The 576,716-nt window shown below is 38.1% G+C and overlaps 19 protein-coding genes, 1 long non-coding RNA gene and 1 pseudogene across 32 annotated transcripts in view; 11 read left to right on the top strand and 10 right to left on the bottom strand.

Annotated features, from left to right (window-relative positions):
• The window catches only part of psmb3 (proteasome 20S subunit beta 3), a 6,021-nt gene extending 5,022 nt beyond the window's left edge, over positions 1–999 (bottom strand). Inside the window, exons 1-2 of the mRNA XM_038278971.1 lie at positions 840–999; positions 1–45 (exon numbers count right to left, since the gene is read on the bottom strand). The exon at positions 1–45 is cut by the window's left edge and continues 140 nt beyond it. Of these exons, the coding sequence (XP_038134899.1) occupies positions 1–45; positions 840–842 (48 nt within the window). The 5' untranslated portion in view covers positions 843–999. The remainder of the gene's footprint in view (positions 46–839) is intronic.
• A 2,049-nt stretch (positions 1,000–3,048) lies between these two features.
• Positions 3,049–8,115, bottom strand: cwc25 (CWC25 spliceosome associated protein homolog). The gene is made up of 9 exons (XM_038278970.1): positions 7,934–8,115; positions 7,092–7,264; positions 6,757–6,993; positions 6,606–6,675; positions 6,371–6,522; positions 5,252–5,321; positions 4,173–4,369; positions 3,863–4,030; positions 3,049–3,774 (listed from the first exon to the last, which is right to left on the bottom strand). The coding sequence occupies exons 1-9, from the start codon at positions 7,949–7,951 to the stop codon at positions 3,663–3,665; spliced, it is 1,197 nt and encodes a 398-aa protein (XP_038134898.1). The 5' UTR covers positions 7,952–8,115; the 3' UTR covers positions 3,049–3,662.
• A 2,529-nt stretch (positions 8,116–10,644) lies between these two features.
• On the bottom strand, positions 10,645–19,692 carry sp6 (Sp6 transcription factor). The gene is made up of 2 exons (XM_038278969.1): positions 19,527–19,692; positions 10,645–14,716 (listed from the first exon to the last, which is right to left on the bottom strand). Exon 2 carries the CDS (start codon positions 14,623–14,625, stop codon positions 13,711–13,713), a length of 915 nt encoding a protein of 304 aa, XP_038134897.1. The 5' UTR covers positions 14,626–14,716; positions 19,527–19,692; the 3' UTR covers positions 10,645–13,710.
• Positions 19,693–45,258: 25,566 nt separating this feature from the next.
• On the top strand, positions 45,259–61,149 carry scrn2 (secernin 2). The gene is made up of 9 exons (XM_038278968.1): positions 45,259–45,417; positions 46,020–46,182; positions 49,618–49,799; positions 50,168–50,367; positions 53,120–53,335; positions 53,459–53,624; positions 53,841–54,021; positions 59,540–59,696; positions 60,738–61,149. Exons 2-8 carry the CDS (start codon positions 46,021–46,023, stop codon positions 59,690–59,692), a joined length of 1,260 nt encoding a protein of 419 aa, XP_038134896.1. The 5' UTR covers positions 45,259–45,417; position 46,020; the 3' UTR covers positions 59,693–59,696; positions 60,738–61,149.
• Positions 61,150–63,097: 1,948 nt separating this feature from the next.
• Positions 63,098–67,119, top strand: LOC119779365 (aly/REF export factor 2-like). The gene is made up of 6 exons (XM_038278998.1): positions 63,098–63,437; positions 66,045–66,191; positions 66,267–66,414; positions 66,500–66,548; positions 66,631–66,793; positions 66,869–67,119. The coding sequence occupies exons 1-6, from the start codon at positions 63,237–63,239 to the stop codon at positions 66,887–66,889; spliced, it is 729 nt and encodes a 242-aa protein (XP_038134926.1). The 5' UTR covers positions 63,098–63,236; the 3' UTR covers positions 66,890–67,119.
• A 6,243-nt stretch (positions 67,120–73,362) lies between these two features.
• On the top strand, positions 73,363–91,156 carry LOC119779349 (rho GDP-dissociation inhibitor 1-like). The gene is made up of 6 exons (XM_038278966.1): positions 73,363–73,495; positions 78,390–78,578; positions 83,023–83,106; positions 88,000–88,076; positions 88,909–88,972; positions 89,503–91,156. Exons 2-6 carry the CDS (start codon positions 78,392–78,394, stop codon positions 89,700–89,702), a joined length of 612 nt encoding a protein of 203 aa, XP_038134894.1. The 5' UTR covers positions 73,363–73,495; positions 78,390–78,391; the 3' UTR covers positions 89,703–91,156.
• Positions 91,157–92,620: 1,464 nt separating this feature from the next.
• Positions 92,621–117,689, bottom strand: ppp1r12c (protein phosphatase 1, regulatory subunit 12C). The gene is made up of 20 exons (XM_038278965.1): positions 117,348–117,689; positions 112,992–113,166; positions 111,496–111,626; positions 110,884–111,002; positions 107,659–107,818; positions 106,445–106,589; positions 106,273–106,347; positions 106,113–106,192; positions 105,913–106,016; positions 105,761–105,828; positions 102,714–102,874; positions 102,533–102,620; positions 100,982–101,087; positions 99,316–99,425; positions 98,618–98,661; positions 96,319–96,346; positions 96,055–96,159; positions 95,873–95,923; positions 95,511–95,561; positions 92,621–93,688 (listed from the first exon to the last, which is right to left on the bottom strand). The coding sequence occupies exons 1-20, from the start codon at positions 117,560–117,562 to the stop codon at positions 93,602–93,604; spliced, it is 2,103 nt and encodes a 700-aa protein (XP_038134893.1). The 5' UTR covers positions 117,563–117,689; the 3' UTR covers positions 92,621–93,601.
• A 4,034-nt stretch (positions 117,690–121,723) lies between these two features.
• LOC119779347 (nicotinate-nucleotide pyrophosphorylase [carboxylating]-like) lies at positions 121,724–128,670 on the top strand. Its single transcript, XM_038278964.1, has 5 exons — positions 121,724–121,826; positions 122,290–122,551; positions 125,295–125,605; positions 127,862–127,993; positions 128,079–128,670. The coding sequence occupies exons 2-5, from the start codon at positions 122,299–122,301 to the stop codon at positions 128,301–128,303; spliced, it is 921 nt and encodes a 306-aa protein (XP_038134892.1). The 5' UTR covers positions 121,724–121,826; positions 122,290–122,298; the 3' UTR covers positions 128,304–128,670.
• A 1,074-nt stretch (positions 128,671–129,744) lies between these two features.
• zmp:0000001082 (integrin alpha-D) lies at positions 129,745–161,742 on the top strand. The gene is made up of 31 exons (XM_038278963.1): positions 129,745–130,366; positions 140,992–141,115; positions 141,354–141,445; positions 144,056–144,135; positions 144,219–144,333; positions 144,450–144,583; positions 144,689–144,831; positions 144,932–145,085; positions 145,597–145,732; positions 145,849–145,922; positions 146,828–146,942; positions 147,119–147,261; positions 147,548–147,694; positions 147,777–147,974; positions 151,561–151,691; positions 151,792–151,952; positions 152,030–152,187; positions 152,290–152,406; positions 152,500–152,567; positions 152,650–152,791; positions 154,554–154,652; positions 158,246–158,325; positions 158,422–158,502; positions 158,605–158,683; positions 158,798–158,905; positions 159,001–159,042; positions 159,127–159,252; positions 159,335–159,436; positions 159,512–159,541; positions 159,646–159,756; positions 159,834–161,742. The coding sequence occupies exons 1-31, from the start codon at positions 130,315–130,317 to the stop codon at positions 160,002–160,004; spliced, it is 3,513 nt and encodes a 1,170-aa protein (XP_038134891.1). The 5' UTR covers positions 129,745–130,314; the 3' UTR covers positions 160,005–161,742.
• A 5,529-nt stretch (positions 161,743–167,271) lies between these two features.
• Positions 167,272–194,703, top strand: LOC119779345 (annotated as a pseudogene).
• A 3,322-nt stretch (positions 194,704–198,025) lies between these two features.
• Positions 198,026–199,265, bottom strand: anapc11 (APC11 anaphase promoting complex subunit 11 homolog (yeast)). The gene is made up of 2 exons (XM_038278999.1): positions 198,988–199,265; positions 198,026–198,351 (listed from the first exon to the last, which is right to left on the bottom strand). Exons 1-2 carry the CDS (start codon positions 199,094–199,096, stop codon positions 198,206–198,208), a joined length of 255 nt encoding a protein of 84 aa, XP_038134927.1. The 5' UTR covers positions 199,097–199,265; the 3' UTR covers positions 198,026–198,205.
• A 3,151-nt stretch (positions 199,266–202,416) lies between these two features.
• LOC119779341 (cyclin-dependent kinase 12-like) lies at positions 202,417–207,472 on the top strand. The gene is made up of 4 exons (XM_038278961.1): positions 202,417–202,596; positions 203,415–204,053; positions 204,141–204,227; positions 205,861–207,472. Exons 2-4 carry the CDS (start codon positions 203,439–203,441, stop codon positions 207,004–207,006), a joined length of 1,848 nt encoding a protein of 615 aa, XP_038134889.1. The 5' UTR covers positions 202,417–202,596; positions 203,415–203,438; the 3' UTR covers positions 207,007–207,472.
• On the top strand, positions 205,859–221,413 carry LOC119779340 (pre-mRNA-splicing factor CWC22 homolog). 2 transcript variants are annotated; one of them, XM_038278960.1, is made up of 7 exons: positions 205,859–205,983; positions 209,346–209,806; positions 210,972–211,115; positions 212,810–212,950; positions 214,543–216,612; positions 218,730–218,826; positions 221,103–221,413. In XM_038278960.1, the coding sequence occupies exons 2-6, from the start codon at positions 209,375–209,377 to the stop codon at positions 218,823–218,825; spliced, it is 2,883 nt and encodes a 960-aa protein (XP_038134888.1). In that variant the 5' UTR covers positions 205,859–205,983; positions 209,346–209,374; the 3' UTR covers position 218,826; positions 221,103–221,413. The 2 variants fall into 2 exon arrangements, with proteins under 2 accessions (XP_038134888.1, XP_038134887.1); XM_038278959.1 differs by lacking the exon at positions 205,859–205,983 and adding an exon at positions 208,881–209,066.
• Positions 221,414–221,764: 351 nt separating this feature from the next.
• Positions 221,765–225,516, bottom strand: LOC119779342 (group XIIB secretory phospholipase A2-like protein). Its single transcript, XM_038278962.1, has 4 exons — positions 225,204–225,516; positions 224,405–224,493; positions 223,405–223,570; positions 221,765–222,134 (listed from the first exon to the last, which is right to left on the bottom strand). Exons 1-4 carry the CDS (start codon positions 225,463–225,465, stop codon positions 222,016–222,018), a joined length of 636 nt encoding a protein of 211 aa, XP_038134890.1. The 5' UTR covers positions 225,466–225,516; the 3' UTR covers positions 221,765–222,015.
• Positions 224,528–226,239, top strand: LOC119779343. The gene is made up of 2 exons (XR_005280213.1): positions 224,528–224,580; positions 224,679–226,239. It is a non-coding gene; the product is annotated as an uncharacterized LOC119779343 (long non-coding RNA).
• A 2,125-nt stretch (positions 226,240–228,364) lies between these two features.
• On the top strand, positions 228,365–238,743 carry LOC119779339. Its single transcript, XM_038278958.1, has 10 exons — positions 228,365–228,652; positions 230,070–230,139; positions 230,429–230,692; positions 231,971–232,072; positions 232,164–232,275; positions 232,360–232,466; positions 232,542–232,678; positions 233,160–234,496; positions 235,435–235,527; positions 238,478–238,743. The coding sequence occupies exons 1-9, from the start codon at positions 228,570–228,572 to the stop codon at positions 235,494–235,496; spliced, it is 2,274 nt and encodes a 757-aa protein (XP_038134886.1). The 5' UTR covers positions 228,365–228,569; the 3' UTR covers positions 235,497–235,527; positions 238,478–238,743.
• A 2,816-nt stretch (positions 238,744–241,559) lies between these two features.
• Positions 241,560–243,101, bottom strand: ppp1r27b (protein phosphatase 1, regulatory subunit 27b). The gene is made up of 3 exons (XM_038279005.1): positions 242,729–243,101; positions 242,477–242,627; positions 241,560–242,117 (listed from the first exon to the last, which is right to left on the bottom strand). The coding sequence occupies exons 1-3, from the start codon at positions 242,955–242,957 to the stop codon at positions 241,994–241,996; spliced, it is 504 nt and encodes a 167-aa protein (XP_038134933.1). The 5' UTR covers positions 242,958–243,101; the 3' UTR covers positions 241,560–241,993.
• Positions 243,102–244,640: 1,539 nt separating this feature from the next.
• p4hb (prolyl 4-hydroxylase, beta polypeptide) lies at positions 244,641–257,288 on the bottom strand. The gene is made up of 11 exons (XM_038278956.1): positions 256,981–257,288; positions 254,437–254,643; positions 253,438–253,571; positions 253,185–253,322; positions 251,724–251,828; positions 251,518–251,643; positions 250,636–250,836; positions 250,376–250,496; positions 249,696–249,877; positions 247,121–247,234; positions 244,641–246,041 (listed from the first exon to the last, which is right to left on the bottom strand). Exons 1-11 carry the CDS (start codon positions 257,120–257,122, stop codon positions 245,973–245,975), a joined length of 1,539 nt encoding a protein of 512 aa, XP_038134884.1. The 5' UTR covers positions 257,123–257,288; the 3' UTR covers positions 244,641–245,972.
• A 12,420-nt stretch (positions 257,289–269,708) lies between these two features.
• Positions 269,709–300,693, bottom strand: si:dkey-237i9.8 (platelet endothelial cell adhesion molecule). 7 transcript variants are annotated; one of them, XM_038278950.1, is made up of 16 exons: positions 300,452–300,693; positions 300,336–300,353; positions 294,821–295,117; positions 293,638–293,910; positions 293,286–293,558; positions 292,850–293,119; positions 291,338–291,616; positions 290,637–290,909; positions 288,611–288,715; positions 288,465–288,495; positions 286,951–287,030; positions 277,473–277,526; positions 275,702–275,791; positions 275,147–275,203; positions 273,550–273,572; positions 269,709–269,979 (listed from the first exon to the last, which is right to left on the bottom strand). In XM_038278950.1, the coding sequence occupies exons 1-16, from the start codon at positions 300,492–300,494 to the stop codon at positions 269,875–269,877; spliced, it is 2,271 nt and encodes a 756-aa protein (XP_038134878.1). In that variant the 5' UTR covers positions 300,495–300,693; the 3' UTR covers positions 269,709–269,874. The 7 variants fall into 7 exon arrangements, 6 of the variants coding, with proteins under 6 accessions (XP_038134878.1, XP_038134879.1, XP_038134882.1 ...); XM_038278951.1 differs by lacking the exons at positions 286,951–287,030; positions 288,465–288,495; XR_005280212.1 differs by lacking the exons at positions 269,709–269,979; positions 273,550–273,572; positions 286,951–287,030 and having other exon boundaries at positions 275,158–275,203; positions 300,452–300,692.
• A 6,519-nt stretch (positions 300,694–307,212) lies between these two features.
• rptor (regulatory associated protein of MTOR, complex 1) lies at positions 307,213–524,444 on the bottom strand. Of its 6 annotated transcripts, none has more exons than XM_038278943.1 (37): positions 524,000–524,444; positions 516,344–516,518; positions 494,380–494,482; positions 491,699–491,781; positions 455,765–455,923; positions 451,588–451,734; positions 438,897–439,072; positions 422,740–422,799; positions 414,893–414,993; positions 411,820–411,964; positions 398,639–398,714; positions 394,910–395,011; positions 389,578–389,661; positions 386,970–387,080; positions 384,479–384,553; positions 382,342–382,407; positions 379,496–379,687; positions 371,496–371,636; positions 370,606–370,726; positions 370,272–370,340; positions 369,829–369,969; positions 367,008–367,163; positions 358,230–358,348; positions 352,375–352,478; positions 349,859–350,036; positions 349,668–349,778; positions 337,774–337,879; positions 333,161–333,275; positions 332,896–333,020; positions 328,849–328,974; positions 324,253–324,300; positions 311,399–311,505; positions 310,144–310,271; positions 308,939–309,025; positions 308,750–308,866; positions 308,478–308,607; positions 307,213–307,460 (listed from the first exon to the last, which is right to left on the bottom strand). In XM_038278943.1, exons 2-37 carry the CDS (start codon positions 516,509–516,511, stop codon positions 307,392–307,394), a joined length of 4,146 nt encoding a protein of 1,381 aa, XP_038134871.1. In that variant the 5' UTR covers positions 516,512–516,518; positions 524,000–524,444; the 3' UTR covers positions 307,213–307,391. The 6 variants fall into 6 exon arrangements, with proteins under 6 accessions (XP_038134871.1, XP_038134872.1, XP_038134874.1 ...); XM_038278944.1 differs by having other exon boundaries at positions 328,873–328,974; XM_038278946.1 differs by lacking the exon at positions 324,253–324,300 and having other exon boundaries at positions 328,873–328,974.
• A 23,675-nt stretch (positions 524,445–548,119) lies between these two features.
• Positions 548,120–553,372, top strand: LOC119779334 (neuronal pentraxin-1-like). The gene is made up of 5 exons (XM_038278942.1): positions 548,120–548,628; positions 548,861–549,068; positions 549,954–550,195; positions 550,533–550,712; positions 552,019–553,372. Exons 1-5 carry the CDS (start codon positions 548,209–548,211, stop codon positions 552,238–552,240), a joined length of 1,272 nt encoding a protein of 423 aa, XP_038134870.1. The 5' UTR covers positions 548,120–548,208; the 3' UTR covers positions 552,241–553,372.
• The last annotated feature ends 23,344 nt before the right edge of the window (positions 553,373–576,716 follow it).

Raw genomic sequence — 576,716 nt, 5'->3', positions numbered from 1 at the left:
CCCTCGCATGGCCATGACAGCCCCGCCGTTATAGTTCATTATAGACTGGATCAAAAGAGGGAGTCAGTTAGTGCAGATTTAATAAACAAACATATTCTCTCATCAAATTCTAACTCATTCTGACTTATGTTTTATTATCATTGTAAGAAAATATTAGGATACCGTCATATCCCTGAATAAATTATTGATTTTAGAAAAAAAAAAAAAAACAAGTTCTCAGTTGTACAGTTAAAAAGGCTTGAAGTCCTTCAAACGTCATCCTAAGATCTGTGATCTATTCCCCCCCATCATGTTGCTACACAAAACTAAACATTGGGGCAGATTTTCTAAACTGGTTAAAAGTGCAACTGATTATAACTAAAACCTTGATGTAATGTTTGTCATGAGCTAAACGTTTTATTCGACTTACAGACTGCATTTAAAAGCCTTGCCTTATATTTTTAAACCACACATGTAATCCTTGTTGTCAGTTACAAGACAATTTTTTTATTTATTTATTTAATGAAGGGCTGAAAATAAATCAAGGAAACCAAAATGCATATGTAGAGTTTATATGAAGAAAACGTTAGCACAGCTAACGTTAATCGGTTTAGCTTACAGTTTATATACAATTTCTAGTGCTGAACAGTGTTTTGTAATATATCATAAAGCATACGGGTACATTAAACTGTGCTTTAAAGGGAGGCATCCAAGTAATAAGTGTATTTTAATCTTTCAGCCATAAAACTGAAACCCAAAAAGTATGCTAATGCTATTAGCTTAGCTAAGCAGTTGTAGTAGTTATTTCACATTATTTTGAGCTTTAAGCCCGTGCGTAGCGCAAAACGTTACTCTCTTACCATTTTGAAGCCGTTGTTTTTTCTTTGTTAGTTGTTAGAAACTTGTAAACTCTTTCTTTGTTAGTCGAAAGTGATTGTTAACTGCCAAGAATGGGAATGACTACACGATTTAGAAACACAGAGAACGCACGAACGGCGCTCTCAACGTCACCGCGCTGGGTTAACGTGATTGGATGTTCTCGTGTTCCGTTATGAGCGTCTGATATCATTGGATGATAGGAGCCAATAAAGTATCAGCTGCTGCCGGTATAGTTTGGTAGAGGTGTGTTAAAGCGAATATGAGATTATGTTAATTGATGCAGATTTTTACTGATAATAGTAATAATAATAATAATAACACACTGTAAAATACTAAGAAAATATTCTTTTTTGAAAATGTTTTAAAGCAACAGCAGTGACAGAAGCACATTTATCTGCATAGGAACCACCCTAAGCATGATGCTTCCACCACCCTGCTTGACACGTGGGTTTAGTGTTCTTAGGTTTAAAATAATAATTTTTGCTTAAATATATTTGTTATCACCAAAACAATCATTAATACATCCCACCTCAGTCTTTCTCCAATTAGGTTGAATTATTTTTGTCTTTGTCAGCTGCAAATTTTAGTCTACCTCCAAAGAATAAGTTGTAGCGCAAGTACTTGTCAGTGACAATGCCAGTTTTTTCCCACTTGGCATCCAGAAAGATGAAAATGATGTACTGTACCAGGATAAATAAAACTTGTATACATTCAGGAATATAGGCAAGCTCAATGATTCTTGATGGAGTTCACTTCATTAAGAATCGCAAGACACCTGTGTTTTGTTTCATGGTTTGTCTTCCTGGGCCCCAATAGGATCGGCAATGGTTTGATACTATTGATCACTTGATTTTATTAGAGCATCTGGAAAACTGCCTCAGCCTTTCTGGTACAGCACTGGACTGGTTTAAATCCTACCTGAAGGATATGGAGTAGTGTCAGTAGGGAACTTTAAATCAAAGACCAGAAAAATCATATTTAACATGTTCCTCAAGGCTCTATTTTGGGGCCCCTCCCATTAAACACCTAGATTCTCCCCTTAGCTCAGATTAAAGCAAACAACAAGATCAGTGACCATAACTATGCAGACAACACACAGCTTTACATAACAATGACACCAGCTGATTACGAACCCCTCAAAGCTTTGGCTAGATACTTAGAACAGATCACTGTGGATGAACCATAATTTTCTTCAACTGAAAGAAAACAAAGCCGATGTCATTATTTTCAGACCAAAGCAGCAGTTTAAGTTAGTTCACAGCTTCAGCTACTAGTTAGAAACCACTGATGACTGAAATCTTTGTGTCATGATGGACTGAGACCTGAGCCTTCAGAGGCACATACAGTCAGGCACTAAGTCAGCCTTTTATTACCTGAAAAACATTTCCAGGACTAAAGGACTTATGTCCAAGCAGGATCTAGGAAAAACTCATTCATGCATTTATCTTTAGTAGAATTGATTACTGCAACAGTGTGTTCAAAAACTCTGCTGCCTGTGTTCTCACTAGAACTAAGTATGTAAAGCACATCAACCATGTTCTGAAGTCCTTCCACTGGCTCCCTGTAACTCAGAGAATAGACTTTAAAATCATTTTAGTTTATAAATTACTGAATGGATGAACACCTACATAACATATTTGTTGTCAGTGCATCAACCCCTCAGGTCTTCTAGTTCCAGCCTACTCTGTACACCCAGAACTAGAACCAAACGTGGAAAATCAGCATTTAGATCCTATGCTCCACTTAGCTGGAACAAACTCCCAGAAAACTGTAAAATTTAAAAACCCATTGTCTAGAACTGCCTTTGGCTTTTGAAGTTTACTGAGGTATTATTAGTTTAGGGTTGTGGTCCCACTGTTTTGTTTTACTTTTTTTTTATCTTTGCTTTTATTTTTCTTCTATATCATTATCTAATTCATGTTAAACACTTTGAATTGTCCATGTACTGAATTGTGCTCTACAAATAAACTTGCCTCACCTTATATGGCCATGCCCAGTTTCAATGTTTAAACCCAAAGTGTGGAACAGAAAGATCAGTACTGGTTCTTTAAGTCTAGATGATTTGACGTTGGGCCAGTATGGACTGGTTAGATTTTGCTCAATATAACTGGCCAGGTCTATTCTACTGCAATATTTAAACTAATCGAAATAAATGTATATATTTTTATTAAAATAAACACACGTGACTTATTAACCTACAAGTAGTCAAATATTTGCTTTTATCATTTGTACAAAGACACATCCTTGGTTATATATTCTAACCCAGATGTGAAAGGTTCGTTTGAATAGAACCACTTAATTTGGATAAGAAATATTGTGTTTTGGCCTTTCTGTAAAGAATTAGGTTTATAAGAGTGTTATCAGGTACATAGGAGCACAATCAAATGTTCCTGTTATGCTGCTAGTGACACCCAAGAAACAAAGAAAAAAAATAAAACTTAAACTACCAGCAAAGTAGTTTGAAAATGCAGCACACCTACTTACAGTAAGACAAAAACAATCATGATACAAAAAAAAAGAAATAAAACAGATCTGTTAAGTTGGTTTAAAATAGTTTTACAATATACTGTACAAAGGTCCTATTCATCCATGTTGCTTTTGATGGAGGCAGGAAAAAAAATCAGCTACAATAACTGGCTTTTCCTCCTGAAAGGGATTTTCAGAATAAAAGCCAGAGGACAGAGCTTTGACTGTACCCACATTATCTTTTTGCCTCAACAAGTTTATCAAAAAGACAGGTGTCGGGATATAAAGCAGAGTCTTAAAACATGTTTTCCGTGATTTTACAAACTAACATGCAACAATCATCTCTTCATGAAGTTGTCCAAGGAGGCTGGTGTCCTCTGAATGGAGTGAATATTCCTCTTCACCCTGTCTTCCACAGACGAACTGGCAGCACTTTCCAGCTTCATGTTACTGTAAAACAAAAGGTACATTTTCAAACACTTATTGGATTTAACGTAGTGAGGTACCAACAAAAGGAGCCTCTTGGGCCTGAACTTACTGAATGAAGCCAGCATGTGGGTCGTGCTTGGTGTTTTGCTCCCTCTGTTTATCTTGCTCATCTTGCCTCCTGTATCGTTTCACGTTATTTTCCCTATCTTCCTCCCTCTGCTTGGCCTGCTCCATCATCTCACGCCTCTTTCGTTCCAGTTCCTCTGCAGAAAGCTTCCTACATAAGGCAACACAGAATAAACCTCCATGTGGGTGCTGTTAAAGACTGCACTCATCACAACAGATTAATATTCACATGATATTATCTGCTTGCCATTGTGACTCATTGATCTGAGCTGATTTATTGCAGCAGAGCTTACTTTGACACAGGGTTCCTCTGCCTTTGGTAGTGCTCCCTCTGTGGGATGGGGTCTCTCACCTCCGCCTTCTTGTCAGCTCTGTGAGAGGAGGAAGAATAAGAGCGACTGTCCTTGTGGCTTCTGTGAGGAGATCGTGAGCGGCTTCTCTCTCGGCGGCCTGAGTGATTTGAAGCAGGCTGATGTCTGCCGCTTGGAAACTAGCAAAAAAGCAAAAAACGAAAGATGGCTATTTTAATACATTTCTCTTTTTCGAACCTACTGTGGGTGCAAAGCATCTGATTTACATGCAGTCCATGGGGGGTGACTTTAAGCAGCATGAAGAGTTTCTGCGTTGCATCCAATCATTAGAACATTGTGGTGTCCCAATGCTGGAGTTGAGAAATCTGAACTTTTGCAATGTGGGGTGGAGCATCAACCAATCAGAAAAGATAATCCAGTGCGATCGATCGCAGACAGCTCTGCAGGTTGTAGTGTCTGTCTCCCAAAAGAACTCCTGGATTAGCTTTTCTGATTGGTTGATGATCGATTGATAAATCGATAGATGGATATAGATAGATTATTATCCTGGTGGCATCCTATTGCAGTAGCTCAAAAACTATAAAATGATCATTACATCCTTGTTGAAAAGTTTCATGACTAAGAAGAACTTTTTTACTGTTTCAGAGACCTGTTAGCTAGGTTTAGCTTTAATAATTCCCATACCCATGTAACAGATTACAAAGTGGCAGATGGTTAGTTATCAGTTTTGTGTGAAAAGCGCAGTCAAAAATCCCCCAATTCTTCAATTACACTCATTCATCTTGACAGGCCTTTGTACATTGGTCGGTCATTCTATGCATGCAACATCACCACTCCCCTACTGATCCTACTCTTGATATAACAAGTATGATCACTTTATGGCTGGTGATCTGTATCTACATCTAATATTCCTATATTATTATACTTTTTTTGTTTTCTAAGATGTGGATAAGATCAAACCCCTAATAAACCCTGCCCGTTGTCTTATTCCCATTTTATAAATCTAAAGAGGCTGAATGATTTTTACAAAAAAAAAATAAAAACAAAAAAAAGTTTCTGACCTGGAGCCCATATCCAGGAAAATGTTGTGAACGAGATTTGCCGTCTTTAGAATCATCCTTCGAGTGTGACCTGAAACAAATCAAAGGTATTTTTATATTGATGGTTGCTATATTACTAATCAGTTAACGGTCATAGCTACATACTCTCCATCAAATTCATTATGTTTTTCAATAACAATACATCTGCAGAATGTAAAAAAAAAAAGTATATAAGTAATTGTTTTTAAATTTTAACGGGTCCATAGTATATAAATATTTACTTCTGGTTACTAGTGTTGCACCGATTCTGATACCAGTATCGTGCAGGGCGCCGATCCAGCACTAAAATGGTAATATCAGTATCAGCGAGTACCAGCTAATAGGACACTGATACCATTTTGAGAGCCAAAAGTTTATTCAACTATTGTCACCCATTCCAGGTAGGCAATAAAAAGTTCTACTGGATTCACTTTTTATTAGGTTTTTTCCTGCTTTACAAAGGTAGGCAGCAGCTTGAAAAAAAAAAAAGCCATGATGGCAATTATTTTACATCCAAGTAGTATTGTGTCCATATATTCACACACGTTGATTTCAAACAGATGGTGTCGATATCGGCCAATACTGCACAGCCAGGTATCGGGTATCAGTATCGGGGCCAAAAAATGGCATCGGCGCAACACTACTGGTTACTATGCCAACACAAAGGATTCTGCACTAGTAGGAACAGAAGAACTGAGTCAGGTGAGGTGGAGCTCAGGCACTGCCAGATTCTAGAAGCTCTGTGGCCAAGCTGAGAAACAGCTCGTTGTCAGTGTTCTATTTCTCAGATTCAAACCAAAGAAAAAGCAAAAAAGTTAAACATCACTAAAGCTGTTGAGGACTGATGCTGACCTAAAGACGCAAAGAGGCTCAGAAGCCGTGCAGAGCTTGCTGCTTTCCTTCTGGAAAGGTCAGCCAAATATCTGCTGACACTAACCATTAGCATCAGCGGACCAGGCAATTGGCTGGCACACAGTACAGAAGCAGAGCAGGTTAGCTTATATATTCTCAAGGTGATCACTTCAATAAATCAGCAGACTGTTTGGCTCATTCACCAAAACACGTTTTAAATGTTTCCATCTATTTTCTTCAAATACATACCTGTGTTTGTTATCTTGTTCTTCTTCTTCTGAGCTGGAACTTAAACTTCTTCTTTTATGCTTCTTGTCCTTTGTCCTTTCCTTGTCTCTCTTCTCCTTCTTGTCCTTCTTCCTCTTCTTTTTCTTGTCTTTTTTATCAAGATTTTGGCGCAACTAGAAAATGATTGAAAAAATCTTAGTGATGAATTAGTTTCTGATCATTTGAGATATATTTAATATATTTGAGTTGAAATTACCATCTCCTTTATTTTCTTCATCTTAACTGGATTAGTCAAAACTTCTCTCTTCTTTTCTTCTTCTCGCTTCCTATGAAAACAACATTTAGTTTAGTTTCCCATCGCTCTAGTAAATTCTCAGAATATACAGGAGAAAGATGGACATACTGACCTAATTTGAAACAGGGGGTCTTCCCTGATCTTGGCTGCAAGATCAAGGCCAGAGGCTGGGGTGGCAGGATTAAATATTGACCCAGGGAGGAGGCCGGTCTCACTTGATGGACCACTCTCTGGCTCCTCATACTGATCTGTAATCTGCTTGTCAATGGGGCGCCCCAGCAGGTACTCATCTCTGGATACCTGACCTGCAGGGCCTTGGTACATCCAGTCGAGGCGGTCATCTTTTTTTCTGTTGGATATCAATAATAAAAACAAATTGAATCTTTTTTTTATTTTATTTTTTTTTAAACCCACCAAAATGATCCCATTGATATGACTGGAGTTTACTTGATTGCTCCGGTTTCCTCAGCATATCTAGTGATTTCTTCTCTGGCTCGTTCTTCCTTCAGCTCCTTTTGGAGCTCCTCAATCTTCTTACGTTCTGCCTCATATTTCTGCTCAGCTTTCCAAACCCGCTCTATGTTCTTCATAGTCTGGGGGTGCCAGCTCTTCTTTAAATTCTGGAAATAGAATGTTGTAAAGATTTACTTGCCGTACCTATAATCTACACTGCCAACCCAAAATGATTTGTACCCAACATTGCATCCCACAGTTTCCTTACATCCTGTCTGGTTACATAGCAACATACATGTGACACATTTCCTTTAGAATCGTATGTGATAGACAAAAAAAAAAATAATAATTTTTGCATAATTGTGCAATGGATCAAAAAGTATATTTCTTAAACAACGTGTTAAAAAGTGTGCAGTTGTATTCAATCAATTTATAACTAAAGCTCCAAGACGTTTGGGTTGAGTGACTATGAGTCTTCAACATTTCATCAGTGTTTTGTTTTTTTCGACATCAGTTAAAAGCCATGTCACTGATTTTAACCGGGTTTAGCTTTGATTAAAAAAATTACGTACGAATATGATTGAAGTAAACCAACTGGAAGTAAGTCAGATTCAATATTTAGGTCATTAAGCTAGCTTTCATTACAATAACCCTCCTACTAACACTGCCTTTGAGCAGTGAATGATAAGATAACAACATTAAAATCAGAAATGAAATTTAAGTATGATGTAAATGATCTTGTTTTGTACTTAAGTGCTGTAAACATTCTAATGGGGTTTCTCAGACATGAGTTTGTTACGTAGGACATGTTTTTAACAAGTTTATATCAAACTTACCAGATCTCCGCCTCCCATCTTGGATTCTAGTTTGTATTTTCAATCAAACAAAAAATAAAGACGGAATCAATATCCGTTGATTAAGAAAATGTAAAACAATATAAAACAAAAGACTAGCTAGAAAATGGTGTCGTTCATGTCTATAATGTCGTCAAGCAGCACACTTCCTGTTTTGTATGGAGGGTTCCGGTTATGATCGTACCGTGAAAAATTGTCCCCGAAATCAAAAAGCTTCTAAGATTAGTTCCGCCCTTTTTGATTGTGGATTCTGAAAACACATTGTTATTTTTTCTTATCTAACCCACAATTTTACCTGGTTACCTTAATATTACTATATCCTAATTAGGCATGTTATTAGGGTACCAAGCTTGAGACAAAAATACATACATTATATTTTAAACAACAAAAATAATAATAGCAATATTCAGGTTGGGTTTTGAGAAAAACATTTGGAAATATGTACATAAAAAGACATTTTAGCACAATACATTGATATATATATATATATATATATATATATATATATATATATATATATATATATATATATTTCAAATGCCAAAATATTGTTGTAATTAGATGAGTCAAGTAAATACATTTTTATTTGAGGGGAAATGGCAGTGCTTAAACCCCTTATCATTAATATTAGGTTTCTAATGGAGCACTTTGCTCTCAACCAGAAGACTTACTAGTGGTTCATAGAATTTCTAAAAGTAGAATAGGATGTAGGAGTCTTAAAAGTAGAGTGTCTACTTTTAAGACTAGGCTTAAAACTTTCCTTTTGACAAAGATAGTTAGAGCAGCTCAGGCTATCTTCATAGTTATGCTGCTATGGTATTAGACTGCCGGGGGACATAGGAATCGCTTTTCATCATTATGTTTTCTTCTATGTTTATTCTTCCAGTCTGCAGTATTTGTTCATTTAACCAGAAACTTTACATTCTTTCTGCTTTTCCACATCATTGTAGCTTCTTCTGGTATTGTAATGTTTGGCTTTGGTACCAGCATGGAGAGAAATATAATCTGGGCTGCTGCCACCAATAACCTCAACTATAGATTATATAGTTGGGCCTGTTTTTCTGTACTTAGTCCTGCTTCTCTTCTAGACATAGTTATGGGCTTAGTTTTTATTTTGACATGAAAATCCAGAGCTTGTCTGCTTAACCTTTTTGTTTCCTAGACAAATCCACATGTGGTGCTAGTTTACCTTTACCTTTTCTAACACAGAACTATTTATGGATCAGTGCTACTATGTTACTGCGATGGACTGGCGACCATCCAGGGTGTACCCCGCCTCTTGCCCGTAGACAGCTGGAGATAGGCACCAGGAGGACCCCTCGCGACCCCACTTGGGATTAAGCTTGTCAGAAGGTGGATGGATGGATGCTACTATGTTCATTACGTATGTCTCCTTCTCTCTACTTGATCTCCCAGTCAGCCTCTGCAGAATGCCACTCATTCATTCTGCTGAAGGTTTATTCCAGTTAAAATGTTTTTGCTCTCCACTGTCGCTCCATACATCCTCAGTGTGAGGAATTGCTGTAGAATCAACAACAAAATACAATTACTACAAACAAGGCAATTGTGAAGCGAAAAATGTCCTTTAATTGCAGGCCTGAAAACTGCTATTATAAAAGAAGGGTGTCGAGTATCCTGACCTTTTGGGATGAATGTTTTCCATCTTATAGGTTTTGAAAATCTATTTAGTATATTTTCAGCAATTAAAACAAGTTTCTTCTCAAACCCTTCACCCCCTACCTGTGATGACCCAGCAAACCACTGTATCTGACACTTTGCATTGAACTTAAACAGAACTGAGCAATGACAGTCTGATAGTTAAGGCCGAATTAAGTTTGGATAAAATCTGCCAAAAAAATCTGGCAGCACTTTCATGTTGTATGTTCAAGTTGTCTGTGATTTTACTAGGCCTTCAACTTGGTTTTTCCCAGTCACTTTCACTTTGTTATAATACCACTTACAGTCTTGTGTGGAATATAAGTAGGGAGTGAATGTTATGACTAGACACATTGTACATGAGGCATCTTATTATGGTACCAGGATGGAATCATGAAAACATTTTGGCATTAATGTCTGTAGACAGTCATGTCATCTGGAGGAAAGAAAGGGAGGCTGTTGAAAGGGGTAACTTAGATAGATAATACAGTATTATTTTGTCAATGAAGGGACATTAAAGAAGTTTAATGTTCTGATATTTACTCTAAAATTTTTGGTGTTCTCTTAAAGACACGGATCAAAATACTCTAATCTAAATTATAGCCCTTATCTACAGGTACCCATTTGGTTCAGATTATTCTTAATACAAAAATATCTGAAACTTTATTAAAGTAAAACATTCATATTTAATATATACATAATAGAATTAAAACAGCATATTTTCTATGGGTGCCAAATGAGAAAAGTTCAGGTGTGGGTCCAGGGGTGGGTTGTGGGGGCCTTTGGTCCCAGCGGAAATCTGACATGCTCTGCTCCATTCACTGATAGTTTGATTCTTTACACATGTTTTACTACATATTTGCTTTCAATTAATTTTATGACTCAATGATTTGTTTTTATACTTTAGGAAAGTTATTTCCCAAAATAAAATATTTAGCATGCATATTGACCAAATAGATTTTTAAAAAAATTCCAACACAGCATATTGCACCGAAACCTTTCATCTGCTATTACGAGTGACACACAAACACAGCATCATTTCTTTAAATCTTTTTTATTAATAAGTAACAACAATTGATTAACTACAAATTATTACACAATATTTAAGTTATTCTACTATAGTCTCCAAAAACTGTTACATTAACTACAGCAACCACTAGAAAATGTTCTCTACAAAATGAAATAAGTCTATCTGTAAAAACATAAACCGATAACATTAATACAAGTCAATAAACAATTGACTAATATTTAAGCCCTTTTTGTTCTAACATATCCTCTATACATAAATACAACAATCTTGAGTCTCTGATCATTTAAAGCTCCCTTAAAGTAAAACTCTGCCTGAAGTTGGTGATGCTTTTCACACATCCTATAAAGCTGCTTGCTTAGTTTGCTACACAACTACTGATCATAAGGTATCATTAATAAAAATCTATCCAAAATGAGTAACTTACTGTTTTTTTTTTTACAATTCAGAAAAAGAAAATCAGTTGTTCTAGTTTTTCCTTTTATTTTAAATCACATATTTGTTAACTACTGACCTGTAGGGGGCAGCAGAACTGTAAAAATAACCAAAAACCTGTTTTTATATCTAAAGACAAAGGTGATAATAAATGTCTGTGATGCTCAGGCAAACACAAAGTGTTACACAATGCCTGACTCAAAGAGGTCTGATTTCAGGACCATCCTTTTCCATCTCAATTTAACCTCTAACATGCTTTATGAGTGGTGCTATGTAATAACCAGTCTTTCCAATGTGTTGTTTTTTTTATGTGGACCTACAAGCCATTAAGTAGATTTTGGTATAATATGTGAATGTCTAATCTGTCAATGCACACACTGTTAAGCGGAGCAGAGAGGCTTTAAACCAGTAAATCAGAGACAAAAAAAGTCCAATAAAAGTTGAAACAAAGTGCAGAGATGGATGATAGCTCTCAACATGCATTACCTCTTTCACATTACACACAAGCATTTGATCCATGGTTACAAAGAAAAATTGTCAAGTGCAACTTAAAATCCTGTGTCTCTTCATGCTGGATGCGTCTTTCAGTACCTGCAGCCCGGAGTGTCGACAGGACGGATCTGAGCAGTTGGTGTGTTTTTGTGTTCTGAATCCAGATGGGCCTGCTGTCCCTGAGCGTGTCACAGCAGAAACCTGGCTTCATCTCACCAGACGGCACTTTTCTGTCCATGTCATGGTGTTTTTGGCCTTGTTTCCCCCCTTTTAACAGGAGCCTCAGCTGCACCCATCACTTGTTTCTCTGTTACTTTTTGTGGTGATGTGGGCCTTCTCATACTGCTGATTTTTTTTATTTTGTCCTTTGTTTTATTTCATGTAGAACACTTGTTCACAGTCTGTTCACACCTGTTCACTCCTCTCCTGGTGTTTGTATATTTTCTTACCACCCATTTGGAGGTGAAAAAGTAGTATAGTTTCTTTCAGCACATAGAATTTCCACACAGTTTCATGAACCATGCTTTGCGAAGCTATTTGGGGTCTGCAGCTATTTTCCGAATTTTTCATATCAATATCCCAAAGTTTAAATTTAAAGTTTTTTAAGAGGGATCTTAGGTGTTGGATCAACACAAATTACTGCATTAGAATTGTATTCTTACCTTTTTATAATTTGCATTGTAAACTAAAGCTTTCAAAATCAGTTTAATCTAACTACTGTTCTGTGAAGGGCTTGTGGTTTTCTTAGATCATTAGTGAAAAACAGCCTCATGGACAGTGAGGAGCATAGAAGACAGGTCAGAGAAAGGTGGTGGGAAAGTTTAACCTGGTAACAACCCACAAAAGAAATCCCCCAAAACCTGAAACAACTGAAAAAGCATAAATTAAACCAGCTGCGGTTCTTTAACCCCTTGGAGGTTCTAGTCTGCCATATAAAACCATTGTTATGCTGAAAGTAGATTGTGAAAGCAGTATGATGCTGCAAATTTGGAGGCACCATTTGGAGATGACAGTTAACAGGTTTAGTAGGGTTACGTTTTTACGATCTCATGGAGGGCTGTTAAATTCATGACTGCTTATCTGAATTGACAGCAATGGCATGAAGAGTAATAATTAGAGATATAAAGCTGAGGGCGAAAGGGACAGCTCTGGGGAAGTTGCACAGACTAACAGCTCATGTGGGAGGGAAAGAATCAGCTGTCTATTTATGTTAAGAAGCAATATGGTTCAATAGGTAGCTCTGTGCAAACAATTTAAGATCACAGCAAACATGAACCATAGTTATTTGGTCAGATGAGACCAAAGGGGAATATACTTCCCAATATAAAAAAAAAATGGAGCAGAAAACTAAGACTCCACATCATCCCCACAGTGAAACCTGGTGGCAGCAAGATGATGCTGTAGGGATGCTTTTCTTTGACGGGGAAAGGAAAGTTATAGACCTCATGCAAGGAAGATTAGACGTTTTAGTCTCTAGATGTGCAAAGATGGTTAAGATATGCTCCCAAAGAACTACAGCTGTAGCTGAATAACTTCATGTAAGATTAGTTATTAAGAGTGTTCAGAAAACATGTATTATTATCCTTCCACTTTGTAATTATGCACCAAGGTCCAGTTCCATAAGGATATATCAATTGAAAAACAAGGTATATTAAGTTTTGTGATGGTGGGGTGACAAAAGCCCAAGATGTATGAGTATCTTTGCAAGGCAATGAATATTATATTATATATAATAATATTATATCATATTATATTTTTCTCCCTTTTATAAGTTGCATACAAATCTATTTCTCACTTTCGATAACACGTTCAACAAGTTTTATGTAAACATCTTTTTTCAGCTGAACTCATTCCCGTCTGTCTCTGGTCTGCCTGGGGTTCCAGCAGCACCTTCTGCTCTTCTTTGGCTCCTTTCAAAACTACAGAGGAGAGTTTTAGCTGTATAATGCATAAGACCCTGTGCTTCCTGTGTGCTGTAGCATCCCTACTATCACTACCACAGGAGTTGCATACTTTTGTTTCCATCCAGCTTCCAATGGTGAAAGTGTCCGCACCATTCTTCTACTCTCTATTCTATTGTAAAATCTGCACCTGTTACAGATAGGGCTGAACCCTCTTACTACAAAAACATCTCCTGGAAGTGATCAAATTAGCCGGACTGCCCCGTCACGCTGGAAACCGGAGGGTCTGTCTCGCATTTCAGCTTCATCTGAGGCTCTGTGCTGTCAGACGTATTTGATGACGACTGAGGAGGTGTGGGCGCATCAAAGCCCTTATCCATCCTTCCATCACCATTTACCCTCTCCTCCCCGTGTCCCGGTGGTGACTCATGTGTGCGCATGTGTTTGGCCAGGTGGTCGTTACGCATGAAAACTCTGGGGCATAGAGCGCAGCTAAACTTCTTGGCACCAGTGTGTGTCTGCAGGTGGCGCTGCAATTCATCGGAGCGCGTGAATCTCTTGCCGCAGAACAGCCAGTTGCAGACAAATGGCCGGTCTCCACTATGCCAGCGCAGGTGAGCCTTCAGGTGGGAGGTCTTGGCGTAGGCTTTGCCACATCCAGGGATGTGGCAGTTGTGCATGTGCTTGGTCCTGCTGTCCTCAGCACTCTGCCCCATTTGCTCGGCCTGGATGCAGTTAGGGCACCGGCACAAAGCCTGCCCTGCGCCCCGAGAGGATGAACGTCGTTGAGGCTTGGGCCGAGCAGACACAGAAGTCTCTTGCGGTTCCTCCATTGAGAAGGTGTCCTGCTGCAGCATTTCAGGTCCAAGCGGCTCCATCTTGAAGCCGTCCTGAGGGTAGAGGTGGGGCGAGTGTGAGGCGTGTTGTGCTGTGGGCATAGTGCACAGCTGTGGGTCAGAGCCATATGGGCCTAAAGAGGACTGCAGTCCCATGGAGCTGCCTGGACTCCCTGAGGGCAAGCCAACACTTTGGCCAGTCTGCAGATCTATCCAACTGCCGGACTGAACATCGCGGTGGAGGTCCCACCAGGTTGGGATGTTCATTTCTTCAGAGCTGCCACTAGATGGTGCTGTCCTTAACCAGGGTTCGTAGGGGTGGGCCATGATTGTAGGTAGTGCAGGTGCAAGATTCAGGATAAAGCCAGCCACTTAAGGAGTTGATCACTGTCTTTTCGGGCAGCACGCAGAAGAAAACCTGCAGAGAGAAAGAAAAACATCTTCAATCCAGTCTTTCATTCACCTGTTTTAGTCTCTTAACCTCTGCAAACCACACGTCTCTGAACTGTATTTGCAGACCTCTAGTTCAAAAACATTTAAATAATCAACCCTGAAGGCACCTCCCCCGTTACCATGGATACCAGAGTTCTCACGCTGCAGTGGAAACAGACGAGAAGGGGGGAGACAGACGTGTCCAGGCAAAGGCCTGCCACATGCATCTGCTGCCAGGTACTTCCCAATGAAGACCGTCAGAGGCAAGCGCAAAGAAAACAACATCATTGGCTCGGCACAGACACAGGAGCAGGGCGAAAGAATTCTGCAGAGACTGGAGGGTGAGGTGTTCATGGAGGGGTAGTGGGGGGAAAGGGAGTGTTGACAAGAGAACAGTTGGGTAGAGGAAGAAGTTCCAGGGAGGTATGGCTGCAGGCCAAACTCTATTTGTACATCCCTGAGGCTTGTCAGGAGAGAACCTGGCAGACAGAAGAGGCCATTTTTTTAACGTGTGTGTGTGTGTGTGTGTGTGTGTGTGAATCACACATGATTTACAACAACACGCCTTTAGGTATGTTATGGGAGAAGACGGGTAAGACGCCCCGCCGCTGACACCTTGGCGGCGAAGGAAGCATCAACAGCTGCAAACTGACAACATTCGGGAGCCTGAGAATAGGAGCCCAACAATAACAACAGGACAATTACTTTATGTGTATAATTATGGGCGCATGCTCCGAATTCACATCCTGTCCCCAACACGCCTCAGGAATTTTCACTTAACCACACTTCAGCTGCGTCACCATGTGTTTCATGCAGGAGCCGGTGCCTCACTGATTCCACAGGTGGCGCAAAGCTTGTTAAAGTTGGACACGTCTGGGGACGTGCGAAAATAGGAACCAATGAGACTAAAAACCAAACAGGTTCCAGCACAAAACGATCTTGTTGACTTGCAGTACTCCAATCACCAACGTCTACAATTATCTTTACAGCAGGAAACAATGAAATAGACTGGTGTCTCTGTCTGGAGATCACTTTGTGTGATGCATATCTGAAATGCCAGAATGAAAGAGTGATGGCTTATAAAAAGACTCACACAATGTGTCAATAATACTGAGAGTGAAGGATCCCTATCTGAAAATGTAAATTGAGGCCTGAAGAAAGACGAAAAAGATCACAGCTCGGTTAAAGCCACTCAAAGCTGCTTTCAAATCTGAATGGGATTGAAAAAAAAACAATTAGTTTGGAATTTTTCTAATGAAAAGGTGTGCTGTTAAAGGTCAAGTCTGGCTATTTGAAGTGAACCTGGAATCAGAGCTTGGACCGTATAATTTTTTGAAGATGCTCAGATGGCGGCATAGTCTCACCAACACCTCTGCCTTCATCCAATGAATGACTGAGAGCACCTCCTGAAACCCACCCCCCACCCCTACTTACGAGGTGTGAAACCTGTTCAAAATTCTCTGATCATAAAACCTGCCCGACCAAGACCCAGCACAGGCGCCATTTTACAAGTTTGACATTTGAATGAGGCCTGATGAGAGGGGGAGGAACGTCAAAGAGCAAGCCACACTGATACATCTTGCTTAACACATGCTTTTGAAGGTGTTTCAAATATGAAATCATAAAAAACAACATACTTGTCAAGTCTTAAAAAAGGCTCCTACACATTACAACAATTATAACAGGACTTTCAGTTATAAATTGTGTGATTAATGATTTACCAACACAAAATTGATGCATTGATTCTTAAAATCAAATGTTTAGTGCTATTATGACATAGGTCTTCCTCACATACTGCTATTTGAACTCAACAACTACCTGATGGCTCATCGCTAGAGCACTTCAGAAATGAAAACTTTTAACACAGAAACTAGATGTTAATGCTAACCTCAGTGTAAATTTATTTCTTCCTTTTAAGAGTGAATCCTCTTGGGTGTAAGGAGTAAAAAAAGTCTGTCCTACATTCATGTTGCTCTTCGCACTAAAACAGCTGGATTATTTCCTAAACCCCAATACTTTTTCATGCTTTTCGGGGAGACGTTTGAAGGCTGCGGGCAAATTTCTGGCAAAAAAAAAAAACTGTGGCCAAGTTTGTTCTGTTAAATAAGTAGGCTATGCATCATCTCTAGTGATCACTGTTTTGAACTTAACAATGACCTACAAATACTTCATTAAATCTTTTCTAATGAATATCACCTGAACTCATTTAGTAACTTTCACATATAGCTGCTAGGGAGCTAGGTTAGGCTAGAGCTACCTAAAAATTGGCCATAAGGTTCATAGATATTTTATACAGCAGTTTTAAATACATGATTGAACTAAAACGGAAAATAATCCAGCCTTTCCGTAAACTCTATGAGAGTTTAAACAATAGAAAGGATTTAATTATTTCAACCTAAATCAGGTGCACAGCATCAAACCTTTTTACTTAATTGTTTTCAATTTCTTGTTACTCCACACACCAACACTACTAGATGCTTTAAGACATAATAATGGATTTAAGCAGCTGGGATAACATTTTTTTTTATTATGTTGTTATATTAATGTTAAAATCAGTTCAAACTAATATAATATCAGCATTATACCTGTAAAGTAGTTAACAAAATCTAAACCTTACTCATTAAGACTTTGAGTAAGGGAGTTTTTATTTTTATTTTAACTACAATGTGCAATGATTTAGTTTGTACGGCATTTATCCTATTTATTTTTTTTTTTTCATGTCAAGTTATGGGCAGCTTTGTCTATATTTGATTACCTGGTTGAGTTAGAAAAATATCCCAAACTGGTTTGTTTTAACCCTAGAGGTTTTTGTGTCCATTTCCTCTTGAACCTACAGGTCCAGTTTTGTTATCTGTCTTATCATTTCCTAGCTGTTGACCCCTGACTATCTGTTGGAACTCCTTTAGGTCAACCGGTACTCCTCAGGTTGTTTGTTTTAACCTCCTTGATGTACAAGATGGATGGAGTGGAGTAGACGCTTGGCAGCAGCCACTTCAGAGGAGTCTGTAATGACAAACTTAAAACGGTTTTCGGACTAAATCAAACTTTTCAGGACGCGGTGTGGCAGCTGTGCACCATTAAAACTCTCTGGTAACATGTCAAAACAAAGCACCAATTCCTGCTCCAGTGACCAAGAGAGAAATGGTTTAAGGGCTTAAAAAACACAGGTTCAAAACCTCGAAAACATTAACAAGAAAAACCATCTTATTTATCATTATCTATAGTTTTAAACAGCAGAAGCAAGACAGATATTTTTGTGTTATGCTTAATGCTTCAACTAAACGTTTATTTCTATTATCAATCACTGACATAAGTTACGCTTTATTCTGCCGCTCCAGTTTCAAACCAAAATATAACTGTATTCAAACTCTTTTTTTAGTTTAAAATAATGAATAAAGATGGGAATCTAATTCAAGCCAAACCCTTTCCTCCTTGTCTGAATAGATTCAGGTGTATTTTGCATATCAGGTAAATTGGGAAAAGCTGGATAACTGTCTTGACATTAACATGGCAGAGCTGATGGTGATATTAAAATTAGCTTATAAGCGTATAACAAAAATCACATACTTTTGAAAGCAGTGGTGAAATCACTTTTTACCTCTCCAGTCCTAATAACCATTCAAAGTCAGCCTATGTGGGAAATGTGTTTCCAACCAACTCACATAGTGAAATGTTACATTAAACCTTCACTGTATTTCTGTAATATTTTAGTATCATTTGTAGAATTCTATATGTGTTTCCAAATTATTTTAATTGGATACACTAAATAAATATAAATGTTTTGATAAAAAGGAATCAAAATGTGTGTAAATCTATTTAAATGAATAGTACCTCCTTCATTAATGACTGTAAACAATATATTTGTTATTTGTAATAATACAATAATATAAGGGTTGTTCTGCTTTCTTTGATTTTAACTATAGGTATTTTAAAACATCTATCTAAATATCGGGTGTGACAGAACTTTAGGTGTAAGATAAGTTTTTATTTTCTGGTGGAAATTAAGTTGGTGTTCACGAATATAAAGTATTGCAGTGTACACTAGCTATTTTGCTTTTTCACAGTTTTCCACAGAATGGAAAAGACAGTCAGTGAATACTAGATTTAGGCTAGAGGGAATGCAACAAAAGTGGCATTAAAATATCTGCCTTCAGTTACACCAATATCATAGAAATTTCAGCAATAGAACTTTGTTTTGCTTCATTCTTTTCCCCCACCCCCCCTTTTTTTTTTTTTTTTACAGTTTTTATTTAGGCAGCCTTACTTTTTGTGCTTCTGCATTTCGAATAATGTACTATTATTAATGTTTTATTTCAATGCAGATTTTATTTGATAATAACTTAACCAATTAATAGATTTTTTAAATCTATAAATAAAAAACTAAATAAAAAATGTATAAAAAATCTAATTTTTAAATTTTTTTTTAACATAGTTTATTTAAAATGCCATTAAAAGTCCTGAACGCCAACTTAGGTTTAATTATTTTTAGCCATAAAAACAACGGCGGGTTAGAATACAGGTTTTTTTTGTTTGTTTGTTTGTTTGTTTTACTTTGGTTCAAATTTGTAAAATTCAGTTCATGTACTTATAGTGATTCTCAATGATTTTATTTGTTCTATTTAGTTAATGAACCTTTAGAATTTCAATAAAGCTACAATCTGACTTTTCTTTAAAAGCTGAACCGAGTCTGATCTCTGTAAATCGTTTTATCTCGTCACAGATTACTTTCATGTTAAACCAGGGTGTCGCACTTCAAGCAAGAAAAAAAATATATATATTAAAAAGAAAATAGTTACCTGTTTATCCCAGGAGCTGCTGCTGTCTTCCTTTGGGTATAAACCTGGCTGAGGTCAGCTGTGTTCGTCAAGAAGTGAGCCCACAAAGGTAAAATCCTCATCATATTTCACGTGACGGTCCAGGTGAAGCGGCTGGGCGCGCAGGTAAGCAGCACTGTGAGCGCGCTCTAACTTTATGATAGGCTCTGGGTCCTCAGCCCCAGCAGGCTCCGCCCACCCGCAGCTGGAATCAGCCAGACTCAGCTTGGCTGCAAGGAGCAGCACCCTGTTTCCAACCAGCGAACAAAGGAAGGAAATCGTTTCAATCAAGTCATAAAGAAGCCATCTGAGTGTTTTCACCTAAACTTAATAACTGATGGTTTAATTTATGCTTTTTTAATTATCAGTCAGGACAGTGCGCCATTGCTGATAAATCCACCTAAGTGGGCAACCAGAGAGGTTTAATCTTTTTAGCTGTTCCCTCAAGAGCCACACTTTTAAATCATAGCAAATATGAGCAGAAAACATATGTTTTAACCAGAGGGGCCCCAGAGCAGAGGCCCACACAACAGAGGCGTAGCCAGAACTTTTTATAAGGGTGGCCAGGCAATAAGGGTCAGTCTACACTGTTCCAACAGGAAAATTAACGAGCAAAACATCCATATTTTCTAAATAAAGACTAACTATACTTTCCTACAGCCTTTGCTAAAAAATACACAAATATATTTAAACATCCATAATTTCTAGATAAAAGGTATAGTGGATAAAAGGTCTAGTGGATAAAACTCAGTTTTGAGTTCTGGGGCATACATCTTTTCCAATCTTACCTACTTCTATCAAACATTTTGTTCAGTTTTTGTTAAAAATTGTTATTTACCCTTGATTTCACTGAAGACTCCTAGATGACACATAATTTATGTCATACAAAATCCAGTTCTGAACAGAGCATGATATCTGCACTTATCATCTTTGATGCTAGTATATTGATGTTTATAACTAACCATAAAAAAATAAAATGTTTTGAATATTCCACTTGAGAGTATTACTGCTGCCACCATCTGTATTGGGGGGCGGGGGGGTGGGATGGGGGATGATAGGGGTGGCCAGTGATTGGCTATGGATCATGGCCACCCCTGGCCCCCCATCTACCTGTGCCCCTGCCACACAGTGCAAAACTGGATGTTTGAATTTCAGAGGCAACTTATTTTACTCTGGAGTAGTTACAACTATTGTGAGGGTAAATCTGCTGAGGTTTTGGAGTTAATAGTGAGCGAAAAAATTGACAATAGTAGAGTAGAGTAAGTTTTACTCTATATGGTGTAAATTACCTGCCAGTCTCTGAGAAGTCTGCTTGATTTCTACACTTAAGTGAGTGAAATTAACTCTGAAAAGTTGACACTGGTGCAGAGTAAATTTTACACTAATTAGGAGTGGGAGAAAATGTTATTGCAAACATTTATATTCAACTCTTTAGGTGTTAAAGTCACAGTTGTTTTTTAACTGTGCAGTTATGTGGCCAAGGATGACAAATCTTTATAAATTAGCTCCGAGTGAATAATAAAGAAAGGGATTTATTATTTGGAACTTAAATATATTTTAAAGTAGTAGCCAAATTAAACAAATCTAAGTAAAAAAAAAAAAAGCTTTCAAATAAGCCAAATGTCCAGAGTTAGCTGGTTTATAAACTGCTGTCTGTATTTGCGCTGGAGTCACTTTTCATATGTGCTTTGACATGTAATTAATCAATCAATAAATGACGGGGGATGAGGGGTGTATACGTCATAAGCCTGGTTTTTACCTGACACACTGAACTGTCAATTTTGGTGGGCAAGGGAGCGAGCAACATCGTGACTCCAGCACACTGTCTTCACCTGGTCATTCCCCTCAGAATTTATTGTAACTTGGGATGGACCTTGTGCGCAGTGCTCCATTCAGAATGAATGAGATGCAGACCTTTCACACACCAATAGATCAATACTCTAAGAACAGAAGGAAGAGAGTCAGAAAAAATAAAAGCAACAAACAGAGAATAGTTAAGTTACATTAAAAAGCGCACATTAGATAGGATCCAAAATCTTGCAGTGCAGTATCCTTTACAAAAAGATCAAAAGGTGGTTTCCTCTTAGCCTGAGTCGGAATCTTTGCAGGAAACAGAATTAAATTGATAAGAAATAACATTTTCAATGGGGAACACAGCGATTTTTGATGTTTGTGAAGAATACCTTTCCACTGGTTATGCTGCCTCATGCCTCATGCTTTTACAGAGAATATTGGACCAGTTTTAACATTGATTATAATCGCCTGCAGTCCTTGTTCATGCTTACTTGTGTCCGACCTGAGAGGCAACTCAAAATACAGTACTTTTACAGTACATCAATACAAAGTGAATTGTAACTCATGATCAGATAACTAAAGCATTATAAAAGTGAACTCAAGTAACATATAAATAAAAGTTTAGTTAATAAGATTATCTTGTTGTCTTCTAGGTTTAGTTTTCTGTTGACAAGAAGTAAAGTGCATTTTACTAGATAATAACACATTTATTTATTGCTGTCAGTGAAATGAATATGAGTTACCTGGCAATAACTGTTTGAAATCTAATAAGTCTGACTTTACCTTGTATGTCTAAAATTTTAAAGAAGAGCAGTTACAAATATTCTCCATAAAGTTTTTCTTGTTGCCTGGTATAACATGCAATGTTATTACCATGTCCTTATATGGTCATTGATGTACTGTAAAGTAAAGCGTTTCCAAATTAACATTGTCTTTTAAAATTTGATCATTTGATCTCTTCTTTTGAAAATGTTTATTGCATTAAATTAGGCAAGCAAAAAGTAGCATACTTTCAAACCTCCCTGATGTATTTCACATGATCTGCAAAAAAAGTCAGCTTTTAGTGTAAGAACATCTCAGCAGAAAAGTTGCTTTTCTCCAATGCCTTTCAGAGAGGTTCTTTTAGGAATTTCAGATTTGTTCCACAACAAGATAGTGTCCAAAAATCTTTAAAGTATGATGATTACATGTGTTAAGCCCCAAAAGGAGCTCCTATTACTTTGAATAGGAACATCATATTGAACATCAAAGTTCAATATGAGTCATTAAATATGAAAGCAGCTCAAGATATGAGATTTTATAATCAATAAAATATTGTTGTAATGTATGGCCTCTCCATGATCTAAATGTGAAGAAATATACTCCTATTTTTTTTATTTATTTTCTAACATGACATATCTCTTAGTATCCAATCTACAATATGATTGGTGTATCATAGCCCTGAGGAATCTGAGTTTTATTTGTAAAACTGGCAAAAATGTAATATACTGGCATCTCCTGTTCACACACAATGTGGGTTTTTAATAAGAGAAGCAACTGTTTTAAGGTGGTTGCCAAAGAGAATTTGTAGCACCATGTATGCATGGAATAAATATATAAAGATGGTAAGAATATAAAGATGCCAAAATCCCTTTTGCTTAAATTATTTAACACTTTCTTGAAAATTCTGTAATTGTTTTTTAATTGTGTGGTTTAGATTTTACATGTGACCATTCTTTTTTTCAAATTAAATTCAAATTTGATTTTAATGTTAAAGGCAGACAGGAAAAGTTAAACAGATTCAAATCGGGACGTTTTAATGGTCAAATTTTTTATCTAGCAATGATTAACCTTACACAGGATCTTCCTTCTTTGTAACCTGCTTGCGCCCCATCTGTATTATGTTTATGATAATAAAGACACTAAATTGTTTTTAAATATTCCTTGAGAAAAAAAAATTAGTAGTAAGATAACTTGCAAAATTGATGATTACCGTAATGTTTTTGTTTGCATGCTATATATTGTACAGTTTCCGTAAAAAAAAAAAAAAAAAAAATCTTCAAAGTGAGGAACCATAAGATATCCTATAAGCATATCAATCCAATTGATACAATGAAGCAAGAATACCAAATATATTTTCAACAAAGCGAAAGCCAGAAATGATCTAACCCTGCAGCAGAAACAAAGCTGAAACAGAAAATAAGCAACTTAATCTGACCTGAAGTAAAGCAACCTTTACCAGTTTTATTGTGGCTGTTCTGGGATGAGAACCTTATTTAAAGGTGGTTTTTAAAACATATATCCTTATTCCCACTAATTAGCATCTGTTTAGAAGTGACATCTTTATGTTTCTGTTACTTTCACTTTATTAAATGTACATTAGTGTGATTAAATAGATAAGAATTGTTTCTGTTGGTCACAAGCTACTAAAGAAATATCTGGAAATGTTCTTGTGTCTTTAATTTGTGTCAGAAACTCTTCAATTAGAGCGAAAAGTTATATTTTAGACTAAATTTTGACAAATAATGAGACTGACTAATTTATGTGCATCTATATAATTTTTTTTTATCAGTCTTACTATGTATATGCAGCAAGTCATAACATTAATTTCCAAACCTTTAAGTTAGACAAGCAAACAGTCAGTTCAAGACTGGTCGTTTCTAGATCTGAAATCCAGCCTCAGTGAACTACAGTATAATAAACAACATTTAATCATTTTCACTCCTGTCTGCTTTATTTTTATTTTTTCAACTTTTTATTTTGTCAAATCACCAATGTAACAGTTCATATTCTCACAGTGTTAATTTGTTTTTATTTATTTCTACCTCCAGTGGAAGCTGTTTTGGGTTGAGAAACATTATGTCAAGAGACTTGTCTTGGTTTGTTAAAGAAAAAACATTTTTATTTTATTTTATAACTTATTTGGTCAAAAAGTATCTTGTTAACCCAACAGAATAAATTGCATATCAAACACCCTCTTTTTCCTGTTTCGAAATATTTAGATGGCTGTTAAAAGTACATGCCTCAGTTTTAGAGCTCTATTATCATAATTAAAAGCTCAATTTGTGAAACTGATACTTTATTCCTGTCTGACCAACCTTCCAGCCCTAACCATGATTCATAAATTAAACATGGGGGCTTAGATTAACACTACTGGCCCATATGTGGTCAATTTAAAGCATGTTATAGTGATGGTGATGTTCAATGATCACAGTCCTGAAATATATTTACTTTAAACTGAATATAAAAAAAAAAAAAAACCCTCTAAGATTTGAAAAAAAGAAGGTCCTCTACTGGCAGTGAATTATTTTATATTTTTCACTCAATGTCTTCTTGCTGTCTATATTGTATGCAACACTAAATCTCAAAAAGGAAAACGTGCCATGCAGATTACAAAGCTCTGTTAAACTGAATTTTTAAAGGAGAGCTTTAATAACAACAGAATCACACTTTAGTCTCTCAGAGATCATAAAACAGAAAAATTTAACTCAAGAAACTTTCTACTGGATATTTTAATATCTAACATTTTATATTTTCCTGATATTAATGTAGTTGGAACTTATGATTGTGTAAATGACAACTAATAAAATACCTCACATGTAACTACATAATAAACAGTTGATCAAACTCAACTTTATTTCAGGCAAAGGTAAGGAAATTATTTTTTGTACAAAACTGGAATTCTGATTAAGAAAAAAAAGAATTTGGTCAAAACCATGAAGCTCTTATAAATACTTAATACTAGGAATTTGATAGATTTTTTTTTATATGATTCAACTGATTAAAAGCATTATTATCATTGCCTTTTTATTATTACTATCAGACCAATAGATAGCAATAAACCGAATATATTAAACATAGCATTTTATGATTTTATTTGCTATGAACGTTTGACTTTCCTTTATTTGATTATTTCCTGACTGGATTCTATTATAACTGTCAAATCCTACTGCCTTGTGCTTTAATCATTTTAAACCACTATAAATAATTTAATGAATGGATGTTTCTGTAGAGAGAACATTTCTTCGAATACTTGTCTTTTTGAATCTAATATTTTACCGAAGCTCATGCAGAAAGCTAACAAAATTATCCAAACTCCTGACAGGAGGAGGTCTGATAGAAGTTGGGAGCATGCATCAAACGTTACTGACATCTTTCTTCCGTCTGAGGTCCTTTTTTGTTTTAATTTGGCCTTCCTCTGAGTTAATTCCTGTCCTGTTGCAGCATGTTGGTGGAGAAGCTTCAAATCGACAGACAAACAGATCACAGACGGCCTTTTTCTCTGAAGAGCACTTCACAAAAGCTGAGTTTGACCCGGTAACACCACAGCATAGTCCATACAAACAGCAGAATTCTGTTTCAACCCTTAACTTATCTGATTCATTTTATGGTACCAAAGACTGAGCTTCCAAGCGAGACACATCATCTCCTGTGTTAAAGCCTTGCTTGTAGAATTACACTGCTACACATCTCCAATAAAACATAAATCTATCAAGTGAGAATTTAAAAGAATTGAGGGATTATTTCAAGTAAATCAGGAATAAAAAAGAAAAACTGCATGTTACATGAGTTTCAGGATGATGCAGAGGAGCTCAGACCACACACCACGTCTAAATGGTGTTTACAGACTTCCTTAAATAGTTAAGCTTATTTCCTCATGAATACAATGCAGCACAATCAGAAAGAGTCTGTCTAATAGCATTTAATTACAGTGCAGTTTTGTGTCGGGGGCTCATGAACTCTCCTAATGATTAAAATATGTTTGGATGGCTTGTTTGATAGCTTTTATTCCTGTGTCTGCTGACTTATTGCTTTTTTATTTGTGACTCTACGTGAAAATGTCGGTGCGTCTTTAAACAATCTGAAGTGATGATATTTGCTTTTGTCATTTAAGCAGCAGAGCCCGTGTGGTTTTAGTGATGCTATATGTAGCAGCACCTTTAACCATTTAGCTGGACTTGTATTATATGACAGGAAGTGGTGATGTTTAGAAATGCTTGAAAAGAACCTTTATGAGGATGTTTACATTTCTATATGTCAGTCCTGACCCTCTCCTCTGTGTGTTGCCAATGGTTTGCTGAAGTAAAGAATTTCTGTATCTCCTTTGGATAATCTTCTTTATCCTCCTGGGTTAATGGAGCTGGGAGTAGATTTGAATAAGTTAACAAGCTTCTTATTTTTTATATCTCTGCTAAACCAACAGTGTTTCAGGAAGATTGATTGTCTATCATTTTCACATGATTGATTGCTATATTGACCAGAGAGATATTCAAATTGAAATGCGGTTTTTGGAATAAATAAAGCTGTTTGAATTTGAAGATTTGTTCTTCCAAAACCACCTTTTTTTTACCCAGCTGTCCACACTATTCCAAATTTATTCGTAATGCAAGCAAATACATTGTCTATAACATAGAACATACTGATTAAAAATATAGAAAAAAAAACACAAAAGAGTTAAAATGGGATATATAATCATAGCTGCAGCTTTATTTTTCAATGATTTGGAAAATTACATGAAGAAATTTTGATTACTGACTCTACCAATGTAAGGTGTCTTAATTCGATTGGTATCTGTAAAGAACAGATGCACAAAATTAATTCAGTGTCTTTAATGATAACAAAGTTAACATATTCTGAATTTAATTCATATTTAAGGATCTTTTCCCGGTGTAGGTACTGGATGCTGTTAGAGATTTGAAACACTGAGTACCTGTTATTAATCATGAAGTTTTATGCATAATTTCTTAAAAGCTAAAATCAGACCTGATCTGGTCTCAGCTCTTCTGTCAATCCTTCTCATAAGCTTCCATGTTTAGGTAAGCTCTGCTCAGTTCAGGGAAGAACCACGACTCAGAAAAAGGATTTTCCTCCAAAGACACTTTTGCTGACAAAGAGTTATCCTTATCTATTAGTAAATAATGAAAAATAACCCAGTAATTTCAGGAAGATCTTATTTTCATGTAGGTAATGCCAGAAGTTAATCAAGCAGTCATGTCCGGTCCCATCCCCGCAAAGCTTGGACATGTCTTCAGGTCTGTGGTTGTAAGACGAGTCAAAAGACAAATTCAGCCAAAATGCAAACCAGGGACTTGAAATATTTTGCTCATCATACAGGATTAGCAACCAAAGCAAGCTATTTCTGCACCAGTTGGTATCTTACTAGAAACTGCTGACACAGCAGGACAAATAAAACTATTTTGTAGCAGAATAGACAATAGGGAAATAAAGGGATGTTCTATTCGTTTCAAAAATGCTTTATTTGCCATGCTGTGTCATTTTAACTTAGAAGTTTTAATTAATTTATTTATTTTAGCTGGTTGTTCATTGTTTACTTTTCCAGTTTACTGTGTTTCTAAATTTTCTGCTATATAATCTTTAGAAATTTCCTAAGGGACAGGGTGCTCTGTAAAATAGTAAGAGCTCTGAACCCTGATAAAGATAACATGAGGCATTCACCTGCTAGAGCTACCAACTTATCATTCAAAACATCTTCTAATAGGTTGAAGACAGGACTATACATCCTACTTTATTTTTATAACAAGTTTATCTTATTGGTATTTCTTTTAGCTGTATTTGTTTAATATGCATGAAGGAGAACAAAGTAGCCTGTAGTTAACAGTACACCCAAATCCTCAATTTTAAACTTCTAAGTTTGCAGATAGCAGTACTTTAATTGGTTTATCCAGGACAATGATAAGTCTGGATATAGACTGGAAGTAGAAAAGTTTGTCCAGTGGTCAGAAAAACCCAGAGTTTAAAAAAATATGTGTTAGGTTTATTCAATGATGATTATAAAAATTAATGTGTGTGTGCTTATGAAACATTGGGGCAAGGAGATGCTTCACTCTGTCTTGTGATTCAGTCAGAAGACCACCCTGCCTTGTGATTCAGTTAGTGGAGCATCCTGTCTTATGACCTGATCAATTGTCCTTTCAGAACAATACTCTGTGTTTTAACCATGCGTTATGTTCTGTTAATAAATAAGGCACTGCAAGGAGGGGGGTCGGAGAGAGAGTAGTGTTTTGGGTTGCGTCTCTCCCCTCCTGCAGGAAGCTGTTGAAAGTCCCTTTCTGTGTGTATTCAGTCCTTCTTTTACAAACCTACATTTTTGAACCTAACAATATGCACTTTTCTAAGGTCTTTGGAAGTCTTAAAAGGAACTGTTCTTGATATATGTGCTCAGTGAGAGAAAGCAAACATCCATTAACTAAGTTAATGCCCCAGTGCCAATCATATCTGCAGGAAAAACTTAGTCAGAAAGAAAACAGGAAGCGTCAGCATCAATCATTGTTCCTTTTTTTTTTTTTTTTAACAGTGTCCTGTCTGGCGATGTGGCAATAAGAATAATTGTCTTGATGCCAAAAACAGCCCAACAGATTTTACTTTCACAAGTGGAGCAGTACGGCTATTGCCGTTGTGTTCCGCTTGATTTATGCATATAAATAGCTTTATTATAATTCATGCAGGGAGTTTTACAGATTATATGGGAACTGCAATGTAAGTAGAACAGGAAAGGAAAAAAAGAAAAAAGGAGAAAAGATGAAAGAAAGAGGAAATAAAAGGGAGATAACGAATAAAAAATCTTCAGTCTGCTTCATCACCTGCAAAGAGATGTAAAATCACCTGAGATGTAATAAAGAACAGCATATCCAACGGATATAGTATAAGAGATACAAGAAAGTAACACCTTGATACCATCATTGAAGTTTAAGTAGTATTATTTAATCTGACATGTAATCTGTGGTAGCTGAAGGTAAGATTAAAGGCTTTCTGTATGGAAGTGAATCTCTAAGTACTTTGAGCCAAAGACCTGTAGTTGTTAGTGAGATTTCTATCGGTCATCCTTGGTTTCAGTCTTCGTAAAGCCACAACAGCATTTGTTTATATTTCCTTTTTCACCTATTTTTTTTCTTTGTATGATCTGTCCACATGCTGATTCCTTGTTCTTATATTATGTAAAAAGCATAATCCTCAATTTCACAAGCCTAAAACGTCATCTGTATCTACATAAGTTCTTTCACTTTCTTTCAGGGCTCTTTAATAATAGTTTAATCTTTCGGGTTATCTACCCTGTGAAAGTTTTGATATTTTATTTTGAAAATTCTGAACATGATTTCCTTTTGAGAAGCTATCACCCCTTTTTAATACTGGTTTAATTTTGTTTGTAATTTGGAACCAAGTTTTGCAATAATCTGAGCTATGAATGTTTAAGAAATATTTTTAGACTGTTATTTTTGTTTTAAAAATTCCATTTATTAGTCTATTCGATCACTTGTTTTAGCAGGAATTTTGCATTTCTTGTTTTCAGGAATATTTTAGCTACATTTAAATGTCAAAATGGTAGAGGCCCATTTGGACTAAAACCTAGGTTATAACTCAAGAGTTACTTTTATTTAAAAGTAAAAATTCTCACCTACTAATTCATATTAGCAAAATCCATTCTTTTTTTTTTATTTTTTAGAATAGACATATCAGTGCTACATCTTGCACCTTCGTGTCTAATCTTTTGCATTTTAGTTTCTCCTTACAACTTACTTTAATCTATAAGAAATATCATAACAGAAATTGTGATAGGATAATGTAATAAGATAACAGGCCTGTTTGACTTTGTTATATGTCTCCCCCCTCTCCCAAATCCTGTTTCCTGTCTCTCTAGTTTAAAAAAAAAATAAACAAATAAAGGCTATTAGTGCCTATATACATCTTTTAAAAAGGCTTAAATTAATCTTTGTTGTCACTGTCACTTTTAATAGGAACAACAGAATTAAAGATTTTGAGTTATTCGAGGGAGGAAAGTAAGAAGATTTTGAGAGCAATATTTTATAGAATATTTATACAAATATTGCACATGTTATGAGTTAGACAATCAATGAGAATGATGCAAAAAAATATATTTACAGTGCTTTGAACAAGTCTTGATCTTGAATTTGTTGTGCAAACCATAAACTGTAATGTATTCAATTGAAGACGAAAATGATTTCATAGATAATTATTAAAAAAAAAAAACATTCTGAAAAATCTGGCAAAGGTTCACACCAAGATATGTCTAAAAAATGATAACGGTTTATTTGAAAGGAGGAAAAACTTATATAGAATTTTAACTGTGGGTATAATCCTCCAGAAATTTAAATTATTTAGCTTAATCAATTTTCCCAACAACTCTATATAACTCTTTCTCTCTCTCTTGCCGCTCTTTTATAATAATTGTCTATCACTTTAGCTTTGATGTCTGGAGCCCGCCTACAGTTGTTGATGTTTTCTTGGTTGCTTCTTTGTTTAGCGTGCAAAAATTTATTTTTGCATCAAGTCTCAACTAGTTAAGCAAGAAAACTTATGCTATAGTTAATCTTGCAAGGAAGCAATGCTTCTTCACCCCGAGGCAGTCTTTCTCATTGAGCTGCATTTCTTAGCTGTGGTTGTCAGGAAAGAGCTCTAAATGCTACCTTTTTAGTTTCACCCTATTTCATCTATGTATTTTATGGTGGAGAGACTATGTCCATGAATAAAAAGCTGAAGGAATTAATTTAAAGGGTATTTTAACTGTTTAATTTACGTAAGTTTTTCTACAATTCTACAAAAAAAAAAATTCACTTTGGTGCACCGGATTTGTTCATTACATTTTCAAGAAGTTTCTTTTTCTGTGTAGTAATTTTACTTCTCTTGAAGGGCAAGTTATCCACAATTCCTATCATATAAAGCTATTTGTGGATCTGATTCATCGGTCTGTGACTGGACAGACTTGTCTGTAGTCCCATGGGAACCACCATGGTGTCCCAGACAAATCCTTCTGCCAACAAGCCAAGCTAAAGCCCCACTTCCCCTCAAAAGTCAACAAAAAAAATAAAAAATCCAAGCAAAGTAAACAGTAAGCACCTAGTAGTCAACTTCCTTATCCTTGTTAATTATTCAAAATCCTGTAGGAGCACCTCAGCCCACAGTGTTCCTCTCTGTATTTTTTTTTCTTCACACAGGAGCTCACTCACCACAGCTGCCCCCCTCAACCACCTCCTCCTGCCTCCCCTTTCAACTTCAAACCCAGTCATTTCTGCAAGCTGAGCTTTGATTGTACCAAACACCTGTATTTTTCATGGAGAGACTTCCTTGCGAGCCCCCGCCCCCCATCTTTGATTGTTAAACAGCAGTGGCGCCGTCATTACTGTCTGTGCGACTGATGCCGCCCAGCTTCCCCTCCCACATTTCCACCTCTGCCTTTTAACCGGAACTTTAATTCCTCAGTAAGAAAATTTGGATTGCTTCATTTCATCTAATTTCCCAAGAAAACCCCCTCTCTTTTTCTGTGCGTGTGTTAAGAACTTAAAATTTTGGGTTGGACTCATAGAACGTCATAAAGATAATAACAGATTTCCTTGCAGCAGTTAACTGAACTCACTAAGTAAAAAAAAAAAAGGAAAAGAAACTGTGTGCATCATCATTTTGGAAAATGTGGAAACTTTCCAAAATTTCTAGCATTAGATGTCGATGGGCAGCCAGTGTTGTTTCTTTAGCTCACCTGTAATCCTCCAGGAAGACATTCAGACGTATATAAACAGACACACACCTTTGCCGTAGTAATACCATGCTTTATTAGACAGCCTCCTCTGCTGCCATCCTGTCTCCCTCCTCAGATTAATATCCTCTGGGCTTCTCACCAGCTGTTTCCGTCCCTTAACACCCTTCATCTTTCTCCGGCCCTCCGCTTCACATATCAGGGCTCACATAAACTGGCCCACAACACAGGAATAATCCTCCTGTGGATTAAGTGCCAAGCAAAAGAATTAAATATTTTTCTTCACATTTGTCATATTTAAACTATACGTTTCTGTGTACTTATTGGATAATTTCAGAAAGAACGCAAAAAAGTTCTAAAATTGTGTGGTATGCATTTTTACACACCTAATTTGAGTCAATCATTTCTTGAAACACTTTTTATTTCAGATGATGCCTCAAATCTAGTGTGTTTAGTGACTTTTTATATTTTGACAATCTTTCTTTAAACAAGAGCTCTGTGAGATCTACTTGTGTCAATGAACCTTGGGTTTAGAACGGAACTTTAATAAACTTTGATCCAAACCATTACATTTAGAGTTCTCCTTCTGTTGGCCGTTCAAATCCTAAGTATTATTTTTTTCTTTTTTGGATCCTGTAATATATTTTATTTATTTTCCCATCCAAATTAGCTGTGTTTTACGTGCTGAATATAAAGCATCCAAGCATCATCTTGCTGACAGTGTTTTGTTTCTGTGGATGTGCATTTTTAGCTTTCCACTGAATTGGATGTTGTGGACATCTATCAACATTTTCACTTTTTCTCTTAAAAGAACAGAGCATCTTCACATAGGTTTTTTGTATACATGGGTCCCTTATTGGCTTGCTTTTGGTAAGCTCTTTTATCTTCCCACTCTTTCCTTTGTGCAATTAACAAAAGGTTTCCTGTCAACAGACATATTTATCGCAACCTTTTATGGATTTTATGCACATGGAAAGTATCCCCAAAGCATGATGCTATCACCACCATGTTTCACCATAGGGATTCTGTGCTCAGTCTGATGTACATTGCTGTCTACAGGTAACGATATCTCAAGCCATTTATAGCGGTCATTAGCCACAGAATTATTTTGTTTAGAGGTTTTTTTTCTGTACTTTTAGTTCATAATCATTTTTAGTCAATTTTAGTGTTTACTGATGCTATGTATAGTAATTTCCGAACACATTCTACTGTTTTTTTTTTTGTGTGTCTTTACTTGTGAGTTGCTGTGTGTCTTATGGCCTTTGTCATATCCACCTGCAACTCTCCAGCATTCTTGTCGTTTTCTTCTTAATTGTCTTCTTTTTTACGATACCTCTAGGTTTTATATGTTTTCTTACCTTTTCATTAAATAGGCCTAACTCTTAATTTGAACCAGTCTGCCCTTTGTCCTGGCCTGGGTCTCTCAGATGCACAAAAAAAGTGGCCAGTTGAGCAATGTTTCTTGTTTTGACATCATTGGTTGAACTTTGCCCCTTAAAAGATCAGGATATTGCTCATGTTCAATATCACAATAAAGTAAACCTTGGGGAACAGCTGTTATTCAGCCATCAAATTACACACAAGTAAACTCTGTTTTAGGAGTTATTTTGAGGTAATTTTCTCTCTCTCTCTCTCTCTCTCTCTCTCTCTCTCTCTCTCTCTCTCTCTCTCTCTCTCTATATATATATATATATATATATATATATGTATATATATATATATATATATATATATATATATATATATATATATATATATGTGTGTGTGTGTGTGTGTGTGTGTGTGTCTGTGTGTGTGTGTGTGTGATGTGTGGGTGTGGGTGTGTGTAGGTGTTCCCATGTGTGATTGTATAAAGGTAGCCTTCATCAGGTTGTACTGATTTTAATTTTGACAAAATAAAGCAGGATAAATGCAGCAAGACTTGACATAATCTAAAGAACCAATGGGAAACCAATTAATTGAGATGCATCAGTCTGTATTAAAAAACATGACTACATTACTGGAATTCTGTCTTACCACAAACAGAGTGATTATCAGCAAACAGGGGAAAAACATGCATCAGTGGACCCTCCCAGGAGTGGTCAGCTTACCACAACTACTGCAAGGATGCATCAATTAATTATCCAGAAGGTAAAAAAGAACAGAAAACAACATCTAAAACCCTGCAGGGGTTGTTTGTCACAATTAATGTTCTTGATTAAACAGTGAGACCGAAACACTTGAAGATAAACCAAAATCACTGCCAACCAAGAAAAACACAAAATGCCACACATTTAGTTAAAAACTGTGTAGACAAATTGTGAAGGATAAACTTCAATATTGATGAAACCAGGGTGAAAGGAAGCAAACAGAGGACCAGAAAATAAGCAAACAGAAAACACTGACTGAATTACAGCAGGGAGCAAATGAAAACAGGTGATTTTAATTAACGGAAACACACACAGGTATGGATTGTGACAAAAACATCTTGGGGATCTCCAAGACTTTTGGTAATAACAAAACCATAGCATTAGGCATACAGAGGTTTGTCAGTGTGATGGTATTGGACTGCTTTCCTGCTACAGGACCCGAGGCCTGTACCACGAAGCAGGATTACTGGGTTAGCGAGACAACTTCAGGTTTAATCCTGACTATCCAGGACTAAACTGGATTAATTCTTAGCACTAGTCACCATGGTAACATGCTCTGAACGGCAAACCTGCTCCGGGGCAGGTTATCTTTCAGGATTGATCTGAATCCTAGAAAATGCTCCCCCCAGCAGTCAATCAGCATTTCAGGAAACAATGATGTACCCTTTGATTAAAGACCCGACTTAATTCAGAGGGAAAAATTATTTAACAGAACAATATCCCAAAAAAGAAATAACCAGAAGAACAAAATGCATTTTAAACAAAACATGTTCTTGACAAATGGAATGGCAATTTATTATTTTTTTTCTCCTTTTTGACGTATCAACCTTTTATTAAACTCTTCCTCCCCCATTGTGGGCGGTCTCCCTTTTTTCCTCCAAGCTCGGGTTCTCTACCAGAGGCCTGGGAACTTGAGGGTCCTGCACAGTATCTTTGCTGTTCCTAGAACTGCACTCTTCTGGACCAAGATTTCTGATGTATTTCCAGGGATCTTCTGTAACCACTCCTCCAGTTTGGGGGTCACTGTCCCGAGGGCCCAAATGACCTCGGGTACCACTGATGCCTTGAACTTCCAGGTTTTCTCCAGATCTTCTTGGAGCCCCTGGTATTTCTATAGTTTCTCGTGCTCCTTTTTCCAGATGCTGCAGTCACTTGGTATTCCTATGTCAACCACAATGGCTTTCCTCTGCTTTTTGTCCACCACCACAATGTCCGGTTGGTTTGCCATTACCATTTGCTCTATCTGTATCTGGAAGTCCCACAGGATCTTGGCGTGGTCATTCTCTACCATCTTTGGGGGTGTTTCCCACTTTGACCTTGGGGTTTCCAGCCCATACTCTGCACAGATGTTCCTGTACACTATTCCAGCCACTTGGTTATGGCACTCCATGTAAGCTTTCCCTGCCAGCATATTACACCCTGCAGTTATGTGCTGGATTGTCTCAGGGGCTACTTTGCACAGTCTGCACCTGGGGTCTTGTCTAGTGTGGTAGATCTGGACCTCTATTGCTCTGGTGCTCAAGGCTTGCTCCTCTGCAGTAATGATGAGTGCCTCTCTGCCGTCCTTCAGTCCGGCCTTGTCTAGCCATTGGTAGGATTTCCTAATATCCGCTACTTCGGTTATATTTCAGTGGTACATCCCGTGTAGGGGCTTATCCATCCATAACGGAACCTCCAACACCTCATCTTCTGTTCCACATTGTCTAACATTCACTGAGCATGTCGTCTGTTGGAGCCTTTTCATTGATGTACATCTTGGATGTTTCATCCTGGATAGTGGCTCTTACGCTCACTAGTCCTCGGCCTCCTTCCTTAAGGCTAGTGTACAGTCTCTGTCTCTCTCTATCACTATGACAACATGACTGATACAGGTTTTCATAGGCTGGACTGGTATATGTATGGCAGATCCTAGAACCGTGTGTTGGCTATGCGACCAAGTGCAGTCCTCACTGTATCACAGACCTAAAGTATGGTTATGTGAAATTATGGAACTGGCAGCTTCACCGCTGGGGATGCTGAGCAGCTTAGGAAAAAATAGAGTATGCCACGGTGTCCATCAAGTGTCAGGTGCCCTGATGCAGCTGATCGCAGGTGAATCAAACACCAGAATTACTGTGAAATTTCATATTCACTGCATTCTAAAAAACAGGCTGTTAAATATAAGTCGACATTATATATAAATATATATATATTATATATGTATTGCAATATATATATATATATATATATATATATATATATATATATATATATATATATATATATATATATATATATATATATATATATATTGCAACATTTTATTTCCCCATAGGATTAAAAACATATTTTTTAATTAAATAGAAATTATATCATACTCTTATTAAATCAATCTATTATTTTCCTTCAGTTATCCAGTTGTATCCTTAATCAGGTTGTTCTATGACATAAAATCCTGCAACATATTAGAGATTGTTAAAATAAATAAAAAGTGCAAAAGATAACAGGGTATAAACCCTTTTTGCAAAGCCAAATGTTTGTTGATAAAAAGTGAAAGGTCCTGATATATTGAATAAATCTTTTTTTGATTAATTTGAAAGACGCATGAAGATTTAATTTATTTCATATATTTTGATTCTTCATAAGGACATGAAATGAAAGTGATTTCATGCTTGTGAACAAAAGGTGAACGTCAGAAATCCTTCTTGGCTTTGCTCAAATAATTACATGCTCTTCATCACGTCGCACGTCAGCATGACAGCTCGTTGTTTTTATAGTTTGATATAAGAGTACATTTACAAGTTTCGCTCATCTGTTAGTTTTATTCTGTGCTTGTGTACACACATTTTTTCCTATGGTTGTGTGTGTGCTGTTTACGTGTGCAAGTCTTTTCTTGGGTGTGTCTGCTTTTGGCTCAGGTGGGTGTTTACTTCTTAGTGTGTTTTGTGTGAGGGCAGACAGGATGTGCGATGCTTGTCAGCACGCTACAGGAGATGAAAGGCCGGAGGAGGGAGTGGAAGTGGCCTGTTGCCGTTCAGGTAACAGGATGTCTTCTCACAAATTTCTCAACTTTCCAGACCAGTCGCCCTCAGCGTTCCCTGAAGGCTGTGTGGAGACATCACTCAGGAGAGTGCTGCTATGCAAAATAACTCAACACCTCCTTCCTATTTGGTATAAGTGGGATTCAGTGGGGTCCAGGTGTTTCTTTTTTGACAGATGAGCTCAGGCTGAGCATTTGAAGCAGAAAAAATGCCCCTCATCTGTGCAAGTGAACTGATAAAAAGCTCATACATCATGACTGCACCATCAAAACATGGAACCTGAGTACATTTTAAGAATGGAATCTGCTGCTATGCACGCTGACCATCGCTGCTCACTAACTTAAAAATGAGCTGAGAAAACGTCTGTCATTGCAACTGAGCTGGTTTTCCTATATAAAGTAAGCATTTTTGACATTTTTGACAAAGCTTTTGTATAAGACTTGATATTGTTTTTCTTGCTATTCAACTCATTGAGTTTACTTAAAACTAAGCCTTGCAATACCAGTTTACGCAGCAGTTATATCTACCTACCCAAGTTATTTGTCTCATAAAACCGAAGAGAAAGAAACTTGCCTAGGTGAGGCCTTTGTGTTTAGGTTCTTGTACTGGTTGTGCAAAATAAATCCTTAAACACAAGAGACATACAAAAACTAATACGTACATGCCGCCAACAGAACACCAACAAAAACATGGAAAACATAAGTTAAGATCTGATCTGAAAGCTTTGATTTCTCCAGTGCATTTAACACAATTCTGCCTACTTCGTGAGAAACTCCAGAAGACTAAGGTGGAGGCATCAACAATCACCTAGATGAAAGACTACCTGACAGACAGAGTTTGAAGGGTCAACTGTCTAACAATGTAGTCAGCAGCAAAGGAGCACCACAGGGGACAGTACTCTCTCCACACAGTACACCTCTGACTTACAGTTCCAGAATCCTGTCCTCTGCAGAAATACTCGTAGGACTGTGCAATCATTGGGTGGATCAAAGATGGACAAGAAGCTGAGTACAGGAAGCTGGTGAACCACTTTGTGGCATAGTGTGGAAACAACCATGTGATCAAGAATGTAAAGAAACCAAGGGAGATGAATATAGATTTCAGGAGAAACGGGAGCAAGCTAAATCCTGTTAACATCATGGGAAAGAAGGTGGAGGTGGTTGAGGACTATAAATACCTTGGTGTTCACTTGGATAATAAACTGTACTGGAGACACAACTGAGAGACCATCGACAAAGCAGAATGTAATTCCTAACAAAGCTTAGGTCCCTCTGCGTTTGCAACAATGCTGCATATCTTAGACTATCAGTCTGTTATGAGGAATGTGATCTCTACTGCCATCTTCTGCTGGGGTAACAGCATCAGAACAAATTACTTTAAAAAGCAACAGCAGAGTGTCTTAAGTCAGAGGCTTCTCCAGATCTGCTGCAAGACAGACTGCTAAAGAAGATCCTTTTAGCCTACACCTATGAAGAGCTACAACTGGTTAACAAGGGGATGAGTTAATTCACCTTTTAATTTCCCTTTAGACTTAATAATGCATTTTTGAATTGAGCTGAATTTTAATTTACAATCTGCAATACAGACAAATTAAATTGTCTGTAATGTCCTGAATTGTTGGATTCGTGCCCCTGTCTCCAGATTAGTAATCTCAACGGGATTTTCCTGGTTAAATATTGCCTAAATAAAATATAAATGAAAAAGGCTTATGATTAAGTATTGTTTGTCATGAACTTCAATAAAATGCAGAGACAAAACCTCTAGATTAGATATTTATGAACTGAAATCAAATCAATGCACTGAAAATGTGAATCTAAGTAAGTCAGTTTTTCTTAAAATAAGTGTTTGTTTTCTTTCTTGAATTGAGAAGGTAAATGAGGCACTTTGCCAATGGAATGAGACAATTTACATTTGAATTAAGAAAAAAAACAGCTGCAGTTTCATATTTCAAGTGGATAACATATAATGATCTTATTTTAAGTGTAAAAATGCTAATTCCATTGGCAGATCGTCTTATTTTCCTACTCATATTAAGGATATATGCACTTATTTTAACACTTATTTTAAGACATTGTCTTATTTTAAGACATTAAGACTCATTATCAGAACGTTTTTTGCAGTGCAGTTCTTAATGCTTTGAGAAGGCCTTTGGACATATATATTTTAATCTTTCGGTTAATTCAATTACTGTAACCAGGTTTGGTCATTTGGTCCTTTGAGTGTTAAATATTTTACATGATTGGACTTGTCTGAGTCCCTCTTTTTAATAAATGTCATGATAACTTTACGTATAAAGCACTTTCAGGCAAAGTGCTGAACAGTTGCTAAAAGACAAAAAGTAAAACAAATAACAAAAAACTGTAAAAAAGGAAAATCCTAAATTAAAATCAGATAGATAAGAAATACTAGGATAAAAAAACATTGCACACAAGTTAAGATACATAAAATACATTGAACAAGTTGGTCTGCTTAGCTTACAGAACATGTCTGGCTAATATTTTGAGGGAGACTGTTATAAATAGATGGGGCCCAAAAGGAAAAAAAACTCTCTCCCCAACAACTTTTGTTCTGTTTTATTAACTTTAAGAAGGCCAGGGCCCTGTGATCCAAGAGTAGGAGATGGAACACAGAATTGCAAAAAAACAAAAGCGAAAGGAAGGAGTCCATCGCTTTGTAGGTGAGCAGCAAGTTCTTCAAATCTGCTTGAACTTGACAAGGCAAAGAAGGGTTGTCAATGCAAGTGTCACAGCATGCCAAAGGGTACTTAATAGCAAAGATGTGTCAATTAAAACTCATTGTCTATGTCAAATTCATTTCTATAGCTCATTTAAAAACTGCTAAATCTGCCTAAAGTGCTGTACAACAAACAGTATAAATTGCACAAATAGGAGAAAAAAATAATTAGAAGTTACAAAAAAAAAAAAACCTCATTATAAAAAATACAAATAAGAAAAAAAAACATGAGACCTGCCAGAGCAAAAAGGTGAGTTTTCAACGACTTAAAAACATGAATTAGACTGGGCCATTTTAACATGCAAAAGAAGGATGTTCAAGAGTCTTGGAGCTGTTTTGGCAAAAGTCAAATCTCCTCTGATTTTCAGCTTAAATTTTGGAATCTCCAGCGTTCTAAATGGAGGATCTTAATGAACGACTTGGATCATGGATCGACAGAAGCTCTGACAGGTAGAGTGGAGCCAACCCGTTGAGATATTTAAAAAAAAACATCAACGGTATCTTAAATTTAATCCAAAAGCTGACACGAAGCATGTGTAGGGAAGTGAACACAGGAGTTATGTGCTCGTGTTTCCTCTTGCCTGTGAGCAAACGCCCTGCTGCCTTTTGAACTAACTGCATCCGACGGATGGAGGTTTGCTCAAGCCCACAGTACAGTGAGTTACAATTATCTGCTGCACTTTAAGAAACTGAAATGTCATGAGCACTGTACAAAACTAAATTTTGTTTTGTATACACTCTGTGTATACCTAAAAGCATGAATGACAGGCTCAAGGTCGGCATGAGGCAAATAAGTTTGACTTTGATGAGCAAACGCAGCTGAAAAAAGCTATTTATGATGACTGAACTTATTTGTCTGTCAAAATTAAACAAACCATCCAAAACAACCCCAAGATTCCTGGCAGACTCGTGACAATAGTTGCTCAAAGGGCCTAGTGTTGTAATGAGCGTCAGAATGTAGGACCCAGAATTCATGTGATCAGACAGTGGGAAAGTTCAGAACTTTTAATAAAGAACAACACAGAGTTTAGAACGCAGAGCTGTGGATCTGCTACAGGGGGAGGAGGGGCACCACCCATCACTGGCAGTCTGGTTAGGGAGAAACACAGGTAAGTGACCAGGATAATCTGATGGAAAATGTTTATCCAAGCGAGTCAATTAACTGGTTTAACAGTTCAGTCCATCCTCTCAAGTGAGGCAGGATCCAGCAAATGGACTGCCAAACGAGATGTGGGGTGAGCTGCCCAGAGTGTCTTTGATGCAGCAGCCTCCGTGAACAGGCAAAAGTCCGAGCCAGGTCAGGGTAACAGTCAAGAAAAGGACGGCTCTGAGATCCAGGACTCCTTAGCCCGGTCAGGGGTTCCAATCATAACAGGAACAGGCAGATCCAGGGTTCCAGGAATCCACAGAGCGCTCAGGCATGTTTAGGGTTTTATGAGTCCATCAGCGAGTTCAGGCAGAAACATTCAGATGGAAACAGGCAGGCTTAGTAGTTGAGAGACATAAACGAGACATGGTAACTGGATAACTACGGAGCTTTAAACTAGCTGCCTCCATTGAGCCTAAACAGGAACAGGGTGCGCTCAGCGGACAAGAGCCAGGACATGATCAGGAAAAACAAAAACAAGACTAACAACCCTCTCTAACCACTGGCCTCAGAGAATGACCACAAGAACTGTGGAAATCAGCCATGATCTTACACTAAAACTCAGATGAACAGACAAACATACATACAATGATCTGGCCACGATAGCTGGGCTAAACCGTATAGAAAGCAGCAGGCGTAAGTGGAGGAGTGGTGATTAGTAACCAGGGAGGGTTAAGCAGGTGAGTGAAGTGAGTAATTAGGTCAGCTATCAGGGCAGCGAACATGACAAGAGTTGAGACATCACATGACTTTCTAAATACCACAATTTCACTTTTAGACAATTTTTAAACATTCAGTGCTTCACTTCTTGTATATTTTAAATAAAACTTGAACATTGTCTGTGCCTGACTTAAAAGGCAGATAAATTTGCAGATCTTTTTATTTTCTAAAAATTAAACCAAGTGGAAGAATATACATTGAAAACAATAAGGGGCCCAGAATGGAGCCTTGCGGCACTCCACAGCTGAGTGGGGCAGGTCCAGAGGTGTAAGGACCAAGGTGGTTGGCAAAAGATCGATTTTGAAGGTACAATCTCAACCAATTTAAGGCGGTGCCTTTAATGCCAACATTATTGTACCTTCTAACAACTGGTAACTTTAATTATTTTTCTGTAATCTGTGTAAATTCTACACCTCTACAACTATAACTCCAACGCAAAATATCTATCACTAGGACAGCATTCATGTTAAGAGGTAGTTCTTAAATTTTTGATACCAGGGGCAAGGGTATGGTGCAAATATTGCATTTTTTATAATTTAGGAAATAAATAGCTGAAAATGTAGGAGTAGATGGATTTCAAAAATATTTTTCAGAAGATGAAAAATGTGCCTTATTTTCACATAGAGTCTTCTTAATCGCTGAAGAATAATTAAATCCAAGCTTGAATCGTTAAAATTCTGTGTTTTTTTTTTAAGTTTTAAACTTTTAACTTTTATGTTTTTTTAAATTTTATTTCCTTTTTTTACATTTTTTTTTAAGCTGAAGTTATAGGACTTCATGTCTAGAGAGACAAATGCACCTTAGTTTCAGCAAAAGTCTAGATGCAACATTTTAATAATCAGTGAATCACGAGCTTACAATCAGACATAAAATTCGTCCTTAACAGGGACTCTATTAAAGCCTTTACAGTTTAATAGAGAAGCATTCATTTCCGTTTACTGGACTTGTAAATAAGTAATAGAAAGCTATTTCAACAGAAAAATGAGTTGCAAGAAAGTCTACCAAAGGTTTTAACTCAGGTCAGGTTTTAACTTATAAAACTAAAGATAATGATACATTTAACTTTGAATATGTCTCAATTAGAAATGTATAAAAATCTAATTTGTTTTTCTTTTAAAAAGATTAGTGGATTAATTCTCTGTGCAACCACTAAAGAAAGAGTTACTGTGAAAATGACCAGTATTCAATGTTTAACACAGTGGTTGACTCTTTAAAATCAATCAGTGGTTTTTAAAGTGCATCTAGACGGGGACTGCATGGGGACTGAGTGTGTCTCCACAGTCTGAGACAGGGAGTGCCAGCAGCATAATTCAATGAAACACCACGGATGGGAGACACACCCACTCAATAAACTACTGACACCACACACAAACTTTAATTACACTGATTAGCCAACAGGGGATTCAGGGACCGGTAAAAACCAGTGCATTGTAGGAGCAGTGTCATTGAGCAAAGACTGTGACCTATTTATACAGCAAATATAAACATGTATTTAACTTGTTACATTCGGTATCTTTCCACTTACTATTCAGATGTAATACAATTATGATTAAAAAAAAATACTGATACAAATGTAAAGTACTTTTTACTTTTTCACTGCTATATCTAAGTAAATGCAAAAACTTTACCACATGAAAAAGTTAGGTTACACTAGGTGAAAATTGTTCATTTATCTTAACCCGCTCCAAATATTTTGATAGATTAGAAAAAAACAGTGCTTATTTAGCTAATAACTATTTAAAGGTCAAGTGGATTGAATGCAGGGACATCTAGTGGATACAACGTAAAATAACTCATACTCTGTCCTCTCTAAGACACACATGCTTGGTAAAAAATGCCAGGCCGAAGGAAAGTAATGTTAACTGGAGGTATGCAGATTTTTGAGAGCAAAAAATTTAAATAAAAATAAACCTCTGGGTGTTCTCTTGTTTTCAAACATTTTACCACTTACAAGTCAAATTCAAAATCAATACTTTCAAAAATATATTTTTGGCTTTATTCTGCTAAAAGATTAACGTATACCTAAATGTAAATGAGATAAACAAATAGACTTTGGCTTTCCCTTCAAATTAAGGTACATATCACATAGCAACTATAATATGGAATGGAGTTTTCAGGTGTGTAAAACCTTGCAGGGATTTGATGTGACTGCAAGCTATGTTCATTACGAAATGGACTTGATGAAAAAAAATGAAAATAACCAATATTAAGAATGTCTAAAGACTTTTTCGGACACAGTAACTGAAACGAATTGAAAAACAGAGAATGAATGGAGCCCAATAACATAAAAAAGAACAAAGGACACAAAGAGAATCACTAACTTAAGCATTAAGCTCTGAATAAAATCCCAAATATAGAGATGACTTAAAGATGAGAGTCATAAAGTAAACCCATATTTCTTTAGATAATGACAGCATGATGCTGCCACCTCCATGTTTTATTTTGGGGATGGTGTATCCAGCTTCACGTACAGTGTAAGGTTTTTGAATTGGTGTGGTTATGGAGGAGTAAAACTCAGATAGAAGGCTGGTTGTTTCAAAATAAAGGCTGATTTTACCTAAGAAACCAAAGACATACATGGACCAGAGTCTAAAAAGGAATACTAAAAATGTAATAAACACAGGCAAAAACTTAAACAGAGAGGCTAAAATGTAAGATCCAAAGAACTAACAGGACCCGAAGGTCCTGATCTGTGTCCTAACTTCTCATCTCAGCTACATCATTTATAGCTCACCATTTATAAATTGCACAGTTTTTCTTTTAGAGCTTGCAGAGATTTGTATATTATTACAGGCAGGATACTGACTGGCAGTTTGCAGTTGTAAGAGAATTCAATTCATGAATTCAACCAAACAGTGCACAGGGTATGAAAATGATTAAAATAAATCAGGAAAAAATACCTAAACAGACCCTCTGAAAATCTACATCGTGCATGGGCGGTTCTAGACAGGGGTCAACGGGGCCAATGCCCCTGTAAATCATGTCCTGGCCCCTGAAGAAATAATACATAAAAGAAATTCTAATGATGATATGCGCTGGAACAGACATGGTTACTGATAGGTCCTTTAAAACAATTTCATTTTTTTCTTTAAAAATTATGTTTTACCAATTATTTAAAACAGATTAAGGTGATAACTTCAGTGATATTGAGATAGGATCCCAGTTTTCATCTGCTACTTTTTTTTTTTTTTTCAAAACAAATTTGAAAAAAAAAATAAATAAATAGAATTTTAATGAAACCTAATTGAATAGAAATTTCACTTCACGTAGCTCTCTTAATATTTGAATCCCTTGCCCTGTTTTTAATTTCATTGTGCCCCCATGAAAACATGCTCCCCCCCTCTTGGCCCCCTGGTACATTTGGTCTAGAACTGCCACTGGCATCACGACCCCCACAGTATGATTCTGCCACTATTATGTTTCACAGTGGCAAATTAGTGAGAAACGAGGAATAAATTGTTTATCTCTCTTCTAGCCCCATCTTAAAAAATGGCAAAAAATAAAAAATTGTGTTAAAAACTAATACAGGTCAATCAACAAATTCGCTTAACCATTGTAATTTTTTACGGATTACACTGTTGGGAATAAACTTGCAGGGATTCCCGTGATTAAGTGCGACGTCAGCTTTAAGTTTGCAGCCAGTGAGAAACAGACTCATGATAAAAAGCTGCATCATCATCAGTGTAAACCGGACTCCTAGAGACGATGAGCTGTTTGTGGCCAGACTAGACGAGACCTTTAAGTACAGACCTTTGGATCGCTCGGTCACGTGACTCGTTTCCTACAACCTGCCTGTCTTCTCCCAGCTGGCCGTCCGCTCCCTCCACCAAAAAAACAAACACAGGTAAATTTATTGCTGCAAATGCACTCCTAGCTGTAGTTTAGACCCAGCGACCACCCTCCAGATCCAACCCTCTTCTTATTTTAACCGCCCCTCTCATTTCCTGGAAATAAGCCGAGCTGAAGCGGCAGCTCATGCAGGGCCTTATCTCTGGGAATAAACAGCGCTCTTTGCAAACAGGGAGCCCCGCTGCACGCTGCCTCTGCCTCCGGCACACTTTGTGTTATATCCCCCCCGCACAATATTTACCGATTGAAAGGCATCGCGGTGGTAATAGCATGTGATAAAGCAAGGTGGGGGTCGGATTTGTGCAGATTAGAGTGAATAAAGTCCTCTGCACTAGTCTGCCACCTAATCCGTTCTGGAAAGGGATGGGCAGCGGCTGAAGCGCACTTTTTCTGCAAAAAGCCTTAGGGATCTCTTCTTCCTGACTTCTCACATGCACATTATGGTTAAAGGGAGGAGGCTTGCTCATTTGTGTTGGATGTCAAACACTCTGTCAGCCTTGCAGGATTGTTTACATGAGGTAGTGCTTATTGTGCATCTTTTAAAATCCAGCTCTTCCTCTCAATTGCTTTTTTTTTTTTGCTCTTTTGTTGTTGCAGAATGGCACAGGCTCCTATGTCATGTGATTGTTTTGTCTCCTTACCCCCTGGTTCTCGGGATGACCAAGTGATTTTTGGGAAGAACTCGGACCGTCCCCGGGATGAGGTGCAGGAGGTGGTCTACCACCCTGCAGCCTCTCATCCTCCAGGATCCACGCTGGAGGTAAAACAGGCCAGGACTCTAACGGTCTCACCCCCCCAACCCCTAACTCTTGAGTGTAGGTTGGTGGTGTGGGATCAGAAGGTCATCATGTTTACTTGGAAAATATACAAAAAGACTGGGGTGCTTAGGATTTTGTTACCAAGAAGCCAGGCTTGTGTTTCAAGCAATGGATTTTGAAAATATCCATTGCTTTTTATAAGGGTGGCCAGGCAATAACCAATGTAGACTTAGGGGTGGCCAAAAGTAGATGGCATCAAAACCTCAGGGTCAATCTACACTCTTCCAACAGGAAAATTAATGAGCAAAACATCCATATTTTCTAGATAAAGACAAGCTATACTTTCCCATAGCCTTTGCTGACAAATAGACGAATATCTTCAAACACCTGAAAATATAGTGGATATAATTCTTTCAGGTTTGAGTTTTTGGCAAACATCTTTTCCATTGTCATTACTTACCTACTTTTATCAGTTATCTTTCTGCTTAGAATTGATCATTACAAGTACTAATATCTACATAAATTGATTATTTAATCTGTTTTTATTAAAATGGTTATTTATGTATTATTTCACTGAAGACTCCTAGATAACTTGCAGAGACACATCATTTTCTCTTTACCCATGAAACACAAAATCTGGTTCTGCTTGAATTCTGTTCTTATTATCTTTAATGTTAGTATATTGATGTGCATAATTAACCACAGTGTTTTTCTTGACAAGTAATTGTTAATATATGAAAAATTAAAATGTTTTGAATGTTCCACTTGAGAGTATTACTGTTTACCATCGCCTGTATTAGAGGGAAACAATGATAGGGGTGGCCAATGATTGGCTAAGGGTAGTTATGGCCCCAATCTAGCTCCGCCCCTGAAAATAGGTACCTGACCTTTCTAAGCATGTTTCAAAAATGTAACTGGATATTGATGACCATTGTTGCTGAATATTCCTACTCCTATAGCACTTTTTTTACACCTTGCCACAACTTGAATACATTTTATTATTATGTGATTGAAAATGCAATTTATTTATGCAGGAGAATGAATAGGAAACACGGTTTCCATGGTTTGTGGAACCACATTTCTGTGCTAGCCTTTTGAGATATATTTGTAAAAGCTTTGTACATCTGAGACTGAAATTCTCAGAAACTTTTCTTTGCTAACTAAGCCAAGCTCAGTCAGACACAGACAGGATACAGGACAATGGTTAACCTCAGTTTTCAGAATTACATTTGATTTGTTTTTAGGCTTTTGTCTGGATTTTGATTTGGCCTTTCTGACACATAGACATGCTATGTTCTATAATATGTAATTGTAGTGCAGACTCCATGTTTAAAGCAAGAAGCTGAACCTCTGACCATGTCATATGCTGTGCAGCAGCCTTAACTAAGTTTTTTTTCCAGGAATACCTTCCTGTCCCTAAAAGCATCTCCACAGCATAATGCTGCCACAGACATTGGATTGATGTATGCACTTTTTTTTTTTTTTTTTTTTTTTTTTAAATAGAGGCTTATAAATGTATTTATGGTCTCCTGTGACCAGATCAGCTTCTTCCACATGATTGCAAAGGCTTTGCAGACGATTCTTTCTGCAGGATGCAAGCCTCGTCTTCAAAAGGAATAAAGAAGGGGGACAGCTTTTGAGTAGCGACATGCTCTTCCAAGAGGTTATTGCAGGGCTTTTAGGGATGGAAGGGGTTCTTCTCCCAATGTAGGCAGACTGTGATAGAGGAATGACAGTGGTGCTGTTGTTTAATAACTTTTGGGCTGATGTCAGAGCTTTAAGGCATGCTGGGAGCTGTCATTTAAGCATGTTTTGTATGCTCAGTTTGAGCTCATCTCTAGTGAAAAACCTCAAACTAAAGTGTCTAAACTGTGTATAAATGTATGACCAACTACAGGGTTCACTATTGAAATAGGGTTTATGTTAGTACATATTGTGATGGGAAAAACATTTTCCCATCTATTCCTTTTCCCCTCAATTTTAAAACCTTAAAGGAATAGTACACCCAAAACATGATTAGCCTTCATTTTCTACTCACCCCCATGCTGAACAACACTCTGGAGTACTTTTTTGATATCTCAAATGCATCTGGAGATCTGGGAGGCTTCTTGCTGTCTGCTGACATTCAAATAATGGAGGTCTATGGTGACCGAGACAGAAAGGTCCATAAAAGTCCACAACAAACGTGTCAATATTCCTCCATACTGCTCGTCCAATGTATTCCAAGTGTCCTGAGTGGGTAGCATCCAGAATTTACTCGAAACGAAGTCATTTAGAATGTTTTTAGAGCATAAACAGTAGTATATAGGATTTCCTGAAAGCGCGCACATGTGCGTTCACGCCGCTACGGAAGCCGGCAGACCAAACCAGCGCATTCAGCTCGGCAAAGAACTCATGCTCTTCCTCAACACTGAAGTCCTCAGACATTTTTCTTTCGTTGTTTCTTTCTTTGCACAGGTAAACAGCACATTTCTTCTTCTACGCTTGCATTATTGGCAGAGCAGACGCTGAATGCGCACTTTCATCTGGCTTGGTCTGCCGACTTCCGTAGCGTCGTGAACGCGCATGTGCGCGCTTTCAGGAAATCCTATACACTACTGTTTATGCTCTAAAAACATTCTAAATGACTTAGTTTCGAGTAAATTCTGGATGCTACCCACTCAGGACACTTGGAATACATTGGACGAGCAGTATGGAGGAATATTGACACTTTTTTGTGGACTTTTATGGACCTTTCTGTCTCGGGCACAATAGACCTCCATTATTTGAATGTCAGCAGACAGCAAGAAGCCTCCCAGATCTCCAGATGCATTTGAGATATCAAAAAAGTACTCCAGAGTGTTGTTCAGCATGGGGGTGAGTAGAAAATGAAGGCTAATCATGTTTTGGGTGTACTATTCCTTTAAATGTGAGCTCATTTTGCCTTCTATGGTGCACTAAAGTGTTCACTTGTGTTGCACACTTGCTAGTCAAGGCTAGAGCCGAGGCTTAGTTTACAGATGCCTGAGAGGCTATTTTTCCAGTGTGAAATGTTTTCGGGAAAGGACCCGGAGTCCTTTTGATTTAAGGTTCCATTTCTGTCATGCTTATCCCAAGCGGGGTCGCAATGAGTGCTGGTGCCTACGGGCGAGAGGCGGGGTAAACCCCCGACAGGTCGCCAGTCCATCGCAGGGCAACATAGAGACAAACAGGACAAACAACCATTCACACACACACTCACACCTAAGGAGAATTTAGAGAAGCCAATTAACCTAACAGATCTGAGTTGATATTTGATCCATTAAAGTTGTTACCTTCCACCCACTACAGTTCCAAAACATTGTTTTTTTCTGCAAAGGGGGAGGAGTTGTCATCTTTGCACACTGGATACAGTACTATTTAGTGTTGTGGCATCTTTGAAATCTGGTGTAACATTCCATTAATATATTTTTCTGCAGTGCACATACATCCAGATCCCTCAGGTAGAGAAAACCTATGCCGTCGTCCTCAGTAAACCTGCCTGGCTGTGGGGTGCTGAAATGGGAGCTAATAACCAAGGAGTGTGTATTGGCAATGAGGCAGTATGGACACGAGAACCAGTGGTTCCTGGAGAAGCTTTGCTGGGGATGGATCTCGTCCGGTGAGCTGCAGAAGTATTTTCAAATGTCTCTTATTTACCTTAATTAAACAAAGTTGTTTAATTGAGGGTGACTAATATGTCCCTTTTAACTGAATACATTTTAGATACTGTACACTGAGAGGAAGATATTACCTAATCCTCTTAGATCAACAGTGTTTGCAGACGATTATGACATGATCTTCATAATTTAAGCTACAGTGTGTTGGAGGCAAGGCCCCTTAAAACTTATATTTGTGTAGAAATTGAGTCATTTAGCTTTCAATGCAGCCATGTATGTCTCAAAACAATAAAGAACAACAACCCAAACTCATAGAATGTAAACATAGCCCCCAAACTGCGTTTCGATTATCAGCTTGCTTGATCTTCAGGCTTGGGCTGGAGCGTGGTGACAGTGCTTGGGCAGCACTGACTGTCATCACTGGGCTCTTGGAGCAGCATGGCCAGGGGGGGCAGTGCAAGGAGGACCCTGAACCCTTCAGCTACCACAACACCTTCCTCCTGGTGGACCGAAATGAGGCTTGGGTGCTAGAAACTGCTGGGAGGCTCTGGGTGGCACAGAAAATCTCAGGTCTGTAAATGTTATTAGAGAGCTACAAATCCTGTATGTTTATATAGTATGACGTTCAGATAAATTCTTACTAACATTCTTTTTGTTAGATTTTTAGAAGCGAATGTTGTTTATAGGACTTTTTGTGAACAAAAAAAGCCTTTATAGCCCCCCCTTTCTTAGAAAGAGGACATGTTATCAGATGGCTATATGTGTCATCTACATTCATATAGTGGGTTTTACATTTTTGTTCTCTATTGTGGTACAACATTTTTCTTTATGCCCATTAAATCCCTATCTGGTCATTCCAAATGACCTTTTTATATGTTGGGTGATGACAGTTCAATTCATTTCAATTTATTTATATAGCGCCAATTCACAACACATGATGAAAAGGGGTTCCTATGTCATCTAGAAATCTAAGCTTATAGCAGCATAACTTTAGAGATAACTCGGGATAACCTGTGCTACTCTAACTATAAGCTTTATCTAAAAGGAAAGTTTTAAGCCTACCCTTAAAAGTAGACAGGGTGTCTGCCTCATAGACTAAAGCTGGTAGTTTGTTCCACAGGAGAGGAGCCTGATAACTAAAAGATCTCCCATTCTACTTTTAAAAATTCTTGGAACCACTAGTAAACCTGAGGATTGAGAGTGAGTGCTCTGTTAGGTACATAAGGAACAATCATATCTCTGATATAAGATGGAGCTTGGCCATTTAAGGCTTTAAATGTGAGAAGGAGGATTTTAAATTTTATTCTTGATTTAACAGGAAGCCAATGAAGAGAAGCTAATTTAAGAGAGATATGATCTCTCTTTCTAATTTTCATCAGAACTCTGGCTGCAGCATTTTGGATCAGCTGAAGGCTTTTAACTGAAGTTTGTGGACTTCCTGATAGTAAAGAATTACAATAGTCCAGCCTTGAAGTAACAAATGCATGGACTAGTTTCTCAGTATAACCCCTGGATAGGTTATTGCGTAGATGAAAGAAGGAAATTCTAGAAAACTCTTATATGGAATTTAAATGACAGGTCCCGAAAATAATAAGATTTTTTACTTTGTTACTACTTTGTTTACTAAGTTGAAGGCTTAGATGAAGACAATAGTTTTGCTAACTCTGAAAGTTGAACTGGATCAGAGCAGTCTAAACCCGTTTTAAATTCTTTGGCTACCCCAGATGCTGCATCACCTTCCAGAGCTAAAGCAATTATTATGGTCTTATTTTTTTAATAACATCACTCTAATTTATAAAGAATCCCATAAAATCATTACTGCTAAAAGCAGCTGGGATGGACAGTTAAACAGAGCTATGGCTCTAGGTGAGTTTGGCAATTGTATTAAAAAGATATCTAGAAGATATCTTATTCTCCTCTATTAATGAGGAGAGATATGTTGCTCTTGCTTTCAAATGGTCCTCTTATACAGCAGTGAACTATTTTTCCAGACTAGGTAGGATTCCCGTAGACCTGTGGAGTGCAATTTTCTCTCCAGTTTGTGCGCAGCTCTGCATTAAACCAGGGAGCCAGCCTTCTATTTCTAAGTTTTTTAATTTTTCAAAGAGGCTGCGTTCTCTAATGCAGTACGCAGAGAACTAGCAACCCCATCAACAAAATCATCAACCTGTGAAGGGGAATAAATGAAACTTTTGTCCTCTGCAGCAATGCTCGGCGACACATAGGACAGAAAAACTAAAACAGATTCTTTAAAATTTATAACTGCTCTATCTGATAATGATCTGCTAAAGGGAAACCTTCTTTTGGGGTAGGAGAACTCTGTTAAAGTAATCCTGAGGGCTATTAAAAAGTGGCCGAAAAGATACTGTTTAATGGAAATACTATTATTTCTTCACATTCTATGCCATATGTCTGCACAAGGTCCAAAGTATGAAGATGATAATGTGTGGATTCACATTTTGAACAAAGCCAATAGCCTCTAAGATAGAATTAAAGGCTGCACTTAAGCTATCACCTGCAATGTCAGCATGGATGTTAAAATCCCCCACTATGATTATCCTGTCAATATTTAACACCAAATCAGATAGAAACTCTGAAAATTCATCTAAAAATTCAGAGTAAGGACCTGGTGGACAATACAACGTTACAAAAAGAAGTGGTTTTCTTGCTTTGCAAACATTTGCTTTTAGCCTGGACTAAGTTTTTCTTAGTGTCTGAGCCAAATGAACTGAAGAGTGCTTTGCTGCAGGTGGACTGCAAATCAGTATTTTTATTTTTTTATGTCACTCCCAGCCACCGAATGTAAAGCATTAGTTTGCAGTGTTTCTGTTTTTGTGTGTGTGTGTCTGGGGGGGGGGGGGGGGGGGGGTTCTGGGAAAACTGCAGAAAGACTTTGAGGTTTTAACAGTTTGAATTAGTTTTAGAAGTACAAGCTTATAGTGTCTTTAGACCTTTACAAGTAAAATCCATTCTGATTAGTGAGCTTGCATAGCCAGTGCATATATTGTAGCATGTTGTGATGAATGCAGCAGAAAGAGAAATGTGCTGACCCATGCTTGTTCATGTCAGTGTAATAATGCTAGTCAGAACTGGAGCAGGAATTATGTTCACCATGATGCTGTCAGAACTTAAATGTTTCGAATTACAATCTTTGTCACTGTAGTTGGTTACAGTCAGACTTTGCTCTCTACAGTAGCTTTTTAATTCCTTCTATGGTGTTCAGATTTATTTAATGAGTAAATACGTTTAAAGGAAGAAAAATCTTAGACTTGTTTAAACCTGTTAATGAAATGGAACATGTCTATTTTGTTTTGGTTTTCAGAGGGTGTGAAGAACATATCCAATCAACTTACCATCCACACTGAGATCTCAGCAGAACACCCTGAACTGCGGAGTGTGGCCAAGGCTCAGGGGTGGTGGGATGGCCAGGGAGAGTTTAATTTTTCTCAGGTGTTTAGTCCAGAAAACCCTCCTGCAAGGATGGATCTGGCCAAAAAGCGCTACAAGGGAGGCACAGAACTGCTCCAGCAGTACGATGGTAGGTTTTCCCTCAGTACTATGAGACATTTTGGATTATTTCTATTCATTCAGATTGTTTGGGCAATAAAACCCTATAGGACCAATAAAACCCTGAAGACACGGATGTCTTGGTGTTTCACAGGCACAGTGACAGCAGAAGTAATGATGTCTATTCTGAGAGATAAACCCAGTGGCATCTGTATGGACTCTGGAGGATTTTGCACCACAGGCAGCATGGTGTCTGTACTGCCCAGAGACACTAGCCTTCCCTGCATCCACTTCTTCACTGCCACCCCAGACCCATCCAGGTTTGTTGACTTTTAAAGAAAAAAAGTAATTAGTGATATGAGATCTCTAGGTTTTAGAACTTCTGTTCTGATTGTAAAATTTCTATAGCAAATCATATGGAGATTGAATGATGTTAAAATGGCTATATTAGCTTTTCGCCTTATGTGTTCTCTCCTCTATTAGTCTCTATATTTATTTTCCCTGTTTCCCCTCCACGATACCACACACCTCCTTAGGTCGATATTCAAGCCTTTTATCTTCTCGGACTGTCCCATCCCGGTCCCGAGAGTGGTCTCTCCACAGTTCGGACCAAATGATCCCGTCAGGAAGCAGCCACGCTTTCAGAGCCGGGTGGACCGCCGACATGATCTCTACAAGGCCCATCAGGTGGCACTCAACACTATGGAGACCAAACCGGTGAGCAATGACTGATAAATGTCAGCATTTAACCTATTTGACAGCGAATCAAAGCTACGTGCACATTATTCCAAAAAAGTAAAAGAAAAAAACCACTGGACTGACGGTGTTGCAGATCAGATCTTTGTAATGAGCCACTCCAAAATGCTAAAGCTATTTTTTCTCTCCCCAAAAATAGCAGAAAAAACTGTTTTGAATTTTATCTATATTTGAATCTTTGTGTGTCGAATTGGGTGCTGTAGGGCCAGACAAGAAGAACCAGAGTTTAATAATAACTAATAAATAACATTTAAAATATCTAATTTGCTATATGATCTGTTGTGTGTCTGGGTCAATGCACACATTTGTAGCTCACTTTTGTTACCCATTGAATTGCTGTTTGTTTTCCATATTTGCTAACCTTGTCTAACCACAGCATAATAGTTTATTTTCATGATGAATTGTAGCATTAAATATTTATAAAAATGCTCAAATCTCACATCTAATTAAACAGAATTTTGCTATGCTTTAAGGAGATTTTATATAAAGCCATATTTCCAGTTTCCTTTGGCCAGTTTACTCTGAGGAAATACGACAGAATACAACCCCTAAACAAAACAAAGTTCCTTTAGGTGACATTTTGCTGATGAAGAACATTTACTGGAGTCACACAACGACCATTTCCCAAAAGCAGATTACCAGTAGATTAGTTTGGTTTACATTAAAGTGCCTGCATCATGCAAAATCAAGTTTTTATGAGTTCCTGACATTTTGAATTGAAAAAGCTTCCTGGATGGGAAGCGTAACATCATCAAACTTGGAAACCAAGTCCAGTTGGTTGTTTTTAATTTTTTTGGAATGACTATGAGCTGGATGACTGAGAACCTTCACTAGCAAGTTTTTATGATCTTCTAACAATGTTAAAATGTTCTTCCTTCATCACAAATGTGCACAAATTGGTATTCTGCTTCATTTGTGAATATCAGAGTAAATCTGCCCTCAGTGCAGCAGCCCTTCCAGTCCAAAAAGCAAAACAAAAAGTGGAACTTGGAACAGCAATCACTGTCCCTCTCCAGGAAGCACCTACCTTGACTGTGTTGCTCCAACCCACTAAAGAAGACGCCTGGTTTCTCCAATTAGCAAGTGACGAAGTGAGGCAAAGCGCCATCAGTGCCACTCATTGAAATAAAGTGGTTCTTTCAGCATTATACCTTCAAGTGACAGCAGCTAGTTTTTTCTATAGTTAATGTCTGAAAATGTGTCTCTAGCTCTAATAGGTCTTAAACTGATTGGAATACTAGATAAACTTTAATCATAATGAGAAGTTTTTATCATAATCTCCAATATGCTAAGTGGACAAGTGTGAACCATAACACTGAATCCAGTAGAGTTTAGATGCTTTTTTTCTCCTCTTGACAACTTTGCTGAACATACCTCGTGATCTTCCTTCATCTACAATAAGCCTGCTCCAGCAAAGCACTGCTTACAGTTTACTTTACTGTTGGGGAAACTTGGCTGGTGGTTAGAGCAGTGCGCTGTGCTCTGAGAAGGTTGCAAATACCCATTTCGATCCCCACAGCCTCCACTCTGGGTTCCTGAGAAAATCACCTAACGCCACACTGCTCCCCGGGCGCTGCACAATGGCAGCCCACTGCTCCCCAAGGGGATGGGTTAAATGCAGAGGTCAATTTCTCCAATATGAGATCAATAAAGTTCAATTATTATTATTTATTACTACCTTGTAAACTTTGGAATCATATTTTACCATGGCCTATTTCTGAGATAAAATCCTATACCACTCACTATGCTGTAATGTGTAAAAGGGTGACAGAAAGCAGATGCATCCGTACTCTAGACAAGGATGAAAGGAGGTTCATGAGAGATAATAATTAGTTCACACAGCCTCCTTCATGCTGTGGCTGAAATTTATGTCCTTGATGAATTGAAGTGTTTTTTTCTTGGGAATAACCAAATGTTCAAGTGTGAGAGAGATCTTTAAGCAAAGGGTGGGTTTGTTCCCCTGGGGGGAATGTGTTTGAGTAAGGTATAAATGTATGTACTGAAATGCCTCAGTCAGAGAGAGCTCTATCTCTCTCCCTCCAAAGGACTTTAAATAAATTTGAAGATTATTCTTGCAAGGAAATGCTTCTGTCTAAGCTTTCTAACTTCATATAACATATGGTGGCTGCTTCTTCTGTCAACTTTGTTAACAATATGTTAAGATAATTAGCCTTGGCTAAAGATTTTTATACCGAATTAAAATGATTGGGCAACAATAAAAATCAATAGATGGGACAAAATGATTAAACCACCTCCTTCTAAAGGTGTATTACCTGAGAAATACAGTAAATAGGAGCACAGTTACCAACTGAGCATTTAACCACTACAAAACAAGTTGAGGCTCTTGCTTAAGGTTTTTTTAGCTAATACCCTGTCTGAGATTCAGTATGTAATTTAGAAGGTAAACAGGTCACAGACAGTCCAGTGTCCTGTTTGGACTGAGATTAGGCACTATAACAAGGGTCTAGGAGAACTCATGGGGTGGTTATTTTACTCAGAAAGATCTCAGGTCTTTATTTTAAACTGATGATTTTGTAAAAATATTATTGGTAGTGTTTGTTTGCCCCTACTTTGCTAGTATGGTTAAATGGTAGAATGTGGAACATTAAGATAACAAATTATTTATTAAAAAATAACAAATCACCATGGTTTATACACTGCCTTATGTCATATTTATTCTATTTTATGGGGTGGCGGTGGTCATCTATTTAGTCACCTAAAAAGACTAAAAAAGTCTCCTCTTTAGAGCAACGAAGCCCATGTTTGCTCAACAAAGTGTCCCATGATCTGTCTCTATAAACACACTTTTCTGAAAGGCTCCAGAGGCTGCTGCAACACGAGTAGACAAGAGGTTTTGAACAATGAAGCAATGAAGACCAAGGAACTCTTCAAACAAGCCAGGGACAATGTGGGGAAGTACAAGTCAGAGTTGGGTTATATATAAAAATAAACAAATTGTGGATGTTCCCCTGTAGCAGCATCATAGTCATCATCTTCAAATGGAAAGCACATATTACCACAACAAACTGGCGAAGAGAGAGGAGTCCACCAGAACTCACAGACCAGCAAAGAGGGCATTAATCAGAGAGGCAGCACAGGGAACGAAGGTAACACCAAAAGAGCTGCAGAATCCCACAGCAGGGACTGGAAAATGTATCCATTGGACCATATAATAAGCCATGATCTCCACAGGGCTTGGCCTTAATGAAATTTGTCCAAAAAAAATAAAAAATTAATGGTTCCCCACATTTTAGCTGCAGGGACAGCAAAACTGGTACGATGGTATCTGAGAAAGATAGAAGATAGATGATGCTAAATACATGGATATATCTGAATTAAGCAAAACCTTGTTCAGTCTACCTGTGTTTTAAGTCTGGAACAGAGATTTACCTTCCAACAGAACGGCGACCCAAAGCAAACTGTTAAAGCAACACATGGTTTAGGGGAAATACTGAAATGTGTTGAAATGTTCTAGTCAAAGTCCAGATTTCCATATAATGTAGAATCTGTGGTTAGACTTGAAGATCACGGTTTACAAGCAGAAACTGCCCATCATGAAAGAAGCTGGAGCAGTTTTCCAGAATGGGCAAAAATTGTTGTGGAAATATATGGCAAGCTCATAAAAAATATCCAAAGGGAACTGCAACTGCAATTTCCATAAATAATGCCAATACAAATACTGACTCTCAGCTTGTGAACAGCTCTGCTCGCTCTAGTTTTCTATTCAGTCCTACTTGTTTGCTTCCCAATAAACAAAAAAAATCCATCTTAAAAATTCTAAGCGTGTGCTATAAATTCATAGGTGGTGTGAACTATCAAACATTCAATGTTCACTCCAGCTTGTGAGGCAACAAAAGATGAAAAATACCAACCAATACTTTTGCTAAGCACCCTATTATCATGTAATTCAACACTGATGAAATGTGGGCCTGGCAAGTGTGTTTTTTCCTAATACATCATTGAAAAAAGCATTTTTTTTCCCCCTCATCATCTTTTAAACTTTTTCCCTCAAACCTATTTCAGATCTTCTAATTTGTATTTAAACAATCAATCACTTAAATAAATACAAAATTTCTCACAATGATCTCATTTAATACGGGTAGAAGCTTGTCAAACCAACCGGTCCCTATGCCGAAAAGATGACTGCCTGATAACCGGTTGTGCCTCTCATGGCAAAACAGCTGCTATTAAGCATTTATGAAAATTGACATTAAGTCTTTTTACATCACTGTAGAAATTTCTTTTTGTACAACTCTCATGACATTTCCATTTCTTTAAAGTGCAGCAGTGATCAAAATGAAAAAGACACCGGCCTAGATGGTAAAAGGCTCGCGGTGGTGAAGTTGTAGCTCCTGGTTCTTTTCCAATGAGTTGTTGATGTACTCCTGAAATAAATTTGGATGGCCAGACCCCCTGGGATAGTTTACCACTGTTCCACTTCTGGATAATGGCTCTCTCTGGGATTTCCAGGAGTCTCGAAGCCTTAGCAACAGCTTTTTTTTTTTTTTTTAACCATTTCCAGACTGATAGATGATCATTTATCTGTTCTGGGATCTCTTTGACTATGATTTTATTGCTTTTTGAGTTATTTGGCATTCTTCTTGTTTTCTGACAGGCTCTATTTTAGAAGTGTCACGATTCTGCAGGTTTACCATTTAATAGGCTTGGGTGTGGCTGGTGAATCTGAATCATGATTTATCAAGGTAACTATGGGTCAGGTTGGTTAAGGTAGCACATTAAGCAACAAACCCCTAAGCGTTTCTTCGCAGCAGGTAATAATAACTGGGGAAAAGAAAGGTTTTACCACATTAAGCGGGTGTTTGGCAAAGGAAACCAGGTAAAAAATATTCCTGGGAAGGTAATAATTAGAGTAAAGCAGGTGTGGTAATTAGAAACAAGAACCAGGTGTGTGAGAGGAGATAGCAAAACAGGCATAAGTTAAAAAGGAAATGAGACTTTTAGGTAAACAGCAACTTCAAACCCAAACATTTAAGCAACAGATGTTCTTTCACAGTCACTCATGGTATAAACGATTTATTTTGTTTTTTCGCCTGGTGTGAAGATTGTTAGAACATCATCTGTCTGGAACTGTTTTTTTTTTGTTTTTTTTACTGTAAATTACTTTTATAGATTCAGGAAGTTCATCTTAGCTGCTTTGTGTTAAAGAAATCCTTACATAAAAGAAGTAAAACAAGAAACGTGGGGAAAAATTTTTGCAAAACAATAATTGAAAATGTTTGGATGTTAATTTTTGCATATTTTCTAAAGATCCCCCAACAAATGCATCAGATTTGGACAATAAAAGTACAAATCTCTCTGAATTCACTTCATCTTAACATTCAGCAGCGTTGCTGTTTTTTCCTAGGGGAGTCAGAAATTGCTGCTGCTTCTGAGAGCTTAAACAAATGATTTGTGAGTACCATCTGACCCAGGTGGTGTTGATACTCAGACGTCTGTGTGTGTTGTGTGTCTGCCGCAGAATGAAGGTTTAGCCATCTACGATATCCTGAGGGATCTGGAGTCGCAGTGTCTGAGTGAAATCTCAGCAATGCTCGGCGGAGAGATACCTGGAGACGAACTGGGGGACCTGTTCTTTGATTGTGTGGACACCGAGATTAAGTTCTACCAGTGAGAAGGTGGGAGGCATTAGGGGCTTTGTTTACTGTTGAATCTGGTGTATGAATGACTTTAGGAAATTAGGTTTGGTTTTGACAAAGGAAAACATTTAAGATAACAGTTATGCTGCACACATTGAAGACCATATTAGTGACAAGGTATCTCCTTTCTATAGGTTGGCTAATTAGTAGCAATTATTTCCTTAAGGTGAGGTGAGGTAATCTGGTCCTACCTTTTTTTTTTTTTAAGCCCTGCTGAGGTTTTATGCTTGACCTATACTAGGCTGAAACATAGATTCGATGTCGATTTCATAAATGTTTTTCTTCGCCTTTGTAAAATATGGACAGAGTTTTATGGATTAAGCTTCTTCATAAGCTTTTGATACAAGCTATTTAAAAAAGCCTAAAAGCCTACATCCTTAACTTCTATTGTTTAGTTTTTGGTATATTGCTTTTGAAACGGATCTGCTCAATCATTTAACACATTAACCACAGTGAAGCCAGATCGGTTACCTCTGCCAGTGATTTCACTGAGGAGTTGGGGAATTTGGGGGTTAAGTTGATGTAACTGGCTACCCCTGGAAAAGATTACCCCCTCACCTACCCCTTATTTTATTTTATTTTTGTTTAAGTTAAGAATTTATAGTATTAGTAGGCTTTATCCAGGGTTCAGACTGTAAAGGTGCACAAGAGGAAAGTAGGAAGACGTGCACAATGTCTCTCACAGCAAACACCCTCACCACCCATTAGTGATTCCTATCCCCCCCCCCCCCCCTTCAAAACCCTCTGAACTATGACTTTCAATTAAATATGTGTTGAATATGAAAATAAGAATTAATCCAGTTACACAAATTCAAATACTAAATCTGATCAGTATTTTTTAATAACCTTATAAAAGATCCAAATGTAGGGGGTTGTATAAAATCAATCCACTCAGTTTCCATAGAAATGAAGATTGTTAGTATGGCCACTACTGTCCAATTTTCTGCAAGACCATATGTTGGTATATATTTGCTGATCTGGAGGGTTCCAACGTGTTCACGTTTTTGTCCTGTGTAACAGTGCCCTCAGATGGAAACCCTCAGCACTCAAAGCGTGGCGGGAGGAGGCCCTGGGAATTGTGACAAAATATTTTTTTTAAAGTCCTGTGTTACTTCTTCTGGTCGGCCACAGCCTCACCTTATGCAACCTGCATTTCTGACCCCATTCCATCACTAACACAGACTAAGCTGCAAATGCAATCGGAGCATATTTATCATCTGTATCACCCAGGGAGCAATGACTGCACCTCGTTAGTGAGTATACTGATGTAGACTACACGGGCGCCTATGTAGAGATGTGTGATTGTTGCACAAATACTCTGAGTACAACATTTCTTAAACAGTTTGTTTGCTGCACATTAACAAGAACTCATCTGGTTTGAAGGCTGCCCTTAGGGAGACATCTAATAAAGGATGTGTATAGCCTGTCCAAATTTGTTTCTGTTTTTCTTTGCTTCAACACCCAAACTGATGATGGATCTATCATAATTGTACAAATACAAACCAACGCATTGTACTGAGTGCTAAGTGTATGGTATATATTACATTTCACCATAATAATACAGTAAATTGCACTAAATATACAAGTACACTAGTTTTTTTTTTTTTTTTAGTAAAGATTAGGAAATAAGCCTAGTAACATCTTGTATTTATGGTACACTATGATATTAACCAGAAGTTATGGATTTTTTTTGAGATTTCAGGGAAAAAGTGTTTAGAGCAGAAGGTCTAGTTTATAAGAAAAACATACATTGGATTCAAAATTTCACTGAGCTCTATTCAATCTATCAACTGAGAATGAAGTTAGCACGCCACGTCTTCAAACTCACTGGGACATGAAGAGCCGAAGAACCCTTCAGAGATCCACATTGCAGGTACGTGCATTTGTTCACTGGAAAGCTATTGTGTACTCCATAAATCTGACATTTGTGGAAATGAAGCAAATAAATCCGAAATATGTCCTCCATCATTTTCCACAAGCCATGTAGGGAATTCTACAACCATAGGAAGGAGGGTGCTGTGGGCGCATAATGTCTGTGTAAGCAAACGTACTGCAGCCATGTGACAGATTAAAGTTGCAGCATTATACTGTGAGGATACATTTTTCTTCACCAAAGAGAGGCTAGATAGGTAGAGTTGATGGGAAGATGACTCAAGAAGTTTTCTCTGCAAAATAATGAAATATGTATAGACCCCAATCTCAATTCAATTTAAAAAAGCCTTATTTACTTTTGAAACCTAATATCAAAACTTACCAATAATTGGCACATGATCAACAAGATCAATGGTTTTGTAATCATCACTTAAATAGGTTCTTGTATATATTTTCCCCCCCAAAATGCAAAAACAAAACTCTTTCATCTGTAAACCAATAAAGATATTTAGTACATTTTTACAAGCAAAATAAGCAAAGTTTATGTTCATTTTAATAACACTACAATTAAATTCTACCAAAAATGAACATAATCTACAGTACCTAAATTAGTTATTCAGAATTAGTAAAATAATTCTGTATGTAAGTTAGATGTTTCTTTAAGAAAAAATGTTTCCAAGCATAATTTTATTTCTCAGAAAAACCGGCCACTCAAAATATGCCGGAGACATTCACATATTTCTTTTATTGCGCCGTCTAGTCTGCTGTGTCACCCATTACTTATTGAGAGTAAAGAGATGGAAAAATGACAATAGAGATGGAATGAAGATAAAGGAAGAGAATTATATAAGGTACAAAAATCAGTATTAAATAGAATCATTAATGAGAGAAATAGAAGAGAATCATCAGATTAAGAGTGGGTCATATCTATTTAAATGACTATATTTAATAGGGAGGAAAAATAATGATAAATGTGAAGGATGTGGAGAAAAAGAAAAAATAGAACATTTACTGGTGAACTATAAAACTTATGAACATGAAATGGAGAAATTGAGAAGGATGGTTGGAAGGACAGGCAACAAATGGAGTCTTAAAGGAATATTGGCAAATTAAGAAGATATGAAGGATATTCACAGATTAAAGAAAGCATTATTTATTTAACTACAGAATACAAAATTAAAAAATAGAATTTGCTATGAAGTAATGTTGCGACACACTCATGTACAGTAGGTGGCGGTATGCACCTTAAAGTTGCTTACGATCCGCAATAATATAAAAGAAGAAGAATAATTAGGAGGATTTAGTATTGTAAGGTAATGCTATGGATATAGATAAAGATAAATAAATACAAGTATCTTAATGAATAAGGCCATTCTGATCCACACTCCTCACCAGTTGGTGGCGATAATGCTCACCGAAAAGCTGTTTGCCAACCGCCATTAAACGAAGCAAAGAAAAGAAGAAGAAGACGCTGTCACCCCAGTCCATTAGGTGTCAGTAGAGCCATGGAAAATTGCACCTCGACACCGTAGAAGAACCAAGACTACGGCCCATCTCAACAACGCGCCAACCTACACCTACAGCTAAACCACACTCAGAGTTTAGCGTCCATTTTCCTCCTTAGCTTTAGGAAGTTTAACCGGCGCCATGGCCGATAAGATGAGCATGTCTCTGGACGACATTATCAAGTTGAACAAGATAGATGGCCGCGAAGGAGAAGGAGGGCGCTTCAGGCGGGGAGGAAGTTCAGGTCGAGCCGGTGGATCGTCGAGGCCGCCGATGGCAACGAGGGGCAGACCGAACAACTTCCAGCGTGATAGGAACAACAGAGCCGCTCCATACACCAGAGTAAGAAGGAGACACGTTCAGAAAAAGTCCACCTTAACTGGCTCTCAATTCCATTGTTTAAAGTCCAGTAACGGGAATTCACGTTTTATTTTTTATTAACCAAGTTAATTGGATTTCTATATTGGACTTCTTTTTTTAATCCCAGATAGTAACTTAATGATAAGTAACAGGTGGATCCTTAATATCTGTGATTAATGTTGCAGACGATGCAATCAGGACTGGTTGATTTTAAATGGCTGCTGACTTCAAATGTTTTCAGTTATTTTTCCATTCAACGTCGTTTGAAAGCATTGCTGTTGCGCTTTTTGCATGGTGGTTATATGAAGCAGCAGCTAACATGCTATATAGGTCAACTGATGCTGGCCTTGCTATGGCTGATCATAAGCCACCCCTCTCTGGCAACAATTTCTCAGTAAGAAGGCTCATTGGCAAGAAAATTCACTTTGTTTGGGAATAGTTCTACAAAAAATCAATTATAATGTGATGAATAATAGTGTTGGTATCAGTCCCACATGTAGAAATGGGTAAACATGACCAAACCCATGTCTTTTTTCATGTTTTTCTTTATGTATATACTGTGGGTTAGGAGGCATGAGGGTTAGACCATGTCCTGTTTGTTTGGCTCTGTAATGGTGAGCCTGTTTATGTGCACTCTAATTGATTTTATTCCCATTTCTGGGATTATCTGGTTTCTGAAGTGATAGTTTAAACGACTAAATCTGATTAAGGAAATTGCATTACAACAGCTGGATTATTCCCCAGTGCTACAACTACCTCATCTGATTTATTTAGTTTAACATCTGATCTCTATATGTTGTAAAAGGAAGTCTTTTTTTATAGAAGTGAGAGCTTTAACAAAAAATGCACTGCCTTTTGGATTATGCTCCATGCGATGATGCTATTCAGTATTACCCATGTCGTTGTCTTAGTTAGGGAAAAGCTGTTTGCATACCTAACTATTGGCCCTAAGTAGAGGCATTTGTGTGGGATTTTTATTTTCTATAAACTTGGCTCTCTGCTGTCGGGGCTGTAGTGTGTTCATCTGTCTCAGTGAACCACTGACAGTCTTAACCGCAGATGGATTACATCTTTACAGTGCTTCTCTCGTGTGTATGTGAAAAATAAGATGAGTTAGTGTGTTTTAAAAACACCGTTTCCGCTGCCAATAAGCTCATAAGTTATTTATATAGGCTTCATTTCATTGTAATTCTAAAATTTTCAGTGTAAACAGTGTCTGCTGTACTAGGGCTGAAACAATCAGCTTAATTATGATTAATGGAGTATTTAAATAATCGTTAACTAATTTAGCAGTTAATTAATCATTAACTTCAGTATATAGACTCTATATTTAAATCATTCCCTAAAAGATCAACCTACTCAAAGCTGTAATTATTCCAAAATTGTTTAGTATAAATATTTTGCATTCAAGGTGAAAAAACGTGTCCATTAATATGCTGTACCCTAAAATCCTCAAATATTTGGCTTCACTTGGTCTCTAAATTCAGTTTAATACCTACTTTACAGAACCTCCGGTTATCTGATTAATAATCCATTTATTGAAAACAAAATCAGCAAATTAATTCATTAGAAAAATAGTTGTTTTGTTAATTATTCATGTAAATGAAAAAAGAAAAAGCAATATCGGCACCAAGATTTGTCAGCACACTGGTCTCTACTTCCAAGGGGTTTGATTAGAATAACATCAGAAAGTTAAGAAAAGAGGAGCTCCCCTAGACGGCATACTACTTTCCAATAGAGCTGGGCGATATGGCGATATATATCGTGAGGACGAGAGAAACATGTCTATCGTGACCTTTCTCCTCTATTTTTTTCTATCGTGATAAACTTTTTCACTGTTCACTGTCATGGCCGCAAATTGCTTAACTGGTGTTCTTGGTTTGGGGTTGGGATTCTCATATTAGGAAACAAGATGATGGGTAAAAAATAGGCGATGAAAGATTTTTTTCAACCCTGTCCATCTGATGGACTATGAAAACATAAAATGCAACATCAGTTGTGGTATATCGTGATATATATCGTTATCTAAAATAATCCATATCGTGATATAGTTTTTTTTCCATATCGCCCAGCCCTACTTTCCAACATGTGGAAGTGGACCCGCTCTGGCCATATGAAACAAAAATGTGTCCTTTTGGCCTTTATGCCAATTATGTTTAGAAGTGCTATGAAATGTCTGGTGTGTAAAACATGTTTTACCAATATTTATTGCAGGGGCAAATTCTAGCGCCGTTGCCTGCTAAACTCTATCAAAGTGTATTACAGTGTAATACACTTCCGAGAACATTGTTTAATAATAATTACATATTTTATTTTAACATTGCGTCATTTTAAATCAGTATTGGTTTACTTACACATTTGCAAATTGTTATGATTAACACAATGAGTGTGAGTTGGCACACAATATTAACTGTGCTTAAAGATTTTTTCGCAGCTGATTTCTTACTAATGACCATGTGAAATAGGCAACTGCATCGTCAGTTAACAAATAAACATTGGTTGTTCCCTGCTTCAGCAAAATGGGTATTAAAGTATGTTGTCATGACTTCAGTTTCTGTTACAACATTCATTTATTTGTGCTCTTTACAGCCCAGAGAGCTGCCAGACAAATGGCAACACGACATGTTTGAGGAAACTGAAGGCGGACGAAGCGAGAGACCAGAAAGAAGAGTAGACAACGGCAGCAAGCTTCTGATCTCTAATCTGGATTTCGGCGTCTCTGATTTAGATATTAAGGTGACTCTAAAAAGATGCTTTTCAACCCGGTTGCCTCAAACCATGCATATCTTACTTTTTGGCTTTGGTGTTTAGGAGCTGTTTGAAGAATTTGGCCCCATAAAGACTGCATCCGTACACTATGACCGGTCCGGCCGCAGTAAAGGAATGGCAGATGTCCACTTTGTGAATAAAGCTGATGCCATCAAAGCCATGAAGCATTATAACGGTGTTCCTCTTGATGGTGAGCCTTTGTTGATTTTACAACAATTATCTATTTGTCGTATTTCTCTATATAAGCTCCGTTGACGATGCTTTTTTCTTTTCAGGTCTCCCTATGAAAATCCAACAAGCATCGTCAGAAGTTAGACCACAGAGGTATGGGCAAACCGGACACTATTGCAGGTGGTCGTCGGGCCACCGTCGTCGGTTGTCAGTGATTTTTGGAATATATTTGCAGTTCAAGCAGAGGTTTTGACCGAAGCAGGCTCGGTCAGCCACGATTTGAAAGGAGACCAGGTGGGAGCAGTGGAGGTTTCCGAGGTCGAGGAAGGGGAGGAGATAGAAGACCCCAGCTGTCTGCAGAGGAGCTGGACGCTCAGCTGGACGCTTACAAATCAGAGGTATATGACTAAATAACATTGTTTTCTCTACTATATAGTGGATTCTAATTGATAATTTTTTTTTTCTCTGTTTAGTGTCGGATGGACACCAGTTAAAAACGCTCAGGGTTCTACTTTCTACGGTTTCCTTTTTTTCTTTTAGTTTTTTTTTGACCAATGTATCATCCATCTTTTTGATGGCAGATTATTTTATGGACAACGGTGTAAACATTCTATTGTACATATTTTTTATTGCCATTTCTCAGCCAATTTTGTTTGGAGAGTTATATTCTGTTTATATGCATAAATAATTCCCCGTAACATACAATTCCATTTGTTTAGTTTTTTTTTTTTTTTTTTATTGTAAACATGATTCTGTGACCAACTGTTTACTGTAACAATAAATGTTGATATAAAACAGTTTTATCCGTTTTTACGGTCATGCCTTCAGGAAGCGTTTTTTGTGAAAGTCTAGAATCCATTAAATTAAGCTGTACTTCTTATGAAAGCGGGTGGTTAGCTTCTCAGCTAAGATGTTAGGCTGCATAGTGTTTAATGGAGAAGAAGTCAACAAAAATGAGCCTGAGGTTATGTTGGGAGATTAAAAGTGCTTATAAACTTTTTGCATTATCAACTAGGGGTTGATAATGCAAAAAGCCGACAATCCGATGCATCAACGCATCTGCAAGAGTATTGATTCATGTTTTATTTTTTCCCTCCTGTCTCTTTTTATCCTTTTGCTCCTCAAACAACTTTGCTTCTACTGTTATTTGCTGTTGTTTCTCAAATAAAAAGCTTAACGATATTACAGCTTTTATAGATTTTTATCAAATTTGAAACATTGTCTAACCTTTTAAGGTAAAAAAAAAAAAATTTAACCAATTAATCGAATCGAGGCGTATTCTTGAGTATTGAAAATAATCGAATCGTTGGGTCAGGAAATTGATACTGAATTGAATCGCCATTATGGGTGTGATTTACACCCCTATTATCATCTTTTTAGCCCCATATGCAAATAGTTTTTTTTTTATACTCTTCTCCAGAGCCTTCAGCCATGGGCGTAGGTTTGCATAGGGACCATAGGGACATGTCCCTACCAAAATTTTGAACCGTCCTAATTGTCCCTACCAATAATTGGATGTGAGCAACATGTTTATAATTTACAGCAGTACTTGTTGCAGCAGTGGCTTCTTTTCCTCTCGCAGCTCCTCTGCCTGCTCTCTCCTGTCCCTTTCACGTAGCAGCGCATGGAACTGTGCTGCGCTGTTTAACTCCACTCTCATTGGTTGTTCTGCCTTAGGTCCCGCCTTCTCTCTCTCTGATAGGCTGTTTTCTAGTCCGTCTGTACTTGGAGCACAAAATTGAAAATTTATTCACACTAGAATGCCGCGGTTACTACAATTAATATTAGGCTGCAAAACTAGTCCCAATTAAAAAAAAAAGGAATATCATGTGCACTACAAAACAAAAACCTTTTTTTTTTTCTTTTTTAAAACGAAATATTTTGAGTCAGCCAGGAGTTCTGACGACTGCTGGAAAAATTGGCAAATAAAGGCTGTAAGCCATCAACATTTCTGATTCTTAGCCAAAAGCCAATTAAGAAAGAAAATGTGAGGGTTTCCTTTTTACCGATATTTAGTTGCTATTACTGTTTTCATTTTTTGATTACTCTTTCAGGTATAATTATTAGCAGGTGTTATTTCTTTTATAGAGTAGCCTATAACAACAAGAAATGGTGCCTAAACATCTGCTATTTTTTGTTTAAAAAGCATAATTAGGGTTCCACATAATAATAATATTTTAATTGACTATTTATACTTCTAGAAATAGGATAAAGACAAGAACAAACAGAGGAAGAATATTAACATTGATTTTATCTTACATAGATTTCCACACAAGTAAATTAGTACTAACATTAATGTCTGGTAAAAATGCTTGAATCTGACTGTTTGTTTTGGATATTATTAAATTACAGATAAGATAGTGTTATATTGTCTTTTATAATTGATAAAAGTGATTTTATATTTTAATACACTTAGGCTCGTGCTCAGTGTTGTGTTTGTAGATGATGCTACTAAAAAAGAAAATATACATAAGGAGCTATTTAAACAGTCAGACAGTAAGCAATATAGGACGATGATAAAAGGTTGTGTTACATTTAATCCTTTACTATTAAAAATGTACTTATACATTATATGATTATAGGAAACACAGATATCCAGTAATAAAGATGCAGGGCAGCTTGTAGGTGAAGCAGCTGGCCCTTCAGTGCTTCAGGTGATGTCTAAATAAACCAGGTAATACTAAAATATTTCCTCTTGAGGAGTTCTGGATGAAGAATATTGACAGACAAAAACATTTTTTTATCTTATATATTATATATATATGTTGTATTTTTAAAATGTTGGTATAATTACTGATCTAAGTGGGTTGCTCTGTCGGAGAAAGGCATATTTTACATTTTTATTATGTTTAAGAGTCTCTATTCTCCAGTTAATGATGAATCACTCACTAAATTAGTTGACGATTATTGAAATAATCAATTAATATGATTCATTTTTTCAGTCCCAGATAAAATACATGAAATGGGCTACACAGAGTAACTACAGCCCAGATGTTCCACTTTTATAGTGAAGTTAATATTTTAATGAATGTATTATTTTTGCTTGATACAGAGAGAGAATAGTAGGTAAAAATATAAGAGTGGGGTTTAACCCTGCACAATTCTATATCTTCAGAAGAAAATACTGTATTTACCTTCTCTCTTAGTCGTTCAAATGAAACCATATTCAAAGTGGAAAACAGTCCTAATTCCACATTGATCAGAGCCGGTGATACTTCAAACATTAATAAACAGCATCTAATGAGTGTAGTGCTTATACAATTTTTATTAATGTAGCAAAATGATGCTTTTCTCTTTTAACAATGAATTCCTCTTATCACTACGGATGCTCACACCGTGCATAAAAAAGGGCATGCATATTGCATAGCACCAATGACAACCGACTGATAGTGTCCCTACCAAAGTTCAAATCAAACCTACGCCCTTGCCTTCAGCCCATGATATTTGTTGGGCTGGTCAAAGGTCATTCTGCACACTCACTGCACCCCTTTTTGGGACGAGATTCAAGATGGATACCTAACATAACTGGGGAACAGTAAAGGTATCAACGGCTCAAAACAGTGGCATCAAAAGCTGAAACAGTCCCCCCACCTGCTCAGAACAATGATGTAGGCCACAGATGATGTCTGGACCTGGAGCAGGGTTTGTTTTAAGCTATCATTATTCAGAAATAGTAGATTTTACATTTTTATAACAAATTCCAAACTTACCCTTCCCCAAACATTACATGCATGTTTAATCAAATTAAACCAAATTATTTAATCAGAATCAGCAATACTTTAATGATGCCAGGGGGAAATTATTTGTTGCAGGCTACAGGTATACAAACATATTGCTCACATTCATCATTGAAAGAAATAAAATGCAACACACAGAAATACAACATAGCTTTCCACACTAAATATAATAAAACTATATAAATAGCAATGTGCAAAAGAGAATAATCTGAGTCCGAATTACAGAGGGGGTTGTAGAGATTGACAGGCAGGAATGCATTCCTGTGGTGCATCTTATTAAGAGGAGTCTTCTGCTGAAGGAACTCTGCTGGGCCAGTGTTTTGTGGAGAGGGTGTGAGACATTGTCCAAGATGTACTGAAACCTGGAAAGCATCTTCCTCTCTGTCTCGGTCGTCAGCTCCTCCCCCACTACATCACCACCCCTGCTGATCAGTTTGTTAATTCTGTTGTCCTCGACCCTCAGCCCACTGCCCCAGCATATGACAGCAAAGAAGATCGGGCTGGCCACAACAGACTCATTAAAAACATCCTCAGCAATGTCCGACAGATGTTAAAAGACCTCAGCCTTCTCAGGAAGAATAGTTGTCTTTGGCCCTTTTTGTAGACCGCCTCGGTGTTTCTAGACCAGTTCAACTTATTGCTAAAGTACACTGCCAGGTACTTATAAACCTCCTCAGTGTCTGCAGGGACCCCTGGATGGAAACAGGGATATTGTCACTGCGAGTGACAAAGTCGCCCACCACAGTCCTATATTTACTCTCATCACCCTTTTCAATGCAGCCAACCATAGCTGAGTCATGGGAAAACATCTGAAGGTGGCAGGTAATAGCTGAAGTCTGGTGTGAAGAGGAAGGGGGGCGAGGACAGTCCCCTGAGGGGCTCCAGTGTTGCTGACCACCCTGTCAGACAAACACTTCTGTAGGTGTACATACAGTGATCTACCCGTCAGGTACAGTAATCAACAATCCTTGACATGATGGGGCCTCCACTTGCATCGCAGTCATCTTCTCCCCCAGTAGAGCCGGACAGACGGTGGTGAAATTGGACCAAAGGCGTAACGACACAACAATAGGCCCGAGAGCAACATCATCTGGGTGGGCCCCATATGTAGTACAACACGTGATAAAGGTTCAGGATAAGGTGACAGTTCCATGATTCGGCCAAGAAGATAGGATTATGCAATTCTCACTAGTATATGATCAGACATCACATACGGAAAAATTGTGACTGCGCACCTTGAATGGAACCATTGGTCACAGCGCACCAATACATGTTACAGACATCCCAAGTGCTTATCGTACCTCTTTTTGGTATTGATAGTCGCTAACACATTGTACGTAACGGTTATTGTTTTAATCTATGTGCTGGATTACCCATAATTCCAAGTTGTAGTGTAAAAAATAAATTACTCAAATAAATCGTTCTTTTAAGATCTTTATTGCAGTTTAAAACACATTGTATGAGTGTATTTATTACCAACCGTCTAATGAACTAACAGTTATTAACATAGTAATTAAAAGTACGGTGCCACTGTCTGCTTTGGTATTGGTGTCGTGTTTAAACGGCTCAATTCAATTCAGTTTATTTATAAAGCGCCAAATTCACAACACATGTCATCTCAAGGCACTTTACAGTTCAACCAGATCATACAGTGAAATTGATACAAAGTTTTCTATCTAAGGAAACCAGCTGATTGCATTGACTCAAATACAATCCCTCACACTAAGCATACTTGTAGCGACAGTGGAGAGGAAAAACTCCCTTTTAACAGGAAGAAACCTCCAGCAGAACCAGGCTCAGTGTGAGCGGCCATCTGCCGAGGCCAACTGAGGTTCAAGGAGACAGAAGCAGACATAGAAAATGAAGCATAGATACAAAAAGCAGCTGTAAAAGGCGGCCCCGTCCAGGAAACACACAGCCGGCAGACGAGCTCCGAGCCAGCTCCCATGCCAGAGGACGAAGAGAGCACATCCACTCAGTCACGGTCAGAGAAACAGGACTACACTGGAAAACAGGCTCACCATCCTGCTGAAATCTGGCATGTTTTGCGGTATAAATACGGTCCAGTGCGGTTACTCATTTCAGTATCAGGTGGGTTTAAGAGGAATTTTTCGCACAATTACATCTGTGAAGAGACATAGTCGGCAATTGCGTAGGGGGCTAACCAGTTGTCAGATGGGGCCACTAAGAGGTTGTGGGCCCGTAAGCAATTGGTGTCTCCGCTTATTGATATTTACCCAGTTGGGTCTGACCAGGGGCCTTGGCTCCTCCAGGACTAGCCTCTCAAAGTTTTTCATGATATGGGACTTCAGTGCCACCGCTCTGTAGTCCTGTGGGCCGCTAGGACGCGGAATCTTGTCAGTCCCACCGCTCTGTAGTCCTGTGGGCCGCTAGAACATGGAATCTTGTCAGTGCCACCGCTCTGTAGTCCTGTGGGCAGCTAGGACGTGGAATCTTTGGCACTAGGCAGGACGTCTTCCACAGCCTGGGGACTATCTCGGGGTCCAGGCTCAAAATGAAGACTAGGCTAAGTACTCCACACAGCTGATAGGCACAAGCTTTGAGCACCCTGGGGAAAAAAAAAAAAACCATCAGGGCCTGCAGCTTTTCCAGGGTGGAGTCTGGACAGCTTTTTTCTCACCAGAAATAAAATCAAATATCTTATTTCTTCTTCTTGTTGGATTTATTGGTGGTTGGCAACAAACATTTAGAAGCATTGCCGCCTCTCACTGGTATGGAGTGTGGTTTGTGATGGACTATCTACTAATAAACAAAATATCTTATATCAGTTATTTTTTTATCAATTAGTTAGTCGCTCTTCTTCTTCTAGAGTTTATTGCAGGTGTGCAAAAAACTATATGGGGTATTACCGCCACCAACGGTAAGGAGTGTGGATCAGGACAAACATGCTGTATGTATATATATATATATATATATATATATATATATATATATATATATATATATATATATATATATATATATATATATATATATATATATATATATATATATATACATACATACACCTTAAAATATATATCATACAATACTGCTCTTTTTCCTTTTGTGTTTGATATTTCCTACAGTTATACATAACCTCTTCTATCGTTTCAAATTCCCCACATACATTGCAACTTCCTCTCTCATGTTTTAATTGGTCCCGTTAACAGGGGTGTTGAATATAGACGCGCGGCCCCGGTACGTCAGGCAGGTGGAGCGCGCACGCACACAACCAACCCCATGGCTAAAATAGGGGCGGCGCCTTTTCCCTTGTCCGCCATACTTGCACAAGAGCTCCGAGCAACGAACGCACTTATCTGCAGAGGCACCTGAAATCACTGCTGCTTTTTTAACTTTAAGGTAAGTCCTTATAGTGTTGAGGCTAGCCGATAAGGTTTGACCTAATCTTCCCTCCACCCTGCTCTACTCGGAATTATTCTCGAAGCTTCTCGGCCTCTGACGGCTGATGAGAAGTTGTCAGGCTAGTGCTAGCCGCAGGGTACATTTAGCTTGGTTGGATTGTTTCCTAGCCGCCGCTTGCCTTTTCTCCCAGTCCCACCCTGTGGAAAGTAGCCGACGCCTAGTAAAGTAAAATGTGTGGTAAAATACATATTTTGAGAGTGAGGTTAAAATAAACGACTCGTCGCTTATTGTGAGGCTCCTTGTCGTGCTGTCGCTGCAGTGTTATTGTGTAAAAAGCACAAAACATGCCGGATTTCTAAAAAAATGAGAAGCAGCCCTGTTTGTTAGCTTGTAGCTGTTACATTCATGACATTAGACGGTTTTCTGAGGAGCAGTTTATCGGTTTAATTCCTCTACCAGTTCAGTTTGATGGTTTCCATTTGATCATAAATAGATATTTGATACCAAACTACAAATAAAACATGACGTTTCAAAGCACTGATGCTTTATCTGGCTTTAACCAAATATGCCTATAATCCTGTTTGAAGATCTCTGAAAAAGGTTAGACTAACTTAAAAAAATATATCCTTTTTATGTAGCTCTGCTTTGTACAGGAGGTAAATAAATGTGTTGAGCTGATCTGATTTTATGTTTTAGTTAAAAGCTGTCAAACTACAAACAATTGTATTCCGCTATCTAGCAACTTTTCATAAGTTGTTTGATAGCAACACACTTAAGATAATAATTGATATTTTCCTTGGTAACAAATCAATATTATTGCCAATCCATAAGGGCGTAAATAAATTAATCGAAGGCGGGCAAATTAAGTGCAGAGGCCATGTTTATTTTGTTTTTTGTTTAGAAAAAGCTGTCCTGTTCCACAATTTTATTTCATTAAAACGGTGGGATTACACATTTTCTGCTAAAATCAAATTATAATGCTGTTATAAAGTGCTCTTTTTAAATTTTATACATAAAGTAAGAAGGGGGAGTGGCAGCCTAGTGGTTAGGGCATAGGACTGAGTTCAAACTGAAAAAAATAAATCAAAAAATATTCTATTTTTATGCTTTTTGTTAAGTATACTATACTTCTTTCATCTTATAGAGTGGGAAAAGAATTAAGACATTTATAAACTGGTCATTATCATGCTGTCGGCTCCCAGGAGCTTTCCAACTGTAGTTTTTAAACCCGTTTAGTTGATTAAAACAATGGAGCTGCTTTTTTTTTATTTCCAAACCATAGCCTTTTGGTTCCATTAATTGGATATCTTTCCAATTCCCTGAACTTGGAAAAACTGCTCATGAGTAATGGCAGCATTTAATTTCTATTTGAGAGATTGAATGATAGACTTTTTTTATCTCACAGTGGAGACTTTTACTTGAGCCATTATTTTACAAACAATACAAGATATAAATAAGCAACATTATTAATGTAGTTTGACCGTTTGTACTTTAAACAAAAATGGCAGAAGTGGGTGTCTGGATATGCAAAGCAGCAATCCAGAAGACCGGTTTATAGAAAGGTTTGCCACACCACCAGCGTATCCTTTATATTTCCTTTGTGTAAAGATGTGTTCAGTTTCCTGTCCTGTTCAGTGGTTTGTCTGGTTGTTCCAATAAAGCTGGTTGATTCCCTCCCATAGAATTACAGCAGCCTTGAAACATGTTGACTTTATTATAGGACAAAGCAGCTTTCTTTAATAATAATATTTATATTTTTACATATATATATATATATATATATATATATATAATGTGTATGTATATGTAAATAAATATATGTATATGTAAATAAATATATGTATATATATATATATATGTATATGTAAATAAATATATGTAAATAAATATATATACGCAAGTACCTTAAGTGAAATTTCAGATCACCTTTATACGTGTAGAAAAATCATACTCAAGTGGCTGCTTGAACATGTAGCTATTTTGTTACAAAGCACAAAAAACATTTAATCTTTTGACTTGGTTAAATGTTTTAGTTGTAGAAAATGAAATCCAACAAGGGTTTGACAAATAAGGGGAAAAAATGGTATATATTGCGGTTTTTGTTTGTGCTTGGGCATTTTCAGCTACACAGCTTTTCACTGAGTGTGCTTCTTCATAGCTGCTTCTTTGGGCTTTAAATTCCTCTCATGACTGCTAGTTTGGGCAGGTCAAACAGGACACCAGGCAGAGGTATGGATAGAAATTGACACTTTGCTTGGCATGACAAATCATTGCTATAACATTTCTTTTAGGGATGTTTTAAAGGATTTTCTTTCTGAACTCCTATAACCCTTCCAGTGCATGCAGTAAAACCCTCTCTAAGCTAAGCTACCCGTGAACCAGAAATGCCATAAAAATCCTCTTTCCTTATAAATTTGCTACATTACATTTAGAAGCCAAGGTCATAATCCAAGATGGTGGCAGTCCATTTTAATGCTTCCATATGATATGGGGCTGACTTCCATGAAATGTTAGCTCACTTCTTACTCCACTGAAGAGTTTTATAGAGATGTAGATTTCGTTTTCTAGTAGGCTTTGGGGCCCCAGTACGTTTTGGCATAATTTCACTGGAGGGGACTGTCCTGACGTCTGTGGTCAGAAGGTGTCTAAGCCTACGTTCACACTGTAGCCTGAAGTGACCCAAATCTTTTATTTTTATTTTTTTAGGCCCATATGCGACTTGAATCTGTTCTTTTCATGGCTGTCTGAACAACACTGATCCGATTTTATTCCAATGCGACCAAGGCCACTTGGCTATGTGGTCATGAATCCGATACAAATCTGATTATTTCAAATGCAACCCCTGTCTGAACGGCCAGGTCACATTCATCCGACCTGAACACCATTAATATACGAAAAGATCTCTATTCTGGGTCCTGTTACACAGAAGCAGCAAGAAAAACAACAACCATAGCGGACAATGATGCAGAGAGCAGTATTTATGTATAAACATCTTGATTGTGTTTTTATGGTGGGAAAGATCGCTAGATGCGCTCCGGCAATACCTTCAATGTTTACTTCCGTAAACACAGAGCACGCTGACCTGTGACGTCATTGCCTCCTCTACTGCGCATGCGGGACAGTTGCGTTGTGTGACTGCAGTTCACACAGCAGATCACATACAAGTCTTATATATTTGAAAATGTGAACGGCAACATAAAAAAAAAAAAAAAATCAGATTTCATAAAAAAAATTGGAATTGAGCATCAAGGCCTGCAGTGTGAACGTAGCCTCTGGCGTCAGATCAACAATACAGGCAAGCTCAAGTTTTGTAATGAAGCAGTAAATCATAAAGCTCCTTTGATTTGGGTTAAATAATTTATTTTTTTTCTATAAACAAACTCCAAATACTTCATTTTCGGTAAATAAAGTAGTTTGTTTAGCATAACAAACTTGTATCCTTAAAATTCCAAAAGATATTTCCCAGGTATTGTGAAACACATTTAGATTGTAACTTGTAACTGTATGATATCAAAGGATATGTGGGTTATTGCTGCCTAAAAATGGTACCAGTAATGAGGTTGTTATTGACATCGTTTTAACTTAAGAACACATTTTCATACAAACTCCACAAAGCTGCGTTTTATAAACTGATGATCCTCTCCCTTTGCTGTGTAGAAACATGGAATAAAAGAGAACAAACATTTTGTTTCACTAACATCTGTCATTCTTTTTGGTTGGTTATTCAAGCTTTAAATGTGCTAAAGTTGTTCTTGTTCCTTAAGGAAGATGTAGGATGGTCCCTTTCAGCTTCCAGGCTTGGACTCTGCTGAGTAAGCAACATATCCAATGTATGGCCAGTGGAGTGTTGTTTTGTTAAAACTATTCCAGTACTTCTGTGTGCTTTATTGGTGAATAAAAGTAAGGAGTGTGTGCATCTCCGTTCTTTACTGGGATGGAGTCATTTCAGGACTTTCCTAAACACCCAAATGTCTCTACAGCACCATAAAATATCCCCAAAAGTGTCATAATATTGTTTTCCCACATAACAGCATGTACCGTTTTGATATAAACTGTCCTGTATGCTCCTCACAGCGGTGTGGTGTCTTTTTACTGTGTTAGCGTAGCTACTGTATGTAGGAATCTACGTGAATACTACGGATTTAAATATTTACACTGCATTACTTCAGTAGTCCGTGTGGAGAAGGCGGGTGGGATGGCTGTAGCGTGAATGTCAAGACTCTTGGAGTAAACAGAGCTCTTCCTGCTTTTGTAACTCACTCTGTTCCTGCAAAGGAAATTATTTGAGTGAAACTCCCAAGCTCTTCCAAGGAGAAGTGCAGAAGGAGCAATTATTTGCTCTCATAACAGATCTCTGTTTTGGCAGCAGCTGAACTAGTTATTCCACACATTGAAGCCTTCCTTCCTGATTGAAGTTATTTAACTTTATGAGAAGAGAAATGTTCTAATATTCTCAATGCTGACAGGTTTTCTAAATTGAAACCTTGATTTTATTTCTCAGAAAATATGAATAAAATCTGTCCTTACTAAGGGATTTTCTTCAAAATACCCTGTTGGCTCATGTTTGTCATTCCAGAGTAGCTCAGTTATTTTCCTGTGATATAGACATTATGAAGGCTTCAGTACTGTTCATCACATCCTGCAGGAGAGGCATTTCATCATGTGAGCCACCTAATTCAATTCATAAACTGTATTGATGACGTTATTTCAGGTGGGGTATCACATAGCCAAGATAAAATGTTTTTTTTTTTTTTTTTGTACATCCTCCTGACAGGGGTGGTATTGACTAAAGCATCAAATCAGCAGAGATGTATATCTCTGCCTCTATACACTTTATTCCCAGCTGGCTTTGCTGCCGCTCTGATGCATGTGTATGTTTTTATATCTCCAGACATGGCTGAGGATGAGGTGACCCCAGAGCAGCTAGCAGCCATCGCAGCCGAAAACGAGGAGCCCGAGCCAGTGAACTACAAGCCCCCAGCGCAGAAGTCTGTGAAAGAGATTCAGGAGCTGGATAAAGATGATGAAAGTCTACGGAAATACAAAGAGGCCCTGCTTGGCCCTGGGATCACTGAATCTGGTAATGTTAGAATACGTTTACGTCTATAAAAGAAAGAGTGGCTGCTCTGTTGTTTAAGAAGCATGTGTCCCTGATTGTATTAAGAATGGGTTTTCTTGAAAATGAATAATTCTTTGCTTAAATACTTATTACTAATTGAAATATTTAAAGTAATACATTTTATTAGGAGAAATCAAGCATCTTAATAATAAATTCATGTTCTGTGAAAATCTAATATCAGTTAACGATGAAAGCTTTCTCATGCCAAAAAAAAGGTAAAAACAAACCACTGGTCTTTGTTTTTCCAAGTTTGACGTTTTGCTTCCTATAAGCAAACTTTTCTCAATTCAATTGAATTGTTTGAATTAAGAAAGCTTTTTTGATTGGGAAGCGAAACGTCTTCAAACTTGGAAAACAAAGTCCAGTGGTTTCTTTTTAACTTTATTTGTAATGAGTATGACCTGGATGAATGAGAATCTTCACCAGCATAAGCTTTCTCATGACTTAAAATCACCCAATGAGAGACGCTACGTTGTTGCCTTTTTATTACCCCCCTTTCTTCCTTATATTGGTCGTAATGGGACAGGGATGTCAGCCATACTCAAAAAAACAAAGCAAAAACAAGCATAGATCATCAATCTTCAATTTTGGAACCCAAAAAGTAGAGAAACAGGAGAAATTGAGTGTCTACCTCCGCACAGCTTTTGACATTATGTTGAAAACATGGCAGTGTTAGCATCTAGTCTGTCCCCCTGCAGAGATGGCTAGTTTGTTTGTTATTCTACACTGGATGAGATCCATTGCAACAGTTATCAGTTCCCGTTTTTCCTCTCAAAATCAAACAAGCAGGCGACTGTACGCTTCTTTCACGTGTTTTCACAGATTTTCCATGTGTTTGATGCATTTTAACTAATATATATATTTTAAACAAAAATGGTTTTAACTGGCTCTATCCTTCCAGGCCCCATTTCAAAGTGGGATTAGATAGAATTTGGAAAAGTCTGGTGGTAAATCCCTGCGTACCCTACATTTTTGTCTCCAAAATGCCAAGGAGCCTTTATCTTAAGGAAAAATGAATCCTTCAGGTTACTCCTTGAAATAGGTCTGGTTGGTTGCAGGATTTTTAAAGGTTGACTGGGTTGAACTAAGCCTGTTGCACATTTGAGTCGGACGCAAGAAAAGCATCAGAATCAGCATGTCCTTTACTGTAGGAGCCTGCAGATGTGGGAGAGCAAATGCTCTTTATGCTCCACAGAATTAAATGCATTTTTTATATGAATTCATAGTTTTTTGGAGCGTTCTTGTTTTCGCCAGAATTTATCTTAATAAAATTTTAGCCACAGATAACTCGTATGGAACAAGGATTACTCTTTGAATTACACTGGTTGATGTCGGTGGATGTGTCCACTATATTAAAAAAGAGGAGGATGTCACTCTGTAGTTCCCTTAGCATGCCTTTCACGCTTGATGGGGAAACGCCAGTCTGTTGTTTAAAACTTGTTTTACGCATCACTAGATTGAGGTAAATCATACACACTGTCCCTTTAAGATGCAGGCACCAAAAAGGATTGGTGTACAGTGAACCCTTGTTTATCACGGGGGTTACTTTCCAAAAAGAACCCGCGATAGGTGAAATCCGTCAAGTAGAAACCTTTATTTTTTTTTTTTACAGTTATTATACAATGAAATACTCCATACAACATTGAAATCAAGGAACAAAAACTTTTTACAGGCCCAAGCATTTGTTTAACAAATAAAAGTACGGTATAAACGTTGTTAACTACTGTACTGTAAAATAATATAGTTATAAATAAATAAGTAATAATTTTAATAATCAATACGAAATGAATGGTAATTTTGCGGGGATCAGCACCGCCCCGCCGTAACGGATTGGAACGGGAGAAAATAAAAAATGATTATGAAAAAAAAAAAATACAAAGTACAGCAGGACAAATAGTGACTGACGTGTACAGTACAGTATTTCACTGCTGTTCTGACGGAGCCGCTGCATCCTGATTGCTCTGTGGCGTTTTTTACTTCTAAAGCCTGCGGTGCAGGTGTGTTTTTTGGAGAAAAGAACATAGTTATCGGTAGTTGTTGTCGCTCTTTTTTCTTCTGGGCCAAAAGATCCTTATAAACCGACATGCCACCATTAATATGTTTGACAATAAAGTTTAACAATGCATGATGCAAATCCGTGAAGCAGTGAGACCGTGAAAAGTGAACCGCGTTATAGCGAGGGTTCACTGTACTTGGAAACTAGTAAATATACATCTTTTTATGAGACACCTGTTAGTTAACCTTAATTAGTTGCATTTGTATATAGTGGGTTACAGTTTTTTTTTTTACTGATATTTTAGCCAAAAAAAATAACAAAAAAATACATTCCTACAACTATAAAGTTCAGTGTTTGTTTAGTAAAGGAGCATTGGGGGGTTTTCAGCTCGCAAGAGTTCACAGGATAAGTAGCCAGGGTATAATCCTCAAAGTGGAATTGATTTCTACTAACTTCAAATATGGCCTTATTGTCGCTGTTAAACCCAGCAGTAATTATTACAGGCAGATTATCAATATGATTAATGCTCAAAATATCATTACTTCTCAGAAGAAAGGTTCATCTAAACCAATGTGAGGAGAAATTAATGTTTTAGGAATATTTTAAGCTTAACTGTGGTTTGGAGACGTTATTATGAGTTTGAGTAAAATCTTAACAGGATGGTATGAAAATTATGATCCTATATTCTATGGGCTAAACTACGAAGCGATTTGGTTCATTTTTTGTTTTTGTTTAACCAAAAAAAAACTGAAGTCTAATTAACAATCAGAATGTCTCATTTACAGCAGAGCTGTCCCAGTTTCAGCTCCCCAGAGCTCTGGCATTAAAACAGCTGTAAGATACCGACCCCCTGCAATGCTGCAAGACTTTGCTAAAAAATACTCGAGGAATTTCATGATGGCTTTAAAGATCTAAGAAATATAAACAACAATTTTTGGAGTATAACTGCACTACATCACATATCCTCCTTCTCTTTAAAGACTATTTTTAATACACTGCATTTCTGTACTTTTAGGTACTACCACTAATGCAAGGGCCCCCCTCGGTGTGGATTATAACAAATCTTTATCTTTGACTATGTTACCCAGTTTTTTACAGCCTTGGTCCTTGGGGCCCTTTGTACAGCATTTTTGATGCGTTTCCCTCTAGCCACACTCCTGACTTAAATAAATGGATGGTTAATAGGCCTCTGCTGCTCTTAGTAGCATGCTTAGGAGATAATGGCATAACTTCAATCAGGTGTGGGGAATGGATGCATCTAAATCATGAACTAGGAGGATCAGGGTTGAGGAGGACTGATTCTATCTGTACTGAAGTGTGTGCCTAATGTTTAAGGACGCATCAGTTTTAGTAAAAATTGACTAGAAGATTTAAATTGCATCGGTCTGTGAAGTCTTTGAACTATTATACAAAGAACTATTGGTTAATTCCCAGGTGTGTTCACTCCCACTTTGTTGATACTCTTCTAAATTGCCCAGTTTTCTATCTATTTTCTGCCATCTTACTCCATTACACATAATCACAGTCCTATGACTCTCCAAGGGCGGCATGGACACACATTTAGCACTGTTGCCTTAGAACATCATGGTTCTAGGTTTGAGTTGGCGCCTGAGGTGTTTTAGTGTGGAGTTCATATGTTCTCTCTGCATGTCGAGGCTTAACATGCCTGCTAGTCACTGATTGTTCCAAAATTAACCTCAGGTGTGAGGATGCTTAGATAACCCACCCCTCGTCGTATGGCTGCTAGAAATAAGCTAAGAGCCTCTTTGACTCTTTAGCTTTTGTGTAAAGATATCTGGTGGATGGTTGTTCTCTGCGGGTGATTTTGAGTTTTAGCCTTTACATTTTAAAGCCAGGAACAGCAGATCTCTAATTTGACTAGTCTGTGCCCCGGGATTGTAGTACTGCACCCCTTTGTGACTGAGGAGCTCTTTGTTTATACTACAACTACACATGATTGTTGAACATCTTTTAGTGAGGATATTTCATGACTGTGCATCCTGTGACCCTGACATGCTTTACAATGCATTCAATCATTTAGCTATTCACGCACTGTTGGTGGTAAGCATTGTAGCCACAGCTGTCCTTGGGCACACTGATAGAAGAGAGGCTGCTTGGTGAAGTGTCTTGCCCAATGACTCAACAATTGAGGCAGGAGGAGCTCTAGTTTGAACCAGTGACCCTCTGGTTGCAGGACAAATTCCTGCATCCTGCGTCACTACAACTGGGCCAGAAGAGCAGAGTCGTGTTGGCACCCCATATCTGGAAAGTGCTTTTCTTTTTTAGATTTAGACTCAACTTTATTTATCTCTTAGGATTACTCCTTCAGGGAAATTCTAGTTCCATTTTTCTCAGTGTATTGATCTCCAGATAATTTAACTTTTTTTTTTTTTTTTCAATTTCATTCAGATCCAAATGCTCCCAATGTTCAGGTGACCCGGATGGCCCTCGTCTGTGAAACTGCACCAAACCCTCTGGTGCTAGACCTGCAAGGTGAGTCTGTTCTTTTCTTCTTTCTTCTAACTAAATTACAAAGGACTTCCCGAATCCTGATGTTGCTTAACAGTCTTTTTATTTATTTATTTATTTGTTGTTTTACCTTGCTAAAGATGCTTATGCAAAAAAAGAGGTCCAAATGCAGCCAAACTTCTTAAATTAATCTATTGTGTAAAGTTGACATTAAGAGACCAATACTTCCATCACATCTCCTCATTCTGAGTCCAACTTCAAAGTACTCATAAACTTCTTTTACACTATTTAAGTTATTCCCAGTGGAAAGTCTCCAGCTGGCCACAACATGAAGACCAGAACATTCTGTGCAGTGTCTGCTGTTCTCTGCATCACTGCAGCTTTTTTCAAACTTCTCATCTAATTATGACTGCCTGGTTTGGTAATATAATGAAACTATGCTGATTCTTTTCAGATTTTTATTAATATTTCCACTACATCTTAGGTCCTTTTATGAGTAAAAGCAGTTCTGATTGTTGGAGTAGATCCTCATATGGATTGTTTGCAAGGTGGGAAATTACCCAGGGATGCCACAAAAGATGCACTTTTATTTCCCCATTGTGAGGAGTGGGATACACAAATATTTGATATACTGAAACTGACGTATGAATAGGTGAATCTACCTCCTCTATTACCAATGTTTATGTCTTAAAGAAGGATTTGTCCTCCAAATGTTAGTTTAACTCATTAATGGATAGAATCTCCGGCTCCTTTTCGAAGAATCTGTTGAGGGTGAGTCACACTAGCTTAGTGAGTTAAAGCAGACTCTTGTAGATTTGAAGAGAACACAATGAAGTAATGGGATATGGATGAGCTGTATGCTGGCGTTAACTCAGCAGTCTAACAACTATGGGGCAGAGATGCTGAACATGGAGTTCAACACACATGGGACTGGAGGTTAATTTTAGGCTCCCTCAGTCCAGGATGCATGGAAAATACTGTTTGCATGTGCATTTCTTTCTGTAGATGGTGGCTTTCTGTGTTTTAAGTAAAGTAACAAAGTTTAGGCCATATTTACTAATTTCTGTCTACAAAAGTTTTAATGAGGAAGGTGTTTAGGGCATTAGACACTAGGGAGGCGTTCTACAAAGTCCTAAAAATAAAACCTAAGTTTGCTTCTGTAGTTTAAAGGCAGAGTTTCCCTTTTGAGTATTTCTGAAGATAAGGACCTTCTTGCAGTGATCTGGAGGGTTTCATTATAGGTTGTAATGACACAGTAACTAACCCTTAGCTGTACTTTATTTTTTTTTTTTAAGTATAGCATACCTGAAAGTTCTCCAGTTAGCAGATGTAAAACTAGTAAAGCCAAGATCTGCCTGTGATTAAGATCCTCCCGGATTCCCCATTGTCTGAAAAATCTGTGAAAAATTTTTTAAACGCACTAGGTCTGTAATGGCCCAGCACAACCAAGAATCCCGAGAAGAAAATGCCTCTTATTAATGTTTGAGAAAAAATCTTCAAAGTGCTTGGAATTAAAAAATTTACTTTCTTTTGGTTGGTTAAAATTTTTGAGCAAAGTACACTTTCTTCTAAAGTAAAGAGAAAAAAAATGTTAGGAATAGTGAGTGTCTAAAGCAGAGAAGATGGAGGGAAGAGAGGTGATCTTCTACCTAAACAGTGGAATAGATGAATACCTTTAATCATGCAACTATTATAGAAATGAGATTCACTTAATCATCCCCATAGGGGGAAATAAAATGTTTTCAGCAGCAGGATGGATTAAAGGTGCTTGTTAAGGATAGATTAGTAAATAACCAAACATGTAAAGCAAAAACATGTAAAAACTGTGTAATACAGAAGAGTTTAAATGTTTTCTACAGAATGTAAAATGCTCAAATCATTTGGAAATATAAAAAAGTCAAAGGGAAACCTACTCTAGCCAGGATAAAACACAATAAACATGCTATACGTATAGAGGAAATATGTACGTGAGGTGAATAAGTATTTGCTGTATTTTACACACTCACTATGAGCCCCTCTGTCCAGTTTGGTTCTGTCGACTTTATTTATCCAGTAGTTCTGTTATCCAATCATCCAAAAGGCAGCTCTCTTAGAGACTTAATTCAATGCAAAACAGAGGAAGATCCGTAGGGTTTAATTTGATAATTTACAGCAGCTATATGAGTACATCTCCTTTAAAGAGTCAGCTGATGGCTCGATCAGGCCAGAATGGTTCTGTGGGCGGGAAACAAGGGTCAACCAGGCCAAAAACTGAGTAGTTGTTCTCATCTGCTTCAGAGCAGGCGGGATCAAAGTAAAAAAACACACCATATTCAGTTCAGGCAGCAGCTTGTTTTGGCAAGAAAAAAATCTGATTTCTATGGAGGAAAGATAGCAACACAATGTGGCTTCAGTTCAAAGTTAAAATCTTTGTGAATACAGGTCTTTTTTTTTTTTAGTTTTTTTTTTTTTTTTAGTTTGATAAACTCAGGTAAAACTTGAAAACCTTCCTATTTATGCAAAGCAGTAACTGATGCTTTGCATAAATGGGGGGATTTTTCACACTCCTTCATTTGCAGGTACATTCAAATGTGCCATCTTTATCCAAAGATTTAAAGTTCTTTTACTCTCTTGTGGTCCATTTCACTCTTCATTGCACTTTTTAAAGAGTGAAAAACTACCATAGAAACTTAAAATAAGGCTCAGTGGATTAATCTATCCAAAAGTTGTTGGATTAAGTGTGCATCACTGGTTGTTTAACTTAAATCCCCTATAGCAGGAATCCCCAAAGTCTGTCCCTGAGGGCCACTGTCCTGCAGGTTTTAGAGGTTTCCCTGCTTTAGCACAGCTGATTATAATGATTGCAGTTGATCATTTTTCAATTAAAATCAGCTGTGCTGGAGCAAGGAAACCTCTAAATCCTGCTGGACAGCGGCCTTCGATGACCGACTTTGGGGGTGCCTGCCCTATAGGTTTTATTCTATGGTGATGTTTAAATTTTAAATAGGACTAATGTTAATCATATGTGTGGAGAATTAGTTAATTTCTACTTTTAAAGAATGTCTTATGCTCTCTTCAGTCTTTTTAGGATTGTTTTTCTCTGTTCTGGGGAAAATGGAGCAAACTGACAAGATAAAGACAGTTAGAACAGAGATACCCACTGTGGCCAGCAGGTGGACACATTTCTCATTGAGTGTGAATTTGTGCATCTAAAGTTGGCTGTATAGAACAAAGGCTTCCAGCCTTTATGAATCTACAGCAGAGTGGTCTGTGCATTTCATACGCAATGCCTGGTCTCCATGGTTACAATTGATGTTTTAAAATTAAGAGTTGGGTTTAGGAACAAGGTTAAACTGAGTTTAGGTCAGAGTTGGGTATGAACCCGTAATGGTTGGGCTGTAGAGATGAATGGAAGCTAATCTACAAGGGTAGAGACGCATAAATGTGTGTGTATGAAATATACACTATATTGCCAAAAGTATTTGCTCACCTGCCTTGACTCACATATGAGCTTAAGTGACATCCCGTTCCTAATCCATAGGGTTCAATATGACGTCGGTCCACCCTTTGCAGCTAGAACAGCTTCAACTCTTCTGGGAAGGCTGTCCACAAGGTTTAGGAGTGTGTTTATGGGAATTTTTGACCATTCTTCCAGAAGCGCATTTGTGAGGTCGCACACTGATGTTGGACGAGAAGGCCTGGCTCTCAGTCTCCGCTCTAATTCATCCCAAAGGTGTTCTATCGGGTTGAGGTCAGGACTCTGTGCAGGCCAGTCAAGTTCATCCACACCAGACTCTGTCATCCATGTCTTTATGGACCTTGCTTTGTGCACTGGTGCACAGTCATGTTGGAAGAGGAAGGGGCCAGCTCCAAACTGTTCCCACAAAGTTGGGAGCATGGAATTGTCCAAAATGTCTTGGTATGCTGAAGCATTCAGAGTTCCTTTCACTGGAACTAAGGGGCCAAGCCCAGCTCCTGAAAAACAACCCCACACCATAATCCCCCCTCCACCAAACTTTACATTTGGCACAATGCAGTCAGACAAGTACCGTTCTCCTGGCAACCGCCAAACCCAGACCCGTCCATCAGATTGCCAGATGGAGAAGCGCGATTCGTCACTCCAGAGAACGCGTCTCCACTGCTCTAGAGTCCAGTGGCGGCGTGCTTTACACCACCGCATCCGACGCTTTGCATTGCACTTGGTGATGTATGGCTTGGATGCAGCTGCTCGACCATGGAAACCCATTCCATGAAGCTCTCTGCGCACTGTTCTTGAGCTAATCTGAAGGCCACATGAAGTTTGGAGGTCTGTAGTGATTGACTCTGCAGAAAGTTGGCGACCTCTTCGCACTATGCGCGTCAGCATCCGCTGACCCCGCTCCGTCAGTTTACGTGGCCTACCACTTCGTAGCTGAGTTGCTGTCGTTCCCAAACACTTCCATTTTCTTATAATACAGCTGACAGTTGACTGTGGAATATTTAGGAGCGAGGAAATTTCACGACTGGATTTGTTGCACAGGTGGCATCCTATCACAGTTCCACGCTGGAATTCACTGAGCTCCTGAGAGCGACCCATTCTTTCACAAATGTTTGTAAAAACAGTCTGCATGCCTAGGTGCTTGAATTTATACACCTGTGGCCATGGAAGTGATTGGAACACCTGATTCCAATAATTTGGATGGGTGAGCAAATACTTTTGGCAATATAGTGTAGGTGTATATGAAGGACCCATATTGGTGCCATAAAGTTGGAAATTACAATTAAAGTTGTATCCGTTTTTATTTATATATATATATATATATAGCCAAATTATTAAAATTCTTGTAGTATTAAAGGTTTTTTTTATTTGTGGATTTTGAGAAAGATTCATGATTGTTTAAGGCGTTGTGATGATTTTTTTTGTCCTGGTGTCTAATTCTTCTTCAACTTGTCCTACAGGAGACCTTGAAGCTTTCAAGATGCAGGCCTTCGTGCTAAAGGAGGGAGTAGAATACAAAATAAAAATCAGCTTTAAGGTAAGAAACTAAGAGCCTTTTAAAGAGGCTGAATACAGTTAGCCATAGCAGAGTAATACCTGAAACACAGGCTTTGTCAGATTTTCTAAGCTTGTTACCATTAGGGGTGTGGGAAATAATCGTTTTGGCGATATATCGTGATATTCGGCTGCCCAATATAATATCGATCTTTCAATTCTTAGTATCGATTTAAAAAAAAAAAACAATGGTTACATAAAACATTGATGGGAAAATGGGGCTACCTCTGCACCACCACTCTGGCAGAAAGCGCTGTGGAGCCCTTTAACGTTGTGTGCAGCACCAAATCTGTATTTGAGGCAGTCACAGTGGAAGAAAACCCCAAACAACATGGATAATAATACCTAATCAATATTTTTTGATGAAAATATACAGCACTTGCTGTTTTATCTCATCATTTGATTTTGATAGCTGGGGAAAATATGGCAATATATAGTGATACTGCAATATCGTGATAATATCGTATCGTGACCCAAGTATCGCGACATGTATCGAATCGCAATACTCATGCCAATACTCACCTCTAGTTACCATGGTGACATCCCAGAGAGTAGAGCTTTGTGGAGAAATGTTCACAAATTGGATCCAGTGAAAAAGAAAATGTCCCAAAAAAATCATTGATCCCCTGCAGCTCATTTTAGCCGCTGGGTAATAGAGTAGATTAGCTTTGTTAAAAAGACGACCAATCATTTTATAACTTATTCAACCATTCACATAGCTTCAGTGAATATCACTGAAAACATGATTAAAATATGCATGTAATGGTGTAGATATTCCACCTTCTGTCTGCCAATATCTATGTTTGTGCCCTCAGGTGAACAAGGAGATCGTTTCAGGACTGAAGTACGTGCAGCAGACGTTCAGGAAAGGAATGAAAAGTGAGTCAGCGTCCTCTCCTGGTGTTTTTTTTTTTTGGAAAGTGACTGTCCACTTGTGACACAGAGACGCCACAGTGCTGTCTCTGAAGCTCAGCAGCGACTGACCCTGTTGGTAAAACTAAAAATGGTTTTAACAGCTAGATGTTAAATCAAAATGCCAAAAATGTTAATATTTAGTGTTAGTTTCTTTAAAATCCATTGCTGCCTCCCCCTCATTGTATCAAAGATTTAGGATTTGATGCCTAAAAATTGGACAATTTCTTTTGTCTTTCGTTCTATTTTTCCATATTGGGACCTACTATGACCAAATGAAACCAAAACTGTTATCTTTAGAAAATCAGACTTCTTTATGCTTTTGGAGGTGATTTTCTTCTGACACGGGTTTGATTTAAGAAAAACAAAAACAAAACCTGTATGATGTAATACCAAGAGCTGATTCCTTCTGTTTGTCTCACACGCTGTAACAGAAATTAATGTAAAATCTGTGAAGGGAGCCTGTTTAAAGCATCTTTATTTTCTCCCCTGTACAGTTGATAAATCGGACTACATGGTGGGCAGCTACGGGCCCCGCCCCACTGAATATGACTTCCTGACCACGATCGAGGAGGCTCCTAAAGGCATGCTGGCCCGTGGGAACTACGTCATCAAATCTAAGTTTACCGACGATGACAAGCACGACCACCTGTCCTGGGAGTGGAACCTCAACATCAAGAAAGACTGGAACGATTGAAAAGGGGCCTTTATGTTAAGGGGAGAGTAGGATGGGTAGGGGGCTGTGATCCCTCCAGCGCACCCCCCTCCCTCCCACTCTCTTCCTCTCCTCCTCCCATCCTCACCCCATGTCCACCATTTCTGCCTTTGTTTTTACTTTGCATTTCATGCTCTCATGCCTTGGTTCTGGCCTGACTGAACCCTGCCGTCTTTCCTCCGTCCATTTTCACCAATCCCCGCACGACGTCTCATTGGTTGCACACGACTCTGTAGCACCAGGCTCCCCCCCTCACACCCAGCTCTGGTCCTCCTGGTTTTAGCTGCTTGAAGAGATTAACCCCTCCCCCTGCCTTCACCCCACTCCCAGAATGGTGTCTTCCTCTTTCAGTATGAAGTACATGTGGACAAGCAACTGTACAATCAACTTTCGTTTGCCTTTTTATTTATATATATATCTACTTGTATCAATGGTTGTGTAATGTGACTGTATTCACATGTTAATCAGCTGTTGTGTTCATAGCTAACCCCACCTCATCCACCCCCACCCTGCCCTCCTTGGCAGTAGCATTCCTTTGTTTGGTGTCTTTTGATACAAGAACCAATACCTGCCTTGTACCAACAGTTCGATGGGAGCTGCTCTGTAGCGCCTTCACTAAATGTATTCTTACCCCTCCCCCTCCTGTACCCAGGAGGTTGGGGCCAAAGTCGACAAAAGAAGTGTGAAGTATAAAAGTAGCTGCCTTATGTCTAAACTTATCAACGTGTCTTCAGTGTACGAGCAGCAATCCGCCATCAGCTGTTCTGTTTCACTTCCATCTGTAGCCCTGCTGTAGTTAAACAGGTTTCTGATTTGCAGCTCTGCACAAAGCTCCCCCCCACCAATCTAAATAAGTGGGTGAATGTTCCCACGAACTGTGGGGGGGATAAAATGGCAAAACAATAATCCAGTATGGGTTCTCTTGCTCCACCCAGCTACGAGGCCTTAGTACCAATCTACAGTCGTGTGGAGGAAAACCAACATTAGAAATGTTTATTTTTTAACCGTTGTTCCCTATAGCCTTATTGTTCACCATTCACACTACATCGCCCATGCAGATTGTTAAGAGGAGGTATAGAGGAGGCTGAGCCAGCCACCGCCTGCTGCTGCCGCCGCCACCGGAGACCTTGGCGGTGTCTGGTCTCAGCCTGTTGACTGACGGGGCCTTGAGCCTTTTTTCTAAATGAGCGACCCACCCACCCACCAGATCAGGTGACACTAAACTAACCAATAATGTTGGAAGAAATTAAATCAAGTCGTACTGTACCAGAACATCTGGATGTAAAAACACTTTCTTCTCATCGCTATGTATTCCTGCACCATACATTCCCTCACATTGTACAGTTTCTATGAAAACACTGGCATGCTGGTGGGGTTGTATATTATATCATTTGTGGTTGCTCTTATCGGTCATTAAAGATTTTGCTCAACTTGGCCTCTGATGTGTCTTGGATGAAGTAATGTTACAGCTTTAGACTTTCAGTACTTTTAAGATTTTCATCTAGTTGGCATATAGCTTTAAAATTAGTTTTGCAGAGCTGATCATTGGTGTGATTATTTCAGTAACCAAACCCCTGGAGAAGTTAAGTGGTTTTCTTAAAGTTGATCTTAAGCATTGTTTTTTGTAAGAAACTCTAACTTACCAGCTCATTTATTATAAACTACTGTCCACTATGTCCTACGAACATAAGCAGACTTAGTTAACTAAGATCCTATTCCTTTACTTTTTCAGACTACTAACTATTGCTACTAATTATGAAAAGTATTTCCCAAGCATTGGGGGTTGAGATGAAACAAAAAATAAAATGGTTGAAACACAAGGATGTAGTGGAGAGACTAAAATGAACGAGTAAGGCTGTAATTCCTTTTTTATTATAATCCAGACCTATAAAATAGTGAAAACAAATTTCATTCTTTTCTGGACCACATAGTATCACATGGAATTTAAATTGGAACTTAAGCTTTTAGTCGGAAAAAACTTCAGATGTGTTTTGTGTGAATTGAATTAAATGATACTGTAAAGTACAGTGGGGAAGTTGTAATGCTGAGGGCCTGCTTCTTGTCCAAAAGTCCTGGAGCAAAATTATAAAACACCGCATCAGGAAATCTTCAATACAAAGTGCTTTTAAATTAAGATAAAATGGTTCTTAAATGTATTCCTTTTTATAAAGCATTATGTTGCTTCACAACGGGTAAGCAAAATCAAAATTAGACTTGAGAAACAATCACATCTGCCCATCAAACCTGTAGAGCAGGCATTCCCAACCTCGGTCCTGAGGCCCACTGTCTGCAGGTTTTAGAGGTTTCCCTGCTTTAGCACAGCTGATTATGATTACAGTAGACCAAAAGCCTGTTAATCAGCTTTCAATTAAAATCAGCTGTGCTGGAACAAGGAAACCTTTAAAAGCTGCAGGACAGCGGGCCTCGAGGACCGAGGTTGAGGATGCCTGTTGTAGAGGTCTGATTTTCTGTACAAAATCTGGGATATTAGAAAGCCAGGACTCTGTCACTTTAAACAAAATAGGCTTAAAGTTGTAATTATGAGGATAATTCAATTGAATTGTCAGAGATTTGGAAACATTACAGCTGAAAATATCCTCAGAACATGCAGATGTGTGACATGTACTGGAAAACGAACATACATGCGTCTCTCTAGGAAATACACCTTTAGAGGCTGTGTCCTGTTGTTACTCAAAGCATTAAATAAGAAAAACTCAAGGAAAACAAGTTTTAGGCACATGGATCAACTCCACCTTTTCAGTTTGTTTGATAATGGGAACACATCAACGCCATTTTCTGGATTTTGTTAGTAATAAACATCAATACCAACATTAGTTTGCAGTAAAGGATTTGCTGTAATATTTTCTGTTACAAGTCAAAAAGAAGCGACAGAGCCTTAGTTGTTTATACCCACGTATTTTATACTCGACCTTGTACAATGCCAAATCAAAATAGAAATATTACTTACAAATGTATATCCAAAGGCACAGCTTCAAAATACAACTTGACATGCATTTCTGTCTCACAGGTAGGTAAACATTCAAAGGATGACCCATCTGGCCTGTCTGTTAAACTACAGCTGTCCGTCACAGGGTGAATACAAAGAAGAGTCCAGTCATTATGGCAAACAAAAACAAACAGTACAGAGATCAGATTCTCCTCAACCTCCAGAAAGGGATCTGTGCTGTAACATTATTCAAAGTTTCTAAACCTGATCGTCACCTCTCCGTTAGCACCCAAACACTCAGTCTGTAACGCAGCAGTATTTCAGGTACTGCCTTTACATCAATGCACCCCCGCAGGCGGCTGCAATATTAACGCATGAAATGAACGTTGAGATGAGCAGGGAAAGGTGAGCATGCAGAGTTTTGGTCCACTGGTACAGCAGCCAACTAAAAAAAACAGTAAATGCTGAACAAAAAGACTCATCCTGAGAAACAATACTGCCCACTTTTTTTTTTTAACCTAAATTTGTGCAAAACTGGAACTTTTCCCCCCTCCCCTCCCCCCTTCTTTTGGCACATTTAAGTCTTGTGTGCGACAAACCCTTTATTGTGAGCTATCGCCTTGCATGGCTTTAAGTCTCCAAAATACAGATTTTATACAAAGGATCGCTGAAGCAAAGCACAATAAAACATGGCAGGTAAAAAAATACAATAAAAAGCTAATATAAAACTGGATGTGAACTTCCCGTTGGTCCACAGGTGGTGCAGTTTGGCTTGATAAACAGTAGATCTGCAAAAACATCCAAGGCCCAACAAATGGCGCGCCGCGAACCAGACATCTGTGGTTCCACGCTGCCTCTCCCATAGTGGTTTTTCTCCTCAGTTTGGGCAAAACATTGGTTGTGTAATACTTTCTGTCTGTATGATGATTGTGGTTCATCTGGAGAGTTTACTGATGACCCGAATGAGGGCGGCGTTCTCATCTTTAAGCCTCTGGTTGTCTGCTCTGAGGTCTCCCAGAACCTAAACACACACATGGAAAAACGCTGCTACAGAATCATTTGGGTCTATTGAATATAGAATGACAGCAATTTGGTTGTGTCTCCTACATGTAATTATTCAACCAAAATGCAGGCCTGTGGTTAATATTTAAAGCATCAAGTTCAGCCAGAAATTATTCACGGCAACATTTTCATTCAACTGGGAAGTTTGATCCAATAGAAAAGAAGTCAAAACTATTAAAAATAGAATTAAATACCAAAAAGGAAATTTTATAAATAAGATTTTTTTCTATTAGCATTTTTTATTAAGTGTTAAACTGATTTATATTTCATCTTTTTGCTTTAGTTCAGGGTGTTGTTAATCATGTATGAACTCCAAATCCAGGTTTGAAGGCCTTGTTGCCATCAACCTCATCTCTAGCTGTCCAACAGGATCCAATCAGGTCTATATTTTTTAAAAATGTGGATAAAGTTTCAGGTTACAGCTGCTCAACCAAAGACTCACCACTGTAAAACACTGAGCTGACCTTTTAAAGGCTTCCTTATCATATTTGAATCATTAAAACATTGATAAGTGCATCCATCTGCTAAATATTGTTGCTGTATTTATAACACCCATTCCTCCTGGTCGTTCCAGTGTCAGTTAGGAAAAAATATACATTTGCTGCTTGTATAAATAATGACCTGAATCTCCAAAACCCACTTAGATTTAAGGATTCATCAGCTTCACTTAGATCAACATTTATGTAGATCAGAAATAGAGTGTATAAGATTTTTTTATAGTGCATTTTAGTTTGAGTAGTTATCTCTGCTTTTCTTTCAGTTAAATGTTTTTATTTCACCTTACGTACAAGACTTTTGATGCTCATAATGACAGAGAGGGACATTCCTGTTTAGAGCATAAATACTTTAAACCTTAATCCGACCAGTGAAAGAATGACTCTTTTGCATATCAGGAAAAGATACAATGATAACTAAGATGATAGTGGTTACTATTCCTCTGCCCATATACCAAAACCAGCTTTGAATTTTAGAATCCCAGCCACAAAAAATCTCTGACACTCTCTTTTCTAAGTTATAAATATATAATAAACAAATTGTTGTTTATAACACTTTTATGCAACCATAGTCACTGTGGACCTCAGTCTTGTTTAGTTTTAAGGTGTAAAACATTTTCTCGTTTGAAATGGTCTAAATTTGTTTTAAACTGGTTCTCGATTGACTTGCCTCATTAAAAAGTTAGAATATAAAAAGTATGCAAAACTAAAACAATTGCTTTTGGAAATTGGTTATAAGGCCCAATAATCTTTGGATTAGTGTTGGTTGTTTTGTGTTCTATATAAAGTAGCTTTACTATATATATATATACATGAAAGGCATGGATTAAGCTTTAAAGCCGGGTACCAACCAGGAAATGTTTGGTTTTTTATGAACTATGGGCAGAATTATGCCAAAACCTCACAGATTCAACAAAAAGAAAGTCTTTCTCAGCAGGTTATTAAGTGACGTATCTAGACGAATGAGACCTGTATGCCTATATTAAAGCCTGTTTGAATAATTTTGACTTTCTATAGAAACAAGGAAAATCCACATTATACCTATTAAAAAAAAAAAAAAAAACGAAAGCCCAAAGTTTAACTCTTCTATGGCCTAAATGTTAACCTCTACCCAAAGAGGGGAGAACGTTTAACCTCAAAACTGTAGATTTTAGTTATTTAAAGCAAAATCATATAAATGCATCCTGACTTCCAGCAACTCAGGTGTTTAAGTTTACTGAGCAGCATGAAATGAACACATCTGTTATCAATGTTCACCTCCAAGCTATAATATCTGCATACTTGTACCTTCAGCTCATCCTCCAGTTCCACCGCTTTCCTCTGGAGGGCAAGCTTTTCCTGTGAATCAAATATAGAAAAGATCAGGAAACAAACTGAGGCTACCTGCTGCAGCAAAATGTTCCAGCTTCTGCTGTGAAACTGCAAGTTGAGGCAACGACCAGTTAAACCCGTGGGCTTCATGCACCGCTCAAACTGCAGAGCTGTTAATGTACACGCATTCTCTGCACTACATCAGTATTTTATCACACCTTACAAAGCAGAGTGTGCATGCAATGACAGAAGCTTCTGCAGCTTAAAGGCTAAAGGACAGGATATGGAAGCTTAGCTTTGCTTTAGGTGTTTAAAATAAACCTCTGAAGTAGACTTACAAATCTCTCTAGCTCAAGCAGTGCCGGTCTGTCAGTTCCGCCCTCCTGACTCTGAAACAAAGAGAGCGTTCCTGTTCACTAAATAAAGTGCATTTTTCATAGCAGCTCATTAAAAACCTAAAGGTTTCTGAATTAAATATGCTGATATGTAACAACACAAAAAACAGATGGAAGCAGCAAACCTGTCGCAGTCTCTCCAGCTCCTCTTTGTTTTGGCTCAGCTGCAGCTCCATCTCTTGTAGCTTGTCTTTCAGAGACATGTTCTCCTGCAGTACCTTGATGTACAGCTGAGAGGAAACACAGAAATATGACTTTAAAAGAAATTATCACAGGAAGAGGCACAACAAGCAGAAATTGTTTGAGATACTTTAATAACTCAGAAATTTGGCAGTCAGATATGTTCACTCTAGACCCTCAGGACTGTTTCTCAAAAGAGTTTCACGTACCGTTCTGTAGTCTGACGAATCTCTCCCACTGCAGAAAACAAAAATAGACTCATTAACAAGAAATATTAAGCCTTCCTCTACAATAACAACATACTCAGCCCTAGTCATTAGTCAAACAAAATTTTTCCTAAAATATATTGCATCTGGTCAAACTTTCCCATTTTATTTTCAGGTTTTCTAAAGACCGTAGGTTTTTTTTTTTTCCTGGTTCTCGGATGGCTATTTTTTCAGTTCTGTGAACCACTGGAGGATTGTGCAAGGATTAATGGATCTGCACTATAATGGATTATATCCCACTCTAAAATACCAGTCCATCACCTTAAAGGAGCATTCACAACTAACGGCAACAACTCAAATGTTTTGCAATAACCGTCTCCCATTGGTTGCTTGAAATTCGCCTCTCGCTCCGACGCTATTCACTTAATTTGCACTTAAAATGCATCCCTTACCTTACAGATTGTTAAATCCCTCCTTATTGCTTCTGTAAGCAGGCTGAGTTTGACTGGTTTGCTCATCATAATCTCATTGTGGAGTCCCCCATAGCTCCACTTCTGGTCCCCCTAAACATGCTCCCATTCTGTTCTTCTTTTTCTGAGCCGAGCTTATAAACTTTTATGTATTTTTAAGACCCTCACCCCATCTGAATCAGACTGTTTTGAAATAAATATATGTAAGATTTCTAAAAGTACCCTCCTCTACAGCAGGCATCCCCAACCTCAGTCCTCGAGGGCCCCCTGTCCTGCAGGTTTTAGAGGTTTCCCTGCTTTAGCACAGCTGATTATAATGATTGCAGTAGACCAAAAGCCTGTTAATCAGCTTTCAATTAAAATCAGCTGTGCTGGAGCAAGGAAACCTCTAAAACCTGCAGGACAGCGGGCCTCGAGGACTGAGGTTGAGGATGCCTGCTCTACAGACCTCACAGTAACCCCCAGATTCCACATACTCCGTCAGCGCTCCGCTCCGCCCCGCTGACGTACGTCGTGCGGAGCGCTTGTCTTTCATGGAAATCAATGAGAGCTGTTCCACATCCACCGCTACTCCTCCGCACGTCTCCGTCCACGTACGTCTTCCCCGTCCGTGACCGACAAATTACGGAGCCGAGCTATTTTTTGCTCCGCTCCGGTCCGGCCAGGTCAAGATCCGCAATTGCAATCGCACCAAACAGGAAAAAGAACATCGACAAATTCCGGTTCGTCAAATTAAAATATAGCAGCAACAGATCGGTGACTAGAAATTATAGCACAATTCTTATATATAAAAAAAAACTAACACCGTTTATTTAAAAGATTGGATCCAAACTATTGGTTATTCACCAACCAGGAAGCAGATTTCTCATCTCCATCAAAATATTTATTTTATACAGCGGGACTTAAAGTTTAATCAAATCCATTAAAAAAAAACTTCTTATTACAGGAATGAAAATAGATGCTGAGTTTGGGAGCAGAGAACAAGTTCATTAAAAAAAAAGCAGTTTTGAATTATCCTTATCCCCGTTACAAAAATCTACAAAAATATATAGGCTATATATATTTGGGCAGAAACTGAACATATGCTGGATGATGGTGGGATTTTTTTAATATGTCATATTAAATTAAGCGCTCACAGGGTTCAAACAGGAATGAGTGACTCTAATTTAATGCTATTTTAATGCTATTAGAAATGATTTTAATGCCATCAACAAGAACCATGTACACAAGTTATTAGTGTACATGAAATATGAAGGAGCTGTAAGCAGAGTTCCATGACTCCTGTATGTATGTAAACACACACACACACATATATACGTATATATATATCCTCTAGCTTTTTCTCCGCCTGGAGCTTCCTTTCCGAACATACGGCTTTATGATCAGTTCCACGCAAATTAATAGCGATATAATACATCGGACGAAATTGTTTTTATAAGCATTTTTTATTAAAGAATTATAAATACTTCGATAAACATATTTAAATAATTTTTGTGCCAATTAAGGCCTTGATTTAAAGAAAAAATGAATGAATTGTAATTATTTTTAATGATCCGCGGAAACCCTGGTTCATCTCGCGCATGCTGTCTACGATCTCCAAGGAACTCAGAGCGGAGCGGAGGGGACCACAGCGGCGGCTGTAGGCTTTGCTTTGTGCAGGCGGTCTGGAGCGCAGCGGAGCGCTGACTGAGTATGTGGGATTTCGGGGTAAGAGCTTGACAAAACAGACAAGCAAAAACCTTTTGTCCCAATTAACAAATCCAATAACATTTTATGTTAACTAATTCATGTCATATTAAAATCTGCTGATAAGATTCAAACATCAAACTCACTCATTGCTGTATGTGTCTTCTGGCTGGGATTCACCATCATCATTCTGAAAAACACATTCAGGGATTAAACTTAACACTAAAACTTAAACATGTAAGTGCTAGACATTATTTCCATCACATTCCTGCAATCTACAGACTGAAGCATCATACAAACACATGGAGGTACATCAGGTATAAGAGATACTGAAAGGCCAGATGATGCCAAGTACCAAATCATCATTAGCTCATTAATGAACAGAAACCTCCTTTGTGTAATTCAAAGACAATTAAAGGAGAAAAGGCATAATTGAGACCCAAGGTGCACAGCAAAGAGATCAGGGAGGACATCTGGGAGAAGTTTAAAACAATGCTATGTTACATAATAGCTAACCCATAGTAGCTCTGCAGGAGCTGCACAGTTCAGAGAAGACAACCTGTCCACAGGACAGTCATTATTGGCGTCTGTAAAACTGTATTTGTTTACAGGGTATGGTATGAGCCCTCCTGAATCTCCTTTTAATAGAATAACTGACGACACTTGTGCAAAAATAATCTTGTAACTTCCTCTGTGAGAAGTTCCTGTTTCTGTTTAACAATTCACTTCACACGTTCAGAAAGAAGATGTTAAACAGGAAATGGTTGATCATGCTGTCTTTTCCTTTCATCGCACCCTTTGATCTATTGAGTGAAAACCAGCTGCTGTCCATCGAGCGTTTTACCTCTGAGCCCGGCTGAACGATGCCAGTGGAGCGTCTCTCCCTCCTCCCTCTCCTCTTCGGAGCCAAACGCTTGTCGCCCTCCGACTCCAGCTGCTTCACTGCATCATTTTCTGAAACAAAGATGAGATGGACAAAATGATTACGAAACGGTCCAGAAACTTTTGGTTTGATGCAATATGACTTAACGCCTCAGAGCTGCTGCTTTTTAAAAACAGAACTTAGATGAGAAATGGTCAGAATGAGTGTGAAGATTTAAGAGTGTGTGGTAAAGGAAGTGGTTGGTTAACCTCCATCTCATGTAACTACAATGTTAAGGATCCTTTTTTGAGCCACACCTTTTCTTATCTTTTTAAGTAGCCTTAACATATATTCCCTTTTTTTGAAAGGCTCTTCTTAGGTTTTAGCAGTTTGTTTTCCACCTTTAATTATCAAGTACGGTTCTAAACAACCTAAACCAAGGAAAACCCTAAAAAACAAAGAACTGGACATTAGTTTCCATCACATATCAGTTCCCCTGCACATCAAAGTCACAAGAACAAGGGTGGAGATGTTTGAGGGTGATGAAATCATGATGGCAAAAAAAAAAAAAAACATGATCTGTAAAATGCAAATAAGAAGAGGCAGGCCACCTCGAGGTACGCCAAGCAGCCCGCAGAAGCAGCAGCCCTCAGTAGGTGAGAAAACCGCCCTTTTAAATAAGTATGCTTAAGCGAGCTCCACCTGCAGCTAGCATTCATTCAGTAGATGGGTCCTTATAGGAAACAGAAATAGGCAACTTTGCAGGAAACAACAAGCAGTAAGGCTGAAAACCAATTAAAGTGTGCTTAAACATTTATCTAAGAAAGGTGTTACAACTTTAAGTTCTTAATAATGATTTTTTTGCTATCAACTCTAATTAAAACATTTTATAAAATTGTTTCATAATACAACAAGCGATTATATTATATTATATTATATACTCCTGAGGTACAAAGAGGGATTTTCAGGTGCCTGTATTATCATGAATCAGATCTAATTATGAATAAATAAACTATGTGTGGTAGAAAACGTATTCCAAATGTCTCCTTAAAATGGACGCAGCTCCTTAAAATATTAGCACGCTAGGCTTCAGCAGGGTAGGAAATTTAATCTATTTAACTTACCTTTGGGTTTAATAAAGTATTTCTGAATTGAATGGAAAGTTATGGACACTCCATCCTCTCTAACCATTAATAAGTAAAGTATAAAGTTAGGAGGCTCTAAAATTATGCTTTTAGTAAATGAGAAAAGGCTAAACTTATCAGCAGCGAAATAGTTTACAAAAACCATTAGAGGATTCTTCTGATCAGTGCATTTCAACTTATTTTTCAACTTTATCCAAATAATTATCCACAATAAGTATATTGTTAATCTGAATATTCATAGCCACTGATGGTTCAAAAAGTACGAATAAATTAGAGATAAAACTGAAAAGAAGAAAGGGGGAAAACAGTCAAATTCCTTATTTTTGGGCACAAACCTGCTCTATAACGTTAGTTCTGATTATAAATCAGCATAGACTGTTATAAAAAAGAAACATCCTAACTACAGGCAGGCAGTATAAATGTAGGCATAGCTGTAACCTTCAATGGAAAAACTATTTCACAGCAGCAGCAGTACAGCTGAGAGCTTTCCAGTTATTATTTACCCCGTTCAGTGGGAGTAACAGTGATGATGGGGCTCACTGACTGGACGCTTTTAGGAGGAGGAGGAGGAATTTTCTCTGCTTCTTTCAGCTCCGTCAAAGTCACACCCTGTCAACAACAACAACAAAAACAACAACCGTTAGTGGGCTTTTGGCTGCATACTGGGTTTAGAACAGTTTTGCAATCCATGGCCTACATTGTTTTGGAAAGATATATTTGTTGGAACAGCTGATAGAAACGTAGAAAAAGTTAATGGATAAATGAATATTTTATTGCTTTAGATGATTCTTCTAATTCATACAGTTTGAATAACATTTCTTAGAATGGTTATTTTGGAAAATAAGCAGGAAAGTGTATTTCTCTCTCTCCAAAAAATGAATAAATCACAGAAATAAACATGTAAAGTTTGCTAATAGATTTTAACTGGGTGAGCCTGGAGGTAAAGTAAAAACCAAGTACAAACATTTGGTCCCACTTTTATGCACGGTGTAGGACCTTTAATGCTGTGCAACCTTTTCTATTGAAAAAGTCTCAGAATATTTAGGAAGAGACAGTTTAGGAAAAATAAAACCACCATCATCACTGGTTCTTTTAAAAGGACAATACTTCATTTATTTTGTGATAAAAAAAAAACAACAACAATTTATTAACATGAGATTTATCGAGACTAAGAGGCAGCAGAGAATATTTTAAAAAACATCTCCTAGTCTGACACCAGCTAAAGAGTCTAACTTAACACAAACCATTGAGGGTCTTAGATGAGCAATCTGTGAAAACAGACAGTGATCCTATTACTAATACTAAAGGGAATAATTCTTAAAACATGGGCGTTTCCTACAAACAGAAAAAGGAAGTACGTTTTTTTATTTTTAAGAGTAAAAGGTCATTTTATTCATGAAGTGAAGAGCCAGAAACAGATAAGAGAAGCTAAAAACTGAAGAGGAAAGGAAAGTTTATATCTAGAAGTTCCCACGCAAAGAGTAAATGTTTATCAGATGGCTCGTTTTCAGAGAACTTCATAAAATTCAAGGTAAGAACATGAACGTTTTAGTCAGGTTGCTACATTTTAGTCCCTGGAAAAACGAAAAACAAACTGCATATTAGAGTTTCACTTTCCTGATCTACAGGATCCCAGAGGGATATCAATCCACATTGTATATGATGGTTATGAAATTACTTTTCTAAGGCTGAAGAGAGAATATTTTTAATTATATGCCTCAGACAGAATTTCATGTTTCAATGTTAACCCTTTTCCACTAGCGTTAGAAAACAGAAATCTTCCACTAAACTGATAGTAAAAACTGCTTTGTTCCATTTGACTGTGAAACCAGTTTTAAAACCAGTGTTATTTCCTCTGGCAATAAGGATGGCACAAATAAAAAGGTCATTTTGATTAAATATTATAAATGCTGTTTTTGCAAATGAGTCTGTGATTATTTAATGGCTTTAAAAAAGGTGAGGGAAATTCACTGAACACTAACTGTCTGTAAACAGCATCTTATTTAAAACGTCCACCACTTATTAGTGAGAGATCTGCTTTAGAAAGCAGGTACCTGAGTGAGGCGACGGGACTGACGCATCAGCCGACACCGAGCTTTCCTCTGGGACTCAGACTCTTCATCTCTATCTGCTGCCTGGAACCTGAACACAAAAACCGACCTTCATTATCTGAAATACTCCAGAGCTGCTGAGGGAAGGATCCTCATGAGGAGGGAAAGACAATGCATGCGTTACTGTTTGGGTTGCTGTTTCTTGTCTGCGACTGGAGCACTGGGACTCTCGACGACAGCCTCCCTCGTTTGAGGAGTGGGCTGGACCCTGGCGGTGCGGCTTGCCTTGTTCTGCTCCTTCTCCTCCTCCGTCTGCTCCTCATCCTCTGTTTTCTCCTCAGAAGGCTGTAGAAAACCAGCGGGAAAAAATGACAGTGAAGCTCCAATTAGACTCTTACGTGCAGAAGAAATAAGGAAATGACACCAGTACAAAAACATATCTGATAACCCTGTTATTCATCAACCTAATTAATTACCAGTGATTAAAACCTTTATTAAATCAGGTTTCTACTATATTATGACAAAATTCCATCCTTTTCCAGACTAAATGTTCTAAAAGTCCCAGTCCTTTGCATTAATTTACAAAAAAGAGAAGGAAGTTATTACACACACAGAAACACATAAAACAAGGACAAAGAAATACAGGAAGGAAGGAAGCAAGGTAGCAAGATAAAGACTTATGGAAGGAAGAAAATCAAAGAAGGTATATTATAAAAGTATTTCCCATATATTTATAGATAATTATACCCATCCCCTACATAACAAATTCCAGTTTCTACCCTCTGGTTTTAAATATCCACCAGCTCGGACCAATAGATACAAACACTCCTTTATTGCCTCTGCTGTTCAGCTGCTAAACACTACTAGGAAGAGCAGATAGTCATATGTTGCATGCATATAGGCCTATGCTCTCATTCATCCCCTGCACTGAACATGTTTTTTCCTCTCTTTTATCCACCTTACTTTTATCTTTTTAAAATATTTTATGTGTTTCTTGTTTCTTTATTTTTCATTTGTGAAATGTGAACGTGTGTGTGTGAAAGGAGTACTACTACTGCACAAAAATTGCCCATACTGGGACAAATAAAAGCTACTGAACTGAACTATTTGAATTCTAATGACTGTCTTCATATGTATTTTGACCTGGAAAATACTGAAATCACATCTCAGACCTTTTCAGATTGCAGAATGCAAGTTAAACACAGAGGACCTTAACTGCTCATTCCTATCCACCTTCCATACCTGGAGGAGGAAAACATTTTGCAGTGTTTGCTTCAGTAAGCTTAGCATCTAGCAGATAACAGAAAATCATCTAACAGAGAGAAACTAAAATCAATGCCAGGAAATGGCAAATTTTACAAACAATACTGTGTTTTAGATTTGGCAGGGCAGTGAGAGGCTTCTTAAAATCAATTTTGCAAATAAATAAAGATAAAATTTGACCTTTTTTTATTCCATAGTAGCTTTATTAAGCATAAAACTAGTAGAGCTTTCCATATTTATTTGGCCTTTGAACATAGGACTGCTCAAGAAACCTGGGTTAAGATAAAAATGCTGTTAAAATGGATCTAGAGATCAAATAACACGTGAAATAGTAAGTTCATGATGTGGTTCGATAATTCAAACAAAATGCTCACCATCTAAATCTAAATGAACTTAAATACCCTTTCTTTTACTTCAGAAATTCTGTTTTCCTTGATCTTTATAGGGCAAAAGAAAAAGGTAGAAAATATAATCTGGAAACATTTTTTCCATACTTGTCCAGACTTGTGAAATGATAAAAATCAAATTCCAGACTTTCCTCAGCTGCATAGTTGCCCTGGTTATTGTAGATATATAAACTTAATCATTGGAAACACTAAAACAATCACAGAGCATTTCAAAGCAGTACCAGCTCCAATCCAAACTGGCAGAACATTTCCAATTAAAATGCATAAAGCTAATGAGGCTTTGTAGAGGAGAAATCAAAACATTGACTGTTTTAGTGATAAATCTACAACCAATGATTCGCATTCCCAGAAAGAAATAAAGCCAGTGGAAAAACTGTTCAACAACCTGTTCAAAAAGGTTGTTGAACAGACACACAAAGCAGCAGCTGCATCGCGTCTTTAAACCTTTAAATCTATTACCAAAACACTCAGCATGGAGGCTCTGGTTGTCGATCCCTAAGCAATAAAACCCATTCAGTCTAACTGCTGGATTTAGAGCTATGTTTCAGCAGCTCAGCTTCAGATACTAATAACTACAGTTAAAAATGAATGGAAAAAGGAAAGAACAGTTGAAAACAGTAAAGGAAAATAAACCAGTTATGATACAAATTGTTTTAATTACACTTGAGCAGAAATGTCAGACTGTGTAAAATAATCTACAGCTCATACAATCGTTTAACTGTAATTGCTTGAAATGAATCATAAACCCCTGGTTGTTATTATCCAGTTAAAGAAATAGTTAAATTTCATGTTCAGATAGTAAAAAAAAAAAAAAAAAGAGCTATTAACAGATTTTGTTTTCTCTCTGTCCCTTCGTCTATCTAAAGTGCCATTTTTTTAATATTAGGAATATATAAAATACATTTCTGGCCCCCTTAGAGTGAGTGGAAACCTTTATGAAATCCAGTTTATGTAGGCAGTTTTATCAAACTTATCTGTGGCTGGCTGGATTTTTATAGCCTGGGTGCCAGTCAGAACTTAGTCCCGCCCACAAGGTTTGAGTTCGGGGAAGTTCGGTCTGGCTCTGCTCCATAGTAGCGCGAGTATTATCGCCCACTGTCAGGCGATCCAATCAAATTGTCAGGGCGGGCTTTATACGATGATGGACAGATGATCAACAGTAACGTTATCAACCACGTGACCAATGCGCGCTAGGGTGACAACAATAATGGCTGCCGCTGGAGAGTTGAGGTGAGTAGATTCTGCTATTAGGTCTGTTCTAAAAGATATCGACAGCAAATTAATTTTAAAAGAGGAACAGAGAAACGCGATCAAGTCTCATCTTCTTATTCTAGGCGTGAAACTGCACGCTTTGATTTTTGTGGACAACAACTATGCCTCGCTTAACATACGTCACGCACTCCGTTGCTCTTATTGGTTGTAGGTCTATCCAATTGAGTGCAGAGGCATTTTTTTTCCTGGTTCGTTCGAAACACGCCCCATAATCACAGCTCTATGGAGCAGTATCAGACTCATATTCTGACTAGAATTGAGTCGGACTACGTCAGGCTAGGATTTTTACCTTCTCGGCAGGAGTAATGGTGGATATGGTCCCGCTCTCTGTGTCTGGACTGGAAACAGTGGAGCTTTCTGCAGAGGAGGCCAATGAGCATGATTAGTCAGATCCAGATTAACCAGATGAAGTATTCTGGGCTGAGCAAATTTACCAGTACCCGCTTTCCTTCTCCTCGCTCATATCCAGGTCTGAAACACCTCTTTCCTTGGACAGATCCTGTACGTTTATCTTGTCCTTACTGCTCATCCTGCACACCGACGTCCTGGAAGCAAGGCAATAAGTTAGTGGTTAAAAATCATCCTGCTTACTGTTCCCACATTGGAACCTAAATAAATGTTGAATAGAAAAAGCAATAAACCTCCGTCGCTTGTTTTGTACATTAGCAGTATTGTGGCCTGGTTGGTTCTGCCGTTCTGATATCGAGCGCTCGTTACGCCACTGACAGATGGAAGGAAAAAAAAAATTATAAAATGCAGAGAAAGTTTATTAGTGTTAAGTAAAAATAAACTTGTGCTCACGTTAGCTTGCTTCTGTGATAACTCTTCCAGCAGCTCTGCAACACTTTCATCAGCTACATCAAACGGCGTCTGACCCTGCAGGATTCAAGGAAAGCCACATTAAGAGGCATATTAAGAGGCAGAGATGGGCTACAGTCAGAGGTGAGACCCTCCACGAGTGTCTGGGCCTCACCCCGTTGCTGCGAGCCTCCATGTTGCACAGCTGCTCGGCCAGAATGCGACACGCCTCTTCTTGACCCCAGTGAGCTGCAGCGTGAAGAGGCGTCCAGCCATCAAAGTCTGTGGCCGACACGTCGAGTCCACACTGACACAGTATCCTGTGAGAGCAAAATGGACAGTAATAAGTAGGGGCTTTCCTTGAAATATTGTTCTAGATAAGGATAAGATTGAAAAAGAATGAATGGAAATGATACGCATTTAAAACGCACCTTTTCTCATAAGGTTTTGACTTAGCATGACAGAACATCTACGTATTTCATATTTCATTCAACTCTAGTAGCTTGTAACTTATTCTGGGTGTCTATCATGCATGTGTCTATTTTTAAAGTGCTTATAAATAAAGTTGGCTTAGCGTGGCTATTTCCAGACTTCCTTCCCTTCCTGTGGTTTCTACGTTGTTTCCTTCCTTCCATGTGTCTACCCTTCCATGCTTCTTTTTCTTTCCTCACTTACCTCCTTTCCATGTCTCCAACCTTCTTTATTTTTTAATCATGCCCAACTGATCTTATATTTGTACCAGAGTATTTTTCTTCCTTTCTTGTGTCTACACTTCGATCTGGCCTTGTGCTCCATTTTTCTTCCTCATCTTCTCCCTAATGTCTCTTCTCTTTTTCTCAGTCCTTCCTTCTTCAAAATTCACATCCCATGTTTTCTTCCTATTCAGTTTATTTCCTAGGTCTGTCCTTTCTATTCAGTTTATTTCCTAGGTCTGTCCTTTCTATTCAGTTTATTTCCTCCCTCCCTGAGTCCTTCCTTTCCTCTTACCTCCTACCTAACTTCTCGTTTTCTTTTTTTTTTTTTTATCACGTCTCCTTTCGCCATTCCTTCCCTGTCATTTATTTTTTGCTCTTTCCACCCTTCTTTTCTCCCTTCCTCCTCTGTGTATTTTTTCTTGTGTCCATCCTTCCCTCCTTCCTTGGCCTCCATCTGTCAGTCTCTGGTGTTTCCAAGCTCCATATATAAAGTCCCCTCTACTATACATTTGCTGAAATTCTATTCTTAGAAACAAAAATACATTTAAACTAAGATTTCTTCACTAGATTTTTTTTCCAATTGAAAACTACGTATGAGAAACCGGACAGCTAGATCTATCAATCTCAATACAACGGACATAAAATTCAGCTGTCAAATAAATCAGTGGCGACCCTACAAGTGTGTGCTTATTACTTCAGAGCCTCCACATATCCTTTGGCTGCAGCGACGTGCAGCGGAGAGGCGCCAGTTCTTGGATCCTTGACATCAGCAGGCGGACCCTCGTTTAGCCAGGTCCGGGCGTCTGACATCATCTGCTCCTCTTCCTTACGCTTAGCTGCCTCCAAGTTCACACCTGCCGACAGAAGATAATAAGAACATACTGAATATATAAAGGAGTAAAAGGTGGCTTTGTTAGTTTAATATCCAACGAAACATCAAAGCGAGAACACAGCATTCTAAATCACTGGTGACAGAACAAGCAGGAGGAGCTGATGTCACCAACCCAGAGCAGATCACTGTGGTCCTCCATCAGACAAAGACCACCAGTGTCTAATAAATGACCACAGCTGCAAGACTGAATCGTTCAGGGAAAACAGGTCACTTCAGTTCTGTACTTCAAATGAATTTACATTTATAGTTGGGATATGAAAAAGCCTTTAACATTTCAAAGCAAGTTTATTATCAGGCAAAAAGATAATGTTACGATTAACTAACATGCTTGAAAATTTTGGTTGTATAGCTGTACAATAAAACCTGGTGAGGAGAAGTAAGGAGAAGGAAGTTTCATTTTAATTTGGGCCATTTAACTCAAACGTATATTTTACAATCAATGAAAACATTAAACAGGCATCATTTCTATATAAAACTCTAGTTCTATCAAAACAGTTAAACATTAAAACATCTTTATAGGAGCCATGTAGCGCTGGTGATATGGCCTCAAAGTCTTATGATATTTTGTGGAACTACCCTGATAACAAAACTGACTATAATAAACACTAAATAAACCTTTGAATTCATTCTTAGGACTGCATGCCACAGCCATCATAGCCCCTCAGTCACAAACACTAGTCTTTGAAAAAATATACAAATTTAAAATAAGCTTCTTTAGGACACCAGTTACATAAAGAAGTATGGTTTATATAACTGAACATCCTGTAATAACCATAGTTAATCATAATCTTTTAATTTGACAATGCCCCAATGAAAGAGCAATGCAAATAACCGTGGTACCTGTGGAGTACCACATGGAGCAGTGATAGGACCAATTGTCTGCAATCAGGAAAGGGGTTATAAGAGATTCGAATCGGGTCGGCTGTCTCAAGGACTAAGGCCTCTATATATGGGTTGTGCGCGCTAACCACTGTGCCACCTGTACTGCCCCAATTCTCTTTACTTATTAATTTGCACTGTTATGCTGATGATACTCATCTATATCCAACTATAAATCCAGACCAAGCTAACCTATTATTTAGATTACAGGCATGCTTTGAAGACATAAAAACCCTTTGAAGACATAAAAACCTGGATGACTCTTAACTTTCTCCTTCTGAATGCAGAGAAAACATAAGTTATAGTCTTTGGACCAGAGTCTTAGAAAAAGAAGCTGTTTAGTCAGTCACTTCATTTGGATGGGATTCAACTAACTTAAAAAAATAAAGTAAAAAAATCTTGGTGTTATTTTTTATCAGGACTTGTCATTTAAAATCCATATCAAAGAGGTTTCTAGAAGGTCTTTCTTTCATCTGAGGAATATTGCAAAAATTAGAAATATCCTGTCCAGGGGTGATGCTGAGAAACTAGTCCATGCATTTGTTACTTTAAGGCTGGACTATTGTAATTCTTTACTATCAGGAAGTCCACAAACTGTAGTTAAAAGCCTTCAGCTGATCCAAAATGTTGCAGCCAGAGTTCTGATGAAAATTAAAAAGAGAGATCATATCTCTCCTATCCTGGTTTCTCTTCATTGGCTTCCTGTTAAATCAAGAATAGAATTTAAAATCCTCCTTCTCACATATAAAGCCTTAAATGGCCAAGCTCCATCTTGATAAGATTGCTCCTTATGACGCTAACAGAACAAAGGCGGTCCAACCCTTTACAAGCATGGGGTACCTAATAAAGTGGCCGGTGAGTGTGTATATATATATGTGTATATATATATATATATATATATATACATATATATATATATATATATATATATATATATATATATATATATATACATATATATATATATATATATATACATATATATATATATATATATATATATATATATATATATATATATATATATATATATATATATATATATATATATATACATACACACACACACACATATATATATAGTGTGTGTGTGTGTGTATATATATATATATATATATATATACACACACACATATATATATATATATATAGTGTGTGTGTGTGTGTGTATATATATATATATATATATATATTTTTTTTTTTTTTTTTTTTTTTTCTCAGTCCACCTGACTTCTGCACAACCCCATATATAAGGCAAGAAATTCCACAGGGGGCACGTGTGAAGGGAAAACCATTTCAGGTGACTACCTCTTGAAGCTCATCAAGAGAATGCCAAGAGTGAGCAACGCAGTAATCAAAGCACAAGGTGGCTACTTTAAAGAACCTAGAATATAAGACATATGGGGGCTATGAGTGCTTCATCTTCCTAATCACTGCCCTCTCTAGCTCTCTTCTTTCACCACAAAATCTGACTAAAAGCCATATTCTACCCAGAAGGTCCTCCATTGATGCCTTCTGTTTGTGTTGCATATGTACCAAGGGGACGCCTTGCTTTAAAAACCACGCCAACATTGCTGTAGTACTCGATTGTAACGGAAAACCACGGATGTAGAGAAGAATTAATAAAACAAAACCAGGAGGTACCAATGGAGAAAAGCCAACTTAGAGTCAGAACAACAAGTCATGCAAGAAAAAAACCAAGCAAAACACAATATTTGATGGTAAGTAAGATCATTTTTTCCCCCAACTGCCATAAATAGGCTCCAAATATCTGAAAAATGGAACTTAAATATTTTAATTAAAACCTTGCTTAGATCTTTTTCATAATAAAAAAACAAAGATAATAAGTGAGAACTTTGAGTGTAAAATACAGAAAAAAGTATTAGCATATAAAGTTTTCTCTAACAGAACTACCTCTTTCGAATACACATAGAAACCCCCCACCAAAAATAGGGACGCTGCAATCATATCCCATGACTGGTTTGTGAAAAAAACCTTGTTTGCTTAAGGATGGACAAATCTCTTCCCCATTTCTTTTAACCATGAAATAATAAATAAATACAACCAAAGATTTTATTTGCATTACTGAAGCAAAAATTTTAATGAAATATATAGGGTGTGACGACTGTGTGCCGGCAAATAACTCACCTTGTTTTTGTGTGTAATCATGAAGAAGAGACTCGGTGGTCTCATCCAGAGCAATGTCCAGAGGAACGTCACCATCACAGTTCACAGCAGTAAGAGACGCACCTTTCTGAAGGAGGAATCTACCAAGGAAGAAAACGTATCTTTGAATCATTCCAACAAAATGCCTTTAACAGAGATTTCCTGATCCTATCCTTCAGTCATGTCATCAATGGTTATTGTGCTGATGACAGATTTATTTTTAACCAAATCAGTTGGAGGATATGTTGCTTATAGCACTAGCGGACTGGAACCAGTTTGATGACAAAGCCCTCATGAATTAAAGCTCCAAATTGAGAGTAAACAGACAAACAAACAAGTAACAGCAAGGAAAAAAACAACAAAAGCAAATAAATTTCTAGATCTCTGAAGCTGCATGCATTTTGAGTGCTGGGATACTACGCTTCAGCAATAGTGTTATGAAGGCACAGATGACAACAATGTTAGTTTTGTTGTGTGCTGAAATGCTCCGGCACCCACGCTGTGATCTCACATTCAATTCAGTGGGAAAAAAATAAAAAAATTAAGAGTAATGTGTTGCGCTGATTTAACCATTTAGAGAAATCTTCTACACACTCTGCAATGTCAGGGTAGCCGCAGGAGGAAGCAACATGCAGCGGCGTCCATCCCTCACTGTCAACCTGGTTTACGTTGGCGCCGTGCTCCAGCAGGAAGGTCACGATCTCCATGCTGCCATCTATGCAGGCCTGCAAACATTAAACAAAAAATAAGATTATCACATTCAGCTTTTTTATTTTAGTATTTATTTTATTTGTTGATTTTTGGCAGCATCTTGCATCTTGTCACATTAAAACAACAAACTTCAATGTTTTTTTACTTTTATTTATTTTTTTTTTTTAAACAAAAATAAAATTTGGACATATAAAATTCAAAGCTTAGGTGGAAGAAACTGTGGATAGAAATAAATAGCTGTGTAGTAGTGAGGACTGTTGGGTCTGCCAGCAGAGTGGTCACTCAGACCACTATGGTGATGTCAGGCCCTCGTTTTGTGCCATCATTCTAGCACTTTCCACTGAGTGCACCGTCGCCTCAAGCTAACAAACGAGGCATTCATGGGCATAGCCGATTACCCTAGTGTCATTGGTATCATTGATGGGACACACGTCCGCATCACTGCACCGTAGCAAGATAAAGACATTTAACAGTGGGCCATATAACAGAATTAATGCTCAGTTTTTTTTAATAAGAATGATATTACTTTGGTCATTTCAACAAACTAAAGTGCTAAATACAAGCAGCACATTGATTTCAAATAAAAGAAGCGGTAAAATAACCTGCATGGTTCAGATTAGCCTATACCAGCACACAGAAAAATAAATGCATCATAACAATGAGGATGCTGTGATCACAACAAACAGCATTCAATAGAGGTATTGGATGCAGGAGCTTGCCTAGCAACCAGATGGTTTCTGGTTTGAAACTCCTGCTCCAGCTTTGTAGTTGTGCCCTTTGGCAACGCGCTTCAGCTGCATCGTCTACAACTGAGGCCTGTGTCACTTTTTTAACCAAGCCCATAGGCTGTGAAACCTGCATTGTAATGTGATCTAGCTTCTCTGAGTTCACCAAAAGATAGTCCATTCGCCTCACTAGAATCCCAGCCTTCCCCGTGCAGCGTTCCAGAGCCAACATCTACAAGCACGGAAATCCTTTGCTCTAGCTGCAAAATTCACGTTCGGTGTGAACGGTGTCCACCACACCTCCTCGCTAAAACATAAACATCTCTGTTTACTCATTGCTCAGAGCTGCTCTCAGCATCTAGTTTAATCACACTTGATCCTAATTTCCCGATGAGCATCCCGAATATGAGAAGAATGCGACACAGAAAAGGAAACGGACACCAAACATGGCCACCCGCAAGAAAGTTTCCTAGTGATTCTCCCAATGTAAACAAAATAACAAAATATGTCAGGGATAAATAAATATTTTGAAACTTTTGTAATTGATTCATTGAAATCCCTTGATTTTAATTAGGGTTAGTACACATCATAGCCAAAAAAGTCAGAAAATATCTTTGAGACGCTGGAGGTAAATGACAGCAAGCCTTTATTCACCTGGTGGAGTGCAGTGATGCCATCAGCGTTGGAGCAGTTAACGATGTCTGGTAGGTTCTCCCCGTTCCTGGATTTGGTTTGTTCAGTCTCCTCCAGCATCACCTTCGCCTCCTCCGTGTCGCCGCTGGCACAAGCAGCGAGGAACTCGGCAGCGCTGTCAAACCTGACCCTCTTCCTGAAACGGGACAATGATGACTATTAGCAAAAAACTCTACTCCGCTGGCCTAGAAGTGTCCATTCCTTATCAGATATATCTGCTCAGTCTTGATGCTGAAATATTTAGCTGGATAATACCAGCAAGCCGACATGAAACACAACATGAACAGAAAATTCAACACAGGCATCAATGTCACATTAACTTTCAGTTGGTATTAGGGATAAAGCAATTAATCAAATTAATCATGATTAATGGATTATCGAAATAACCGTCATCTAATTTAGTGATCAATTAATCGTTAACTGGAGTATAGGCTATAAAACATGCCTTTAGCCGACAGAGCTACCCACTTACAGCAGTAATATTACCAAAATTGTAAAAAAATATATATATAAAGATTGTCAATTGTCAATCAGTTCTAGATATGCTCTATCCAGAACTCCTGAAGTGGAAACGTTTTATTTTCTCCTTGTTTCATTCTGTAAAAAACCTTTTTTGAGGAGCCTTTGGGTATCAGATTACTAAAATAATCATTAGTTGCAGCCATATTTAAATGTTTGAATTTGACCACAGACCTAAGGTTAGTCTGTTATTGTTCCAAAATCAGTTTTAATATATGTTTGGGATCATTGTTCTAAAGCAGCAACAATTACAAGTCAAAATTTCAACCATCTAGCTGTTGATTTGTGTTTAAGTTGAACAATCTAAGGGAAATCCTCCATCTTAACGAGTCAATGCACTTCATGCACCGGTACCAACAGCATGATGCTGCCACCGCTATGCATAAGAGTTGACTCTTAAGATTTCAAGGCCTCATCTTGACTTGTACAAACAAACTAACCAATTTTGACAAAAACCTCGATCCAATCTGACCATCAAACTCTTCAGTCAAACTGTCATTTTCTCAGCAGCCACTTCTCTTTTGTCTGGCCCTTCCTCAGTTCTTTATTAATGTTAATCATAAATTAAGTGGTTTTAGGGTAAGACATTCTTAAAACTACATATCTGGACTGCTTAGAAAGCAAGTTGAAAGGAACTCTATTGATTCTAAACTGGTTAAATTCAAAAGCAGAATTATTACTCAAAGCTTGTTAAATGAAGAAAAATCTTAATTTTTAAAATCACAGCTTTTAAAAAGGGGTATTTTAGCAGAACAGAATTATGTAGAATAGAAACATTCATTTATTTTCCCACAATGGGGAAATTGCAGTGTATACAGCAGCAAAGGTATTTCAGCAAAAGTGGTCACACAAATTCGGACCTTAAAAAGTGTATAAAAATAACGGAATAAGTGACAAAATAAAATAATGTACTGTACAGTGCTTTTACAAATATAAACACTGTGTATCTGGAGAATAAATAATCAATATACAGCTGTGGACAATTCTATAGTAGTGCATATGTGAAAAATAGCAGCATCACCCTGTTGGGATAGCAAAACAAACTCAAACATATGCATCTGTTTTCCTTTTCGTTTTAAAATCCATGTGCGTTTTCTGTTCTATGGTCAACTTACCCTGTAAAAAGAATGTTAAAATATATCATGAAAAACACAGATGCATGCAAGTATCTGTAAACCAATCAATCACAACATATTGACCACTGACAGATACTCTTGCACCAAAACAACATTTTTTTCCTTTTAGATCAGGGGTGTCCAAGGATACGTTCACACTGCAGGCCTTAATGCTCAATTCCGAATTTTTTGTGAAATCAGATTTTTTTGCGTTGCTGTTCATATTTCCAATGACGTCACAGGCCAGCATGCTCTATGTTTACGGAAGTAAACATGGATGGTAGTGCTGACGCGCATCTAGCGGTCTTTCCCAACCATAAAAAAAACAATATTTTCAATATGGTTAAACATAAATGCTGCTCTCCGCATCATCATCTGCCATGGTTGTTGTTTTTCTTGCCGCTTCTTCATAGCAAGACGAAGAATAGTGACCTTTGTCGGGTATTAATGGCGTTCAGGTAGGATAAATGCGACCTGGCCGTTCAGACACAGGTCACATTTGAAAAGATCAGATTTGTATCGGATTCAGGACCACATAGCCAAGTGGCCTGGGTCACATTGGAAAAAATCGGATCTGTGTTGTTTAGACTGCCATGAAAAGATCAGATACAGGTCGCATATGGGCCCAAAAAAAAAAAAAATCGGATTCTGGTCACTTCAGGCTGCAGTGTGAACTTAGCCAAAGGTCACCATTCTGGGTCTTGCTATGAAGAAGTGGCAAGAAAAACAACAACCATGAAAGACGATGATGCAGAGAACCATATTTATGTTTAACCATCTTGAAAATATTGTTTTTTTTTATGGTTGGGAAAGATCACTAGATGCGCTCTGGCACTACCATCCATGTTTACTTCCGCAAACACAGAGCACACTGGCCTGTGACGTCATTACATCCTCTACTGCGCATGGGGGACACTGCAGTTCACACAGTAGATCCCACAGAAGTCAAATATAGTTGGAAATATGAGTCATCATGTTCAGATTGGACTCACTTGATTGGATGACTGGAGTCTGATGTGCTATTGCTGGGTTGGAAAGAAAACCTGCAGCCACACGGCCCTTTCTGGAACCACTTTGACACCCCTGTTTTAGATTTTGCATTTGAAGAAGGAAAAGAGATGTCCAAACCGGGAAAAGAAACTAAACTGGAAGGCAACATGTCTGTTACAGCATCTCTTCAGATGAATTTCAAACTGAGCATCTATTATGACAGCAGCCAACAACAAGCATTCAATAATAGACTTGAACTCTGGAAAATAACATGAAAACCAAACATCTTTCAGCAAATATACTTCCTGTACAAATCCCTCCGAAACACTAAAGGACAGACTGATAATCACTTGTTGATCTGATGACTGAGCACGAAACAAGGAAGTCAAAAGAGATGGAATTTGTGATATCTGGATGGGATAGTATCTGAGTGTACTGCAGAAGTTAGTAAACCAAAACTGATACATTACCCTCCAGATTAAGAAATTCTGGTGAACAAGGATTTCTTTAAATTCCATACGAGTCCACAAAGAACTGAGATGAATCACATTTAAAGCGTTTCCTGGGAACATTGCATAATAACAGCTCTCTCAGAATCACATTTTTGTTGTTAAAATACCTGCTATGACAGCCAATCAATGTAAACATTGTTTTTTTAAGAAAAGTAAATGATGAAATGTTTTGAAAAACTTGGTTGACCAAAGGTAGCCCACATTGAAAATATGGGCAATATATTACTCAGATTATAGAAGATCAAAGGGGAACTTCTGGGCCTTAGGATAACTTTACCCTTAGCACCATTTCACCACAGCGAAACATGGTGGTGGCAGAGTCATGCACCGGGGCCTGCTTTTCAAAAGCCAGGGTTCAGAAAGCTGGACAGAGTAGATGGGGAGTTTGATGAAACCAACCAAAAATTGGCAATACTGGTCAGATACACCTGCACAAATCCAGTTATATAAGAGAATATGATTTTCTGAGGGCTTCACAGAACAGCTTACAGTTTGACAAAATATTTACAAGTCAGTTGTTCAGAGATTGAACAACCAATTACCATTTAAAGCACCAATACTTAAACTACTAAACTGTTCATCTATAATTACACAAATGTATAGCTTAATAAATACCCCATAAATAATGTATTAGTGAGGATCCTATAATGTATTTAGTTTCTGTTGTATTCAAAACAATCACATCTGCTCCTATGTTACATTCCTCATTAAAACAAAATTAATCTGGTAAAATGTGAAAAAGAAAAGCTAAAATGTAGATAGATAAAATGTATTAGCCTTTCATTATTAGTCACAAAAGAAAAAACAGTAGATTGCGAGACAGCAATACAGTATAAGTCAAAATCACTGGCTGTATGTTGGTGCACAAAGTAATGAAAAAAATAGATAAATTACCAGCAGCTTTTTGGTTCCTATGAGGAAGAATGTTCAGATCGATGTGTTGATCAAGACTTTTGCAGTGGGTTAAAAAGCAGTGAAAAAAGGAACGAGATGAAGCCCAAGATCATTAAACCAGGGGAGATGCATATGTTGAAGGTACACTGACTGAACATGAGCAGGGCTAATATACAGCACTATCCCATAAGATTGATCCAACATGGACAGCAGACAACAAAACCACAAAGATTAGAGAACTCCTGATACTATGAATGGGCCCGTTTTCGACAAAGCCGTGTCCTCACCGTCCACTGAGGATGGGACTGCTACCATCTCTGCCCGCTGCCTCTGGCTGCTGCTCTCCCGGCGGGTCGCAGCTCAGTTCGGCCTCGGCCTCCCCTGCCGCCTCCCCGGCATCGCCGCGCCACCTCCGGCGGGGAACGTCGGACGCTCTGTCGGTGCAGGAGCCGGCCCAGCGCTTCAGCTGCTCCCGCCGCTTGGTCTTTGCCGTGTCCCCCATTAAATTAACCGCGGAGGACGGTGTTTTTAAAACTAAAACCTGTGCTGGCGGGGCCAGACACACCCTCCATGTGTATACTTTCGCTTCCTGGTTCTGGGTCCTGAGCTGTGGGAGCTCAGCTCGTGCCCGAGAGCGCCGGGGACGCGCTAAGATAACGTCTAGCTTTTTTTTATTTTTTTATTTTTTTTTAAATAAACTTTATTTACAAATACAGAATATACAATTGCAAACAATCGTATGCTCAGGGTGCTGGGGTAACAAATTCATAGGATTCCATGACAAAAACAGAGAGAAAAAAAGATAGTATCTAGCTAGCTGTTTCGAAATGAGAAACGTGTGCGCGCATTGTGAACCGCACTTCCTGCAATTGTGGTAGCTGTTGCATGACTGCAACCTCTAAATACATCCTCCAAAACGACATAGAAAATACACAGTGTGGATTTAATTATCAGCGTTTATTAGCATGTTTTAAGGACACACACACACATATATATAGGGACCCCTATTTCATCATTTTGCTTCATTCTATCTCTATTCTCCCACTCTGCAGAAGCAGAATCTATTAATTCAATCTCTAACTTTATGCTCTCTGCTTTTTCTCATAGTAGCTTCACCTTGTTTGTTCCTGTTTGGCTGATACACCATCCTGGAGAGAAATATCAACTGTGCTGCTGCCATCAACACCTTTGTTTATAGATGTTCAAAATTGGCCTGTTTTTCAGTGTAGGCCTGTTTCTCTGACTGTGACTGGCTGGATGTGCTCTCTTCATCCTCTGACATGGGAGCTGGCTCGGAGCTCGTCTGCCTGGCTGTGTGTTTCCTGGATGGGGCCTCCTTTTACAGCTGCTTTTTGTATCTTTGCTTCTATCTCCTTGAACCCCAGTCGGCCTCAGCAGGTGGCCGCTCACACTGATACTGGTTCTGCTGGAGGTTTCTTCCTGTTAAAAGTGTTTTTTCCTCTCCACTGTCGCTACAAGCCTCAATGAGTTGATGCAATCAACTGGTTTTCCTTAGATAGAAAACTTTGAATCAATTTGACTGTATGATCTGGTGAACTGTACAGTGCCTTGAGATGACATGTGTTGTGAATTGGTGCTATGTAAATGAGCTGAATTGAATTGTGTGTGTATATACATATATATCTGTGGTTTTAGAAAATGGGTCCTCCGCACCCTTACTATATCGCCACTGTCACCACAAGTGTTCATTTCAGCTATTTCAGCAGTTGATTTAAGTTATCTGATTGAATAATTACATTTTAGTAATACAAGACATTTTAAATCTATTAATCTAGACACAACTACGGTTGCTAACTCCCTGAAAAAAGGGGCACCTCATGTGTTTGCCAGCTGATCCAATTGCCTTTACCCCTCCTGGCGTGGTGATTTTTTTTAGCCCCCTTTTGGGTGTGAAATTATCTTTTTAACTACTTGACTCAAATCTATATTGAATTAGATGCATATTTGTGAGTGACATGAACACTTGGAAAATAAACTTTGCTGAATAACATAAGCATCTTAAACATAAGCCTGTCCTGCTTAACTTCAAACTGTAAAAATAAATATTAAACAATAAATAAATAGTGCACCTTTTTCGTGCAACAGCAAACTCGTGCAAACGTGTAAACATATTTGTGCCTTAAATGCAACGGCTGTAGGCTACAGTTGTAAAACAGAAAAAAAAATAATTAGCTCAATGCCACATTATGTGGCGATAGGCTACTTTTCCACTTGTATTTCCTCTGAGCTCTTGCAGCAGTGAGTATTTGTTTGTCTTTGAGTGCTGCACAGTAAAACTCTGCACAAGACAGTTCATAATTGAGGCTGACAATAAGCTCAGCTTTAATAAATTCAGTGGAACATTTGTTCTGCACATCAGTCCATTTGTTCTCCATTCAGGAGAAAATCATCTCCAAAAAACCAGTGGAAGATGGGATGCTGAGGACAAAGGATACAGCAGCTTGGATGTTGACAAGGTTCCTTTGGACTGCAAGGATCCTTTTTCCTGAGCGAGGTGCTCCAGAAGACTGTTTGCAGTTACAAATTCTTCATACAGATCATTCATGGACATGCTCAGACTGCTCTGTTGTCTCCCGCAGTCTTCTCTGTGAGCAACACTTGGCTCAGCCAATGGGATGAGGGTACTCTGGATCGTTACATATATGTTGTCAGCTCATTGGTTACAACTCAGGACAGGGCCTGGGAACAATTTTACCCTAAGTTTTGTATCTAACGTGCCCTTGTTCTTCATTTTCCATTAGCTTTTTACTGACTATTTTTTTAATTTCACAGTAATACCGGACAAAGTGAGTTCTTTTTCCACTAAATACGGGACGGGTTCTTCTATTTCTAAATACAGAACAATTCCTTTTTTCAAAGGACGGTTAACAACTCTAGACACAACCATTACAGCATTGTTAACTCCTCTGTGCTGTTGACCAGTTCGTTACACACACTGTGGGATGGCATCCCATTCTTTGACCAGTATTGGTCCTCATTGGCCAATTTTAGTTAGAAATTGGCCAATTAGGATGTATGTCCAAACTGAATCCATTAATGTTCGATAGTATTGCAATCAGGACTGTAGGGAAGCCATTCCAACCTTTCCATTAATCCATTCCATATTGCTTTTAGTGTTGGGGGTGTTGGCCTTGTGGTTAGGGCAGTGGGCTTGTGCTCTGAGAAGGTTGCAAGTACCAGGTTCAATCCCCACAGCCTCCATTCTGGGTCCCTGACCAAGACCTTTAACCCCACACTGCTCCCCTGGCACCACAGAATGACAGCCCACTGCTCCAAAAGGAGATGGGTTAAATGAAGAGAGTGAATTTACCCATTGTGGGACAATAAAGGGATTTACACACACATCTTGTAGATATGGAATTGCCGCCTGTTGCTAAAATAAATGATAAAGCTGCAGAGAGAGATGTAGTCTAGAGGGGAGAATCTGTTGAAATGATTTTGAACTGGTGTCATGTTATTCCACCAAAAACCAGAAGGTTCCTGGGAGCACATTGGAGTTTTCGCTAAGGACCCACAATAGCTTGTTTTTTTTTTCAGTGTAAACTGATGAGAGAGTGAAAGTGGTCAGAGTCTGATTCTTTAGCTGAACCAAAAATCTACTGCAAGACATGGAACTTATCACATCACTAGTATGCTTGAGCTATTTTGCAAAGAAGAATGAGAAGAAAGGGGAAAGTCTCCATTGTAACAAGCTGATAGAGACATTCAGAGCTGCTACATTAAATACGTAGCAGCTCTAATCATAACAAAAAGTAGTTCTACAGATAGTTCTACAGCTTTGGTCACTCAAGACTTTCTTCATCATCAAATCAAAATTTGTGTCAGAATACCGGTATTATAACTTCACCCAATAAAAACGCAAAACTGTTGCCATTTTTTTTCTTCCAAGAAGCCAGACTCAGAGTGAGTCACATTTGTCATTACCTTTGACTTTGTTTCCTTTTCTGTACCATAGAAAGTAGTCCTGACCTTGTGCTTTTGTATTCCTTTATGTCTGCTTCCTGTTCTTACAGCAGGCCAGGGCAGATGGTCACCCGCCCATCCTGAGTCGGGATCTGCTGGGGGTCTCTGTTAGACCAGGGGTATACTCTGCTCTTGAAGGAGACTCCTCTGTTACTCACTGGTTTGTGTTAGTTTATAATAGGTTGTTGAATTAAAGCATATATCAAGGCTTTTAAGTTTAAAATCTGATTCCGATGAAAAATAAAGTTAATTTGACTTACTGTATTAATTTCCTTCTTACCTTCCCATTATTGCATATTGTATTTGGTGTTAATTATCATTACAACTAATAGACCTTCCTGAAATTAAACTGAAATAAATTGGGTAGTGGTTTTTTCAGGTTGTCATCATATAAATACTTATGTGTTGGGCTACTTTTAGCTGAAGCGCAGACATCATTTGTTTGTTTTCTCCAGTAAGATTATTTGTTAAAGATTTTAGATTACATTTTCCTTTAGATTATGCAAACTAGATCCAACCATACAAACTTAATGGGCTACTATAATCTTTTGGCTTAATTGCTCATAATGAAAATGAACTTTTAGTGCATGAAAACTGGATTTAGAGGCAATTAATCAATACAAAAACAATCAATGTTAATCCTATGGTGTGATCTCTGAGTGTTTCTGTACACATTCCAACATGGACATAGGGTCAAATTCCATGCTACATTTTTCCTATGTGTGCTCAGTTGTGTCTCTCTGCAGTCCGGGATCAACAGAGACAGAAAGCCACTGACGCAAGTAAGTATGCATTTCATTTGCATTTATTTTGCTATTAGAATATCACAATACTCTATTGTCGACCAGGTTGGAGTTTAGTAGATTATTACGCAGCACTAAAGGAAGCAGATGTTTAAACATGTTGCTTTGTGTTTTAAACTGAGCATGGAAAAGTTCCCTTTACACACAGCAGGGCGATGAGTTAAGATCTAAACAGACCTTGTGAGACTTGTGTCAGCAATTACCCATGTGATATTACGCCTTCTCGTCCCACCTTCTTGTGCAATGCAGTGTTCTTGCAGTTACTGCTTTGAAAACAGGAATACAACTTGAAGTCAGTTTCCAAACTTGAAAAATGTGTCTTCATTTTAAAATCAGAGCGAGATGAGCATACTTCTTTCTGATTTTACATTACACAACCAAATATTGCTTTATATTTCCACGAAGATTTTAAAATATTACAAAATACCTTATTTATGTGAAGGTCTGAAGCATGTTTGGGACAAAACCAGTGGCGGTCCATTCGATCCCACCTTACACCCTGATCCGTCTTGCACAAGAGTGGCTGGCAGAAGACACCCCAAACTTTGACCCGGCAGGAGTTTGCGTTGGATCAGAGGATGTGGAGGCTAAGTTGTTGTGTAAAACTCCACACACTGTGCTGGCAGGGAGCCCTTTCTTCACAGCGGTGTTTACTGAGGTGGGCTGCACCGTGGACTGGATTTACCAGGAAGGAGAACAGATTGGTAAGCATCCTAATCTTAAATACCTGCTCATACTTCTCTTTGCTGATGTCCTTCAGTCCAGCCTTATTTCTCCCAATAATGTCCTAAACATTATACATAGATATCAAACATCACAAGACTCAGATCAAATAAAAAAAGGAACTAAATTACAAAAAATATTTATTCACCTTAAAAACAAGAAAATATGACATCATGCTCACTTAAGCAAAAAAAAAAAAACATCTAGCAGTTCATAGTGAATTATATTTTTTCCAAAAATATTAGTTTTTTTTAAGTATATTTCTTTATGTTTTTAAAAAGCTGTGAAAAAAATTCTTATGACAGTAATTTTAATGTCAGACCTCCTTTGTTAGATTGGCCTAGTTAAAGTCTGACTAAAGCATTATTCTAAACAGGCTTTCTGTGTGGATGAATCGATGCACAGCTGTAAAGTATAAGGGGTCATCATTTCTCCACAGTAATGTGAAAGACAAAAACATTGTGGCAGCTTTTCCTGCAGAGGCTGGCAGAACCAGTTATAGATTTAACAGCCCCGAATATTTCAGATAGCCTGAGGAAATCTAATGTTTTCCTTGAAGAGAAATTTTTTTTGCAGCACAGTTCTGTACTTAAATGACTGTCTTAAAAATGCAGGAGCACAATGCTTTTAACTAGTTTGTCTATGTTACTGTTCTCTCTGAAAAGTATTTAATTGTCGGTGGATTTGATGTGGCTATGTGCTAAAGGTTAAGATTGCTCACAGTTTGATCCAGGTGTGCAGAGACAGTAATAGAGTCAGTGTGTACATCTGCTCAGAAGCATAAGGATTGCAAGTGGAGCAACAAACTCCTGACATAGGTGCGGCAGAAAGGGGATGCAGTGGTTTTATTACTAAAGCCATCCAGTCAAACCAGTCATAATCAACCATCAATCCTAAAATGCTTTTAGAGCCACAGCTGTTCAAAGTTATCCTATTTTTACACAGACTGTCTCAGTAGAACTTAGTGTTATTACTTATTTGCAAGGTAAATGCAAACAAATGAACTGCAGAGAAGTGGAAAACACTGAACAATGGAACAAGTGCTGCTGGCTGCTTATGCTATATTTGTTTATTTATAAAGTTGAAACCTGGATCTAAAAAATGACATCAAACTCAAATCAAGCATCTCCCAGATCCAATGACTGGATCACCTACTGTGAGCAATACAAGGGAAAAGCAGTCTTTCTCTCTGCATGTTGTGCTTTCAAACCCCACAGCAACATGTTAGCTTACTGAGGAATGCAAGCATGTTTTAAAAGATGGTACTCATTAGTTATACAAATAAACAGTTTTTTTTTTTACTCAGGTGACCCTGACCTTATAAGGATAAGGACAAGCTCACGAGTTTTTGTCAAATATTGGGGTTCATCCATCCATCCATCCATCCATCCGTCCATCCATCCATCCATCCATCCATCCATCCATCCATCCATCCATCCATCCATCCATCCATCCATCCATCCATCCATCCATCCATCCATCCATCCATCCATCCATCCATCCATCCTCCGCTTATCCGGGGTCGGGTCGCAGGGGTAGCTTCAGTTGGGAGGCCCAGATTTCCCTCTCCCCAGCCACCTGGGCCAGCTCCTCCAGGGGAATCCCAGTCCCTCTAGCGTGTCCTCTATCTTCCTCTGGGTGTCCTTTCATTTGGGGTTATAATTAGTATTACTTAAAAATGTATATGATAAATCTTCTCAGAGTTTAATATGTATCTAAGATAGTTTCATAAAGCTTCAAAAGAGCTTATCCTGGACTAAATAATTAAATGCCTGTTATTGATAGGTCTTAAAATGAAACTATTAATACTCAATAATAATAATACTAGAAAAAATAAATAAATGAAAAATATTATAAGAAGGGGGATTGTGTTTTTTTTTTTTTGGAAGCATACACGGCCTAATTAATAGAGTCTATTAACCTAAAACAATATGCATGGTATGATTGTTACATGTCAGGTACGCTGGTCATTGACCTGGACCAAGGCACCTTACAGTAGAACTGCAGTCAGTCCCTGGACTGGCATGGCTATCACTGCCCTTACATAGTTAGGGACAAATTTCCCACTGGGATCAGCTTCATAGTCATGGTAGGACACTTCTTTGATTTTATTATTATTTTGCTCAGGCTACTTGTAAGTTCACAGCCTGCCAAATGTTGAAAGGGCAATAATATTGCCATTACTGTTACCAAATAGTAGAAATTTTAATTATTTAGCAATAAAATGTCACAGGGGATTGTTTGGGGGGGATGCTCATTTAAGAAGGGGGATGATTTTAAGATTTTTTTAAGGAGGCTGATGCCATCCCCTCTCATCCCCCCTCAACTTGATTACTGTTTATATATATATATATATATATATATATATATATATATATATATATATATATATATATATATATATATATATATATATATATATATATATATATATATATATATATATATATATATATATATATATATATATATATATATATATATATATATATATATCTTTTTTAATAATAGTTAATATAGGATGTCCAGGTAACACTTATTATAAATTACTAATGCAAGTATTACAACATTTCTCCCTCAAATAGAAGAATTTTTATAAAAAAAATAACAGTATCTTTATATGCCATGATGCAGAAATAGAATAAATTAGCTCCATATTGATATAGCATTAATATAATGAAACATATAGCATCTCCATTTCTCAATTTTGTGCAATATCTACAGGCCCAGATGCTGTCACCCTCACTGCTGTTGTGAGAGGCCCGGCTAGATGCCTGCTCCTTGGGGAGCGCCCTGCTCTCAACTGCCTGAGTCGTGCTTCAGGGATTGCTACCCGCTGCTCTCAGCTCAGGTCGACAGCAAAGTCTGCAGGCTGGCATGGAGAGGTGGCTGGCACCCGTAAGACCACGCCAGGCTTTAGGCTGGTGGAGAAGTATGCCATGCTGGTGGGTGGCGTATCCATGCACAGACAGGACCTGAGTGGCATGGTGATGCTGAAGGATAACCACATCTGGGCATCAGGAAGCATCACAGAGGTGGGCAGTTTCTCTAAATAGTCAGCTGCAATTGTTCTAAATGAAATAACAAGGACAAGAACTGGTGAAAATATACAACTTGGATTCTAGTCAGCTACAAACCGCAAACTGCATGTTTTTATTTGCTTCTATGGCAACAAAGCAAAAGATATACAACCGCTGTGGTGAAAACGCTGATGAGATAAGAGAGTTTTAGATATGTTCACCGTAAACACGATGAGTAGAATGTGGCCGTGTCCTTTGGAAGAAAAAAAGGCCCAAATCTTCACACCTCTATCACCATGCTTAACAGTTGGTATGCAGGGGTGTCAAAGTCGTTCCAGAAAGGGCCGTGTGGCTGCTGGTTTTCTTTCCACCCAAGCAGTAGCACACCAGATTCCATTCATCCCATCAATTCATCAGGTTAAGACTAGACTCACCTTGATGAGATAAATGGAGTCTGGTGTGCTACTGCTTGGGTGGAAAGAAAACCAGCAGCCACACGGCCCTTTCTGGAACGACTTTGACACCTGTGGTATAGGGTGTCTGCCCTTTGACCATGCTTGGTTTAAGATTGTGCATTGGTTTCATATCTCCAAATTACATTGTAGTTGATGCTGTGTGGTTTTAATCTTTTAACTGAAGAGGTGTTTTTTTTGTGTGTTTTTTTCAGGTCATTCAGAATTGGCTTACTCACCTTATTTGTTGTCAAATGTCACTCAAATGTCACTTTTTGCAATGGATGAATGTAGAATGACTAAATTTCAATTGTTTGTTTGAAAATAACTCTGTAATCCCCCCTTAAAGAATCAGCCTGATATTGTTTTAGCTGTGACTGTCCTTGCTTTCACAAGCAGCTTTTTTTCCCCATATTACCGAATACTGAATTTAATTTTGTCTTTGAAAGACATAAAAAAAAGTAATTAGATAAGTTATTTCAACCTCACTTGCTCATAGAATATATTGTCTGTGCAATTTATTTGTTTTATTGCATGTTTATTTTCATCTTCTTACTTTGATCTTTCAGTGTAATTTTGAATAAACAAAATTAAGTATGTCTTTTCTCTTGAAATCAACAGTTACCATAGGTAAAGGTTGTTAAACTACTTAAAGCTCTGTTGATTATGAAATGCATAAACAGTGAGAGGTAGGATCTATACTTGCTGGGAAGTACACTACTTTGGATTTTAGCATTGGTTTGGAAGCATTTCACTGTTGGTTTACCTTGATTATTTTTTTAAAGCAATATCTTTATATAATTTTTTTCTTAGCCCTGGTTTTAGTGTCAGTAATTTCTGATTTATGTCTTCAGTACAGCGTGCATATATGTAAGTTTAAAAAAGCAAAACATTGAATTTTAGACAGATTCTGACAGCTTTACCGTCTACTCTATGGGTCTCTATCTTTCACAATTCAGAGTCGCTGCCCTAATTTTGCCAAAATAATTTATTTAGAGCTGCAAAAACAATCTGAATTCTTAGAAAATAAATACCTATGCGATTCAGTAAGATTTATGCATTAAATTTATAGAATTATAATTTGTTAGAAAGATGTTGTTATCTTAAGAAAGCATTCTTTGATGTTGTACATGTAGAAAGCAGTAACCAACATTGTTGTCAGCCACTCATAAAAATGCAGAACAAAATAATGTTGAATGTCATTTTGGAAAATGGATGCAGATGTATAAAAAAATAATAAAAAAATAGAGAACTTTGCTTAAACTAATCTTATCCCATTTCATTCAATTAGAAAGGCTTGCTAAGGTCCACAAGTTCAGGTTCTGGAGCCATGACAGATTTTCCATAACTGAAACAGAAGGATTTTTATTTTTGTCATTTGATGTTTTTAGTATGTACTTGTAACTGTATTCTGCTGTTAAAAAGGCACCTTTAATATTTCAAAGTGGCATCCATGCATGACCAAAGTTGATTTGTTGTGAAGGTAAAGATGATTTAATCTACGCTTGGTCTTCAAGCACAGTCTTGCCTCCTACAAAAGCAATACTTTGTTTCTTTACTACTGAAAAAAGCTTTGAGACCTTTTGGTCACAATTAGGTAAAAGTAATGTTCCTTCTCACATCTGTTTATATCTTTTTCAATACAGCAAGAGCCTGTAGTTTGTGTCATGCACCAAACACATGACACATGATGTTCTCTTTCTGCACATTGCAAAGCTGCGGAAATACTAGCAACCAGCTGACTGACAGATGCTCTGAGTTCAGGTGACCTTTTGATACTTCTGCAAACACAAACTTAAAATCCTTTTTTGTCTCTCAGGCTGTGAAAGTGGCCCGCTCAGTCTGTGGCTTCAGCAGTAAGATTGAGGTGGAGTGTGGCTCCATTACAGAGGGCAGAGAGGCAGCGGAAGCCGGAGCAGACATCGTCATGTTAGACAACTTTCAGCCACAGGTAGATCATTTCAAATCACCAAAGGCCAGGAAATAAAACAATTTCTGAAACTAAAACTTGTCCAACACCCCCTTCTTCTTTGTAGGAAGTTCATGTTGCAGCTCGAGAACTAAAGAAGGATTTCCCAGCTCTTCAGATAGAAGCCAGTGGAGGCGTCACTCAAGAAAACTTAGCTTTGTATTTCTCCTCACATGTAGACATTATTTCTCTGGGTTGCATCACTCAGGGATGCCCAGTTGCAGATTTTTCTCTAAAGGTGCAGAAGCCAGGGAACTGCAATGTGTGCAAACAGGTGATTAAATTGGACTGATCTTTGTTAAGAATGTACTTGTTATATACATTCATAAAACTTGGAGTTTCCCTTTTTTGTTACATCTGAAAACTTATTCTTTGTCACCAACCTCTGTATTTGTTAAGTGGAAGGAGGATGATAGCTTCAGTGCAAAAAAAAAAAAGAAAAATATAAATTTTCAACCAAATGCAGGCATCTATATTGCCTTTATTCTCATCAAATAGAGTCAACTAGTAAACTGGTATAGAACTGCCTCAATAAACCATTACCCCCCTCAGCGCCGAAGGCAATTTTTTTGAAAACTAGATGCTAAATGTTTCAAAGGACATAGATACTTTTGTAGGTTAATTTCTGCTTTATTGTATCCTGTTTGTAATTTCAAAAATAAGTTTAAAAAAAACTGGGTGGCGTAGGTTATACTCAATGCTGGCAAAACAGCTAAAAACAAAACACCAGAGTACACCCTAAAAGAGGAAGTATACAAGTTTAAATTTAAGCAGTTAACTGAGACTGGCCCAAGCAAAATGACATTTTCTAAACAAAGAAGGGTTGTAACTGAACGATGGCTCTTAACTTCCCATGTGCATCACAGACCCATTAAAAATTGCATTTATGTACAGCAAGTCACGTCTTGTTTTTGATTAGCTCAGAATAATAAGCTAAAATTATGCATTTTATTTTCTAAATTTAGCTTGGACAAAATATTGGAAAGCTATCTAGAGATAACTGATAAGGAGTCTGAGGGAAGGCTGTTGGCCAAATTAATCTGTGTATCCTTTTAGAAAATGTGTGGTGTAAAAAATCTGAATGAAGAGTTTTCTCAGTGATCTTTCTGTTTTTACCACCTGCAGGAAGGAATGACTGTAAGTTAGCCAGGACTGTAGTGCAGCTGGAAAACCATACCACACCATACATACTAGCTTTATTTATAGAGTGCTTTGAACATACTCAAGACCAAAGAGTGGTACACAAAGTAAAAAAAAAACAATACTAGTATCAATAAAACCTAGAATAATTAAAACAACCCTTTACTCAAATCAAAGAATAATTATAGATTTTATTAAACAAATGAAAAGAACAAATATGTAGAGTGGCGCAGTGGGTACCACTGCTACCTTGCAGCAAGAAGGTTTTGGGTTTCGATTCCCGGCTCGGGGTCTTTCTGCATGGATTTTGCATGTTCTCCCTGAGTATGCGTGGGTTCTCTCCAGATAATCCGGCTTCCTCCCACAGTCCAAAAACATGACTGTTAGATTAATTGGCTTCTCTAAATTCTCGTTAGGTGTGAGTGTGTGAGTGAATGGTTGTATGTCCTGTTTGTCTCTGTGTTACCCTGCGATGGACTGGCGACCAGGGTGTACCCCGCTTCTGCGGGACAGCTGCAGATAGGCACCAGCACCCCTCGCGACCCAAATTGGGACAAGCGTGTCAGATAATGGATGGATGGTTGGATGGATGGAAATTCTAATAATTCAAAGGTCAGCATTTCAAGTGGTGTTAAAGGAGAAAAGAAGGATTTTAAGAGGAGATTTAAAATTGCAATATTATGAGGTCATGGCATTACTGTAAGAACCACCATTTTTGATTTTAGATCATGATAATTGCAGTTCTTAGTTTGCTAACAGAGATAAATGGTGATGATCTCCATGGTACCATTGCAGTAGAAAGAAAAAACACATATTAACAACCAGCTACAAAAAATACACTAAAGGTGAAATTTGATATAAAATCTTTTGAAACAAAATCATCAATCCAGCAGAACCCATAAAATAAATTATGAACCTGACAGACAGTTTTAGTATTAGAAAATCAACTGAAAAAAAAAAACCTTGAGATATTTTGTGGATTATTTGGAAAGTAGAGAGCGGAGAGGAAGCTTTCTACGCATCTGAAAAGGAGCACTTGTGTGATAGCGGAAGTTACACAACCACCTGCTAAGGAAACACCCTCCTTTTTCAAAAATTACATAGAAACAGATTGCACTCTCATACACAGACACAGTGTTTGCAGAGTCTGACTTCATGTCAAGATGAACGAACCCCGACACTTCTATCTGCTTACTCTATATGTGGCGTTGGCAGGTAAGAAAAATATATATTTATAGATCTCTGCTTGTTTGGTAGGATACCAATAACCTAAAAGTAGAAATTATTGGATCAATTATGATTCTGTACAGAAAGCGTTAAATGTACCTGAAGGTTACACATAAAACTCTAACGTGACCAATGCTTAGTTTTATTCTAAAATGTCATTAGTTTTTTTTTTTTAAATGAGACAAATCCTACATTTTTGTTTAACTTCTGTTTCTTGGCTGAAAGGAAACTGTATAGACAAATTGAAAAAAACAGGAAATCTTCACCACAAACGGGCGTTCTTCATCTCTGACTCAGTTTAATTTCGACTTTGTGTTACCAATTTTATCATCTGCTCGTTTACGAGAAAATATATGATAGGACAAATAGCAAAAAAGTATAAAAAACCTTTAAATACTGAGAGCATAATTTGTCAAAAAAATAATGTATTCTACTGCAGCAAGATTTTGCTCAGCCGTTTTTGGAAAACAATAATCCTTTTTCAAAAAATGCAATGAAATGCAGTTAATTGTTTCTTTGAAATTACTTTTAAAAATGTCTCTGTGATTACCTAATCAGAAACGCACAATGCTTTCAAGTGATACAGAACTTTAGAAAACTTTTATTTCTCATGAACTTCAGTACAGAAATGATGTCATTTCAAACTCCAACCATGCAGATATGAAACTTGGCTTACCATTTTTTTTATTTTGTGAATTGGAGCTATTGGTTACCTAAACATTTCTACAAAACCCCCTCTTGCAAACAGAACGTTTCAATATAAGAACTGAAAATAAAAATTAAAAAGTTAAAAAAGACCCACAAAGCAGACATGGTACAGCTTTGCAACGGTAATTTTATGCACAGTAATCCCTAAATCAGCTATGTCTCATAGGATTGCGCTTTTTTAAAGTCAGACTGCTGAGAATAGAGGTTTGACTGCCTGTAACAGTTCCGTTTTTTGCTCTTTGAAACCTTTTTTAAAGTTAAATATGGCGATAATGAAGAAAAGATGCACTGAACACATGGACATGCCTTGATTACATTTAATTTAGCTATAGTTAATGTATGTAAAAGCATTATTAAAGTCCATAGTTGAAATGTACAAATAATCTGGTCACACCAGAGTTAGAGAATCTTTTTGGCTTTATTTATCTTATCCCTTTATCCTTTGATTGGGAAGAAGAAATGGTGCTTGCAAAGTAAAAAAAAAAAAAAAAAAAAAAAAAAAAAGCCAAAAACATCATTCATCCCTAAATACTCTTTAAATTCTAATTAAGCCAGACAAAATTAAGCAATGCTGGTAATTCAGGATTTTTAGTTTAACACACCAGTGTTTGCAGATTAACTCTTAGAAGGTTAAAACCTGCTTTTTTTCATTTTAATGATAAAAAACATGATGCGTTGGTTGAAATTGGAATATCAGGGGTGGAAAAGATGGCACGGTTATACTTTTGAATCCCACTAATTGACAAAGTGTGATGAAATAAAATCTGAATCACAGACATGTTGCTTATTTTTTATGCCTGTAATGTTGGGTTGGCTGAACAAAGAACAGAAAGAAAACATTTTTTTTTTGCCGCTTCCTTTAGATGCTTAAAGGTATGCCACCAAATGCAAGAGAAGCATATCTGCACTGTTAAAAAGAGGGTGGCGTGAGAAAAGAGAGCAACAACTCGTGCTATTTTTTCTCAGTCTACCGGCAGTGTTAACTTCTGGGTTTTGCCTAACTCTTCTCTCTCTTTTTTTATTGCGTACAGAGCTCATCAACAGCAAAAGCAGAAATGACAAGACAATTTAATTCCTTTACAAACCATTTGGTCCAATTAAGGCACACTTACATATCCTCCCTTACTGAGTTACTTTGTCTTTTTACTTGACATAGCCTACTTAAGTGTTTCAGATGATCCATCTTCCTTTATTATGACACAAAGATAACCTCACTATGTTCAAACATAAACTTTGAACAAATTCACTTATTAAGATAAAAAACAACTATCCACATGCACAATAATTAACAATGGTTTCTATTATAGTTGCAATAGAAACTCGTTAATTCATAATCTAACTGTGATTAACTATAGTTTTTCGAGAGCTGGATTTTATTTTACCAAAGGCTGATTATTGCCTGATGCATAGAACAAATACAAAGTGTGAATAAAATGAGTTTGACTAAAGGAAGTAGGCCAAACCCAAACTCATGCACATATTTAAACAAATTCAAAGAACAGTATAACTGATTTGTGTAATATCTCAATCTGAAAAACTCACACAAAGAGAAAAGACGATTAGGAGAAATTTATTGATACAATTACTTTGTCTTTGGCGCTCAGACCTCGGCACGAAACATAGAGCTTAATTTTGATAGATATGCATTAACAGGAGCAAAGACTAGGGCTGTTCCCCCCCAGGCCTGAAACTGGTCGTGAAATGGAGATAGTTGAAGTTTGTCAGTCTGTAGACTGCTGGTTAGTGAGACGGTCTGGTGAGCTTTATGGGGAGATCCAGTGGACTGTGTGAGCTGATACTGAGCTTCACTCAGGGACCTGGAAGATGGAAGTCCAGTTGGATAACACAGGTTAAGAGAACCTGTCCATGATGAGCAAGCATGAAGCGACAATGGAGAGGAAAAACTCCCCGTTGGGATGAGACCTCTGGCAGAGACAGGGAACGCAGAAACAGTCCGGGAGGAATGACACACTGATGAAGCTTTAGCTACTATGGTGGAGGAGGGGCTGGAGATGGGTTGAAATGGTGTCATCTGAATGAAGTCACAGTGCATCCGCCGCCTGCGTACAGGAGCAGACGGCAATGAGTTTCTTCAGTTGAACTTCAGTCTAGGCTCCATCTATCAAAGGGTTACAAATCTCTTTTTATTAAATCCATCTAAGTCCCACTGTCACATTGAGAGCTGTTGTTTATAAATATAGAAAAAAGAGTATAATAGAGGCTTAAGAGTATGCTGATGAAGGTTCTCAGTCATCCAGGTCATAGTCATTCCGTAAAAATTCAAAAAATAATCTCCTGACAGGAGACAATCCCCCCCTTAATGACAATCCCCCCTTTAACGACCGACCCCTAGAATCATAGACAGTTTCAGATATTACAGGCTAACGATGGAACTAACGACCCATTCATCGGTTTCTATTGCATGTTTCCAAGCGATACAAGGCGTTGTCTATATAAGACTCAAACTCACTGCGGATCCAGACATTTGAATTGAGAAAGCTTCCTGGAGAGGTGGCGAAACGTCTTCAAATCTTGAAAACCAAGTCCAGTGGATATTTTTTGAATTTTTACGGAAGGCTTAAGAGTAGTGGTTGATACTAGAAAATTAATTTAGGAGCAAAGGGACAAACTGTGCAAGAGTTAACAAAAACTGCTTGGCAACATGAAAAGATCTGGAGGCCTTTTGTTGAGGTCAGTGTTCAGTATCCAACAATAAAGAGACCAAAACACTTGCTGAACAAAAACATCATCCAATTGGAGAAGGTTTTAGGAAAAATATGTTGTGGACTGACCAAAGTGTAACTTTCCAGACTTAAGTTTTTAGAGTTGGAAACATTCATTCTTTATTCCAAAAAAAGTTATAAAACAATAACTGGACTTTGTTTAAAAGTTGGAAGATGTTTCACTGCCCATCTAGGAAGCTTTTTACAATCCCTACAAAAACAGAAGGCAAGTAAAAAGAACAGAAAAACATCAAACATGCTCTCCAAACCTGTGGATAGCCAAACTGGGCGTTTGTCATATCATCAAGGAAATCCAAAAGACATGCTGCAAAACATAACGGTGAGAAGATTAAACTCAAAAACATCGGCATCACAGAAAAACTCAAGAGGATTTTCTCCAAACGCAAAATTACAATACATTTCAAACCAAACAAGACCCTTAAAAAGAGAGCAAGTGTATCCTAAGGATAAAACCCCCAGTCTAAATATGAATGGAGTGGTGTATGCAGTTCAGTGCAGTGAGGAATGCTCTGATTTTTATATTGGAGAAACCAAAAAACCTCTCCACAAACGCATGGCCCAACACAGAAGAGCGACCTCCTCTGGACAAGAGTCTGCGGTACATTCTCACCTTATGTACAAAGGACATTCTTTTGAGGAACAGAATGTTCACATTTTGGACAAAGAAAATAGATGGTTTGTGAGGGGCGTGAAGGAAGCCATCTATGTTAAGAAAGAAAAACCAACCTTAAAACAGGGGGGGGATTCAGATTTCAGCTCTCAACAATCTACAATGCAGCAATTGAGTTAATCTATTGCCGCAATCATCGGAGCCCCAGCCCCAGTACAGGAGAGCGGAGGCCCTCACCTATTCAGCCAGATCAACAATTCCTTTTAACAACCCCCCCCTATCAGAAACATAGACAAGTATGGGGCATTGTAGGCTAATAAAAGAAGCCAAATGACCCCCATTCCAAAGGGGTGGACCCGTTCATCCGTTTCAAGAAAACGAAGGACCTGTTGGCCTAACGCTATTCCTGACATTTTGAATTGAAAAAGCTTCCTGTATGGGAAGCGAAACATCTTCAAACTTGGAAACAAAGTCCAGTCGATTGTTTTTTTTTTACTTTTTTGGAACGACTCTGACTTGGATAATTGAGAATCTTCACCAGATTTCATTCTTCATCTAAAGGAATGAAAAGCTAATGAGGGAGAAGCTCCAGACTTTAAAGCTGTTCAGGAAAAGCTTCCTTGGCCAATCTTCCATAAAAATTGCACATTTCTAGTGCTTTTGGTAGCCCGGCTCACTGAGAGATATACAGTCACATGCAAGAATGAATTGGTTTGAAACTGATTGGGCAACAGGCTTAAAACTGAACAGTTTTTTAAAGCTGAGATTCAATGCCTCCTTCTCCTTCACTCCTCTCTTAAAGATCTGTCTTGTATTTTAAAATTGTATCATTTTCTTCTTTCTGTTAAACCATGCATCATCGGCATTTCCCTGGTACAGAGATCTTGACATTACTCATTGGACTAAATGGCACACCCCATTCTGCTCAGTTTGCATTGAATCTGTCCATGTGACAAACTAAATTCTGCTTGGTCAGTTCTGAAATGCATCAGGATTTTGGTTTTAAAGAAAATTCTACACAATATCACAATATCTTAAATATTCTGGGAGCTCAAGGGATGGCAATATTTAGTATTTATTCGCCTTCTTGTTCTGTTCAGTGGTTTATTTAATGGATTCCCTCACAGCTTTGACAAAAGCTTAAGCCCCGATTTTTGGGGCGATTTTCCAGTCGTTTTGGCTAACTTTCAGCCTGATCGTGCGTCGTGAGTCGTGTAGTGTACAGGGGGTAACGAGGGGCGATCAGCCTCTCTCAACCACCTCCCGATCAGGAATCGTGAGGTCAGGAAAAAATCAAACAGGTTTGATTTTCCCCTGACCGTCGTGGGCAAATCGCTTAGGGTGCAAACAACTATTCTTCTTTTTATTCTTCCTCTCAGATGTAAACACAGCAGCATGACAGGGGTGCAATGAGTGAAATGCAGGTCTGTCTATAAAATTGACAGGCCATAGTAGCCATGTTTGCTCATCCATGTCCTTTTTCCAAATACATTGTCGCCTTTTCTTTTTAGGGCTTTCAGCACAAAATTGCACACATTGCCAAGGCAGCGTGGTTGACTCTAGTGAGCTTCATATTCCCCTTCTATTTGTTTGGCTTCAGGATAGAGAGCTACAGAGCAGCTCCATCTCACTGCGGAGCTCAGTCCAACGTGCTTTTTTGTCGTACAGTGTGAGCAGGTAGATTGCATGAGAGCGTCCGGCCGAACATAAATCGTGAGCTGTGAACTCACACTGTGCGACTAAACACTGCCCTTAGTCGTACAGTTTGCACAGCAGCTGAGTGTAACAATTGAAAAAAACTGTGCAGTGTACGCCCGGCTTTAGGGAGAAAATTTCTTTTTCAAATAAACTTTTTCCTTTTAACTTCCCTTCTATCTTCATCAGGATGTGTTCAGCCTGATGATATAGAGTTCTGGTGACAGAAAGTTGTCTTCAATTTGGTTAAGAGGTTCTGATCTATGTGAGCTCATTTCCTGTCAAACTGATGTGTCCTGGTTTGTTTCCCGTAAACCTCATTGTTGCGGCATCCATCTCTTTCCGTGTGCACCACACAATACAAAAAACACAGCTTGCTATGCCTCTATTCTTTTTGATTGGATTTTCACCCAGGTGTCATGGACGTCTTTACCACTGGGTTGAAAGTCATGACTATAAGCTACATGTTTTATAGGTAAAGACTTAATTTACAGAAATAATGAATAATTGAAATAAAAAAAATATTTGTTTATTATTTATTGCTTCTCTTTTGTCTGAGAGAAAGACAATTATAAAGTTGAGGGAGTTGATTAATTTGAGGCTACTGATAATTGAAGAAAGTCGCTATGTCCTGTATTTAATTCAAAGATCAAAGGAGGATTTGGTTGATTCAGGGCTGGTTTGACAAATTATCCAACAGGAGGGCTTCAGCCAAGAAGCACATTTACACACAAAAAGATCAATAAAGATCACATTAGGAGATACATAGAGTACTCCAAAGATACATGAGGACTTCAGTCTATTAAAAAGACTGGGCATCTGATGAAGATTGGTTGTTGTGACTGTTGAAAACTGAAGGATGAAAGCTGGAAACAGGAGCAACAATTTAAAGTATTTAGGCCAAGGCAAAAACTCTTTCACTTCCTCCATACAAATATTAGCCACACCTGAGATACAAGTGTCCGTAAGTACTGTCACTATACTTTAAAACTAAAATGTAAAGTCTGATGTTACCAAAGTTACCATGCCCTAAATATCTGACAATACTCACTATTATTTTATACAAAACTAACATTTCAGATTGCAACAAAACAAAGAGAAACTATTTCAGTAAATCAATATTTCTCTGCAATGAGGTTGAGAAAGAATTATCACCCGAAGGAAATGAGTTGGTTCAATTCTTTGTAGATGCATACAAGAAAACCCCAACAAAAGTTTTATCTAAGCTACATAAAAGCTTACAAAAACGAAATGGAAATACCTCATCATATATAAAGTCCAAATGGGAAGCAGTGTTAAAACTGAGACTGTCAAAGAGTGACTGGCTTTCAATGTGCAAAACACAAGCTCTGGAGGCTGAAGGGAATTTATTTTTAATTCGCTAATTCATAACGCCTCAATTACAAAATTAATTATTCTATGATCAACAACAATGTTTGGAGACAATGTGGACCGATGAATGCCAGTCACTCTCATATATTTTGGCAATGTACGAACATACAAACCTACTGGGATCAAGTTGTTCAGGCTGTAAAATATATATATATATATATATATATATATATATATATATATATATATATATATATATATATATATATATATATATATATATATATATATATATATATATATATATATATATATATATTTATATAATATTTCTCTGATTCTTAAACATATTGCATTGGTGATGAGCTCAGGTAGCTTTTCTTGTTGCATGCCCTTAACTTTATGTATAAGAGTCATCCTGCAAATCTATTAAATAAAATAGGCAGACACAACTTGAAATGAAGGAGAGTGGGCCCTGAGAAGTGTGGTTGAGAAACACATAATTCATAAACCAGGAACAACGACAACTTGGTAAAGAAAATACACCAGATTCCTTTCCTGACAAGGACTGGGATTTGAACACAGGTCTTCCACATTACATTTAAAGAGTTTAACCACTTAACCATTGGGACTGCTACTAACCATGTTCAAGGTTAATAAAAAAATAAAAATAAATCAGCCTCAAACATAAGGTTTTGGCTTCTTTAAGAGAATTTCTATACGAACAAAACTGGTGGGCAGCTATCATTGTGCAGAATTCCTTTGCAATTTAATAGTAACACACATTTTCCAATGTTTTTATTTTTGTTTGCTTAAGTGAGAAATGTAATCATCAACTTAAAACATTCCTGTTAAAATTTCTGACTTAAAGCAACTTTCGGATTACCATTTCTTACACACTGACAAAAAAAAAAAAAAAAAAAAAAAAACAGGAAGCAGTGCTGTAAACCCTTCCATTCGTTGGAGAGAAAAATTGCAATGTTTTCCTTCACTGTAAGGCCCCATTTAAGAACTGCTGACAAGTGTCAGTTGGTTCAGGTCAAGGGAGGAATAGGGCCATATCATAGCCTGAGTTTTTCTATCTTCAACGCCCTTACTAGCTAATCTTATTGAGAGTGAGTGGCTAGACTATAAACAATCAGAATTTCATCCATTCTACAAATTTTACAAAGAACTGTGAGGGAGGACTTTCACATAAAAAATCAAACTGTTTCAAAGTTATTGTAAATGCTTAAGGGATGGTACAGCCATTTATAGAAGTTGTTGTATAACTTTAATATATTTATTTCCCTCCCCAGTAGGGATGGTTATTTAATCAGATAATATTCAGATTGCCATATATTGGCTATAAATAACCCCCCTGCTGGCTGTGTGTTAGAACAACAAATGAAAGTGTGAATCAAGCTCAAATTATGGTCAAACAGTTAACTCTGTACATATATGGAATAAAATAACCACAGCTTTCTTTCCAAATATATGAGTTTATTAACAAAAACCATTCAGCTGCAAATCAAACATATTTTTGTTAAAGACTCTTGACTAAAACTGGTGAAACTCCACTAGACCAAGAAGGAAAAAAACATGGTTGAAAACCATAATCAATTAGATGCTGCATGGTCTAGCATGGATTTTGTGTTTGAGAACCAATGTTTATCTTAAAAAATCTTGGATGAGATCAAATTAGCTATTGACTAATTTAGTGCAATTGCAATGTTTTCAAAGCAATTCACAATGCAAATCCAGGAGGCAAATAAAGCATTATTTGGCCAATTAATGTCTGATGAAATGATTTGCTTAGTCAATAACCAATAACCTTAAGTTAAGTGATTCTTTATCTTCTTTAAATGAGCTACCATTAGCAGACATGATGATTCCCATTAAATGACATTTGTCCATCCATCCATCCATCCATCCATCCATCCATCCATCCATCCATCCATCCATCCATCCATCCATGCATCCATCAATCCATCCATCCATCCATCCTCTCCCGCTTACTCATATGGGGGGTCAGAGTGAAGGTATACCCTGGATAGGTCGCCAGTGTGTTGCAGAGCAACACAGAGACACACAGAGACCCAACCATGCACATAAACACTCACACAAAACAATTTAGAGAAGCCAATTAACCTCTTTTGCGTACTGCGGGAGGAAGTTGGAATACCCAGAGAGAACCCATGCATGCACTGGAAACTATGCAAGCTCCATGCACAAAGACCATGGGCCGGGAAGCTACCCAATGCCCTACTGTGCAGCCCACATTTGGTCATAATTTGGATAGCAAAAATGTATTGAGCATATGAGAAAACACTTGAACATTAACGTTATATTAGTTTTTAAAGCCTTAGTGAAATACATTTCTTTTTTTAGCTTCATAAACAATAGCTCAGAGATGATTTTGTGGTATAGCGTTTCGTGTGATCCATCTTATAAGCTGTGTCTATACTAAACAGTAAACACATGCCATTTTCAATTTCATCAAAAGATATATTGTTTAATTTCATAATCTCTCCCTAACTGTGCTAGACCTTGTACCTCTGCCCATGTCCGTTTTGGAAAGCTTGAGTTTTTCTCCTGCATTAGCGGCTTAGCATGGAGAGTTCACTGCAGGGGCTATCCTCTGTTCCAGCCACAGTCTTACTTTGAAGGCCCCTCACCCTGTCAGCATCTAAAGGTTCTGAATCTCTAAGAAAAATGTTGCAAACAATCTGTTTTGCACTAGTTTGGTTCTAAAAAATCAGCCATCACGAATAATGGTCAGGCTGGTGATCTGGACCTTGGGCCTAGGTTTCCATAATGGCTTCAACTCACATGGGTGAATGACTGAATGTAGTGTAAAGCGCTTTGGTCAAGTCTCCTGACTTGAAAAAGCGCTATATAAGTACAGGCCATTTACCATTTACATGGTGAACCCCATGGCAGCTTCAAAGAAGGAGAGAGCAATCCTGTATAGTGTGGTGATTTTGACATCAAGGCACACTTTTGAGGGGTGTCTTTTAAAGTGAATTGGGGGAGGGTTGCATGTTAAGATGAAACATTGACATTGGTCCTCTATGTCCAAAATTATTATCATGGTTTATGGACCAACATAATTATGGAAAATTATACAGAGGAACAAACATTTAGACTACTGGCTTTCTATTACCCTTCTTTATTGTATTTTTTTCTACTTTATAGCCCTTTTACACTTTGATATCTGGAATAATATAGTGAATTTTCTAACTGTATAACACATTTTTTACATGTTTATATGTTTAATTTTATATTTCGTTTGTGCCACTGCTATATTTCCGATCTTAATAGGATTTCATTGGTAAAATAAAAAGTTCCCATAGAAATAAGAAAGTTTACTTTTAAAATGGTCATAGCTTCTATTATGTGTAACCCCTTGTTTATTTGTAAGGGGTCCAGTGTGTTTAACAGTCCACCAGCTCCTGCACCAGTTACACCCAGTAACAGAAAAAGGGGCCATGCTGCTTCGTCTGTGAGCTTGTAAAACTTATAGTACTTTTCATGCTTTTCAGCTACAGCCATCCTGTTTTCTTCAGCTTTCAACATTGACAAGGGCAAGCCTACTGTTCATGAAGGTGAGCGGGAAGATTTCTTTGGGTACAAAGTGCTTCAGTACTCGTCGCCCAATAATAAAGGGTAAGTTTTGCCTTCCTACTTCTTTGGTTCTGTATAAGTTTAAGAGATTTGAAGAAATAGATTGAAGATCTTTTGAACATTTCCTGTGTCGAGTTGGAAGAGTTTGTGGTTAGAGGTGTTTTGGAACCTTTCATCATATTAATGCTACATATTAACGCCTTCATAATTAGAGCATAGGCTTTAATGCTTGTTAAAAGACCTTTTCTGTGTTTAATCGCACCACCACTATGGTTTACAGGGTAATTATCACCGCACCACTGCGGCTGAATGGATCAGGAGGAATAGCCAAGTTTGGCCAAGATGGAACTGAAAAGTGGTTCAGTCCTAAAGGTATACAAACATTTCACATATACCCCCACTGTATTATTAAAGAAAAAAAAAGGAAGTTCACTAATACAGATGTTTTAATTATAAATCCAAACATCTGAGGTGTAAATTTATCTTACTATTTAGAAAATACAGGATAACCTATAATACTGTCCACACACTCATCAACCTCCATTCAGACATGTTTTTATCTAAAGGCACCTCACACAATTAAAACAAATCATACAAACCGACTGGTTATAAGTTTTCTAAGGAAATCCAGCCTGTTGCATCGAGTCTTTGGCTTTAGGGATTCACTCGCCCTGGATGAACATGTAGTGACAGTAGACATTGGCTTGTATACTTTCATTGACCCTGAGGCGATCGTTCACACCGAGCATTCATGCGGTAACAACAGGAAGAGGGCTTCAGCCAAACCAGGTTCAGCGTGCGTAGCATTCTGTCCAGGCTGACTGGGGGTTAAGAAAGACAGAAGCAAACATAGAAAATCAACATAGAAGCACTGATCTATGAATAAATTCTATGTTAGAAAAGGTAACTGTAAACCAGCGACACAGGTAGCTCTGCTAGAAAGAATTATAATGGAAATTTCTTTAAATAAACATTAACATGAATTTAACACACTACAGTAAACAGATAAATGGAGGCAGAAGATGTCTTTCAGTCATCAATGCAAACATTTAGCGACACACAGAAGCTTTTTCAAGCTGGGCACCGTTTCATTCACAACACCTGTCCCATCAACCAGGAACCAGAATCAGAAATACTTTAATAATTCAAGGGAGAAATTACTTTCGTTACATTACTCCATCTGTAATAGAGTGACTAGCAGTTTGATATAATACAATCTCATACCATATATATAACTAGGGGGTCCCCACTCCATCTCGCCATCAGTTTGGGGGTTCTTGGCCTAGAAAACGTTGAAGACCCCTGAAATAAATGATAGACATAATTAAGATAAAATACTGGTACTCCAAATAGATCTACATCAAAGAACAAGCTAACAAGAACCTTACAACAGTGTCTCTTATTTAAATTACCATTAACCATTCCAAATTCTTTGAAGGTAATATTTCTTAAGTGAAGTTTTGAAAGAGATAGAGAGTGTTCTGTTGTTTAGTAGTATTTGGTAGTGAAGTGCATTCACACATTCCCTGTACCTAACTGAACACTGATTTGATTTAGTTTCAACTCCACATAAAATAAAACTACCTCCTACTGCACATTTCGTTTGATAATGATGTGTATAAATACTAAAGGTGTTTTATTTGTTATAACGTTATACAAAAATACCATTATTGAATACAGCAATGTATTTTTAACTTTTAACCATAAAAGATTATCATGCATTTTATCAACATTTGATCTAAACACACATGAGAGAGCGACTCATGCAGCTTTATTCGGAATTATTCGTACTTTTCTTATATGAATTGATGAAGCAATAATCAAGATGTGGGAAAAAAACTAAGCATCAATATCCGCAGTGTAAAATACTTTAAACATCTTTTAATAACCGATAAAATATTACCCATTTTAGTGCCTGTGTCTAGGAGAGAAACAGAACTAATCAAGGAAAAACAGGCCCAACTCTATAAAATATAATAAAAGTTGCAGCCCAACTGATCTCTGTCCAGTCTGGTGTCACAGCGACAGAGAGCACCAGGCCTGATGAAGCAACTATGATGAAAAATATGTTGAAGACCTCCGAATTAGAGAGTAGATAGTAAATTAAGCAGAATGATGAAAAGGGGTCCCTTTGTCCTCCAGAGCCTAAAGGGGATAAACACTAGACATGGTAACAGCGCCTAAGCTCATAGCAGCTTAACTACAGAGATATGGATAGCTCACAATAACCTGAGCCACTCTAACTATACGCCTTATCAAAAAGGAACATTTTGAGCCTAAAAGTAGACAGGATGTCTGCCACATGGACTAAACTGTTTGCTGGAGCTGTGCCTCATCATTGTTCAGAAGATCGATTGAACAAAGTTGTAAGAGACTTTCTAAGTTTGAAATATAGTTTTTCACCTAGAACTGCTTTAAATGCGTCTATAGCTTTATCCCTGACCTGTCTCCTGTCTTAATGATGCAATTTTCACTAATGCTTAGGTGTATCTGTGCTGGGATCAAATTAACACAGATGGACTATTTGTTGGTTAACAGACTATTGAAGTTAGCTGGTTGCATTTGATTTTCTTTAGGTGTATCATGGTGTTTTAACCAACTACATTTATGTATGCTGTTGCTTGATGAAATGTTATTAGGCTTTTAGGGGTTTAAATAGTTTTAATGTTAGAAGTGTACCAAACCAAACTGAATAAATGAACGTATTGGATGTTAACACATTTTTATTAAAACTTATTTGTAATAAAAAAAGAGATAATATGTATTGGGTCCATATGATCTGTGACAACATTAAATACATATTGATCATATTTAATAATAATGAATATAATAATAAATAATAATTAAAAGTAGGAACCTGTGCAATCTTTTATTTGCCATTTGCACATACTCCAACTGAATTGTAGAAACTGGTTGTTTTAACAAGTTATTAATTCTGTAAGAACGATTACCTATAACTGGAATCAAATGTTACTTTTACAGATTCTTCGGGGAAAAAGTCACATATGGCCAAACATCTCGGTTTGTCAATAACTAAAGATTCTTCAGGATCCCGGTTTATTGTGAGAAATCTCTAATATTTTACAAAACAAATGTCTAAAAAGTGTGTAATCCAATTTCTCTGACCATTTTGCTTCTGCTTTAGGCTTGCAGTCCAAGTCTTGCTCATCCATGTTATGAAAATGTCTTCCTGAACAGTTTGTGTTATAACATCACAGATGAGTTTCAGGAGTTGTCCTCCTTTAACTCTTTGTTTAAAGGTAAGATGACCCTGACCCAAGTTAAAAAATGTACTGTTTACATTAATCTTTATCCTCTTTTGTATATTACCAAATCTATATAATACTGAAATTTATCTTTTTGTAACTTTTTCCAGAATGCAAAGAAAAAAAAGTAAACCTTGTCTTTTTGTTCGATGGATCTGAGAGCATGACCGGAGCAGAATTTGACAAAAATAAAGATTTCATAAGAGGCATCATGGACAACGTTAAAACAAACAAATCTATCAAGGTAACTGCACTACTTCAGCATCAATTTATTTAAAATATTTGCAGTTAAATGTATAATCCATTGTCTTTACATAATTTTAGATCTATAATGTGTGTTTTCCTTTAGGTTGCAGCAGCTCAGTTTTCTACAGACTTCAGAACAGTGTTTGACTTTAATGACTATGTCAATGGCACAGCTTTAGAGAAACTTAAAAAAGAAAAACATATGAAGAATCTGACCAACACACACAAAGCCCTCAAATTAACACTGTAAGTTTGGTTACATTAAATACATTTGCTTCAAGACTTTGTCTGTAAGGTCTATGTGTTAGAATTTGTTAAACTTCTCTAAATGTCTGCATTTCTTCAGGTCAAGCATTTTTGAAAACCAAACAGCGGGAGCCTCGGAAGATGCAGCTAAAGCTGTGGTGATAATCACAGATGGAGATCCAAGTGACACTGATAGAAATCACAAGAGTGTAGAAACCTATGAACGTAAAGAGATCGTTCGAATTGTCATTGGAGTAAGTTTGAACAGGTTGCTGTAGTAGCTGATTGACATATACAGTTGTGGTAATTTATTTGTTTCTTGTATTTTATTAGTAAACCTGAGTGACACAAAAAAAGTCCTGGTTTTTAATTATAACCTGGGGATTTTCTACTAGGAGTATCAATGATCTCCCCTTGCATGGCTTCCCACTGTAAAAAAGCTGTTAGTTTAATCATTTTTCAAGTAAGAACATGTGTGTGAATGGTTTTGTGTCCCTGTGTTTGCTGTAATGGCACAGTACACCATGAAATCTTGTCTAACAACACCTGGACATAACCAGATGCAGCCGCATGTTTTGTCATTTGAATCAAAATTGAGTGGCTGCAGAATACTGACTGATGTTGAACCATTAATGCGAACCATTTAAAATTGCTGCTATTTGAAGGATGAAGTTTGCTTTTTCTTTCATATGCCACAGTGTAAACCTAATGGGGTTTTGAATGACATCAGGTTAAAAAAATATGTATTTATTCTTGTCATTTCAGGTCAAAAATGTTAATTTAGAAAAATTAAGAAACATTGCATCAAAGCCAAAAAACAAAAATGCCTTAAAGATTGAAAATTATGATGGACTCACAGGATTACTAGAAAATTTGCAAAAGCAGATTTTTGATATAGAAGGTAATGTTAACCATTTCTTCAGTTTTTAGTTTTTCAAGTTTGATCAATGTGGAAACAAAATAATTTTTTTCTGTTCACCCCATTGTTACATTTTTCCCTGTTTGTACATTCTTTAGGGTCCATTGTGACTCGATCTGAAAAATTGACTGTTGAAATGTCCCAAAGTGGATTCAGTGCTGTATCACACAAAGTAAGTGATGACTAAGATTTGGTTTAGTTGGTAAACGTAATGTTTTGTTTCTTTATCCGGCTTTCTTCTTTAGGTTTTGTCAAACCTTTGGCTGCCTCGTTTATTACTGAAATATGATGTACTGATAACTCCTTGACAAAATAACTCCATATGAACTCCCGATAATTAGGAATTCAAATTTAATAAGTTGGGGTAATGTAAGCTGTAAGATGTGTCTTGGTGTTCAGCTTGTAGACCCTCTAAATCCCCATAGGCACTGCTAGACCAATAATATTAAAGAGACACCATTCTACACAGAATTCTTCATACAAAAGTAGCCCCTGAATGAATGACTTAATGCTACAGAGACGGAAAGAGGTTATAAGATCTAAGGGGAGAGAAAGAGAGAGAGAGAGGGAAAAGAGTGCATGAAAAGAGAGAAATAAAACAAAACAGCACAAATAGATACAGAAGATATAGAAGTCTGCTTCCATACAAATTTAAGATGACAGGGACACAAAATAGAGAGCTGTTGCATGAAAAAGTATTTAACAATTCACTCCAGTTAAATAAACAGAGATGGATGGTTTTCACTCAGTTGTCACTTTATTTTACTTTGCAAAGTAATAAGAGAACAAGACAATCATAACATCCCTCACAGTATGATGTCCTGTTAGAGTCCTAGTGGAGAAGCTGTGATATTTGTCAGAGTCAAAACAAATCACAGACAATTTGGTTAAAGAGTAAAATGTTATGAATAAACACCGAAAAAGAACCTGGCTTTTTATTGGAATCGTATTTCTTGACCCTAATTTTCCCCACCACAGAGCATAACAGCACAAAGGAGACAACAGACAACGAAATAAAAAAGATTTCAATGTGTGTCAAAAAAAATATTAAATCCCGATTAATATCTGTGTTGACAGGACACCTTAATTCTGGGCTCTGTGGGATCAAACACCTGGCGTGGGGCTCTCAGTGAGCCTCAAAAGCAAGATAAACTGATTTTAGATCCTGAAATGCAAGAAGCCTCCTACATGGGTATAACAATGTTTAATAATTCACTCAAATTATTTCTTTTATTACAGCTATCAATTAACAACCGTGATTTTGTTCAAAGATACAGTTGTTTTTTTTTTAACTTCTTTTGGTGTCAAATAATCTGCAATGCAAAAGAAAAAGCATATATGAACTTTTGTTTCTACTCACACTTTTAGGATACTCTCTTTCTGTTGGAGAGAGGAATGGCAGTCCTCTATATTTCACTGGAGCACCGCGTTTCGACCATGTGGGGCAGGTTATAGTTTTCCAACCTGATGATGACAAGTGGAACACAACACAAAGAATAACAGGGGACCAGGTCATCTATCATTTAAATGACGCCATGCTGCTCCCATTTAAACTAGTCTCTGAGAATATTTTGCTTGGGATTTTGAGGAAGAGTGAATAATTTACAATGAAGTTACTATTTGCCAACATACACAAATGGCATTTCAATTTATCATTTCACTGTCAAAATTAAACTATAACATGTTGTATGCAGGCTTATGATATCAATAGGAAATGAAACCAGAAAATCTGACTGAATTTGCAGGCTATTTCCTAGAGATACTGAGCTCAGGAAAATCTTTATCCACTAATTACAGATTGGTTCCTATTTTGGTGCAGAGCTTTGCTCTGTAGACTTCGACTCAGATGGTAACACTGACTTCCTGCTGGTTGGAGCTCCAATGTTTTATCTGTCGGAGGAGAGAAAAGAAGGAATGATCTACATCTACTCTCTATCTGATGAGGTGTGTCATTATAAAGGCTTGGATCAAGTTTTGTTTTTGTATTAATTTATTATTCAGTAACTATTATTGTTATTGCTTCTAGATGGAGTTAAAAAGGGAGCATCAAGTGCGAGCACCATCCATGGGCAGATTTGGCACCACCATATCCAGTCTGTCAGATCTGAATGGAGATGGTCTCACAGATGTTGCAGTGGGAGCCCCTCTGGAGCAGGATAATGCAGGAGCTGTTTACATCTACCTTGGACAAAGAGGCAAAGGGATACGCAAACGTTTCAGCCAGGTGACACACAAACTAAAGATTCTATCTGAAAAAGAAAACAATAGGAGTCTGAATTCCATAAAATCAAGACATTTAACTGAGTTGATAAATTTTAACATATATTTTTACTTACCGACTACAATCGTAACGAGGTATTTGCTGAAAGTTTGTCATGTTTTTAGACTTTAACTCGTTCAGTATAAAATATTGGAAGTAGACTAAAAGGAGCTGAGAGAAGTGGGGAGAAGCAAAAAGTTTGAACACTGGAACATAGAAGTCTTAAAACAGCCACCAGGTATTGACTTTTCTTTTATTCAAACATTTTATTACTAAGCAGATGAAGAGCAACCTCAAGTTTTAGGTCAAAAGAGAAAAAAAATGCTTGAAAATGCAGCTGAGAATCTGGATGACCTTATACTTGGGCCAGAGTTTTTCATTCATGGAAAACATACCACTTAACTATCAGAAGTCTTTTTTGACACCAGATTAATGAGGTTTATTAATCTCCAGGACCTGCACATTTTTTAAACATTGCTTGATCATTGCAAATCCTTCTCATTTCCTTTTGAAGGCAGGTACGGAGCCCCTCTGATGACATGGTCAAAAAAATTTTTTAATCGTGGCCACGAAATACTACTTCGTGGCCACGCAATAAGTTTAACGTGCGCACGAAATACTTATTAATAATATCAATAATTCCGCCCCTGTTTTCAGGCTTATGTTAACTGTAATGACTTATCTTGGACAGGCTGCTATGTAAACGGGCCTTTAGTCCTTCGTTTAGCTATGCTGCGGTTGTTTACACTACGCCTTTTCCACCTAAAATGGCGTCTTAGCAACAAATGTCACGTGACTGGCAGAGACCGACTGGGTAACCAAATCGAGCGCGCCTTAGACCTTAGAGAAAGCGCGCTCGATTTGCTTACCCAGTTTTCCAGGAATGATATTAATATTATTAATAAGTATTTTGTGTGCACGATAAACTTATTGCGTGGCCACGAAGTAGTATTTCGTGCACACGTGGCCACAATTAACATTTTTTTTTGACCATGTCATCAGAGGGGCTCCGTAGGCAGGACTTATGCTGGTACTTAGCAGTACCAGCATAAGTCACACATGTTGCTGCTTATGTGAGCATAAGACAATGGTTTGACCAGAGGTATCACCTGTTAATATTTCCTTATATTCTGTACATGAGAGGTGTCTGTACATTGGGAGTGATTATCAATCCAATTCAATTCAGTTTATTTATATAGCGCCAATTTACAACACATGTCATCTCAAGGCACTTTTTACCCGGAACTGGAAGTGAGAAGGGAAGTTTAGTGGGCAGTTCAGGTACCGTGGGAAACTTGGAAACTCTTAGATTTTTACAAGGATGGGACTCACGATTGAGGGGGGCCTCGTTAGTCCTTGAATCCAGATTGTGTAGTAAATCCAGAGAATAGTGCACACGTTGGAGGGCGGACAGGTTGACAAGCATTGGACCCGGAAGAGTAATGGAGCGGACTGTCACTCGGATTTACGACGGGTACTTGAACGGAACATGTGGAGGTTTTCCCCTGCTCAGTGTAAACTAGGTTTTATCCTTCCAGGTGAGAGAAGGTCGAGGAATCAAGTAACACAGGAAAGCTGCCGGGGAGCAAAGACAGAAAACTTGTTAGACTCAGAGAAAAAAAGCTAGATTAGAGTGAGCTAAACTCAGCTTGGCTAGGGTACCCAAAACTGGCAAAATCTCTGGCCTCGAGGTAGTGACAGCCCAATGCTCAAATACTCCTCCAGATAATGGTCCAATGAGCCGCAGGTTTGCAGGGAGGGACAGCGAAGACAGGGCACCACCTGGTGGTGGAGGGAGAAAAACACAGAAACAACCACAAAAACAGACCACACAACCTGGATTCCTAACACAACTAGATGAAAAAATCAGATTGGTTCAAAGTTTTCTTTCTAATGAAAGCTGATTGCACCAACTCATTGACTGAAAGGCAGTCCCTCACACCAAGCATACTTGTAGTGACAGTAGAGAGTTAAACTCCCGTTTAACAGGAAGAAACATCTAACAGAACCAGGCTCAGTGTGGGCAGGCATCTGTCGATGCTGATTGAGGTTCAAGGAGACAGAAGTAGACATACAGTAAGAAGCAGAGATACAAAAGGCAACTCTCAACCAGCTCCACAGGCGGCCCTGTCCAGGAAACAAACAGCCAGACAGACCAGCTCCGAGCACGCTCCCGTGTCAGAGGATGAAAGATAGCATAAACAGTTAGTCACAGTCATAAAAATAAGACTATACTGAAAAACAGGCCAATCTTGAACATTTATACACAAAGGTGTTGTTGATGGCAACAGCACAGCTGATATTTCTCTCCGGGATGGTGTCACAGCCAAACAGGAACAGAACAGATGAAGCTACAGAGAATAGGCAGAGAGAGCATAATGTTAGAGATTGAACTAACAATTTTTGCTCAGCAGTAGAATAGAAATAGAATGAAGCAGAGTGATGAAAAAGGGGTCCCTATGTACTCCAGCAGTCTAAGCCTATAGCAGCATAACTAGCATCTAGCCAAAAAATTTGAATTCCGATTTTTTTTTTAAGCAGTGATGTGGTTTTATTTTGTTTTTCTTCTAACAAATCACAAGCATGCAGACATTTCCCACCAGGGTTTCATTGTTTTAGTGGCCTTCAAAACCTGCTTGTTCAGAGTTGCTGAACTTTACTGGTACTGTTGCATGGATAGGGATTTCTTCTACTGTCATGCTCTCTTATCCATTCTGTGTGGCAGCAAACCCAATTTAATTATATTACCACTACATAAAGGGCAGGATTGAGAAAGTCAGTGTCATTAAATGTAATACGACCAAAGTTTTTAGTGCCTCTGCAATTTGAGTATTGACTTTGTTGAGTTGTGATTATATAGCAAAAGCAATGTTTTGCTAATTCCTAATGCATAATCATCATTAAATTCAGTGTTTCTTAGAAATATGTAAAAGATGCACTCATTACCTACTTTTGAAAATATGTTTCAATCTACAGAATCCTACTGAACATTTCACCTGCAAAAACACTTATTGTGACACAGCTGTTTATTCAACATATTCCAACAAGTGCAGGAAGAAGGAGTCATGCATAGAAAGTCCAAATAAGTGTTATACTGATCAAATGCTTAAATGTTTTTATGAGTTGGAATGCAGTTATGAACAAATTGTCTCAATCTGTCGCTTATTCTGAAACCTGTCAATTATTCTGTTAGCATACACTTCTTAAGGTTCACATTTGAGCGACCACTTTTTCTATAGTATTTTGTTGCTGTAAGGTCACAATTTCCCCATTGTGATACAATAAAGGGATTTTCTATTCTATATTAAGTAATAACTGCATATGTTAGGCTTCTGTCTGTTTTCACAGAGAAAGCATCAGACACTGCTTTAAAACCAACTAGAGACTTAAATCAGGTGAAATGGGGAGCACAAAAGGCTCCCAATAAGGGTGTAGTCCAATCCTGCTATAAGTACTCCATAATTGTTTTGGGGCTGTTCTCTTTTTCCAGCTGCCTGTCTGTTTAAAAAAATATGTGACAGTTTGAATATTTAATCCTTTGCTGTTCCAGAGAATCACTGGAGCAGATTTCAAACCTAGTTTGAGATTGTTTGGTCAAGCCATCAATGGAGATATTGATCGTGGAGATGGTAGGCTGCCAGATATTGTTGTGGGATCACAAGGTGCTGCGGTTGTCTTAAGGTATGATTTTGTTTGTGTTTCAGTAGAAAAAAGTTATAGATAAAGAGAAGTTTAATTCTTAAAAAATGTGGCATGAGCTGATCTATTTTGTGTCTTCCAGGTCCAAGCCTGTCTTAAACGTTGAGGCTAAACTGTCATTTTATCCTGACATGATAAGCATTGAGAATATTACCTGTCTGGGACAGGTGAAGGATGACATTTTACCGATGGTTAATGTAGCAGCTTGCTTTGTAATGGAGGAAGCAACAAAGACCAATGCAGGTGGGAACTCAAATATAGGATTTTAACCAGCAGTAACTGTCCATTTGTTATTTTAATGCATCAGTTATCCCCTGCAGGGCCAGGAATAAATATCTCTCTGATGCTCATGGTGGATCCAAACAGGCCAATACATCGAGGTTTCTTCCAGGACAATAAAAAGAAAAGCAGGAACATCACACATACCTTAGAGCTGACTGACAAGAAAACATGCTTCAACTATTCTATCTTCATGCATGTATGAATAATTCGTTTTCTTTTGGCATCAGTGTTACTGAAAAGAAGTTTCTGCTCTTGTTTTTGCAAAAGAATGCTTCACACTGTTACTTCTGTTTTCCAGAGATGTGTAAAAGACACATTATCTCCAGTCCAAATGAAATTAAACTTTTCCCAAAGTGACAGTGAGAATGCAATTGGAGTTTTGAACATGGACAGCAAAAGGAATGCTACGGTCGATGTGGGTACAGTTGCTTAACTGGAGCTGAGGGCTTATGAAATATAAACACATACTCAGTTTGTTTATCTTTCAACTGTTTTTTTGTTGTTACAGGTTCCTTTTGTAAAACATTGTGACAAGGAAATCTGCATCCCTGACCTCAAAGTAGATTTTAGATTCACGTATGTATTTTTAAACAAGTAAAGCTGTTGGTTTCCCTTAATTAAATCTTAATGAATCCATAAAATACTATTTGTATTTTAGGTCTGACGAAGTATTGGTGACGGAAAATAATGGCTTCAGTGTGTTGATAACCTTGGATAATAATGGTGATGACTCATACAACACCAGCCTGACATTGCACTATCCTCCAGGCCTCTCTTTCTCAAAGATGGAGCCAACAGGGGTAATTAGGTGTGAGTGTGTATATGCATGGTTTTATGTGATTCTGTGATAGAATGGAAACCTGTCCAGGGTGTGGCCTGCCTTATGTCCACCGTCTGCTGAAAATACCATGGAGCAACAGTGAACAGACACTTGCATTGTGTCATTGAATTTGCAGCAATCCTGCCTACTGAGCATGCATACAGTGACAGTGGAGCAGAAAAACAAACCCTTTTAACAGAAAGAAAGCTTTAGGTAAATCAGGCTAAAGGCTGGTTTATACTCAGAAACCAGGTCGTCTGCGTGTGTGTCACAGTGAACGCAGATACACCCCCGCCCCTTCTGCAGACACTCTGGCGCACCTCTTCAAAACTGTAGGTGACCGCAGACAGTGCCACCGACAGGAGGCCTCTGATTGGTCAAATCTACATCCACTCTACACTATGAATATTTCTTGTTGGTTCCTCACCAGCTTGTTTTGTGAGTATGACCTCCATTGTGGAAAAAACAACTCTGGAAGATGGACCAGCTAGAACAGCGAGGGGCGCAAGAATGCTGGGACCCTTTTTCCGTGTGAATCCCTGCTTTTTTTCCCGCTAATGTCCCTCCATTGTCGCACAAACTTGCCCCTTTACTTTTTCCTCTTCACCACCTCGGCCGTATCTGGACCAACAGCTAGTTCGTGATTGTCCCTCTTGTGTTGTGGTGTGGAATAACATAGCGTAGACCACACTTCGAACTTGGGCATAAATCAAAAAATCTGCATCATACCTGCGACAAGTTCACTCCGACACACTGCTGCGACAGCATAACCAGCCCTTATATGTGAATGGCGTTGAGCAAGAACTAAACTGGGGTTTGAGAAGAAAGAAGAAGTCACAGAAGCATTAGTACAGAAGTGCTTCCTATGTGAGAAGAAAGTTTAACGTTAGTAACAGTAGCATCTCTTCAAGTGCTCTATCTCGGAGTGAAACACAGCTAAGCAGATTAACTTTGAGCCAATATTTAAGTTTAGAGCAGGGGTCATCAGCGTGGTGCCTGTGGGCACCGAGGGGCCCTCAGGGGCCACCAAGGGGCCCTCAGGGGCCTTATGGGGTGCCCACAGTATCTTCTGAAAACAGCACAACTCACCAGTGCGCAACTCACCTTTGCGCTACGGCAGCCCAGAGCCAACAAACTAGCGATTGCGAGATCGCCAAAACGTCACAACGATGTAGAAAAAATAACGGGTATATTTATTATCTTAAGTCTACATGAAATCTATACCCTACACAAACTAATGAAATACTATCTGTAAAATTATCTATGTAAACAAACCTCATCCCTTGAGAAGGTAGGTGATGCGGACGTCGTGGAAGACATTTTGTCCCGTAACGCTCGCCGTACTGTTGGGGGGGAGACGCGGTGGGGGGGAGATGTTCATGTTGCTGCAGTCTGACCGCTAGATGTCGCTAAAAGTTACACACTGTAGCTTTAATAATACGGAGTATTTGAGCTTTTATAGAAATTTCAAAATGGCAATATAAAAAATTAGGAGTTAAAAGAAACAATAAAAATATGTTTATTATGTATGAAGTTAAGGTGAACGCTGATCCCTTCCTTCCTTCCTTCCTTCCTTCCTTCCTTCCTTCCTTCCTTCCTTCAAGGTGAACACTGATTCTTTCAGTTCACCGGCCAGTAGTGGTAGCTCTTCCTTCGACTCAATACCCATTAAGTAGCCCTCGGGCTTAAAAAGGTTGGTGACCCCTGGTCTACAATCTAAAGCAGCTATTTTTTCCCCACAGATTAAGAGAGTAACTCACAACTGCCCTGTCCAAGAAGAAGGTGTGCTGAACAGAACAATTTGTGGAATCAGCTCTCCAGTGTATCGCAGCAAATCCTCTGTAAGTCATACACACCCAAAAAAACCCTGCTACAATTAACATAACCCCTTAATGAAATAACCTCATTCTTATTTACAAAGATAAATACGGATAATATTGATTTACCCCTGCTGATTTTATTTATAAGGAATGTATAACCCCATATACAAAAAAAGGTCAGACAGTTTGAGTCTAAGGGAGTCAAACATCTCACATCGGTAAACAACTCCTCATGCTTGGACACAGTGTAGCCTTGCAGGTGTGCAACAGCATGAGTGAATACTTTTGTGGAAAAAGTAAGTAAAATTAACACTTGTCATTAACAAAGTCAGGAATCGATAGGAAATTATTTTTTCACACCACAGGCAAGTGCTTTGCCAAAATTTTATTTGGTGTCTTAAACCAATAGGTGCGCAGGTGTTACTAAAACAAACATAACCTCAAGAAGTAATAATACCAATACTCAAAAGACCAATTAGGGCACCCTGATCCAGATGTAAGTTAAGTATGTGTGAAAAACACATACAGGTGCTGGTCATAAAATTAGAATATCATGAAAAAGTAGATTGATTTCAGTAATTCCATTTAAAAAGTGAAACTTGTATATTATATTCATACATTACATACAAACTCATATATTTCAGATGTTTATTTCGTTTAATTTTGATGATTACAAATGACAACAAATGAAAATCTCAAATTCATCATATCAGAAAATTAGAATATTGTGAAAAGGTTCAAAATTGATGGCCCCTGGTGCCACACTCTAATCAGCTAATTAACTCAAACCACCTGCAAAAGCCTTTAAATGGTCTTTCAGTCTAGTTCTATAGGCTACACAATCATGGGGAAGACTGCTGACTTGACAGTTGTCCAAAAGACGACCATCGACACCTTGCACAAGGAGGGCAAGACACAAAAGGTCATCGCTAAAGAGGCTGGCTGTTCACAGAGCTCAGTGTCCAAGCACATTAATAGAGAGGCGAAGGGAAGGAAAAGATGTGGTCGAAAAAAGTGTACAAGCAAGAGAGATAACCGCACCCTGGAGAGGATTGTGAAACAAAACCCATTCAAAAATGTGGGGGAGATTCACAAAGAGTGGACTGCAGCTGGAGTGAGTGCTTCAAGAACCACCACACACAGACGTATGAAAGACATGGGTTTCTGCTGTCGCATTCCTTGTGTCAAGCCACTCTTGAACCACAGACAGCGTCAGAAGCGTCTTGCCTGGGCTAAAGAGAAACAGGACTGGACTGCTGGTGAGTGGTCCAAAGTCATGTTCTCTGATGAAAGTAAATTTTGCATTTCCTTTGGAAATCAAGGTCCCAGAGTCTGGAGGAAAAGAAGAGAGGCACTTCATCCACGTTGCTTGAAGTCCAGTGTAAAGTTTCCACAGTCAGTGATGGTTTGGGGTGCCATGTCATCTGCTGGTGTTGGTCCATTGTGTTTTCTGAGGTCCAGGGTCAACGCAGCCACATACCAGGAAGTTTTAGAGCACTTCATGCTTCCTGCAGCTGACCAACTTTTTGGAGATGCAGATTTCATTTTCCAACAGGACTTGGCACCTGCACACAGTGCCAAAGCTACCAGTACCTGGTTGAAGGACCATGGTATCCCTGTTCTTAATTGGCCAGCAAACTCTCCTGACCTTAACCCCATAGAAAATCTATGGGGTATTGTGAAGAAGAAGATGCAATACACCAGACCCAACAATTCAGAAGAGCTAAAAGCCACTATTAGAGCAACCTGGGCTATCATAACACCTGAGCAGTGCCACAGACTGATCGACTCCATGCCACGCCGCATTGCTGCAGTAATACAGGCCAAAGGAGGCCCAACTAAATACTGAGTGCTGTACATGCTCATACTTTTCATGTTCATACTTTTCAGTTGGCCAACATTTCTATAAATCCTTTGTTTTTATTGGTCTTCAGTAATATTCTAATTTTCTGATATGATGAATTTGAGATTTTCATTTGTTGTCATTTGTAATCATAAAAATTAAACAAAATAAACATCTGAAATATATGAGTTTGTATGTAATGTATGAATATAATATACAAGTTTCACTTTTTAAATGGAATTACTGAAATCAATCTACTTTTTCATGATATTCTAATTTTATGACCAGCACCTGTATATTTACCTCCACATTTCTGTATAACTCATCATGATTGTCTTGTCTGATCCTGCTATGGTAACACATTGTAAAGTGACATTTATTTAATATTGTCATAATGGGCTTTGAGGATCTGACCCACATCCAGAGACACACTCAGGAGCCAAGGATAAAAGTTAACAGGTTTATTGAGGTTAGCTAAAACACAGACTGAGAGATATTCAGCTGGGTAACACTGTTATCAGCGGACTGGTGAACCGGAACCGGAAACTCTGACGGGGAGATCATAATGATCAGTTCAAAAAAATGGAAAAAAATGACTGAGGCTTGTCATTTGCAGGAGGGGCACTCACGTTTAGGGGGTTCTTCGTTACTCTTAGGATCCAGTTTGTGGGGTTTTATCCAGAGATGAAAGAACCCGTTGGAGGGCGGACAGGCAGACTAACGTTGGATCCAGAGGAGCAATGGAGCAGACAGTCCCTGGGTTTTCCTGAAGTGGACTTGAACAGATCATGTGAAGGTTTCCCTTTGCTCAGTGTGAATCAGTTTATCCTTCCAGGGGGGTAGAAGGTCCAGGCTTATCCAGTGAATCAGGAAGGCTTCCTGCTGAAGAACAAAAGAAAAAGCAAGCTTAAACTCAGAGAGACAAGACTAAGGCTAGTGTCTGGCAAACACTCTGGCATCAAGGTAGTGACAGCCCGTTGCTCAAACACTCCTCTGGTGATGACCCAACGAGCCGCAGGTGTGCGAGGAGGCCCAAACGAGGACAGGGCACCATCTAGTGGTGGAAAAAGAAAACACCAAAAACAACCCACACAAACTGGATTCCTAACAAATATATCTTAAAACCAGAAAGGGGCCCAGTAGAATTTGTATAATTCTAAAAAACGTATTATATCATTAGTCATCTTTTGACATGCAAGGTAAAAAAAAAATCCAAACCCTAATCCATAGCAAAACAGCAAGCACGGAATCAAAAAGACAGAAGGTGTCTCCTGTTCTCCACATCTTCAGTATTTCAAATAAAACACTTCAAAAAATGTTTTCAAGTAATTAAAACAAATCACGGTTTTAGTTTGCTCCTTAATAATGGCTGTATATGTTGAAAAAAGTGCTGTAATTATCTCAAGCAAAGCTTATGTCAATACACTTGGAAAATTGAGGAATTTGTGTATATTATAACATACATTCTTAAAATGTAAAGTGTTTGGTAAAACTTTAAAAAAAGATTTTTTTAAACAGTAAGCCTGACATAACACAGAAATAGTTCATAATAAATAAAAAGAAAACAAAGGTTAAGAAAATTATTAAACAGGAGGGCCAAATTACCACAAGTTAGGATTAGGGCCAATTATACATTCTTAATCAAACCGTAACTATATATCCTCCTTACAGATATAACTGAGGTTTTTTAAAAGCTCTGAATGGCTAACTTTATCTACCTGCCATGCTCCCAAAGCCTGATCTAATGTCTTTTTCTCTTGTCCCATTGAAGGCCACCTTCAACGCTACTTTCCGTGTTGCTAAAGATTTTGAGTGGAGTAATAATATGTCAATGACAGTCACTGCACAAAGGTAAAATGTTTTATCCAACAGTCCTGTACAGAAGGAAGCCAAAGATTTGCTATCAATTTTTCTGAAAAAACACTGTTTTTCTGTTTTCATTCTTAGTGAAAATTTAAATGCCAGCCAGACACCTTCTGTGACCAAAGTTATCCCTGTTAAATATTCGGTTAGAATTGCAAAAGATGTGTAAGTAGTATTACACACGTCAAGGTTCATTTCAGCTTTATAACACCAAATGTTTCCATATTTTGCAATGATAGTGATTTTCTTCTGTTTTGTTATTTATAGAAAATCTGATAAATCTGTCAAATACCTAAGCTTCACTTCAGAGAAATATGAGCCACAAACGATGGTTATTACATATGAAGTAAGTTTAAAATTCAGTTTTCTCGCTTTCAATAAAAATATTCCTTTAAAAATATTACGTTGCAAAAATTTGAATCAATTTATTTACTATGATGCGGCTTCTCATGTTTTACAGATACAGAACACCGGTTTCAAGGATTTTCCCATCAGCGTTTCACTGTTCTTCCCAAGTAAACTGGAACACAACTTTGAAATCCACAACTACAAAGTTGTTGTCAAACCAGTAATTTGACTTTATACTACAATATTTGTTTATTTCATCTCCTTTTGTGTGTCTTACCTGCAAACTTTTAATATATTTTTATTGTTGTTTTTAAGAACAAAACTGCATGCTCAGTCATTTCCACCCAAAAGTCTGAGGTTAGTGTAACAGATTCAGGCTTAAAACATGTAATCATAATATGGATAAATCACTGGGTGACATAAGGTGCTGTCTTGTTGCAGAACTGCCCTCTGGGAAAAGATTGTGTTACCATGGAATGTAATACTTTTACTTTGAAGAATTATTCAGACGTTCACTTTTCCTTGGAGGGAGATGTGCATTTCAGAAATCTAAAAGACTACGCATCAGTATGTACTGTGACAAGTAAAGACAAAATACGCCCCACATATCTGCAAAATGTCTTTTAACTGTCCTGCTCTTGCTTTAAAGAATATGCCCTTCCTGAATCAATTTACTGGAGACAATCGAGAGGTCCATTTTACAAGCTTTATACAAATTGACTACGATGCTGGTAGATACATGCTGGATGAGGTATGTATTAGTTGCACTGCTGTAATACCATGTTAAAGGAAATGAAGATAGTAATAATCTGAGTTTTGGTTTCAGAAGAAGACGCAGATTGACAAGAAACTAAAGGTATCAATGTTTACAAGTCTTACCTTTACTTATTTTTTAATACAAATCAATCTTTCTTTAAAAAGGCATAACTCTGCTTTATTTTTTTCTTCCTCTTCTAACAGGCTAATGTTCTTGTTGAGTTCACTGTGCCCCAAAATAGACCACTTATCATTGGAACTGGAGTAGTGCTGGGAATTTTGCTTCTTTTCTTGATTGCATTCATCATGTACAAGGTGAGATTTTTAGTCTTTGGTCTGAAGAATTTAATTGATTTTATTGTGTTTGTTCTAACTGCTTTTTGTGCTTGAAGTGTGGCTGCTTCAAGAGGAAAACCATTGAGGATTATCAAAACGAAGACAATCTCTCTGCTCAGAATGGGTGTGCATCTGATTTGTCTCATGATAAAGCTGAACAAGTTGAGGAGGAAAAAGCTTTAAATAAAGATGAAGAGAAAGGCAGCATCTCTGCTGCTTTGGAATGAGACCAAGAGGCGGCGATCATTTGGGCTGAACTAATTCAAACATGATGGATGTTGGCCATACAATCCACCAATTAAAGGGAAATTAGAATGAAAAACGTCCCGACTTGATCTAATGACTAATCTTTCTTTGATCAAAATGCACAGGGAATACATTTGTTATATAAAATAGGATACAGATGGAGGCGTTTCTACTTGAAACATTTTATACACTCAAAAATATTTCAACCAAATTTTAAGATTTATGTCATTTAATTACATAACAAACTCTGTTTGTTTTACCTTTATGCAATTCAAATATTAAACTTTATGTATTTGAAACAAATACACTCATAAGTATTAATATTCAGTATGTATACTTTATGAATAATACAAATACATAAACCTGATACTTATGTATTTCAAATTTTAATAATTATGTTTTATTGTACAAATAAGGATAGATCACATAAGGTTTATTTAATAGATTTATGTAAAAAGTGTCTGAAAAAGAAGTAAATCGGAATTTCTATGCAATAAATTGATATAGATCTTAATATTTGGGTGGAATATTTCTGAGAGTGTAACAAACAGTAGTTTTCTGAAGCCCTTCTTTATCCCCTATAATTTCCACTTCATTAAGTTGGTAAAACATGATTACCTGAGTTGACATGTATCCAAAAAAACAGAAGGGAGGTGAATCTTCCAGCTTTGTGGAAGGTGTGTCTTTAGCATTTCTGAATGTAGGAATATTCTCATTAAAGCTTAAAGTCCTCTAGTATTTCCTGGTAACATCCTAGCAAATGCAAGTTAAACTGAAGGCATCTGCTGTTGGAACTTTGTGAAGACAAATAGAGAAATTGCTCCAGGTAAAGTATTTTTTTTTTCTTTTTGCTTCTGATGTAATTTAAGCCAAAAATAAATACCAAAACCCTCCAGGAATGTGGATAATTGCACTGCATGCACATTTCTTTTAGGGAAATGCATCAGCTTGTTTTATTAAAACATCTGCTAACGTTGCACATTTGCTCAGACTTTTTAGGGATTCAATTTTTCTTTTAGAGGGTACCCATGATGAAAAAGTACAATCTTTCAAAGACCAGGTTGTAATTTTATTTATAAGTCCTGTTCTTTTGCTCTCTGTCCCAAATGTGAGTGAGGATGAAAGTCAGGGAAAGCCATCCAAAACATCTTTACATGGAAGCCAGAGATAATTTACTTTGGTTAATGAGTGAAGACCTTCTAATAGAATCATAGTTTGTTAAAATTAATATTTCTCTTTTATTTAGGTTATGTTTTCCATGGCTTCAATTATCTCCAGGCTCTTCTCTTATCCCCTAGTTTTTCCCTTGGTCATTCCTTATTTTGTAGACATTAGTTTTATTCCACTTTAGCTTTAATTAAATAATTTTCTAGTTAATTTCAAACTCTGTTGTTTCCCCAGCTTATTCTCTATTGCCCCCTAGTGTCCTTTCCTGTCCACTTAGCTCCTTCTAGTTACTACACTTGCTTCCTATCAGCTAATTAGTTCTCCCACTGTTTTTGTCTCCCATATATACACCACCTGTTGTATGTATGGAGGCATATATATATGTGAGCCCAACCAGCCGAATCCAGCCATGAGTAACTGTTCAGTTACTCATGGCTGGAATCTGGTCATTCCTTATGTTTATTCATCCCTAGTTTTATGATTCTTGAGTGCCTTGCTAATCAGTTCTGAACTATGGATTCTCTATATTAACTTCTTTAATAAATTTTGCAAGAAATCATCTCTGCCTCTTCTACTCAGCTTTTGGGTCAACAAAACAACATCCACCAACCTTATCAACAAGTGTTTGTTCTTCTGCAGTCCTTTGTAAATGCACACATATTATTGCTCTTTTTTTCCTTAGCACTAAAACTGCACTTTGAAAAGTATTTGACTACAGATTCAAAAGTCTATGCCATTCTTTTCTTTTAGATCTGATAGCTACCTTTAACGGTGGTGGTCCCAGTATCCTTACTTTTCGACTGGAATGTTCTGGCATAAAAGAAACTGAACAGAGGAGGTTTTTGTCTTATGATTCTGACCATTTCTTGGTAATGTGTCTGTTTCCTTCAACAGCCCCTTGCTTGTGAAGATTTTAAGCCATAAGATCAGATGGTTCCTTATTTTTCTCAGTAAATCAAAGAGAAATGTTTCCTATGTAGTTATCCATTATCATATTTTACTGTAAAATCAAAAACCCAATGACTAAAATAAGAACTTAGAAGAATGACTAATCGCTCATTTTGAAGTCCAAGATTGTGACTGGCAGATAGTTCATATTTTATTTGTTGTATCTCCTGCTGGGGCTAAGTAACCCTCCAAGCAGAAGAGACTAGCCAATAGATGGCGCTAGGGTGCTGCCCCACCAGCCCAATTACTTTGACTAAGAAAAATAAAAATAAATTGAAATTAAATTATAGCATTTCAAAATATATTGAGGGTCTGACCCAGCATGGAAAAAGACAGGTTGGACTGATTTAAAGCACTTTTTTTTTTTTTTTTTTTTTAGAAAAGGCAAAGAATGATGAACAATCTGGGATTCACATGGATAATAATATAATATAGTAGATTTTTTCTAGATGTTTGTTAGTTTGCATAGTTGCTCTTAAATAAACACATTCTCAGAAAACATATCGTTTTTATATATTAAATAAAGCTTCTCCATTAATAAAATGGTATATTATTTTTTTTAGGTTTGTGACACAAAATTGGACCATGTAAAACAAATCTCTTCACAAAGCCTCAGAAAGGCAAGATTTATGTACAAAATGTAGATCTGTACATGAAATTATGTTTTGTTATTACAAAGTGTTTTATAATGTTTTTGGCATTCATATCAATATACTGGTGTGATAATTTAGTATACGTTTGATTGCTTTTTTACCCTCTGCACCAGCCGCCACTGCCTCCAGAAACAAGAGATGTTTATGTGACTTATGTTTCCCTCTTAAACTGATGATAATTGATTGGTTTCATAAACATTTATAAGTAATACTAAAAAAGTAAAGAATTTGTTGTTTTATACTTTTAAGTTTGCAGCTTGAATAGCATTAGAAAGAAAGTGTTGAATGGGTGCAGTCGTTATGAAAAAGCTTTGCACATTTCACACAGAAAATACCTAGAGATGAAAAAAATATGCAAATTTCTCACATGTATCCAAATTATACTTTAAAACAATTCCACATTTGAATGACCATAAATAATAGTAAAATACAGCTAAAGTATTTTCTGTATCAGCAAGCAAAAAAAAAATGCAAAGGTTAAATATTTGTTGAGTTTCTGGTCAGTTAAAGATAATATTTTTTATGAATTCTGAATTTACATAATATAAACAGAATAATCCTATTTAATAAAGTTAGAACTGTTGAATACCCATAATTCTTTGCTGGCATGTATTATTTTCAATATACAACCTGTGTGTCATATTCTTTATATTTGAGGTACTTCTGTATATATAAATGAGTTTCTTTTTGCAATAAAAATTAATAAAGATGAATAAAGATGGAAAATCTGTATGTGTGTGAATTTAATGTCTACCACAAAGAGCCAACCAGAACATTTTGCTCTGATGTTTCTCCAGGTATCTGTCAGATGGAGTCACTTTTCCAGAGTAGGAGTTACTGCCCCTGGTGCTCCAATGAACATAGGCACTACAGTTGCCTTCACCTTTCTGGCTCTCTCTAGTTCCTCCCTGAGCCCTTTTCCAATATCTCATATTCTTTTCCTGATGTTACTATCATCTTTTTGATGTGGCCAAATAGATAATTACAACCATTTTCTGCTACTTATCAATGGTCACAATGTCTGGGTGGTTGGCAACAACCAGTTTGGCTGTTTAATCTAGAAGTCCCACAAGATCTTAGCTCTGTTGTTCTCCACCAGCTAATTGTCACTTAATGATTAATTTTTGTGAATCAGAGGAGTTCTGGCTTTTTTTTATTATGATGAAAAATGTAATGATGACATCTAGTGACAAGATTTTAAAACAGCAAGATGTAATATTTTAATTTCTAAAGCACTTAACATGAAAATCCTAAAGTGTTACAAAGTAACACTAGAAAGCAATATTTAAGAAATAAAACTATTAATCAACACATTAAACAACATATAAAACCAACATTAAGTGAACAGTTGTAAAACCTAGAAAACAACTTAACATTATTTTTAAGACTTTATTGTCTGTGGTATTCTTAAGTGTAATAGAAGCACATTCCATAAGTGGGGGGCGACTGAGGTAAGACAGAACTAGCAGGGGGAAGGTAGCCCTAGGGTGGGTATGAATAGTGTAGTTCAGGGGTAACAAATAAAAAATTATCAGGGTCCGAAGAAAATCGTCAACCAGTAAAGGCCTGGAGACATTTTTTTATTATAATCCATTACTTTAAAAAGAATTTAACACTGAAATAAGATGCTTTTAATCAATGTATTTTTATGCATCAATGCTATACATTGAATTTTTATAACATTTTATACAATTAAATGTAGGCTATAATATTAATATAATAATATTTATGTTTAAAAAAAGAAAAAAGAAAAAAAAAAAAGAAAATTTTTCCATTTTAAAATCTGAAGTATTTTTTGAAGTAGAGAACAACAATTGTTCAGTTTGGTATATACACAATATCCGTTTCACATATTTTATAAAACACCTGAACTGACCGTTTGTTTTTGTTTTTCTCTCTCTTTTATGCAGTAATGAGAGTAGTGGGCTTAACCTGAGTGAAGTTTGTGCTTTTGACCTTTCGATTAATATCTTCAAAGCCAAAGCAGCCCAAACGACAAACCATCACAAATGGAGTCGAGTTAATTGACACCCATTTCGTCTAATTTGAAGGGGGGTGGGTGGGGGGTGGGGGGGATGATATTAGTGTTGTTATATCAGGGATAACCAACCTTTTTATGGCTGAGGGCCACTTCAAGGGTACTGAGACGTAGGAAGGGCGACCATTACTGACCCATGAGCTGCAAGGGTTAGCGTTAGCCTAAACTTTGTTCATTATCAACATATTTTTATTGTTTCTGTTAATTTCTAAGTTTATTTAGAGATTGTCATTTTGAAATCTCTATAAACTATTAAAAAGAAGAGCAACAGAATAAAATTAAATTTCAAACTTAGCCCACTGGTGGGTTGTTCTTTATTTAGAAGACTCTGAGGGCCACCCATGTGGTCCTTGAGGGCACCTTGGTGCCCACGGGCACCACGTTGGTGACCCCTGCTTTATATCTTTAAAATGATAGCGGCACAACAAAACATTTTTGCTGCACAAACATTTGATACCAATTTTGTCTGATTTGAAGAAGGTGGGGGGGCAACTTCACTCAGGTACAGACACCTGATAGCAAGCTTGTATTTACATTTGGTGACATCACTTTTGTCCCACCAACGGATATCAAGAAGTGATCACAGCCTCTGTCAGACAGATAGGATTTGTGCCACATATTGTCTTTTAACTCTAGTGTAACCTTTCCTGACCAAGGCTGTTGTCGCCTTCATGTGAATTGATCAAGTGTGGAACTTGCCAGCTGGCTGTAAAGCAGTAAGGAGGCAGAAGTGCTTGGCTTCCGCGGTCGCAATAGGCTAGGCTGCACTGAGCTGTGAGAGCCATCCAACACTGCTGGTGGCTTTGAATAATCTTGTATCCAGCAAGATGCCCAAACTACTTGTTGGATTTTGTTGAAGTTTCTCCAACAAGTGTTGGAGACAGGATTGTAAGTCTGTCAGAAAAATTCCAGAAAACCTTAAAAGTGCTAAAAGCCTGAGTTATTTTAGGTCAAAGTTAAAAATCCATTTGATTGGAACTGCCTTTGACTTTTGATGTTAAACTATTAACTGAGGTATTATTAGTCGAAGATTGTTGTCAAACAGTTTTATTTTTTTTACTTCCTGCTTTTATCATGTTTTTAAGTCAATTTGCATTTATCCTGCTTTTACCTCTACTTACTAGAGAGGGTGAACGCTCAGGCGAAGAATGACTGGCCTCCTGTTCCTTTTAAGGTGCTTGAAGAGTGAAGTAAATGAGTTGATGAGCTGTATTAGTGGAGCTGTAACAGAAGATGGCATTCCGAGCCCAGCAACCAGCTTCTAGTATAACATCTGGTGAAGAGTCTGAAAAATTGGAATCAGTGTTAGTGTGTGGAAAACAAATCTATGTTGATTAGACAAATCTTAACCAGCATTACACAATAGTTTCGCTACCTCTCCAGGAAGCTTTCTCAAAAAAAGCTTCCTGGAGAGGTAGCGAAACGTCTTCAAATCTTGGAAACCAAGTCCAGTGGATATTTTTTGAATTTTTACGGAATGACTATGACCTGGATGACTGAGAACCTTCATCAGCTTTTTGTGTACTCTGTCACTATCCTTCTTGGCATTTTTGCCAGCAAGAAGGAACCTTACAGCTATAAAATATTTTTGTGTGACTTGGGTTAAAGCCCGTCGTTTGAGTCGCCAATGATGCCAAGATGGCAGCACCTGTGAAAAAGATAAAAATGAATTATTGTTTTTCTCTGTGTTGACACAAAATTATCATTGATTGTTCTTAAAATTTGCATTATATAAAGAAACATAAAATTAAATGGGGAAGTAAACAAGGGGTTTTTAACAATGCAGTTGTCTTATTTGGGTGTTGGGGCAAACAATTAAATCATAACGGTAGCTTGAAGTTATAGCATTGAGATCTACACGATACATTCTCGATACAACAAATAACAGCAGGTTAAAAATACCATTATTCGCTGAAAACTTTCATGCTGAGTTTATTAAAGAATTGAGTTTCAGGAGCAAAAAAAATGGATTCATGAGATATTCATTTGGATATTTCTGTGCACTTATTCTTAACAAGATTCTGGGAATTATGAAAGCACAATAATAAATCCCAAAATTTAAATAGTTTAAGATTTGATCATTTCTTTTCTATGCTGTGGACCTGGAAATGCAATTAGTTGTAAGTAATAGCTGTACAGTTTGTTTTTATAATTTTTTTCTGAACCTGGCCAACCCCCCTCTATTCAGCAATCACAAACATGGCCAGAGATTTCCTAAACAATGCTGGAACCTCCTAAATCCGGTTCCTGTTACAGCTCAAGCTGAAAATAATTTAAGGCCGTCTGGGAATACATCATATGAGATTTATATCACAGCCTCCGCAGTTTAGGTATTTCCTCTAGAGACACATCCTTTCTTTGTGCCCGTTCAGGTCAGAACTCTTGATGAACTGCAACTACAGAGCTGCGGGTATAGTGCAAATCTACCCATATGCTGCTTTTGGAGTAAAACAGAAGAATTTGTGATTCATATTGCACACTGTCTGCAGAGTTTATTTCATGTCAAGATGCTCAAGCAACAACAATTTTATGTGCTTCTCTATGTGGCAATAGCAGGTAAGTAAAAAACATTTAAACTGGTATTGCTAATTATTATTACTTTTTGTTTGTTTTGAACACATGGTGTCAATATCCAAACTATTCTATGAGAATAAATTATATGCGGGGAGTAAAAATTGGTTTGCATTCAGCTCACTCATTAACTTTAGTGAGCTGAGTGGACATTTAATTTCAGTTTTAATAAAAACATATGATTGTTGAACATTGGAATATGAGATATGGAAAAACTGCTACATGCATACTTTTGACTCTGGGTAATAATAAAACAGTAAGTTGGAAAAATTGATCTGAAGTTGAGAAGTTGTTTAATTTTTTATTTCTGTGATGGCTGGAGGATTAAACAGATCATAACAGGAATAAATAGCTGGAAGGGTTTTCTTTGTAAGCTGGAGCCCAACTCTTCAGATGTTAACTACTATGTGCCACAGAAAGCAAGTGCTGCATGTCTGTACCATGAAAAAATGAAACTGGGGTGGGAAAGGGAGCATTGACTCCTGCAGCTTTTGTTTTCTGTCAGCTAGAAACTTCTCTATCAAAAAACTACAACTTCATTGGGAGGGTAGAGTTGGTTAAAACAACAGTTTATGAATATGATGTTACATATATCAAAATACCTAAACATTTGTTGCATCTGTCATTTTTTTTTTACTCTGAACAGTTAACAAGGTTGGACAGTGAGATAGAAGCTGCTTACCTGGTAAAGACAGCATAGCTTTGGATTTAAAACCACCTTAAGCTTAATGTGACTGGCAAAAACAGTTCCAAATGCAGACTGCACAAACTGAAATGATATAGAGACTGCAGGAGAATAATAAAAACAACTACATTATCAGCATAAAAATGGGACACAGCATCAAGTAGGTTAACACACATGTTTTTACATTTAGCTTTAAGCCAACCAACACACCCTCAGCATATACATGCTTAGTCAAAGTCATATATTGATGAGCAAGGTGCAGGGCAGGTTGTAGACATTGTAATTTTTTACTTGTGATGGATTTTTCTCAAATTATTCTTAATAGCTTCAGGGGTGTATTGTTGCATCTATACTAGTGTTTGTTTAGATTCTGCAGATATGCTAATTGATGGGATCAGTTTACAGTTCAAGGACAATGTTTCCAAATCTTCTGCCATGACGTTTAATGCACCCTGCACATGTACCAGAAGAAGTTGCAACAATATTAATTCCTGGTTTACATCCAGCTAAGACAGCTAAGGTTGAAAAAGGAATCAGCTTTCAGGAGTGAAGAGTGAGAGAGTTTACCAAATGTGCGAGAAGCTAAATGGCTCTTCTTAGAGAGACCAAAGGACAAGACATCTTGGTTCAGATTCACCTGATTTTATTATGCACAAAATGAGGCAAGAAGTTTGCATGCATAGCTTTCTAAGCAAAGGCTGTGATCTATCAAAAACAAAATTGTCTTTCCAAGAGTCCCATGTACAAACATTCTGAAGGAAAGGGGAAATCAACGACACCTTGAAGAACTTAAGTCCGATTTTATTCTCTCACACTTTTTTACGCTATATAGAACATTCATTCTAGCTAACTGTCATCCTAAGCATCCAGTATGGCTGCGTTATTAGTGCTCCTACTGGTGAGCCGTAACTATACATGAGGATATGTCAAAAAGAAAAAGGCATATGAGCATCATAAAACCTTGACTAAAGTGACCTCAGTGTTTGAAGATTTTCTCTCTTCCCGATCATCAACAAGATGAGTCAACAGTCCACAGATCAATACATACATTTAACAAGGTGCAAAGCCTTTACACTGATTACTGTAAATATTTTAATATTAATGTGTAATGTGTGCTTGATGGATGCTGCTTTGCTGGAGGATGTTAAAAATTGGAAAATGATATTACTGTTGGGCTGTTATCGGAGTTAATGTGCCCTGTTAGACTTAGACAAGTTTATACAAAAAGAAATTTCATTTTAGTACAGCTCTCTAGGCTTTAAAATTTTTTTAAGTGCAGCCTTGATAAAGGTAAGCAGCAGTGATAAAAAAACATTTTGATAAAAAAAAAAACACTGTTGTGGAAAAAAGTGATGTAAACGTACAACTGTATAGTTACAGTAACAACATTCAGTTTTTTTTTTTGGATCGGGGTCATTTATAATGTTACAGGCCCGGGACACGTAGCGCTGGGAGGAAATGTCGGTAGGCTCCCCTCATCCTCCGCAAGAAGGACATGCGCATCTGTGCCCTTTTGACCAGTGAGATGGTGTTTGCAGTCCAGATGAGGGTGTCTGTAATGTGCACCCCCAGGAATTTGTTGCTGTTGACCAACAGCTGAGCTGTTGATGACCAGTGGAGCGGGGTTAGGTCGGCTCTTCCTGAAGTCCAAGATGGTCTCCTTCGTCTTCTCCACGTTGAGGATCAGGCTGTTATCTTTGCACCAGTCCACCAGCAGCTCCACCTCCTCTCTGTAGTCCTGATTGTTGTCATCACTGATGAGACCCACCACCGTGGTGTTGTCTGCAAATTTCTTGTGATTGGTGGTGAACCTGGGGATGCCGTCATGTGTGAACAGTGGGCCTCAGGACGCAGCCCTGAGGGGGGCCTGTGATTAGGGTGATGACATCAGAGGTGATCTGTCCGACCCGGAATGACTGAGGTCTGTTGGTGAGGAAGTCTAGCAGCAAATTGCGGAGGGTTGTATTGAAGCCCAGCTGTTTCAGTTTGCCCATCAGATACTGTGGGATGCTGGTGTTGAAAGCTGAACTGAAGTCCAGGAACAGCATCCGCACGTGAGTGTTCTCCTCCAGGTGTGCCAGGCTCAGGTGGAGAGCAGCGGAGATGGCGTCCTCAGTGAAGCGGTTCCCTCAGTAGGCAGACTGGAATGGGTCGACTGTTGGCAGGCAGACTGGAGACGATGTTTTCTTTAACCAGCCTTTTCGAAGTAGTTCATCATGATTGATGTCAGTGTGGCAGGCCGGTAATCATTAAGTGAGGTGACCTGAGGCTTCTTTGGAACCGGAATAATGGTGGCAGACTTTAAGCATGCTGGCACTATGGATCGGTCCAGCAAGGTGTTAGAAATATCTGTGAGGACACCAGCCAGCTGGTCTGCACACTCCTTGTACACCCGCCCAGGTATGTTATCAGGCCCTGGGGCCTTCCTTGGGTTGACTCTCCTCAGAGTTTTTCACTTCAGCTACATCCAGGTTTACTGTCTCCCCCCCTCTGGTGTGGAAAGGCCTCTACTGTTGGAGTGTTGTTTAGTGCCTCAAACCTTTAAAAGAAGTAGTTCCATTTATTTAGAAAGTCAGTGTTTGCTGCATCTACCAAGGGAGAGTATGTATGTTGTAGTCAGTGATCAGCCGAAAGCCTTTCCACATCCTCCTGGTGTTGCTGCCGTCATGGAAAAGATCCTGGATCTTCTGGATGTGGTTCGGCTTCACTGATCTGATGGCATGGTTTAAGTTGGCACACGCTCTTCTCAGTGCCTCTTTATCACCAGACTTGAAAGCTGAGTTACATGCTTTTAGTGATTTCTGAACCTCTCCATTCATCCAGGGTCATTGGTTGGCCCGGGTGGTGATGTTCTTTTTGAAAAATTAATGCTAATATTTATTGCCATCCTCTTATCGGGGGATTAAAAAAAAATTATCTATTCTCCCCCTAATATTAATAATTACATTTTTACCAGTATGAATTACATTTCAGATATCTGAAATGTTCATTTTGACTAGGAAGAAATGCATTTGAGACATCTGGATTAAATATTCAATCAAGCTAATAAATGTCAAAACAGCCTGCCATACTATACTACTCAGCAGCCAATGGGAAATAAGTCAGGAGCACCAGCTCAAATTGGACAAGTACTGAATGGTTCATATTCTTGCTGCCCTGTTGACTATTTGCAATAAAATGTTTGATGGTGTCTGATCAGGCCACAAAAATTATTAATTTCAAGAGTTCTGCATCTCTCTGGAAAACCTTTGGTATTTGTAATGTTTCGTTGTCATTTCCATTCCTTCTTTGGTCTGTTTTGCCCAGAGATCAGTATCAGCTAAATAATAATGCACTCCTTGATATAAGGTGTTCACCACCTTAGGCCACACTCCCCTTACTACCCCTGCTGTGGTTGAACATATTAATAAGTCAAGTACATCAAACTTGGAGTTAGAAACTATTCCTTAAACTCATGACATGATTAAAATACTCACTTTCCTTATATTTGTGCACACTGATTAAATCACATAAAATGAAGATGAACAAACAACATTAAGGTTTAGAACAAATCTGATTGATATTTCATGGCTAAACCTTAGACAGGCACAATTTAATTATAGGAAAATGTGAAAGTTTTGTGAGATTATAACACTTATGGTACTTTTCATGCTTTTCAGCTGCAGCCATTCTGTTTTGTTCAGCTTTCAACATTGACAAGGACAACCCTACTACTTATTATGGTGATAGGGAAGATTTCTTTGGGTACAAGGTTCTTCAGTATTCATTGGGCAACAAAAAAGGGTGAGCTTTGCATCTGTGCATTCTGGTTCTCCAAGTCTGACAAACATACAGAACACCAATGTTGATAAAATAGATGGAAGATAACCGTCTTCTGAAAGTTTTCTGTAATGAATTGGATCAGTTTATGGACAGAGATGTTTCACAATATTATATCATATTAATAACACCTTCCTAATAAGAGCATACACTTTACTGTTTATTAAAAGAAATTTTGTGGCTTTAATCTGAAACCACTGTGTTTCACAGGATAATTATCACTGCTCCGCTGCGGTTGAATGGATCCGGAGGAATAGTCAAGCATGACCAAGATGGATACGCAAAGTGGTTCAGTCCTAAAGGTATACAAATATTTCACACATACTATCACTGTTTTATGAATGTATTGAAAAAGGACTTACAGTAATACAGATGTCTAACCCTCCATCCACAGGGTTGTGATGGGACTTGTGCCTATATCCAGCAGTCTATGCGCGAAAGACAGGATACACAGTGGTCAATTTCCCAATCAACCTTACAGTCATGATTTTGGACTGTGGGAGCAATATGGAGTACTCAGGGATAATCCACGCAAAGTTATTGACTTTGCAGGATTTGCTTCTCCTTAATTAGCATGTGGTAACCACAGACATTGGCCTGTATTTGAGGCAATCCCTAATGTAGGAGCCATAAGTTATTATATGTACATCCTGTCCTCTTGTGATACTTTCTCCTCTATCTGGGTGCATGTGCACATGCATGTGACGTCGGTCGACAAGGTGTGGTGTCATTTGTATTAGTTTGTGTGCTCACCTGAGTTCAACATCGACCTGGATTACGGAGCCTGGGTGAGCTTGGGGAGAAACATTTGTTGACCGTCATGTATGCACGGTCCGATGTATCCATGCACGGCTCATCAATGTAAGTACTGCTTTAGATAGGGAATGTGTAAAGGAAAATAAAAAGGACATCATCGTGTGTAATAGCTCAGCGTGATGTGTCACCAGTAGCCTATACCAGTTGTTTTAGCTGGCGTTTGAATTAAAATTTTAGTTTATACAACACAGTACCTAACAGTGACCATACATGCAGTGACAGTGGAGAGGAAACAAATGAAAATCCGTTTATTTTCCCACAATGGTGAACTTCATTTCTGCATTTAACCCATCCCCTTGGGGAGCAGTGGTTATGCCGTAGTGTGGTGCCCAGGAAGCAGTGTGAGTTTAAGGGGTAAGGCTTTGGGGATCAAACCGGGTACCTGCCACCTTCTCAGAGCAAAAGCACACTGCTCTAAACACTCGGCCAACACTCCAAACTCCCGACTCCCCAAATAGTCCTTTTTAATAGGAATACACTTACAGCATAACCAGACTCAGTGTGAGTGGCATTCTGCTGAGGCCAACTGGATGCTTAAAGCTGAAGTCTGTAAGTTTTTAAAAATCACTTTTTTGTCATATTGGCTAAAACTGTCCCTATACCCAGACAGCAGTACATGTGATATGTAACCTGTGAAAAAAAACTGCTTCAATTGGTCCCGCATACTGCCTGTATTTCAATCTGGAAAGAATAATTCGGGACGAGTCAAAACAACCAATCACAGCCAGAGGAGCGTCTGATGGAGTGTCAATCACAGCTCACACACGCTGAGGACATACGTAGTTATGTCTGGGAGAGTACCAGAATGCCAGGCCAGATGAAGCTGCTATGAAGAGAAAAAGGAGAGAGAACATTAAGTTACAAGTTGAACTGAAACATAATACCAAATCTTGGAATTTAAATAGAATGTATCAGAGCATTGCAAGGTGTTCTAGATTTCATCCTGCTGCCTAAGCCTATAGCAGTACAACTATAGAGAAACTTAATAGTAGACAGGGTCTCTACCTCATGAACTGAAACTGGTAGTCGGTTCCGCAGGAGATGAACCACTAGTAAACCTGAAGATTCAGAAGGAGGAGCTCTTATAGGAATATAAGGAAAAATCAGATCTCTAATACAAGATGGAGCTTACTTATTTAGGGTTTTATCCATCCATCCATCCATTTTCCGTCAAGTTTATCCCAAGCAGGGTTGCAAGGGGTGCTGGTGCCTATCTCCAGCTGGAGACACCCTGGACAGGTCACCAGTCCACCATAGAGACAAACAGGACAAACAACCACTCACACACACCTAAGGAGAATTTAGAGAAGCCAATTAACCTAACAGTCATGTTTTTGGACTGTGGGAGGAAGCCGGAGTACCTGGAGAGAACCCACACATGCTCAGGGAGAACATGCAAACTTCATGCAGAAAGAAGGCCTAAGGCCAGGAATTGAACCCAGAACCTTTTTGCTGCAAGGCAGCTGTGCTGCCGACTGCCCCACTGTACATTGAGGCTATTTGGGGATTTAAAATGTACAATTATTAATTTCAAATTAAATTCTGGATCTTAAAGTAAGCCAATAACAGGAAGCTAAAATGGGATAGATAAGATCTCTCTATTCTGGCTGCAGCATTTTTTATCATTTGAAGGCTTGACCTGAACTACTTCCTTTAAGATAGATATAATTGGTCAGTTTTTGTCCTTTTCCTTTTTTTAAATGAAATAATTTTTTTCCCCCCCTGAAGTATAAGATGTAAAAGTTGCCCATAATGTTCTCTATTCCACTGTTGAAAACGCAATTTAAGCCAATATGCAAATTATGGAATAATGGAAGTAATTGTTATAAGGTTGGACCTTTAAAAATGAGATTGAAAATAGTATAGTAACAACAAAAAAAAGAAAAAAATTGGCCTTCAAGACCATGAGCATAACAGCATGCAGGGATTGCTGAATAGAGAATAAATGAGGCAATACTGATGCTTGCTGTTTAGTTTTCCTGACTAGAGCAGCACCTTCCATATGTCTTCTGTCACTTAAATGAATTGTAGAACAATTTACATGGGACTTTTTGCAACCAATATTTTCTGCTTATCAAGTCTACTCAAATTAGGTTCGCGCAAATAAAATAAAGTTAAAGTTAAAAGTATCAGATAGGTATTTTAATTCATATCAGACTCTTTGTAGCTTCTTCGGAGTTCCTCTTGACTGCTTCTCTTTTCTTGCTCTCTGTCAGTTTAGGTAGAGGACCATGTCTTGGTAGGCTCGGAGTTGTGCCTCATCATTGTTCAGATGATGGATTGAACTGAGCTCTATGAGACTTTCTAAGCTTGAAATATAATCTTATACCGAAACCTGCTTTAAAGGCCTCTGCAGCTTTATCCATTGCTGTCTGCTGTGTTCATTGGTCTTAATCATGCAATTTGTTGGCTAATGTTCAAGAGTCTCCATGCTGGGATCATATAAACACAGGTTGGCTTTTAGTTAGTTAACAAACTGCTAAAGTTATCTGGTTGCTAACATTAGCAGTCTTTGCTTTTTTTTAGGTGTATCATGATATTTTGACCTGGAGCATTAGAACTGTTGCCTTGGCAACCTGTCCAGGGCGTACCTTGCCTCTCGCCCATTGACAGCTAATGATAGGCACCAACACCCCTTGTGGTCCAGGCAGGGATAATGGATGGATGGATGGATGGATGGATGGATGGATGGATGGATGGATGGATGGATGGATGGATGGATGGATGGATGGATGGATGGATGGATGGATGGATGGATGGATGGATGTGGTTGTTCTTTGATGGACTTTGAACTTGACTTTAGAGGTTTGAATAGTTTTAAAGTTTGAAGTGTACCAGACCAAACTGAATCCAGGAATGTATTGTATGTCAACATATTGCTGAGTAAAAAAACAAAAAAGCAAAACAGAGATAATATATATTGGGTCCATATGATCTGTGTCAACATGTGCAATCTTTATTTGCCATTTACATGTCATCCAACTAAATTGTAGAAACTGGTTGTTTTAACAAATTTCTGTAAGAACCATTACCTATAACTGGGACCAAATGTTACTTTTACAGATTCTTCTGAGAAAAAGTCACATGTGGCCAAACATCTCGGTTTGTCAATAACTAAAGATTCTTCAGGATCCCGGTTTATTGTGAGATATTTCACACCTTGCCGATATTGTACGGCAAAACAAATGTCTAAAAAGTGTGTAATCCAATTTCTCTGACCATTTTGCTTCTGCTTTAGGCTTGCAGTCCAAGTCTTGCTCATCCATGTTATGAAAACGTCTTCCTGAACAGTTTGTGTTATAACATCACAGATGAGTTTCAGGAGTTGTCCTCCTTTAACTCTTTGTTTAAAGGTAAGATGACCCCGAGCCAAGTTAAAAAAATTTACTGTTTACATTAATCTTTACCCGCATTTATACCAAAGTTTAAATTTTGTAACTTTTTCCAGAATGCAAAGGAAAAAAACTAAACCTTGTGTTTCTGTTTGATGGATCTGAGAGCATGACCAAAGCAGAATTTAACAAAAATAAAGATTTCATAAGAGACATCATGGATAACGTCAAAACAAACAAATCTATCAAAGTAACTGCACTACTTCAACATCCATTTCTTTAAAGAATTTGTAATTAAATATATAATCCATTGTCTTTACATAATTTTAGATCTATAATGTATGTTTTCCTTTAGGTTGCAGCAGCTCAGTTTTCTACAGAGTCCAGAACAGTGTTTGACTTTAAGACTATGTCAATGGCACAGCTTTAGAGAAACTTAAAAAAGAAAAACATATGAAGAATCTGACCAACACACATAAAGCCCTCAAATTAACACTGTAAGTTTGGTTACATTAAATACATTTACTTCAAGACTTTGCTTGTAAGGTCTGTGTGTTAGAATTTGTTAAACATCTCTAAATGTCTGCATTTCTTCAGGTCAAGCATTTTTGAAAACCAAACAGCGGGTGCCTCAAACGATTCAACTAAAGCTGTGGTAATAATCACAGATGGAGATCCAAGTGACATTGATAGAAATTACAAGAGTGTAGAAACCTATGAACGTAAAGAGATAGTTTGAATTGTCATTGGAGTAAGTTTGAACAGGTTGCTGTAGTAGCTGATTGACATATACAGTTGTGGTAATTTATTTGTTTCTTGTATTTTATTAGTAAACCTGAGTGACACAAAAAAAAGTCCTGGTTTTTAATTATAACCTGGGGATTTTCTACTAGGAGTATCAATGATCTCCCCATGCATGGCTTCCCACTGTAAAAAAGCTGTTAGTTTAATCATTTTTCAAGTAAGAACATGTGTGTGAATGGTTTTGTGTCCCTGTGTTTGCTGTAATGGCACAGTACACCATGAAATCTTGTCTAACAACACCTGGACATAACCAGATGCAGCCGCATGTTTTGTCATTTGAATCAAAATTGAGTGGCTGCAGAATACTGACTGATGTTGAACCACTAATGCGAACCATTTAAAATTGCTGCTATTTGAAGGATGAAGTTTGCTTTTTCTTTCATATGCCACAGTGTAAACCTAATGGGGTTTTGAATGACATCAGATTTAAAAAAAATATGTATTTATTCTTGTCATTTCAGGTCAAAAATGTTAATTTAGAAAAATTAAGAAACATTGCATCAAAGCCAAAAGACAAAAATGCCTTAAAGATTGAAAACTATGATGGACTCACAGGATTACTAGAAAATTTGCAAAAGCAGATTTTTGATATAGAAGGTAATGTTAACCATTTCTTCAGTTTTTTGTTTTTCAGTTTTGATCAATGCGGAACAAAATTATTTTTTTTTAGTTACATTTTTCCCTGTTTGTACATTCTTTAGGGTCCATTGTGACTCGATCTGAAAAATTGACTGTTGAAATGTCCCAAAGTGGATTCAGTGCTGTATCACACAAAGTAAGTGATGACTAAGATTTGGTTTAGTTGGTAAACGTAATGTTTTGTTTCTTTATCTGGCTTTCATCCTTAGGTTTTGTCAAACCTTTGGCTGCCTTGTTTATTACTGAAATATGATGAGTACTGATGATTCCTTGACAAAATAACTCCATATGAACTCCCGATAATTAGGAATTCAAATTTAATAAGTTGGGGTAATGTAAGCTGTAATATAAATGTGTCTTAGTGTTTAGCTTGTAGCCTCAAACTCCCCATAGGCACTGCTAAAGCAATAATAATTTAAAAACACCATTCTACACAGTATTCTGCACATATAAAATGTATTGAAATATATTGTACTCTACACACTTAAAAGTAGCCCCTGAATGACTGACTTAATGCTGCATACATAACAAAGAATTAAAAGTCCAAGGAGGGGAGTGTAACCACTGTTACAGATATGAGTAGCATCTATCTTGAATGCAAAAGTCAGATACCGTCCAGTTGCACCAAATTTCTGACTTGTTATTTTGACTTTCAGGAGCTTTCCAGTTGAAATCCAATGTGGAAGTTGAAAATGTCCCTTTCTGATGACGAATGGAACACGTTGTAATACTGAATAGTGAATTTCTGAAAAAAAACATTCTTCTCCCTTTTTTTTTCTTTTTTGTGTCCTGTTTTCTCAATATGGCTCTGGGAATAGATGTACCAGATATAGGACAAAACAGCAAAAAAAGACAATACAGAAGATATACAGCAACTTCTAGAAGTCTGCTTCCATACAAGTATAAGATGACAGGGACACAAAACAGAGAGCTGTTGCATGAAAAAAGTATTCAACAATTCACTGCAGTTAAATAAACGCAGATCGATGGATTTCACTCAGTTCGAGCTTTATTTTACTTTGCAAAGTAATAAGAGAGCAAGACAATCATAACATCCCTCACAGTAACCCTGTCCTGCTCTAGACAGTGTCTGTCCCATCTAATCACAATAGTGGAGAAGCTGCGATATTTGTCAGAGTCAAAACTAATCACAGACAATTTGGTTAAACAGTAAAATACTATGAATAAACAATGAAAAAGAACCAGGCTTTTCAATTGAATAGTATTTCTTGTCCCTAACGACTCTCCTCAGCACCGAGGCCTGAATAAGTGAAACTCGACACTCCTATTCCAATATATGTAAAAAGGAATTAATAGGGGATATAATTTTCCCCACCACAGAGCATAACAGCACAAAGGAGACAACCAAAGTAAACATAAAAAAGATTTCAATGTGTGTCAAAAAAAAAATTAAATCGCGATTAATATCTGTGTTGACAGGACACCTTAATTCTGGGCTCTGTGGGATCAAACACCTGGCGTGGGGCTCTCAGTGAGCCTCAAAAGCAGGATAAACTGATTTTAGACCCTGAAATGCATGAAGCCTCCTACATGGGTATAACAATGTTTAATAATTCACTCAAATTATTTCTTTTATTACAGCTATCAATTAACAACCTTGATTTTGTTCAAAGTTACAGTTGTTGTTTTTTTTACTTCTTTTGGTGTCAAATAATCTGCAATGCAAAAAAAAGCATATATGAACTTTTGTTTCTACTCACACTTTTAGGATACTCTCTTTCTGTTGGAGAGAGGAATGGCAGTCCTCTATATTTCACTGGAGCACCGCGTTTCGACCATGTGGGGCAGGTCATAGTTTTCCAACCTGATGATGACAAGTGGAACACAACACAAAGAATAACAGGGGACCAGGTCATCTATCATTTAAATGACGCCATGCTGCTCCCATTTAAACTAGTCTCTAAGAATATTTTGCCTGGGAGTTTCAGGAAGAGTGAACAATTAACAATGAAGTTTCTATTTGCCAACATACACAATGGCATTTCAATTTATGCTTTTACTTTGAAAATTAGTAAGACATGTTGGGTTGCAGAAAGGAAACCAGAAAAAAACTGATTCAATTTTCAGGCTGCTTCTTAGAGATGATAAGCTCAAGAAACACTTTATTCATACATTGCAGATTGGTTCCTATTTTGGTGCAGAGCTTTGCTCTGTAGACATTGACTCAGATGGTAACACCGACTTCCTGCTGGTTGGAGCTCCAATGTTTTATCTGTCAGCGGAGAGAAAAGAAGGAATGATCTACATCTATTCTCTATCTGATGAGGTGCGACATTGTTATTATAGTTAATTATAGTAATTATGATTATAGTTTATTATTTAATTGATATTATCCTTAATGCCTATAGATGGAACTAACAATGGAGCATCAAGTGCGAGCACCATCCATGGGCAGATTTGGCACCACCATATCCAGTCTGTCAGATCTGAATGGAGATGGTCTCAGAGATGTTGCAGTGGGAGCCCCTCTGGAGCAGGATAATGCAGGAGCTGTTTACATCTACCTTGGACAAAGTGGCACAGGGATACGCAAATGTTCCAGCCAGGTGACACACAAACTAAAGATTCTGTCTGAAAAAAATAAAAATAAATCTTTACACACATTTTTCTAAAATTGACTACTAATAATAAGGTATTTGCTGAGTTTTGTCTTCTCTTTAGAGTTTAACTTGTCCAGAAATATTGAAAACAGGGTAAGAAGGGCTGTGAGAAAAGTGCAGAGAAGCAGAAAGTTTGATTAACAATAATCATAAAAGCATCAGCACAGCCACCAGAGGCTGACTTCTCTGCAATAATTTTGCTTCCATTACATAATAGGAACTTTAAGTTTTAGATTAAAACAGAAAAACATATATATTTGAAAATGCATCCAAGAATTTAGATGACATTGTTGGGATCCAGAGGTCTGCCCTCCAGAGGGCCACGTGGATCCCTTTCTGTGGGTTTCTGCTGTCGGTTGGGATTCAGAGGCTTGCCTATGGGGCCAAAATGGTAGCTTTAATATTTGCAAATGTGTGTGGAGAGTTGTGTGTCTGTATCTCGATTTGTGTGTGTGCAGTGGGATTTGAAAATGTGTAAATAAATCTGTAAATGTGTGAGGAGATTTGTGTGTCTGTACAACAATCTGCAAATGTGTAAAACTACTTGTGTGTAATCCGTTTTGCAAATGTGTAAAAAATCCACAAATCTGTATTCAGATCTGCAAATGTGTACTGAGATTTGCAAATGTGTAAAAAATCCACAAATCTGTATTCAGATCCACAAATGTGTACTGAGACTTGCAAATGTGTAGATCAATCTGTAAGCACACACAGAGACACTTGTGTCTGAAGTATTTTCGCTTCAAGACCCAGAAATACAGACAAATCATTGGTTACAAGTCAAGCGGTTTTTCGGTTGGCTCTCTTTACAGACGTGATTTTTGCTACTCTTCTGCTGGGTGAGATGCACAAATGCCTAGAAGGATTTGTATGTGTATTTTCGCGAGTTGTTACCCCTTGCGCAGGCTTGCAGGCTCACATGCTGCCCTGACCGCAGGCTCACAGACAGCCTCTCTCTGCTGCGACGGTTCAGCACAACTTGCTTCACATACAGCCACATACATTACCGCCATCTACTTCAGTGGAGTGTGGATCGGGATGCTATGTATTTTCCCACTGAAAAATAAAAATAAATATTAACAATATTTACATAAATAAACTTATATCCTTTCTATCAATTTCGTTTTTTTTAGATTGTTTATCAAATTACAAAAATAATCATAAGTAGATTTTTTTTCCAAAATATCTTGTATATTTAACTGTAATTTATTTTCTTGCAACCAACTTAATAATTCCCTTCTCTCCATAGAATATTTATAACAAAACATGCTCCACCGTCTCCCCTTGATAACAAAAACCACAACCTCCTGTTCCCATTCTAAATAAGTTTCCATTTAACCCCGTGTTTTCGAAACTTAATCTAGATATAACCTCTTTTCTATTCCTTTCCGTTCTCCTCATTTCACCAATTTTCCTTTGAATACTATAAAGCCTCCTTCCAGTTCTATGCTCTTCCCACAGCTTCTGCCCTCTTTCTGTAACCTTTTGTTTGATAATAGATTAAATTTTTTCTGACTGAATGGTATCAATATATCATCCTTGTCACGTCAACTCCCGCAGCGGAGGAAAAAAAAGGTAGAGGCTGTCTGTGAGCCTGTGAGCCTGCGTTCAGGGCAGCATGTGAGCCTGCGAGCCTGCGCAAGGGGTTACAAATCGCGAAAATACACATACAAATCCTTCTAGGCATTTGTGCATCTCACCCGGCAGAAGAGTAGCAAAAATCACGTGTGTAAAGAGAGCCAACCGAAAAACCGCTTGACTTGTAACCAATGATTTGTCTGTATTTCTGGGTCTTGAAGCGAAAATACTTCAGACACAAGTGTCTCTGTGTGTGCTTACAGATTGATCTACACATTTGCAAGTCTCAGTACACATTTGTGGATCTGAATACAGATTTGTGGATTTTTTACACATTTGCAAATCTCAGTACACATTTGCAGATCTGAATACACATTTGTGGATTTTTTACACATTTGCAAAACGGATTACACACAAGTAGTTTCACACATTTGCAGATTGTTGTACAGACACACAAATCTCCTCACACATTTACAGATTTATTTACACATTTTCAAATCCCACTGCACACACACAAATCGAGATACAGACACACAACTCTCCACACACATTTGCAAATATTAAAGCTACCATTTTGGCCCCATACTTGCCCACCAGAGGGCTCCGTGGATCCTCTCTTGCGAGCTTGTGCTCATCTGAAACAGCTGATCCCTATCTGCTCATTAAGCTCTCCCTACTTAAGCTGGAGGAGAGCTCCACTCTGAGCCGGATTGTTGACTTTGACTCTTGTTATGGTTAGCAAGCCTGAGCCAGCCTGCCTGTTCTGACCCTGAAAACCTGAACCTGTAAACCTGTAAACCTGTGAACCTGAACCTGTAAACCTGTAAACCTGTAAACCTGAACCTGAACCTGTACCTAACCTGCTTTGTCCTCTCTGCCTCCCAGGTAGAACCTTGTCTGCATCCAATAAACTATTGGACTTTTATCCTGCCTCTGAGTCTGTGAGTTTTGCATTTGGGCTAGTAATCCTGCCTGATCATGACAGACATAATCTAATTTTTTCTAACTATCTGAAGTCCGAACCCTGAAGTCCCACAATCCCCAGGATCTGCAAAATTATTCAAACCTTGCATGATCATTGGAAATCATCTCGTTTACCTGTGCAGGCAGACATTATGCTGGTGCTTAGTAATTCCAGAATAGGCTGCTTATCTGGCCATACCATAAGGTCATAGTCATAACATCAAAATGAGGAGGAATCCCATGAGATGATAGGTCGAACATGTTTTTATATGTCATCTTTACCTTCAGATGCGCTTCTTTCACATAGGACTTTACCTAAATCCTACGTCCTTTATTAATCCACTACCATCAAGCAGTAAGATGTTTCCCCCTGTAATGTTATCGGGGTTACAACAGGCTGTGGCAGGCTGTTTTGATATTTAGTAGTTTGTCTGAAAATTTATATCTGATATCTGAAACCCATGTCTTCCTTACCAAAATAAAAAAAAATTCAATCAAAGTAGCATTCTTTGTATCTAAAATAAACAATCTGTTAGGATCTGGGGCCTTGCCCACCAGAGGGCGCCGTGGATCTATTCCTGGGGAGCTTGGGTTCAGCGTTGACAGCTGTTCCCCATCAGCAGATTAGGAGCTCTCCCTATATTAGCTGTGGAGGAGCTCCACTCGGTGCCGGATTGTTGTCCTTTCTGTGCCACCCTGCCTGTTTCTGACTCTGTGAACCTGTAACCTGAACCTAACCTGCTCTTTCCTTTCTGCCTTCCAGGCAGAACTCTGTTCACCCAATAAATATTGGACTTTATTCCTCCCTCTGTCTCCGTGAGTTCTGCATTTGGGCTAGTAAAACCTGCGCATCATGACAGAACAATACGGCCAACTGACTTGCCCAGCAGACATATTCCGGTGGATGTTGGAGTCGAATCGCGTCATCCTGGAACTATTGGACCGTCTGGAGACCCCTGAGCCCGCTCTGTGCCGTCTGGAGACCCCTGAGCCCGCTCTGTGCCGTCTGGAGACCCCTGAGCCCGCTCTGTGCCGTTTGGAGGCCCCTGAGCCCGCTCTGTGCCGTCTGGAGACCCCTGAGCCCTCTCTGCGACTTCCAGAGACTCCAGATGTGGAGCCACAATCGGTGGCTTCCTCTGCTCCTGATGCGGAGCCGCAATCGGCGGCATCCTCTGCTCCAGATGCGGAGCCACAGTCGGTGGCTTCCAGTGTTCCTGATTCGGAGCCACAGTCGGTAGTTTCCTCTGTTCCTGAGGCGGAGCCACAGTCGGTGGCTTCCTCTGCTCCTGATGCGGAGCCACAGTCGGTGGCTTCCGGTGTTCCTGATTCGGAACCGCAATCGACGGCTTCCTCAGTTCCTGATTCGGAGCCACAGTCGGTGGGTTCCGGTGTTCCTGATGTGGAGGTACATCGGCGGCCTCCTGTGTTCCTGTGGAGCCACAGTCGGTGGCTTCCTCTGTTTCGGATTCGGAGCCGCAATCGGCTGCCTCCTGTCTTCCTGTGGAGCCACAGTCGGTGGCCTCCTCTGTTCCTGATTCGGAGCTGCAATGGGCGGTCCTGTCTGAGCTTCTCTGCTTCCTGCAGAAGCAGAGACGACGTCCTCCTCGGAGCTTCCCGCAGAAGCAGAGACGGCGTCCTCCTCGGAGCTTCCTGCAGAAGCACAGACGGCGTCCTCCTCGGAGCTTCCTGCAGAAGCAGAGACAGCATCCTCCTCCAAGGCCTCTGCAGCTTCTAAGACCCCAGTCCCGCGGCCGACCTCCGGAGAGTCTGCTTCAGCTCCGTTTCCACGGCCGGCCATCTGAGACTCTGTCCTGCTGCCGGTCCCACGGCCAGCCACCTGAGACTCTGCCTTGCATCCCTGGTTCACCCTTCGCCCACCCTGGGCGAATTATTTTTTGGGGGTCTTTTTCTTTGGGGCGTCTGGAATCCGCCCTTGAGGGGAGGGTACTGTTAGGATCCGGGGCCTTGCCCACCAGAGGGCGCCGTGGATCTATTCCTGGGGAGCTTGGGTTCAGCGTTTACAGCTGTTCCCCATCAGCTGATTAGGAGCTCTCCCTATATTAGCTGTGGAGGAGCTCCACTCGTAGCCGGATTGTTGTCCTTTCTGTGCCACCCTGCCTGTTTCTGACTCTGTGAACCTGTAACCTGAACCTAATCTGCTCTGTCCTTTCTGCCTTCCAGGCAGAACTCTGTTCACCCAATAAATATTGGACTTTATTCCTCCCTCTGTCTCCGTGAGTTCTGCATTTGGGCTAGTAAAACCTGCGCATCATGACACAATCTGGATGTCTAAAATGAAGATCTCAAATATTCCCATTGTTACTGGTCATAACTTGTATTATTTTGACTAGGAAGAGATGCATTTCAGATATTATAATGGCTTTTCATAATTGTTATGCATGTGCTTGATTCTGAGTGAACCTACACAGGGTTGATTAAACTTACTCACCGCAGCTGTTGTGAAACCAAATACTCAGAATTTCCAACCTTAGGCTAAATCAATCCAGAGTTTAGGATTTGAGTATGAATTTGTTAAACCTGCTTTGTAAAAGTTTCCTCAGTATTATGAACACCATTTTTTCATTTTTACCCAACAAAAATCTGAAACACAGAACATAGTGGATAGGCGCTTAAGAGTTATACACTCATCTACAGTAGCTGATGTTATGTACCTCTAAAGATGTTTGCTAACTGACAATAAAAAAGAAGATTTATCTGCTTGACTGCTCCAGGGTGAGACTTATGGATCCAGCACGTTGGGCTGATTTGCACTGAATCAGACTCTGCATTTTTTAGTTGAAATGCCTACTTCATATCTCCTCAAAGTTCTAGTCCTCACGCTCTCTGTAGCCACCTACAGTGTCTCCTCGGATGTCTCCAGGCTTTGTCCTCGTGTTAAGCTGCTGCTGCCCCGTTCGACCCTAGTTGCCGAAGTCCCTGACAAAGGTATACAAGTAGAAATGAACTGTGCTTCACTACCTGAGGTCCCCTTTTAGGCGTTTCTGTCCTCACAGGAACCAGAGCTAAAAGAGATACTAGAAGCCAGCTCACAGCCAACTCATAGCCACATCACTGCATCCACATGTACATCAGACATTCATTCAAACAGAGACAGTCTTTGTACATACTTGCAGAGTGGTGCTACTAATGTGCACGCTGTAGTAAATTCCACCCCTTCCACCTGACGTAATTGGTGCTAAACTCTTGTTTAGCTCAACATAAAAGTGGTGCTACTGTAGCACCCGTTTCTGGCTCCAGGAGCTAGAGCTTTCGTCGATTGAAACCGAAAAATGTATAGCTTTGCTAGCTCCAGTGCCAAGATATCTCCAGCACCGGTCTAGTGGAAAGGACTCCTGTGTGTTCCAGCCTGCTTTGTGCTCTTTTGTGTTCTTCAGCCTTCTCTAGATCTCTGTCAACTTTTGAGTTCTGCAGATGTGAGTTGACTCGGCCTATTTAAGTCTACAAGTCAACTTTTTGGTGAATGGCCTAGTCTGTTATCAGTTTTATCAGTGAATATGTCCATAAATATGCACCTGCTGATGTCCTGTTGCTGCTTTAATCTTTTGCCACCTCACGGCTTTGTAGGCAAATGTTTAGGGGGAAAAAGCATGTTTTATGTGACTGAGGCCAGAAAAGAATATTTAAGCATTTGTTGTTCCAGAGAATCACAGGAGCAGATTTCGAACCTGGGTTGAGGTTCTTTGGTCAATCCATCAACGGAGATATTGATCTCGGAAATGATGGGCTGCCAGATATTGTGGTGGGATCACAAGGCGCTGCGGTTGTCTTAAGGTACAGCTTTGCTAATGCACCATAACACTGAGTTAAACAAGGCTTTAAAATAAATTGTTATCCTCTTGCAGTAGTTTAATCTATGTGATATGGAGGGTATACACTGTAAAGCAACTTAAAAACTCTTGTATTTATGTATAACCACCTCATATTAGTAGAGATATGTATCAAATCCCAGGACTCATATGGCATCCATTTTTAGGAAGTATAAATTGGTGTAAGTAATTCAAAAGTACTCCTAGTCCATAGTTTCAGCTCACCCAGGATTTTGTTAATCTTTGCTGTGAATGATATTGCGGCTTGCCTTGTGTTCTAGCAAGCTGTGAGGTCCAAACTTAAGACCAGTTCCTAGATAGGCAACAAAGGAGCACTTCAATATAGCACAAATCAGCAGGTCATGGCAAACATAAACAGCAGTCACATTATCAGTTGCATTTATCAATATAAATGATCTGTCAAGAACTGCCTTGCAAATTTTAACTGGTCTTTGTTAATAGAAAAGTCTCCATTCCATTAAGGGTAAATATAGTTTTCTGTGTGAATGCAAAATGCAAATTTGGGAGAAGAAAGGTCACAGTATACCCCATTCATAAGGTGGACTGCAGCTCAGATTTAACTGTCTATAAAAATTTTATTGTAAGTGAGGTTTAATGCTTTTAGCCTTTCCTAACCCCTTTGAAGGAGTTACTATTAACATTGCTTTCTTGTTTTACTCATTAATGCAGAATGAGCCTATTTATTTGGTATCTTCCAGGTCCAAACCCATCCTGGATGTCATGGCTGATCTGTCATTTTATCCTAATATGATAAGCATTGTGAAGACTACCTGCTTGGAGAAGGGCACAATTTTACCAATGGTTATTGTGAAAGTGTGCTTTGAAATGGTGGAAGTAACACAAATCAAAGCAGGTGGGAAAAATAAAATTTGGATTTTCACCAAAAGCTGCTGTCCTTTGGTCATTGTAATGCCCCAGTTATCCACTGCAGAACCAAGAATCAACATCTCTCTGATGCTCAATGTGGATCCAATGAGGCAAAAACATCGAGGTTTCTTCCAGGACAATGAAAGGACAAGCAGAAATATCATGTATACCTATGAGCTGACTGGCAAGGAAACATGTTTCAACTATTCTATTTTCATGGAGGTATGATTAAGATTTATATTAAATAGATTTATTTGAAATAAATTTTACTCAAATTAATCTTTTTGTTTTGTTTATTATTTTTACACATAATTTTTGTTTTGCAGAAATGTGTAAAAGACACGTTATCCCCTGTCATCATCGAATTAAATTTTTTGCAAGCCGGCAGTGACGATGCAAGAGCCGTTCTGAATGAAGACAGCAAAAAGCAGGCTGTGATTAAGGTACGCACAGTAACTAAAATGAGCTGACAACTGTCAATAAAACTGGCACAATTTTAAAGATAACAAATAAAAAAAAAAAATCTTCCAGGCATATATCTGATTTCTTTTTATTACAGGTTCCTTTTGAAAAATATTGCGATAAAGAATTCTGCGTCCCGGATCTTAAAGTGGATTTTAAATTCAGGTTTGTGTTTTAAAACACAAAGTTATTGATTTGTTTAAATCAAACTGAACTAGAATTTTAAAAATGCATCCACTTTTTTTAGGTCTAAGGAGTTATTGGTGACAGAAAATAATCGCTTCATCATATTGATAACCCTGGATAATAATGGTGATCACTCATATGATACCAGCCTGTCAATGCACTATCCTCCAGGCCTCTCCTTCGCAAAGATGGAGCCAACAGAAGTAATTAAAAAAGCAATTCATGATCAATATTTCCGGAAAAAAATGGTGACATTTTTTTGGGTATGAAAAGTAAGACATGTCCAGGAAAAAGAGGACGTCTGGTCACCCAAGCAGATTAACAATTTGATGTTTCAGTGAGTGCTTGTTGCTATGATGTGTCTTTGCTTAGCAGCTTCGCTCGTTGTAAACAAACCAATCAGCACACAGCTCATCTAAATATTCATGATCATACCATAAAAGGAAGAAAACCTGTCGTTTTATTCTAGGACTTTTAACCAGGCATGCATTAGGGCCACACAATTGCACGCTTTAGATTTGCATATAAAAATGACAGCATTTCATTGAATGTTCTGTACACTGTCTTTGGTGAAACACGGAAGAGATAAGCAAGGTGTTTTGAGGGCAGATCCAATCTCAGACGCATGAAGGTTAACAGAAGCATTTGAAATGGACTGAGAATTTTATTTTGAGCAGACATGAGAGGCAGCAGAAAATTAAACAAAGCCATAAAGGTTGCCAAGTTTGGTAGACCCGTATAGTACTGGACTTTTTCATTACTGTCTCCAAAGAAGCCATCAGAGATCCGCAGCTCATCAAGTTCACGCCGCAGCTCTCTGTTTTCTTCCAAAAGACGGTTCATCTCTGCACACCTGAGCACACACAGGTTACATTCTGTCTGTCCTTCCTGACGACCACCTTCTGTGTCATCCTTGGTGTTTGGCCGGCCAACGTTTTCAGCAGCCTTCTGCGTGTCAGTCTGTTGCTGGTTAGGGTTCTCTGTCGCCTCATGTGTAACTTCATCCTGTTGCTCAAGGATTTCATCAGCCTGATGGAGCCCCGTTTCAGTTGCTTGCAGGGCATTCTTTTTCAGCTGTTCCCGATAACCACGTCTTAAAGAGCGGTCTGTGTCTGTTGGTTTGATGTCAGTGTGGCCCAGATGCAGGGATGGAGCCCAGTCTGGGTCAGTCTCCATCATCTCATATGCGGGTTGACCTGCAAAGTAGATGAAAGGTTGAGTGTTTTACACATCTATTCAAAACACTATATAAAGCACCTTAATAACAGAGCCCATTAGATTAGATGAGTTATAAAATAAGATATGCTTATGTTTCCCACAGTGGGGAAATTTGCTATACCGAAACAGCACAAGTACATCGGACTAGTAAGGCCAGAGGTAAATAAATAAACTGAAAAGCTTACAGGACGAACAAAGGATTATAATAAATAAACTTAAGTAGATTGCACAGGATGAATAAATGCAGTGAGTTGGCTGACGAGTGGGTATGTACAGTGTTTTTATATGTACACTGACACACTAATACTATATATTTATTCATAAAAAAAATATATTTGTATTGCAGATTGTGTAAATGATTATATACAGATAATGCATTATTTATTAAATTTTAGCGGTCTAAAAAAGAAATAAAACAAACATCACTTTCCGCTTCTCTTCCACAGCATGTTTCAGTAGGTTTACATGAACTCCTGCAACTTTATAAGCAAACCATTTCAGCGTGTTGATTTCTATTAGTGTATATTTATAAGGACTTACCTTTGTGAAAATGCCGAGAGCAAACACGAACATGAGGAGATATTTTATGAAACGTGACGTCTTTCCTTCTTACAGCAGCGACCCACGGAGCCCGACGCCTCTTTGTTAAGTCCTCTGTCTGCGCTCCGTATTTTTTTTCCAAGTGGGGAATACGAAAAACCGTAAGGCCCCATCTGCTGTTTTCTGTTTAGAATTACTATTGCATCCTTTGACGCAGCACCAGTGTCCCATTATTTCCAAAGAAGCAACTAGAACACGTCTGCTCTCTGTTAGTTTTCTTTTGTTTGTTGCTGCTGTCTCTTCCCCACAGAAATGGCGCTAACTACCCTAAATGAATTGCGCTTTTGCGGAAGTGACGTACACTGTCACAGACCGATATTTTTCTAGATCCGCCCCTGCATTTGAGATATCAAAAAAGTACTCCAGAGTTTTGTTCAGCATGGGGGTGAGTAGAAAATGAAGGCTAATCATGTTTTGGGTGTACTATTCCTTTAAGGACCAGCACCAAATACCCTGTATAATCATTTTATGACCCCTTTAAGTCAGAGGTCTTCAACAGGGGGTCCGCGACCCCTAGGAGGTCCACGCAGGAACTGCATTGGGGTCACGAAAGTTTTGGTTGATTAGACTTTTTTTTTTATATTGCCCCCTCCAATTTTTTCCACTAATTTAAATGTCTTTAAATCCACATCAACATGAATTCAACACAATGTAGTAAACAGATAAATGGAGGCAGAAGATGTCTTTCAGTCATCAATGCTCACATTCAGCGACACACAGGAGCTCTTTCAAGCTGTGCACCTTTGAATTCACAACACCTGTCCCATCAACCAGGAATCAGAATCAGAAATACTTTAATAATCCCAGGGAGAAATTACTTTTGTTACGTTACTCCATCTGTAATAGAGTGACTATAGGACCAGTTTTATATGACACACTTTCATACAATATATATACGTAAGTAGGGGGTCCCCACTGCATCTCGCCATCAGTTTGGGGGTCCTTGGCCTGGAAAACGTCGAAGACCCCTGCTTTAAGATAAGTTGTCACCTGTCTCTCTGTTCTGTTTTATTTTCTCCTTTTTTTTTCTAATTTTCTTTGTATTGTGCAACAAAGAAATAATAATCATACCTTATTAAACTTATGAACAGTTTTTACTAATTTAAAACTGTAGTGCATCTTATAGGGATTAATTGTTTTAATGATTTTAACTGGTACTTTCATAACTTCTGTCATGGTTAGAATTGCTATCTCACAATAAAAATAAAGTTAAAACATCGAATCATGGGCAATAATTTAAAACTCAAAGTTATGAACTCAAAATCTCAAATGGTTAATAAAGGATTAGAGAGTGTTTCTGTTTTCACTACATGCAGAAGGAAACAACTTGAATAAACCTCTACCACTATTTGTCTGGTTAGTGCTATAGCTAGATGTTTAATCTTCAGAATGGCCTGGTTTGTTTACATTATTTCTTACTTCACAGCTTTATTGGACTACCAGCATAATAAACCGCTGTTGACTGATAATCTACAGGACTCTCAAAATTGTACAAAGTTCGATGCTTGAGGCAGTTTGACTAGTTTGTACTCTGTTAGAACCATCAGCACATCAGACAGGCTTAGGTTATTCTTAAATGCACTTTCTCAAAGATACAAGCTCTTTCCCTTTTTTACATCAACTTGAAGCTCTAAAGCAGCTAAATTCTGTTAAATTTTTTGTTCTTTTCTCCCAGCAGACCAACAAAGTAGATCAAAACTGCCTTCCCCAAGAAACCGGAGTGCCGAACAAAACCATTTGTGGGATCAGTTCCCCTGTGTTTCTCAGCAACTCATCTGTGAGTCAAACCACAGTGTCATGATCAGTTTAAGGAATCTGACCCACATGCAGAGAAACCACTCAGAGAACAAGGGGAAAAGTTTGACAGGTTTATTTGATGTAATCTGAACAGAGAGCAGTTCAGGGACCGTGGGAAACAAGACTGCGGCTAGAATTATGCAGGAGAGGGACTCACGATATAGGGGGCTCTTGTCAATCGTTTAATCCAGTCTGTGTGGGTTTATCCAGAGAAGAGGGAACGCGTTGGAGAGCGGACAGGTAGACATACGTTGAACCCGGAGGAGTAATGGAGCAGACTGTCACTTGGATTTCTGATGGGAACTTGAACGGATCATGTGGAGGTTTTCGCCCACTTAGTGTGATCTCAGTAAATCCTTCCAGGGGGAGAAGGTCCAGGTATCCAGTTTTCACAGGAAGGCTTTCTGCCGAAGAGCAAAGACAAAAACACATAAGTCTCAGAGAAACAAAGCTAGGTTAGACTCTGCTAATCTCAGCTTGGCTAGAGTACCCAAAACTGGTTAACACTCTGGCGTCGAGGTAGTGACAGCCCACAGCTCCTCCAGTAATGAACCAACGAGCCGCAGGTGTGCAGGGAGGCCCAACGAGGACAGTGCACCACCTGGTGGTGGAGAAAGAAGAAACACATAAACAACCCACACAAACTGGATTCTTAACACACAGCCATATAACCTCATCACAGGCACAACTGATTATGAAGAGCTTTGTATGACTAGGTCAACTGCCTGCCTTGATCCCAGAGCCTGATCTAATGTAATTTTCTCTTGTCCCATTGAAGGCCACCTTCGATGCTACTTTTCATATCGCAAAAGATTTTGAGTGGAATGACACAATGTCGATGACAGTCACTGCAGAAAGGTAAAGTTTATAACCAACAACCCGTTTCAAAAGGAAGCCAAAGATTTGCTGAGCACTCAGCTTTTCTTTATGTTTAACACGATTTTTTCCGTTTGCATTCTTAGTGAAAATTCTAACCCCAACAAGACGCTTTCTGTGACCAAAGTTATTCCTGTTAAATATTCAGTCAGAATGGCAATAGCATTGTAAGTAGAATGACAGTAATCAGCAGTATTTCAGTATTATAATCCAGCCCTTGCAATAATTGTTTTTTTGTTGTTGTTGTTTGTTTTAGAGGTGATTCATCTGTCAGTGAGCTGAAATTCACTCCGGAAAACTATGAGCCACAAAGAATGGTTATTATATACGATGTAAGAGGCTTAAAGTACCATTCAGTTTTATCACTTTGAAGCAAAATATTTTTTCAAATTCCCATCTTTGCTATGATGCGGTTACCCATTACTTACAGATACAGAACACTGGTTTTAAGGATTTTCCTATCAGCGTTTCACTGTTTTTCCCAAGTAAACTGGAACACAACTTTGAAGTACAAAACTATAGAGTTGTTGTCAAGCCGGTAATTTCACTTAATACCACAATTTTTCTTATTTCATCTCCTGTTGTGTGTCTTACATGCAAGCTTTTAATATATTTTTATTGTTTTTAAGAACAAAACTGCGTGCTCAATCATTTCCACCCAAAAGTCTGAGGTTAGTGTCACAGATTCAGGCTTAAAACCTGTAATCATAATATGGATTAATCACTGGGTGACATGAGGATCTGTCTTGTTGCAGAACTGCCCTCAGGGAAAAGATTGTGTTACCATGGAATGTAATACTTTTACTTTGAAGAAATATTCAGACGTTCACTTTTCCTTGGAAGGAGATGTACATTACGGAAATCTTAACAACTATTTACCAGTATGTACTGCTCCAAGTTAAGACAAAATGCACCCCACATATCTAAAAAAAAATGTCCTTTAACTGTCCTGCTTTTGCTTTAAAGGATATGCCCATTCTGAAACGATATACAGGAGTAGAGGGAGGGGTCAATTTTATGAGCTTTATACAAATTGACTATGATTCTGGTAGATACGTGCTGGATTCTCCCAAACATGAGGTATGTATTAGTTGAACTGCTGTTATACCAAGTTAAAGATAATGAAGGTAATTATAATCTTAGTTTTGGTTTCAGAAGAAGAACCAGACTGACAACAACAAAACAAAGAAAAAAGTATGTAAAACTCTTCTTGGTAGCTATTTTCAAATACAAATTAATGGTTTATTTGTAAGGCATAACTGCTTTTCTCTCCCTCTGCTAACAGGGTAGTGTTCTGGTTGAGTTCACTGTGCCGCCGAATAGATTGGTGATCATTATGACTGCAGCAGTACTGGGATTTCTTCTCCTGATCATGATCATAATCATGTTAAAGGTGAGGTTTTTGCTGTAGTATTTGGTGCCAAGAAGGCTAAAGAATTATTGTATTGATATTTGGTCTAAAGGTTGGTTTTGTCCCTGTTTTAAGTGTGGCTGCTTCAAGAGGAAAAATCATATTTACTATGTAACAAGAAGATGATCTTTCTGCCAAGAACGGACACCCAAATTTACTGGTTGTGAGAGTTTTCTAAAGTATCTGCTTCACTAAAGTGATGAAAATAGTTGCAGTTAACAAGAGGAACTTTTTTTGGTCTAACTTTTTTATTTTATTTTAAAGAGCCCTATCCAGCCCACAATCCTTTTGTGCAGGATGTAGTTTGATTAGACATTTGTTCTGTTTTTTTGTTGTATTAGTTGGTTGTTGACTGACAATTGTAAAATAACTTATATAGCAGCTTGCCTATCTTTGTCAATGCATTTTTAAGCTTATCACACACACATACCCCTAATCTGTGGTAGTGTCTACTTAATTGTAGAATATTGAGAGGAGAATTTTAATGTGGGTTTTTTGTAAAGCTGCTTTCATGCCCTCTATTGTATTGGAAATACAAACCAATTCATCTTTATCCATAGCAGGCCTATGTTTTTCTTTGTTTTCTAGCTTTATTGGTGTGTTCTGGATTTATTTAAGTTTCTTAGGTTTTTCTTTCCTTGTCCTCTGTTGTCCCCTTGTGTTTCCTTTTCCCTTGGCTTCCTTGTCACCTCTACTCACACCTGCTCCTTATCAGCTTGTTAGTCCTGCCTTTGTTCAGTCAGCCATAAACACACTCCCTCTGCAGTCCCTCAGTGCCGGTTCCTCGTCTTACTTTGTCTCACCCTGGCTCCTTGTGATGGTTTTCCCCTGATGTCTCCATGGTTCTGGTTTGTGTTTTATTTTTATGTTGGATTTTTGGATACCTGTTTTTGTTTAACATTTTTAAGTTGGATTTTTTGGAACCCTGTTTTTGCTGCCTGTGTATCCCATTAAATCTTCAAAGAGCTCACCACTGCCTCTCAGCCTCTGCATTTGGGTCCTGAAAAAAACCTTCAAACAAATCGTGACAGAAACTGAAAACTTAGAGAAAACCAACAGAACCAAGATCGTTACAAAAGGGAAACATACAGAGCTCTGGAAAAAGCCGATTGTTGCCTGTTTTTTTTTTTTTTTTTTTTATTGCGGACCTTTTCGTGACTGCTCTTATTTCACAAAAGCTGAATTCAGAAAATCCAGGATAAGAGGTAAAGTCAGGCTTGACCTACCCTGAGTAGTGCAACCTGGCTTCATGCGTTCCACAAATGCTTAGCCAGGCTCCTGGGGTGCAGCTACCTCAAGCCAGGTGTAATCATCAAGCTTATTCTTTCTTCTAGACTAATAATGGGTTGTTGATTTAGCAAACACTAACAGTTTAAGAAAATGCCTGATAGCCTAAAATACAAACTTCCTAACCAGTTCTCTTAATCAAAAACACCACATTATATGAGGTTTCATCTTTCTCAAATGAACAACTATTAAGTTAAAAGGGACCAGTGGAGGCTCTTAATGTATCTCAAGATTAATATTTATGTTAACATTGCGGATCACTATGTTTATCATAAACAGCATCTGGCATTTAACTCATTGTCAATCAACAGCTATTTTTCATATATTGTTCTTTGTAAGAACATTCTATTATTCCCAGAATTCACTTCAGCAGAAAATCTGGCCTTTAATTGAAAGAAAGGAAGGCCTACTTTAGACGGGATCCAGGGAGGAACAGGTTTGGGGGTCATGCCCGGAGGCTTGCCACTTTGCCCCTTGTTGATAAAAGATGCAGTCAGTTACACAGTGTGAAGAAATGTGTTAAGGTAATGTAATCCACAGGCAGGCCTATGCATAATTCACTCTTACCAGAACATTGAGATTTTCTGTCATAAATTGATGTGCTCCACACTGTAAAAACGTTCTGAAAATGAGTAAAGATTTCTTAAAATAAGTGTATTTACCCTTAATTTGAGTAGGGAACTGAGATTATCTGCCAATGGAATAAGTATTTTTACATTTAAAATATGATAATTAGTTTTTATGCACTTCAGATAAGAGACTGCAGTTCTTTTTTCTTATTTTAAATGTGAATTGTCTTAATCCATGGGAAAAGTGACACTCATATCTGCTCAATTCAAGAAGTAATAAACTTGCTTTAAGAAAAATTTACTTACTTAGGTTTAATTTTTTTTTTTTTTTGTAGTGCAGGGGGACATTTTATCTTAGAGAAATCCTGCATCGAATAAATGAAAACAAGTAGCCCACCTGCTCCAAAGTTTCTATTGTGATGTGTAGCCTTATTCATCAAGTATGGATCAAGGACAGACCTTTGGGAAAGGTTATAAAGGTGTGCATTTATCCTTCAACACTTCTGATGGTGAGGCAAACGGAGGCTTTGCTAAGATTTTCAGCATCTCCTCCTGCATACAGGAACATACTATGGAAAAAGTCAGAGGCCAACAGAGACCATCGGTATAACGGTAAAGGCTCGGCTCTGTTCTGTGTGGTGTTGAATTTTCAGACCCTGCAGTCTGCAAAGGTATGTGAAAGTGTTTCCAAATAAAACATTAAATCCTTTATCTTGTGAATCCTTTATCTGTAATTGTTGTCCAACCAACCAGATGGGAATGGGATGGCCACTCCAAAAAAATGGCTTTAATGTCTCTAATTCACTTTGTTAATAATTTGTAGGTATGCTTTTGGTCACCTTCAATTAAGATCAAACTTGTGTCTAAGCTTTAACGTCCTGGCTGATATTTAGCCATATTACTTATTAATTTCCACATAATGTTCTTTTTTTACTATGCCACCTGTTATGCAACGTGTTATCTTTAATTGCATCCACAGATGTGTATTCAGGTAACTCAAATGTGGTAAATTAAAAAACAAGACTAAATAGCCTCCTGTGTCTGGAGCTAATCGATGATCTTTTGAGCAACTGACTCACTAAAGGTTTGGCTTGAAACTAAATTGGATTTGTGGAAATTCATCTTATATGTAAACATTGAATAAAGTATTAGAAAATAAAAATGTGTTATCCTTATTCTGCCATTTCAAAAATATAACTTTGGTAATTGTAGCTAACTTTAAAGAGATGTTTACCCTTATTCTAAAGGGCATGCAAACTCTGGGGTACACAATTTTATGCTCTCAAAGACAAAAAAATGTACCAAAAAACAACAGAACTTTGAATGGATGCTTATTTGCATGACAACAGGAACAAAGAATATATTTTTTATAATCAGAAGTATTTTCAGTTAATACTCATTGTTCTTGAATATGAGAGGTGATTAGTGCTTCATGACAAAAGAAAAATGGGCAACAGCGACATCTAGTGACAAGATTTCAAACCTAAAAGACATCCTTATTCTTTCAACACATTATTTACAAAAGATAATAGGTTTAAATTGAACTGGACTAAATAAACTGCAAACCCTAAAATTATAAAAATCCTAATTTCTTGTTTCTGTCTTTTTTTATTTAATTTTTTTTTTTTTTAATTCTAAACATTTTTCATCAGTTCCAGCCTGAGTTATTTGGTTCCAGGGCCTTTTGTAACATGTGCTGTATGCCTTTTAACCTTTTCTTTGCTGTGTAATCAGCTTTAGTAAGCCTTTGGTCTGCTCAGTTGGGATTTTATCAGCCTTATCAAACCTGAGCATTAACTGAATGCTTGTTCATTTATTGTCTAAATTGATACAACTAACACAATCATTTGTCTTTTGTCACTTCTCTGTATCTCAGCAGCTGTCCTCTCAATGGTGTTCATGGACTGAACTGTTTGCTTTGTAGCAAAGACCAAATGAGGAAGCCCAGTGAGTCACTGTTTGATAATACAGTCAAATACCGTGATTGTGCCAAATTCCTTACTTTTTTAATTTTCAGTATCAGTTTAATAAAAAAAATATATATTTGCATTATTAAAACTGTATGAGAATGCCAGAGTAGAACTAAGAAACTACAAGAATTGATATTGGGATTTGGGTCTGATTTAAAAAAAAAAAGAAACTTGAAAACTGAAGCTAATTTTCCTCACATACTTACAAAACATATCCTAAAAAAGGTCTTTGTCTGAATAATTAAATATAAAACAGGTTTTCCACAGACAGCAAACACCAATTAATCCTTTTATCCAAATCATATTGTTATAAAAAACACATTCTGTATTTAAAGACTTTTTTTCTCCAACAAATGAAACCAAAAATACAACTATTATAAACAAAATCAAACTCCGATACAGTGGTAAACAAAAAAGGTTCTGTAAGGCGTCCATTTTTTGGTGCACAGAGAGGGAGTCACTCTTTAAACTTCCATTCCTGACGACACATGGGGCACTGTTGCTGGACCTGCTGTGAGTTCAACCACTTCAGGATGCAGTGCATGTGGAAACAGTGAGAGCACTGACCCCAGACCAGCGGGCAGTCATCTCCAGGAACTTTACCTGCAAAAATATGTAGAACAAAAATCAATCACTTTCAACATCTAGCCCCATGTTACATATAAAGCCTGTTGCTGTGGGTTATATAAATGGCAGGCATGTATTTATTAATTTACAAACAGATGTTTATCCACACACACACACACACACACATGCAACCACATGATGATAACTGTTGTTCCTCTTTTCACCCAAGTCAGTGCCAGTTATAGTATCAGTTCATTAATTATGACTAGGTATACCCATGTACTAAATTACAAGTCAGATCTTAACCTAAACTTTTATTTTAATAATAAAGCAAATAGTTAAAGTTACTGCCATGAAGTGTATTCTAAATTTAAAACAAAGCAAACCAGAATGTCAAAGTATTCAAATGCTTATCAATATTATACTGGATTTTTTATTTTTTATATCTACTTTACTATTTTTATTATACAGCATTTTTATTGCACAATTTCTCACATTGCTGTTGTCACGAATCTGATACAACAATATTTGAATGAGGATTCAGAGAGAACTAAATAAACAGTCAGGTAGTTTAGGCCAATAGTTTAGAACGTGAGGAGTATTATCTACCTCACGTGCTCTGGTAGAAAGGGAATTTAAACTCCTGGACAGGATCCCTGCTCAGATACTCACAGTCCGGACAGCAGCCGTTGAAAGGCATCCTGCAGATGCCGCAGTTGTCATCGTTAGCCACCCAGGACCAGGAGGCCACTCCACTCCACTGTCTGATCTTCACCTTCATTCTCACAAAGCTGCCGCCAAAACTGGGAGAACAATGGGAACAGTGGAATGCAGTCTTGGTTTTAGATATTCTTGATATTTTACATGCCAAATCGAGAGAAAAATAGGTCCCTTGAATCAGTAGTTATGTGCTAATTAACTATGTAGCTTCTTCTTCTTCTTCTTCTTCTTCTTCTTCTTCTTCTTCTGGCGTACTGGCAGATTGCAACCATGACCTTAGGGACGTAGCGCCACCTACCACATCGGCGTATGCTAGAAATTTACCAGAGTTTATTTCCACGCACAGTACATCAAGAGAATGCCAAGAGTGTGCGAAGCAGTAATCAAAGCAAAAGGAACTTAGAATATCAGACATATTTTCTGTTGTTTCACACTTTTTTTAATTATATATATATATATATATATATATATATATATATATATATATATATATATATATATATATATATATATATATATATATATATATATATATATATATATATATATATATATATATATATATATATATATATATATATATATATATATATATATATATATATATATATATATATATATAAAAACACAGTTTCTGTTTTAGTTCAATAACATGCTGCGGTAACTGTAAAAAATAACTAAAAAATGTCCATAGCTGTATATTGGTTATTATTTCTTCAGGTGCATAGTATTTATATCGTTAACCTTCCTCTTGTGTTAGCTTTCTGCTGCCATCTGTAGTGTTAGCGGGTCATTTTGGACCCGAGTATTAAATCAGCCATAAAATACCCTAAAAACAATCTTTCATCATCCAATGTTTTTCTTAACGCTTGTTTAGCTGATTGGGCTCCCTTATCTATTAAAAGATTGGTTTTAATATTTTTTGTGGCCCCCTGGGCCTTTGTTTTAGCAGCATACCCCTCGTTTTCAATGTCTAAAAAGTGGTCAAATTAACCTTAAGAGAAGAAGGCAACAAAATAATCAGTTGTTCTGTTACCTGAGTGCAACTGAGAGATATTAAAACACATTTCATAAATGTTCAACAAAAAAAAAAAGATTTTAATTTTAATATTATCAAATATAGTAACATCTATGGTGTTTCGGGTCATTTTGGACCCGTATATATTTACTTCAAAAAAAGGGCAAAAACAAGTCTTTTTTTCCCACACAATAGAACTTGAATACAATATTTATATTTGTGTATATTTACACTTTTGGTGTGTTCTTTGCAGATATATTTGTTGCAGGTGAAGCACACTATGTAGGTTTTTCTGTCCATATTGCTAGGGCAGACCTGACACCTCTTTCTTTTTGAGCGAGGTGGTCTCACTGGCATTGTGGCTATGGATGGAGTGCTTGAGGCAGGGCTGGCATCAGAGGGGGAAGGTGATGCTGATGCTCTTCTTGTTGCTGTGGATGTGGATGGCATGTTTGGTGACCACTGCAGCTGTCTGACCAAGTCTGCAGTAGCTGGGTCTCGGGGCACCCGTTCCCATTGCTCAATGTGCGGCTTGACAAGGGAATTCACGAGCTCCTCAAGAAACATTCTCCACTTAGTGTTTTGGGTTGAATTCCACCCTTGGTGAATATGGGTCCACAACACAAATGCATTGTATGCAGACACTATTGAGGATGTTGTAAAACACAACCATTGGCCATCTCCTGGTCATTCGCTGGCAATTGTAGGTGGCAGTCAGCTTGTCCAGATTGTCCACTCCTCCTGTCCTTCACCAGCCACATTTCAGCGGGCAGCTCAGGTTTATTTTTTTTTTATGGTGCCCACCATGGTGAGTTTCCTCCTGAGAAGTTCTTGTCCAAGGTCATAGCATGTAAAAAAATTGTCACAAGTGATGTTGTGACCCTGCAGTCCAGTAGTCAAATCGAGGACTACCCGTTTTCCTTGGTTTTTACAGGGATGCCGCTTGCAGATTTTCCTGTGTAAATCTGTAGGTTCCACTCATAGCTTGTTTTAGCATCACAGGCTGCCCAGATTTTTATGCCATATTTGCCTGGCTTACTGTGCATGTATTGCTGGAACGGGCATTTTCCTCAAAAAGGGAGAAAACGTTCATCCACTGTCACCTCTGGCCCTGGGTTGAACATCAGTGGAAGGAGGTGCACCCATCTCTCCCAAACATCCCTGATGGGAGCAAGCTTGTCAGATTTTGCTCTGGTGTATCGATTGTCAAATCTGAGGACTCTTGAGATCATCTGAAACGTCCAAAGAGACATTGTTGCCGGTTCTCAGAGGCCTGCTCATCTCCATCGCTAAAATCCTGTGTGTCCTCTGCCTCATTTGCAGCAAAGATGTGATCCAAAGCTTTATTTACAGTGAATCTTCTCCTTATTGTTGCATCCTGTGAATTGGCGATGTGTACTCCTCAAGTCACCACCTCTACACTCAAATGGCTTGACAAGCCTGGACATGTCTCCCTTTGTTTGTTTTCGCAAAAAGGCAAAGACAAAAAGGCCCTAAATTAAGCTCAAGTGGTTGGAGGAAGAGCCTGTTGGTTGATTGTGTGTTCATGATTACATTTTAGGCATTTTTTTTATTGTTTTATAATCAAAAATTGTAACCGGGTCACAAATGACCCGAACACCACAAAAGTCATTTTTTTCACCAGAGCACTTTATAATTTAGTAAAAAAATAAAATTTGATTTTACTTTGTTAAAATGGAAGTCCTTGACAAAGTCAAAAAGTTTCAATGCAAAAAACAAATGTATGATGTACTTTTATGCATGCTAAAACTCAAAACGGGTCCGTAGGGACCCTAACACCATAGGAAGGTTAAATGACTTTAAAGTAAAGTATTTCATATGTTAATTTTTTTTAAACTCTTAACTATTATGTTATTCTAATGCACCTTTTTAAAGCCCACATTTTTTTAACCATCCTCTTGCTGCTGTAAACACCAGAATATCCCCATTGTGGGACGATTAAGAGATTTTCTATTCTCTCTCTCTCTCTCTCTCTCTCTCTCTCTCTCTCTCTCTCTCTCTCTCTCTCTATCTATCTATATATATATATATATATATATATATATATATATATATATATATATATATATATATATATATATATATATATATATCTAATTATCACACGCATGTGAGCGTGTGATAATTAGATAAAATGTATTAATTGCCCAGTCCTTTTCAAATTAATAATGTTCAACATAGTATGATCCAATTTGATCTAGTCATGATAGTCTCCCATCCATCCATCCATCCATCCATCCATCCATCCATCCATCCATCCATCCATCCATCCATCCATCCATCCATCCATCCATCCATCCATCCATCCATAGTAATTCACCCTCCTACCAGAGGGGGCGGTGTTGTGCAGAACAGGTAGATCTACACGGCCTTCTGCATGGCATACCTTCAATTCCATTCGTTTATTGCAAGAAATTGCTAAGTAAAACTAAGTACTCGGTTGCTTAATCGAATTCATTCTTTGTTATTCAGCTTTAAAGGAATCCAATTTCTTTTAAGAGTGGAACCCTGCGACACAAACGGTAATTCAGCTAACGTTAAGTAGGCTAGACATAAACAAAACTGGAAATATCCTTTCATCTAACCATTTTGAAATGAATTGAACTAAATACATCTTTGATGACATATAACATCGTTCACTTCTGGTATTTAGTGTCTGACTGATATTCAGTCATTTTTTTTTGTAGCTATGTTACATTCATCATGTGAGCGGTTAGCTTCATATTAGCTTGGATACGGAGCAACGCTAAAGTTAATGTCTGTTTGAGAAATGTAACCCTTTTGAAATCTGCTTCGATTGATACTAGATTTGAAACAACGGGTTTCGTCATTGATGTTTTTTTTTTATATTTATTGTTCTTAAAGAATAACGTAAAATCACCTGGCAACGCTTGGTTATTTTTAAGATGTTCAGTTTGTTAAGCTGGACTAAATAGCCTCCTGTGTCTGGAGCTAATCGATGATCTTAGAGCAACTGACTCACTAAAGGTTTGGCTTGAAACTAAATTGGATTTGTGGAAATTAATCTTATATGTAAGGCACAGTAGAGGTGTTTGATGCTGTGGACATTGTTTCTTCTTGTTTTCTTAATGTCCTGTTTTGGGCAGGATAGTTATTGTATAAAAATGTCTTTTTTTGTGAAAGGGAGTAATAACTTATGTCAACAATGCAGTTAAAAGCAGAAACCAGTGCGTTACATTTGGAAAAATTGTATTATAAGCAGTCTTTTTTTCTGACTAAATATCTTAATACAATTTATTAGAATCTAAATCAATAACTGATCCACTTGCACTTCTCTTTCTGATTTCTTTATCAATTTTCTTTCTCTTTCCTTTTTTAGCTGCTGTTTTCTAAATGTGAGAGGATGTACTCCAGAAGATCTGACTACAACCACAGGCGGCAGGACGGTGACAGAAATTCAAGACGAAACAGGGAGGACTATGATGACAGACGTGGAGAAAGACATGATCTCCACAGTAGTACCTCTCGGGACTCCTATCATAAATACACCAGAGATGGACACAGTAGCACGGACAGGGCGAGCAAAAGTAGACATTACAGTGGGTCTCCTAAGAGGCTGCGCAGTTCAGATTCAGCAAACCGAGACTGGAGCAGAAGAAGCCCTCAGAGGAGGCGCCTGTCCCCATCTAGTTGGGACGTGCCAGTGGACCAAAGGCGAAAGAATACAGAGGATAAGGATAACTATAGATATAGGCGGGATTCTTCAGAAAAAACATACAGGGCCTCACCATCTAGGTCTTCATGGAACCAACAGTTGAGATATTCACCGTCACATGAAGATGATGTCAGGTACAGGAAAACGTCTCCATATTCAAGATCTGTGCGTCACCGTGAAGAGTTTCCTCCTAAAAGACAGTATGAGGATTTCAGCGACGCAGATTCTCCTGATCGCTATGAAGCAAAACGGAGACATGGGAGTGGACAGGAAAGGACACACTCACCCGATTACTCTACAAAGGTTAGTTTTAAACTTGTAATGCTTCAACAGACATAACATTTAAGGCTACGTTAATCTGATTAATAAAAGTGTTTTAATAACTAACAGAATCAGGCCGAGATGAGATCTACATCGACATATGATACATATTATGAAAGCAGAGCCTCTGCACAGCTAAATGGATCCAAAGAACAGGTACATCTTTTATTTTTTGATGTTTTCTACTTTCAGAATATTTCTATTGCTTTTTGTGTAAACCTTTCAAGTTTACAAAAGCACACATTTGGTTTTCACATAACAACTAATCAAATTTTATGATTTATTACTTGATATGTTGCATTTCATGTACAATTGGCCTGTTGATTACAAAAGGGTAACAACAAATAAGTTCATTTAGAATAAAGCAAAATAACTATTATGACAGAGTACGGAGAATTACTTTAAGACCCTGCAGAAAACCTGTCTTTTATTTTTTCACTGTAGAAAATGTTTCTTTTAGAATTAAAGCCCCTCTTATAATATTTACAGTGATGTGCTTACAGAAATGTAATATATTATACATAAGTATGGTATTGATTAGGGCTGGGTAAAAAAAAAAATCGATTTTGAATCGATTCCTTTACATTTTTGCGAAATGGATGTCTAGGGAATGAGATCAATTAGTTTTATAGTGACGTGCGTGACGTTCACATTCAAATGAGCAGGAAACATGCACTTCAAATACTTCAAGCCAGAAAGCTGCAAACATAGCTAATAGGTTGATTGAAGACATTAACAAATGGAGGCTGACCAGCAAACACCCTGTAATTGTTACAGACAGCGCTGCAAATATGCTTTGTGCAGTGGAGATTATGCAGCTCATGCATGTCTGCTGTGTCCCGTCTGTTTGCACGAGTGAGGCCTTTTCACTTTTCACAAACAAGTTTGCACTTTAGAGACAGTTTTGTTCACATCTCAAGTTTAAACTGTCCGATTTACAAGTTTGCACTTTGTGTTTAACAGGAAAAATAAAATACACGAGTATTTTGAAACACAATTGAACCACTTTCATTATTGTATAAACAGATCTAATTGAAATGAATCGATTTAGAACTGTATGAATCAAAATCGAATCAATTCAGGACTTTGGCAAAAATACCCAGCCTTAGTATTTATAATGATTTATGGACTAAAACTCCACCTTTATGTTTGCTTTGTCTTAGATATTGGTATTTATAATTACATAGGAGCGGGTCTCGCATTAATGGAGACAGACATTTTTGGGCTACGGTAGTGCAGAGAGGCCTAACTAGTGACTGCAGAGATCGATATTCCCCTTGAATGTGACTGTGACAAGTTAGCCTTATATAGAATCTATATCCTACACAGGCTAATAAAATATTGCTTATAAAGGGTCAATGTAAACAAACCTTTTCATCACTTGACAAGATGAGTAATGGCGACGTTCCGGAAGCCACTTTGTACCATAAAATTCTTCGTGTTGTTGGAGGGGGAGAAGCGGTGGGGGGGAGCGGTTTGTGTCACCTTTGTCTGACCATTAGATGTCGCTGAAAATGACGCACTTTAAATTGGAACAGCACAAATAGGCTTGGAGAAAAAAAGGAAACTACTTCTGTGGGGATATATATTTTTATTGCTTGAGATCACTTGCATGCAAGTATTTAATTTTTTTGTTGTCTTGATTGCCTTAAACACCAAAGTTATTTTGTTTGATTTGTTTTTCTGCTGTGTTGAATGTAGCCTAGAAAGGGATCACAAGTAGGTGTTGTTTTGAAATGATTTGTTGGATTCATGCATCTAAAATTGTGGCTTCTGTGTTTCCCATAAGTATCTTAAAAGCGACGGGACTCCACAAAGCGCCGCCCGCCCTGAAGAAAAGTCGTCTAAAGGCTTCCAACGCTTTCTTGATATACTCAACAAGGGCGTGAATGTTGACGTCCTCAATCAGATAGTAAGTCAGAGCCCCAAACCGCAGTTTGATGGGCGCATTTCTTCAAGCTCTTTTGTGAAAGTTTCAGATGAACGTTGGTATTCGGGTAGCACAGAGAGGGAACAGAAAGGGTACGCAGATAACAGCCGCTGGAAGGAAAGTAAGGGATCCCTCAGGTCTTTGTCTCCGCAGCGGGATCATGGGTCCGCCAGTCCAAACGGGAATCAAGTCTCTGTCAGAGAGGGCTCCTTTGAGGCCAAGTCCCCCTCAGTGGAAAAGATAACTATGACCCCTGAAGAGCTGCAAAAGCACAAACAAATGCAAGATGTTTTGCAGGCTATTGGTATGGATCTGGGAATCGAAGAGCTCGGCCAAATGTCTCATCGGATTCAGGAGCGTCTCTATGGCAAGAGAGACAATGAGGGTGGGAATAGGTTCAGTCGGGAAAGAAGTGTTGAGCAGCCAAACCCTGTGAGATGTCGAAGTAGATCACCAAGCACGCCCAGTGTTACCTCACCACGTCAGAGCTGTTATTCAAAGAGAGACACGAGGGAGGAAGCGGACATGCCGCAGTCTGGATACAGTTTGGAGTTAAATCAAAAGTCTTCTCTGGAGGATCAGGGAAGTGTGGGAAATAGAGCTAGCCCTATGAAGATACCTCCTACTCCGAATGCTCCGACTGCTCTCCCTTTCAACCCTATCCACTCAGTAAAGCAACTTCCTCCTCCATCAATGCCACCATTTCCACCATATCCTCCCAGCAACAGTTTACCACCGTCGTACCCCAACGTTCCTCCACCTCCTCTTCCTTTTTTGCCCCCCTTTGGATCAGGAAACTTCTTTCCTCGCAACCCCCACATGCTCCGCACTCCAGCTGTGCCGCCACCTCCGCTGTCTCAGTTTGGACCGCTGGTCCCACCACATACGCAGCTTTTGAATCCAACAAGCATACATGCTCAACAAGCCATGAACCCAGTGGAGAAAAAGAAAGAAAGGCTGGAGAAAAAGAAAGAAAGGCCTCGCTTCTTGCAGGTTATTAAATAAAGTGCATCTTACTCAGCATAAATGGTTTGTAGCCTTTTTTTTTGTTTGATTGCTTAGAATTTCCAAAACAAACAGTAACAGGTTGAAATGATGTTTTTGGAGAATATAAATAAGCCTGTATAGTTTAATAACATAAAGTAAATAGTCAGTGCTCTAATGCACATGTTCCACCTGAAATGACGTTGAGCATCTGAGGAAATGCTGTTTGCACTGGACATTTACCAACACCAGCAGTAGCAAATCAAAATGGTCCTCAATCAACTGCATCTGTTTAGCAAATAAAATCTGTAACTTCTGATTTCTGCTCTGATTTCTGTTCAATATTTGTTTAAAAGATGTAAACCCATGCCTCATCTTGTTAACATGAAGGCAGACTGTCAAATATTTTTGTTTATATTTCTGTACATGTAATTAACTGATGTTTAATAATCGGAAATGTAAAATATTAAAGACAGTTCCAAATAAACTTCAAAGGAAATCCTCTTATATTTGGGGGGTTTTGTTGTATAAAAAGCTACTACAGTCGTATATTTGGTAAGGTTCTCTTTAAATGCCATCAGTTTGTTGAACTTTCTTTCAATTCTGTTTTTTTCTGTTGTCAAAACACAAGAAATAAAGCATTTGCTTTAAGTTCTATTTAATATGTAAAATTGTTGAAATGTTACTGATTGTTTTTAGCAAATAATTTATCTAAACTGCTGTTTATAAATGTTTCCACAGTCAGAGCCATTCTAAAAACATGCAGAATTTACGGTAATGTGGAAATACTTTGGCTTTATGTAGAGACACTGTATAACTGACAATAGTATAAAACCTGTTAGTTTTTTATATATATTAGCTTGCAAATTAAACGGTAAGGGTTTAAAGTTGGCATGTTTGAAGGAAAATTGGGAAAATCTGTGAATGCAGGTGAGTTAAATGGGTTATGGCTGGGAAACCATCTTTAATGAAAGTTCCTTGTCTGTACAAATCAATTTCGGTGAAATATGGTTAAAGAAGGTTTAATGGCAAACTGGTGAGAAATTGGGTGGTTTGAATGGTTTCTGGGGAACACATGTCACTACAGATCACTCACAGGAATGGAGATGCTGCTTTTGACCATGCCTCTCATGTTGATGTTCCTCTGACATGGCACCCATCTAAGTAGTGTTTCAATTGGTGTAAGCTCTTTCATGGAAATGGGAGCTCCTTGGTTGTCCTTGGCCTCCTTTAGCAGCTTAATATGCCCTGCCAAAAGACATGTTTAGTTCAGGAGCACAACAACAATTTAATTTGCTGACTTGTTTAATCAGTTTAAGGCCTGCCTGGCAGCTGCCACGCCTGATTAATGCATAAAGCCGGTTCAGTGTTAGTCATAATAACCCTTTTTTTTGTCTGGTTTGGTTTGTATCAGTCAAATACATTTCACTTTGCTGAAAAACGTTTTTTTTTTTTTTTTTTTTTTTTTTACAGCTCTGTGGATTATCTCTTTTATTTTTTGAATTCTCATATTTGAAACGGTTTCTGGAGGAAAACGAGATTTTTGAATCACTTATATTGAAATGGCTTGAAATAATAGTATATTTTGGTGTTTTAAAAATTACTCTAGAGACATTGTTTTATTCTGATTTTCATTTTAAAGTAAACTATTTTAATGTCATAACTCATTTTTCAGTAGCTGTGCAGCTTTTTTTTTTACTTTCCAATATTACAAGGAGGAGGTTAAGGTAAATTCTGGTTTTCCTTTCCTGCAACACCTTTTTTATCAAATTATGACACAGTCATTGCTCTTTATATAGTTGTTTTTATTCATATTGAAAATATCATCTATATAAACTAAAGTAAGAATTTCCTTCTGTTCTTGAGTGATAGTCCTCCAGCACTCAGGTGGCGCTATTGAGCATTTTTACTTCTAAAAGCGCCCCTTTACTCCATTGTAGTTTACAGACGGTTAATGTTTTTTCCTGTATTTTAGGGGTTTGCTTAGCCACCTATTGTCATCCTTTTGTTCATAACGTCCGATTTTATTTCGATCACAAAGATCGTTGATGATGTAGCAGGTGACGGTTTTCTAAGAGAAGGTAAACCTGCTAGCTCCGATGCTAAGCTATGATGCTAAGCTATTTGTAAACGCGTCTTTCCTTCATTTATGACGTCCATTTACTTGTATTTTAAATAAAATAAATATTTATTCTTGCTGTAGGTTTCGATTAATCGTGGTCCCACACATTTTTAGTAATCGTAATCCCAGATAGTAGTGTTATGGTGTCGTTAGCTAAATCCTAACTGGTTCTGTTTGTATATGTTGGTGATTTCTCCACTGTTTTAATGTGTGTGTGTATTTTTTGTTTACTTTTTAGAGTCTTCAAATACTGTGAAAGGCAGGAGGATGAATCCACATGACTGGAGTCATGTTAAAAGGCTGCAGATCCGCCAGGAACCGGATCAGCAGAGGGTTTTAATGAGCAGCAGTGTCCCAAGGCTGACTGGTGACTGGGACACTTTCCCTGTACACCCTGCTGTTCAACTTCAGAGCAGGAGTGCAGCCTGGAGAGAACCCAGTCCTCCAGATCTAGATGGAAAACCATTAGAGCAAGACGATCCTGAATTGATAAGGAAGAAACGACAGCTCCAAGAGTTACACGATCAGATTATGCAGAAGAAAGCCAAAATTGCTTTTAAAGCAATAGAGATTACAGGGACTAATCCATCTGAGCCAGATGTTCTTGATGGCAAGGAGTTGGCTACCTGCAATCCTGGAACGCTTAGAGACAGAGTGACAGAAATATTGCAGCAACGTTCATTCAGCTTTTTCTCCAAGGTAATTAATATAAAATGGATATCAGGTAACCGATACTCAGCTTTGTGTAGAGATGGATAAAGCTTCCATCCATCATAGTTTTTGTTTATTTTTCCCTTACTGATTTTATTTTAAACTTCTTTATTTGAAGTTGTAAGTTATATTTAAAGCATTGCTTTAGTAAAATATATAAAGGGAAAATTTGACGCACACGTTTTTAATTTTGGTTCATATTCTCTAATCCTAACAGGTTTAAAGTTACAAGTTCAAATATATGCACATCCCAATTAATTCAAGAGTAAATCAAAATGCTGGTCGGAAAGTTCTAAAACTTCACAAAGCAAAGGCCTGCTAACTCTTGAGTGGCCATTTTCGACTAAACCTGAAAGTTTTTTTTTTTTTTATATATATAGGAGACATAGACAGGTATGGGGCATTGCAGGCTAACAAAAGAAGCTAAACAAATCGTCCCTTTCAATTTGCATGTTTTCTAAAACAAGGCTTTTGTTGGGCTACTGTATAAAGCCTCAAACTCAATGCTATTTCTGACATTTTGAATTGAAAAAGCTCCCTGGATGGGAAGCGAAACGTTTTCAAACTTGGAAAAAAAAGTCCAGTGGATTTTTTTTTTTTTAACCTTTTTGGGATGACTACAACCTGGATTACTCAGAATCTTCCCCATCCTTTTGTATGTAGGATTTAACATAGGCCTGACCAGCGCTAGAAGTTTGTCTACTCTTAAAATCTAACAAATAGAATTGAAACTTGGACGCTTGTGATCTAAAAGTTAAATCCACCTGGTTTTTGAAAAAGGTGAAATATACCAAAATGATGCTCCTGGAAAACAGAAAACTCTGATCACAGTTATGAAGATTTCTTGTCTACTTAAAAAAACAAAGGCAAACAAAGGCAAAACATGCTCATTGTATTAAGTGCAATAAGTTAAAATTTTGACACTGTGAGATGCAGCTTGCTAAAGTGCAGCTATCTATATATGATTTTGACTGATGTTGTATATGTTTTAATCCAACTTGGATTTGAGAATATTTTTGAATGAATCAATTACTTCTGCAAACTTTTTTTGTTTTTTTTGTTGGTTTTTGTTTCATTTTTCCATCCTGAAAGGTTAAGAATTGCCAGCTAAGGATGCAATTACTAAACTTCTGTGTCTTCTTTTAATTCCTAGGTTCAGTTATCTAGACAAAGGGAAAAATCTTTCACTTTGAGCAAAGATAAAGTGAAACTGCACCATCCCCTGAAGCTCAGAGTGAAGACATTAAATGCACACCGACTTCGTAACCCCTGTGTTTTACCACCCCCTATAGAGAAGGTTGGTTTTTTTGTTTTTTCTTTTAAATTTCTCTCTGTGAAAAAGAAAATCCATTCTGACCACAGAACAGAAGTGTACCATGGTCCCTTTTGCTGCAAATGTAGAATCTTTGCATCTAGATTAGCCTGATAAACCAAACTAAATGTGAGATTAAATGTGTAATTTAGTCTGGCCCTTTGTCTTTTAAACCATATCTGTGTCTGTTAGCCAACGTTCTGACCAATTAGCGTAACTGACTGTGACGTAGTGAGCGCGACAGAAAGCTGGTGGAGTGTAAACAAACAGCCTGTCGGTAAAACAGCGATTACGTTCTTCTAAAAACTGAATGATCTTAGAGCCTCTTCCTGCTCACATTTCAACGAAAAGTCTAATCCTTCCAAAGCTGAGTCAAACGAGAACTATTCAAAAGTTGTTGCCATCTTCCTTGTTGTGCTTTCTCCAGCGTCGTGCAGCTTCGTCGTCACGCCCACTTTGCATCCAGAAATTCAAAACACATCTCTGCATAGTGATTGGCCCGCCAGATTTAGGGCCTGGAGCATTGATCGAGGCTAGACCAAACTCGCTGGCAAAAATGATTTTGGACGCTGGCGGGTGGGGCTAGTTTACTAGGCTACATCTAGATGGCAGTTATAAATCATAAAGTAGTACACCTTTGGAATTAAAGATAAATGAGGGCTCAGTGGGAAATATGTGATCATTGCTTGGATTTTTTTTCTGTTTAAATATTAAATTGCTATATTTTCAATTCATTTAAAACACGAACGAAAGGTGATCAATCTTCCAAATTATATTCTTAAAGATGGCTTTAAAAGGTTAGATGAAAAGGAAATAGACAAATTTAATGTTTTTTTTGTAAATTTGGGCATGATAGTTTTGTGTAAATGTCGACTAAAAAGGTTTAATTCTATTAAACAATCTTTATTTAATTCCAAAATGAAAAGAGAAGTGTTATTGTGTATTTTCAAAGCCTTCAAAACCAATGGATCAACTTATAATGTAAGCATGGATATCATATTATTTAAACTGTTTAATTTTTTTTGAGTTATCTAATACCTGCCAACATAACTGTTTGTGTCTCTGCTCTGCCTGCTTAGCATGTTTTCACACCCAGTCGTTAAGGTTGATTGTTGTCGCTGACCCGCTGTCAGAGTGTTGGCCGGTTATTAGAACCCAGCTCATGGGCGGTGAAAATAAAAACACTCCAAGCCGCTGTAGTTGGTTGTCCGATGGATTGTTAGCTTGCCAGGTTCAAAAGTCTGCTGCTTTACATATTTTCCACGGCGGGAGTTCTGTGGGGTAGCAGGGATAGTCAGAATCCCGGCTCCAAAACTGCCTCTTCTCTCCTTCCTATGACTCAAATTTGAAGGTGAATGGGCTCCAAAGCATTCGCAATGCGATTAAGATGCTTCAGTGTCATTTGAGCTTGTTGTGCTTGTTGTGATCTATCAGAGGTATATCCATTAAATTCAATTCCTGAAACTAGAGTTGACCAACCCTGTGATGTCACCGTCGGAGGTACTGCAATATGGCGGCGCCCTTACCCCTTACCCATTTTTCTTTAGCTTGTATATTTTTCACATTTCTAATATAATTATTGATAAGACACAATGTCATGAATCACTTCCACTTTAAAAGCTTCATCTGTGCTGAAAAGAAGTTGTTTTACAGAAGTTGATGAGTGTGATGTTTCACAGGTTCCAGATGTCCCTCTGCATTGTCCTGACAGCTTCACTTCACCTCAAAAGAAGCTGGAGAGCACCGCCGAAAAGGGATACGAGCGTTTACTGGGTGCTCTTAAAAAAGCAGCAGAAGCAGCCCCTTATTTCAACAAAAAGGTACAATTTGCTTCTCTTCATTTGCAGTCCGGTGATAGTGATGGCCTCTTAAATAGTTTTGTTCCGCTTAAATTTATGGGATTATCAATATATGAAATGAAGATAACCCCCCAAAACATGTTTTTAAAAGATGATTTTATTCTTTTAGGGGAAAAAAGGTTTTCTAACAATTAATATTTAAACAACGCAAATCAAGTGTAAAATTCAGGAATGTTCCTCTCTACACTGTTAGTATTTCCTAAGATTAATAAAATGAATAAATCGATAGTATTATTTATATAGAAAACTAGATCTGTTTTTGTGGGTTGAGGTAAAGGGGTTGGGTGGAAGTGAATTGGTCCTGGGTGGTCACACTGGCTTTCCAATTCTGTGGGGTCTAAAGAGCTCTGCCATCCTGTAATCTGCGAGCAGCAGGAGGAAAAGGAAAAACAGAAAAGTAAATACAATTCAATTCAGTTTATTTTTATAGCATCGATTCACAACACATCTCATCTCAAAGCACTTTACAGAGACAATTCAACCAGATCATACAGTCAGATTGGTTCAAGTTTTCATTCTAGGGAAAATCAGCTGATTGCATCGCCTTATTGACATGAAAGCGATCCGTCAACATTTAGCTTATGCCTGTGGAGACAGAATTCCCCCAAATCTTTAAAAAAGGGCAAAAAATGCTTATTCTGTTCACATCTACATACCTATGAGGTTTAGGTTTTTCTGCAATAATACGGATAAAGAAGAATTAGCAGTCAAACCCTGCAGGTAAAGCATATGTTTAATATTGTCATCTGACTGCATCAGGGGCCTGTGCATCTCAGAGAAGCAAATGAATTTCTTCCTCTACTGAGCTCTATGCACAGCTCCACTACTTCCTGAACTTCAGCAGCTCCTTTGTTTCCTGTCTTTTATTAATGGACTGATAAATCCAGGTGTGTCTGGCTGGTAACTGAGATTTCTTTTCTTTCTTGCCCTCATCTGACTTCTGCCTGCTCTCTATTTTACTCTTCTAAGTAGATTTGTCTACCTTATCTTCAACTGTTCTTTTCACCAGTGTTCCTGTTTTTCTATACTCTCATTAAATCTTTCGATCAGTCTTGCTATCTTCTTCTCTCCCCTTCTATCAGTCTTACTCTACTCTTAAACGGAGAGATAATATAATCACAATCCCTTCCAAAAACAATCAGGGATGTCTGGTCGCCATACTGCAGAGTGTAGTTTTTCTTATAAACTGTATACTATTTGAATGTAAAACAATTGTGTTTTTTTTTCTCTCTTATCATAATCCTTTGTTTATGCTTTTTACTGGTCCGTTTTTAGGAAATTTATTATTTGCTATTGCAGCTTTAACCTACTGTGGATAGCATGTGAAAATGTGCCTTTTTGGCTTTACCTCCCTTTGACACTGTATAAAATATTTATCTGTGGAGCCTTGATTAATTAAATGTTATGGCTTTCTTCATGAGCAACTCTGACACACTTAAAACATTTCCTGCCTAACAGATCCTTGTTTTTAGGAAGATTCTGCATAAATAAATAGAAATGATCATGGTGCTTTTGTAGACAAAATTTATATTTTGTATACAATGTTTTTCCAGATCCCTGACGTCTCGCTACCTCCTCTCAACCAAAACGATCCTCCTAGAACAAAGAAAAGCAGCACCAATGTTGGTTCTGAGGATGAGAGCAGGCCCAGCCGCAGTTCCAACTACAAGAATGGCGTTGATAGAAGTCTAGAGGGTGAGAGCAGTGTCAGCAGCAGTTTGAAGCCTGTAAGCGGTGCAAAGAAAGTTCCTGAGCAGGAGAGCACTGTGGAAACACATTCTGACAACAACAAATCGTCTGCCAGAAGCTCGAATGAGAAAAGTGTCAAGAGAAGTTCGGACCAAGAGAGTAGTCCAAGAAGAGCTTCTGAAGGTAAAAGCAGTTTCAGCAGAATGTCTGAGCACAAGAAAAGAGACGACAGAGGCTCCGAGCGTGAGAGCAGCATCAAAAGAAAATCTGGAGGCAATAGTACTGTCAGAAGTTCTGAGGGCAAGAACAGCGTAAACACAGCTTCTGAACCAGAGGACGGTGCCAGCAGAAGCTCTGGACACAAAAACAATGGGGATGGAGCTTCTGAGCGAGAGACGAGTGTGACCAGAGGCTTTGACCGCTTTGTCAGTTTGCTTAACAGTGGGGTGGACATCAAGCGACTCAGTATGATTATCAAAGATGATGCTCCAGTAACCTCTCCTGATGTTTTGAAAAAGGCCTTCAAAAACGAAACCCAGAAGTGCGACACCGACTCTGCACTACCAGGCTGCAGTGGGATCAACAGTGTGAAGTTGGAGACGGAGCCCGTCAAACAGGAGGCGTCCTTACCTCAAGACAAGGAGGTAAAGAAGGTAAAAAGGAAGGGAACTTTGGACTCCAACAGCGAGTCGGAGCCCCCCCTCGATGTGAATAAGAAGAAGGAGGAAAAGAAGAAGGAAAAGAAGAAGGAGGAAAAGAAGAAGGAGGAAAAGGAAACCCCAATGACGCACGAAAAGCAGAAGAAACTGCAAAGCATTCTTCAAACTCTGGGGTTGAATCTAGATGTGGAGGAGCTGAAGAAACTAACAGATCGCACTCAGGAGAGGCTTTATGGAAGGAATAATGAACCACGACAGACGAGCGACAGCCAGAAGGAGCAAGAAATCCCACCAAAACGCATAAGACGCAGTAGATCTCGCTCTTCCTCTTCTTCCTCATCCTCTTCTACTTCTTCTTCATCGTCGTCCTTATCCTCTTCATCCTCTAGATCTTCCTCTAGAAGCCGTAGAAATCGGAGGCATTTACGTCGTCATCGGCGTTCTCGCAGCAGAGATTCACGTCGACGTTCTACTGACAAAGATGCACGTCGACGTTCTACTTCACGCCGACGTTCTACTTCACGCCGACGTTCTACTGACAGAGATGGAGAAAAATGGCAAAACAGGAAAAAACGTAGGGAAGAATTAGACAACTCCCTTTATAGAAACCAACACCAAGCCTTTCCCTCCCATTACCCCGCTCCTTCTTCGTATCCTGACTACAGCTTGTACCAGTATGCCCAGTATATCAACTACTACAATGCCTACAGGGAAGCTATTAAATCCAGTTGGCCATTTGCTGCAAATCAAAGCCCCATCTCGCTCAACCTGCAGTCCTATTCACAACACCACTCCAATCACACGGAATCGCTCAATCATGAGGATTTTTGGAACTTCATTGACCCAGACATGTCTAAGAGAAAAGATCAGAGGAAGAATAAATCTGATTCTGGCCTCATCTCAATTGATACTGAAACATCGAACAGGCTGAATAGGGAAGAACAAAAAAGACAAAAATCACCAGAAAGGTCTCCAAAGAAAAATGCTTCAAAAACATCTGATAGTGGGAAAAGAGCCTCAGAAACGTCTAATAGAGATGGAACATCCTCAGAAACACATGATGGAAGGAAAAAAGCCTCAGAGACACCTGCTACAGAGAAACCGCAACCAGAGATCATCACTGATAAGAAAGCAGTTGCAGGGACCAATGCTACAAACCAGGAATCATTCTTCTCAAAGAACTTTCCCTCAAAGCCCTCAAAACTTGAAGAATGGAGAAAATTAAGAGAGAAGAAGAAACAAGAGGAGGAAATAACAGCCAACTTGAGAGAAAAGGTAAGTGGAATTTTTCTCTTTGCCCTTTTAGTTGTTTAGACAGATGTTCATTCACCTTCTTCAGATGCTTTCCAAGCAAGCAACCAGATAACAAGCACCGCTTTAGATCAGTGCTTTCCAGCCCTAGTTTTGATGTAAGGCTACCTATGCACAGCTTTTATTTATTTGAGATCCTGGGATTATGACCACTTGATTATAAGATAAAGAGAAACAGAGCGTCACTACTAACAGTGGCCGTTAGTGGATCAGAGGCCGCCAAGATTTAGAATCAGACATGAATCCAGTTCAGCAGCGCATATCGAAATGGATCAAATGGTATTTTTTTTAGGTGAAAAGGAATTTGGTCGTACAAAAAGCCAAAAATTGTCAGTTTTGATGCTTTACATAGACTTAAGGCCTGAACTAGGGGTGTAAATCACATCCATTATGGCGATTCGATTCAGTATTGATTTCCTGACCCAACGATTCGATTATTTGCGATACTCAAGAATACACCACGATACGATTCGATTAATCGGTAAATTTTTTTTTTTTTTTTTTTTTTTTTTTTTTTTTTTACACCTTACAGGCTAAACAAAGTTTCAAGTTTGAAATAAGTCAATGAAAGCTGTAATGTTATGCTTTTTTTTTTAGAAACAACCGCAAATAACAGAAGTAGAAAAGTTGCATCAAAAAATACTGCAAAAATACTGCACATAATCAGTGCAATGAGTGCAATGAAATACCTCGGCTCCAGACGTCCCGCCCCCTCCACAGACACTCCGCTGCACCTCTCCCAAATTGTAGCTGACCACAGACAGCGCCGCAGACAGGAGGTTGGCGTGTTTTGTTTTTATGACCGAAATTGCGGAAAACAACCCGTGAAGTTTGACCCGCTAGAAGAGCGAGGTGCGTGAGAACACTGGGACCCTTTTTCCACCTGGATCTCTGCTCTTTTTGGCTCTCATGTCCCTCCGTCGTCGAACTAAACTGGCCCCCACTTCCTCACCGCCTCGGCCGTATCTAGACCCACAGCGTGTAGCACAGACCACACTTCAATATTGAGCATAATTTAAAAATGTCTGTGTCAAGCTTACTGCAGCACACTGCTGTAAGAGTATAACCAGGAAGCGCGGTAGGAGGGCAAAATAGATTTAGCGCCACCGCAGCACGGGAGTGAGAATTACGCCCAGGAGCAAATGGATAAAAATAGACCGGAGGAAAAAAAAAATTAGTCGATTCTCTTGCAGACGTGTCGATGCATCGATACAAAAAATGATTATTATTTACACCTGGCCTGAACACAGCAACTGCGTAAGACATTTTCATCTCTATTTCGATTCTTTTTCATGTCACACCATCAGGAGCCATAAATATGTAGCCTGGGTGCCATTCCGAACTTAGTCCCGCCCACAACGTTTGAGGTTGGGAAGTTCGGTCTGGCATTGCTCCATAGTAGCGCGAGTATGCTAGCACAATATCTTGCAGGCCAATCAAATTGTCAGGGTGGGCTTTATACGATGATGGACAGATGATCAACAGTAATGTAATCAACCATGTGACCAATGCGCGCTTGGGTGACAACAACAATGGCTGCCGCTGGAGAGTTGAGGTGAGTAGATTCTGCTATTAGGTCTGTTCTAGAAGATATTGACAGCAAATAAACTTTAAAAGAGGAACAGAGAAACGCGATCAAGGCTCATCTTCTTATTCTAGGCGTGCAACTGCACGCTTTGATTTTTGTTGAGAACAACTATGCGTCGCTTAACATACGTCACGCACTTCTTTGCTCTTATTGGTTGTAGGTCTATCCAATTGAGTGCAGAGGCATTTTTTTTCCTGGTTCGTTCAAAACACGCCCCATAATCACAGCTCTATGGAGCAGTATCGGACTCATATTCTGACTAGAATTGAGTCGGACTACGTCAGGCTAATAAATATGGGCGTTGAATTAAAAACTTAACAAATAATATTTGCACTCTTTTATTCCTTTTACAAGTTTTAATACTGCTCAGCAGCAGAGCTTTGTGAAGTAAAACAAAGAAAATAAATCCTTAATAGTTTTACTCAGATAACTGTAAATTACAATAACACCAAATCTCCAGATAACATAAATATGTGACCAAATCTCCTTGTAGCTTTTGGAGTTTAACCGGAAAGCGAAGCTTGTCACCCAGAATCCCAGCTCCATCCCCAAGCCGCCAGCGGCCTCTCTGGATTTGGAGCTCCAATAACGTAAGTAAACATAAATGACGTCTTCAGGTCTCATGTTTCTTCTGTATTTTTTCACAGCTGTTATTAATGCCAGACCCTTCACTCCTGTCTTTACATTAGTTGGAAGATACTTTGTAGGAGATTGTACAGAAAATCTAGAGATAAATTTAGCAGACCTGACAGGTGGTTTCAACCATTTGATTACCGTATTTTCACGACCATAAGGCGCATCGGACTAAAAGGCGCACTCTCAGTTATGTGTCCCATTTCTGTATTTAACACACACATAAGGCGCACCGGACTATAGGGCGCGTTTTTTATATACAGGTACATGTCCTCTACTACCTTTAAATACCTCTACTGCGTATTTAAAAATACAGCGGGGGCAAAACTGAGTATGACTGTGCTTTATTCATGTATTTATTACAAAGTATTAATCAAACCTGGCAGCTGGCCGTGAGACAGAGACATCGCAGATGACACAGCGCTGTGGTCACTCCTAAATTAACTTAAAATCCTGAAACCTGCTGACGGAATATGTTCGCTTTTATTGCCGGTATCCTGTTGCCTGCAGCTAAAATTATTTAGATGAAAAACACCTGCCAGCAGCCGCGGTGAACCCCAGGCTGCCCAGCCTACAGGCTGCTGATGAAAGGATTTCTCCTGTCGGTGTACCGCTGGTATGTGGGGGTCTGAGCGCCTCCGACAGAAATAGATAATCTGGATGAACTGACTGCAATTATTAAGTTTTCAGGTGGACTTTCTCACTTAAAAACATATTAAAACTACTTCATTCCCACTGATCACAGCAAATATAGCTGCAAGATTTAGATTATTTAGATGAAAAAACACCTGCCAGCCACCGCGATGAAGAGGAGGAGACGTGCCGGGGCTGCTGTTGAATTAAGTTTTCAGGGAGAAAAATACAGCGGGAGCAAAACTGAGTATGATTGTGCTTTATTCATGTATTTATTACAAAGTATTAATCAAACCCATCAAAGTCATCATCCTCTGTTTCTGAATAAAACAGCTGCGCTAAATCCGACATGCCAGTTTCCCCTTCTTCGCTGTCAGTCACTTTCCGTGCAGCGCAGCTCCTCAGAAATAATGCCGGCTTTTGCGAAAGCTTGAACAACAGAGCCAGCAGACACGTTAGTCCAAGCATCTACAATCCATCCGCAAACGGTGGCGTAACTTGCCCGGCGCTGCCTTCCACTTATCGTGAAACTGTGGTCTCCGTCGGTCATCCATCGCTCCCACGCCGCTCGCAGCCTTACTTCGAACGGCTGCTTCACACCGATGTCGAGCGATGGAAGTTCCTTTGTCAGACCCCCGGGATAACGGCGAGCACAGCGTTCATTGATTCACCTTTTTTTCACATCGGCTGTGAGATGGGCACGCAGCGATGGTGATGCGTGGAAAAAACCACCTAGTCTTCTCACATACACCTGCCTCAGCCACGCACCCACCCAGCCTTTTCCATTTGCGTTAATATCATATGTCATCAGAGCGCTGTCTGTCTCGCTGGCAGCTCCCAGATCAGCTTCTCTGATTGGTTGATGCGGCGCGTCCAGCAGCAAAACTTCAATTTTTCCATCTGAGCAGCAGCAGCGCGTTGGCGGTGCTTCAGATGCTTAAACGCTCCCGACGTGCTGCACCAAAATGCGCTGCGGGACCTTTTGCTGCTGCCTATATGCGCGTCAACCATTGACTTTGCATGTAAACTCGCTGCTTCTGCTGCACCTGCTGGGTCCGGTTCACACCGATGTCGAGCAGCGTTCATTTGTTTCCCCATGTTTTTCACATCAGCTGTGAGATGGGCACGCATGGAGTTACATATTAACAGCGATGGTGAGGGGTGGAAAAAAAACACCTGGCCTCCTTACATTCAGCCACTCTTTCATCATCTCCTCAATGAGGTGGTCTCAAAAGTCGCAGTTACAACACACATAAGGCGCACCGCACCATAGGGCGCACCGCACATTTTGAGGGAAAAAAAAGACGTTTAAGTGCGCCTTATAGTCGTGAAAATACGGTAAGTTATAACTTCCTCTAAGTTTTGGGTCATGTTCAACATGTTTCTTCATGATCCATGATGTTTTTCTATTTTCCTGAGACAGTGTGGGGTTTGTCAGATATAAAGAGTTTTAATACTTTACTAATAAATTCTGAAAAGGCATTGTCCGAGCATTTTTTATTTAAAAATGCAAAAACCTTTTGCTATTATCATCTGATATTGAGGAAAATACATTTATATGCAGCATAATTTAATGTTTGTGTGTTTTCTTTTCTTTCAGAGATGAGAAACTGAGACCCATGATGAATCCTGATGCGCCTCCATCTTGATCTGCAGTTTAGTTTTATTGTTTACCTACACATATAACCGAATCATCCTTTCTGTCACAAGTAAATAACTTCTCAGGAGTTGTATCTCTACCCATTCTTAGTCTAAGTTAAGGTTTTTACTTTAGTCTTTGATCTCACTGTTTTTTTTTTCATGATTTAACATTTATCTGCTCCCTTTTATTGTCTCTAAGCCTGATTTTATTTTGTCATGTTTTACTTTCTTGTCTGTTCTCTCACTATAATGATTTAAAACCTGCTTAAATTGTTGTGGATGGTTTTTATATGCAAGTTTAACTTTTACACTTAAAGAAATGTCAGGAAAAAGTTTCATGAAGACCATAGAACACAGCAGAAAGGAAAGAGTTTGTAAAACAACTTGCAAATTATATCATCTCCTAAATTAGTGCAATCCAAATTCTAGTGATGGAAAGAGTTTGAAACATGTGCATGCTACGCTTTTCAGTTTTTCCTTTGTAAATTAGTTTTATTTCTTCTTTTTTTCCACTTCATTCTTTACTACTTTGTGTTGGTCTTTCATAAAAAAAATTTTTATAGTATGAGGCTTTGTGAACCGAAGTTTGGTTCACAAAGAAGGAATTTACAGTACCCACTGTTTTCTAAAACGTTCATATTTTTATTCTTAATATATTTAACGCCTTTATGAGGTAGGCTTAACCATGAAAACAAATCACTCGATGTTTGGTAGAATACATCCACATAAGTTGATGTTGAAACAAGATCGTCTCACATAGAAGTTAAAACAATACTGACGTTTTTTAATAATTGCGAAAACAAGAAATAAGAAGGCTCAAATAAATTACTCAAGGAGTCACATCCTGTGGAAAGGCAGCATGTTTGTTTTTTTTACAGTTCATCTTTTTCTTCTCCTGGACAGTAGCAGGCCGCCCTCTGGCTGTTCATGTAGGGTCTGCAGCCCAGAGTCCACACTGTGTTGAACAAAGTGTCGGCTACAGTTTCACATGCTGAGGATGACAGAAGAAATAAATGAGGGGTGGTTTGTACAGAAAGCTCAGGTAGCTGGGATGGGATGACATGCTGCAGTCATTTAGAAAAATAAGAGATATAAAATATTAGTCTTTAATACTTTATTTAGATGGTGACAGATGATTAGAAAATAGATCCTAGATACCATTTAAGATTGATTACATTAATAGTACACACACGCAATGCTTGGTACCCCTTTGTTTAAGGAAAAAAATAACTGCTTACAAAAAGAACTTTAAATGAGATAAAACTTTAATGCACTGATCTCTATTCACTGGATTGCTGATAGCATGATGGTAGTACAGGGTGGAGTGAAGTCACCGGCTGCCATGTTGGTACTCCCTAGTTAGACTGGTCTCGATGTAAAGAATACATGCATTAAAGCATCGAACAATGCTGCTTTTATCATTTTCAACAGTGTTTAAGACATTTAAAATAAAGATGATCACTTTTACAAACACTTGCTGTTTCATAGCATAAGTAGATTACTGTAAATAATGGTAAAAAAAAAATCTGCACATCACATTGCATAATCAGTATGAAGTCTAAAAATCATGTAATGTAACATACAAATTCATCACAACATGGATGTGTTAATGGAGCATAATACAGATGTTCCAAAAGTGCTAAATTATGTACATGTAATATACATGCATTGATTACATTGTTACGGTAATTACATATACATTAATGACACATGACGTGTCCGTGAGAGTAGGGAGTACCAAGATGGTGGCAGGTGACTTCACTTATTTTGGGCTATTAACAATCTAGTGAATACATAAAGATCAATGGTTAAATGGAAGACCACCATAGTTGAAAACCAGGTTACACTAGAATTTCCCTTGTGTAACTATCTTTAACCTAGTTTAAGTACTAGTGTAAATATTTTGACAAGCCACAAACATATCTAGAAAACACTGTCGGCATTTGAAATTGACTGTCATCCAGAGGAAGAAGTTTGATTCAATTGAAGTTATATTTGTTTACATGTTCCCTTTATTTTTTGAGCAGTGTATCAATTGACCATAGAGAAGCAGCTGTCTCGTAAAGGTCATTACTGTTATATTTCCTTCTTGACATTGTGTAAACATTTCACCCCTGAATTAAGTTTTCTTTGTTTGCTCAGAGGTTGGATTATTTCCTTTCTTCCAGTTAGTTTCTTCATTTAACACCTTTTTTGCTATAGAACTTATGATACTGATGATACTCATACCAATACTGATGATACTCATACAAATGACTGACCTTCAACTTTGGACACAAAGCCAAGGCTCTTCTTGAGGTCAGAGCAGATGCTGTGGAGGCACCAACGAAACTTGGAGTCGCAGCGGTACTTGTTGGAGCCACAGGTGTCGTAACACATGTCCAGCTGATTGCAGCATTTGGTCATCGCAGGGATTCCCATATCCATCTGACACAGAAACACAGGAAAAGGATTCCATGTCTCTTCAAAATAAAATCATCGGTGTCTCCATACACGTCATACTAAAAGTTTTTGAAAAAGGAGAAGTGCCTCCTGTCAAGCCCTAGGACATGGAAATATGCTGTTGCCAAGACGATCTCTTAGCTTCAGCTTTTAATTATTCATTTATAGTTATTCTAATTTTGTTGTTTTTTTTTTTTTTTACTGAATATAGACAAAGCTTAGCCCTCATTTAGAGTTACCCTTGCTGGGATCTTTGATAATTTAATGATAAATAAAAACTGCAAATGGTTAGAACACCAGTGGCGTGCACAGACTTTTTCAGGGGCAGAAAGAAAAAAAAAAGGGGGTTGTGTAGCATGTCCTCACCACTGCAGAGGGCATTTCACTATGCATTTGGAGGGCACCTTTGATTTCAACAATTTGGTCACAATTGGGCGACTGCGCCCTCTGCCCACCCCTTGTGCACGTCACTGTAGAACACAGAGATAAATTTAATTAACTTTTTTAGGCCTGTGTCCTGTCTAAGGCCTCCTTTATCAGCCTGATGACCAGTGTTTAAAAATAGAACAGTGGATCATATTGGATGTTGGATCATATTTACACCCTAAAAGGTAATATTATACTAATTTGAAGTCCGAGAAGCTTTTCAGGTCAAACCAAATTCAAGATAGCTTTATTTACATTTAATTTCAATGGGTGGCTCCTACAAATTCAAAATTTGGTTACAGTTATTTGTTAAACAGGCATTCTAGACCTTATTTTAAAATGTGGTTGTTGTTTTTTTAGCCCAGGAACCAGCTTTTGATCAATCAAGCGTACCCCATCTGGAATAGGAAGGCCGAAGAAGTAGGAACTGCATCCATCAGGCTCAGGCATCTTGTAGCCGGGACGAGGGATAGGTGCTTTACCTGAAATATCAAATCGGGGGGGGGGGGGGGGGGGGGGGGGGGGAAACTTCAGAAGCATGTCATGACTGCATGACCATTGATAAATCTGTAAGTTCAAAATAGACTGACATTTGCACATAGAAAGACAAAATCTAAATGTGTGACACATCCCCCAGTGACCAAATTATCCTTCTCCTATCACACAGAGGCCACAGTCCATTTCCAGGCCCTCGTCCAGATAACAGAACCAATATGGGAAAATATCTCAGTCCAGTCAGGAGCAGAGGAAAAAGCTTCCTTAAGGATTCTTGGAGGCAGCGTATTAAAATAAAATCTGAACTGGAAGCTTTTAAATGTCACTACTTTTCTTTTTTTATTTTTACCCTAAAATCTAGATGAAGAAATGCAACATTAATGTATGTTTTTGTAGCATAATTACTGCAGAAAAATATAGAGAAAATAGAAAGTGATAGTTAATTATCTTGAGACACATTGAGGTTTTTCATGGTTCCAATTCAGGCAAAGATTGTCTTTGAGACAAATTAAATGAGCATACATTTTTATTATATATATTTCTTGCAGAATGTATACCTATATAGTCATATGAATTATAAGTCTTAACATGTTTAAAAGTAGTGCCTGATCCTAATTGATACAGATAGATACAATAATGTATAATTTTGCCCTTCAATCTAAAGAAAGTGATTTCCTTTGATCCAGGTCAGGTTTACCATGTCTGCAGCGATACTGGCACACTCCATCTTTTCCACCCATGAACTCCAGCATCGAGTCAAAGTAGCCGCTGACCGCCTCAAAGCTTCCTCGGAGTGAGTTAATCCCCCAGTCCTCGCTCTGATCCCCTGCCTGGGCGCCACCATCAGAGGTTTGACCTGATGGAGGTGGTGTGGATTCAGGGTTTTCAGCATCCTGAGCTGCTGCTCTGAGGATCAGCAGGCCCACCAGGAGGGGAGCGAGAAGGACCCAGCGTGTCATCCTGTGGCTCCGTCGGCTCAGTATGAACAGGATTCAGGTCCTATGAAGGGAGACACTGAAACTGACTGCATGACCTGAACTTTGAGCCAAACGTGGGCCGGCCTTGCATGTGGAAGCACGAAGTCCAGCTCCTATCTCACCTTTTCAACATGTTCAGGCTTTTATCAGTCCTGCTGATGATGAATGTGTCTGTTGAGCTTTTTAATTACATTAATTACAGTTCTGATCATTTCAGATTTGATGTTGCAGTTGCATCATAGTGGAGTCCTACAAAGAGGGACAATTTAATGACATTAGTTTCTAACATTCTGTCAATGTTTTAGGGTAGAAAACTAAAAAAATAAAATTAAAAACTTTTCCAACCTGACAAAAAAAAGAATAAATCAGGTTAAGTTTTTTAATGCATATTTTGACTTTTACTTATAAAACACTTACTTAGATTTTTTAAAATAGAGAAAAATAGAATTGCATTTATTAATTTATCTAATGAAATTAGAGATTTTCTCTCAATTAAAGTTTTTTCTTTTTAATCTGTAGATCAGAATTCTGCTATAGCTGATGAATGTTTCATCCTACCTTTTTTAGACCCTACAAAATCCCCAAACCCCAACGAAACTTTCCAATAAGGTGATATTTTAATATGACCAACATGTTGTCAAGCTGGACCATATGGGATCTAATAAAGGTTCTGTGAAAAGAGACCTTATAATAAAAAAAGAAGAAAGAAACAAGGCTGATCTCAGCAACAAAACAGGGAAAACCAAAAGCAAAGAACATTTCCAGTCTCTAAAAAGGCACGGCATAGATAAAATGGGGCTGGGTAGCTTTAAAGATGATGAATCAGATTTTCAAATGAACATTCCTATTCCATTCTCCCTTGATTAGATTTTAGATTTTATGTTGATAATGTTTTATTTCAATTCTAATGCTTTTTCCACCTTTAGTACTGTTATACTAGAGCTTTCAAAAGGTATTAAACTTCTCATGCAGGACTTCTGTTCAGTTTAATCTATAATTTCCTATTTTAGCTTTGTACTTTTTCTCTTTTGCTTTTACTTGAAGGTATAATGGAGGATTTACACAAACAAGACCCACCCTCTCCACTTAAAAAAAAAATGCACATGCACAACCCTGTACCCGCTCCCGAAGGGAAACCCCTATTAAATGCATGCAACAGCGTGCACAAGCCCATTTCTCTTCATGCACGCCCTGTTTAAAAGTTGCTGTTTGCATCGCTAATACAAGCTTACTTTCTAAAAGAAGATTTGCAATTTTTCCACTATGTCAGACTCACCACCGATAAGTGAAAATGGGGACAAGCACATAGGATGGCCTTACATAAACGTATCACTAGAATGATTGACAATTAGGAGGACCACTTATTTAGATGATCCTCCACTATACCTTTAATGCACTTTGTTTATAAATCACACATTGTTTATAAATGGCAAATCAAAAATGCTAGTCTTATCCCCTTCATTCCTTAAATGTCCTTAAAATTTTAAAAAATAAATAGTAAATAATTTAGGAAAAGTAATCATTCTCATATCTGTGGACCCCTCTGAGATAACCTTTCTCTCCTCGTACTTCATACTTCAAGTTCATGAATTTAAATATACAAAAAATAATATATCTTAAGTTTACCAAGTTCATTGGTAAAATCATGCTTATTTGGACAAGATTCGAATTAAATTCCAAGTATAGGTTAAGTTTACTCGTACGAAAAATCAGAATGTATTTTTATCATATGAAAATACTATTGGAAGTATACTTAAATTAACCTTTTAGTCTACTATTGCTATGATGACAGAATGTTATTTTATATATTATAAAATATATATTTTGCAATTTGGCATAGCAGGATAGGATCCTTGACCTGAGCAGGGCACTAATGTTAAACTCATCAAGCAACCAGCTTGTTAAAATATCCCACCTTATGATAATTCTGTTTCCAGCAACATTGAAAAGATCCCATTAATTGTAACAGCTCATGTTGTTGTCTGGCCACAATTATTGCCAAAAATCAGCCAAGGAGGTCAGACGGATGTAAACAAGTCTCCACCACTTTCAGGTACTTAGCTTTGAGTGGAATAAGCTTAACTACAATAGTTTACAATTTACACAGTTCCCAGCTCTTAGGATGAGTATAAACAACTTGTTCATGAGAGTGGGACTTTTTTTAAGCTAATTGTTGCATTTTAAACTGTTATTAAGAGGAAACCAGTTTATATCTTGAGACAGTAGTACATCTCCAAGCCTTTTCCCAGGAAATCCTATTACCAAATATTCATGCTCCGTATAGTTTGCATGGGATTCGATTGCACTTTACTTGAACTGCATAGAATAAATAAGGAGCAAAGTTTTGAAATTCTTAGTTTAAAGTATATTTAAGATGCAAGTATTTTAGTAGGGCCCATTCTGCTTTACTTCAATTCTCTAAAAATCACCAAAATATAGAAAATAATGTATATTGTGAGAAAAATGTTCCAGATAACGTCAGATCACTTATTGTTATTCAGTAATATTTACTGTTTTATAAAAAAAAATCCACATTTTGCCACTTTGTTTCAGTTAAATCCTCTGAAAACCTCCAACCTATAGCTGCACCTGTCCTCATCTCACCCTGACTGGGTTTCCTGTCCAATTAGAAATCTCAACCCCAAGGTTTGGTGAAAAGTTGGCAGCGCTGTAGGCATCATAAAATGTCTCAAAAAAAGAAAAACACCAATCTAACTGAGCTAAAGGTAAAGTTGTGTGCAGCAGTTCCGCAAAAAAAATAAAATAAATAATAACATTTTCAATTTAATAATTCCACTTTTACGTTTACATTTTTGATATTTTCTGAATTTGGTTTAGCCTTAATCATACTCCGGGCCGATAGGTGGCGATAAAGCGCCGTTAGACAGAAGAGCGCTTTAAAGGAAGGAATCGTCGCCGTGAGGAAGCCACGCGACTTCTGCCACTGGATTTCTATTTACATGACCGCTGTAGCGAAGCATCTGTTCAGGACAGTTGGTAAATGCTTCTACTTTCATGGAAGTCTTGTAAATGACTTTACCCGTATTGCGCTCCGTCTGCTGAGGAACTTGTGAGCAGATAGAAAAATGGCTTTTGCCACTTTGTTCTCTGGATTGTCTCCTATGGCTGAAGATGTGAGGAATCCTGGTGGTTCTCATATTACACCAAGGTAAAACTGCACATGATCATACAGGGCTGCCAACTTTTCACCAAACCCTGGGGTGAGATTTTGAAATAGTTTGGACAGGAAACCCAGTCAGGGTGAGATGAGGACAGGTGCAGCTATAGGTTGGAGGTTTTCAGAGGATTTAACTGAAACAAAGCGGCGAAATGTGGAATTTTTATAAAACAGTAAATGTTACTGAATAACAATAAGTGATCTGTAGTTATGTGGAACATTTTTCTCACAATATACATTCTTTTCTACATTCTGGTGATTTTTAGAGAATTGAAGTAGAGCAGAAAGGGCCCTACTAAAATACTTGCATCTTAAATATACTTATATATATCTTATATATCACAACTTAACTCATTAATTATTCTCTGCAGTGTAAGTAAAGTGCAATCGAAACCAATGCCAACTACACTGTGCATGAATATTTGGTAATGGGTTAAGGATTAAAAAGCTTCATTCTTAATAATTGACAAAACAGCTAAACAATTCAGACCTTCTAGGAGGCTGTAGATTTTTTAAAAAACTCACCATGACAGGAGACAGCACTTCTCTGGATGTTTCATTTGGAAAATGTGATGGAAATTAAGTTTTTAAACATATTCAGTGGACCAAAATAAGGATAAATTAATAAGATAAGAATAAAATGAGAACATCCCTGTGGTTTCTCCCTCTATGAATCCAGGATAACTGAGTTGTTTTGCACATCCTCTCTGGATGCGGTTGGTCTTTTCTTTGGTGGCTGATCTTTTGAAAAATAAAATGCAATGATTCTTTTTCTTTTTTTGGAGCTCCTATGGGTTTGAGAGGCAAACCTGAAATCTTTAAGAATTAAAATATTAGTGTTGGTTTAATTACTCCCAAATTCCAACTGGAGATAATTAAACTAGACTGAATAATTATTGAACTTGTGAGCAAAACATGGACTAAAACTGGGACTAAAAAAAAAAGCACCAGGTAAAGAGAAAACAATTATTTTTGATGTGATCCTACACTCAGTCTCCACATCAATACTTTAAGCAAGCTGCTGTATTTTTTTTATTCATATTTACACACGTACTATATTAAAAATTGAAGCTTAAAATCTTCAATAATTTACAAAGAGAATTATCCTGTCCAGATGAGATAAGATCAAACTTAAAATGATATACCTCGTAACAACTGTCTTTTTTTCAATATCTACCATGGCATCCCCCCCCCGTGTGTGAGCACTAAGGTTGTATTAAAAATGCAGACTATATTTTGATCACCATGGTATTTTTCATAAAATTTTAGTGTGAGAAATTTGGAATATGGAGTGAGAGTGTGAGATGGGTGAGTCTCACTCCCAATGGGGGAGAGTTGACAGCCCTGTTCATGTAGTTTTATTAGTAAAGCAGAATCTGTTCTGCATGGCATGCTCTCTGTCTCCTAGCAACAGATCAGAGGATGGTTCAAGAGGAAAGAGGAAAATGCAGGGAGAGCAACACGGCTCTTATAAGAAGGTGAGATACTTCCCTACATTTAAAGTTAATAGACAAGATCCATCAAATTCACTTCAGATGTAATTAATGAAGACAAGCGATAAAGAGTCTACTTATGATTATTTAATCATCATAAAATGTCAACCCTAAAATCTACTGATCAGCATTCTTTTGAATACATCTGTTTGCATTTTTTCTAACATGTTTTGCTGTTATTATTGTTATGCAAGCCCTTGCAAAAAAAAAAAAAATGTCATGACATGTCAAGGTTTTTTTATCTATTGACTGCTTTATCCTTTTCTCATAAAAGAAATGTCAACAGTTCCAGACAGAAGATGGCTCCACCTGCTGGAGCAAACCCTGCCAAAAGCAAGCTGCTAAGAGTGAACGCTCTTCTCCGGGCCAGATGTATAAAAGCCACTTTAACTGGAGTCAAAACAGCAAGCAGGGCGGCTATGGGCCGTATAATCAAACTAAAGATAACGGAAACATGAATAAGATGCATCAGTGGAATCAGAAGAAGAAAAAGAAACAACCTAATAATAGAAGGGCAAAACAGAAGTTAACACTACAGGTGAGCAAAGGTTGGCAGTCTGTGCTTTCAGGGGCGGAGCTAAATCTGATTAAGAAATAATTGACACCTAACAGCACCAATTAGCTAAGTAATATTTAATTTGAACAAAAAGCTTGTTAATATTTTGTAAGCTGAAGAAAACTCCTCTGGTTTATTTCATAAAGATGAATATGAGATGTTGCCTTAAATGGTAAATTAATGATTAACATTTAAAGAATGAGAAATGAATAATGATATTTTTTATTAAATAATAATAAGAACATTTTGAAAGCACATTTGACTAATTTGGCACCAAGATTGGGTTTTATATAGTAAAATGGTGTCTGTTTGTAAAGCACTTTATTTTGCTTCTATTTTCATAATATTCAGTCACCCATGCACTAAAGGTATATTTAAGATTTTTGCTAATTTTCTCTACTCCCTGTAGCTGCTGCAGAGAGGGAACAACTATTATACGTGTGCACGAGCCCATTTTTCCTTTTGCACGCTCTGTTTAAAAGTTGCTGTTTGAATCGCTCATACAAGCTTACTTTCCAAAAGAAGATTTGCTATTTTTCCACTATGTCATTACCTGCCTGCTTAGAATTACCTCCCATCTCGCACATTGATGAGAAAACAGACTGAAAAGAGAACTTTTAAACATATACTTAATGTTTTGTCAGAAATTATATTGAATGGTGTTGATAGAAAATGCATTTCTCTGAGCAGAGAATATTTTCATCCGACTGACTGTAGCACATCAACTAATACGTCTCTCCATACAAGAAAAAGTCATATTCATTCGGTTTTATCTATCCCCTAAAACTCAATTTTGGGAAATCCATGCAATGTGAAACATGAAAGTATTAAGAATCTGTTTAAAAGTTCCCTTTTCGTTCATATTTCAATCCATTTTCACGTCAGTGTACGAGAGGGAAGGTGATTCTCAGCAGGTAGGAATAATTTTCTGCATAACACCGGTAGGTGAAAATTGGGACAAGCATGTTGGACGGTCTTATGTAAACGTATTACCACAATGATTGACAAATATTTTGATGATCCACCTGGAAAAAGAGCCTCCTCCTCTATACCTTTCATGCACTTTGTTTATGAATCACACATTGTTTATAAATGGCAAATCAAAAACACTAATCTTATCCCCTTCGTTCCTAAAATGTCTTTAACATTTTTAAAAGAAAAAATTAGAAAATGATTGAAGAAAAAAAATAATTCTTATATCTGTGAACCCCCCTGAGATTCCCTTCATCTTGTTATTCTCATGTTTAACCTCATGTTTAGGAGAAACCAAAATTCATGAGTCAGGAGTTTAAGGACCAGAACGCCGTGTTGTTTGATGGACGTCTACTCTGTCGACATTTTCTTTTTGAACGATGCATTAAGGTCTGTTACACAAGACTTAACAAGTTACAGGATCCTTATTGTTAAATGTGTCTGAATGACCAATGTTTTTTTTTTTTTACCTTTTTTACAGGAAGATCAGTGCCAGCTGGAACATGCAACATGCAACGACATCATCAAAGAAGCCTGCAAATTCTACATCCAGGGAGCCTGCTTAAAAGGAGAGAAATGCCCTTACATGCATAATATCCTTTCTCTGGTTCTTGTTTTATTGCAGTTAACTTGTAGAAATTCCACACCCCTTTTCTTTTTCCTTTACTCCTCACCACAGTCGTTTCCATGCAAGTTTTTCCACAGCACAAGATGTTTTCAAGAAGGAAACTGCAAGTTCTCCCATGATCCTCTTACCGACATCACTAAAAAACTGCTGGACGAGGTTGGCTGAAATTCAAAGCGTTAAAATCCATCTCTTTGTTCTGGAAAAGCTAACGTTCAAGGCTTCTCCCTGCAGGTGTGGAAAAAAGAGGAATGTTTAAAAGAACTTGCAAAGAACAATGAAAAGGAGTCGTCAGAACAGATGCCGAAAACGGAGGAGACCAAACCTGCTGAAGAAAACAAAAACCCTGATTTTCTTACACAACCTCACAGGTATGAAAACACTAAAAAGCACATCAGGCCGCTTTAGGGTTCACCTCTAAACATAAAAGTCACTACATGAACCTCAGTTATTGGAAAATATATATTGAGATTAGAAAACAGAGATCAGAAAATATTAATAAAAAATTTGGAAGGAGGTTCTCGGGGATGAAAAGGGGATAAAAAAAACTGCATGTACTTTCCCTGTATTCTGTTGTGGCCCCAGATGAATAAAATGGATGTGAACACCATTGCTTATAACTGATAGAAAGCTAATATTACACACCTGCCAACACCATGTTTAGCCATGGTGGTGGCAGGATGGTGCATTAAAATTTATGAAAAGGTTTTAAACCCATCTTCTGTTTCACAAGTGTGTCACTTTCTCTGACCGATGGTCTGTAAGCTGAAATGTAGGTTTTCTGGTGTTATGGCATTAAACTGCTTGTTTAGAGTCATTTAATCACTGAAGTTGAACCATTTGTTTTTCCAGGCCCTGCTTTTACAACAGTGCGGATGCTGAGAAGGAACCCCCTGAGCATCCTAATGTAACAGAACCGTGTGTTTTAGATACAAACCAACCTGACGGCTATACGTCGACCTCTCAGAACCAACAGGAGCCCGTTCCATATTCAGTAGAAGCTGTGCTCGGACCCCAGCTGTCCAGAACTTTTTCCAGTTTCTCCAAAACTCTTACAAGACTGGATGATTCCTCTACCTCGGAACCTCATGCTACTTCTAGCGGCACTTGTCCTAGCCAAAGCATAGCTCCCTACTCTGTTGAAGCTGTCCTTCGCTCTTATACATCAGCAGATGATTCTCCCAAAGGCCAAACACCCGATCCTGCTGCTAAAAGAATCCCGTTTTATGCACCACTTGTTATTTCGGAAGAAATCAAAGCGCCTCCTTTTAGAAAGGAGAAGCTGCCTTCAATTCTCAGTGAGGATGGATCTCAATGTACAATGCCAAAGAGCTTGTCATCAGTTGAAGTGAAATGCAGACTCGTTTCTGACCAAATACCTGTTCTTTTTAACACATCAGAGGACGGGCAGAAAACTTACACAAAACAAGAGTCGTATAATCCGGAGAGGTCTGCATCCTGCAGGAGTAAAGGACTGAAGAATTCACTCTACCAACCGCAGCTCATTTCTTCCACAGGAAGAGATGCGATTCCAGTTCACCCTGTAGCGACCTGTGATAAGAAAAGAGACTCTGCTGGTGTCGTATTTCATAACTCTCAACTTCCTGAGAACTCCAGAAATAATCGGCTAAATGTCCAAACTGGTACACAGGAACAGTTTTCTAACACCTCCCTAAAATCCATCAGCAGAGCTCCTATTCTGGGAGATGTTTCAGCTGCAGGGAATAAAATGCAGAAAATACCATTTAAAAGCCTTTTTGCAAGCCCCCTTACTGACAGTGCTGCTCCAGCATCAGAGTCAGCAGCTGCAGCTGCGCCACTGCAGCAGGCTGAGGATCGACGACATCCCTCCCTGCCCTTCATCAGCCTTTTTGCTTCCCCTCTTAGTGAGAATCCATCTTGTTTTCCCCGTCCTGAGAAAAAAACACCGGACCCTGCTGACCCTCCCTGTAAGCAGCAGTTGGCAGAGAATGCCGCATTGAGCTCCAAACAGAGAGCCTCTGATCAAATCTTCCCGTCTCCAGTTAGTTCTCTCAGGGAAGCGTCTGCCAAATCCTCCCAGAGGTCCAAAACCGTAAACCATCCGAAACAGCCGCCATCTTCAGTTTGCAGCACTTTATCCGACTCGCCTCGTAATCCATCTTCAAATCGGACGGATCAGAATCAATCCGATGATTCATCTCCCAGAGGTAAGAGAGGAAAACCTGCACAAGACCAACTGATAGGAATTAAAATGGGCATTTGTTTGACAGACAACACAAAATGGTAGGTACGGTATTTTGCAGGGAGGTCCCGATACAACTTTTTTATTTCCCATACTATACTGATATAGAAGCTTTGGGTCTTGACCAGTACAGATTTTAGCCTGATACAATATCAGCAGGAATCCTACATATTTCTATTTGCTTTTATAGTGTGGAATGAAAGCAGAATAATATTCAACATCAGGCATGAGAACAACTGAAGACTTTCTTTTTTTTTTTGCTTTTTTATTCACCAAAGAGTTACAGAAACTTAGAAGCAAAGTTGTTATGAGTTTTCTAATATCTGAGATTATAGAGGCAGGCCCGTATGTTGCAACATTCATTCATGTTCAATATCGGATCTGGACATCTCTAATAGTTTGGGAGATGGAGAAAAATAATTTGTAGTTTTCTGTTTTTTAACTTCAAGATCTGAAGATAGTGGCTCGTTTTTCTGACAGGCCATTCTACCACAATGTCTTTTATTAAAATCCAGTGAAATGAGAGCCAAAGGTCAGCTGATGAGTAAATAAGAGTCAAGACATCTGTCTTTTAGCCCAAAACAGTATATTGTAGAATACTTATTTTCCTCAGTCATGACCGCAAGTGATGTGAGGTGCGTCTTATAATTTCAAGCTCAGTCTGCTGTAAAGTCAGGGAGTAAATAGATAACATACTTCTCAGATTTGTAAAAACATTCTGAAATCTTGGGATTATTTTCTTCCCAATTAGAGTCACACAGCACTTCACGTGGATCTGTCACTAAAAATCTATATGGCATCAAAGATTGTGAATAAGTTCATCCCCACATCAGTGTTTTTCACATGGATAAAAGTGATTCATGTCCACTATTTCTCCTTTCCTCTCTGGTTTGGCTTCTTTAGCAACTTCGGTCCTGAAATCCCTCTTTGTTGAGCTGACACCGTTCCAGGAGGACGGAGAATGACAGAACAGCCGTCAGAGCAGAGTCTGATCAGGTAAGCTCCTTCTGTTGGTCCAAACATATGACTTAAACATCACTGTTTATAAGCCTTTAATGTAACAATAGTGCAGCAGCTTTATAAGCAACTGCAGAAGTAGATTACTTTTTTTTTTTTAAAGACTTAGGTAAATACACTGACGATTTAAGCTGATTTAGCACCTTTATTTATGTATCTATTTCGTCCCTCTTATGAGTGATTTTCACACTGTGGAACCAACAATCATAGCAATATACATGATATTCAGAGAAAAGTTTTGATTCCAGGGTTTCATTAATAAATTGAAGCAGGAATCATGCTGTCTGCACAACAGCTGCTCCTGACTGGTTTAACAGGAAGCAGAGGTTTTGATTAGGCTGATAATGGTGCTTCACTGTGTGTAAAGGTGTAGACTCATTTAATCCAGTAGGAGGCAGTGTTTCTACATGACATCCTGCCCTAAATAATGGGGAGTGGTGACCTAATGGTTAGGGCATAGGGCTTGGAGTCCTGAAGTTGTGAGTTTGAAAACCACTCCCACAGATTTCCACTCTGGGTCTCTGAGCAAAACCATTAACCCCCAATTGCTCCCATGATGGCAGCCCACTGCTCCCCAAGGGGATGGGTTAAATGCAGAGGTAGATTTCTCCAATGTGAAATCAATACAGTTGAATTATTATTCTTTTTTTATTTTAAATACTGTGTTTTACAAAAAACTGAAACAGAGGTGCAAAAATTAGTAGAGACAAAAAATATTTAGGAATCGCATGTTGAAACGTCAGCAGCAGGAGATGATCAGCATGAAAACTTTCCCACAGGTCTCTAGCAGATGAGCAGCGGTCCCCCTATTTACCTTTCTCCACACTGTTCGATATGTGAATTTTTTTTTTGGCCTCTTATTCTTCTGGATTTCTCAGTTTGATTCGTTCTTAAACTTTTATTTTCATTAGGCCAGCACACTATTCCACATCATCGTACTTGAATCCATCTACTGTTTTTCCCAGTTTGAAGGGAAAAGTCCTTCTGTGTCACATCGCATTTCTAACCCAGAGAATCTGGGAATGGAGGAATACTTTTTGCAAAGTTTTTCAAAAATGTTGGTCAATGTAAAATCATAATTGTTAAAAAAAAAAAAAAAAAAAAAGGTTCAACTACACTTCTTTTTAAGGAATTGTCACAGGTGATTATGTTAAAGGTACAGTGGAGGATTTTTGCCTTTTTTTTTTTTTTTTTGAAAAGATCTGCCCTCTTTAAAAAATACACATGCACAACCCTGTACCCGCTCCCGAGAGGGAACGCCTATTAAACACATGCGAGAGCGTGCACAAGCCCATTTCTCCTTGTACACGCTCTGTTTAAAAGTTGCTTTCCAAAAGATTTGCAATTTTTTCACTATGTCAGACTTTCCACTGTTAAGTGAAAATAGGGCTAAGCAAGCAGGACGGCCTTACGTAAACATATCACCAGAATGATTGACAATTAGGAGGACCACTTATTTAGATGATCCACATGGAAGAAGAACATCCTCACTATACCTTTAAATAGTTTCCTTTTCTGGGATTGTTTTTCCTCATTCTTCAAATTAAATTGAATTACAGATTGATTTAGTTCTTTTCTGGATGCAATAAAATATGGATGTTGTTTAGACCTTTGGTCCTTTACCTTATCGAGATAATGACCAAACTATCTCGTTGTCACGAGAAAACAGCTTTCGTTATTTTTTGATGATGAGAAAATTAACAAATTTTCCTGAGAAAACCACTGTGTAAAAGTATCGGAGGGATGCGACCGCTGTCGGCTTCCATACCTCAGATATCATTGCCAGTGTTGCCAGTTATTGTGGAGGATATTACAACTATTACATTTAAATTCAACTCTTTGCAGGCTCTTTTCGTTTCTGTGTGGTCGTTTGCCATTCCCCTGCATTGATTTGTGCCCATCTGCATGAATGTTTTTCCTCATTGATATTACTCTACTATAGTTTTTTTGCAGTACAATTCTCGTTGTATTAATCTATTGTGTCCAATGACTGCAGATATTTTTGCGTGTCAGTTTGTATCTGACTTTCAGTGAACTATTAAAAAAACAAAGACGCAAAGACTGAATTCTCACTTGAGTCTCATATTTAGAAAATCAATCTGCAAGTGGTAAACATTTAACTTTGCATGATTTTGTGTAACTTGGTCAATAAAATATGATCTGTGCGTTGATCAAGGCAAGCACACAAAAAAAGGTTTGCACAGGCTGTCTGCTGAATTGCAATTGCTCCGGTCTGCTCTGCATGTAAATACATGTTTGCACCTGTTTTAACACATGCAGACCTTTTGAACATCCATGCCACCGACATCTCTGTTCTTGTTCTTTATGACATGGTAGGAATTCTCTGTAATAGGAGGAAAGAAAAATAAATGAAGAATAAAATCAGGACAAGGCTAGCACAAGAGTGAATCTGTACAAGGTGTTGCACCGTGGGGAGACCTCAACCTAAAACGAGGATAAAAAACTGCTGCTGTTATTGGACTTATCTGATGACCTCTTAGTGTTACTATTGTGACTTTATAGTCATTGATTTGTGCCACTATAAAAGATAAAGAGGCTGACTTACTTTGAAGGCAAATAAACAATGAGCTCAAGAGGTAAACTTGCACTTAACCGACTTATTTATAAGAATATTAAAGTAACATTTGCAAAAGGCTGCTGTTCACAAGTGTCCATGGGAAAATGTAAAACCCTACCCACCTCTTCAAACATGTAATCGTGCAGTGCGTCTTTGAGCTGCTTAAAGTGTGGCTGTGGGGTAAACGGCTCACAAGTGACGGCATTAACAACAGTGCTGTTTCCACAGGGTCCTGTAGGGAGACAGCGTCTCAAAAATGCTTTCAAACTGAAGTATTTGCTGTCTTGGTTTTATGGGTAGAGTTTGTTACATTGGTGACTTTCTCTATTTGTCCATTTTAAATTCTTGCAGTACTTTGGGGCACCAGTTGCACTACAGCGACCTTCCTCCATCCACCACCAGTGGAAGTGCTATGGGTGAACAGCTTTGGACCACACTACTCACCAGTCAACCACCAGCTCCATTAACACGCCTGTGGAGGAGGAAGAACAGCTGATTAATGAAACAATCAAATGCTGTTTTAAAGCTCTTATAAAATAAATGCAAAGACGTGATGGTTATTGGTTTGTTAAGTTCTGTATGCACTAAAACATTTTAAGAATAAAACATTAACTGCTGAAAATTAAAAAAAAGCTGCTTTTCTTTAGTTTTCTTTTCTTTCTTTATATGAAAAACCTACTTTTGATCTTTTAATTAGTATCAAAAACTTTTGTGGGTGTTTTGTAACAGGTGAGTAAGGTGTCTAAGGGGTGCAAACCCCCTGCAAATTTAGATTGGTGAAGCAAATACAAACAGTAGTTGATTTATACACAGTGCATCTGAAAAGGATAGAAAAAAAAAACTTCATTTTCTAATTCACATTTCATGTTACAGTCTCATTGCTAATTGGAATTCATTTCACACACAATACCCCTTAATGACAAGTTTAAAATGAATCGATGCAAACCAGATGTAAAAAGTCATCTCAACACTTTGCTGATTCATATTAGTAGCCTTTATAACATTTGTCTTCTTTAAGATGCCACCATCTTGGCACGCATAAGGTCGTTTTGTCTGATTCCTTTATTAAGAATCTCTAACTTCATCAGGTTGAATTTGAAACATTCGGGCGCAGACACTTGTAGATCTCTACAGAGATCTGGGCTCCACGCTTGGAGTTCATCGACCTGCTGTCCCACTTTGAGGTTACAGAGATATCCTGGAAGAAAAACTAGCTCCAGAGGCCTCTAAAGTCATTCATCTTTACGTTAACTCTAGCTAGTCTGCCTGTTCCTGTGGCGGAGAAACGTCTCCTCAGCATTATGTTGCCACCACCATGCTGAAGTGTAGATATATAATTGTGCACATAATAGGCATCTGGTTGTCTCCAAACATGAATCCTGGGATTGAGGCTTAAGGATTCAGTCTTTGTTAGACCAGATAAATATTTCCTGACAATCTGAGCGTCCTTCAAGCTCACTTTTGCTAACTCTGGCTTGGCTGTCATTTGTGTTTTACAACCAAGTACCTTTCACACAGCCGCTCTACCACGTACATCTGATTAGTGGATTCCTGCAGTAATAAGTGTCCTGGAAGGTTTTCATTTTTTAACAGAGCATCATAAGACCTCTGAGGGATCATGGGGTTTTTGATCACCTCTCTAAGGCACCTTCTCTCTAATAATCTAGGCTGTGTTCAAATTCAGCTGCTGCATCCTCTGAAGGCCAGATTTGTTGGCCGATCACATAAGAGTGGCGCCGCTTCTTCGTATTTAAAGACTCCTTGGTATGCAGCTGACAAATGCAGCCTTCTTTTCACCCGGTTGGAAGGACAGGTCCACTGTATCCTCGCAGCCTTGGGTATCCCATGAGGAAAAAGAGAAATGGCGAAGAACAGTGGTGAATATTGTAAGTGCAGTTTAATATAATACAACTACGTGAATAGTTTCATCTTAAATTATTGAAAAGTCAGATGTCACAGGTAATGTTTGGTTTATTAATAGGTTTTATCTGCCCCTGTGCAAACGGGTTTGGCTGACATTTAAGCACAGATTTCAATATCTGCAGTGTGGGAATTATAAATATATCTGCGACAATGGAACTGCTGCTGGATGGAGCGCCGTTTCATTTAAATCTAAATAAATACTGCTATTGATAAATTGGCAATAAATGTTTGATTAAATAATTAAACATCACCATGAAATAAAAAGAAATATGCACACTCCATACTGCTGAAGCTTCAAAAAAAAATGTAATTAGTACACCGTAGTGAGATGTTCAGCATCCATTATTTGCTTGCTTTATGACTCAACTGTCACAGTTGCTAGGCGACGGAGCTTGCTGAGTGAGGGAGGTGACAGCTGGATAAAGCTGGAAATGTTTAAATCTATAGTTATATATCTATAACTCCTCTGGACTCCTCTTTTTCAGAGCCTTTGAAGGACCCAGTCCAATTGGACCGAGTCTTTGAGAGGATGCAGCCACCGAAATTAAACACAGTCTGCAACCTTTAAAATCATCATTTACCAATCAATCATTTTTGCCCTGAGTCCAGCTAAAAAGAAGCTGTTTAGAGCCTCATTAAATAGTATTTTCATAAAACATAACTATAATATTTATATTCTATTTATATTTTTGCTACGTTCCGCTGTAGGAAATCTGTTGCTTTTTGAAACAACCAGTAGTTTTAGGTTTTATGACAAGGGAAAGAATTTCATTAAAAGAAAGCATGGTGTTTTTTTTTGTTGTTTTTTTTTTGTATAAGATATTATTTACCGTGAATAAAGTAACACAAAGAAAAAAAATGTTACTCCAAAGCTATTTACAAGGACAGTAGATGTACAATCCTATTTCTGGTTGTTTTGTTAAAATTCAAATTTTCGTTAAGAAATATTTATTATACTATATTCAATATTTATAATTTTTTGTGTGGTTTTGAGGCTGCAGCCCTCCTCTAAAAAGCTCTAGGAGTCCTGTTTCCAAACCATTTCTTTTTCAGATGACGGAAGCGTAAAGTGGAGACCTGAAGCAGCAGAAATCATTATCTACCTTCCAAAACTTGAGGATCAAGTAAATTCATTAACTTAATGCTTGGCTTGTGCTCAGGCATGTAGGATCACATAATGACAGGTGTGTGGCATTCACAATCCTGTCCAAGCAATGAATTTACCACATGGTGGCTCAAATTAAACTGTAAAATAATTGAATGGATCATCAGTGGAAACATGATCCACCTGAACTCAATTTTGAGCTTAATGTTAAGAGGCTGCAAAGCGTTTTAACACATCTACATATCCATGATGCAGATGAGTTGCTTTAAAGATTTACTCTGATTTCTTTTCACAAAATGTATTATTTTCTCCACAGATTATTTTATTTAATCCGTTAAGCTTTAGTCAGAACTCTAGATTAAACAGGCTAATCTTAATGTTCACATCAAAATAAAGCAAAAAACATAACGGATATATCAAATTTATTCAACCAAGTAGAAAAAGGACAGGTATATTTACAGTACATTTCATTTAAAATCATCAAAAGATTATAAAATCCTGCTAATACAAGGCTATAAAGCTTAATCTAAGTGTGCTTTTTATGAACATAAAGTGCAACAACTTTGTTTCTCAAAGTTCACATATAGAAGCAAAGTTATAAAAAGACCTAAGGCGCTGAGTTGTTTCAGCAGTTCAGTGCTGCAGGAGTAAAACACTCAGATGGCAGTCTGTTGGCTCTGCCGGCCCACCACCCAGCCTCTGTCACCATTCAGAGCCGTTGCAGCTCTCAAAAACCAGGATCCTGGGCTGAGCCGGCCTCCCCTGCTCACAGCTTGAAGAGCATTCAGATCTACTTGAAGCAGTTTTCAGAATGTGAAACTCAGGTAACTCTGGAGTTCTCAGTCGTTAACCTCCAGACCGAAAAGCCTCAGTAGCTCCTTGTTCTCTGGGTCAATAAGGTCAGCTGGCTTCTCACCGCAGTCGTTCTCCAGCTCTGGGTCGGCACCCAGTGAAAGCAGGTATCTAAGGGGGAATGAGACATTCTCCAGGTCAGGGAAGGAGCCTGACATAGTGGAAAAACATATTCTGTCCTTGCTTATACAGAGCCTAAAATATTCTAATTATGATGGAAAGGGACTCCAAAGCCCAAAGCAACACACCCAACATGCTGACAAGCTCAGCGTGAGGGAAATAGAGATTATATAGCTATGTTTAACACCAATAAATATTGTGTTTACATACATTAGCCAGTATTGTTTATCCCTGATCTGAAAGACTTTATTTCTTGCAAAACCTGCTGTTTGAGAAGGCATTGATCTCATGCTGCAGTAACAATCCCTTCCCTCACTGACACACCATAACGATCCAGTATGGGTGCTCACCTCGCTATGTGTGGGAAGCCATCACTGCACGCCATGTGCAGCGGGGTCCACCCCTCCTCATCTCTCTGGTGGATATCTGCTCCGTAGTGCACCAGCAGCTTCACGCACTCCAGATTCCCAGTCAGCACAGCCTCGTGGATGGCTGCCATTCCTTTTAAGAAAGAAATTGTTATTTCAAATAATGCTTAAAAAGTAGGATTTCTACACAGCAAACATGTGGCACTAATAGGGCCCCATGGGGTATTCCTTCACCTGAATGGTAAATTGTGTCCAGTTTGACCCTGCTGGCCCTGATGAAACGTCCAATCCTTTCTAGCTCTCCATGCCTGACATAGTCCTGGAAAACGATGTCGTTGGGGAAGTGGACGCTCCGTGCTGGCTTCAGGGAGGCTGCACTCTTGCAGATGACTGGAAGGCCACAGCTCTGGGTGTAAGCTTTGATTCCCAGGCTCTGGGACACGGGGCATTCGTAGTACTTCATCCCGGAATCTGGTTGCAGAAGAATCCTTGTACAACTGGATGAAAGAGGTTCTCTCGCTTGGATCAGCTTCTCTTCTGAGGGTCCAGCTTCCCTGCCACAGCCTTTTATACTCTCCTCTGCTCTATTTTAAGATCAGCTAGAAGATTTGGTAGATGAGTGGTCTCCCAAGTCAGGTCCCTCCCACTATCTGGTCACAAGCCTCTTCAGACCACTTACATCAACACACGACAGCCAGGAACCTCCTGGATATCTATCAATATCACATCTCTCGTCGTTGTCCACTTAAATATATCAGTGACATCCCAGCAGCTGAGTGCAAGGCGGGGTGCTGGAGTTTTCTAGTAAACACCAGGCAGGATCCAGGGGGTTTAAGGCAGGGCAGAGAGGTGAAATCCCTCTGAAGGAGCTGTTGATGATAAACTGCAGGGAAAAAGAAGCGATTCCTCTCATGGGGTGTGACAGGCTGGCGGATGAGCTTTTTTCCAAACTGTTTTGTGTTATACTGTTTGTCAGGGTTCAGTTTAAATATGAAACAGGAGTAAATATTTCAGGAGCTGAACGGATAGCAGGAAGAATAAGGTCTTAGTCTATATAAAGTGAAATTGTTTTACACATGTGCATAATGTTTAAGTAAATTGTCTTTACTTAAACGAATAGGTTCATAAAACCACATCTCCTTTAAAAGTGAAAGGAGGGTGGCTGTTCTTATTTATGGAAAGTGGAAGGAAAAAGGGTGATGAAATAAGTGCACAAGAAAGCTGGGTTTGGGAGAGATTAAAGGACTACAGCTGACTGTTCAAAACTGCTTTCGAGAGATTAGATTACTCTTAAATTCTTTAGAGTAATCTAATCTAAACTTAATTTAACCTAAAAGATAAGTGAATTTTGTATTTTAGAGCTCCAGGAATCTGGAGAGAGAGAAACCAAGTTAACTTTATGTCAGTGATAATTAAGAAAGCTGTTTCCTCTGCTGGGTTTGGTCCCGATTTTGGACTTTATCAATCTGCAAAGACATTTTGCTGCTTTCATTTTCCAGTAGGACGTTGCATGTGCCCAGGTCTTCAGATTTTATACATTACATTTTTGCATTGGTCTCATTCAATGTTCTAATCTTTACAGAAAATTAACTACAAATCTAAAAAATGCTTGAAATATGCTGCTAATCAATGAGTTAAACCTTTTAAACACAATCAGAAATAAATTTCCCATGAACCGATTTCCACTACACTCTACACCTTGAAACAAAAAAGGTTTGATTCATTCCTTTAAAGGTGGCAGTTATCCATGGTTTTCTGCCATTTTCTCTCTTACAGTGCTTTACATATTTGCATAAAGCACTCTAAACAGTTTCTCAAGAAATTACTTTTAACTTCCACTAATTTTGAAGTGACGATGTCTCCTGGACAACTGCAGATCAGAGTGCCTTCAGATAACACCCCTAAATTTTTCACTTTAATGCTTTACACCTTTCATTATTTGCCATAAAATTAATCCTTCATTTTAACCTAAACCTCAGAAATTTACCTCAAACTAGTTGTGTAATTTTAATATCCTTGTAGCTACATAGCAATAGAACACTATAGATTTAGTTCAGTAGATAAACTAGATTAGCTGTAGGCTGAATGTCAGATTTAATCTGTACATAGATTTGATGCATTGTTTTTTTCTTGAAATAAAACAACATTTCACATGTTATTTTTTTTTTTATTGGCCACCATTTCACATTTTCCACATTAATTTGAATATGATGGAATGCTTTGTCATTCTCCCTCCCACCACTGATGGACTGACGCACCCATCCCTTGCTCTAGTCGACCCCTCTGAGCCCAAACACGCACGCCAACATTCAGACAAGCAAACATTCACTCGTTCACACAGCAATAGGCAGCTAAGGGTGCCGAATAGAGCAAAGAGATGCAGCGTGGGTGAGGGGGGTGGGGCTTTAGACTGGTTTCCTCCCTCATTTCAGATATAAGCCGACACTCCGACTAAACCACACCAATCTGTCTGCTTCAGTAACCACAGTGAATCTCCCGAATAGGCATTAATGCAGCGCGACCCACCAGAACCAGCTCCGTCTGCCTCTGCAGGTTTGAGAGGGTGAGCAGGGGCCAACTTTGCCCCAACAGGGCCAAACGGCAACAGCTGGGCACCGTGGTACAATAAAAAAAAATGAAGACCTAAATTAAAAAACACCCCAACTTGAAAGCAATTAAATAAAAAATGATTTTAAAGTTAACAACTGCTTTTAGACAAAAATAGTAGATATGCTGACATAAGGAGAAAGAACAGAAAGAAACTGGGAAATGAAATTATACCCCACCCCCCTTTGTAAGATACAAAATAATTGGTCTCGGCTACAGATGTGGGGGGGAGGGGTCCTCTGTGTGCTACACGGATGTTTAAAGTTTACTTAAAAAAAAAAAAAAAAAAAAAAAAAAACATAAAATAAATGATGGCCCCTTGTCCCCTGAGACAGTCTGTATAAAACCCACTGGTCCTCTTGATTTCTTAATTCAACAGAGAACAATTGCAGCCCCCTCGCCTTCGAAATGCAGATCATTTCATTCAGCTCAAACAAACACTGAACACCAAGATTTGTTTTACAGATGGGAGTCAAACTTGTTAGGAAAATTAGCTTTTCAAAACCTGACAATCAACGCCATTTTTTTAAATAATTCAGTCCAAATATGATGAGGAGCCTTGTGAACAAGCCAGTGGGGTCTCCCAGAGAGGTGGTGCGCTGTTTCAGGGATCTACTGGAAGGACAAGACCAGTCTGGGCAGAATGTGTGAAATTAAAACCTTAAACCAAAAAAAAAAAAAAATTAAAACTGCCCAACCAGCCCCAGATGGACCGACTGGTTGGTTCACAGGCTGGCTTTACTGAAAGGCAGTTCAGGGTGGACTGTTAATGTTCACAGGACAGGAAGGGTCCACAAGGAAGCAAAGGTGGTGATGGTGGTGACTGGAGGGGTTGGGGTAGGTCTCCTCTCGCCCTCTCCTCCTGCAGCTCTTACAACTCGTCGTGTCCGTCGTCGTCGCCTCCATCCTCGACATCGGAATCGTCCACATCTTCCAAGTCCTGAATATAAACAGTAATCAAAATAATTTTATTCATGTAAACACCACATGTCCATTTTAACATCGTAATTAACCAAGTTAGCACAAAGAGGGCCCAGAGAAGGTAAATGAAATACAAGCATATATAGCAGAACATTTTATTTCACTTAATTGTGAATTCTGAATATTTTCAGTGAGGTCATCCAAAAAAAGATCTGAAGCTTTTCCAACACATTTGGAATAAGAGCTTGGAAAATGGTAGCAAATTCTGACAAATATCCTCTTTATTCCTGCACTATAGCACATTTATGTTATAATAAAGGCACCCTTTAAATGGTGCTGCCTTTAGTAAAATGAGTAAGCATTTTTTGGAAATAATGGAAGAGATATTTCCGCTCCTCTGCAAAAACGTTCAGTTCAAAGTTTCAGCTGAACGGGGCACGTGCAGCTTTTATCTGGAGGATCCGGTCTCCACAGCAAACCCAGAAACAGCTGCCACAGCTGAGAGGAGGCATAAGTGGCCTGCGGTTGACCAGGCTGCAATTAGATTTCTGTGTGGATGGCAGGTGTTAATACATTAGGAGTAATCCCCTACCCCCCCCAGTACATAAAAAACACACTAGGGCACACAGGATGCTTTAGAGTAGAAAGAATCAGTCTGCATCCATCACCAAGTAATTTTTAAAAAAAGTTACCAACTTCCAAAGACACCAAGTTTTATTTTTCCTCCAACTGTAAATTCCTACTAAAGTTTCCATTCTGGTTGAAATTCTGGCTCCTCATTCAGCAGATATGTAAAAATAAAAAGGCTTATACAGACAGACAATCTAAAATGTGCCATAAAAAAAGACATGTTATATGACCTTGGCAAATGCCCACGTTACATTATGTACAGCATCTTTCCAAAGTCCTCCCCTCTCCAACACAAATACACAGAATGTTTGTAGGCCAACAATAACTATTTGTTTAGCTCTGGATATTCTTCAAAATAAAAATGTTTTATATTAATGTAACAATTCCAGCAAAATGCTGAACTGTCCACCTTAGCCCGCAACTTAACCTGATGCTCATAATGGGCGTTGGTCAGGTGAATTAACTCACATCTGTATCCAGGCCTTCGTCATCGTCTCCTGCAGGGGCGCCTCCATCTTTACCGCCACTCTCCAAGAACTTTGTGAAGCCCTCCAGCGTTCTCTCTCCATTATAGTCAATCACCTGTTAATCAGGAGCAACAAAACCACATCAAATAAATTAGAATCCAGAGTTCAATGCAAACTAGAAATCACAGGCTTCAATGCAAGCATTTATTTTCAGGTTTGATCCTAGCAGAACCAGCTGCTGGTTTCATTCCATGTTGCTCCTCGTCCACTGTAGTGCAACAACTGCAGTTACAGGTGCTGGTCATAAAATTAGAATATCATGAAAAAGTAGATTGATTTCAGTAATTCCATTTAAAAAGTGAAACTTGTATATTATATTCATACATTACATACAAACTCATATATTTCAGATGTTTATTTTGTTTAATTTTGATGATTACAAATGACAACAAATGAAAATCTCAAATTCATCATATCAGAAAATTAGAATATTGTGAAAAGGTTCAAAATTGATGGCCCCTGGTGCCACACTCTAATCAGCTAATTAACTCAAACCACCTGCAAAAGCCTTTAAATGGTCTATCAGTCTAGTTCTATAGGCTACACAATCATGGGGAAGACTGCTGACTTGACAGTTGTCCAAAAGACGACCATCGACACCTTGCACAAGGAGGGCAAGACACAAAAGGTCATCGCTAAAGAGGCTGGCTGTTCACAGAGCTCAGTGTCCAAGCACATTAATAGAGAGGCGAAGGGAAGGAAAAGATGTGGACGAAAAAAGTGTACAAGCAAGAGAGATAACCGCACCCTGGAGAGGATTGTGAAACAAAACCCATTCAAAAATGTGGGGGAGATTCACAAAGAGTGGACTGCAGCTGGAGTGAGTGCTTCAAGAACCACCACACACAGACGTATGAAAGACATGGGTTTCTGCTGTCGCATTCCTTGTGTCAAGCCACTCTTGAACCACAGACAGCGTCAGAAGCGTCTAAAGAGAAACAGGACTGGACTGCTGGTGAGTGGTCCAAAGTCATGTTCTCTGATGAAAGTAAATTTTGCATTTCCTTTGGAAATCAAGGTCCCAGAGTCTGGAGGAAAAGAAGAGAGGCACTTCATCCACGTTGCTTGAAGTCCAGTGTAAAGTTTCCACAGTCAGTGATGGTTTGGGGTGCCATGTCATCTGCTGGTGTTGGTCCATTGTGTTTTCTGAGGTCCAGGGTCAACGCAGCCACATACCAGGAAGTTTTAGAGCACTTCATGCTTCCTGCAGCTGACCAACTTTTTGGAGATGCAGATTTCATTTTCCAACAGGACTTGGCACCTGCACACAGTGCCAAAGCTACCAGTACCTGGTTGAAGGACCATGGTATCCCTGTTCTTAATTGGCCAGCAAACTCTCCTGACCTTAACCCCATAGAAAATCTATGGGGTATTGTGAAGAAGAAGATGCAATACACCAGACCCAACAATTCAGAAGAGCTAAAAGCCACTATTAGAGCAACCTGGGCTATCATAACACCTGAGCAGTGCCACAGACTGATCGACTCCATGCCACGCCGCATTGCTGCAGTAACACAGGCCAAAGGAGGCCCAACTAAATACTGAGTGCTGTACATGCTCATACTTTTCATGTTCATACTTTTCAGTTGGCCAACATTTCTATAAATCCTTTGTTTTTATTGGTCTTCAGTAATATTCTAATTTTCTGATATGATGAATTTGAGATTTTCATTTGTTGTCATTTGTAATCATCAAAATTAAACAAAATAAACATCTGAAATATATGAGTTTGTATGTAATGTATGAATATAATATACAAGTTTCACTTTTTAAATGGAATTACTGAAATCAATCTACTTTTTCATGATATTCTAATTTTATGACCAGCACCTGTATGTTGAGCATGAGGCAATTTGTTTATCAAATTTGCAATAATGAAGTGGGGAACATGCACTCTGGACAACACACCGAGAACCCAACTGCTGGTGTAGACTCAAATTTCAGCATGTGGCAGAAGCGTTTAGCATGTGAACTACGCTACAGGGACTGGTGGATGCCCACCCATCCAGATCATTGTAGCTTACAGCTTCAACTGCTAGTAACCAAACATTCAACAGTATAAACATACTTCTTTGGTTTAGAGCCCAAGATTAGGCTTTTATTAAACTAAAATCAAGTTCTTCAATCAGGTTGGTCTACTTGACCTGCTGAGGCTAGTTAGCAGATTTCAGTTTTTTTCACATAAGATACAAATACTAATCAACAGGCTAAGTAGAACCTGACATGCTTGAGGATGTACAGGTTCTGATTGGTTTTACTAGCACACCGGTCCATGTCCTGCAGTTTATGGAGCTGTAAATCTAGTTGGGGCTTCTTTACTGCCCGGTGAATATAGGTTGTACTGTTTCTTTCATTCTGTTATGAAGTATTAAAAGACATAAGATCCAACTTTAATAATAACTTATCTATTAATGTGTAGGTGAAAATCTAAAACATCAAAACATTGCATTAGATATAAAAAAATAAAGTTATTTGGGCTGTAAAAGCAGAATTCATGCCAGCTATAAAGCAGTTACCTGGCGATCATCTCCTGCAGGGAAGAACTTTAGTGTTGGGAAGCTGTGGACTTTTACGGCTTCTATCTCGTTTGCTGTGGAGTCCATCTTGGCCACGATGGTGTCAGGGCTGTCCTTGTACTTCTCTCCCAGCTGTTCCCAGATGGGGGCCAGCTGTTTGCAGTGCCCACACCAAGGAGCATCTGGAAGGCAAAAGCATGATTTGTCAGCAGTATATTAATACAACTGCAGTAATCATTGAAGCAGAGCAAACCCATCAAAGGAAAAATGTTTACACTTAGAATTTAAATCTGGATTTACTATGCAAAAATCAAGACTTTAAATGTGCAGCCAAATGTCACACCTGTCCTCCACTAGTTGGGAAACAAGAGCCTTTGCCTTACTGGCCCACAACTGTGTTTCAACAGCCAGACGTGGAAAGTGATTCCAAATAATGCTCATTTGAACCTTGATGACTAAAACCTGCCGCTATATTTATCCTGATCTGTGCAGCATTAGTGCCTGGTGGCCAATTAATTTGCAGGAAGTGGAGATGACATGGCATGAAATCAAATTTTAAACATAAGGCCTATGAAAGATTTAAGCAGACTGAAGATGAATGACTAGCAGTCCATACCATACCACATTTAAGCAGGTAAAAAAAAAAAAAAAAACACTAATGAGTAAAAGTTGTTTCTTACAGAATTCAACAAAGACGTTCTTTGAAGGGTTAAACGCAACCTCCTCGAAATTTTTGCCCACCAAAACCTTGACGGGGGTCTTGTCCCAGTCTTCAGGAATGTCCTGGCTCATGAGGTGGGCCTACAAGATGGATAACAGAGAAAACACTCGAGTAAATACAAATTACAAAGAAAAAAAAAATCTCTAGAGAAAATTATGTATTAAATTTGGATAAAAACGTTTCAGATTGCTTAATATTTAGAACCGATATAGCTTTTACCTTTAGTTTGCCCTCAGTGAACTGTGTGCAGAACTGTGTGATGCTCTCTGCTGTGATCTCGCTGCTCTCTGGCTTGTACTTGGTCATCTCGTCCTCCAGCGTGATGAGGCGGATGGCGGGGCAGTCCTCTTTCTTCAGGCCGAAGAACTCCAGGATGCGCTGGTTGTCATCAATTTCACTGTCGATGAAGATGAACAGGATCTGGACAAAGAGAGGATGATTTAATCGTCTAATATATTAAAATCTCAAACATCTTGAGGTTCAAGTAAAAGAAATAATGAAAAGTAATTACATAAACGCAAAAAAAAAAAAATATCCATCTGGATTCTGCAAGCAAGGTTGAATAAATGGGATATTTTATTTCTGGATTTAAAACTCAGGTTTTTAAATTTATATGGACAAATGAAATGTAGGGAATTTGTTACAAAACATAATTGTCAAAAATAAAATGTAAAGGGATCTGAAGCTAAATAACTGGTGGGTAGTAACCCTCACCAACCTCTGTTTTAGTAGACATCCTACATCACCCATTTCTCTGAAAGTAAAGCCTTCGCCATCCTGAGTAACAGTTTAATCCCATTTCAGATCATTTATCAAGAAACCATTTACTACACGTAACTGAGGCACTTTGCAAAAATTACCTTAATGAAATCATACAGATATGTATTGCATCAAGTCGCCAAATTTTGCAGGTTTGCAAAGTAAAAAAGGAGAAAGAAGGAATTTCAGATCATTATTCTATCTTTTAAAAAGAGATTAATCCCCAAATTCCTATGTGAAAAGAAAGTGGGTTACCTTGCACAAAACCGCCAAAACAGTTTAAGGCTTAAGGTTCCATTAATTTTTAGTGACTTCGTCTGGTTGTCTTCCAGGTTTACCTACCTGACCCTTAAATCCCTCAGCAGCTTTCTTAAAGTGATCCATTTTCTCCTGGAAGCCAGAAGAAGCTTTAGGCAGGAACATCAGGATGTGGGACTTGATGTCTCCTCCAAAGATTTTAGGGGCGGTCTGCAATAACAGAAAAAATATTCAAGTATATTTTATGTACTCCACAGTGAGGGAAAAAAATTATTTGAATAGAATTTTACCTGCTCAGTGAACTCAATGACCAGTGGCAGCTGGTTGGCCCTAACAAAAGCCAACAGCTTCTCCTTTGTCAGCTCTCCATCAAAGGTATTGCGACCTTCATCGAACTGTCAAGAAAACATGGAAACTCTTAGACAGAAATATTCCCCGACTGGTGTCCCAGCTAATCTGCCTGTGAACACCACACAGATTTACCAGACACACCACTTTAAAATCCTCCAAGTCTCTGTAGACCAAACAGGCTTTTAACTGGGCATCCAGAATAGCAGCTGTAAACCTCTGCCAAGCAGCTCTTGCTGGCACACAATAGCAGAAAGGGGTAACCTTCCAAGCACTGAAACCCAAAACCTAATCCCAGCGGCAATAAACAAGTTAAAATTCACCTGCTGTTTATGGAGCTGAACCCCTGCACTAGAAGGGTTCATCCAACTACAGTCTTTGAAAGAATAAATCTACCAGCATGAATCTTAAGCTGTACAACAGCAGCAGGTGTTGAAAACATTGATGCAGCTTCTAACATGGGCATTGAAATAAAAACAGAGGTCATCTCGCAGGTTATGACCTTTCATCCTATTCAGTACCTCCTGCATTTTAGATTTTAAAAATCCCAAAGCTAAATTTGATGTGCAAGTCGTATGCATTTCAATCCACATGTAGAAATAAATGAAAGGGAATACAGGTAAAATCAACAATGGTCTGACAACTGTCTATTCATCAGCTTTAGCTCTTTCCCCCCAAACACCACATGGGTGGGCAGAGGGTATCAAATATGTCAGAATGACATAACAGAATGCATGCCAATTACAATGCATGCTCTTACAGGTAGAGCAGGTGGAGCATATGGTAGCGAGGAGACATGGACGAAGCATAGAAGCTATAGCCATTGATGCAGCTGTGCTGGGATTCTGACCCAGAGACATTTGCCTCATGGTTTTATGCAGCTTCTGAAATAACCACATATTTAAGGACCTCATTGAAGTAAGGGAGGCTTTGTACTTTGACCGCATTTGACAAATCACAAGTGACAAGTGATCTTATCAGCAAATCCACATTCATTAACATTCCCTGAGATAACTGTATTTTCTTTTATGGAAGGTATAATTTAGGGTTACAATTGGGGGCGGGGGTTATTTATTAGTCAGGTTGAGCAGAACAAGCCAACATCCAAAAAGAGGAACAACCTCAGACAAACCAAGATCAGTTACAGACCGATATTTGATGCTTCAGCATCTGAGGCATCAAATTACTGAGGGTGTAGACCAAAATCCAGCAGGGTGCCTTCAGCAACCATCAGAGCGTATTATACATGCTTCAGTTACATAAGAAACTGTTTTATAGACTGACTAACTGGATCTCTTTAGAGGCTGCATCTTTTGAGATAGATATTCCTGTAACTTTTGCAAGTATATTTAAATGGAAAGATTTGAAGATGACTGATTCTATAAACCTAAACAGAAAGTTACCTTTTTGAATAGGATGATTCCATCTTTGGAAACCTCGAACTTTGAGTAGATGTCATCACTGCTGGTCATAGCGAAGGGAATATCATCAATGGCTTCAGCAGCTTTTTCCAAGACTTTGGCATCAGCAGACTGTGCATCCTTTACACAAAAAACAACAAACATTCAGTAAAGGCCTCAGAAAAGGCTTAAGGACATTTTAAATGTATTTTAGCCCTCTGTAGAACAGAAAGGTTTGCCAAAAATCCTTTCCCACCTTAAAGAATCCAATGACTGCCACCTCATTGTCAGCAATCAGAGACTCTGCTGCAGTGACCTCAGTCAGGGTGGAGACCGCAGGTCCTGTACGTTTCTTCAGCCAGTTAACGATGTCTTCTGCTTGCCTGCCAGCTGCAAAAATAAATACATACATCAAAGGTGTATAGTAAACCCACTCAGAATAAGCTGTAGTGAATCTGAACATGTAGAACCTAAACGCAGCAGTCTCTAATGTTGTTACACTGGAGATAAACACACCCTGCCATTTGTTAACGCCTCTGTGGTTTCGACAGTGAAAATGATTATAGGCACTTCTGCATTTCAGTACAAACTGAAAGAAAAAATAGAATTACCTGAATATTAAATTAATGAAAAAATAAAAAGAGCCAATGACAAAGGTAGACATTCTCCTTCAGTCTAACTGGTTCCATTTTGCTCAAAGTAAAAAATTTTTTTTATAAAACTTGCTTCTTTACAAATGGGGTTCCTGTTATTAAGCTCAACTTAGAGATATGACAAGTAAAACAGCTGATGCAAGCTAGCAGCAATTTCACAGATCAAACACTTTCAGATAGAGTGGTACATCCTGCTGTCCTTTAGTGTGGGAGGAGGTTGAGTCAAGAAACTGGATTTAATCGAAGGAGTCATTTCCACAAGACTCCTTCCAAGCTTCCCCTCCCTTTCCTAAAGGAGCAAGACTCAAGACAGCAGAGGAGGCGACGTGAAGAAATGCACATCATACTGCCCGGCTCAGTTTCAGCATGGGAAAAACGTGCTACAGAAGCCCAGCCCACTTTAAGTCTGATGAAAGCTGATTGGTTGTCCAACTTTTTTTTTAATTGAAGGCTTATTTTATTGATTTTATTTGAGAACAGTTAGAAATTAAGCCATTTACTCAAAGTGAAAATATGAGTGGTAAAGAAAATTATACTGCTAAAAACTGCAAGCAGTTAAAAGGCAGATTTTAAATTATAAAAATATGCAAATAAGCATTTACCAGAGTACTCCTTTGGAGATCCCTTCTCTCCACCCTTAAAGAACTTGATGGTGGGGTACCCCCGTACGCCGTACTCCTGAGCCAGCTCGCTCTCCTCAGTGGCGTCTACTTTGCCCAGGCGGATCTCTGAGCCCTCTGCTTTCAGCATGCCGGCAGCCTTGGCGTATTCTGGAGCCAGGGCCTTGCAGTGGCCGCACCATGGTGCATCTGTGGAGAGCATTCATTTTAAAAAAGGTTCGAGAGGAAGCTGGTGAATTTCTAAAAGACTACTATAAATAAAGGTAGAGGATCTTAGAGCTAGCAAAGACTTTTTTTTTTGTTTCCTTTGAGGGATGTGAAAAAAGCTACAAAATTAGTTAAATCATGGAGCGTATTGTGTATTCAAATTTGTGAAAAAAATACTGATTGGCAACAGAATCCAAGAAATTAATAGATCAAAAGATTTAGAATGACTAAATCAAAGCAGACTTGAACCTGTAAATGATATAATGGATCCCCCCCCCCCCCCAAAAAGCATTTCTGGCATTTTAGTACATCTTAACGCAATATTTACAAACTTCCCAGAAGAACATGCACTTTACTGTTTCACATAAATACCATTTCCATCAATTCTTAACTCGCAAATTTCATATAAATAATCAATTGACTAAATGAAACCTGTTCATTCTTTGTGTTTTCCAAGTGATAGAACACATTTCTTGGTGAGATTTAGCACAAAAAAAGCAGATATGTATTCGGCATTCATAAAATTCGACAGCAATTTTTTCAAAGTCTGGTTTGAAAGCTCAGAATAATATGAAATAATGCAAACAAAAGTTGACAATATTTCAAAAGTTTGTAAAAAAATTCAAGTGTTGCATTTTAGTTTCCAGATCTATATGCTTTTAATAAAGCAGAAATCTTTTACATATTTATAGTCTAAAACGGAGGTCTTCAACAGGGGGTCCGTGACCTCTAGGGGGTCCACGCAGGTACTGCATGGAGGTCACGAAAGTTTTGGCTGATTAAACTTTTATTTTATATTCCCCCCTGCAATTTTTTCCACTTATAGAAATGTCTTTAAACACACATTAACATTAATTCATCACGCTGTAGTAAACAGATAAATGGAGGCATAGGATGTCTTTCAGTCATCAATGCAAACATTCAGCGATACAGACATTCAACGACACACAGGAACTCTTTCAAGCTGGGCACAGTTTCATTCACAACACCCGTTTCATCAACGAGGAACCAGAATCAGACATACTTTAGCAATCCCAGGGAGAAATTACTTTTGGTACATGACTCCATCTGTAATAGAGTAACTATAGGACCAGTTTGATATAACACAATTTCAGGCAAAATATTAAATTAGGGGGTCCCTGCTCCATCTCTCCATCAGTTTGGGGGTCATCGGCCTGGGAAACGTTGAAGACCCCTGGTATAAATTAAGAAATAATTTTTTTTGTTGATAAATGGAAATTTGTAGAATTTGAGAATTATACATTAGACTATCCTACAAATGAAGTTTGAAGTCTTCCACAGGAACAAATAAACATCATGCAACAAAATAATATCGATTTATTACTCCACAGAATATTTATTACTCCCAGAATATCTTAATACCCATTAGTTCTATTCAATGAGCAGCAAATTGCTGCAAAAAAAAAAAAGATCAAGGCACATGAATAAGTTAAAATTAAGGTGTTGTTTACTCGCACATCTCAAACGGAAGGGCCACGTCTAATAAAGTGGTGCATCATGCATTATCTCGTCACTGTGTAAAACTTCCTCGTCCACGTTACTGTTAACGAACTTTAGTAGAATGTACACGTCAACCTAGCAGCACAGTCCATTCATGATCCCCGCCCAGCTCAGCGGGCCCTTCATCAAACTTCCCACTCCGTTTTAATTGGACAGCCTCGCCTCACGGTCACCTATTACTGGTCCACGCTGCCATCACCCAATCCACGCAGGTCCCTACAACCTGAGAAAAGTGGAGCGGGATGGGCCCGTGGGGCCAGCCAGGACTGACTGAGAGCATTCAGATTAATCTTGACCTCAGCACGGTCTGCATCCCAGTTAATTAACCGGGACAGTCTGGTCTATAAGGAGGTGAAAGTTAACTGAAAGTAATTCAAACCACAGCAGCCAATCGAAACTTTCGGCTCCGTTTCCATACAGGCATAAAGTGAGACAGAGGGGTCCCAGTATGTCCCAGGAGACGAGTTGATTTAAAACACCTTTCAAAGCTAGTTCATTTAAACGACTAAATAAACCCATTTTTTAATGCTTTTAGCTAGCGATTTTTTCCAACTGAATAAGAACGCTTCTACAGACAGAAAATCTCCCCCGAAATGCTGTTTTTTAAAAGCTTTTTTTTTTAGAAAAAATAAATCAGCGCTTGGTAAGCAGAGTTAGCTCGTCTGAGCAGATTTATCGGGACACGTCTGTGTTAGCGGCTCTCGGCAGCAACTGAAACCTCAAAGTTCAGCGCTAATGTTTACAGGAAGAGAGGAAAAAAATGGCAGCTAGCATAAGCTAACAGCCTTTGATACTTACAGAACTCAACCAAGATGTTTGGGTGAGCCTGGAGAGCCTCGTCGAAGTTACTTTTCTTCAGCACCAAGACGTCTTCTTCTTCTGCGATGTCAGCCCTGCAACTGGCAACGGCCAGTGTACATAAGAGGAAAAACTTAAACATAATTACCGTCGAGTTTTCTTTCTCAACAGAGGGACTGCAGTTGATAGTTAACAAATAAATTTGTGCCGGTTAGGGAGTTTTTAGGATTGGGAGAGAAGCTGGTGTTTTTGTGTCTACCGCTATTAACGTGGCAGTGGACGCAAACCGGAGGGGTTAGCGGCAGTGCGCATGCGCATTTATGGGGACGAAAGCAGTTCGTGTTGAAATGTGACTGGACCACAGCAGGCTGCACCTGGAAGTGAAAACCAGGCACCACGGAACACTGCAGCTATGCTGCACAAAACACAGCGACCGTGACCAGATGGTGATACTTCACCAAGAAAATACAATTATTTCGAGCAAATGATTAATGTTCATTATTTGTCGAATTTTATAGACAAAAAAAATTAAGTTATTTTTTTTTTAAAGGTTCAAATATTGGGAGGAACTGATTACACAAACTTTTCCTCTTTACTAAGCCTTTCAAATTCAACGATTTTATTGAATTTTTAGGTTTATGGTCTGTTATTGGCTGTTTTATTTGTTATATTTTGGAACTTTTTAACTGCGTTAGAATAGAACCAGTGGCGGTTCTAGACCAAATGTACCAGGGGGGCAGAAGGGGGCCAGAGTGTTTTCATGGGGGCACAGAAAAGAATGAAATAAAAAAACAGGGCAAGGTATTCAAATATATTAAGATTAATTAAAAATCTATTTCTTATGAGGTCAATATATGTTCATAATTTAGAAATTTTAATTAAATTTTTCATTTAAGTTAAAATTACTGTTTTCTATTAAATCTGAATTAGAATTCAAGAAAAACTGATAAATTCACCTGTAAAAATTAGAGCAATTTGTTTTGAAAAAAACATTTAGCAGATGAAAACTGGGATCATATTTCAATACCGCTTAATTTCAATACCTTATTGTTTTTAAATAATTAGTAAAACAGAATTTGTAAAGAAAAAAATGAAATTGATCCAAAGGACCTATCAGTTACTATGTCTGTTCCAGCGCATATCATCATTAGAATTTCTTTGAGTATTATGTCTTCACTACAGGGGCCATAACAGGGGCCGAGACATGATCTACAGGGACATTGGCCCCTGTCTAGAACCGCCCATGAATAGAACAGAATAAAATAAAATAGAACAGAAAATCTCTTTATTCTCCCACAACGGGGAAATTCTGGTCTTACAGCAGCAAAAGGATTATAGGAAATTGTCACGCAAATGTGGACCTTAGAAGAGTGTATATAGGTGACATTTTTTTTTTTTTTTTAATCAAACCTTTATTTAACCAGGGGAAAAAAATCCCATTGAGATTAAAAACCTCTTTTTCAAGAGAGTCCTGGCCAAGAGGCAGCAAAGTTACATAATAAACAGAGATACATTCAATTAAATTACATATCAACCTTTCAAGTACGGTAAAACAATTACAGATTTTTGAGGCTGCTTCAAATCCTTTCACTTTCAACTTAAAAACATTTAAAGATAAAAAACTCAGTCAACTTCCAGTTTCTTTGAAAAAGATTCCATGCATAAGGAGCTGCGTAGCTAAAAGCTTTCTTCCCTACTTCTGTGCGGGCAAAAGGAACAGTGAGCAACAGCTGATTGTTGGATCTCAGGGCATAAGAAGCCATGCTTTTCTGTGTAAGTAAGATAAATATGTAAGAGGGCAGTAATCCAGGAAGGGCCTTGGAAGTTAAAGTGTACTAATGACACTGCCTTCTCATAGAGAGGGAAGGCCATCCCACCTGAGCATACAGGTCACAGTGATGTCATGGCTCTACAGTTTATGATGAACCTTAATGAAGTATGGTAAACAGATTCCAACATTTGAAGACATGAAGAAGTAACATTCTTATAAAAAAGGACACCATAATCTAAGACCGATAAAAACGTAGTAGAGACAAGGTGCTTTTTTAGTCCCAAAGGAAAACATGTCTTATTACGAAAGAAGAATCCCAGTTTAACTTTTAATTTCTTCACAAGTTTATAAATAAAAGGTTTGAAGGTGAGGGAGTCATGAATTCCAATTCCAAGGTATTTATATTTATATACCACCTCAATGACACCCCCCTCCAGAGTTGATACTACTGACAGGGTTTGAGGCACATTCTTATGATTTGAAAACCACATTAACTTAAGAAATAATTTAAGATTAATAAATGAATACTGTACAGCAACAAATACTTTCTGTAGGGCATAAATAGCCTGTTCAAGAGATGACCCAAAGCAATAAAAGACATAATAGTGAAGAGTTAAAAAAGAAATAAAATAAATTACTGTACTGTAATTTTTTTAACAATATAAATACTGTACACCTGGAGAATAAATAATCAATATACAGCTGTGGACATTGTCCACATTCAATTGTCCATTGTAATGGACAATTGAAAATAGCAGCAACATCAGGGATGTGCAAAATGACAGCAGTATGTTATTTAACTGAATAACTGTAGCACTGTGATATTATCTAAAAATGCAAAGTGCATTACAAATAAAATTTATTATTATTATGCATGCATCTTAAAAAGTTAAATGAAGTCAAAACAAGATTGCACATAATTATATGTTTAGGTTTTATTTCATTGATTTGGATGATTACAGCCATTGGCATTCCCAAAAATTCCCAAAAAACTGTAAATTTGTGACCAATGTTTGGCCAACACAATCATGGTAAACAACTGCTGAATTGGCCTCTGCATATAGGGTTTATATAGATTTGTTTTTTCAGAGGTCTTTTCGGGTTCTTAGTCCACACAGCTGATTTAAAAAATTTCATGTCAGCATAACAAACCAAGGCCCCATCTAGCTCTCAGCAAGGTGTGGAGAGAACATTTCTAAAATTGCTCCTCACTGCTCAACACATCTATAACACATGGGCAACTTTTTATTTTTTTTACTAAAAAGGTCTTTCATCAGTGCTATAAATGTAGTTAACATGGGACAGTTTTATAACCTGTGGATATTCTCATATGAGACCCATTTATCTCTTTTTTCAATTAAATGTAAATGACTGGTAATAGACCATCAGTTTGTTTGCCTAACTGGGTCTGGTATCTTTCATCTTCCTCTACAATATGACAATGATTCTTTGTGGTGTCTAGGTCAGGTTAGTTTGTTGTTTGGTCCACTCCAGCGCAGTGATGCTGTGGTCATTACAGCAGCTATAGGTAATTTAAAAATGCGCAGGTCCCTGTGGAGAACTTATCTGTGGCTCTTGTTTTTTCATTCAACTTTAAAGCTCACCCAAATGCCTTTTTCTTACGTAATAATACTCTCAAGGCAGCTTTTATCACCTTTGCATCTTGTCCTACCACAGATTTTTCATTTAATTAATATTTGATCAGTTTGCTTGAAATCAACATTGAACAGCCAACTCTCCTATGACTGTTTGGGGCATGACCGTTTATTACTGAAAATATATCTTTAGAGCTGGCATCATGTAATATTCTTTTATTCGGAGTAGAAGTAAACCACTACTATGAATACAATTTTTTTTTTTTATCATAATCACAAAATTTAAGTGAAATTTTAAGGAAACCAGAATTTTGCTGAGTTTTCTGAAGATGTTTCAACACCCATCCACCAGTTTTTGTCAATTCTGTTGGCCCCCACCAGAGCTCGCACTAGACTCAAACCCTAACCTGGACTACTGAGAAGTTACACATGCTATCAACTTTATTTTAAGAAAATTAACTGAAATTCAAATAAATATCTGATTAATATCATTATATGAGTTTCACTTTTAAAAGTATTTTACTGTAATACAACAATTCAATGGAATTTTAATGTATCACTATTTAAATGACTAAATATTGTTTAGCACCATGACAGGAATTCCCAAAGACCTTTAAGCCAAAACTTTGCACAGTACGGAGGGTGTTCTCAAAAGGAAGAATTGACTGGGCTAAAATCTATAGCACAGAGGCAGTGTCTACAAAGGTCCTTACTAATAAATAGGAAAATAACTTCTCAACACCCCCTAAGCTGATTATCTTCTGTATGCAATCATGTTAGCTAATCTATCTGGTAATTAATTTACTGTTGTAATGAATCCCGATCAGTTAAATTCAAAAATGCTTTATTAATACGAAAGGGAAAGATAAATGTAACTGGACATGGTGGATTTCCTGTAGCGGTGTGTCTTACAACTGAAGAAACTTTGTTTGTATGATGGTCTGATGAAGAGGATGGTCACTGTTGTCTACGATGTTCTTTATTTTATAAAGAACACTTCTTTGTGAAATATTCTCCAGAGGTTCTAGAGGAGTTCCCAGAATAAGGCCATCTTCTTTACCAGCTTGTTGTGCTTCTTTAAGTCATTTGCTCTGATGCTGTTACATCAGCAGATGATGACAGAACAGATCACCAAAAGGAACTTATAGAAGATATGCATCTTGCAGTAAACACTGAAGGACCTAAGCCTCTTATTCTGTTTTGTCCCAAACGGCTCTCCATACATGTAGACGGCTTTACAGTTTTATGTATAAAAAGCTTTGCTGAATAATCTTTGACATTTTTCACAGATTCAATTAACCGATGTGAAAAAATATAGATTTCCAATGTATACATACACAACACTGATTCATTGTTCAAGTTTAATAGTTATAATGAAAGATTAACAGCTTTGAAAAGTATTAATGCATTTGACAGCCACAAACATCAATGCATTTCATTTATTTTATCACATTACACTTACAAATTTACCATATTATATTTGTGGTTATTGGACAGAACAACACAACATAGTGCATAACTCTAAGGTGAAGGAAAGTTAACATATGGTTTTTAAAAATGTTTACCAGTGCTGCGTACATCTGGGTTCTGCTCCCCTCCTTAAATTAAGAGCTCTACCAACTGTCTCCAAAGGTCACAGTAAACAGGGTCCTCTTGTCTGTAACTTAATCTCAGTATAAATACAGCATTATCTCTAGAGGTGCAAAGCTGTTAGAGTAATACTCCAAAGGCTTGCAACTACAATTACAATGAACAGGGGTTATAAAAATGATGACTCAAGGGTACTGTGTATACATGCATGCCAGCCGTTTCAATTTGGGTTGTAATAAAAACCTTTTAAAACCTTTCCAGCTCACAAATATGCCATAGTTTGCATAACTAAGAAAAAGCAAGTCCTGAACTTTTGCTTTGTACACAAATGAATGTATACAAGGTGGATCCTTTATAGCATTTAGTTTTTCCATAACTTGCTAAAAACATTTATATTCAAATACTAATGAAACTGTATGTACATATTTGATATAATTCTGCCACCCTGGAGAGGATGGTTCAAACACATTCTTAACTAATGTGATCCTGGTTCCCATGATGAGTGTGATGTGGGTAAATCTCTATATAATGATCACAGGCATATAAACAGTCTCGATAGAGTCAATTGTAAACATACAGCTGACTCAGTGTTGCATGGAAACTGAATTCTATGGCAGTAAACTATGAAGTGCTGTTGTTTACAATTACAAGATCATCTTCATTATACCTTACATTCCCAGATTTCTTTTATTTTTTATTTCATCCTGTCAGAAGAATGTTAAACCTTGTCAGAGAAAAGTAATAACCACAGAGGTTTCAAGGTTATATTAAGATCAGCTTGTTTTTTTAGCAGGTAGAATTGTGAGCAGTAGCATAAAACTGCTGAGAAACGTAAATTTTAGTCAGTTTCCAAAGTTCAAAATACATCCCAGCAAAAATGACTCTTTTTGAGATAAGTTTTGTTGTATTTTCTCAGAATCACATCTGAAATCAGAGTTCAGAGTCCTTCATTGCTTCAAGGGAAAAAAACCTGCTTCTTTTAAAGAGTCAATACCTTTCTGTGTCTGGAACATCGGCCGGAACAGAGTTCAGTATCTAAACTTATTTCTGGTGTTGCCATCTATTTGCTGTACAATAAAAAAACACATCAGACATGAGGAATATTGAAAACTTCATACTTCATTTGGAATATTATTTTCCTCTGTTTGCAAATTATTACTATATTTAATTTAAAAATGTTTGCTAATGTTTACAAGCACTGCACACACATAATCCAGAATCCAGTTTAGTTTATAGTGTGATCAATACCTAATCAATTTAATAGTTACCATCAACACAGGAAATTTCATTTAAAGCTTTTTTTTGTTTGTGCAATTCACAGCAACTCATCCAGACAAACTGAGCTAATTCATCCAGTTATGTAGAATACAGAACAATGTAAATCAGTCTAATTCATTCTACTGCTTTAGAATCAGATAGATTCAAGGTCATGCAAAGTAATGTGTTCAAAATTAAAGTTACAATACAGTCAATAGTCATTGATTTTGCAGTTATCTTCCTGAAAAAATGTCACAAAGGGATTCACTATCTTAAAAAACAAAAAACTCGACTCTGTGTGAGCAGCCATCTTTAGCTGGAGGCTGAGAGGAAAAAGAGGCACTAAAATCTATAGTGATTGTATGGCCTTAATTTAGAGCTCCCAAAGTAATCCATTGTACATCTGGATTTTTCAGGTGTTGATATCCTACTATGGTTTGTGATTCTGGGATTCTTTCAGCTCAGTGTGACTTTCCTCTCCTATTGAAGCAGAAAGATGCTAATACTGGTTGTTTTTTTTTTAGGTACTTTTTACATGTTTTTTTTTGTATGCATCTGCTAAACCTTTGAAATATCCTGCTTTTAAATGCATACATTTCTGGCACAGTAGCTTATATCTTTTCTTCATTGCTGACATTGAGGATTCAAATAACAAACAAAAAAACAGAAATAATTATCTTCTTACAGGCCACTGCTATAAAAAATAAAACAGAAGATTGTAAAGACTTAACACCCCTTTAGAAGCCTGTGGCAGTCATAGGCTAAAATCAGACAGTCTCTGAACATTTTATCAAGTTACATTAAGAAGGTCATCAACAATCAGTGCCCATGACTGTGACACAACCCTCTAGTTAGAGATAACTTGTAAAATAGGAGAAGCTGATATCAGAATAACCTGCAGAAGAGAAGGCAATCAGGATTCTGCAGCTTTCTGGCATAAATTCACATCCAGACAATTCGTTTGGTTTTACCTGGATCTTGAGCATTGGACATGAGATTCAGTATGAACATGCAGAACAAGCAGCTCTGTGTTTCATTGTTTACTTCATTTTGTTTTTGCATCAAGGCCATAGGACAATGACTGCCTATCTGTTCAGATATGAATCAACTGCTGTGAACTTTAGTCCACTAGTCATAGCATTGAGCTCAGAGAACCAACTGGATGGATCAGTTCAGTCACTTTCAGAAGTGGTTGGATCGGATCCAAGGAACTATGTTTTTTTTTTCCTAAATTCCTCCAAACTTAAAAAAGTGTTACTTTATAAATTGTATGATATAAAAACAACGTAGAATATTTTATTAATTTGGAATCTCTCACATTTTCTTTAAACAATGTTTATCCGTTTGAGGAACTATTAAAAATAATTTTGTTTTGCAACAACAGCTCTTCGTTTCAGCTTTAAAAAAAAGTTAAACCAGCTACTTTCAAAAGCCTTACCAAAAATACAGGTAAACTTAACTATGATTTCCTGTATGTAAAAATAATGCTGTGCACAAGACACACAAAATCCCCACACTGAAGAATGGCTGTGGAAGCATCATGCTCTAGGAATGCTTTTCCTTCACTGGGACAAGGACGCTTTGCAGAATTGATGGGAAAGTGGAGATAAATACAGAACAATGTTAAGGCCCCACACTCGTTAGAGGCGACTCTAATATCAATACTGGAAGAGTAAGTCTGGACAGCCAGATCAACTCACATGAGGCGTAAGTCAATCTGGGTTGGCCAAGCTAGGAAAATATTCCTCACCTACACTCTAAAAAGCTCATTGATTGGAAAAACAACCAGTCTAGTTGGTTAAACCAATTTTAGTTAGATTAACCAGCATATTGGTCAGAAACTGTCCAAGCTGTTGGTTTCAGATCAACCAATTAAACTGGTAACTGGTGGTTTACTGTTTAGTTGCAGTTTGGTTGTAGTCAAGTGCAGTATGTAATAGTTTAGACCCAGAGAAAAATTACAAAGATGTGTACATTTACCGCATACAAATCTTGTGTTAATCTTGGCTGTATCATGAGTATTAAGTAGTATTAAATACCAGGAAATGTAAGAAGTGTCATCAGTGGTGTCGGATGCAGGAGTTTGCCTGTCAGCCAAAGGGTTGTTGGTTCCAGTCATGACCTTGGCTATCAAATATTTTATACTACTTAGGATTGGTTGGACACATAACTACCAAGAGTGCAGCAGAACCACAAACCTCAATAAAGCATCCAAAAAGTGTAGGGTATGGTTTAGATAATTGAGCCAATACAAAAAAAACATCATCAAGGAATATCAAAGAATTCGATTCAGTTTTTTAATATAGTGCAAATTCAAAACATGTCATCTCAAGGCAGTTTACAGAGATAATACAGTCTGATTTGATAAGAGTTTATTTCAAGGAAAACCAGTTGATTGCATCCAGTCATTAAGTTGAAAGACATGCTCCTCCTGGATGAGGCACTGCAACTTATTTAATATTGAGAAAATATGTTCAATACCAAGTTTTTTGTGTTTGTATTTCCTCTTGAACTTTCTTTCAACTCAATTTCTGCCTTCTTCTATCTAGAATCTTTAATGTCTTCATGGAACTATAAAAAAAATTCAGTTGAAACAATCGGCTCACAATGCATTTTGAATACCCTGACAGAAACACTCAGAAATAAACTAAGCAACCACAGGAAAATAAGACACTTTCAGAAGATAATTTATATATAAAAAAAAAAAAAAAAAAATGAAGAGTACTTATGAAATATATTAACTACTGTTTGATTCATTGTTTTTATAAATATAACATGTAGCAATAACATCAAGTCCAGCTTGGTTCAGAGCATGCTATGAAACTGGCTGATTGTCTTATTTTTGCTTATTTTTTGTATTTTTATATTTTGACATCTATTTTAAAATGCATGCAATTTAGGTCATTTGACACCTTGTGGAGAGATATGCATATGATATAATTAAAAGACTGGTATTATAATTTTTGCTGAAATATTTTTTTTTCTTTGCAATTGAGAGCATTTGTTAAATGATATGGTGAAAAAGCTGAGAAAAAGTTTATCATATGTGTCACAAAAATCTGTGACCAACTTATTCAGTGCACTTTTCAAGCTGATGTTTTATCTTTCAACAGTATGTAAATGAGATATAATTTAGTTTGAGTAAAAAGTTGCATCAAAAGAAATTAGACTGTTTTTAACATGACAGGAAATTATTAAAATGAGGACTGATTTTCTTTTATATTCTACCCTTTCTTTTTAAAACTTTCTTGGGCTTTAATAAAGATTATAGCAGATTCAGATGGTGAAGAAGAGAAGAATTTACTTTCTCACATGTATTAGTTGACTCAAAGTACAGTTGCCATGCCATTGCTGCCATCACTAACCCCTCGAGTCCTTGAATTTATCAGAGGACGCTCGGTTCTGTGGAAATGACGCAGGTTGTTTAATAAACTGTACAGATACTGATGCTGATTCCAAATTGATGACTGGTTTACATTCACTTTAGGATAATTCACTTATTATATGTTGTAAACAGTATGAGTCAGCTCCACTGACATTTCCTCCAGGGTCAAAGCTGCATTGCACATTGATTATTGCGTATCTGTGGGCCTCATCTTAGATCGGTAAAAACAGCAGTGACACAATAACGTCTTCCTCTATTTATTCCACATCCTCACCAAAATGTCTTGAGTAAAGGTTTCAGCCGTTTACCCTGCCATATTTTAGGTTACCACAGAGACACGTTTCAATGAGAGTTGTAATGAAAGCATACACCAGAACTCATAGATAGACAGACATTCTGGTTTAGACCTCTGCATCTGGAAGGCTGTGCTGTTGTTATTTTTCTCAGTATTTTTCCAATATACGGTGGGGATGTAAAAACAAAAAAAAGTTCGGACCCTTCTGCGGGTCTGAAAGGAAATAAAAAGTGATTTTTTTCCCAGATATATTACTTCATACAACATCACAGCTAAATTGACCTTGAATACACAGCCAGTGTCATGTTGGATGTAGAAAGAAGCACTTCTAATGGGGTAAAGACATTTCTAATGATGATAATTATTATAGTAAACGGTAAATTGCATGTACTTATATAGCGCTTTTTTTCAAGTCAGGAGACTTGACCAAAGCGCTTTACACTACATTCATTCACCCATTCACACACACACACTCACACACTGATGGTGGCAAGCTACATTGTAGCCACAGCTGCCCTGGGGCTCACTGACAGAAGCGAGGCTGCCGTACACTGGCGCCACCGGGCCCTCTGACCACCATCAGTAGACAATGCAGGTGAAGTGTCTTGCCCAAGGACACAACGACACTGAAAGTCGGAGTCGGGGCTTGAACCTTCAATCCTTTGATTTCAGGGCAAACTCCTACATCCGACGCCTGTCGCCCTTAATAATTATTATAGTATTTCCCCTCCAAACAGTATGCTGATGCAGTGTTGAGTTATACTTCTGTTGTTTTGAATTTCAGTCACTCATTCCTCTTTTAAACCTGTCCACCAGCTTTCAGCCTCTGAGGGACTCGTTTCCTTTTCTTTTACACCATGCGTCTGTATTATGAGCAGCCTGAAAAAAGCTCTTCAGAAACTTCTTCATTAAACACCTAAGATCATGATGATGATTTCAGCCGAAATAAAATACATCAGGCAGTAACTGTGAACTGAAATCTGTTGTGTTTTTTAAAAACTAACAGCTGAGAAAAGTGCAACAAGATCCATAAACATATCATATGATTCACATACTGTAGTGTAACCGGTTCAGAACTGAGGGTTAGTAATAGAGGAGGGTAAAAATCATAGAAAATTTTAATCAAAGGAAAATATTATATGGAAAATAAATCCAAAAAAATTTGCTGGGTGTTAAAAGGGAACAAAACCTAAAATTAATTTAGAAGGAGGTAAAATAAAAATCAGATACAGTAGTTAGACCGTTTATAAACACTTATGCAGAACAGAAATCCATCACAATGAAATAGGTTTGCCCTCTTCACATGATGCTTTCTTTAGCTTTGAGTTGTTTGTTTTACCTGGAACTAGTGATGATCTCTTCTAATTAAATCATCTTAAATGTAGATGTCATTCGCGCATAATAAATTGTTCTGCCACAAAGTCCTACAGGAGCACAGGCTGCATCAAAGTGAGAGCAGAGAAATGCTCCTGCAGGCTGATTTCTAGTGTAATGGGGCCCTCTTTTGGTAAATGACCAGAAGCTCTGCTGCGTCTAACTAAAGTATTTTTGTCCCTCAGTGTGACTGTTTCAGGACAGCTTGTACCACGGGAACAACTTTTTGCTTCTCCTAACTTTTTTTTTTAATAACTGCTGGGTTTAGGAATAAGTTTTAAATTGAGTTTAGGTAAACGTTAGGGCAAGGTATGCACATGGTAATGGTTATGAGTGTGAGTAGCTCTCCACTTACAGATTTCTTCTTTTCTTAAAGATCATCAAACAAATTTTAACACTTGACAACTGGTCAGACTACATAAATTGTATATATATATATATATATATATATATATATATATATATATATATATATATATATATATATATATATATATATATATATTTTTTTTTTTTTTTTTTTTTTTTACTTGTTATACATAGTAACAAGTTACTAGTAACTAGATACAATATAAAGTAACAGCCGTCCCTGAAATCTTGAAATAAACCCTAATTTTTTTCAGTTACATCTACTGTTAGATCTGTACCAATATTTCACACTTCAACCTTATCAAGAGACTTTGAACTCTTGCTGCAACCCTACATCAATACATCCTGTTTATACAGCAACTAGATAAGCTTTGGCTTTTCACTTCAATGAAAATAATGTATGCAGAAAATCAGTTGGTAAAGATGTTTGGGCATTTGGCTTAAACTGGTTTATGATACATATAGCTATCACTGTCTCTGGCCTTATAATCAGGATAGATGGGTGGTGGGCCTTCCAGCAATGTGTGTCTGACTTGCTCACTGGCTCAGTCCTCTCCATCCCTTCCCGCATGGATGTGCTGCTGTTGCTGTTCAGCCCCACCTTCACTTCAAAATGCAAATTTAAGATTCTTAGTTTTTTTGGGGGGGATGCATTGCAGTACATCTGTTAAACATAGTTTTAGTTATTCTTTGCTTTACTTTCATTAGCATGTTGTGTATAATCATTTCTTACACCAATGCATTAATAACAATAGCTGTGAAAAAATTTGACCCACCTGGTTTTGGGTCGTGAATGTACCTGATCATGGTTATTTCTTTATTTTAAAAGGCAGTTATATCTTTACTTAAAACCAAGGCTGTTTGGATATTTTCTAACAGATACAAACGGTCATTCTAAAACAAAAATCGCTGCCAAATATAAGAAATGTATTTCCTGAACTTAAGTAAAAAGGCACAGCAGATGAAATCTTTACAAAACCTTTCCATTGTCATGTACTTGTGGAATTATCCAATATTTTTGCTATCAATATTTTAGTCTTTTAAAAACTTTAGTATCAACTGGAAATGACACCTGCAAATGTTGTGTTTTGTTTCAAAGGTTTTTATTAAAGTGAAAAATAAATACAGCAATTTGCGGTCCATTGTTTGAAAAAAGAAGTGCAAAAGTACTTGAAAGTGACAGTAAAGTGATGATAGAAAGCATTAGAGAGAAATGAAAGATTACAGCGTTTAAGATGAGAGAAGACAGCCCTCCTTGCTAATCCACAGGTGTTGGCAGGTCTGAGTAGTTTTTGGCTTCACTATTGTGACAATTGAATCCAGTTTGTTGTTCTCCATTGTGATCAACATACCTTACTGAGTCCTGCAGACACAAAAGGCAAAGTCAGTTAGATGAAATATAAGTTTTCTGATCTCTTCGAAGCACACATCTATGCTGATACTCAAAGTGACATCATGACCAACATGAGCTATAGACTGGAAGTTTATAGAAACAAGGTACATTTAAATTTATTACACAATTTGTCCTGTTTTAAAAGGTCTGTAATTTTTTATGAGTACCTTTACAAAGCTAGACTTTTGCTTTTTTTTCTTTGCAAAAAAATAAAAAAGTAAGAATAAATAATAATAATACTAATTGTGCACTTGGGTTACTTTAAATAAATCAAAATATGACCCAATTAAATCTGAAAGGATTTATTCATGTGGAATCAGTATTAATTATAGCGCCTCATTTCATTTAAATATTTTCCTCAAGCATATAGACTTTTATCCATTGTCAGTGCTAAGGTGTAGAGATTACTTGTACAGGTGTTACTACTTCTCTGAGACACACTGAAAGCTTTTCACTATATTCTTATAGGATGCACTTTATGTTTTCTATGCAGGCTGCAGACATGGATATATGCTACATGATGGAGTTTGGGTTTTTCTTTCTGAGTTCCTATGGTCACCACAGTTGGAATAACATGTTTTTTTAAGGTTTTTTATCCAAGCAAAGTAAGGGGACTGACAAAAAATAATTTTGTTGGTCTTTCTTCTTTTTTTGTTTTTAAACTTATTTCATTCATTTAAAATAAAAGCAAACATTAGAGAAGAACAATACATTTCTGCCCCTTTTGCATGACAGTAATAAATGACATCATTATCATAATTATTCATAGGTTTAGCTCCTTTTAATGAACCAAAATACTAATTAGACTACTAACTTTCCTAATTATTCCATAATTTTTTTTTAACTTTTACTTTTAGCCTTTCCACACTAATTTCTGCTAAGGTATTTTTACTTTTATAAAGTTTTTTCTTTTTTAGTACTTCATTGTTCTGTCTAAAACCAAAGGTTAAAAACTACTTTATACACGTGTAAAGCACTATGTAACTCAACTATCAAACCAAACCAAACAGCATCATTAACGAAAAAGAAGTGAATATAGACCAAATCAAATGTGCAGTGGATCATTTTCAGTTCCCATGTAGGAACAAGTGGGATAGTCAGCCTCTGCAGTGATTAAGGCAGACTACGGCAGTATGCCGGTTGGGATGGGTGTGGAGCCAGTTTAATTGGAGCAAAGTGATGATCTAAGCAGCTGATAGGAAAGGAAGCTTTGGCCCCAAATGCCTTTGTTCATTTCTGGAAACTTTGACAACAGTTTTTCCCTATCAGTGTTTCAGGCCTGCAGGGAGTGAATGCTGGAGGTGGCTGAAAAAAAAATCTGAAATCTGAGTTTTATCAAGGTTTGTGTGTATTATACAGCAGAAAACCGAGAAAATCTTTGAGAATTAAACTGGTGCTGCAAAACATTATTCTTAGTGAGTACTGGTAAGAAATTTAACTAAAGAAAAGATACAAAAGAATCGGCCTCAGTGTTGATCTAGAGGTTGAAAGTTCTAATCAAAAGTTGATATTAAAGATATATCTAAACATTTTACTAAATATAAATGACACCTCTTTGAATCAATGTTGGGTTTAGCATATAACTTAGTGAGTTATTTAGATAAACATAAACCCAGATAAATGCTTAACTGAATTTTAACTTCTAAAAATACTACTAATTAAGTTAGGAGCTGTGGTTAAATAATTATGCAGTTCAATAAAAAATAAATGCATATATATATACACTATATTGCCAAAAGTATTTGCTCACCCATCCAAATTATTGGAATCAGGTGTTCCAATCACTTCCATGGCCACAGGTGTATAAATTCAAGCACCTAGGCATGCAGACTGTTTTTACAAACATTTGTGAAAGAATGGGTCGCTCTCAGGAGCTCAGTGAATTCCAGCGTGGAACTGTGATAGGATGCCACCTGTGCAACAAATCCAGTCGTGAAATTTCCTCGCTCCTAAATATTCCACAGTCAACTGTCAGCTGTATTATAAGAAAATGGAAGTGTTTGGGAACGACAGCAACTCAGCCACGAAGTGGTAAGCCACGTAAACTGACGGAGCGGGGTCAGCGGATGCTGACGCGCATAGTGCGAAGAGGTCGCCAACTTTCTGCAGAGTCAATCACTACAGACCTCCAAACTTCATGTGGCCTTCAGATTAGCTCAAGAACAGTGCGCAGAGAGCTTCATGGAATGGGTTTCCATGGTCGAGCAGCTGCATCCAAGCCATACATCACCAAGTGCAATGCAAAGCGTCGGATGCGGTGGTGTAAAGCACGCCGCCACTGGACTCTAGAGCAGTGGAGACGCGTTCTCTGGAGTGACGAATCGCGCTTCTCCATCTGGCAATCTGATGGACGGGTCTGGGTTTGGCGGTTGCCAGGAGAACGGTACTTGTCTGACTGCATTGTGCCAAGTGTAAAGTTTGGTGGAGGGGGGATTATGGTGTGGGGTTGTTTTTCAGGAGCTGGGCTTGGCCCCTTAGTTCCAGTGAAAGGAACTCTGAATGCTTCAGCATACCAAGACATTTTGGACAATTCCATGCTCCCAACTTTGTGGGAACAGTTTGGAGCTGGCCCCTTCCTCTTCCAACATGACTGTGCACCAGTGCACAAAGCAAGGTCCATAAAGACATGGATGACAGAGTCTGGTGTGGATGAACTTGACTGGCCTGCACAGAGTCCTGACCTCAACCCGATAGAACACCTTTGGGATGAATTAGAGCGGAGACTGAGAGCCAGGCCTTCTCGTCCAACATCAGTGTGCGACATCACAAATGCGCTTCTGGAAGAATGGTCAAAAATTCCCATAAACACACTCCTAAACCTTGTGGACAGCCTTCCCAGAAGAGTTGAAGCTGTTCTAGCTGCAAAGGGTGGACCAACGTCATATTGAACCCTATGGATTAGGAACGGGATGTCACTTAAGCTCATATGTGAGTCAAGGCAGGTGAGCAAATACTTTTGGCAATATAGTGTATATATATATATATATATATATATATATATATATATATATATATATATATATATATATATATATATATATATATATATATATATATACACACAATATAAAGCTGAATAATAAAAGAAAATCAAAAATATGATTAAAAAACTGCCTGCAAATCACCTTAGGATGAGCTAAATCTCACAAATTCTGCTGTCCACTTTCAAATCTTCTTCATGTGCCTATATTTCTTTTTTTTTTTTTATATAATTTTCTGTTATATTTAAATATAAATTTATATAAAGTGTTGATGAAGTGGTTTAAGAAAAAAAGAAATTGAATGACCTTCTGTAAACATGAGAAAAACTTTAAAATACTACAAGAAAACCTTCTTATTAGACACAGATCGACTTTAGGGTGGCTCAGGAATTTTTCTGGGTTTTACAAATATTTTGACACGTAATTCTGCCAAAACGTGATGATGTCATCCACTAACAGGAAATAAAGCCAACATTCTGATAACGTGACTCTCACATCACAGTTAAAATGAATGAGGGGTTTATACAACTTTGAAGTGTGGGAGCACAAGATTACTCACAAAGTCATGATAGTCAGCAGCACCTGCAGGAAAAAGCATCACCAGTTAAACATGTAAGAACCTGCTCACTCCCTGACTGACCTCACAACAGTGTATTAGTCATTTTGAACAATGAGAACCACCTCTGTAGAGATCTCAGTCCCCAAAAATCTGTCTAATACCTCTAATCTGACTCAGTATTTACATTATGCCTGAAAAACGCTTCCGTAAAAAACTCAGTCGTTTTTGAACTGGAAACATTAGCTCTCTGATGGAGTACATGATAGATACGTCCAGCTTCTGTTTGTTTGTATAATGACAGGAAGTTCCTGACTGCAGTAACAGGATGAGACTGCTGTTGTTTACTCCTTTGACTCCAAAATGAGTTTAATAGAGTTCAAAGAAGCTCAAATTTTGAAACCATTTATGTATTTCTTTGTTAATGAGAAGAATTAAGCTTCAAGGTGATATAACAAGATTAAATAGCATATCCGTTTTGAGCCTTAAGTGATTCTTTTCAGCAATTTCTCTTAACTTAAAATTGAAAAATCAAAAAGTTGACTTATGCAAAATGTGATCTAATCTACAAAAAGCAAAAAATAATATCAAACATACTTAAAAAAAAAAAAAAAAAAAAAATATATATATATATATATATATATATATATATATATATATATATATATATATATATATATATATATATATATATATATATATATATATATATATATATATATAGTTTGAGGTTTTTGACCACAAGGATAAGAAGTAAGGTCTGAGGAACCCCTGGAGCAATGGTCAAACACGGTGGTGGTAGCATCATAAGAAAGGAAACTGTTTGTTTTCTTGAGATAATGGTCACAAATTTCATGAAATAATAAAGAGCAAGATCAATCTGTCAAGCTTTAATTAGAACAAGCAATAATGGTTGAAACTTGGACTACTTTATGTCAAATATAGGCTAAACTAATCCTGCATCAATAGTGGTTTTGCATAAAGCAGGCTAATATTTTGTAATTAAAAATTGAAAGGCAATGTTAAAAGGACTGCATAGCAAATTGGTAAATGTTAATTCAACTCCTAGGGAGTTAAAATTTTAAAGGGTCTAAAATCTTCCACACTAGGCTGAGTTAAGATAACACTTTTGAAAATGTTAAACATTTAAATCTGAGATAGTTGGAGGGACACTCTAAATAGTTAATGCTTGAGTGTATGTGACCATTTTATCGAGCAAACAAGGAAAAATACGGAACATAATCAAATCTTGACCACCTAATTCTTGTTTTTGAAATTCATTGGTCATTACGTTTAGATGGATCCTTAAAGGTGCAAAATGACAATGATAATCAAGCCTATGATGAGTGTATGAAATCCCTTCTCTTAAAATGTACATATTCTACATATTCAATGCATTTAATATTTCCCCCCATCATGAAACGTAGCTTTTACATCAAATTTGCTGAGTTTAAAGTCAGGTTGACAAACAAACATTTTTATTTTAAAGTAAAATGTTCCGCAAAATAGTAACAATCAAAACAAATGGATAACCCAAAGTTACAAAACAGTGTTTATGAAAGGAAGTTAATCACTTTGAGCTTTATGGAAGGAAACTCACCATTTTGAGAGTTTTGGAGCTCAGTGTAAACTGTATCTGTGCCTTTTCTAAGAGGATCTGTTCATGAAAAAGAGAAAAATACAAAGATAGACATTTTCAACACACAAAAAAACTTCAGCAGATACTATCTGTTTAAAATACCATTAACAACATCTTAAAAATTTGTGGTTTTACCACAGTTACGGTCATCTCCAGTCCTAATGGGATTTAGTGCATAAGGCTATGAAAATGTAGAAACAGACATCAAGACCAGCTCTGCAATTAGCTCAACCCTTCCTGTTTACAGCTACTGCAAAACAGGGCTGGAAATCCCAGAAGCTATCCATGCAGTAACGGCATAGAGGTGTAATAATTAAGCGTAATTAGGCCTCTCCCAGGAAGACGGCCTTATCAACTATAAAGGAATGTGACTGATGCAGAGACAACTGGTTCAAATGAGGAGATGCGGAAAAAGAGAGACATCAGATTTGTCTAGAAAGTAGGAGAAGTCCTCTGGACAGAAATCAGACCAGCGGAGTGTTCATGCAGAGCAGTGTTTTGCTTTGTGTTTATTACTTCTAGTTGAGTCTGCTGAGCGCGGGTGCACCACCTCCGTGTACTCCACTTCCGGCTCGTTGGACACTGTGCTGATCTCATTGTCGGTTTCTGAAGGAGAAAAAGTCACATCAACATACTAAACCCTTTGTCTAACTTACTTTTGATCAACAGTGACAAAGTAGAGTTTATAATTAAATACTTGATCAATGTTCTCTGGTCAAATGCAGTTTTTTAATATTACCATTAAACTCATACATTTTCTTAAAAAACATAACTTTTCTTCAGCTCTTTGTGAATTATCTAAAAAAAAAAAAGAATACTGAACATATTTTCTTTCAGTTTTGATTAAGAACTCTCATCTTCATAGGGATAATAATAATTTACTCCTTTTATATACAGTATGGTATGTTTCATAGAAATTTCGGTATTTTTTCTGGACTATATATTAAAGATAACAGCATAAGGAATCTGTTGTAAAATATATGTTCCTAGAACAAGAAACAACAGCAGTTCACGGCGAAATTCAGAGAGGCTTAATTTACGGTTTTCTAGGCCTCCAACAGAGCCAGCCAAACCAGTGAATATGATACTTTAGATGATCGTGTAAATAGATGAAACAGAGGGATTTAATTCAACAAAGAAGAATTTTCCACAGGGCAAATTTAAAAAGATTACCGAGCATCTAAGACCTTGTTTTCTATTTCAGAAAACCAATCAACCAATCACCAACCTTCTTCACAGATGCAGAAAAGAAATCCTCCTATCCAATTCAATTTTCCTAGATCACACAAGTCTGATAAAATTGGGCCTATTTCATGAATGTCACAACGGAATATCTTGCAGGATTGTCTTTATTGTCTGGATAATTAAAGGCTTTTTCAGATATATGAGATCACAAGAGCCATTAAATGAACACCCAGTCATGCAGGATAATTCAGAAAAAGAGCTCAAGAAAAACCTTCTCTTGTAAAAAAAAAAAAAAAAAACCTTATGGAGTGAACAATTGAAACTTTTTTTACGATGTAACTAACTTTTTTTGCATTTCTTCTAACTCATTCTGAGGATATGAAAATTATTTTTCACTTAGAATGTATAAAATAGCACTGTTGCTTGGCAGCAACAAGGTCCTGGGTTCGATTCCCGGCCCGGGGTCTTTCTGCATGGAGTTTGCATGTTCTCCCTGAGCATGCGTGGGTTCTCTCCAGGTACTCTGGCTTCCTCCCACAGTCCAAAAACATGACTGTTAGGTTAATTGGCTTCTCTAAATTCTCCGTAGATGTGAGTGTGTGTCTGTGTTGCCCTGCGATAGACTGGCACCCTGTCCAGGGTGTACCCCACCTCTCGCCCATACACTGCTGGAGATAGACACAACAACCCAATCACGACCCTGACAAGGACTAAACAGGAGAAGATTGATGAGTGGTGGGATGGATGTGTAAAATGTTTGTGCCTTGGCTTTTTTATGTTCTGCAAATGTATAAATGTTGCATCATTACATGTTTTTTGTTTGCTTCTTGATTTTATTTTATTTTTTCATAGACTAAAACAAAACGAAGCACAAATTACAAAACATACATGCATACACAAGCAACAAACAACCACAACCTTTTATCTCTTGATCATTTGTAAATACATCCTTGATTCTTGTTCCAATTAAAATATCTTTTGTCTTTTTTGGTCTGTTACTCCTTACTACATTTAAATATATATATATATATTTTAAACAAATTACAGAAAAAAAAATCCAAAACATACAAGCAAATGTAATTGTGCAAATGTTTTGGCTCACCTGGTTCAGGTTTTCTGGTGCTCCATACACTCTCCGGAGTTCTGTCCACTCGCCCTGTTAATCACAGACCAAGAATATCAAATTCTAACATTGCTCCCAAGCAAAAATACATCCAGCAATTAAAAACTTTTTACAAAAAGGATTATTCTAATACATGTTTCTCCTCCTTTGCTGCTCAGCTATATCCGAGCTGCCCCCAAAAAGAACATCTATCCATCCTTCAGAGATTAATTCCTGGCTGCCTCCAGCATGAACATCTGGCCCTTCATCTACTGTGGTTTAATCTGCACCAGCCTCTCTAATGTCTCCAATACTGTCTCCTTCACCAATAGCATTCTTTTCTGCAATGAAAAACCTAATGCAACCATTTTTAGCTTTTACTTAATAATATTTAATTACTTTAACACAATAGCTTCATTGCAGCAGGGTAGGACATAAAACAATTGTGTTAAAGTAACTAAATATGATTAAGTAAATGCCAAAAGCGGTTGCATTAATTTTTTCAGTGATATGCACAGTCTCCATTCTTGGTATCTCATCATGTTCTTCTATGCCGTTTTTTATTATTATCTGTTTTCACAGCCATCTGTTGTCCTTTGCATTCTTCATTACCGCCTTTGCCATCATGCTCTGCGGTGTGGTGTCTTAATTTCAGTTTAATTCAGTTTATTTCACCAGTTCACAATGCAGGCCATCTCAAGGCACTTCACAGAGACATCAGAGCCAGAGTGGTTAAACGTTTCTATTAAGGAAAACGAGTTGATAGCATCCAAAAAAAGCAGAGATAGAAAAAGTTACTGCCATTACTATCTCTATTGTCTTCGTCATGCTAAGTCCAGTTTCTCTTCCTAAAGGGAACCAATGTGGGCCTTCCTTGGTTTTAAGTCACACCTACAGATCTTTGTGTTTTCTAATCATTTGGTTTTGTAGTTTGGTTCTTTTGGTCGTTTGTCACAAAGGTGGTTTCATACTTTTGTGTTGTTTCTTAGTTTTCTCTTTTGTTCCCCTTTTTGTATAATTGGATTAAATGACTATGCTTGTTAGCCTTTACTGTTGGGTTTAGTAATATCCTTTAATCTCCTGTCTTCTATGCAGTGTTTATCTTTGACTCTTTGTTTTAGCTTCCTGCTTAGGTTCTTGTCCCAGCTGCCCTTAATTTTGTTGATTTCTCAGACATAATTCTTATTTTTCCTCACACCATCTGTGGTTAAGGGCTACTTCATTTCCCCTCCTCACTAGTTTCTCCTATTTTCTGTTGGGTTTTTCTGGGGTTTTTTTCGTGTCAGTTTTCTTGAATCCCACCTGCTTTGTTGCTCTGTTTTCCTTTTTCCTGCATATTACTCACTTTGTCAGATCCCCCTAAATTAATATTCATTTTCAATATTTGAACCTTTTTTTTGTGCTGTGCTATAATATGTTCTTATTGTAGTGTTGCATTGTGGGGTCAGGCTGTTAAGAAGCTGACAGATTACTTGCTGCCAGGTATAAAGGAAAGCTGGACTTTAATTTAAAAGAAGGCAGAGCAGGTTTGACACTGGTGCAAAACAAGTAGGCTTGAAAGGATTGTTCAGCTCTCGTATCGATGGATGGTGTTAAGCTCAACCTGAGGGACAAAGTATGGGAATTTTACACTTTTTGGTTTTAAAGAGTTTACGTCTGTTTTCTTTTTTTTTTTTTGACTGATTTCAAATGTTTGAGTTTGCAGGACCTGTTGAATTTGCTGTAAAATCGTGTATTTAAACTGTGTTAACTCAGTATGGCTGCTGTAGTTTTGCTTAGCTTCAACAAAATAACAAATTAGGCAGAATCTATTAAGAGCTATTTAGGAAGATCAAAGCAGATTTTTCAAAACAGTAGTAAAATATTTGCGTCGTCTGTCCAATCACTCTCTATAGCTAAATATGCCTTTAACTCTACACCTATAGGTACAGTAAGTGATGTATCCTTTTAAAGGTAATGATAACCCATTAAAAAACTTAAATAAAATATCTGCCAACAGTTTTGCAGCTACAAAAGCATCCACAATTAAAAAAGGATGTCTACAGTGTAGAGGGGTGTGTTTGAGTTTTGGACCATTATTTCAGAAGGGCATTTGTGTTGGATGAGAAAGTCTGGCATGTTGAAATCAGGGCTCTGTGGCGACCAGCCAAGTTCCTCCATCACAAACCTGTGCAATGGGGTGAGTTAGAGTTGGAATTTATTGTGAAATGTGAGTCAGAGTAATCTTCAATGGTGAGAGAGGATTATTCAAACAGCTAAACACATCACAGTTGGTAAACTATGATGTCATCATTTAAAAAAAAAACAATATATGTTCATCCTCCTATATGGAAACTGTCTAAACATCAATATATGCCTGCTTACCTAACTCAGAAATGAGAGCATGTCTTTTTTAATTAATACCCTCCAGTTTTTTTAGGTTTTAGAACATGACCCAAAAAATTTATTTGGAAATTGAATAAGACAAGAAAAAAAATCTTTTATTTTTTTTTTTTTTTGCTGTTCTTGATTGAAGTGTTGGGAAATTATACTGAACTGTGGTTCTGAAACCTAAATTCATCATCCGCCCATGTGAGTAACCTTGACGAAAGCAAGGACAAACCTTCTCTGGTATCTTATGTCATTGTGTTCTTTTTAAGTTATTCCAACAAAAAAGCAGGTTTTTCATCCTTAAATGGTCTATATAGATACCTCCCTCTAAACTATTCACAATAGGCTGTTAATTTAGGAGCGACTGCATGGCAGATTCTGGTGAAAACAACTTCCCAGTTGGTAATATAATCTAATACACGGCCCAACCAAACCCTATGTGAATAATTTCCTGCCTCTGCTGCATGAAACAAAACAAGCCCCACCCGGCAAAATACCACCATTGCGATCAGCATAACTATCCCCAAAGCAGAGCTTTCCATGCCAGCATAGGAAGCAACTCAGAGACTCCATTGTTTCACAGTTTTTAAGGAAGTCTCTGCAGAGCATTCAGATTTCAGGAAATGAATTGACTTCATGGTATTTGGTTATTGTTGCCACAGAGCGGAGAACATACAACTCCAAAGCTGATATGTCTTTCAGTTAAATCAGAGGTTTACATACAGTGGCATGGACATGTTTACATATGTGGTTTTAACATTGCATTAACCTAAGTCCTATTTGATGGGTGACTTTCAGATTCAGCTATCTTATCAATGAAAACCAAATTTACTGTGCAATTTTTCTCCTTCACACTGGGGCAAAGACTGTCTTCAATATTAATTAACAATAATTTGCAGAAAAACAATCTACTTTCTTCTACATCTTCACCCTTGATTTGGATACTTGACCCTATTAGGATTAAAAATGAGCTCTTATAAAAGGTAGATTTTTTTTTCTGTCACAGACCTGGATTATGACCATTTTTATAGCCATTTTATAGAATCCTTATAAAAGCCAAATATTAAGCCACATCTGTCTTAGTTTCAATGGCATCTGAGGTTAGAGCACTGGTGCCATTGACAGCTAAACTAACCCAAATCTTTACATAACCACTGCCTTGCCTACTACCAACTTCTTCTTTAGCTCTTTAGTAGTTCATCATTTAAAGAGCTGCTCAGGGCCAGTTCCACGGAATGTTTATAGAGGTGACCAGGTGAGGACCAATGTGCACTGAGGGGTGGAAGAAAACTCAAGGTATCAAAGACATTTTACAATCGGTCTGTTTCCCAAAGAGGGAAATTAATGTACACAACATCTATATTTTCCACATAAATCACTGAGGACAGACCAGATATTCATGATACCATTTTCACAGTAAAGCTTCAAATATATTTATATATCTGTTCTGGTTAAATTAATTTATTGCTCTACATAATTTATACATTAAATGGATGAGCTGTTGTTCTTTATCTTTCATTTTGTAGAATATTGTTGTGAATATGTTTTTTTCCTATACTTTTGGTGTCAGTTTAAGGTTAATGTACTAACATAAAAAATGTCAAAATGACAAATGATAGTACCAGGGCTGCCTCTTTATGGTTTAGAGGAGAACTGCTTGTTCCAGAGGAGATAAATTACATTCACCTGGAAACAACAAAAACACCAGGTAGGGGTGACTAATGATTAGTTAGGGGTGGCCATCACCCACCTGGCCCCCCATCTATATCAGCCTCTGGAGCTGCTAGGTCTAGGTTAAATCAAAATAAATCTCTCATTTCTAGGGGTGTGGGTACAAATAGTGGCTACATTATTGGTGGATTTTTGAGGTAGGAAGCAAAAAAAGAAATAATCAGCTGACAACTTAAAACAAAACTATTTTAAGTCTGAATAATCCTTGCTGCTGAAAGAGGGATAAAAAACAACGAATCCTATTTATTAACTGAGGAAAGTTCCAGACAGGCCAGATTCTTGGTACCCCTTAGATTGCTCCCAAACATCCTAATATAACCCTGCATTTACCTAAAACATATGGGTCTGATGAATAAAAAAAGGAAGCATTTAAACAGGACTTTGATTCAAAACCCCCTTAAAAACGGGGGGTTTTGAAGGTTTACATCAAAATCACTTATGGAAACAAGGAGACATTAAACTAAATATTATTTAAGTGTATGTTGAAGCCTACTTGTCTAATTTAATCTATTTGTGGATTTAAGAATAAAATAAAAACTAATTTGAATTTTTTTTTATAGATCATACATCAAAGATTAAAGAATCATTAAAATAATGAAAAATATTTAGCTTTTGTGTCCATGGTTGCTGTATGTAAACCTCTGACTCACACTGTTTATTTAAACAAGGAGGAATATAAATGAAGGGTTCAGGCACACCTCTAAATAAAACAAACACCTTTATTCTACAGAGCTGTTCTCAATCATCAGCCAATGATCAACCCAAATTATATACACACATTTCCTGTGACAGTATGTACAGATCAGTCTTATCAGGTTCACTTTATGCAGATTAGATGAACGTATGAAACAAGAAATAAGCATGGCATCCCACCGAACACGGAAACCAAAGCGCACAACAGATTGTAAGGATAAAGACTGCATGAGGAGGGGAGAGGGAGCAGTGGGCCCTGGTTGTTTCTTGTTTTGAGATAAAAAAACAGAAAAGAAAAAAAAGAAAGAGTCCAAATCTTTCATTATAAACAAGGTTGCTGTCTCTTGTGTTTGCCTCAAAAGTCGTTCAGAGTTTGTTTTTCCTTAATGACAGTATGTGCTGTCTCTACACTGTTGCTGGGATACTGTAGCTGCTCCTGTCGCTGATGTCTGCAGGAAGCGATACAACGCTAGTTCGTGTCCCATTGGTCACTCTCCCCTCCTTGTCATCATAGAACAATGCTGCGTCTGGAACAAGAGGATAACAGCTGCTCTAAGCAGTTTGCAGAAAATGAAAGAAAAGTTCCTCCACATCCACAGAAACACGTTAGTCAAGCAGCGTACAATCCCCTACTCAGACATGTGATGTAACATAAAGGAGACATGCAAAAGAAAAAGAAAGAGGAAACATGGGTTTATCATGCATGTTGGCGGAGAATTGATTAGCTCCCCCCCTTAAATAGAGTTGTTTTTTCTAGTATTTCCAAAGGACTGATAAACAGAGCAAAGACTTTTAACTCAACTTTTTCTTTTGATTGTTATTTTTAAATCATTATATTTTACTTTATAAGAAGTCTACAAAATTGTCATGATCTGCCCTGATAGCTGACTTTAATTGTTCACTTCATTCACCTGCCTAACTCTGCCCGGTTCCTAATCATTCCTCATCTTATCCAGAGATGGGAAGTAACGAAGTACAAATACTTTGTTACTGTACTCAAGTAGATTTTTCTGATATTTTTACTTTACTTTACTACTTATTTTTATGGCGACTTTTTACTTCTACTCCTTACATTTTAAAAAATTGTCTCGTTACTTTAGTTTTAAATCATTTCAATGGAGTTACCGTTATTATTTTTCACGTCATCAATACAAAATTCAATCTAATTGGATGGTAATCTACGTTGCATTTGACGCACCACTACAAGATGAATCGACAGATTCGGCGGTATTCATTCGCGGCAAATCATTGCAGCTTGGTGGCGGTGGCGTTAGCATAGTAGTATGGACGACAAGATGATTGAAAATGAACACAACGGAGATCTAGTCCTATTGGCAGACATCCATTTAAAATGTAGGCAACGGCATGAAAAAAGTGGTTTCTACTTTTAGTTTTATACTTTAAGTAAATTTACAAGCCTGTACTTTGTTACTTTTACTTGAGTAAAGAAGTTTAATCAGTACTTCCACTTTTACCAGAGTATTTTTTAACACAAGTATCTGTACTTTTACTCAAGTACGGAAAGTGAGTACTTTTGCCATCTCTGATCTTATCCACCTGTGTCTGTTCCTTCATATTTGGCTCAGCCCAGCTAGTGGGGCCAGGTCATTGTTTGTTGTTTCTTTGTTTTGCTAGTTTTAGCTATTCCAAGGTTCATGTCCCTGTCCTCTGAGGCCAGTGGGTTGAGAGGGTTTTAGTGCTTGCCTTGCCGTCTCCTGATCTTGTCCTGGCTCTTTTCTGATGAGCACTCCTGTTTTGGCTCGGCGGGTAGTTTAAAGTCCCCTAATCCTAGCTCCTAGGTGGAGCTAGTTTAAAGTTCTGCAATTCTCCTGGTACCATGTCTTGTCTCTGTCTCTCTCAGCCCCTGAGCTCGCCTGTCTCCATCTGAACGTGTCTATCTGAGCTTGCTGCTCAACTCATGGAACTCTGAACCTGCCTCAATGCTCTGTGGATTCTTGGAACCCTAGATCTGTGTTCCTGTGTGGATCAGAACCCTGACCGGGCTGCGGACTCCTGGATTCCATAACTGTCCTGTCTGATCTGTTTTACTGGATGGGATTCCTGCCTGCTCCCTCAAATTTCTGCATCGGGGACACTATGGGCGGCTCTGCGCTGCAGCTCGTTTGGCAGTCCATCAGCTTATCCTGCCTTTTTCGGAGAGGAATGACGGAAATGTTGAACCAGAGAGTCAGTGAATTGGTGGTGCCTCGCCTCCCCACTGCAGCCGCTGCGGTCTGCAGATCCACAGCAGTCCGCTTCTGTTCCGTTAATTGTTAATAAACGTTTTTAACTTTCCTATCGTCTGTCTCACCTCGAATACTGGATCCATCTGCCCTTTTCATGACATATGGAAAAACAGCAATAATCTTTCCCCTTTATGCTATTGGTAGTTTATTTATATACTTTTTACTGGATAACTGAATTTTCTCTGAAGGATTCCCACTCATTCTTCTATGAATCTCTGTTCTTAAACAAGCCTTTTGTTTACAGTTCACCCCACAGATTTTCATAAACATGTACATGTTTAAAAATCAGTGAGCAGTGTTAATCTTCTTAAACTATCTCTTCACCAGTAGCAATGTAGATTTAATGATGACTGTTTTAGGTTTTCTTGCAAAATCCTCGCATATGATCCTCTGTTGAGGAATTATTCCACCTTGATTCCAAGGTGAAGCTGCACGAAAGCCTTTCTACAGTAGAATACCCATAATCTTGTGTTTCTATGCCAAAAGGGTATCCTTAAAGGAATAGTACACCCAAAACATGATTAGCCTTCATTTTCTACTCACCCCCATGCTGAACAAAACTCTGGAGTACTTTTTTGATATCTCTAATGCATCTGGAGATCTGGGAGGCTTCTTGCTGTCTGCTGACATTCAAATAATGGAGGTCTATGGCGCCCGAGACAGAAAGGTCCACAAAAGTCCACAAAAACTTGTCAATATTCCTCCATACTGCTCGTCCAATGTAATCCAAGTGTCCTGAGTGGGTAGCATCCAGAATTTACTCGAAACAAAGTCATTTAGAATGTTTTTAGAGCCTAAACAGTAGTGTATAGGATTTCCTAATAGCGCCCCCATGCGCGCTCACGATTCTACGGAAGCCGGCAGACCAAACCAGCGCATTCAGCTCGGCAAAGAACTCATGCTCTTCCTCAACACTGAAGTCCTCAGACATTTTTCTTTCGTTGTTTCTTTCTTTGCACAGGTAAACAGCACATTTCTTCTTCTACGCTTGCATTATCGGCAGACCAGACGCTGAATGCGCACTTTCTTCCGGTTTGGTCTGCCGGCTTCCGTAGAATCGTGAGCGCGCATGGGGGCGCTATTAGGAAATCCTATACACTACTGTTTATGCTCTAAAAACATTCTAAATGACTTCGTTTCGAGTAAATTCTGGATGCTACCCACTCAGGACACTTGGATTACATTGGACGAGCAGTATGGAGGAATATTGACACGTTTTTGTGGACTTTTATGGACCTTTCTGTCTCGGGCGCCACAGACCTCCATTATTTGAATGTCAGCAGACAGCAAGAAGCCTCCCAGATCTCCAGATGCATTTGAGATATCAAAAAAGTACTCCAGTGTGTTGTTCAGCATGGAGGTGAGTAGAAAATGAAGGCTAATCATGTTTTGGGTGTACTATTCCTTTAAAGACCTCTGCTATGTCTTCAACCATTAGCAATATCTCTACTCTAGTCCCCCAGTCTGACTGTAGAACATGTTTAAACTATGCATAAGTTTTCTTCTGGGTCATCTATGGTAATGGTTTGGAGGCTCCTCCCCCCATCTGTGCAGAGCTTCTATAAACGATTCTACTTCAGGACAATAATCCCTGACTTGGGAGCTGTTTCTTGGCTGAGACTCTCACTAGTTTAATTTTAAAGTGTTTGCTTCCTTCCCACTGCCAGGCTTGTTCTGTGATGTTTTGCTTTCTACAAATTTCTTGTAGATACTTCCTACTCCAATTCTTCACCCTCTCAGATGCTGTAGTCACTTTATCTACCCTTCTCCTGCTATATAAAGGCCTTCTTAGAGTCAGACATGCAATGTACAATACTGTCAATGGTTGTACTCAGCTACAGCTCAAATTGTACAAACTGCAGGGTTTAAAAGTTCCCAGCTCACGATGTATGATCTTGCAGTTTACCACCTGATGCTCTGATGCAATCTACCTGCTCACACTGTACGTCCAAAAATGAAACTCAAACTCAGCGCTGAGAGATGGTGCCGGTTGGACTCGTCAATTTGGAAGAAGAAAAAGAAGAACTCCCTTGTTTGCATAAATGCAGTGAGCGTAGTTCTGGTAAATCGTCTTGTAGACGCTAGTTTGATTGATTGACTTTATTTATCTCACAGTGGAGAAATTTACTCCACCTGGTCAGAAACCTTAAGAAATAAAGTCTTTGCTCTGTGTAAAGTGCATGGGACCATGTTGTGAAACATTATAATTGCATAGGGGGTAATCATCTTTTACTTTATGATAAACATGCTGTGCATGCAAATAGAAATAAATAAAGTGAGGTCACCTCTATCTGACCTCTGCAAGCATGGATTAATACTGTGAGTTTATAACAAGACTGTATGTGATGAATGTTTAGGGTGGGGTGATGGCTGTTAGATGATAAATGCTGAACAGGCCTTAAAGTGGAACATGAAAAGAACAGTAAAACCCAAGCTACCTGTGGCTGCATTATAAACCTCTGTGTCGTGGGTTAGAGTCACTGCTAAAGAGTCCTCTGATTTAGGGCTCGCAGGCTTTCTGAGAAATTGTGAAAATGATGTCAGCTGCAGGCGAACGTGATGTCAAGATAAAAACTAATTTCTTAAAGATGGTAAAGAAAACTGCCTGATGTTTTGCATGTTGTAGACATGGAAATTATGTTGAACACTCGGGAACGCTTATTTCAATACTAATTTTAAAGCCAGTTTTGTATCTTAAACAAGAGCAACAGAGACCATAGAACTATGGCCTGCCTCTCAAAGTAAACACCCATCTAGAAAAAATAATTGCCTACATTAATATATACCTAACAGTTTTTATTTCTAGCAGTTTCCTTTTATGCCTTGGAGCTCTCATCAAGGTCTTTGTGTCGATGCAATCCCTCCTAAAACCACAATTTAAATAAATAGGCACGTCTTTACATAGTAAATGACTGTTAAACAGGACTTAAAGTTTACAATGGCTTAATCTAAATCAGAGAAAAATGAAGAGCTTTTTATAGCACTGGGCTAAAATAGTCTGCACACGTCACCGTCATCAAAAGAATGAAAATGAGCCCAGAAAAACATCTCTGATCATTCTTATATATCAGTGTCACCATGTTTCACCAGGTGCACGATTATCTGTTGTGTGTCTTCATTTGATCGTATCACAAACCATGCCTGTTCTCTTTTATGCAACTCCCACATTGAGATATGAACATGGGTTTTTCTCAACCTGCCCTAGAGAAGAGTGACATCATTATGTTATATCTATATGGGCTATTTTATCTTTTTTTTTTATATATATATAGCTCTATATCTTCATATTTTCCTCCTCTAACCTTGTGATTTACGTAGTAAAAAAGGATTATTGTTACCCTGACAAACAGAAAACATTAGAATATGTACCTTATAGTATAACTACGAGTAGAAAAAATATATAAATTATGAAGAGAAGTACACATATTTGTTAAATTGAACAACCTTGGTCATTTTAGGGTTTAAAAAGCCTCTTCATGAATGATAAAGAATAATCCAAACAACAGTTTGTTCATTATTATTCTGTCTCTGTTACTGCTTTAATATATGAATTATTTTGAATATTAATCAAACATAAAATAAATATTGAAAGATAATAATAAATAATTGAACTTTGTTGATGTTACATTGAAGAAATTTACCTCTGCTCGGGGAGCAGTGGGCTGCTATCATGGGGCGCCCTGGGAGCAATGGGGGGGTTAAGGGTCTTTGCTCAGAGAGCCAGAGCGGCAGTCTGTAGGAGTGGGGCTCGAACTCAGAACCTCAGGATTCCAAGCTCTATGCCCTAACCACTAGGCCACCACTCTCCTTAGATTACTTTTTTTTTGTCTAACAAACATGCAAAACACCCCAAATCCAACCTTACAGTTGAATCCAAACCGGATAAATCCAAAGACCAGTTCCTGAAACATCTAGCACATTCAGGAGAAGCGAAAAGTCAAAGCCAACTCACACTGACAGTTCAGCAGCTGTGTCTCTTTTTCCTACAATAAGAAAGGATAATTCAGAAGAGAGGGAGGGGCAGCCGGAGGAGGAGGGCTGGTTTTTATTCAAAGACATAAGAGGCCTGAGTATCTGGAGGACTGTAGGTGTTTCTACCTCTCCTGGATCTGATGAACAGCACAAAGCCCACCATCACCAGTGAGGACACCCCCAGTATTATGATCCCAGGAATCAGCAACTTCTTCCACATGGCCATGCCCACTGCAAAGAGAGGCACAAAGGACAAAGGCTAAGTGGTAAAATAAACAAGAAGAAAGCAATTTTTGATGAACAAGGGGAGAAAACAATTTCATTAATGTATTAAATTCCGTCCAAATATTTTTAGTAAAGAAAGCAGGACTACGGGGAGGCTGGGAAGTTTGTGACCCCTTCATAAGTTTCATTGGTTTTGCATCATCAGAATAAATCAAACATTAATGCGGGTAGATAACAAAGATAAAATAATAAAACAAATGACTGTTTAGATGAGCGAAAACATTTTCCAAAACAGCCAGCTGAGTAAAACTAATGGGATCAGACTGGGGTCTTCAGTCTGCAGGTTGTCAGGCTGGTTGATCTAAATATTAATTAAAGAGCTACAAAAAAAACCCAAAACAGTTATGATCTAAAAAAAACAAACAACAAATATATCAGACAGAAAAGTCTCATAAAACCCTATTTTATGTTTTTTTGAATAGCTGGGTAGACTATGAGAAATGACCAGTGTTTCCTGTTCAAGAAGTGGTTAACGACAAGATCATCACAAAGAAAGTGTGTGTGGATTGTGGGGGGTTTGTTTGTTTGTTTTTTTCCTGCATTTTGCATCATATAAAAAGCTGCACAAAAGGCATTTGACCACTTATAGATTACATGAGTTTTCCTTTTTGTAACATTTAAATATTTCGAGTTGTCAGGTTTTAATATTGGATAAATATAAAGCGAGCAAATGAAAAGAACACCTGTTTAGTTATAAAGCTAACTGTTTTCTGTGTTAAATCCATTTAACACTTCAAATTAAACATATTTGTTTGTTTAAAGTTCCCAGCAATGCCTATGCTTGCTTAAACTTGACTTAAAGTTCAGAAAACTGATCTGCAACATGAGGCAGGTTTTAAAATCTTACAGAAAGTAACTCATCAAGAAAACAAAGTCCCTGACTTTTATTAGTCTGGAAAAAATGACAATATAGGACGAAACCATTGCTTCTTTAGCTAATTTTTTCGATCACTTGATTAACAAATCGGACAGCAAAAGGTGCCCTAAGAATATATTATCCAGGAGTTAAACCAGGTTTGGCTAAAACTTTGTAATGCTCTGTAGATCATATTCACAGACAGCAAAGGTTATTTATCTTAAATACAAAATGTTTTACATATAGTTTTTACAATTTTTGCATAATGATGATTGTTTTAGTAGCCCTGCGATGGACTGGCGACCTCTGCAGTGTGTACCTCGCCTCTCGCCCAGCTGGAGATAGGCACCTGCACCCCTCACGACCCTGCTTGGGATAAGCGTGACGGAAAATGGATGGATTCTTTCAGTAGTCTATTCATTACGATTAGTTGTATTAATTGTTTCAGCCCTATTTTAGAACAATAACTAGGGAATCACAGGGAGAAGAGAAAACACAGGAAATTGTTTAAATGATCATCTCAAAAGGGGCCTGCCAACCATAATTACTCAAAGAGCCCATTAACAACTCATGTAGGAGGTCACAAAAGAGCCTGGAAAGCACTGCAGGTGTCACTTATGTACAGTACATTGGTTGAGGTCAGGACTAATAATTGATTAATAAGAAAGACAGATTCAATAAAAAGAAAAGGCCAAAACAAAAAAAAGTTGGGCATAAAATAAAGGCTCGTCTCATACTGGACATAAATAGGATCTTCCGTTTACAGAGAAATGGGTTTAATCCTTTAGGTTTATCTAGAAATATAAAAACTACGGACGGTTTAAACTGATAAAGACAAATAACTGGAATATATATTTTTTTACAAACTTCCCATAATTCTTAAACCCCATTAAAAGGTATTAAAAATAAGAACAGATTAGTATAAAGATCCTGTTCATCACCTAGTTTCATGTTGGGATTTAGAGGATAGACTGAGAAAGTGGAATGATGCCGAGTTAAAATCAGTCTCACCTACTAAATCTACTCTGTTACTTTCAACAGAGCTGGCACGGTTCTCAGCTTTGCAGTAGTATTTGTCGCTGTGCTCTTTAGACAGAGTAAAAGGGTAGTCTGTGGTGTTGATATTTGTAGTTGCGTCTTGCAGCGGCTTTGAATGGCCTTCCCTGAACCACCAAACCGTTACAGGCGGTGTGCCTCTGAAAGAACAAATCAGGGTGATCGAATTTCCCTCTGAGATGTCGCCTGATATTGGAACAACCATCAGATGTGCTTCGGTCATAGGCTCTAGGAAAAGGAAAAACAGGAAACGTTAGTCAGCTAGATTTAATGGGGAGTTGAAAGAAAAACAGTTTACATCAACTTAATTTGACCTACAAAGTGAGTCACCCTGATTTGTGTTGCTTTGTAAAGGGTAGCTCTCATCTTTTAATTTTACGGATAAAAACAAAATTGTACAAAACATAAAAATCAAGAATAAGGAGTGAACAAAACATTTTGTCATTAATGAGCAAAACCACTTATTATAGCTAAAAGCCCGTCTGAACAATAAAGCATGGTGGTGATTAGCATTATTCTAGGTAAATGTAAAGCCTCTTACGACCCGAGGAACCTACTCCACTTAAAAGAGCAGAAATACCAGTGAAGATAGTTTCCGTATAAAACAATCTGAGATTTTGACCAAATACATTTTACTTGCAAATATAGATATTTACCAATGACAGCGGCGTGGAGTTTGGCACTATACCGAGGCTCCCTGTCACCATTACTGGCACTGCAGACATACTCATCTAGTTCTCCAGGCTCACTGATGAACACTGTAAAATTAGCAGGTTTACTGAACTCCTGAACTATAGCCATTTGTTTTTTTTCTTTAGCCCTCCAGAGGGTGTAGTTAATCGGCGGGGTGCCTGTTTCCGACTGACACAAGATTTCAGCATTCTTCCGAAGGATTGCATTGCCAGAGACTTTAATGTCTGGTGCAGAGACGGGAACTAAAGAAAAGAGACAGAAAGGCATAATGAGTAAAAGGCACCAATAACAGAAAAAAATATGCAAAAGCTTCTCTATAATAAACACAATTATAAGGAAGGAGGAAAAAAACAACTTTACTGATGCAGAAAAGTACAGTTCAACCTAAAAGTATTCACTGATCTGCACTTTCTTCAGATTTAGTGAGGCCACATGCCTTATTCCAAAGGTTATTATATTAACCTCATTCCACAAATATCTAGATACTATATCCCAGTAGGGTGACAGATTTAACTAAAGGGTTATTAGGTCATTTAAATGTGATTTAAAAAAAAAATGAGTAATAAGAAGGTTTTTACTCAAAACAAGCAGAACCAAGTATACAATTCTCACAGTCAAATGGGTTGATGGATTCTTGTGATTCAGACCAGTAATGCAGTGTAAAATACATTGCTCTATATACTGGATGTGTGCTCCAGCCCTCACTTATTTGTCCTTCTTTAAAAGCTAAAAAAAAATAAAAAAAAATGGTGTTGATGGAAGGGAAAAATTTGGTCCTAATGTTGCTCCCACTGGGACAAACTCACAAAGAAAAAAAAATATACTAGTGAACCCCAGGAAAATAGAGGTGTAAAATGAATCACCAATGGGTAATCAATAATTAATTATTCAACACAATATAATCATTAACAGCTTTCCCCTAATACTGCTCTAACACACCACACTAAAATTTGGTCCATCATCCAGCATCTTTTTTTTTTTTTAAGCATAAATAACAATCAAATCAGTTTTTTTTATGATGGTGGAGAAAGAGAACAACCAACACAGCAACAAAAAACCAAAACGGTGGCTGAAAGCTTTCAAACTCAAGAAAATTTGCTTTATTATATTCATATACTTATATATTTAAATATTTAATAGGTCTGTGTTCAAATTAAGCAAAAAAATAAAAAAAAGAGGAATTTGTCATGTAATAAATTTACATTAATCCTAAATTTTGGGTGAAATATTTCTGAGTGTACAAGGAGATGAGTTTATGGCTCACCTTCATCAGAATCAGTAATATTTCTAAACTAAACCAGCTAACATGTGCTCTGGAGTACTTGTTATGAAGAAAATGGATAAGAGAAGGAAAAAGGATGCAAAACAAATTGACCTTGGTTTGAAATGTAAAAGGATAAGAAAAAATAAAATCCCAAAGACCAAATGGTGAATGCTGTCTTTTACCACAAGAGAAAACTAAAAGGTAGACTCACCTTTAGGACCAATAGTCAGCACATTACTGGTCTTGTTGATTCCCTTTGCAGAAGCTGTACACGTATAGTTAAAATCTGTTGTTTTGGCATTGCCAATAAATACTCCATTCTGTTGTATAGTCATGTAGTGATCTGAAGGCTTTAGACTGTAAACCGGCTCTATTTTACGTCTGTTGTGTGAAAATGTCTTGCTACTGCAGATAAGCTGGATTGAATCCCCTTGAAAGACTTCCAAAGGTGACATCCTCAGGGTGGGCACAGAGAACAGCTCTGTGGACAGATTATTAAACAAACAGTTTTTCATCAGATGGTTGATATTAATAGCGCAGAGGCTAATATGATAAACTGTTTTAGTGAAGTAATCAACTAACAGAATAACATTAATAACCACATAGACTGAGAGATTTCCATGCGATTATATTTTTTTACTGCTCACCGTTTACTGAAAGCGTCTTGTTGTCCCTTTTCTCTACTGTATTGACAAAGATGCTGCATTTGATGGTAAGCTCTGGGGCTCCTGAAGGTGTAGTCCAGCTAACATGGAGGAATGTGTTTCCTCTCTTGATCAGTTCTGTGCCCTGACTCAGGAAGAGCTCTACACCAGGGTAGTCCTTAAAGGAACTGTTAACCGAGCAGGTGATGTTGAGAGTGTCACCTTCATAGATGTTATCCTGAGGGGAAATCTTCAGGACTGGTGTGAGGGAAAGTTCTGTGGAAGCAGAAACCCATACACTATGAGGTGAAAAGAAAAGCTTGGAGGAAAGGAAACATGAGGAGACTCAACATACCTTTCACTGTAACAGTGACAGCATTGCTTTGGTCGGACGGATATAAATCAGGCATGATGGAGACAATGTAGGAGCACTCAATAATGTGTTTCCCAACGTCTTTCAGGATGAACGTTTCTTTATTAGAGCTTGTCCAAGTCTGTAAGTCTTTTGAATCTTTGAAGAAGTTATATTTAAGGTCTCCGGTTTCATCCGGTGCTGAACATGTGGCCGTCACATATTCTCCTTCAGTCACATTAGTTTTGTCAAGGTGAAGAATGGGCGTCGACATTCCTGAGAAGTAGTAAACATCATAGGAATGTGAGAAAGGCTCAACGCAAACCAAAGACTGAAACAGATCCCGTCATCTGAGGGTTAAACAACTTTAAGTCAAATCAAAGTTAGTTATTTCTTCAGTATACAGCAAGGAAAATAACTATAGAACATTTGAATGTTTTCTCTCAGCTGCTGTATTTATAAAGAAGCTACAGACATGAAATTATCTTCATGTCCACTACAATCTACGTAATACAAAGGAATTAAAAATCAAACCCTGATATGGGGTATTGTGTTTTATAGTTATATGGCAGAGGCCACAGATAAAAAATGAAGAAAATGGCTGATGTCAATTAGCATTTAAAAGCAGTCCTCCTTCCTATATCCATACTGACAGCCTACAGTATGTTATCTCATTAGCAAGGTATAAAGATAGATAAGAGGACAGAGCTCTCTCTTGATATTTTCACCATTGGGAGGTGGTATAAAATATTTTTTGCATAACCTAACAAGGGGCTTAATGTGCTCTTTTATTTTTTATTTGTTCTCTAAAAGAGAAATTACCCAATTGAATGAGTTAAAAACACATAGAAATAACAGTGACCGCTACAATAAAAGCAGATTAAATCACTTCAGTCTCTGTTGGCACTTATTGCACAAAACTCCACTGGGGGAAAAAAGCTTGATTTGTGCAAAGTGATTAATTAGACTATGGCTAAAATGTGACATTCGTGATATCATCAGACACACCACAATAACTGAAGGATGGATAAATCGAAGTTTTGAAATTCTACAAATAAAGGAACCCAGTGGATTTTGAAAAAAAAAATGAAAATAAGTTTATTATTATGGCTTTTCATTAAAAGAAAATGCATCAGCGTTTGTTAAAATGTGAAATAAATCAAAACCTTTGATAAAAAAAACCCACCTGTCACTTTTAGTGTTGCAGATTCACTGGCCATCTCCTGGTCAGAAATGCTTATGTTGCACTTATATTTGCCACTGTTGGAGACTCTGACATCATGAAGTTGCCAGATAAATTCATCGGAGGAGCTGGTTGTCTCCTCGTGGATAACATGGTCACCTCTGTATATCTCATACACAGGATTCACTGTAGCCTTCCCAAAGGTGAGAACCGTGGCTTTGCATCTAAAAGTCACCGTGGAGCTTCGACTCACATTATCACTGGGCTCGATGGTCAACTGCACGGAGGTTATTTTCACAGCTAGGGTGCAAAATACAGAATCATGATTAAAATAAACCTTAATATAATACCAACATTAGAGAGTTGCAATCAAAACTACTCAGTGGATAATTGGTTCCCTAATACTATCAGATCTTTACAGGCTGTAGAAAACTCATCACACCCAGAACTCATCTCTCTTTCTTCAAACTCACAGTAATAAGATCCTGACCAAAAGACAAACACAGCTTTTCTCTATGGGTGTGAAGAATTCTGCTTTAGGAACATACATTCACCATAAGATGGGCTGCTGCTAAATGATTTACACTCCCATCAATGTAGATTATCCATTAAACTACATATTTAATCATAAATATATCTAAGCAATCTATGGTTGAGAACTTTAGTTATGAACCAAATGAAGGAGCCGTTTAATAATTTAGTATGAAAATGGACAGAAAATACACCGATAAATATTTCTTCCAGTTACAGGGAGGAGGTACAGATCGGCACACAGGTGTCGGGCTGTCAATATATTTCTTCTGGGAAGTTTTCCTCCAGAATATCCAATATATTTCTTCCAAGAACTAACCATCAGCATAGGCCTAATGTATTTCAAGCTTTTACTGAGACTCAAATTTTTGAAAAGATTCTCCACTTTAAAAAAAAAAAAATGCACACGCACAACCCTGTACCTCCTGGGAAGAAACACCCATTAAACATGTGCAAGAGCATGCATGCACTGTTTCTCCTCGTTCACGCTCTGTTTTAGAGTAACTGTTTGCATCGCTCATACAAGCTTACTTTCCTAAAGAAGATTTTTCCACTATATCAGACTCACCATCGCTAAGTAGAAATGGGGACGAGCACATAGGACGGCCTTACGTAAACATTTCACTAGAATGATTGACAATTAGGAGGACCACTTATTTTGAACATCCACCCGGAGGAAGAACATCCTCCACTATACGTTTAGGAACAGTTTTTTTTGTGGGTGGAGTATCTATATACACAAAATTAAATATATTGTCATTAGCTCCAATCCACTTAAACATTTACTTAAATAGGAAACAAAAGTTGGTTATCTGATTAAATCTTATATTTCTGATGGAAGTGTTTGAAATTAGAATTGTTTTTTAGATACAACCATTGAAGGAGCTTAATATTAGCCTTCTTTATTCACTCCAAACCCAGTTTTGATGTGTGTTTGAGATGATTGTGTTTGCCTGAAAAACTGGTTCCAACTGTTTCAGCAATTTAGCTTCTGATTAACTTTAAGCAATGGTACCAGTACCACTCAAAGAGAAATGGGCCCACAGCATAATGCTACCACCAAAGTGGTTGATGGTTGCTATAGTGTTCTTCGGTCTGAAAGCTTAATCTCAATATCTCATAAGACTGGTTTGATCAAAAGCATTCTTTCATGGTTAGCCCACTCATGGTCCACGTTGATGTTAAACTTGGTTCACTGAAAAGTTTCCAGATTAACCCTCGTTGGTTGATAAAAATTAGACTTTTCTTTCATATGATGGTGTGGGTGAGATGATTCAAATGGGAAAAGCTAGACGCCTAGCCATAGAATAATACCAAACACACATCAAAAGTGATTTATAAGGCGACCAAGCTTAGCAAAAATATGCTGAAAGGCTTAATAGAAGTGTCTGGCAATGAATTCTATTAACTCTGTTCAATATACTCTAAGAATTATGCTAACAGTATGTTTAATACAAAAGCATGTAGTTTCTCTACACCTTGCTAAGGAATATTTATCAAAAATATTGATGGAGATGTATGTACCTACATAAGCCTGTATGTATAAATTCAACCCCAGTGATTTATAGATAATCCACAACTAATTTAGGATTCTCCATCCTTCCTGGAATGATTACAGCTACCAAAGTGCATGAGTCACATGGATATCTGACATCATGCTCACATGTGAGAACTGTTCCCGTTTTAATACCAGCAGTAAGCCTAAGTTTTGCTACTTTTCAAGTAGAGAATGAAGCACATTAGGGAAACAGAGCTTGAGGAGGAAAACCACCAGATCCAGTGCTGCTGTGACTCAGACAGGGCTGTCGAGGTGCAGACAAACAAAAACCTTGAGCAGGCAGGAAAATCACTTTGTTAAACAAAAAGGTCACTCAGGAGACTTAGCACCATTTCAGGGCGCTCTGATTCTGGCTCACATCCAACGTCATTCAGCAGGAGCTGGCAGGGTCGATGATGGGAAACCAGGCACGTGGAGGCCTCAGATTTACTTCTGGGTTTCCAAACCAAACCTTTATCACTAATATAAGTGCTTCAATCTATTCTATTAGTTCAACCTAACAGAATCACCATATGATATATTTAAATGGAATTATAAATATTAATAGACATGTTAATATATTTTAGAATTTCATTTTGATAATGTTATATTTTATAGAAATAAATCTCTGTAAAAGACTTTCACATTGTCCAAACTTGTTAATAAGGAGGAACCCCCCCCCCCACTCAAAGAAACTGCAGCTGAATATTTCAGCTCTGCTTCTATGATGATTAGTTGCTCGTTTTTTAGCCAGTAGGCCGACAGAAAAGGGGGTATGAGAGAGACATGTGGCAAAGGACCACAGGTAGGTTTCAAACCCAGATCGGTCGCGTCAAGGACTAAGGCTTCCATACATGGGTCGTGCGCCCTAACCGCTGCGCCACATGGACACCCCATGATGTCTATACTTAATAAATAAATACTTACAATAAATACAAATACTTCCTAAATTCAGTATTTGCTACATGTATCAAGAAAACGTATAGATATGTTCAAAGCCTGAAGAAACAACAAGAAAAGAGCAAACCAACCAAATCTGCTTGCACATAAACTGGAAACCGAGATTTGGAAGTTTAACAAAAATTAAACTGTAGGAAAAACAAGACTATCTAACTCCCAGGCAGGGAGAGGGATATTAAAATTTCTCCACAGCAATTTATTTTTGTGTGTGTGGGTAAATATTGGAGGAAAAAAACAAGTTTAACAGGAAGGTTACTCTACTTTAAGTCAATTTAGGTGCAATTAGAGGGAGAGGGGGCATGAATAATTTGATTCATTGATAAATTAAATTTTATTTCTTCATATCCTTTTTCATACAATTTACATGAACTGATGTCAGTTCTCTGGCTTTATATACCGACAGGTTTTTTTGGTGGAGGGTTTTGTTTCTCCTTATTTTCAGGTGAATTTAGTTAGTTTGGAAATTGGTGTTTGGTTTAGTTGATGATTACTAGTATTTTTTGTGTGTATTTGGATGATTCATTTATTGCTGTTTGTCAAATTGTCTGAAATAAATTCCTATTCATTCTTTCATTCACGCTAAGTAAAATGAAACATAACCTTTAGTTTTTAATGTTATTTTGGATGTGTTAGGTCATTTAGTTTTACGAACATTGGTTAGATTTTATAAATAAGATATTTACAATTTTTGTGTTTTTACTTTCTGAAGTTTTGGACATGTTCACACAATTCTTTTGTATGTGTATATATATAATAATAGTCTTTTAAACTGTATATCTTGGGTGAAAATCCTAAACCAGTTTGCAAGAATTTCCCCTGAAGGAACTGAGTAGCAGAGTTTGATTTTTTTGGTGTTTCTTGCCACACATCTTTCCAGCCTTTCCAACAAAAACTCAATGAGTAATTCTATGATGGTTGCTCTAAAGAATCGACTTTAGCCTCATAACTTAAATCTGTCCATCCGCCCAGACGTGCGTACTCTTTGTTTTCTGTTCATTCAAAGTTTTAATGCGTGTTGTTTGCTTTGTGTTTTATTATTCAGCTTTATTTTTACAATATTCTCCTTATTATAACTGATGAGGGTTAGAGTTTCTGTTCATTTGGAAGATCAATTTCTCCCTAAGCTTTAATGTTCTCACTATTGCCTTCATATTCCAGCATAATAATATTTCTTTATAATGGCACATAGTTTGTGAACTGCACTAATTCTACTGGTAGCAAAACTAGCAGAAATTAGGGAACAATGAAAAAAAAAAACTATGGTTTGATTTAATGTCAGACAGTGATAGATATGTGGTTTGGACTCAGATTATTCTAAACCAAAACTGATGAAGTTTTAATTAACTGGTAACTTCAGCCACACGATTATACCGACATAAATAGTAAGAAGGTGGAACTGAATGAAAACCATTTAAGTTTTTTGGATACAGAACAAATCAGTTGGCTTTTCTTTTTTAACTGAAAACAAATAATCTTATATTAAATTTGGACCTGAGAGACATGGTCAACACATGCAGTTACCCTCTAATCTATGATTGCTAATTATATGACTTGAAATGACAAAACCAGAATCGCTGAAATTTTGTCATTTTATATAAACTCTGATTTTTTTTGGATTAACAATTCAGGCCTTTTAGTTTAGTGCCCAAAATCCATCCATCCATCATCTGACACGCTTGTCCCAACGGGGTTGCGAGGGGTGCTGGTGCCTATCTCCAGCAGTCAGTGGGCGAGAGGCAGGGTCGACCCTGGACAGGTTGCCAGTCCATCGCAGCCCAAAAAATTACAGCAAATCTTTGTCTTTTTTTCTACTCTTAAGGTTTTTTTCACAGCTGTGAACCATCTTTAGAGAGAGAGAGAGAGATTTTTTTTTAACGTGTATTTTCCTTTATTCATTTATTGGGTTTTAGAGACACTAGTGCAGAAAAAAAAGCTGATTTCTGAGTTTTTCCCTCAATAAACCTTTTAATTTCAAAAGCATCCAAGATTATTTCTTATATGGATATTTTTTCCCATTATCTTAAGCAAAATATTTTCCAATAAAAAGGCCAGAAATCAGCAATGTGAAATCAAATAGACTATAAACAGGTTAGCTGTGTTAAACAGAGAAATAGAAGTTTAAGCAGAAATGTCTCTTCCATCCTGCCTTACAGATTTGAATCTACGGCTGATGTGAGCAGACTCACACCTTCCATCCCAGATCAGCTCCGGAGGCGTGAGACTCTGCTCGGCCACTAGTTCCCAACACTTCCCACCACAACTTTTCCACCACAGCAGACATCAGCGATCAGAACACTGTGATAACAGCCACCACTGTTTCCACTGAACAGACAACAGTGTTTACAAGTTTTAATGAAACATAATATATGTAAACTAAATCTAAGATCAATATAAATGCCCAGACATGAAACACTTCTATCTGCTCAAGCCAATAATAATGAATCTGTTTATATGACTGTTTTAATCCAAATGTTATTTATTTAATCTTACCTGTATTCAAAGATATCCCTGAATGGAAGGGTTGGAGAAAAACAGAAATCATCAGGTTAGTGTGAGTCAGATCAACCATCTCCTCTTTGAGAGCGTGAGAAGGTGAGGAGTCTTACAGCTGAACAGGAGAGTAGAGGTGAGCAGTAGCAGGAGGCCCATCCTGTCTGAGGAACTCCTGGTGCTGTTGGCTGTCCTTCAGGTTAAAGAGACTAGAGCTGCCTTTCCAACGGGCGCCGTGTCTTAACGTTTGTGCACGGTGAGGATTGACCAGGATCTGGTGGGTGGCAGCAGACACTGAGGTGGTGCTTTACCTCACCCAGTGGCGGCAGTTATCAGTCCAAGCAGCATCGACTTGGCTTAATTTGACAGGAAGTGAGTGTTGTTTCCTCAGGATGTTCGCGCCGCCTGGCTCTTTGCTGTTGTGGAATGTTCTCCTCCAACATGCAGTGTGTGGGTTTGTGTGTGAAATGGTAATGGCAGTGATTCTGGACTTTCAACCTGTGACCCCTACATGCAGCAGAATGGCAGCTTCTTTGAGATAACACTTTCTCTCAGACATTTTCATATTTAGAGGCAGAAACATGACATAGAAGTGACATTTTTTTTTTTAAATGTCCTCCATTTGTATAAGAAGATTCAGCAGATTTATATGCTATATACCAGCTTTTCTGTACGACACAGACGATGATTCCAGCTAACCCCTAAAAGAGTTAAGGATCTTTTCCATTGGAGCCTCCACTCTGCCAGGACACGGTTCTCCATATGGATTTTTGGTACTATCACATCTCAGCTGCTTTCTTGAGCCCAGGATGTCTCCCAACATTAACAATGAATCCTTTGCAGATTTCAAAGCAATATTCTGTTAATAGACAGACATCTGTATCTTGGGCATACCTTACTAAACTTTTCAGTGTATGGTTTACCAATAGACAGCTTCAAGCACATCAGAGAATTGGCTCTCTTTTTTTTTTTTCCTCTTAAGAGATTAAAGCAATAAACAAAAAGAACATCAGTGTGAGGATCTGTCTAAGCTTAGATTTGGTATTTTTTTGGAGCAACAAGTAAAAAAAAAAAAAAAGTATAATCTTTTAAAGCAACTTCTTCAGGCTTCCTGATGTTTTTCTTTTAGTTTTTCTTTAGGTCTAGCTAATTTTTGCTTTAATTTTATTTTCTAGTTGTTGACGGTTCTATATGAGATTTCTTTATTTCTTCACAAAACCAACTGATCTAAATATTAAGCAATCAGAGAAGAGATAAAACTACAGTTTTCCTACCCAAATCAGTCAGGTAAAGAACTGATTAAAATTAGATTTAAAGCTGTTAATTTCTTGTCATACCTTTAGTGTCATGTTTTGATGGAGGTTTTCTACTTTTAGGGAGACAATTACAGCTAAAGAGCATTTATGCTGCACAATTATATTTGCCTATCAGCTTGAGAGCAACGTAATATTTCTTTCAGGCAGGGTTTTAAAAGAAGCCTTTAACTACAGCAATGATGCAAGAACATAAACCTAGTTTTTGGATTCATGACAGAATATCAACATTTTCTGTAAAAACCTAAAGCTCTTCAAAGTTTATCTAAACCCCATTGATGGGAAACAGAAAGGCCTCAGAACCAGTGCTATAGAACAATTGATCAGACAATTAGGTTGCATCAGAAAAGTAACTATTTTCACTAATATATGAAAAAACAATTTGCATAACAATAAACTTGGAACAACACTGACACTCTGCACAGGACGGGTGAGAACAGATTTTACCTACTGAGACAGAAATCTTTAAGGGAGCAGGGGAGGATCCTGATGACCTTGCTTAGCTCCGTCATCACATCAACAATCTATGACGGTTTGGTACGTTGGAGCAGCAGATTATTTGCAGCTGAGGTGAAATAGCTGGAGGTTCACCAGGTGATTGGAAATGGGAGGATAGTGAAAGAATAAATAGTCACTGTTGGATGATACTCTTTGCACGATGTTGTTAAAGGAGAGCTCCTTCAGTGAAAGACTGCTGCACCCTTGGTGTACAAAGAAACGACCTTTGCAAAAATTAGACAGACATTCAAAACACATGCAAAGAACATGCAAAGAAAAATAAAAACAGCAGCACATGCAAAGGAAAAAAACCAGCAAAAGATGCTGCAATCACAGAAAATAGGGAGCAGGAAAGTGCAAATATGTGGCAAACATGAATAATGCCAACAGACATGAAAAGGGAAATGCTGCATGGTGCTTCAGGCCATTAGGGTTCATGTGGAAGCAGATCCTTGGTAAAGACATGAACAGGATTCAGGGTCTGATCTTCAGAGACTCCAATGAAAAGGCTCTAAGTTGCCTGTGAAAATGTTAGTATGTGCAATAAGTTGGTGTGTTGCAGGTGAGCTACAAAGATTGCTGCGCAAATGTAAACAGATTTTGTTCCACCCATTAAACCTTTTCTAACTACCAACACAATTTGGATAGGAATCACTGCTCTCACTGAAGCAATTGCCATTTAGAGCAGGTGTCCTTAGTTTGCATTATTCAGAATCACTGTGAGCCTGTCCTGGTAGCACATAGATTCCATCCAGTCTAACCAACCAAGAGGCAGAAGTTCTTCCCTAAAGACCTCCTCCTCTGAAAAATAAGGTAGTAATGCAAACAGAAATGTAAAGAGGACAGAAAAAATAGCATTTAGGAAATATATGGGGTAAAAAAAAAAAAAAGCAGAAAAATAAACAATATTAAGTTTAAACAGAAAAATATACATTTAAAGCTACAGTGTGTAATAATTACAGGGATATACAGTCAGAAATGTAATATATTATACATAACTATGTTATTTATCATCATCTACGAGCTCAGCCTCTTAACCTTAATATTTGCGTTGCCTTAGAATTCGTTATTTATAATTACATAGGAGCGGGTCTCGCAGCCATGGAGGCTGACATCTTTGCACTACGGCAGCGCAGAGCCAACAAACTAGCGATTGCGAGATCGCCCATTACGCTCGAAAGTAACTACGGCAAGTTGAGAGAGATGAACTGAAATCTATACCCTACACAGACTAATGAAATACTATCTGTAAAATTATCTATGTAAACAAACCTCATCACTTGAGAAGGTAGGTGATGCGGACGTCGTGGAAGACATTTTGGCCCGTAATGCTCGCCGTACTGTTGGGGGGAGATGTTCATGTTGCTGCGGTCTGCAGTCTGGACGTTAGATGTCGCTGAAAATTACACACTGTAGCTTTAATAATAATGATAAAGTAGTTATTGTAAATGTGAATAATACAAAAGCTTAGAAAAAATATTTATGCGTTAGTGTACATTTTATCTATTATTTGCTGGATTTCTTATGCTTTTTATTGTATCTATTGAGCATCTATATGTATATCTTTATCATTGTATCAGAATTGTGCTTAATGTTGGAGCTGCACATATGAGACATTTTCTTGGGATTCTTTGACATTCGTTCAAATGTAGCTGATTTGATGTCTGGTTCTGCTGGAGGTTTCTTCTTGTTAAAAGGGAGTTTTTCCTCTCCACTGTCACTACAAGCATGCTTAGTGTGAGGAATTGCATTTAAGTCAATAAGTCGATGCAATCAACTGGTTTTCCTTAGAAAACTTTGAATCAATTTGACTGTATGATCTGGATCAAGTGCCTTGAGATGACATGTTGTGAATTGGCGCTATATAAATAAACTGAATTGAAATAAAACCTGTTCGGTGGAGATTCTTTAAGACAGGTTTTTTTCTGAAGCTTCATCACAGCAGCTTTAACATGATCCACTTTCATATATGATTAAAAATCAAAAATAAGGAAACAATTCAGAAAGAGTCAGGGTTGAATTTGGTTTATTTCATCAATTTCATTTCTCCTTTTATAAACCAGTAAAGATGTCTACAGTCACAGACAAACCTGATTGTATTTCACTTTTTTACTATCATGTTCAAGTCTCTTTTTTTTTCCTCCCAAGGTTTAAAATCCTAAAACCCAAAGCACAATAATTAGAGATGAATATAGTAATACTTTATTGATGCCTTGTGAACCAAAGAGCACTGAAGCAGTGCAATGCTATAGAGTTTGGTGGTCGTCACGACTGCTGGCTCTTAAGTACGTCTTTTGCAGTGAAAAGTAAACTCGCAGTCGTGTTGCAGGAGGGGATGGGGTCGTGTCTACGGAAAACTGAGGCTGAGCTAAACAAGATGCAAAAGGAAGCAATTCAAAAACAAATTATAGCGACAAAAATAAAAGAAGCTAAGAAGGCAAAGCTGCGGCCCAGAGGAAGAGGCACATTGTTGGTGAGAGGGCACCACAGAAAAAAAACTAACCTCAGAGTAAACACACTCATCTCAACAACATGTGACTAACCTGAGCATCTTCACTGCTCTGAGATCAGCTGTTTGAGGTGGTTTCATTAGATTCCTGAGTGAAATCAAGGGTAGTTTCCCTGTGATCTCTACTGTACCTGTGTTGAGTCATAACTTTATTTCTGGTTTCCCACTTTCTCCATCTCTGAATGCGTTTGATCAGGTGACACTGACTTAATAAAATGAAAATATCTACCTAACAAACCAAATTTCCCTGTTTTCTCGTTTAAAAGGGTTTCCCGTGCTATATGCCTGGGTTACAAAGAAACTTACCATGCTTCCCTTCTAACCGGTGTGATTCCAAACTCCTTCAAGCATCCTGTTAATGAGCCACAATTAAATAATGCAATTTGAACCCTATGCAGCTAAAAATTACAGGCCTATCATTAAAATATGTAAAACCATCTTGAAAAGGCGGAACAACTCATTTCTTGGGACCACAGTGCCATAGGATGTAGAAGTTCATCTTGCAACCAGAGAACTTCACCTGTATTAATACTAATGGTGGTCAGAGGCCCTGATGGTGCCTCTGTGTGCCCCAGGGAAGCAGTGGCTACACTACAGCTGGCCACCATCAATGTGGGAGCAAATGACTGAATCTAGTGTAAAGTGCTTTGGAGTCCCCTGACTTAAAAAGGCAATATATAAGTACAGGTCATTTACCAATTCTGTTTAAGAGAAAAAAGATCTTTAATAAATTATAGCATTAGCTCTCTGTCACAGAAACTGCTCTAAAGAAAAATATCTGGGAACATTTTCATGTCAGCTGACTCTGGAGCATCCGCTGTAAGGGTTCTCTTTACAGCAAGTCCAAAATCAGGACATTTTCCCACATGTCTTATCATTTTTATGCTGATGATGTGCAGCTCTACTGTTCTTAAATATTTAATGCTTTACTTCTACTTTAGCAGTTTTAATGATAACTGCTAGAAGGTGAAATTAAACAAGATTAAAAACGTATTTATTGTCCATAAGAAATTACTGAGATCAAACAGGATTTGGTGTATTGGCCTTCATTGTCAGAAACCATTTTTTAAGCAAAGAGATTTTCTAAGTTTTAAAATCTGCTCTAATAGAGCGTCGAGCATCGAAGCGTCAAACCAACTTGATCAGAGTTCGATCGTGTCCGACCCGGTGTCCAGATTTCTGCATTTTACTGTTTCTGACGCCCATAAACGCCTTCAGTGTGAACGCAGCATAAGTTTGCCAATGGTTTCAAGAACACATTTTAAGACCATAGGGGGTAAAACCCTTTATAGCAGCGGCCCAACGATTGTAAAAACATATTTATCCTCTATCTTTCTTAATTCTGTTGATTTTTTTTAAAGAAGTGGATTAACTTTTTTTAACTATTAATTCAAACCTAGTTTTATGCTGTATGATGTGACGTGTGTACTTGCTTTATCTCGTCTTTGTCTATTTAGGCCAGCTTTTTTAAAGCACTTTGAGGGTTTTGAGCTATGGCAGGTGCTAAAAAAAAGGTTTCGTCACTAAAGCACAGACTCATGTGGCTTTTAACAGGCAGCTAACATAAATCACAGTCGTAACAAAGGAAGCTTGAGCTCAGAAATAACAAATAAAGTTCTTCCAAAAGCAGGAGAGAAGGTGGGGTTTCAAGAACAGAGTACTTATGCAAAGCATTTTGTTGCTGTTTTGGTGAGAGATTTGTTTATATTAATAAATAGAGCTTAGAGAGTGACAGGGAAGTAACACCTAATGTCCTTTCTGCCATTGAGGGTAGCACTGACAGCTGGTGAAAAGAGAGCAGTGCAAACTAAGATTGAATGTATTTGTATTGCTGAGCTTAAGCAGGGGCAGCAAACGCAGCCTTATTGCATTGCATGGCAACCAGGTATTTAGCCACCTCCAGGTGGGCATGGATGAGAGTGAAAAAAACTTGAAATGTGCAGTGAATTGGTGGATTATTCTGATTCTGTTTGGCACACTGGGTCAGGTGTCCTTTTGAACTATGAGGGTTCACACTCGGGCACATCTATGATATAGAACACAAACACAGGAAAATAATCCCTCTTAACCTTTGTCACACGAGAGAGATCAGTCTATCACCACCGGGTTAGTCCTTTTAAACCTCCAGGTAGTAAAGCTGCATCTCTTTGCAGTGAGTCTGGATCTGATACGTGATCATAAACACATGAGGTGGTCCAGCGCCAGCGGGCTGGTATTAGTCCATGTGTCCGGTTTCAGTGGATCTATTTCAACACTGTGTGACCCCACTGTGGGCTTGTGTGGGTGACGGTTCACAGTTCATTCAGGTAGTGATGGTTGCTGTGCAGCCAGGAGGAGCTGCAGGGAGCCATGGGTGGGGCTTCTTTAAAATAGAACCTCTTCTTCTTCTAATTATATACACACAGAGTCCTCAGCACAGCCAAGCCTACAATCATTAGCCTCATAATAAGAATATGAATAAACAATCATCATCATAATAATTATTATATATATATATATATATATATATATATATATATATATATATATATATATATATATATATATATATATATATGTATAGAGACATTTGTAGCATGAGTTTTTGTCAGCAGCTATCACTTGAACATTCACGGAGGTGAATTGCATATGTACAAAAAACAAACATCCTTTACATCCAAGTGCTCGAGGCTCAGGGTCTGAATTCATGAGTGTAGGGGGGTGAGGGGTAGGAGAAAGAGGAGCTGTGCTGGTGTGTTATCTGAGCCTCTTCTCTGCTGAATAGATGGACATGTAGTAGTCGTTGCTTCCAACAGCCAAGTGGGGCTGAAAGGGAAACAAAACTGAGGATTAAAAACATGTTTGCATGTATGAGCATATAACAAGGTAGAAAGAAGAGAAATAAAGAAAACATTTGATGAAAAACAAAATGTACCTGAACAAAAAGTCAAATTCATAATGGTTAGATCAATTGATACAATAGCTTCATTTCCATTGCAAATGTGTGCAAAGTTCTGTCGATATTTTGCAAATTAAATAAATGCAAATATCCACAATTGCATATTTTCCATTAAATTACTCCATCTTCCTCTGTTTATCTGGGGTCGGGTCGCCGGGCTGATAGCCTTAATAGGGAGGCCCTGACTTCCCTTTCCCCAGCTACTTGGGCCATCTCCTCCAGGGGAATCCCATATTCCCTCCAGCGTGTCCTGGGTCTCCCTCTGGGTCTCCTCCCAGTGGGACGTGCCTGGAACACCTCATCAGGGAGGCGTCCAGGAGGCACCCTAACCAGATGCCCAAGCCACCTCTACTGGCTCCTTTCGATGTGGACCAATCATTGAAGCGTAAAAACTTGGTTATAGTGTTTTCATTTTGTTAAAGTATTTGTGCAAACATAATTTGTGCAATTAGATGGTTCATGGAAACACTCCTACAAAAAAAAAAAAAAAGACTGAAACAAAACATCTAAACAAATTCCTTTTTAAATTTCAATTGCTCACTTTTTAGATTAATATACAATAGTATGTGGATATTTAAGAGGGTTAATCTCACATTTGAGGCTATAACTGCAGTAATAACGCTATAATAACACACTAAAATACATAAAATATTCTACATTCACACAGCAAAGATGTGAAAGGCCTCACTACAAGACAGTGATGGCAAAAAAATCATAATCAGGTAAAGAAGATCTTTTTTTTTAGCTTTATGGTAGTCAATGGTTATAAAAATTGAAATTTAAGGAGCCTCATTGATTTTTTTAGTAAAAAGTTAGCAATGGAAAGTTGCTGCTATAGCCCCCATATACATGTACACACAGAAAAGGTGATGTTTATGCCTTACCCAGTGTGGATGGAAGGCTAAACAGCTGATAGCACCGATCCTCTGCCCCATGAAGCCATCATAGTACTTTATATTGCTGATCACGTCACCGTTAGCGTTGTACACGGCTATGAACTGGTTCATTGATCCACTGCAGCCACAACAGTCAAATAAACAAAAGGTTCTCAGGTTAAAAGGAGCTTGACAGGGTTACATATGAATAGATTGTAAAGTTTTCATCATAAAACGGTAGAAACTGTAGAAGCTTTGTAACCATACAAAAAAAAACTCACCAGGCGAATAGGTTGGCCTGTGGGTGTATATCCAAGGCTGTTAATCCCTTTACAGTCTGCAACACATTAATGGAGTCTGGCGTCCGCGGTTCAAAGAACCGAACATCTCCGTTAACACTGAGAGGAGGTGTTATGAGAGTCAGTACAGCCGCGGCAAAGAGAGGGAAGTAAACATGTTAAAAGGTTTACCTGACACTGATAATGTTTCCGTCTGTCTCCTTCTGCAGGTGAGCTTTAACCACCCAGGCTCCATGTTCCCTGTAGGTCATCACTCGACTGCAGAAACATAACATGCAGACATGACAGATTATTTCCCTTTTGTTCAAGCTCAGTAAGATCTGATGAAGAGCAACTTTGAACATCAGCTTTTAAGTGTAGCCACTTATTCTTAGTTAGATTTAGATCTGGACATGGATTACGTTTTGATCCAAACCATTCTATAAAACTCTGGTTGTATTTCTAGGTCCTGCTGGAGGGTAAACATCATTTTATACAACTTTCTGTAGATCTATCTTTATCTTTGGTCTATGAAAGCAAGGTGGTGCATTAAAAAAAAGAATACAGCATTACATAAAGCTTAAACTAAGCTCTACACATAGTTTCTTAATGTATTCGGCAGTAAAGGCAGGGCGCCACATGATGGCAGTGTGCCTTCAGGGTTGAAGCATCCAGCCTCAGCCTTCCTGTGAGAGAGCAAACTGAAATGTGCCTCATCACGACTTTGGTGCTGTTCAGAATCTGAATTACTAAATCCATACAGTGAAACAGCATTTTATAAATTATGGATTGCAAAACTACAGCGTCTCAGCCGTAAAAACAAAGCATACAGAGACTCCTATTAAACCAACAATAGAAAAAATAAAATGCTGAGAAAGTATAACGTAGCAGGTTATGCTGTAAAACAAAGGTGTGTTTAAGATTTCTTCCAACGCATCTCATGTTTGACCCCTGTTAGCTTAACTTAGCGGGAGAAACATAACTCCTGAGACATGTTACTGCGGGCCTGAGGGAACCATTACATTTACTTTCTTTCCTAAAGATTTATTGGGCTTTCAACATTTTAGCTGCTTTTTTGTCGCCCTCAGGGACTGAAATTAAAATAATGTTTTAGCAGCTGAGGGAGGAGTCTGTGTCGCCACGGTCCATTAAAAGAAGCGACAACCCCAGAGGCAGATTCACAGCACTTTAAGAACAATAAATATAGATTGGTGAATAATGTTAGATTCAGAGGGAATAAATGTGGACAAAAGCTGCCACGTCTCCTCCGCCTTGAACTGAAATAAAAAAAGCGTCAGTTTTTTCTTTGAAAGGGAGAGGATATTCAGTCATAAATCCTGATTAAATAATTTGAGGAATCAATGGTGTGAAAAGACTAGTGAAAGGGATTGTTTTACCATTCACTCGGGCCCATCCTGCGATCAAACACGCGTACCGACCCGTCACCCAGACCAGCTACGATGAGCGAGCGCTGCGAGTCGCAGGACAGGCTGGTCACGCAGCTGTCAGCACCTGTAGGGATGTCCTGGTTCCCCAACACACACACACGCACGCACGCACGCACGCACGCACGCACGCACGCACGCACGCACGCACGCACGCACGCACGCACGCACGCACGCACGCACGCACGCACGCACGCACGCACGCACGCACGCACGCACGCACGCACGCACGCACGCACGCACGCACACACACACACACACACACACACACACACACACACACACACACACACACACACACACACACACACACACACACACACACACACACACACACACACACACACACACACACACACACACACACACACACACACACACACACAGAGAGGTCCTTCTGTCAATCTTTCAAAAGGTAACACAAATTTTACGCTAACCTTTCATTATGAAATCATCAATCATGCCTACAAAATTATTTGAAGTTGGACTCAGTATGTAGCGACAGGTCATTTGTACTATGAAGTCCATCCATCATAACAATAATTAGCAAACTGAGGTCTGTTAGATCCGTTAAATTGAAGAAATCAAACTTCTACATAGACTGGATCTGGTTTATCAAGTATAAGGAAGGAACGATACGACAGGAAAAAAGGGAATAGAAGATGGAATGGCACAAAGAAAGATGGAGAGACAAGATAAAAGAGTTTAAAAAAGAGCAGGAAGGCTGCAAAAAAAGACGGAGACAAAAGAAACAATAGATCTATGGAAATGGGAGGAGACAAAAAGGAACAGAGGGAAAGAATGAAGGAGATAGAGAAATCACTAGGAAGGGTGGAAGATAGAAAGGATGAAACAAAACCAGTGTAGAATTAAGGACGCAAGATAGAAAGAAATCATAGAAGGAAAGAAGAAAATGAGCCAGGAAGAGTAAAGATTGAGGACTAAAATAAAAAGGTAGAAAGCACATGAAGAAAGGAGCAAAAGTAGTGAGTTAATAAAAAAGGAAAGACAAACAAATGTTTGGATTGAAGGAACCCAGATAGGAATTAAGTTTAAAGATACAAATATTTCACTGCACTGTTTCTTTCTCCAAATTGATCCAAACCTGGAGCTTAATTTTAAATTCTATACTTTTGTACCTTGTTTAGAAACCCTGAAAATGTGTATATACAACTAAGATAAATGGTCTCAATGAACTAGTTTGTACCTGGACTTTCATCTCTCTGTCCGTGTCCCAGATCCGAATGACTCTCACATCTCCTGACGTCATGAGGAGACCAGTTTCCTGCTCCCAGTCCACCACCATCCCAGCTCCTAAAACACATGGACGACATGGCAGCCAAAAAAGCAATTTTAAACACAAAAAACAATCCCAGATAGCACACAGCAGGGCTGCTCTCAGTTATAACACAGACAGAAGGTGAATTTTAATCACAATTAAAGAAAAAAAGCTTAAAATATTAGATTACTGAAAATAATTGGGCTACAATCTGTGGAGTGCTGCTTCACTTTGCCGTTATTAAGGCCTTTAATTTAATTCTACCTGGACCTGTGTTCTCACACAGCCGTTTTACACAAAACAGCATGTGTTCACTCCCCAAAACACAACCCGTACAATCTGTTGGAGATTTCAGAAGGCTCTCGCTGCCACATGTTGCAAGTCAAATGAAGATTAGTGCAACAGCTTCCTGCACCACTGCCTAACTAGCGCACACACACACTTACACAAAAAAGTGAGAAAAGCAGAAAATCAGCCAGATTCAGAAGTATTTAAAGAACTTAAAAATAAAAGTAACTGTTTTCGCAGAATTTTTTTCCCCCCAGCACTTTGCATCTGTCCTGCCAAAACTGATCTGAACCTTCAGACACATTTAATGTTTTGGTGACTCCTATGGTCCTCGAGTAGGAAGGCAGCAAAGCACTTCAAATACTGGCAGTCACAGCGGGAACCAAGAGCCCAATCCTAAACAAGCTCCTCTGGCTTAACATCACAGACTGAAGGCTTCAAGCTGCAGCTCACAGTACGCTGCATGAGGAAAAGGTGTGTAAGACATATCCTGGTCACTCCACAATGCCAGTGTTGGACTGTAAGCAGTGAAGTGTAAGCAGAAGGGCATTCAACAAGATTTGTAACAACATAAGAGCAAATATTCAGTTAAAGATGATATTTATACAATTCTAAAATAACGGTCATTTAATCCTGCAAAAAACTAAGTATATGGAAACGCTCTATTATTTTTTATCTCACTAGTATTAAATGTTTTAGAAGATCTAGTTGTTGTTAATACCTCCTGCATATAAATTGCATTTTTTGCATAACCAACTGCAAAACTTAGGTATGTAATGTTTTTCAACCATTTATGTTATGTGGTGCCAATGAAAGCAATCACAAGCCCTATGCGTAACTAGCATACATTTCTAGAAAATGATGGCATGCTTTATATGTTCTAATTTTATTAAATATGTGCAAACCTTAAAGTGACTGTATACAGCTTTAAAGAATAAATATTGTAAAACGATGACAAATGTTTGGGTATAAGTGGGTTTTAATCCTAGTAGGAGCCATCTATCCTACTCTATTACATCAGAAGTGACAAATGAAACCCTTTAAATGTTTTTACATTTTCCTGTGAGGAGTTTGCTGTGATTATATAAGTCAGAAATGTTGTTCTTTGTCACAGAAGAGTTGGTTTGTGTTTAATTTTGAAAGACTGGTGGAATGCTCTCGGGCTCTTAGCTGCAGAGAGAGATCCCTTAAAAACACCTCTGCAGAGGGAATCTCTGCGCTTCAATCTAGAAAATCAACCTGAACAACAACAACGCTCTTAAGTTCATGGACTTGCAGCGAGAGCCAGGACAGTAACGTAAAAGTAAGTAAGTTTTTACAATGCTACATGTTACACATCTGATTTAGTATTTCATATGAAAAAATGCTATTTTAATATTTTCCAGACAACACCACTAGAATTGGGCTAAGACTGTTGTGAAAAAGTCAGATATGGGCTGCATATGGGAAAAAGATTGGGTTTGGTTCGTATTTGGCAGAGTACAGCAATCCTTTGGGGGAAGCATATCTGAGCTACTTTAATAGGGTGGGGTTGGAACGTAAACTGCAACTTCTCTGGTAGAGAACCATGGCCTTAGAACACTCCTATCCTCTTGCTGGTATTCAAAAAAAATAAAAAAATAAATCAAAAGAAACTACATTGCTAATCATTTTCTTGCTTACCTCTCAAAAGTAAGAGATTTAATTGTCTGAATGTTGCAAAAAAATAAAAAAATAAAAAAATAAACATTTCAATCCTTCAGTACTACATTGGCAGAAGCGGATTGCAGAGCGTTTCTAGGATGCAGAGGTCAGAATATAGAAATATCCTTTATTGTTCCAAAGTGGGAAAATAAGGTAAATGACACAAGATTTTGCTTCACCTTCTGCATAGTAAATTTTGTCTGTTTTTCTTTCCCTTTTTTAATACAGAAGTGTCATATATCAACTTAATGCAAAAAATCATGGTGCATCTTAAGAGCCTCTGAAATGACAAATCTAACTTGATGACATCTTTAAATTCTCTAAAGTATTCACCTTGAAAATACGCTAAGGATTAAATAACCAAATTGTTAATTAAGAGGCTGTAGTGCAACCATGCTCAGAATAATTTTTGTATAATCTAAGAAACCAATTCAAGCACCATGGGTTTTAAAGTGTTAAAGGTGGACTTAATAGAGAGGAGTAAAATCTTTTCTAACATTCATTAGAAATTATAAAAATCCAGGGGTTTTAACCTTAGGTTTACAATAGACCAAAACGCACAACTTTCAAAGCACACAAAGATGTTTTTTCATACAATGAAGTATGAGCATCAAAACTGCACTTTGTCCCCCAAAAAATTGAAAATCTCTGAACGTTCTACCTTTAAATTCTTGCAGTTCTTGAGTCTGCCGTTTACCTACAAACAGTTTATGTTAAATATTTTTTTCTGTAGTATCTCACTGATACCGGTAGGTTGGTTTTACTCTTTTAAAGCAGTCATAAATAAAACACGAGTCACTGAATTATTTCTATTTAAGCTAAACAAATACTGCATTGCATTGCAAATAATGCAAGACTTCAGAAATGTAAACTTCCTCTAACATACAGTCAACTCATTATCCTAAAACCTTATCTTAAAGGTGATGATAAAGAAGAAGAGACTGCATACTAATAAAGTGATGTGTTACATGACTAAAGACAGAACAAAGTGCAAACCAAGTGTGTTGCAGAATAACCGTTGGTTTATTCAATGGTTTCCTCCAGAACACATTTTTACTTTTGTGTCACAGCCTCCTCCTGTTCATTTGATCAGTGATGAATTGATATTTTCTGATAGGCTTTTGGTTGAAAAAGATAAAAAGCTCAATATTTCGATCTGGTTTTCTTAAATGCAGGTAGAAGAAAGGAGGGTCAGTTGTTCCATTATATTACTGCTGTATGCTCCGCATACGTCTGTTATGAGTCGTGACTTAACTGCTGAACTAAAAATGTCATGGCCCTTTATTGTTCATCTGGCCCTGAATTGTCAAAACCCAAGCCCCATGTGGCGGTGGCAGCCCTCAATGCCCCAACTGTGACGTAATCCGGCTTGCACCGGCATCACACAGCCTAAAGCATGGGCTCATGCGGAGCAAGTAGCATGCAGGGAAAAGCTTTTCACAAGACTGAGGCTGAGAGAAGAGACGAGGCATTCCCTTTGAAGCCCACAGCTCGGATGAGAGCAGAGCCGAAATACAACAACAGGGGAGGAGAGAGGAATATTAGCCAACACACAAAACACTGAGCATGCACAGTGATTGGTGATTATAAAGTTTTATCTAATGAAATGCATTTTTATATTTTCCTGTGTAATACAATGATAGAAAATCCTCTTGGGGGCTATGTGGAAAAAAAAAAACTGCAATAGACTAAGAACTGTGAAGTGTTTTTAAGGACTTAGCATGTCTAGAGAAACCTTGTTAAACCTCAATGCTAACAGGTCTGTGGATGAATTGTTTAAGAGTTAAGATATCAGAAAAGTAAAAATCAAAAGGATCAGAGGTTTAAAGACCAATATAGAATATCATAGCTCCGCTAGGAGAAGAGAGATAAATTAATTGTCCCAAAGAGGGGAAATTCAACAATGAAATTCAACAGTGACAAAACAATTACACAGAAGAAAGCTTAGACAGAATAATAGAAAACGATATTGTAAAAGTTAAACACATCAAACAAAAGTATAAGTTTTATAATATATATATATGGTACTAAGACTCATATTCCAGTTATCTAGGACTGGAAGTGGGTTCAGAAGAGACTGTCAGACTTCCATCTCAGCAGAAACCGCCTTTAACTGCTTTGGGGAAAGCCCGAGGGCTTCCAGAGCAATCCCTGAGAGATGGTCCCTTTGGCAAGTCCTGCGCCTCTTCCTGGTTGGACTTGTCTGAAACACCTGCTAACGTGAGACATCCAGCGGGCATCTAGAACAGATGTCAATGCCACCTTGGTTAACTGGGTAACTTGGGAACTCGCTCTTTTGGTCATGGCCCAGATTTGCACTCGGCCTTAAAATGCTGCAAAGCATGATATAGGTCTTGGCTGGTGGGAGCTAGCAGAACCACATTCCCAAAATGCAGGGACGTGGTCTGCTGGTCTCTAAATTAAATCACTTACGGCCTTCGCTGCATCTAGAAATTTGATCAAAAAGTTTATCAACATGACCGATCACAGAACACAGTCCTTCCAGAGTCAAAAATTGGGAACGTGGTCAACCTTATGCTGGCAGTACAGACAAAACTCCTGCTCCGCTAATATAGAGACCAGCCATCTCCTGGTATAAGTGACTCCAAAGTGCTAGAATGACCCCACAGGGCAACACAAGGGTTATGGCTGAATGTCTTCAAACTGGTACATATGTGAAACTGGTTTGGCAAACTCCCATGAACCTTTTAGCACCCTGCAGAGGGTGTGGAACTGGTCCAGTGTTCCATGGGCAGGACAAAAACCATGCTGCCTTCCTTCGGCCGAGGTTTGACAATAAGCAGGACTTTCCTCTCCAGTACCGTCACATTGCCTTCCTTTCATCCCCATTTTTATGGAGGGAGACCACCAGTCCAGTTTTCTAATACTGCCACGCAATGCTGAAGAGGGGTTTCAGCCTTGATAGTCCAACATCATTCAGAGACCTAAGGTACTCAAAGTGGGTTCTTTGACACCATGGAGTTTTTTGTTTTTTTTACCACCTCCATAATTTCAGCAATGAACAAGTCTGTCCCTAAGCACTCAGTCTCTGTTTCTGCCAGGCAAGGCATGTCAGCAGGGTTGGGAAGATCATTAAAATATTTCTTCCACTTCCTAAAAATGAATAAATCAAGGTCAACAGCTACCTGCCACCACTGAAAACAGTGTTAGCGAAGCCCTGTCCCCCCCATAGGGGCATGACAATTTGATTGAACGATAGTCATTCTCCATGGTCTCTCAAAAATCCTCCCAGACCAGAGTTTTAGCCTCTGCAACAGCCCGAGCGGAGGAACACTTGACCTGACGGTACTCACTAGCTGCCCCAGGACCCATAAGCCCATCAGGTATGATGGGACTCCTTCATCAGCTTGAAAGCATCACTTTCTACTAGTATCCACTAACAATTTTGATAGTTGTAATGGATTTCTTGGAGTGCCTTGAGTTAAAAAAAAATAAGATAAGTTTTTAGGGGGTTAGTACACATTACAGTGAACAAAATGCTATGGTTGTAATATTTGACACAATTTGTTTTGGTGTTTCGGTTTTAATCCCTGGTTTCCCAAATTTTGTTTTTGGTTTCGGCCAAGAATTTTTATTTTTTTGTGTGTAGATTTTACAGCTGTGTTTACTTGGATTACCATTCGGATCAGATTTAAGTTCTAGTTAACATATTTAGAAATAGCAGATGAGAGTAAGATCCATATAGCTTCCAGCAGCAATGAACATTTATTGATGTTCAAATTATAGTATGATATCTTTTTTCCTCTTTTTAATGGAAAAAAAACCCTCAAAAACCTTTTCCATAGAGCCCCAAATTCTAGATCTCTTCTTTATAGGTGTGGGCTCTGCAAGAGCTGCATAACATATTAGATCACAATCATCATTAAGAATCAGTGATGCGATGTAACAATGGACTGCTTGCATAGAATATTTGCTAGCTAATAATATTAGAAAAAATAACTTTGATCCACAGGGTGGAATTTAATTGCCTTTTATGTGCACAACTGTTATAGATCCTTCAGATTAAGGTGCTAAAGCTCTAGCAGATTTGTACATACTGATCTTGCTAAAGATGGAAATTAATTAAAAGACTGAATATAAAAAAGGATTTATCATATTAAACACTAAAATTGACCATATTCAATCATAACATTAAAATTTCAAGTTATTCTCATACTGTAGAGACATGATTAAAATCCATGTGGGATATTATCAAGAAAATTACCCAGAGGACAAATTCTAAAATGTGAAGTGCACTAAAACTGGTGCATGTTTTAATGCATCGACATGTAAGGTCTGACATCATGCCAGCCCATCACTTCAGGCAGATATACTCTCTTAGCTCTCATAGACAATTCAATTCTTTCCTAATTATGAATACCAAGAATCTTCCTCTACTGGGATCATCTACAGACTGAGATCAATGAGTGCTGTGTGTTTTTAATCAACAGTATTAGTTCTCTCCAGACTCTTTACCTCAAATTGTTTTGTTAGTCTATCAAAACCGTACCCTTGTGCTCTCAGGCCGTAACCATTTCTTTTCAGAGCCAAAGGTTAAAAATAACAACTCTATACGTTTACACCAAATAGCTCTCTCTCTCTTTCTGTTTTCATCGGTGCTCAGCAGCTCAAACCCAAAAAAATAACTCTGCCTGAGAGGAAACCTTCAAAATCCATATAAGGCCTTTCTTATCCCCGCACCAATCCATATGGGCACAGAGATGAAGATGGCACTGAAGGAGCCTGGAACATAGATGAGGATGATGAGATCCCCTGCTCTTTTGCAGCTTTCAATAAGGGGAATATTCACAATATTTATAGCTGGCTGAGTTGCTAAAAGAATTATTATGACCAGTGTACAGCGATCAACACCAGTGTCTGTTGGTGTTTATTTTTTGCAGAAATATCACTTTTACTGAATTATCTATCTAAGAAGCGGGGTACCTCTGCATCTAATTCTGCACCAATGGGCTTAGCATCTCTCTCTCTGTTGCTCATTAAACCTGTTTTTCTCCTTCATCTCCCTCCCATCCAGCTTTTCCTATAGTATTACAAGCTTGTTTCTGCCTTCATTAACCAATGACATCAGCCCATGGGAGTTTTGATCTTCAGGGAGACTTCCTTGCTTTTACATCAGTTTACATTTAGGACTTTGATTCTGCCACATGGGGGAGGCAAATATCTTTATCCTTGCTGGTTGACCAAGACCTTAGAAATTGTAACTTATAAATGTGGACAGCATTAAGACTTGTTAAACTAATTATCAGAAAGTTTACGCACTTAATTTAAAATTTTTAAGAATGGTAATCTCATACCACTTTAACTTAACCTTAAAATCTCTTAAACACAGTTTGAGAATGAAGTTACAGTATTTAAAGCTAAATGATATGAAATTAATTAGCCATATGGAGAAAATAGGTAGCAGGTAAAACTGTGACAAAGAGAACAAACACTTCAGATTCAACTACACGAGCCATCAAGATCACTGATGGTCTGTCAGAGTCTTAAGATGGCTAGTAATAACATATAAAGTGGATGGTTTTGAGGTTTAAATCTTCTGGTAGATTAAAAAATCTTTTTAACTGACCTTTCTTCTTTATGAAATACACCAGTCTCATTACAAAAAGTAATAAAAGATAAAGCTTCTTTTAAAGTTGTAAAATTAGGAAAACTAAAAAAAAAACAATTTTAGATCTAAAAAACCGATTCTGTACTTTCTAACATTATTATGACATATATTTAACATAAATTCAGCAATAACCTTCAGAGGCTGCATGGTGGAGCAGACGTTAACAATGGTAAATCTTGCCTCAGGGGTTTTTGAGTGTTGCTAGATTTTTACCTCTTGATGTAGGTGTTGGTTTTGTAGGGGCATGCATTTTAGGTGAAATGGAGGTATGTGTTAACACACAGTGTTGTAAAAAGCCTTAAGTTAAGTAACCTTAAGTTTTTCATAACATTAAATAAAATTAAATAGTAATAAAGGAGAAAAAAATTATCCGGATATACATGACTATGTGAAAAGGTTATTACCTCCATGTTAATGCAACAAAAATGTATTTTTTCCCCCTAAGTTCACTTTTTCTAGCATTATCCAGGCAGAATTACTGCAACAACTATTACCTATAAATAAATGGTTTCAATAGGAGCTGCCAGACAAACTGAAGTACACAATAATATGCTTAAAAGCTAGACCTTATGTCAAGACCCACAGAACTTCAGGAAAAAATAAAGTAATTAAGCATCACTTTGAAAGGGGGTCACACAGATATTTCCAAAGTATTGGGACTCAACTGAACAGCAGTGAAAGCCATTATCCATAAATATTAAAAACAAATTTACTCAAAGACCACAGAGATGACTAATCTAAGAGGTAAGTAAAGACCTCGAACCTATATCCAAAGAGGTGCGGGTCTTCACCAAAAGAAAGAAACTGGGCAAAAATGGCTGCTTGGATAAAACCACATTATTATTCAAAGACTTTCTAAGGTGTGTGCCCCAGTGATGTATAAAGAAAACTATAATGCAGAAACAAACATTATACTAAAAGTCAAATAAAGTGGTGGAAGTGTGATGGACTGGAGCTCTATTTCTGCTTCAGGATGTAACACCTGCTGTAAAAAAAATAGTTCTGTAAAAATAACTGTCTAACAAAAGATCCTGAAGGAGTATGTCTGGCCATCTCTTGTGACCTCAAGCTGAAATGAGCTTAGGGTAAACAGCCAGTGAATGGCTGAAGAAAAACTAAATGAAAACTTGGAGGAACCTAGTCTGGAACTGAATCCTATTGAGAAGCCGTGGCCTTAAAAAGGTAGTGCATGATCAAAACCCCTCCAATGTGGCTGAAAAGCAACTATGCTGAGAAGACGAGAGGGCCAAAGACACCTATACAGAAATGCAAATCAGTCATTGCAAAAACTATCGCAAACACTTGACTGTGGTTGTCGCAGTTATGGATAACCGAACCCATCATTAGCCCTTACTTTTTTTACACAGGGCCATGAAGGTATGGATTATCTATTTATCTTTTTAATAAAAAGCATAATTTGCATTTACTTGAGTTGTCTTTGACTAATTTGAATTTGTTTGATGTTATGAAACACTCAAGATTGACAACATGCAAAAACATAAGAAATCAGGAAGGAGGAAAGACTCTACAACAGCCTGTATTGCCTTTGCATTCTTATAAAGTATTGTCCTTTTACATTGCAATGTTTAAGTGGATAAACTGCAGGAGCTACTATGATGGCAGCTATTATTAAAAGCAAGTAAATATCATAAACAGACAGATTTAATATCCTTCTTGTAGAGATGTGCAAAGATTATTCGAACAAATTGATTTCTTTTTCATTGCTGTGGTGTAATTCCACGCCGAAGTATTAAAATTGATTCAGGGAGGAGGAAATGCAGTGTTGATAAACCTTTTGAGAAAATAACAGATGGCACAATTGCTGGCATCCCTGTGCATCTTAACATTTATCCTGAAACTCCAATAAGATTTTAAAATCTTTAGATTTACCGTCAGCTGACTAAGTTTGATTCAAAGAAAAATCTGATCTTGATTACAATAATGTGATTGTGTTGGAAAGCAGAGACACTTGCAAACCTTTAGATTACTTAAAATATGAACTTCTGTAAGTTTTATTTGATTATTTTCTGCATTGCAACTCAGACTTGCTTGGCTTATACAAGGGAACGAGCCACAATAATTGCATATAGACCTATTTCTTACAGCGCTTATGAGAATAAAGCCTTTTTAATCCTAGTTAATCATCACTTTAATGATATGGGATTTACATTTAGTTTTTACATAATAACTATACATGTTAAAAGGAAGTTTGTGCATTTTAGTGTATAGTTATGCTTCCTGTCATAAAAAGCCCCCAAAAAACATTAGGTGAGCTGATGAGATATTTTCCAGTTTAAACTAAATTTTAAAATCATATAAACTTTAACTCCTCATAATCTAAAACACTGTATATTTATTAGGCTTCCCAAAATCCTGGTGTTACTAATGCACAGAGTAAGTCTGCTGCATGTAGAGAAGGACACAGTGTGCGCCTCCTGCAGCTAAAGGGGACACATACTTAATTCAGCCAAAGGAGAGAGCTACATCAGGACCAGGACAGATTATCTTATACTTATTTTCATCTGTTTGACTCTGCTTTTTTTTAAAGCACTGGACATAAATTATCTTAACTGCCAGTCAAAGGATGAATATGTTCAAGATAATTCTCAATCTTTCTCATATCCAAAGAAAAGTTTATAGGATTTCTGCCATCAGAAAGTACCCCAGTCATCTAATGATGCAAAATCTTGCAGGTAAATCCTCATTTCCTCTTTCTTTCTCCATTATTTCAGCTTCATGCTGCCTAAACATCCACAGAGCTCATTTCAAAATCCATGTGACCTCACCTGTTTTTCTCTAAAAACCATCTCCTTCTCGTGTTTTTTCTTCATTCTTTTAACTCTACACCTCCTGTGACAGCCTTTGATTAAAGCTGTAGCAGCAGCAGGAATAAATTCCCCAAAGTCTGTGTCTACCACCTTCCTGTATTTCCATTGCTTCCCCTGTAGTTTAACTGGCTGATCACTGCAGCGTCACAGACTGGGGAGCTCAATGCTATTAAAAATATCACAGCACCTACACATTGCAATTAAATGGTGGAACCCCAGGGACAAACGTAAATGAGTGTTTTTCTTTTTTTAAAGAAAGAGCCGACATGAGGTGAATATGAATGCAGGGGAGAGACAAGAGAACAAGGCTTCGCCTCTGCAAAAGCTCTTATTAAACACCTAAATGACAGCTGAGGTTAGAGAGATGTGCAAAGGTCCAACAGAACTTCCTTTTTATCTCTTATATAATATTATTAGGCTCCTTCCATTTTACCTCTGTGCTTACATATGCATAAGCAAATGCAGGATTGCTTGCATTCCTAACAAAGCATTCAAATGGCAGTTCCTCAGGTCAGAATAGAAATGGTTTCTCCTGGAATAATCAACAAAATTAACTTGAACTGAACTTGACTGATATTATTATGACAATCTTATTACATCAATTTTAAAGGAACAGGACACTAATACTATATGTTATTTAAAAATCTAAATGTTTTTATTCATTTGTGTTATTGTGTATAATTTCCCTATCATTCTGTCTTTCATTGGTGGAACTCTGTTCTTGCTGCCCATTTGGCCAAGATAATAAAAATCGATCTGTGTGTAACTATATACAATGGCTGCTTTAGGCTAATGCTAACATGCTAGAATATATGCAAGCTCTCTGGGGGCATATATATATATATATATATATATGAATAATATGTGGTAAATAAGCAGGGTATGGATTGCAAAATATTTGACCAACCCAAACAAGGATATCTGGCCTAAAGATAGATTTGTAGTCAATGTAATCAAAAGAAAAAAAAAGAAGTTAATTAAGTTAATAAAATGAATGATCTCGTCTTTGATAAATTGGTCCATAACTTAGGTGGATTAGGGGTTTGCCTTCTTTAAAATCACCGGTTAGCTGGTCATAGCTAATGCTTAGCATCTTACTAATTTTTACTTCCTAATACTGATTTCCTCAGTTGTTTGCCCGCAATGTTTGGTATGTCTCTTTACCACATCTTCATATCTACAAGACACAAGTTTCTGCATCTTTGTGTGACTTGATTTGAGTCAGGGACAGTCGCTGAAGTCTCACAAGCGCTCCTTTCCTGTCAGCCAATGATGCACCGAGTAGAGCAATATAACGCCTCTTAGAGTCCAGCTGTTTTTGGTTAAGACCATGCGGGCTGTTTTGCTTTGCGGCCAATGAAATAAGGTTTCAAATAAGGGTAGACATGGCTGGGTTGCATAAAGCAGAGCCGTGTTATCGGCTTGCATAAGGAGTGACAAAACAGCTGAGAGTGGATTAATGCGTGCAGCTCCAAGCTGTGTCATAACAACTTTTTTTTTTGGACGCCGATTTTGTTTTATTACAATGCCTAAGGCTGGAAAAAAAAAAAATATATACTGCTCAGAAAAGGCGCTGGGGCTTATTTTAGCTTGAAAAGTAACAGTTTCACTATATTTTATAGATTTTTTTACTATTGCAGGTTTATAAACCTAACATTTTGTTATTTACACTGATTCTGGAAAAAAGTGGAAAATAATTGCCTCATAAATGTTTTGTTGACATCAAAATGCTTCAATGTTATTCTATTGGTCAAATAGTTGAGTAAAAGCATTTGGCACAATCTGGCACTTTTGGAGAGAGGTTTTAATGAGGTCCTGCTTTTAGCTTTGGTGGCCTGGAGTTGGAAGGAGGCTAAAGCTGCTTCATACGTAGAGTTTAGTAAATCTAAATGTTTCTTATTTGTTTAGTAGAACAGATTCTACATTCTACAGGTTCTTCATCCTTATGGACTGCAGTTGGCTAATGCTAAACTGTTATCTGCATACAGTTATTTCCAAATCTAATCTTTATTTACTTCAGATAAAACACATTCATCGCTGAACTTATTTAAAGAAAATGTAAATATAATTTCTGTTCCTTCTAGGAAGTATGGGCGTACTTTTAGACAGGTTGACACTTTCTCAAAATACAAACCAAGTTAAATTTTCTCCTTTGGACTCCTGAAAACTTTAGAGTGATTTCCAGAGATGAAATGGTTGGGCATAAACACACACCAGCCAGATGGAGGAGCGATTGAAAAGAGGGGAAGTTGAAGGCAATGACAGAAAAACAAAAACAGACATGTTCCCAGCTGTACACTGCAGCACCTTTGCTCACCGAATAAAGAAGAAAAGAACAGGAAAGTAAGACTCACCTCCTTGCTTGCTCCTGTCAAGATAGATGGAAACCCTTCTGGCCAGACCTGCGAGCGGGTAAGGGTGGGGGAGAGGAGGGTGGGGGAGAGCAGGAACGCAACAAAGCCAGCAACATTTTAGAAAGAACCCCTTTGCATGCTGACCCAAAGAGTTGCATACATTTTTAAAAGAGCCGTTAAACTCGTGACATGATGAATGGAAATCATCACCTCATGAGTATTCGTCCACATGCATTCAGCAGAGAGATGAACAAGGCAGCTGCTTTCAAAGCAGCTTTTATGCAACTGGATCTGCATCCTAAACAAAGACTGACCCCCAACGTCTAAACCTGCAGGGTCTAAAGTTCTGACTCGGCCTTCATCGAAGGGGAAAAAAAAAAACATCCAACAGAGTGGAGCGGCTGCAAGACTAGACGTCTACTGTTCCATGCAAAAATCATATCCCTCTGAAGCTTTTAACATTTTATTAGTTTGCAACCACATACTTTCAGCTATATTATTGGACTTTAATGTGCCAGTATTGTGAAGTGAAAGGGGAGTTATTTATGGTTTTAAATTCTTCTCCAATAAAAATCTGTTCAAAACCTCAGTTCAAAGGTAGATGGTCCAGTTATATGACATTTGTATAATGTAGGTGCCAATATCTCACTCTTATCGCAATGTTTTTCTGAAAGATGACCACCTCCTGCTGGAGCAATATTTATAAGTTTTGTTTTTGCCCAGTTTTTTTTTATAAAATAAAGTCCTGTATAATTGCAATAACAATGGGGTATGACACTGAGCATGTGCCCAGGGAGTAGTCAAAGGAATAATCAGCTACAGCTGGGAATACACCTACGATTTTTGCCCTTTTTGAGGTTTATCAGCATTAGATGTTAACAGGGAATTTTACAATCGATCATCCAAAATACTTTTCTTTAACTTTGATGGGCAAGTTGGACAGAGTTGGTGGAAGGACTGACTGAGATAAATGCAAGTAGTAGCTTGAAAAACAAATAAACTGAAGATCAACCTTCAAGCAGGAGAGACAATAAACATACAGCTAAATCATCACAAGAGTAGCTTAGATCAAGACCTTATCCTGTGTTAGTATGGCCTTGTCAATGTCCAGGGCTAAATTTAGCTGAAAGTCTGTGGCAAGATCTTGTTTAAATGCCATGAACTTAATGGAATTTGATCCAGCTATGACATTCACTGGGATTATTCTGTAATTTCCCTCTGGGATTATTAAAGTTTGTCTGATTCTAATTTCTGATTTGTTGCTGCAAAAAATGGCCAAAAAAATAAATTCTCTGCAGTTAGACATAACTCTCTAGTGGTTTAACAAACCAATTGGCTCAGAGGGAAGAAATGCAAAAATATCGATTTTCTGATTTTTATTGTATAGAGGTTTGAAAATAATGCATTTATTAATGACGTTGTTATACCATATAAGACCCAAATAAAGTACACTGATGTAGTATGTGATTGCAATGTAACAAAAGGTGAAAAGGCCGAACAGATTAACATTTTTGCAAGTTCCAGTATACGAACATCCAGGACTGGAAGTAAAACATAGAAAAAGGTCGACTAAGTAGGACATTAAATCAATTATGAAGATACCTGATTTGTTATCAAATTGAAACAAATGTATTTTACATGATTAGTTTTCCAGCTGCCTTGATCATTCTCTCTACAGAAACAAGGGAAAATACCAAACAATATCAAAGACCCAACAAAGTAACAACAAGCCAGACAGTCTACAGAGATGCTCCACTGTTACAGAAAACAAAAACAGAAGACAAAAGCACGGCATTGGATGATGGAGATGGGGTGAGTGAGGACAGGTCCAGCAGGTACTAGGCTCCGACTGTTTGTCTCTGCCAGCCTCTCTTTGAGAAATGTTCAGTCTTGTAGCAGCTGCCTTCAGAGCTACAGCAGATTTTTGGCAGCATGAAGACAGATCTGAATAATATTTCTTTAGCTTTTACATTATTAATGCATCTGGAGCTAGTTAAAAAGAATCCAACAAGTTTTAGCTTATAATCGTAAATATCTTCTAAATAAATGTAATAATTCATAAGGTAATACTGGAGGTATTATGTGTGTAACTTGGAGTTAAAGCAACTGTTTGTAAAGCTGTAGAGGGCCTTTTTTTTTTTTAGAAACTTCCTGTCAAATAATTATAAAAAAAAAAAACAGGCTGAAGCTCTAAAAGTTCAGGAGAAATCTCAGCTGATGCTTTCAGTATTTTCCAACCCGAGTAGTGACTGTCAATCCACCATAACAAGCACACCATTAAATGTGAAAGTCTTTGTAAAAACACTTGCAGAGAAAGAAAACGACAGAGAGAGAGAGTCCTCTGCAGGAGAGGAGCCTCTCAGGGCAATTTGTGGTGTGGGACTTATCCAGGCAGCAAGGTTAGTTAAATGTGTCGCTTCTCTACGATCCCTACAGTTCCCCTTGGAGCTCTGCTCAATCTGTTGGGACTGCTGCAGTGCCTTCAGGTCATCCAGTCACTTATCCCAACAGATCCAATGCTCAGTCAGATGTGCTGTGAAAAAGGCTGGACACAAGTTCTCCACAACTGGTGCTATCATAGCATAACATTAAAGCTGTGGCATAAATGGCTTTCAATTAACTAACGTAAATGTCTGATCAATTTATTACACTTTTGGTCAACAGTTGGGTCGTATATAAATTTAACTTCACAGAATCATGCAAAAACCAAATATAGTTTTTCATACAGAGTTTTAAGTATGAATGATGGAAACTCCAGAAGCTCAAACCAGCTTTGGAACCACACATTTGAAAGGTATTTGCTTAAACCAATTAGAAGTTTTGGTCCATGGAGTGTAATTCCTTTATGCTTTTCCACTCTGTATGATTGCTCACTTGGGGGCAGTGGTCGCTACAAGAAGGCATAATTATGTCAGAAAAGTAAATAACCTGTCCTACAATAGACAATAAAAAAAAAAAAAAAAAAAAAAAAAAAAAAAACGACTGTTTTATTTGGTTTTCAGGAAATTCAAAGAGTAAATTCAGTGATATACATAAAAGGGTTAAACTAAGGATTGTCAGTACAGTAAGTGTATTTAAGTGGAAATGTTTACTTAACATGCATCACACCCCAGTATGAATGCTGCATAAATTAGCCAATTAAATATAAATATTGTGCCCAGCAAAACTGTTTAACTTTGCCTACAGCTTGTTAACAAATGCTGTTTAACCACAGGGTGGAGCATCATTCTATGATGCATTCAGGTGCAGTCCAAGATCAGATGATTATTAAATGATAGACTTGTTGAAACAGCATAACTGAACTAACATTAAGATTAAATGTTTATTTTTTTATTGATTTAGAAATCTATATTAACAGATTACAATCCCAGCCCCATCTTTTCAAACCAAGTAAGTATTATTTGGTGTATCTAATGCATGCTGTAAAGGACATATTTGTTTTAGTGTTAAAGAAGTACAGAAAGTAGGATGGTTAAATGCAGTAGTGGGTATATATTTTCAGTCTTGCAGCTTTCTGTTTTCCCTAAAAAACTAATCTGACCCAGAAATGCATAAGTGCTTGAGGCAGAGAAATGTGGAGCAGCTGTGAGTGAGGCATGGGGGTGCGTACTGTGTGCTGCGGTACAACACTGAAGAGGGTGGATGTTTCTGACAAAAGTGTAGCACTCCTTCTGCCCTGGTTCACATATTTGTGAATAACATTGCCTGGGGAAAAATTGGAAGTGTGTCAGCTAAGAGCGAATCTGCAGATTGTCAACAGTTTTACGTGATAGGTTTTACTGATGGGAGATAAACAATCCTGGAGGCGAAGGGGGGAAATTACCTACATGCTAAATGCATCATTCTGCAAGCGAGGTTGTAGTCTACAACAGATCTTATATTGCATTTGTTTTAACTAGAGTTTAATTAGACTTTGTTCCATAAAATATACATATATTAAACATATTATTTACAGCTGACAATAAACACTGTCAGTGGTTATAGAGCTTGGTTATATTTCTTTTCTAGGGATATTGTCCCTATGTCTGCTTTAAAAAAAAGTCATGCAGCGATTTCATAGCACTATGATTACATTTTGATCAGTGGTTAATGAGGAGTAACCCAGTTAAATAAACAAAGATGTCAGAAATGAGGGAAACATCCCACTTATGGCTTGCTTATAAATAAACTAACTGTTCATTATGACAGTGGAGCCCATTGCACATTCATAATGCAATGAGAGTCAGTATTTTAGGATATTTAATTATTTACTTAAGGTAAATTGTGTTTTTTTTTTTTTGTATTCTAATGATATCTCAGTCAGCTTGCAGTGTTAGTTGCTATTCAAATACTACTGGAGAAGTTTCTCACTCAGCATTCAAAGGAATGAAATGGGATGTAATGGGAAGTGAATCAAGTGGCCACTGGAACTGCACAGATTCAGTACTGAAGCTTTTCTGGATAATTTCAGCAGCCTTCCTGTTATACTTGCTGTGGAGGGGGAGTTATGGAAGTATGAATGGTTGGAAGGTGGGAGTGGGGATGAGTATTTGGTGAAATAACGGGACTGTGGGGGACAGGCCAGGACACGTAGTAAGATAAAATGTTGATCTTTACTGTGGGTGCTGGAGGAGGGCTGACCTCTGGTGGTTGGCAGCATGTCTGAGAGGCCCTGCCACGCCGTTACCATCTCTGGGTTCTTCTGGTCAGCAAAGTTCTTCCAGACTCGCAACGCTCCGTCATCTGATGAAGCAGAGAAGTGGAGAAATTAAAATTCAAAGAGAAGACATAGCTCTACAACTAAATCTCAACAGATTAAAATATAACCAATAAAAAGACTTCATGTTATATATCTTCATTACACACAAGGGAATACTTTTGTGGTGGCCTAGTAGTTAGGGTATAGAGCTTGGAATCCTGAGGTTCTGAGCTTGAGCCACACTCCCACAGACTGCCACTCTGGGTCCCACAATGCTCCCCAGGCACCGCACAATGGCAGCCCACTGCTCCCCAAGGAGAGGGGTAAAAAGCGGTACAGCACAGGTGGCTCATCTTTTTGGACAGGAGGCTGCCAGGAAAGGGGGTATGAGACATGTGGCAAAGGACCACAGGTTGGATTCAAACCCAGGTTGGCCACGTGGAGGACTAAGGCCTCCACACACTGGTTGTGTGCACTAACCACTGCACAACCAAAGCACGCCCCTGAAAATGAAACATTCAGTATGTAGGAAAATTACAACACTGTAGTATGCAAGATTAATAAATCAACTGATCTGTAGCTGAATTACAGTAAGAATAAATGCTTCAACATTTTCAAATGCCATTGTTAAATAAGTTGGCTGTTTACACAGTAACAGTAAGAATATTATTGGAAAGTTGTGTGGAACAGACATAAAAAGAGCAGAAGAGAAGGGTTAGCAGAATTAGGCTAACAAGAAAATTCAAAGTTTTCTTAAAAACTTGCTGAAAGCAGCATGTTTGATCTGCCCAAGAATGAAACTTTATGTAATTTAACTCTGTACATAACAGCCTAGTAAACTATTGGACCAAGAATAAAATCAAACCTTAGATTTACAAAAGTAATATTTATGTTATGATAGCTCATCATCATAAGCTAAAAAAAAAAAATAAGAAAAAAAAAGATAAAATTGCCCAGAGAGCTGTTCCAAATGAAATTTCTTTTTGTTTTACACTGGTGTAAACAAAATGACAAATAAAATCTGTCTAAGTCTCTAAGTCATAAGCAACCTTTTATATGTTTTTTTATTAATCACTTTGACCCCTTTGTTTGTTTGTAGGCTATTACTATTGTTGAAATGATTCGGTTCCCTTTTACCGTTCACTCAGGTCTTCTAGTCCAGCATTTTAATTGCTCTACTACCTGCTTCTATCATGTTTTTATCTTTATCTGCTTTTATTTTCCTTCCATTTTATTATTTAACTCATTTCAAACACTTTTAATTTGTCTTTGTTCTGAGCTTTGCTAAATAAATACACGTGCCTTGCATTACCAGAGGTGTCAAAATTAGATTTAGTGTTAGTTTTTTTTTAAATATATATATATTTTTTTCCTTACACTGATAGGATTCAGTCCTGTAAAGAATAAGCTTTTTAGCATTGAGCTGATTTGGCTTACTCTCCGTTTCCTTAGTAACGGGTAAGGGATTGTCTGGTGGACAATTGTTTCATAGGTCCTACAATAAGTTTGTATTCATTTTTTATATGACATATTTTTCCACACAAAGTTATGTTAAGTTTTCATTAGTTATGACCACTGTTGCATGGATACGAATACCAGTACCGGGCGGGGGCCCGGATCCAGCACTAAAATGTTGGTATCGGTAAGTAACGACAAATTGGGCACCGATACCATTTTGAGAGCCAAAAGTTTATTCAACTATTGTCACCCATTCCAGGTAGGCAATTAAAAGTTCTACTGGATTCACTTTGTTTTAGTTTTTTCCTGCTTCACAAAGGTAGGCAGCAGCTTAAAAAAAAAACAATCATGGTAATTATTTTACATCCAAGTAGTATGCAGTTCTTCATATATACACACACACATCAATTTCAAACAGATGGTATCAGCCAATACTGCACAGCCAGGTATCAGTTTCAGCGCAACACTAGTTATGAGCCATAATCACCCAAAGCAAGAACAAAATAAAACATAAAAACATATAATACTTTGTGTAATGAATCTATGTTATGAATTAGGTTTCACTAGAAGTTAATTTTTCACTGAAGTAATTTAACTTTTAAATATCTCTTTTTTCCTAAGATGCCTCCTTAAAGTGTGATGAAGTCTTCAGGGGATCCACTTATAACTTCTCTGAACTTTAAACATCACCAAGAAAGTTATCCAGAGTAACATCTTAAAACGCTGTTTACCTAAAACATCTTGAGAGGAAAAAAAGGACCGAAGCCTTACCCTAAAAAAAGCTCTGCAGCTCAAACACGACTAAGCATAAAACATATCCACTCGCGTCTAACAGAAGGTTATTACAAGTTATAAAAGTTCTCCCTGGATTTATGCTCATTGCTTTACTTGTTTAATGCAGTATCTGTATGAGAAATGGTATCATTCACATCCTGACTGATGGAGAAAAGCTCAGTAAGTTCACATTACTTTTTGATGAGACCGAATTTAAAAGCATTAATTGCTGGGCATTTTTGTAACGTGAAGCCTGCAATTACAGGCGATGTTTATTCTTAGTTAGATTGATGCTGTTAGAAACAAACAGGACAAATGAGTTTTAATGCTAAGCATTATGAAGATAGAAGAAAAGATGGCTATAATGGCTGTGCAATATCAATACTGAATACAGAGAATTATACACTATATTGCCAAAAGTATTTGCTCACCTGCCTTGACTCACATATGAGCTTAAGTGACATCCCGTTCCTAATCCATAGGGTTCAATATGACGTCGGTCCACCCTTTGCAGCTAGAACAGCTTCAACTCTTCTGGGAAGGCTGTCCACAAGGTTTAGGAGTGTGTTTATGGGAATTTTTGACCATTCTTCCAGAAGCGCATTTGTGAGGTTGCACACTGATGTTGGACGAGAAGGCCTGGCTCTCAGTCTCCGCTCTAATTCATCCCAAAGGTGTTCTATCGGGTTGAGGTCAGGACTCTGTGCAGGCCAGTCAAGTTCATCCACACCAGACTCTGTCATCCATGTCTTTATGGACCTTGCTTTGTGCACTGGTGCACAGTCATGTTGGAAGAGGAAGGGGCCAGCTCCAAACTGTTCCCACAAAGTTGGGAGCATGGAATTGTCCAAAATGTCTTGGGATGCTGAAGCATTCAGAGTTCCTTTCACTGGAACTAAGGGGCCAAGCCCAGCTCCTGAAAAACAACCCCACACCATAATCCCCCCTCCAACAAACTTTACACTTGGCACAATGCAGTCAGACAAGTACCGTTCTCCTGGCAACCGCCAAACCCAGACCCGTCCATCAGATTGCCAGATGGAGAAGCGCGATTCGTCACTCCAGAGAACGCGTCTCCACTGCTCTAGAGTCCAGTGGCGGCGTGCTTTACACCACCGCATCCGACGCTTTGCATTGCACTTGGTGATGTATGGCTTGGATGCAGCTGCTCGACCATGGAAACCCATTCCATGAAGCTCTCTGCGCACTGTTCTTGAGCTAATCTGAAGGCCACATGAAGTTTGGAGGTCTGTAGTGATTGACTCTGCAGAAAGTTGGCGACCTCTTCGCACTATGCGCGTCAGCATCCGCTGACCCCGCTCCGTCAGTTTACGTGGCTTACCACTTCGTGGCTGAGTTGCTGTCGTTCCCAAACACTTCCATTTTCTTATAATACAGCTGACAGTTGACTGTGGAATATTTAGGAGCGAGGAAATTTCACGACTGGATTTGTTGCACAGGTGGCATCCTATCACAGTTCCACGCTGGAATTCACTGAGCTCCTGAGAGCGACCCATTCTTTCACAAATGTTTGTAAAAACAGTCTGCATGCCTAGGTGCTTGAATTTATACACCTGTGGCCATGGAAGTGATTGGAACACCTGATTCCAATAATTTGGATGGGTGAGCAAATACTTTTGGCAATATAGTGTATTTATGATAGTGAAAATGCTGCTAATGGTCTAAAGGGTTCAGATATTTTTTTGTTGTGTAAATTGTTTAATGCCTCTTGCCTGTGGCAGTGAGCAGTAATGAGCAGTCATGTCCGTTCAGGTACTCCATGGCTGTAATCCGGGTGTAACGAGGGTTTCCGTTGTAAAAGTAGTCCAGCCTCTCACCCTTCTCCCAATCCCAGAAACTGGTAGAGACACAAATAACCAGGCTCAAAACAATCACATGTGAGACAGAGCCTAGCTCCACAACAATATTGCCTAAATTAATCTGGAAATATCTGCTGAATGCAGGCAGAGCGCTGCGGCGGATTCCTTGGATTCTCACCAGATGCTGTCCTTGTCGGCCACAGCAATGCAGGTGTTGAAGGGGTGAAACTTCACAACAGATGGTACTCCCGGGTTACGGTTGATGAATATTTGATCGTCTAGACGGGAAATACCTGCAGTAAAAAAAAAAAAAAAAAGGGGAAATCAAAAAGATGTGTGAGAAATGTCTTAAACCTCAAACGGTGGAACGGTTTATTGTCTGTAGCCGGTGCCTCCCATCTCGTATTTTCACCTGACGAGCAATATAATAGTTTCCAAAGGATCTGGGAAGAGGCAAGTTTGATAAATGCATCGAGTTACCGGGAATCTGTTAGTGCAGCACTGATGCATTACACAAAGAATATACATTTATCATAAAAAAATAGTATTGGTGGTTATGCTCCACAAGCTTCAGAAGTATTTCACCGTCTTCTATCTCAATAGAAACCCACAATAAATTCAGTAAAAACAATTGAGAATGTAATTTTACATCTGGAAAAAGTGAATATCATGCAGTCAAAAATTAAAAGGATACACAGAAAATATAAATATAGGTGTGTTCAGATAAGACACATTTAAAAATGTTACTACTAAAGATTCAGAAATATGGAAATGGGTGCAGAAGTCAAAGGGTAGAACTAATAATCTGAAGATCCTGCCAAAACACAATGAAACAGCTACTATATCTAAATCTATGCTTATCCCAGGTAGATATAAAGCAGCTCGGAATTTTATGGTGTTTATTTTGACTTTCTGAATTCCAAGTCTAGCATTTTTGTCTTGCCCAGTCATAGTCCTGACATGAATGACTTTAATTGTGTTAAGGTCTCCCAATGATAATTGAGGCTTATTCTTTTTGATGTCTTACATTTGATTACAAATAGTGAGGCGGAAATGTTTCTTATTAGGTAGGAAAAAAATCCAAATACAGCTGAAGAATGCAGTTTTAAGAATTCACTGGTGTCTTAATTTAAGCCTGAGAGAAACATTGACCTGAATGAGTGAAATTTCATGTGACGGCCAACATAACCCTTAAAGTTGGCTACTTCATGAACACTAAAACATCCCTGCATAGAGCGGAGGCTCTACATATGTAAATAGGTGAAGCAAAAAACGGAATCAGTTTCTAGCTTTACCCTCTTCTTCTCTGCCCTCAGCCTTCCTCTATCTTTGCACTCCTCCCCGTTTTTGCACAGTCTTTCTCAGGAGGGAGCCGACTGAATGAGGGCAACCCTTCCATTTGTTAGAAAAAAAGAAAAACTGGGGGGAATTCAATGAGGGAGCAGGCATAAAAAGAAAGGGAGCGGCGTGAACATGAGCAACACTCAGCTCTGACGCCAACCGCCTCATGACTCTGTGTGTGTGTGTGTGTGTGTGTTACAATGGGCTGCCAGTGACGTCAGGCTTGTTAGTTATTCTGTTTGAGAGTGATATAGCTTCACAAGAGGAATCTGTGAATGTGCTGCCACTCCAGGCTCTGAAACGGGTCTGTGGGTGTGTGTTTGTGCGTATGAGGGGAGTCCTATGACTCATATTTTCGAGTTGCAAACATATATCCTCTCACTGCTGTGAATTATCTGCACACAATTTGCTCTGTTGTCACGTTTAGCTTTTTTTGAGCAGACATGAGACATGAAGCTAAGAAAATCCCTGAGGAACATCATGAAAAGTTACGCTTTGTTGCTGCATTGGAATGCAATGGTCTATACATCTACCCTCAACTCCATTCTGCAGACTTCCTAGTTCTGGTCAATTAATATAATAGTTAAAAAAACAACAAAGATTTGAGGAAACTAAAGTTTAAAAATCAGCCTCTAAGCATTGCATTTCCTATAAGCCTCCTTAGAATAATACTTTTTTTAGTGTCAATACATAAAATTGGTAATTGGATAATTGGCTAAATGAGAGCACATGCTATGGAGCTTGGCGCTTGTTGGAAATCAGTTCTTCTGCTTTATTAAAATGCTTAATTGTCAGTCTGTGTCCAAAGATCAATGACATTTCACGTGAGTTTGGACCAAAAGCCCAGATCTGCTTCAAATTCAGTGGAATTTAAAAGACTGACATGGCATGGATTGCAAAACCCGGCACAGATTATCAAACCATTAATTGTGGTTTCTCACAGGGTCTGGTGCTATCCCCATTGTAACTGTAATTGGTTAAAATCAAACTTCTGTAGGTGGGCACCAGTCATTGTTTTGACAAATCAGCTTTTTTCCTGAATGTCCCTCCGTTCCCCGAATAGATTAAATGAAAGCAGTACTAGATGGTCCTGGTTTGCCAGGATGGCATAATCTCAGTCTTCTTTCAGTTTGTGCAAACTCTTACGTTACAAACAATTCAGAATATATGACAGTTTTAAAGCATCACAGCTTTTGGGAGGGGAGCGTCTAAAGACAAATAAAATGGGGAATGGAGGTCACATGACGGGAGACCTGTGGCCTCTTCATCATTCCTTTTGCTCCTGTGTGAGGAAGGGCACCACAGGGGCCACCAATCCGGCAATAAACTTGCTGGGCTGGTTGGTCAAAGGTGGTGGCACCCCTTCCCCCCCTGACATTTGTAAATACATGTGCCATTTGTTCGAAGTTTAACCCTAGGGCTACCCTAAACCTCAGGATGGGAGCCTTCCCTGAAAAACCTTGGCATGCAGTTTTAATTGATTTTGAGGACATGGGGAGACAATAGAGTGAAAGATTGTAGATATTTGCTTGTTTGTGTTGACACTTTCACCAGGTGGGTTGAAGCCACACCCACCAAAACAGAGTCCGCCTGAGAGGTCATAAATTGGTTAATTAATGACCTCGTTACGATGTCACTCTTTCTATCCGTTAGGATAATGGGATGCATTTCACATCAGATTCATATTTTGGAATCAGACATAGATTCGGAGTAGCTTACCATCCAGCCTCTTAAGGGCTTGTTGAACAAGTGACTCGCACAATCAAGGAACAATTAGCTAAAGTTTGTGCAGACACAAAAATTACTTGGATGGACGCGCTAACTTAGGAGATGTTTTCCAAACGATCATCACCCACTGAGCGTATGGGCTTGACCCCTCACGAGCTTCTGAGAGGACGGAAAATGCCTTGTACATTGACCTTGTCCATCCAGTCGGGGAGTACCCCCACAATGGATGCTTCAGTCTGGGAGTACCCCCACACTGGATGTGCAAAGGGAGAAAGTAAAAGACTACATTCAACGGTTGCAGCCTGCTGTCAAGTTTTTCTCCCACAATGTACAGGAAGCCCAAACCAGAGAAACGACGGGAGAGTTCCCAGCATGGGTGGCACCTGCAGACTGGATACTGTATATAGAACAGTTTTCCAGAGGGCTTAGAAGGACCCCAGGTAGATAGGACCTTTTAAAGTGGTGAGTTCCAACTGTCACAGTGTGAGAGTTTGGTTGGACGAGGACCAAACTAAGGTGAGCAAGTCTTGGCATAGAGCACATTGCAGGAAAGGTGAGCCGCATTTGAAAAGGCACCTCAGAGAAATCAGAGAGCACCTGAAGTATATTATAGAGGACGTGACAAATCACGATGTTGATGCACTGTGAAGGGAGGGCATTCTGGGAGCTCCTGGTCGTGACACTCATGGAAATTCTCACCGTTGTGACATGGGGATGCAGGGTGAGTATAAATACATGGGTGAATAGGGCTGATGCTTGGTGGTACTGTGGTGGGAGAGTATTGTGGGGTTGGCTGCCAGTATATTGGAGGGGAAGGTGCGTTTTGGTTTCCCTGCTTTCCCCCATCCAGGTCATCCCTGAAGCTGACTGTCCAAGTGCTTCAGAGGGTGCTTTCAAGAATCATGTGAACAAACACTCCGTGGACCCATATGCGGATTCCCCAGTAGGGATTGATGCTATTGGAATACCAAGAGGGGTTCCAGATTAGTATTAACTGACTAACCAGATTGCGGCGGGTTTTGCGTCTATATTTCTTTGGATCACTCGTAATATAAATGTGGATTTCATAAATGATGTACACTACAACGTTCAACACTTGTCAAAATACACGAATGATGGATTTGAGGCTGTGCACGGCCAGCTTTCACCTCCCTAGTGTCCTATCAAAACAGGCTAGCCTTGGACATGGTCCTGGCTAAGGAAGGGGGGTGTGCAGTATTATTGGGGACAGTTGTTGTTCTTACATTCCAGAAAATACGAGCCCGGATGGATCACTCAAAAAAAGCTTTGAAAAGACTGAAATGTCTATCAGATGAGCTTAAATCACACTCAGGAAGTGATGAGCTATTATCAAGTATGTTTGAGTCATGGTTTGGAAAATGGGGGAACCATTTGGTAAGTATATTTACTTCCATCATTATTGTAGCTGCTGTGATAGCAGTTTGTGTGTGCTGTTTCACGCCTTATACTTGTGCTCTCATCCTCAGGTACATAGATAGAGCCATTGGTTCTCTTGATGGAAGCAAATTGGGTGCAACAGCCACCTACCAGATTCCACTGACACGTGTCGACCCCTTTGTTAAAGGAATATGAGTAGGGGGAGCCAGTGACACATTTTTGGCACATTTTTGGAAAGTAACATAATCAAACTCCATACATCAGTATTTACTATAGTTTGAATGAAAGTGTTTTGTAAATGTGCTGCTTGTATGTAATATTTACCTCTTTGTGTTATAACCCGACTCTGTCTTCTAACACGAGCATTCCTGAGGAACCTCCACTGCCGCTCCATCCTCACCTGACTCTCCAGGTCATGCTCCTCTGGAATCTGAGAGGATGTAAGGCAAGAACACAAACAATTCTCCTTGAAAATGTAGAACAACTGGAGGATATTTAAAAAGTACTTTGACAAAGACAATCAGCAAATTTGATTTGGAATGCTATCTCACTGTTTCTCCTTACAAGAAGACATTACTGTCAAAACCTTTGATATTTATTTTCTATACGTCATAAATGAGGAAAGTAGATTCAAGAAATACGTTTGATATAGAAAAAGAAATTGAATTGATCATCATCTGTTTATCTTTTTCTCAGCAGAGTGCAAACTGTTCCCCACTGACAACATAACAAAAACCATAAGGTCTTTTTTGTGTTATAGGATGATGGAATAAGATGGCAAATCATTATTATGTGATTAAACTTAACCACAGAGAACATTTGCTGAAATCCTTTTTGTGAATGCTGCTGGTATTTTTCCCAAAAGGGATGTTTGAATCTAATTACTTCCACATTCATTTACTTTATCTAAAACATGCTTATAAAGCGCCTAAAAGTAAATTTTATTAAAATATTACATAAAAGGTACCACAGCGTTCTCTGATGACTGGGGCACTGCAATAGAGGCATGTTTGCTGAATAATAATATCCTCAAAAATTGCTATTTCATTTGACTTGTAATCCTCTAAAATGTTAATCAGGAACTGGCTGTCAGAAAGGACTTTTCAAGTTCCACATTTCAACATTTGACTGAAAAAAGATCACAGTTGTCTGACTGAAGAATCCATGTTTGAAAAAACCAAACAGTGTTTCAGTGCAAACAGTAATATTAACCTGTTGAGCCCACAAGGGTTACGAAGCAATTTCCTGTTTAAATGACATAACTGAATTAAATCAAGGACAGCTCTGCAGATGTAAAGGCGTAATGCAGCTCTTTGGTACCAGCATAAACGGAAGAGAAAATAAGAACTATTTTAATTGTTACTGTGTCAGATTTATTTGTGATCATACAAAAAAAAAGCACAAAAAAAAACAAAACAACCACCACCAAATGTTTAAGCATCAACCTAACAATAGCTCTAAATAAATAAAAAAAACGACACTATGAAAATCCATTTGAAACCCCTCACATTTTATTAATGTTTATTTATTTATACGGCATATTTCAATAGAAAGACAATTCAAATGCTGCACATGAGAAATAAAAAAGAGAAGGAAAAGCACATAGCAGTGGGATAAAAGTAATGGGAATAATAAAAGAGAATAAAAATGTATGATCAAAATATCACTATATAGAAAGTTTTAGATGACTGATAACAAATAGGGGACAGTTGGACTGAAAACTAAATTATTCTTAAAAAGCAAACTCAAAGGCCACTCCGCAGAATTAGCATTTATTCTAAACATTAAGCAATTTATGGTTTAACAGTTTTTTGGGAGTTAATTCCAGATAAATGGAGCATAAGTACTAAAGGCTGCTTTACCATATCTGGTTCTGTGTATGCAGAGCAGGTTTGAGCCAGACGACCTGAGAGGTCTAATATACTGACTGCAAGATATTTTGGTGTTAAGTCATTCATTGGTTTATAGACTAGAAGAAGTATTTAAAGTCTATTCACTGAAAGAGGGGGAGCCAGCGTAGCCAGGCCTTTAGAGCTGGGATGGTGTGCTCCATTTTCTAGTTTTAGTGAGGACGCAGGCAGCAGCATTCTAGATCCACTGCAGCAGAGCTATTAAGACATGAATGCATAATCATTTCTATTAAAGATAAAAGAAAAGCCTCAGAAAAGGCAGATATATCCCAGAATGCTTTGTGCGGAAACTCTCCTCACAAAGCATTATGGGATTTGCTGTTACAGCGGCCCACAGCTGCCATAGGCTGTCGCTACCCGACAGCAGCGACTAATGACAATGATGGCGCAGTGGACAACAGGGAAGTGATCATCTGTCCTAACGGTAAGTTGACTGAGTTCACTATATAGTCCCCACTCTATCTAGTCATTGAGGGATAGAGTGGACGTTGGGACACAAGCTTACTGGGACACGGGGAGCTTGTATGACCTATGAGAACAGTAACAAGCATGCTTAGTGTGAGGCAGATGGCCGTTCACACTGAGCCTGGTTCTGCTGGAGGTTTCTTCCTGTTAGATAGAGTTTTTCCTCCCCACTGTCGCTACAAGCATGCTTAGTGTGAGGGATTGCATTCGAGTGAATGAGTCGATGCAATCAACTGGTTTCCCTTAGATAGAAAACTTTGAATCAATGTGACTGTATGATCTGGTTGAACTGTAAAGTGCCTTGGGATGACATGTGTTGTAAATTGGTGTTATATAAAGAAACTGAATTAAACTGAATTTGTAAACAGAGCGTGAACAGAACGAGACATGGGTTCATGCATGCGCATTTTTGGGTGGGTCTTTAAAAAAATAAAATAAAATAAAAAAATCGAGAAAAACCTCCAAAATACCTTTAACATACCTTTTGTGGACAGTGTAAAGGGCACAGCTGTCATTTCAGCACAATTTAGCCAAATTTGTTTTTCCCCTTTAATATGAATCTGGATAAATAGTCCTGAACATAAAACAAAAAATAACTGGAATACATTTTGCATAACAAAAGTGACTCCAAAGAATGGATTTACAGCAAAAAAAAGTGTTTCATTAAACCTACATAAAATATCTACTCTAAAATAACGTACTTGTCAAGATGAACGAATAAAAGTATTAGATTTCAAATTTCTTAAAATAAATAGAGGACAGAGGAAAGATGTATGTTTTTGGTTTTTAATTATACTGTAGCAGCCCATGGGTGCTTATTAAGCATCTTTCTACTGCAAAGTCTTCCCCCCTGAATGCAAAACAGCCCCAACCCACAACTTTAACACAACTTGAACATACTAATACTGCCTGTTATCAAAATCCCTCTAACATTTAGACACATGCGTGTGTAGCTTTAAAATAAAATGTGCGTAAAAGCTCTTGGCCATGTCAGATGGCTCATGAATACTTCCTTAGGGGCTTTTTGACTGCTAATAAAGTAATAGAGGAGGCAGGTTGAGTATACTGACGTGTTTTCCAAACTGAGAGAGAAAATGAGTGAGGCTGTGAGGATCATGTCAAGGTAAACGCCTGCTCACTGTGCTGCTTCCAAGGCTGATGCCCTGCTGCATGTCAGCAGCTAACGGATTGTATAATGAGACCCTCAGGAGATTGATGACTGTTAGAGTTAAACACAATAGATCTGTAGTAAAATACGTATTGCATGACGTGGCAGCTACTATTAGAGTATTTGTCATTCTGGTGAAAAGTTTTCATTCTCTTATCAGGGGGACAAATGACTGAGTTTATAGTGGATTTTCTCTGATTTACAGTGGGGAAAAATCTGTTATTTGTTTAAATATAAAGACTGTGTTAAACGTTGCATAATCTTGAGACTGTAAACCTGTAATTCACGATACTTCTTTATTCTATAATGCTAATATGACTACGAAGAGAAGAGCTTCTTTTTTCTGCCATGTGTCAGAGCTGGTTTAAGCAGCTGAGGAGAAAAAAGATAAAGGTCCTTTTCCACGGTAGCTTACTGAAAAGGCTGTTATTCACCGATGGTTTTTGGGGGATTCCTACTGTTTTTATGTATAAAAACATTCATTTATTTATTTGGAACAAATATCAATACTATGGTTAAACACAGTTTTCTTCATGCAAGAGGAATTACATTGAATAAAATGACAGAGGCCTTCATCGTAAAAGCTTTGATATTCTTGTTTTTCCCTGACATCTACACAGGGCCAAACTGAAACTTACGTGCTCATATTTTCTTTATTAATTCATATATGAAATATGTTTTAATTGCCAGACCATAAAGCCTCCTAATGACATTTATACAGCCCATGTTGAAAAGCTGGAAAGTTGACTAGCCTGATGCTGCCAGTTAACAGTACGACACATTTGGTTTTAAAAACATTTTTAAAAATTGTGTTCCTTATTTTCTGATGCAGATTAGCGACTGCTGAAAGAAACCAATGATAAGCTGGGATCAAATCAGATGATGATTTATCTTGAATCCCATTTAAGATGGCACTGATTCTGGCTGGTCATACAAATCCTCCAGACGCTTGTTTACGTTTTTGTGGTTTGTAGTCATTGGGAGTAACAGAGGTACACAATAATAATTATTGGTATGGCACTATTATTTAATTCCAATAGTAATTAATTACTTTTCAAATAACTGTAATGCTGTTACGTTACTTGCAACCTAACGCAGTGCATTACTTTTCTATAAAAGTGACTTTTCATAAGCTCTCTCTCGCTGAAGCAGGGAGGGAATGTTTTTAGATTATTCACGGCAGAGATGTAGTAGGGTACCTAAGAAAGCAGTATCAATGATGCTGATTGGCTGAGGGTGTACTGTGGGCAGGTGTTCACCATACCTTTATTACTGCTTACAAAGACTGAAGAGGAAATGGAAGACAGTCCTGCAGAATCAGTGACAGTGCTACTAAAGGGTAAGAGCTTGCTTAGAGCTCAGGGCTAAATGCTCCTGTGATTTGTTAATTATGTCAGAAAAAAATACTTTACCCATGTTGGTGAGAAGCCACTAATTCAGTGAACTGCCTCACTTCTTCTCATCATAAATGACAGACTGACAACTGGCTGGCTTAGTTTATAAACACTTATACCTCTTTCCTTTTTCAAAGTTATATTCTACCTTCAGTTGTTTGTTTCATAAGTTCAATTTTACAGGGTTCTTCCTCATTTATAGCCCGTTAAAGCCTGTTCTAAAGGTGTAGACTAGTATGCAAAAATATGTAATCATTTTTAGTCATCAGTTAATTGACTTTTAATTAATATTACATATCTTAGATTTTATAACTGGACTCCTAGTTGAGGTTAAAAATTCAAATAACTTCTTAATTATCCAAATCATTTGAATTTTTAGATTATCAAAAGTAACTGCATAGTTACTTTTCCTAGTAAGCAGTTTTCTTAATTGTGCTCCAACCAACTTACCATGACAATTACTTTTTGGGATAGGCAACTAGTAACAATAACTAGTTACTTTTTTAAGGAATCTGTCCAGCACTGCTTATTAGTTACTAAACCTGAGGAATTATAGATAAAACTAATTTATTTAAGCACATAGGAATGTTGGTATCAAAAAATAAAGATTTAAATCAGAAGATGTTGGTGCTGAGCCTCATGGTACCATTTACTCCCATCTCTCCTCTCCTTCTAAGCATTTAAAAAAAGGCTTAGTAAACATTCACATTTCCCTCATGTGCTGCTGACACAGAGATATGAAAACTCGACTTTTAGACATAATCACATCAACAAAGTTGCTCGGTAATGGAGGAAGAGTTTTATGGTTGCACTCAACATTGTTTTGCCTACACAGCATTAACATTCACACTACTGAAAAACCATCAACCTGAAGTCTCCTCCGCTCGCTCTCTGCAGAGCCTCCCATCAAGCCATCCCTCTGCTTTTCATCATCTGTTCCAGGTCGCTCCATGCTCTGCCTCTTTCATCTTGGTTATCCACCCTTAGTGCTCTTTATGAGTTTTTTTCTTTCCTGTCAACCTGTTTTCTTCTTCCCCCACACTCAGCTCGCACCTCTGCATGCCCCTCCATGTCTGGTCCTTTTAAAACATTTGCTTTTATCTCCTCTCTGTTTTATTTTATATGAATCTGCATTTGTTAAACCTAACACCATACAATGATTTAACAAAAGAAAGATTTTCAGCTAAGGTAGGAGCCTGCCACTGGATAATTAAAATTATATTTCAGGTGCCAATTATTTACTTGAACAGATGACAGTAGCTTCTAATTTCTTGAGCAATCATAATGGAAAACACATCCTGTTGTAATTTAAAGGATGTTTATCTATTTTCAGAATATCAGAATCAGTTTAATACTGTTCAATGTGTTATAAACAACTGGAGTGTGAGAGTGGAAAAATCCTTTGCTGCAATAAAAGTATTCGCTTCAGCAGATTAATTAGCTTTGCAAGGTCAAAAAAATGCATGTGATCTATCCGAATGGCTCCTCAAAGACTGGATGTTACTGAGCTTAAAAGGATGATTTCTGATTAGGATATACTGATCAGAAAAACTCTGTCTAGCCAGAACAGATGCAGCATTGAAAAGGTTGAATCTGTTCTCCACTGGAAGGATGAAAGTGCCTTCTGAGTGATTATCACCAATCTCCCTTTTTTAACTGAAGCTGCAGTTGATTAGAATTTTCCATCACTTAAGTTATATCGGGGAACTATTATGTCAAGAATAAGAAGATTAGATAGACTCAAAGAAAAGGGGAGTAAGAAACGGGAAACCCCTTTGTTCCCCACACAATTCAAACCTTAATAACATAAAAAAACTTTGGGTTGTTGTTAGAAATAAACTTTGTTATTAATAAAAAGACTGGTTAGATTCCAAAATACCTAGGTTAACTATAATAAGCATGCTTACATGTTTTAAAGGTATAGAGGAGGATGTTCTTTTTCTGGGTGGATCATCTAAATAAGTGGTCCGCCTAATTGTCAATCATTCTGTTGATATGTTTAGGTAAGGGTGTCCTTTTCATGCGCATGCGCACTTTCAGGTGTATATGTGTGCTGAGCTCCAGTTTCAGCCAGTCATGGAAGCTCGCCTTTCTTCCTTTGGAAAGTAAGCTTGTATGAGCGATGCAAACAGCAACTTTTTAACAGAGCATTCACAAGGGGAAATGGGCTCCTTCATGCTGTTACACACGTTTAAAAGGCGTTCCCTCTCGGGAGCGGGTACAGCGTTGTGCATGTACATTTTTTTTGAAGTGGAGAGGGTGGGTCTTTAAAAAAAAATTGGGAAAATCCTCTTTTACACCTTTTAATTCCATTTTTTTATACCCTCCAGAAGTCAGAGTACTTGCAACAAAGATTCAAAAGTTATCTGTATTGTGTGAGTCACAAGGTTAGGAGAAACTGGGAAGATTTCTCTTTTCAAGGGTCAAGGTTGTCTGTAGTTGTTGCAGTGAAGAGCCGGCTGACTACTTCAAATGTAGGGATTGGACACTAAATAATGACACACCCCATCGGAGAGACACAAACAGTGAAACACATAGTTCACTGGGTTTTTAAGGACCAATCAGAAAGGTTATCAGTGGCTCATTCTTCATTTTTGTAGGTCACGACTTCCCGAGAACAGAACTGTCCATCTCTTCAGCTGAATCAAAACAAAACCGAAGTAATTTTGGTCTTGGACCAAAAGAAGAGTGCTTAAAAGTCGGCACACAGTTTCAGTTAATACAGCTAGAAATGTGTAGTAATGGATGCAGACCTAACCCTTCAGAGGTATATAAAGATAGCAACACAGTCAGCCTTATATCACCTAAGGAACATGTCTGATATTAAAGGAATAATGTCTCTGCAGGACATAGAATAAGCATGAATTCTTCTTTAGTAGAAATGATTAATAGATTTGTTCCTTGACAGGTCTGCATGAAAAACAACTGCAGCTGATCCAGATTGGTGCTGCCCTCATCTTCACCAAAACAAAAAAAATTAAGACATTACCACGGTTCTAAAATCATCTCACTGGCACCCCATATCTCAGTGAAAAAACTTCAAAACACTTCTGATAGTCTACACATCACTAAATGGCTTACAATAGCACAGAAATGTCAGTATATTAACCGCCCAGAACTCTCAGGTCTTCTGACTCGAATCTATTCAGCATACCCAAACCAGACCAAAACATGGAAAAACTACTTTTAGTTTTAAAGCTCAGCTAATCTGGAAAAGCTCCCAGAAAAACTTAAAAATTACTTAAACCCAAAGATTTTAAAATCAAGACTAAAAACAAATTTGTTAGGGTTATATTGCACTTGAATTCATCTTTTTCCTATTGCATGGATTGCTGTGATTCTAAAGGACGATCCATGATGCACCAAGTTCCACTTTTCACACGCCTCTAACACCAAGTTCATATTAAAATACTTCAGCTTATTTTAGTTATTTAAAACTCAAAGAATGCTAAAAACATCATGAACGAAGTATTGCTCACATGTCATGCCACAGTGCTGCATCTGTGCTCTACTTGTCTCCAAAGTTCAGGAAAACTTTGAAGAAGTAAACACAATGCTATTTAGGGATTAAGAAAGTACTGTAATGTGCTCCCCCCTCCCTCTTTTTCTCATTAGACCATTAGTTATTGACAGTGTTTTTAATAGCAGCAGTGAAATAAGAGAAAAGTCATTAATGAAAGACCTCTATCATTACCATTTACTATCTGCAGTTAAATATAGCGCTGCAATGATATTTATTCTGCGTGTACTGGAATTAGTTTGGAGCTACATAACAGTAGTCTTAAAAGTGGCTCTGATCTTTAGAGAGTGAGCTAATGTTACCAATACGTTGTACCGACTAAAATGCCTTTAGGCCATTAGGCACTCAGCTGGAGTCTGCTTCCAGTGGGACTTAAACTGGCAACTTATATGTCAGGCTTTTGATATTTACTCTTTATTTCAGTGCACTAATGATTTCCAGCCTTTAATAAAACCCCTGCAGTTACTTATTAAAGCCTACAGTACAATGTTACTTTCAGTAAGATCCAAGAAAGAAAAATTAGTGTTTTGGTTTACCATCAGCTGTTTGACCAGGGATTAAAAGGGTTTTGATTTTAATAAATAAGATAACAAGAACTGCAGCAATCAAGATTTCTACCTAAGCAATTGGGATGCCAATGTATTTGTTTTAATTCCCATTAAATAAATAAATTCCAATTTAGTAATTTCATGTATTCATTGATAGAATTTGTTCAATTCACATTTCATCAAATCTGAAATTAGCTCCCTTTCCAGGAGTGATTCGATACTTATCTACCCAGATAGTTTCCCTTTTCCAGGCTTTATTCCGGCCAAAGACCCGATACACTTCTTAAAGGGGCTGGATTGTGTACAGCAAGACATACTGCAGTGATATATTCATATTAAAATAGTATATCATGTATTTATTCATTAAATTGTTTGGGCAAACAAATATTTACAAATACCAATGTAATTTTACATTTGAAATGATGACATATATAAATATTGACATAATTATTATACTGGTTTTTGCCCTTGGTAGTTAAATACCTTGGCCTTGAATGTTTGTGTAAATACCATAATATAAGAATACTTATCCCGTAAAAAAAAATCTGTCCACTGCAATTAAAAAATTCGCTTTTTATAATGAAGTGAAATTAAATATCAAGAACATTGAAATCAGGACGGAATTGTTTCCGAATGGTTTCCTTTTAGATTTAGTTAAAAAAAAAATCTTTTTTCTAATATGGATATGTATTTAAGGTAACATTAGGTTAGTCATTAAATAAAAGCTAATACAGACGATAATGAAAAAGAATATTAAACATGGTGTAAACAACCATCTGCTTTTTAAAAATGTGCAACAAAATGCATCAGATCCTCTAAATCAGGGCTTTTTTTATCATCCTGGTTTAGTTTCCAACTACCAGGCATAGCAAAATCACTGCTCTAAATCTAAAGTTTCCCTATGGAAGATGTTACATTATGGAGCTCAGAGAGCTTAATTATTTAGCAAAGCCATCTTCAATAGGAAGCAGGTGTTTCCTCCTCCCAGTGATTGGTCCCTACTTTACCATTTCCTCTACAAGTTTAATACTTTTTAAAATAAACTTTAAAAACCCCCGACTCTCTGTACCTGAATGGATCACCGCGTTCCTAAACCTCAGCAGAACGGGCATAAACAAACAGCTATAATGAAAATTCACATGAATATGTGAAAACGGAAAATAACTGGTCATATTCTTTTCACTGTTGCTTAGCAACAACGATTGATAAATATAAAAGCAGAGTATTTGTCAGTCAGTCAAAGGGTTACTGGTTTGATCCTTGGCTCCATAGATAGAAGAGCTGAAAGGTCCTTAGAAAGACACTGACGGCTGATCTGTGTCTGATCCCCTTATGGGTGATTGTGTGTTAATAAAATACACAACACAGCTTAAAAAGAGATGTAAAAATGTTTCTTTGAATGTGAGAGTTTAACTTTTAGATTCTTATAGTTTTTGAGACATCAGAAACACTTTAAAAGTACGAAATAAAAACAGCCCATTTACAATTAAACATCTACCTGTGGAATACAGCTGAAATTAGATGTGTATATTTGCTTTATTAAAATAAATATTACCTTTATCTGCAGTCTGTCTTAAAAATCAATAACATATTTGCTGATTAAAATCAGGAGGGGAGTTTAAAATGTGGATATTTTCTAAGTGTCTGAATGATTTTCATAATTTTTTGTGCATGCTTCTATTTCAGAAGTTGACCTATTTCATTTACATTTGAAAGAATTTATTATAAACTGGGAAACTAAAATGCTTTACCTAAACCTCCATGAGCTTTTTTCTCTCCTTAAATATTACGCTTTTGATCAGGGCCACTGGAAGTACTTTGGACAGGGTTTGTTTGTTTTAGACAGAAGTCCTATGAGCCTATAGGCCTTTAAAACACAATAAAAATAAATAAGTAAATTGAGATTCAACATCATCATCATCAGTTCTCAGATGAATATATGCACTATTAATTAAACTTCACAATGTAGATTTGGTTTAGCTGGGTTGAAACTGACACACAGTGTTTATGTCAAACGTGAGACTATTGGCTCCAAAATCCTTAAAAGCAAACCACAAGGAAATAATGATATTATTATACTATTCAATTATTCTATTTTTCCATAATTTTTTTTCATTACGAAGGAATCTAAGATCAAAATAACACCAAATACCATGGTTAAGTTAAACTGGGCGAATAGATATGAAAGAGCTCTTACTTAACATGCTCTTACTCCTAGTTACAGGCAGGGTGCCCTGCCTAATTAAAGGTGTCTAATTGTTGAGGTGAACTCTGAGGTCGTAGAGATAAAGTCTCTCATAAGCAGACGAATTCAAAATTAGTTTTTGTGCCATATTTCCTCCTTCTTAATTACGACACACTAGCTTGTTTGACGTTACAATGACATCCTAAATTCCATGAACTTGTGTTGATTAAATCTCCCTCTTGCCACTTTCCAAGGCCATGCCTATGGTTGACTATTATGGTGGGAGGCATAAGGCGGGCATACAATGTGCGATTTTTTCAATTGTTGCACACAGCTTCCGCTCACGCTGTACAACTAAACCACACGGTTTGGGCAAAGACATGGCTAAGCAAACGTAGCTACTATGGTCTGTCAATTTTACAGAAAGAATTTCATTTCACTCATTGCTCCCCCGCCATGCTTCTGGGTTTATATCTGAGAGGAAGAAGAAAAAGGAGAATTCTTGTTGGCTCATGCCCACTGAGCGATTTGCCCACAACGGTCGGGAACCTCAAGATTCCTGATCAGGAGGCGTTCGTGAGAGGCTGATCGCCCCTCGTAACCCCCTGTACATTACACGACTCATGATCAGGCTGAAAGTGGGCATGATCAAAAAATTCTTGCACGACTGGAAGATAGCCCCGATAATCGCACAGTGTACGCCCAGCTTTAGGGTTATTGGCCATTTAGATTATCCATTTGTAGCTAAGCTAAATGGCTCTAGATGTTCTCCAATATGGTGTTTTGTCATTACTTAATTTATCCATCAGGTCCAGTTGTAGAAAACACTAATAATGACGCAGCCACCCCCATGCTTCACAGTTAGGATCTCTGACAAACTGCACTCAGACTATTTTGAGGCTGACTTTCAAAGTAAAGCATCTTCAACTGATAACATTCAATTGCTCATAAGAAATGGTCCTACAGCAGGTTTATTTGCAGCATCTTCTAAAGCATGAGAGAGGAGCATTAAAAAAAAGGGCACCAACCTTCATAACAGGTTGAGCAAAGTACTTGGCGCTCCAGTCACATAACCCCGTCTGCAGAGCCAGACTGACGTAGTTCCTGTGACCACCAGGCTCCTCGCCATCTTCAGCTGCCTGAATCATAGCAAAACAGAAATGATTAGTGATGAGGAGGTCTAGTGATGAGGATGTCTAGTTTTTTGTTAATGAGATACCTGTTCTGGTCCCTTGTCAAACATCTTGCGTGTCCGAGGGAACTGGTGTGAGTGGGGCGCCTGTCCTCCCAGCGTTGGGGTGTAGGGGGGGCGTGTTGCTGGCGGCTCTCTGGGAGGAGGTTTGGGGACTTCATTGGTCAGGCTGGAGCTACTGGTACTAGGCATAGGTGGAGAGCCGCTGGAAAAATTAAGTAAAAGAAAACATTAAAAAACATATTTCCCTCTGGGATAATTAAATTATTTCTGATTCTGATTTAAAATATGTACTTTAAGTTTACTAATAACTTCAATTTAAAACGTGATTTGATTATTTATTCATTAAGGATAGAAAGATATTGTCATTAATATGATGCATGCATATCAGGTGACATTGAAATTTTCTCTAAATTTAAATATTTCTAATTTCTAATTAATTTGCAGTTTTCTATATGTTTTGATTTGAGTTCAAAATGTTCTGGTCAGAACTTTCTTTAGTAGTTGAAGGTCTTTTATATATTAACTGCATCTCCAGCCTGAGCCACGTCCTACCGCCATTATGACTTAATCTAGATATAACGATTATGCTCTCTCTGCCTTTTCTCATAGTAGCTTTGCCTCGTCTGTTGCTGTTTGGCTGTGACACCATCCTGGAGAGAAATATCAGCTGTGCTGCTGCCATAAACACCTTTGTTTATAGATGTTGGAGATTGGCCTGTTTTCCAGAGTAGTCCTGTGCCTTTGACTGTGACTGGCTGGATCTGCTGTCTTCATCCTCTAAAATGGGAGTTGGCTCAGAGCTTGTCTGCCTGGCTGTGTGTTTCCTGGATGGGGCTGCCCTGTTCACAGCTGCTTTTTCTATCTCTGCTTCTGTCTCCTTGAACCTCAGTCGGCCTCGGCAGATGGCCGCTCACACTGAGCCTGGTTCTGCTGGAGGTTTCTTCCTGTTAAAAGGGAGCTTTTCCTCTCCACTGTCGCTACAAGCATGCTTAGTGTGAGGGATTGCATCCGAGTCAATGAGTCGATGCAATCAACTGGTTTTCCTTGAATAGAAACTTTCAATCAATTTGACTGGATGATCTGGTGAACTGTAAAGTGCCTTGATAGGACATGTGTTGTGAATTGGTGCTATATAAATAAACTGAATTGAAAAACTGAATTGAATATACAACAGGTCCCTAGAAGGACTATAAGTACATCACATCAGAGGCCCAGAGAGTGGGACGTCTGCAAGTAAAAGCAAACCCAAGGTGTAAGTGCAGTTTGTTCTTCAGGTGAGACCGTTTCCTAATGACAGCAATGAAGAGGCTGCCTGTCTGCTGGGTGGAAAAATTACCACAGTGACATAAAAAGCAATAAGTTTATTACTGCTTATATTGAATCTTAAATATTTTCCATCAGAGTTAAAATTACGATTTAAAGGATGCATTAAATGGCATTTCCACACTTCTTGAAATAAAAAGCTCATTGTCTGAGGCTGAGACATGATAAGGTTTGAATGCTGAAGTACTACAACACTGATTTACAATACATTGCAAGGTCTTGTTTAGAGAGGAGCGGTGTGTAAATGTTTATCCAGTATTTTTAAGCAGCACAAAATGAAGCAGAGGAGAATGAAGTAAATAAAAAAAACTGTTTTTACCTCCAATTTTAAAAATGTTATGCACTTTTTGCAAAATCTGTTTAAAAAGATTATAAATGCAGGAAATAATTATACCAAATACAACAGAAAAGAATTAATAATTTATGTGTTTCTTTTTATTTTTTAGAAAATATTAAAATTATTTTAGTCAATGAACAGAACCTAAATGGGTTTTTGACTAATGTTAAAAAAAAACACCTGCTCTATGGAGTTCAGGTCAGCAGAGTTAGCAGGTCAGTCCAGCAGAGTAACATCATGGTGACTGAACCAGCATTTGATACCTTTGACACGGTGGGCTGATGCCAAGAACTTCTGAAAAATGTAATCAGCAGAAGGAAGCACTCATCTACCAGGAAACGTTGCTTTGAGCACAGAGCTTTCTTCCACTGAGAAATTTAAGTAGATGCTCTTTTTTTTGCCAACAGGTCTTCCAGCCATAGGGGAGCAGAACTTGGCTCAATGACCGTGGTGTTATTGTAATAATTGACCCTCAAACTGGCCTCACCTGAACCCCATAGAGACGCTGTTTTATTGATCTCATTTTAAATATAATTTTGAAACCATAAAGGGAAAAATGCAAGAAATAGAGCCTTGAAATACTTCAATTGATGCATGAAGACTTTTTTTTAACACAAATAAGTTTCACTTTCTGAAAAAAAATTATAACAAACAACCTGAAAACCTAATCTGTGCAGAAACGGTTGGCTCCTATAAATCAGGACTTAAACCATGAGTCTTTACTGCAGCTTTAATGTCCTCATTACTAATGATGCTTATGACATCCAACTGTTTTTCTTAAATAACAAGAAGCCCATTGATGCATGTGTCCCTGGAGTTCATGATAAATCCATTTCATGAACTTCATAGGCCTCCTGTGTGTAAGAGGCTCTTTCCTCACCCCGCCTGATGAATGTGGGTGCCCTTGCTGGTGGGACTGGCTGGCGCAGACTGCGTCAACGATCCAGAGTCCAGAATCCTCTGAGGTCTTGCGTTCATCGTCGCCTGGAGAGAAAAACAGATAAGATACTGCAGTGCTGTTTTGTGAAGTTAAAAAGAAGAAACCGGTTTTAAAACTTAAAGTCCAACATTAAGAGACAGAAAGTGGTGCTCCCTCCTCCTGTTGTAGCTGCATAAGAAGTGCAGCTCTTTACAAAGTTTGCCTAAATTTCCAGAACTTTATCTCATTAGGTGAAGCAGGTAATATAGCCTCTTCATTCTAAGGTGTCTAACGATGGTGCGTGAGGGAGGGGTAAACCTAATAAGTACAATGCAGGTGAAGCATCACTGATGAATAGCGGAGTTGTTGTTTACTGCGGAGAAAACTGGGCTCCTTAAATCTTGTTAGCAAAGGAGAACACATTTCACTGGCTGGGATTTGATTTCTATGCTAATAACAGAATTGTAGCAAGCAGCTTTTGTTTGTTTGTGCATTTAAAAAGGCTGGAGGGGGGGCAGGGAAGTTTAATGTAAGACTTAGAGATTTTGTATAAAACATACAGTGTTTATGACAGGGAGAGAGAAGATATGAGATAAAGGCCACGCATCAAGATGCCATTTGATTAAAATAGACTGAATAGAGATTCTGTGCAAAAAGGAGAAAGCAGATAAGCAGCTAATAAGAATGCTAATTTCTGTGACGTTGATCAGAGTGTACAGCCATTATGCAGCAGCACTTTTATGAAAATAAACTTCATCTACAGTAATAAAATCATTTTTAACCGGGTAGAGATGAGGATGACCCTTGGGAACAGAGGACAAACTAAACACCAAACAGGTGATAGAAACCAGGAGCTGAAAAATCATTGCATAACCTGACCCATTTATGCAACTTATCTATGGATTGTTCATTAAAGTCTCATTACATTTACAGTGGAGGCCACACACCTGATTGGCTTTACATGCAAACACAGCAGAGCTGGTGGTAAACTAGGGTAATGGTTCCTACTGGCTGCTTTGCTTCACACTGGGAAACAGCTTCTTCTGCCAACCAGCAGTTCAATCATCGCATATTTGCTTGAAACCCAGTCAACCCAGCAAACAGAACATGTTTGGAATATGATGGAGCAGAGGCTGTGGTAGGAGTCCCCTTAAAACATCCTAATAGCTGATGAGTTCAAGGACCATTGAAATTATCAGCTTCTTCAGGTAAGGATCATTGGATGAGTTCAACCTCTCCTGTCTTACGCTGACCTGTATTCAGCTGTCTCAGTTAACAGTAGAACAGGTTAAATAAATAAATCAGTTGACAATCTAAACTATTTTAGGTCTGAATAATTCTTGCTGCTCATGTAATAAATACAATGAATCCTATTTGTTATTCCTATCAATAACCTGAGGATGGTATCAATAACATTCTTTGATGTGGAGGCCTTTTCTGACTTATGATCTACAGCTAACTACTTTTAGTATCAGGAAGATGCTTGTATTTATGACACACTGAGACCTGTCTGCGGCTTATTGTACCAGCTGCACCCCCTGATCCCGTTAGGACCCGACTGCACCTACACAAGCATAACTGCTCATGATATTCTTGTTAAAAGCACAAAGTATTCAGCAAAAATTCATTTACCATACAATAGCAACATATTTAAATAGGTTCTTAGACCAGGCTGGAAAGAAAAAAGTATATATATATATAAAAGTATATATATATATATATATACCGTATTTTCACGACTATAAGGCGCACTTAAACGTCTTTTTTTTCCCTCAAAATGTGCGGTGCGCCCTATGTGTGTTGTAACTGCGACTTTTGAGACCACCTCATTGAGGAGATGATGAAAGAGTGGCTGAATGTAAGGAGACCAGGTGTTTTTTTTCCACCCCTCACCATCGCTGTTAATATGTAACTCCATGCGTGCCCATCTCACAGCTGATGTGAAAAACATGGGGAAACAAATTAACCCTGTGCTCGCTGTTCAACCGCTCGACATCGGTGTGAACCGGACCCAGCAGGTGCAGCAGAAGCAGCGAGTTTACATGCAAAGTCAATGGTTGACGCGCGTATAGGCACAGCAAAAGGTCCCGCAGCGCGTTTTGGTGCAGCACGTCGGGAGCGTTTAAGCGCTGCTGCAGCTCAGATGGAAAAATTTAAGTTTTGCTGCTGGACGCGCCGCATCAACCAATCAGAGAAGCTGATCTGGGAGCTGGCAGCGAGACAGACAGCGCTCTGATGACATTAACGCAAATGAAAAGGCTCGGTGGATGCGTGGCTGAGGCAGGTGTATGTGAGAAGACTAGGTGGTTTTTTCCACGCATCACCATCGCTGCGTGCCCATCTCACAGCCGATGTGAAAAAAAGATGAATCAAATTAACGCTGTGCTCGCCGTTATCCCGGGGGTCTGACAAAGGAGCTTCCACCGCTCGACATCGAAGCGTCCGTTCACAGTAAGGCTGCGAGCGGCGTGGGAGCGATGGATGACAGACTGAGACCACAGTTTCATGATAAATGGAAGGCAGCGCCGGGCAAGTTACGCCACCGTTTGCGGATGGATTGTAGATGGACTGTGTCTGCTGGCTCTGTTGTTCAAGCTTTCGCAAAAGCAGGCATTATTTCTGAGGAGCTGCTCTGCACGGAAAGTGACTGACAGCGCAGAAGGGGAAACTGGCATGTCGGATTTAGCGCAGCTGTTTAATTCAGAAACAGAGGATCAGGACTTTGAGGGGTTTGATTAATACTCTGTAATAAATACTTGAATAAAGCACAATCATACTCAATTTTGCTCCCGCTCTATTTTTCTACCTGAAAACTTAATTCAACAGCAGCCTCTGGGCCGCAGCGCATCAGGGCTCACCTCCGCAGGTGTTTTTTCATCTAAATAATCTAAATCTTTTTAAGTGAGAAAGTCCACCTGAAAATTTAATCATTGCAGTCAGTTCATCCAGATTATTATCCTGCCTATGTTTTAAGTTAATTTATGCGTCAATAAACGAAGAAGAAGGGGAAACTGGCATGTCGGATTTAGCGCAGCTGTTTAATTCAGAAACAGAGGATGAGGACTTTGATGGGTTTGATTAATACTCTGTAATAAATACTTGAATAAAGCACAATCATACTCAGTTTTGCTCCCGCTCTATTTTTCTACCTGAAAATATAATTCAACAGCAGCCTCTGGGCCGCAGCGCATCAGGGCTCACCTCCGCAGGTGTTTTTTCATCTAAATAATCTAAATCTTTTTGAGTGAGAAAGTCCACCTGAAAATTTAATCATTGCAGTCAGCTCATCCAGATTATTATCCTGCCTATGTTTTAAGTTAATTTATGCGTCAATAAACTGTATCAGAGGAGTAATCGCAGCCCTGTGTCATCAGCGATGTGTCTCTCACGGCTGGTTCCCAGGTTTGAATAATACTTTGTAATAAATACACCTTGCAGCTTTATTTGCTGTGATCAGTGGGAATAAAGTAGTTTTAATATGTTTTTAAGTGAGAAAATCTACCTGAGAGGACATGTACCTGTATATAAAAAACGCGCCCTATAGTCCGGTGCGCCTTATGTGTGTGTTAAATACAGAAATGGCACACATAACTGAGACTGCGCCTTTTAGTCCGGTGCGCCTTATGGTCGTGAAAATACGGTATATATATATATATGGCTTACTGTAAATTTGACTGGCAAATTACAATTTACATAACATTTACAGAAAAGAAACCCATAAATACATTAAAACCCATCAGTAAATAATTTATTTATCGTATCTTTATAAATGATGTAATGCTGGCGTATAGGGATGTGTAGAAGCCATGAGCTGCAGAGGGTATTGCAGTTTATTCTGTCGTTTTCTAAGTCTATTTTCAAAGGGATTCTGTGTCTTAGTTGCCTTTTGTTTTGTTTTGTTTATTCTTTTACAGGTCAATGGAAATGGCCAGGGTCATATGTTCAGTCACAGAGCAAAATGTCCCTGTTGGGACAATAATGTTCAGTTCTATTTAAAAAGCAAGTACATTTTAATTAGCTGCTGACCTTGTTTACTTTGTTAGAAATCAATAACATCTGACATTCAAAATCCTAATTAAAAGAGCTGGATTTCCTGTTAAGCTGATGTTAATACTCGTGAACCTTAGTGGAGAGTCTTTGATTGAGTGCTTTTTGCTCAGGTCTTCCTGCAGGAAAATAAATCAACCTGTGCTCGATTGTGGCAGGATGCAGACACTTTTACAACCCTTAGAGATATTTCTGTTGTTAATGCTTCTAAAAGTTACCTGTCCGGGGTAAAAAATAAATAAAGTTGGCCCTTATAGAGCTAACTGATGCATTATGTGTTTTATTATGAAACTAGACCAGAACAATTTTTGAGGCAGGAAGAAAAAAATAAGAAAAAATCAGCTGACAACTTAAACCAAACTATTTTAAGCCTGAATAATCCTTGCTGCTGATGGAGGGACACAAACAATGAATCCTATTTGTTTTTCCTATCATTAACCTGAGAATGGTATCAATAACACCCTTTGATGTGGAGGCTTTTACTGACTTAGATGACCTACAGTTAACTAGTTTTAGTAGCAGGGGCATGCTTAGTTGCACTGATGAAGAAAAGGCCCTAAAAAAAGAGTTAGTTTGGTTCTTCCTTTCCTCATCTTTGCTGGATCAATTTGGATTTGAGATGTTGCATACAGCTTCTTAACTAAAATGGGGTAAAATGGGTACTTTGACATGAGTGGAGATTGTAGAAAAAAGGGAGCCTAGTTATATTTTTTCTGCTAGCCTAAATGTTAAAAATGACTAAAAAAAAGAATCTCTTATAGAGCGATTGTGTTGCGATAACTCTAATCTAATCTTCCTCATCAACTGTTGCATCTAGCCTTTTCAACTGCTTTTATAATTTAACACCATGATGCATATTGTTCCAAATATGCATCAAAGTGTTTGTGTTATGCAAACAGTAAAAACAGTGAGTGCATTCCCCTAATTCTAATAATTAAGCAATCAGTGTGAACCCAGGAACCTTTGGAAGCACTTGCTTCAGGTACTACTGGTCGATGACTGTTGATGTTACTGGTGGGTTTCATTTGTCTTCTGAACTAAAATGTAATGAGTTGCAGTGATGTAATCTCAAAGGTAAATGCACTCCAGTTTCAGTTTGCAGACCTTTGTGTTCTTAGCGGCCATTTTGTTTACTGTTACAACCTTAACGATCGCAGATGTTGTACCTGAACAACTGACTTAATGCTGCATATATAATAAAAAACTGCTACAAACAAAGTATGAAAGTTTAACTACTTTTGATGCGAGTGGTAGACATCTTGACTGTGGAAGCCAGGTACCACCCCAGAGCACCGGCTTTCCCTTTAGACAATGACAGATTTAATGCAACCTTTCATTGGCGGCTTTACTGTTATCCAAAATACAGTTTTTTAAATTTCTATTTATTTTTTACTCAAATTTGTCATCAACATTGCCCAAAGGAAGGTGTCCAGGGGGCTTCAGAAACAGATGTCTGAGTGAAAAAAAATATTAGTTTACTGTGATCTCATCATCTCATATCACAAATGAGGCATTCTAACAGGGGTGTGTAAACTTTTGAGCTGTAAGTACACAAACCCAGACTCCATACAGACACATTAGGTAAAGTGCACTGCAAATAGCTGCACAACTCATTTTTTATGTTTTATGAACTACAATAAAATGTAGTTTAAATGTCTGAATTCTGATATTCTTGAGCATAAACAAGAGTTACTCATCAGCTATTACATTGTCTTCAATTGAAAAGACATTCAATCATCACATAATCAGTAGATTTACACTCTACAAACCTTGTAAGCGATGCTGTTGAGGACTTTCATGGCCAAATCTGAAACCTCTGGGAAAGGATCTGCAGCTAGGTGGAGCAGCACTCTCCATATCTGAGTGTAAACACTGTTGTAGGAAACACCTGAAAAAGGACAGACAGAAGGAGCCAAGTTCAGACGTTGATGGAAATGATAAATACACACATCAGGTGAATATTTGGAGTTAAAAACTGAAATTCAGTTGATAAAAAAAAGGATATACAATTTTTTCCTACTATCATACCAATCGGTAAGGAGAGGGTTTTATTTGTTCCAAAGATAAACAGGTTTTGGTTTGAAGTTTGCCTATTAACCCCAGAATAAAGAAATGGGCTCCTACATGCTCTCACACACATTTAATTGTTGCATTTAATGGTCGTTCCCTCTTGGGAGAGGCTACAGGGTTGTGCATTTGCGTTTTTTTTTTTTTTTTTTAAAGTGGAAAGCGGGGGTCTTCACAGAAATCTTCCCGTTATAACCTAAATAGCTCCCATTTAGCCGAGCTGCATGGTGGAGCTTTCCTTCCTCTACAGTGCTTGGAAGGGTAGGATGTGGTGATAGAAAAGTGGATGGCACTACTAAAAACATTTTAACCTTATAGAAAACTATATCCTTAAATTTAAAACAGTAGATAAGGAGACTTTTACTAGTTAATGCACTTTATGGGGCCACATTTTAACCATAACCACCCATTTAAAAGTACTGCTGACACCACAAAGCCTTGGATTACATAAAAACATAGTTAGCAGTTAGCATCCACTTTGTTGAGGTGTTAAATAGTATAACAGCATGTTAGAGCAACATACCCGGTCTTTTAATGACAGTTTTAAATCTCTGCTTATTGGAAATCATGTGTTTTATTGTATGTGTTTCATGTGTATTTTATTTAGATTTTGTTTTTATTCCATAATGTAATACGTTCCTCTTTAGTTATATCATATAAATAAGCTTAAATGTTTAAGAAAACATGTTTTTGTTTATTTAGTCACCATTTATTACAGTACAATACATTTGAAAGCATAATGATGCCCTAGTTTTTAAATTCAGCATATTGTAAAAAAGCCCTTCCTTTTATAGAAAGATCTTCTTGATACAAGAGAAAATTAAGGTTTTAATGAAAATGGTCACTTATCAGTCATTAGTGGATAAATCAGATCAGTCAACATTAAATAACCTAAATGATAACTTGCTTCCCAAATTCTAAAGTGTTGGTTATAATGGCCATTGTTATAGCGGGAAAGAATAGAGGAAAGCTTGCAAGCCTGTAAACACTTCCCCTACTGTGAAGTCCAGTCGTAGTAGCATCATCATGATGTTTGGGTATTTTACTGACTGGTGCACTTATAAAAATAGATTGGATCAAGAGGAAAGGCATAGCAAGTATATGCATGGGCCTAATTTACAATAACAAGTTTATTCAAAGTGCTTTACATGGTAAAGAAATAAAAAAAGCAAAAATTTACATCACAGCAGCATTGTAAAGGAAAGTTTTAACACAGAGTGAAATAAACAAGGTTTTAATTATTAATCCATATAGAACAGTAAAAAGTATCTGTAAACAAATGGGTTTTTAATCTGGATAAAACAGAGCTTGGTTTAGCATTATGAACATAATGAAGAAAAATTAAGGCAACATCTGAAGGATTCAGCCTTGGAGTTTAAGGCTCGGGCATACATGGGTCTCCCAAATGAACAGTAACCCGAGGCGCCATGATTACTTGCTTACACAGCTTAAGGAAAACAAGGTTAATGTTTTGACATGTCACTCAAAAAGTCCTGATCACAGCCCATTGGAAAGGTCTGGTTGAGTGCAGAGCTGAAAAGGCGTGCAAGGGAAAACCAACCTTCAAACATGACTGAGTTACGGTAGGTCTGACAGGAGGAGAGGGACAAATTTACAGTAAACCACTAAGGAAGTATGCAAAATTTTCACTTAGGTTATAAAAATTAGAGAGCAGTTTTACTAAATACTAAGGAAAGTTTTAAATTTAAATATAAGAAAAAGAAAATCACTGTTCTTGTATTTTTTAACAGATATTTTGGTAATCCTAACTGAATTAAAACATAAAATGCTTAGCCTGCTTTTAAATAGGTCAATAGGAAAAGTGTCTTTAGGTGGCTATATCAACCTCGTTTATATTTTTTTACCATAGAAAATGGATGCCTTTCCATCCGAGATTTTACAAGATAAAGCAGGTTTATCATCTATCTAGTTTCTTTTTTGATGTCTTGACCACCTAATTGACTTAGAAACTTGCTTTTTAAGGGAGACTTAACCATACTTAAGCTAATTTATTTCCTAATCCTATCTTTTTGTCCTATCCTGAAGCCTCTTGGTAGCTTAAGATGTCCCCTAATATGTCGTATTTCTAATTTAATTAAATGAAAAAATACTTTATTGATCCAAAAGGGTAATTAAATGGTGTTTCAACTCTAATATGAGTTGCAAATGCTAATGATGTAGGATTCTGTCTCACAATGGGTCTGGAAAAGCCTCTTACTGCAAACAATCTGTTGCTGTAAAATAGTATGATGTGAAGAATGCTGAGGGTTGTCCAAAACATTATTAATTTAAGGAAGGCTTTGTTTTGTTAAATCATCCCCAAAGGTGGTAGAGGAGTTCTCAGAACAGCTAGCCTTCTTTACTAGCTTGATGAGATTTTTTTAACTCAATTGGTGTATTTATTTAATATTTCCTCCCTTAAAGATGTTTCTGTCCTTGTGTTTCTGGTATTTATATATATGTAAATGCAGAACACCTTGAATGACTGAAGTCTGACCTCCACTGTTACTGAGACCCATCTATAGAGAGGACTAGTCCCACGCCTCAAAGGGAACACACCAGAGAGGAATAATTGGAAAAGGAGAAAGGAAGAGGGTTAAAACTGCCAGATAAACCTGAAGCGTATGAAACAAGAAGAGAGCCAATGCCAGGAAGGCCGGAAGGTGTGTTGGTGGGAGAAACAAAGACGAGGACTTAGGAGGACGACTTATTTCAGAATCTAGTACGCTCTGATAAAAGCAAAGAATAGAGAAAGTAAAAAAAACAACTTGGAGAAAGCGGGAGAGGAAGCTAAAGCGGTGATTAGGCCATAGCCTAAGGACAGAATGTTATTAGCGAAAGCTAGCCGTAGAAGCAGCTGCTGCAGTAGACAGAAAGTGGGGGCGAATTACAACTGCTTTACATTACAAGAGCACACGAATTAAAACTGCACCAACTCTACAGAGTCTCATGACAGAATGTGTCGTGATGAATGTGAATATTAAAGTGCAGCAGTGCCTCGTCCTGATCCGTCGCTCTTGTCATTTCAGCAAAAGTGAAATAAATGTGAAGTCATAAAGATTTTTAACTGCTGACTAAATGACCTACTGCATCTCCTTTTTTTATTGCCTCCAAATTTCTGGCAAATGGCTCAAATTACAGTTAATACAGCATAGGGACCAAAGGAGCTCTAAACGTGCAACATTAAAGATTAGCTTAGGAAGTTTTTTAATGCATAAAATCATCGCCGCAGCTCATTTAACAGGGGGATGCAAAAAGCATCACATTCTAACTGTTGTATGACGATTTTAGAACAAATGCATATCAAATGCACCAAGACAGATGCATATATAAACCCCTGGTTTGTCAAGAAAAATAAAGTTAAAATGTTTCAGAATGTAAATCCTGGTGTAATGAAGAAATAAACAATAATACCTGATAGAACAATAATCATCATAATGTTAACATAACTTCAAACCTTGAACACATTATTTTTATACAATAAAAATTTAAGAAGAGTGAGTTTTTTTTCTTAACTGTAGGTATGCGTTTTATTAGAGCTTTTAAATAACCCTTTTTCCTCCAAAGAGTCAGAGTTTCTTGTGATATTTTATAGTCCAGATAGATTATTCTTAAGACTTTTGGGCTTTCATGACAAATGAATGCAGTGATTTTAAAGTCAATTTAAAGCAACCTGCTGTGTCTGAACATTTCAACATCTCCTAATGAAATGATAACATTAACACTGAATGATCCTCCTAGATTCTCCACAACCTAAAACAATATCTGGATGTCGGCAAACTTGTAATATATTGAATTTGAAGGCAATGATGACACTGAAAGGTCAGTCAAACCCTTCTTTCTCACTAGAGAACAAGTTCAAAACACCATGCATTCTCTGTGTTTCACTAGTATACAGCCATTTTGTTTCTAGGCCAAATAATTTTGTAGTCAATGCTCTGGAATACAATCATGTTTTTAGTAGATTAGCGTCAAAGCTTTGTTTTTCTATCACTGTGAGTTATGCTTTTTAACTACAAAATGCTTCTAAATCAAATCAGATAAAATACACTGCCTGGCCAAAAAAAAGTCGCCACCTGGTTTCAAATAAGCAAATAGGTACGAGCCTCCCATTGGATAATTACTGCATGGGCGATTATCTTTCAGCTGGCAACAAGTTATTTAACCCCAACTGGTGCAATGACTTGCTTCTCATTTCCTAAACAACCATGTCGAAAGACACATCCCGTGGTCGTAGAAAAGATGTTAGTCTGTTTGAGAAGGGTCAAATCAATGGCATGCATCAAGCAGAGAAAACATCTAAAGAGATTGCAGAAACTACTAAAATTGGGTTAAGAACTGTCCAACGCATTATAAAAAACTGGAAGGATAGTGGGGACCCATCATCTTCAAGGAAGATATGTGGCCGGAAAAAAATCCTGAATGATCGTGATCGGCGATCACCTAAACGTGTGGTGAGATCAAATCGAAGAAAAACAACAGTAGAACTCAGGGCTTTGTTTAATACTGAAAGTTAGAGCATTTCCACACGCACAATGCGAAGGGAACTCAAGGGATTGGGACTGAACAGCTGAGTAGCCGTAAGAAAACCACTAATCAGTGAGGCTAACTGGAAAAAAAGGCTTCAATTTGCTAGGGAGCATAAAGATTGGACTGTGGAGCAATGGAAGGTCATGGTGTCTGATGAGTCAAGATTTACCCTGTTCAAGAGTGATGGGCGAATCAGGGTAAGAAGAGAGGCAGGTGAAGTGATGCACCCACCATGCCTAGTGCCTACTGTACAAGCCTGTGGGGGCGGTGTTATGATCTGGGGTTGCTGCAGTTGGTCAGGTCTAGGTTCAGCAACAGTATGTGCTCAAAGAATGAGCTCAACTGACTACCTGAATATACTGAATGACCAGGTTATTCCATCAATGGACTTTTTCTTCCCTGATGGCACAGGCATATTCCAAGATGGCAATGCCAGGATTCATCGGGCTCAAATTGTGAAAGACTGGTTCAGGGAGCATGACACATCATTTTCACACATGGATTGGCCACCACAGAGCCCAGACCTCAACCCCACTGAGAATCTTTGGGATGAGCTAGAGAGGGCTTAGCGCAGCGGTCAGACTTCACCATCATCGATGCAAGATCTTGGTGAAAAATTAATGCAACACTGGATGGAAATAAATCTTTTGACATTGCAGAAGCTTATCGAAACAATGCCAAAGCGAATGCATGCCGTCATCAAAACTAAAGGCGGTCCAACAAAGTATTAGAGTGAGTGACCTTTTTTTTTGGACCAGGCAGTGTTTATATTACATTGAAAACACAAACTATACTGCAAGTTGAGCTATTCTCTCTTAAGTAAATATAGATTTTAATCAGCACAACTGTAACTTGTGTCAGCATGTTAAGCAGAGACAATATATGTGTTTTATGCTTTATCAAAATAGGGTTAGATGGAATGAAAAATACCCCCCCGATTGTTTAATATCTATAGGGTTGATTCCAGGGTTGGTATTTCTGGTCTGTGGCCAGAAATGATGAAAGACTGGACAAACCTAGGATGGATTTACAGACAGATAAACCACAGCTAGATGGAAGAATGGATGGATAATATGCAAACAGACAGATGACCTGCCAATTGGTGAAACAATGGATGATAGAACATTTAGGAGACAGAGATGTAAACCTTTTTATACTCCTCTTTTCCAAACCTATCAAGATCTGTAAAACCCTGAGATGAGAAACAGAAGTTATCCTGTCATATAGGAGCTCTGAATTTACAATATTCTTGCACTGCGTCCTACGTTAAGGTTAATGGACAAAACTGAGCCTTTGCCTAATTTTGAGCACGATGGTGCCTAATAAAAACAGCAGTGTGGTCTCCACAGTGTGGTAGGATTAGTACAAATGATAGTAGTGGGAAGTTAATAAATCACTTTACGCCAACTGTGCCCTCCCACACAGTTTTGCTGCCCTGCTGCTTTCCTGCAGCCCGATTTTAAGCCGAGGCTGCAAACATCATTTATGACTTCGATTTCCTCCAAGCGGCTGCATCATAACACACTTTTTTTTTTTTGCTCAGAAAGATTTGATAAAGCCAAAATGGGGATCAAAAAGAGGAAATGAATTAGCTCAGTTTTTAGGAGAGAGGAGGAACGAAGCCCTGCGGGTTTCAGGAGAACAACTTCAAAACAAACAAGAAAGAAACAAAAGAACAAACAAATCAGACAGACAAGTGATGCTTCTGATAAACTGATATGTGATTTCAGGTCACAACACAAGAGCTGAGTCTGTATTCAGGCAGCTCGATGCAAGGTGGGGGTTCAAACTGTCTCATAGGAAGGCAGGAAGTGTTTACATCTGCAGCTGGCACAGAGCTTAGTGGGCGAACGGCCAGTATGTCTTCCATCATGCTTTATCTGGGACCTCATGGCAGCAGAAAAGGGTTTAAATGAGCAACAAATATTTGATTTGGGGAATTTAATTGTAAGGAGAGGAAATGGTGTGGCACCATAATCACAGTCTTTTTTTCATCAAAAATGTATTTTCAAACTTTTCATGTTTTTGTGAAATGTTTCCCAGAGGATAAACTAACAGTTTCCACAGAAGTAGATGACAGACTGAGGTTAGATTTTCAAGCTTTGGTTGGTAGATTCATTACCTTCCTGAAGGAAATAAAAAAGAACCTGAACATTTTTTGGAGAGTTTTGCTATGACTTTAAATAGATTTACAGAGCAGATTTAGCTAAAAGCTGTAAAAACAGAACAGAGTAAATCAAATTATCTGATATATGAAGCCATCCAAACAAACAAACAAAAAAAGGGATTACTTTAGATTGGAACTGGAAGGAAACGTGCTTGTAAGTGAAATTGAGATTAATGCGGCAGTTTTAACTTTTAAAGTTAAAATTACAAATCGGTTTATGGCAGCAATGTTGTACATAGTGACAAAAGCGAATTAGGAAGAAAACTGACTAAAGACAGTTTTATATCCCTGTTATTTCAGTAGTTGAAGCTTCCCTTAAAATATCTGTATTGCCTCAGCAGATGGTAAAACCCACCAAACAACAGACAGAAGTAGAGAGTGGAAATGGATCCAAAAGCACCTTAAAGGTATAGTGGAGAATTTTCACGAATTTTTGAAAAGTCCCGCCCTCTCCACTTAAAACAAATATACTCATGCACAACCCTGTACCCCCTCCTGTGAGGAAATAGCTATTAAACATGTGCAAGAGCATGCATGAACCCATTTCTCCTTGTGCACACTGTTTAAAAGTTGCTGTTTGCATCACTCATGCAAGCTTACTTTCCAAAAGAAGAGTTGCAATTTTTCCACTATATCAGACTCACCACCGGTAAGTGAAAATGGGGACGAGCACATAGGACGGGCTTACATAAATATATAACCAGACTGATTGACAATTAGGAAGACCACTTGTTTTGATGATCCACCTGGAAAAAAGAACATCCTCAACTTTACCTTTAATGTCCTGCATGTTCCTCTCTGATGCTCTTTTTTTTACTCTTACCGACATCTGGAAGCAGTGATTCTCTTGTGGGAGGCCCAAAGGTCTCCATCCTTCCAAAGTGCATTCATCCTTTATTGTTTTTAATTTTCTGTCTGCAGATTAGCTATCGTCCAGGTTAACACCAGTGAGAGCTGCTGCCCAAACTGCAGCATAACAGATGCAGCAGCAGGGCAGATGTAGCATAATGATTCTTATGAAGGCATTAGATCATGTTTGAATCACTGCAGATTCATTACTAATGAAGCATAAGGTTTGGTGTCCCAGTTATTAAAAAAAACACCATTAATTCTTTTAAGGTCAAAGGCAATATTGAATCTATACATATAAGTAATTCAGAAAGCCACAAAACGTGCTTTACAAGCGAAGATTATGTTTTACACATGACGTTTAATATTTCTTCTACTGTGGCAGATCTTCTATGAATGATACCCTGGGTCAGACCCTGTTTCCTCTTTTAAAAGGAAAGTTTTCAAATTTCCTGGGTAGCGCAAAACCAGATGTAGACTTCAGACACCTGTAGCTAAAAGAAAAGACTAGGAATAACATTCGCTTCACACCAAATGAGCTGAGTTTGAGTCACAGAAAACAGCTGTGACTCCTAAAAAATAAGCAAAGAAAGGAAAAGTAAAGGTAAAAAGGGATAAAATGTGAGAAATGATCTAAAGAAAGGAAACTTTCAAGACTTAATCAAGGGAGAGAGTAAAGGTGTGTAAAAAACGACATAAAACTGGAAGCAGAAAATATGAAAGCTTCTTTAAGGGACGCTCACCTTGAAGCTCCGGTTTTATCTGTATTATCTCTTCAGAAAGCCTTCCTTCTAACCTTGTTTCTTTGTAAGCTGCAATCTACCTGAACTACACGGAGCCTCTTCAGAGCCCCTGTTATGTAACCTCTTACACAATGTTACGCATGAATTTGAACTGTAGCTCTGGAGCCTTAAAACTGTAAGGTGGTTGTTACCTATGAGGGAGTTTAGGGAGGAATACGAAGAAACCCGTCGCATCTTGTCAATGGTTTCAAAAGAGAGGATGTACTCATCGTTGTCAGGACTTCCCAGTGTGCTGCTGGCGCTGCTACTGGTACTCAGGTTACCAGGAGAGAGGGCTGCTGGGCCACCTGAAGAGGAAAGACAAGAGGATTTCAAACAGAGTTAACATAAATGGAAAACCTTGGTATTTATTACTTCAATTATTGAAGGATAAATTATCAAATAAAAATAAACTGCCATATAACCTTCAGATGTGTAAGCAAATGTGGTTGCACCTTGAGGCTAGGCTCTCATAACTTAATTTAAACATTCAGGTCGAGTCATCAGCTGCTGTAACTCATAGTTCCACCAAACATTACTCTGACTCATACAGGCTCAAATGCCATGTATCCTTCTAACAAACCACAGGCTGAAATGTGAGAATGGAGATTGGTTGAGAATAAAGAGCCGCTCTGCTCTAAGCTCATTGATGATAAACACTCCTGCATATTGGAGCAAGCACAGAGAATGTGAACTAGAAATGGTGTCAGCAGTAGGTTAGGCACTTCACCGAGCGCTGGTGATTTAGCGCTGCACAGAGCTCATGGCATTACTCAGTCTGGCAGCGCTGGATTGGAGGGGAGCGTGCTTGGCTTTGGACGCCTGAATCACAGGGAGGTGACAGAAACACAGAGGGCTGGGAGTGACAGCAGGCTGCTGGGTGCTTGAAAAGCTGTGGGAGGAAATGTTAGACTGACATTTCTACAGCTGGCTGGGATTGAGATTATTTGTCTTTATTCAGAACCTATTTTAAGAAACAAAATATTTCAACCTTTTCAGTCTGCCAAAATACAACTTAAGCAGGCTTTTAGATATCTACATATAACTGAATTATTGATAGGAAAAGGTTAGAAAAAATAGAAAATTAATATTAATAGTTAAATCTAGACGTTAACTGTTGATGTATTACATTAGGGTAAAGAACAGAGGGATCAGGGTCAGCAAAGCAGTGTTGCAGACAGTCCAGATAGAAAAAGTGCAATAAGGAAACATTTTTTCCTGCTTATTGTAAAAGGTCACCTTACTTTGAGAAATTAATAGTTTCTTTTGGGCATCATTATTTCTAAAAGAGACCCGTGAATTAATTCAAGAACCACAACATGGGTTGATGATAAATATGACTGATAAATACCTCTTATACAACTATGGCAATTTGTTCTTTATTTACAATCCGTTTCTATCTTTTTGAATGGAAAAAAAGAAAAGCAAATATAAGAGAGCATGATATTGAAGATGGGTGCCACCTATATAATATTGTTGTTCTATAGTTACACTTCATAGATAGTATGTTATGTAATAAATGTTAACAACAGGACAACAAACTGCACTGAATATCTTTAATTATACTTTTGTCTTTATGAACATTAAATTCAACCATGAACATAAGCTGTCAAAACAGAACTACATGTCACATGTTTATTCATAAGACTAATATCAGGAGAGTGTTTCTTTCAATAGGACACCTAAACTGTTCCTAACAAAAAAAAAAGTAAAAAAGAAAAACGGGGGCTGTAGACCTGAAGTTGTAAAAACTCCATCTTGGTTTCATGTCAAAAGCAAATGGGCTACAAACTATATTCATAATTTCCTGTCTATAAGTTCAATCAAAGATCTATGTTAACTCGTTGTGCAGCAATGAATTATGGAAGACATGATAGCTGCATGCAGTGGGATAAACAATAATATATTGTGGGTCGAAAGTGGCCTGGAGGCCTTAAGCAGGAGATGTTGGCTCTTTTAACGCTTGTTCAGAAGCAGAGAGAAGCAAACACAGAACTTCAGCTAAATATTTCAGTTGGTTTCAAACTTGTTGCATTTTGAATGGATACTCAATCCAGTGTCAATGCTCACCTTCAAAAATCAAAACTGATACAAAATACTACATGACTAAAAGATATATTTCTTAAACTGAAAAAAATTGTTAGTTTTCTAATATAATCCAACAATTGATTAAATCTAAACATTGAGAACAAAATGTTTAATTTTGGATGAATACATCTGCAGCAAAGAAAAAATAACAACAAAACAAACAAAAAAATAACTTAACAACTTAGAGAAATGTTTTTTTGCCCTTCAGCACCATGGACAGCTCACAGTACTTTACAACAATCAGAATCAGCACATGAAGCTGGAGCTGTTTTCTTATTGCTTTATTTATCAAATCAAATTTTATAGAGGGTTGTTAATAACAGTCATGAAGGAGAATGTAAAATATTTCCCTCAAACCCAGGAACCATGTAAAATATAAATATATCTATGATAGAGGTGAATGAAACCAGCTGAACTTAATCAAGAAATCACATATAGAAAACAATAATGAAACGAATGGAAAAGCATCATGGAAAACTAAGAATCAAACCAATGTAAATGCAGTAAATTCTGAACATTAGCAATTATAGATAATTTGGAGGGTGGAGAGGTTATGGGAAGGAAGGTACTGGAGCAATTAATATGTTAAAATCTGAATTTAAACGACAACAATCCATTTTCAGGGGTAATTTAACTACAGGTGTCAATTTCTCTGCACCTTTTGGATACAGGGAACTGACTGGGACAGATTGAAGCTTTGGACTGCAGATATAGCTATATTAGGGTCCCTCTAAGTCATTGCTGCATAAAGGTGGCTGATAAATTAAAGAGGGGACTCCAAAACATTAGAAATTAATCTTATCAAATACGCTTTAGCCAATTTGTTCCTCCTCAATGAAGCTGAATCTTAATCAAGGTCTGAGCATCCATCTGTCTCCGTCATACCTTCTTCGTTGAGATTCAGGTTCTGGAGGCTTTTGTTCAGGTTGCGAGCGGTGGTTACTGCTCGGATGTTGGTGTAGGAATTAACGGACCGAAGACGAGGGATGGCCGGGCTGTCCCTTACTGGAGTCATGTTGCCTGGTTCTGATCGTTGGAAAAAAAAAAAAAAAAAAAATAGTCAACAGATATACTGATCTAACCTTAAAGACAAAACCCTCTGCTTGATTTGGAGACAATCGTGAAAATTTTGAAAAATTATTTTACTCAGGAAAAAAAAGAAGAATTATTTCTTTAATTTCAGCACCCAGAAATGTGTCAGTGCCACAGAAGTGCAACCTTTTGATTTACTCCCCTTTTTTGTTAGGTTAAGGATGTAGAAGTGAATTAAGAGCCAAAAAAGCTACTTAATTTTCCACAGAAACTTACCCCTGAAACACATTACACACCTGCCTGTGCAGAGAAGCTTAACTCCAGCCTTAGATCCTTTGAACTCCTCCTTAAATTTAATCTAAAACCTGTGACGGATAAATGGGGGACAGATTTGCAAAGCGTTCTCAGCCTCCAGGTCTGAACGTCACCAAAATTATTAGTCTTGGTGGAACTGGAATTATCCTCACAGAATTCCAAATATAAAAATAATTAACCATTGTTGCATAAAAAAAAAGATTTTCCTTTGCATGAACTGGATCCTAAATGCTCCATGCGACAAAAAGCAGTCAGATCACGGGTTTGATTTGGCATGTTTTCAAAAAGGATCTGCACTTTTAAAACGCCCCATACCTGAGGTGTTAGCTGGTGATGGTACAGCATAATTCTTCTCTTCTTCTATGAACTGCAGGGCAACTGTGCAGAAGTTGCTCTCATACTGGACCACCAAGTGACTCAGAGCTACTACCAGCTCCTGGAAAACAGCAAGAAAACATCCATACCATCCGCCCTGCATGTACAGTTAGATAATAAAACAGACTAAAACACTATGAGGGAAGTCAATTACAATTCATGTGTTCCAAATTAAAAAACTACAAACATGACAGTTAAATTAGTTTGACAGTTCAGATTAAAACTATTCAAAGTGTTATCCTTAGAGAGAGGCCAGATTTAATTTGGGTATTCATTCTACAGGCATTTTTTGACATTTGGGCCCTTTATAGCCTGGAAAATACAATATTCGTCAAAATCATTCATCTGTGTGAAATGGCTTATTACTCTGAGCTTGATTCTTAGGCTTCTGTACCTCATAGTGGGGCACACTGGAAACAACCAAAGGCCTGAACCTCCATATGCTGTTTATCAATATTCATTTGGTCTGACACTTCTACAGATTTTAGGGTGGTTTTAAAAAAAGCGGAACCAAGATATGAAATATAAAACAGCGTAACAGAGGGATAGTAGCACCCTAAAATGAGCCACCATCATGGTGTTCTTCAAACAAGCAAATGAGGAGGAGCATTACAGCAACAGTAATAAAGACATCATTATTTATTCCCAGATGTGATAGAATAAAGGGCATCAACACTGTTGGAAGGTTTAAAGAGCTTATGCGGCTTTAACTGTGTTTGCTGCAGCAGGATATTTAAAAGAAAAACAAAAAAAGCCTGGACTTCTGCCTTAAATGCTTGCTGGTATGAAACCTGTATTTTGTTTGTGAAGTACGATTGTGTGAAAGAGACCTTGCGGACCACAGGGCTGCCATCGTTGATCAGCTGAGCCAGCATCATGGCCACATTGTGGTCGATGGTGGTGGAGTGATCCGTCCTCTCTGCAGAGTTCCCTACAAACGTTCCCAGAGCAAACACAGCCGCGCATCTTACCTGCAATCAAATAAACATGGGAAACCATAAGCAGAATTCTCCAAATTCTCAACTGGGGCCACAAAAATAATAAAAACATGAGAGAATGCCAAGTGAGAGGTTTGATTAAAACTTTTTAGAAGTAATTAAACACTAGTTTGTCTTCCAGCATCAATAGAAAATGCAAAGATTATGAGAGATGCGAGCCTAATATTAACTGATCATCGGCACTGTATCTCATTTCTCCCTCTTTCCACTTCAATGGATGTTTAATCTAAACCCGGCATCGCCCAGAGAGAATTCTCCATTAGGGACCCGTGTCATAAACCAAACCAAATTACAGCCCAAGAATGAATATTATTCTGAATGGTGGCAACGACAAACATTTTGTTTTTTAGAGTCATGGGGAGGCTCTGCCACCTCTTTTTAATTCCAAGTGAGAAATTTAACACAGATGTTACTTTAACGTTGTTAGTTTTACCGCAGATAAAATGTTCATCATGAATATTTTAAAAGAACAAACACATTTGGAGGAAACAGAATAGCTTGTCTAAATCAATGAATTAACTAAAAAAGTAAAAATGGTTTTAGTCTGAAAACACAAGGCAAAACTTTTAAGATGGAGTAGTAAAACAAGCCTATTCTCTAAACATTACCTTGTTAACCTTTGAAAGATAGCCACACAAATTTAGCTGGAGATTACTGTATGACAATACTAAGAAGGAAAAAAAGCAAAACTATAGGCTTAAGGTTTGCTTTAACCTCACGTCTTTTTTGTTCATCTTTTTCTCAATTTCCTGAAACATTTTTCTCTACCTGGTCCATTTCATGAGGTTGTTTGAGCTAATATCAAGGTAATTGACATATATTGTGTCCTCATGCTCTGAGCTGCTCCAAAATGTGAATAAAGCAAAACCAAACAATACAGCATTCTAATCAGATTATTTTAAAGCAGATATGGTTTAAAATCACAGCTTGCCAACAGAAACTATGAAAAAGTTGAATGAATCGTAAATAAACTGCAGCCAGAAGCAGCTGCAGCCAGGCTGCTTGGTTCAAACTAAAAAACAATGAATGGTGCCAGTTGTGATACCTTGAATATAAACACTAAAAAAACATTCCTCCTTTACTGGTTAAACATTCTTAAAAATTCTTTGATAAACTTATTAATGTCTCTTTCCATCTCCAGAAATACAAGAACCGCTGAGTCAATTAAAATCTAAATTATTTTCCAGTCTTTTAAAATCAAGAATGAAATTTGAACTAAGGTAGATGAACCAGTACTTAATAAATGTTACGTATCCCCCATTATACATTCCTACCTTTATTTTAGTGCCCACCTAAAAGGTTCTACATCACTACTACTACCGTTTAGTTTTTCCCAATCAGAACCCTTTCTAAGCAACTAAAACTGGGGAGTGGCGGCCTAATGGTTAGGGCATAGAGCTTGGAATCCTGAGGTTCTGAGTTCGAGCCCCACTTCCACAGACTGCCTCTCGAGCTCTCTGAGCAAAGACCCTTAACCCCACACTGCTCCCCGCACAATGGCAGCCCACTGCTCCCCAAGGGGATGGGTTAAATGCAGAGTTATTTTCGTTGCTCTGTACTTGTGACAGAGTAATGACAATAAAAGTTGGGAACATAAATAAATAAATGAATAAAACCTTCTTTCTGGTAAATGCAGGAGTCTTCTTTCAGTCAGCTAACAGGCAGCTTGCAGCAACTAAAGGGGATTGTGTGATTCTGCTTAAGAAAGGTTCAGTAGCCGAAAGAAGGCCACTTTGGCATTTTCCTGTCATCTTATTTAAAGAGCCTAAATATGAAAGAACCATATAAGGAAATCTTTAGCATTTTTAAATCTGAACTGTTTTAAAACCTCGATTTGCCTTTAAACCTGAAACCAATCTGACTAATTACCTGGAGTATCTGCAATATTCAACTTTATGTTGAAGTTACTGCAACAACTCCCAAGCAACCCATTTAATATCTCTCTGTTCTTCAAGGTGCATCACCCAAACGTTGGAAGAAAGTACAGCCTTTTAAACTTCTCCTAAATCTCTGCTTAAGAGAGGGAAAAAAAATGCTGTTCAATCTAAATTTTGAGAAAGTCTTTCCAACAGAAATCAATTTATTGTAGTAGCATGCTCTGAGCGAGATATCCGTGGTCCCCTCCTGGCTCCTTAAATATGATCTATTCAATTAAATCATCAGTGCACCTTAATTACCAAAGGCGGCAAATAGAGTGGTCAGAAAATAGACAATATCCAGGTGGTGGCTGTTAAAAGGAGTTTTAGTTTTTTTTAAACCAAGACAAGCAGAAGAACATCAATGGAAGATCCCTCCAAGTGCTACTACTGTCAGCTATAAGAACAGGATGGAGGAACGTTTCTGACATATTGTTGAAGGAAACCAGGAAGTATTAATAATAATTGAATTTTATTTATCTCAGATTTGTGAAATTTAACTCTGCAATCCCCTTGGGAAGCATTGGGCTGCCATCGTAGGGCAACCGGAGGTTAAGAGACCCAGAGTGGCAGTCTGCAGGAGTTGGGCTCTGACCCAGAACCTCAGGATTCCAAGCTCTATGCCCCAATCACTAAACCGCCACTCCCCTCTGTTATGCCTTTTCTGAAGACAAAAGAGCATCCAAACTAACTCAGACTCAGATATACTTTAATAATCCTAGAGGGAAATTACTTTTGTTATAGATACACAAACATATATATATATATATATATATATATATATATATATATATATATATATATATATATATATATATATATATATATATATATATATATATATATATATATATATATATATATATATATATATATATATATATATATATACTTCAATCCATGGCCTCCACAACACCACCAAGTAAAATAAACGTGTTATTTGTTAGCTGTCTCAACTTTTTGTCATCTGTCATAAAGTCATAAAAGTCAGAACTCATTAGAAAAGGAAAAGAAAGCACTTTTCCACTCAATGCTCTTTGACCCTGAGTTGATCTAACCAAGGAACAGAAATGTTATTATTTCTTTTCAGTCTTTTGCAACAAGAATGAAGGTAGAAGAGAAAGCAAGGCTGAAAATCCTTTTGTCGAAACATAATGAATTTAAGGTTGAAGGTTAAGATTTGATTTGTTTTTTCAGAAATCTGTTGCACGCCTGAAAGTCTGCGCCGCTCATGTACACTGCTGGAAACTTGAAACTGTGAAACTGCGAATGTCTGCCTGGTCATATTTCTTCAAACTGTATTTAAAACCAATTAGGTTACAGAAAGCTGTAAATCTGTGTAGGTCTTTATTTTTCCTGTCAGACTGTGAAGAGGCTTCAAAAAAGCCACACGTCCATCATAAGAGAGTAAAGTTTTATTTCTTAATGACATCCTTAAACCACGGGTGAAAAATATTGAGAATTTCTGCTAAAAAACGTTTGGGTCTACTGGTGTTTGGTTCCAAAGTGGAGATGCCATTGATGTGACCATATAAAGCGGACAGAAGTCCAAATAAAATACACTGAGGAAAAAAGGTATTTGAACACCCTGCTTTTTTGCAAGCTCTCCCAATTAGAAATCATACGTTAATCATAGGTGCATGTCCACTATATGAGACATAATCTAAAAAGACTGTTTATTTGGGTGATAAGGCTGCAAATAAGTATTTGAACACCTGTCTATCAGCCCTCAAAGACCTGCTTCAAAATGTCCACCTCCCCTCCATTAATTATAGATGCACCTGTTTGATGTCGTTAGCTGCATAAAGAAGCCTGTCCACCCCATACAATCACTAAGAATCCAACTACTAACATGGTCAAGAACAAAGAGCTGTCCAAAGACACTAGAGACAAAATTGTACACCTCCACGAGGCTGGAAAGAGCTACGGGGAAATTGCCAAGCAGCTTGTTGAAAAAATGTCAGCTGTTGGGAAAATTATTAGAACATGGAGACGCTAAACATGACTGTCAATCTCCCTTGAACTCCAGCTCTGTGCAAGATCTCACCTCGTGGGGTCTCAATGATCCTAAGAAAGGGGAGAAATCCGCCCAGAAATACATGGGAGGAGCTGGTCAATGACCTGAAAAAAGCTGGGACCGCTATTTCCATGGTTACTGTTGGTAATACACTAAGACGTCATGAAGCGCAGTATACCTGCTTCTTCTTCTTCTTTGGTTTCAGGCAGACTAAACGCTTCTCAGGCATAATACTGCCATCTACTGTTCAGAACCGTCTCAGTTCATCTCTCTCAACTTGCCGTAGTTATTTTCGAGCGTAATGGGAGATCTCGCAATCGCTAGTTTGTTGCCTCTGCGCTTGCCGTAGCGCAAAGATGTCAGCCTCCATGGCTGCGAGACCCGCTCCTATGTAATTATAAATAACGAATTCTAAGGCAACGCAAATATTATGGTTAAGAGGCTGGGCTCATAGGTGATGATAAATAACATAGTTATGTATAATATATTAAATTTCTGACTGTATATGCCTGTAATTATTACACACTGTAGCTTTAAGACTTGTTTTTAGTGACACCTTTAAAAAAAGGTGTCACTAAAAACCTAAGGAGAATTTAGAGAAGCCAATTAACCTAACAGTCATGTTTTTGGACGGTGGTAGGAAGCCGGAGTACCCGGAGAGAACCCACGTAGCTCAGGGAGAACATGCTAACTCCATGCAAAAAGACCCCGGGCTGGGAATCGAACCTAAAACCTTCTTGCTGTAAGGCAGCAGTGTTACCCACTGCGCCACTGAGCAGCCCATATTCAGGATATTTGATAAAAATAAAAAAAGGGAAAGGGAAGGGAAATACAGAAATAAAGATCAACACAAAACCAGCAATTCATACATATATATGTGCACATATATATAAGCTAGAAAGTTTTTAGACCTCCATTACATCGATGCCACGATGACTAAAGTTTTTATAAAGACTCCAGTATTGTGACCCCCACTTCTGAACGCATCTCAGTCAGCCGAGGTTCACAAAAGCGAAGCCTCTGAAAAACCTGGAACTGCTGAGCGGGCACAGAAATAGCCGGCTTCTCTCCTCCCTTCTTTCTTTCCTTCCTTCATCTGTGAAATCTACACCCAGTGAAGCTCCCACACAGCTCCAGCTTTAGTCATAAAACACTTGTCAAAAGAAAGGAGAAGCCTGTGGATGCTGATGATCCAACCCAGACTTTCTTAGGAGGAATGTAGGAGTAGTTGGGAAAGAGAGAGAAAGAACAAGAGCTGGAAAGAGCAGCAGCTGTAGGAAGATGGCATCTAATTCTGTGATAAACGTGGCAACAACAACTACTGTCTTAACTTTTTATTGAGTTTGAGAGCACGAAAACAGCTCTTTACCAAATCTTTGTTAATAAGACTGGAGCTGGTCCATCTTTCATATGAAAGCTTCGAGTACAGAAGAAAATAATGATGTTAATAGAGGACCTCAAACTAAAACAAATGCAGCCTTAAATGAGAATTTAAAAGATTTAAATATCTGGTTTTACACATAAAGTTTTAAGGTGCCTTTATATTTAACAGAACAACCGTTATTAAAACTTTAAATCATACAGAAAAAACAGCAGCTGCTGATAGCATTCCTGCCTTTTAAAACATACATTTTGTCACATTACAAACATTATCTTTAACCTTTTATGACAAAGGTAGTACTTAATAAAATATTAATTTCCACTGGAGAGCGGAATTAATATTTTTCTAAAAATCTGGCAATGTGTGTTTGTATTCTCCCCCTCACATAGCTCCATGTGGAAACTTACTACAAAGCAATTATTGCTGATATTCTGATCAAAATACTTTATGTTTTTCAATACATTTTACTATTTAACAGGATCTTCTTAAACCAGGGGTCGGCAACCCGTGGCTCCAGAGCCGCATGCAGCTCTTTAATGCCCCCCTTGTGGCTCCCTGGAGCTTTTTCAAAAATGTATGAAAATAGAAAAAGTTTTTTTTGTTTCTTTTAATACGGTGTGCAGGCGGATAAACATACATTCATTGTTTCCCAATGCTGTACAAGTACGCGGTGCCAGGCAGGTGGCTGTTAGTATGCAGAACGTCTGGATAAATTACAGGAGAGCAAAGATAGACGTAAGAAGTGGACTGCATCTCCAAACTCCACTAGTGCTGCTAGTTTTGTTGCAAGCATGGAAAACCATCCACGGATCCAACAGGTAGCCATTTTATGCAGGTATGTGAACTTTCTTCCATTTCTTCAATTTATTTTGGTCAAATATGGCTCTATCAGGTTGGGTTTCCGACCCCTGTCCTACTCAGTCAGTATTTAGCTACTGCTTTCTTTATTTTTGTTGCAATAAAAGATTAACTTTCAACCGAGACTCAAAGCATTCCCACAGGATCCTACTGTCACCACCATGGGTCAATATGCAGTATTAGCTTTGTGCCGCTCTCAGAACTAAAATGTTTCCCTTTTGTCTGATCTGAGGACATCATCCTACATGTTTGTTATCCCCTTCCAAGAGTGCAGCCAAAATGCACAAATAAGCTGGTTAAGATTATTAGTCACCCAGGTCATATGAACTGCACAAATAAATTTTAATGGATCTTTTCAACATTAGTTGTTACTCCTCTATAAGAACCAGATTTGTGGATTGCAAGACAAAAAGGTGCTTTATTCTCAAAAGACTCTTCCCATCGAGCCGTTGATCTCTGCAGATCCTCCAGAGGTTATCCTGATCATCATGGCTTGGTGTTTAGGATGAGCTTGTTTATTAAATAATTGCACAGTTTAACCCTTTTTAATAATCCTACTGTAAAAAAAAAAACAAACAAGTAAATTTCTCCACTGTAAGATCACATCAATCAATCAACAGGGTTTATACAGGAATGAATAACTCTAATTGAATGCTTTTTAATGCTCCTAGAAATAATTTTAATGCCTCCAACAGGTACCCGTCGACAGGCTGCAGCCAATTCCTCGTTTTTCAACCACTTTTGTTGAAATTGGCATTCTTCCCCCTTCTCTAGCTTTTTCTCTGACTCAAGCTTGTTTTTCAAACATGTCTTTGCGATCAACAGGAAGCAGTTCCACGCAAATATATTGTAATATATGTCTGACGAAATTGTTTTAATAAAAAAATTTTTTAAGAAAGCATTTTAAATGCCACAATAAACACATTTAATGAATTGTAATGCCAATTAAAACGTTAATAAAAAAAAAAAACAATTTAATGACTTTAAATGACCCGCAAAAACCCTGATCAAACAATTAATTAATGAGTTATTTTATTGTGATCACCTTAACCAAAATAAAGTACAGCACTTACACGTCCAAATCCTCCACAGCCAACTGCCATCAATCATCCCCAATTTATTTTTGTGTCAAAAAAACATTCATCAATATGTTTTGCTTTTTTGCAAATCTGCTGCCATAATCTTCAAATCTTTCCTCCAGCAACCCTTCTAACAATTCATTACTTTTCAAGCTATTGGAAACTGTTTAAAAGGCAAAGCTGAATATACAAAATAAGGCCTTGAAGGCATGAGCCATTTGTTTCTCATCCATCCATCACTCTCAGCCTGGTTTGGCAATATCTCTGTAACTCACAGAGGAGTTCTTTAAAATGTCTCCTGAGACCACAAAGTTTATATCTAGGATGTTTTGCATACAGCTTCATGTGAAAGATGTAGTAAATTACTTTTTTGTTAAGCTTTATTTGGAGATTTGAGACTGGCAGCAAAATAAATCATGATGCAGTTTAGTTTGTTAAGGCTTTTTTTCCCCAACTAATTTCTAGATTTATTTTTTCTAGATTGCCTCTTTAGACGTGTAAAATCTACATAATGAAACCCTATGTGCTGCACGTTTCCCATGGATATATACATTCACATGTTTTTTAATGTTAGTCCTTACCTCGGGGATGGGATCGGACAGCAGGGTGTATAGCTTCTCATGAGCGCTGTCTCGGACTCCACACCACCGCGCCGGTTCAAAGTTCTGCCAGATCCGGCCCAGGCAGATCGCCACCCACTGCCGGAGCAACGGGTGTGGGTCAGAGAGCTGCTCCAGACAGTTGGCGATCAGGTTACCCTGCAGACAGGCCTCCTGAGGGGCAAAAAGTTTGATGATTTTTTTAGATGTCTGGCTTTAACCTGTTATTGGAGAACATTTCCAGTTAAACACCGACTGACGTATCCTGGCCATGATTACTCATGGCTAAAGCTGGTTTTTCATTGTAGTATTACGGCTGTGACAATAAAGGCCTGACTGGAGCCTAATCCTCCTAAGCAGCACAGAGATTTCAGGCTGACTTTCACATCATTAGTTAATAAATCACCACTAACCTCTAAACCTCGTACTGTGAGTTTTGGACAGAGAATATTATGAGCTTGAAAAAGAAGTACTTCAAACATTTATTCATTAACTATTAACAAAGGGGATTTAATCTATCAAAGTCTGCAAAGTAATGTTTTTCTACAGACCGCTCTTCTGGCATATCAATATTAGGTATTGTTTCCTCCTCTGGAAAGAAAATTAATGTTATGTAAACCAAGATGATAAACCAGACTGTCTAAAGCCACGACGTCAGAGCTCTGCAGTGTCGTTAAAACCATCTTTGAGAGTTTATCCTTCTGTTGCAACGTCGAACACGAAGGTCTTCATGGGTAAGAAAACAGTACAATGAAAAAGTATTTGCACTTTTTAAATAAACAACTTTTTTTCCTTTCTGTCACAGATCAGATGAAATCGAACAAATAAAGGTAAGCTGACTTAATATAGAAAAAAGTTTAATGTGAGAGCTTTATTTGAAAAGGGAAACAGCTTAACAATATAAATATATTACCATTTTAGTGAAGGCTGGGATGGTTTGGTATGAAATCATTTTTTGCATCTTTCTTGGCTGAGGATCTGAAACCTTTTAACGTAAAGCAAAAAGGGAAAAAAAAAAATGGGGGGAAAACTTTTCCACCAGGCTGTATATCACTAAACGCATCAACCACTGTGAAGAAATGTCTGAAAACAATGTCAAAACCCCGAAAATCCTGCTTGTGAAGCTTGAACTGGCCACAAAAAAGCTGCTTAAGCAGTTTTTTTGGGGTTTTTTGGGTTATTTCTAATTTAAAACACAGATCAGCGGATATTTACCTTTGCCTTTTATTGTTGCTCAGTTGTACTTTGATGATTTCTCCTGTACCTATAAAGCCCTGGCACAAAGAAAGTACAGCAGGCAGTAATTCTAATGAGAAACCTTTAGGATTTTACTGTTGTGGGATTGGACTACTTCCTTCATTTCTGTCTTTTCAAATTAACAGCTTTTTTTTTTTTGGTCCAATGTTCTGGTAAGATCATGTGACCTACGTACAGCAGAGCAGAGACACATTTGTATTGCTGCTGTTAGGAAACTGTATAAGTGACATGATGGAAGACCTCATTAAATGCTGGATCCACATTGTTTTTATGATGCATCTTTTCTGCATTAATAAAGCTCCATTATTCATTATATCAAAATTTGTAAACAATTTTAATAATCAAAAATCCTGTGAATGCATTTTTTCTTTTTTTTTTAAATCATACAGGCCCCCTTTTTTACGTTTAAATACACATTACTGAGTCATGTTAAAAGGTTTAGGTGGTACTGGTTCAATGAAATGTTTTCCTTGATGTTCCACTAATGGTTAAAATTAGACCTATTTTTGTCCATCCTCAGCCTTTTCATATTCTTTAGCATGCTTTTTATTTATTTTAAAACAATATCAAAGGTTACAAATTATTTATCTTATATCTTCATTATATGGTATCTTATATTATCTAGCTCTCCTAGAGTTTTTACCATTAGATTGTTGTTTCTTATGTAATTTTGTGACATACAATAATCAAAACAAGGCATTTAAAAACAGTTTAATAAACAGTCAGTAGGCTTACTAAAAAAAAAAAATTATTAGCTTAGCCAAAAAAAAAAAAAAAACTTAATTAAATGTAATTGTGATTATAATATAATTTGCCACTGCTAAGCTTTCTGAAGGTCTTTGCACAATAAAAAAAAATAAAATAAATTGTTCTCAGCTTTAAATCCTTCAATTTCCTGTTTAACATTAGAAATAAACAAGAAAATAAAGAAAGGGAGCAAGAACTTAGTCTCTCTGTAATGTCATGATCATCTATTATTTACAGAAACCAGCAGGAGACGAGGGGAGCGCTCGGTTTACAGAGAAATATCCATGAAGGATTGGCGTTTCTGAGCCTGACGGCACGTACATGTTCTTTGATTTGTCACATTTATAAAATGGAATATCAGAGACGGGCACATGAGTGGAAATAAAAGACTCCAATAACAACCACAACTAGACAGAAATATAACTAATATTTCCTTTCAGGAATTGTTTGGGCGTCTTGGTGTACTCGGTGAAATGAGGAGCAACAATATCCCGACATTTCGCCGTTGGGTATTTGATGAGCAGCAGACATAAAAGGCTTCTGGGATTGCGCGCAGGAGGCTGGGGCAGAAGGAAGTGACTCACTAGTGATAAAGTGTCCCCACATAGGTGGCTGGGGCCGAAACGGAGGCTGCAGAAGTAACTGCTTCCGACAATACTGTCACATAAGCAATATCTACTGGACATATACAACAGGTGAGAAGGATGACAGCTGCCGCTTAGAGAAGCCTGTTTCCTAGTTAAAGAAGTGAATTAATAATTTGTCATGGACTTCCTCTGGAGGTCAGTTTGGAGCCACACATGTAAAGTCAAGCTGGTTCTTACCTGCCCTGTGTTGTAGCTGTTGACGATGACGGCTAAGATGAAGACGGCCATGGTCCGATGTTCAGCCTGAAAGAAGGAAAACCATCCCTCAGCTCCAACATGGTACTGTACAAGGGGCGTTCAACAAGTAGTGCCCCTGACACACTTCCAGATGTTTGATCCAGCTGAAATTTTGCATGTGACGTTATTTGAATCTCTATAGATTAAGTAGCAAATTACAGCTGTGAACTATTTGTGGTTTCTGACTTACAGGTGTTTGAACTGAGTAAAGCCTGAAATGGAGCCTGTTGCGTGTAGGGCTGGGTATTGTTCAAAAATTTTCGGTACCGGTACCAATACAGATACCTTCACTTCGATACCGGTTCCTGATCGATACTTTTTTCGATACCAGTTTTATAATATCAATTCGAAGAAAAAGAAAATTACACAACATAAAGAAGTACAAATCTTGAGTTTTATTTTAAGCTCTGATTTTTCCATTTACATTTTTCCTCTTACATAAAAAAAAAAAAAATCAGTGTCTAATATTCACTGTTACATTGTGAGGACCTTTTTACTTAGCAGTTTTCCTTTAGAAAAATTACCATGTCTGACAAACAAGCCCGTTGAATGGGATTCTATTGACAGCGCACCGCTGGTATGTGGGGGTCTGAGCGGCTCCGACAGAAATATTGGAAGGCAGGATGAACTGACTGCACTGATTAAGTTTTCAGGCCGATTTTCCCACTTAAAAACATAATAAAACTACTTTATTCCCACTGATCACAGCAAATATAGCTGCAAGGCAGAGAAAGGATAGAGTAGCTCCGCCCAACGCGCGTCAAAGCCACTTTTCGGCCGCGCAGCCTGAGCAGCAAAGCTGCCTTAGCCGCGCGTCAGAAGCTAGTACAAGCAGCAAAAAGGAAGCAGCAGACGTGATTTTGCTGCTCCTGCTGCGTCCAGTTTGAAAGCAGCATGATTCACTCCGTTCTGGCTTTGCTCTGCCCACAGGCTGCTGAGAGGAGGATGGTCGCGCCGGCTGCGGTCCGCTCTTCTAGCAGTCAAACACCGGGAAACTTTCTGCTCTAAATTGTTTCCGTGCACGATGTATTGCATTGCACACTATTGGCATCAGTCTTAATAAAGTGAAGCCGCACTTTTGACCTGGGGGGCATTTTAAAGGGGTTCCGCGACGCTCGCAACCAGTTCACATGAACCCTGGCTGTAGGCGTGACCACCTGTGTATTTTTCCTGGATGACGCAATCACGTTAAGTGTTACAGCCAATCACCGAAACTTGGTACCGAAAGACGAGGCATGTTTCGATACTCTGTAGAACCAAAGCATTTCGGTCGGTACCATAAAAGTACCGAAGTTCGGTACCCAGCCCTAGTTGTGTGTCGAGCAATGAGCCGGTTTATCTATTGGAAAGGACTCGCACCACAGGAGACTTTTGATTAAATTAAAGTAACTTGTGGTTGTGAGGCCCGTTATATGACCTTGCGAAATGTTTTACAAGGTTATATTATGAGACATTATCACTATAGGTTACTTTCATTTCATCGCCCGTTTTCTCCCGTAAATCAGAAACCACAATAAGTTCAGAGCTGTAATTTGCTATTAAATCTACAGAGATTTAAAATACTTCACATGCAAATTTTCAGCTTGATCAAACATTTGGAAGTAGGCCAGGGGCATTACTTATTAAACGGCCCTCGTAGTTAGGGCTGAGCATTATGGCTGGAAAATGTATCGCAATATGAGCCCTTCATGTCAATCGATACTCATTACTGAGCAACTTTTTTGTTTTCCAATTTCTAATGAGCACCAGCGGAGATAGGATGGACTAAAACTGTTACCCTAACCTTATTTAAAGGTAACTTTCAAAAAGAGGTCAGCCAAAGCACCAACCTTGTTATCTTTTCTGTTAAGAGTTTAAAGGCTAAATCCTTTCCTCTGTCTACATCCCCCAGAATGCTTTGCAGTTCTGGGTCAGAGTTCAGTAAAATTATAGGAAATTCTTTTGGAAGTACTGTTTTATGGTTATTGATCAGGGGTCTATTGCGATACATATTATTGCTTTATTGCCCAGCCCTAATAATTTAACAGCTTTGCATCACTTGAAACCGGAACAATCACATTATTCACTTTATACTTACAGGCATGTAACTGTCAGCTAACACAGACAGGAAGTACTTGTGTCCATTGTCTTTCACCAGGTCAGCTTGACATGACTGTAATGATGGAGAGAAGAGTTGAGAGGTTTCACTCGTCATTCAGAGTTAGCCTTATTATTATCTTTCCCCCAGGAGAGAAACTCTTAACACGTTGGCTGATAAAAAAAAGCTATTATGAAATCACAACCCTTTAAAAAGAGCTGCTATGAAGCAATTTGTAGATTTGCACCTTGGAGTTTTCCAAAAAACACAAAATATAACAGTAAGTTTTCTAATAATCTACACAAACTGAAGCTGGAGTCACTTTCAATTCATGAATTTTGTACTAAATTGTGTACTGTGTACTAAATATCTTCTGTTCAAAATGAGCTCTAATTCTGCCTCCGACCTTTTTTGTGTTACATGAGCTTGGTTAAAAAAAAACTTATATTGACAAAGAGAACAATCACAAAGCTAAAATTTAATTTAAGCCCACTGGAAAAATGATCTAGAAACAAATAAAAATTTCTTAAATTAAGTGTATTTACCCTTAATTTGAGATGGTAAAAGATAGTTTGCCAGTGGAATGAGAATTCTTACTCTTAAAATAAGATATTTAGATTATGCACTTGAAATAAGATAATGCAATTGTGTTTTCTTAGTTTAAGTGTAAATTGTCTCGTTCCATTGGCAAGCGGTCTCTTTTTACCTCCTCAATCCAAAAACAAATGCACTTATGACTTATCTAGATTTCGATTTTTTCCAGTGCCCACTTAGAGATTGCTTTGCTCTTTACACTTCAAGAAAGGAAGCTCCCGCGTATTGAAAAGGACGCACTCCTCCATATTGCACATATGGATCTGATTCTACATGAGGCAGATGTATGTAGATGGAATGAAAAATAAAATCCCTTGCATTCTCTTTATGTGTGAGCAACAGGGAAGAATAACCATGGACTGTGGCTCATAGAGTTTAAAATATAGAAGAATCATTCTGAATTGAACACATTATTTGGAAAGTGACCAATAAACAACATAAATAAATATATGAACAAAATAAATAAATCAGTTCTTGATACTCAGTGAAAACCTAGACTTTGGAATTTTCTGCTTAGAGAAAATCTTTCTCACCCTCTTAAACTAACCGATAACCAGACTGAAACTCATGGTTTAGGCGCTTAAAGCTTGCAACAGGCAATTCTGCATTTTGTGAGGAAACGGTCCCAACGGTCCCATGATGGGATGGCCAAATGAGCAAAAATGAGAACACCACCACAATCCTCTGATGTCAAGGAATTTGGGAAGTTCTGGAAATCATAAGGCACCTCATGGAATAACTTATAGAGTAGTGGTTGCATGACAGAAACCTAAAATCCTCATCATCATCTTTATTTGTAGAGCGCTTTAAAAGAGCTACAGCTGAAAACAAAGTGCTGAACATAGCTAAAAATAATAAAACACAATAAAATACAGCATAAATATATAAAATAAGGCAATAATATGAATTTGCTTAAGCTAAATAAACAACCTCAAAACAACTAAGTCCTGCCAGTGTTAAAAGCCAGTGAATAAAAGTAAGTCTTGAGTCGTGTTTTAAAATTCGGCAGGGAATAAAACATTCGGAATACCTTTAAAGATAAAAAATCAATAATCACATAAACATATCAAATTTGGTATTCAGACCTTTTTTAGGCTCCAAAATAGCTATTTATAGTAACGCTAATAAAGATGTTGATAATAAACAATGTTAATAAGGATGTAGAACATTTATTGGTAACAGTTACTGTTAAAAGATGTGGATTGTCTCTGTTTCACCATCATGAAACTGTAATTTTCACCTGCAGCTGATTTTTCATTAGTTTAACAAAGCAACAATATCTATAAATATATAAAAACTATACTATATAACTATACTATATAAAACATATATAAAATATCCTCTTTTTATCATTCAGATGGTTTGTTATTGGCAAGAGTTGTAGGGGAAAACAGAATGCCATGCTTAGACTCTAAGGCCTTAAAAGTTTTGTGCCGTTTCTTACATGGTGCCACTTTTTACCTTAAATTTTCTAACAAGAATATTGCTGTGCTGATACTTTAGCCCTACAGCATTCAGTCATTGTTAATTAAATATAAGCCCAACTGAAGTAAAAGACCTCCCTCCTGCTTCCATCCATCGCTGTTATGTTTTACTCATCCAGAGGGAGGCTGTGAGGAAGCTGGCAAAATGCTTTTACTGGACAATTATGGAGCAACTCTATTGTCTCTATGAAGCTGTCAGAAATATAAATTCCTCTACAGTCACTATGCTGATTAAACATTGATTAAACAACATTTTATACGCAACCCTAACTTCTTTATTTTTTCATAAATTTCAAATTGAAGCTGATTCCAAGTGTTCTGCTTATATTAATATGAAAGTGAACCAACTAAAGAATTGAATAAAACAAGAGCAAAATACTTATCTGTGTGTGTGAGTGTTTTACAGTACTTACACTGTCAACGGCCAGGATTTTAGCCCAGATGAACACCAGCAGCGGCCGCAGCTCCCTGGCTGAACTCTGGAGCAGCTTTAACACATATGGGAAGATCCCAACAGAAAGAGCCTGCAACACAAAAACAAACACAGCGCCGGTGTTTACGGGGCAGGGGAAAAATGCAGACATCTAAGGAAAGAATAAAGGTTTTATATTATAACATCAATAATGGGTGATTATTGTAAATAATTATCAAAAATTATCAAAAGAGTAAAAAAAAGAGTTTTTTTTTTAATGACTTATCTAGTTCTATGAAACAATATCTTTAATATCATTAAAGTTATTAACTCTTCATGTAAACTTATTGGAGCAGCTGCCACTCTTTGTTCATCAAATAATTGGATTCCCTCTAACGTGTGACTCACTGTTCATTCCCTCTGAATAGAAGGTAAGCTTTATTATTTACTACAGGGAGTAAATATGACCATAAATTCTAAACTAAAGGTAGTTTATTTAACCGACAGGTGTTTGTAGGGGTATGAGAAAAAAATCGGTGTGGTGATATATTGTGATTTCATGTCTGCCCAATATAATATCAATCTTTTAGTTCCTAATATGGATTTATTTTTATTTTCTTTTATCTAAAACAATGAGCTACTTCTGCCCTGCCAATAGATAGATAGGGCCGTGGAGCCCATTTGCTGTGTGCTGCAGCACTATTTCTGTAGTTGAGGCAGTCACAGTAGAAGATGTGGACTGACTCAAACCCCAAACAACATGGATTCTTTTCAACGTATACAGCACATGCTTTTTTTTAATCGATAGATTTCATTTTTGATAGCTGGGAAAAATATCACAATATATAGTGATATTGCACTATCTTGATAATATCGCATCATTACCCAAGTGTTGTGACACGTATGGTATCGCAACAAGCCAATACTCACCACTAGGTGTTTGTTTATGCCCTTTTAGGAAATGTTTGAGCATCAGATTATAAAACAAAATACGTCACTAGATCAAGATAACGTGAGTAAATAGGATACTTGATTTGATTTTTTTTTTAAAAACCTTCATACTTCAGGTGACAGTCCTTTCCACTTTGCAAAGTTAGTGTTTTATTGCAGATTTCCAAATCTCTCAGATTATTTCGATATATTCCATAAAAATACAGTTATCACCATCGTGACCTGCATGTTGTTAGGATTATTTTTATCATCCATGTCTGTGCTTGTTAAACCCAAATACAGCCTGCCTTTTAAACCAGTTTTTTTTTTACATTGTCCCCTTGATTTTAAGTTATTACATCATGTTCTACTCACCCATATTAGTTTTGTGTCATTTGGAGCTGTTCTGGAAATATTCGGTTTTGTTATATCCAGGTAACATCTTCCTATGGGCAACGAGTTGAAGGCACAAACTGAACTGTTCATAATTTATTCTTTATGGTACGCCAGTATTAAAAACATTTAGGTAAATCACTGTTCCCCAGACATCCGTGGTTATATTTTTTATATTTATATCTTTTAAAAACAAAGCGGCGCATGTATGATGTCATCAGCGCGCGCCGGACTAGAGTTGTGACAGGCAGCCCGGGCCACAGGCGGCTACGCTCTACCCCTTCTATTCGTTCGGCTAGCTAATCTGAATCGTCGTTTCCATTTGGAGAGTGAGATCATCTGTGGTAGTAGCACTAGACATCTTCCAGGCATGAGAGTAAAACTAGCAGCAGTTCAGTGGACAGGATGAATGAATGGTAGCCGGCGCACGCGGATGACGTCATACACACTCTGCTTTGCTTTTCAAAAATATAAATATAAAAAAATATAACCATGGATGTCTGGGAGACAGTGATTCTCCTTCATGTTATGAATGCTGGCGTACCATAAAGAATAAATTATGAACAGTTTAGTTTGTGCCTTCAACTCGTTGCCCATAGGAAGACGTTACTTGGATATAACCTAACTGAATATTTCCAGAACAGCTCCAAATGACACAAAACTAATATGGGTGAGTAGAACATGATGTAATAACTTAAAATCAAGGGGCCAATGTAAAAAAAAAACGTGTTCCCCTTTAAGTGTCAAGAGTGGTGATTTCAAATGCAGTTTATCTAATTAGGACAGTAAAAAGTCATCATCTTCAATATGTACATATAGATTTGGGAATGAAATAGTTGTCCTTGTTCTAAAACCACTTCATAATATCTAGATATAGCTCGAACCAGTGAAGACTCCTTATGTACAAATATATGTATGATGTAATGATGTGATGATGTGGCAGGGTGTGACACTGGAAATGTATAAAATGCTTTAACTGGTATTCTCAGCCGACTTCCTGAAGAAGTGAGCCTGGTGGTAATTGCTGGCATCTATAAATTATGACAATGTATGATGGATGATGGATGGTGACAATTTCTGTCAAAATCTGCTGTCATGCATCATAGTAATTTAATACATAAATGTTTGTTCAGAGTGATCATTTCTCAGGAAAGAATCGAGGAGAGAAAGCTTAAATATGTAAACATAGAGCTTTCCTTTACAACTGTAATGATATTCAGGATTTGACTGTTCCATAAATTCACCCAGCAGTGTGTCAAGAAGATTTAAAAAAGAGATGAACGGACCAGACTGACAGCCCAGGGTCCCAAATCCAGAAACCGTCCGAGCAGGTCCAGAGCCCTCAGCCGATGCACTTGACTCAGAAGGACCTGAAAGAGAGCAAGAGAGAGCGAGAAAACACTTGTCAGGGGTGTGCCTTCAAAAATGGAAGGAAGTCTGAGATTAAAGGAAGAATGAACAGCAGGGAAAAGGGCAGAGAGGGTGGGGTGAAACAGGTGGCGCTTCCACCACCTCTGCTGCTATAACATGCCAGATCCAGAGCCATTACATGCCTATGTGGGCAGCTATGTGCTTCCTCTTGGCTGCCATTTTTTAGAGGCTAACAGTGTTATTAGTATGTGACACCATCTGAATGGCTGCTGTATCTTACCTGTGCTGATATAATGAAATACTGACGCCAACTGGGAATAACTTCCATAGCTGTAGTGGACACAGTGGGCTAATTATAGGATGCATATGGCAGGTGCTAAAAATACACAAATGCTTATGTTTGCTAAGATTATGCAGTGAAGCACTAAAACCCCGTGTGAAGGCAGGACACCGGACCAGCTCAACGTGACTGTCACAGTGTGCGTGGGAACGAGCATATGGAGGACCGCAGACTCACACAAGCATCTCCACCTACACACGGTACAAGAACAGAGTCCTTAGGGGGACGTCGGCCTGCGAGCGTGACCATACAAACAGGGGGGAGGCTGGGGGAAGACCGAACCCGTGGCTGCCTACAGTTCTTATGGGGAGCGTGGGAATGTGGTGTATTTGAACGTGACGCAGGTGCCGCAGAAAAGCCACAGGGCAACAACCCAATCCGAACCTCTCCCCCTGGTGCAAGCATAAAGCTGACTAAATCCATATCTTTCTCACGCTCTCATCATCACCGAGTGCATTGGGTGTGCATTATTCATAAAGTAGAAGGCCTGGAAGGGATGGAAATAAAATCCCAGATCAACGCAGCAACATAACAGAGAACGTGAGTGTGTTTTTACCTCCTCGCATCTTCACCTCTGTTTTACACCTGTGAGTAAGCAGTCCCTCCTATCACCCTGTGTGTCTGAGCATTAGAGCGAATCATTTTGCCGGGCTTTGCAAAAGTATTTGCGCTCCATGAACTGCATCACGTTTTGTCAAATTCCTACTGCAACTTCTTAGCTCTTTATTCAAAAGTAGAAAAGTAGAAGGTAAAGCAACCCATCTGTAGCAACTGAGAAGCACTAAAATATAATAAACTGGCCTTTAATGTAATTCAATACAACTGGATTCAAATCTGTAAATAAAGGTTTGTTAGAAAAATGAGTGAACAAATTGCATCATTTGAATTAAAAAAACAACGTGGAAAGTTCTGGAGAAGGTGGGCATTTAAGAATAGTTTATAAAACAGAGTGGAAATAAAAAAGTGTTTTATTTTTAATATCATCACGCATCGTATGTTGCAATGCCCTCTTTTCCTAATTGTTTGGATCCCTACTTTAAACCAAGACATGGCCACTCCTGTAAACTGACAAGAAGTGCAAGAAGAGGGTCAATCAGAGAAGCGTTATGGTGAACATAGCACAAACCTAGAAGAAAACCTGTTAAAGGCTGCAAAAAAAAAAAAAGAAGAGTTCAGATTGGGACAGAGCTGCATCGTTCAGCAGGGCATGAGTTAGAATGACAGGGTTGCTCCTGTAACTTGCATTAAAGAGGGGGGGGAATAATTACTGATTCAGCAGGGGTAAAACTCTCCAGCTACAACTTAAAACCATATCTGCTTTTTCCTTCCACTTCCCGATCATGCATAGATTTGATTTGGTCTACCAGTTTATATCCTAATACTGTGTGCTGCAGCTGCAAAATGCTAAAATATTTAAGGCTTTATGTGCATCGTGTTGCTTAATAACGATAATCGCATGTAGAGGAACAAATAGGTGTGAATTCTTCTTTGTTACCAAAACACAGAAATCATGTAATCCCTTTACACAATCTGCTAATCCTTTTAGATGAAATGGCTGTTGTCAAGACAACGCAGCTTTTCCAACCTCCTCAGATGTGTTGGTTGCTCATTTTACTAAAGAGCATTATTGATGGTTTATTCTTCTTTGCCTGCTTCGTGTCAATCATTCATCCTTTAAATGGAATGTGAGGATACTTTGACATCAACTCATAAACCCTAAAGAAATGTTAATACATCTATGTGATGTAGGCTTGTCCTGTAATCTCAGACACCTTAAGTACCCTTCAGATCTTTTTTCTTATGAAAGTATAAAGCTGCATGAAGATGCACAATCTGAAAGGCTACTGCAGCTGTTTCCCTGTCGTTCCAAAACAAGCAAACGCACACTGTCCACATGCTTTCAATCATGCTGCCTTTTTCCTTGGCTTTTAACGGGTCTCAATGGGCCCCGCTGTATGGATGTGCCTCTGCTAGCAGTGCGCTGACTCAGCAGGAAATTACCATTCAGCACGGACAGCTCCATGCTGCTACTACGATGTGATATAATGCCACACTGCCAGCGTACCACCCTGTGGGGAAGATGGCGGCAGAGGTGGGAGGACGAGAACACGGCATCAGACTGCAGCCCTCCCCCCAAAATGTTACATCTCAAGCAAGCACAGCAGCAGCCACTGACATGGGTTTAGCTATAGGGCTGTAATACAGGAAATTGGCCCAAAAGTCCTGAACTGAACTTCCATCAAAGATTGTCATGCTCCTGAGGTAAGAGGTGGAAAAAAAGAGAATGCCTGATGTAATAAATTATAATAAATTAAGACTCAGGTCTCAGCATAAGAAGAAGTCCCTGTAGCAGTAATATTCCAGGTGCAATCCTGGCAGATGATTGGTGAGTTTAATCAAGATGCTATTGCTTCATAATGGAAAATAAAGCCCTTTCTGTGCAACCTGCATCACCCATAGTTTTACATTTCAGGAATTGCCAACAGCAACACATTATGCAGTTAGAGTGGGTTTAAAGATATAGTTCACATAATGGGGAAGGCTTTGATTCAGAGAAGTCATGGGTAAAAGTCAACAAAAACTTATTAGTCAGGCCAAAATCAAGATTTCCATCATTTTTTTTTTCTTGTATCAAACTTTTGTTTGTGTTTTTTTTTTTTATTCTAAAGTAATTTTCTAACACAAAATATACAGATTCAGTGACAAATCTGTTCAGAAAGGGGGAATAACCGATTTCAAATGCACTGACTTTGCATGCTTTAGAGAAGGGGTCAGAAAACATGGTGCTTGCGGGCCCTCGAGGACCATATGGTACCTTCAGCCATCTTTTGAAAACAGTAGAAGTCTCCAGTGGGCTCTATTTGAAACTTATTTTATTTTGTTGCTCTTCTTTTTTAATCATATTTGCATTTATAGATATTTCATAGCAAAACATCTAAAGGAACATTATAAATAAAAAAAGTACCCATTAAGTACATTAAGTAGACCTCTGCCTTAAAAAGGTCAGTGAACCCTGCTTCAGAGGACTGCAGGCTTGGCTAGCACATATAACTGTAATCTGGAGCAATAGTTAATCAGATTATAATATTTAATCCTACAGGATGTCACCAACAACTGTTTCTGATAGTAACAGCTTTCCAGATAAAAATGCTCTTTTGGTTCTGACTGAATGCAATGTGCTCTATCTCAGGCTGAGATTATGCTCCAAGCTGTAAATCTATCCACTGCATCTCTTCTTATCTGCAGACGCATGCTCTCCTCACTTTCTCACTGTATATGAGAAATCAAGCATTCGGTGAACTTGTAGAAAAGTTTTAACAACTGATTTCTAAGCCATCCCACTCTTGTGTATGCACACATGTTGGATGTTATGCATGCAAATGAAGTGCCTTAATATGATCATTGCACAAGTGCTAATTATGAAAACAGATTAAATAAAGCCAGAAGTAGAGAAAGTTAACTGAAACAGGCACATAACAGAAAGCACAGCAAAGATCCTCTTCCAGTAACTAACTGATGGATAAGTTTGTTTGTTTTGATGATCATTAGTAATCAATTCATGGTTTCCAAGGTTCCAAGACATTTCGATTCCCCTCCAGGAAGCTTTCTCAATTCAAATGTCCTGACTATCACAGGTTACTGTGTGATTCTAAAAGATACTCATGAGGACCTAGTCAATAAAAGAAGAACAATATTGTGAAACGTATGATATAGCAATGACCGGAGTTTGAGGGAAGAAACGATATGCAATTAAATTTCATAGACTCTTCTTTTTCTTTTCAAACCATGCATCACCCTTTGTTCTTTTCAGCTTCGATTATAAACTAATGTACCTAAATCGGCATGTATAGAGCTAAATATTGATAACAAGGCTGAAGCCTGCAGTATAATTCAATGTATAGCATTAATCTCTTATTTCCACTTTACTTGGTACTGATCCCAATGGTTGTAGGCATCATGAACTAGTGATGTACTCTATCCACAGTTCCAAACAGACTATTAGGAGATTTTAGAATGACACCACCTGTATTGAACTTGACAAAATTCTGATTTCAGAAGTGGGGGGGTGGGGGGACGAAACAAGTACTTTTTTAATATAACTAACTTGTTTGACCCATTAATCACAGACCTGATTCAGATATTTTATAAAGTGAACTTGTCAGGAGTGACAGCGGTGACAGTCAATCACACACAAAAAAAAAAGAGGGTGGACCAATCAGGAGCTTGTGGGCGGTCTAAGCTCAGGGAAGCAGGCTTTAGTTTGACCGCAGTTTTCTGCATGATCCTAGTGCTCGACAAATGTCTGCGTACTGTAGGATAGCAATGTTTTTGGACAGTAAAAAGTGCAGGGGACCAAAAGAGACGTTTGAAAATGTGCAGGGGTTAAGTCGCCTTCCCAAAATTAAATCCAGGTATGGAATGACTTATCTTCAGAATTATTTGTTGTTGTTTTTTTTTTTTTTTTAAATCAACATAATTTTTTTTATGCATTTAAGATAGATTTTTCTACAGTGGAAAGGACAGAAGAATAAAAAAAGGATGAAAAATAAAAAGAAAGATGAAGGAAAAGCATATAAGGGCTGTAGAAAATGATGGAAGAGTGAAAGAAGGTAGGACACAAGAAAGCAAGGAAGAAAGCGAGGACATAAGGAACACCAGAAAAGGAGTTCATAAAATAAATAAATAAATATTTTAGATAGGTCGATAGATGGAAGTAATAAAGAAAGAATACTGACCAATTTGAAATCTTTGTAGTTTGTTTAGATTGTACGTAAAATATTCAAGCAAAAAAAGCGAAACATAAAAAATTTAGCATAAATTTTACTTTGATGTTAATCTGTGTGCAGATCATGTCTGGGCTAAAGCATGAGTATAAAACATTATGACGTGTTTGTGTGTGTGCATACCTGCAGAACTATAGGGAGCTGTTCAGGAGGGTTTCTGTTCTCCACACCCATAGTCAACCACACCTGAAACGCAGTGAGCTGTTCTGCGAAGAATGGACTGTGCTGTGGACACAAACAGCAGATGTAACAGATGTTAGAGCTTCGCACAGAGCTGACTCTCAAACACACACAGCCACTCCGCGGCGACTAGCTCATCATTTCATAAAGGGTCCAACATAATGAGCTGAGAGATGACACTGCACTGCAGTAACAACATAAATCCCGATCAATCACACTCAGCTTCCCGTCCCTCTGCCCGATTGGCTGCTGGCTGCATGTTATTTGATCATGCTGCGAGGTGAAATTACAGCAGGAATTATGCAATCGTTTGGTTCACTGATGGATGTTGAGGAGGGAAATAGCAGCGCTGCAAAGGATTGATGGATTCATTCATGAATAATCGTAGCCGGAGAAAAATACTCCCTGAAACCCTGACCTTTTCATTGGTGTGTGGTTTTTACAGGGAATGCAGGGTAGATGGCATCTTAAAGATAATCTGTTTATCGGACTAAGAAAAAATAGATGAAGTAGTTTGGAAAAAAGCCCAACCCTCTTTATCCATTTCACCAACTATAACTTGTCAAAAACACAGAGCAAACATGCAAACTACTAGTCAGCAAATAATTCAAGGGTTTAAATGCTGTAATGTCAGAAAACTTTTCCAAAATGTATTGAAAAGGATAAATAGTGTTTTGACATTATTTTAAAGTTAAATGTAAAGAATAAATGTTTCAAATGATCAAAAATCGATATCTATCAGGGGTGTAAACAGGCTTAGGAATAACTTTAGGTTGCAATTTCTAGAATTAAAAATGTAAAATAAATTAGTATGGCCTGAAGTAGTGGAAAATTTTAAGTAATGTACTGAGCTTTCCATTTAAAATTACTTATTTCTATTAATATTTTCTGACTTGCCTCATAGTCCTCTTAGTGTGGGTAACGGCCCAAATTTCTAATTTTGAGAAAAAAATACAAAGGCTTAACCAAATCGGGTCGAGAGTCGTCAAAGCTGCTCTTGACACGCGTCTGACCTTAATGTAGACAAGCATCAAAATTAGGCAGCAGAAGCTTTTTTGCTGCTTCCAACGCTTGCGGTCCGAACGTAGCAAAAGGGTCAGCCTGTGCAGATGTTTTTTCTGTATTAATATAATTCTAATATAAATTTTTCTGACAGCCTCAAAATGTTTGGCATTGTCCTCATTTGCGGTGGATTTTTTTGGATGCGAGTTTGCGCCTGATATTCAAAAGTACTAAAAAAGCTGCAAAAGTGTGAGAGTGAGTTTTAGATTTAGATAATTGCTTTGTATCTGGTAAATGTTTTAATTTACATATCCATCACCCAAGAATTTGTGGGTCATTGTGGGTCATTAGAATATGATCTGCATATTGATAAAGGCACAAGTTTATTAATAAGTTTGCACGCACCATCTGCTTAACTTTACACCTTCTTTGAAGATCTTCTCTGTGTGTAAAAAACATGTTTTAAGAAATTCAGCCCCTAAGACATAAACGTATCTTTCCACAGGGCCAAGGTTAGTTTGAAAGTGTTTTACATTCTGAGAATTATTAGTATTTAAAACTGTCTTAATCGAATAAAAGTTTCTTTGAAGATCAACAATAAAGTCTGTTAAAAATTTAAGCAAAAATAAAAAAAGACATTTTGGAGATTTTTGGTTTATTTTGTAGATGCTTTGGTTTGATTTCACTATATGCATTTTTAGCACCAATTTTGAAAAAGCACCGAAAAAATAATGCACATAGCCAAAGAACAGCAGACTACTCTATTTCTGAATCCTACACAGAGCGGGAAGCTCTGCTTTAACATTCCTCAGGGGCTTAATTATGATGCTGGTAAGTGTTTTCATTCTGAGTACCAGGAAGGCAAACTACCCCCAAGGGAGCCATGGAGAAGAAGCTCACCTCTGAGGGCACGGTTGGTTGGGGGTTGGTGGTAGTGAATCAAAATGAGTCCATCAAGATACACTATATTGCCAAAAGTATTTGCTCACCCATCCAAATTATTGGAATCAGGTGTTCCAATCACTTCCATGGCCACAGGTGTATAAATTCAAGCACCTAGGCATGCAGACTGTTTTTACAAACATTTGTGAAAGAATGGGTCGCTCTCAGGAGCTCAGTGAATTCCAGCGTGGAACTGTGATAGGATGCCACCTGTGCAACAAATCCAGTCGTGAAATTTCCTCGCTCCTAAATATTCCACAGTCAACTGTCAGCTGTATTATAAGAAAATGGAAGTGTTTGGGAACGACAGCAACTCAGCCACGAAGTGGTAGGCCACGTAAACTGACGGAGCGGGGTCAGCGGATGCTGAAGCGCATAGTGCGAAGAGGTCGCCAACTTTCTGCAGAGTCAATCACTACAGACCTCCAAACTTCATGTGGCCTTCAGATTAGCTCAAGAACAGTGCGCAGAGAGCTTCATGGAATGGGTTTCCATGGTCGAGCAGCTGCATCCAAGCCATACATCACCAAGTGCAATGCAAAGCGTCGGATGTGGTGGTGTAAAGCACGCCGCCACTGGACTCTAGAGCAGTGGAGACGCGTTCTCTGGAGTGACGAATCGCGCTTCTCCATCTGGCAATCTGATGGACGGGTCTGGGTTTGGCGGTTGCCAGGAGAACGGTACTTGTCTGACTGCATTGTGCCAAGTGTAAAGTTTGGTGGAGGGGGGATTATGGTGTGGGGTTGTTTTTCAGGAGCTGGGCTTGGCCCCTTAGTTCCAGTGAAAGGAACTCTGAATGCTTCAGCATACCAAGACATTTTGGACAATTCCATGCTCCCAACTTTGTGGGAACAGTTTGGAGCTGGCCCCTTCCTCTTCCAACATGACTGTGCACCAGTGCACAAAGCAAGGTCCATAAAGACATGGATGACAGAGTCTGGTGTGGATGAACTTGACTGGCCTGCACAGAGTCCTGACCTCAACCCGATAGAACACCTTTAGGATGAATTAGAGCGGAGACTGAGAGCCAGGCCTTCTCGTCCAACATCAGTGTGCGACCTCACAAATGCGCTTCTGGAAGAATGGTCAAAAATTCCCATAAACACACTCCTAAACCTTGTGGACAGCCTTCCCAGAAGAGTTGAAGCTGTTCTAGCTGCAAAGGGTGGACCGACGTCATATTGAACCCTATGGATTAGGAACGGGATGTCACTTAAGCTCATATGTGAGTCAAGGCAGGTGAGCAAATACTTTTGGCAATATAGTGTATATGAGCTCATCATCAGCTCAATAAGCCTCTTGCAGCATGTTTTCATTGAACTCAGCATCTCTATCAGAGTCCCCTGCCATGTCAGTAAATATAACAATAAACACACCGGTGGCTGAAAGTGCAGGGCCAGTGGTTTCAGAAAACCTTTTTTATTTGACACACGCTTGAGTTATAAGAGCTGACATTTTACAATGTTATCCCCTGAGAATGTGTGAGTATGAGTAATTATTAGAGAAGGTGTTGGTGCTGAAGGGAGGAAAGCTGCAAAGCAATCGAGAACAGTTTGGTGTTCATGGAGATCAGCAGAGGACATAAGCCATCCATCAAGGCTCAACGTCCTGTGATCACAGACATTCTCATTGTCGCTTATAAAAACAGCGGCAATAGGATTTGTTCACGTTTTAAAAGTGTGAGTGTGCTGGTTTATCCCTCAACTACACGTGTGCGTGCACACTTACTCTGAAGGCGGTGCCCTCCTCGATGATGGTAGGCAGCTGAGAAAGGCAGATGTCCACGGCCAAGTCCCAGGCTTGCCTGCAGAGAAGCAGCACAGAGACCAAAGAATTACATCATCCTCAAAAACAACTAGAATCAAGTAGCAGAATATCACATAGAAAAGTTTATCCTGTATTAAAATAAATTTTACCACAACAAAAAATTATAAAACGATTACGCAGTAAATAAAACATATTAATGGCAGTAATGATGAAAATAATTACCGGTAGGTGTTTATTGAGCATTTATGGCAATAACAGCCTACCTCAATAGGAAATGATTAAAAGAATACAAGAGAAGAGTAATAAGGTGCTTGTAATAAATATTTTATTTTCAGTAAAACTAAAATGATGCAGTAATGATGCATGTGTTGAAGGGTTTATGCATATAAGCTTTCTTAAAATGTATATTAATAAAGCAGAGACATGTTTAAAAAAGAAAAAATTTCCCCCTTTATCCATTACTTATGATTATATATAACACTGATTGGATGCAAACATATTATAGACTCTTTAGACCACCTCGGTTTGAAAATAACATTTTATCCAGGTCTAATGTATGAATCAAAAAGTATTTCTTTTACCTCGATCACATCTTGTCAAATACAGCTACATTGATTTTTAGATTGTATGTCAGTGCAGGTCAACACCAGGACTAAGGTGGCGTTTATAACCGTACATTCAAATCCATTTTTCTCAGACCAGATAGTCCCTCCTGTATTGTTCTCCGCGTGCTTTAGATTCCCATCCAATGGGTCTTGCAGAGGGCAGTGAGGAGCCTTTAATCCCCCCCTGCTATAAACCAGCTCTCCTCCCATGGTCATCATTTTTAATTCATGGAGTTATGCAACCCACATCAAACCTTATCACAGCTTCTCTTTTCTCCCTTTCTGTCCGTCTCCTCGAGTCTCCACTTTTCAGCTCCTTCTTCTTGCAGAAAATTAAACTCCCAGCCTCGGTGGGGCTTTTTCCTCTCGGTTAGCATGAGTTAGAGGTTGATTCATGCTCCCAGTCGACGCACAGCGATGTAATGTGATGCTGAATGAGTGACGCCAAGTTCACTCTGTCTGAGACTCTTTCTACTACTCAAATGGCTTTTCCCATTATTCCAGTGTAATATAATAGAGCTGCATTCCTAGTTGACAGCAAAGAGCAAAACATGTAATGGACTCCCTGATGAATGTGCAACATGAAAACATTTAAAGGTGGCTTGATGTGGGGCATTTCTGTCCGCAGCAGCACAAAGAGTTAGCGCTTTTGTTAAAACTTTAAGAGAGAAAAGCTGAGTGCATTTCTTGGAGGAGATGCTGCTCTTCAAACGGCCCTCTTTAGCTACATACAATGCTGTTGTACCTAAACTAGACCTAATTAGGTCTACAGCGATAAAACTCAACTGAAGTTGGGAGGGAAGTAACAGAAAAGTACTCTTAAATGTCAAACATGGTGCTGGCAATGTAGTTCTCTGGTGCTTTTTAGGAAGTGGACAACTTGCAGCGATTGACGGGAGCCATCGTCTCTGCTCTACGTTAAAAAACACAAAAGAAAGAGGAGAAACTTAAAAGTATAAAAGCACTGGGATCATGCAGTGGAAAAATCATCTAAAGTGGATTGCAGAAAAAAAAAAAAACACTGGATTTTAATCTGGCTTAGATGCTGAAGATATCCATAAGCAGCCTGTTTATGCATACTTGTGTTATGCTGCCCTGAATTCAAATTAGTTAAATGATCTAAAGCATTTAAATGAGAGCAACAAAAAAAAGTGGAAAATCTGTTAGGTTCCAAAAACTTTAAAAAGCCTGTAAACTCTCTGTATAGTTTTAAATTTTCTTTTTTTGGAATGCCTGTAAACTTTTTTCATATACAGTTTCTTAATAACAGTAAAATAGAAGGTATGACCAAAAGCTCATACAAAGCAAGCACTTCTTAACGTGCACCTAATGTGTACTTTTCCAAATCAGGTACGAAAACACTACATAGGTTTCCTAACTTGATCTGAAGCTCTGCAGAAAAAGCATTTTCAATGCACAGATCGATTCTTGCTGGTATGTATGGAACCCATCATGATAGAGGCAAACACCATGTTATCAGGAAGAATGCACTCTAAAGATGGAAGCTGTCCCAAGTTTAACATGACACCGTTAACTCGCTCGCAAGAACGAAGAAGTGACTCATCACCACAGCTCGTGTGTGTGTTCAGCGTGAAATGGAGGGACAGCCAACAGCAGGGCAGTGTAGGGGAGCATTTGGCGGCTGACTAAGCTCTTTTCTCCGGTTGCCCGCAGAGAGTGGTGCAACAACATCCACCAATATAAAACGGACACTCTACTGGCATTGAAACGGCTCGCAAGGGAGTAATCAGCCGTAGGCTCATTTGCCTTACGCCATTCTGCTCCATTTGAATAACAATAGCTGTTTGTGTTGTGACACTAACATGAATCAGCAAGCCCTTAAAGTACTTATTCCCCCCCTCTCCATTCTCCCCGGCCCAGTACATGCTGGCCCAAACTTTTATTTTCCTACTTGCCTTTTATCTGTAGCACTTACAATCTTTATTGCCCTCCCAGTTTGGTTTGCTGCACTCCTAAAACACTCTTGAGTCGTTACTCTATCCTGCTTAATACTGCATGTGGTGTTGTGAAATCCCAATTTGTTGGGCCACAAACACTGAAAAGCAGCCGCAATCTCAACTAATGGGGATGAACTAGTGAGAAAGAAAGACTACAGCGTTATCAAGGAGTAAAGAGCAGTATTTGTTACAGGAAGACATGCCAGGTGGTTACACAACGAGCCTCTCGCGGAGGCTTTGCCAACACAAGCCAGATAATGAGTGGGATAAGCAGAGGAAGGCATTTTTAGAAATCGATGTGGAGGGGGGAAAAAAGATGGTGAGATGTTTGTTTAACTAAAGAAAGATGGATGATAAGGTAATGGTTCTTACTCAGTGCAAAGCAGCAGGGCTTTATAAACACGTGTGTTAATGAGGAAACATGCTGGAAAAATCAAGCGGCAAAGGAAACCTGTTGCTGAGAAAACCAATGGAGGTAAAGCCTTTATTGGAAATACAGCAGGACAACACAAACGCAAAAGCGTAGATTCTTAGATAAAATACATGTTGCGGTTTTTAACATCAATGAAAGCTGTTTTTTTTTTTATGAAATCATAAAAATATTTGAAAAGTTTGGAAGGTTTACTTAAATGCAACATCAAACTGGGTCACCAGCTGATTACAAGAGGCATTGTTTAAATACTCTGAATGCATTCCCTTCAAAATCATATATGCATATTCCCCAGGTACAGAGTAATCTGTCCCTTTATTTAAGATAAACAACAAGCACAGTTTAATGTCTGGAATAGGTATTTCATATTTCATAATAAACACTAAATAAGTTGCCAATAGTACAGTAATTGTATATGATGGACATAAAACAGAAGGTTCTGCCCAGGTGATTTGAGAACAACTCCTAAACCAAGGCTGCAGGAGCAGATTACTGTAATGCTGTTCTCACACTATGAGTAACTAGGAAAGACATTTTGTTCTTCAGCCTTCCTACCAATTTTCTTTTCCTTTTGTGTCTCTTTGTTTGATCATAACACAAATCATGGAAGAATAAAACCAGGGCAGCAAGTAACAATTATTTTGCTAATCGATTAATCTGTAGATATTTTTTTCAATTAATAATCGGATAGAAAAAGTTTCCACAAAGATATGTTTCTACAGAAATTAAACCAGGTGAACTTTAAATGTTTCCCCTTGAGGAGTTCTGAGTAGAGCATATTGACAGAGGAAAATGTGTTTTTTAATAATGACCAATATGTTACAGATTTTACAGGATCCTATTAAGTTCTAAATTAACAGAAAAACGAATGCATTGCTTCAAAGAAGTTAATCTATAAAATACACTATGCAATAAAGTTTAAAAAACTGGCATTGTCCAAATCATGTATAATTTTGAAAAACACTGAAAAACTAGTTCTAAATCAAACTTCCCAGAATGGTGCAGACTGTTCAGGAGCGGGACAAAGTGAGATAGGTATTCTAGATGTGCTTACATACAGCCATGCCCAGGCTGGGGTTGTTCTGCTGACAACACAGAGGTGACTGAAGGAAACTAAGGGTAATCTGTTCAGAAACTACTCTTAAATAGAAGGGAACCACTACTGAAATTTACCCGAGAACCATTAAGTTTCCTTCAGCTTATTGGGTCACTGTGTTTGAGAGGGCAAACACAACTATCAAGGCATTTGAGGGTCACAAATAGGTCATGCGAAAGCAATGCATGCTAAAAACAGCAATGAAACTCCAACAGAATGGCTTAGGCAGAAAATAACAGTATTTCAATGGTCTAGGTGAAGTCAAGACCTCAGCCGAGGAGCACTACCTCAACATACAGGGAAATCAGAAGGCTGAGTGGGTTAATATTACTTCACTAAGATGCATTAAGACTCCTACGATAAAACCAAAAGACAGTTAGAGCAACTTTCTGATGCAAAACAGACTAAGCAAAAACTACATTTTGGATCCACTTTTTTTGCAAAATGTTAAAAGAATTCCAGCTCAACGTCTTTCAAACAAATACTGACAGAGTTATATAACCTAAAAGGCAGTGAGAGCAATTTCTTCTATATGAAATGAAAAAAAGCTTAAGCTAAGAAAGAAGTTCACCCTCTGACTACCACAAGTCTTCTGTTTCCATCTACTACTTTTAGTTTTTTGGTAATTATCATCTCTGTAAAATATGTTTTTCCTGCTAAGGCAGCAACACCTTTTACATTCAAGATCTAAAAAAGATGTAAAGAAAGTATGTGAAGAATCTGCATATGCTTGAAAGCAGAAACATAATAAAAAACACCTACACACATTGGCTTAGAGCTGTTAACCAGTACCTATTAAAGGAAGTGTTGTGGGAATTAACTTTTTATTTTTTTTTCACATGTAATGTATACTCAGAGCAACTCCAGAAGGCTGTGTTTACATGTTGCTTGCTAATAGATCCATGGTTTTAAATGAAGGATAGGGCTCCAATGTACTGTAAGTTTTTGACATAAAGTATCTGTCGCATCACTGCTGGACAAACAGCAGCAAAATCTACAACAGAAGCTATTGATTTTTTCATGTCACCTGAATTTTGTTGAGTCAGGAACAAACAAAAGCATGAGAACAGCAACTTCCCAGTGACAAGAGCCCATTTGGGATCATGTTTCCTCAAAAACATCCCCTAAACCTCCCTTTTAAAGATCACCTTTGAAGTTACCACAATATGTGTGTGCACTTGTTTATGTTACTTATAGGACAGTTTTTGGTATTATTTACTAACCTTCTGAGGACCAACACTTTTTCCTCTTTTTACCCACAAAGTGAGGCCCATTTGTTGTAAAGTGAGAACCTAACGAGTTATTTTGGCATTTGTTAGGCTTAGGGTAATTGTCAGGATTAGGGCATAGAAAGGATTTAAAAGTACTGACAATCCATAGAAGTTAATAGGAGTAAACACAAAATCCTCAGTTTATATAGCAGGACGAGGATGTGTGTGTTTGAGTGGCCAAGTATTTCTAACCTTGTGGATATGGTGCAAGTCCAATTTCCCCCAAGCATATTGTAGGAAGGTTTAAGACGAAGGTGTGAATTCGATTTAGGTTACGTATCGGTTGGTAATGTTAGGGTTAGTAAAAGGGTCTGGGTTAGAGTAGAGTATAGAAATGTATAAAAGCCATCCCAAGTTCATGTCTAATGACTTGATGCAATATGGTACATTCCTCAGACAGCCAACGTTTTAACCACAATGAATAATAATCTGAACTTAATTGCATTGTTTGACAACCGGAAACAAGCGGCCCTGATTTAGCCTACCTGACTTGGAATCTCTGTCTTTTTCTTAAATGCCTTTGGACAACTTGTTGAGAATTTACACTCTCTAGAACAGGGATCTCCAAAACTTCACCCTTCATGAGCTACGTGAGTAAATTTAACAAAAACCAACGTGAGCAACTTATGTTCAGAAAGGCTGAGTGGGTTAATATTACTTCACTAAGATGCATTAAGACTCCTACGATAAAACCAAAAGACAGTTAGAGCAACTTTCTGATGCAAAACAGACTAAGCAAAAACTACATTTTGGGAATTTACACTCTCTAGAACAGGGATCTCCAAAACTTCACCGTTCATGAGCTACGTGAGTAAATTTAACAAAAACCAACGTGAGCAACTTATGTTCAGAAAAAATATATTTTGTTGCCGTTTTTGCCTGAACTAAATTTATTTTGTATTCTTCTAAATTTCTGTTCACAAAATAGATAGGAACTTAACACATGGTGGACCATGCTTTTTTTTAATTGATGATTTACTCACAGGTTATCCACTGGTTACCATCTGAAATCACAACTAAAGAACCAAACAAGTATATCATTGAAATGACAAGTAGCTAATTCAGTGTGATGACCGGCACTGCATATTGTCAACTAGAGATGATTATTTTGGAGTGCAGCCACTCAGGTTCACTCTAATAGACTCATGCAAGTGTTCATCAGTCAGTCTTGTCCTTTGATTGGATTTGAGAACATTCATGTCAGAAAAAGCAGACTCAACCAGGTAAGTAGACCTAAATAAAGCACACATTTTAAATGCCAACTCATAGAGATTTTTGAATTCATTTGGCTCATCGAGTCTTCAGAAATGAGCACATCCATGAATGGATTTGCCAGAAATGTCACACAAATCTGTCTGAAAACTATTGCCCAAGCTTTGCCAGAAAATCACAAAATGTTTTAACATTTACAGCACTGGCTGCACCTGGGTTACTCTCACACATGTTCAACACAGAGGGAAAGTGTTACAACCTTTTGATTTTAACTTGCTGAATGCACAATGTCTGTTTGGGAGCTGAATGCAATGACAGCCCTGATCATGTCAGACAGATGCTTGTCTTTGCCTTGTAACTCCATATTGAGTTGGTTGATTTTATCCGTCACATCCCTGAGAAAGGTGAGATCAAGAAGCCGCTCTGCATTCATTAATAGAGTTACATCTTCTCCTCTACTCTCCGTAAAAGTCTTAATTTCTCTCAGCAAAGAGAGAAAGCATTGCAGTATCTTATCCGGACATAACCATCTCAAGTCTGTGTGAAGGAGGAGATCCTTGTGGTATGCAGGGCACTCTTCCAGTAACAACTTGAAGCTCTGGTGCTTCTTGGCCTTAGCTCGAATGGAGTTTAAAATCTTCTAAACAGGCCCCATTAAGTGTTCAAAATCAAGAACTTAAAGGAGAAGTTCGGTTTTTTACACTTTAAGCCCATTTTCTGTAGTGTCCAGGATGAAATCGAATGAAGGACACCAAAATTTTGACAATTGCTCCTGTCTCTGCTTTTTGGCTCATTTAGAATCAACCCCTGGCTGCTTTAGAATGGCTAGCATAGAGCATGTCCGATAATGTCCTTAAAACAACCTTAAACGTTCTTTTTTAAAAATATGCTACTCACCGTGTCGTCAGCGCTGTTCAATGACGTTCCAAAAAAAGTTTCGTGAAGAAAAAACGTTCCTGTAGTGTTTTATTTAGCATTTTGTAAATCCCATTGAGTTCTGTAGGAATAGTCAATATTCCGCTGCCACCGGAAACGGAAATGGGGCCTGTTTACACAGTTGTAGTCTTTTCGCTTCACTCTGCGTACTCCGACGTCGAGGTGCTAACGTCTCTGTTAAACACTTTAAAAAACTCTGAAAATGGAATACGAAAGGTGGATTCTTGATTCTCGACGTCGGAGTACACAGAGTGAAGCGAAAAGACTACAACTGTGTAAACAGGCCCCATTTCCGTTTCCGGTGGCAGCGGAATATTGACTATTCCTACAGAACTCAATGGGATATACAAAATGCTAAATAAAACACTACAGGAACGTTTTTTCTTCACGAAACTTTTTTTGGAACGTCATTGAACAGCGCTGACGACACGGTGAGTAGCATATTTTTAAAAAAGAACGTTTAAGGTTGTTTTAAGGACATTATCGGACATGCTCTATGCTAGCCATTCTAAAGCAGCCAGGGGTTGATTCTAAATGAGCCAAAAAGCAGAGACAGGAGCAATTGTCAAAATTTTGGTGTCCTTCATTCGATTTCATCCTGGACACTACAGAAAATGGGCTTAAAGTGTAAAAAACCGAACTTCTCCTTTAAGCACAGATCTCTTGTTGGTGTATAACGCAGTGATAGTTCAGAACTTAGGGAAAGTCAGAGTTTGCCTTGCAGTGTGCTGTAAGAGTGCCGTCCTGTCATAGGATTTTACTTTGTAGTCCTCAAACTGGAGCGGGGCAATGTAAGGACTCCTGTAACCAAGCTAGGTTAAGGCTGTGTTCAAATGTCCACCCTAATCACTTCACAGTGGTTACGCCATTTTAAATGAGTGTCCAAACGTCTAGTGGATGAAAAAGTAGTGGACTTGAAATTTTCAACAATGCCCCTTGAAAAGTAGTGATCATCCATAATTCCTTAACAAGCAGATATATCCCATAATGCTTTGTGAGGAGAGCTCTCCTCGCAAAGCTTTATGGGATTTGTTGTCACTGTGGCCTGAAAATAAAAAAAAAAATGCACAGACACCGTGCAGTGAGCCGGAGTCACATTACCAACAGGAAGTGAAAAGTAGTGATCATCTGTCTGAACGGTCAGGTACCCGAGTTCACCAGAAGTCCCCCATCTAGTCCCCGCTCTATATAGTGATTGAGGGATATAGGGGTTAGGGCAGACATTCGGACACAGCCAAAGAGTGCAGTGCAGCTATTTGATCGACAGCTGGTTGACAAATAGATAGTTTGTACATAAGGGGAGATCATATTGACTTAATGAGCTTTGATAGGACAAAAGTGCGCCTATAAAGATACCGATAGCTTTATAGACCAGGCACTAGACTAATTTAACTAAATTAAACTATTTATGTTACTAATTTTACTAGGGAGACGCATGGAGTAGCGCGCTGCTTGAACACAAACTGGGGCCTGATCAACCCCGGTTGGGTCGCCCAGACGAGGGTGTCTGAAGATCAAAGACCCGAAACACCCTATGACCCTGGGTCCTTCACCGACGATGTGTTCAAGCTGCACCGGCTAGGTGTTTCAAAATCTATTATAACTGGCCGAGCCAGTGACTTCCAGGAAAGGCTGGATGACAACCGTGAAAGCATGGTGACGACTGGAGAGACAGTGGACAGCACGGAGAGACGGCAATCGGTGCAGTAAAGGTTAGCACCCTGAGCTGCAGCTCCTGTGAGGGGGCAGCCACACTTTGCTACAGAAAGCCTTACAGGAAAATACCCTCAGGGGTGCCCGAGAGGGGGGGAGGATGAGCACCCCAAACGGACGGATTACCCGGTAACAGACATAGGCAATGGATTTTCGACAACGACAGCAACCTGCTTTTGCGGTAAGGTCTGTAAAAACCTTAGGGGCCTGAGGATCCACCAGGCAAAGATGGGCTGCATAAGGAGGAAGCAAGCAGAGCAACGCACAGAGCCAGTGCCAAGCACTGACCCTGGTGAGACGGAGCACTGACCCACAGTTTCCAGAACCTCCATGCTCGACATGCTACACCTAGCAAACCATCAGAACAGCGTGGGGTTTTATGGCCGGCTGCAAACAAGGAGGCTCAGTGGCGGCAGTTTGATGAGGATGTTGATGCTACTCTAAATGCATCTTGCAGAGGAGAAGTTGATCAGCGACTCCAGTTGATGAGCACACTAATCATCAGCATCGGTGCAGAGAGATTTGGCATAAAATTACCAAAGGCTCAGAACTTTGCTAGGCCAAACCGGCGTGAGACCAAGATCTCCCAGCTCAGGAAAGAGCTCAAAGCCCTGAATCGCCAGTATAAGAAGGCGGGTGAGGAGGAAAGACCAGCCCTGAGAGAACTCCGTGGCATCCTGAGGCAGAAACTTATATCTCTGCGTCGGGCTGAGTGGCACAGGCGGAGAGGCAGAGAGAGGGCTCGTAAGCGAACAGCCTTTATTGCAAATCCGTTTGGATTTACGAAGCGGCTTTTGGGGCAGACGAGGAGTGGGACCCTACAATGCTCAGAGAATGAGATCAACCAGAGCCTTAGTGCCACATACAGCGACAGCAGGAGAGAGGAGGAACTGCCTACCTGCAGAGAGCTACCCACACCTCCGATACCATCTGTCCAGTTTAACATTAAGGAACCCACCCTGGCAGAGGTCAGGAACATCGTACGAGCTGCACGTACTAGTGCAGCCCCAGGTCCAAGTGGAGTGCCCTACAAAGTCTACAAACATTGCCCGAGACTCCTGGAGAGGCTCTGGAGACTTATTAGGGTAGTATGGAGGAGGGGGAAGGTGGCCCAGCAATGGCGTCACTCAGAGGGTGTTTGGATACCAAAGGAGGAGAATGCGAGTGACATCACGCAGTTCCGTACCATCTCCCTACTCAGTGTGGAAGGCAAAATCTTCTTTAAGATTCTTGCTAACAGGTTATCTGAGTATCTCCTGAGAAATTCCTACATTGACACCTCTGTGCAGAAGGGCGGAGTTCAAGGCATGCCGGGCTGTCTGGAACATACAGGAGTGATCACCCAGCTGATACGGGAGGCGAGAGAAAACCGAGGAGACCTTGCAGTCCTTTGGCTTGACTTGGCAAATGCCTATGGATCTATTCCACACAAGGTTGTGTCAAAAGCTCTGACAACATACCACGTTCCGGAGAAGATCACTGAACTCATATGGGACTACTACAGTGGTTTCAGTTTGAGATTCACCACTGGAACAACAACATCTGCATGGCACCGCCTAGAGAAGGGCATTATCACTGGTTGCACCATGTCAGTGGTGTTGTTTTCCCTATCTATGAACATGCTGGTCAAGGCTGCAGAAGTGGAATGTAGGGGCCCCTTGTCCAGATCTGGCATTCGCCAACCACCAATTAGGGCCTACATGGATGACCTGACTGTCACATCAACATCAGTGACTGGATGCCGGTGGCTCCTCCGTGGTCTGAAAAGGATCATGGCATGGGCAAGGATGATATTTAAGCCAGCCAAGTCCAGATCCCTTGTCCTGAGGAAGGGGAAAGTGGAGGACAAATACCGCTTCTGCGTGGATGGAGTCCCAATTCCGACAGTGTCAGAGAAGCCTGTGAAGAGCTTGGGGAAGATCTTCGATAGCACTCTGAAGGACAAAGCAGCAGTGGAGGCAGCCCAGCTAAAGCTAAAGGCATGGCTAGCAGCAGTGGACAAGTCTGGTCTCCCGGGGAAGTTTAAGGCATGGATATACCAGCACGGAATCCTGCCAAGACTTCTGTGGCCGTTACTGATTTATGAAGTTCCAGTAACCATGGTGGAGGGCTTTGAACGCAATGTCAGCCAATACCTACGCAGATGGCTGGGTCTGCCAAAGAGTCTCAGCAGCATTGCCCTCTATGGGCACTCCAACAAGCTGCAGCTTCCTTTGACTGGCGTGACGGAGGAGTTTAAAGTCACCAGAGCCAGGGAGGTGTTGCTTGACAGAGACTCTGCTGACACCAGAGTCTCTTCTGCCGGCATCACAGTCAGAACTGGGAGGAAATGGCGAGCACAACAGGCAGTCAACCAAGCAGAAGCAAGACTGAGACATAGTGTCATAGTTGGCTCTGTGGCGGTGGGACGAGCCGGTCTAGGTAGCCTTACAAAGCTGCGCTATGACCAAGCCCGAGGACAAGTGCGTCGACAGATGATACAGGGAGAGATTCGTGCAGAGATGGAGGAGGAACGCCAAAGTAGGATGGTGGCAATGCGCCAGCAAGGAGCCTGGACCAATTGGAACCATGCTTGCGCCCGGAAGATCACCTGGACAGAACTATGGAAGTATGAACCAGCAAGACTTAAGTTCCTGATCCAGTCAGTGTATGATGTCCTTCCAAGTCCATCTAACCTTTATACCTGGGGCCTTGCAGAAGCACCAACATGCCCACTGTGCCCGGGCTCATGGTTCCCTGGTGCACATCCTGAGCTGCTGCCCTAAAGCACTGGGAGAGGGAAGGTACACGTGGCGCCATAACCAGGTGTTGAAGGCAGTAGCAGACACCATCTGCACTGGAATCCTGGAGTCAAAGCACCAGTCCCCTTTGAGGCACAATACCTTCTTTGTCAGGGCAGGGGAGAAACCTGAGAGAGCAGGTAGGGGCACATCTGGACTGCTAGCCGTGGCTCGGGATTGGCAGTTGCATGTGGACATTGGAAGGCAGCTAAAGTTCCCAGAGCACATTGTAAGGACGTTACTGAGACCAGATCTGGTCTTAACATCTGACTCAACGAAGCAAGTTGTGTTACTGGAGCTTACAGTCCCCTGGGAAGACAGGATGGAGGAGGCTCATGAAAGGAAGAGGGCGAAGTATCTTGAGCTGATTGAGGCATGCAGATGCCCTGGATGGAGGGCCCGCTGTGAGCCAATAGAAGTGGGCTGCAGAGGCTTCCTAAGTCAGACTGTGCATCGGGCATTCAGGCTCCTTGGCATCAGAGGGTTGCTTGAGAGAAGAGCCACCAGAAACATCAGTGAGGCCGCTGAGAAAGCCTCAAGGTGGCTGTGGATCAAGAGGGGAGACGCATGGAGTAGCGCGCTGCTTGAACACAAACTGGGGCCTGATCAACCCCGGTTGGGTCGCCCAGACGAGGGTGTCTGAAGATCAAAGACCCGAAACACCCTATGACCCTGGGTCCTTCACTGACGATGTGTTCAAGCTGCACCGGCTAGGTGTTTCAAAATCTATTTTGAACAATATGCTTAGTAACAGATGTTTGATTTGTCTCAAACAAATCAAACATAAAAAAATAAAACAGTGTAAGAAGCAGTTTTCTTTTAATAAGCAATCCCTTAACATTCAGAAAAATTTGCCTCTAGGCAAGCTTCACTGTTTTGTCTCTTCCTAATATCCGAGTTGATTTCCAAAATATCCAGTCATTAAATGTATCTACAGTTACATAAAGAAAATTGCACTATGTGTGCTAATAAAGAATATGTTGGAAACTCTTCTCAGCCTTTAACTGCTCTCTGTCTTCAAAAACAGCTGGGCCTTACGGGTGGCTCGTTTCTTTCCTCTAACCTCCAGCTCTACAAAAGCCACCGACATCTGTGCATCTGTGTTCCTGTGCCAGGAGCTCTGTTTGTGAGAGTGTCTTACCACATGGCATGCATGTAAGTTGGGGGGAGACGGGGGCTGCTGACTGGTGTACAGTTGTACGACCTCATTATCCTTTCTGCCAGCAGGAAATTGCGGAACAAGCTGGCCACCAGCAAGTCCTGACGAAACAACTTCTGGAACAGATCTGAAGTTGGGGATGAAGAAAATAGAAATGATTCATTATGCTACAGATATAAGAAGGGCACAAAGTGAATTAGATTAACCTATATGTTGGAATAAAAGAGGAAAATGGGGCATTCTATAGGTGAACTAAGACATAATAGTAGGACAAAGTGAACAATTTTGAAATAATCTGGCTAGCTTGAATGCTTGCCTCCAGTATGTAAAAGACCTTGCAATGCTACTTTTGTTAAGTTGGGTCCTTAATTATGTCCTCTTGTTGCAGCTCAGATAAACAACAGAGTTGCTCTGGTTGGATTGCAGTGTCAGTCCAAATTTGTTCCACTGACTGGAATGATGTAGGGGACTCACACAGTCACAATACACATTTAAAAGGAAACATTCATTAAGAGACACCCATTCTTCTAACAATGTGACATTAATCAGTTTTCTTCTCTTCTGTTCATTTAGGATGATCAAAATAATTTAACAATTTCTAGAAATATGAGGATAATATCATCACAATCCATAAGGTTTTAATCCAGCTCAAGAGACAGTGATGAATACGACATGGTTTTGTAAGCTAATGATCAATACATATAAACTTCTTCATTGTGAATATTTTATTTAAAAAAAAAACTGCAACAACAAAAGGTTATTAGACAGGTTCTGTTGATAGATATATAAAAATCAGCCACACACACCCACCAGCACACAAACACCTGTATAACTGTCTTGCTATCTTTATCCTATTAAGCATCCCCTAATTTACCTCAACTTTAATTTACTTCAATGGAGCCAGGCCAATCCCCTGACACCATTTCTGGCTGCTGATAATGATTTCACTGTTAGTTTGTGTGTGAAATTTCATAAGGGACTGTGAACATGTTGTTGGTGTCAGGCTGCTGAAGTGTGCAAGGGTGTGTGATTTTGCATTAGGTGTATGCCGTGCCTTCATTACAGGGATTCTCTCTAAGTGAGCTGCTTCATTAACAGCAGAGCCCCGAGGCTCTAAAAGGCTTTGGCAGCCATCCTCATTGTCACAATGCTGTTCTAGATGGAATACAGTTGGCCTTGTGGGAGTCCCAGAGTTTGATTTTGTGGATTTGTGTTTAATATGCGGAGTAGGAGAAACCAGATCATCTGTGTATGAATGTGTTGTGAATACAAAATCTAGATGCACGTCAAAAAATGTGTGTCGCAGTGTTTTTACCAGAGAAATCGCTAGTTGCAGCATGGTGTGTTGGCTGACAAACACTGGCTGAAGCGATATCCTCAATTACAGAGCGAAGAAATCTGCAAAATTAGTCTCCATTTTGAAGAGCTGACCTACACAAACTGCTCTTCTGGTATTTTATATCAACATCCTCTTGATTTTAGCCACCTGGGATGTTTTGATGCTCCTTTAGTGCTGCTGATGCGTAAAAACTGCTGCTTTTTATTTTAGCTGCCCCACTTTGGACTCTCTCAGAGCTGAACCACAGGGGATATTTCATTTTCCATCATTGCCAAGATATGTTTAAATTAGGATCTTAGTATATTTCTGACGTCTTTGAAAGCTCATCGCCTCCCCTCACCAACTTAGATGAATGTTTTTGAGATTAATTTATTAAAACATAATCTTTTTCAAAAAAGGAGCTTATTTTCATATTCATGGGTGGTCATAGTAAAGCACAACAATACGTAAAAATACATTATAAAAACTGCATTATTTAAATTCACAATGGAGACAAAGAAAGATAATTTGTTTTTCTGTTTTTTTTTTTCATTTCTTCGCTGTTCCTGTTTACATGTGTACCTCACAGCAGGGGTTGTTTTTATGATGTAAAACAGAACAGAAAGAAAGCATCTCTGGGGAGGAATCATGAGACATGAAATCATCCCAAACATTGACTTTTATGAATAATCACCCTAAAAGTAGAAATATTTTTGACTAGGCTGCAATATACCGAGAGGAACTTAACTAAAACCTTACACTTCAATTATTACAGTATTTACCAAGAGGACAGAAAGCTTATTGATGATTGAAAGAAACAAGAAAACACTTAAATGAAGGACAGGAAGAGCGAAGGAATGATGACAAGGAAGAAAGTGCCAAGGGAAAAAAACAAGGATGTAGGGAGGAAAAATGTGTAGAAAAGCATAAGGAAGAGAGGGATCTAAAAAGGTCAAAAGAAAAGAAGGAAGCAAAGAAAAAGCAAGAAAGGCTACAAGAAGGAAAGATAGTTTTAATTGTTTTACTGAATCTGTTCTTTTGCTTGGCATCAAAATTAAGATTAGCCTGCAATGTATTGTTGAAGTCTGCAGGAAAATTGCTGGCATAAGATTGACCAAAGCGAACTTTATAATTCCAGGTCCTTAAAGTAGGCTAGAATCAATATAGCTGATCCGAGCTGTGTGGGTAAAATTACTCATTTTATTAACCAAAAAGAGATAAAAAAAATAAAAAATTCAAAAAGTCATATTGTGCAAAAAAGTTATTTTATTCCTGCTGCAATTCCAGGTGCACATTGCTAGGATTAGTACTATTTTTTTTTCTTTTGCATAGTTCATAAAAAAAAAAAATCCTTTAAATCAGGAATAAAAAAAAAAAAAAAAAAAATATATATATATATATATATATATATATATATATATATATATATATATATAGAGCATTTGGAGAAAAATATGCAAAAATTATAAATCAGGCACAAATCATTTGATAAATCAGGTCCAATTCCTTTTAGAGCATTACTGGCAATTGAGCATGTATCATCTAAATATAATGGGGATTTCAAAATTCCTTATTTTTATTTTGCCACACCCTTATAAAAACATTACTCAAGCATGTACCAAAGATCATTTTGGTGCGAATGTGTTTAAGAGGATAGACCTAGATAGTTCTTTTATTATGAGCAGGATGTTGTGATGATATGCCAAACCGTATATTAATGTTAATATAGAGACTCACCTCTGGGCAGCACGTTCCACGCGATAGTGTCTGTGATGGCGGTGAAGATCCAGTTGAGCTCTCCAAGGGGTGTGCGTCTGTCATTAAGCCTGCCAGGGATCCTGCAGTGCAACACAACACAGATGGCATTGTGTCAGCCGCTCTCACAGTGTCAGAGTTTACTCATAGCACCAAGTGGCAAATGTTCTGCACTATTACAACACCATGTGAAGAACTTAACATTCCAAAGCACCAAGTCTCTTACACAGAAAGATTAACAACTGAATATTCATGTGTTTTTGTGCCTCAGATCCACTGTGGGCTCAGATCAGACCGACACCAGGAACGAACGCAAAGTAAATCCAGCCTCAGTCTTTGATCATGTTCAAGATCAACAAGCCGAGATGTTTCAGGGGGCGGTTATAATGCAGCGATGTTTATTAGCTGTCTTTACAAAAAGAGCTGCATGAAAATAAATCAGTATTCTGATGTGAGATGACAAGGCGAATCAGCTGTAAAATATTTACAGAGGTGGCGTTAACCTGCTGAGAAGCAGAAATATTATTCATGAAAGATAAATGCTGTGTGTCCTACAGCGGGATCAGATAAAAAAACAACGAACTGTGAGATTAGAAAATTTCAGTTTTCATCTCTTGGTTTTCTTTATCTTGATTTCTTCTGTTTTTGTTACTTACTTTCTTACATTACAGAAAGATAACTTTGAAAAACATTTTTTACATTGTGATTTATCTATTCAGGAAAACAAATATATCTACTTGCATTGTTAAATCTTGAATTAACTGTGATTAAAACTTTTGTTTTTAGTTCACTTTAGTATCCACAACCAGGCTTGACCAATGCAAGACCTGTGGAATCAAATCTCAGGACAAAAAGAAGTAGGCCAAAAGATCTGAGAAAGGAAACCATTCTGCCCTGAAGTCAATGACATCTATCAGACTGGAACAGGTTATGGTTCCTCTGCAAGCAACAGGGAGAGCAACCATCTATAAAACAAGGAACGTAGAACAGTAATGATCCTTCCCAGGAGTGGCTGGCCTAGAAAAATGGCTCTATATGTACTTTAACAATTGATCCAGGAGCTCACAGAAGAACCCTTTCTCATTAAAGGCATCATTGGCTACAGTGAATGTCAGAGTTCATGCCAAAGGGAAATAAAAGGAGTATGCAAAATCAAATGATTGGACGTTATAAGGTTAAAAAAAAAAGTTACAAATCCCACTTTATCTAGTAAAAGTAGAAATGCAGAATTCCAGGAAAAAAACACCAAACATATGAAACATAGCGGTGGTGGCGTTATGGCCTGAGGCAGCCTTGCTACAAAGGACCTGGACAGCTTACTGTGAGATGGAACCGTTCATTCTGCCCTTTAGTAGACCTTGAGCTCAAGCACTCTTAGGTTGAGCAGATGAACATCGATTCAAAGCTCACCAGCCAGTCCCCCCCCCACTGACTGCCTTGAGAAAAATAATTTTCTCATCTCAACAAAATAATAATAATTTTACTTTGTTGATCTCACACTGGAGAAATTCACCTCTGCATTTAACCCATCCCCTTGGGAAGCAGTGGGCTGCCACTGTGCAAAGCCCGGGGAGTAGTGTGGGGTTAAGGAAACTCAGAGCGCAGGCTGTGGGGATCGAACCAGGTACTTGGATCCTTCTCAGAGGACAAGCGGACTGCTCTAATCACTAGAGCAATATTCCCGTAAATGGCGGACTTTTGTAGATGTTCTAAAGAAAGAAACTAAGATTCCAGTAAAAAAAAAAAAAATCACCAACAATGTAACAAAATGTTCGATATCTCATTTTGAAAAGGCACCATGAAGATGAGAACCTCTGCTTCTGGCATGCATTTGTCAGGACAAGAACATTATATACATTTTAGTGCTGTCAATCGATTAAATTTTTTAATCGTGATTAATCGCATCAATGCCTAAGTTAACTCGCGATTAATCGCATTTTAATCGCACATTTTTTTCCTGATTGAAAATCATTTAAATACTCTCAATGACATACAAAAAAATACATACAGGCTAGGTTTGTGCCAATGTTCTTTTTTTTTTATGAAAACAGGTCACAGACACTGATTTATGCCATAGAAACATTTGGCAAGAAGATGGGGAGGCATGTAGCAAAAAATAACAAATATGTAGGCAAAAAAAAGGCCCTGAAAACAGGCTGATGTAAAAGACAGTCTTTACAGTTAATACAGTCTTTTGAACAAAGACAAGCATTTTACCCTACTGCTATAAAATGTAGTCAATTAACCAAGATAATAATGAACAATTTTCAATCAATACATCAAAATCAATAGAATTATCGCCGTTAAAATCGCCTTGCGTTAACGCGTTAATAACGCGATAATTTTGACAGCACTAATATATTTATATATATATATTTATATATATACTTTATTTTTTTATTTAATTACCATTATTTAAGTACTCTTTCATTTTTACCCCCTTATATCTGATGAACTGAGGATAAATTCTGTCCTCCACTAAACTGACTCTAAGAAACATAACCTAAGTACAATAGTATTTGTATAAAATCTTAATTTGCACCTAGACGGTCACCACAAGCTGTCATTTCTAGACCTTTACTATCACCATTAGATTCCATGTTAGAGTAAAACCTGTTCATGTCCCCTTTACCAACAACATATCTTGACTTCATTCATTAAGCATCGTCCACCCATGTTTTGTAAATGAGTAGAGGGTGAACCTTTCCCGACCCAAGCCCTCTATTTCCAACTGTAAGCAACAAATAATAGCAGCTGTGAGGCTCTTGGCACTACAGGTCCTCCGTCTAACCAGCCAACTCCTGAGCGCTTTGACTGCCTGCCAAAGGTGTTTGAAAAGGCAGTAGTCAGGATGAACACTCAGCAGTTCATATCCTTGGGTGATTCTCTGAAATACATTTGGGAGGGGGGAAAGTCAGCTAAGAGGTGGATGGATGAAGAAAAAGATAGACGAATCACTAAATGGGTAAGAATACCCTCTGAAATGTTGAGGCTTAGGCCATCAATCAAACCTTGGGGAAGTTTTGTCCATCCCTTGTTTTATCATCCCACTTTCGTGTCCACTAATGCTCTTGTCTAATACCTTCGGGTATGTTTCAGGTTCCAAATAAAAGAAAGAGTACAACACAGAAGCTGCTCACATTAACTTCCCCCTTTAAAACACTTGAGACGTTCTTTTTTATATATTCAGCGGGAAACGTAAAGGCACGGACTTCATCATCATCTATCATTTAGCTTCTAGAAGTTAGGTTTTATTTCTATACAGATGCAGTCTTTTGTATGATCGGCATGTAGTTGCTATCTGGTAAAGTTAAAGTCGATAAATAACAAACCCAGTTATCAAGATGCAATGTTAAGTTTGGTATCGGCCATTTCAATCACTTGTGCTGATAAGTCAGTAAAACAATTCCAGTCCCAAGACATGCTGGAAGGATAATATCTGGATGACTCGACTGTCAATGCCGGAATTGACTCGCTTTTAGCCAAAATAATCACAATTTCTAATTTAAAATAAGGAGCAAAGAGAAGAACTTAGTGCATTTGTAGATGGGAAAGATGTCTGTGCTGTTTTTCTGACAGGATTTGAAAAAATTTTAATTTATCAGCTTACTCCACTGAAATGTCACAATTCGCTGCTACAATTGTCTGAAAGCATATTATGGAAGGAGGCGAGTACTAGCTGGAATGTCATCCAATCAGCTCGAAGTATTTTACTAAATGTCCCTCCTTTTCATGGATAGACTGAAGCCATCTGGCAGCCATCCCAGATTGATAACGTAGAACTCAACGCAGTTTCATACATATCGATCTGGCTACTGCCAGGCAAGGAAATTGGACCCCAAGTCTGACATTGAGGAGGCCTGCTAAAAACCTGTGTACCATAACTAAAAGAGCTTCTGTGTTTTTCATTTTACTAAGAGGGGGGAAATGCCCTTAATTAAAGAAAGACAAACTGTAACATTTTTAGCCACAGAGCTGAAGTTTTTTTATCAATGTAACTCGCAGTATATCTATAAATGCAGCAAACATGAGCCAGGTGTTGCTTTAGACATCTAGATTGCATTTAAAAGCTGTTACTTTCACCTGTTCTTCTAAGATATAGATTCAAACACTAGCAAATAGCATTACTGCATACGGTAGGTAAACATTTCAGAAAAGAGGTTAAAGTTAACATTTTAAAAAGGGGAAAGGGGGGTTTGAACTCTATATCTATTCAGGGTCGCTACAAATTAAAGTGACACAACAAGTCAGCTCCACAGTGGGTGGTGTTATTTATACTTTAAATTATGTATATTTTTAAGTGAAGGTGGCCAGGTTATTATTACCTCCACTTTGTCATGATTAATGCAGGAGACTCTTGATTACTAAGGTAGTTTAGATCATGTGACACTGAAATTTATATATACATTTATATAAATAAAATACACTAGATGTAAACAGGCTTACAAAGCACTGTCTGAACAGAAATAGACAGACATATCTATACTACCTTGGGTGAATAGGTAGCTCTTGACGTCACAAAGTAACGATGCATGAAGTATTTAATTACAGGATCAATGCAGCATTTCCGCTGTGTTCTAAACTAAGGGTTATTAAAGTGATATGATCCCTAAACAGAGTTAGAGATCAGAAGCCTGCTGGTGACTTCAGTACAGCACACTGTGTCATGTTGTGAAAAGACTGAAGAAGGCTTAATATGGATCATCCTACATGATCTGCACCAACACCCTCATCTTTGAGACAAAGGATGAGCAAGTATGTGAGGAGCCCACAATGGCAGGTAAAATCCACATGCCCTCAGCTTCGTGACTCCATTATGTAAAAACGCTACAGTGACTGGATCCGTCCAGAATGTGAGTTGGATAATCGTGGGAAGAAAGGAGACAGAAGGGTGCACAGATGGAGTAAAGACCAAAGAATGATCTAATTAATAAACAAATCATCAACATCCAACTATTCAAAGTTGCTGCTACGCTGAACATGTTTTATAACAAACGATTGCAGCATTTCAAAAATGATGAGTGATTACTGCCATTTCAATCCATGTGAAACCTTTAAAGGTGAAGATATGAGCAAAGAGAGTGTAATAGCTAGCTGTTTGCACATTCTGAAACCCATGCATTGGGTCTCAAAAAGGAGAATAGAGAAAATGAAGAGGAGTCAAAAAGTTATTGCATATACCAATTACATAAAGGCAGTGACTTATAAAACCATTAAAAAAGCTGTATATGGGGTTAAAGGATTGTATTTCTAGAAGGATATATCAAAAACAAATAAATGATAAAAACTTAATTAACCTCCAACATAAGCCATGTGACATTTATGGTTGTTTGAACTGTCCTTACAGCTCCCCAGGTCAAATGTCCGCAGGATGATTCAGAGAACGCAAGACATGAAAGCTAAAATAAGGACATGAGAGCTTGGAGCATAAAGGGAGAGGTTCAGTGTCGTCAAACCAACAGACGATGTCAGCGTGGCTGAGAAAAAAGAATATATGACTGGAAAAAAAAAAGCTATACTTCTTCAAAGGTGTTCATCACATCTCTAGTGGGCTCCCATCCTGCCTTTGGGAGTCCTTCAGCTCAAGCTCTGCCGCACTACAGCATCTCCTGCACAACTCCCATCAACTGGAGAGTGGTGGGGTTTGAGAAGAGATTAAAAGAGGCGATGACGGTGTGTACAAATCAAAAGATCAGAGGAAAACTAAACTAAAAGGACCGTGGTTACATGGGCGAGGAAAAACTGGAAAAATACATACTTGGATTATGAATAATTCTCATCAATAGTTCAAAGAAAAGGGAGAAGTTTTCTTATTTATTTGACATGTAAACTACATAAAAAATGCAAGAACACCCAACTATGCTGCTGTGTTAAAACACACATTTATAAAAAGCAATATTATAAGATATGACTGCATGCAAAATCAAAACACTTGACCATGGATGACTAAATCACACCAAATCAGAATGGTAATAAAAGAAAACCGAAAGAGAGGCATGTTTATTCACTCTTTAGTAGTGGTCACAAACCCTGTTCTTCAAGTCCCCCCTCCTGCATGTTTAGGATGTGTTTAAGTTTCAGCACTTATGATTCAAATGATTGCTACTCTTCTGCATGCTTTCAAGTGCCACAGTAGGCATTCATTTAGGTCAGGTTTGAACTGTTTTGTGTGTTGGCATAATGCACAAAAATAAACTACACACATATAGATAGTCACATAGATAAAATATGTGGTTATAGCTTTCCTAGGTTCCAAGTTTGTGGGATAGTAATACTTCACCTTAAGATCGGATAAAAAAAAACCTATTTCAGCTGCAACAAGAGATGTGCTGATTCAACCTTTTTGTTTCCGATACGATAGAGATATTGAATTGACCGATACTGATATTATTAGCATGAATTACACATGCTTTTATTACTTATATTGTAGAATGTTAAAAAAGGCTTAATCAATGAAGTGATATATTAAAATAACAACTGAACCATGTAATATGAACCAATGAGTTACAGTTGCAGACTCTTTCTATAATCATCTAAACATCAGAAGAATTTAAATACCACCCGATACAATCTGATATTAGTTTTTTGGCCAATATTGGACCAATGTTTTATATAAAAGCAGGTGCTGCTGAAACTGTTGGCGCCAGTGAAATTATCATCTCATTTGACTTTTTATTTCTCCATCAATCATGATAGTCAATGAAAGTTTAAGTGGAAGAACAGAGTTTCCATCGAGGTTCAATTAAATTGATTGGAGGGGGGTTCAGTATACAGCCAAATGAGGAAAGGTTATCTTCTTGGGGTGGGGGTTAGGTTAAGCACTATGGTGCGAATTAAGTTTATGTTAGGCTTAGAGTTAGGTATGTGTAGGTAATGGTTAGGAAAATAGTATGTCTTGTACATCTGCTCTGGAAGTTTCTTCCTGTAAAAAGGGAGTTTTTCCTCTCCACTGTCGCTACAAGCATGCTTAGTGTGAGGAATTGCCTTCAATTCAATGAGTCGATGCATCAACTGGTTTTCATTAGATAGAAAACTTTGAATCAATTTGACTGTATGAATCTGTTTGAATTGTAAAGTGCCTTGAGATGACATGTGTTGTGAATTGGGCCTATATAAATAAACTGAATTCAGTTTAATTATGGATTAGATTATAGGAATGAATGTAAAAAAGAATGGAAATCAATGGAAAGTCGCCGTAAAGATAGCAGCCTAGAACATGGGTTTGTGTGTGGGTGTCCACATTTTCCCGGCTGGTCTGCGGCAGACTGGTGTCACAGTTATTACTCACCTTCAACAAACTCAGTTTGACAGATAAACACATCATTAGGAGACTGCCGAGACGCTCTTCAAGTTCAACTCCCTCAGGCACTCTCAGACAGGATCTATTTTGTTTGTTTTTGCTAACTCACTTACCCTTTTAAAAAAAACAAGTCAACCATCTTAATAGACGAGAGTCATTTCACCCTCTTCTGTGCACTCGGTGTGGATCTTAGACACATGCTTCAGTGAAAACAGTAAAACTTTAGATGTAATGAGTGCTGGCATCATTCTAAGCATGGAGATGCCTGAGAGCAAGAGATGATCCACGTTCAGTTGCTCAACACCCAGAGGTTAATTCAGCAAATTTAAAGCTTTAAATCTGCCAAAGTGCTGCCACTTTGACAGTGAGAGGGAAACAAAGGCAAAGGATTACACCTTCGGGATACAAAACAACAGAGAGGGGAAGCGAGGGAAGCAGAGACAGGCAGAAGAAGGAAAATGGATAATGATGTCTCGAGACTCTGCCCTGCTGCCAATGGGAGCCAAAACTGTTGCGCCATGCTACTTACTTCTCAATGAGGTCTAACGTCACTCCTGGCACCAACGTGGCACTCTTTTGCATACAGAACCTGAAAGACAGAGGGAATATGTTACCAATCACAGTTAAAGAGAACATAAAAGACGTTAGAAGATCAAATGTTTGGCCTCCATGGTGCAAATTTTATTTCTCACTTTAGAGTCAAAAAAATAAATCATCCAAATGAAAAACGAAATGCAAAGATTGTGTGCAGTAAGGACTGAGGGGTAGGAATATTCTGGCTGAGTTATAGTCGAGCAGAAGGGGACAGTCTGTGGGAAATACAGACTCTTATTTCAGAAATTTCTGTCTTATTGTTTATTATGCCTGGTTAGGTCTGACAGGTCGGGCCAGCTGTAAGTCACAGCAGGCTGCTGTTCAGAGTCCTGACAGTTGCACGGATCGCCGGGAGTCATCACGCACCTGGAGGTAAGCAGGTGTGTGTGTGTGTGTGTGTGTGTGTGTGTGTGTGTGTGTGTGTGTGTGTGTGTGTGTGTGTGTGTGCTTTTTACACCTATAGTGAGCAGAGAGCAGCTGTAGGGAAGACGATGATAGAAATAAATCCTAACAAATCATTACCATTTAAAACACAAACAGGACTTTAATAATTATTAGCTTAGCAGGCATTAATGGTAATGATATGCAAATAGTTTAAAAAGTTTCCATCGACTCACAACCAATAAAAACAGAGTAAAAACAACATTGCAAAGGCAAAAAATCTAAACTTTTTCTGATTAAAAACATTAATTCTAAAGAAAAAAAGGGACTTTTTATGCTCAAACCGAACCCAACTCTTACAGTCTAAGCTACAACTATAAAAGACTGTGCCAACACAACATATACTGGGAATGATCATCACAGAACAACAACTACTCATACACCTGGATGCAGGGTTTATGCATGCATGAGTAACTCTTATTTAATGCTTTAATGCTCTTAGAATAACTTAATGCCATCCACAAGTACCCATGACTTATGTATGTATATATATATATATATATATATATATATATATATATATATATATACACATGGCAAAAGCCTTCGTCATCTTCACCATGGACAGGCTGCAGCCGTGTCCGGAATTCCTTGTTTTCCCGCCACTTTGGTTCAAATTTGCATTTTTCCCCATTCACATTTTAAAGCCATGATTATCAAATTTAATGAATTTTAATGCCAATTAAGGCCTTAATTTAAAAAATAAAAATTTAATGGCGTTTAATGACCCGCGGAAACCCTGTGGATGACAATACAGGTGCTGGTCATAAAATTAGAATATCATGAAAAAGTAGATTGATTTCAGTAATTCCATTTAAAAAGTGAAACTTGTATATTATATTCATACATTACATACAAACTCATATATTTCAGATGTTTATTTTGTTTAATTTTGATGATTACAAATGACAACAAATGAAAATCTCAAATTCATCATATCAGAAAATTAGAATATTGTGAAAAGGTTCAAAATTGATGGCCCCTGGTGCCACACTCTAATCAGCTAATTAACTCAAACCACCTGCAAAAGCCTTTAAATGGTCTTTCAGTCTAGTTCTATAGGCTACACAATCATGGGGAAGACTGCTGACTTGACAGTTGTCCAAAAGACGACCATCGACACCTTGCACAAGGAGGGCAAGACACAAAAGGTCATCGCTAAAGAGGCTGGCTGTTCACAGAGCTCAGTGTCCAAGCACATTAATAGAGAGGCGAAGGGAAGGAAAAGATGTGGTTGAAAAAAGTGTACAAGCAAGAGAGATAACCGCACCCTGGAGAGGATTGTGAAACAAAACCCATTCAAAAATGTGGGGGAGATTCACAAAGAGTGGACTGCAGCTGGAGTGAGTGCTTCAAGAACCACCACACACAGACGTATGAAAGACATGGGTTTCTGCTGTCGCATTCCTTGTGTCAAGCCACTCTTGAACCACAGACAGCGTCAGAAGCGTCTTGCCTGGGCTAAAGAGAAACAGGACTGGACTGCTGGTGAGTGGTCCAAAGTCATGTTCTCTGATGAAAGTAAATTTTGCATTTCCTTTGGAAATCAAGGTCCCAGAGTCTGGAGGAAAAGAAGAGAGGCACTTCATCCACGTTGCTTGAAGTCCAGTGTAAAGTTTCCACAGTCAGTGATGGTTTGGGGTGCCATGTCATCTGCTGGTGTTGGTCCATTGTGTTTTCTGAGGTCCAGGGTCAACGCAGCCACATACCAGGAAGTTTTAGAGCACTTCATGCTTCCTGCAGCTGACCAACTTTTTGGAGATGCAGATTTCATTTTCCAACAGGACTTGGCACCTGCACACAGTGCCAAAGCTACCAGTACCTGGTTGAAGGACCATGGTATCCCTGTTCTTAATTGGCCAGCAAACTCTCCTGACCTTAACCCCATAGAAAATCTATGGGGTATTGTGAAGAAGAAGATGCAATACACCAGACCCAACAATTCAGAAGAGCTAAAAGCCACTATTAGAGCAACCTGGGCTATCATAACACCTGAGCAGTGCCACAGACTGATCGACTCCATGCCACGCCGCATTGCTGCAGTAATACAGGCCAAAGGAGGCCCAACTAAATACTGAGTGCTGTACATGCTCATACTTTTCATGTTCATACTTTTCAGTTGGCCAACATTTCTATAAATCCTTTGTTTTTATTGGTCTTCAGTAATATTCTAATTTTCTGATATGATGAATTTGAGATTTTCATTTGTTGTCATTTGTAATCATCAAAATTAAACAAAATAAACATCTGAAATATATGAGTTTGTATGTAATGTATGAATATAATATACAAGTTTCACTTTTTAAATGGAATTACTGAAATCAATCTACTTTTTCATGATATTCTAATTTTATGACCAGCACCTGTATGCTCACTCTAGAACTTTCTCTGGTATATCGATATTAGGAAATTAGCTTGAAAAATGTGAATCCTATTGAAACATAACTTTATTTTAATATACATTCTTTCAGCTGGAAATTGATCCTCTCCCCAAAACTAGAGCCACTCTGCCAAAACGATGTAGAAATAAGACAATATTTATTAAATTAAGTGTATTTACCCTTCATTTAAGAAGGTAAATAACATGATTTACCAATGGAATTAGTCATTTAGATATATGCACTTGAAATAAGACAATGCAATTGTTTTGCTTATTCTAAAAGTAAATTTTCTTGTTCCATTGGCAAAGTGTCTCACTTAACTTGTCAATTTTAAGAAAAAATGACTTGAGATTTAAATTTTTTCCAGCGTGATAGTGGCTGCAGAATACAGAAGAGAGGAGAATTTGTATCATAAAGAGCCGTGTAAACTCCATCCACCCGTGTGATTTAATAAATAAAACCAAATGGTGGAGAGTGTTTCAATTGTAAGATAAGCTTCAATGAATTTTGATTAACCTTTGAGCCCGTAAAGTCAAAGCTGTGTCTTAGTTTTATTGCCGACTCTTAGACTGATCCCTAAATATCAATGGCTCCCTCACGAGAATAAGTGGGCCTAGTTTATTCAGCAGCATGTGGAGCTGCCACCATCACACTTGGATGCACATCTGAACACCAAACTGACTCAAGTCAACCATTCGTAGCAAAATTTGTATCCAGGATCAAATCCAACCCGACTGGCTGTGACAGAGGCTGCTGTGATTTCATTTTCTTTTCCAGAAGAATGATCAGCTCTAACATGACAGCAGCACGGTTTTCTGGCTCTTCAAAGATCAGCCAGAGTCCTGAGTGCACCTGACACTCATGAAGCGAAGAGCAGGAGCAATCTGATCAGCACAACTTGTACTAAGGCCTTTCTGGTCAGAAACTCCTTACTTCAAAGTTAAAACATGCAAAATCTGGTCTTATAAAAAATACCAGAGACCAGCTATATCAATTCCAATAAACATAAGCCATAAGCCAATAATCTTTTTGCCACAAAGATAACACAGCCCTAAGATTAAGGGTTTTGTTTATGCCTTTTTTATGCTTCGGGGCAAAATGTAATCAATTAATCTCCAGACATAAACAGTGGATTATTAAGAATTTAGATGGGATGATAAATAGACAGACTAAGTAAACATCAGAAAGGTAAAAGGTTAGTTTACATCAGGATGGGACTTTGATTCAGCCGTCTGTGGTGAGGGGCCAGAACCGTTCAAAAGGTGACAGGAGGGAATAAAACAGGAACCCCAGCATTGAAGGTCAGAAGCAATCGGGGCATTTTATCATTCATACCAACTATGATTATGATCCACAAGCTGACTTTATCCTTGCTTTGTGAAAAGCCGTATTTGTGCTCTTTAAAGATCATTAACAAGCTCGGACATTCTGGGCAAACACTTTGATCAGACAAAAGTTATGCAGCTTAACTCCAACTAGTCAAAACTATAAAAACAACAAGGTTGAATGTGCTCAGCATATCGGAGGAAATGAAATAACCAAAAGCAAAATGTTTGAAGGCAAGAAACTGAAATTGACCATCTTTTAAAGTAGCTAAACTGAAGTTATCTGTAAACCAACTTCTGAGGTGGACAGAGTTATTTTTTCTTTTAAACTAAGTTTCTGTCACTTCAAATAATGTTTTATTCATCCGACTATAGCATCTCCTAAAGCTATTAGAAATATATATGTGGTCTTTTTCATGTTTCTTCTGTTTTAAACAGCCAATGAGTAGCAAATTTAGAAATCTGTTTTTTTTCAGCCTGTTCTTCTTAAAGAGTTAAGATACCCACCATGAAGAGAGAAAGAAAACATATAGTTGTAGCTACATTGACTTAGAATAAAATCAGGCTCAGTCCAAACACCACAAATTGGAAAAGCAAATTGGAAGTTATGTCCAAATAGGTCTGGCAGTAAGAAAGGAGGTAGGAAGAGGAAGCAGGATGCTTCCACCCATCCATCCATCCATCCATCCATCCATCCATCCATCCATCCATCCATCCATCTTCCTCCGCTTATCGTGGAGGAGCAGCGGCTCTACTCCGAGTCCCTCCCGGATGACCGAGCTTCTCACCCTATCTCTAAGGGAGAGCCCAGCCACCCTACGGAGGGAACCCATTTCGGCCGCTTGTATCCGCGATCTCGTTCTTTCGGTCATGACCCAGGTCAGTGACCATAGATGAGGGTAGGAACGTAGATCGACCGGTAAATCAAGAGCTTCGCTTTTTGACTCAGCTCTCTCTTCACCACGACGGACCGGTACAGCGCCCGCTTCACGGCAGACGCTGCACCAATCCGCCTGTCGATTCCAGTCATAGTTAATTTTGCATTGGGACCTCCAGACATTCTAATCTGGTGCTTAAGAACTAAAGGGTTTCCCCCACAATCCTTTGCACGACTGGAGGTATGGGCACAGCCTTCCTCATCAAGTTTAACAAAGTTACATTCTTTCTCTTATGTAAACTCCAAGATTGCAAGGTTCAGACATTTAATCCATTTGTGTAACTTGTGTTGGACTATGTAGTTCTTTTTCAAAAGGCTCAAGTCCCTATTGAACTAGGATCAACCAAGTGTAATACTGTCTCATAATGACATCCGTAACGCAGAAGGCTGTCCGGATTCAGCAGAACAGTCTGAAGATCTCTTGATCATCAAGTGTTTTTACTGTGGACCCAAAGAAGTTAAAGAACGAGTCACAATTAGGACTGATTTTTCTCCTGTATGGGTGCTTCCACCCTCTGCATGGGATTTTTATTGCCAGGACAGTTAGAAAAACCCCAGCTGCTGATTGGTGAAAACGCACTAGTTTCAGTAGAAACAGATGGTTTAAAACATGGTGACAAAAAACATTTATTACCGTTTGCAGTAAAACTGGGCAGCAAACACTCATTTCAAGTCAAAACAAAAGTCCATACTAAAACAAACAAAAACTTTATTGGCCAATGCCCAAGAAAGAGGTGTTAAGCTTTCCTATGAACCACAGATTGGTATAGCTATATAGAGAAGAACACATAAACATGAGCGGACTAAAGTACAGAAGGGCTGCCGGGTACATATAATGAGGAAATTGAAGGATTACTACACACAGAGAGCAAAGATGGTGGAACTTAATTTGGACTGGTGAAAAAAAGGCTGAGCAAACGCGTGGGCGATCAGTGCAGAGGGGAGAAAGTGAGCATGTACATATTAAACTTTGAAGAGGGAAATTAAGTGGACCCAATGTGAGGTAACTACGATGCTGCTCCCAGGGCGAGAGAAAGGAGAGGAGGAGTGGGAGGAACTAGTGTCTTCTCTGCTCCCTGCTGAGGTGGCCGGAGTCTACAGCTCATTACCCCTTCAATCAGCCTTCCTCTTCTTTTAGTGCTGCATGTACTGGGAGGACTGGCAAGCTGTTCCTCGGCAAGTTACTGACCAACAATATAAAGCAGCATATTGGGACTGAAATTAATGTTGCTGAAAACAATCTAACAAAAGGTTATTAAAACCAAAACATTGACTTAAGAGAAGATGCTTAAGTTAAGAGGGCAAATTTAGGGGTATAGAGCTAAATAGAGGGAAATCCTGGAAGATAACCTGTTAAAGGCTGCAAAACCCTCTAGACTTGGAGGGTTTACTATCCAGGAGGACATTTACCTCACAGCTAAAGTAATAATAAATTAATTACGTCCACAAATATTTAGCATTAGTTTGGCCCACTCAAAGCTCAGACCCTTGTTCAATTCAGGATGTGTGGGAAAAAATTAAAATGTCTTCACTCAACAAGTTTGAGAAGAAGCTATTTAAGCTGGATTCTAATGGGCAGATCTGTTAGAGACATACCCTAAAACAAAAAGACTGGTTCTACAAAGTACTGACTATATCTTGCTGCACTACTAGTAATGGGGCATAGTCACGTTATACGCCTATACAAAAAAAGACCCCCCAAAGATTTAATCATGATAAAATAAAAATGGCATACACCAAGCATCAGTCCTAATAGTGTTTAGACTGTCTGCTTTGAGCCTAAACTGAATTCCGGCATTGGGTGGAAAAAAACAAAAGCAGACATAAACAGATCTAGCACCATCTGCTGGCAGACAGCTAGAATGCGACAAGGAATGCAGCTGCTTTGTGTCTGACGTCCTGCGATGTGTTAAGGGAAATTGAAAACTCACAGTGGTCAAATACCAAACAATATTATTAAAATAAACCGATCTAGATCAACTCTTAAGTTCTAGTGAATCCTCTCAAAGAGTCTCCAATCAGAACTTAAAGGAAAAAGTAAGTTGTTTCTAACAAATGCAAACAGGGAGACAGTATAAATGTAAGAACTAATCAATGAATCAATTTAGTAGACCTTTTGTACTGTAGAGACTAAGAACAGCATTGATATCACTAGTATCAGCACATTTATTATCAAAAGACATTTATTCTAACAGATCAACTTAGCAGGTCCGTTTGAACGGCATTGTAGCTTTAGCCTTCGCTTCGGTGAACAATAATGTTCAAACATAAGGTTTGTGGCACTATTTAAGTCTTGTCATTTTTAGAATCAAATCGCTTTTTGTTTTTTCCACAATAAACCTAAGAATTTTCATAATTATTTTCAAACTTCATTGGGAAAGTGTCATCTAGTTTAGCTACATTAGGCTACTTCCTAGTTCACCCCATGCACACATACGCGGTAGTATATGTTCTTTGTTAATGTAAAGATTCACAGAATTACATAATTTACTAAAGACCCGAGCAGAACAATGTGTAAACACAAAAATAACTAATATTATGCCAGCAAGATGCAGTTGTATATGTCGTATAACTTTACGCACCTTTAGAATCTTTACAATAAAGACAGTTTTGTGTTGGTCTATCACATAAAACCCAAGTGAGCTTCTTTTTTCTCTCGTTTTATATTTTTTGTAAAGACCTTCCTCTCATTCTTTGTAAAGGTCAGGCAGCTATGTTCCGTCCCTGGCATTTGTTCAAATGTGCTTGTACCATCAAGTAAGAAAATAATCTATGCCTATGCATTTACCACTGTGCTGAAACACAGGCAGGGCAGCAAAACAGCTCTCCTCCAAAAGATATATGCACACTTGAGCATAGAAAAGCCAAGCTCTGAGCTGTATTCCATTAGTATGCGTGATGAGGTTTTCTGGGGTAAACCTGCTGCTCCTTTCGAATCCAAATGAGTCTCAAGAAACTCCTCACCTAAAGCCTATGCAGCGTTATGTAACCGTTTTCTCTGTGCTTCATCCTACATCAAAAGACAAGAGGGAGAAGATGAATATGTCAACATTTTTACAAATAATTTACATTTCTGTTATTAAAGCTAGCGCTCCTGAATAAAATCAGCGCTCTGTGTGTGTGTGTGTGTGTGTGTGTGTGTGTGTGTGTGTGTGTGTGTATATATACGCGCTCTCTTGAAAGCTTAATTTCCCCCGTTTCTTCCACAGACCCTGGGAATGGGAGGGAGAGCAGCAATCGTTCTGAATAAACATAATGAGGCTCTATTGTAATGTGTGCATACAACCAAGCTGCTGCTACTTTTACAGTTAACTCGCATCTGGTTTTCTGGCTTCAAACAATGTTTGATAATGAAATCTTACTTAATTCTATTTGATTGTATCTGACCAAGATTTGCAGCAGCTACCACAGATCAAGGTTGTGTTAGACACCCCCCAACAACAGCTTCTATGACATGCAAAATTAATCACATGTATGCAAAAAAAAAAAAAAAAGAAAAATTGTATCCAAAGGGAGGATTAGCCTTTGAACACTTGTTTTAGAGCCAGGCTGAAGAATGCAGGGGATTCATTTGGCAGTTGAATCTTTCCTAACTGGATGGATTTTATCTGCCAGGAGGTTATAATGAGGTTAGCTCTTCATAACAAGCCTCAAATTCTCTAGTTGAGCTTTTTCTTCCGACTTAAAACCAAGCTGATGCCCAACAGGTGCTGGAACCCACATTCACATTTACTAACACATTAGGGAGCATAGAATTAAAGAAATGTCATTAGTGTTCAAGGCAAAGATGCCCGTTTATTGTAATCCAATTTGAATTCAGAGGCTCAGAGCATTAGAAGAATAAAACATTGTAACGATAATGATGGTGGCCAAATGCCTGTGAGGGAGGTAATTGCTGTTCTTGCTCATTATTGCAAGATGGAGGACAACCGAGCTGTTGTGTGTCAGCCTGATAACTTTAACAACTAAGCATCTGAGAGGTTGGGTGTGGAACCACTGTAGCCTTGAGCCAGGCATGCACTGTACGATATTTTCAATCGTCGCATGCAGCTACAGCTCAAACTTTATGTTGAAACCGTAGGGTTTAAAAGCTCCCAGCTCACGGTGTATGTTCTCCCACTATGCAGCCCGACGCTCTGATGCGATCGCATCACTGCCAAACTGATCCATCTATCGATCTGACGCTCCACCCATCCCTCACTCATGAACAAGACCCTGAGATACTTTAACTCCTCCCCTTGAGACAAGGACTCTCCATCGACCTTAATAGGGGAGTCCACCTTTCTCCAGTTGAGAACCATGGCCTGGAGAAAGGTGGACTCCCCTCTTCACTGAATTCATTTGATCTATTTTTCCATTCATTTATATAAATCTGTTTAAATTTTAAATTCTAACATTATGGTCCCTTAGCCAGAAAATAATAAAACACAGATGGTTTATGTTTCACCTCAGATTAAGCATCTTTTATGACATTTTGATATTTGGGAAGTGGAGCATATACATATGAGGCCTCATCAGTCTCATATCATTAATCAAAATGATGAATATAAGACTTTTTGCCACTTTGAATTATTTCAATTTCAACAAAAAATGATACATAGGACTCCAGGCTTAGAAAACCTGTTTTATTAGCCTGAAGAACTTTTCACTTTACAGAAATAAACTATTCAAAAATACTGCAACTATATAATTTACATATTATCAACAGAAATCAATGAAAAATAAAATCTTCACCTCTCTCCACAGTGATTACTGATTCCCAAACAGAGGTTCTTGCACAGATCTACTTGTTTTAAGTATTTTCTAGAAGTCAAAAAGAAGCGCTAAATCTGTTAGCTGTAGATCAGACACAATATTGATCTATCATCTCATGCAATCCATTGATAAGTGATGCAACTACGAAGCACTGGTTTGCACTTTGCCGTCTTAAAGTGCAAGTCATGACTTGAAAACAATAAACGCTCTTTCCTGAGTTGAAAAAGCATTACATTAAGTTCAGAATTTGTAAATGTATAAATAAATGAAGGACTGAATGCTTCTCCTTAAGTGATGGTAAAGACTTTACTAAATAATCCGATATCAGGATAGTTTAGAAATGTTCAAGTTCAACATATTGCAGCATTTAGTAAATAAACATTAATAGATTATTTAAAGAAATAGAAATATTTCTTAATGCTGATGGTGACTTGTAAAAAAATAAAAAATAAGGTCGGGATCAGTAAAAGTAAGAAGGAATCAGAAACCTTTTGAGCTATCGGTGTGAGAGAAGCGCTGATATTTCACTCTGAACCAAATAGGAGGACAGCTCAACAGGTCCATCAAGCTGAAGGCCCCCCAGGAGAATCTGCACCCCGATCTTTTATTCCCTCATCACAGCTTCTCCCTCCCTGTTCCCCTGTGCCATCCAGCTCCCCAATCTCTATTTTAGGAGGCACACATCTTCCACAGATTCCTCCCTACCCACTGCAGTAGCAGCAGGGAAATCCCTTGAAGATGCCGCTCTATCAATAATGATTTTCTGCTCAGCTGAGCAATGAAAGGTACACATGCACCCTCCCTACCCGTCTCTCCCTAACCTCCTCTCTCTGCTCAAACCCCATCATCTATCCTTCAATGCATCTCATTAAAGTTTTAAAGTGAAGGTAAGCCAGCACATCAGTGCATTCCTTCACTGTCCCTCCCTAACCTTGCTGAACTGCTGCAGCACATCCCTAGCTTGTTTTGTCCTCTGCTTCTTGATCCTCTCATCTCAAGGTTTAGGCAATAATATTAAAAGATTATAGAAGAGCTGGTTAAGTGGTGAAGATATAAATAAAGGTAGAACCTTGCATTGGTCATGGCGGGTGTATGTCAAAGTATAAATTAAATTTAGTTCAATTTCATTAAAAAATACCTTGTTAATCCTAAAGGGAAGTTAAACGTAGTAACTCATGTCCTTTTTTTTTTTAGCAGTTATTACAAAGATCAAACTCAGTTTAAAGGCAAAATATCAATTTCTGCTCACAAAGATATTTTTGTTGTTTGGAACGAAGTCTCGGTGTTGGAGAAACATTTCTCTAAAATGAGAATCGATCACATTTAAAACTTCACATTTTAACAGAGAATATCTGTAAAGGTTTGGAGCAGGCACAGTTTTCCATAAAAGGGTCTTTTTGAATGATTATGGTTTGGAAAACTGATTAGCACAAATAATTCATATGATTTGCACTACAAGTTTTTATGTAAAATATTTATGCGGCAAAATGCATTCATAACTTTACTGAGAAAATCATCCTTCTTCTAGATGCATAGAGATGAATGCGTTTTCCATTCCTTAAAGGGCTGTTGCTCCTAATGAAAAATATTCCAACACGTTTTCTTTTGTTGCTTTTTTGTTTTCTCCAATTAATCTTAACACTTTATTTAGAAATAAAAGTTTTATTCCATTTAATTTTAATAAAACTGATGTTAGCAAGTAGGTTTCAAGATTTTAAATGTAACACATATATGAAAATAGTTTGACATCCAGTTGGGCGGAAACTGTTGCAATGACCTGCTATTGGTGGCAGCCCAGGGCGGGGCTATTAGTGTGCACACCTGAAGTGCTTTGCCTCACATTGCTGAAGGCATAAATGACACCCCTGTGTAAGAGACTTGTGCTGAAAACTAGCTGCAGAGAATTGAGGGCCCATGTCAAAAAAGATGAAGATGCAGTCGGTAAGAAATTTGAATTTTATAGGATCTTACTGCTACTGCTCTTTAATTATGTGTAATTTTAGGGGAGTCCTCCTCATTTGATTTATGCTCCTTAATTTGAAAATGGCTGCAGTGGTGTAAATAATTATGGAAATGTACATCCATGTTGTGCTTTATCAGGTTGTGTTGTATGGTACTTAAGATTAAATGTCTGAGCAAGGAGCAATATTGTGGTACATTTTGTAAAACTGTCATGTGTAAAAGATTATATTGATTCAAGTATTTTGATTTCATTTATAGTTTGTGTGTCCTGAATATTATATGTTCACTAACAAACATAACTGTCTTTCTGTCCTAAGGTTTTTACCTGACTGTTGTTAAGACTGACCACAAAACGGAGAAATAAAAAGAATGGAAAAAGTCTCAACTGCTTTGTCTGAGTAAATCCAGCTATACTCTTAAAGTCATGGGTCCAGCCCTTTTAAGTGTGGGGTGCAGTTACTGAAACGCTTCACAGAAACAATTAGGCTGCACAATGAAAGAATCATCAACTAATTTAGAGTGTGGAAACTCTAAAATATGCATTTAGCCGACAGAGGAACCCACTGAGAGCAGTAATTATACCATAACTGTAAAAAAGAAATATGTAAAAACTCTTCAACTGTCAATTTGGTCTGTGCAGAACTCCTCAAGTGGAAAAGTTTTAGTTTCACCTGTTTTAATTTCATAAAAAGTATTCACTAAGGAAACTTTTGCTATCCCATTATTCATCGGTTAATTGAAAAATAATCAACAGATTAATTGATTTAAATATAATCTTTAGTTGCAGCCCTAACATCCAGTGTGACCAAAATAATCAAAAAACGTACTTTTATGAATTATTATGAATACTTAAATATTACAAAAACTCAATTGCAAATTAAAAAAAGGTAATTAGTTGTATCAGGAGTGCAACTCTGAATAAATTATCTATTCTATAATCATTTTGAGTTATTTTTATGTAATATTAAGAGCTTTTCTGCTTATCAGATTTATTTTGATGATAAAACTGCAGAAATAAATAAGTCTGCACATTAAAACATGCACATTTACTTGTTTTAAATTTTTTAGCATTCACTGAGCTCAGGAAAAATGTGTCACATATAATTAATTAACAAATATAAAAAAAACTACAAAAGATATGTGTAAAAAAAAAATATGTGCAGTGGGCTGCACAATGACTGCACAATGGCAGGGATGAGATGGGTTAAATGCAGAGTTAATTTTGTTGCTCTGTACTTGTGACAGTGTAATGACAATGAAACAGTGGTGAAAAATAAATAAATAAAAAAGGGAATTAATCCTGCATCCAGACAGTTGCTGGTTTAAACAACGGTTCCATCGGTCTAAGGTTAAGCCCGCATTGTCCATTGATGGTGCACAGAGCGCGAGCCCGATGGCAGCTGTGGCTATTATGTAGCATAGCACCATCAGCGCGTGAATGTTTTGAAGCATTTTGAACTCCTCTGAATTGAAAAGGCGCTTTATAAGTGCAGGCCATTTATCATTTCCCAGCCGAACCGATGAATCACTGCCTCACCTGAGGCCTGAACAGAAATGTAAACCTGACCCCAACAGAGTCTAAATCAGAATGGAAAAGGCCCAATTTTGCCCAAACTACAGAGATATATCATTTTTTGTATGACGGAATAATTCAGGCAATAACATCAAACAGCCTCTCAGGAACCTGTTTCTGAGAGGAAATGCTGGTAAGTGATCAATATTTATGGTGAAGAAGTGAGACCTCATTATGCTGAAGGTCATGACAGGATGTGGATTTAAAGCAGGGGAAGATGAACTTAACTCTTGAACATTTGTGGCAGAGCAGAAACATTTGTCTTTCTGTATGACACCCTCGGAAGGCAACATGTCATTCCCACTTAGATCCTTTTAAAAAAGTTTGAAATTCAAGGGGAAAATTCGTTAAATCGCTCCTGCGACTTTCAGCATCTACAAAGTGAAATCAGTCATTAAAATGCAAAAATAAAAAAGGTGCTAGGAAATACTGATTTATGCGACCACAGGGACTTTGAACAGAGCAGATAGAGACTGTATCTGGGCAAGTAGTGAGGTGCATTAATGATGAGCTGATCACCTGCTTTTTACAGTTTTCATGAGAGCAGAAATCTCTTAAAGCCAATGGGTAATGAGTGAGCCAGGCAGGCTGGATTTGTGCTTGCTTCCCTTTGCTTCTCTTCTCATTCTTGTAGTCATGAAAGACATATCTAATCAAAGGACAATGAAGGATCAAAACGCATACAAAAATAGTGAAACAGAAGGTGGATTTAACAGAATATCATTAATATTTATCAGAAAACCAGCTCTGTGCATCTTGCAAGCTTCTCGTTCTCTGATAGTTTTTCCAGTTTTTGATGAAGATCAGGATAACCTAAGCTGACATGTCATGGAGGCAACCAATAAAACTATAAAATCCAATCCAGGTTGGTCCACAATGACTGGGTATATTGTGCTCAGATTGAAAGAAGCATGAGGCAATAAAAATATTGAGTATTCATGAGTTTAGTCAGGCTGAGATCAGCTGATGACAGACTTCCATAAACTGTGAAAGTAACTCAGTAGGTCTGGCAGATGAAGACAGATATTACATTGCTGATAAGAAAGTGTCTATAAGTGCACCAGGTTTAGGCAAACCAATGGAACTGAAACATAATAAAAAGTAATATGATGTTACATATTAGGCAGTGCACAGGGATCGATGTTAACCATCGTCGGATCTCCCGGGGCAAGTAGTTTTTATTGTTGGGAGAATATACATTTAATTTCACTTGCCCGCCGGGCAAGTGCAATGATCGCCCAAAAAATTATTTATCACTCAAAATTACTTTAAGATCACCGACATTCGATGAAAACGACCCAGAAGGGTGATTTTCCGACAGATGGCGTGATTTTTGTCCACCTAGTGGTAATTATGATGTAGATACCAAAACGACAAACGGCTGCATTTATTTTGTCAGGGAAAACTGCTCCTGAGTCAGTTAAAAGTCAGAGAATTCTGAAATTATATAAGACTGTGGAAACCCTGAATAAAATAACTATGTATAATGATTCTCAAGGAAAGTCACATATTAATAGTATTATCTTGTATAAACATACCGTGACTCTAAAATAAAAGTTATTCGTTTGTGACATCGACTTCTGTCTTGTGATTTATCTTAAGTTTTAAACCTGTCAAGTTTTTTTTAGATTTTTAACATTACAATTTATATTTTTCCAAGCACACAACAGTTTAAAGCAAAGTTTAGTTTGAAAAGAGGAGATGAAACGCATGTTAGCACGGTAATGTAGGCTTGAGTTCATTATCTGACGCATGCATATACACACCAGGAACCTGTAAACTTAAAAAATACTGAATTACAAAAAACATTTAAAAAACAAACATGTTTCATTCATATATGTATAAAAATGAATATTAGGTACAATATTTATCAAACATTATACTAGGCAAGTAAAAATTGTCTCTAGGCAAATGAAATGTGAAAGTCACTTGCCTGAAGATAAAAATCATTAACGTCAACCCCTGAGTGGACTAGATGATATTATGCCTTCTTTGTCATCCCTGGCCCCAAATATGACCCCCCCCCCCCCCCACCAAAAATAAATAAATAATAAACAAATAAATAAATATATATATCTTTTTTGTGACTGTATACCAAGGCTGTTCGTGTGTCTCTATTAGCTGATGCAACCATGTCATGCTAAAAAGGAAAACCCAACACTGACAGCTGCTGCGTTTCTGATGCAACCAATGTGCTTTATCTCCAGCTTCCATCAGTATGGTCCTTTGAATGATATATCGCAGTGCATTTACATCAGGCCACCAACTGTATCAACCAAACCTCATTTTTCTTGAACATCTTCCACCTTTTTTTTTTTTTCTGACGTTTCCTCTACAGGGATGATCACCCTGCATCATTGCAGATGGTGTCGGGCTACATTTTTCATCACAGCTGAATATTCCTCATCAGCTGAATACTGAGCAGCAGCTTGGAGGAATAGCTACTCTGTGCCCAGCATGTATGACAGCGTGCCTAGGCAATGATTGGCAAATACAGAAATAACACTAAATAAATAAAACATCCCCTGCATGGTCAAAGTGGGAAAAAAATTTGTTTATACAATTCTGAGGCATATTTGAGTCTTACCAGTAAAAGTCAATGAAAACAATAGATAGGATAATAGAATGCACAGTTCATCTACAGGAGGAGGAAATTATTGAAACATATTCTTGGAGGCAACAAGTGAGACGATTTGACTATGAGAAACAGAAATTTACCATCTCAGCGCAATTTTGATAGGCGTGGTGAGACAGGAGGTGAAGAGGTCAGCGGGGAGGTCCGGGTTCATGGGAAGCAGCTCGTTGGCCTCACATGCAGCCAGCTGGATGCAGTTCTTCATTGAGGGCGGAAGCGGCATCTGTGCAAGCGGGTGGCTGGGATTTATGGCTGCAACCTGAAGAGACATACAACAACACACAAAGCTAGAATGAAACTTCATTTGACGACCAGAAGAAAGAATGTAAATATGCACTCAGAGCAGGTTTCACATTACTAAATATGGCAGCTAAGCCAACCCACAAGGGAGTCTGGCTTTCAGCTCTGAAACAGCATTTTATTGCAGTTACTTCACTGCATGACCTGTTCTCTCAGGAAATAAACTAATGTGAGGGCAAGGAGCTGTTGTACTGACACTGGGATTTAAAACAAACAAATCCAGCTCTCATCTGTCTGAGTAAAAAGCAGCAAACGGCGTCTTTAATATTTCATTTTGATCCTCTAGTGTCGGAAAGCCTGACTTAACTTGTTAGTGTAAAACCAGTCACCTACAAAGGAAAAACACATTTAAGGCCTAAAACAAAACAATATGATGTGGTAACACAGCTGGAGATATAATTCACACGTTCACAGAGGACTCAGCCGCTTCTTCACCTTTATTTTGGTATTTTCTTTAAAATGACAAGGAAATTATGGTTGAAATTTATTCGTTTTCCAAGGATCTTCAAAGTGTACACAGAATAAATATAGTTGGACAGATTAATGGTTTGATGCTTCAGCAGGTGGTTGGAGCGACGGACTGGCAGATGGACGGATGGATCAGGTTGGATCGATGTTCAGAAGGAGAGAAAAACGCAAAAAAAGATAGATGGACATAGAAAACAATGGACTGACTGCAGATATAGCAGATTGGGAGAAACACTTAAATGCCTCAAAGTGATATATTGTATTTAGGGCTAAAGCAATTAATCGGATTAATCGATTATTGAAATAATCGTCAACTAATGTAGTAAGTTAACTTGAGTATAGAGACTCTAAAATATGCTTTTAGCTGACAGAGCAACCCACTTAGAGATGTAATTATATCAAGATTGTAAAAATAAAAAAAAGATTGTTAAAATTTTGCATTTAAGATAAAAAAAAAAAAAAAACGTTTCTTCCGTCCCTATGCTCTATCCAGAACTCCTCAAGTGGAAAAGTTTTAGTTTTACCTGGTTTGATTTCATTAAAAAAAAAAAAAAATTTCTTTAAGAAACCTTTGGCTATATGATTATTAATAGATTAATTGAAAAAATGATCCATAGATTAATTGATTTGCAAAATAATCTTTAGTTACAGCCCTAATTATATTACTTCAACTAAGGAAGAGCTTTCTGAAATCAAAGCAAACAAGACAGTTGATCTGAGGTGTTAGGAACAAATGTACAACAGGTGATGGCTTTAGCACTCAGTCACCACCTACAGCAGTCTGCTCTGATGTCATCCATGCAAGCAAACTGCTCTCATCTGACTCCATTTCACTCTAAGGCTAACTAAATGCTGAGGAAGACAATTATCATCTCTCCTTTAACTTCTACTAGACCATAAAATGCTTCTATATGCTAACCCATCCTAACAAAGCAGTTTCATACTGATTATTCACCTTTGTCCCTGCAGACTGCAGATTTGGACTGTATGCTACTTTATAGTAAGGATACATTTAGATGGAAGATGGCAAAAAAAAAAGGTATTGGCAGAGCAATGAAAGTGGTTTTATTTTTCCCAATGCTGCACAAAAACAAGCTGAGAATTATCTTGCTTATAATATAAATCACAGCTTTCAAACAGACAAAACAATGATAACAGGTTCCCTGGAGAATAAAAAAAAGTGTTTAGGCAAATAGTTGAAGTTTTCACTGCCCCTTAGCAGTCAGTCTGCAATGGAAAACAATTGGCCTGTTTATTCTAGGAGCCAAATTATGGAGCTACTTCAACATCCCAGGTTGGCTGAGCCAATACTTCCCAATGTGAGATATGGAAGCTGCTTGCAGAAACTTTAATTGTATTTGGAGCTCTTGACTATTTATAGGCTCATTCTGTTTAGGACTCCTGGTGTGTTTGCCAGGACTTCTATACAGTTTGTGTGTTGTGCTGAGTAGACTTTAATGAGTACTGGATCGTATCAGAGGCAGCAATCCAACCCCCCCCCCCCCCACCCCCCCTATCATCCCAGACTCTGAATGCATGTTTCTTTCAGTTTGAAGCACTGCCTAATTCTGGAGATAAATCAGTCAGGGAGTTGTTATTCCAACAAAAAATATAATAAACGGCTTGATGATGAAAAAACATGATCATTTCAAAAGCAAACTCTGACTTTAGCCGTAAAAAAAAAATCATAAATGAATTTGATTTTAGAGAGTTTAAATCATTAGAAATGATTCATTGTTTCTGTTACTGTCCACCATACGGGCCTGTAGCTGCAGTTTCCTGTTCTAATTGACAGAATTTGCACACACTTTTGGTCTAATGCTGTATAACCCTTCTTTTCAAGGTTCAAGGTGTCATGCCCCAGAGATTGATTTCTGCACACCCATAGTTCCTTTTTTGAGCACCCTTCTATGATCTTGGAAGAGTCTCAGTGCTCTTCTCTGATCCTTGACATCAACAAGGGGTTGTTCAGGCAAGGCAATACAAGTTTATTTATATACCACATTTAATAAGCAAGACGAAGTACACTGCAATAATATAAAGGCAGCTCAAATAACTAAAGGAGATACAACTGAATAATTAAAATAAAATAAAATATTATATTAAAAAAAAACATAAAACACATAAAAGTTAAAGAGATTACGCTCTGTCCCATTTCTATCACTTGCACTCATTTTGGGTCCTAGCACACGGTTTTTCGCATTTACGTGTAAGGGTAAGTGTGTCCCAATACTTTTAAGAGCTAGGGGGAAGTGCCCTTCAACCCTTAAAATGCTACCTTTAAACCAAGGGTGGTCAAGAACTGACTAGGAACGAAGTCGTCAGGCTGTGGTAAAGAACTGCACAAATGTACCGGTAAGTATATTTTTGCAATTAACAGCATGTTTCAAAAAAATGTGTTGGGATATCTCAGTTAGATGTAAATACAATTGAATTCCGTACCCTTGTGTTAAAACGTGAATATAGCAAAATCACTATTTTTTGTAGAACACAAATCTACCCAGAGAGATGTTTTTTAAATACACGTAAAGCATTATGATTATGCATGAAAGCTTTTAACAAAATCACTTTATCACCATTTCTGTTTTGATATGTGCAATTGCCAAGGTGACTATTACAGCATAGATGGTATAACGTTACGCATAATTGTCATTGCGATAGATTGCTGCACAGTGAATGCACACAGTAACTGTCATAAGGCATGATATTTCAGGTTTATGAGTAATATCTCTGTAGTTCCTGGGCCAATCCATAAGAAAAAAAAACTGTTGCCCAATGTCTTCTATGTCAGCAGAATAATTTATCTTCTCATAAAGGTGTCAAAAATTGGACCACAGACTGCAATCTTAAATAATTAGGTGAAGACGGCAGAGTCAAAGTCCACTAGGAGTGTGGGAAAAAATTGTTTTGGCAATAAGTATCAATTTTTTTTTAAGTAAAACATTGCCCAGGGAAAATGGGGCCCTTTAGCTGTACGGCGCAGCACATTATCTGTAGTTGAGGCAGTCAGCGGGGAAGACATGAACTGACTCAAACCCCAAGCAGCATGGATACCAAAATAACTCAACGATCAATATCATCTGATGACCATATACAGAGGTTGCTTTTTTATCTATATATTTCATTTTGATAGCAAGAAAAATTTAGGGATATATGGTGATATTGCAATATTGTGATAATATTGTATCATGACCCACGTATAGTGACACACATCATATCACAACACCCATGACAATACTCACCCCTAACTTCCACTGTATATAAAAAACATTTTTTAAATTGATTTGAAGCAATTTAGGGTTTGAGCGCTTTTACAGTTTTCTATGGGTTTATACCAGATTAGTGGAGCATAATAACTAAAAGTAACATAATTCAGATCAGACACATTGATCACTGAACCTCAAATTGCAACATTATTGTGCAATAAACACTTTATACCAGGCATCCCCAAACTCGGTCCTCATGGTGCCCTGTCCTGCAGGTTTTAGAGGTTTCCTTGCTCCAGCACAGCTGATTTTAATTGAAAGCTGATTAACAGGCTTTTGGTCTACTGCAATCATTATAACCAGCTGTGCTGAAGCAGAGAAATCTCTAAAACCTGCAGGACAGGGGGCCTTGAGGACCGAGTTTGGGGATGCCTGCTTTAAACGAAGTTAAGAGTCAGATGAACAGCTATTGTTACTGCCCAGGTGGCTTCCACGGTGAATCTTACAAATGTTTGAAGCCAGTTTTCTCCTTAAAGTACTGTGGAAAGGTAAATATTTAATCAGTTATGTCTTCAATTATTTGACATCATTGGAAATCTTCGACTCCACTCTTTTAGGATCTGTATACATCTCCAAACAAGTGTAGACTTGTTCCAGGTTCGGCAACAGCCCCTTACATTTGTGTTGCCAATTAACCTCTGGCTGCAAATCGCAATATAACATCTCAAGAGTAGAAAACCTGTTGATAGATCAATAGATTTCTCTATAGCCCTTAAAATGAGTTTAAAAAAATCTATTGTATGAAATATTTGAAGGAGGGGTGGTAAGGGCCAAAACTACTTCCAGTGTTTGCAAACCCCTTTGGGAAAATAGGAAGCAAAGCAGGAGGAGCTTGAGAAAAAAAAGATTAAAGTTGTCTCAAATTCTGATCCTGAAGATGTATTTCTGCTTTAAAGAAACTGACTCAAACATTAGATCATTAGCTCTGTAGATAATCTCTACAAGATGATCTTAAATGATTTAGTGACATTAAATGTAGATTTCCGTTAATCATGTAAACAGAAAAGTTTAATCAATTAAATGTTTGTTAATAAAAGACTGAGGTGTCATGAAGGTGGTAGCATCTCCAAACTAACAGCCAGTAGATATGTTGTTTTAAAGAGGAAAGTATTTGCGCAACCCAGTTTTCTGTAGTACTCCTAAAGGTGAATAAAGAGGTTAAACTTGGGTGAGTGCATATGTGCGTGACCCTATTAGGGTATCATACTAGCATAGACATCAGCCCTTCTTAACTACATAACTAGATATGGAAATGGTGCAGCACTGGATATACTTTCCAGATATAATGTACCAACATGTTTACATGCATCTAGGAGGAGAGCTGCTGTTAGTGCCCCCATCCTCCTCCACCAATAGCCAGAGGCTCTTAGTGAAAGGCAACAGAAAATATATGGGGGGTTTTTTGGCCAAGATGCCAAGAAAAGTTAGTTGAAAGCATTTCATTTAGCTAAACAGATTACAGTTACCAGTAAGGCTTACTAAACTTTGAAGAAATTCTTGTAATGATGCAGGGTAGATTTATATAGGAATTCTTTATTGCTGTATATGCTGCTCTTTACAAGCTCAATAACTCATTAATAGGCTCTGTAATGGAAGGCGAGAAAAAAAGGGTGAAAAAAAAGCTCAGATCTCATTACATTATGTATTTAACGCATAGCTTTAAGAGATCTCTGTGCGCATGAATAAATAATGATATTAAAAAGAAGAATGGTCTCATCTAACAGCTACAGCAAGGTGCGGGACCGTGTTCCTTTTCATCATATCAAGCACATTTTTTTTGTGTCCGACTATTGCTGCTCGGATGGATTTGTGCCAGTCTTGTTACAACATAATTCCTCCTCCAGCTAATTAGGAGTTCCTGCTTACAGAGAAATAAATCACAAACAAAGTAGCATGTGCGTCTCTAATGCTTCTCGGTGTGTCAGCTTAAGAACATCATCTAGTGAAAGAAAGCATGTCACTGCCAGCCGCGATAATCCTGACGGTAAACACAACAGCAGCGGTGGCACAAGCTGATTAATGCTAAGCATCCACCGTAATTATCATATTAGCATATTGTAATCTGCCAAATTATTATGAAAATTATAACAACAGTCTTCTTTCTCTTTCACCGGGGACAAGATAGTAGGATACTGCTGAAGATTCTCTTCACCCCCAAATGCACCGTTAAATTACCTCCTCCTTGGAAGAGAATTTCAGCCATTTTCAGCAGAAGAGAGCTTCCATGTGAAATACTAATTGAGAACTACAGTGTAAGAGCTACACATGCATTATTCATTGCAATATTACAAGAAGAAAGAAGGCTTAAGGGAACCATCCTGGAAACAATGAAACCACAGCATACACAAACACGGAAATACCCAGAGAGCAGCATGTCTAAGGGCTGCACTGATTCCTTATGAACATCCAACACACATACACACACACTCTAAGCTCAGCACCTAATGCACCAAGCATGTTTGCTGAGTGCACACAGGAAGTGAGAAGACATTTAAAAGGAACCAGGTGGCCTTATAATTGTTCACTCAGTGCATGCATCCCACACTAAAGCACTGATGAACTGCATGGACCAAATGAGGTCCATAACATAGAAGCGGGGGGAGGTAATAAAACACCCCCGTTGTCTCTCATACCTCCCTATTCTCAGGCAAGGACTTGATCGGCATCACTGTGTTTTCAAGTAGAACGGCCCCTTGTGGAGTCAAGCGTGTGTCTTAGGGCAGGAGCCGACAGCTGATGTTCTTTGGTGGTGTGTGGTTGGATGATTCCTGCTTTGGCCCGGTGAAGATCAGGCAGAATGTGATGCAACACACACACTATCTGCGGAGAACAATCCCCTTGCAGAAGATATTCATAGCTCAAAAACTTTTAAACAGCTACAATCTTATCTATAGATAATTTCATCTGACAGACTCGTGTAAAAATAGGGTTTTTAATAGATTGTTTTCTATGCAAAAATAGTATATTTATAATTTGGAGTTTTTAAATATTGTGCGCTAATAGTTTTTGCTATGATCATAGTTTAAAACCTTATAAATCAATAGATTAAATAATTTCTCTCTCATCTTATCCAAACCTTTGTAGGTGAAAGGCATCTGTGGAAATTGTTTTTGAAATATTTCTAGACATTTTCAATTGAATTTAGGTCTCCGCCATTCAAATATATATAAATACTATCATCTAATATGACAGCCTTCCAAGATAATGATGCTACCAAGCCCCTTTGCTGCTAAAAGTACCGGGTTTATGCAGGTTTTTCAACCATGGGTGGACCCGCTAACAATGGGCATTTGGCTTCCTTCCCACTGGCAGAAAAAGCTGGGCCTAACTTTTAGCTGGCAAACTACATGACCTCTGTGCCCCCACGTCTGGTGACGCCATCATGCTGGGTTAGCTTTGAAGATGTCACAAGTGCAACAGAAATCAGGAAAATAAACAATGGAGAGCAACATGGAAAGAAGCCAGGACGTAGTAAGTGTGATTTATTGTTTCGCTCTTTTATCTTTTTGAATCCCTCCCACCAGTGCTGCTCCATATTTATTGAATGTGAACAGAGTTGTTACAGCTTGTTAGATCAGAAGCGACTGGCGCAGTGTGTGTTGACGCCCGTAGGTTGCACATAATTTAAGAGATGGGGGATCTGGAGTCAACAAGTCATCTCTATGTCTTTCCGTAAAAGTGCACAATTCAAATGTGAAAACGCTTTCTGGAGAGGTGGCGAAACATTTTCAAATCTTGAAAACCAAGTCCAGTTGATTTTTTGGAACTTTTATGGAATGACTATGACCTGGAAGACTGAGAATCTTTATCAGCATCGTCTCTATGTCATATGTTTGTTCTGCAATGCCACTGAACCAGGTGAGTCCAATCTGCACAGGTTAATTCCCCCTACAGATTGGACTCATCTGGTTCAGTGGCTGGGCAAAACAAACACGTGACATAGAGAGGACTTGTTGGTGCCAAATCCCCCATCTCCGTGTAATTTAGCAGGTCAACTCAGGTCTGGTGTTCCCACGGCATGTCGATCAGGGCTGAGGCGATTTAAACGTAGGTCATTCCGGGTCAGTGGGAAAGGGGTATTATTTATTAAAGTGCCTTCTACAGATTGATATTGAGCCTCTATTGAATGTATTGATTGTCCATTTCACCAGTTTTGGTAGATAGCCATGTCTTTGTACTTTTGCAGATGTGCATTTTTTTGGAGGATTCCATAGAGCAGCTTTAAACTGTCTCACAGCATTGCCCTTGACCGGTCTTGGTTTTTTGTGCTACATGATGCTGGAGTGTTCAGAGATCACCAGCTTATGTACTGAGAATAAATGACACACTGGTAGCCTCGTCAGTAGCTTCGTGACTTCTAGTGGCAGTTCCGGAGATCCTCTCCTGAGTTATTATCAGTTTTTTCAGTCAGCCCCTTTATCCCAACCTTCCATTACATCACTCTATTACATACAATCACTTTAATGGAGTGGGAAGTGCAAGTACCAGTTAAAAATAGTGATATTGTTATGAACATTATGCAACTTCCCATGCATCTAACTAAATGACACCTTAAGCCTAACCACCCTATACTCTATAGCTGAACCCAAACGCTTTGGGATTAAAACTTTATTGTACATCAAAGCTGCAAATATCTTCAAAGTACAGTGTTTTCTGCTATGGAAAATGTAAAACAGAAATATAAATATGTTCAATCAAGGTGTGTCTATTGATTCTGCTGTTGTCAAACTCAGTCCTTAGGACCCCCTGTCCAGCATGCTTTAGGGATTCCCCTGCATTTACACACCTGTCTTAAGTAAATGTGTGATTAGCAGGTCCCTGCAGCCTATGGTGGCTGCTGAGGAGGGAGTGTACTCATTTGATACATGTTTGCTGGAACAGAGACGCATCTAAAACATTCAGGAGAGCGGGTCCAAAGGACCCTGTTTGAAACCCACTGAACTTATTAGCATCACATGTGTCTACAGTATTATAATCAGTGGGTATATAAATATAGCGCTACCATTAGTCACTGCGGTTTCTTGACATAGTGTGTACCACACTCAATGTGGACCACAGAAAGCCAGGGAAAGAGTTGTCTGCACAGAGATTAGAAATAAAATTATAGACAGGAATGTTCAAAGTAAAGGCTATAATACCATCTCCAAGCAGCCTGATGTTTCCGTGGCTACAGTTAAACCTAAGTTCGATGGGACTGTAGCCAACCTCCCTAGATGTGGCCTCAGGTGGAAAATAGATTACAAATCAATGAGCCTGATAATAAGAATGGTAACAAAAGAGCCAAGAAAAACATATAAAGAGTCTAAAGGTGAACTTTATTCTTATGGAACATCAGTATCAGATCGTACTAAGTGTTGTTGTTTAAGCCAAAGTGGACTTACTGGGAGATGACCAAGAAGACCACCATCGTTGAAAACAAAATATTAGAAAGTATAACTAGAATTTGCCGAGCTACATGTTGACAAACCACAAAGTTTCTGGGAGAATGTGACACGTAATGAGGAGAAAGAAATTAAACTTTTTGCTAAAACACATCACCTCGTTGTTCTGGGGCTGCGTTGCTTCAACTGACTTAGGGTGTCTTAAATCTCTACAGAGTTCAATAAAATGTCAAAACTATCAAGCGATTATAGAGAGAAATGTGCTCCCCAGCGTCAGAAAGCTTGGTCTCAGTTACAGGTCATGGACTTGCAACAGGATAATGACCCAAAACAAACAGCTAAAAACTGCCCAGAATGGCTAAGAGGGAAAACTGGACTATTCTTAAGTGTCCTTCTATGAGCACTGACCTAAATCTTATTGAACGTCTTTGGAAGGAGCTGAAACATGACGTCTGGAAAAGGCAACCTTCAAACCTGAGATAACTGGAGCAGTTTGCTCATGAGGACCAAAATACCTTTGCACTGTCGTATGTCCGACCAAAATAGACCAGGGGTCTATCTCAGTCGAAGCTATGCAAGCAGTTGCACAAACTTGTGCGTGGTCTGACCAGCCTGAGGTATTCTCATCCAATGTTCTTCGAAAACTAGATCTCATGCAATCCATTTTTTTCTGGCAGATAAGACACTAAATCGTTTCTGGGGTGTTCAGGTCTTAAAGGAATAGTACACCCAAAACATGATTAGCCTTCATTTTCTACTCACCCCCATGCTGAACAACACTCTGGAGTACTTTTTTGATATATCAAATGCATCTGGAGATCTGGGAGGCTTCTTGCTGTCTGCTGACATTCAAATAATGGAGGTCTACGGTGCCCGAGACAGAAAGGTCCATAATAGTCCACAAAAACGTGTCAATATTCCTCCATACTGCTCGTCCAATGTATTCCAAGTGTCCTGAGTGGGTAGCATCCAGAATTTACTCGAAACGAAGTCATTTAGAATGTTTTTAGAGCATAAACAGTAGTGTATAGGATTTCCTGAAAGCGCGCGCCAGCGCGTTCAGGACGCTACGGAAGCCGGCAGACCAAACCAGATGAAAGTGCGCATTCAGCGTCTGCTCTGCTGATAATGCAAGCGTAGAAGAAGAAATGTGTTGTTTACCTGTGCAAAGAAAGAAACAACGAAAGAAAAATGTCTGAGGACTTCAGTGTTGAGGAAGAGCAGGAGTTCTTTGCCGAGCTGAATGCGCTGGTTTGGTCTGCCGCGGTTTCCATAGACTCGTGAACGCGCTTTTAGGAAATACTATACACTACTGTTTATGCTCTAAAAACATTCTAAATGACTTCGTTTCGAGTAAATTCTGGATGCTACCCACTCAGGACACTTGGAATACATTGGACGAGCAGCATGGAGGAATATTGACACGTTTTTGTGGACTTTTATGGACCTTTCTGTCTCGGGCACAATAGACCTCCATTATTTGAATGTCAGCAGACAGCAAGAAGCCTCCCAGATCTCCAGATGCATTTGAGATATCAAAAAAGTACTCCAGAGTGTTGTTCAGCATGGGGGTGAGTAGAAAATGAAGGCTAATCATGTTTTGGGTGTACTATTCCTTTAATACGGCCTTTACATCCCTACTATTATTTTTTTCCAAAGTGTTTTTAAACAAGTTCTTTTTATGCACAATAAGTGTATGCAGATGACACACCTGAATTTTCCAACTTTGGGACGATAAATAATTATTTTATAGTACACCAGATACAGAAAAAAAATCATCCCCAAACCCCCCAATTTTCTTTTTTTTTTTTTTTTGATAAAATCTAAGTCCTTTTTGAAACCGAGAATGAGGATTTTTAAAATCCGTTTCTAACAACCTTACCATGACCTGATAAAACTCAGAAAAACAGCAGGTTAATCTGAGGGCAGCACAGGCATTGTAGCGACTCAGCAATTTATCTTCTGCTTTCACCTTTACTTTTTAAAAGGAATGCAGCATTCACTGTGGCTCCTCTTTGCCAACTTACAGTTCAACACTGTACATCTTCTGCCTTTCTCTCTGCCGTTCTTTCCATTAATCTACAGTTTGGCAAAAACTTCTTTATGAATAATTGAAATAAATGACAGTGCCATCTCATCAGGAATTCACATTGAAAGTTTCACCAGAGGAGAAAAGATAAGACCACATAATAAAGAAAAGGTGAGGTGTAGAGAAGACTGAAGCAGTGATGGAGCACTCACAGAGTTCATACACACTGTTAGAGTAAAAAATAAAAAATAAATAAGAATTTTACAAACTCAAGTTTCCTGTGAGGGAGGGAGGGAGGGAGGGAGGGAGGGAGGGAGGAAGGAAGGAAGGAAGGAAGGAAGGAAGGAAGGAAGGAAGGAAGGAAGGAAGGAAGGAAGGAAGGAAGGAAGGAAGGAAGGAAGGAAGGAAGGAAGGAAGGAAGGAAGGAAGGAAGGAAGGAAGGAAGGAAGGATTGATAGGAAGCAGCAAATAAAGAAGTAGAATCCCATTTAAAAAAGGACAACAAAACAAGAAAAAGGAATGGACAGTATTACAGGATAGAATGAGAAAATGTTTAAAGAATAGGGTACACAAAGTAGGAAGAGAGGAAGACAGAAGGTAGAACGGATCAAAAACAGAGGAAGAGAAGAAGTAACGACAAAGGCAAATAAGGAAAGAGGAAACAAACAAGGATAGATTGAAGGACAACGGAGGGGAAAGAAAACATGTAATATAAAAAAAACAGCGTTAAGTAGGGAGGAGAGGATATGAATGAAGATCGGAGGGAAGGCAAGAAGGATATGAGTAAAGGTAAAAAGGAAGGAAGAAAGAGCATTCAAAAGAAGGAGACGGCAGGACTAAATGAATAAATGAAGACGAATATTTGAAAGTACCAACATTTTTCTTTCCTCTATTTTTTCATTCTAATCCAAACTTGGAAAACTAAATCAGACTTCACACTTTTCCAGACCTTCCCAGTCTGACTGGGAACCCTCTGTTTATGCATGAGGGGAAGAAGCCGAGTCCTTTGGATCCAGCTGCCCATTAGCACCAGCACAGCACTGAGGAAGGAACCCAGCTGAGAATTATGACTCAACACCAATTAGGCTCAACCTCCATAACTACTGCACATACAGTAGGAGTGTGCTCAGCTGGAACACTCCCGGTATCAGCTTAATAACTCTTAAATACCAACACTTCATGTTGTCCCATTTGCGCACCAACTCGATGTGTCTGTATGACTCATCTATTAGCGGACCATCCTACCCTATTAAATCCCATCTTGTATCTCATCATTTCTGTGTGCAGAAACATGTAGCAAACCACAAGTGTTTTGTTGCAGCCCCCTCACCTCCAGTTCCTGTTCTCTCTGCAGGGCGAACTGCTTAAACGACTTGACAATAATTCCAGCGTTGGAGCAGTCGTAAACGAAAATAGACGGGCTCCCCATCCACGTCTGCAGGTCATAGATGGACAGAGGGATGTACTGGGTGTAATTCTGGAAAATAGGAATGAGACGAGTATGAGATATAGTGCAATGCGTTACTGCTGATAAGTCACTTTTATAGATTTTTACTGTGTTCAATTATTCAATAGACCTCTGCTTGATGGAAAGTACTGATTTAAAAAAAGGGGAAAAGAGAAAACCATAATGTGTGCAGGGTTAAAAACATGCCAATGTTGGAAATACAAGCATAGTATTTTATATTGGAAATAATCATCAGCTTAATTTTCAAATAAAAAACACTTTAGACAAAGTTATCAAATAAGGCAAACAAGTTATTCAATCAGTCTGTGGTTCTGCTCAGGTGTTAGGGAAGCCCAAGCTTCTTTAGTAGCAGCCTTAAAGGAATAGTACACCCAAAACATGATTAGCCTTCATTTTCTACTCACCCCCATGCTGAACAACACTCTGGAGTACTTTTTTGATATCTCAAATGCATCTGGAGATCTGGGAGGCTTCTTGCTGTCTGCTGACATTCAAATAATGGAGGTGCCCAGCGCCCGAGGCAGAAAGGTCCATAAAAGTCCACAAAAAAGGTGTCAGTATTCCTCCATACTGCTCGTCCAATGTATTCCAAGTGTCCTGAGTGGGTAGCGTCCAGAATTTACTCGAAACGAAGTCATTTAGAATGTTTTTAGAGCATAAACAGTAGTGTATAGGATTTCCTGAAAGCGCGCGCCAGCGCGTTCAGGACGCTACGGAAGCCGGCAGACCAAACCAGATGAAAGTGCGCATTCAGCGTCTGCTCTGCCGATAATGCAAGCGTAGAAGAAGAAATGTGCTGTTTACCTGTGCAAAGAAAGAAACAACGAAAGAAAAATGTCTGAGGACTTCAGTGTTGAGGAAGAGCATGAGTTCTTTGCCGAGCTGAATGCGCACTTTCATCTGGTTTGGTCTGCCGCGGTTTCCGTAGCGTTGTGAGCTCGCAGGCGCGCGCTTTCAGGAAATCCTATACACTTCTGTTTATGCTCTAAAAACATTCTAAATGACTTCGTTTCGAGTAAATTCTGGACGCTACCCACTCAGGACACTTGGAATACATTGGACGAGCAGTATGGAGGAATATTGACACCTTTTTTGTGGACTTTTATGGACCTTTCTGCCTCGGGCGCTGGGCACCTCCATTATTTGAATGTCAGCAGACAGCAAGAAGCCTCCCAGATCTCCAGATGCATTTGAGATATCAAAAAAGTACTCCAGAGTGTTGTTCAGCATGGGGGTGAGTAGAAAATGAAGGCTAATCATGTTTTGGGTGTAATATTCCTTTAAGCTATTTTGCATAGCTTAAAGGAATAGTACACCCAAAACATGATTAGCCTTCATTTTCTACTCACCTCCATGCTGAACAACACTCTGGAGTACTTTTTTGATATCTCAAATGCATCTGGAGATCTGGGAGGCTTCTTGCTGTCTGCTGACATTCAAATAATGGAGGTCCATGGCGCCCGAGACAGAAAGGTCCATAAAAGTCCACAAAAACGTGTCAATATTCCTCCATACTGCTCGTCCAATGTAATCCAAGTGTCCTGAGTGGGTAGCATCCAGAATTTACTCGAAACGAAGTCATTTAGAATGTTTTTAGAGCATAAACAGTAGTGTATAGGATTTCCTAATAGCGCCCCCATGCGCGCTCACGATTCTACGGAAGCCGGCAGACCAAACCGGAAGGAAGTGCGCATTCAGCGTCTGGTCTGCCGATAATGCAAGCGTAGAAGAAGAAATGTGCTGTTTACCTGTGCAAAGAAAGAAACAACGAAAGAAAAATGTCTGAGGACTTCAGTGTTGAGGAAGAGCATGAGTTCTTTGCCGAGCTGAATGCGCTGGTTTGGTCTGCCGGCTTCCGTAGAATCGTGAGCGCGCATGGGGGCGCTATTAGGAAATCCTATACACTACTGTTTAGGCTCTAAAACGTTCTAAATGACTTCGTTTCGAGTAAATTCTGGATGCTACCCACTCAGGACACTTGGATTACATTGGACGAGCATTATGGAGGAATATTGACAAGTTTTTGTGGACTTTTGTGGACCTTTCTGTCTCGGGCGCCATAGACCTCCATTATTTGAATGTCAGCAGACAGCAAGAAGTCTCCCAGATCTCCAGATGCATTTGAGATATCAAAAAAGTACTCCAGAGTGTTGTTCAGCATGGAGGTGAGTAGAAAATGAAGGCTAATCATGTTTTGGGTGTACTATTCCTTTAAGTCCATAGATTTCCTATGAGGCTATGTTATGCATTTAGCTTGCCAGCCAAGCAGTGATATCATGTCCATTATAGTGTTTTGGCACCTTTGAGCCACAAGTAGGCATTGTTGGAAGAAAGATTAGATCAGAGGGAAGTTTAAAGGACTGTAGGAGCCACTGACTGATGGCTGTGCTAAAGTTGGACTTAATAAAGCATGATAGTACTACACCAGCGCATGACAAGGATCCTCAACTTACTACTGGTGCTCAACCAGCAGAATTCTTAGCATCTAAACTCACAAGTCTTTTTTTCCCTACTTAAAGCACATTGAGAACTAGCTTACTTTTAAGGGTTTTTTCTCAAAATTGACCTTTTTTTGTGTGTGTGGATGTATAATCATGTGCTTTGTACCATGTGGGGAAAGAATAAGGCCAATTTCACAAGAATTTGCTACTTTGGGACTTGCAGTTACTTGTGGGGACCAGTCGATCGGTTCCCATGAGGAAAAGTTCTCTTCTTGGGCTGGGAGTTTGGATTAGCACTAAGGTGTGAACGATCCAGAAAGGAGTAAAAATGTCTTAAATTATGTGTATTTACCCTTAATTTGAGTAGGTGTATATGTATATTTTGTTGATCCATTGGCAAAGCATCTGATAAACCTCAATTCAAGAAAAAAATGCAATTTTTTGGGGATTTTGGATTTCTATTTTTTGCAGTGTATAAATAAAAACTGAACTAGATATGTAAATAAATAGATAAAATGATCGTTAGACTTGTAAAATCATATGATTAACTACTCAGAATGAACTTATTATGAGGTTCTGAGATTCAGAATATTAAAGTGAATTTGTGTGCGTGTGGATGTATGATCATGCGTTTTGTACCATGTGGGCAAAGAATAAGGCCAATTTCACAAGAATTTGCTACTTTGGGACTTGCAGTAACTTGTGGGGACCAGACGATTGGTTCTATTGAGGAAAAGTTGTCTTCTTGGGCTGGGAGTTTGATTAGCACTAAGGTGTGGACTGAGTTTACATTAGTTTAAGGGTTGCATATATGTTGGTAATGGTTAGGCCATACAAATGAATGTAAGCCAATGGAAAGTCCCTGCAAAGATTACCGTAAATAATGTGTGTGTGTGTTTGTGTGTGGGTGTGTGTATGTGTGTGCGTGGGTGGTTTGATGATCCTTCTTCCTATCAATAGCTAATATGTTTTTTTTCCAACACATGAAGCTAAACAAGTGTGCTTGTGATATATTTCAAATGAATGTTTTGGGTTAAATTAAATAGCTTGAGATAAAGCAGATTTATAAATACATATGTGATGCGATGCCCTGTTTCATAAAACAAAAATAATAAAGGAGATATGCCTGTACTGCTTTAGTAACTTATCTGACTAAAATCCCCATGTCTCTAAATTTGAAACTTTTAAGTTAACGGGCGTCAGATTTTCAATTATGCAAAAAGAGAAAGGAGACAGGACCGTTACAAGATGTATCTTGGGGAGTTTCTTGAGAAAATAACCTAATTTTACAATAAACATTATATAATTAATTTAGATTATTTTCAATTTGAGAGTAACAGAATTCTCTTAGAGCATTTTAAATAAAAAAATAAATAAAAAAAATTCTCTTTAGTTTAGCATTTCTAGCTTGAGGATGTTTGTGTGATCATGGGGGCGTGGCAATCAATACCAATGTTCCAGAAAAAAAATAAAAAATTTCATATCCCAATACACGAGCATATGATTTATTTCTCAGACGAATCAAACTTTTAATGACTTCATATTTGCAACATTAGAAGATAAAATCATGATTCTTGATCATGTCTTTTTTTTTTTACCTTGTTAAAAACCCAGATTTCCCCATTAACGGTTGGCCGTGGCACTCCATGGCCATTGTAGTGGAAGAGGACTCTCTCCTCTTTAGCGTTGCGCCGCAGGGACGTGCAAAGTTTCTTCACTTCATCCACTGTGGGGTCCAGACTCTGTTTGTAGCGTGCCTAAGAAGGGAAAAAAATATATATGATTTTATTATGGATTTCCAGGTTTGTTTAATATAAGCTCATTATATCAGCCTTAAAACAGATACAAAACAATCAGATTGAACACAAGTGTCAAAAAACACAAGGTATCTAAAGACGGGGGGGGAAAGAAGTTGCTCAACCTAACCCAAAAGATAGTACTTGTGTTGGAATGTCTTAGTTGGGAATTAAGTTATACAGCATGCAAACTGCATGCAATTGTAAGTTCTCTGCAAAGTTTTATTCAATTCATTTTAAGGCCCTTATAATGCAGGCAATTTTACAGCATGACTCCTTTTTAGGGCTTATAAATCAATCCATCCATTTTCTGTCATGCTTATCCCAAGCGGGGTTGCGAGGCATGCTCGATTGTTAAAGTAATCATCAACTAATTTGGCAATGAAGTCGAATTACAAATTGATGTAAACTTAATAATGAACATAATTAGATCATTGCATAAATTTTTGTAGAAAACCACAATAAAAGTCAGTGAATATTTGTAAATGATTTTTTACTCTTCAACAAGTACTTGGGTTACAACCTAAGTACTTTGGAATCAATGCAAGCAAGGAAGCAAAACAAACCAAATAAACCAGAAAGTTTAGTTTTTTTCCCTCTGATATTAACAGAAATAAGGACAACTTTGACAGAAAAGATGTTTTAATCTTTGGGGATTTTAAAACAAAGTTTTTCTCTACCTGCTTGTTCTTATTTGAAAATGCTTTAAGAAACAAAACCTTGGGGGTGCAGAGATGTTACAGAATATCAGTTTATTGGAAGTCAATTAAATCAAATAATCCTTAAAAATATATATATTTTTTTTACTTTTTGTTATAATCAAAACCTCAAACTTAAAAATATAACGAATTCAGAAGAAAAGAGGCAACATAACTAAAAAAAAAAACTTTTGAAAAGGTTGAAACCAATGTGTAAATGAATTACTTTCAGTATTTGTGGTCTATTGAATTGACTCAGAACGATGTTGAATAATTATGATTCAACAGTAAATAAAAGTGCCAGGCCCAGGCCATGAGACTTGGACTTTAACAACACACATATGCTGCTTCACTGCTTCCAGCTTGTTTCCTCGGCCACCTGTTGTTTACTTCATCTCTGACTCTGCTGCTCTATGTCACAAAGCTTGAGGTCCCCATCAGCATGTGCGAATAAGCCAGAGAGGTTTTACAGCCGGAGACAGAGGATATGTGTATTGTTCTTGGTTTTATTAAATAAAGTGCTGGTGTGTGCAATGCTGAAAGTGACACAGAGGTGTCAGCAGCTAGTTATGCAACAGAAAAGCTCCTGTTCCTACAGCTCTAAATCATTTTAAAGCTCACTGAGGCCCTTCTGTTGCATAACTAACGTGACTTTTACCAAACAGCCTGTCTTCTGTTGACTTGAAGTGAATCACATTATAACACAGATTCATCCTCTAACAATCATCAAAGCCGATGTAACTCATAAAATCTGTGAGACATAAGTATTTTGTTTTACTTAGTAATCTGACTTAGAGAAAGAGGGCATAGAGAAGGTTTTAAAGCAAATCTCACCAACTCCTTTATTTTTTATTTTTTTATTCTTTGCTGTGTGATTTCGTTTTAAACATTCTGTACTTATTTCCTTTTAAAATCTTTAGGCTGAAATTCCTTCTCTGATTAAATCAATTTCTCATACATCTCTGGAGAAAATATCAACTTTTACTCATACTTAGGGGTGAAACTAAGCCAGAGCAAGTAGCACAGAGCTGCGTCCCACATCATGACCAAGCTGTACAAGGCACTCTTAAAACTGAAAAGGTAAAGATTTTCACTGTAAAATATGACGGAAAATATATTGAAGAAAAATAATATAAAATACAGCCACAACAAAGACTGTGGAGCAATTTATAACTGCTAAAGTACATTTTTATAGAGCTTTTGGTGAAGTGTCCTAAAGTAGGTTTTAGATGTGATCGCGAAGTGGGACATAATGGTAACCCTATATGTGTATTTAAGATGTTTTTTAGAGGTCGAAATGTTTGAAAGATTTACTGAGGGTGAAAATATACCATATTCTTGTTACAGTTGCCCCTAAGATTTATACAAAGCAGCTATATCAGGTTTCAACGCTGGAAAACTAAAGTAGAACAGTCCTTAAGATCTGAGTTCTGAGTGCCTTGTTCTAGGGACATTGTAGTTTATAACAGGTTGGAAACGTAGGCATTTATTGATGCCTAACTACAGTACCTACACTGCAAAAAATGATCCAGAAAAGAGTAGAAATGTTTTAAATTATGCGCATTTACCCTTAATTTGAGTAGGCGTAAATGTAAATTTCAATGTTGCATTGGCAAAGCATCTCATAAACCTTAATTCAAGAAAAAAATGCAATAATTTTAAAGAAATTGGATTTCTTCAGTGTATAAATACAAACTGAACTAGATATCTAAAAAAATAGATAAAATGACCTTTAGACTTGTAAAATCATATGATTAACTACTCAGATTGAACTTATGAGGTTCTGAGATACAGAATATTATATTTCCATCCATATCCTGTGCGTTCTGAGTTGAAGAGCCAGAGGACCTTTTCACCCTTGGTCCCATTGGACAATATACTGCGGCCAAACTGAGCAACCTCAATTGAAGAAACCCACTGTTTCCTGTGTCTGGAGGACGAAGAACGGAAGCACCATGGCCGGACTGGCAAGAAAATTAAATTTATCTATTATTGGATAAAAGCGTCTGAATTCCAACAGGCCCTGTGCTAATCTCTGTGGTATCAAGTGGTATCTGAAAGGTATAATGATATTACAGGGGGTAATGGAGGAAAGGAATCTGAAATAAAGGCTTATTTTAGACATAAAGGGGAATGTCAATTAAGAGTGAGAAATTAAAAGTAAAATAAGAACCAAATGAAAGAACAGAGGTAAACAAGTGAGAAAAGTCATATACGTTACTTTCATAAATGACATGCTTATTAAAGTGTCTAATTAATCAAAATGAGGGTTGATAAAGTGGATGCCTGGAAGAGGCACAGGATAGATTAGAAGAAGACATTTTACGTCAGTTTTTCTACATTTCATTTTTTATCAAACCCAAGAACTAATACTTGTTCACCCTGTTCGTACAGCTACATTCAACTACACTCCATCAAGCTGTAAGCTCTAAGAAAATAATATACCACAAAACCATTTAGCAGTATGAAGCCTGATCTCTATTTTATGCTACACTTCACTGCAGTTGTTTTAATCCTATTTTATATTAGAAGTGTTGCAGCCATCTTCACTCAGCTGCAAAACCGTATGCTGTTGCAAGAAGCATGCACAAATCACACAATTAAAGCAAGACATTAATTTCAAAGTCAGACCAAAACAACTGTGAGAGGGGCATAAAACAGTTCAAACCGCTTTGCTTTTTGTTTTGTTTTTGCACCCAGATATTTTGAAGTGTTTTTTCTATTGAGCACAAAGAAACTATTTTTTATTTTATTTTTTGCTAACATTGGTCCATGTAATGTGCATTCAATGTTTCTATAATGCACAACCATAAATTACCAACATTTCATAAATGGGTAATTATATGACTGTATTTAAAAATATATATAGCAAGACCTTGAAGAAACTATAGCCTGTCTTCTTATTGATTAAGTGTGGTCTGAGTTCGACTCTAAACAGGCTCCAGTATCTAGCAAAAATAGAATTAGGAGGAATTTTAGTAGAAGGCTGCAGGCACACTTCAGTATAAACACTCTCAAGGACAATAATAAGAGTGCATTTAGTCCAGAGTTCATAACAGAGAACGAAGGACAAAGTGTTACAAGGCGCAACAGTTCAAAATTGAAAAAAAAACCATTCAGCTTTTATTGTAGAATTTTTAGACAGATGCAATTCATCTGTCTAAAAGTTCTCATGCATAAAACTCTTAACTCTTATGCATAATCCCTAAACATACATCAACCCAACATTTACAAGGTCCATTATCTGTTTTAATTATGTCTTCCTTAATAAAAACCCAGTTTACAATCATTAATATCATGCACAAAGTGGTATTTCACTTGATTCATCCATGTCTGAATAGTCCTCTCTGAATAGCAGCCCATTCGTTCAAGGGGCAAAGACAGGTCTAGAGATTTAATTAACTGTGCCCTCCAGAAAGCACCTGCCTTGATCGCACCGCCATCCCTGCCCTGTAAACAACATGACAACTTTCTCAGATCAGCAGCGGTTATCTGAAGCAGACCAAGATTATTTTTGGTCAAAGCTGAGACAAAGGGGCTCTTTCAGTATCTAATGTGCTCTAATGTCTCATATAGATATTGTATCATATTTTTCTCAAAAGGTATACATCTCAAATTTGTAAGGTTTGGAATTGCAGAGCATATGTGCATCTGTTTATTATTTATTCCCCATATACACAGTTTTTATATAGTATTACCTTATTTATTTTCTTAACTGTCACTTATTCTCTTAATTTTACACAATTTTCTAGGGTCCACATTGTCCACCTTTGTCCACATTGAGCACTTTTGCTGTAACCTTTTCCGGCTGCTGTAACACAAAAATTTCACTATTGTGAGACAATAATAGGAATTTTCTATTCTTATCTATTCTATATATAGCAGGAAGCATAAACAACCAAAGAAAGATTTTAAAAAACAGAATACTTCACTCATAATAAGAGTTCAGGATGACACCTCTCTAATGACAGGGTTCCTACAGCATAAGGCAAGTTAAATTCAAGACTTTTTAAGACTTTTTAATGCCACTTGAAATAAAAATTTAGGACCAAATTCACAAGAAACACAAGAAAAGCCTGCTTACGACAACTTAACCCAAAGGTTTATTATAACATAAACCACTGCACTAATGTTTCAAATTTTGAAAAGCTTCCCATACAGGAAGAAAGCTAGAAACACACAGATGACAGATATATTTTAACAATTATTTAACTGAATTCACAAACTTTGTTTTAGCAGGGAACAAAACAAATCAGTTTTAAAGCCACAACATAACCAGTGCTAAGTCTTTTTTGCAGCATCTCCCAAATGTCCCGGCTGGAACATTGCTTTTATTGGTTTCGCTATCGGGACGGAACCAATAATGGCGAGCCATTTTTTTTATTTTTGAAAAAAAAAAAGGTAAATTTTAATGTTTTATTTAGATTACAAAAATAAATCATAATAAAAATAATCCTTTTTATGAAGTTTTAAAAATTAAGACCTACGAAAGACTGGTTTAAGACATTTAAATACCAATTAAGGCCTTAGTTTTATTTTGAAGAATTCAATGCCTTTTAAGACTTTTTAAGGACCCGCAGGAACCCTGCAATGAATAACCCAGTATTCATCCTATGTGACTAGTCCCACAACCTTTATTACATTTTTTTTCCCTTTTCATTAAAACTGGTTCTTATTATATATATCAAAATCCTCTATCTATTCTGTGCAGGCTGGTCATGAATTGAGGCTTTGTTTTGTAGCAAACCTGTTTTTTTTTTTTACTGTTACGAATCTGTCCCAGTCAAATGCGGGACATTGTTTCAATTTGTGGTGCACAGAGACAGATATAACACCCTATGGAGAAGCCTCTCTATACACACTGCAGTCAGTTTGACATCAGAAAAACATTGGATCGGAGCTTAAAAAGTCAGACGCAACCGGTGTGACCCAGGCTTAAATGAAAACAGATGGCTATAGGTGTAGTCTTTGAGAAATCCAGTCTGATGTGATAAATATCAGGAGCCTGAATATCTTCTGAACTAAACTGCAGAAGTGACTAAAACATTCTTACATGCCTTACTTTTAACCTCAAGATTACCAATAATAGGTGATTAGGCTTCATCGTTTTGCTTCAAACACAAATGGTTGTTTACCCAGGTCACAATATTATCAATCAGTCCTGGATGGGCCAGTAAAAACCTTTTATGGAATGCACATACATGAGACAAAACAAGCAATGTGAAGGCTTATGCTTCTAATGAGGGCCGACAGAGGATTCTTTTATGTTACACCACTGTAAAATACCTCCATTGTATGAAATCAAATAGGAAACAAACTCAATTTAAAGGTGTGCTTTGTACCAGCTCTGGTGCCATTTATCATCATGTCACTAACAGAGAACAGGCGACCTTTTCAAAGTATCACATGCATTCAGGATGCGATTAAATCCAGATCGTAAAGCTGATGGAGGCAAGGTGAGCCTCTCTGGCTGTCACAGATACACGGATACCATTATACAAGAAAAAAAATAAATGCCATAAGCTGGCTTCTAATTATTCAAACATAAACCACACAAATTAAAATATGACAAATATAATGGATGAATGAAGTATAAAAACAGAAATTGCATACTTAAAAATGCAATTATCTACTAACAACTATTGGATTTAGTTTGACGGTGCTTTGATTTGAATCATCACAGGAGCCAAAGTCAATGGCCCTCATGTGGCTTTTAATGTACGGCTAATTAAGGCAATTCAATCAAAGAAAAAATGTGTTTAGTGGATGCTTTCAGGTTTTTCAAGCTAAATAAATGTGGGCAGAAAGCTAGAGTAAATGTTGGCTTGGATGACCGAGAGAGCCAACGTTATCACACAGGAAATGAGCAAAGTCAACCTCTGTCCCCTCAATCACCAGCCAACATCATCCGAGCACAGAGCTTTTTGAGTGGAAAAGCTCAGAGGAAACACAGACAAATAAATCAATAAGACTGATTCTAAACAACATTTTCAACATCACGTCTATTGGTTAGAAATTGGTACCCTACAAAATAAGCGAGTATGTTAATGTATCAGAAAAATTTTAAGCCAAGAAATCACAATAGAGGCCATCATAAATAGGATCGAGATAAAAGGTTTCTGTCATCTCAGTCAACAAAATGTGGTTAGAGACTGAAATATTGAGGAAATATTTCCAAATTCTATCTAATCAGATTGAATCAGGGCAGTTTTTTTTTCAGCGGATGTATTTGAAGACCAACATGATGCACAACTGATCCAACAGAATAGAAAGAAAACAATAAGTGCACACAAATCCATCTTCCCAGAGAAAATCTAATTAGTGACTACATTTGCACAAACCATATTAGTACACCATGCTAACTGCATCTAAAAGATTACCGGTACTGAAAGCTTCTGTTGGCTAGTAGCAGCCTCGCTGCCACACACTAAAATATTTCATTACTTCTTCCACTCAGAAAGGCTATTAAATAGGATGTTAGTAGAACCATATATAAGTTAAAATAAAAGTATATAACCACACAAAAAGCTAATATAAACTTTGTTTTATGCATTGATCTTTACAAGGAAAATAGTCTGATGGCTGTTCAGCCACTAAACGCAACGACAAAACTGTTAGTCCCTCTCGTTTAATCAAAGAAAAACCCACAATGGTCAGAGAAATAACTTGAAACTCACCAAAGTAAAAAGAAGTAACAGTACAGCGAAAATGAACAAATGAAGCTTAGACATTGCTTTTCAACCATGCTAAAACAAAATGGTCTTGGAAAAAATAAACTCAAAAAAATCGCCCTGGCCAAAGATTATGGTACAACTAAAAAAGTCTGGGAATAATGTGACTAAAGGTACATGCTAGGAAAAGGTGTGTTCAGGGGCTATTCTAGGATCAGAAGTTAACGGGTACTGGGCATCCAGAGAGCTGTCTGGCCAGGCATGATAAACTTCACTGTTTTCACCAATGCGTATCTCAGTTTTTTACCAAATACTGGACAATCAAATTTTAAATTAAAAAGTAAATTTTGATGGTGTAGTGGTGGCTGGTATGCTGCTGCTCTTTTTCTCTTTCCCTGCTCTGCTCTGACTCATCTCCCTGTTCCTCTCCTTCTTGTATATTGAAATTAACCAAGTAGTTCACCCTCACAAACAATTACAGGTAGGGATGCATGATATAATCGGCCCCCTATCGGTATCGGCCTGTATCGGCCTTAAAACTGAATATCGGACATCGACCACCCCACCAACATTTAACCCGATATTTGATCAGCTTCTGAGTTTTATAAAGTCTAAAAAAATAAATAAAATACTACTTCTTCTTCCGCAAAAACTTATTTTTTACAGACTTAAGAACTTCTAAAGACGAGGGAGAAAATATTGATACATTAAAATATCACAATATCTTCATAAGCTGATATATTGCCATTTAAAAACACCATATCAATCTCTTTTACCAGTGAAATATTGCTATATGTCATCGTTATGCTACGAAATCCCCCGAAAATTCACGAAATTTTGCCACATTTTTATATGTTGATATATTGACGTGGTATCGATCTATTTTACTAACAAAATCTCACAAGAATTTGCAAAATGTCACGAGATTTTGTAGCAGAACGATGAAAATGAGATTTTGAAAGTAAGATAGATTGATACCGCGTTTTTAAAAATCTATTTGATATCAGCATATGAAACTATATTTGAATATATAATTTTTCAAAGTGTCAGCAACGGATAACAAAACTGCGATTTTCAATGACTACGTATTTTTGTCCAGCTTTAACATCAGTATCGATATCGGTTATCGACTACATGAGTTTTAAAATATCGGCATATCGGATATCGGCCAAAATCCCAATATCGTGCATCCCTGATTACAGGTGCTTGGCTCCAGGTACTTAGAGATTCACTTCCAAACAGAAAGCCCACATTCATATCTTCAGGTAACACAGAGTACATGTCAGACTTAATAATATTACTTTAGCGATAGTTTCAAGGTGTTGCTTTATTGTATGTCTCGTACCATGTCTTTTGGTTGTGCTGTTCTTTTTTTATCTCGTTACAGGTGATGAAGCAGACTGAAAATGTTTTGTCATTATCTCCTTTCTATCTCTTCTTTCTTTCATCTTTTCTCTTTTTTCCCCCCCTTTCTTCTTCTGTTTTTCTGCTCTATTTACATTGCAGTGTCCATATAAACTGTAAAACTCCCTGCATAATTATAATAAAGCAATTTATATGCATAAAAAAAGTGGAGCAATATGGCAATTGCCATACTGCTACACTTGTGAAAGTAAAATCTGTTGGGCTCTTTTTGGCATCAAGACAATTATTCTTATTGCCACATTGCCAGACAGGACACTGTTTAAAAAAAAAAAGAAGAAGAAGAAATGAACCAAGTAGTAAAGTATGCAGATGATTTGGAAACTGTAGTAAAGACGTCTTGTTTAGACAGAAGTCCACTGATATGTTAAGTGTATGGGTGATTCTGGAAAGCATTCAACATGCTAAATTATCTACTGAATGGAGGGTTTTTCTTTGCCAGTTTGACCTGCCACTATTCTGTTTGTTTTCTTACCTGGTTTATGCTGACCTTGCACTTTGCACACCCCTTGCTCCTCTCCTTCACCTTGACCACCTCTTCCACTTTGGACCGGCAATCATAAAATTGTTTTGTTTTTTAACAAGATGAACATATATACAGATGTTCTCGAGAGTTTAGACACACTCCCAATGAAGAAAAGGCTAAATTCACAACAGTAATTCAAAAAACGCAATATATTGTGCAATATATTGCTTTTCAGTATCTACTTTTAGTAAATGTTTGCTTGGCTCATGCTAAGAAAACATAGGTCTTCCTGTGACAAGTTACTGGGTGCTAAATTCAGCTGTTCATACAATTATATTTGAGTATAATCACCAAAGGAATAATTGGCCAATGTACTGTTCAGTTAGGAGGTGTTTTGCTGTAAAACATTTGTATGAAACAATTAAAGATAGGAAAAGCAGAAGACATTGTAAAGATGCTGGCTTAAGCTTTTCAGCGTGTTGCTATTCACGGTGAAATAAGCCCTGTAGTGCCATGGACTGAAAGGCCACTTGAAGTGGAGAGCTACTGCCTAAGAAGCAGAATAAAAACCCTGATGACAGTTTGTGTATACAATCATTGCTTTGTACTCGGATAATATTAAAACTCTCGTGTTTGGCCACAATGACAGTTGTCACATTTGGATGATTAAGAGAAATACTTGCGAACCCAATGACAGAGTTCAAACTGTGAAGTACAAAGATGGCATCATCATGCTGTGGGAATATTGTGAGACATGAGGTAGTGGCACACTTCCCAAAACTGATGGTATTATGAGAAAATAAAGCATGACATGGAAATACTGAAGTAACACCTTAAGACTTGATACAGGAAGCTAAGTTTTTCTTTTTTTATTTAGACAATTAATCAAATGATCCCAAGTTAACAAAGAGGCTTACAGATAAGAAAGTCAACCCTTTGTAGTGGCCTTCAAAGAGTACTGATCTAGTCAGATGTCTGTGAGCAAAGAGGTTGTAGAAGAAAGCGTTTTGTTCATCTTAAACATTTTAAATGCAATTCAACCAAATACAATGAAACTGTAACTACACATGTGTCTTTGAAATAGATATTCAAAATCTTGTCAATATTTGGGGATTCGGCAAACAGAAATACTTTTGGTTTATTGGCTGACATAAAACAGTAGATGCTCAAGCTGATTCAAGGTTATGATTATAGAGTGCATGTAATCATCTGGTTTCAAGTGCCTATTTCAAAATATTGAAAAATATTTCATCTAAAGGGGCTGACAAACAACAACCTCTAAGGTTACAGTGAAAAAACAAACAGTAAACTAACATTTTAAACTTTTTTTCTTGGTCTATTATTGGTCTTTTTTTCCAACTGAGGAACTTCATACGTGGGTCAGGTCCTCTATCCTTGTTCAACACCGTGCTCCTAACTAACCTTCCTGAACCTAACAAAATCAAACCAGTTCTGACAACTGACCTGGAGTAAGGGTCACCCTGAAACAAATAAAGGACAGTCATTTAAATTCCCATTACAAATTACAGCAGAGTTAGAGTAGATAGTCATTTCCCTGGTGACAGCAGTCCTGCTGAGGCCAGTGTGTCCAGGCTGACTCAGTTCACAGCAGGTCCATCGAAGCAGAGGGAGAGAGACGTCACCATCCAATCAGGCCAAAACTCACCTCCTGTCAACACTACGGTCCCTGCACAATTCTTCCTCTACAGCAAATCAATTTCTTTGGATTTATAGAGGACAGCTCAGTTCTTCTAAAAATACCTTATAATGATTTTCCTTCTAAAGTTCATAAAACTTTCTCCAGAATGTTAAAGAACTGTGCTTGGATCACTGATATTTTTAAATGTAATGCACAGCAAATACTCAGTAGAAACAAACACACCCCTTTATATCAAGTTTTCCTCAAACAAGCGGGATGCTGGAAGAGAGCAATCTGAGTCAGAACAGTGCTGCTGCTTCTGACTAAGTGACATGAGTTAAGTAACCGCCAGAAGGACCAAACCCACTGAACACTGCAGGGTGGAACGTTTAAAGGGGTGTGATCGTATCCACCAAGCAGGGCTTGGAGATAAACATGAAAAAACCTATTCCTATAATGACTTAAAAGCCCTCACAATCCCTCCTGAAACTTCTTCTGTAAATATAATCGGAACTGAGAAATCAATTCTGCTTCCTGTCTTCTACCGGAAAGCAATCACTTAGCAAGTTTGACCACTTCTCGTGCTCCCACAGTACATAGAGGGTCTTCTATGTTTAAATGCAGCGAGGTTATTGTTCCAAATTGCCTTTTCCATCGGTTTATTTAAAGAACAAATCCTATTACTGAGGTGTACTAGTCTTATTGTAAATAATAAAACAATTCATAATAGCCGCATCAATTAGCACACACAATACATAGGTGGTTAAGGATCTGATTAAGGATGTGATACCAAGCTGTATTAATTTCAAATCTCTGTAAATGCAGTAATGCTCCTGCAAATTTGTGATAGAGAAGGGAAAGAGAGACCTCTAAAGCACCAGTCCAATTAAAATCAGAGATCTGAGAAGCACTCAAAACTCATTCTCAGACATTTCTAATTAGGATCCTTCACCTTGAGGGGGTCTGAAACAGGTGAAGCATGTACTCTTTACACAATTTCCTCTTTAATTTGTAGTCTTCATAAAACGTGAAAATATTTCAGTAATTCATCTGTATAAATGGCAAATATAAACTACTATCTATGATTACTATCCGGCTACGGCAACCAAGTTTATGACAGTATAAGGAGTAGTAAAAAATAAAAAATTACAAGATGATGTACCCAATTTTCAACTTGGGCGACATTAAGCTGATCTTCAAAGATGTAATACAAGAAACTGGCAGTACTTGTGTAGGAGGAAATCCCCTACATATAGCATGGATACTCTTGAGTATCCAGTGCATAGCAAAGCTATTAACGTTTATAGATAATGTACCCTTTAAGATTTGTAACATTTTGAGGTATAACAATAAAAAAGATAAGTGTTTTTGTTTTGTTTTTTACATTGTCTGTGTTAGTACTGGAAAGAAACGTGTGCATGGCATTCATATCAAAATCTGGGCATCTATATTTAGCCCACTTTACAGCCCTAACTTAACCTTACATAACCAGCAATGACTGCCATCAGTAGTCTCCCTCATAATTAGGTCCAGTGTGGTTAGTTCTTTCATTGTATAAATCCAGCTGTTCTTTGAAGGCTGTAAATAATGTTTTGTCTTGCAAAAACACTACAAAAATTATCAATAACATACTTTTTAAAAGTATGTTTAGTAGTTTAAAAGTGAATAGAAAGTGTCTGAGGCCAAACTAAAAATGTAATAGATTTTGCATAAAGGTTTTGACCATTTATATTAATGTAGGTGATAATCATAAACTGTTTCCCCTCAGTTTAAAGAAAACGATTTATTGATCTGATAGAGGCCTTTCAATTTTCCTTGGATAAATGAAAAACATGCTTTCTCCTTAAAATGGCTTTTCATGTGAACCTAGTTTAGCAGAATGTTTCCCAGTTTATATATCCATGTTTAAACATACCTACAGATTTTTTTTTTTAATCTTCCACAGATGTATGCTGACAGATCAGCAAGAGGAGAGCTCATGAGTTGGATGTTTGGGGGCTTCTGGGAATTCCTCTATCACCAACTCCACCATACAGCTTCTACTTGAGCTTACATATAGGCCTATGATTATGAAGTAAAAATATTAATTCCTTGCACACGGGGAATAACTTCATTAACTAACATTTTAACGAAAAACATGGTTAGTGGTAATATTTTATAATAGAGTTGATTTTCATGTTAAGGGCACCTGGTTTACATACAAAGTCTATGATGTATACATCTAAAGGGGCTTTAAGACGTTTTACATTACATGTTTTGAAGCATTACGCTCCTAAACCGTCTTTAGAGTTGTTGACACTACAGTTGAACAATTGGATCTTCTTGATGTCTACGAACAGCATGGCAGCTTCAGAAAGCGTTCACCAGAATACTCCAGCTCTGTCGCCAAACAGTATTTGGGGGGGTCTGCTGTTCAGAACATGAAAAGTATATTTAAGTATGTTTGGACTCTTATGATAAAAAATATTTTGTCTTATTAGGAAAAAACACAACTTGGACTCAATATAGCCTTTTAATGTGGATGAAATTATGAATAAAGTATGGAAATATTTCAATAAAAAGCTGACCTTAACTACCTGCAGGACACTTTAGCAGCAGTCAAACTGATCTGTGGTTCTGCAGGTGTATCTGAGCCATGATTCTTATCCAGAACAGCCAGGTGCCTATTATATTGCTATCCTCTGATCTAATCAACTGCTGCCCTCATTTCCAGCCACCTGCAGGGCCACTTGCACAACTTGGTGATTGAGGAGCGACTGAAGCAGGCAGGAGTGCCACAAACCATTAGCCCAGTGATAGAGCTTGGGGAATGGTGCTGATTTAGACTCTGTGTGATGTCGGGACAACGTGTGCCTCTACTGAGGGTCAGATTTAAAATTTACTAAAACCTGTCCATTAGATCAAGAACAGAGTCAGCAGTTCTCTGCATCAGATATGCATCAGATAGTACACGCAGACGTGACCAATGATGAATAATTAAACAGATCTCCAAGTTGTTGTAATTATAAATTTGGCAATTTGTTTTGTTTGGAAATAATTAGTCCTGTGACTAAATCTTTCCCCACAGCAACAGCATGTATAGGGAAGACTTATTAGTATTGATCAAACAAGCCAAGGATATATTGTGGCCATTTGGGCTGTGGTGCATAAAGAATCTGCCCTCTTTAACAAAGTTAAACTGATATCGAAGCAGCAGTCAATTTCTAAAAGAAACATCTAATTATGAGTAAATGAAAGCTACGTTGTTTGCAAAGTTTGATCTAAGCTTTTCTTGCTGACATAATAAACACCAGAATTGTAGTAATTCATTGTAAAGGGAGGTTGGAGACTTCTTTGAACAATGTAATGTTGTTAAGTAATCTTGGCAAAGGTTGGGGGGGGGGGGACTTTCATGATGTGAATCATGATATTTATCTTTAGAACAACAACATTAGGCTGACAATACTATTACAGTTCTGCCAAATTACTGCTAGAGATGGCAAGTTTAGGTTTAAACAAATCTTTTAATTTTTGTATCTTGTTTCTTCTGACTGGAAATAGTATTCTCTAAAATGCAAAATGTTTACTTTTTTGGGGGGTATAATTGCTTCTAAGGGTGGGTTCCTCTGTCAGCTTAAGGCATGTTTTAGAGTCTGTAAACTCCAGTTACCGACTGATCAATTACTAAATCAGTTTACAATTATTTTAAATATCAATGAATCGCAAATTTTTTCTGCCCTAATTCTGACTAAATTAATACTTTACAAAATCCTTTTACTAACAAAGCCTTTTTTTCTTTTCTCCAGGATTTTTCCATGCCATTATTCCGGCCGGAAGTAGCCAGTTTTTCTGGAAGAAACTGAAAAGGTCAAATTTACTGAAAACTTTTGTTTCTTTTGGTGAATATTTTGCCTTAAGCAGGCCCAAATCCAGCAATAACCTTGATGTGTGATTAAATATCTATAAACTATGCTGCTTTGGGGGCATGACTAGAAGAAGAAATTGAAGAAAAAGAAAGCCAGCTGGTGTAATCTGAGTATCCAAGAAGGCGTTTTCCTACCATTTAAAGGCTATTAGTAACACATTGAGGAACAAGTTGAGGAATCGTCTTAGTGTGGCAAAGGCTTCAAAACTTGCACTCTGTTTCCAAATGCTACGAGGCAAGAATGAGCTTTACTACTAAACTGTACTTTGCTGCTTTATTGCTGCTGTTCTGTATGTGTAAATGCAGTGTTTCAACATGGTAGTTACTTTTCAAGTTTTGTGACCAATAGTTGTTCATTCATCTAGATTTGTATTATATACACTTAAATAAATTATTCATTTGTGTCATTGTGAGAATTGTCATACAGATTTTTACTTATGTAGCCTGGCAGCAATAGTGAGTTGACATTTTAATGGAACTATTCCAGTTCTCCAAAATATGATCAATTACCAGGACTTTTCTCCAGTTTCTGCAAAAGGAAATGGTGGGATAAAAGCCTTTCTTCAAGATTCTTCGACTTTTCCAGAAGAAACTGAACCCTGTCTGCTAATTAGGGTATAATAGGTATAATAGTAATCTCTTTAAATGAGGATCATAAACCTTGTTGCATACTCCACAGAAAACCAGAATTGTTCTTGCTCTGTTGGTGGAAAGGACATGTTTGACTTCCCTCAGCGTACCCACACTTGGCAAGAGCCTCAGTTCCCAAACTCATCTAAAGACTATATCTCAAGACACTACCGCAAATTAAAAACACAAAAGCAGCACAAAGGCATTTTTCCAATTGATGAGGAGGGGAAGTCATATTTTCTAACTACTGTGGCAAGCCAACCATCACAACTATCCATGACATAACCAATCACTATAAAGACTTCAGCACCTAAAATAAGGGGGGCATTTCCCACCTGAAAACAAAAGGGGAAAATCTTAAATCTGCATTTCCTACTTAACACCTATAAAAATACTGACCAATTGCGCAACCGTTCTAAGACACGCTGCCAGACAAACGTCCTGCCCAGTCACTGTGTCAAGAACAATCAGTGAGAATCCCAAAACAGCCTGTTTTACCAGGCAGTGAGAGCAACAAAAACATTTTCTTGTTTATCATAGAACATCTCTAAAATTATATGTTGCAATCCTATAATTGGAAACTCAGAAGGGATATGGATTCTGACAAAATACAAAAACCTATACAAGTAGGTACAGAGCACAGAGAGTGAGAGTGCCTCCCTCTCTGTCCTCATTATTTAACAAATTCAAGGTCAAAATATTCTCAGCAGGAGGTTTTGATAAACTGTAGTAATGAATCTTCTCCAGCTTAAACCTACTGTTAACATTCAGTAGGGGAATCTTTTAATAAATAGTCATTCACCTTTCCTACTTTAAAGGCCAGTTTTCTTTCAGCTGCATCTATATGCATGTTGAGGGATTGCTGCAAAGTCAACAGACACTTTCCACTGTAGTTACAAGCTGGAAGTATGATTGCTGCAGAGGTAACACCTTGCAGTCCATGTGGTTACTTTAGATAGAAAACTTTTTACCAGTTTAAAAGATAAACTGAACCTTCTTCTACTGTTTGATAACCTGGATCAAATTGAAATGTATGGAATTGATTTTTAATCTGTCTATATGATTGAAATTCAATTAATGTTTTAAAGTGCCTTGACAGCATCTTTTATGAATTGACATTAAACACTTAAGCTAAATTGAATTTGTGGCAATAGCTGTGGTCCCTACTACGCTAACACACAGACTCACTGTGTTAATACCTCCTAAGGCAAAATAGAGCCAATGCCTTTGAACCCCTGGGGGCATTTATTCATGATTGTAGGTTGAACTTGATGTTCTTTGGTATAACACTGGTGATTTTCAGCCACCTGCATCATACAAATAAATAATGTGTGTAACATTAGTGTGATTTTAAAAACTTGTTATATAAAAAGAAACCTTAAAGGAGAAAAACGAAAAGAGATGTGCATCAGATCAGATGTATCTAAGTCACTCATCTCAACTGAGATGAAAGCAATTATTACCAGATAAAAGCCTAGACAAGGGTAGCATTATCCAAAACATTTCTGAAAGCAGAGAGCTTGCTAAATGAAGGATGAAGATATAGCCAAGGATCATTTCCTGCATTAGAAAAGGAGAAGAAGCAAAAGAGCATTTCAGCATATTTTGCTTCGTCATTGTACAAGATTATGTCAAAAAAAAAAAGCTTTACAGAAGTTTTACAGATGTCCAAACACTCCACAAGGCTGTAGTAAAAGTTAACATAAAGAGGAATCAATAACACGTAGCTGTTGTATTTTTTTTTTTCTACTAGGCGATTAGATATGAAGGATTAAAGGAAAAAGAGAGCCAAGCTGGTGGATGTCAGGTAAGACCTTCCTGTTCACAGGTTATGCATATCTTCAGCACCCCGCAGAAGGGTTCTGCACTGCAAGAGTTAGACTTGTAATGGAGATTAAAATCAATTCAACATACACTGAGTGCCTTGCAAATGTATTTTTACCCCTGCAGTATTTTGTCAGACTAAGACTGCAAGCTTTGATGCATTTTTGGGATGTTATGTGTTAAACCTATAGAAAAGAGTACATACGCATAGAGTGGAAGAAACAAGATGCCCTCTTTACGATTTCAAACTCTTAAAAGACAGTTAAGCCTTTCTGCAATGTTAATTAGAACTGACATACCAACAAGCTACTGTAGTAGTATTATGTATCTGCTATATTTGCATGCGTCAACGGACTTGAGGGTTTATTGTGTCTCTTTTGGAAAGTAGTCATACAAGAGTAGGTCCAAGGTATAACCAGGGGTGAGTATTGCCATGGGTATTGCGATACGATACGTGCCACGATACTTGGGTGACAATACAATATCACAATATTGCAATATCACTATTGCATATCTATTACAATATTTTTCCCAGCTATCAAAATTAAATGAATAGATAAAAAAGCAAGTACTGCATATGTTCATCTGCAGATATTGATCATTTAGTTATTATTTTGGTATTCATCTTGTTTGGGGTTTGAGTGAGTCTACGTTTCCTATTGTGACTGCCTCGACTAGAGATATAGCGCTGCGCCACATTTTCCCTCATTGTTTTAGGTAAAAAAAAAAATTTGATTTTTTTTTTTTTTTTATTGATACTGGGAACTGAAGATCGATATTATATCGGGCATCCGAATATCACAATATATAGCTAAATACATTTTTTACTTTAACTTCAGTTAAAAAAAAAAAAAACTCAAGTACTGCCACTCTTAGTCGAGTACAGATTTTGGGTACTCTACCCACATCTGGTCATCAGTAAAGCTGTGAGAATGATGCAAGTAATAGCATTACAGAGAAAAAAGTCCATCCTAATTTTCCAGATCAAGTTTGATACCATAGAAAAGGAATGTGTTTAGTGGAATACAGCTCGTGATTTTTACAATAATCTATACTCAAACTTCTATTACTTTAAGGAGGCCAGAATTTGAATCATTATAATTGTTGAATTATCTATATTAATCTAAAAATCTAAAGAAAACTAAAAAAAAAAAACTAGTCAGATACAGTTCAAAAAGAAATATCCAGAAAAGTTAAAAACTTCAAAGAGATATAAAACATGTCAAATAAACATATAATTCCTAGATAACCTTGTCAGATGATAAAATATTAAAATGTTTTATGCAAGACTGTCTGATCTTCAAGGGTACAAGTGCCGGGAGATGTTTCAGGGATCAAACGGTACCGATTCATTTATGTTCTGTATTGCTTCAAGAGGTGGAAAGAGTGCAAACATTTGGGAGGCAGCAAGAATAATAGGTCAAAAAATAGACAGGACAGGAAGAAGGAGAAAGCTGAGAGGCGTAAGAGCAAACCAGAGGCCGGAAAGGAAAATTAAAGGGTGGAGGATGAGAATGTAGGAAAGAGAAAAAAAACCATAACCCTTCAACATCCTGAAAGAGAAAGCTGATCATCTGGATGGATGACTATCCCTTTATCAGGAGGAGAGAAAGAGGCAAGACGGTATTAGCTAAAAGCTCATAAGATGGAAATGTCTGGTTATTTCGTAACAAACAAACAAAGCTAATCCTGTTTGATCATTAAGGTTAATTTAAATATATCAATAGAATATAAGAATATATCAAGAATAAATTGTGCCTAAAACTCATCACTTGAACAGATTCTAAAACAGCATAAATATAAAAAATAATACTAAACCTGCAAAAAACAATGGGGGAAAGTGGAGCCCTATTGATTGTTTGTACAAATGCCGAGTCAGCCAGTTACATGTCGGCAATGCAATGCATTTAGAGGTCTAGACAAGCTGAATAAGATCAGCAGAAAGGGTGGTCTGATAATTTATGAACGTTTATCTAGTGGCTTCACAAATAACCATCTCTCACGTTTACCGAGTGCTCTGAAAACATGAGGGTATCCATTGAGCAGAAGGCTGATTTGATACGATAGAGAGCCAAGCACAGCTGAAATGACCAATATTTAACCCTCTCTGTGTGCACAACAATTGTAACAATGAAGCAGAGGGCCAGCAGCAGCAGCAGATTACATTGAGAATCACACAGACTTGTTAAAATTAGGAAATAACATGAATCTTTCCGGCTTTATATCATCAGCACAGGTTCGTGGTGCTGCTGCAACAGTGTTTGGGAAGTGCTGCCATATTTTAGAGCTTTTTGGTTCAAAGTGATACTGTCTTAAACAATAAAGTTTTCAATAATGTTGTTGCTGACCCCGTCAGTACCTTAATCACCCTTTTAATTATCATCTAAAGGCTTCACCAAACAGGTAATTAAGTTATATTTCAAATAAAAATTATTGATCCACCCTAAGGAGATTTAAGATTTAAACCCTAATCATATCAAGCTTGTTTAAGTTGAGGATTAGTTAAAGTTTGAAATTAGTGAAGGGATGAAGTTATATCCTTTTGAAATATTCTTTTGCATAGCAACACATTAATGCACATTTATGCATAAATGTGTTTAATTTCAGTGAGTGGTGGGAGAGGAGATTAAAACAGATTAGAACCTGTTACCAAAGTGCAAAAGTATAGACAGATACTGTCTATGAGGCAAACTTGCTCCATTGTTTATCTCTGCACGTGTGCAGACATATTCATTTTATTATCCTCTTTAATCAGATAAGTTAAAAGTAGCAGAAGTGAGCTGTAGAGGCGTTATCTGTTTGGGTTAAAATGATCTTTTGTGGCTAAACAGTCTGGGAGTCATTTCCATCTTGAGAGTATACAAGTAAGACATTTTGACAAACATAATAAAAGCAAATGCTGTGATAAAATCATAATATATGTTTAAAAAGAAACATCTAGATTTATTTTTGCAATGTTACCTGACCCAATTCCAACCTCCGCCTTATTTTTTACTTCCTCTGCTTCTCACCAGTTGTGCTGGAAGTCAAAATGCAGTCAGCACACTGAAACCAAAATAATACGAATAACTTTACTCTGAATAGCAATGACTATTTGTTTTATATGCCCAAAATGACTGGGAAGTCTTTTTCACCTTTAAATTTTCCTTTAGGACAAGGTCCCTGCACAGCAATATGGTATATTTTCATTCATTGCCATCAGCGACTGAAACCTGACCTTTAATCACACAAAGAAATGTTGATCTATTGCCTGAAACAATCTTGCTCTACATAGAATAAAAAACAGACTGGTAATTTGAATTATATTTTTACATTCCTAGATGATATGAAAAAAACATCTAGCATTCAGATGAAAGGTAATGAGCCTCTGGAAGTATTTTTTAATCCTGTACTTCCTTGCAGAGGGGAAATAGGATCCATCTTATTCTTACTGAATAGTCAGAAGGGCTATTTGAAGCTTTTCTGGATACCTCAGGGTTTTGTTTTTTTTTGCAGCAGATAAAGAAGGTTTTCTCCTATCCTGTCTAAAAAGACGAGGTCAGGCTGATCGTAGTGGGAGAGCGGATGGAAAAAAGGACTCTGTGTCAAACTGCTGCCTAATTAGAGAGTTGACCAAGTCAGTAAATGCTCCAGATCAATCTCCTAACATGGAGAAGAGGTTCCTAATGGTAGGACTGCTTAATATAGAGATAGACTTCTAGTGTTGACAGCTAGAAGCACTATCAGTCTTCATTAAACCAACACTTCTCCTGAACTGGCAGTAATGAACAGCTATTTCTCTGCTCATCGTCTCTCCTCTCCCTCTTTCCCCATATGTAGAACGTTTTTTTTATTTACTGCATATGGAGAAAGTGTGACAACCTTTATAAACTTGGAAACTTGGTGTGGATGAAGTCAGTCTGGCCATATCTATAAACAAATCCCCTTGTTCTCCTCCAATTAAAACATATAGGTAGTGATACTTTTTAACCAGGCAAGATTTAAAAGCCAAATGCTTATCAGTTCATTTTTGACCACTTCCCCTACTGTAATTCAGAATTTGACTCCTATATAGTGGGTACAACCAATTAATCAGTTTAGACCAGGGGTCTTCAACGTTTTCGAGGCCAAGGACCCCCAAACTGATTGGGAGATGGAGCGGGGACCCCCTAATTATATATATTGTATGAAATTGTGTTATATCAAACTGGTCCTGTCGTCACTCTATTACATATGGAGTCATGTAACGAAAGTAATTTCTCCCTGGGATTATTCCATTTATCTGTTTACTACAGTTTATTGAATTCATGTTAATGTGAACTTAAAGACATTTTAATTACTGCAAAAAATTGCAGGAGGGAATATTAAAAAAAGTAATCAACCAAGACTTTCGCGACCCCCATGCAGTACCTCCGCGGACCCCCTAGGGGTTGCGGACCCCTGTTGAAGACCTCTGGTTTAGACCATTGGCAGGACAACAATTTGTTTCCTATTTGACATTGTTTGCTTGAGGTCATTTTCCTGTTATTTTATTAACAAAGCATTCAATAAATTAAAAAATAAAACCCTCAATCTGTTCTGAACATAGTTATTATTCAAGTACAAAGATTAAAGGAGTGAGAACTTTTTTTACCAGCTATAGAAACAGAATTGTTTATAAAAGATACACATGGCCAATTTTCACACAAAGAAGCAAGACAAATAAAAGTTCAAGGGGTGCTGGAAATTTTGCACTTTCACGCATTGGTGCTTCTTAACACCAATGCATCCGTTTGAAACCACCATGAGCATGATTGATATGTGCTTTGACAATAGAAAAACATTTCTTTTTTAAAATGGGCCCATATTCAGCAGATGTAGGAGCCATTACAATGCCAGATTATGGCATCCCTAGTATCAACGTCTCTCAGTTTGCAAGTTGAACTTCCTTTGTGCTATTTTTTACTTGTATGGACATAGCTGAAGACCCCTCATTAATGAGCATGATAACGGCAAAATTCCCAACCTGTTACCTTCTTCAAGTTCATTCATACTTTCATTCACTTTTGCTTCATCTCAACATGTCAAATTAGAGAAAGGGATAAAAAGTCGAAGGGTGCAGCTCAATTTAAGGCAAGTAAAATGAGTCAGCAAATGTCAATGCCGAAGGCACAAAATGGCAATGTGTGGGGACCAAATGGTAATACAACTGGCAAATAGCAGGGGCTATATTCAGACATTTGTTTTAAGTATTAAACATGAGATGTGTCATATTTAAACTTGCATACCAAAGATTTACTTTTTGCTTCACATAATTTTCTACAATAGAGGGGTGGATGTATAGCGACCTCCAAGGACCAATGATTGGTTATTTCGCTACAATATACGTATTCACTGGTTTCTTTAATTACATAATTAGGCAGTCAAAGCGAAACAAAGAATTATGACCTTAGTGAAAATTACATGAATAATGAAAAAGAAATTAAAGTTCTGGGGAAAACCAAGTCTCAAAACTGTGTGATATGACAATTTTGGTATGCATCTAGTGTTGCTGCCTTTGTCATAATATGTTGTTTTGTTTTCAGCATTATAAAAAAGTTGAATACTGATATATAGAGGCAAAACAACAACTCCACTCCAGAGTAACCACACTCTGGTTCTCATTGCCTAGTATGGTGAATCATGCCTTGGTAACATTTCCATAATTCTGGTCTGCTTTACCAAACTGACAATAAACATGGACTTTATATGCCAAAAGTCGTGGAGTTATATTTTTGAAGAAAAATAATAGACTATGGGATTTTTCTAATTTCAAAATTAGTTGAAAAAGTTAAGAAGGCTTTTGTTTTCACTTTATTTAAATATATAGTTGATTATAAACAACTTAATTTATGATTAAAAAAAAGATTGTGGGCCGACAATATAAATAAAGAATAAATCCAGTGTTGAAATATATTAAGATTAAACAATTCTGTTCCGATTTTCTCTAGTTCTGTTCTACATTTCTGATCAAAAAGTTTGGCATTATTTTATTTAAATTAATGGATTGATAACCAGACCGTAGAGTGAGCTTCAAAACATGAAAAATGAACAGAGCAGTTGAACAAATTGAGCAAATACATTTCGACAAAAAATTTGCAGGTTTTTATTTTTTTTGATCAACTGTAAGCGTTGGATTTATTAGTGATATTATGCATCAAAAACATGTTTTGCTTGGTGCAAATTACTTTGCTCATATACTGAACATGGGTGTATAAGTGAACATGATTTGCAGAGTAAAGCTTTTTCATTGGTACTTCCTTTAAAACGGTAAAAAAAAAAAAAAAAAAAAAAAAAAAAAAAAGACTACCAAAAAATTGAAGAATTGTATTACGTTTGATTTTTTTTTATGTAAAATTGAACAAAATAATAGAAGCAATTACAAAGGCTTTTCCATTAATGTAATTAAATGCCCCAAAATAATGGGGAACTTTTTCAAACTAAGAAAAATAAAAAACTAGACAAGACTAATTACTCCATAATTATATTCCAGCAGGCTTTGAAGCTGAAGTGGAGATAAAGATGGAAAAGCTGAATGTTAATTCTGAACTGATGGTGTTTATTCTTTTATGTGGTTCTTTGAATAATGTTTTATCATAATTATTTTAGTTGGTTGAGACGACTCATTATAAATTATGTTTGCAATAAAATATTGTCTTCAGGAAAACATGGACAAGGGAATGGTTCAAGGATTACCCTGAGCTCTGGAAAGCTGAATGGAATGACATCCTGCAGAAGGTCTCTTTCCAGTAATAAAACAGTTAGTCCATTTTATAGAAGTTAAACAACTGTATTTTTTTTATATATATATTCAAAACTGTGTTTATAAGTGTTACTCATAAGAGACAATTAACAGTTACTGCCTAAATGGAACATTTTCATTTTTTCCCCTAAATTCTGTTCATTTAAATATTTCTACATCCATGCGTAGCAATTATATTTCTATGGTAAAACAACAGTTTCAACAATTTTATTGCAAAATATTTTATATTTAAGAAATATCGAAAAAAGTTAATTAAAAAAGCGATCCGTCAGTTTTTTATGAGAGGGTCATATTTGACCTCAATGGCCGATCACATTTTTGTTGTTTTGGGGTTTTTTTTGTTTTTTTTTGGTTGATTACAATATTATTATAACACTGGGAGCATAAATTTGACTGAAAAAGTTCATCTCTGCATGACTTCATTCAATTAACTTTTACAATTCCATGTAACCAGAAAAAAATCTATTTCCCTTGGACTGGTTATAAGATCTAGGTGACCCTGACCTCAAGTTTTACTAGAAATGTTGGACACATTTGTCTTTAGAGCTCACAGATTTGGAGAAACGAATAAAATCAATATTAAGCTCATGTTGATGAGAAAATATTCATTTTATTTTAGCACAGTGTTCAGGAAATTTTAAGAAAAATTTTAAGTTCATATCATCGTTAAAGCACCTGCAGCCTGTCAATAAAATCCTCCCAGATTACCATTTGATTAGAGTTGCATTTCAACTTAATGACATCTAAAATAATATTGGCTCAAACAGCCTTTGTGTTTTTTACATAAGAACTCTTTATATTTCCAATGATACTGTAATACTGCTAAAACATTACAAAATAATAAGCCCTTTTAAAGACCAATGAGAGATGGATCTTAAAACAGAATTGCTCTGCTCATCACTGAAGACCAAAATGGGAAAAAGACAAGGAAAGGCGGGGTAAAACAAGCCATTTGCTCAGGGTGGATGGAGGATGTTGAATATTTATATAGACCTATACTAACAACAACAGAGAAGTCAGGGTGAAAGAGGAGCTGACCCAATGAATCTGTCCAAATGTTACCTTATCACTCAGCACTAATGGGAAAAGGATAATGAGAAGGCCAAATAAAACAGAGGAGCTCGATCTTTCACTGCTGCTTTAGAGAAAAGCTTTAACTGATGGTTTTAGGTGCCATTAAAAGAACAAGAGCCCCTCAGCACATTTGGGCATTTGGCAGCAAATTTGTTGTACGCAATTTGGTTGTACATTGCATCAATGTCAGGCTTCATGACAAACAGCTCAATATGCAAAATGAATTGGCCATGCTACTCAGGGCTGAATGTAACTCTCGGTTCTCGCACAGATCCTAATGGGAAAGAGTAAAATGAACAAATCAGATGACCGGTCACGATCAATCCTCTGCTCTAAGCAGGCAATCGTAATTTTCTCACAACCCACCTAATATCATACAGCTCAGTGGGTCCAAAAGAGGGAGGGTTGGGGTCAAGTTACAGAACTTATTCTGAGGATTTTTAGTTGATTTAATTAATATTTGTCCCGGTTAAGTTTGCATTAATACCCAGGCTCACAAGTTTCTGCTGAAATTATTCCAGGAGGTTCAAGGTGTTATACTTTAGCTGCTGCTAAAGTAAAAGACAACTCATTACACTTACTAATGCTTATTTGACCAGAACACACAGAGTAAACACTACATACATATGAAATGGATTATAAGAAATGATTTATCTACTTTTTACAGAGTTTGTATACTAAACTGATCTAAGGAGGTGATTACCTACGTTTTTGAAAAATACTAAAACTTGTCATGTTGATGAGCAAAAAGCATAAGTGTGGTCTGCCTCAGTCACAAGAGCTGTGTTTCCAGCCAACGGAAATGAGAATTTTAAGCAAACTTTTTAAAAGTTCGAAATGCAAATTTGCCGTTTTTCCTTTTGGTTTAAAGTGAATCAACCAAGCACCGCAAAGCGTAATACGCCGTCTTCCACATTACATCATCACGCATGGCTGTAGAATATGCCATAGGGTATCACCTTAGTCATAGTTGATATTGGAGGAAGTTTTGAATTAAGAAAAACTTTTAATGTAGCATTTCTGTTATGCTTGGCTAGGAATAACGCTGTAAATTACGAAGAACAAAAAAAAAAAGGCATGGGATCTGAATCATTAAAGAAAAGGAAAAAAAAAACAGAGACAGGGAGCAAAGTGACTCGGATCACTCCCTTGGAAAGGAAAATGAGTTCAGGGATGAGTGGTTTTTTTCAAGCCATCTCTGAAATCCTCAAAGAGTGCTGCTGATTGCACCCGCCTCCAATTTGCTCTGTTGCCCTTAAACACACCATTGTCCCCGTGCCCACACTCTGCTTGTTGGACTGATAATCCAGTGAGAAAAACGCTGTTTTATCTCATAAAAAAAAGAAAGATGAAACAAAACAAAAAAACTGCTGAATGAATGGTGGGAGTATAATATATGGTCTGAGTCATATCCTGGCCTCCTGTGTTGTCCCCTCCTGTCCCAGCAGCTTTAAGTCAACCCAAATGCGTAAGTATGATAAGTACATAGTTAGGGGGTAAAAATAATCATGACACACCCGATAACATTTTCAGAGTACAGGAAACGAAAGGTTCCAATGGAGACTTAAGAAAGGAGAAGGAGAAAACCCATCAAGAAACATCTATAACAACAGTGTCTACAATTAACTGTTTGGAGAGACATAAAGAACATTTTTCCTTTTTTAATATATTCCAACCATCTATAATCCAATCTATAATCTATGGTATTCAGACCACATGGACAGTAACGAATCTAGAGGTGGCTAATTTTATAATAAATTATTAGCAATTGCAACAGCTTATCAGGACCCTTAAGCCCTGTCAAACCGTGATCATTTAGACAGTGTATGCTGTATGGCGTATGGAAAATCTGACAAAAATGCGGGCTTACGTTTAATAAGTTATCGGTATGTTTGTATAAGTCATGAGCAAGCTGAAGTATGCATATGCTCATACGTGGGGAGCAAGTTTCAGGTAAGTTATCTGATCTTGAGATACGTTAAGTCTAAGTTACTCATAAGCAGTGATGGGACTAACGGCGTTGAAAGTAACGTTACCTTGTTTTAGTAACGAGTAATCTAACTAATTACTTTGACTGTAACTATAACGCAGTTACCATTGCAGACACCCCGTTACTGCACGTTACTCAGGTCGCACAATGAACCTTTTTTCATGATAGGACTCGTGCGCAGCTGCGTGAAGCTGACACCCCACCCACGTCAAAAAACTCTGCAAATAGACTGAATGGTTAGTGCAACGTTAGAGCAGATTTGTGCAGAAAAAAAATATTGTTTGTGCTACTTTTGTTTAAGAGATATTAAAGATTATTTTTTAGGTCGTCCAGAGGTGCGCGCCTTGTCATGAGAGAGTGGAGGATGAGATGGCTGATGTATAGTGAGATTCCGTCTGTCAGTTGGGTAGATGGGTGTTTCTGCTGGCGGGTGTTAACGTACAGCACACACAGCGAGATGGAGAGTGAGGAGGATCCAGCAGCAAAACAGCGTTTTCCACATGGAAATACCGGTGTTACGTCGAGCTGTGTTTCCCCGCCACATAACGCTTTCCTCTGCATCTCCGCACAGCGCAGGCGGCACGATTCACCGCGCAAGCGACAGGAAACGCGCATGCTCGCTAAAGGCGCGCAACAGTCGCCCTGTGCTCGCGCCACAGGAGAACTATGGAGAGCGTGAACGATCTAATGAAAGGGAGAAATCTGGATGGATGGATGGATGGATGGATGGATGGATGGATGGATGGATGGATGGATGGATGGATGGATGGATGGATGGATGGATGGATGGATGGATGGATGGATGGATGGATGGATGGATGGATGGATGGATGGATGGATGGATGGATGGATGGATGGATGGATGGATGGATGGATGGATGGATGGATGGATGCTCTGACTTTTCAACCTACTGTATTTTTTATTTTAAACATTATTTGATGGCCTTTGTGGCAGGGATGGAGATCCATATTTTATGTCACACACAGAGTATACATCTAGATAGATAGATGGATAGATAGATGTTGCAGTATCTATAAAAACCCAAACACACAGGATTTCAGAATTAGACATCCCCAGTTATTCATTTCATATACTCACCAGATCTGAATGCCCAGTTAAAAAACTTCACATGGCGTTCCCCCCTGATGTCATTTACATTGAGTTGCAATAAATGCTAAACTCTATGCAGGTTCTTGTCTTTGTCATCCACTCTATTCAGCTGGCTATGGAAACACACGGCGAGAAGGTGGGGGCTGGGTGGTGAGGTTTACGGGGGCGAGAAACGCAAAAGTAACGCAATAGTTACTTTTACTAGTAACTAGTTACTTTTATTGTGGAGTAACTCAGTTAATAACTCAGTTACTTTTTGGGAGAAGTAACTAGTAACTATAACTAATTACTTTTTCAAAGTAACGTGCCCAACACTGCTCATAAGTAGGGTTGTCACGATACTAAACTTTTCAACTGGATACCGATACTAAGGAAAATATTCGATACTCGATGTCATTTTCGATACCACAAGGATAAAAACAAAGACTCCAAAATTCAACAGAAATTTTTTCATTAATAAACAAAATACAATAAATAGATAAATGCAATAAACAATATTTTGAGGTTGTATGCTGTGCACAATATTAAGCAAGCTTGATAAAAAACGTACAAATTTAAAATTAAGTGTTCCTTTCTTGGCTATGCTTTACACACATAACAATGACACTAGCCAAACCGGTTAAAAAACTAAAATAATTCTCAGCAGCTGCACATCTTACAGAAAAAAGTCTGAAACTGAAAGGTGCACAGAATTATTCAATCACACAGTGTTCAGAAAGTGCATTTTCCTCTAATCTGCTCATAAGATGAATGACTGTTTAGGTGCCACTGGTGGTAGCACTGTATCGATACTTTTGAAAATGAGTATTGTATCCGGATACAACGTTTCAGTATAGATACTTTTTCGAATATCAATACTTTGGACAACCCTACTCATAAGTCTTGGTTTCCAGCTTATCCAAAACGTATGAGTAACTTATGCGTAACTTATCACAAACTTATTTCCAACGTACATCAGCGTGTTTCACATGTTCCAGATTACAGCTGAACATGTTTCTAACTTGGAGCTACTGAATAATGGGGTATTGCTAGCATTTTGGCATAAAAGTGAGTTCAAAGGAGGAAACTGTCAGTTCTCCTTAAGACTTCATCCCCATCATAGGGTGAGTGTGATGGATCCTCCCTGTGTTCACCCCCATGGCCAGGACCAGTAAACTTCCTAGCACACATGATGCTGAATTCAGTTCAATTCAGTTTATTTATATAGCACCAATTCACAACACACGTCATCTCAAGGCACTTTACAGTTCACCAGATCATAAAGTCAAATTGATTCAAAGTTTTCTATCTAAGGAAAACCAGTTGATTGGATCGACCCATTGACTCGAATGCAATCCCTCACACTAAGCATGCTTGTAGCGACAGTTGAGAGGAAAAACTCCCTTTTAACAGGAAGAAACCTCCAGCAGAACTAGGCTCAATGTGAGAGGCCATCTGCTGAGGCCGACTGGGCTTCAAGGAGAATCTGAATCTTTTTTTTTTTTTAGATGATGATACAGTGTTGGACCACTAGGGCTGGGCAATTTATTGGTTTTTATCAATTAATTCAATTCTTTTGTATATGAAGTTTTAATAAATGGAAATCTGATAATAGATTTTTGAGCCTCATCACCCATCCCTGTTGCCCACATTACAAAGTATATCATGATACAATTTTAAATGAATTAATAAGAATTATAAATTGAAATGATGATTATGAATTATAATGAAAAAGGATCTGGATAGCTGCTGGTGATCTATCCAGATCCTATTTCATTTATTATAGACATATCACTGTTTTATTGAAGAGATTTGAGGAAGGAAAGTTACACAGTTATAATGAAATTGATGACATGTCAGTGATATATTTTTACGTTATAAACTGCCTTGTTAACATGAACATACAGGTGCTGGTCATAAAATTAGAATATCATGAAAAAGTAGATTGATTTCAGTAATTCCATTTAAAAAGTGAAACTTGTATATTATATTCATACATTACATACAAACTCATATATTTCAGATGTTTATTTTGTTTAATTTTGATGATTACAAATGACAACAAATGAAAATCTCAAATTCATCATATCAGAAAATTAGAATATTACTGAAGACCAATAAAAACAAAGGATTTATAGAAATGTTGGCCAACTGAAAAGTATGAACATGAAAAGTATGAGCATGTACAGCACTCAGTATTTAGTTGGGCCTCCTTTGGCCTGTATTACTGCAGCAATGCGGCGTGGCATGGAGTCGATCAGTCTGTGGCACTGCTCAGGTGTTATGATAGCCCAGGTTGCTCTAATAGTGGCTTTTAGCTCTTCTGAATTGTTGGGTCTGGTGTATTGCATCTTCTTCTTCACAATACCCCATAGATTTTCTATGGGGTTAAGGTCAGGAGAGTTTGCTGGCCAATTAAGAACAGGGATACCATGGTCCTTCAACCAGGTACTGGTAGCTTTGGCACTGTGTGCAGGTGCCAAGTCCTGTTGGAAAATGAAATCTGCATCTCCAAAAAGTTGGTCAGCTGCAGGAAGCATGAAGTGCTCTAAAACTTCCTGGTATGTGGCTGCGTTGACCCTGGACCTCAGAAAACACAATGGACCAACACCAGCAGATGACATGGCACCCCAAACCATCACTGACTGTGGAAACTTTACACTGGACTTCAAGCAACGTGGATGAAGTGCCTCTCTTCTTTTCCTCCAGACTCTGGGACCTTGATTTCCAAAGGAAATGCAAAATTTACTTTCATCAGAGAACATGACTTTGGACCACTCACCAGCAGTCCAGTCCTGTTTCTCTTTAGACGCTTCTGACGCTGTCTGTGGTTCAAGAGTGGCTTGACACAAGGAATGCGACAGCAGAAACCCATGTCTTTCATACGTCTGTGTGTGGTGGTTCTTGAAGCACTCACTCAAGCTGCAGTCCACTCTTTGTGAATCTCCCCCACATTTTTGAAGGGGTTTTGTTTCACAATCCTCTCCAGGGTGCGGTTATCTCTCTTGCTTGTACACTTTTTTCGACCACATCTTTTCCTTCCCTTCGCCTCTCTATTAATGTGCTTGGACACTGAGCTCTGTGAACAGCCAGCCTCTTTAGCGATGACCTTTTGTGTCTTGCCCTCCTTGTGCAAGGTGTCGATGGTCGTCTTTTGGACAACTGTCAAGTCAGCAGTCTTCCCCATGATTGTGTAGCCTATAGAACTAGACTGAAAGACCATTTAAAGGCTTTTGCAGGTGGTTTGAGTTAATTAGCTGATTAGAGTGTGGCACCAGGGGCCATCAATTTTGAACCTTTTCACAATATTCTAATTTTCTGATATGATGAATTTGAGATTTTCATTTGTTGTCATTTGTAATCATCAAAATTAAACAAAATAAACATCTGAAATATATGAGTTTGTATGTAATGTATGAATATAATATACAAGTTTCACTTTTTAAATGGAATTACTGAAATCAATCTACTTTTTCATGATATTCTAATTTTATGACCAGCACCTGTATGATAATTTAAAATACACATAAAGTGCATCCCATCCAATAAGCAAAGCCATGATAATAATTAAATACTGTGTTTTTACACTAAACACAGTATCAGCTTTATTGCATCATCATAAGCCAAAATGAAATCTTACACCAGATCTCAGCATCTCAATATGGTGTTTCTGTGGATGATGAAAAATGCTCAGATGCATGCAGAGGCCAACCGTTTGAGGCCCAGCTCAATGATACATAATGCAGAGGCCGTTAGCTGAGAAGACAGCAGGGGCTTTCAGACTGCAGCCAAGCAGGAGAGCTGAATACAGCCACCCCATAAATACAGAAAAAAATAACTCGGATTAAACCTGCTTGGCAGCTGCAACATGTTCAGCAATTTAGCCACACAGTGTTGGCTTTGAGACGGCAATTTGACAAGACAAGCTTGTCGCATTTCATCTTAAGAGATAACAACCAACAAGTGTGGAGGAAAGAGTTTCAAACAGGATTCCCAAAACAAATAACAGAGCACTGAGACAGAAAAAAAGGGTGATGACAGACACTGATAATATGAAAGTGAACAAGTAAGGCTTTAAAGAGAATGAGAAAGCAGCGAGGCAGTTTGAAGAAGAATACAAAAGAAATGGTGAGATAACCTGAAAGCTGAGACACTGCAAATGCTTTTTTTTAACATTATAAGGAGCAGTTTCAGCTTCATAATAAAGTAAAAATAAAGGCAAAGGTAATAAAACTGAATGAATGAAGTCCGGATGGATGGATGGATGGATGGATGGATGGATGGATGGATGGATGGATGGATGGATGGATGGATGGATGGATGGATGGATGGATGGATGGATGGATGGATGGATGGATGGATGGATGGATGGATGGATGGATGGATGGATGGATGGATGGATGGATGGATGGATAAGGGCAGGGAGAACGTTTTGGTTCAGGCCTATGGTGATAAAGAAAGCTGACTTAAGAGACAAATTTTGATTTACCAACTTGTCTATGATCTGACCCTCAGCTATACCATGAGATATGGATCAGTGAAAAAGGGATGAAAACCTGAAATGGTCATCCTCCGCTTTATAGTTCTGAGATCACATTTATCCAATGGGAACCCTGAGTATATCTATCCATTTATCCATCCATCTATCTATATAGGTAGATATCTTATAAAAATATTGCCTTCAGAACCCCTACAGCCAACCCATTTCTAGCTCCAGTATCATTATTGGTCAACAGACCAATAAAAATTTAACAAAAAGTTAAATATTAACTGGTTAGACCCCATTTCATCATGAATGCTCCCTTAAATAGATGCTCTTCTTCTTCCAACACTTCATGTCAAAGTCCTCATTGAAATTGTTATAAAAATATGTTTTGGTAAGTTTGAAAAACAAAAAAAAAACTGTTATGGCATCTCTAGTTGTGAATGAATTCTGATGACATTTTATCAATGGCAATCTATATATTATGTCTCTATAATCCTTAAGTACTGGTATACAATTTTTAACTATAAAAAAGTATGAATATTAGCTATAATTTGTTTTCAAATCATTACTTATAAAGTATGAATTATGTCTTAAAAATTAGGAAAAATAATTTTACTGTGTGATAAAGCAAGAAACAAAAAAAATAAGCTGTAGATATAAAAGAGTAAAAAAAACATTTGTTCTCAACTTAAGACACAAAATAAAATATTCTCATGTTGTGGAATAAATAATGATGAGAAAAGATCAGCAACAAAGAGGGAAGAATGAGCGAGAGGAAGAGTTGGAAAAAAGTGTGTGGGCAGCAGGGATGGAGACTGTTTTTCTTTCTGCTTTCTGGCCATGAGAGTGAATCTCCGATTGCTGAAGCAAACAGACATAGATTTGTGACAGCGGAGCAGGCAACTAAACTCTCTGGGCGACTCAGCCGTCGCAAACGCCGCTGTTACCGATAAACGCTACAGGCAGTACACAGAAATGTGCAAAAACAATGCATGATAATTTCCTGTCAGGTAAAATATTTACCGACCCGACTCATGCACAATTATTTACCACTACAGAATTTACCCATCTGTGACAAGCGATTAATAACCACAGCATAACTGATTACTTTCTCAAACACTTTATGTAAGGTGTGTTGGCGAAATCTGCTCTCCGTCGTGATTCTGCAGAGCTCTGAATCCTCAGGCTGGAAACAGGAACAGCTTTCTCACCCTCCCACTCCTCCTCCTCCTGCTGCTGGGCTCCTACCACCATTTGCTGCTGACCTCTCGGTTCAACCGAACCCGAGCTAACATTTCTTTCCCGGCTCCGTCTCTGGAGTCGTTCTTCCTCCACCTCCTCTTACCTTATGTATTTCTTCTGAACCATCACACCAAAGAGTCACGTGTTTCCATTTCTGCCTCCCTCTTGATTGGATTTTTCATTTTTATTTCTATTGGTCAGCCGCACGGCTTTCAGAAACACGCCCAACAAGATGATACAAAAGCTTTGTGATTGGATATAATCAAACATTTGAAAATTCTCTTTAGTCAGTAATAGTGGTGGGAAAGATACAATGCAGATAGGAAAATGTTTTCTTATCTTACTCCATGGAAAATATACATTTAGTGGAATATTTTAGAGTGCCTTAAATATCATCAGGGACACTGAACTCAGATACCAGGGAAAATAGTAGAAAACTATTAGTTTGGCTGTAAGATGCACTATTAATGTTTTAAGTATGACCATTTTATAGTTTTAAATATTATACAGCTATTACTTTAAATGGTTTCAGGGTTTCTTTACATTTTTAGACTTTTTACTGAACTTGCAGTGTAACGGAATCAGCAGTGGACCAAAAACTGCCTCATTCATGAAAGCCTGCACTGACACCCAACATTTACTACGTGTACGCTAGAGCAGGAAACACACCACAACCTTAATAACCTGAAATCCAAAATCTGAGATTTAGGCTTATATGTGGCTTTGCAAAAACTTGTTTTTAACCAAAATTGCTATTTTAATTTCTGTTTTCCTCTGCAGTTACTACAAGTTTTAACATGTTTAGCTTTAGGGTGGTAACGTTTTCATGGCCTTAAATGCCCTCTTGTCAAGACTCCCTTGTTGCATCTTACCACATCGTTGTGTTTATTTTTAAGTCCCATCCATTGCGCTGCACACTAGCAACAACGGTCTCCTCCCTTCTTTGTGATTAAAAACCCAGTTCAATCCCTTTACTTCCATCTAAAGCACTGGAGGAAGAAAGTTAGTGTCATACTCTTGTTAAAGACCAAAAATGTGGTTTGAAATTTGACATTTCTTATACACGTTGCAAATATTTTCCAGATGCAATTAATTGTGAAGCCATATTTGCATCAACTTTAAACTGCATTTGAAATCTGTTTTGAAACAGTCACAGAGGGAAAACAGGGCTTTCACCAACCAAAGGTTTAATAAAATGGGGGGAAATTATCAATTCAGTTTTGTTGACAAAAATTGCATGGATAGTCTTTAGTCTAAAATAAAAAAAAAAAAATTGCCTGTTGATGATCTCAGACCTTAATAAATCTTTTAAATTAGCTACACATTTATGAGAGATGGTAGAGAGGATTAAATATCCAAATAATGATGAGCATGCTTGATAAAAAGAGACAATACAAGACAGAGTTTAAAAGTTTTTGTGCTGCGATTTAGCATTACTGAGAGATAGGGAAATTCAGCTTGATATTTCAAACAACATAAACCATTGTTGTGTGTGTATGTGTAGCTGTCTAGCCATAGAGTGAGGACAATTTTTCCAATTTCCCCATCAGATTAAGGAGCAGTTGTAACAAAGTGAGGACATTTTGCTGGTCCTCAAAAGCTATTTTGCTAACTGTTAGGTTTAGGGCTAAGGCGTCAATTGGGTTAGGGTGAGGTATGCATTCTTAATGGTTAGGTTTAGGGTTAGGTCATAGAAAGGGTTGAAAATGACTGAAAATAATTGGAAGTCAATCGGAGTCAAACACATGGTCCTCACTAGATATAGCAGAACGAGTATGTGTGTGTGGCCAACGTAGCTCTGGCTAACACCCAGTAAAATGAAGAGGCTTTTTCCACTCACCCTGGGCTGCCAGTTTTCATACTGCTTCTGCAAGTTTGCCCCGATGGTCTCCAGGGCTTTCTGTGGACTCATTGACAGAGGATCTGACAGGAAAAACAAACGCAGTCAAACCACAATGCAGTCTCTTACTTACACACATACACACATACAAGCATGTACACACAGGCCAGCTGCACAATACTATCACATATGCAGATATCAATTCTATATTGAAATAATTTTTAAAAACAATATGAGATCAGCAACTCAAGTCTATAACAATGAGGTAGGCACAGAAAAACTGAAGAAAAATGAAAGATTAGTTAAGTTGTTTTAAACAGCATTAAAAATCTTCAAAAATATGCCTTATAAATCAGCTAGCACTAAAAAAAATTTGCTGGATTATTCGATATTTGAAATAATCGTCAACTAATTTATTAATCGATTAATCATTAACTGGACTATAGAAACTAAAACATTCCTTTAGCTGACAGAGCAAACCACATAGATTATACCAAAATTGTACAAACATTTATAAATATTTTGTCTTCTGACAATAACTCCAATATGACAATAACTAACTAAAGTGGAAAAGTTTTAGTTTTAATTCTACAAAAAAAATCTTCTCAATCTTTTGCTATCCAATTATTATTTGATTAAATGAAAAAAATTATTGTTAGAATAATCGTTAGTTGCAGCCATAAAATAAACTTATATAACGTTATATTACCTTATTCAATGACCCAAAAAAAAAAATGTAAAAAAAAAAAAAAACTGGATTCAAAGATGTATATTTGTTAGATAGTGAAAGAGTGATTTATGTCAGATTTTCTGGGCGTGCGCGTCGGGCTTTGTTGAGACCCATGAGCAGGGCCATAACTACCATTTAGGACACCAAGGTCGTGACCAAAACTAACAGGGGGGCAAGAGTGGGGCTGGTGTTTGTTTATGAGAGGACAGAACAGAGAAATGGAATGAAAAGGAATAAATAACAGGGCACTAATTGATGGAGTAGTAGTAGTTACTGTGGCATCGGAGGCTGCAGCTTGCACCGGGGGTCTAAAATCTGTGATTCTATCCTCATATGAAGCTTATTACCAGATCTAACTTTTTTATTTCCGATAAGATACAAATATTGCAGCCACAAGAATGGACCGATTCAGATATTTGTCCTGATACAATATTTTTATGAATCATACATGCTTTTATTACTCATTTGATAACGTATACTGTAAGAAAATGCTTGATCAAGTGATATTACTAAAACGGAGAACAATACTTTACAAAAATAGGTATGAGAACAATTGACCCGTATAGTATTAATCATTGGTTTGCAGCAACTTTAAAGTGAAGCAGTGTTTCTATCAGCATGACAATATTGGAGATTTTAGATGCAGGCTGGAATATTATTTTTTTGGCTTATATCAGAGCAATATTCAATTTTAATCGGGACACTTGAAATAATTGATAGCCAAAATTTGTAAACATGACTAATAGTTTAATTTGACCTAGAAGTGACAGTTTCTGATCCAGGGCATATCATGATAAAAATCTGATTTACCATTTTGTCTTAAATACAGGGGGCATAACTGGAACCAATTTTACCGGGGCACTTGCCCCTGTTTGCCGCTGTCTTTGGGTAATGGATTGAACATCTTACGCTGCTCTCTAAACTGCATTTTAAACATCACCACAACTTTCTCCTTGACTGGTTCCTCAATGCTGTTTGTTCACTAATGTCCTGTAACACACCGTTGAGGCCTTCAGAGAACTGACATCAGATTCACACAGCTGGACCACATTAAGAAGACAATTTACTTAGGAAGGAAGTTGGCTGGGTGAGATTATATTTAGCTCTTTCAGAGACAAAGCGGTGAATGCAAATGTTTTTTCACCCTTTTCATGGAGGTAAATAAAATTGCATCATTTAATTTTTACTTCACAATTATGTATTTGGTTTTGTTGGTTTACTTTAAAACATTCAACAAAACCCATTGATATTAAGGGTTGTAAATTTCTCAGACTGAGGTAAAAAAAAAAATCTAAACGGCTTTTTAGTTGACCAGTTTGTTGGACTCAAAAGTGAGGAAGCATCTCTAAAGTGACCCCAGCAGCTAGCCTGGGCGCACCAATTTGGTGAGAGTGTGGGTTGCGGATATCATCTTAACTAAGAGATACCGAACCAACGCCCACTCAGGTCAACTTAATACTCCGAAAGAGCAAAGATGGCGAGGAGCAATGGCTCAAAGTTTCAAAGCCTACAGATAAATCATGCAGCTAGACATTTCCTGCATTTATACAGACTTTAGACATATCAGTGGAGCGGTGCATGAAAACAAAACACACACAAAAGAAAGACTAGTTCATATTTTTTGGCTGCAAACATGATGTCGTAACTTCCCCATGTATTCAAATGTCAAAGGGAGCCTTTTACAGTCAACAGTCATAGACATATAGGCCAAATACCTGTAATATCTGTTGTCTGTTGGTCAGACAAGTCTCTCATGTTATCCAAATGAAGCTTATGAAAATAATTTAAAATGTCTGTTCACTTTTTATTTCTTCTTCATGTGTTTGGTAGTAAAAATATAAACAAAAACTGTTTCATTGTGTATTTGTGCATTTCTTGGAATCTCTTCAAGCTGCGTTTAAAAGATGATTTTTCTCATTTTTAAGAATGATAACAGGGAAGGTTCACTCACCTATCCAACACTCCAGCCTGGCACATGGGGATGTCTTGACCACATCAGGAGGGTCCACTCCCACATTGAGACACAATACCAGAGCAACACTAACCGTCTTCATCTGTGGAAGGACACAAAAGTCATGTAATTCTGTCCTAGATTACAAATTTATACTCGTAATTTAAGAGATGGACGATCCTGAACAACCATAGCTGTAACCAGATTTGTTAGACTTCACTAGGATTTATTTTCGACATTTATTGCTTTTTTTATGCATTTCTTTTTCAATACAAATCAAGATTCACCCATAAATATCACAAAAATGAATTCATTTTACTGTCAACAGCATAATAAGAGATGTTAACACTGATGCAGTTAGTGAGCAAAGAGATAAACAGGAAAATGCAGTAAAGTAACCATTGATTTGTGGTTTATGTTGCTTGTTCTGACACACACCATTAACCATGAGAATACAGCTTAGGATCCCTGCTGTGCAAATTAAATATTGAACAAGCAGTGAGCCACTGCCACCTGAAACTCCTTCTGTCGGGTCACCAGATGTCAAGCAATGCAGACAGTGTGGATCCATCCTGCAGCTCCTAATGAGCCAGAATCAGGTCCCCTACTCAAGGAGGTGGGCTTGCATTTAAGAACATTAAAGGGGAAATGACTGCTTCTCATTTGGAGCTCTCAACCCTTTGTGAGTAGCCAACGTTTTCTTCCATTTTTTCCCCCCAGTGAAACGAGACAACTAAAATTATGTTGATCCAGGTCGAACACTGATTGCACTTTACTGTTACTGCTATTCTCACCATTAACTTTGGGCGCCTCCCAGTTTTTCTTAATTTGAGGTACTGCTGGATCATTGCCTCTGCATTATCTTTCTCAGATGGTGCCACTGACAGAAGTATGGTTGCCAGTAGCCTCATGTACCCTCTTTGTTTCCCTTTGCCATACATAGTACTGCTGGCTCACCTCTCCTTATTTAGCTGCGTCTCAATCCTGGTTGGTGCTATTCACAGAGCTATTAGTGCCCTAGTGCATTCTTCGTTTTCCCTGCCTATAGAAAGTAACCCTGGCTCATTGTGGCAGTTTCTTCACTGTATGATGATATTACAGCCTTTGCCTTATTGCATTTTTTTCTTGTTAACAGAAATAACGCCTCATTCAGTGCTTTTCTGTAAAGCAGTATCTCCCTCCTGAACAATGCCACTGAAAGAGCTACAGTCTGCAATAAACACTGTACTTACTCTGTTTTACCCTACAATCGAAAAAACCCTCTAAATCAATGATTCTGTGTTGAGCCGTGTTTCCTTCCAGAATGGTCCCATTGAAGCAGTTCTTGTGGTCTTTAACTTTGTGCACTCCCTTTTTCCTTTTTTTTATATGAAAGCAGAATATAATTACAAAGAAAATGTGTTTAACGGTCTCTATCACTGCAGCACTGCCGGTTGTTTTACACCACTCGCCTCAATGTGTATGTTATAACACCACAGAAAGGTGAACTTTTTGCAGGCAATGTTACAAAACCATACTGTAGACCCACAGAGCACGTACTGTATGTATACTGAGGAATAAGTGCAACCTTCTGCCTGAGCAGGGTTAGAAGACGTGTTATTGTGAAACTAATTAAGGCCCCCTGTGTCTTCCCACCAAATGAATAAAAGGTCAGTGTGCTAGTGGGACTCAGCGGGTCTACACTTGACACGTATAAGCAGCCTTATACACTATGGCACACTATATTACATTAGTTCACTCATTTAAGTTTGATTTGTGCCCTTTTCTTCCCTGCAGGATCGATGTCAAGACTTAACGCCTTATGGGGATGTAAAAGTTCTTTGAGGGTTTTCAAGTCAAAGATTTTAACAAAACCTCCATAGTGTACTAATCCCTCTGTATTGGTAGTTTGGAATCTTTAAGCAGATGTAAATACACTTATAAACAAAGTAAAAAAAACCTTTGAAGATCTGAACATAAAATCTGATTAAACTTAGCTTACGTAGTGAGATAATCAGGGGTAAAGCACGCTCGAGCCAATGGGAAAAGAAAAGTTCTCATTGTCTTCCTTTGTATCCGGACCAGACCGTGGGGCAGCAGTCTCAGCAGTGACTCCTAGACTCCTCTCCTAAGATACATCTTCCAAGCCCTACTCTGGGAGCCCAAGAGGCACCTAGACCAACCCAGAGACATAGTCCCACAAGCGTGTCCTGGGTCATCCCATGGGCCTCCTACTGGAACAATTCCCGGGGAGGCGTCCAGGAAACATCAGACAAAAATGTCAGAGCCGGCGTGGAGGAGTAGCAGCTCTACTTTGAGCCCCTATTGGATGACTGAGTTCATTAACCTTTCTCTAGGGGAGAGCCCAGCCACTGTGCCGAGTAGGCACATTTCAGCCACTTTTATCTGGGATCTCGTTCTTTTAGTCATGATCCAGATTTCAGAACCATAGGTAGGTAGGAACGTAGACCTACCGGTAAATCAAGAACTTTGCCTGCTCTCCCTTCACCACAACAGACCGCTGCAGCTTTGGCATTATAGGAGCAGCTGAACGGATCCGTCTATCTACAGCGATAGACAGAAATAAAATAAGAAATAAAATCTTTACCAAATGGAGTATTTTAAACAGCATTTTCTCTTTTTTTGTAGGAAAGTTGGTGGAGAAAAGTTATAGAAAGTATGAAAATATTTTCCTGGTTGACAAGGGTTAACCTGTGTTTGCCTATCACTGCAACTTCAATTTTACCTTTTTGGCAATTTAAGGTGAAAATCAACCAAGAATGGTACAATGCCTGAATTGCTGCAAATCATATAGAAGTATGTTAAAGCACAACAGATCAATACAAAAGTATATTAGCGATAGATACACTTAACAATATGGCAGAAGTCAAAGGTCAGATGTCTCAAGTATTGATTGTAATGGAAATATATATATAATCTTAAATGCATCACATGCCAATATATGTTTTTCTTCTCTCCCCAAGCTTAGACTCAAACTATTGGGGAAAATATGTGGTTTAACAACAAAGAAAAACATGACATTTGCCCTTTTAAAATACAGGCTCAGAAAATGGCATTACAGTTGGGAGAAATGAAACCAAAATTCCACAGGGGGAAGGGAGACCATGGTATCACTCCAGGTAAAATGTCAATTCAAACTGCAAGAAATATTCTAGGGTTTCCCCTTATTACATTAATCTGTTCCTGAAAATGCTTGAGACACTCGATAACTCACGAAAGACTGGTCGCATCTTTAGAAACAAAGCATCACAACGGCATTGATCATGATTACAACCAAGTGACTTACTGGGGAAAAAAGATTTAAGCTAAAATTAAAATCCTATCAAAAACAGCCCTGACAGCCCTCACATTATTTGTTTTTATTCTGCATCTGACGCAGGTAATTTAGAAAACATCTGGAGCTCATTTGCACTTGAATAAAGCAGATAAACATGGGATTTTTCACAATACAACGTGGCATTTAAGTGTGACAGCAAAGAGATGCTTCCAACATTGTCCTCATTGATTTATTTGCTTGTTTATTTCAAGCTATAAAACAGACATGTACCAAAACTCCCCTTCAAAAAAAACAAAAGAAGTAGGAGGGCCGTCATCAACATTCATAGCTCATATTAAAACTGATGTAACCTGAGAGAGGCTGTCAACTTTAACTCTTTGGTGATCTGTTTGGGTAAAGTGACCATAAACTTAAAACAGACTTAAATAGGTAACAAATCTGGGCCCTGTAATAATTACTGAAAGCAATAGCTTTTAATTTTGTTTATTTATAGGTATTAGGTCCGGTATGTATTGGCTTTTGCATGTAAAAAGCACAGTACAATGACTATATTCTTTACTTTAATGCCTTTTTTTTTGACTGACGGAACTGATATAAACTTTGAAGTGTTTGTGGTTTGTTTTATTTTATGTGGTTTTATTTGTTTTAATTAATGTACTTTATTTTATTGGTTTTAGTCATTTAAGCTTCGATGTTGTTTTTATACAATTTTAACTTTACTTGGAATGCACAGCACTTTGTTGCAGCTGTGGTTCTTTTAAAGGGCTCTATAAATAAAACTGAGATAAATATATTGCAACTTAATAGTATGTGTGGTGGTGACTTTCAAAAGGTTTATTTCCAAAATACAATGCAGTAAGTTTTTGCATTTGTCAAAATCACTAAAGTGGTTCTGCTTAATGGCTCTGATATCAGACACTATAAAATATATCAAAAAAAGCATACTGAATTAATATTTGGTTTGTCGCTGAGGCTTTTTATTTTGCATCTGCATAAAAAACAGATCAACTCAAACCATCACTCCTGTCCACTGAGGAAAGTTAGATGCACTCTTTATTTCATTGTGTCCTTAATGTTTTTATTTTTCAGTTATGAAGTCCTGCATCATAATATAATCAGCCTTTTACCACATACTGGGAGCCTCAAGTTGTCAAAAGGTATAAAGGCCTACCTCTTTTTGAAAGTCTAAAGTAAAACGTCTGGGTTAAGAACACCTCTATCTGATTTTTCAGCACCGAAATTATCTGACGGTTACCTTGCAAATCTGTGATTCTACTAATGGTGCAACTTAATGACAGACTTCTGCTTCAAGACAAAAAAAAGGAATCTATGTTTTGATTTTTGATAAATGAATAAGACTCATAAAACACATTTGCAATAAGAACTCTAAGATCTCCTTCCCTGCATCTTAGGTGTTGTTTATATTCTTTTTTAACATGTTTCAACAAAAGAAAACATGAATAACCAAGATTACCCTCAGTTGCTCTGCAACCCTGCATTAAGAATCACAACTTCTACAGACTAAGAGTTCAACAGAGCTCTTACATTTTTAATGTCTTTGCACTGGTTGCAGTTCATTTTAGTTTCACCTTTATATCCTGACTCAGGATTCAAGAGGCAACTTTTAAATCTCAAATTGCCTCTTATTTGGGCTTTAAATGATCAACTGTGATCAGCCGACTATAGAAATAATCTTCAGCTAATATATAATAGATTTAAATCAGTACTAGATTAATGTTACCCAGAATCAAGAACATGCCATTTTCTAAAAAAAATAACCTACTTAAAGCAATAATTAGGAGAAATCTATGCCAATATAAACTAAAAATTCACAAATGGAAAATATGCATAGTTATATAAATAAATTATATGTGCACATTTTCTATACTTTATGGCATATGCAATGAATTTAAAATGTACAAGACCATTTTTTTCCTATATTTGAAATGTTTATTCATTTGAATATCTTAAGTTACTTAAAGTATCTCTTTAGATAAAAAAATAAATAAATTTAAAAAATCAATAGTTGAACTGATTATTAAAACAATCAATAGCTGCAGCCCTACTGCTTAAATCACTAAGAGCTCAAACCTACTGCTAGTTCCTGGGACTAGATATAAACATCAAGGGGGAATCTTTTCTTTGCTTTTATGTTGCAAAACAAAACTTTGTTTGGTAATCATATACTTTACTCAAACAGGATCCTCCCGTCCTTTGTGCTCACATTTGATATTGAGCCTACTTACTGAGATGTTAAAGCTGAAGAAGACTGATAGGAAATCTAACGGGCTTGGATGAAGTATTGCAAAAACACATTTTAATTGCCTTTTGATCTAGATGGTGCAGACACGTATTCCTATGATTTTATGGAAAATTACATGGCCAGGTAGCCTAGTAAACTAGCCCCACCCACCAGTGGCCAAAATCATTTTTGCCTGCAAGTTGGTCTAGCCTTGATCAATGGCGCAGGCCCTAGAACTGGCGGGCCAATCACTACGCAGAGATGTGTTTTACATTTTTGGATGCAAAGCGGGCGGGGTTTTCAGGGCGTGACGACAAAGCTGCCCGACGCTGGAGAAAGCACAACAGGGAAGATGGCAACAACTATCGAGCAGTTTTCGTTTGTCTCAGCTTCGGAATCAGTTTTGGAAGAATTAGACTTGGGGTTTTCATTGAAACGTGAGCCGGAAGAAGCTCTACACTCAATCATTTTTCACCTGCTTTCTGTCATGCTTACTACGTCACAGTCAGTTGCCCTTATTGGTCAGAGCATTGGGCATAGGCACAGACATGGTTTAAAAAACAACGGCTTGTTTATTACACATTTAATCTCACATTTAGTCTGGTTGATCAGGCTAATGGCCAGGGCCTTTTGGTGTTGATTCAAGTTTTTTCAGAAATGCCCCCAAATTCATGATAAGGAGAAAAAAAATGCTTTAAGCATATCTGAACAAAAACAGTCCTCACTGTTTTCCTCATACCACACATGTATAAGGGAAGTTCAAAACAGCAAGGTGTCTGTGCTCCTAACTGCACTGGTTAACATCTCACGGGTTAAAGTCAATATATTATAATATTTTAACAATGGCTTATACTAAACGACGGAGGGCAGTAATTGTTCTCAGGCCTAATTCTGTTAGATCAGTGATCATGAAAAACAGGCTTCGGTGAAACATTAACATCCTTTAAAAAAGACCAGTTAAAATAATAACATTTCAAATCAGAAAGATGCCACAGAGAACATTTATCTGCAACACAACTACAAAAACACATATATATCATCTAATGGCCGTCTGTCATTGTAATCTTATCCTCTCAGTATCTTTCTTTAAAGCACACATCATCATATTAAGGGTAATAATACAAGCTTAAGACCTTTGAACCAGACATAATTACATTCTGATCCAGCTACTAAAAAGCACTTCATAAAGCAGGTTTCCCTTTGGCAAGATACTTTATGGCTTTTTAATATTACAAGAAGTCCTTGCAAAGGATCACATTCCACCCATGATGACTATACTTTACGATATACCGTTTTATGGCAAGATAAACAAGAGTTTTATTTCATTATTGTTAAGCTTTCCTATGCAAAAACAACATGATATACTTTGACACTTTCTAAATAATTAATTCTACTCTTATTTTTAGACATTTACAGAAAGCAGAAATCCATGCAACATACAAGTGTTTCTGAATTCACAACTGAATTCAACTTTGACTAAAGGCACAAAAATATGTATGATAAACATTTGTAATGACGAACTTAAAATCATAAATGAGACAAACTAAAGAATGTAATAAATGCGGTTTATGCAGGGATTCCTCAGGTGGGAAACAACAAGAGCTTCAGCCAAAGCATTAGCCTGGTTGGTAGGTCAACTCCAAGTAGTAAAGCGCCCATTTAGGAGTAATATGAGCAAAATTACATTTTAGGAGCAGCACTGAACCGTATGGATTTCCAATAATCTCGTAGGTTATCTTTTGTGCACTAAACAAAGGAGAAGGAAGAAAGATTTGCTTCAAATATCTGTTGTTTGTTTATAGAAATGGGTTTAAATGGAGCGCAAAGAATTCAGAGCATTAGAAAGAAAAGGACACCATGAAATAACTTCTATCCAACTCATGTGTGTCTCCACTTCAGGGCTGCACATTAAAACTAGATGCCAATATCTTCTTGTTCATAACGACATGAGACTCTAGAGATTTCCAAGCCTTTTCTCTAAGGGGCCTTTTTAGACGCCTGTCATCACAGCTCGCTGGCCCGATCGATAAGTACTGATTAATCCGTTTAACAGGTCGCCAGTGAATGAAGGTTATTAAACAGGTGGGGCACATCGATCTTTCGGAGTCTTTCTGTAGCTAGTAGAAGCGGCAACAAGTGAAACATTTTAATTGAGCTGAGACTAAATATAATTCTTTAAAAAAAAAATGAAAAAAAAAAACATTTTTCACTTTATATAAGATTAAGGAGTGAAAGAAAAAAAATCTGTAAGGAAGATAAATGGTTTGCAAATCTTTTTAGTGAGTGAAATAAATAAAAAAAGCTTCCACAATGTTGCCTGTTATGCAGTTAACTATTTAATCAAAAAAGAATAATATTACAGAATAAATATACAAACAAGACTCACTGACTAAAGTTAAACATTCTCCGCTTCAGGAACTTTACTCAGTATTTATCCAGATCAATTAAAGTCTTTGCTTTTATGACAGCTTCAAAATGTGTAAAATTGATTCCATCAACCAGCCAACCAGGCTATTAAAATATAAAATTTATACAAGTAAGTTTTCCCAAATGAGAGACATCAAACTCTACCCTGAGAAAGAGCCAATTGGCAAGACGCTGAACCCAGAGTTGCCTCCAAATTTATGAATCAGAGAGAAAATAAAGATCTGTGAGTCGAATAGATATATGTAACTAGTAATAATTTGAGTGGTTAATATGACCAAAAAGAATTATTTAAATAAAGTTTGTTTATCATATAAAAGAAAGGATAATCTGTGTTCCCTCCATTGTGTCTCTTGCCTCTAAAATCCTTTAACTCTTCGTAAACCTTATGGGGATAAATAATAAAGATACGTATGTTCTACATAAGCTATGTATGCTACACCAATATTTAAAAATAACACATTGAAAAGCAATCATGCTTTAATTAATATAAATCTAGAAAGCAGATGTCAGGCTCCAAAAGCTTATTTATGCAGCATCAATTCATCTCAAGGCATTTCGCAAGACAAATGGTTCTGATCAATCACCAAATTAAGATTTATACACAATTAAATTCCAGTTCAATTCCAGACATAAAACGATGCAGTCAGATTCAGGCTGATGTGAAACTTTGGAAAAAGTTTTCCACCTGAGGAAGTCCAACTGCTCCATTCCCTCATACTGAGCGAGCATGTTGCAACATTGAACCTTTAGCACAATTCTTAAGCTGGGTTTTCTTCCCCACAAACATGCAGCAGAGTGCATAGAGTGAAGTATTCCAGACACCGAATGTATTATTTTTAGACATCAATTAAACACAGGTGGTTGATTTGGGAAATTTGCCAGAGTAAAAACCGCCATAAAAACCAGAGTGCAAGAACTGGCAATATTGTTTTAAGTCCAAAAAACCTGATCAACCTTTTATGCAACATTCCTTATTTTGTCCCCATTCACCATTTGGTACTTTTGATGCACACGGTTTTTAGGAACTTTTCAAGTTCCTTTCAACGATTCATTAAAAAGTCTTCCAGTAAATAAATATAGCCAAATGTCTCTAACTTCTGCAAGATGTAGTAAAACTGATGCTTGTGTTGCCACCAGTTAACTTGAGCTCTGGCAACACAAAGCCAGTAATAAACCTGCAGCCAGAGTAAGAAAATCATAGAGCAAATTGACCCAGATTGCATTTTACCAATAAAAGCCAATACCTAGAGGGCAGTGGAAGACCATGTTGAGAGTTAAGAAGGATGCAAGTCATGCAAACAAAACAATTTAGGAATATTCAGAAATCCCACCAAAGTATAAAATGTAAAAGCTTCACTGGCATAAATAATTTAAAGGACCATCAAAGCCAGAGAGAGCTGCATTCAGCATTCTGCTCAGCAACACTTCAACAGGATGGGAACTTGCTTTGATCTGAAGCTCTCCCTGCGTAAATCCCAAACACTCACTATTACAAAGCAACACACAGATATAAAAATCACTACCATCTAATTATTATCAGAAAACTGCAAACATACTCATGTCCCTGTGACTGGAAGTCCATACACTCGCTAATGAGCTGCATGAACCCGATTGAATTCAACTAATGATACAGCACAGACCACTGGCCTCATTTCCCCATTATTACAATGGGCTGAATATTGATGACTTATAGATTTTATTATTCTGAGGTTGAGACAACTTGTTTGAGAGCGAGAAAAGAGAAGTGAGTAAAGTCTAAACGAGCTCCTGTTGCTCAGAAAGAGGAACATTTGAAGCTACAGGAGCTCAGAACAGGAAAAAAAAATAAACTTTTTAGCAGACTTTAAATTAGAACAATAAAGTTAAGCCCTTCTGAAATACAATCAAGGAATCCAGAAATTATAGGGGCAGTTTCACTTACAAGTTTGTTATAATTCATAAAAAAAATCTGGATTAGGACTTTTTTTTGTCCCTAAACAGTCATTTTAGATGCCAATCCCTAACCTGATCAGTGGGATAAGCGTATATTCCCAGCATTTCTAGAAATGAAAAGCAAAAGTTATTAATACATCACACACTGTTTAACAACATGAAAGAGGAAAAACTTGGTCGTACCATTTCTGTTCTGCTTCTTTTTCTGTAATGTTAAACTGATCACAAAATGTTTATTTAGAAGATAAAATGTATACTAAACTATTTATTAAAGTATAATTAAAGTAGAAATACAGGAATATTTAGACAAATCTTTCAAACAAAAACATACAACATGATCCAATAAGATTCTGCTTTAAGTAGGGGGGTGCAAAATAATCGTCATGACGATGCATCGCCATTCTAATTTTTGTGATCTACTGCATCGATTCTTGCACTGTTAAAAAAGTAAATGGCAATTGTTGTTCTAACACACAATTGTATTGTAATCCGACTCAGAAATATAAATTTGACATCTAACAAATAAATACACGTTTGCCCAACTCAAATTCTCAGAAGTTGGTTTAACAAGGAGTTTTAAATCGCCTATACAAGATTTTTTGAGTTCCCTCAACTGTAAACTCATGGGCATGCACACTGCTTATGTTCATGGACACGCCCACTACGGTACGGGGTTTCCTATCCCTTTCTTCAAGTGCACAGCCTTTTTCCCTCGGGTTTGAGAAGATTGGCGGACATTGTGCTTTTATGCATCTGGAGAACCACGGAGGAACGACCCTGGGACCTTACCAGTTTTCTGAATCTTTTCTTTTCCCGGTGAGTGCTGCAAAGTATAGAATATTACAAGACTACATTATTTTACTTTCTTAATCCGATGTGGGTATTTACTGTTTAACTGTAAGTGGTTTTATAATTATTTACATGTGGATTTTTTGCTTTCATGATTTTATTTGCTTTACAAGAAAAACAGTGACATTAACATTTTATATGTTAACCCTGTAATGCAGCAGTTAATTCGTAATGAGTTAGAAAAGTTACATTACACACTGAAATTTATCATAATTGGAGAGATATAAACTATACAGTTAAGAACAAGAAGTGAATGGATTTAACTAAGCCCTGTTGTGCTATGCAGGCTGGGTTTTTTGGATACCCTGGATTCTGGATTCTCTCCTTAAATGGAGATGGCGAGCCAACCGTGTGAACATCTGGATTTGGACTGAAGAGAAGGATTTGGACTGAAGAGGACTTTCTTTTCTTGCATTCATCGTCCTGTCGGAGTGGTAGGACTAAAAAGAAAAACTCAGAGATAAAAAGGGAAAACCTTTTTCTTTTACCGTTGGGAAACAAGACATTTTATTTCATTTTATTTTTTTTAAAGGGTGCACCCAATTTAAAGAGACTACAATTGAAAAAAACAAACTGAAGGCCGTCCAAATTTGTAAAACTGTTATTTTTTCATATATGTTAATACACTTACTTCACAAAAAATTACCTGTGTGTTTTCCTCTTACTAAATCGGTGTCTTACTGTTTTTTCCCTCATCATCACTCCCTCTTACGAATCTAGAACATTCTGGTCCAGTGTCAGGTTACTTTGATCTGTGCAGTTAAGATTATGTTGTTGAACATGGTTTTATACTGTATCTATTGATACAATGTTTGACTTGAAGCAATAAAAATGTTGTATTAACATAATTTTTTGTGTGTTGAATGATTGGTAGTGAAGACGATTGGTTGGACTAAAAAAACTGAGTTGATAGAACTCAACTTGCAGATAACACTACAAAATCTGAGTTTGTAGAACTCAAAATCTATATGTCAAACTCATAAAACAAAGTTGATAGAACTCAGAACTTAAAGGTGAAACTCAAAAACCTAAGTTGGTAGAACTCAAAATTTCTATGTACCGGGTAACACTCCAAAAACCTAAGTTGGCAGAACTCAAAAATCTTTGTAAACTCAACCACAGTGAATTTAAGTAAGGAAAACTCAAAAAACCAAATGCATCACGTTGCCTAGAAAATTTAAGTTCTGTCAACCTCTATTTTTTTTTCAGTGTGACGCCATCGATTCTTAATATTTCTTTTTTTTATGAATAAATAAAATATGGAGGAGACTGACAAAATGCGCCCGGCTCCATCACATGTCAAGTGATGTTTGGATGCATTTTGGCTTTAAAAACAAAGAAGGTAAAAACAAAATTGATATGACGCACATGATTTGCAAAAGGGAAAATGTCATACATTCAAATGTTTTCATTTCAAATTTAAAACATTTTATTTTAAGAAGCTCAAAGCTTTTCACAAATGATACTGCCACATTATGCCTTCTGTTTTTTTTTTACTTTGTTTCCAAACAAGAGGAAACAAAGTAAAAACATGCAATACTGAATAAAATGTCAAATTAAAAAAGGGCTGTTTTGTGCATAATAAAAAAAAATGCAAAATGAAAAAAGAAACTAACCTCAAATTACAAAACCAAAAGTTGTAATTTTGTCCAAAAATTAGAGAGTTATCTCAATACTATTTGCATTGACCTTTACATACTGGGAATTTTAAAGAAGCGCTAAGAAGTTTAGATAACGACTGCAAAACAAGAACCACATTACATCGCAGGTATAGGAGCATCTAAATAAATTTGAAATCACATAATAAATCAGCAATCTGTGTGTTCTCTCATATAGGATAGCTTTTTTCCAACATCATCTGCTTCACAGCTGATTTATTTAACATTTTAATTGGTGCACGGGGAGACGCTGACATGCTGAATTTACTACATTCTTCATTTAGCAGCGGATGACTTTTTAGGCAATGGAATAAATTTGTACCACTACCTTTTGCAGCAATGGTTTTACGGCACGTCTTAAAGTATTGCCTTTTGTTCGATGTCCTCGGCATGAAATCCAAACCACTGCCTTATATTGCTTAGCTGAAACACCTGCTGTCGCCATATTTCGTTTGACAGCTGCTGTAGTGTGTGGGCCATGCAGAAAATAATCCTGTTTGGAGGAAGGGGATTAAGATTTTTTTAAAGTGTGTGGCAAAAATCAAACTCTCAGTGAAATAGATGCAGACGGCTTAATGTCATCATGCAAATTTGTACTCAATGGTTGCAACAGAGTAATTTTAACTATCATGCATGGGAAAACTCAAGACATACAGTATACATACACTATATTCAATATATTGCCCCGCCCTAACTAGAAGTTACATTTGTAGTGACCCAGAGCAGGACTCCCTTCTTGGCAATCTTTGGAGGAAGCTAAAGATTAGGGTGATGCCTGCAAGGATGCCTTCCAAACAGTGGAGACATGCTAAACAGCTGATCAGCAATATCATGAGCAGGATTATCCTAATGCCATTAATATATAGATATAGAATAATGTCAATTTTTTATAAAATACAAATTAAAAAGCTGATAATTATCCGTTTATTTCTATTTATTATTACATTTATTATTTGTTTAATTCTCTTTTTTTACATATTTTAGAAATATGTAGTTGAAAAATAGTTTAATAAATGAATGAAATACATTTAATTGTGCTTTCTGTGATGACGGCTCAATCTTTCTATGACTTAGCAAAAATTCGATTTTTGCAGCTACTTCATGTGAAATCAGTTCAAGTGTTGATAAACAGCTATTTCTTGTGTGAGGGAGAACGTTTTAAGGTTACATTTCTTGATGCTGTGATGGAGTGTGTTGTAAAGCAGTCCCTTACTGAGGTACAGTCCAGCCCCTCTGGCTGTATTGATTCTGGTGGTGGGATGGCTTCTCCCGCAGCGCAGCCTGAGGGCTTCAGGGTCACACACACACATCCAGCAGTGGTTTCAGTCTTTGGTGCAGCACACACCACCATTTCCCCAGTCTCTCTAAAAACTATTGCAAGTCAATGCACTTCAGATATGAGAAGAAGCGTTTCTTTGTAATATTTTGCCACAGCTTACATCATGGAGAGGGAGACAGATGATGGTTTACACCCAAAAACTTTTGGTGACAACTGCATTTAATTGGTTTTATGTGGTGTGTAGTCTACATAATCCAAGACAGAACAATTAAACTGAGCTTTAATAAGGGGTTGAAGCAAATTTGAATTCAATAAGGATTAGTCTTCCACTAACTCTCCGAACTGATTTGTGTTTTAATGAAATAGGATCCTTTTCCAAACATTACTTCATAACAACAAACTTCTGGTTCCATTTAGACAACTTATAGAAATGAAGCTACTAAGCTTTTACCTGTTATTATCAGTTTGAAACTTTCTCCCTATTGAATAATCTAATGAAACAAACAATGAACAAATTAAATACGAAGGGTTGCAGGATCTTAGATAGAGAGTTTTATTTTCAATAAAACAGTTAAGGCCTTTAATTTCATCCTTTAAACCGTATGACCCTACTTTTTATGAGTGCATCACAGATGACGTATACAAATTAAACATGGAAGTTTTAATTTAACTGAATTAGTAACAGGTTTGCTTAAAGAGCCTTCTTTTTTTGTTCCAGGTTTTTCCAAGATGCTTTTGTTGGGTAGATTCCTTACTTATCACTTCACTTCTTGTATCTTACTGTATATCCAAAGAATTGTGCACTGATATATTGATAGGTGGCCTAAGTAATAAAAAAAACAACTAAATAACTAATAACTAAAGAAACAAATGGGCATAGTATCTAGTCATAAACCAGACCAAGACACAATTTCAAATTGAGTCTTCAGGCACATTCTTCCTGTTAAAAAGGCATGATCAGAGTAGTTCACCAATACCGCCATAAAAACCTGCCTCTGGCCATTCACAAATCAAGACCCAGGCAGCCGAAGACAGTTTGAGCTATCATAAATAAAGCCAGCATAGCGTAACCACGAGAGGGTTGGTGCAGCATTGACATCAATGACTACACATAAAACGGGAGTCAGACCGCACAGCTCCAATGCATCTCTTTCTCAAACAATAACAGTGTATGAATCCAGCATTGGAAACATCTCTTTTACTTGATTTATCTTCTCATAACATCTCATTAAGTATTATTCAAAATTTTTAAATAAGAGATAAAGCCAATCATCAAATGTTCACCACTGTAAATCAGTTTATCTTCACCTGGATCCGACACAACTGGTGACTGACCTTCAAAAATAAAAATTTCTGATCTTTCTGTGTAATATACCCTAGAGTCAATGCATTAAACTAACAAATTAAATTACAGATTAAAGCATTAATCCTGAGTGTTAAGCTGCTCTTGACTAAAGCAGACTGAAAGTTTTACAGTACACAAATATAGTCTCTCAAGAAAATTTAGTCACCTCAACTTCCACTTTAACGAATGAGGAAAGGGGGAAGTGATGTATGCAGTACAGCGGGGGTAACCATTTAAAAATCAGGGGGGTCCGAATAAAGAAAATCAACAACCAGTAAAGGTCCAGACATTTTTAATTATGATCTGTTACTTAAAAAATAATTTAACACTGAAATAAAATGAGGAGTTAATGCATCAATGTTATACACTGCCGTAAAAAAAAAAATTTATATATAAAAAAAAAAAAAAGAAAATTTTTCTATTTTAAAATCTAAAGTGTTTTTTAAGTAGAGAGCAACAATCGTTCAGTTTTGGTATATACACAATAGATTCACATATTTTATAAAACACCTGAACTGACCATTTATTTTATTTTTTTATGGCTTAATGAGAGCAGTGGGCTTTATGCTGCCCTGCGAGGCTTTAAACCTGGGTCTGATTGGTGACAAAGCCATTCTCAAGCCAATCAAGGTCCTCGTTTTGAGCCTGGATCCGTATTTATTTTTGATTATGTTTATGGTGGAGAATCCAGTTTCACAGCCGTAGGTTAAGCCAGACATATTCAAAATGTGCAGTCATCTTTGAGCACTGTTTCGCTTTTTTTCACCAGTTCAGCGCAGTTCTTGCAGCGGTCTACACTTTCTTTCACTTTTTCTCATCTTCTTTCCCATCGCCCGGCTTGCCACAACTTTGCCTGCTGTGTCTAAAAGTAGCTAGCGGCAACAGCCCTGACTAACAAAGCTCATTGGCTAATTGGCATCACGTGTAGCTTGGTCCCGGAGGACTTTACTGTAAAAACAGGTGAAGCGGCGCAAGTGAAATTAGACACGGCCGTCGGACAACATTCGGTAATTTATAAATGTTTGAAATCAGGTTGGGTCTGGATTAGCGAGCAGGTGGTCTGCTAATCTGTGACCTCTGCCGTCTGCACATACGTAGACATTTTGTGTGGAAGGTTTATTGGTGTCAATCAGAATTTACCGACATGGGGATATTTGCGCCACTTATCGTGGTGGATGACGTAATGGTAAAAATCCTGTTTATCCCCAAATCGATCAAATCATTGTTTTTTTAATATATTAATGCGTGACCAGAAGAAGTTCTCGTGAGTTCTCGAATAGCGCTTTGTCTGGAAACTGATGTGCGTCCCTAGAAATTCCAGACCGACACTGCAGAAGCATACCAGCGAACTGGTTCGCGATCAGATGCAAGAGACGTTTGGTGTGTGCGGTTGCAGATGTATAATCCGCCCTTTACACACAGGTGGACTGCATCAGGTCTACGAGGATAATTTACTAAACTTAAAAACGTTTGTTGATTCTGATGCGGCGCATTCATATTAACCCAGGGTAGTATAAAAAGTAAGAGATTTACAACAACAATATGAAAATGTTGCATAAAGCACAATCTTCTGCTGCTATTGGTCATTGTGCCGGAAATAAAAACGTGTTTAAAAACAGCCATGTTTACCGTGACAAAGGGACAGAGACAAATCTTTACCAGTTAACATAATGAAACTTCTCCGTTTTTTTTGCGAGTGAAAACTTGAAGAAACAATGTTTGTACCTTTAAAAGAGCAAGAAAACTTTGTCCAGATATGTTTGATATTTGGAGTTCAGCTTTAAGCTGAAGTTTGCTAACAATTAATGTTTGGCTATTATACTTAAATACATAAAAGTATGCAGAAACACTTTAAATGCAAGCAACCTACAACAAAGGAAAAAGCAAATGCACAGACCAAGCAGTGGGTTTTTGTTTCATTCTTTTAGCTTCTTCCCAAGCCCCCAGGAGGGAAAGAAACAACAATGGCCAATGAGGCAAGTAATAGTGAAGCCTCTGGAGTCGTCCTCTGTGTGTGTCTGAGAGACCTTTGATTTCCCACAGTGAAGAACATCACTTAAAGTCCACTCATAAGCCTGCTGCTGTACGCTGCTCTCACCAGGCTTAACTTCTAGTTTATCACTTGGCTTGACACGGTAGCCTCTGCGGATAATAAGCAGCGGTTCAAATCAGCCAAAGCATAAGCAGGCATTGCATATTCTCCTGATAACTGAGTCCAAACTCTAGAAGGCAAGAAACCTTCAGTGGGAAGTTTCTGTAAACCAGTGGTGATCATGTGCAATCTCAGAGACATCCCAGATGTTTTTCTTTTTTTTCTTATATCATCTTGCAAAACAGATTAAGAGCATTTTGTTTTTAAATAAAAGCCAATTTTTTTTTAGCTTAAAACCTCTTACGCACGCAGTTTTACATTTTCCCGAAATGTGCAGATTTCTCACATGTTAATAAATGCAGGGCTGGGGCCTGAAAATGCCTTCGGCAATAATAGGAAAAAAATAGAGTAGATTAAGCTCAACTTTCTGATAGGAATGTCAATTTCACTCTGCCTTTATTACCCCTTTTGAATCAATAGCAGCCTCGCATTTAATGATGTCTTCATTTCCCCGCAGCTCGACTCTGCAGCGGCCGCTGAGCAGTCTAATTCAACCAGTGTCCTAACAGCAGCCGTGTGTTTCATTTGTAATGCCGGGTGAATTTCTACAATGGGTGAAGAGTTAGCAAGGGTTATGTATGAGTAAGTGACACTTGCCATCATTATAACGCTAGCACCTTGTAGCAGAGAGGAGATTAAATAATCGAGCTAGAAGCCAAGCAGCAGATCAAACAGCCGTTCATAAAGCAGGATAGCTTAAAGGACTTTAAAACATTGAACAAGTAGCCTACAGCAGAAAGAAATGAATTAGCACTTGAGTAGCAAAGCAGAACGACAGTGATCTGCTACAGTATCCTGGGGCAGAAACAATAACCCTTCAAAAGTACAATGTGACTAGCTGACGGAAACTTAATTTGATCGGTAGAACATTGTGTTTGGATGTTTTCGGTACACAGAGCCCCAGCTTCAGGAATGCACTCAGAGATAACACCTCCATGCATGCATGGGCTAAATCTTAGAGCTAAGGCTGGTATCTGCTGATCTCAGTACAAAAGGTAAGAGCCTCTAAGACTGAAACGGCATGATAACAGAGAACATGGTAGTTAGTGAGGTGCTGATAGGTGGACTTTGCTACTGCTGAACAGAGACTGTTCCTCCAGTTTTAGGACTGATAGAAATAACAGCGTCCCGGTGGTTTGACTCTGAGGTTGGTGCATTGATTCATGCACAAATTCTATATTCCCATTTTACTTTGTTTTAGCCAAAAAGATTTTAACCTTTCAAGGTTTTGATATATTTAAAGGCCTTTAAAAATCCTCCTCCGTCGTGATGGCACGTCAAGTTTCTGTGGAAATGTGCAAACAGGAAAAACTACTTTTCAAACCTTTTAGCCAATGTTAGAGACAAAAAAAAAAAAGCTAAACTAACAACACCGTAACAGTTACGGTGCACAAACCTCAAAAATTTGATCAAAACACCTTTTGATTTAACATCAGCTTTCAGATTGTGGTATTGGCATCCTAATTATTGACATGACATTGTTTACCAAGTCTTTTTTGCAAATGCTCCACAAATTTATCACACAAGTGAAATTGCCGTGTATATGGAGGACCATCACTACCATATTTTTAAAAATAAATACAGAAATAAATAAAAAAGCATACAATTAATTGCCCCCAAAAGTACAATAAACAAATAAATCTAGGTAGAAATTAAATTATACAATGAGACATAAACATATAAATACATCTCATAATTAGCTTCTTTATTTATTCGCCTTTGTAATAATTACCTTATTTATTTCTTGTCCGTTATTATTTTTAACTTTATTTATTAATTACCTTTTTTTAAATTATTTATTTATGTGCATGTTATAATATTTTTGCCTGTTCTATTCTTCCTTTGCATTTTTTTTACCCTATTTATTTATTAAACGCTATTTATTTCTGCCTGGCGTTTTTAGATTTCTGTATAAATTCCTGCCTCATTATGCAAATGAGTCTTAGATGGTCAACTTCTACCCAGTGGTTGGTTAGCATTTTACTGCATCGGTTTACAGGAGAGGAGAGTCTGAAGTCACTGGCCGTTTCTCAATTCATAAGAACGCGAGTGCGGACTCGTGTCCTTGCCAAATATGTTCTTGAGAAGAACTCGGGAAAGTCGGGACTCAGGGAGAACGGGAGCATGCAGCTGGTTCAATTGGAACAGAAGCGTACTGATGAGGTCACTAAATGCTCGGCTGGTCACCTCCTGTTAATAGTCTCTAGATTATAATAAATTCCGACTTTTTTCATTTGGTGGGGGAATAACAATTAACACAGTCAGATAAACACAAATCAACTGAACATTTTGCCAAATAAAAAAATAAATATCACCACCATAGCCACTGTCCTTCACACGCGGCTATGCCGAGATAGGGCTGCTACAGACGGGCTAGGATTAGACCTAGCTGCCGTTACCCTCGGAGCTCCGCTGGTTGCCGCGGCCTCTCAACTTCGAAAACTTTTTTTTAAATGACGCATTAAATTAGTAATTGGACCATATAATGATACTTAAAAGTATAATGTTCTTCCTTAAATTATCTCAAAACATAATTTTCTTGAACAACTGCAACAGAAAAGAGAACTTTTAACTTAATACCCTGAGCTCTGTGAGTTAAGAAGATGAGCTTCTTCCTCCAGATTCTGAAAAACTACATTGTCGACATCTGTGTCCATGTGTGCCGCTAACTGAAACACACGTTCTGCCAGAGCGTCCAAACGAAAAATAATAAAGTCTATATTTTTTTTTTAACATTAGCATTTATCAAAAACAGTTGCTAAATGCCTCAGCTCACTGACAACATCAACGTAGGTAGCCATTTTTGTTGTGACTGTGGCCGCTGGCATAAATGCTATCCAACCAATGTGCAGAAGTCGACCCTTCCTCATTTACATAAAGAGGCAGAAATGCATTAAGCTGACAACAGCCAGATGCATGTCTCGCTCCGCCCAGCTCCACTCACATACATCTGGGAACCCGCTCATTGAAAGTGATTTCCCCAACCGAATTTATGGTCTGTCCAATCAGGACGCAGGGTGGGTGTGTCCTGGAGTGGAGAAGCGACCGTGAGATTCCAACAACAATGGCGGCTCGCATTGAGGAAGCAAGCGTTAGCATTGATGCTGCTATTTCTTCTGTGTTGTCCAATCTATCTGATATTGTTTCATTAAAAGAACATCAGAGAACGGCTTTGAAGGCTTTTGTTGGTGGAAACGATGTTTTCGCCCTTCTCCCGACCGGATTTGGCAAGAGCTTGATCTACCAAATGGCTCCTCCTCTCACAGCGTCACGGGTTAGCTTCGGTGTGAGTGGTTGAAATAGCACGTCAATAAAGATGACAGACAAGTGGCTTATCCAATCATATGCAAGGAGTTTTGATAAGGCCCAGCCTTCAGTAAAGTCAATTCCTATGGCGGGTTCCCAGATGTATGTGAGTGGAGCTAGGCGGAGCGAGACATGCATCTGGCTGTTGTCAGGTTAGAAATGCATACAGATATTTAGAAAGACAGGCAGACATAAAAAGCATTGAAGAAATAAATAGGGTAAAAAATTACAAAGGAAGAATAAAACAGACAAAAACATTATAACATGCACATAAATAAATAAGGTAATTATTACAAAGGTCAATAAATAAAGAAGCTAATTAAGAGATATATATACATTTATCTCTCACTGTATAACTTAATTTCAACCTACATTTATTTATTGTATTTTTGTGGGGAATTAATTGTATGCTTATTTATTTATTGAGCATTTAGTTATTTCTGTATTTATTTCTAAATATGGTAGAGCTGGTCCTCCATACGTGCGTAACTTTGCGTGAAAAAATATGCAATAAAAGAGGTCAAAAGGAGTTCTATCGAATTTTTTCGTCCTAAAACTAAAATGACAAATCAAAAGACATTTTCTGAGAGGTTCTATAAGTAAAATACCCGGTTATGACAAAAGCATCTTTATCTGAATAAGTATCTGGTAAAAAAGGGAACAAAATGGGGGGAAAAGGCCAAAATTCTTACAAATCATAAATTAGAAGGAAAGTAGTTACCAACCTCTGTATCCATTATATGCACCTTTATTGGGGTTAAGGGATTTTACTACTGTCAGTGTCCACAGAAAATAATAATGTAAAGATGTAATGTTGTATAAAGAAGCTGTGGAAAGATTGGTTCCACAATCACAATCACTGCAGGTTGAAGGATGCAGTCAGGGTCATTTTTGGTGCCACTAGTTGGTTTTTCGACAGATATTAGACAGGAAAGCAGGCATAGAGAGGAGGAAGAACTTGGATTAACTGGCCTGAGCTTGGAGCTGAATCGTTGATAGCTGGGTTGAGGGCTGACAGCCTGAGTACAGGGTGCACCTACTCTACCCAGTCTGCTACTGGTGTTGTTACACCTAATGATGATGGGACTCTGGAAATATGTTCAGCTATGGATTAAAAAAGTCTATTTTCCATTTTGAATCACATCCAGTGATAATTTTTTTTTTTGAAATAAGGAAAAAAAGACAGAATTTACAGCTAAAATTTTTTAGTCTCTTGCAGGATCCATTAAAACATTGAGTCTCATTGGTCCTCATTAATCATTAGTTTATTTTATGTTTTTTTTTAGGTTGACTAAATCAGAGTATACATCTGCATTCCAAAACTGCTATTATAGCAGCAACTCAATGTTTCTTTTAATTTTTTTTTTTAGGGTAATCTTTATCGTGGTGAACTCTTCATCTTCTAACTTGTTCTCTGAACATGGAGGCTTTCCCCTGTAGACTATAAAGCTCTGGCCCTGCTGTGGTAACCCAGACGTAAACAAGCAAGCACTTTACCCTGTCTTTCATCCTCCAGCTCTGCGCTAACGCCTTGGAGCCCTCGATCTTCTCCAAGTGCCTTTTCTTCATGAAGGTCAAGGGAAGCTTCCAGTCATTCATGTCTGCCTCCTCTTCCTCAGTCAGCCCCACGGCTGGGGAATGAAGCAGCTCCGAGTCCATTTTCATCAGGGCCCTAAAAGGGGTTAAATGCAACAGATGTGATGAGCTTCTGTGGTCTGCAGAGAATTATTGTACAAATATGCATCAGAATCTATTGGAAAACATCTCAAAGCATCTTTAATCAATTCTCAGTGACTGATCCGTATACCGCCATTAAAACTCATCATGACCAGAATAAACCGGATGTATGCTAGCCCCAGCTCTGAAAAGGCCCAATCATATCTTCCGTTGTGTCCTTAAGCTTCACCTAATAACAAATCTTGGTATCCCCCTTAATATCTGTGCAATTTCAAATTAAGACATTTTTCTTTGTTGTTAATGGGACGGTTGATCATAAATAATAAATCAGTTAAAACTGGAAGTCATCACAGCAGGATCGGGTATCTGCCAAAAAAGCTAAAAAATCCCTACAGGAAAAACAGCACTTTAAGGAATAGATAAGGTTACTGATTTTATCTTCTTTACCTGTTCTTTCTTGAAACACTGTCTGACTTTCTTTCTGAACAATTTTTGACCTCACTTCTAATTTAAAAAGAAAATAAAGGACTCAGTATAAGTTGAAAACAAAACAAACAAACAGTAAAAAGATTAGACCTTTCTTTGTTATATGCTGGCAAAAACCAAACGGGAAAAAAAAAAAAAGAATAAATAAATCTGGTCAACTTTTTTGGGGAAAAAAAGAAAAGTAAACATGATTTTTAAAGGCTGATGCTGATACTGATTATTTTGATACCACCTTGATCCACTAAGTGTGCTGCTGATATTTCTGGGCCGACTGTTGGAGACGATATTGCTTTTCCTTCCTCCATTTACAGGAAAAAGATGACATAATAATAAATGTTGCACAAGCATTAGTTTGACCAAAAAACACAAGTCAAAAGAAATATCAAGAATGGACAGAAAATGGAAGTAGCAGCAATGCATGACTGCTGAACATTCGATAGAAGAAAACAAACGCGTCCGGCCAATGTATCGGTCTTCTCTACATCATAAATGTAAAATAAAACCAACCACAAGGAATTTCCCAAAGCAATCACTTTGTATTAGAAAATTTCTTTCTTTAATAAACAGAAATATTCTGCTTTAAGGAAGCATTAATTTCATTAAGCTATACTGTATTCAGATCAGTTAATTCAGATCTTTATTTTATTCTATCACATAGGTCTGATAGAAATAGACCATCCAGTTTAGCTTTAACTCTTGACTCACAGCATCACATTTTTCCACTTAGCTCTAGAAATGACTGCAGCCTGTCTGGACACACCACCCCGTTTGTACACCAGTAAAAGTCCTGAGAATACTGAGGTCACTCATTTCCAACGTCTGCTTTTTACAACTTCTACAATCCTATTTTTCTATGATGTTTATAAGTCATGCTTTTTAGTCTGCCATCAAAACACACTCTAAAAAAAAAAAGAAAACTGACACCAAACCCACTGCAGTGCAGATATTTCGCAACCGATCAGCCCACCTATCATACTGTATACTTTTTGCAAGTTATTCAACTGTTCTGAAATGTTCAAATTCCGGTCAGATAATTAAAGATTGCGTTTTTTGAACTAAACCATGAAAACTTATTTAGGGTTTAATTTGAGTTTTAATAGAGATCTTTATGCAGTGTTGTTCTTTTACAGGCTCGGCTGTTAAATACAATTTGCTTCCTTCCATTGGTCCTCTGATCAATCTGCACCAATTGCCATATTTTTGGGTGATGGGCAATCAGCAGATACTAACATGGGGAAACAATCTTATCCACCATCTTATTTACAATCTTATCTACCCCTGCCATCCATCCATTGTCGATGCTCTAAGCCCTATCATATATACACTATATTGCCAAAAGTATTTGCTCACCTGCCTTGACTCACATATGAGCTTAAGTGACATCCCGTTCCTAATCCATAGGGTTCAATATGACGTCGGTCCACCCTTTGCAGCTAGAACAGCTTCAACTCTTCTGGGAAGGCTGTCCACAAGGTTTAGGAGTGTGTTTATGGGAATTTTTGACCATTCTTCCAGAAGCGCATTTGTGAGGTCGCACACTGATGTTGGACGAGAAGGCCTGGCTCTCAGTCTCCGCTCTAATTCATCCCAAAGGTGTTCTATCGGGTTGAGGTCAGGACTCTGTGCAGGCCAGTCAAGTTCATCCACACCAGACTCTGTCATCCATGTCTTTATGGACCTTGCTTTGTGCACTGGTGCACAGTCATGTTGGAAGAGGAAGGGGCCAGCTCCAAACTGTTCCCACAAAGTTGGGAGCATGGAATTGTCCAAAATGTCTTGGTATGCTGAAGCATTCAGAGTTCCTTTCACTGGAACTAAGGGGCCAAGCCCAGCTCCTGAAAAACAACCCCACACCATAATCCCCCCTCCACCAAACTTTACACTTGGCACAATGCAGTCAGACAAGTACCGTTCTCCTGGCAACCGCCAAACCCAGACCCGTCCATCAGATTGCCAGATGGAGAAGCGCGATTCGTCACTCCAGAGAACGCGTCTCCACTGCTCTAGAGTCCAGTGGCGGCGTGCTTTACACCACCGCATCCGACGCTTTGCATTGCACTTGGTGATGTATGGCTTGGATGCAGCTGCTCGACCATGGAAACCCATTCCATGAAGCTCTCTGCGCACTGTTCTTGAGCTAATCTGAAGGCCACATGAAGTTTGGAGGTCTGTAGTGATTGACTCTGCAGAAAGTTGGCGACCTCTTCGCACTATGCGCTTCAGCATCCGCTGACCCCGCTCCGTCAGTTTACGTGGCCTACCACTTCGTGGCTGAGTTGCTGTCGTTCCCAAACACTTCCATTTTCTTATAATACAGCTGACAGTTGACTGTGGAATATTTAGGAGCGAGGAAATTTCACGACTGGATTTGTTGCACAGGTGGCATCCTATCACAGTTCCACGCTGGAATTCACTGAGCTCCTGAGAGCGACCCATTCTTTCACAAATGTTTGTAAAAACAGTCTGCATGCCTAGGTGCTTGAATTTATACACCTGTGGCCATGGAAGTGATTGGAACACCTGATTCCAATAATTTGGATGGGTGAGCAAATACTTTTGGCAATATAGTGTATGTAAGAGGCCTAAATAATGTTTTTATTGTTTCACTAGGATCGTTTAAAGAACAAGTCATGCAGGACCAGGGCCTTCTTTACACTCATTTATAATATGTGAAAAGTGCTCGTTATGGAGGCAGTGCTCGGTGAACCAGGTGACATGCAAGGGGGGGGGATCAGGGCTGGAAGAGGCCTCGGCTGTGACTGACTGATGACTTGACAGTGGCGCAATCATGGAGGGAGAGGATTTCTCCCAACTGTATTCACTATAAACAGAGCAAATGGGGGAATATTCTGCAAAGGAGGCCAGAGGTCCAAAAATTATACTGATTTAAGTAGCTGGTTCTAGAGATTCCCAAACCCTGGATAAGTTAGTTTAGGTTGGAATTTCGGATAAGAGGCTTCAGTAGCTTCATTTTCATGTTTGAGCCGACAAAGGAACTCTGCTCTAACGGCCCCCTCCTCGGACATAAGGCTCACATAGGGATCATACCTAAATATCTGTACCAAACAATCTTGATAAACAAAAATACTAACTCTAACAAAGGGTCACTAGAGCCTAATAACGTAATTAGTGCAAAAGACTATGAAAAGCGGAGTGAGATCCTTTAAGGGAGTGGAATTTCAGATCTAAAAACGTCTTAAACTGATAATTAAAGTTGACTATGGCTACAGAGATGATGCTGAAGATCAGCCCATAATTTAGCACCATCTCTTATTTCCCCTTTCTTTCCTAATTGAGGCATTAAATACCATGAAATTGTTGCTAAGGGTTATCACACTGTCAGAACTTCATACCGGCTCATAGCCTAATATTATTTTTTCCTACGTTATAAAGAGTTGCTAAAAGCAGAAAAAGCATTAAAATTGGATTTAAAAAAGTGTGCGTCATCTTTTTAGTGTTTTATTACGATTTGACAATACCTTTATGTCACTGGGTCATAAAAAATTCAAATTTCAACATTGTTTGATTAAAAAATTGATTGACGCTCCAAAAGCGAAACACTTTAAGTAGGAGAAGAGAGTCAGCAGAGAGCTTTTCAGGGCAGAGCCTCTGATGTCAGTTTCTCTGGATGAGGTCACAATATTGAGGAAGTCAACACTAAAAATAACTAGTAAATACTCCTAAACCGATGATTGCTACAAATGTGAGGAAAATAGTCCAATTAATAGATGGGACAGACAGCACAATGCAGCACTGATGTACACAGTTTATTAGCTAAGGGTTTTCAATAAACTTAAGATTCTAACATTAAAAGGTTATTATGACCTGACAGTGTCAATTACAAAAACAACAATATAAAAAATATACACCATTGGCCAAAATCAGGTCACTATTTTTAAACATCTGCAATTATTGGACCCCTAATTAACCGTGCAACTTGGCAGTTTCCATTCGACCTGCGCTGGTTCGCTTGATTTGCCTGATTGCCATCTTGTTCAGCTAAGCCAGGGCAAAAATGTATCTAATAAGTTAATTTGCCGTTTTTTGGTGCAGGAATGTGTCATCTGTTGTTTGGAACTGGAATGGGTCGTCTGAGACCCTATGCTGCAACATTTGCCTAAATACCATTGCAGTGAAAGACAGCCGGCACAAACCTTTTCCAACACCTCAAACAGAGGCATCTAGTCGAATCTGAAAAAAGGCTAATTTCTCCAAGGTGAACAAAACCAAAGTGACCAACAAACTACAGCTAAAAAACAGCACACTGTAGCTGAATCTATTGCACAAGTTATCGCATATCACAGGAAAGGGGCACGGTGAAGAACAATCCCTGAAATAGTTGCTTTGCACATAGTTAAAGACATGGTGCCCATATGTACCATAGAGAAGATGAGGTTTATTAATATGATTAAAACAGTAGAAACCAGATAAGAGCTACCCAGTAACAAGTACTGCAATGAAGTCACCTTGCTGTTGCTTTCCTTATTAAGGATGAGGTCTGAAAATTTTTTTAAATTGAAATACAAAAAAAAAATAACTAAATAAAATAATCAGAGATTTTATTTCTAGGCATATCGCCCAGCCCTATGTTCAGCCCAGACCACCTTCATAGGTAGACCATTGGTGCATTATCCCCTCATAGTATAGGTGTGACACTGTATATGACAAACTGTGAGAAAAAAGGTAGTAGACGACTAACATAAATCTCACTGTGAAGACCAATTTAGCTGTTAGATCATCATTGTGGAGAAAAAATATTCAATCCTAACCTTCTTGGTCGCAAAAAAGTACTTTTGTTCACACAGGATGTTCCATCATCAATTATTCTGAGTAATTTTCCATCTATTTTTAGTCGGTGGAGTAACAATGTGGTCAAGTGACTCCAATACATCACATGCAGAAGCAGAGATCTGAGGGAGTTGTTATTAGATGGGTGATGGGTCTCAATCCTAAAGGCTTCAGTCAATTAACCCAACAGAGATCACAAGCCAAATCAGAGGAGAAAAAACAAGTACAGTTTTTGAAATCTGACTTAAATTAAACAAGAACAATAATGTGAGTCCTTATACGATTTGTTGATCTCTACAATTAATAACTGTGCTTACAGATATTTCTTAATTTTTAGAAAAGTATGTTTTCAACGCATTATCTATGGGTACAATATCACAGTGGCAAAGAATGTATATGGGTGCAATATTTCATGTTGTGCTTTTACTTCATAACTCTTAATGTATCTGGCAATGTTTTCCTAATGTCACTGAGGCCTATTTATTCCATAGGAATCAAATGCTATGAAAGGTTTTTAGGTTTTCGCGACCGGATGTAAGAGACATTTGATGTGTGCGGTTGCAGAAGTCTAAAGGCCAATTTATGCTTCTGACGCATAGCCTCTGCAACTGTCCAAGCTGTCTCTATGCTTGACCACGGCCCCCGTGCAGAGGCTCTAAAACCGTTGTCGCGCATCTCAAAAAAATCCTGATTACGCGTAGGACGGTTACAAACCTGCGCAGACCTCAAGGTGAAGTGCGCGGACAAACAGCAGCTGTGATTGGTCCTTGGTAGCCTTTCCGGCTGTCTGTGTGGTCGTCCTTCTCGATTCGGTGCGCACCATTTTTAAAAGGAACAACTCTTTTTGCCAACTCCATTAACAGAACCTGGTCCTCTTCGATGTCTAGCAACTCCAGATACATCTCCCTGACCGTGATATCTTGAAGACACGCCATTGTTGTTTTGGAAGATAAACACTCCCGCCCACACCACTGAAGTTCTTGTGAATATCCGCTAAAGTTCTCTCGAGTTCTCGAATAGGCTCCCCTTTCCACTTTGGCGGAAACTGCTATGCGTCCCTCGAAATTCCAGACTGACGTTGCAGAAGCATACCAGCAAAACTGGTTCGTGACCAGACCCAAGCAACATTTGATGTATGTTCGAGAACTCGCGAGAACTTCAGCGGACAGTCACGAGAACTTCTTTGGCGTGAGTGGAAGTGTTTATTTCCCAAAACAACAATGGCGCATCTGGAAGATATCACGGTCACAGAGATAGCTAGAGTATCCATTGTTGTTATTCCTCGATTTTTAAAAATGCCGTGACCCGGCGCCGAATTAAAAAGGACGACCACACAGACAGCCGGAAAGGCATACCAAGGACCATTCACAGCTGCTTTTTGTCTGCGCACTTCTGCTTGAGGTCTGAGCAGGTTTCGGACCATCCGACTTATAGTAAGGATTGTACGGTTGTAGAGGCTATGCATCAGAAGTATAAATTGGCCTTTAGACATCGGTCTAACTGATCCACGATATGTTCAGCTGAGTTTAAGTGCTAATTTCTGCAGCCAATGTTGTTGGGGGGGGGGGGGGGTCGCTGGGATAAAGTGCAACAATGATAACACATGATACAAAAAGTCTCAGTTTATACTAAAAGAAAACATTAAAAAAAATAACTGAAAAAAATATATTAAAAGGATATTTAATGGGTGGAGGGCAATGCATGAGCTAAATGAATGGCTGCTGAATGCACCAATGATCAGAGAACTGATGCACCATGCAAGAAAGACAAAGCAAATAATATCAGGCAGCTGATATTCTTCTCTGCCAAAAGGTTATGATTTATCTGAAAAAGACTCGGGGTCACATAAGATCATTATTTTAAAACTTCATAATTAAAGTCATTTGTTTGTAATGGCTTCCTGCAATTGTTTAAACGAGTTCTTATTGCAAGGGAGGGGGTTGCTGTGTGTTCACTTGCACCAGTGATCATGGTGATCATGGTGCTCCGCGCTATCTCCTCGTAAAAGTTGTCCAAACAAAAGCTGCAGGCTGCATCCTGTTAGCTCCACTAGCTGCTCCGCTCCACTGTGACTGACCGAGGCTATTTCTATCAAAACTCCTCCCTGTAGTTTACACAGCAAACGAGCAGAGAGATAAAGGAGAAGGAGCAGATGTTCAGAAATGGTGCTAAGTGGTGCTAGCGAAGCGTGCGGATGCAGACCTTGGTGCGGTGGGATGACCAACCCGGGATGGGGAAGAAGCTCTCCGTCTCCGGACAATGACAGACACCGTAGTGCAGAATATCCTGGTCAGGAAACTGTAGGGCAGCGTCCAAAGCCGGTAGAGGAGGTCGAAACCGTCAAAGGCGAGCTGGACCGGTGCGTGTTTGCAGGGGAACCTGCGGCTCCTCTCCCCGGGGCTCTTTGCTATGGGACAGGGCTGGAGACGAGGCCCATCTTCACACGGACAGTCTGCCACAGCCGCGCGAGGAGACGGCCACACTTATGGACGAGGGGGGTCCTGCGCCTCAGCGAGCCCACGAGCTGATTTTGTCCGAAGTGTTTCTGGGAAACTAAACACAGACGCGGGAATATCTCCGGAGAGGCACTTCTTCAGCGCTTCAGCAAGGGCGCAGCCATGTTGGGTTAGACCCAGAATGCACTGAAGCTGCCGTGAAACGTCATCACCGTTTCCTGTCATGCACCAAAACAAACATTACAACTGATAGAGCGACTGCACGTTTGTGTCAAGGGGAATCAAAACGTGTGATTTATTGGATTTATTTTTAATAATAATAGTAATTTATTATTTAAATTATTATTTTTTTTTTTATTTTGAATTAAAAATCTGAAAAGTGTGGCGTGCCCACACTTTGTGCTCAGCCCCTCCTGCTCTGATAAAATAATTAAAATCCAGTGTCCATTTATTATGAATGACAGCTGTTCTGTGAATAATACATTAGTGAAAAAACATGAAATTTAAGGAGCACTTCAGACAGTTAAAGGAGAGAGCTGGGAGTGAAAAAGGTAATATCCCATATTGAAATAAGGATTGGGAGATCCATCCATCTATCCATCCATTTTTTAATATTCTTGTCCCAAGTGGGGTCATGAGGGGTACTGGTGCCTATCTCCAGCTGTCTACGGGCGAGAGGCGGGGTACATCCTGGACAGGTTGCCAGTCCATCGCAGGACAACACAGAGACAAACAACCGTTCACGCACAAACTCACACCTAAGGGGACTTTAGAGAAGCCAATAACCCTAACAGTCATGTTTTTGGACTGTGGGAGGAAGCCGGAGTACCCGGAGAGAACCCACGCATGCTCAGGGAGAACATGCAGAAAGACCCTGGGTTGGGAATCGAACCCAGAACCTTCTTGCTATCCACTGCTCAACTGAGCATCAAAGATTGGGAGATATGGTTTAAAAATCTAATCCCTGATTTTTGTTCTTACCAGATCCATTAATACATCTTTTTTTCTCCTGAAAGTTTCATAGTACAAATAACGACTTAAGTATTACTTTCAAGAACTAGCTTTTTATTCAATCATCCTATCTGGGAGGTAAACAGGTTTTAAAAATGCAACGCAAATTTCAAGCTGGTAAAATAATTTCACTTTCAGCATTTTTTCAAAATAAACAATGAAAATATAACAAACTAAATGTTTGCAACTAGTGATGTTACACACGCAGTCAGTTTATCAATTATAAGTAAAGACAAGTGGGTCAAGTACCCAAAGGTTGTATTCAAGTGAGAGTAGTGTACTGCATCCTATTTTTACTCCAACAAATAACTCATAAAAATCAATCCTGATCATGAAATCATCAGGTTTAATGTTTTAAAATCATGTCAATGTTGTCTGCAAATTTTGCAAATAAGATAAAATTAAATTAGTATCCAGTATGTCCAGTAATTAAAGGATCATTTCAAGTGAAAGTAAAACAAGATATTTTGCTATAAAAACTCTGATGTCATCAGTGATAGACTGTTATATAAGTAGATCAGTATAGATCAATATATTACAAGTTACTTGCAGTGGATAGTGCTGCTGCTTGATCCCAGGTTCAATTCCCGACCTGCTGTCTTTCTGCATGGAGTTTGCATGTTCTCCCTTTGCAGCTGTCTAAGGGGCCCTGCTTGGTTACTTTCTGGCACATGATTCAGTTAACTGTTTGCATTATTTTGACCTCCAAATGGCATGAAAGGATCAGCAAAAAGAAAAAGAAAATAACATTAAAATGAAGAAGCTAGAGAACAGAGTCTTTAACTGTAGGAGCTTGTCTCTTTGGTGCATTTTCCTGTTTTTCATTGGGTGAAGTTACCCATGATGGGTAGAGTAGCTAAACATTTTACTCAAGCAAGAGTAGTGATATCTCATCACATTTTAACTGAAGTAAAAGTAAAACATATGATGCAGAAAAACTACTCCTTAAAGTACGTTTTTCTCAAAAAGTAAATATAACTAGTTACTATCCACCTCTGAGTACACATCTAAGAACAAAAAGAAAAGAACAGATGAAATGACAAGAAGTTCAAAATAAAAATCCAGATTTTCACAAATTTAAGTCTCTAAACAGAGAATTAAATTAATAATTTTTATCGATTAATTGCTTAGCCCTAGTTAGGAAATAAACTACCGGTAAGCACATTTAATTAAGATGTGGCCAACAAAACACTTGTTTAATAAAAAGAGTCCTCACCCCCACCTCAGTGTTATTCAGTTTTATTCAAGATCTTAAGTTCTCATGAAAAAGTCTTTATCAAACATTGTGGCATAAAAAATGACAACTATATGATACTTTCATGCCATAAACCTTATATATTTATAAAGAATTGCTTTTCTTGGGTGGATTTGTTTATTTTTCTAATGAGGGCTTTTCAGACACTTTTTTTTGTTGTTTTTCTTCTACTGCAAGTCAATTTCACTCAGAACCTGCATGAGTCAAGTGACCAGTGTGTTTATATGAGCGCTTAGTTTTCAAACAGCTGGAGCCAAATGCTTTTTTACTAAAGGAAGACATGTGGAGAGGAAAAAAGCTGCTGCGTCTGCACCCCCGAAACCAAAGGTAACCACAGACTTCATGTACTTGCTCAGGTGGTCGATCATGATTTCACAGAGAGACGGTTAATTGAGAGAATACAATCAACATGTTTACCAGTTTGCTCTCGATCAATAAAGAAGTTTGCTCCAAGGCCTTGATGAATATCATTAAGCAGAATGCGGCCTGTTATGGGCACAGATGACTGTATGGCACTGTGATCACTAGCAGCTTTGCTAGGTGGTCGGCTTACCTACAAATAGGAAAATGTGAAAAAAAATAATCACTCTCTCTGCATTCACCAATGGAAAAATCTTTCCAATGACCTGTTGCTTGGAGCTAACTCAAAGATACTTCTGACCTCATTTGTTCCTGTAGCCTTCCATGCCTCGGTGTCTGTTGCTGCACTGGGAAACCGATCCAATCACTGGGGTTGCAATAGAGGTAGGGACCCTGAGTTGGCTGGAAGGCAGCTAAAGGAAAGGTAAAAAGGGGAGCTTGGTCTCCTCTCCTCATTCTTATCCACTCTTCTGTCACACAGGGAACAGCATGACAGCCATGCTGGATGCTGAAAGCTCTCTGTAAAAAAGACAGGAACAGGAGAGGCAAAAAACTCCTGCTTCCTCAGATTGATTGCTGGAAGGCGAGAGAGAGAAAAGAGTGATAAATGAATTCAAGCAGGCTGGTGTTCATATGAAGAACCGCGTTCATGTAATCCACCAGCGGGATACAAGAAACCAGAGACACTAGGGTCATAGACAACCATCTGTCATTTTAAAGGATATAATCCCTCTCATCTCTGTCTAAAATCAATAAAACATTAAGAATTAAAATGTTTTGGAAGTAGATTTTGAATTAAAAACAAACAAACACTATTTAATGTTTATAACAGTTAACATTGATTATTTTTTATTGCATGGTATTCCATATAAAAGGTCAGAAACCAAAACAAAAAAGGCCAGTGCTAATTAGGTCCTTTGTTGGTGTTTTTAAACCAAAGTTGTAGAATATTGATAGATAAACATAGCCTTTGTGATTAATGATTTGTGATACATAGCTTAATGATGATAGGTATTTACTCTCTGAAGGGCTCCACTGAGAATGTTGGCACTAATAACTCATCTTCAAGGTTGACTGACAATAATAAATTGTTATTCTGTACACTTTAAAAATCAGATTTCACATACAAGGCCTCTTACAGTTGCCATGTGGTAATATGGTTGATATTTACATACAGTGCTTTGCAAAAGCTTTTATACTCTTTGAACCTCTTGTTTTTTTTGGCCCACAGGAATCACTTCAGTGTTTTATTGATATTTCATGTGATAGACTTACACAGCATTGTGTATAACTGTAACAAGGAAAAAACTCTTCAAGAGCAGGTAAACCATGGACCAAAAGAAGACAAAGGAATAGTCTTTAGAGATAGTGAGCGTTTGATTAGGCTTAACCAGTAGAACTGGAAGGAACAAAGAGTGTGTGGAGTAAAGAAGTGTCCTTATAAAACATGGTTTTTCATGTGGTAGTGTCAATTTTCAAATAAAATTTTCACTGTTAAAATTGATTAGAAATTAATAATTTGTTTAGAGATAATCTAAGGTTTAGATTCTGATAAAAGCTTCTTGTTTTGCCTTTATAATGATTTGTGAGAGACCAGAACAGAAGGATCCAGTAATTTGGGGCGGACAAAACAGTTAGATTTATCAGAATGTTTTATCAACAACAGAATCGAGTGGACGGCTTTGGCGTCTGAGGAAGGAAACTCTGGTCTTATAGTTTATTCTAAGTCCAGAGGTACAGGATTGTTCAGGCCAGCTGGCTGCCACACAACCAGTCCCAGATGCAGGTATATTGGAGGTCAGAGAAAAGGTAGGAGATCAGAACCAAGCAGAGGGATGTAGGCAGGACAATCCAGAGAGCAAAGCCAATTTCAGAGACACGGTTGGTTGTCAGAGCCAGGAGGTCAGAGATCCAGTGAGGTGCCGAAGGAGAATCCACACTGAGTCAGGTAACAGTTTCAGGTTCTGTACAAAATGGGGCTGACATGCTGGACGAGAGCAGGCAGACTCAGTTGCTGGGAAAAGGTATCGGTACACAAGCAAGCAGAGATCAGGTAGGAGTCAGAAGACAGATCAGACAAACAGATCAGACGGTAAAAAAGGCAGGCGCAGTGGTCCAGAGGGAAAACAGGTCAGGATCAGGCAATCAGAACACAAGTTCGCTTAAGTAAGTCTCACCACACTGCTCAAAACTATCTGGCACTGATGACTGGTCTGAAGTCTGGTTACATAGAGGCCTGAGCAGGTGGATAAGATGAGTGGTAATGAGAACTGGGCAAAGCTAAGAAGGTGTGTGAAATGAGTGATCAGCCCAGGCATCTGTGCCAAGATCATGATCCAAAGAAATTGTCAAAATTTACATTGTGTCAGGTTTTTTTTAGGTTTAAGATCCCTGAAATATGTTGTAACAAGCCATGGTACAGCTCATTTTTGTACACAGCTGCCTACAGACTGTTTCATTTTAAAACATAGAGAAGCAACGGTAACATTTGTTAGCTTTAAAACCTTCATCTTCCTCATGAAATCTGCTGACAAAACAATCAATAGCAACTAAGGAACTGATTGATTCATAACAAACATACTGGTATCATGGTGCACACATCCACCCCATGAAAATCTTTTCAGCTTTGATAAATGAGTTCATATTAAACCTTACTGTTATCTACCAGCTTTCTGGTGGTGATTGTTTCATTCAGAAATGAAGATTTTTTTTTGTTTTTATTTTCCTTAATCTTTTACAGGCTGGGATATATTTAATTTAACATTAACATGAATGCCTCAAACATAGTTATACATTAATGTGAATAAGCTGTTTAAAATGGAAAAATGATCTAAAAATGAAAATCAAACCTGGATTTTAATTGAAAAAACAGATCATTTGTGTAGCCAATCAAAAGCCACCACCTCCAAATCAAACACTTTCTGATGTTTCTTCAAAGTCAGTGGCAGAAAACAAGCAAGTATTAATTAACTAAAATTCTGCGGAGAACAACGGTCAAATATTTAGCCAGAAGTATGCCAAAAACTTGTTTAAAGCTACATAAATTAGTGATAGCTTTGATTCCACTGAGAATATCATGCCATATAAAATGTTTGCACATGTTTGGGTTTGTGTAGTTTTAACGTCGCATTGAATGAACATCCAGTATTAAAACTCTCTCAACCAATTCTTTATTGAAAAACCAATACAGCTGTCATTACCCATCTCTGATGAATGAATAGTTAAAATTAACCTTTAAAAGTCAAAAACGAATTTAATATCCATAGATTTAAATATTCGACCAGAACTGTATTTGTTGTTAGAGGATAAATAACTGCCAAGTGTGGAAAAAGACAGGACATTTTGTAATTTTTAGATATAAGAGCTTATCAATTTTAATGAATGGAAAACGTGATAAACCTCTCACATGTATAGCAGAGAGAGGTGGAAGAAAAAGAGGAAGATGAGAGGCCCTCGAATGCGACCATGGGTTTTGAAGTGATGCCTCAAATAATGGTGGTGTTACTTTGTGTTCCACAAGGCCATAATAAAGGGCTTTTTAGCACTTGAGGCTCATTCACACAGACACACTGACAAGGATGAGCTCTTAGGCTTTGTTCCTCACTGAAGACCAGAGCCACATGTTCACACTCATCAACTGAACAAGTTCACAAGAGTGGAGATGAGTCCCCAGCAAATAGTTCCCAATCCCCACCCAACCAGAAACCCAGAGTTGTGGGTGTTTTGAAGTACCAAAGCAAACCAGCATGGACCACTTAGTTGACAATGATGGTGCTGTATTTTATTAAAGGGCAGAAAAACACTCCATGACAAAACCTTTAGGTGGGTTGGATGTGTACAGTCCAAAAGCTACTTCATTGAAATTCCTTAATGAGAATAAAAAAATGTTTCAATGAATTCAAAATGATAACAGTATTAATCTCCTCCCCAATTTTACTTTAAAAAAAAAAAAAAAACCTGCCCATTCAGCTTCAGGATACAAGCAAACTCAGTTCTCATTTAGGGAACATAGAATCAAAGTCAATTAATAATCTAATGCATCATGCTAATAACTTTTTTTTTTTAAGGAAGCACTTTAGAGAGGTAAAGGGATGACTTATTTCAGTCTGCTTTTCTCAAAGACAGGGCAAAAAACGTTAGAATAAAGAGTTAGACGGACATAGACAGTAAGAGGTCATTACTGTTGTCATGCTGGTTTTTAGCTTTTTGACCGACATGCAGAGTCACATGGAGAACCAGTGAGTTTTAACGTTTTTTTTTACAAAAGCAACAAGAATCTGGAAGCGTAGAATGCAGGAAGTCAGATGAACTTTCTAGTTGCTCTGAGGGGAAAAAGCACACTGATCAGGAAGGAGATGGTTGATGATAACTGATGAATGATTAATTTGCTTACTTGAGAGATGAAGAGGATGGCGCATGGGTCTGTAGGGGTTCAGCAGATTTAGCAGGCTGTACCCGAGAGGTTTAGGAGAATGTGAGAGAGGTCGGAGAGCGTTGGTACTGAAGAAGACTGTGAACTGCTGCACACACGTAAAACCGTTTCCATGAAGATCAGATATGAGCTGAGGTTCATTGGGGTTTTCTTGGGACAATAACACAGTCCACATTCTGGGGGTTCGGGGGTGGGGTTAATACAATCTAGTAAAATGATACGACTGGCATAAAATCAAACACAAACAGCATAAAAATAAAACAAAAAGCCGGTCCCATCTAGGCGTAATCAGAGACAATGACACACGAAGTGTGCTCCTGATAGCCAGTCTGCTCCGTAGCTTTGTTTTGGTCGCTGTAACCGCAGAAAATCCCGCTTCACAAAGATAGGATGTTATACACAGGATGAGTCTTGAACTGAATTAAACTGTGTCAAGAGGCACAGATGCACCGACTGATGTAATTGGGAGAGAATACCGCATTTTTTAAAATATTTTTCAAAATAAAACATCACTCAGACTCTGATCGTGCAGCCCGGTACCAAATGACCGACGGACTGGTACCGGTCCGCGGCCCGGTGGTTGGGGACCGCTGGTTTAGAGGACCCAAATGCAGAGGCAGAGAGGCTGAGGTGATTTCTTGTAGTTTTAATGATGAAAGCAGTCAACAAAGGCAGGAATCCAACTAAAATGTAACACAGACCAGAAGCATGGGGACATCAGGGGAAAACACACACAAGGAGCCATGGAGAGACGAGGTAAGCAGAGAACAGTGACGACAGTACCAGCAACAACATGGAAACAACAAGGAGTGACAGCAGAGGGCCAGTATATATGGCTGACCGAGACAAAGGCAGGGCTAACGAGCTGACAAGGAGCAGGTGTGAGAGGAGACGAGGGAGCCAAGGGGAAAGGAACACACACACAAGACGGCAACAGTAGAAAACAACAGAAAACCCTGAGAACTAACATAAATCTAGAAACTACAACAAAATAGGAATTTAACCAATAAAACTAGGAAACATGGAGCAAAGTAAAGGACAACAGAACCAAAACCATGACACTAACAGGAATAAACACTATTCCTGAACAGTCGTCTGTTTGCGTCGTCTGTTTGCATTTGTGCAGTGTATCAAAATCAAGCCAAAATGGACATACTTCTGAAGTTAACAACATTTTTATGCCACATTAAAGCATGCAGGAAAATTAGCATAATAAGATCCCATAGCACATATATAGAGCTGTGCACTTGGTAAAAGCATTAAAACTATACTGTACTATACTGTAGACTTGTTAAATGTCTTGAATTTAGATATAGCTTTCCTATGCAGACTGTACAAAAAAAATTTTCTGCTGAAAGCTGGCAATAATTTGGTGATAGAAAACAAGGAGTAAAAACGGTAACCAGGTGGTTTAAACATAAACATAAATGGGTCATAGATGTTACAAAATGAATAACTTATGTTTGCTTTGGTTGTTAACAGCTCCTTTACTGCTTTTATCTTGTTTTTAGCTTTACTTGCTTTCATTTTCCTCCTCTTTCACTTTTTTATTCATGTAAAGCACTTTGAATTATCTTTATACCAAATTTTACAACACAAATAAACTTGCCTTTTTAAGTCAAATATGGGAGGCTGGAGCATTGTCCCAATTGGAGCCTGAACCTCTTAAAGGAAACAAAAAACCTATGAATGATGACTGCCAGCTACCAGAACACAGTAAGAAAAGTAATTATGACCTATTATATATATTACTTCATATAATTATGTATTTTTTGCATTCTAATATAATCACAATTTAGTACAATCTTTGTTGAGATTTCAAAATGTTCTAATTTGTTACATTTTAACCACCAAAGGCTTCCTCTTCTAAACTAATCAGTTCAATAGAGACATTATTCCAGTATCTTTTACAACCTCTGGCATGATATATTGGTAGAGAAACAATACTCCAGCCCGATTCTTCCAATCAGGTGGCCATAAAGTTTTTAGGAGTGTCTGCATAGATTTCTGTTTCATTAAAATAGATAAAAGTGAAAGACATTTTTCTCTATCTCTTTGATCACTTCATCCCCTGAAGTGTTTATGGCGTGAAAGGTATCAAATTGGTGCAAAACACCTGTAAACTCCTCCCATCTGTTTGATATGTTGGGTTTGTTTGCATCTGAATGTATTTACTACTATCTCCTTTGTAAGTCTAGTGCTAAAAAAGTAAGTAAAATCTTGACTTTATGTATCCATCTTTTCTCGCTTGACCTTCAGTAACACAGTGGGGCTGGGGCTTATCACCAATTTAGAGAAGCCAATTAATCTCACAGTCATGTTTATGGGCTGTGGGAGGAAGCCAGAGTATCCGGAGAGGACTCATGGATGCTCGAGGAGAACATGCAAACTCTATGCAGAAAGAACGTAAGCAAGGATTTAAAAAAAAAAAAAAAAAAATTTTAAGTATTGTTGAAATAGCTATTTGTCCTTGAGGACCGAATATAGTAAGAAAACAAACAAAAGCAAACTGGACTAATGGTAAGCTAATGAAATGACTGGTGTGATGGTTTGCCAGCCACAGTATGGAGTTACTGTATATGATAATAATGAGATGTTGTTAAAGAGAGAAAACTAGTTATACATAAAGAAATGTCTGGCAAAAGTTACAATAAGGTGGGATATATATTATAACAACTGTCTGAAGTTGATTTTATAATCATACACATAAATTCTTCTGGAAAAAAATATAAACTGGTTTTTCAAGTAGAGCTTTGACTCCACAAGGCATATTACAAAATAAATTAATTATTTTCTACATATAAGCAAGTACTAAAAAATAACTAGACATGTGTGGGATTAAGATATGAGCTTTTAAGTCCAAATATGACATCAGGGCTCGTCAAAAAAAAAGAACAGAGAAAAGAACCCGGGCATCTTTATTATGCATGGGTAGCTTATCACTAGTCTCTTTGGTGTATTTATGTCACTGAGATTACTGAGCAGTGTTTCAACAGGATGCATAATTTAGATCTTAAACAAATTTTACCAGCATTAGTCTGCAGAAAAAAAAATTGGTCTGGTTTGTTGTAGAAAAAAATAGACTGAATGTTGCTGCCACACATACATAAAACAGATCATTTTATTTCCAAAAACACACATAAAACATCTGCCAGACTCACAAGCATAACAGAGATAATGAGCAAATTAATAATTCTTATTCTTAATAAACATTAAAGTTTTATATTTCTTAATATTCATTGTTTTTATTTGCATAAAAAAACTGGAATCTGTAAAAAAATCTTTTTCAACCTGTTTCTTTTCTCAGTAACCTGAGATCAGTTTAACTCTGCTTAAAATCTAATCTTCTTTTAAATAGAGAAACCCCTCCATGGATGCAGAAGAGGTGCCGTAGAGAACTAGTATTTTACAAGTAGACACGTTGGCTTCTTGTAATTAAGAGGGGATATGCCAAGAGTACTACCTACTTCCACTCCATTGCTTTACAGGGTTTCATCTTCTCAGTGTTATTGACTCCTAAAACACACCTGCTCCCACAGAGCAGTGACTGAGCTCAAGCCACTAAACACCAAGTGCTGTAACTTTATTTTAATGCCACAAAACTCTGTGGAAACCGTTGCTCAATTAGGGTGCACTAAATAACTAATGTGGAGGCATTTATGTTTATGTGTGGATGATGCCGCAGCACACTTAAAGGTTGGATATAAGACTGTGAGTGTCATGATGGGCTTCAGAGATCTGACCCACATGCAGATAACCACTCAGAGACAAAGGGAATAAGTTAACTGGTTTATTGCAGAGGTTACAAGCTCAGAGAGAGAGATAGGTTGAACAGGTTTTTTTCAGAGGAGGATCCAGCGATCAGGTGAACCGGAACCGGAAACTCTAGGGGGGAAATGACAAGGATGAGTTCAAGGGCCGTAGGGAAAATGATCAAGGTTGATGAATGGTTCAGTAACGACTCACATTCGAGGGGTTCTTGGAAGATCCTTGGGTCCAGTTTATGGGGGTATTGTCCAGAGTACAGACAGGCAGAGGGTCCAGAGCAGAGATGGCAAAAGTACTCACTCTCCGTACTTGAGTAAAAGTACAGATACTTGTGTTAAAAAATACTCTGGTAAAAGTGGAAGTACTGATTAAACTTCTTTACTCAAGTAAAAGTAACAAAGTACAGGCTTGTAAATTTACTTAAAGTATAAAAGTAAAAGTAGAAACCACTTTTTTCATGCCGTTGCCTACATTTTAAATGGATGTCTGCCAATAGGACTAGATCTCCGTTGTGTTCATTTTCAATCATCTCGTCGTCCATGCTACTATGCTAACGCCACCGCCACCAAGCTGCAACGATTTGCCGTCAATGAATACAGCAGAATCTGTCGATTCATCTTGTAGTGGTGCGTCAAATGCAACGTAGATTCCCATCCAATTAGATTGAATTTGGTATTGATGACGTGAAAAATAATAACGGTAACTCCATTGAAATGATTCAAAACTAAAGTAACGAGCCAATTTTTTAAAATGTAAGGAGTAGAAAGTACAGATATTTGTGTAAAAATGTAAGGAGTAGAAGTAAAAAGTCGCCATAAAAATAAGTAGTAAAGTAAAGTAAAAATATCAGAAAAATCTACTTGAGTACAGTAACGAAGTATTTGTACTTCGTTACTTCCCATCTCTGGTCCAGAGGAGCAACGGAGCGGACTGTCACAGGTTTTTCCAGTGGTGGGCTTGAACGGATCAGGTGAAGGTTTCCCCTTGCTCAGAGAGACACGAATATTTCCTTCCAAGAGGGTAGAAGGACCAAGCTTATCCAGCGGATCAGGAGGGTTATCCAACCAGAGAACACAAAGGAGAAAAAGACAAACTTGGACTCAGAGAGCCAAAGGCACAATGGTTAGGCTCAGCTAATCTCAGTTTGGCTAGAGTACCCAATACTGGCAAACACTCTGGCGTCGAGGTGGTGACAGTCCGCTGCTCAAATACTCCTCTGGTGATGACCCAATGAGCCGCAGGTGTGGAAGGAAAACCGGAAACAACCCTCCAGGCCAAAACGGGGAAGGGGCACCATCTACAGGTGGAAGGAGAAACTAAAAGAAAAACAAAAAACAAACCAGACAAACAGAACCCTAACAGTGAGAGTTTCAGAGTCACATATTGAAAAGAACAATTGAAAACATTGAGGGAAATACAATGTTTTTACACAGTTTCACTTCTATACAGTATATTTAAAGCAACATATAGAAGTTGACATATGCTTAACTTCAACATAAATGTCACAAGATTTTCAAACTTGTTTTCAGGGTACAAAGCTTATTTTGTTTCAGAGTTCATTATCAGAAACAAAACGACCAAGAACTTGTTTTACTTTTTTTTTTCTCTCGTTTTTTGGATGTCTAGAGGATCATTGAGATGTGAGCCTGACATTGGTAATTGGTAAGAGGCGTTTTTGCCATTGGATTTCTCTCTTGGATAACATATCTGTCCAAATCCCCTTCTTAATGTTACAAGAAAGAAAGTAGTTTTGGAAGATACTCTTAGGAAGAGTAGTGTTTTTTCAATGTTTTCTACGTTTTTGCTAATGGTATGGATTACTGGAGTCCCAAAGCCATAGAATTACCTTTATCAATCCCTCTCCAGACTAATAGATGTTAAACCGTATTAATGTTATGATATGTTCTTGAACTGACTTGTATTTAAAGGATAATGCATTGCTTTTTAAAATATTTTAGATGGCTTAATATACTCAGACAGTTCTAGTCAGGGGACATCTTGATCCTTCAGTTGTGGATAGGAAACCAAGCTTACCAATAACATGGTTGCTGCATTTAAGCCATGATAGAAAACAGGTGATACTATACTTTACTTTTTTGCTTTTTATTTTTATTTTTTATACAAGACTGCCTTGATTTGGTTATCATTTTTTCCTCCTCCTATTTCCTCATGTTACTTCGTACTATAGTTGATACCACACATTTTAAAGATCTTATACTTAAGATAAGGGTATTAAGTTAAAGTGTAGACATCTGTAAAGAGACAAATACATTTTCCATAACAGCATACAGAGCCTAACGTCTGTAAACTGCCCCTTTGAGGAAGTTATTTATCACATCAATACTCCAGATGACTGTATCTCAGCAACCTTTTTTGATTTGGAAAAAAGCAAAAGCAAACATAAACTCTGATAAGAACAAAGGTCAATTATAGATTGATGCTAGGATCCTATTGGTGCTACAATAAGTTTGTGATTTCTCTGCAACAGAGCTCCAATCCCGACCACACATTAAAGATCGCTTGATTTACTTCCTTGATTCTGTGGTCTCAGTCTTTATCTAAATAAAGCCATTTAAAAGAACCCTACTTTTTTTGAAATGCAGAAGTCAGATATTGCAACCTGCTAAAGGACGTTTAAACAAATTGTGTTGGTGTGTGTACGTTTAATTTTGACCCAGGTTGAATTAGAGTAGATCTATCATAACCCCTATTGTTGATGATAGACTTTGGCACTTTTCTAAAGAAGCCACCCTTTGCCTTTCATGCCCAAAAAATCTTATTACTAAAGAAATGTGTAGATAGTCAGGAGCAATATTGCTGAGTGACCTGGTAATCAGATTGCTCTGCTCTCCTATCTTCATTTTAAAGCCTCCCTCTGCTCTTTAAACTGGCTTTGATAGAAAATGCTGCTTTGAGGCTGTTTTTGATGGTTCAGTAAGAAAAAAAAAAAGAAGCTTAGAGCTTCATTCCAGCAAGAAAGTGCTTGTATTTACTTATCATGATTTCTCTAATCTGTGTGACATATTTATTTATTGTGGTACTATTTATGGGTATCACTTCCTCAGTTCAACTTTGGTTACTTGCCTTCTCTAACAGCCATATCCTGGTTCTAGCCAACGACTTACTCTAATCTCCCGATCTTGAATATCTCTGTCAGCTCTTGGTCACATCATCCAGTCAATCCTACCAGTATCGTTTCCTTGTGTTCTGCTTGTGATGTAGTGTTTTGAATTTGTAAGAAAATAAAAAAAAGAAATTCAAGCACCTTAAATACTTCTGCAGGTCTCTGCCCTATGTACTCACTTAATACATCAGACTCACATATATCATCTGAATAATAAAACCCCAGTTGCCAGGCAACACAACCAAGTTTAAGCCTAATTTGAACCACTGTAATCAAAAAATGTTGTTGTTATCTATTGCTTTAATGACACAATATGTTGTGGCCTTCCATGTTCCAAAACCATAAATTTCCTGAGGACCGTTGGTGGCGACAGGTGGTGATTCATATACACACTTCTGACTTGGAAAAATATATATTGTTTATTTCAATTATTTAAAAAAAAACAAAAAAAAAAACAGGACAAATAATAACTAAAAGTATCTTAAAGCTTTAATAAAAACGGAAAGTTAACTTAATCTGCTGTTACAGCCTTCAAAATCTGATCAAAAGTGCTCAGAAAAATATTTTTACCACCTCCTGTCCTCACACCAGATATATGAGCAACATCCAAAAAGCCATCTTCCCTGCCGTGTGTTCCTCATCTTCTAAATGAATGGACAGGTCTAAAATTTACCAAAGTAATCACAACAATTCCAAATATAAAAATTTTATTTAAATTATAAATATATTCAAACTGACTTAAATATATTCTGTCTACAAAATAAAACTAAACAGAAATCTAAAAGAAACTTGTGATTTACAGAATTTTTACATGAATGGCCACGACACAATAAACGCTAAACATAAATAACACCAGATTAAACAAATGCATATTATTTACAAATACGGGATTGCTGGTTGCTGTTTCCTTTCTTTGCCTGCAACCGATGATGAAATACAATCACAAACATTAACAGTACTTCAACTCACAGTCATCAGTAGAATTTTTTCTTCTAAAACCATCTAGATAGGGGATAGATTTAACATTTTAGGGTGTCTAAATGGATCTGATGTATTAGGGCGATAAATTAACCAGAATAAAGCAAAATGACATGCCATGCAAGTACATGCATGCCCGATGGTGGTACATAAATACAAAACAAATGTTTTACAAACAAAAAAAAATCCATAAATTGTTGCTATTCTTTTGTTCAGTCCTACTGAGTCCTCTCTCAGTAACAGCTGCAAGTGTACATCTCTGAACAAATCCTTCTTGAACTAGCTCACTGTAAAAAATCTAAATCTAAATAAGTAATTTTTTTTATCAAAATAAGTGCATTTGTTCTTGAATTGAGAAGGTAAAATATACATTGTGCCAATGGAACAAGACAATTTACATTTAAGATAAGAATATGCAAATGCATTGTCTTATTACAAGAGCATTTTATCTAAATATCTTATTTTAATGGAATGAGTAAAAATACTCATTCCATTGGCAAATCATCTCATTTACCTTCTCAGATTAAGGGTAAATACACTTAATTTAACAAATTTTTTACTAATTTCTAGATCGTTTTTCCAGTGCTCAAACTCAGTTATCAGATATTCTGGTTTGCAACTTTTTGGAGGGATTTGGCTGGATTTTGATCTCAGTGGTTCTGAGAGTTCCAAGCTTTGGTAGGAAGTTTGGTGTTGTTCTCAAGGCTTTTACAGCCGCTAACAGGTTTCATTTTCCTGTTTCCCATCCACAGCATGATGCTGCCATCCCCATGTTTTATCCATTGGACATTGTGCTCAGAAGGTGTTTCCACCAAACACTTGGGTTTCCCAGATATTCTTCTTTTACATGATTGCATGGTTCATCACATACCTTAGCAACAGAGCTCCTCTAGAGGGACCATTCTTTGTTCCTGTTCTAATTAATTATATCTGGTTTTCAAAGTGAACAAAAAGAGAGACACATACCTTGAATTGTAAAGGTTAAACTGTAGAAAAAAAAAGAAGAAGAAATAAATCAATGTGTGATTTTCCTTCTACCTTGCAATTATGATCTACTCCTGTTGTTATGTGAAATTCAACTAAAGTTTGTGTTTGTAATTAAAAAATTAAGTTGAAAAATAATACATTTGCAACGTTTGGGGATTATGCTCAGCCGTTCTCCTAAAGCTACCATAAAGCATTTTCTTGACATATTAATATTGTCATTATAATAAAGCCCTTGGACCCATAACACATGGGTCTCAAAGTCTATTAAACAGGAATCACATTAAATTCTTGTTCCAGTTTCATTTTCTTTTATTGGCTTTGAACCTGTGGAGAGTTAGACTTTATGAGTAAAGAGTTGCTTTTGGAGGAAGTCCAAAACAAGCAGCTTGAAGAATTGTGCTGTCTTTCCAAAAGTGTCATTGCCCAAGCTTTGGAGAATTATGATGCGATTAGCTAAACGGCTTGTGGAATGCATAATACTGCTGTCACTTTAGGATTCTAATGAGAGGCCATACATTACTGCCGGACTTTCTGCTGGACATCAATTAAACTTTATTCCAGTCTATGAGATCACTGTGCATTGATGCTGAAGCAAAATGTTTAAGCCTGAATCCTTCCTTGCTGTGAGTCATGAGTCAAACAGGCATGAAAGGGGAAATAAGAACTCAAAGAGAGGAACCTGCTTATGAAGCTTGCTTATTTTTGTGTATGTGTGTGTAACTGCCTGTTATGTTCCCGTACATCCCTGGTGAGAATTCCTGCAGAGCAGCAGATTATTCCCCAGCTCAGGACTCTCCACAGCCTCCCCCTCCATCACCCTATGTGTTGAAATATTGGAATGAAGACATCATGGCTCCACCAGTAGCATCTTTCTTGTAAGGCAGCATGTTCTGATTCTCAGCAGTCAGAGGTGAAAAAGGTAAAGCTTGCTCTGTGGAACCTGGAAGGAGCAAACACAACAGGAAAGCTGATAGATTTAGAGAATGAAAAGCAAACACACTCCTTTCGAATTGTAAAACAAGATTTTTCTCAAACACAAGTAGATTTTTTTTAAATAGCTAAATAGTGAACCTTAGTTGACTGTTTTACTGCAAAGCATCCGAGAGACTCTAGAGGACAGGGCCACATGGTGAACAGTCACTGGCGTCTCCGCTATCACACTTTGTGGATAAATAAGCAAAAATAAGCTTTTCTGTGCCAGTGAGTGAAATGGATCTTATCAGTATCTGCCATTAGAGAGGAGGTTTTATTATAAAGCTTTGCATTATTCAGTGAGCTCGAGAGACTGATCATTATGGATTTCAGCCCTTTTCCATACTTGTTCCCCTGGAGTCTGGCCTGAACTGCTGGCTGATGCACTCATATGCAAAATCTGACCTTGTGCTCTGCAGGGAAGAGCAGGTCAACAGTAAAGCTTATCCCAAACTCCAAACATTGCAGAGTGTGCTCATGAAAATGACTGCAAAACATCAAGAGCCATTGGCATGCTCTTCTGTCTTTGTGACAGCTTTGGAAAGCTGAATTGTTTGGCTCGTAGTTTATGCAGCAGTTTTTCTGGGTGCTGCAGCAAAGTAGTGAGATCCACGTGATGATAACGACAAGAAACATGTTGAGCATATGGTGCTGCAGCTCAACTTTATTGCCTGGGATAAGAGATGAATATTGAATAGAGCTACAGAGCTTGGAAAAATTTGTGTCCATAAAAAATTCCTCTGGTTTCTTGTCAAACTGCAATGTTAGAGATCGTCAATATTGGATGAGCAATAACTATGAGGAGCTATGTGCTGGACCGACAATGCAGACAGCCAGGCTAGGAGAAAGGAGCAAAGTTTATGTTTTGGTTCACTGGCAGACAGGGAAGGAAGGCGTCTCTAGAAGCAAGGGCAGTTTGAGGTGGAAGGCAAGCTCTCTGCAGCAGCTGTAGAAGAGGGAGGTGGGTGGTGTGGCTTAGTAGCTGGAGACTGATTTGGAGCTGGATCCTGGGTAGACAGAGCACAAGTAGGATTAATATTTACAATTTCAAAAGCTGAAGTAATTATTTCCACAAGGTAGAGAAGTTGGCAAATCTATCAACTAACTGGTGACCATCAGGCAGTGAGCACACAGGAAACCAGGCTTTAAATACTGCTCCAGATGAAGGTCAGTCTCAGCTGTGTGCAGCCAGCTCCTCCCAAGCCACACCTATCAGAGAGAGAGAGCATGACCTACACTGCACACAAACAGGCTCAGACACCAAAATAACCTCACACACCAGTTTTGTAATGCTTATTTTGTTTATTAATTTAAGAAAACTGTGAAACATGGAAGGGTTAAAAGTACTTACATCCCATAACTGGCTGCAGCATCTTTGGTGTTGTCATTCCAAAAAACGGGTATGATACTTTAACATCACTCAGAACGATTTTTTAGCCACTTGGATTTTATTTAGCCAATTTGGAGTGTTTCTGTAATCTAACTGTCTGTTTAAGCTCATGCTGCAAGGTGGTAACCTGATGGAAATCCAGACTTGCAGACTTTCAGACAGACCTTTATTTCATACATCCATTGAAACGTAGACTTGCATGTGTGCTCTACGTCACTATCCTGCTGCAGAATCTGAAGAAATTCTCAAGACTGGACATCACCTTTCAAGACATTCTGTTAGAGAGCAGATATCATTTTTCCATCAATCAAAGTAAGACATTCAGACCTTGAAGCAGCAGAGGATTCCCAGATCATCACCCTACCACCTGAGAGAAAGACTGAAGGTGTTATGTTCTTTTTCTGAACTGCCTCGTAAATTTTACTCTATTATGTAAAACTTAAACACCTTTAAAAAAATCTGACCTCTGTAGGAAATAACTCCTCACTCAGCCATGCACAGAATATTTGACCAAAGTCTTGAAGCCTTTGAGTCGTGTTGGCCGTTAGGGGTTCTGGCCTTAGTGGTTCTTTGTCCAATGTCTTCTACATGTTAATGAAACAGATATCCTAAATGAGTATGTGAGGCCTGCAAGGCTGAGATGTTTTCCGGAGTTATCTTCCGACCGCCTCAACGTGGCTCTCTCTGTTGTTCTCAGGAGTCAAAGCTTTAAAAGGAGCCTCATAGCCAGACCCATAAATGTAAATCTTCTACTTAGTTATCTGAAAGACTCATTTGAAAACAGGTTTTTCTATCTTTCATAATCTAAAACACTTAGGTGAGGAATAACACACCTAAGATCCGATTTCCTGTCAGTTCTGATATGTTCAAGGCTCTATGCGGCTACTGCTGCGTCTTGTCAGCCGACCGGTTGGTATCCATCTCGTTCTTTGGGCGCATACTGAGCTATAAACCAGGTTAGTGACTCACACTTTCAGATTATCCTCTGTCAGGTTTTCGTGGTCATTAACCTGTTTCCCTCTCTGCAGAGTTTCCTGCCTCAGACACCCTGCTGCTGCACATCCGTCAGTGTTTTAATAAACCCTTTTTGAAGTTATCCCACTGTCTTTCTTGCCTGCATACTGCATCCCTCTGTTCTGAGTCATGACAAAAAAACAATCATTTATCTAAGTCCTGCAATCACTGCTGATCCTCCAGTGTTACATTTCCTGCTTGATAATTGTTTTGCACTTGCATTAATACAGCTTATTTCTATAGCTAATTAGTGAGTCACAAATCATCTGGATTAACAAATTGTGTTTATCCTGACTGTCACTTTACATTATTCATCAAATAATCTGTACTGAGGATGAAAGTACCCTGTTTAAACATCATCATTTTATATTTCAAATGTATCAAAACCTCCAAAATAGCAAAGGATGCCTAACAAAGTGTAAGAGGGATCATTAGGGCTATCATATTTTATTTTTCATATTTGTGTACAAGACTTTGTGGTTGTATCCTTCAATTGTCTCATTCTAATACTGCAACTTAAAGATCTTTAAAAGGTGGATTTATCTTTATCTTATCTTATCTCTCTCTCTCTCTCTCTCTCTCTCTCTCTCTCTATATATATATATATATATATATATATATATATATATATATATATATATATATATATATATATATATATATATATATATATATATATATATATATATATATATATATATATATATTATATTATTTATTAGATTATGGTCTACAGCTATTAAAAATAATGTTAAACACAGATATGTTATATGTTCTTTACACAATACTCTTTATTGGCACCATCTACGTACAAGGAGGTTGAGCTGGTAGATGTCATTGTTCAAGAAGCTGGTTGTGCATAAAGTTCTGTGTTTTTGCTTATTAATGGAAGTTAAGTGGTAGGGAAATGTCTGGTCAAGAAGATGCAGAGCTCTTTCAGGTTTTTTTTTTTTTTTTCTGGTGTGGACTGTAGCTTCAGTTGGAGCTCTAAAAGCAGTCTTACATAGAGTTATCAAGTTGAGCTTCAAACCTTATGGTCCTTGTGTTAAACCTTGTGTGAACAGGACAAGTCAGAAGCTTATAGTATGGGCTATGGAGATAAGGTAAGGGTGGTTGGTCCATGGTCCAAAGTCCTCTTTTCACATGGGTGTAATCTTTGCATTTCCTTAAACAGGTTTCTGAAACTGGGAGGAAGAGAGATGCACAGAATCCAAGTTACTGCTGGTCCAGTATTGTCTTTGGTCATGTGGTGGCCATGTCATCTGCTCTTATTGGATCTCTGTGTTATATCAGTTCCAAAGTCAAAGCAGCAGAGAAAAAGAAGCTCTAACTATGTAATGAGTGAAAGAAATCCATGGACATGCCTTCCAGAATCATCCTGTTAGTAATTACTTGGAATTAACTTTCACTTTGAGAAAAAAAAAATTTCTGAGATGTTCTTGTACATTGGTCAACCTGTCTGGTCTGAATTTGAGATCTCTGCGGATAGTTAAATGCTGCTAACGCATGTTAAACATTGGATCTGCCTGATTAAATCCATTGAAAACTACTCGTTTCTTGGTAAACAAGCCTAACATTACTTCTGTAGCTGCTTATAGCATTACCCCATGATTTGTAGCTCTTCTTATAAGGAGTCCCAATGGCAAATAAAAATCCCTCTGGCCTAAATGTGAAGAGATAAGGTGTATCTGTTACATGCCTGTCCTGCGATTCACCAATTAGACTCTGTCATTAACCATTTGTTACAGCCACAGTTCCCTGCCTTCAGCGTGGCAACTCGCTGATTAGAAACTTGTTGGATCGATGATTAAACAAATTACAGCAAACTGCAAGGCTCCTTTTCATCCCACATACAGAACTCTGCAAAATGCTGCCTTAAATGCTACAGCAAAGGGAAAGAACACAGAAATGTTGGCGAGAAAATAGACACACTTTTGCAGTGCTCTTTTGGCTGTTTTAGGCAGAGCTCGGACACAGACAGGGATGGGGAAGTGATTAGACTCTGAGCGAGGCGGTCAGAGCTCCTCAGCTGTCTGCAAACCTGTGATTTTTCTATTAAGACTATTCTATGTGAAAGCTGGTGCAGAGGTTGAGCCCTGTGGATAAGAACAATTTTAGCTCCTGCAATCAGGGGTAAATGTAAGCTGGTGAGTGTAGATAATGTGAGATTACTGATTAGTGTCCTCTCTGAGCTGCTGTACTGTATACAAATGACAGGCTTGTCATTTTAAAGCTATGCTGTATAAATTAGCTCTGGTTAAAATAAAAAGTGATAACCAGCAACAAGATTATATGTTTTGCAGGTTTCTTTTTGTTTGCTTTCTGTGAGCACCATTTAGAAAAGGAAACGGTAGCACTGACAGATTCTCCTATTAAACTTGCTTTATTAGTCTGGGACTTCTTTGAAGAGTATAGTCTTAATGGCTCATAACAAAATGTTCTTGTTTGTTGTATAATATTTAAGGCCACTCGGATATCTTCAATCTGAACTATTATTAATAACTTCTTCTCATTCAAAACCAGATAAACTTTATTTACATGCAGAATTGTATTATTTCACAATATCTATTAAAAAGTTATGCTGTTTTTTTATGAATTAGTTTTTTTTTGTCTTGCTTTTTAAAAGCAACTTTTTAATTATTAAAAGTCAGGGGTTGTTTTCTAGTTCTGCTACTTTTCTTACTGGATATTTTATTTTTTGTACTTAAACTTGTCTTGGATAGTACAGATGATGAAAATTACATACAGGCTTCACAGTCAAACCTTTTAGGAGTAACTGTATTTTCCTCAACAATGTTAGTCATGAAACAGATTTTTTTTTAATCTCTTGATGTTGCCCCTATGACACCCTCGCCCAAATAACACAAAGCTCTGCTATTCATCTTTTATACTAAAGCTGTGGAAATAGTTTTAAAAACCATTCCTGGTGTATCTTTAAAGGGTTTCATATTTTACATTTTTTTTTGTATTGCAATGTCCTATATTTCAAGAAAAAAAACGTTTTGAATTATCATGCAAAATATTGTTTTTGTTAAAAATCTTTAGCTCTTCTCTCATTTTTATGGCCACACCACTGCTTTTTTCAGTGGACAGGAGAAATAAAAAGGATATTTGATCAAATAAGTCATATACAGTAGAAAGTGTGGAGGGAATAATTGCTTCTGAATTCAACCTGTTTTTTTTCCTCCCAAAGTTTTCCCTCTTACCCTTCCATATCCATCAGTGGTGATTTGCCTTCCCAGTATGATATCCGCTGAAGTGTTGTGCTCCTTCCTCTGCTGGGTAGGCTATCTTATTTATTAATGCCAGACCCGCGGGACATGGTTAGGCTACATAAGAGTCTGTTTAATTATTTGGATACGTTTTCCTTTCCTTTCAGCGCCTCCGCTGTTGTAGTGGTGGGAATTAACATGACTCCCTTTCAGGTTGTGGGATCAGAAATGCTGATAGAACTGATAGAGGCGGGGCAAAGAAATAGTGGTGTTAATCTAGTTTAATGATTTATTTTTAAGAAACGGGAGGATTCTGTTGAACTATAATATGTTTGATAGATATAAAAGTTTTCTTTTCTTTTTTGTTGTGTAGATAATCATGAAGCTCATGCAGCTATGGAGAAATATAGTGGAGTTAGGAAGTCTGCTGCTGGAATGGGCTGCTCTCATGGTTTACACAGAGAGTCGGTCAGTTTAAGGTGGACCAAAAGAACCTGAAGAAAAGTGAGGGAAAATTGAAATGCGCTACATTTGTGTATTTTTGGATTAAGAAGCTTTATATCTTAATAATCTGATAATGTAACGTTTACTCATAAATTTACTATAAATATAATTTAGCTGAAGCTGACTACAAACCCTGAGATTTTTGTAAGTATAACAATTTGATAATTGGTAAAGAAACAAAAAAAATACAAATTAATAACAAAACAGCGGCAAATTACCACCATGTTACATACGTTCCTGCGGTGTTTTTTAAATCAAGAAAACTTATCTATATAGTTCAGTTCTACTAGTTTGTTTCTAAAGTAAAATTTAATCACAAAACTTTCTTGACACTTAACTGTCTAAGTGACTACGATTTCACAATAGAAGAAAGAAAGAAATTTAGAAAGAAAGAAATTTAGAAAGAAAGAAGGAAAAAAGGAAAGAAAGAAAGAGAAAATCGGAAAAATAACAATAAATAATAAATAACAAAGGAGCAGCTTACCGAAACATTTACTATCTCATATTGTGAGTAGGCTAAGTATTACTTATGAAATGGGCTGTAAGTGGTGGCCATTTCCTATTCTATAAGTCCCAAGTGGGGGAGCAATAGAGTTCACATTTTTCTTTGAAATTGAAAGCAAAAGGTGAAAAAATGTTCAATCCACTTGATTCGGGCTTAGATTTATTAAGGAGTCCTGTTTTATCCGTTTCTCTTCTCTTATGCGCGCCTTCTATGCGCATGAACACAGCGAGTGCGACCTTAAGTAGGGGGGTGGGGTGGGGTGGGGTGGGGGGACTCAGTAGGTGTTGCAGGACCCGCTGCCTCCCCTCAGTGATGCGGTGGATCTGCGCTCCTTCCTGTCCCCTATATAAAGCGCGCACAGCAGCAGAGCCGCACAGTTTTCAGTGGACAGCTCCGTGGTGCTGAAACCTTTCTCTCGTCAGTTTTCACAAAGGAGCAGGACCATGGAAGGATTTTCATGGAAACTTTTCTTCATCTCCTGCCTGTTTGCTGCAGAGGGCTCCGCACAGGACTTTGGACAGACGCAGTTCATTTGCACGTCAGTTCCCAAAGATGTGGACTTGTGCACCGCGGCCATGCAGAACAGCGGGCCGGCGGAAGACCTGAAAACCACAATCATTCAGCTGCGGGAGACCGTGCTGCAGCAGAAGGAGACCATCGTGAACCAAAAGGAGACTATCAAGGATCTAAAGTCCAAGCTGAGCCGCTGCGAAAGCCAGAGTCTCCCGGCTGCAGCGGGACCCGGTGGGAGACGGCCAGGGGCCAAGAACACCATGGGGGATGTATCCCGGGGCACCGCAGACACTCTGGCGCAACTGGGACAGACTTTACAGACGCTCAAACAGAGACTGGAGAACCTGGAGGTAGGCTGAAAAGAGAGAGGCTCACCGCTCCGAAGTTCATTTAAACGAGCACCTCGCTTTGAAATCTGTGTTTTATTTAACCAAGAAGTATTGTCTCTGAATAACTTGTGGTTAGTCATCTGCATTTATTAACTTCAGATTTATATAAAGAACACTTTCACAGGAATCCGAACAAGGTGGGTTTCTCCTCTTTGTCTTTATCTCAATATCTGTCTCCCTCTGTCAAATGCAGCAGTACAGTCGAGGAAATAACAGCGCGCAGACGAACAGCCTGAAGGATCTGCTGCAGAACAAGATAGATGACATGGAGAAGCAGGTTCTGTCCCGGGTCAACACGTTGGAGGAAAACAAACCGGGACAGAGGAACGAGACCGACGCAAGGAACAGAGTGGAGTCCACCCTGACCTCTCTGCACCACAGGATCTCAGACCTGGAGAAAGGTGCGTCTGGATTAACATTACGCGCAAGGACCTCTGCCTTAATCGACGTTTCTTTCGCGCATTTGTTGGCAAATATAAAGCTAGATCAAATGCAGTTTAGTGATATTGATAATGAATCATCGTGCAAGAGGATTCCTAAACTATTTAGGAAAAAAGGTGAGGTAAAACCATTTAATTTTTAACAAGAATCAGGAAGCATTGCATTGCCAAAAGCAAAAAACTGAAAAAAATAATGCAACCGGTTTTGGAATTTGCTTAGTCCCATTTAGTTATTTTAACACAATTGTTTTATGTCCTACCCTTCTAACATAAAAACAATTGTGTTAAAGTAACTATGATGAAGTAATTGCCACTAAATATGATGAAGTAATTGCCAATAAGGGTTGCGTTATTTTTTTCAGGATTGTACATGCCAAGGGAATCTTTGCTGCAGAGGTCAAATGTAGTGAAAGAAGTTTGAAGTGTGCGCTTTGAACTGGCGCATTCTGGAGCACAGGGTCTTTTCAGGATTTCAACACGTGAATACGCCTGCTTTAAATGTAAATGAGAGCATGAGGGAGGAGACAGGGGCATCCTCTACATCAGCAAAAATCTCAAAAGTAGAAAGAAGCCAGAATGTTATTATGCAAATGTAAAACGCCCTGTCTGATTTCTTTGCTGCAGGGAAATTCAGTTAACCTGTAACGCTGTTTTCTTTCTTTCTATATCATATAAGTAAATATTACAATAGATAAATTATACATAATTATGGTCAATATATGATTTATATTAATATCCTCTTTCTTACATATGTTTTAACTGCAACAACATAAATATTATTGTTCTATGTTAGGGATTATAGGTCGCAATAAGGTCAAACTAAACCATTGCCTCTTTAACCTGCAGGCAAAGAGACCAGGCCAGCAGACAGCTTCCAGCTTACCTTCCCTTTGAGAACCAACTACATGTATGCCAAAGCCAAGAGGAGTCTTCCTGAAATGTACTCTTTCAGTGTGTGTCTGTGGATAAAGTCCAACGCCTCACCTGGGGTGGGAACGCCCTTTTCCTACGCAGTTCCGGGCCAAGCTAATGAACTTGTGCTGATTGAGTGGGGGAACAACCCCATGGAGTTCCTCATCAATGACAAGGTGGGTTTTAATGTCAGAATCATTCAATGTTCATATTATTCGACTGGTTAGATTGGCTACATATTAGTTATTAGAGATCTGAAAGATGGAAAAAGACTTTATTACTCTTTTATAATACTTGGATGAGTCAGAGTGGGGAGACTGGAGAAAGGATAAAAACAGGTGATGAATTGTTCAATAGAGGCAATTTTTTCTTTAAAAGATGAGACATGAAAGAGGAAGTGATTCAGCAGAAGGAAGAGAGGCTGTTGAGCATTCACGCTATTGTATACCCAGAGCAGGATATTATTACAAGGATGAAAAGTCGGTGCACTCAGGAGATATCTTCTCTCTTCAGGTTGCAAAGCTGCCGTTCCTCATCAATGATGGAAAATGGCATCATCTCTGCATCACGTGGACCACTCGTGACGGGATGTGGGAGGCCTTCCAGGATGGAGTGAAGCGGGGTAGTGGGGAGAATCTGGCACCATATCACCCCATCAAACCAGATGGAGTGCTTGTTCTGGGACAAGAGCAGGTGAATACTTTATTTTTTTATGGATATTTTTTTTAATCAGTGATTGCAATCGCTGCAATTCCCCCAGACACAGCTTTTGGAAACTGCTTCCGAAACAATTCACCTGTTTAATTTTGCCAACAGATTAGAAATGGAGATAGTCAGAATATAAGACCAAGCGGATTCTTAGGATGTGTCCTTTAGCTGACTAACTACTGTGTTTATTTAAGATTGTTTTGTCTGCTAAGACTAAATTGGAAACTAGAAACACAGCTGACGGCTTGCTTTCATTCAGAGGATTTCTGCACAGCATGATGCAATAAAGACTTAAATTAGCGAGCAGAAAATTAGTATTGAACTTTGGTGAAAGTTAATTTCTTCTGATTTTAATGGTCACTTTCCTGTAATGGTTTCCAAATAAATGTGTTTAGGAGCCAATTGGGCTCAATTTAATGCCACTGTTTGGAAAAAGTATTGCAAAGTAGCATGAAAAGACAAAAATTTTTATAAATAACTGTGGTGCAAGCCAAAAGAGTTGCTAAATACTCCTGGATAGGCGTGAAAACGCCTTCAAAAAAACCGAGCATAAGTCTGGTGTGCTTCCAATTGTCTTCCAATTTAAGGCTGTTTAGTGGTTGCCATGACTTGGATGACTGAGAATCTACACAGGCAATTATAAATGAGCATCTTAAAAATGTGTGATGCTGTTTTATTAACCTCCTTTAATTTGATACCCCCCCCAAAAAAAAAGAAAGAGAAAAAGAGACAACCTGTTTTTTTGGAGAAATGTTTGATATTAATAGATGAAGGACCTCAGGGGGTGGCAAACCTCATCTTTTTTCTGAGATGCTCTATTGGGTTCAGGTCTGGACTTTCACTGGTCCAATTATAGCACAGGAAAATCTTGATCTTTGCCAATGTGCTGTAGTTCTGCCTTCTCTGGTGAGGTTTTGCTGGAAAGTGAAACTTAACCTCAGTGTCAACTCTTATACCAACATCCTTCATGTTCTTTCTAGCTTCTCATCATCTCTTACTAGCTTCCCTTCTGCCATGTCCCCTACACTATTTGCTCATTTTGGAAGGTTTGAAGAGAATTGGTTGGGTTAAAATGTATTTAGTGATGTCAGAGTAAAGGGGTCTCAACATAAATACTGTCATATTTATATTTAAATTTGTGAACGACTTGGAAAACTGTATCTCATAAATGCAGTTTTGGAAGTTTGAAGTTGGTTGTTGTAATACGACAAAATGTTAAACAGATGGGATCACTTTGGTATGTTTTGTAATATAGTTTCATATCCTGACAATTTCTCATCTTGCTCCACAGGACACACTGGGAGGAGGCTTTGATGCGACACAAGCTTACGTCGGTGAACTGGCACACTTAAACATCTGGAACAGGAAACTCTCAGTCAATGAAATCTCCTATTTGGCAACCTGCAACAGCAAAGCACCTACCGGTAACGTCTTCTCCTGGACAGAGAGCAACATTGAAATATTTGGCGGAGCTACTAAATGGACCTTCGAGCCATGCGGCTCAATCAACTGAGCCGTATCTCTTGGTTTTCAGAAAAAAATGCCTCCATGTATTTCTGAGCTTTTGTCTTTTCCGTCCTCATTTGACCTTTGTTTAGAGTGTTATTGGTAAGCTTAAATCTGGGATTTATGTCACTCTTTGGTATTCCTGTGCACAAACAACAGCTCTCAACTTGAGGAGGGGCGAAAAAAAAAAAGAAAAAAAGAAAATCTCATTCCTCTCGGAGGCATCTGTGAGAAAATATTGGTATCTGCTGTTTTAATTTTCTTATTTTTTCGGATGTTCAGTTTAAAGCACTTCATTCGGGCTTATTTTCGTCTTGGACTGGCAGCTGGCAATCTGCGCCTCATGTTTTGACGATTTACAATCCAAGTGAGGAATTAAATAACCGATCCCATCAGCCTCTTCCCTTCCTTGTTACCTTGGAAAGCGGGAGATTATGCTGTCCGTCCAATCTCTGTCAGGGTTTGGCGCTGTGATGTCTGATGCGGTACAGCTCCTGATGACCCCAAGACTCCTCCTGGGCCCTCCGTTGCTTTACAAAGCCCAACGTCCCCTGCCCCACCCCACCCTACCCCACCCTCCGGAAATTGCACTGTGACTGATAAAGAGGACAATGCAAAGGATGAAGGACATTGCACAAAGTCAGACTGCGGTTAAAAGTCAATTTGGAATCATTGTTCTGAGTTTTTATTTTATTTATTTTGCTGTAAGAATGTCGTTAACTCGCCAACATTGCTACAAAGCCTGGGTGCCTTGGGCTGGTATGAATATTCAGCACATTTGGTATGTTTTCAGTTGCAGATTCAGTGTTTCCTAGTTTTGCGTTTTTCCCTCATTTATTGATTTTTTTTTTTGCTGGGTTAAGTTTCTTATTCTTCTCTCTTGTTGGTAAATGTGATTTAATTACAGTTTGTTATCTGACATGATGTGTTTTGGCAGGTGTTTGTACTACTCTGTATTAGGAATGTTACAGTGTCTGTATAGTAACAGCATGACTGACAGAGTGCTGTGAAAGCATTGTTGAAATCTGCTTTACTATCCTCTCTGGGTCTGGGTTTTTTACTGTATTGTTATATGCTCCAAGCATGGCAAAACTGACAGATGAAGAATTTAATTTTTGTAATAAAATTGTGATACCAAATGACATAAAGTATCTCTGGCTTTATGTGCTTCAAAGAGAAACAGGGGCATTTCCTCCATATCAGGCAGTAAAGAGGGAGAGGTGGTCTGTCCAGAGGTAGAGAGGGATTTACAGATGCATATTAGTGCAGTGGCGCGTCTTGTAAAGGTTGATGCTGCTATAAAGCATGAGTCCTGCACTTGAGTCATGGAGGCAGCTGGACAAAAAAAAAAGTACCTTAATCATATCAGTCATCAATTTTGGAAGTGGCAGCCTAGTGGGGGAGTGGTGTTCTACTGGTTAGGGCATAGAGCTTGGAATCCTGAGGTTCTGAGTTCGAGCCCCAATCCCACAGACTGCCGCTCTGGGTCCCTGAGCAAAGAACTTTTACCCCCACACTGCTCCCAGGGTACCCGACGATGGCAGCCCACTGCTACCCAAGAGGATGGGTTAAATGCAGAGGTAAATTTCTCCAATGTGAGATATATAAAGTTTAGTTATTATCAAGTGAGTGCAGTCAAAACTACACCTGCAGGTGCCAAAGTTCACCTTACTTGCTAAGTTTTACCTCACACGACTTTTTGCTAAACTAGCGTATTTAAAAGCTAGCTTGCAATTTTTTAAAGTGCCTTAAAAATATTTATACACTTTCAGTTTTAGGATCCAATTATTTTTCCTTTTTTTCTTTTCTGTATTAAAGTAACACAAAATAGTTGAGAATTTTGAAGTGTAAGGAAACACAATTTTCTTATTTGTTTTAAGGAAAATTGGAGAATGCAGCAGGCAGATGTATTGAAAGAACACGTGGAGGTATTTTTCAGATATGTCTATGGTTGCATTGCACTTATAGAAAACATTTATCTATTATTCTCTATAGATTAACTCAAGACTAGTGAGGCTGGGTGGACAGCATCGGGTTGGACATCTTTTTTAAGCGCTAGCAGATTCCCATTGGGATTTAGGTCTAAATTTTAAGCCGGCTTCCTTGGGTTTAAATCTGAACAACTTAATTGTTGTTCTTTCTGCAAGTTTTTTTGTATTTTAGTACAGTCAACCTTCTGTCACATTCTTAACTGATTTTCCTCCACTGTTCTGTTTTCAGACCAGCTTTCCTGTCTCTACTAAATAAAAAGAAGCAGTTCTTCCACCCTAAGTTTCTCTGTGGTTTTCAAAGTATGCATTCTTCATGAAGAATGAAAGTAATGGATATACTCTCAACTTCCACATACTTGGTAAGTCCATCTTAGAGTTATGTTATATAGAGTAACTATGGCAAATTGCAAACAGCTGGGACTTAAGATCTAATACATCATTTAAGGCAGCAAACAGGCTCTAAACCATATTTAATGTAATATGCTTTTTAGAATTCAACCAAAGATAATTTTTTTAAGACTAATTTTAGCTGCATTTGACTCCTGTTCTGTCTTATACTTTTTTTTATAACCATTATATGCCAGCGTTTAAAGTGAATTTATGCAGTCTGCCCTCAGTCCAACGTGACAGTTTGAGAAATTATCTCAGCGGAGAGGGCACTATTCAAGCTCACGTCAGTCATGAGTAAATGTCAGCAAGTACTGAAGCTCCTGGGAGGCACAGCACCACCGTCACCTCCTCCCAATGTTCTGTTTCCCCAGAATATAGACTCTGCAAGATAAAATACCAGAAATCCAAGAAAGGAATTTGCTTTGACTGAGGTGGATCTGTTTCTGAATGATATAATATGGATCCCAGGATATATCCACCACCTTGATGGTAGATGTGTTTTCCATAAAAGCATGATGATAACAACAATCCTAATAAAGTAAAGTGGAGCCATATCCTCTTTTCTTGAGAAGGACTTGTTTCTGAACAGACTCAAACATTTTAACATCTAACTGAACATTCTCACAGTCAAAGTAAGGGAATCATACTAAAAGCTCTTTATAAAGGAGAGTGCAGTCTGTTGGAGGGCCAGCAATGCAATGTATGTTTTACTGTTTGAATTTCCCCATAGGATTTAGGTCTGGACTCATAGAAGGCCATTTCAGAGTAGTCCAATGTTTCCTCTATGCAATTTTGGGACGTTTTTTTAGCTGTGTGTTTTGGGTCATTATCCTGTTTCAAGACCCATGAAGAGATCAAGCTCAGACCAAGCTTTCTGACAGTGGGCAGAACATTTCTCTCTAAAATCTCTGCAGAGACTTAGACACCCTATGCCAGAGGAAGCAAAGAAATTCCAGAACATAGGGCTGATATACCTTAGCAAAATGTTTCATGTTTGTCAATAGGCGAACTAGAAGCTTAGTGGCTTGTTAACACGGAGTTTGGCAAATTCTAGTCTGACTTTTTTATGATTTATTTTTAAAAAATAGTGTCCTTCTTGTCGTCTCCCATTTAGTCTATTTGATACACAGCTCAAACAGTGACATGTGGTTTGATCTGACACTGATGTTCCTTTTTATTTTTTTTAGTTTTTACGGCACTAGTGGCTTGTTTTTATGGACAGTAGGCTGACAGGAAAGGGGGTATATGAGAGGGGGAGAGACATATGGGAAAGGACCACAGGCCAGATTCAAACCCGGAATGCCTGCGTCGAGGACTAAGGCCTCCATACAGGGGTCGTGTGCGCTAACCACTGCGTCACCAAAGCACGGCCAGACTGATGTCCCTTGAGTTTTTTCTTTGTTTTGTTCTGTGGCCACGTCAAAGAAGGTCAATCACAGTCCCATGGATCTTAAATTTCAAAAATAATATGTGTTTCATAAATGTATTTTATTTTAAAGTCCTGTTGAGTAGTGGTGGAAAACCCAAGTCTGAATTTTATTTATTTTCATAGAATTCTTATTTATTATAACTTTTATCAAATCTGATTTACTTCTGTACTTCGGGTTTTCTTTCAATAAACAAAGGATGCCAAGTGTGACCTTGTTTAGCTCAAAGACGTTATTAGATATTTCATATCTAATTAACACAGAGAATGAAACAAAAAAGAAAAAGAAAAAAATGAAAGCTAGAGAGTTGAGGCAAAATGTTAAAAGGTTTTTGTTAAAAGTTATCCTCCTTTCTTTTATAAACTCTGAGCAAAAACCCTACCTCTTTGGGATGCAGTCAAATGACCACAATATCTGAGGGTTGGAGGCGCCTTCTTTGAATTGGTTGTGGCATAAACGAAGTGTGTTGAAGTGTCAAAGTCTTTTGGAAATTGGTTGAATGACGCCCCAATTTTATTTTTTGTTTTTCTAAATTGAACCTGAACCTATCCACTCACATTTCTTCTTATGGTTTATGCTAGTTAACAAGCACCTTTCAGTGTATTAATGCCACTCACTGAAAGGTCCATGAGCTCTTGAAAAGCTCTGCTCCATATCTGCAGTGGTACAAAAATACATCACACTTCTAAATTGTCAGAGAAAATGCCAAAACAACAAGTTTCAGAATTTTTTAACCTTTAATATCGTCTTAATACAATGTGTCTATATATAATTTTAGACTGTTTTACAATGTATATAAGACATATTGCTTTAAATTCGTGTTAGAGTCAATGAAATGAAATAAAGGTAAATCTGCCTTAAAATCGCTCATCATCCTCAAATTCGGCATGGTACCTGCAATTTAAAGTTTTCAGAAGCAACATTTAGACAGACTGTGCAGTCTCGAGAAAGAGTAATGACCCACCTCAATCATTAATCTTCAGGAGAAAACACATCAGATATTAAACTTTTAGGAATAAAACTTTTCAGAAAAAAGTTGCTTTGCTCCCCTAGAAAACAATCTTTTCATCTTGATGTAAAACTGAGACCAGAAGGCTCATCTCTCTCTGGGCACTGTTCATTGAGTAACAGCCAAAGCTTTAGCTGGGTTGGGCGGACCACACAAGCCTGCCTCACCTTTTGACACCACTCCATACTCCACAACACCCTGCTACATAATCACTGCATACAGCAGATGCCTGTCTGCCGTAAAGCCACAGAGCCGTGATGGAAGGTATTTTTGAAGTGTGATTGCATTTCTGCTTTGCACAGAATTTTAAGTAGACAGACTAAAATAGATCCAGACAGCTTAAAGAAGTTTAAACCCTTGTCTGAAAAATGAAGCCATCTCTTCCATGAACAGTAGACTGACAACTTTCCATGATGAAAAAGCCGAGGTAAGGCTGCAGATGCAGAAAGTCAACTGATTACATTGTAATTTCACCATAAGCACTAACCTTTCCACATAGCTGAAGGCACAGGGTGAGAAGCTCCTGACAGGTTGTTAGAGATTTTCTGCTGACCAGGTGACGTATGTTTCATATGTTTTTCCCTAAAGATCACATGTCCTGGATGATTTAATTATTTGGTTGTAATGTAAACATATAGAGTGATTCTTTCTAGGAACATTAGACATATCGTGGTAAAGTTTCATATTGGAAAACTTTTAGCAAAGTGAAAAATGGAACAAAGGTTCTAAGTAAGAAGGTGAAATTGATGACTTTCAAAAAGCTCCATATTTGTCAGAAGGGCTGGTTGCTGTTTTTGTTCTCCTGGATCATTGCAGCAGTTGCTGCTCACTCAACCATCTACAACTCATCAAGCTCCACTAGCAGGACCCCCATGGAGTAATGGGGGTCCTGCTAGTGGAGTAATGGCAGTCTTCTGTACAGTGATGCAGGTCAAACATTAAAAAAGGTTCATTATTTTTTTTCTCTAGACATTGGAGAGGTGCATTTAAATGTTATAGAGCTAAACATGTTAAATTGGTGACCTGCTATGTTATTATTATTGTCTTTGCTGCATTTATTTTGTCAGGGAAAACTAATCCTGAGTCAGTTAAAAGTCAGGGAATTCTGAAATTATGTCAGACCGTGGAAACCCTGTATAAAATAACTATGTATAATGATTCTCTAGAAAAGTCACATTATATTAATGGTATTATTATACATACCGTGACTCTAAAATAAAAGTTATTCACTTGTGACATTGACTTCTGTCTTGTGATTTATCTTAAGTTTTTAACCTGTCAAATTTTTTTTAGATTTTTAACATTACAATTTATATTTTTCCAAGCACACAACAGTTTAAAGCAAAGTTTAGTTTGAAAAGAATGTGCAGGAAGGATTGAAAAGCATGTTAACACGGTAATGTACAGGTGCTGGTCATAAAATTAGAATATCATGAAAAAGTAGATTGATTTCAGTAATTCCATTTAAAAAGTGAAACTTGTATATTATATTCATACATTACATACAAACTCATATATTTCAGATGTTTATTTTGTTTAATTTTGATGATTACAAATGACAACAAATGAAAATCTCAAATTCATCATATCAGAAAATTAGAATATTACTGAAGACCAATAAAAACAAAGGATTTATAGAAATGTTGGCCAACTGAAAAGTATGAACATGAAAAGTATGAGCATGTACAGCACTCAGTATTTAGTTGGGCCTCCTTTGGCCTGTATTACTGCAGCAATGCGGCGTGGCATGGAGTCGATCAGTCTGTGGCACTGCTCAGGTGTTATGATAGCCCAGGTTGCTCTAATAGTGGCTTTTAGCTCTTCTGAATTGTTGGGTCTGGTGTATTGCATCTTCTTCTTCACAATACCCCATAGATTTTCTATGGGGTTAAGGTCAGGAGAGTTTGCTGGCCAATTAAGAACAGGGATACCATGGTCCTTCAACCAGGTACTGGTAGCTTTGGCACTGTGTGCAGGTGCCAAGTCCTGTTGGAAAATGAAATCTGCATCTCCAAAAAGTTGGTCAGCTGCAGGAAGCATGAAGTGCTCTAAAACTTCCTGGTATGTGGCTGCGTTGACCCTGGACCTCAGAAAACACAATGGACCAACACCAGCAGATGACATGGCACCCCAAACCATCACTGACTGTGGAAACTTTACACTGGACTTCAAGCAACGTGGATGAAGTGCCTCTCTTCTTTTCCTCCAGACTCTGGGACCTTGATTTCCAAAGGAAATGCAAAATTTACTTTCATCAGAGAACATGACTTTGGACCACTCACCAGCAGTCCAGTCCTGTTTCTCTTTAGCCCAGGCAAGACGCTTCTGACGCTGTCTGTGGTTCAAGAGTGGCTTGACACAAGGAATGCGACAGCAGAAACCCATGTCTTTCATACGTCTGTGTGTGGTGGTTCTTGAAGCACTCACTCCAGCTGCAGTCCACTCTTTGTGAATCTCCCCCACATTTTTGAATGGGTTTTGTTTCACAATCCTCTCCAGGGTGCGGTTATCTCTCTTGCTTGTACACTTTTTTCGACCACATCTTTTCCTTCCCTTCGCCTCTCTATTAATGTGCTTGGACACTGAGCTCTGTGAACAGCCAGCCTCTTTAGCGATGACCTTTTGTGTCTTGCCCTCCTTGTGCAAGGTGTCGATGGTCGTCTTTTGGACAACTGTCAAGTCAGCAGTCTTCCCCATGATTGTGTAGCCTATAGAACTAGACTGAAAGACCATTTAAAGGCTTTTGCAGGTGGTTTGAGTTAATTAGCTGATTAGAGTGTGGCACCAGGGGCCATCAATTTTGAACCTTTTCACAATATTCTAATTTTCTGATATGATGAATTTGAGATTTTCATTTGTTGTCATTTGTAATCATCAAAATTAAACAAAATAAACATCTGAAATATATGAGTTTGTATGTAATGTATGAATATAATATACAACTTTCACTTTTTAAATGGAATTACTGAAATCAATCTACTTTTTCATGATATTCTAATTTTATGACCAGCACCTGTAGGCTTGAGTTAATTATCTTCCTAAGGAAGCCAAGCTCATTCACTCTTAGCAGCAATATGCTAAATATCTTCTAAAAGTCTGCTGTGGAGAGTGTGATATCTTCCTTCATTGTTTGCTGGAGAACAGCATAAGAGCAAGCTACTTAAAAAGAGCTCAACAAGCTAATAAAGAAGATCGGCTCTGTTCTAGGAACTCTTCTAGAAATTCTGCAGATTATTTCACAAAGAATGCTTTATAAAGTGAAGAAGATCATGGAGAACAATGAGCATCCTCTTTATGAGACTATAAAAGAACTAAAGAGCGTCTGCGGACCAAACCAAAGCAGTTGCTTCCTTCCTACAACCATTTACCATTCCTACAGCCATGTAGCCATCTATCTACCCAACAACTAACTGAAGAAACCCCTGCAAGAATTATAGCCTTTGAGATTAATTGTTTTGGAATTGAATTGAAACAAGGACGACACATTCAGCCTCTTCCATCACAGTATTGCTCTTAAGTCCTTTTATGTTCATTCATATCACATCAGAGTTAATAACTACATTATCTACATAACTAATTAAAGATAATCTTTAAATGTCAGAAAAAGGGCATACATTTTTTTATGATGAGACCTCCAGAGTTACTCCATTGAAGTAGAAAAGATTCATGGTGCTACAATGTATCGGTTCCTCTCTGAGGGTTGTTATTTTCTTTCGGAGAGATTGAGTGGATAAAAATGTGACACCTTGGCTGACATCTCATTAATTCACAAGCTGTCCCCTGTGGCAGAGGCGGGACACAGACCATGCTTCCCTTTGGTGCTGCTGCAATTGCTCTTGTTAATATTAGGGTAACAAAACAGCATCCTGCACTCAGGGTTTTGGTACTGTTTGCTCTATAAATAACAGAGAGAAGAATATTTTCCGACACTGTGTCAAATATCGGCCTGTGATGAAGTGATGCAGTGCTGTTGGCCGCTTGGTGTGGGGCTGCAAGACTTGAACTAGTTAAAGGGACTGAAACTGTAAGAGACCCTTAAAAGTGGACTCCCACCTCCAAAAAAAAGAAAAAAAAAACATAAAAAGAGAGGCTAATCCCTCTTCTCTCCTCCTGCAGCGAGAGCTCTCTCAGCTGGGAGTGAAACTTGTGGCATTTACTGATCAGCAGCAGCTTCCAGGAAGGATGCAGGGGGGATAATGAGGCTTCCTGGGCAGCCTGGGCTCAAGGTGGATGAAGGCCTCCTTTTTTCTTTATTTTGAACAACTCAAGTGTAATTCCTCTCTATTTCTAGCCAAAGCATCACACAGCTGTCTCAGAGGGCTTCACAAGTCCACTACAGCAGCAGCCCATGTACCGACCAAATATGACAGGGATTAAAAAAATAAAAATCCCTTCAGTAGGTGTGAAACGGCACATTCAAAGACCAGAAACAGCAGCAGGAGCCATGTTGGATAACACAGCAGACTATCTTCATGCGATAGAAATGCAACTACATCAAATGTAGTTGTACGTTTTTGGCAAATTAATATTCTCTAATTTCAAGTTAGCTTATATTTTTTGTGCAAATTTATAGTATTGGGAAAAACATCATATGATTAAAGATGTGCAAAGAGAAATGCAGGATTTAACTTCTATAACAGCATCAGCTTCACTAAACTAGATTAAAGTGATATCATATTCAGCTGCAGAGGAAGTGGTAGCCTGGTAATAAACTCCATCATTCACTATAGTTTTCCTGAACATGCAAACAGCAGCATGCAGGGAGGACCACAGACTGCATATCAAACTGAACTATTCCTACCATTTACAGTTTATTCAAGAGTTTACAAAATATTTCAGAGTAACGTCTAAAGCCCCATCTTCATGATTTATTAAATGTATAGTGGAGGATTTTCTTTTTCCGGATGGATCATCAAAATAAGTACCGGTAGTCCTCCTAATTGTCAATCATTCAGGTGATATGTTGACGTAAGGCCTACCTACCTACAGTACGTGCTCATCCCCAGTTATCTTTTTCCGCAGATGTGCACTTTCAGGCACATGTGTGTGGTGGGTTACGGTTTCACACATTCATTGAAACTTGCGTTTGTCACCACGGTTCTTTGAAAATGGCCGAGGGTTGTAAAAGAAAAAGTGTCTAAGAAGTGTATAAGAAGAAAAGAAAGGTCCCAGAAGAGGCAGATAAATCCCGGAATGCTTTGCATGGAGAGCTCTCTACGCAAAGAAATTTGCTTTAACAAGGGCCTGCTGCAGGCTGTCGCTACCCAACAGCGGCCACTAATAATAAAAATGGCGCAGGCACCACGCAGTGGAGGAGGACGTTCCTGCACACCTCCAACGGAGGTGACCAATGGAGCAAAAAGCAGTGATCATCAGTTAACTTTGCTATAAAATCCACTATATAGTCCCCACTCTATATAGTGAATGAGGGATTTAGGGGTTAGGGCGAACGTTCAGGCAAAGTAAGCTTGTATGAGCTATGAAAACAGCAACTTTTAAACAGAGTGTGCACAAGGAGAGAAGGGATTGTGCATGCTCTGACACGCATTTAATAAGTGTTCCCTCTCAGGAGCGGGTACAGGGTTGTGCATGTGCATTTTTTTTAAAAGTGGATAGGGCAGGTTTTATAAAAAAAAAAAAGCGAAAATCCTTAACTGCACCTTTAAGCAGTAAGAGCCTGTCCAAAAATGTTGCTGATGGGATGATGAATCTGCTCCTCAGCAGAAACACCCAAAGGTAAATGTCTGAACCCCAATAATAATCTTTAATTAACTTTTTGACTCTACAGGAGGCCAATACAGTATTCCAAAGCACCAGCAAATACCCGACTGAATGGCCAAACAAAAGAAGATTAAGAAGTGTTCAAGAATATATGACCCATACAAGTACTGTAAGGTAGTGACTAAATAAATAAATATCCTCCAGTGTGACTCAGTTAATCCTGCAAAGAAGAGCGGGCAAGAATTCATTCAGATGGATTTTTTTGAAAAGTTTGTTGTTTTCGTTAAAGTTAAACTGGAACTGCTGCCATAAGTCTAAAAATGAGTGAGGAATTGCTTTTATTTTGGACCTAATCTGGCTTTTAAAAAATCTACTTTTGTAACAGGCATTATTGTAATCATTCAGGTCGTATTTGAGATGCCAAAACGTGAGAAATCTGTGACCGTTTGTACAGAACGGTAACTACTTTATATTATATTATGTTTAAGCGAAACAAAAATTAAACAGCTACTAAGAGCTTCTTAGAACAATTACAGGTGAAATCAATTCATAGGTTTTTGTCTTATTAGCTAATTAATCTATTTTATTAAACATTTTTTGTGAGTGTGATCTACATACAGTAATCTATACAGAAAAGGAGTGGGTATATAAGAGAAAAAAAGTAGAAAAGCTCAAGTTGAGCACTTCTCACCAGGGATTATGAAATTAAAAATATTTGGGTGGCTAAGTGGTTAGAAGGGTGTGCAGGAAAGTTTTTATTTTCTTTGTCCTACTGAACTCCACATTACCCCTCATGTGCTCCCCAGTGTGTATTCCTCTGTAAAAGCACCTCATAAATTATTCTATCGCAGACCGTCCACCATCATGTTGGTACTAAGATCTTTCCTAAGGCCCACTGCAGCTAACCACATGAAACATCCACTGTGTTGAGATGGTGACATATTTCTGATTTTTAGCTATGACTATGTCAGGTTGGGTGGAGGTTTGAAGGATCCAATCGCAGAGACTGAAGCTGAAGGTGGTTTCTTGCAGATTTAATAACAAAAAGGGGTAACAGAAGCAAAAAAAATAAAAATAAATAAATAAATAAATCCACAAAATCAGCAAAAAACTGAGAAGCAGGAATACTCACAACAAGGGCAAAGAAATTACGACAAACCAGCAACAGTGACTGAGCAGGAGGTGCATGTATGGTAGAGAGAAACAAAGACCAGGCTAATCAGCAGATTGAGAGCAGGTGTGAACAGAGGAGTCTAGAAGGGAGCTAGGGAAAAGGAGACTGACAAAATACGGCAACGGGCAAACAAGAAAAAACCAAGAAACTTAAATACAATAAAAAATAACTAGAATAACACAAAATGGAAACTAAAAGATAAAAATTAAACAGAAACAAAACCATGACAAAGTGCTTCATTTACATAGAAACAATAATTGTAGAACAGGAAGAGTCTAAAATCTGCACTCATTCATCTCTTCATGGGTTTGCAATAATGTTTGGTTAGAGTGTTTCACTAAAACCACTCATGAGAACATCTGACTGAAACTTGATGCTGTTGAGAAATAAAATAACAAAGCTATTTGAGCAAAAATAAAACTGTGTAACCTCATTATCCAGTAAAACTGCAACAAAAGCATTGAACTTTAAATCTGTTTAGGGTTTTCAGTTATGAAGATGCTCAGAACAGATTTGAACAAGCTGAATTTTTGGAACACAGCAACAGATGTTTCATGAAATGCATATGATGTCACAATTTAAACAGTTTCTCAAATGAGAAAATTTTTTATTTTTACTTTATTTAGAATTAAAAAATGTCTATTTTACCTATCTGCAAATGGATGCCTGCTTGGCTAATTAAGCTCATTTAAAGTTGACACAAAAATGTAAAGCTCACAGCAGTCTGGTGTGTGGGCTACAGTACTGCAGATCCACTGGGACATCTAAGTCAGTTCATGCAAACCTGAACTTCTCCTGCAAAATTAAAAACACATAGGAAAATTCATATATTCAGATTATTTGCTCAATCCTTTTTTATATGCTTTTTGAAGGGATTGTGTGTGTGACCTCCAGCCCTGCTGAGTTATAACTCATCTCTCACAGGATGGATCCTTATCTCTGTCTCTCTCTGACATATCCACAAAATAAAGAGAAAAGAAAACAAGTATTTTCTGTCTGATCAAAATGAACTACCAAAATGTTTTGAAAAATAAAAAATAAAAAATTAACAACTGGCAAAAAGAGCTACCTGTTGCTCATCATGGTTTAGGATCCATTATTCTATGAGCCAGTTTTCCAATTTGTAAGTCAATTTTTAGGATAGAAATTGACTTTCCCCCATCTCAGGCTCCAGACCTATTTCCTATTAAAAAAAAAACCCTGTGGAGTGAGTTAAACAAAGGAGGACATAGCTCAGGAATCTGGATGACTTATTCTACTATTTACCAGTTTTTCTGGTTGAATCAGACTAAAATATATACGTATATAATGTTAAGGTTGTGAAAACTTTAAGTTGGAAGGGATAAGATACCAGTTTGTGTTTGAGTCATTATTTAAGGGTAGGAACAAGGGAAACGGCAGACTGAGCCAGAAATAGATCTTCTACATTGTGCTTATTTTTTTTATTAGTATATAAAACCTTTAACATCTACATATCTATCAGTTAGAACTATAGACCTAAGACCTGATTAGTTCTTGCATAGAAACCTTTCAAATATATAAATCTCCTGCTTTGTAATGTTTAAAAAAATTAAAAAACTTAGCAAAACTAATCTATACACATAAACGCATCAGTAACACTTCTCATTCTGTTCCAAATGAAAACCTGGAAAAAGCACGAGCTGATCTAGATAAAAAATTAGGAAGTAGGATTGGGCCAGGTACATTTTTCTCTAAAAACTTAGCAACATTTTATTGTTGCATTAATGAGCTGCTGCATTAAGGTCTAAAGTTTTATGGCAAATACATTTTTTTTTGTCCATTTGAATTGTAGTTTTTCCTGTTTTTATAGCATTCAAAATGCCATAGTCTGATTTTCCAAGGAGCCCATGATAACCTGCATCTAAAACATCTGCTGTTTTCATCTTTAGATAAGGGTCACCTGGCTGACACTGATTTGTTTACAGAATACATGACCTGAGTGATTGATATTCATGCTGCTCTGCTATGTGCGACATATAGGATCAGCAGCATGAATGGTTGTCTGCTTTTCTATTGTAGTAAACAATGATTTTTTTTTTTTTGCCTTGTAGAAATATGTTTTCTACCAGTGATTGATCATATTTGTGGTGATGGACTGTTGTCATTTTGAACCCTGCAGTAAATATATAGTTGAGTCAAACACCGGCCTGCTTTGGCCTCTTTGGAGTGTTCCTCTGCATTGTGCTGTCAGACTTTTTTACACCCTCCTCCCTCGTTCACTTCCTCCACCTCCATCACTTTTATTTCTCTCACTGTAACCACGGCTTGGCTGGCGCATGCTCTTTCCTTTGGTTTTCCCTTGCACTCCCTTCATTTGCCATAAATCGTTTTCCCTCTCTTATGTTCCCGCTCTTTTCCTCCAGAGAAGGGGGGGTTGCTCTCGCACAGGGCTCAACTGCACTGAGAAAACTGACAAGAATAAAAAAAAAAAAAAAAAAAAGGGCATGAGAATAAAAAGATAAGGGAAGAAGAGGGAGGTAAAAAGATAAAATGAGAGGAATACTTCATGAGTGGGGCAAGAGGTTTGAGAGGTTGGTTTGGGCCAGATATAAGACTTGCCTTTAACAGTCCTCCCCCTCAGGGGGTTGTAAAGTGTGGAGCGAACTGTAAATTGGCCGATGCATCCTCCTGCAGGGGTTAGGCAAAGACAGATTTCTTAGTCAAGGTCAGTATGAAGATTTCTGAGGTTGTTTTCATCCAATAATCATAGAGTCTGAGCCCAGATGAGGTGAAGACGAGAAGAAAATGAAGACAAGAAATAATGATACCATTTAAACAGAGCAACTTAAGTTAACGCAGGGGTAAATCTATGCAGATGAAGACGATGCATAAGGATGTGTATCCTCTTCCTCTGAACACATACATATTCCATCTGTGAAGCCCCCCTGTCTTAGAAAACACCCACTCCCCTCTAGTTCTTCCTCCCGCTCCTCTCCCTGCTCCAGTCCTCCTCCACCCCTCTCCCTTCCCCTCTCCTACTCTCTCTGCCAGAGCACCGCAATAGCAGTATGAATAATTGAACGGGCTTCTCGACGAAGGATTGAGAATTTCTGTTGCGGTTGTGCAGCAGCAAGCAGGCCGCGAAGGTGTTCATTACAAAAACAAAAAAAGGCAAAATAACAACAGCTCCTGACTGCCCTTTTCTGCTACAGAGGAAACGTGAGAATAACCTTGAAGACTTGTGAAAACACAACAAAGGCTTCCTCATTGCTGCATCTCTGAAGAGATACGAGCGGGAGGGAGGCCGGGGGTGGGGGGTTTGGGGGGGGTCGTCGGCCATGGATGCACTGATGGAGTTTGCAGCCTGGTGACATTGAGCCCTTGTTCAGAGTCAGAGTCTGTAGGAGAATATGTACGCGGTTTTTGATATATATATTCCCAGGCAGACTTGAATCTGTGTAGGGCTGGATCAACCAACTATCCCGGAGGGAGAAAAAAGAAATTGTATGAAGGAAAAAAAAAAAGTTGGAGTTGCATCTGCAGTGGATATGTTTGTGAGCATAACACTGCAAGTTATATAAAGATGAGGCATGTGTTTGTGTTGATAGAGTGCAGGCAGTTCTGCTGTGGTGAAATGTGAAACAGAGAGAGTGAAAACGGATCAGCGTGTGTGTAGAAATCAGGCAGGTTTACAAGGTGTGTTCTGTCAGGCTTGACCTGGGCAGGATACTGCCACAGAGTCAACGTCTGTGCATATGTGTTTAAATCCATGCATATCTAGCTGCTCCCTTTTTTTCTATTTAATTGGCCCAAATCTGCCAACCGCTGAAGCTGGTACCTTGGACCCTCGGTGTGGCCCCAAGGGAGACAGGGAACATGAAGTTACTCACTAAACCAGGACCCTCTCTCACACACATACACCTGCCCAACAGTCCCAGCTCTATGCTGGAGTAAAATCAGGCAAAAATACAAGAGCTGAATAAAAAAAAAAAACCTTAATACAATTCTAACATGTCATTGAAATTTTATGTGATCATCACATTTGTGAAGAGAAAATATGTGAAAAATCTAAAGTGTGGCATGTTTTCTGTGTGTAGCTCCTTTTACAACTTAAATACATTTAATAATATCCATCCAACAATTAACTTTAAAAGTTTGTATGTTACTATTGTTGAAATGAAAGAATCTGACTTTTATGGAAGAGTGACTGGAGCTAAGTCGCTGAAAGAGAACCACCTGTTTATAGTTTGCATCAACCTACGTAGAGGGCACACCAAAAACGTAGAAGGTGCTGTGGTCAGATTAATCGAAAAGTTAAATTCCTAGATTTCAATCACAAAAAACTGACAACGCATTACCTTCAATTTATCAACAGTGAAGCGTGGTGGTGGCAGTTTTATACCGCAAGGATCTTTGTTCATCAGAGAAGGAGATTCACCTTCCTGTAGGACAACAACCCCAGACACACAGTAGGGATGACAAAAAAGAAATATTTTAGATCCAATTTAGATGTATGTGTTAAAATGTTCTAGTCAAAGCACAGCCCCAAATCCAATCTGACTATGAATTTATCTGCATATATGTTTTCCTTTTTGGGACAAACTTCTCATCTGTGGATGTAGAAAGCTGGTAGAAAAAACAAACCAGTTGTAAGTGCAGAAAAATATGGTTCACAACACATGGACTCTATAGATGGCTGAGAAAAAGCAACAACTTTTTTTAATAGAACATATTTCCTAGTAAAACATATCACAACACGCACTACTATGGGATCCCCACCCACCCCTAAAAAGTCCATCTTGTACAGTTTTGTATCAAGTATTTCCACAGAGTTTTCTAAACTAATTACATGCACACTAATGAAAATTCTAATCTGTACCATAATTATATCACATAACTCAATCCCAGGTATTAATTTTTTTTTATCTCTATTAATGCATTCTTCTGCATGTTATTCCTCTGGTCTGTTGCTGTTAGTTTTATTTTCTGTGCTCCCACAGCACCTGCTTTGTATCCAGTTATTTACTCCCTCAGAGTTTACATACTCCCTGAAGTTTTTCCTTGCTGGATACCTGTTTTCTTTTATCAACTGTGATTTGCTTAGTTTTGCTCTGTCTTTGTTCCCATTTGGCATTTAGCTTTGTGTTTGCTTATTTCTTTGCCAGACTTCCTGCAACAGGAGATTTCATTTTGTCTTATGTTTCAGTAAATATGTTTTTTTTTTTCTTCCCTCCACTGCCTCCTGTATAGGGTTTGCATTCAGATGGACACAAGGATACAAAACAGTAAACTGTGCCTTACTAAAAGATTCACATCCCTTGAACATTTGCACATCAACGGGCAACAATAGCATATTTTAGACTACCAGACCTTATAATGCATTCTCAATTAGACTTAGGTTTGATGTTGACTAGGCCATTATATGCTTTATGCTTAACTATTTTTCCTTTATTTAAAATTTACTCTTTTTCTTTTGGTTCATACTAATGTTTAACAAGATGTTTAACCCCCAAAGTAATATTCTATGATGTTGTGTGAAAATCTTTGATCAACTATCAAACAAAAGGATGCATAACTTTATAATGGTTTGATGAGGACTGATAAATCCCTATATGCTCATTAGTTCTTGACTGCATGTACAAAATTAAAGTGGGAACAAAACAAACGACAATGCCTAGATATGAAATGTAGGTCCAAATTGGCAGTAGGGCCAAACTAAGCTGAAATGAAAATAAAACTCTTACACCCTTCTCCAGCTGTTACATCTGGGGTGCATCCATCTTCCTTTGAGCTTGTTTTTGAGATTCTGACACAGGAAAAATATTACTGGCAAAGGTAAGAAGATATTCAATTGAAAAGCAAGAAATTATGAAAGTAAACAGGAGGCCATCTGTAGAAAGGATGATACATACTCAGCAGCAAGATATGGATCTCTAATGCACATTACGCTCTAAATGCACCGTAGATCATAGAAATTTAAAATGAATCCTATGAACAGGCAGATGTATGCAGCAAAACATCTAAGACAAAAAAACTTATTTTACTTAATTTTTTGGGGGGGACATTCCGTTATCTTTTCTCTTTCATTGGCAAGAATATATTTCACACTGAACATACCTCTTAGTAATGAATGTGGCTCGAGCTTCCAAACCTGACATAAGGTGTTGTATTACACTGTATGGCTGCAAATGTGATCTGAAATGAGACATCTGCTGTGTTTACAGGGAACAACGGCACAAATGAGCAAAAGGAGTGCAGAACCTCCGCTGCAGAACGAACTTTGATAACTGCTGACTGCAAGTTTAAATCAAGGAGCGGCAGCGAGAGCCAAGAGAGCCGATCACCCTGCCAGGGAGACTAAAATATTTGATAGATGTCCTAATGATAATACCAGCCACATTACTGCTTGCCAGCAGGGATAACTGTTCGATTACACATGACTCAGCACAGCTTTAAGTCTCACTGGCAAAGATATTGTTTTGCTGCAAAAAAACCCTTATATAATAACTCAAAAAATAGTTGAAATTATATAAGCTAGCAGAGAGAGAGGCGTTGACTTTTCTTCTTGGATCAGAGGCTTGGGACCGATTGCTGGCAGATGATGGAGAGAAAGTGTGAGAAAGAAAAGAATTTACACAATGATTCAGCAACGTTGAAGTCAAACAGGAGGCTTGTGGCCACAGAGCTCAAAATGACAACGCCAACAGGGAGGAGACTTCAAAATGAAAACAGCAGGAAAGAACCTGGGTTTGTTTCCATTTGAGGACAGATAGAGGAAAAAGAAAATTAAAACTGGTGAAGCAAAAATAAATATTCTGAAAACAGCAGAGGCACTGCGACTTGACAACAACAAAACAGACAAAAGCTGCTGCGCCAACATTTTGTTCAAAACTAAGATAACGACATGATAATACTAGAGTTACAGTAAGGAGCTACAGTTGCCACTGCTTTTTGTGAAACTAAACCACAGGGTCACACAGGGAAAGTCCTTTGGACCAATAACGTTACAATTTGTGGAGCTGAAGAAGTGAAGGGGTAACAGGACATCGGCTGTGTACATGTTTGATGGATATGTTTTAATAAACTGAAAATGACTTAAGGAAACTCGGTAACCTGGGAGATGATGCCACAAACAGAAAGCAGATTACACCGGCTTAAACACAACAGAAACTAAAGCCCTATCAGGATCAGAATATACAATGTTTTTATACATAAGTATTATTAAGGGGGAGAGAAATCTATCCAAATCAACCCTTCACTTTTTCAAAAGTCTGTTTTGGTACTCTGCACTTTTATTGTCCAAAAGCAATGTTACCCTACGGTATGCAGACAATATACATGTATAGGGTCTGCATATCTGTTGTCAATATGGGGCCCTAGATATTCTACCATATCGGTCTATAAATCCAGATGACGCTAACCATTATATTACAGGAATGTCTTGAAGACATAAAAACCTGGATGACTCTTAACTTTCTGCTTCTGAATGCAGACAAAACAGAAGTTATAGTCTTTGGATCAGAGTCTTTGAAAAAGAAGCTGAATAGTCAGTAACTTCATTTGGATGGGATTAAACTGATCTCAGATAAAAAAGTAAATAATCTTGGTGTTATGTTATGTTATCAGGACCTGTCATTTAAATAGCATATCAAAGAGGTTTCAAGAATTTCCTTCATTCATCTACTGAATATTGCAAAAATCAGAATTGTCCTGTCCAGGGGTACTGTACATTGGTCCAGGGGCACATTGGTATGTATGAGTCAAATGCAGAAGAAAAGAAATGTTTGGGATTACAAAATAAGATAAAAAAAGAAGTTTATCTACTCTGAATTAAAAGAAGAGAGAATTTAACTATAAAGTTAATCCTTACTTAAAAGCCTGCTAAATGAAAATACTGGTACTCCAAAATATGATCATATTACTCCTGTCCTGACAACTGGCTGCCTGTGCATTTCAGAGTTGATCCTAAAATGTTCTTTATTTTTAAGTGCTCAAATGAGCTTCTTCACCCTACTTGCCTCCTCAGTCCCACAGGTCAGCAGAACAGCAGCTCCTGCAAGTACCAAGGCTCAGAGGAGCGAGAGCCTTCTCTATATCTGCTCCTCCTTTATGCTATAGCCTCCTGCTGCACAGTATGCAAGGGAGGCTCTTTCAATGACAAATTTTAAAACAAAATTTAAATTTTAAAACCTGTATTGACTGGGTTTTAACACCAACAGGAATTAGTTGATGGGACCTTGTTTATTTAGGTTAAACATTGTAATTTTATATTTTTATGCTGTTTTTTTGTTCTTTTATTGGGTTTTATTATTTTTAGCTATGTTCAGCACTTTGTTTTTTTCAGCTATTAACTGTTTGATTGTGCTCTATAAATAAAGTTGGAGAATATGAAAAAAGAGGTCACTAAGTTTTTTTAAATTTATTTATAGTTTTAGTTGATTAAGATAAACAGTTAAGACAGTTACTCTTTGTAAATAGATTTATATCAATTCCATATTTGCTGATACACCTTAAAATGTTGGTGTTTGTTGTCTTGATTGGACGGTTCGATGTTAAAAGAAAGGTGTTATAAAATCGAACTTCACCTTTTGGTTTGGTGGAACTGATTACCTGATATTAAGTGTTTTTTTTTTTTTTTGAAGATGCTGCACTGAGAAAAATAATGCAACCGTTTTTTGGCATTAGTATTTAATTAATATTTAGTTACTCTAACACTGAGGTCTTCAACAGGGGTCCGTGACCCCTAGGGGGTCCACTATGATACTGCATGGGGGTCACGAAAGTTTTGGTTGATTAGACCTTTGTTTTTACATTCGCCCCTGCAAGTTTTTCCAATGATTGAAATGTCTTTAAATTCACATTAACCTGAATTTAACACACAGTAGTAAACAGATAAATGGAGGCAGAAGATGTCTTTCAGACATCAATGCACACATTCAGTGACACACAGGAGCTCTTTCATACTGGGCGCCGTTTCATTCACAACACCTGTCCCATCAATGAGGAATTCGAACCAGAAATACTTTAATAATCCCAGGGTGAAATTACTTTTGGTACATTACTCCATTTGTAAAAGAGTGAATATAGGACCAGTTTTATATAAAATAATTCATACAATATATGTAATTAGGGGATCCCCGCTCCATCTCGCCATCAGTTTGGGGGTCCTTGGCCTGGAGAACTTTGAAGACCCCTGCTTTATCACATTTTTTTCATGTTAGCGGGGTAGGGCATAAAACAATTGTGTTTAAGTAACTAAATATGATTAAATAGATGACAAAAAATGTTGCATTATTCCTTTCAGTGTAACGGAGTAAGCTATACCAGGTAAACAGTTGAACAAGATATTTTTTTATAGCTGTTTTTTCTCTCATTACTTGAGGTTACTGTAAGTCACACTTCCCTGTTTCTGTTGTACTATAGGTAGGGTTACCAAAAATAATGTCTATTTGCCCAAGGCCAGAATAATAAAACAGAGAAGATTGTATATCATTCTTTGAATCATGGGTAGGCCTAAGTGGTGGATCTTTATTTTAAACTATATGACCTGGGTCAAACCTTTAATGAGCTTCTCAAAATACCCTGCTGGCATTTGGGCCATTTCTGATTCAGGTTTGTAGGCCACTTTACTCTCACACCTGTGTTTTCAACTCTGCCAGCAGATGTTCTACACGCTGAGATCAAGGATTTATGAAGGGTACTTCAACACATTGACTTTCTTGTGTTGTATACATTGGCACTTTGATTCACTGTTTATCTAGAAGATCCTTTGTAACCATACGTACCCTTTCTGGGTCATGTCTGAAGATGCTGCCTGTTCGTTTTTTTGTGTCCTGTTATTGCCAATGTAGCTTTTGGAGTTGATGTCTCAGAGCTTTGCTTTCACAAGCAGGCCATTATGACTGTTGCCATAAGGTTCTGCTTGATACCTGTATATTAAACTTCATTAAATATTATTTGGGGAGTAAAATCTTGGAAATGGAGTGAGCAAGAGGGGATAAGAACTAAGGGGAGAGAGCTAGAGACAGAACATAAATAGAGACATGAAAAGAGAGAAAATTAAACACAGCAAAAATAGAGAACACAGAGGATATACAGTAACTCCCAGAAGTATATTCCATACCTGTATGAGACAAGAGGAACAAAAAATAGAGACAATAACAGCAAAAAGAAGACAACAGATAACCAAAGTAAACTTTAAAGAAAGCTTCAAGATTGGCTGGTATCCTTTCAATGTGTGTCAGGGTCAGATCCTATGGTGATTACACTATATTAATCATTGTGGTATACAGTATATCGGTAGCTGCAGCTTAGTATTTAAGATTAGTATGTATCTGTGAACACTAGGGGTGTGTCTCACCAGGCAGGTTTAACGACCTCAGAGTCAAATTCACAACTCTAAATTGATGTAGCCTGAAGTCGGAGACTCTGAGTTTTTGGTTTCACAACAGCTGCTATGAATTAGTTCAATCAGAGAACTAATTCTAATTCGTAACTAATTCATATGTCCACTCAAGTATGAAAACCAATTATCAGTGGAACACTGATTCAACAAGTCACCATGACAACACACAACAGGAAATGCCTATTTCACCCTACTGGAACTAAAGATTTTAATGCAGAAATGCAAAAGAGAAGAATTTAATAAAAACGGAGAATGTGTTTAAAAAACAGAGAAATATTGCTAAAGCTACAAAGGAGAGGAAGGTGGCGAAGGAGAAGATTGTTGCCCGAGTTAATGCTTAAGTTTTTATGAAGTGGGCTATGGCAGACTGTTTTTAAATTTATTAGAAGCCCTCTCCTGCCATTTGTAGATCATTAAAATAAGATTTTTACTGATGAAAATCATACTCTTAGAGCTACTTCCACTTCTAAATAACATTTTTTTGTAGCAGAAACAACATTTCAGAGAGTAAAAAAAAAAAAGTTGTACTAGTAAGAATTAAGTTTTATATATCTAGAAATGTTTACACATTTTAAGTGGCCGTGTTTACATTCATCAGCTTGACTGACTTATGATATCTAAAAATTTTTTTCATAGTTAAAATAATGACCAGTACTATTATCTTGGTAATGCCTGATTATCAAGAGGCACCCCAGATCACTGGGATACAAGGTGGGCAGACATAGGGAAGCACCCACCAGAGAACGGAAGATGAGAGGACCCGGAGCCTGACCCCAAACCCCAAAAGGGGCCCAGTCCATGAGGTGCCCGACCCAGGAGGCCAGAGTGCCAAATTCCCAAGGGGCCGTGGCACTCAACAAAGATGCACACAGATGCAGACACTATACATATTCTTACAGTACCCCTAAATACCATATCCTCCTGGATCTGAGGGGAACAGAACCACAGATGCCAGCATTCCCCCACAAGCTGCCTGTTTTGTCAACCAGTTTATCATGTTTTTGTTGCTTTTGCTATTTTATGGACTGTTCTTTGAAATAACAAAGGGTTTTAAACAGGCAGGACAAGTCAAATATAATCAAAAACGGCATTGAATCTGGTGTATTCACAACAAAAACAACTTGTAAAGGACCTTCTAAAAGCATTCATAAGGATTTGTAACTTTAAAAAGTCACTTTTTCCTCCATTGTCAATGTATGCTAATAATTATGGTACTTTAAATGCCAATATTTGACCTGTGTGTGCTTTTAGGGTGAAGCACTAGAGGTTATGCAGAGGTCAAGGAGGATACTACGATGGGAGAGCCATAGAGAGGACACTGCTGGGCAGATCTAGATGAAACAATCAGAGGAATCACTGACATGCTTCCTGCATTTACACCGGCTTACAAGTGCAATCTGCACACAGAAAGGCATGCGTGCCCAAGAACACAATGTCCCTAATGCATCAAAGAGCATACAATCAATTAGTGAAGCACCAAATTTAGGAGGTGTGGTCTCTGCGCTCAGCTCCTTTCTTGGCCCCTTTAATCTTCATCCAGATGAGAAGCACCTGGAGGCATAGGTACTGTAGCTGCTTCTGCAGGAAACCCAGTCAGCTAATATTAGATGGCTGCAGACGCTGAGCTGACGAGGAGCTGGGGACCACATGAAACGTCTTTTGATGGCTAAACCAAGTAGTGAGAAGTGAGCCGGATGGAACCCCCGGGATGACAGGAACTGAGAGCGCTTTATCTCTTCATTTTCTTAGAAGTGATTCATCTAAGAAATATGGATATTGTTTTGGATCATAAAAAAACAGAAAAGCATGAATCTGTACTCACTCTCTGTAATTCTATTCAGCTAAATAACTGTCATACTACCGTACCCACTATAAGGCGCACCTAAACGTCTTTTTTTTCCCTCAAAATGTGGGGTGCGCCCTATGGTGCGGTGCGCCCTATCTGCGGACGTTGTTGAGACCACCATGAGTATGTGAGAACCTTAAAGGGGGAAGTGTGGGCGTGGCTTGTGTATAAAAGAACAGGTATGTGCTTTATGCAGAACATTGTTGTCTTAACAACCCTGGAAATGGCAAAGAGACACGCCTATGAAGCCCAGTTTAAACTGAAGGCTATCAGCTACGCAGAGGAACATGGAAATCGAGCAGCTGCGAGAGAATTCAATATAAATGAATCGATGGTTCGCAAGTGGAGGAAGCTGGAAAACGAACTCCGACTGGTGAAGAAGACGCAGCTGAGTTTCCGCGGACATAAGGCGAGGTGGCCCGAGTTGGAGGAAAGACTCGAGCGGTGGATCGTGGAGCAAAGAACGAGTGGGGCCAGCGTTTCAACTCCAGCTGTAGTTGTTATTAAGGCGAATGAAAAAGGCTGGATGGACGAGGAGATGATGAAAGCTTGGCTGAGG

Source organism: Cyprinodon tularosa, unplaced genomic scaffold, assembly GCF_016077235.1.
Source record: "Cyprinodon tularosa strain WSP-4 unplaced genomic scaffold, ASM1607723v1 ctg146, whole genome shotgun sequence".
NCBI classification, from domain to species: Eukaryota; Metazoa; Chordata; class Actinopteri; order Cyprinodontiformes; family Cyprinodontidae; genus Cyprinodon; species Cyprinodon tularosa.
Note: the sequence above shows the minus strand (reverse complement) of the source record. Positions and strands in the feature narration are given on the sequence as shown.

Coding starts and splice junctions, on each gene's coding strand:
- cwc25 (XM_038278970.1), bottom strand. Junction 5,322..6,370: donor GAACAAGATAACAAACACAG/GTATGTATTTGA, acceptor GATTTGTTTCAG/GTCACACTCGAAGGATGATT. Junction 4,370..5,251: donor TTCCTGGATATGGGCTCCAG/GTCAGAAACTTT, acceptor CTTTTTTGCTAG/TTTCCAAGCGGCAGACATCA.
- sp6 (XM_038278969.1), bottom strand. CDS start 14,625: ATGGCCCACCCCTACGAACCCTGGTTAAGGACAGCACCATCTAGTGGC.
- scrn2 (XM_038278968.1), top strand. CDS start 46,021: ATGGCACAGGCTCCTATGTCATGTGATTGTTTTGTCTCCTTACCCCCT. Junction 53,336..53,458: donor ACTGCTCCAGCAGTACGATG/GTAGGTTTTCCC, acceptor GGTGTTTCACAG/GCACAGTGACAGCAGAAGTA. Junction 53,625..53,840: donor GCCACCCCAGACCCATCCAG/GTTTGTTGACTT, acceptor ACACCTCCTTAG/GTCGATATTCAAGCCTTTTA.
- LOC119779365 (XM_038278998.1), top strand. CDS start 63,237: ATGGCCGATAAGATGAGCATGTCTCTGGACGACATTATCAAGTTGAAC. Junction 63,438..66,044: donor GAGCCGCTCCATACACCAGA/GTAAGAAGGAGA, acceptor TGCTCTTTACAG/CCCAGAGAGCTGCCAGACAA. Junction 66,415..66,499: donor TAACGGTGTTCCTCTTGATG/GTGAGCCTTTGT, acceptor TTTTCTTTTCAG/GTCTCCCTATGAAAATCCAA.
- LOC119779349 (XM_038278966.1), top strand. CDS start 78,392: ATGGCTGAGGATGAGGTGACCCCAGAGCAGCTAGCAGCCATCGCAGCC. Junction 83,107..87,999: donor TCTGGTGCTAGACCTGCAAG/GTGAGTCTGTTC, acceptor CTTGTCCTACAG/GAGACCTTGAAGCTTTCAAG. Junction 88,077..88,908: donor AAATAAAAATCAGCTTTAAG/GTAAGAAACTAA, acceptor TTGTGCCCTCAG/GTGAACAAGGAGATCGTTTC.
- ppp1r12c (XM_038278965.1), bottom strand. CDS start 117,562: ATGGGGGACACGGCAAAGACCAAGCGGCGGGAGCAGCTGAAGCGCTGG. Junction 96,160..96,318: donor ATTCGTCAGACTACAGAACG/GTACGTGAAACT, acceptor GTTTCCTCTCAG/CTGTACATCAAGGTACTGCA. Junction 95,562..95,872: donor TGCTTGAGCTAGAGAGATTT/GTAAGTCTACTT, acceptor TTTGATTCACAG/GAAAAGCTTGCCCTCCAGAG.
- LOC119779347 (XM_038278964.1), top strand. CDS start 122,299: ATGTTTGGGACAAAACCAGTGGCGGTCCATTCGATCCCACCTTACACC. Junction 122,552..125,294: donor CCAGGAAGGAGAACAGATTG/GTAAGCATCCTA, acceptor CAATATCTACAG/GCCCAGATGCTGTCACCCTC. Junction 127,994..128,078: donor TAGACAACTTTCAGCCACAG/GTAGATCATTTC, acceptor TCTTCTTTGTAG/GAAGTTCATGTTGCAGCTCG.
- zmp:0000001082 (XM_038278963.1), top strand. CDS start 130,315: ATGAACGAACCCCGACACTTCTATCTGCTTACTCTATATGTGGCGTTG. Junction 145,086..145,596: donor TCGTTCGAATTGTCATTGGA/GTAAGTTTGAAC, acceptor TTGTCATTTCAG/GTCAAAAATGTTAATTTAGA. Junction 158,503..158,604: donor GTTAGAATTGCAAAAGATGT/GTAAGTAGTATT, acceptor TGTTATTTATAG/AAAATCTGATAAATCTGTCA.
- anapc11 (XM_038278999.1), bottom strand. CDS start 199,096: ATGAAGGTGAAGATCAGACAGTGGAGTGGAGTGGCCTCCTGGTCCTGG. Junction 198,352..198,987: donor CAACGGCTGCTGTCCGGACT/GTGAGTATCTGA, acceptor ATATTTTTGCAG/GTAAAGTTCCTGGAGATGAC.
- LOC119779341 (XM_038278961.1), top strand. CDS start 203,439: ATGTACTCCAGAAGATCTGACTACAACCACAGGCGGCAGGACGGTGAC. Junction 204,054..204,140: donor CACCCGATTACTCTACAAAG/GTTAGTTTTAAA, acceptor AATAACTAACAG/AATCAGGCCGAGATGAGATC. Junction 204,228..205,860: donor TAAATGGATCCAAAGAACAG/GTACATCTTTTA, acceptor GTTTCCCATAAG/TATCTTAAAAGCGACGGGAC.
- LOC119779340 (XM_038278960.1), top strand. CDS start 209,375: ATGAATCCACATGACTGGAGTCATGTTAAAAGGCTGCAGATCCGCCAG. Junction 209,807..210,971: donor CATTCAGCTTTTTCTCCAAG/GTAATTAATATA, acceptor TTTAATTCCTAG/GTTCAGTTATCTAGACAAAG. Junction 211,116..212,809: donor TACCACCCCCTATAGAGAAG/GTTGGTTTTTTT, acceptor GATGTTTCACAG/GTTCCAGATGTCCCTCTGCA.
- LOC119779342 (XM_038278962.1), bottom strand. CDS start 225,465: ATGACACGCTGGGTCCTTCTCGCTCCCCTCCTGGTGGGCCTGCTGATC. Junction 223,571..224,404: donor GCCTTCCTATTCCAGATGGG/GTACGCTTGATT, acceptor TTTCTGTGTCAG/ATGGATATGGGAATCCCTGC. Junction 222,135..223,404: donor CTTTGTGTCCAAAGTTGAAG/GTCAGTCATTTG, acceptor TGTCATCCTCAG/CATGTGAAACTGTAGCCGAC.
- LOC119779339 (XM_038278958.1), top strand. CDS start 228,570: ATGGCTTTTGCCACTTTGTTCTCTGGATTGTCTCCTATGGCTGAAGAT. Junction 232,073..232,163: donor TTTTTGAACGATGCATTAAG/GTCTGTTACACA, acceptor CCTTTTTTACAG/GAAGATCAGTGCCAGCTGGA. Junction 232,679..233,159: donor TTTCTTACACAACCTCACAG/GTATGAAAACAC, acceptor TTGTTTTTCCAG/GCCCTGCTTTTACAACAGTG.
- ppp1r27b (XM_038279005.1), bottom strand. CDS start 242,957: ATGAAGTACTACGAATGCCCCGTGTCCCAGAGCCTGGGAATCAAAGCT. Junction 242,628..242,728: donor GGACACAATTTACCATTCAG/GTGAAGGAATAC, acceptor CTTTCTTAAAAG/GAATGGCAGCCATCCACGAG. Junction 242,118..242,476: donor GGCTTCCCACACATAGCGAG/GTGAGCACCCAT, acceptor ATTCCCCCTTAG/ATACCTGCTTTCACTGGGTG.
- p4hb (XM_038278956.1), bottom strand. CDS start 257,122: ATGTTTAAGTTTTTCCTCTTATGTACACTGGCCGTTGCCAGTTGCAGG. Junction 251,829..253,184: donor GAATCATCCTATTCAAAAAG/GTAACTTTCTGT, acceptor TTTTCTTGACAG/TTCGATGAAGGTCGCAATAC. Junction 250,837..251,517: donor CTGAGGGATTTAAGGGTCAG/GTAGGTAAACCT, acceptor CTCTTTGTCCAG/ATCCTGTTCATCTTCATCGA.
- si:dkey-237i9.8 (XM_038278950.1), bottom strand. CDS start 300,494: ATGGGCCTCCTGCTACTGCTCACCTCTACTCTCCTGTTCAGCT. Junction 293,911..294,820: donor TGCAACACTAAAAGTGACAG/GTGGGTTTTTTT, acceptor ACTACTTCTCAG/GAATGTCGACGCCCATTCTT. Junction 287,031..288,464: donor ACAGCTGCTGAACTGTCAGT/GTGAGTTGGCTT, acceptor ACAATTTCTCAG/AAAGCCTGCGAGCCCTAAAT.
- rptor (XM_038278943.1), bottom strand. CDS start 516,511: ATGAAAATGGACTCGGAGCTGCTTCATTCCCCAGCCGTGGGGCTGACT. Junction 455,924..491,698: donor ATGAAAACTGGCAGCCCAGG/GTGAGTGGAAAA, acceptor TTCCCTTCTTAG/GCACGCTACAAACAGAGTCT. Junction 451,735..455,764: donor AAATCTGGGTTTTTAACAAG/GTAAAAAAAAAA, acceptor CCTATTTTCCAG/AATTACACCCAGTACATCCC.
- LOC119779334 (XM_038278942.1), top strand. CDS start 548,209: ATGGAAGGATTTTCATGGAAACTTTTCTTCATCTCCTGCCTGTTTGCT. Junction 548,629..548,860: donor AGAGACTGGAGAACCTGGAG/GTAGGCTGAAAA, acceptor TGTCAAATGCAG/CAGTACAGTCGAGGAAATAA. Junction 550,713..552,018: donor TTGTTCTGGGACAAGAGCAG/GTGAATACTTTA, acceptor CTTGCTCCACAG/GACACACTGGGAGGAGGCTT.